The sequence below is a fragment of the Podarcis erhardii genome, assembly GCF_964252035.2.
Source record: "Podarcis erhardii genome assembly, chromosome: 4".
In the NCBI taxonomy this organism is placed as follows: Eukaryota; Metazoa; Chordata; class Lepidosauria; order Squamata; family Lacertidae; genus Podarcis; species Podarcis erhardii.
In genome coordinates this window covers 37,483,673-38,060,388 of record NC_138508.1, presented here as the reverse complement: position 1 = coordinate 38,060,388, position 576,716 = coordinate 37,483,673, and the positions used below count along the sequence as shown (strand labels likewise).

Here is a 576,716-nt window from a genome sequence, read left to right as displayed (position 1 = left end):
CTTGCTGGTGAGAGTATGAGAAATTAAGAGGCTTTCTTAGAGATGGCAAATGAGTGGGACCCCCCTCCCCCCAGCTAAAGCCAGAGTTGAGAGCAGGCAGTGACAGTGATATGAGCAGGAAGCAAAGTAGCAAGGTGGAGGGAGAGCCATGCCTGATTTCTGCTGGGAGAAGCAAGATCTTCTTGCAGTTTTAATGCTGTGAACCTCTCTATCGTAGGGTCAGGTTGTATATATGTGTAAATAAACCCTATAGCATAAATATACCACAGTCTCTGCTGTGCCTTGTTTCCAAATGAAACACAAAACTTGGATAAGTGCCTGGAGCCCTGGGAATCCTGCACCACATGGAAATTGGGATGGTATGCAACAATATTTATTTTGCATGCAATTCTGCCTGGTACAGGATTGGTTCAAGTAAGTTACCCATCTAGAAGGCAACTCTGTATATTATTTTCATGGATATATGTATGCTTGTGTCTGCTTTTTATGAACACACACATTTCTGTATGCATTATTTGGTTAGAGAACTGGGTTGCAAAATTCAGAGAAGTGTGAAGGGGAGCTGTGTTTCTGTTCAGGAAGTACTAATCTGGTAAATTTGCAAAATGATAAAATCATTCTTGAAATGACCTTCAGAGGATTTTGATGTGTCAGAACATTCCAACAGCCAGCTATCATGCCCAAAATGTATTGTCTGCAAAGATAAACACTATGGTGACAACTAGTTTGGTTGTATTCCTCTCTAATGTATCCTGCGGCAGGAGGTCTAGTCTGTTGAGCTATATAAAACATCTTGCCAGTGATATTGCATAGCAATGTCTGACTTCAGTGGTTTGGTCACTCTGCACTTCTAAGGCATCACTTTTTATTTCCTCTGGGGGTGCACAAAAGTGCCAACTTGGCCAATTTATAGTGGAGGCTCTTTATGTGTGGAGAGCACAGAGAGGAATTGGCCCCAGTGGGTTACACATCAGCAGTGCTGTTGTTTCTGTAAAAGTCAGGCTCCATCCTGATTTAGTGTATAGAGGCTGCAACAGTGAAGCAGGGAGAAGGCAGACAATTTTCTTGGCCCAACTCCTCTCTTCCCCTACCCAAACCATGCTTTTTAAATCAGCGATGAAGTATCTTGCTCATTGCATAAAATCTAAAATGGCACCACTCCTCATTTCTCCCTCCCAAATTTGGCTCAGCAAAGGGAAGGCAATTGGTTAGGAGATGATGCAAATGAACCAAAGAGACAGTAGACCAAAGACTATGTGCAAAGGAAATCCAATGGAATATATCATCAGAAAATCCTCATGAGGTGGGAACTTTTTCAAATCTGTAAATGTAGCGGGAAGGGATCTGGATGCTGGGAACATGACATAAGGGCCCATATTAACTCTGTTCTTGTTAATTAAGCAATTAACCATTTCTGTCCAATGGGCCCTTCCCCCAAGTTTATACTTGTGACATTCTGTGGAGACTCAGTGGCTGGAATGAGAAATGTTAAGAGGGAATATTTTATCAAGCTAAGTGCAAATTTTATCAAATATAAACACCACTAAGCACAACAGATATGCCTAATCCTCCAGAAAAACAATCTCTCAAAGGACCTGTTGATGGCATTTTACCATTTTACTGTGGAGAGCGTACTAACTTATGGTCTCTGTGTGTGGTTTGGGAACTGCACGGCCAGGGAAAAAACAATGCTATCCAGGGTTGTAAAGACTGCAGAGAGAATAATTGGGTGCACTCTTCCCACCTTTGATCAAATGTATGCTTCCAGGTGCCATAAGAAAGTGGCAGAGATAGCGCAGGATAGTACGCACCCCGGGAATGATCTCTTTCAGCTTCTGCCTTCTGGAAGAAGGTATAGGGTTATAAAGGCCAGGACTAGCCACCTGAGAAACAGTTTCTACACAAATGCAATTCTGGTTCTAAATACAGCTTAAGGGGTCTCTATAGTATAGTGTATTTTAAAATGGGGTTTCAGAGTTTTTAGGGGTTTTGAATGTTTTATGTAGTTTTGTAGTAGTTTTATGTAGTTTTGTAGTAGTTTTATGTAGTGCTACATGGGACAATGACAATAAAGATATCTATCTATCATCTATCTATCTATCTATCTATCTATCTATCTATCATCTATCTATCATCTATCTATCTATCTATCTATCATCTCTATCTATCTATCATCTATCTATCTATCTATCTATCTATCTATCTATCTATCTATCTATCTATCATCTATCTATCATCTATCTATCTATCTGTCTATCATCTATCTATCTATCATCTATCATCTATCATCTATCATCTATCTATCTATCATCTATCTATCTATCATCTATCTATCTATCTAAAATACAAAATATACATCCTCATCATACAGCAGGGATGGCAGAGCTCAGGTTTGGCGCTGAACTCAGACCTCTATTTCTGACCCTTGGGGTTCTTCCCCAGTCACTCCCCTTCTTCTCAGGCTACACTTTTTACCAGCCCTACTTTCTACCCTCTGTGAGTGTTTCTGCCTGATTAGAATGTGCCCTTGATATCCTATAATGCTTCTTGCATACCTGAAGAATAGACAGAAATGTGGGAGTAGATTAGCATATGTTGCTCCACCCACTTTTGCTTCTAGTCCCGCCCACCAAAGGCAAGTGGCCCCTGGGACATTGCCTAGAAGGAATGTGGCCCTTGGGCCCCTGTTCCCTGATAATATGGAAGCATTCCTTCATCTAAGGCTGCATTCAGACAGCACTTTATTTTCCTGCCTTTTCATTACCTGATAATTCCCATGTTTTATGGAATCTCTCACACAGCATAAAAGCATAGTGGAATTTAGTGAAAATATAGTGCTCATTTCCATGTTTCCGGGGGGGGGGGGGACAGTTTGCAACCCTCTTCTCTTGGTAAATCATGAGATGTTTTTGTTGTAACTTTGTGAGATGAAATTTGAGGCGGTACTTTAGCATACCGTTCTTTCCTGCCATTTACAATTTAGCACAGCATGGTTGAATATTGATCAAAAAGCCACAATTCCATAATGCAACAGGTACTGCTTTGTAAAATGAATGTTAGAAATTAGGGCAGAAGCACTAGCATTATAACCCGTAAAACTAAAGCAATAAACTTCACATCTGAATGCAGCTTGAGTGTAAGCTGGCTGAACTAATAGCTGCTAATGTTGTATATTCACTTTGCAACAAAAACAAAAAAATAACTCCCTTTATTTGTTTTTTGTTTTTTAAACTGAGCTCTGCTGCTACAACAGATGCAACTTCCAAATATTTCTCATTAGAAAAGTAATTAATATGCATAAATCTGTTTGCCAAGCAATCTAAAAGTGAATCAAGAATTAAATTAGACGCAACACACTAGCTATTTCTAATTTGGCTTTAAATGAAATTTTAGGGAGGCATTCAGGACAAATTACAAAAAAGGGGGGAGGGGTGTTCTCAATGTGTTGTTGTTTTCTTCATTAGCTTCATAATTCTAAGAAAATAGAAAACTGGTTTTTATTTTAAGATCGTGCATCAATTCAGTAGCGTTGGCAAACATTGTTCTTGTTCCATTGTTGGGAGAGGGGCGGGGAGTGCAATTCTATTGGTTGTCCATGACATCCCAGCAGCCTTGGACACTATTGACCATGGTGCTCTTTCTGTCACAATGTTCTTTGAGGGTCCAGGAAGTTGTTGCTTTGGGCCTTTCCTTGGGGAGATTTCCCTCTTTCCTCTTGCCACTGCCAGAAGCTTCCTTGGGTATTGGGGCTGGGTTGTGAAACTATGGATGTGCCTTGTTGTTCCCTCTACAATGATGTAGATAATATATAGGCAAAGAGCTTATACGCTTATAGGGACAGAGGAGTTGGACTCAGAATTGGCTCTTCTGTTACACCAGGCTTCCTTGTATCCCACCTGAACTGGGCTCTGGCTCAAAACAGCCCTTCTCTAGAAATCAACTATAATTCAAAAGCTGATGCAAGGAATCCAACATCCATCCTGTCTCTAGGAAAGCTCCACACCTGCTTTGAAGCAGGGATGAATTATTTTGGATGCTGTCATTTCCTATCAGTTGTTCACAGCTGGAAGTAACCAGGAAGTTTGTTGCTGTTGTTTTAAATGCATTATGGTGAATTGCACTGGAATCCATTTTAGATGAAGAGTGGTGCATTCCATATTTGGTTTCAAAACTCATGGTCACTCAAGCTATCAATAGGTACTGCTAGACTTCTTCAAACCCAGCCATTTAGTTCTTCCCTTCATCATGACACAGTGCAGAATTACTGGTGCAATTCAGTGCGTCCCATAATGGCAGGAACTGCAGAGCTGACGATGTCTCTTCTTGTTGAACAAAGCATGTATGTGTTCTCAGTTAAACACACACACACACACACACACACACAAATAAAAACAGAGTAATGAACAAATAACGAGCTACTTACATCTAAATGGCACAGCTCTGTTTCCAAACGAGTCTTTTATTACAGCATGGAACCATGTATGAAATAATTCTGAAATGTTATAACATTATTTCTCAGATGTTGTTTTATAGATTATGGCCTCTGATGGTAATTGCATAGGTCTCAATCCCTCATTTTTGGCAGCTTGGTGCTTTGTACTTGTGGCACCCTATTAAACAGAACCTTATGAAAAATATTCTAAATTTAGTAATAGTCTAAAGCAGGGCATCCGTCAGAAAGCTTGTTCTGTGTCATAGATGCAATATGATAATCAAACCAATCTTTAGCCACAGAAGCCATTGCTATCATCATTATCATCACCACTGCCAATGTCAAATTAGCTCAGACTTTAATTTCAAAAGACACTAACTGTTTATGTCATGCTGACATAAAAGCTTTGCTCGTTTACTATGTAAAAGAATGAAATTTTACCGTCTCCCTTCATTTTCCCTTTCCTTTCTCCTCCTACTTTTACCCCAACCCCATATTGCCTATAACAGTGATGTCATGACATTCTATGACAGATACTTTATATGTACTATTGCTATCCAAGAAATATATATACATTTACGTGTGTGTGTGTGTGTGTGTAATATTCACATTATTTCCTTATTTTCCATTATTTTCTAGTAAGTAGAAAGAGTAAAAAAAGAAAAGAGTACCTTTTTTGATACTCTGCCTCCTTCAATCTGTTAATGTTTTTGAGATCCTTTCAAAATGAGTAGCACTCTACAATCAAACTGATTGGCTAGTGATAGTTTAAATTGTTGAAAATTGATGTTAATGAGATTTAAATAAGTGAGAAACATGGATTGATGATGAAAAGTGTGAGGTGGGGGAGAGATACAATCCTAACCCTAGAGTGGCAAATTATATTATACTGATATTGCAGTTAAAGCTCACTTCAGATATTACATTGGTGGCATGGCTATCAGTAAACTTGGAAATAGAGTGGGCATTTATGCAAAGTAGTAATCTTTCGTAAGGGGAAAACATTGCATAAATGGTGCATAGACTCTAAAGAGAGATCAGGTTATGTAAGAAAATAAGAATAGATCAGGTCAGTGGCCCATCTAGTCCAGCATCCTAAACTCACAGTAGCCAACCAGATGCCCAAAGGAAACCCACATGTAGGAGTTAAGTGTAGAAGTAGTAGTAGTAGTAGTAGTAGTAGTAATAATAATAATAATAATAATAATAATAATAATTTTATCATTTATACACCCATCTGGCTGGGTTTCCCTGGCCACTCTGGGCAGCTTCCAACAAATTAAAATGCAGTAAGACATCAGACATTAAAACTTCTCTATACAGTGCTGCCTTCAGACGTCTTCTAAAAGTCTGATAGTCAGATAGTTGTTTATTGCCTTGACATCTGCTGGGAGGGCGCTCCACAGGGCAGGCACCACTACCGAGAAGGCCCTCTGCCTGGTTCCCTGTAACCTCACTTCTCACAGTAAGGGAACTGCCCGAAGGCCCTCAGAGCTGGAGAACGATGGGGGTGGAGACGCTCCTTCAGGTATACTGGGCTGAGGCCATTTAGTGCTTTGTGGTTTCCAGAGAGACATAGTACCTCTCATAACTGAAGCAGAGTCTAGCCATTGATAGCATTATCCTATATAAATATGTCTAATCCCTTTTTAAAGCCATCTGAGCTGGTGGCCACCACTGCCTTCCGAGTCAACGTATTCATTGAGCTATCCACTATGAGTGCAACATCTCGCTCATGGTCATGAGTTACGATATAGATATATATTCTGCTTCATGATCTTGGGCTCTACAAATAAAAAAAAGAAGAACTGAATTCACTTGTCTGCATGCAAACCTTTACTAGACGCCTGATTTTTAGGTACCCTGGATCAATATGCCCAATGCCTTTAGAGCAAAGAAGGTACTAGTGTTAATTTTTTTGTGCACAAATTTGGGGCTTTCCAAATATTGCATCTGAAAACGTTTAAACTCAAATTTTGCATATGACTTGGGGCTTATTAAAATGTACTTATTTAATTAGAACAGCATAATTTTGTGTTGAGGCTATCTGGTCTAATAAATTCTAGGGATGCCTAATTATTGGCTCAGATTAATTCAAATGGGTGAAAATAGGGTCTCTAAGGTCCGCTAGCTCTGGGCAGTTTCTCATTTCAAAGATTTCCAAACATTGCAGCAATATGTATTTTTAGTGCAGGCACTGAATTCACTTGAAAATATAACCAGAAACATCTTTAAACAAAGAGTATCAGATGCAGAAGCACAAATTGGCAAAGCTGCCATTTCCTCTTCAAGTCTTATGCATTGGTTAGTAAGTGTAAAATATCAGCATCAATGGAAAAAATACCTTTAATTTCCTATTCTAATGGGAAATGGGAAACTGGGCTCTGCTTCAAATGGATGGAATTATTAGTTCAACTGGCAATGTTTGCGGACATACCAGTCCAAAACCTGTGATGTATCTGTAGGACAGCAATATTACAAAATGTACCTTACCATATTCTTGAATGGCACATTGATTCTGATAATAGAGAACATTCTCTGGAGCCCTTTCCAAAGGACATGAAATATTAGGATGACAGTAATGAAAAATATTAATTACAATAACAATCAAGCATTAATTAATGGATTGTGAATTATGCATGTTAAACTACTGGTTTTTTGTGTATTGTTGTTTTAGATTGTATGCCCTTCAGGGTAGAAATTTTTATTTTAATTGTGTACAGGAGTATGTACATTGATAGTGCCATGTAAATAAATGATGGTGATTATAATAATAATATGATTTTTATAGCAATTCATTATATATCTCTTTGTAATAAATACGAGTGACTCAAACCTTGCACTTTATTATTCCAATAAATGATAAGCAAACTCCACTTCCCTACAAACTTTTCATCGCCCAATTTGCCTTCTTATATTATTTGTCAGATGGACACACTCAGTTCCTATGAGGTTGGGAAGGGAGAAAAGTAGGTCTTGACTATGCTACCACTCAGTGGATTTGTAACTGGCTGACTGACCGAACCCAAAGGGTGCTCATCAATGGTTCCTCTTCATCCTGGAGAAGAGTGACTAGTGGGGTGCCACAGGGTTCTGTCTTGGGCCCGGTCTTATTCAACATCTTTATCAACGACTTGGATGATGGACTCAAGGGCATCCTGATCAAATTTGCAGATGACACCAAACTGGGAGGGGTGGCTAACACCCCAGAGGACAGGATCACACTTCAAAACGACCTTGGCAGATTAGAGAACTGGGCCAAAACAAACAAGATGAATTTTAACAGGGAGAAATGTAAAGTATTGCACTTGGGCAAAAAAAAAAATGAGAGGCACAAATACAATATGGGTGACACCTGGCTTGAGAGCAGTACATGTGAAAAGGATCTAGGAGTCTTGGTTGACCACAAACTTGACATGAGCCAACAGTGTGACGCGGCAGCTAAAAAAGCCAATGCAATTCTGGGCTGCATCAATAGGAGTATAACATCTAGATCAAGGGAAGGAATTGTGCCACTGTATTCTACTCTGGTCAGACCTCACCTGGAGTACTGTGTCCAGTTCTGGGCACCACAGTTCAAGAAGGACACTGACAAACTGGAACATGTCCAGAGGAGGGCAACCAAAGTGGTCAAAGGCCTGGAAACGATGCCTTATGAGGAACGGCTAAGGGAGCTGGGCATGTTTAGCCTGGAGAAGAGGAGGTTAAGGGGTGATATGATAGCCATGTTCAAATATATAAAAGGATGTCACATAGAGGAGGGAGAAAGGTTGTTTTCTGCTGCTCCAGAGAAGCGGACACAGAGCAATGGATCCAAACTACAAGAAAGAAGATTCCACCTAAACATTAGGAAGAACTTCCTGACATTAAGAGCTGTTTGACAGTGGAATTTGCTGCCAAGGAGTGTGGTGGAGTCTCCTTCTTTGGAGGTCTTTAAGCAGAGGCTTGACACCCATATGTCAGGAGTGCTCTGATGGTGTTTCCTGCTTGGCAGGGGGTTGGACTCGATGGCCCTTGTGGTCTCTTCCAACTCTATGATTCTATGATTCTAGGTTGTACCAGGAGAAAAGTTTCAGGTGAGTAAGCACATTTGTTTGGGAAAGTTTTCTAGAGCCCATTGATATCACTTGGCCTACTCTGGCCAATTAAGACACTATCCGTTGTTCCTCAGGGTCACCTGAGACTTCAAGCCCTTACACTGGGAAACAGACATCAATAGTTGTGTCCCCAATGCTCTCTGCAAATTTTGATTTCAGGTAAATGCTAAGACAACCACAGGTAAAATGCTTCAGCAAGAGGGAGAGACTGTGTGTCTGGTGCCTGCTTGAAGCATGAGAATTAGAGGGAAAACATGGAGAGCTTAGAAGGGATGTTTAGCTGGCACCTGTATTTCTTTTCTCTTATCTATTTCACACTTATCGGGTGTGTGATTTTTCTGCCCAGCACACATTAGAGTCTGTAAGTAAAAATGACATTTAATTTTAAGCACCAGTGCATACAATTTTTAGTTAATGTACCGTGTCTCTTGAGTGAAGAAGAAGGAACTGTCTTGCGTAGCACTTGCCACCCTCAAGAAACATGATTCCAGGAGAGAAATCAAGAGGAAGATTCCAACAAAATATTACTTAAACACTATATTTTAAAGTGTCTCTTACTGCCCTTGGGACAGGGTAAGCAGCACACCTAAATACTTTGGCCTAGTTATCACAGTGAATGGATAAGTTGTGAGGAATCCATTTCTAGACTGGAGCACTTCAGAGTTCAAGTAGGGACTGCTTCTCCCTAGAAAAGCAAATAAATAAGCTCCTGTGTACAAAAAAAGTAGCATGAAAGGCTAGACTGTGGCCCTGTAAATGTCACTCGTCTTCCATCAGCTCCACCCACAATGGCCAATGGTAAGGGGTGGGCTCTCCAAAAACAACTGGAGGGCCATAAGCACCCCACTCTTCCTTTAATTTAGCCTTTCTTCCTGACACACCAGTTTTTTATGTGTGCTATTCTGCTGTTCCTCTTTCTTATTGTCATCAGACCCTGGCAGCCTGCCAAGTTGAGAAATACTGTGCGCAGCTGAAGAAGAGGAGGCGGGATTAAGTAAAAGCAGCAGCCATCATTGCTACCTGCCTGTTCATTGGTAGCAGCTCCTCCTCTTCCCTTCCTCCTTTTTTTTGCCATTGCAGTGACACTATTGGTTGCATCTCGCCACCACAGCAGCAGCGGAAACCGCTGCTTGCTTATTTGCCCTCTTCCTGTGCTTAATAGTGTTGGCGGACTAGGCCATAAGAGAGAGAGCAGGTGTGTGGCAGTAAGGAGGAGATGCCACAGAGGTTGTTCTGATTGGTCAGTGGTGAGGCCCTTCATGGATGTGGTCCACGCATACCAATCTTTGGAATAGTTACCCTTTTCTGTCTCTCAGCACAACTGGATGTCAGGGTCTTAAGAATGAGACAGTAGCTCCTTCCCTAGAAATGACCTGGGAGTAGTTTGTAAAATGAAAATTAAATGTATTCCTACATTTAAATACAGTCGTACCTTGGAAGCTGAACACCTTGGCTCCTGAACAAATTGGCTCCTGAACGACAGAAACCCAAAAGTGAGTGTTCCGGTTTTCGAATGATTTTCGGAAGCCAAACGTCCGGCGCGGTTTCTGCGGCTTCTGATTGGCTGCAGGATATTCCTGCAGCGAATTGGAAGCCGCACTTTGGTTTTCTAATGGTTCTGGGAGTCGAACTCCCAGAATGCATTCTGTTCAAAAACCAAGGTACCACTGTATAATGTTGAAACTATTAGGCTACAGGCTACATTTAGGTTCTTGTTCTGTTGCATTGATTCCCATTGCAGACACAGGAGCATAAGGATTTACTTTATATTGACTCAGATCATTGGGTTCGCCTAGCTCAATATTGTAAAAAACTGCCTGGTAGTGGATTTCCTTTGAGGCAGGAATATTCCCCAGTCCTACCTGGAGATGCTGAAAATTGAACCCAGGACCTTCTGCATGCAAAGCACGTGCTCTACCATTGAGCTACATCCTTTCCCGAGGCTCCCCATTTCACTCTACACCCTCTTCAGCATGACATTTCTGTCCCAAAGCCTGCTGAATTTGTCTTCAGATTCTTCAGCATATCCTGGTGTGCATCACACCACATGTTTGGGTTATTTGTAAGGGCAGAATGGCATCCCTTCATCTTAAAATACTTTGCCAAATATCAGAAAGCTGTACAAGAATGGAAAGGAAGAAAGTCGTATCTGAGGGAATAGCTCGTCTTATTAATGCTACCCATTTCTTTATGAAACATTACAGTTCTTCAAAGCTAACCTTAAAAGGGAAGATGAGTTCTAAAGGAGACGGGAATCCACAGATTTGACAAGCTCTTTCTTTGCTTCCTCAGAGGCTTCATGGTGACATGCAGGGCGCCATCCAATTTGCCACGTTTTTGCTTAAATGGGTGAGAAATGTTGCGATTTATTTTTATAAATGGAGTCATTGCCTCAAGCCAGTCAAGATTCAACATCTGAATAACCATGTATATGAAACACAGAGATGTTCGAAGTGCTCCACAGATGTCCCTGGAGTGGTTCCCTTGAAGCCGCAGCAGCAGTTCTATCAAGGATGAATCTCAGCCATGATTTTTACGCTGAGGCTGAAAGGTTTGTTTTATTTTGATCGCTCTTTCCCACCAGAACCTCTGGCAATCATGTGGCTATGCAAGATAAGCTCTCTGTTGAACACAGGGCACTTATAGCTTACAGAATTTATTAATGCAGAATGCAAAGTTGAAGTTACTTGCTGCAGAAATCAGCCACACAAAAAGGAAATATGGTTTAAAATTATTGCTATAACTTAGGGCAGGGAAACTTTTTGTCTCCACGGGCCAGATATTTATCAAGATCAGCCTTGTGGGTCAAAGTTGACACATGGGTGGGACTGCTCACTTGTCAACCACATAGGCGAGATTCATTAATGAACACTGTCAGTGGAAGCTCTGCCCAAGGGCTTCCGTTTGCACAGCGAGACTTTCTCCCCCTCCCTGTGTCTGGTGAAAATGGGTCTTGAGGGGTATGAGAAAATCCCCAGAACAGCATGTGGGGGAGCTGGGTCATTCTGTCTAGTAAGCTGATATGCTTGTGCAGATACAACATTTCATAGAATCATAGAGCTGGAAGAGCCCTGAGGGTCATCTAATCCAGCCCTTTTCTATACAGAAATCTCAGCTCAAGCATCCATGATGGATGGCCATCCAACCTCTGCTTAAAAACACCCGCAACCTACTGAGGGAGTCCGTACCACTGCTGAATGGCTCTTACCATCATAAAGTTCTTCCTGATGTTTAGTTGGAATCTCCTTTCTTGTAACTTGAAGCCATTGGTTGGGGTCCTACCCTCCAGAGCAAGAGAAAACAAGCTTGCTCCATCTTCCATGTGACAGCCCTTGAGATATTTGAAGATGAATATCATGCCTTCTCTCAGTCTCCTCTTATCCAGGCTAAACATACTCACTCAACTCCCTCAACCATTCCTCATATGGCTTGGTTTCCAAACCCTTGATCATCTTGATTGCCTTCTTCTGCACATGTTCCAGCTTTTAAATATCCTTCTTCAGTTGTGGTGCCCAGAACTGAGCACAGTATTCCAGGTGTGGTCTGACCAAGGCAGAATAGAATGGGGCTATGACTTCCTTTGATCCAGACACCATACTTCTGTTGATGCAGCCTAGAATAGCAATAGCTTGGTTACTGCTACATGCTGCTACACCACCACATGTCTCTTCTTCCTCTGAGGAGTGGCAAGAATAGTTTTGTACATTGTACCTTCCACAGCCACCTCAGTGTGTTTTGAGGTCTGCAACTGCTGTCCTAGTGCAATGTAGAATTCCACCCGCAATATCATTCTGATGTCGCAAGATTAGCAGGTGTGTTGTCCCTCTGGTCCATCTGCCCAAATTCCTTGTGTAGGCTTCCTACTTGGGAACCACAGTGCATGGGACATTTAAAGTTCCATGTTTGGTGTTTTGGGAAGCTCTGAGCATGATCAGTCCTCCTTGGGCTGGTTTGTGGCAGGTGGTGGAAATCCTACACACACACACACACACACACACACACACACTTGTACTTATCCCAAGCCTGCCAGTACCTCCCTCTTTTGCACGGATTATGTCATTTTGGCTATATAATGCCTTGTACTCAGTGAAATGAGGTCACTATTAGTATATATGATAAAAGAAGCAGTCTTTTCCCAGGTAGAAATCTGAATATATATGCAGCAAAAAAATCCTCTTTTAAGAACAGAACTCCATTACAGCTGATAGCTGTTACTTCAGTGTAGCTTAATTAGAAACTTAATGCACCATTAATGTAGCAAGAATCAGCGTTAAAATTACAACATAGCTGGCTGAAACTGCTATGAAACTCACCCAATGTTCTGCCTGTCCTTTATCTTATGATTACCTCCCCATCTTACATCTATGCAGTCAAAACTGCAGAGCTTAATGGAATAATGATGTGCATGCCATCTCTTTAAAAGGTGAGATTCAATACTTTTAACACATTATATTTCTCCTACAATGGACTTCTCAAGAAGGAAAGTATGGTGAGAAATTAACTCATCATCAAATAATTATCTTATGAAGTAGTTCACAATTCACTCTAGCCTAGAGTGAACAAGGGAAAGTGTGTGCGAGCAAAAGAGATGAAGCCATTTGTTCAGAATTCTATAAAACCTGTTTTCTCCAATACCAAATCTTTATTTTTACAGAGTAAAATTTCATAGGCCCCTTGCTGCACACGGCTGAATTTGAGATGATTTGTATTTTGTTAGAATTTTAAGGGTATGTATTTTGTAATTCTTGAGTTGTCCAAAATGGAGGGAGGGTTTTTGAAATGAAATTCAGTTGAAACAATAAAGAATGGCAAAGGATGAGAAATATCAGCTGCCTAGATTGCCAAAGATGTTTCAACCGAATTGTCAAGATGTGGTTAAGATGTCAACTCTGCCTACATGCATACATGGACAAATGACGAGTTCACCAACGATGCACACCAGTTATGATATCATCCCATTAGCTATTGTTATGGCTTTGTGACCTTTTGAGTCATTATCATGTTCCCACTGAGAAAGTAGTTTGGATGTGACAGAAAATTCATATACATTTATATATACATTTGAGGGCAGCTAGTGTAGTGTAGTCATCATAGTGTTGGACCAGGGCCTGGGAAATTAGGTGACCTTGGGCTGCTCCTTGTCTCTAACCTCCATTTGCATGGTTGTTGTGAGGATAAAATAGGGAAGGGGAGAGCCATGTCTCCATTGACAGCAGAGAAGCAGCACTGGCCTCAGCACCAGAGGTGAAAAGAAAGGAGGGCGGTGGCGGTGGCGGTGGCGGTGGCGGTGGCGGCAGGGTAGCACTTCCTGTTTCTCCTCAAGCAGCAAAATGGGACATGCTGTCAGCGAGCTTTGTTAAATATTCACATTGGTCTGATTTATAACTGATCATGTGCCAAGCTTAACTTCCTGCTAGCAACTGGTGTGAGTTTGTTGAAGCCAAGAGCAGCTTGGACAGTTGGACCACCCTCTACTCAGCCACCATGCACTCATATACCATGCTGGCGGTGGCACCCTCCCCTTCCCAGTGATGAAGGGAATTCCTAACCCCTCTAGTGCTACATCCTGGCCACCAGCAGTGTTTCCTAGCAGATGACCTCCCTGGTTGGCATTGCCATTTCCCCTTCTTGATTCTGTACTCAGAACCACAACGTGCATTGCTTAGCGACATTGAAAGCAGCTCCACCCCCCCCAGCTCTACTATAAATCCAATATTTATTTGTTAAATCCATATTAAGACCCATGTTAGCAATGTTTTCTCCTAAAACCGATAAGCTCAGTCACATAACCTATGAAGTCCACCTAGTGACTTTGGAATTAAAAGTAGATATGAGAACAGGATGAGTTCTTTGAATTGGAGACTTACTTTTCTTATTTCTAGTAAGAAAACATCCTTTACTGTCTGTTCTTTTAAAAACGAACATTTCCAGAAGGTGTCCATTAAAATAGAAATCCAACATCCATATAGAATATTTCACCCATGAAGGGTGACTATTATAGTATAAAAAGGCCCATAAGTCACAGATGCAAAGGCAGTCATGAACTATGAAGGGCATTTTCCTCCCCACACCCAGTGAAATGAAAAGGATCACACTTCTTAGATGGGCTCTTCTGAGGTCTTCTAGTAATTTGTTTAAAACCAAATCAATATGTTTATGAAGTTCAGCAGTGATATTTCAATATGGGATGAGAGATAAGTTGAGCCATAGCAACTTTCAAATATAATGTTATCATTCAACCCATTGCTTTGTCTTGCTACTAAACAATAATACTGGCAATTTATGGGGTGGGTGAATGATTTTCCGTTATTTTTACAGGTTGCTTTCTATTCTCAAAGCAATAAAATTTGACTTCTCCTAGGGTAGGTGAGTATGTCAATTTTGGTTTCTCTCTCATTCTCATTTTCCCAGTCCTATGTTCAGTTCTCCACATTTTCACATCAGTTTGTGAAATACATACATTTTTTGTGAGGGAAAGTCCTCATGAAAATTAACCATTATTTTAGTGCAAATTTCTCATACATATTTTTGCATGCAATTTTTCCTAATATACACATGTTTACAAAGCATGTGGATTTCCCCCTACTATAATGCATTTTCGTACATTATTTTCACCAATATATGCTTTTAGATGCACACTTTACCCTGGTATATGCTTTTTTGTACACATTACCTAGCTGGGGAACTGCATTGCAAAATTCGGAGAAGTGTGAATTTCGAAGGACGGTTGTGTTTTGGTTCTCGTATTGCTTCAGTAAGTGAGAACTTGGTAAATTCACTTTCAAATGAGAACTGAATTGAATTTCCCATCCCTTACTTCCAGGCTTACTCATATAGGAATGTTTGGATATAGAAATGTTTCCTACAGAAGCTGGTGAATGATGGATCAGGAAAGTCTCTAGTAAATTGCTCCATTATTTCATCAGTGTGCATAAAACTACACTACCAGGCAGATCATTTCTGCGCTAACCCTGGTTGCAATCTAGCTTCAGCCCTGGAGTTCTCACCTTTGCAGCTCTCCTTTCGTTTAGTGGATTTGATAACCCTTGCCGAAGTCACCCAGGGTTATTCCCACTAGCTATAAACTTGTATACACAGTAAAATTCTATGGAATCATGTAACTTATCCTTACCACTTCTTCCAAGATCAGGAAGTGCCTCACTCTTTGCATCTTTATCTCCGGTGTCATTTCCTTTAGTTTCCCAAGTGGCCTGTTTCAGTGATGGAAGTTGAATGAGCATTTGGGGAGCGAGGTATTTCCAATAACCTTTCTCATATGTTCCTCATAATTCAAGGTAAGTTTGATAGATGCCTGAGTGGGGAACTTTAGCATGGATCCATCATACTTAACAGCAGTGATGACAGTCGTTAGTAGCGGTCCATGGAAGATGTCTGGGAAGTCAGAACAATTGTGCTTTCATTGCCAACCAGCATTAGTTCAGAAAGAGGAATCAGCTTATCTAGTTTCAGTCTAGAAGATGTTTCTTTATATGTAGTAGACTATCAGTGTGCACAGAATATGAATTAATTAAAATGAATAATGTGTCCTTAGAAAATGTTTATAGTGATTAATTCTCAATGTAGTGTGGGATATTTGCATAATATCTTGTCAGGCATTAATTATATCCACAGATAGCAAATTATATCCAACTGTAACAAATTGACTGTTATCATTAATTCTGTCACAAATGGGGAAAGATTATACATACTGGTTGTAGCATGGGTTATTTAGCAGGGCACAAGCTATTAGTAAGGGAAATATCTGTCCTACAAAAAGAGTGGGGTATAACTAATGGTAATTCCATTATACTCAATTGTGGGATGACAAGCTAATTTCTATCCCCAACCCTCCCTGGCCCCAATAGAAGAGAACAAAACAGCCACAACTTGAAATAAAACTATAAAGGAATCTAAGAAACATGGCCATAAAAGAAGTTTACAGAAAATGAATAATTGTGAAAATAATTGGCAAGGGAGCCAATTGTTCAGGGTTCCAAATTACATGGAGAGTCTTAATGAGCACGCTCTGTGAGTTGGATGGCAACAAGAGGGATGGGGTCAAAGCTTGGCACCCTCATCCTCACATGTGAGCAAAACATCAGTAAGTAGGCAGACTGAGCACACATCTCAAATCAACTAGTATTTTTCTTTTGGAAATAAAATAACTCTGGTCTTTTAAAATTAACAGGATAGTTAAATGTATCCTGAATATAAAAACATTTACATAAAGTAGTTACAGTGTAAAACTATCCTCCTTGAATATCACCTTGATCTAACAGTGGTAGAAAATGAGATGATCTGAGAGTGAATGAATTATATCATGTTCTGCATTAAAATTTTGATGTCTTTGCATTGAACTCCATCTGCATATTAAAGATAGGAAACGACTTTACATTCCTTATACTTGTCTGACTAGAAGACAAAAAAAGCACCTTAATGAGGGTGATGCTTGCTTCTTGAGTTAAAACAAAGAATATGCTCATGCAAAATATTCCTAAAATTCTATTAGAATCTGGGTTGTCATATTTCATTGCAGAAGTACATTTTGTCTCAGCTAGTTACATGAAAAGAGAAATATGTTGCAATATTTAGTATCTTCGGGCTTGGAGAGGTGAGGTCAAGAATGAGACTCGATCTGCACTATACATCTAAAGCAACACTATATCACTTTAAACAATCATGGATTTCCCCAAAGAATTCTGGGAGCTGTGGTTTGTTAAAAGTGCTAAGAGTTGTTAGGTGACCCCCATTTTCCCCACAGATTCTGTAGGAAGCCTTCAGGAATGCAGATGGCTCTCCATAGTCTATGGGCCAGACCAAATACTGGTATAATGTAAGATGCCAACACTTTGTTATATTTATATATGTGTGTGTGTGTGTGTGTGTGTGTGTGTGTTGTATTTTTACAGGATAGCCTATTCTGACTGAGTGCTATAGCTTTTCTGGAGATTGTATCAACTCATGGAGAGTGACAATGATGGGGAGTGAAGCTAGTACACTTCTTTCCACTCATGTGTTTAATTTACTTGAAAGTATGATTCCTGTATTGGGCTAGTATCATTGGGAATATCTAAATAAGCTCTGCTGGAACATATCTTTGTCCAATTTAGTCCAGCATCCTCATTCCAGCAGTGGCCAGACAGATATCCCCAAGAATTTCGCACACAGGGCAAGAAAGCAATACTACTCTCCTGTTGCTTGCTCCTAGCATAAGACACTCAGAGGGTTCTGTTTAGCTATCCTGGCTAGTAGCCACTGACAGAACTATGCCTTTTTTAGGATAAGAGAAATTCAAGGTGGATAAGGGTTATCAATGGCTACAAAACATGGTAGCTAAGCTAACTCGAACCTCGTAGATAAATAGCGACACTGCCAACATAAAGATGCTAGCTTTATTCATACTTTCCTTTTGTTTCACCAACTTCTTAGATTTTTAGATTAACCACAGCAAAACCATTCAATGCACTTTAAATTTATTCCATGTAATATCCCAGTAAACTAACTGGAGATAGTGGGAGGAAGACACAATATTGATACAGTTTGTCAGATATAAGTCTGATGTGCTAGCTGTTAACCAAACATAGGTATCTGTGTTTTTTTTACCAACTCAGGACATTGGTCCATCAATGCCAGTACTGACTACAATGGGTTGGAATAGCGCTTCAACTTTGCCCAGAGGAGTCTTTCTCACCCCATTTGAAGATGCCAATGAATTAATCTGGGGACTTCTATGTGCAAATAATGTTCAGTGCTGAGCTACAGTCCTCCAACAACATAACCACAGTAACATAACCACAGTTTATATGTGAGTGCTCAGAGGCCTTGCTGCAATATTATATAAATTCTCTTTTCACAATGTTCAAATTACTAGATGTCTTGTGTGAGCTGTTAAATGAGCCAATAAGAAATTGTAATGTGTGAAATGCCCCCAAGTTGTTAAGTATTGGTTACAGGTTTTCTTTCTATAGCAAGCCAAACGATAAACTGGGTGTCTCTGGTGACTATTTACTATTTATAACAAATGAGTGTGAAAGTTTCAAGCTGCATCAAAAGGTGCTGGGATTTCTGAGAATTCTTTACCTTCTCATCCCATAATACTGCCTTGATTTTATGTGGGCCTTTCCTCAACAGTTCCATCCAGCATTGCCAATAGTAAAAGATGATCAGAGTTATACGAAGGGCACTATGTTGGTTACTCGTGCCTAGTGTAATAGCCAGGAATGAGGACATCAATGAACAAGTCTATTGGGGCCTTGCTAGAATAATTAAATGGACAAAGAGATGATAAATTAACCATTCTAACCTGTTTCAACATTAGTTTTTTTATTCAATTACACTTCACCTGCTAATGAAAATGTAGGCTTTAAAAATTCAAATGGCTCCACACTTCTGGCCTCTTGCCATCACTGCTGCTGTGCTACTGTATTTTGGAAAAAGTTCTGAGCACAAGACCACCTGAATGCATCTGTATTCAGACTACTAGTATTTGATTGATTATATGAGCAATTATGAGCATCCTTATAATGCATGGTCCAATCGCATTGGGTGATGAAATGTACTGTATGAATGACTGACCCTAGTAATACCGCTTTCATCAACAAAACTAATAAATATTCATGTAGTTACCAAGCATCACGTTGATGTTGAGTTGATGCATAAGCCTTCAGTCTGAAATTATGAGCCACCTACCTAAGTAACAAACGTCTTCTCTGGATTTATGAGGACAGTTTCGAAGTGAGCTATTTGCAACCCATCACCAGAAGTACTTGACTTTGTTAGATGCAGAATTCAAGAATGATTTGAAGACAATTATGTCAGAACATGTATATGCCTCCTGTTGTCTATGCTCCGATAACTTCTAGGTTGGAGCACTGCAATGCCTTTGAATGCAGCTTGGAAACTTCAGATGATGCAGAATTCAGCAGCCAGGTTGCTTACTGGGGAAAGCATGTAACACCTATCCTGACACTGCCAATTACCGTATTTTTCACTCTATAACATGCACCCGACCATAACACGCACATAGTTTTTAGAGGAGGAAAATCCGTAGGCATGCTACCCGTAGGCATTCCCTCCATAACACGCACAGACATTTCCCCTTACTTTTTAGGAAGAAAAAAGTGAGTGTTATGGTGCAAAAAATACGGTAGTTTCCAGGCCAAATTCGAAGTGCTGGTTTTGACCTATGAAGCCTTAAATGGCTCTGGGCCACAATACCGCCTCTCTCCATATAAATTGACCTAAACCCTGCAGTCATCATCCGACTCCCTTCTTCATGTGCCCATCATGGAGTTCAGAGACTACTTAGTATACTCCAGTGGAATTTCATCACTTTAACGCCTTCAGCAATACACAGAGGCATTCAGCATTTCAGTGTCAATTAAACACTTATCCTTAACATTCTCTCTCTGCAGTCTTTTTGTACTCTTGTCTACTGGGTAGATTAGCACAGTGTTTCCCAACCTTGGGTCACCAGCTGTTTTTGGACTACAACTCCCATCATCCCTAGCTAGCAACACCAGTGGTCAGGAATGATGGGAATTGTAGTCCTCAAACAGCTGGAGACCCAAGGTTGGGAAACACCTTGGAGCTATATAAAAAGCAGTGACAGGGGATTAGCTCTCTGGAATTACTTGATTTCCAGGGTAAGGATGCTTAATGATGGCTTGTCCCTCAGTTTGAAGTGAACTGGCCTAATTTGCACTTCCTGGACAAATGGATCTGAAGGACATTATCTTTCAGGTCTCACATTTCTGTCAATTTTGCAGTACAATTCTCAGCTCAAAAGACATACAATAATGAGTACATTAACGAACATTAGGGGTAGGGTTGCCATATTTCAAGAGGTAAAAATCCGGACAGAAAAAGTTGCTGAGCCCCTCCACCACCGCTGAGCCTGAGTTGCCCATGCCAGTGCCAGAGTCCAGGTTGCCCATGCCAGAGCCAGAGCCTAGGTCACCCATACCAGAGCCCATGCCACCCACACCTGAGCCAGATCCAGAGCCCAGCTAGCCTGTGCCAGAGCCCAGCCTGAACCAAAATCCAGGACATTTGCTTTAAAATGTAAAATCCACCCCCCATGGGTATGTAGAACATGCAAAAGAGGACATATCTGGGAATTCCCAGGTGTATTGCAACCCTAATTAGAGGTAATATGCTCAATGTCTGCAATATGCATGCAAAATGCATAATTTGTGAAAAACTGAATACCAAAATAATGCATTTTTCCATATGGTTTTCGTTTTTCTTTTTAAGATGCAGATTGATGCAGAACTGGACTTATGAAGGAACAAGACTGACATTTCCACTCCTCTCTCACCATTGTTTAGTGCCTATTAATGCCTCATCTGTCCTGGTACTCGCATCCAGTATGACTAAGCCCTTATCTTGAGATGGGATTATCTCTAACAACCTGTATTTGCTACTGAATGGTGTCATGTTATAACAGTATTTGCAGAATATGAACAATTTGCATAATTTATTCTCCTTGTGGTAAACTTTCTAGAAAGCATCATTTTCATTCACTTTAACTAAACGAAGACACGTGACTGTGGTATAACTAATGTACTAAACTGTAAAGATCTCGTGTTAAGAAGACGTTAAGTTAAAATAGCCAAACTGAGATTCTTAATTGGAAATGTACATGTCTAGTTATGATTCACTTTGAGACCATTTGCAAAGAGAGCAGCTATTTAAATGCAAATTTATTTTATATTATGTTTTTCACATATCCATCTAATCGAAAATCAGAACTTGCCCTGCACTTGGATTACTATCATACTAAATACTAAGAGCTGCCTTCTGTGCTAGTAATCTATTGCAGCTAATGGAATTACACCAGGGAGCAACTGGGTACCGTATATCTTTTACACGCTACTAAAAATAAAGCATCCTTGTATTAACTAAAAGAAAAGCAATTAACCTTTCTTAGATACTGCATATACACTATTTTATAGATGAGAATTCTAATTCTCTTTAACCCTCATGCTGTGCCTTCATCACTCAGCTAGAACCTGCATCACTTGATGTTACTAATTTAGTCACAAGTGTAAATTTGGTATTTTACATACAAATGAAGCTTACAAAAATAGTGGCCTTCCTAGTCATATTAATTGAGTCAATTTCCAAGAGCTGCTGAATGTAATTTTCAGCAAGACAAAGATCTGGATAGTTAGAATATATATAGAGTTCTTTTCTTTTCTTTTTTTTTTCTTTTTTATCGAGCCATTTCAAGTTTGGAACTCCCTTGTGTTTGTGTTTTAAAAGAATGGTTGAAAAAGAAGAGGTTATTATCCCCTGAGCTGTAATTGGTAAAGGAAACAAAATGAACACTTTGCATATTGAGATAGCTAATTGGGAGTAATCTATTGTGGGTTTTATAATAAATTCATATGCTTTGGAATTCTCGCTTACGTATATAGCACATGTGTCAAGCATAATATGCATTCCTTTAGTAAATGAACTTATTTAGTTGTGCCGGGTTTTGGTAGATGAGTTTATGCAAGAATATGGTGTTTTTAACCTATTTAAAAAGTTGAAAACATAGTTTTTTGCTTGTGGGGAACCTTTGGCTCTCCAGGTGTTGCTGGAAAACAACTTCAATCATCCCTGATCATGTGGGCTGGGGGCAGATGGGAATTGGAGTCTAGACAGCATCTATACTGCATCTTGACAGCATCTATATGTTTCCTACCCATGTTCTAAGGATTAAATGGTACAGAAATGAAAATAATTTGTTGATTAATTATAACAATATGCATTTGATTTCCTCCTCGATCCTCCTCTGTAGTCACTAACGGGTTGCTATATGACACACTCTTAGCATATCCCAGAAAATGCATAACAGTCTAGTGTTTCAGGATCTCAGTATTCATTTCCCAGCCTCCTCCTCCACTTTCACCACTTACTTTTCCTCTAAGACAGACTTCCTCAACCTTGGGCCTCCAGATGTTTTTGGCCTACAACTCCCATGATCCCTAGCTAGCAGGACCAGTGGTCAGGGATGATGGGAGTTGTAGTGTCAAAACATCTGGAGGGCCCAGGTTGAGGAAGCCTGCTCTAAGATGTCCAGCTTAATGTTTACAACGTAAAAGAAAGACCCGCATTTGGCTGTGTGTTCACAAAAACTTTTCTTCTTCTGAAATAATTAGGAGATACATCTAACTACGGCAGTTCAAAATTTAGCAAGATGCGCTTCATTTAAAAAGAGCAAAAGTATCAAAGGAGCAGTGCTCTCCAATATGTATAGATGACGCCAAACCTTTAAAATTGTGTTTATTAGTGGATGCAGAGGATGGCAGAGAGGGGAGGGTAATGAAGAGAGTGGAAAGTATTTTCCAAAAAATGTGTTAATGGAATTCACTGCCATAAGAAGTGGAGATGGCCACCAACTTAGGAGGATTTAAAACAGGACTATTTAGTTAGTCAGTTAGAGATGACATTTATGACCCTCCCTTTTTTATCTAAGGAGCTCAATGTGTTGTACAAGGTTCCCCCCGCTCCTCATTTAATCCCCACAACAACCCTGAGTGGCAGTGACTGACCCAAGGTCACCCAGTGAGCTTCATGGCCAAGTGGGGATTTGAACCCTGGCCTCCCAGGTCCTAGTCTGACACTCGAACCACTGTGCCACGCTGGCTCACATAGATAAGAACAATTCATAAACGATACCAATATTAGTGCTAGACATGATGGCTATACATGTAGTACCTCCAGGGACCATGCTTTCAAACATCAATTGCTAAGAAACGGGCAGGAAAGGATTGTTGCCCTCATGTCCTGGTTTGGGGCTTCTCAGAGGGCTTCTAGCTGGCCACTGTGGAAAACAGAGCGTAGGACTAGCTGCGTATTTGGTCTGATCCAGGAGGTCTTATCTTGTGTTCTTATTCACAAACAGACCGTTTCCTTGTTCCTCAGTAGAGATTTTTCAGAAGGATGTCCCAAGAGGCACTCTATGTATTAAAGCTGGAAATTACTGCTTGAACTTTGAAAAGCACTTTGAAAGTGGTTGAGGCTGAATCTGCTAGATATAATAAAGTAAAAGGTTCTTAAATACTGAATTATCAAAAGGTCCCTGTAGAAGGCTGAACGCTGCAAATTGACATGGCAGTTGCAACAGTTCTCTTAAAAATAAATCCATTTTGCAATCTAAGTTGTTCAACAGCTGAGATGCAGTACAATGCTTCAATGATCAAAAACCTTGCCAATTTGAGGTCAGAGTTAAGGTTCCCACATGTTAGCTTAAGTCCACAAAGCCAGGAAATTGAAAGCTAAGGCTGACACATAACAGATGTGCCCCATGATCAGCAATGATATTGTGCTTGCTTACAACTCCAGCCTCCACTTTCCCTTCATCTTTCAGGCCCAAATCCAGATAGGGAGCATTGAATGTCCAAGATCAGCAATGATGTTCCACATCAGCCTACACCTGTATTGTCTTCTGAAGCTTCTGAGGAATCCTCCTGGGAGTCAACCCATGCCATGTGTTCAGTGTTACCTTGTGGGATGGATTGTTTGTGTGGAGCTTCGGTGTGGAGCAGGCTGTGAATGTGGGGTTTCAGTGTGTGACAGGGTTTCTGTGAAGCATTTCACTGTGGGGATGCATGTGTGGGTTTTGGGTATAGCCCCCCATTTGTCCATGGCTCCCAAAAGGCCAGTGATCTTCCAGAACTAAAGGAATAGGCCTTGTACAAAGCATCCACCAGGTGGCTCCTACTGTAAACATTGCCATTCTGTGAAAAAAAGGGGGGGGGGTTCAAAAATGCTTGGTGCTTTTGTCTTTTTTTCCCAGTACAGTAGTACCTCAGGTTAAGTACTTAATTCATTCTGGAGTTCCGTACTTAACCTGAAACTGTTCTTAACCTGAAGCACCACTTTAGCTAATGGGGCCTCCTGCTGCTGCCACGCTGCCGGAGCACAATTTCTGTTCTCATCCTGAAGCAAAGTTCTTAACCTGAGGTACTATTTCTGGGTTAGCGGGGTCTGTAACCTGAAGCATATGTAACCTGAAGCGTATGTAACCCGAGGTACCACTGTAGTTGCTGCCACTTCACCAGACCAATGAAGAATTGTCTTCTATGAAAAGCTTGAATAAACACTCAAGAAAATCTAAACAAAGCAAGAAAATATGTGTATGAAAATAATTGAGCACTGCGGTGCTATTGATTTTTCTGGTGCTATTGGTTAAACATTAATCAGTGCTATTGTAGCTTTATGCAGCATCATTGGTCAGCCTATATGTTTTCAGCACAACTATAGATTTTCTTTGGTCTCTTCATACTTCTTTTGCTTCTCTAAATAATCTTCAGGATACTCAAACATGTGCACTGTGTTTTGTTTAATTTAAATCTGGAATAACCATGCCACTAAGACTCAAGGATTATGGTGACATGCAGGTTGTGCCTGCATCGTCCTAGTAACCCAGCCAGAATGGAATGGAATATGATGTCATGCCATTTGTATGTGTGAAGCAGGGAAATGCAAATGTGATTGCACCATTTCCCCTTTCTTTTTTGCTTGTTTGCAGTGATGCTTTACGGGGGAGATGCAGCAAAAGATTTGTCCTAGCAGTGGTCATGCATTTCCATACAGCATGTCATTTTGGCCTTATAGAATTGACTGTCAGGTAGGGAACATATGAATGTGTGTCAATCCATTCCAACTTTCATTTGCACTTTTATCCAATGTTTTTATGTTTCATATGGTGGTTTATTTTGCAGAAGTCTTTCTCCTATTTCATTATCTGCAAGGGATTGGACTAGACCCATACTGAGTCTTAGTAATCACAGCATCCTTTTCTAAGTGCTCACAGACTGACTGTTTAATTATATGTTGTAGGACCTTTCCTGGAATCAGTATCAAGTTCAATGGTTGGTAGTTACCTATGTCTTCTCTCCCGCACCCTTTAAAGATGAGGACATATTCTCCAAGATGGAGTATACCCCCCCCCCCGGTATACTCCAGAGCTTAGGGTGAGAAAACTAGCTGGGAGATGGCTTGAATGCAAGTGAAGGAAAGATCCGAATGAATGCAACCAAACACTGGTAAGGGCTCATTATCAAGCCTGTTGGTTTCTGCTTCCTTCACTGTGCAGCAAAATGCTTGCCACAAGACAATTGTTTACATTCCACAGTCAGAGTTACTGTTGGGTTCCCACGGGAAATGGGAGACTGGATGTGACGTACACTGGTTTCCTGTTTTTCAGTGTTCTCTCAGTTTCTTTGTTAGAGAGACTGTTGCTTCTCTGCTCTCACAGAGGCAGGATGGATGTTTGTATGCTCTCAGCATAGTGTAAATAAACTTTAGCATGTAGCACAATACCTACTTATCCTTTTGCTGTGTGACTATGCTCTGCTTGGGCTCAAGATAAGACGAGCCTGTATCAGCTTCAGATGGACCGAAGCTGGTCAAAATCTCACAGAGCCTACCTAGTGGCAGTGAAGGCATATTTTGCTGCCTCCATTGCATCCTCATCATATCTTCCAGCAGAGCTTTTCTGGGTTGGATGGAGCCTTTTACAGGCTGGCATAATAATAATAATAATAATAATAATAATAATAATAATAATAATATATTATTTATGCCCCACTCACCTGGCTGAGTTTCTCCAGCCACTCTGGGCGGCTTCCAATGGAATATTAAAATACAATAACCTATTAAACATTAAAAGGTGATAGAACCAACAATAGCTCGCTGTGACTTGTTGCAAAGCATTTTGAGGATAAAATTGCTTGCATCCACCAAGACCTTGACTCTGCTGTTATAGCAGATGAATCTCACGGGATGTCCAGAGCACAGTCTAGTCCTGTTGTGTCAGATGAGTTTCAGATGGTAAGGCTCGAGGATGTGGACAAGGTGCTGGGATTGGTCAGGGCAACCAGTTGCGCTCTAGACCCTTGCCCTCTTGGCTGATTAAAAACAGCAGAGAGGGAACAGCTGACTGGACCAGGGAAGTGATCAATGCCTCTTTACGAGAGGGGGTGGTCCCTGCCTGTTTGAAGGAGGCAGTGGTAACAGCACTCCTTTCCCTGGATTCGGAAAACCTAACTAACTACTGGCCAGTTGCTAATCTCCCTTTCCTGAGCAGGGTTTTGGAGTGAGTGGTCGCAGACCAGATCCAGGTGCAGTTCCTCAGGCCCTGAGATTTGAGTTGATTTGAAATAGCTAGGTGTTCCCTTACCACCTTCTCCTATTGTGGGCTTCGACTCCTTTGTATCCTTTATTCTGTTATCATCAAGTTGGGCACTGCTTTCCTTTTGAGTGAAAACAGAGGCAAAGCAGGTGTTTGAGCAGTTCTGCCTACTGTCTGTCACCTAACAGCAAACCTGAAGTTTGCAGAACGGTTGTGCAACGTTACATTGCTACATCTGGTGTGCTGTTAATTCTTTACCTAATATTCTATTGTTTTTATTCTCATTATATAACCAATCATATGTTGTTGTGAGTACAGAGCTTGGAGTTGTGATTCTGCTATAAAGCCAACAAAATACACTTTCACAACAAGAGAATAACAATTCTGCAGGAAGGATGATAATGTGCAAACACAGTGTTTATAAAGACTAACAAGATAGAGAGAAATTAAACTAGAATAAGCTCTCCATGGTAACTAAACATCTGTTTAGTGGAAGATAGTTTTACTCAGTGCTATTTTTCTAGAAAAAGAGGAGCTGGAACTCACCATGAACACCTCCCTTGTTCCCTTATAATGACAATGGTGCCCACCTGAGAGCTGCCAGAACTTAGTTCCGGAGAGTTCCGGCTGAAAAAAGCCCCGGTTTTATGACATACAAACTTTTATCTTGCAGTTTAAAGGGGCCAAAAAGGATATTTTGATCAAGAGACAGTTGTCACTCCTACTGATGCTAACTGAAACAGGATTCCAAACTGAGTTAAGTCACAAATAAGTACCCATAGGATTGAAAACAATTTTAAATGGTTTCCATTGTAAAGGAATGAGACCATTCTTTAAACAGTTGCATGGCTGCACAGTAGCTCGAACCACAATGTCTATTTCATGACATTTGTGCAGGTGGTGAGTGGCAGGAGCGGGGCCCTCAGGCACTCACGCAGGGGAGTCCTCCTGGGCAGCAAGCAGTCCTTGTGAGGCCTGTCAGGATCCGCCCTGGGCCAGGTGGTGAGTGGCAGGAGCAGGGCCCTCAGGTACTCACGCAGGGGTAAAGATAGCTATGATGTTATGCGAATGAAGGCCTACGAGGCTGTAAACTTCACATTTCCAGATTCTTGCAAGCACCATTCATTACTACCTTAATGTAACAAGTGCATGACTGCAGACCCACACAGATACATAATTTATTTAGTAGAGTAATTGATTTCATGGATTCTAGTCTTGAGGGATGCTCACAACACAGAAAACAGATTTGTTTATTCTCTTGCAACAGAAACACAGAACAACCTTGATTGGGAATTTATTGCAAATATATTATAATCATTATTTTTATTACGTACTCACACTTTTTAAAATTACCATTTCACAGTTGTACACTCTTTGCAAAGTGGTATGCAAAGACAGCTTTGTGAAGTAGGAAGTCACAAGAAGGAAGGGTCAAGACTGCTGGTGATTTAAAAGTGGAGGCTGACAGCTTTGTCCTTGATGCACTGAAAAATGGGGAATGCTATTGTAAACATTGAAAGGGCAATACTAAATTCAGCAACAGAGAAGACAAAAATTCTATCACCAGCAGTTTCCATTGATTTGTTGCGTCAAACATCCAGTTTCTCTCATAAATGGAACAGACCTCCTGTTTAAAAATAAGGAGAATAAGAAACAAGGTAGTTCATCCTAGGAAGGTCTACTAGTATTCTGAGATTATTGGGGAAAAACTGAACACTCTCCATTTATTGTATACTTTACAAGCTCTGTTGGGGCGTTCAGCTTGTGGTTCACAAGTTATGCTGGTCTAATTCCTCATTTCCACAGAGAGTAGCACTAATAGCCAACGGCCTTGCACTGAGGATAAGTGAATTCAAGTGGTTCCACTTGGCAACTTTTTTGCAGCAGACAAACATATCCATTACCCACTGTCATTTTTAAAAGAATGGATTGCAGGAGCCAGACTGACTTCTACAGTTCACTATACAGGCATATGCAAAGAGGGCTAGATGGTCACTTTACCCACCGCCTGTTTGAAGCATGCTAAGTTGGCCCATGCTAGTGGTTCACATATTGACATCCTGGGCATCGGTGAACTAAAATGGACGGGAATGGGCGAATTCAGTTCGGATGACCATCCTATCTACTACTGTGGGCAAGAATCCCGTAAAAGAAATAGAGTGGCCCTCACAGTCAACAAAAGAGTGGCAAAAGCTGTACTGGGATGCAATCTCAAAAATGACAGAATGATCTTGATACGAATCCAAGGCAGACCTTTTAACATCACAGTAATCCAAGTTTATGCACCAACTACTGGTGCTGAAGAAACTGAAATTGACCAGTTCTATGAAGACTTACAACACCTTCTAGAAATGACACCAAAGAAGGATGTTCTTCTCATTATAGGGGATTGGAATGCTAAAGTAGGGAGTCAAGAGATAAAAGGAACAACTGGCAACTTTGGCCTTGGAGTTCAAAATGAAGCAGGGCAAAGGCTAATAGAGTTCTGTCAAGAGAACAAGCTAGTCATCACAAACACTCTTTTCCAACAGCACAAGAGACGACTCTACACATTGACATCACCAGATGGGCAACATCAAAATCAGATTGATTATATTCTCTGCAGCCAAAGATGGAGAAACTCTATACAGTCAGCAAAAACAAGACCTGGAGCTGACTGTGGCTCAGATCATCAGCTTCTTATAGCAAAATTCAAGTTTAAACTGAAGTTTAAACATCACCTTGCCGACAAAGGTCCGTATAGTAAAAGCTATGGTTTTCCCAATAGTGATGTAAGGAAATGAGAGCTGGACCATAAAGAAGGCTGATCACAAAGAATTGATGCTTTTGAATTATGGGGCTGGAGGAGACTCTTGAGAGTCCCATGGACTGCAAGAAGATCAATCCTATCCATTCTGAAGGAAATCAGCCCTGAGTGCTGGAAGGACAGATCCTGAAGCTGAGGCTCCAATACTTTGGCCACCTGATGAGAAGAGATGACTCCCTGGAAAAGACCCTGATGTTGGGAAAGATTGAGGGCACAAGGAGAAGGGGACAACAGAGGACGAGATGGTTGGACAGTGTTCTCGAAGCTACAAACATGAGTTTGACCAAGCTGTGGGAGGCAGTGGAAGACAGGAGTGTCTGGTGTGCTCTGGTTCATGGGGTCACGAAGAGTTGGACATGACTAAATGACTAAATAACAAACAACAAAGTAGTTCACATATACTCCAAGCCTCCAGTGTGGCTGGAGTATGGTATTTTCACCAGCCTCTTGATTTCAATGGACACAACTGATGAATCCTATGCTGGGCAGAATTGCCATGTTTTGCAGCATCCTGGGGCATCCCTGACATAAGAGGGTCTAAATAATATTTCCCATCTTTCCTGACTTCCTAGGGGCTGAGTATCCCAGCATCTATTTACTCTGTGTTAAAAGTTTGCCACGGAGAAGTGGGGGTCAATGGCTACTAGTCACGATGGAAGTGTACTATTTCTGGAATTGGATGGATATGTATTAGCTATGATGGGTGTGTACTATTTCTGGTGGTACACCTCTCAGTAGCAGTTGCTGGGGATAGTGCTATTGCATCATGTTTGTGGGCTTCCCCCAGGCATCTGTTTCATCACTATGAGATTACTGGAGTAGGTGGGCCTGTGGGCTGATCCAGCACAGCTCTTCTTATAGTCTATACCCTCCAAATTCTTAATTTTCCAGGGACATTCTCAGAATTACAGAAGCAATCCCGGTTTCTGATTTGATCCCAGAATCTCCTGATTTTCCTTGTTCCTCCCTTTCATGTCTCAGTGAACAATTAAAAGTGGTGGGGAGATCAGACCCCCAAATTCCAGTCCTTTCTGGAAACAGGAGCTTTTGGTCTATGTGTTTGTGTAGGTGCAAAAACAGAGTCCTGTTTATACTGAAAATAAAATACCTGCCCCAAATTAAGGAAATGGTGAAGCTGGCCGACGAAGCCCTTCCTATAATTTTTAAGGAAAGGGTCACCAATCCACTTTAAATTCTTTAATTGCAATGCTTCGGCAGCCAGCCATTTTTAAAGAAAACGCAGAGCAAGCAAACAACTTTCTAAAATACTTTGTAGATACCTCTTCTTCCATTCTATATACATTTAAGAAGCCATACTTTCCCAGACTGATAAATGTGATCTGAACTTGGCTGGCTGCAGTGGGGTAACCATTCACAACATTTCAGTATTTGCTTCATGAATTTCTATGGAAGTAGCCGAAGGATGGCTTTCCAGTCACCTTTATCCAACTGCCTCATTAGTTTTTATGAAGCTAACACACAACATGGCCCTAAATAAAGGCCTGAAGGATTGTTGCAAAGGAATAATAAAATAACTTTTCTGAAGTCAATAGCATGTCTCTGTGAAAAATAGAGCATATAGAATTCAAATTGGAAGTCAATGTGCAAAATATTTAATAATGCTTTTTTCAGAATGTGAACACTTGTGTGGCAATATTCAGGCATACTTTTAACTGGTATTTTATTTTTAATGGGTTATGGGCCACCCTGGATGAATACCAATGGATTTCCAGTGAGGGTGTTCTCAACACTGCCATCATGTCAGAAGGTCGTTCTACCTTTCACATCATCTCTGCACCATGCTGTTTCAAGGAAATTATTCCACTCTCCTTACTGTAATGTTTATAGTAACTCCTCTGGATTGCCTGAAATATTTCCATGCCATCACCTGGCACTGGCGATTAACCTTTCCAACTTAAATGGGAGGGTCCACGTGGCAAGCCACACTGAAGCCAAAGAAGGACAGCTCACCATGAGGTTAAGTTAGTATATACGGTGAAGTAAGATGTTCCCTCTGGAGCACCTTTATTGAGCATTCTAGAGACCTTGGACTGCAATTCTGTCACCACATCTGACCTGTGTACATTGCAGTTCTCTGCCAAAGCCTGCACTCAAAATTCTCAAATGTTTTATTGTTCTGAGAAAGAGGCTTCTGTGTTTGTAGTTTGGTGCTATCATCATCATCATCATCAACATCATCAATACTCTGCCCATCTGGCTGGGTTTCCCCAGCCACTCTGGGTAGCTTACAGTACATATAAAAACATAGCAAAACTTCAAACATTAAAAACTTCCCGATACAGGGCTGCCTTCAGAGGTTTTCTAAAAGTCAGATAGTTGTTCATTTCCTTAGCATCAGATGGGAGGGCATTCCACAGGGCCGGCGCCACTGCCGAGAAGGCCCTCTGGCTGGTTCCCTGTAACATCACTTCTCACAGTGAGGGAACTACCAGAAGTCCCTCGGAGGAGGACCTCAGTGTCAGGGCTGAATGATGGGGGTGGAGACACTCCTTCAGGTATACTGGGCCTAAAATTCTTTTTAATTTCAATGATTATGGGATTGAGCTTATTTTAAGGATATCATGGAATGCTCAGGAAGTACAGACATCTGGGAAGGCTGTAGAATGTGGGCCACTGGAGAGATAACTTGTAGAATGAATGAAATATACCTACAAATACCCCTCAACCCCCTCAAAAGCGCAACAACCTCCCACATGCTACCTGTGAGAATTTTAATGAACTTTTCTCTCCCTTTTCATTATTTCTGACCATTTCCCCCCATCATTAATTGCTAGAGAAAGGTAACACCCACACCCACAACATTGAAATAATTGGCACAACACTAGTATCTAGTTCCTGGATGACTAAACTTGGCAAGATCTTTACTATAGCTTTCCCTGTTAGACAGGTGGCTAATTCCCCCCACCTCTGAATAAGACTCAAAAGCCAGCATATTGGTGGAATGGTTATATTTATTGAAATATAATATAAGATCCACAAATCAATAGTGAATTAATAGGTGAGAGCAGGTGATCTTAATTTGCTCAGTTGCCCTATACTATATGCCAATGCTACCAAAGAGACCAAATTCAACAATAAACAATAACTAGTCGTACCAAATTCATTTCTTTCCATTAGCAAGTGAGCAGAATGTGGACAAGTAGAGGTCGGATTGGCCAGATCTGCTCTACCACAATTGGTCACGCTTACCCAGGTGACCTTCTTGCCACCTCCCCTCAGGGAATCCCAATGGAGTCTCCTTCAGGTAAGGGGTAGGGCATGGAGCAAATTCACTCCTGCTAATGGTAGAAGTGACATTATTACAATAAGGATTTCCCCCTTTCACAAAAAAGCAATGAACATTAAACCACGCTGTTTCCTTTTATGTCATTATGCAGGCATGATAGAAGATGACCACATTTTCTTTCCAAATAGCATTTTAGGCTCTCATCATTGGCAAGGTTCTGCAGTGAAAAGTTGTCATACAATATAGGATTCTGAAGGGAAAGCACACCAGATGAATTTTTTTATAGCAGATATATTAATCATTTCTTCAAACTAGAGTTCCTGAGAGATTTTCCAGTTCTCAGTGAAATATTATGCACTTCATGAAACCAGAAAATCAATGCTGAAAAATGTATTCTATTCATTAGATGCACGCCTGTGTTCATTGCGTTGTTTCTTCTGCCATGATTTACACTGGGTTTTGTTTTCCACAGCTCCAAACTAATATCAGCATAATGCTTGATTTATTCTAACATGCATTATGATGAATGGAACAATAGTAAACAATTTAGGTTTCAGGAAGGACAAAATTGGAGGGATCACCCAGGAGGCACAGAGGAATGTCACAGGGGTATATGTGTTTTTTCACAGTAGATAATTCCAAATAAATCACTGCAGCTATGGAAATGTAAAGACGCTGAAAACCACATGGGGAGTCTTCCCCAAACACTTACATGATTTGCCAAATGCTGCTCAGGAGGACTTAACTTAAGTCTTCCCAGAGTAGGCTTTCTGGGCTAAGGAAGCATGTAATAACGTATGGGTGCCTTTTGTGAATATGCAGTGGCTTTCATTAAATTCATCACCACATCATAGCCTCAAACATCTGCTGAAGTCCATGAGGACCCATCACTGAGCAGCTGACATTTAAATATTTTCACGTTACATGGAGTACAGTTCAGGGAGGGGCATTGTGGGAAATTTAAATGGCAACTGCTTAGCACCAAAGTTGAGTGCTGCCACTACCCGTTAAACCCACAATGCCCATGGGAGGAGAAGGACTTGGCTGGCATAGAAGGGAGCCTTCCAAAGGGCAATATACAGAGAGCCCCTTCAGTCCTGGGGTTGCCTCTGCTTTTCATTTAGCTCTAAATAGTTCCATAGCCCAAACACAAGTGTCATGGATTCTGGGGCTTGACCAAGTACCGTATAATTTGAGATTTGGACCTAGGTAGATGAACCTGTCAGCTTAAGGCATAGAAAAGAACAGAGGCTCACAACATTGGCTCTTGCAGTTTCCAGACAATATGAAGCCTGTGATGTGAAACCAGACATAATATAAGTACCAAGAAGGTGGTCTTCAGCTCTTGCCTAGTGAGTAAACCAGTACCAACTGTCAGGGACTGGACAGAGGAGGAATGGTGGAGACCACCTCCCCAGCTTGACCCATCCAGGGAGGAGGAAGAGGAAGACAGTTTAGATTTACAACAGGGGTTTGAGGGAGGTCACAGCTCAGAGGCAGATGAGGAGAACAGTTGGGAAATAATGGAGGAGGAGGAGGAAGCACTAGGGGGGTGATAGCCAATGGACACAGTGACTTTAGAAAGCATTCCAGACCACCCCTCCCAGAACCCGGTGAGCCTTGAGCTCAGAGACAGAGGGCATGTAACAGCACCCATAGGAGAGATGACAAGAATGACGAATGAGGAAGTGGGAGAGACAGGGAGTGGAGATTCACTTGGGATAATGCCACTATCCAAAAGGCTGGGTTCTATAGCCTCTCTCTGTAAATACTGAATAAAAAGTGGATGGTAAGAAACATTCCCTTGTCTTTGTACGTTCCTGGGCAACCAGCTGGGAGTCGCTAGCAACTACCAACTACACTTATATCCTGTCTTTGTGTCCAAACTGATCCTGGGGGGCCCTGAGTTGGAGAATGGACATGCCAGATTTCAAGCCAGTGTGGCACAGTGCTTCAAGTATCAGACTAGAACCTAGGAGTCAAGGGTACAAATCCCCACTTGGCCATGAAGCTCACTGGGCCAGTCACTGCCTCTCAGCCTAACCTGCACCACAGAGTTGCTGTGGGGATAAAATGAAGAAGGGAGAACCACGTACACCAGCTTGACTTCCTTGGAGAAAAAGCTGAGATATAAATGCAATAAATAAATAACAATTTGGAGAGGAGCAGTCCTGGTCATCATTTCCCAGGTTTTCTTCCCCTACTGATTTCTTCACCTCATACTGATAACTTCCCAACATGCATTAATAATTACATGATCTTAGACCTCATTAATGTACATTTCAAAAGAGTTCACCTTTCCATTTTTCCTCCCGCTATTAATTTTCCCCTCGCCAGGATTTTGGTGGCTGAGAGGCAAGCATAATTTCATTTAAGATGCAGGCACATTTTATGTTTGGCACTGTATTATAGAAGTATAATTCAATTTTTGTTTTCATTGCCAAAGATCTATTTCCTTCAGCAAGCATAGCCTGCAAGGCCCACCCTATCAAGTGTCCAGGAGCAGCTAGGCTTTCCCAGTCTGGTACATCTTTTGCTTCATAGGTGCAATGCTGAAATAAGGCTTGCCATACATCAGGAAAATTCCTGACATGTCCTGGTCTTCGGGTGTAAAAATGGCATCGGGGGGAATGTATGGCAATGAGAAGGAAAAAGCAGCAAAAACAGCTCCAAAAGTTTTAAATTACTATTTTGGGGCGTTTCCCAGAAAAAGCTCAACAATTTTGGTGGGCTTATATTAGAAGATAGTTCCAGGTGACTCTTAAAAGCCAGGACTTGCACTGCCAGGGAAAGTGAAAATGGGAGTATGGAGATGTGTGTGTGTGTGTTTCTTGGTGGTGTCTAGGGTTTGCTTAGGTTGGAGTCCTCATATGTGCTTCTTTCAGAAAACTAAAATTTATTCAGTAAACATCTTCCTAGAACTTTTGGCAATGTTCTTAACTGATGAACCAGGGGGTTATCAACTCCCTGAAAGTGGTGCCAATGGATTTCCAAGAGATAGTGCCCTAACAACAGGAAATCAAAATACAGTCGTACCTTTGTTTTCAAACAGCCTAGTTTTCGAACGTTTTGGCTCCTGAACGATCAAAACCCAGAAGTGACTGTTCTGGTTTTCGAACGTTCTTTTGGAAGCCAAGCATCCAGGAGCTTCGGTTTTTGAATGCTTTGGAAGTTGAATGGACTTCCGGAACAGATTCCGTTCGACTTCTAGAGTATACTTGAAGCAGATTTGCTCCTTCATTAGGAGAAGGGATGCTATTATTAGTCTAATTCATTTATTCTCTTCTGCACAAATGTGAGTACCATTATGCAAAGGAGGACAGCAAGGACAAGCCCATTTGCCCATTGGTGACATGTTCCTATCAGCTTTCCTGCAACCCCTCCCCACCATCTACTTTCTTAACTGCATGGGGTAAAGGTAAAGTTATCCCCGACCTAGGTCCAGTCGCGGACAACTCTGGGGTTGCGTGCTCATCTCGCTCTATAGGCCGAGGGAGCTGGTGCTTGTCTGCAGACAGCTTCCAGGTCATGTGGCCAGCATGACTAAGCCACTTCTGGTGAACCAGAGCAGTGCACGGAAATGCCGTTTACCTTCCTGCCGGAGCGGTACCTATTTATGTACTTGCACTTGATGTGCTTTCAAACTGCTAGGTAGGCAGGAGCTGGGACTGAGCAACAGGAGCTCACCACATCATGGGGATTTGAACTGCCGACCTTCCGATCTGCAAGCCCTAGGCTTTGTGGTTTAGACCACAGCACCACCCTTAACTGCATGGGGAGCCTACTCAATTAAAGCAGATTCCTCATTGCTTCAAACATTCAGCTTCAATGGGATCATCCTCACCCTCCATCTTGTGGTAATTGCGTGTGGGTGAGAAGAATGTCAGAAGAAGGCTATTATCTTGCTAAAATCCTAAAAGCATTGAGTCTGCTTAATGGAAGGTGCGGCTTTAATTGAAAATATCTGTCTAAGACTTCCTTTGTAGAAACAAAATAAATGCTTAGTTGGGAAGCGGGGTGGGGGGGGAAGAATCCTAATTTAGAAACAAGAGTGATCCATTTGAGGTTTTTGGGTTTTGGTTTTTAAAAATGAAAATAATCTGTTTTAGGAAGATTTTGCTTTTTTTCTGTTGTGCAAGCTGGCTATCGTAAACCCGGCTGCCTTTCAGATTGGCAAATCAACTAATCACTGTAAAATGCAAGTTGTATTGAATGGGTAATTGACTACAGGTGCAAAGAATTAAATATCCATTTTTGCCGCCAGAGGAATAAAAGAAAGAGAAAAGCCATCTCCTCAGTGCCAGCGATCATTTGGAAGCTGCTGTTCATGGACTGTGCTGATAATCGTGCCAGAAAAAGAGGACTTCCCCATAGCAATAATGCCGTAGAACGGAAAAGTCAACGAAAATCTTACAGCAAGATTTTCAAAGGAAACCATGCAATGCAGATACAGATAAGGTTTAAGAATAAAAAAATTAATTCAAGCAAAAGATTTGGCAGATAACAGCAGTGACTGCTTTTCATTTTTCTTGTGTGTGTGTTTGTGTGTGTGTTTTATTTAAAAAATACTGTATTGCACAATGAATTCCCATTGTTCTCAAGATTAATGCATTACAGCACTAGTGAGCAAATATTTACAGCTAACATTTATTATTGATCATGTGTGTGGCAAGGGGTAGAATAACAATATTATTTCTGGATGAAGAAGAGAGGGGGTTTTTTTGGACCTCATTTATCAAGTTTAAAATGCAAATATTTACTTAGAACCTAAGATTGAGGCTGCTGGGTCAAGCCCATCTAGTCCAGCATTCTGTTCTGAAAGTGGTCAACCAGATGTCCATGGGCAGCCTGCAAGGTGAATGTGAGTGCCACAGAACATGCTTTGAATGCCAAAGGGGGGAAATTAAATCTTTGGCATAGCCTGTTAAAAGAATGGTGAGGGCTTCTGCCTGATGTTTCCAGTCTGAGCAGACAATACTGGGTAAGATGGACAAATCATCTGACCTGGTATACAGCAGCTTCCCATGCCCCTAGGTCTGTCTTTAAGAAACATTGATGAGACCTTCAGATTTTTAACCCTCTTTTTAAAGTGAAAACTTAATGTGTTGATTGCAGTTGTTGTGGCTGGGTGGAAACCAAATCCATAGGGTTAAACCTGTTGTTGTGTAGACAACCTAAGAATTACTCAGAGTGAATTCTATAATCCATCTTTATGTTTTAGTGATAGCTGAATCCTGCCCCTTGCGTATTAAATATATGCCCACTCTTTCTACACTTCTCAGTTCTGCCATATGAGAGCAAGAAGGCTTTCATTACAACCATGGACTTCAAAAGATATATGAAATATGGATCCTGTTCTCAGCTAGTTCTGCTCAAGAACAATTCTTGTCCATTGCTTGCAGAGCCAAGGAAGAAAAGCACGAGAATAGCAGCAGTAGAAGAGAAAAATAATGAGGTGGGGGGGAGTGAGTGAGGGAATTAGCAGGTTTCTGTATATACAAGCATTATTGATGGAAAAATAATTGTGTATTGACTATTCAGATGAAATTCCATCACTGGTAGCAGAGGGAACCGTGAATTTCATTGTTTTCTTATTTTCCACACTCCAAGGAGTTTATCCTCTGATCAGATTGCCAGCCATTTACATGCAGTCCTCCGATTAGCACTAATGGGAGCCAGACATGCTAATCTTCTCACTAAATTCCAGCGGAGCTATGGGCTTGATAAATCCCACATGCTGTGATAGTTTAAGGGACCCATAGGTATGCATCAATGGCATGCTTATTAGCTCTTTGGCCATGGACTGTAACTCTGAAAAACCAAGCTCTGTCCTTGATTTAGGAAACCATGTTGCTTGTTGACTTACCTCCTGCACTGATGTTTTATTGAGGGGGGTTCATACATAACACAACATTGACTGATTAGTCATCTCCATCAAAGCAAATTTTTAGAGGATGTTCAGGAACAGAATTTCTAGCTAATTGGATCAGATTACATTTCCTCTAATATTTATGGCTCTTTGCATGCAAAACACACACTCTGTGCTTGTAAATGTTTAGCAGGAAGCACAGTTTATCATTTTAACACGCATCCTGTTTCAATTTAACAGTGCCTTGCCATTTTGAGTGTTTTTGTGATTGTGGCGCGACTTTTCATCTGGGTTGCATTAGAATCATAGAGTTGGAGAGGACCTTGTAGACAATCTAGGCCAACCTCTTGGAGTCAATCAGAGGTAGCCAGTGTGGTACCCTCCAGAAACTGCTAAACTTCTATCAGCCCCAGCCAGCATGGCCAATAGTCAAGGATAATGGGTGTTATAGTCCAGCAACATCTGGAGAGTAGCACATTGGCTGCCACTGGACCCTTCCAACTCAAGGTGCAGGAAATCCAGATTTTGACTGTCTCCAACAGAGCATATGGCTCTGTTTGAAGACCTCCCTTGAGCGATCGCCTTCCACCCAATAACTGATTCTGTTGCTGAACTGCTCTTATTAAGAAGCTTTACCTAATGTATAACTGAAATATACTTTTTATTTATTCTTTGCATATACATCACACTCTTTTCTCCAAGGAGCTCATAATGGTGTACATGGTTCTCCCCCTCCACATTTAATACCACAACAACTCTGTGAGGTAGGTTAGGTTAAGAGGCAGTGACTGGCCCAAGGTTACCCAGTGAGCTTCATGGCTGAGTGAGGATTTGAATCTTGACCTCCCAGGTCTTAGTCTGACACTCCAATCACAATATTGCACTGGGTCCCGTAATTACCACATATTTCTAATATTGCCATTTGTGGCAACAGTGAATAAGCCCTTCACCCCATTCAATGTGACATAGAAGTTAAGAAGCACAGGTGACAAATCCCATGAGGTAAAACAGTAGTCCCCCAATGGCACCATCCCAAAAGGGAGGCTCTTCGTTCATATGACTCAGTGAACCTCTGACCATGAACCAACACAGTAAGATGTCAACTTAGACGTTTTCATCTTCTTTTGTTGTAAAGGGGATGTAACATAACAAAATGCTTTCTTTGGTGTGCTTAGTTTTGTTAATGATTGCAAATTCTTCATGCCACCCAGTCTCATTGCAGCAAACAGTGTACAAAACTTCCGTCTAAGCATGTACAAGCACACAAGTATTGCCTAGATATGCTAAATGAAAGTCATTTTTGCAGGACATAGGAACCTGTTCTTGTTTAGAAGAGCTTTTGAAATTGCATCATGAAATTGTAATTGTCTGGATGCTGCATTCATGGGCTGTGACACTTCAGAAGGGAAAAAATACGAAGACGATTAGCCACTGAGACATTGCATTAAACTCTTACCTATAATGAGTACGGGAATGTTGAAATAAAAGCACAGTATCATAGGGGTCCTTCATGAGTGACTATCTGATAAATAGCAGTCATTTTCATCCAAACAAAATCACCCTAGAGAGGCTCTTTCTGTTATGATGCTTCTGTGAGTCTGGAAACTATTTCAACTGGAGATAGGTGAAATAGTTGGTTTCATGGCACTGCACTTCCAGGAGTCCAAAGGAAATAAAATCCAGCCCATTGTAACCTGACCAACTTTCCCTTGCTTTAGTAACATGGTGGATGTCACACTTATCCAAATGTGGGTTGTGTTCTCAAGAAACAGGGAGAGAGAATGTTGTGAAGAATTATAAATTTTAATACAAATGCCCATCTATCTGGCAATGCATTTTAAATCATCCCATGGACATTCTTTATGGCCTTTTCTCCCAGGTGTGCAGGCTCTGCCAAGTGAAAAGGTGATGCTGATGGTGATGGAGGGAAAAAAATATGAGTTTGAAAACAGTGCCTTTGTGGTCATGGATAACGTAGGTGGGTGTGATAGCATTGCAAAGGTAAAGGGGACCATTAGGTCCAGCCGTGGCCGATTCTGGGGTTGTGGCGCTCATCTCGCTTTATTGGCCGAGGGAGCCGGTGTACAGCTTGCAGGTCATGTGGCCAGCATGATTAAGCTGCTTCTGGTGAACCAGAGCAGCGCACGGAAATGCCGTTTACCTTCCCACCAGAGCAGTATCTGTTTATCTACTTGCAAGTTGACGTGCTTTCAAACTGCTAGGTTGGCAGGAGCAGGGACTGAGCAACGGGACCTCACCCCATCACGGGGATTCAAACTGCCGACCTTCTGATTGGCAAGTCCTAGGCTCTGTGGTTTAACCCACAGCTCCACCCTCATCCCTAAAACAGAAACACACCAGTCTATTATTGCCCAAATCTGTTAACGTGAGACTGCTCTTGAAATGGCAGCTCTGATCGGCAAGCCCTAGGCTCTGCGGCTTAACCCACTGTAGAGATGCACAAAATCCAGTTTCTGAGCTACCCATGAAAGTACTCTAATATAGTCTCTTTTTTTAAAAGGAGCATGAATGATAAGGAACTCACAAATTGTTTGACTGCAGGACAGATCTCCAATCTTGCCTTATTTGCTCTTCTTTCCAATCTGAATCTTTCCCATCATTCTTTTGTTTTCAGAACTACTTAGCACAGGTACATACATATTTCTTATGTTTGTTGGCTTTATCTAAAAGTATTTTTTTCCCTACTGGAGGACAGACAATGGCACATTCACTACTACTTGTGATCTTTGCACACATACCCTCCAGAAATATGCCAGCAATCAGTAAAAATGCATAGTTATTTTTAGCTTAGTGTTTCCAAAACAAGTTCTCAGGAAAAATCCTCCCTGTCGCTCAAGCAGCGCTGGCAACTTTGATGGAGAGCTGCCAGGATTTTTCACTGCATAAAATAATAGGGAAAGATGAGTGAAGCAGAAAATGGAGAGAAGCAGCTTCTTGAATGGAATAAACAAAATGCTGTTGAAATGGCACAGCTGAATTGAACGTGTCATCTGATAAGCGTCTATATTCAAATCCTCAAGGCTATTCTGGTATATGCACACAAATCAATCAAAACTAAAGACCACAAAAATTGTCTGCAGTAGTGGTTACCAGCACTGGCTTGTGAGATCCTTCATGAGCTTTGAGTCCATCAAGATTACCCTCACTTTGATTTGAGGAAGGAGAATCTAGGTCTTTTCACAAAGTGACCTCAGTTTAGTTTAGTTTAAGCGATTATGGTTTAGTATTATGAGAACAAGCCACAGTGAATCTTGGGCTCATGTGCTCTCCTTCTTCCCTTTTCCTCCAGTGTGACCATGAAGAAGAGATTGGAGGCTTTTGCCCCTATTTTAATTTATTAACAGTTTTAGCATTACATCTGAATTATATAATGGCGTTCATTTTAGATATAGTCTGTTGAAACCAGCCAGCTTCTCACACTACAGTTTGAAGTTGGCATGTTTCAACAATATGTTGTTAAGATTAACCAAGTATATTTGGTGCGAGCAGCATGCTAAACTGTGGTCAAAGCACAAGAGAAATGCAAGTCGCATTCTTGGAGACACACTTTAGTAGATGCGGAACATGTGCAAGCCTCAGGCTCACTTAGGTTAATCTGTGCCGTGGTAAACTATGGGTTAGCATTATGCCCACCATGTGGTGATTAATGACAATGTACCAGTTTATTCAAATTAAAATGAAATACTTCATTTAGGAACCTAAACAACCCAACAGTCTGTGTCCATTGAATAGAAAATGGTTACTTAAGATCCTCAGTTGCATAGTATATGGTAAATAATATGTAGGTCTTCAGAGGGAAGACTTGCTATCAAAGAGAGATTCTATATTTTAAGATTTAGATATATTTCATAATGAAGTGCATAATGTTTTGAGTGAATCTACCACATATTTACCCTGGATCAGGATTTTTTTTTTTTATCATTGCCAGCTTTGTACCAATGAGCATTCTATATTCTTCTAATGTTGGTCTTCAAATAATTTAATGCTGTTCCTCAAAGAGCAGAATTCTAAACATTGGTGGGGGGGGGTCTTAGGTCCTGTTGGGGGGTGGCGTATCTGTGGCCCTGGTTCTAATAACAGAGAAAAACCTAGTGAGGAAAGGAGCCACATCTCTTCATATGTTGTACTGCCAACAGTCCTAGTTTTGTCCCCTCTGCCAACAGAAAGACATATGTTACTTGGCCCCTGCCAGCATCACTCAACCTACAGCTCTGTCCTCTCTTTTCTTCTTCAAAGAATGTGGGAGTCATAACACCACATATATTTTCCATGACTCTTAGCTCTTCCCCATATCTTATAACCTGGCCTCACCTGATAGATATCTACAGTAAATAATAGTAGATAAAGTTATAGAAGAATCCAGCAATTGATAATTAATTATTTGCATTCTTGAACTATTCTTTAATCCTGTGTGTGTGCACTCTTTCTTTCTTACACACACACAATGCTTTTTTCTGGGGGGATGCAGGGGTACACATACCCCTAAACATTTTGTGAATCTTTGTACTTTTGTCCATTTGCTGTATTTACCGTATTTCCCCGGATTTGAACTATAAAATGGTAAGAGTACCCCTAAATGTTTTTTAGGGGGGAAAGTACTGCACACACATATATGCAAACACATGAACACCACATTCCTCCTTTTTCCTCCAAATGCCAGTTTTATTTCTACTCAATTCCATCTTCCCCTTCTCCAGTTCCTCCTTTCTCTTCCCCTCTGTCACGAGGACTAAAATTGCCAGAGAGAGAGAGATCATTCTTTCTCCCAGCAAGGTCTTCCCTTAACTCCACTCCAAGTCATTTACTACACACATATGAATCCCCTCTTTTTTTCCTTCCTGTCCCCTCCACTTTCTCCTGCCCCTGCCATTAGAATCTTGGGAAACAGGCAGTGAAAACAGCACAATGATGGACTTAGTGCAAATATAGTATAGACAGACAGTGAGACATGAATGAAGAGTGTGGAGTGCAGGACAGAATATAAGTGAATATTATCTTGATGTGGGAAGTGCTCAATTAGTTTATTATAAGGGGAAATGTCAATTCAAGTTGACTCAAATTGATAGTGTTCGTTGAAGAGTTGGCCAACAATGACAATGTGGTGGCAGATTAAATGTTTGACAGTATTTTTCATGAGAATTAATGACTGTGATAGGTGTTTCAAGAATAAGAAAGTAATAGCTTGGTAATATGACCTGGTAAGAAAATGACTGCAGTACAGTAAAAGAGGAGCACTGTAAATAGGAGAGAGTACACTATTTGGATTTTAGAGGAAATTGTAACTGACAAAACTGAGCATTGACCCCATTTGTATTTAACGTTTACACAGTGCATACACTGTCAAGAGATTGGAATATGATGACACACACATAACAGTAAAAATCACCTGAGCTATATGGAGCCAAGTTATTCTGTCCAAAGGAATAACCAATACAATGATGATTACAGTGCTTTAGACTGATTGAGCAAATGGTTTCAAACGGTTCCTAGGCAAGATAATGCCTGCCTTTATGGAAAAAAGGGAGAAGAGAATTGAGAGAATGAAAAACTTTATGAATTTATTTTTGACATAAATATTTTCATTGCAACCCAGCCAGATGGGTAGGTTATAAATATAATAATAATAATAATAATAATAATAATAATAATAATAATAATAGAAACTACACCGAGGGACTTTCCAAGCCCCAATTCCTTCCCTACTACCTGCTTGCTATAAGGAAAGTATTGATTTCCTACCAGAATAAGATACAAAATAGAATATCTGTCCTTATTATGCTAAATTATCTGCTCTTATGAGGCGACAGAGAAACACTGGGAGCCAGGCCTAACCCAGGGGAGAACCTCAGTTGTGCAAGGGAGGTGTGTTAATCCTCTGGGCCCCTCTCTCTGGCCCTACCAAGACCACACACCCTCTTGAGTGGTTTGGCTTGGCTGGAATCATAGAATTGTAGAGTTGGAAGGGACCTCAAGGGTCAACCAGTCCAATCCTCTGCAATGCAGGAATCTCAACTCAGTCATCCCTGACAGATGGCCACCCAACCTCTGCTTTAAAACCTCCAAGGAAGGAGACTCCACAGCATCCCAAGGTCCGTTCCACTGTTACATAGCTCTTACAATCAGAAAGTTCCTCTTGATACACAAAATCTCATTCTTGTAACTAGAAGTCATTGGTTTGGGTCCTAACCTCCAGAACTGAGAAAACAAGCTTGCTCCTTGCTCCATGTGACAGCCCTTTAAATATTTGAAGATGCCTACAATATCTTCTCTTAGTCTTGGCTAATCACACCCAACTCCCTCAACTGTTCCTCATAAGGCTTGGTTTCGAGGCTGTTTATCATCTTGGTTGCCCTCCTCTGCATATATTCCAGCTTGTCAAGATCCTTCATAAATGTCAGCGAAGCTCAGATGCTGACAGGAGGAGAAGAAGCAGGCACAGGGAGAGGACAGTTAACAGCAGAAAGCAGAGAGGAGGGGGAGAGCAGCTGTAATCTGAGCTCTGACCAAAGGGACAGACAGATGTGTGAGAACTACGATAGTGGGCAAGATGTTGGAATGCAGGAAATACGCTCTGCCAATCTTGTAGGATTTTGAAAGTGGCAGTTACCGGAAGAGAAGGTGGGGGCTTCCGTGCTGGGGAAGGGGGAGGAGCTCAGTCCGGGCAACTCCATCTTCTGGGGAGGACGATGAGTAGAGGAGCTTCATCTTAGTTTGTTGTTTTAGCAATAAATCTGAAATAATTAACAGCCAGAGTCGTCTTGCGTTTCTGGGTGAAACTAAGCCGTAACAATAAATTGTGGTGCCCATGTCTGGACACAGTATTCCAGGTGTGATCTGACTAAGGCATAGTTCAATGTGTCTTACAGTTCAATGGAACTGTGACAATGCCTCTTATTTACCTGGATGGAGAGAGGTGTGTTCATGTGAATGCATAGAAACCTGACTTTTGAGTGGAAGTAATGTAGCCAACAAAAATGAGCATCACAGATATTGTGCTGCTCACTTTTGACCCTGGCTACACCCACCGTTGGAAGATTGCTCCCAGGCTAAAAAAGCTTCCCCAATCCTAGGCCTGGTCATATTTTTTTTAAATCATGCCTTGTTCGTTGCTAAGACATCCTTTTAAATTACTCTTATTGACTTACTTCCATTCTCCAAAGCTTTAGGATGTGATTCTGAAAAGAAACGGTATGGATTTCATAATGAGAACAAGTAATCATATACCATATTTCATGCTGCCTCGAAAATCAAGTGAGCAATATTTCGCAAAGAAAAGGTTGGGTGGGCCTAAATAGCCAACTGACATTTCATCCTATAATTGTTGCATTACCTCCAATTTTCCTTGGGATTCTAAAGGTTATTCTGCTGCTGTTTCCCTGTATTTGTCACACTTGAGTCACAATCTTTGCAAAAAACCCTTTCCCTTTGTGCCTATTGTCAGAGGGAAATGTTTACAAAGCATCTGTATGGCAACAAAATGAGTCTCAAAGGGTAGAATAAGCTCAAGGGTTTAGGACAGGGATGGGTCACCATGGTGCCCACCAAGAGTTGGTCAACGGCAACTTCCATCAGTGCTGGGCAGCATGACAATTGGCCATGGCTGATGGGAGTTACAGATCAGCTCTATGTGCAGGACATTGCATTAGCTGTGCCTGGTTTGTAAATAAATGATCAAGGGCTGGATAACAGTTAGTTTAAGGGAAAATGTAGATTCTCTCCCATGCAAGGATGCCTATACCATAGGCACATTGAGCTAATGTGCTGCATTTCACTTTAACTATGGCCAGTGTGACAGACACATAGAATTGAACATGTGCTCAGCTGCCATATCTTCCTTCTCACTTTCACTGCTCTGTGCTAGAAATATGAACCTTGCTGAAATTGCTGCTACAGTGAATAGGTGGCCCTGTATGATCATTTAGCCCCTGTCTCTTAGTACAAATGAAGAGAAACACCTTTCACAGAAAGCAGCAGTGCTGTAGCAGGGCTAATACCATAATAAAAATCATTTATTCTAATGCTGGCTAGAAGTATTAATTTCAAAGAACAATTAAAATCTTGATTTTTGCTTAGTATTTCAAAGTGCTTTTGGTTGGTCCTGAATACCAAACCATATTAAAGAAGAAAACCTAGTCTAAACTCTAGTTTAATTACAGCTGGCCAGCCTTCAACTGAGCAATGCTGAAATCTCACAAGTAAGATGTGATCGTACCATACTTAACATAAGAAAAGCCTTGCTGCATCAGGTCAAAGGCTCATCAAGTCCAGGCTGCTGTCTCACAGTGACCAACCAGATGCCTATGGGAATTCTACATGCAGGATCTGAGTGCAATAGAGCTCTCTTCACTTGTGATTTCCAGCAACTGATATTCAGAGGCAGACTGCCTCCGACAGCAAGTTGTGGACAATGAGTGGACTTGAACTTACAACCTTGCCTTGACATTGGTTAAGAGCGGTGGACTTATAATCTGGTGAACCAGGTTCGCTTCCCTGCTGCTCCACATGCAGCTGCTGGGTGACCTTGGGCTACTCACACTTCTCTGAAGTCTCTCAGCCTCACTCACCTCACAGAGTGTTTGTTGTGGGGGAGGAAGGAAAAGGAGATTGTTAGCTGCTTTGAGACTCCTTAGGGTAGTGATAAAGCGGGATATCAAATCCAAACTCTTCTTCTTCTGTACACTAGCTGGTCAATTACGCCACTCTAGCCCCTGGCCATTGTGTGCTCTTTGAAATCCAGGTATTTTAATCAGCCTTCCAAAATCTGGTGCATTCCAATGTTGTTGGACTTCAACGCCCATCAGCCCCAGCAGCACGACCAATGGTGAGAGTTATGGTCTAAAACATCAGGGCAGCATCAGGCTGGGGGGAAAAGCTGGTTTTGATTAAGCTCTACTATTACGCTCTGTGACACCACATCGCTCTCAATAAGAAACACCCGCCCGGGTTTGCCTTTATGTTATTTTCCACCACATCTCTCACTTCAGTTCCAACTCACCAGGGATTTCTTTGAGTAGAAAGCAGAAGATTTCCCCTGGATGACTTTGATTAAAAATCTGTGTGCTATTATAAGATTTGCCTGCCTACACACAGATCTATGGAGATAGGCTTAGATAGAAATAATTTAATACCAATAGATTAGCAATATAACGGTAAATATGAAATAAATGTCCTGCATGTTGCCAATATACAGTATTATATTTTATATTTATGTGTGCTAGGATGGCTAGATTTGGAATTGTAAAATGGAATTCATCTTCCAAACAGATCTCTGTTATATTGAAAGCAGTTTTCAGCTTCTCATATTCTGAGCACACTCTAGGTGGTGCTGGTGATTTACACTAAACAACTCTTTAAAAACAAAACAAAAAACAGAGTTTAGAATGGGGCTTGCCATTTTTTAAACTTTTGCAACAATCAGGAATATGTAGGGAGAACAACTTTCAACTATAATAGTTATCCTTTCCATAAGTCAGAAATGCAAAGTCTGTTGTGCTTCAGAGACTGCAGATGAAGGAGAACAAACTTTTCCAACTTTATCCCTTGCTCCTTTCTCTCTGAGATTTAAGCTTGTTAGACTCACTTTCATGCGCTAAGTGATTACATGCCAAAAGCTAGAGACAGAGTGTGATGCATAATACATTCTTTATAGATGTTAATTTACGCAATTATGTTACATGCGAGAGTTGCTGAGGGGCTGAGTTTCTGTGATGGCAAGCTATCTGTGCTGATTGATGGCATTAATATCCTTATCTTAAAGTGTAATTAGACTTTAAAAAAAAAAAGCGTCAGTCCCACACATGGTTGGTTGGCACCAGAAATTACCTCCCACTAAACAGATTTCAAAAAAATGAAACTGGTTTTCCTTCTTCCCCTTTTCCTTGTAGGTGTCTGTTGACTTGCTCAAAAATTCATGAAAACAAACCTATTAGTAATAAAAATAAAGTGAACAAGGAATAAAGGGAAGGCTTTTCTCCAATAATGTGCAGCAAAGTAAATTAAGCTATAAATTACAATGTACAGAGGATGAATTGCTTTGCTGTGGCTGAGTTAATCAAAACACACAGGAGAGGCCACTGAGTTTGAAAGCATTGTTGTAATTAGGGTCTTGACTTCTATGTTTTGCATTTATAGGATTTGCACAACTCACATTCTGTACGCGACACAAACCTGCTTGCGAGAAAAGGTAACGTTATTATCTCCAGCTTTGACCTGGCTAATGAAAGTACAGAGGGACACATTTTGACTTGACCAAGGCAGGGCCAAGTTAATCATTACTTTAACTGTACAATAGGAAACATTTTCTTCATGGTTGAGAGGGAATACTATGTGGGTTTGTTTTTTGATGTTTTGCTTTGTTTTGAGAGAGTGAGAGAGAGAGAGAGAGCATTTCTGTACAGACTGGCAGCTAGTCAAGCTGATCTCCAGTGGGATATTGAAGGGGGAAGGTGAAGTTCTGCCCTTATGATAACTATCTGTAGACAGAAATACAAGCAAAGGTTGCTGACCAGCTAGCAACCTGCTGATTGCATGGCAGGGGCATTGTGGATGCCTCCTCCCAGGTCAATTGGGGGAGGGTAGAGAAAACTCAGGATACTGTTGTGGGTGAAAGCAGACACAACTTTTTACTATTTGAAGTGACGAAGGCAGGGTTGACATATAGTTGGGTCAGGATCTGTTAGACCCTAAGACTTCCAATCTAAAGCTCAAAACACCATCCAAGCACTGTTGGAGCTGATCAGCAGGGACCCAGGGTCATGCATGCCATGCAACTGGAACCTGGTTGGTAACCTGAGAGGAGTGGCACCATGCCCAGCCCACCTGAGATCAGGTCAGGAACTTCTGCGACTTCTCAAGACCCCTTAGGAGGGTCCCCCTTATGTTTCAATCCTTTCTGCCTAAGTTGTGGCAAATTGCTATGATGGACAGTGCCTAAGAGTCATGTACTATCCCCTGAGAAAAAGGTGAAAACCTCTCAACCAAAGGTCAGTTGTGGTTGACAGTATAATTCTCTTTTGCCACTGAAAACCAGCCGCAACTCATCACCTTAGTGGGAGACTCTAAAACTGAGGAAGGGAAGTCTGGGAAAACAGTCACCTATGAGGAGAGGAAAAGGCTGGTGATGGAGCTGGTGAGCCCATTTAAAGGGCCCGTTGTGCCCTGACATGAATTCTACTCATTTTGATCCATAGCAGATTCCAACCTATAGTTAGCAGAGTAAAAACTTAAACATGTTGCAGGATTACTGAAAAATAAACCCGAGGCAATTAATATTTCATCCATCAGAGCTTTACTGTTGCTGAAGGCAAATGAGCATAATGGTCACAAATCCAATACATTCAGGATTGGCACTGTCCATAAGAAATCCAGGTGCAGCAGACTTAACTTAAACTGACACTAACTTATAATAAGACTAAACCTTAACACTGCATCAGAAGGAAGAGAGAAAGAAAAACCCAGGCTCCTTCTGGCCTTACTTTTATAGTCAGCATGACCTTGACAGAAAGAGATAACAGAACCAGTTTGATCCAGTTTCTCTGAAGGACTAACCCAAACATCATGGAACTTCTGCTTGTTTCTAGGCAGAATAAAAACTTGCATGTCAGCAAGAATCTTCCAGCTTGCACCAGTTTCTTTCACACAGAGAAGCTTCTAGAACCCACTTGAATTAATTAGAATAGGAAAGATCACTACACATCAGATCAATACTTTCTGTACCAAGAAATGCAAACTGACAGTCCCACCTCCTCACAAGATCTGGCCCAGCACCATGAAACCTCCAGGGTAGGAGTCAACCTCCCCCACCCAGTCATGGAGGCATTTGCTCTACCTCATAATCCAGCTCTTGCTTGTTAAATTAGGTGAACTGTTGTTATCCAAAGCTCACACCAGGGGATGCTAGACCAGGCTTCCTTAACCTTGGCCCTCCAGATATTTTGGGACTACAACAGCCAGAACTTCCTAAGCTTAATAAGTAATAAAAAAGTCTGAACAAAAGAAAAACCTTAGGAAGAGTAAAAGCTTGCTGGCAAGAAAATATTGTAAAATGGGTTTTGGGTGTAAAAATGACATCGGGGGGAATTTTGCCAAATCGGAACCCCCCAATGGCAATCCAAGGTCAGACTCATTGCAAGGTAGCTTCCTATGTAAGAAACACAAACACACAGAGACAAAATAAACAACACTCGAACATAAAAAACCCATTTAAAATAGTTCCAGTACAGATGCATCCTGGGAAAAAGATCTCCACTTAAAAGGCTTGCTGACAGAGAAAGGTACTCAGTAGGTGCAACAAACAAACAAACAAAACAACAGAGATGACACCTGTAATATCTAGTGGTAGGAAATTCAAAAGTGTAAAGCAGGGGTCAACAAGGTTTACCTTGCCTGGGCGGTTCACTCCCGCGGAGATCACTCTGTGGGCCAGACACGATTTCTGGCGCCATGGAAGCAAATCCCTGCTCCGTGCTGCGTAGGTTTAGCGCAGCACGCAGGGACTTGCCGATCAGGCGGCTCGGGTTGGGAGCAACTTGTGAACCGTTTAAACAACCCCCATGGGCCACTTGTGGCCCATAGGCCCCAGGTTGCTGACCCCTGGTGTACAGTGCAGAGTGCTAAAGGCAGGAATCTAATGTTTTATGGACTGGACCTTCCAATAAGATGAACCTCTTGATAAGATGGAGGTCCTCTGACTATATAAGGGGCAATATGATTTTTAGGTATCCTGGTCCCAAGCTATATCTCCTCCATGGTTGCTTGTGAGTAGAGTTTTAAAGCTAGAGGATTTTTAATTTATATATATATATATATATATATATATATATATATATATATATATATATATAAAAACTACAACTCTTCCTTTTGTAACCTCACACTGGTATTAGAAGACAAAAAGATTTCTGACTCCTCCAAAGACATATAAGAACACAGCAGCATTTCTTTGAGAATTCCTTTCTTCCTTAATTGCACTGAGATGATAAGGAAGAAAGTGTGCCATACAATGTGGATCACTGGGGGCACATTGCCAAGGGATACTTATTGACGTCTTGGCCTGGTGTTGGAGAAAGGCAATGCTAGACCCAGTATTCTCTCTCTTCCTGGAACTTTGCACTCTCAGCTGCCCAATCTAGTCAGTCTCTCTCTCTCTCTCTCTCTCTCTCTCTCTCTCTCTCTCTCTCTCTCTGTGTGTGTGTGTGTGTGTATAAAGGTAAGCAGAATTCTACATTCCACCAGTTCACCAAGCACAAAATAGATCATAAGCATATCATGTGGTTCCCCCCTATTTGTCTTTAACTAATGGAAATAATGGTATAAGAGCATCCTTTTAAGCATGAATATACCAGATTTTCCGCATCCCTGGCCAGGTGTATCATATAACTCCCCAAATGTCTTTTGAAGCATGCCCTGTGTGCTTTCTCTTCCTTGTGGGTGACTCTTTGTAATGCGGCCTGGTACATTGTGCCATCATTTGCCTTATGTGACATGATGAAACTTGAGTTCACAACACGTTCCAGGAAAACTGGAATTAGTTTTTCTTTTAACACCCCCATACACACATGCACACATGCGCTCTCTCTCTCTCTCTCTCTCTCTCTCTTTGTGGTATGATGATGACAATAATGATGATTAGATCATGCAGAGTCTCAGATTACAGAGCGCAGAGGTAGTTCATTTCCAAGTCACTCAGCAGGCACACAAGCACAAAGAAAGAAAATATTTTTAGATTGGCAGATGGCAGTCTTTTTCTCTTAAGCTTTAGGATGAAATGCATATAGGTGCAAAGAAATCATAGAATCATAGAACTGTAGAGTTGGAAAGGACCATGAGGTTTATCTAGTGTGTCTAACCCCCCTGCAATGCAGGATTCTTTTGCCCAACATGGAGCTAAATAATTCTAAATAACAAAGAAATATTTTCGCATTTTTCACGTGGCTTAAGTGGTCATAGTGTAACAGTGCAATTGAAAACAGAGCAGGTTACAACAGGTCAGGTTAAAAACAGGTTAATTTCCACACTTCTTTTAGAAGCAGCATTGCTGAATGGATTCATTATGCTGGAGAAGGTCAGAACACTCCATTATCCTCTGCAACAGTTATGGAACATCATTTTTAGGTGCATGGATTGGAGGTGGACTTTGACACAGAATGCAAGGCTAATTAAATATTATTAGAATAGAATCATAGAATCATAGAATCATAGAGTTGGAAGAGACCACAAGGGCCATCGAGTCCAACCCCCTGCCAAGCAGGAAACACCATCAGAGCACTCCTGACATATGGGTGTCAAGCCTCTGCTTAAAGACCTCCAAAGAAGGAGACTCCACCACACTCCTTGGCAGCCAATTCCACTGTCAAACAGCTCTTACTGTCAGGAAGTTCTTCCTAATGTTTAGGTGGAATCTTCTTTCTTGTAGTTTGGAACCATTGCTCCGTCTCCGCTTCTCTGGAGCAGCAGAAAACAACCTTTCTCCCTCCTCTATGTGACATCCTTTTATATATTTGAACATGGCTATCATATCACCCCTTAACCTACTCTTCTCCAGGCTAAACATGCCCAGCTCCCTTAGCTGTTCCTCATAAGGCATCGTTTCCAGGCCTTTGACCACTTTGGTTGCCCTCCTCTGGACATGTTCCAGTTTGTCAGTGTCCTTCTTGAACTGTGGTGCCCAGAACTGGACACAGTACTCCAGGTGAGGTCTGACCAGAGCAGAATACAGTGGCACTATTACTTCCCTTGATCTAGATGCTATACTCCTATTGATGCAGCCCAGAATTGCATTGGCTTTTTTAGCTGCCACGTCACACTGTTGGCTCATGTCAAGTTTGTGGTCAACCAAGACTCCTAGATCCTTTTCACATGTACTGCTCTCAAGCCAGGTGTCACCCATCTTGTATTTGTGCCTCTCATTTTTTTTTGCCCAAGTGCAATACTTTACATTTCTCCCTGTTAAAATTCATCTTGTTTGTTTTGGCCCAGTTCTCTAATCTGTCAAGGTCGTTTTGAAGTGTGATCCTGTCCTCTGGGGTGTTAGCCACCCCTCCCAGTTTGGTGTCATCTGCAAATTTGATCAGGATGCCCTTGAGTCCATCATCCAAGTCGTTGATAAAGATGTTGAATAAGACCGGGCCCAAGACAGAACCCTGTGGCACCCCACTAGTCACTCTTCTCCAGGATGAAGAGGAACCATTGATGAGCACCCTTTGGGTTCGGTCAGTCAACCAGTTACAAATCCACTGAGTGGTAGCATAGTCAAGTCCGCATTTTACCAGCTTCTTTACAAGAATATCATGGGGCACCTTGTCAAATGCCTTGCTGAAATTAAGGTAGGCTACATCCACTGGTTCTATATTATTTATAATAGCCTATACCAAGGGTAACCAACCTAGTGCCTCCCCAAAATGGCTGGACAACCACTCCCATTATCTCCAGGCCATTGGCCATGCTGACTGGGGCTGATGGGAGCTGAACTATAGCTGGAGTTTGCACCATGTTGGCTATTCCTGGTCTATAAAGTGTTTCCCTCTGGGTTATTCGTTTTTCGTTTTCTTCTCTTCCTCATGCAAGGCAACTGCTCTACCACTGAGCAATCGCTTTTCTAAAGGGTCTGGGGTCACTCCTGGAATTTGCATTTGAGTTTCTGAGACTGTCCTAGATGTTGCATCATTCTGGGGCATTCTTGCTGGTTGGCTGCCACTTTCCCCTTCAAATGCCCTGGGCAAATAATAGTGGGAATAATTATGAGAAAATAATAGTGGCTGTCAGCAAGGGATTGTGGAAATCAGTTCTGGTGGCAAAATAAAAGGGAGAGAGAGAATGAATGTAAGTAATGAAACAAATCAAAATGCAAATGAATGAATAATGAAACAAATGAAATTTAAACAAATGCGTAAGAAAAATGAGCAAGCGTTTTAATTATGAAAACAAATGCAGCAATATCTTGCCTTACTCCCTCCAGCTGTGGCCAATGATGTGCAGATGCTGGTGTGAGGATGGCCTTGAGGCATGGAATAAGTGACAAGAGAAATGGGAAAGAATTTGTCACAAGGCTGTTTTCCATGGCAGTCTTTGAGAGAGGAATTACAAGAAATATAACGTTGCCTTACAGGTTGTAGGGATTCTAGCCTAGGAGTGCAAAATGCATTGCTAAAAAGAATACATCTCACCTTTCCGATTTTGCAGATAATATCAGCTGACCTTGGGCCAGCTTCCTAAAATTCATTTTAACAGATACAATCTCCCTTATAACTACATCTGGCAAATCTTGGGTAGGGGAGATCTGCCTTGGGTGTCCTCTGCCGTTCTCATATGGTTGCTGAAATGGATTGATAGAGATCTATCATTTCTATCAAGAAATGTATTTTACAAATAAAATAACAAAATAATAATGCAGAACCACCAGAACCATGAATGACATTTCTGTTTTGCATTTTCTCTGGTATGTCAGATGTTTTTGTTTTTATGTGTCAAGTGGGGTAGCTTTTTAAATTTACATTTGATTTTCAGTGGCCTGTTTACTACTATTCTTCACTGCTCTGAAGCAGATTTAGCAACGAGATGTATTTTCATTTTGCTGCATGAATACACTAAATCCAGCCATGAAGCTTGACCAAAACAGCTGGAAAGCAACACTGAAATTAAAGCGACAGAGTTACCTCTCTAATCTGCTGAGCAGTTTATATAAATGCTGTTTACATAAAGCGAATCCCCAAACAGACAAGCTTAAAGATATTAAACCAAGGCTTTGTAAATGATGGGCAAGCTACAGAGAACAATCCCTGGTGTGTATGCTTTTCTTTAAACTAACAAGGTTATCTACCACCAAAAGCCTCTTAGGGTAAGCTTAATTAAAGCCAATGGAGAAAATATGTAAGCAAAGGAGTCGTTTTTTGGCTAAAAAAAAGAGGGGGCATATTCAGTTTACGTATTTGTGGAGTTCTTGAACAAAGGTATTTTTGCCTAGATGCATTGAAAGAGACAATCAATGCTCATCATATATCAAAATGAGGTGTGGAAGCATGTCTGCCATATTTCTGTCTTAAGAGCAACATAGAGACCCTCACTGACACTGAGTGATCTTCACATGATGTAAAAGTCATTTTTGGAAACCTGATGGAAGTTTAGTGTTGATTTCTGTGTTAAATGCTTTCAGGGAGGAAAAATCTGTTTGCAACCCCATTAATAAAAAAAAATAATCTTAGGAGTTCTGTGCTGTACTTTTCCCCACCACATTAATGGATGGTGCCACTGCTGCTCATGTGATTAAATCTGTGGTAGTATTCTGACATACAGTTCTTTCCTGCCATTTTCATGGGTGAACCATGGGGGAACAGAGACATGAGTGAGCATAAAGGGTGGTGACAATGTCCTAGGACACCAGCTATTGTGTCCTACAATGCCCACTTGGTGTGAACGAAACTTAGGCAGTAAAAAATATAAAGATAAAAAGCTGCAGTTTGATGATGCAGCAAAGAATGCAAAGCTGAGATGGAAACACTAACACAATAATCGCCACATCTGACTGCAGCCTGAGAGTCTGTATACTCCATGCATTCAAACCACATTGCTTTCTCTTAAAGAATCTTGGGAACTGTAGTTTCGCCTTACCCAGCTGCTGTTCCCAGCACCTTCAACAAACTGGGTTCTTTGGGGAAAGCCATAGAGTCAACAGAAATTGTAGAGTTGGAAGGTACACCATGGGTCATCTAGTGCAACCCCCTGCAATGCAGGAATCTCAACAAAAAAATCAGAAGTGCTTGGAATGTGCTTTAAATAATAATAAGTAGAAGAGTTTGGATTTGATATCCCGCTTTATCACTACCCAAAGGAGTCTCAAAGCGGCTAACATTCTCCTTTCCCTTCCTCCCCCACAACGAACACTCTGTGAGGTGAGTGGGGCTGAGAGACTTCAGAGAAGTGTGACTAGCCCAAGGTCACCCAGCAGCTGCATGTGGAGGAGTGGGGAATTGAACCCGGTTCACCAGATTACGAGTCTACCGCTCTTAACCACTACACCACACTAGCTCTCACCAATGTGGTGTGTGTGCATTTGTATGCAGCCTGAATTGTAATGCTCCTCCTTCACCATCTCCAGCACAGCAGAACCTGCTCTTGCTTGCAAGCAATCAATTTCAGCCTCAGCAATATCTTCATGTATCAGCAACTCAAGAGGGTTCATGAGAGATTGATAATGGCTCTCTGGTTCTTCTGCCCAGAAATGCCATACTAACTCTATATGCAGGCTCTCTAAATTAAACCTTTCAAATCTGGGCTGGAGGCGGTTGAATGCCATTTCTTGCCTCAATTTAAAATCTTCCGTGTCACCCCATCTGCCAGATGAAATGCCAAGCCTCTGAAATGCCACTGGCTTAGAAGGCTGGCATGCAAACAGTTTGCTGTTTGCCTCTAATCTCTACTATGTGTGGTAGAACATTTCCCTGTCATTCTGTGCTATCGAGCTACTGCCGAGCTAAAGAGGCCCGGGTATAAATCTCAGGCTGATGAAATGGATGAAACATGACAGCCTGACCCCAAATGCTCATAAATAATAACGCTTCCAATTTTGTGAGACATACTGTACAAAGAAGTTCTTTGGTTACCTTGGCTATGAAGCAACAGCCTCAAAACTCCCGAAAGACAGGGGCTCAATCCCACCCCATTCTTATCTATTAGAGTTGTAATGAATCCTATCTGAGGCAGGGGAGAACTCACCTTAGAGCCGTTTCTGTGGTGACGGACATGGAAAGAAACTGTAATTTCCTTCCACTGTTTCATCCAGTTAACAGTCAGCTGCCAGTGGAGCCATTCTGAGTATCTGGAAGGTTTATGCACCTTAGGCCACAAGATCTAGGACTGTCTTGAATCTGAGTTGAATTTCAGCCTCTATAGTCAAAGCACTATGGTGGTCAGTCACTCATAAATGCTAAACACTGACAGGGTACAGTGGGTAGACCAATTGTCATCTCTGCCTTTTCTTCCTCTCCTCACCTGTCTTGGGTCCATCTGATTGACTGATTAATTGATGTTACAGGTCTTCAGAAGCCAGATATTAAAACATATCCCATATTTTTTCCCCCTTCAGCAGCTCCTTCTGCCAAACTTAACACCACTATTTAAACATGAGAGAGTTTAAAGAACAGTTTGCTGTTTGACATGGATAGTTTTATATTTACGACAAATACACACAAAAAACAACCTCAAACCCTCATCATGTATGAAGTGTTGCATGCATACACATTCTTAGAGTTGTCACAAAAGTTTGTCTAGAACAAAAAAATCAAGGCGAGTTTAGAGATTTCTCATCAGGGAATAAGAATGAAGAGTTTTTGAAGACAAGGGAAGTTTAATAAAAATTAGCAAACTACACATTCCTAGGCCTGCGTTTATCCTGGATTGTTCTGACAGCTCTGAATTCATGGACAGTAGATGGATGTTCAAAAGGGGAGCTGCTGATTTTCTTACTGTGCTTAAAAACAAAAGTGAAATGAAAAGCAGATGGATCTGCCCCAGCAGTGAACCATTGGATACAATACTCTGCTTCACTGGGTATCCAAATTATTTTCAGGTAGTTTGGCACATGTGTAATTTATGTGCTGCATTCTCTTACCTAGTACTGAAAGGCTGTTTCTCAAATAAGGATTGTTCTGTGAACTCTTCACCTTTTGCATGCACTGCTTCTCTCCTAAACTCTCCTAATATTCTGTGGAAGGTTAACTTGGTTGAAGTGAATTCAATGTACTTTCCTTTAACCCTGTGAGACTCTGCTTGTGCTGGAGGTCACAGTCAAAATCAGGAGTGAGTTTTTTGGGAGGAGTAGGCTGTATGCTGAGACCCTTCTAACCTCTGGATCCAGCAAGTGTTAACATATCAGCCAGGCAGGCCAGTGCTATTTTTCTGGCAAAAGAGTTGCTGGAACTCACCATGAATGCCTCCCTTGTTCTCTTAGAATGGCAATGGTGTCCATCTGAGAAGTGCCAGAACTGATTCCGGTGATTTCCGGCTGAAAAAAAGCTCTGAGCCAGGCAGATGAGGTGATCACCTGAGTGTTGGTGGGGAGGAAAAGGGGGATGTGCAAGATGGAAAATGGGTGAGGTTCCTCCCTCAACCCACTGTTAGTTAGAAGAACAAAGTCAGTGTTGGGCATGGAGAGCAGAGTAGTGTGAACTAGAAGCAAAGCAGCAAACTTCAAACTGAGAGAGACAGAGCAATGGTTGATTTCTGTTTGTATGCAAAGCTGTAGCTATTGGAAAAACAAGGTGCTCTTGGGGTGCTGATGCTGCAAACTCCTCCATTGTAGGCTCAGGTTGTATAAATAAACTGTGTATCATGGCTGCGCCTTATTCCCGGAACCCCTGAATCACCGCTTGGAGATTGGGGTGGTGTGCAATGTTACTTTTGCAGCCGTGTCCCGTTTCATGCAGCAGGGAGGTAGGAACTTCCCAAGTCACATCGTGTTCACTGATATTAGCCATAAGAAACCGGCTGAAGCCTAAGCAAATACACTCTGTAGGGGTCAATGTCCATGGAACAGAAGGAATCAAAATGTACTTGCAGACCTTGGGCCACCATCTATTTAAGTTCAAAACTGATACATTTGGGGCTGCATATTCACCTCCATCCCAAAGTCATGCAGCTCTTCCCACCGAAGCTGTCACTGTTGCTGTGTTGGGGCATAACATCTGAAACGGGAAGCCGGTTCTATGAATGGAGGCTCCCCTTGTGATTTAGAACCCTGGTCACCTAGGATTTTAAACTGTGTGGGGAACCGCAACATATAGGTTTCATACAGCAGATGCCTCAGACATTGTGACCTGAAAACACAGTGGGATTTTGGGGAAAGGGGAAATTAGTAACTGAACGGTAATTACAAAGGTTTTCAGAATCCAAGGAGGGTTTCTTAAGGAGTGGCCTTATCACTCCTTCCTTTAAGCAGGCAGAGACCACCGCCCCTCTTGCAAGGAGGCATTGATCACCTCCTTGGCCCTGCCAGCAGTCTACTCCCTGCAAGTTTTTATCAGGCCAGACTGAGCCAAACCCTTGATTTTAAACTGAATATCTGAAAGGTGGGATTGTATTTGTTTTTGTAAAGACACTTGGAGCTCTTTGAGCAACAGAAACCATCTAAACAACAACAACAACTGTTGGTGATCAGGATGGGATGGGGTTTGTGCACATGCTCCAGCTTTGCAAGGCTGTAAGAATCTAATATTTTTAATATATGTGTGATTATTATTATAGATCCTCCATATAGGCATGGAAGATCCACACTGTAACTTTCTGTAAACATAACTTAGACGCTGCTTGGAATATCTCTAACAATATCAGATGGTCTAGAAGATGGTTGGTGAGTCACTCGGTGTTAGTGGAGCAGCAAAGCTCCTTGTCCTGTGGTTCCCAAGTGCCTAACAACCAGCTGGCTGCCAGGTGCTTGTGAAATACAAGACAACAGACTCTTACAAGTGGATGGGACAATCTACCTGTTAATTATCATAATGGCATCAGGCTATTGGTGGGTTAGTTGCCCCACTCACCTCTCAAAGTTGGCCTGAGGAGGGTGGCTGCAAGGTGTGCTGCAGATGTCTTAAATGAGCCAGCCCTACTAGCTTCAATAAGGTTATGAAGCAGGCACAATAGAAAGTAATTGTAGATGTAATTTCTAACAGTTTTGTGAAATAACACCCAGCTTATTATTAATATGAATTGAGGCTGCTACAAGCATGGTGTCATCTTTCCAAGGAGCTGAATAAATTTGCTGTGACATTCGTATGGAGATCTCTGGAGATGCTCTCCAGATAATGATGAGTATTGAATTAATTTCCATGGTGTTAAAAGGCAGTGAAATATGATTCATTCCAGTTGATTTACCTTTTTGTTGTCACAGACCTGGGAGATGAAGTTTAGACATACTGTGACAAAAACAAAATCTAGTGGCCAGACCTTTTACTCAGTCTTGTAAGCTGACAATTGATCTAGAAGTGATCTTCAGCCCATCTCCCGTGCTCAGTATGTGCACCTTTTCCTACAATATAGTGACAAAGATATTAAGAGAAGCAATCAGAAACCAACAGAGTAGCTCCTGAGATTGCCTTTTAACTTTAACAAACTGACAGTTCATTCCTATTTCTAGAGGGGTTTCCTACCAATCTTAGACACCACATCAACGGCCCAGTGAGCCAACTGGTTGACTTGGTTGATTTTAACAAAACTACAATTCATTTGTGTTTCTAGAGAGCTTACCAATCTATATTAGAGAACAAGCCAAACCAAAAATCTGTTGGGGTTAAGGGAGTTGGGATCCAATGGATCTCTGGCTCAGCCAGCTGGTTTCAAGTGCAGCTACATTATGCCAGCATAAGCCCCACATCTCTGCTCAGCAGGAGACATTTCAACATAAGTCAAGGCTCGGTTGGCTGAGATGAAACCAGTGGATAGTTTCAGTAGAACCCCAGAAAAATTGGGCATAATGAGTGGCAGGGGTGGGACTGTGCAGAAGGTACTTATGCTGGACTCTATGACATGGTGACTTGGCAGAACTTATGCCAGCGGAAAAAAGAGGTGGTGTAAGTCAATCTCTATTTTAAAGGCTTGTTTTCCCTGTCCCAGACCTAGGCCAGCTCAGCTGGTGATATCCCCACTCCTGAATGGAGTTTGGAATAGAGGTAATATATGTTAGCTTAATTGAAGGCAGATTGCATTCCATCAGCTTTCTTTTTTTTAGGATTACTCTGCCAGGCATCAATATAGCAATGAGCCGATTGGTGGGCCAAGCTGAGATTGTTCATATCCTCCAAAGAAATGAAATCATACTACCATGTTCCCATTAAAACCATATTCCTCATAGGCCATATCTGCAGGAAGGAAAGGATGCATAAGGTTGAGTGTTGAGGCTTGAAATGAGAGCATGCACTTTTAAATTGCTGTAACCTGTCCTGGGACCTCAGGGCGAAGGGCAGGTAAATAGTAATAATAATAATAATAATAATAATATCTCGAAGAACACTATAAAAATTGTACCATCCATCTATCACAAGCAAGAACACATACAGACTTGGGTAACTAATTGTAAAGTTTGTTACACTTTGTACTCTTTGTACTTGTGGTTCTTCCATGGGCGTCTGGTCGGGCAATGTGAGAACAGGATGCCAGATTCAGTGGCGTTGGGGCATTTGTCAATGTCCGGGGCACACACACTCGGTGGGAGTGGGGGTGGGATGCGGAGGGTGAACAAAGCCAGCCACGCCTGCCCAGCCCTTGCTGCCAACACCACCAGGCCAGTGTGGGGCATGGAAGGCTCATGGGGCCATGCCTGCCCATAGCAGGGGAGCTTGGCCCCTGTTGATGTGGCCCTTGGCGGGCACATCCCTGGCCCCCCACTGGCCTGGTGCCCATTCAGCTAGGGGGCCAGGGATGCAGTGGCAAGGCCAGGCTGGGCTCTGGGGTCCAGAGACCCCTGGAGGCAGCAGGGCAGGACGGGGATCCTTGCATGGGGGGGTACCTTGTTCGTGTTTCCTGAAAATTCCCCTGGCTAGATTAAATGGTTATTTGGTCTGATCCAGCGAGACTCTTCTTATACTTTTATGTCAACAGATTCAACCCAAAGCCTGAGTTAATAAGGAGGTATTCAGTAAGCAAGTACTCAGTTCTGGTATGAAGAAAGAGAGAATCACTATTTTTATAATTCACAGTAACAGGGAATTCATAACCCTGCTGAAGATTTCTCCAAATATGTCTCTTTTCCCAACTCCAGTGACCATTATAATTAAACAGTGATTGTAATGCATTTAAATCACTAAAAGAAGGGCAACACATGTAGAGTGTTTATTGTGAACAATTGGCTATCATAGCAAATCTAGTCTTCTAGGGCTCATAAAAAAAGCAAAAATATATTGCTTCGCACAGAGTTTTCTTATCTGCCTAATCAAAATAATTTGGGCTGACAGCTGACAAAAAACAACCCTCTATAGAACAAGATAATTTACCTGCATACAGTTGTAATTGAAAAGCCAATTCGTGAGTACATTTAAGTTCCCCAGAGAAGTGAACAGTTATGCACAGTGACACAGACTGACATAAATACAAGCTTAGTTCAAGACCGAGAAAGATTGTCTTTATTTTTTCAGTTCATGATGCTGTAACCGTTGATAGCCAAAGTTATGTACTTGAAGTGGGTAAAGATTTGAAATGGACAAGGTAAAGAGACTTAGGGTCTACAGACAGGATATGGATCATGCATGAAAAAAGAACCAAGCAATAAAAGATCTCATGATGAAAGATGTCAAGATTTACTAAACCAAAGATGCATTGAAGGTGGGAGAAGATTCCCTATTCCAAAAGTAATCTGTGGACAGATTCAGACAAGTTTAGATTAAAGTAGTATCAATCTATCAGTGAACTGGAATCAGGCTAGAAATGAATGTTAATTACAGCAGTAATCATAAGTTTATGGTTTCTGGGATTTCTGCAAACCATTCATGTATTGTAGTTGCTGTGGTCTAGACCATCAAAAAAGATCCCTTGGCAGAATCATGCGTAAGCTTGACCTGCCAGTCATTGTTCATTTGCACTCAGGCTGGTGCTCATGTGGACTCTTGTGATATGAAGTATCCCTTTCCTCCACCCCTTCGGACAAATATATATATACTTTTTTACCACCAGAAAGAACAAGCTTGATCTAAACTGCTTAGTGGTTGCCTTATGGTTCTGCCAGAAACAATTTATGGCCCTGTGACAGTGGTGAAAGAACTAGGACAGGACACAGGGTTGGGTGAAATTCAGGCCAACTCTTTATTGACTATAGCAGAAAGCAGGGTTGGCATGGAAGTTGGGCAATGCTTCTGTTCTTCATTCCACCAGCCCTTCCCTTGCTGATGGCATGGCCCTCTGTAAGGGAAACACACCAACTGCCTCCATGGGAATTGCCCAATGTGAGCCCTGGTGTGATGCAAGACAAGCATTCAGGATCTCACTGGGTGATTGGGGAGAGAGATTCCAGTCCTGCAGGGGCCCTACCCTTAGCTCAGGGTGTGCTGTGGCCAATCTTTTCCTCCAGACCCCTTATGGGAGCCCCCTTTACTATGCTAATCCTGCCCAATGCTATTTCTTCCACAGGAGAGGACCAACCCCACCTACCTCTGCAGCCAATCAAGAAGGCCTAAACAAAGTCTTCAAGCCACACGTTGTTTCCTGCATCGGAATGATGCACCCCATCTAGTGAAAAAGGTCCGTGAGCTTGTATCGAGCCAATTACCTAGTCATGGAGTGATGCTACATCAGGGCACTATGGGGAAAATTAAAATGGTGGTGGATGGACTGTAGCTGCCCACTACAGATCATGGCATTGCTGCTGTCTACCACCAGTGGTAAGTCTACTGGGGAAAGCTACAGATGCTGGTGCTGCTAAGGGCCAGCCTAGGTCAAAAGCAAGACAGTCACTTGCCTGTTTGACAACAGGCAGGTTCAGCATGTTTGCAACTGACATACAGAGCCTTCAACCATTTACAGCAGAGGAGCTGCTCCCATGTGGACTTACCTGCTCTTTCAGATCTGTTGGGGGTGCTCTATTGACGGCAGTGATACAGGAGATGGCATATGGTCCTAGTTCAATGCCATCAGCACCCATGGGTCACCAAAGATTGCCAAGTGATATCTAAAAACAGTTCATGGAATTCCCTCCCCAATAAAGCTGTCATCACCCATTGTGAATTTTCAATGCCAACGAAAGGCCTATTTATTTACTCAGGACTGAAAGATTTACTGCTGCCTTTAAACTGTGGTGATAGATATGTTAGTATGTTATGGCTTTCATATTTGATTGTTTTATTGTGATTACATTTATTTTTTAAAGACTAATCCACTCTGGGATGCCTTCTTGGCAACAAAGAGTGGACTATAAATATTCTTACATATTTTTTTTAAAAATGTAGCTCTTGTAAGCAGTCAATAGCCCCAAATAAAACAATTCAATTTCCTTGCCTCCCTGAGAACTTAAGGTTTTCTTCAGCAATAAATTAATTCACTGTTCAAATTTAGCTTTTTAAAAAAGTGGAGGGAGATAATGTTTTAGGTCTTTATGCAAAATAATATATTATTTTGAACATAGCCAGAATGCCAGAAACAAAAACAGGTATGGTACCTATGGCTCAATTTTCTGTAGACTTTGACATGAGCTACTGAAATGTAAGGTTAGCAGTCTGCCATGACATATCTTGTCTAACAGCCAAGGATCCTTGAAATCTGTAAACAGATAGATAAGCACATATTCCCATAAGGAAACCTCTAGAATTCTAGTTGAATCCAGCATCCGATAATATTATATAGTGCGTGCCAAGGGAGAGTTAAAAAGAAATCCCACACACAATACCATAGACTGAACAATAGGGATATGTTTAGAAAATAGCAATAGCAACTGTTGGTCCAGTTTAGAGTACTACTCTGGAGAGGAAAACATTTCCTACAGCTTAATAACTGAGGGGGCAGCTCCATGTTTGAGACTGGTCTTTACAGCTAGATCTCAATAGATTTCTGAGGCCAGTGTTACTAAATTAACAGTGCAGAATCCACAGAGGAAACTGCCAGTGTACTGACCTGTCAATCACCTGCAGCATGCTCTGTCCACATTGTGAACAGGGATGGGTCCCAGTTCAAACTTTTCCTTTATTTGGCATTTCTGCTCAGAGGACAGGCATAATTTCTATTTCTGTTTTGGGATAAAAAATGAGAATTGGATTTTTAAACTCCTTTGAGTTTTCTTATCCTTCTGTTCTTTATATATGCAAATTATTGTTCCTATGACTGAAATACAGAAAGCCTTTGCACATTCATTTAAGACATGAAAACAGGATGAGAGAGTGAGTCGTGCTTCGTGTATTTGTGCATGTCACTGGGGCCAGAAGAGGGGGAGTTGCATGTGTATATCTGCTCCAGGTCTGCATGTGTGCACTGTGCATTATCGGGAGCACACGTGTTTCTCTATCGGACAATAGTGCGAATCCTGACACAGTCAGCTGGCACTTTTGGGGGGCCTTGAGGAACTAAGCATTTATTTATTTATTTGTTAGTTAGTTAGTTAGTTAGTTAGTTAGTTAAAGATTTTATTGATTTTCCATTTTCAAAACAAATATCCAATATCAATAGTAAACATTAGTTTTTCATTCCCCCCCCCCCCGGTTGACTTCCCTCAGCTTCCATTTCTGGTTTATTACATCAAATGATACATTCTGCTGTTTATATACAATACTATGTTATCACAATATTATATTCCTTGTTTTATGTAAAAAAAAATGTAAATCCTGCCAACGAGTCCATTTTTTCTAGTGTTTCTGCAAATATATTGTAAAAGGTTCCCATTCTTTTTCAAAGTCCCTTTTGTCCTTTTCTCGCAGTTTGTCCATTAACTTTGCTAACTCTGCATAGTTCATCAGTTTTTCTTGCCATTGTTCTTTAGATGGTACTTCTCCAGTCTTCTAATTTTGTGCTATTAGAATTCCTGCTGCTGTTGTAGCATACATAAATAATGTCCGTTTTTCTTTCGGCAGCTCTTGTCCTAAAATACCTAACGAAAAAGCTGCTGGTTTTTTAACAAATGTTATTTTAAACACTCTTTTCAGTTCGTTGTATATAATTTCCCCCCTTTTTTATAATCTAGCAATCCCACCACATATAATAAAATGTACCTTCCCCTTCTTTACACCTCCAAAAGTTCTTTCATTCTGTTTTATACATTTTTGCCAATTTTACTGGCATGATATACCATCTGTACATCATTTTCATGTAATTCTCCTTCAACAATATACAATCGGTAAATTTTAAATTCACTTTCCAAAATCTTATCCAGACCTCAAATTGTATGTTATGACCTACATCCTGTGCCCACTTAATCATTACTGGTTTGACTAACTGATTTTCACCTTCCACAACATCAAGTGTTGGGGCAAAGGGAAAAACAGTTCATAGCCAGGAAAGGAGTGCACGCCAGCTTAGCCAACCCAACCCAACTGGTTTCCTGTATTTGCCCCACAGGGTAGAGGAGGGGAGGCAACTGAGGGTACCGAGGTTTCTTGCCTAGAGCTCACACACACAAAAATGGAGTTGACTCTGGGAGAGTCACATTTTCCTGCCAGACCTTCAACAGGAAAACTATAGATCAGTACAGTGGTACCTCAGGTTACAGGCGCTTCAGATTACAGACTCCGCTAACCCAGAAATAGTACCTTGGGTTAAGAACTTTGCTTCAGGATGAGAACAGAAATCGTGCGGCGGCAGTGGGAGGCCCCATTAGCTAAAGTGGTACCTCAGGTTAAGAACAGTTTCAGGTTAAGAACAAACCTCCAGAACGAATTAAGTTCTTAACCCGAGGTACCAATGTACTTGTATTGCTTTTAGGTGTTCTTATTGGTTTATTGCTTGTGTTTTTGCTGCCCTGGGCTCCTTTGTGGGAAGGTGGGATAGAAATTTAATTAATAAATAAAATCAATAAACCCAGTTACAGCTAAACAGAGTGGACATGCTGGTCTGAAGCCGTTTACTCTGCCTAGAGAGTAGTATTCCTTTAATGTGGAATAAAAGGGCTTGCTTAAAAAAAAAAAAAAAAGGAACAGGGCTTTTGCTGTTTCATACTCAAGTTTTATTATCTTGGTTCCTCTACCAGTGCAGTGATAATAGCCAAGAAGAAAAAACTGGCCTGTCGAGTCTGAGAGCTGCCCTTGTTTTCTTCTTAGAAAAATAAGCCAAGATGCTGCCGTTTTATCCCCTTGTTGCACATTAGCTGTGGGCCAGACAGCAAAGTGTCAAAGCCTTGGCTGTGCTTCCATGAGCCAGAGAAGACTTGCTCTTCCACTCTTAAGTCTTTTGCAGAGGTCACAACTGATACAGGGTGGGAAAGAAGAGCTTCCTTTTTGATGAGTAGACTGGTCTCTTTTCCGAACAAACTTTAAAGACAAACATAGCCTGCCTTCACCAACAGAGAGCAAAGGTGCTCAGGGTCTATTTGCTATACAGTGCTGTCCCAACAGGTAAATGCTAGACATTTTTGGTTTTGCTGCTGCTGCTTCTGTCTTCAGTTCTTCCAGTTCCCAGTGTCCCTCCCCTTCCTAATTGCCCAGTATTTACAGATGTGTTTCTGTTCCCTGAAATTAGTTCATCCATGGGTCTTTAAGAAGCACTTTTGGCTTATTTGAAAGAAATATCATATCCAAATGAAATCACAGGCAGGATTTGAAATTGAGCAACTGGGTGGAATGATAATATGTGAAATATATAAAAATATGAAATACATATAAATGTTTGGGGAACCCCTGGTTGTAAGGGAGGAAATCGTAAATCATGCTCCATAACCATTTTTTTTTATATACTACCATATCTTGCTTCATTATACTTATAGCATTATCATGGTTGTGAAGTGTGTCACAATGGGTATTCAAATCTTTAACTGGTTCAAACACCTTATTTTGAAATGGGCTGTTTCTCTCCTTCAAACATGCATTTGCACGTGTGATAAACCTGTGGATTAATGGCTTTTTGAATCTATGTGTAAACAGAAGCTGCTTTTATATATATTTCAGAGGAACAGGATCTTTCCACCCTCCTTTTTGCCCCTATTTTTGAATGTTTCCTTCTGTAAGTAATTTCTTAAGGGACCAGCAAATGTCACTATCTCAGCAGAAAAGACTTGCAAAGGTCAGGCAAAATTGCACTGTTAAGCTTCAGGGACACTTTAACCTGTTTCCTGAATACAGAAGTTTCTTATAAAAGAGATCCTTAGCATTGCGTTCACTGTATGTGCTAATAAATGTCACTTTATGTGTCACCTTCAACCCAGTAATGCAGTTGCTACAGGGATTTGAAAAATTGAAATAAATCCTCATTAAAATTCCACAGTGTCCACTATTTATTTAATTAATTTTTTTGCCTTCATGGGTTTTAAAAACAGATGTGTAGTTAAAGTGTTGGTCTTTTTTTAAATACAAAGGCATTGCTATGGGAAATCCTCCTTTCCTTCCCCTGCTTTTCACGAGATGCAAAATAATGATTTTAGAAATATCCTCATTCTAGACCTATAGCAATATATAACATTTCCCTGTCCTTTCTGGGATATGCAATATTATATGCACTTTGACTAGCTGCATGATTTTAAAAATAAGGCAGTCGTCATGGTTTATCAGATGGATGTGTCTTACGTGGAGTCAGATTGTGGGTTCAATTATCCCTGAATTTCTGTTCTGATAGCACCTCTCTGATGTCCAAAGCAGGGATGTTTCCCAGCTCTATTGGCTGACACTGGAATCCTGTACATGCGTGCCCAAAAGTAAGTCTCATTGAGTTCAATGGGGCTTCTTCTAAAGTATGTCAGTATAAGATTACAGTCTCAGGCTTTTAAAGTAGTGATTGAGCTTTGTGCATACAAATTTACACCCAGACTGCACTTTTATGCACACTTATGCAGGAATTAGCCTGAGTGAAAACACTGGGGCCCACCTCTGAGTGAACATGCACAGTCTTGCACATGCAATGCTGCATGCTACATTCTTCAGTAGCATTGGGTGCCATACATTCAAGGCACATCCAATGCATATTTAAAGTACATAGTTTTCCCTAGAGAGTTCTGTGAACTGTAGTTCCCCCCACAGAGGAGCCTTAACAAACTACAGATCCCTTGATTCTTTGGGGGAAGTTGTGTGCTTTAAATATTCGTTGTATTTGGTTTAAATGTGTAGTGTGGATTTCATATTCACCCATACAGGTCTGTAGCATCAACAGTCTTTGCAGAATCATCAAGTTAGAGCTGAGTACCTAGGCCCAGTATACCTTGTTCAGCCCGGACACTGAGGTCCAGCTCCGAGGGCCTTCTGGTGGTTCCCTGCCTGCGAGAAGTGAGGTTACAGGGAACCAAGCAGAGGGCCTTCTCGGTAGTGGTGCCCACCCTGTGGAATGCCCTCCCATCAGATGTCAAGGAAATGAACAACTATCTGACTTTTAGAAGACATCTGAAGGCAGCCCTGTTTAGGGAAGTTTTTAATGTTTAATGTTTTATAGTGTTTTTTATATTCTGTTGGCAGCTGCCCAGAGTGGTTGGGGAAACCAAGCCAGATGAGTAGGGCATAAATACTATTGTTGTTGTTGTTGTTGTTGTTGTTGTTGTTCTTCTTCTTCTTCTTCTTCTTCTTCTTCTTCTTCTTCTTCTTCTTCTTCTTGTTATTCCCACATAGTCATTAAATAATAATAATAATAATAATAATAATAATAATAATAATTTTAGAAAACTTCTATCCTACCTTTCCATTGTACTATACAAATTGCAATTATTTGGATCTTAGTCGTAGGACATAGTGATTTATTCCGGTATTTGATCTTGGTCATAGCATTTCTCCCTCTCTCCCATCCACTCCTCCCCGACCCCCACCCCGCATCTTGTAGCAATATTCACAATGATGTTCTGGCCCTAAGTTGTGATGAAATGACAAGATTATAAGCAGTGATAAAGAGGCAGAGATGGAATTTCCGACTTTTGATCTTTCACTGTTTCCCTTAGCATTACATTGTAGGAAGAACCCCGTCAGACGCTTTATGGTTAAGAGTTCACATATGCCTTGAGAGATTGTCATAACAAGATAAGCCACACGATTCCAAAGGACGCAATACATTCTTCTGAATATAATCAGTTGTATAATCATCTGTGCCAGCGCATGACCTATAGAAAGGTCACTGAGGAGTCTGAAAGTGGAGCCATGAGGCTTGAAACAGCTTCTGGGCAGAGTTGAGCAATAGGACAACTTTTCAACGTTTGGCTCTGGGTGCTCCTGCTGATACTCTTGCTCCAGGGAAGTTGTAACAAATGTGGCTCAAAAGAAAGAAAAGCAGGTAGGAAAGAGAGGGCAAGTTGGGAAGAGCAGCAGACGTTGTGGAGATAATAGCTGAGATAGGCAGGAGGGCAGATTTGTGGTGTGTGTGTTTTTTAAGGAAGAGAAATATTCCCCTTACAAATGCAGATGAAAAGGCAAATGGGCTCCTGTGACAGAAAATGAGTTGATAAGGGAGAAAGTCCACAGGAAGGAATAAAATGGGGAGAAATTACAGTGACAAGGCAGATAATAAGAATAGGCTACTTGATTGATTGATTGATTGATTGATTGATTGATTAAATTTATGCCATACCTTTCCTCACAAAGAAGCTGAGGATTGCAATGCAAAGGGGAATAAATTATCAGTTTGTTTGTTTATTTATTACATTTATATTCCACCTTTCCTCCATAGAGCTCAAGCTGCCATTCATGGTTGTCTTCCTCCCCATTTTATCCTTTCAACAACTCTGTGAGGTAGGTGAGACTGAGAGGCAGTGACTGGCCCAAGTCAGCCTTGGGAGTTTCATGGCAGAGCAGGGATTTCAACCCAGACCTCCCAAGATCTAGTCTTGTACTCTAACCACTACACCATACTAGGGATTGCTTCACCCTGAACAGAAATCCCCAGAAAGATGTACATAGAAGCCCAGGAAAATGCCTAATAGCAAGTCATGCCATTGCTCCATTTATCTCATTGGTCCATTATCCACTGCCTGCCGTTGGATCTCCAGAGTTAAATTGTTTGCCATTTACTTTCAATTTATTTTCTGAGAAAATGTGATATTATTGAGTAGAACTGACCATGTGATGTCAGCAGGATTTACTTAAATCTGAGCTGAGATGAAATGAAAAGTAAGCTTTGTTCCAGGAGCAGTGGCCTAACCTGTTCAAATTCCGGGAGAGTTTGTGTGAAGAAGAAAATGAGCTTTAAAAGCAGCTTTGAAAGACTAACAATGCAAACCTAGACATATTTACTCAGAAGTAAGCCTCACTGAGTTCAATATAGGGATGGGAGTAATATTCAATTTAATTTGCATTTATAGGCAAACCTACCTAATTTGCACTTTCGGAAACAATATGCAAACTGAAGCACATCCATCGGAATTCACTCCTCCCAATTTTGCAATGCAATTCTCCAGTTATGTCATGTGTACAAAAATGCCTGTTCTTGGATAAAGTATGCACTGAATGTGAATTCTAGGGGTCAAAGTGCACATCTTAGTGAATATAGCATAAGGGAAAACTGATATGCAAAAATGTATATACTAGGACAAGCTGCATAGAAAAATGTGCATAGAAAAAGGACATTTTCTAAGAATAAATTGAAAACTGATGTTGAAATGTGGAGGACTTAAGAATGGAAAAATGAGAAACCAAAATTGAAAAAAATTCCCATCCTCATAGCACTTACTGCTTGGTAACCGAATATAGGATTGGATCTAAAGTGGTTGACTGAAGCATAATATGCTGGTGCATGTTTCAAAAGGCACCTGAAGTGGACTTCAGACATCCAGCTTGTTTCCACTGCTGTGAAACAGGAGAGGGAGCCCTCACTACACCGACTGGGCAGGAGGGGAAGCAGTGGAGAATTATTCTTTGTCCTTAGTGAACTAGGGACGAAAGGGATCTGTCACTGTAAAATTCAGAGGAGCAGCTGGTGTTTGGCATGTGTGCATTTACTGGCACCTCTGTCCTACACACATTGACTTGGGACCATCGCCAAAAGAATATTTGTTTCAGTCTGAGGCAGCACAAAAAGTTAGAAAGATCAATCAACCAGGAAGTTAGTACTTTTGCCCAGTTCCTGTTCATTTCAGTGTGAGCTAAGGAGAACTTTTTTGTGACTTTTGCCCAGCTGTGTCACACAAATATTGACCATAGCAGAGAGATCCAAAACAGCCAGAACATTCATATTTTAAAATGATTTAGGCAAAACGTTTGGAAAGGGTTTTAGAAGCTAAGCACTGTTGTCACATTTAGTTCAATTTCAGTTTTGTTACTTAGGCACCTCACCAAAAAACTCTGAGTAATCTTAGCAGTCATGGAATAAGAAGATTGATCCTCTTGTGAATCAGGAATTGGATAAGTAGCAGGAAGCAGAGAGTAGGTACCATAAATGGACAGTTCTTAAAATGGAGTGATTTTAAGAAAGTGGATTCCCCTAAAGATCACTTTTGAGACCTGTGCTTTCTAACTTGTTCAGAAACTATCTAGGGAACAGGGGTGAGCAGTGTGGTGGCCACATAATTAGTATCGTTGATGATACTAAATTGTTCAAGGTCATTAAAACAAAAAGGGATTGTGAGGAGCTCCAGTAGGTGGGAAAATGGCAGAAGTAAACAAGTGTAGAGTGATGCAAAAACATTAATTTCACATACAGTATATGCTCATGGGGTCTGAACTGACAGTAACTGACCAGGAATGAGACCTTGGGGCCATAGCTCTATGAAGGTGTTAACCCAGTGTGCAGCAGCTTCACAACATGCAAATTCCATGCTAGGCGTCATTAGGGAAGGAATTGAAAATAGAACTGCCAATATCATAATGGCATGACCATTTGGAATTCTGTACAGTTCTGGTCACCTCATCTCAAAAAGGATATTGCAAAAAAGTGCAAGTAGATAAATAGGTACCGCTCCAGCAGAAGCAGCTTAGTCATGCTGGCCACATGATCCAGAAAAACTGCCTGCAGACAAACACCGGCTCCCTTGGCCTGTAAAGCGAGATGAGCTCCACAACGCCAGAGTCGTATATGACTGGACTTAACTGTCAGGGGTCCTTTACCTTTACCTTTTTTTTTTTTTTACAGCTGGAAAAGGTTCAGAAAAGACAAGTGAAATAATCAAGGGAATGCAGCAACTCCCATATAAGCATTTGGGCTTTTTTAGTTTAAAGAATAGGTGAGTAAGAGGGTGACATGAGGGAAGTTTGTAAACTTATGCTTGGCATGGAGAAAGTGCATTTCTCCCTCTCATAACACTAGAACTCATTGGCATCCAATGAAATTAAATGAGGGAAGATTCAGGACAGATTAAACGATATTCTTCTTCATGCAACACATAGTTAAACTAGAGAACTCACTCCTTTGGGAGACAGTGATGGCCACCAACTTGGATGGCTTTAAAAGAGGATCAGACAATGTCATAGGCAGTATATCTCTGAATGCCAGTCGCCTGGGACTGCAGGTGGGCAGAGTGCTGTTATGTTCATGTCCTCCTTGCAGGCTTCCCACAGGTTGGCCATTGTGAGTAGAGGACACTGGATTAGATGGGCTATTGGCCTGATCCAGCAATTTTGTCTTATGGTCTTATTATTTCTGTGCTAATTGACATGGCCCCATGCTGTTCAAACCATATACAAGTGACTGCAGGTCCCATATGGAGATGAAAGTGCCCCATCTGCATCAAAAGACTCATTTGCACATTAGAGTATGGGGCCCACTGGAACATAATGATGTAAATAGGATGTAAATCTGTATCTCAAGAGCCACCACAAGGCTGCTTCTTCATTCATAGATCCCTAGCTGGATTTGGAGCCATATTTTAAATGACTATGGATTCATAAAGTGTGTATGCGCGCACAGAAAGATGATAGATAGATAGATAGATGATAGGTAGGTATGTAAAATTAAAAAAAATTCCTTCCAGTAGCACCTTAAAGACCAACTAACTTAGTTCTTGGTATGAGCTTTCGTGTGCATGCACACTTTTGCACACGAAAGCTCATACCAGGAACTAACTTAGTTGGTCTTTAAGGTGCTACTGGAAGGAATTTTTTTAATTTTGTTTTGACTATGGCAGACCAACACGGCTACCTATCTGTAACAGGTAGGTATGTAGATATAGATATATATTCATCCAAAAAGATCATAACGCTGTATATGTACTACTGAATATATATATTTTATTGTATCATTAGCTTTGTACATGTACTGCTGTACGTATTGCTTTGCTGAATTATAGTCTTTACTTGATTGATCATAACTATTATAAGTTGTAGACACCCTCTGTATGGCACCTATAATAATAAAACTATCTCATTCTGTCTTGCCTTCCCATATATTTCATTTTACAGCTTCAAATATGCAAGAAAGCAAACAGTTGCTTGCCTTTAAATATGTGCAGGAATGTATGTAAAAGGAGTTGGTCCGTCTAAGATCTGTGAGTCATCTTGTGGAAATATTCTTGCAAAAATAACCCCAATTTACCTTTTTTCCTTTTTACAAATTTCCTAATTATATATGTCAGAGAAGTCTGAAAGGTTACTCACAGTCTCTTTTGGATTCTCATTAGCTAGAAGTGACCACAACCTGGCAACTGTGAAGCAGGTGTCCACATTGCAGCTGAGCTGAGGCTCTGTACACACTGCACTTGACTTCTGGGCACTATGGTGTACCCTTCACATAGCCACAATTCCCATAAATCCCAACAATCTATGTGCCCGGAATTTTTTGAGGGGAGGAATGTGTTTTAAAGGCATAGTATAGGCACAGGCAAACTTGGCCCTCCAGATGTTTTGGGACTACAGTTCCCATCATTCCTGACCACTGGTCCTGTTAGCTAAGGATCATGGGAGTTGTAGTCCCAAAACATCTGGAGAGCCAAGTTTGCCTATGCCTGGCATAGTATTTACACAGCCTGAGTGTTAGCCTTGTCACGTCTTTGAAACAGAATGGATGCTGAGGTTGGGGTATAGTCTTAGTGGAGAACATTAGCCCTCAAGGATAATGTTGTAGCACACACTGGTGTGGAAGGTAGAAAACCCTGAACTACAGTTACATTGCCAAAGCAACACCTCTCCTCCTACAGAAGCTTCACTCTCCAGGGCTGTCATTCTGAAACCTTTTATGAGCTCTGCAGTAGCTCTTACACATAATGTCAAGCACATTAATTCACTCATTGTATAAATTAACTTCTTGAAATGCTGTCCTTTACATCCTTGGATGAAATGGATTTTCACCTTGACTAGAAATTGCTGTTAACGTATTTTCAGCTCTCCTTTTCTTCGTGTTTTAATTATGTTAGACACTGGAACTTTTTTGTAGTTCTTTTCCCCCCCCCCCCCCCACTGCTCTGGAAGAAAAGATGGTGTTTAGTGAAAAAATGGTCCCAAGGATTCAGGTATGCCGTTACATAATAAAAATCTGGCACTTTGTAAGAACACAAATAAACACAAATTTTCTATTTGTACATTAGTATCTCACCTTTTCTTCTCAGAGCTCAGAAACTGGGATCACCTTTATCCTCACAACATCACTGTGAAGTAGATTAGGATAAAAGCACAGAACTGTAGAGTTGGGCAGAACCCCAAGGATCATCTATACAAACCTCTGCAATATAGAATAATTAGTAGTGACTTACTGAAGGCCACTGTCCTAGGGTCCTTCCAGCCATATCATTAATAGTGTATAGCTGCTGTTCAAGCCTTAGGAACCAAATTGTCTTTCAAGAGTTGGAGAGTGTCTGCTTGAAGTGTGGGGTCCTGTTCTATTCATGTAGGTTCCCTGTACATTTACAAGCCCCAATTTTCCAGATTTCTGAAATATTTCAGAAGCTTTCATGAGTACAGAAGGTTTCCCACTTGATAAAAGCAAAAAGGTAAAGGACCCCTGGACAGTTAAGTCCAGTCAAAAGTGACTATGAGGTGTGGCGCTCATCTCGCTTTCAGGCTGAGAGAGCCAGCGTTTGTGCACAGACATGTGGCCAGCATGACTAAACTGCTTCTGGCACAAAGGGGAACCATGACAGAAGCCAGAATGCACGGAAATGCTGTTTACCTTCCCGCTACAGTGGTACCTATTTATCTATTTGCGCTGACGTGCTTTCGAACTGCCAGATTGGCAGGAGATGGGACAGAGCAACGGGAGTTGACCGGGTCGTGGGGATTCCAACTTCTGACCTTCTGATCGGCAAGCCCAAAAATATTAGTGGTTTAGACCACAGTGCCACTTGATATAGTCACCATCCAAATTATGGAGGATGGTGAGAGGAATGGTAGTGTAGAGCAAGTGTGCTCATTCTCATTCCCTCTCCCAGCACATGTTAAATTAACTTGAAATCTACCTAAAAAGAGTTTGTCTCATTCTTGGAAGAGTCCAAAGGTAAAACGATTGTAGCATTTTTAAAATATGTATCTTAAAAAATATATCAAAAGTTAACACATCTATAAGCAGGGTCAAATGCTAAAATGTGCTGTAACAAGTAAGGATGAAGGGCTTCAGTTAAAATTTGCACAGAAATTTGGGTTCGTGTAGATTATGAGTAATACATAGGACACAGTCAGAGCCTTACATGAAAGAACAAGTATCTTAGTTCAAAGAATTCAGGTTCTTTCTTTAATCGTGGGCACATGTATAGGCAGTGAGATGATCTCATGTGCAATGACTTCATATTACACAAGCTTTGTGTACATTTCTCTGCCCTGCCTACTTGTGACTTAGGACTGAACTAAAAACAAACTCTGCTATGGGCAGTTTTTGAACATTCCAAAATTGCTTAGATCAACAAATTACGCATTGCCATGGTATTTCCAAATAAACCTAATAACTAATGCCTGCTAGGTTTCTGCCCCAGATGTTGATGTACAATGCCTGCTTTCATCTTGAAACTTCAGCTCACTTTTATGTGACTGCAAAATCCAAACAAATCTAAAAGCTACCATGTTATAGCGAATCCACCATCCTCTCCTGTTGCAGTGGGCTGTGGGGAAATGGTAGGAGATTTCTGAGAGTAATAATCCCTATTTCTAGAAATCTATAAGCTACTGCTATCCCCGTTTCTGACACATCATGGGGCAAATCTTCATATTTCGAAATGCATGCCTTATATTTGCTTTCCAGTCAACATGAGGGGAAAGGATGTGAAATTTTGAGATTCAAATTCCTTGAGGAATGCGCACCTTGCATTCTCAGTGACTTATCAGAGTAGAAGCTCATGGCACAATATCACCATAACCCTTACTCACTATTAGTCATGAAGCCAATGCATAGAATTAAGAAAAGGGCAACGGCATATGGTTGAGGGGGTGGCTAATCAAAACACATGTGCCGGTAACTAATCAGAATGACCTTCAATTCAGACTATTTCTTCAAAGGCACTGAATCACCCTGGAGGCTAACATTTCTTTTCTTATTAACAAACTATAGCATCCTATGACATAACCACAAGGTTATGAATTCCTCCACTCACTTCTTCACATAATCTCCTTTTAAAAGGCCATTCAGCTTCTAATTAATCTTGTCCTCGCCTGCAAAGATATAGTATACCTTTATTAATATCATCATCATTACTAATATTACTGGTGACTTACATTTTGCCTTTTGCAGGCAATTCTCAAATACATTTGACTAAAGCTGCCATGAATTATATAGTAGAATTATACTGATTTCTATTCACTTTGTTTTGGACAGAAAGACTGGTTATTGAGGCCTGGTGCGGCCTCTGATTGTTTGGGGCGGGGAAGAATGGGATTTTTTTAGTCTACCAAATCTCACCTGCACTTGTTATTCAGGCATTTTTAAAATCAGTTTTGAATAGAGGTGCATACTATAAGTCTATACCTTAATACTGCAATCCTGGGAGTATTTAGCAGTAAATTTTCTTGCGGTAAGTAATTTGGGTTTATTTCTGAGCAAGCAAACATAGGATCAGTCTGCATGTATATATTATGAGCTTCCTTTTTTTTTTTTTGTAATCCCCACCCTACTCCCAAATAGTTTTCGGTTTAGTATCCAGTGCCTGCAATATAACCTTATCCTTTGGCTGATGCATCTATTGAGACACAGGATTCGTTTTTATGCCCTGAGGTAGGTGAAATGAGTAATACTTTAAACCCTTCTTGGCATCATTTATAGCATCTTTGTAATTGGGAAATTATATATCACTGCCAGGGGATTAAATTAGTTCCTGCATGAGAATGTTTCTCACTCTGTTCTACTTCTTCTGTATCTTTCTTTTCAAAAGTGAGCTGACTCAAGACCGAGATGGGCCTGAACATTCATGGTTCTCATTCACATTTCAAAGCAAAGTGTCTAGATAGAATTCCTGAGGTGCCTGAGGTGACTCAGAATTAGGCCCCTGGATAACATAAAACACTTGAGAACATGAATTTCCACACCAATCCTTTTAGAAAGGAACCGTGTAGCCAGAGGCAGATTTAGGGCAATGCAACCAGTTCCACCACACTGGGCAGCAAGCCTAGGAGGCACTGCAAGGTGTCACAACTATGAAGTAGTGAATTGAGCAGAACAGAAGGGAAGAGGTAGAGGGCTACCGAATTTTGGCCTCATACAAGGCTCCACTGAAATTTGAAAGACCAAACTCTGCCCCTGATGTAGCTTCTGGCCACCTAAAAATAAATACTAAACTCTTCTACCAGCCAGACTTTAGCTTAGTCCTTCCATTTCTAGAGCCTCTGCATAGATTTTCCTCCCTCCTTGTTAGCACTGAATTATATTTCATTTGTTCACCTTGTGAAACCCCAACCCAGCCTTGTTGTTGAAGCGCTTTCATTTTGCCTAGGCATTTAACCACCCAGTACCTTAAAGGGCGTATCCCACAAAGTCTTCCTATTTGTGCAATGGCTTCCACTTGCTCCATGGAACTTTCCCACTCTCTCCTGCCCCCCATGTTCTCAGGGTTCTTCCAAGCCTCCAGAGAAGATTTATCAGATACATGTGGGAAGAAGATAGGGGGTGGGGGAAGGTTCTGTTTGTGCAACTGGAGTCCTGTGTGAATAGGACAACTTCATTGGATGCAACCTTTCTTTTCATATTGTCCTTCTCATTTCAGCTGGATTTATTCCATATTCAAGGTTCACCATCAGGTGCAGCTATAGTGGTGCTGTCAGGGTATGACTTAGGAACAGAAGTCCAGGGCCCCATGTGTGTATTCCCAAATGCAGATGGGCTGGCTTACAACATTATTAAGTAAGTAAAGAGCTCTGAAATTACTTGAATGCATTACTGAACGGAGCTGGTGGCCACCTGCTGTGGGTCAGATTCCTAAGCATGTGTGTGTATTATAAAACTACATGCTTCTGAAAGCACATTCATCATTTGTGATCAATGGCCTCCTCCGTCCCCTTTTCATTTTAAAATTGTGCCAGCAAAACTCGGTCATCAAGGCAGTCTGTTGAATTACTTGGGAAATGAGGGTGAAGGCAGGGCTGGCTTGCGACATTCTGGCACCTGAGGTGGATCCCAAAATGTCACTCTCCTCCTCACCAGGGAAGAAGAAGTGAGGGGAGATCTAAATCAAAAACAAGGCGGGAAAGAAACATCCACATCAGGATCCACTACCCTGTGGCAGAAGTGGAAGAATCCAATCTGGGGCCCGGTGCGGGGCCAGCTGCCCATGGGGCGGGGCTAGCCACTCACAGGGGCAGGGCCAGCCAACTGAAGGGCGGGGCAAGCTGGGGCAGGATGCTCCACATGGCCTCCAAGGAGTCTGCCTGCCTCCTTCCACTCAGCCGTCCTACAGCTGGGGAGGAGGCAGCGGGTGGACCGTTTGGGGCAGCGTGGAGCCTGCAGGCACCCAAGCCACTGTGTCACTTCCAGGAGAGATGCGTGACTCGGGCAAGCTGCAGGCCCTGCGGTGAGTGCCGCCCGGTATTTTGTCACACCCCCCCAGTGGTGACACCCGGGGTCGCCCGCCCCTGCAACACACCCCTTTCTCCACCCCTGCCTGGTAGATCCTGCTGCCTCAGGCTGTCACCTCGCCTTGCTTCATGGGTGGGTCAGCACTGGGTGAGGGATTCCTAACAAGATTGAGAATTGCAATTGCTGCTTGTTTTAAACAATTCTAGAATGATGCTTTTGAGGAAATCTTTATAAATGGTGAATTGTGGCAGCGTGCACAAGCATGCAATTTGGCAAGAGAACTGGCAAGAAAAAGCAGCCGCAGCAAACAAGGCATTAAAGAGGCTCACCTGGAAATGTATATCATCTTTTTAGATCCAGTAATTTGATGCAAGTAATAGGATGGAGGAGACAGAGGAATCCAACTGGCTCTGCCTGCACGCAGCTGACAAGCCTGGATTTAATGTGAAATTTCTGTTTGCAGACTTTATGTAGCACTTTAGAAACAGTAGCAGAGAAAGAGTTGTAGAGTCCTAGGCCATTTTCAGAGGAGTGATTGAGTAGCTCCTCTGATTTCTGGCTGTGCTTCATGCAGATGCCAGAGGTGTGATGCATATTAAACACAACATTGTTGCTTTGTAATGCACAGGTGTGAGTGAATTCTTAGGGTGTTTTTATACAATTCATGTTGGACCTAGTCCAAAACAACATAGCTCCCAGAGAAAACATTACGTTGTGTGATTTCACTTCAGGCCAATTCAAATAGCTGTTTTAAAATGATAAGTCAGTGAGTAATAACCACCAAATCTGTTGCAGAGTGTTTATCTGAGTACCCAAAATATACCTATATACAACTTTCCATATTGCTATGTGAATAGTGGAACATTAAACTGTATTGGGCATGTGGGTGAAAGAATGAGAATCTCTACAGATTTAATAGTTGTTGCTCCTCTGTGGCTAAACTCCATGCCTGTCCAGCAATGGCAAACTCATATAGGTAACATACACCATTTCCCCCTGCAGGCTCCTGTGGCTGGTGTGATTTAATTGATTGTGTGTGAAGACCCCCCAAACCACTCCCAAATATATACACAATAGACACAGAATTTTAGTTTAAGGTTTTGGGCATTAATTTTGGCCACACCTTTATTGAATTACAGCATGTGAGTGGTTGTCTAGGCCTTGGTTCCCGGCTACCTGACCCTGTACCGTGGCAGGGCAGGACTGACAAGTGGACGCCACCAGAGGTCAGTAAGGGAAAACATACTGAGGAAGCACTGAGCTGAGTGCAGGCTCCAGTTCACCCCATATGCTCCCAGGGACTCTGGTGTGGCCCTAACTCCTGAAAGGGGATTGGAGAAAAGCAAAGCAAGTCTCTGGATTCCTTTAAAGGAATTCCCTAGCAGCAGCAATGGAGGGGCAGGCACAGCCAAACACTTCCCCTCCGGAAAACATAGAACCAATGCCTAATCGCCAGCCTAACAAAGTTGTGACGATTTGCTACACGGTAGGCAAAAACCAAGTGGCAACAGCCGATCAATCAAATGGCAAAATTCCTACCAGGCCCCTGTTCCAAAAACAGACGACCCCTAGACAGGCATAGCAAGGCCAAAAGAACAGCCCTAAATATAGGGAGGGAGGACGGGTAATCCAATGCACATTGCAGGAAAGAAAAAGCTCCCAACAACATGCAGCAGCTTAAATAGCCCCTTGGTAGCCAATAGACATCCCAACAAGCTAAATTTCTGTCCCAGCAACTAAGGGGTAGCCAATAGGGAGCTGTGGCTATCCAAACAGTCCCACCCCACAACAGGGAGGCAGTTTAGATGATCCAACCACAACACGTGCTCTTCACAATGGAGGACACGATTTGCCAGTTTGTTTCTGGACCCAATTCATGGTGCTCATTTTAGTGTTTAAAGTGGTTTAGGCCCCAAATATCTGAAAGACTCCTTCCCTACAGGATCCTCTTGGGTGCTAAGATAAGTAGAAAGGGGCTGTCTTGGTTGTTTCACCACCTTCAGAAGTTTGGTGGGAAGGCCCAGGAAAGAGCATTCTATCCGATTGTGGAATTCTTCACCACAGTAGTTCATTTGGCACCATCACTATAAAGTTTCCATCATATGCTGAAGACGTACCTCAATTTCACCTGTCCTTTGACACCTGAGATATATGTTTTCTGCACCCACCCTATTCCTAGGACTGTAATTTGCTTTAAATATTGAATTTTAAATTGTTTTGTAGCCCTCCTTGCCATCTGACAGTGAAGGACACATGGAAAACTGAAACAACAACAAATTAAATGATGGCATACCTCAGGTTATTGGACCACCCCAGTATTATCTTCCTGGATGAGAGAGATACCACACAATCCAAGTGCCCTATGTAATACAATGCTGACAATCTAACAATTTATTTAATAATGAATGGAGTGTTGTTGTGTACTGGTGTGTCGTGATTCAAGAAATAGTCAGTCATATATTTTATGAAGAACCCTGTAATTTACTAACCTTTTTATATCCATGTACCTTTTCATTTATGCATTTTTGAATACCATCATCATCATCATCAAATCTTTATTGGCATCACATACAAACATTCAGAATAAATAGGCCAGTGCGATCTCGTCACCATTTCAACAGTACAGTGGTACCTCAGGTTAAGTACTTAATTCGTTCCAGGGGTCCGTACTTAACCTGAAACTGTTCTTAACCTGAAGCACCACTTTAGCTAATGGGGCCTCCTGCTGCTGCCACGCCACTGGAGCACAATTTCTGTTCTCATCCTGAAGCAAAGTTCTTAACCTGAAGCAATATTTCTGGGTTAGCGGAGTCTGTAACCTGAAGTGTATGTAACCTGAAGCGTATGTAACCTGAGATACCACTGTACAGTCATTTGCCAAAGGGGAGAAGAGGCGAGCAATCCATTTCAATTTTTGAATACGATATGTTAATACAAATTAGTATTAATTTGCTATTTTATGTTAGAGCAGGCAATGTTGTTTTACTTTTTTCACTTCTGTGTATTACTGTGCATGTTTAGATACCCTTATACATTAATCTGAACTTTTGTATAATTAAAGAAAATTAATTAAGTTATGTCTCTTAGTATTTGTAGCTGTCTCTTATTTATGTTTGTCACACCCAATGTTAAACACATCTTCCTAGTTGACTAAAGATATGCCAGAGATAGGCACATTCTGTCAACAATTCAGGAATAATTAACTTCTGTGCTTGCAGTTTTACAGATCTCTGGTAGCCTCTTTTCTGATGTGAATCACGATCCACTAGAGCGCTCCTTGTACACGATTGACATTGATTTCATTTTGTAAATTGAATTGGGAGTAACCATGTATCTTGGCTGCTTTTGTATAGTAATTGGACAGTGTGCTACAAAATTTTAAAATGTTTCCATCCTCTTTATCACTGCCATCATAATAAGCAATTGAATCCATATTTATAAGACAGTAAAAATGTTATTGGCAGTCTCTACTTCCACTGTTCATAGATGAACTGTGAGAAGGAGAATAATCTTGTGGTTAATGCAGTAAAAAGAAAGAATGCTCCAAAATAAATTCTGGTTGCTTACTTCTGTTCATCTCCTGTTCCAGAGGCTAGGACCTGAACCAAATTCAAGTTACAAGAAAGGAGATTCTGACTAAACAGGAATAACTGTTCAACAGCGGAACAGATTCCCATGAGAAGTGGTGGACTCTCCTTCCTTGCAGGTTTTTATATAGAGGTTGGATAGTCACCTATCATGTATGATTTAGTTGAGATTCCTGCATTGCAGGGGGTTGGACTAGATGACCCTCGAGATCCCTTCCAACTCTACAATTCTGTGATTTTATGATGGAGAAAAATAGATAATTAATTATTTTCTTTCTTTTTTGGCACAGAAACAAGCAGATAATACTGTTTCTATCCCATAGTTGCTGCATGCTTGCTTGGTGCTCACACAGTAAAGATGTGGATTGGTTACCAACACATTATCTTTTTATTTAAGGTACTTACAGGCATGCCACACAACACAAACAGGTCACATGATTTGAATAGTTAATCATTATTTTAATATACCGTATTTTTTGCTCTATAAGACTCACTTTTTCCCTCCCAAAAAGTAAGGGGAAATGTGTGTGCGTCTTATGGAGTAAATGCAGGCTGCGCAGCTATCACAGAAGCCAGAACAGCAAGAGGGATTGCTGCTTTCGCTGAGCAGCGATCCCTCTTGCTGTTCTGGCTTCTGAGATTCAGAATATTTTTTTTCTAGTTTTCCATCTCCAAAAACTAGGTGCGTCTTGTTGTCTGGTGCGTCTTATAGAGCGAAAAATACAGTAATTTTTTTTGGGGGGGGGATATTTTCAAGTAAAACATGGAAAGCAGGGCTTGTCTAGCCTTTCAAAAAGTTTTTAGAGTTTTCAAAGACACCTCCTTCCGCCTCCTCTTTTATTCTTTAAATTTCTCTTCTCTCTCTGTGGAGAAATCCAAAGTTTAGTTATAAGAGTGATGATCAAGCAATTAGGGAGAAAAAAGGCACCCTGCTGTGAGCACTCAGAAGCAGCTCACTTAACTGGCTGTTCCCAGACTATGTTGAATATTCAAATCACACAGTCCACAGAGGGAGCAAAAAGGGAAAAAAAACAGCAAAAGAAAATTGAGTTAAATAAATTAGATTAATGAGTAAAACTGAGATCTAGTTGTGGGCATTAAATAACGAGAAAAAAGAGCTCAATTAATTCATCAAACATATTTTCCCATATCAGAAAATTATGCATTTCAAAAAACAAAACAAAAAAAATCTGACACCCAGTTTGAATCCTGGCCAGCCATTTTCAGTTTTGCTGTCTCTTTGAAAATCAGTTCCACTGCTTAGTCACAATGCAGTCAGAGCCATAGTCTGACACTGCACTCTGACAGTACACAAGAAGGATTTCCTGTCCCAGATGGTTGATCTTTTATGGGCTAATTTGATATCCCTTCAGGAGGCATATGGCCTAAGAATTGCCATTTTGTGCGAAACAAACAATCTTGCTAGCTCAGTATTCTGGGCTAGATAACTGGCTCATTTATGTCCCCAGATGCTTTTTCTTCCTCAAGGTTGTGTACATGTAGAGAAACATTGGGGTGAACTGACTGGATGGTAGAGACAGCAGCAAGCCATTGCTATGAATACAGCTGCACCTCCCCCCCCCCCCCCGGTGACACCACAAAATGGTGGTGGCTCTTTTCATCTACCGCAGCACCTGTCCACACAGCAGAGAAAACAGCCACCTGGGTGAGCGACTTAATCCTTTCACAGGGTCCAAACTGCTGCCTAAGTCAACAGCACCAAAATGACTAAAACTAAGCAGGTCTGGATCAGGTCAGTACCTAGGACTCAGCTATGTTGGCAAAGAAAAAACACTTTATATGCGCTGTTTATGCATTCTGACACAGTGACAACAAGATGGCGCTGTGGAGTTCCGTTTTTGCTAACCCGATTTCTCATACAAAGTTTGCAAGGTGTTTAACTGAAATGCTTCTTTGATGGGTCTAGATCCAGCCCTAGATGGGTGGCCACAAAAAGAACCACACGTATGCCATCTTTCTTCTTGGCTGAAGAAACACAGGATACAAATGCAATAAAATAAAATAAACTTTACCCATATGAGTATTGCCAACAGGATTTGGGCTTTTTGATGACCCCCTGTTGCTACAAATCAGTTGAGTTCATTGGAGTCTTGCAATGAGGACCCACTGACCATAGTCAGATACTGCTGCTTACGTGTGTGATTTACCACAGTTCAGGTTTTTTCAGAGGTTTGATACAACAGTTGGCCAGCCTTATCCTCTTCTCTTTTACTTGGAAGTAAGTCTCATTGCATTCAGTGGAGCTTGCTCCCAAGGAGAGCATTGGATTGAATCTTAGTAGGCCATCTCCTGGTTAAGAAATCCTGGATTAGATATTATTATGCCACAGAAATCGCTATCAGATCTTTATTTTCCATTATAGCCTCACTTCTTGAAGTGGTATCACAACTTATTTGTCACAATCAGTGTCAGAAGCCTTATCATTTTCCACAGTACCTTTCGCTGTAAAAATGTCTCTGTATCTCTTTGCTGACTGTGTCATTAACATTACTGATTGATCTGCACCCTCAAAACTCAGAGACACCTGATAAGGCTCCTGAGGATGTCTAAAAACATACTCAGAAGCAGAAAATGTAGTCTGAATAATACCTTAAGGAGATTGCATATTAAATACTCAACAAGATCTATGGTTAGGGCTGGCTGCCATTTTCAGGAAATTGATTGCAAGGAAATGCTTGTCAGCGTGCTGATATTTTATAGCTGTTCCAGGCGGCTGCTGCCTGAAAAGGAGGGCTGTTTTTTATGTCGCACTTGTGTCTGAGCAGCAGAGAAGTTTAAAGACTCACTGAAGGCTTTTGTATGCTGCTTTCGGCATTTATTTTGGCATTTAGTTCTGTCCGGGGATCTGTGTGTTATGCTTAAGGTAAGATATCCTTACCCCCAGGTAGATTCCTGATTCCCTCTAGCAATGCCATAGAGAAGATTTGTGGTAAATGCAGATGCTACCTAAGGAAGCCCTTTCTTCACATATACACTAAATGTTTGGACAAAGGGGGCGGGGAATTCACCACTGGCCCTGTGCCCATGACACATGCATACTCAGTACAACATTTTGCCAAAGGACCCTCAACACATAGGTGCCATTTTACAGACTTTTGCACTTAACATACATATGCCATGGTGAAAAGATTATGTACAGCACCACAAAAACATACTGAAATACATTAAAAATAAATTCTGGTTCATCCCAACTCTAGCTAAGAGATTTGTGGGGGGAAATGTAGATCACAGCCAATGCTTGTAGTTGTTTCTAGTTGGAACCTGTGCAATAAAGGCTGGTGGTTAGTCAAAGCTAGACTGTCTTGTCTTTACATTAAGGCAGAAGAGCATTTCCAGACATCATTGAAATCAGTGATGGCATCGGGTGCTAGGAAGCATCTGACTGAAGTAATGAGAGGCTAGGGGCAAAAGAACTCTGTCCATCCATGCAACATGGTCAATAAGTATGTTCATTCAAGAGTAACAGTGAATTCGCACTGTGCATTCTTTGTATCTGAAGAAGTGTGCATGAACACGAAAGCTTATACCCAGACCAACATGGCTACCTACCTGAATCAGTAAATTCACACCTAGTACTTAGAATTGCTATCATAGGCCAAACCTGTACAAGTTTGCCTGGATGTAAATCCCACTTTTTCAGCTTTAGGCAGTGGTAAACTGTCTTCCTATCATTACATACTGTCATGATGTGTGAGCATAGCTGGTATTTTATTTTCCCTCCTGCAAGTGGTAGAGATAGCCACCAATGTGGACGGCTTTAAAAGAATATTGTTGTTGTTGTTGTTGTTAATTGAATTTATATACCCCCCTATATCCGGGGGTCTCAGGGCAGTTCACAGAATAAAATCAAGATATAAAACCATATAATAAAAATTAAAACAACAATCTACTAGCCCACTATGATCAACCAAAGGCCTTCTTAAAAAGGAACGTTTTTGCCTGGTGCCTAAAGGTGAAGGTGCCAGGAGAACTTCGCTGGGGAGAGCATTCCACAGATGGGGAGCCACTGCAGAGAAGGCAGTTGCCACCCTCTGGACCTCTCAAGGAGGAGGTACATGAAGAAGGGCCTCAGAAGATGATCTCAGGGTCTGAGTAGGTTCATATGGAAAGAGGCGGTCCTTGAGGTATTGTGGTCTTAAGCCATTTATTAGATAAATATTAGATAAATTCATGGGAAATAAGGCTACCAATAGCTACTAGCCATGATGGCTGTGTTCCACCTCCATTGTCAGAGGCAGTGCCTTTGAAAAAAAACAGTTGCTGGGAATTACAGGCAGGGAGAGTGTGGTTGTGCTTGCAAACTTCCCATGGGTTGGTCACTGTGAGAACAGAGTGCTGAACGAGATGGGCCTTTGGTGTGATCCAAGAGGGCACTTCTTACGTTCTGAACCCTTCTGACTGGAGTAGGAGCATGCACATCTCATTTAGTGTTCCTGCATTAAGATGCTCTAACTGAAATGCTTCAGTCATGGGGTTGCGTCATCTCTGATAATAATGGCAATCATATAACTAAATAACTAAATGAAAGAGAAAAGAAGAAGAAGAACCAAGCTACACCAAATTAGAAGCCCAACATTTTCTAAATTGATACTACCATCTTTTTCAAAATTATAATTTGAAACATCTCCCAAATTCCTGGCAAGAAATCCTTTGTGCATCAGTAAGTAGATCCTTTCATTAGCTGTGCACATTGGCAAACATACCGATATCTGGTGCTGTTAGTTCCTGCTGTTATATTCCCTTTTTGGCACAAAATGTTCTTTGCCACTGAAACTCTGCCATTAGATACACCCTGGCTTCAGTTCTCGTACAATCTAATAGCACATCTTTCTTTCTTTCCTTTTGGCACCTGGGAGGATTTCTCCACTAATAGAAAGAACATGAAGCAATTTTGTAAGAGACGGTCTAGAAATGCGGACAGAGCTATGATGAAAGGCATGAGGGGAGTTTGTTTCATTCACAAAGGCACAGTTGCCTCTCTCATTGCAGACACCGCTACACTGTTCCACCTTTTAGGTACCTGTTATCCAACACCATTATAGCTGGATCCCCACAGCAGCATTTTAGTAGTTCATATTGTTTGGACGACACCCAAGAACTCTGAATAACCTTTGCTCAAGATGGAAGAAATGTTGTTTAGAAAAGCAAAGTACAGTGAATTCAGGTTTCTATCTATTTTGGATAAAGTTGGTCTTAAGGGCATAAGAACAATCATACAGGATCAGACCAATGGTTCATCTAATTCAATGAATCAATCAGAAAGTCCAGGAGTGGCAGTTTGGAATTACTTTTATTCCTACCCTTCTGTTTCTTCTCAGCATGTGGTAGCCAGAGCTTTATTGTCTCTGAACACGGTTGCGCTTTATTAATAATACTTTGTACTAATGGTTCCTGGAATCCTAAACACAAATATATATGTATGGAGTGGCATACAGAGAGGATTGTAGCTACAGTGGCATCGTGCAGTAGACCAAGGCGGAATCTACACACATATATAAAAAACCGCTGTGAAAATTCTTTTTTAAAAAACGTTTTGAAAAATACATTGCATTTTTTGTAGCTCCCTATCGCCATCTAGTGTCACATTTGTATTTTGCACTTTACAACACATTTAAAACGTTTTATTTCCAGCTGTACAGCTGAGTCTCAAGTAGTGTGATTTGGCCAGACTGTATTCAGTGTACCCACATATAGGCTGAAGTAGGTAAAAAAAATACCATACCGCTTACAGAGTTGCGTGTGGTGCAGAACCAGACTTCTGACTGGTACTACTTCAATTAATGTGCTTGGATAATGCTAATGGGAGCTGCAGAAATCTCATACCCACTATGGCTTAAACCAGTACTGCTGGCTATTGTTATGGGCTGGATATATGGCAGGCATGCCAGCCCCCAATATGGGTTGGAGTCTTCAGTTTGCATGCAGATAGTTAGAGTTTGAATCTGGTGAGAACTACAACTGAGTAAGACCCATGAAATAAGCAAGTTGGAGGAAAATGAGATATGAGAAACAAAGAACAACCTTCTGGATGGCAACCTGAATTTATAAAGTCTTTCACTGGTTTCCAAGATGGGCAAGGGTAACATTACATAACTAACGGGCACAGGTAGTCTGATAAAATGTACAGTATCATCATCAACCATGTCATATATGTATCCTGCTACAGAATTACAGCAAAGTCACTCAGACATTGTGGGACACGGGTGGCGCTGTGGGTTAAACCACAGAGTCTAGGACTTGCCAATCAGAAGGTTGGCGGTTCGAATCCCCGTGACGGGGTGAGCTCCCGTTGCTCGGTCCCTGCTCCTGCCAACCCAGCAGTTCGAAAGCACGTCAAAGTGCAAGTAGATAAATAGGTACCGCTCCAGCGGGAAGGTAAACGGCGTTTCTGTGCGCTGCTCTGGTTCGCCAGAAGTGGCTTAGTCATGCTGGCCACATGACCCAGAAGCTGTACGCCGGCTCCCTCGGCCAATAAAGTGAGATGAGCACCACAACCCCAGAGTCGGTCACGACTGGACCTAATGGTCAGGGGTCCCTTTACCTTTACCTTTACCTTTACCTTTACCACTCAGACATCTTAGTCAATCTGATTATTTCTCACTAAGGTGCCCTAGACCTGCTGAAAGAGGCAGACTTGGATTTCTCAGGAAATGCAAACAAGAGTGCTTACTTTAATTAAGGCAGAATATGGTTTCTGGATGGATCCAATGCTCACAAGGGATAACTAATAGTGAATTAGAGGCATTACCTGCATTAGATATGGCACAGAGCTCTGGGGGTTTCATTAAGCAAATACAATCATAATATCCGTCATTGTGGGGAAATTCTCTTCTACAGCAGTCACTCCTGAGAGGATTCTTGGCCGGCACCTCTGAGAATTCCTTTAGTAAAATGATATCTAGCTTTTGTTTTTCTGAACAGGCACTGCTGACATGCTTGCTTCTTGGAGCCAGTCTATGTCTCTCTCACACAGAGAGGGTCTCAGGGCATGTACAGAGTTGCAACTGAATTGATCTTCTTGGCAACAATCTAGAGACCCTTTAAGTTTATAGACTGGTACAAGCTTGGAAACATTTCACACACTCGCCGAAAGGCTGGCTGGTAACTGCTATGCTGGCGTCCTTTGGGAGGAATGATGGGATATAGACTTAATACCTGACATATCTCAGCTTTCTGTCAATAGCTTTGTACACTGTTCTGCCACTGTTGGTCTCCTTTTGTTAACTATCATTAAAAAGTACAAGCACAGACACATCTTATTCCAGGAGGACAAAACGGTATTTCTCGCCGTATCTCACTCTCAGCTGAACAAGCTCCTAATGGGCGAATGCAAAGAGAGTTAGGCACTGAGCAAATATTATGCTTGTGTTCATTTATAAGTGATATTGTATGTCAATTTAGATAGGTAAATTAGATGAGTTCTCTTAAGCTTCTGCCTTGGTTGCTTATGCATCTCTTCAGACATTTAAAGTGGTTCACTATTTTAAAATTAGTTATCTTAAAATCTTAATTTATAATATATTACTTTATAGTAAGTAAAAAGTTGTCACACTGCAGTTTGCATGGCTGCAGAACAAGCAAACGAGGGGACAAACAAGCATAGCTGTCAACTTTTCCCTTTTCTTCTGAGGAATCCTATTCGGAATAAGGGAATTTCCTTTTAAAAAAGGGAAACGTTGACAGCTATGCAAACAAGTGGTTCAGGCAGGCCTTCCCATGCTGCCCCTGTTGCCATATTCACTACCAACAATCACCTGCCCACTTGCTCACATGCGTGCACAACAGGCCAATTAGAGTCTGTGGTCTGAGAGGGCAGGCTGCTCAGCTGAGCAAGCACCCAAGTTCTGTATTTTTCCTACCACACATCACTTAGGATATTTTTGTATGCTATTGTGTGTTATTCCCTCCTAGCAGCCTGGTACCCAGCATTGCTCAGAATTCTATCAAAGTAAGAGAATCTGTGCCATTTTGAAAGCTTCAGTATGCCATCTTGGTTCAAAATGGTGCTCAGATATAAACAAAAACCTGCTCCTCGTTCTCAGGTATGATCGTGCAAAATTTGGTTATGATATCCAAAAAAAGGTGTTCAAATATTTAGCAAAGAGAGAAACAAACCACTTCCCCAAACATATACAGTGGTACCTCTGGTTACCTACTTAATTTGTTCTGGAGGTCTGTTCTTAACCTGAAACTGTTCTTAACCTGAAGCCCCACTTTAGCTAATGGGGCCTCCCGCTGCTGCTGCGCTGCCGCCGTGCGATTTCTGTTCTCATCCTGAAGCAAAGTTCTTAACCCGAGGTACTATTTCTGGGTTAGCGGAGTCTGTAACCTGAAGCATATGTAACCCGAGGTATCATTGTAGTAGATAACCATTTCATTCTCAGTAAATACATAAAGTGATATCTAGCATCATACCAAGAGACACAAAAACATGTATTTTTCCTTTCTTCCTCCCCACAGCCCCCCCTTGCCCCCCACATCTGTCCCAGATAGCCCCCACCACCACCATCCAAAGCAGAATGTGGAGGTGCACAGGGGTGAGGAGAATCTGTCCCACCACACAAATGGAATTCCATTGTGCAAGTGGTCTGGCATTGTCATCCATAATTTAAATTTTAAAACACATGTCATTGAGTCTATATATGAGTCAAAAACATAGCTTCATTTCCTCGGGAATCTAAGCCATTAAGAGATGTTTGCTTCCTAGCTCTTCTTTCCTTCTGTCCTTTTCCACTATCATAGTGTGGTAGGAGCAATTAGTACTCCTTCCTTCCTCATGGGATGTGGGGAAGGAACACTGATCAGTGACAGAGCAGAGGATATGCATGCAAATGGTTCCAGGTTCACTCCTGGAGTGGCCGCCAAGACCATACCACACTGGTCTTGAAAGACCTACATTGGCTCCCAGTACGTTTCTGATCACAATTCAAAGTGTTGGTGCTGACCTTTAAAGCCCTAAATGGCCTTGGTCCTGTATACCTGAAGGAGCATCTCTACCTCCATTGTTCAGCCTGGACACTGAGGTCCAGTGCCAAAGGCCTTCTGGCGGTTCCCTCACTGCGAGTTGTGAGATTACAGGGAACCAGGCAGAGGGCCTTCTCGGTGGTGGCGCCTGGCCTGTGGAACGCCCTCCCATCAGATGTTGAGGAAATCAACAACTAGCTGACTTTTAGAAGACCTGAAGGCAGCCCTGTTTAGGGAAGTTTTTAATGTTTGATCTTTTATTGTGTTTTTAATATTCTGTTGGGAGCTGCCCAGAGTGGTTGGGGAAACCCGTCCAGATGGGCGGGGGATAAATAATAAATTGTTATTTTATTATTATTATCATCTCTAGGTAGAGCTGGCAATGGTCAGTGTCAGCCATACTGGCTGAGTTGGACACAGTTGGACTGCCCTGACTCAGTATAAGGCAACTTTCTCTGTGTTGCTGTGTGTACGTTCATTACGTAGTATCTGAATTTACAGAACTGGGTTCTGTTGCTGGTTTGCCTGGTTGTCCCTTTTTCTATATATCCCTGCTAATGCAATTTATCTACAAACAGTCCCTCTCCCATCTGTGATAATTGTGCTAAGAATTATCAAAGGAGCAGGGGTTAATCTTAGGAAGGTTCAAGTGTAAAAATAGCATCTTAATTAAGAAATCTTTCCTGGCAACAAGTAATTAAAATAGAAAACGAGTCCATGCAACATGTAATTATCCCTCTGAATTTAACAGAATAATTGTAAATGACAAAACCACTAGCAAAATACATCAGTCTGTTCTTGCCAGTGTCAGATCGTTTGAAAGGTAAGATATTTAGATTATATACACCCGTTTAGTCCTCTCTAAGCTCCTTGCCAATTTGCATTTGCTATTTCCCTGGGCACCATCAGACTTAACAATATCTTTTCCTTAAACGGCAAACGTCTTCTGTGACGAAGTTTCAAAGCTAGCATATGAATTCAGAGAATTTCAACCTATTTCTCATTCAACGCTTCTAAGAAAATCATTTTCTGTTTTTATTTTGTTTATTGCCGTGGCGATGGGCTTCGGGGTATGATTAGGAAGCAAGCGGACAATTGTGGAAAATGTTATCAACTGAGGTGAGAGGAGCTACAGATCTAGAAAACGAGTCTCCAAAGTGGTTTTGGACTTGTAGTTTTAAAGCAACAACCCTCATGACATATCAGAAATGGCTTTTGAAACTTATGCAGAGGGCCACATCCTGCCCTCAAGCCTGAGGTTCCCCACCCCTAATGTAAAGATTGAAGGAGCATCTCTTCCTACAGCAGTCTGTCCATATGTGAAGATCTTTAGGCAGAACCTTCTTGATGTCCCTCGGCCAAATTTGATATACAGTGATGTCCATCTGATTGTGTATATAGTAGTCCACCTACACCTCATTGCTTTAAGCTGAATGCACATTTTAATGATCAGATTCAAATCAGATTTGCATCACCCAACCCAATTTTTGCACAGTTAGTCAGTCACATGTAAACACCTTAAATGCAACTGGTTGGATAAGAGCTTGGGTCTTTCATATTCTCTCCTCCAAGAGAAATCTGTGAAGCAATAGAATTTCTCACTGCTTAGAGAAATTGGGTGTGTCACACAATACATATGCTGGATAATATGAATAGTTGACTACTTAATTACATTTACAGGTTTGACTGATTATTGACATTTGCATCTTCCCAGCTACCCAGTTATACTTCTGCAGTAAAAAAAGGATTTTATCTTTAATTGTGCCTTGATGTATAATTTTTTTTAAAAAAAACCCTTACCCCATGTTTTACATTTGTTACTGCAAAATCTACATCTTACACAACATTTTTGGCTAAACATATCAGTTGCACATTAAGTAACAGAAAATATTCTTTTAAAAGCCAGGGCACTGCTCCTTTAGTTATTTGATTTTAATAGCCTCTCTTATTTTTAAGTTATTGCTCTTCATGGGTTTTAAGAAGCATAATAATTCAGATTCAGATTCATGCGCAATGTGAGATCCATTTATTTTATATATTTTTTTATTCCTCAAAAATGAAAAGCTGTGATTTATAATGCCGCAGCTTTGATACAGAAGACCAGACACTTCTAATCAATCAGACCAAAATAAAACTGTTATTTTGGAGCTTTCTGAAGACAGATGTGCTAAGAACATAGATGGAAATTGCTTCAAGTTGTGTGCGCAAACATGAAGTGAGATTGCTGGTTACCAGGGCATACCAAATCTTATTGATGGTGGGGGTGATGTGCAGTTGCCACAAAAATAATGCTGTGTAAAGTCCAGTTGGTGGTAAATGAGGAAACGTTTCAAGAGCCAGGTAGGATGCACAAGGCACAGTCACACCTACCCCCTGCTCTGCCCTCAATCCTTGTAAATCAACTCCTTTGTTCTTAACAGGATACTCCCACCCACCAAATGTAGCAAATACCACATTGGAGGCAATCTTGCACTATTCAAAGCTTGATTAAGCTTCAGGAATTTTACAGGCATTTCTGCCTTATATCAAAACTGACTTCAGATATTCAGGTAGTAGAGGCCTTGGGCGTTGTATTTTTGTATGTCATACACTTTCCCCCTTCCATGCAACTTTAGAAATTGAAATAGAATTTTGTGCTAAAAGAAATCAAGAGCCTGGTTCTCATGCGCCCAACCATGAAAACACAGGATGGATTAACCCAATAAAAAAATAAAAAAGTCTCTGTTCTACTGAAGTAAGAAGATAAATACTAGCTTTTCAAAGTCTTCAGCTCCCAGAAGCCACTTCTGGTTTCCCACTCCCAGATTGTCAGAAGAGCTCAGCGTATTATCAAAGAAATGATAGCTTAGTGTAATAGCAAACACACTGACAAATTTGCCAGTGCTTGGATCTCACTCTAAAGACAATTGAATAATAAACATGCATACTCTGAAATTGCTCAAAAAACACCATGCAGAGACAAAACTGCTCTCGTGTTCATGGTAACAACTTCCAGGGGAGTATTCGTGTTAGTCTCTTGCACCAAAAACAAGCCCATTGAAGACTAACAAATGTATAATACCAAAAGCGGACTCTAGCCTTTGAAAGATTTGCCCACTATACATTTGCTAGTCTACAACATGCTAAAATATTCGTTGTTGTTTCCATCGTTTTCATGACTTTCTTGACACTACCAAAAACCATATATCCTTTTTGATATTATTTCTTGCAAAATGGCCATTTTTTCATTCACATTTCCCTCCTGAGGCCTTCATCTGCCAATTTCCCTCTGCAATAACATAATGTAAGCCTAAACCTCGGTTGAAATAGATCTAGAAAATCAGTATCCTCTGAGTGCTCCTGGGTGTGGTCTGTGACCATCTGCTCAAGAACCTTGTCTGTCATGGGCCAGGAGTCAGCTTCTCCTGCTGAACAGCAGCCTGAAGGGGGAGTGAATCCACCTGTAGCTGATCAGCTTCGAGGACACAGAGGAGAAGGCCCTGATGAGACCCAGCTGGCTTCAGTCTTCTTAAGCAGAGCTTCCAGCAGCAGTCAAATCCCTAGTAACAATGCTAGTAGTTCCTGGCCCTACCATATTGCTACCTGCTCGTCTTTACCCTTGACTCCATGATCATCAGATTCCCTCACCCCTGGATTGCTGTTCGCCTGATCCTAGGACTGGACCTGACTTTGGATGCTGACTCTGCCTCCAAGTAAGTACACCTCTTCTGGTTGGCTCACCTCCCACTCCACTGAGCTCTGCACATTGTTGCTCAGCAATGAGACTACAACATTGTCCAAGAAGAGATTAGGAACTGGCCAGCAATCACTTAGATTTTCCAAATCCAGGGAGGGTTTCCTGAGGAGTGGTTTTGCCACCCCCTCCAGCAAGGAGACATTGTTCACCTCCCAGGCCCAGCCCCCTGGCACCACCCTGCTAGTTTTTTATCAGCCAAGAGGGGCAAGGGTCCAGACCGCAAGTGGTCACCCTGACTAATACAAACACCTTGTCCACATCCTTGAGCTTTGGTGAAACATGGGACATGGCTCTATCTCTCTTCATTTAATCCTCACAACAACCCTGTGAGATGGGTTAGGCTGAGAAGCACAGACCATCCGAAAGCAATGAGCTTCCTGGCCAAGTGGGGATTTGAACCCTGGTATCCTAGGTCCTAGTCCAACACTCTAGCCACTACACTGCACTGGTTCTCAGGTACAGTGATCTTCGGATGAAGGGTGGGATATAAATTTAATTAACAGCAGCAGCAGCAACAGCAACAACAACGAATAAGGAACAAGCCAGAGGTCAGCAACCTAAGGCCCATGGGCCGGAAGCAGCCCATAAGGGTTGCTTAACCGGCCCATGAGCCGCCCCCGAACAGAGCCACCTGCTCGGCGAGTCCACGTGCGCTGCACTAAACTGGCATGGCATGGCGCGGGGACTCTCTTCTGTGGCTCCAGAAATCACTTCTGCGCATGCCCAGATGCACTGGAAATCACTTCTGCGCATGCCCAGATGCACTGGAAATCACTTCTGTGCATGCCCAGACGCCAACAGTCGTTTCTGCCCAGGTGCGATTTCTGGCGTCTGGGCATGCGCAGAAGTGATTTCCAGCACCGCGGACATGCGCAGGTGATTTCTGGCATGGCTCTGCACCAGCCCAGCCCATGGAGGATCTCCCCAGGAGTGAGCCAGCCCATGCCCAGTAAGCCTTGCCAACCCCTGGAAGAGTGGTCAGGAGGTGTAGGGATAGCAGCTATAGCAGCAAATGACTCACAGATATATTGTACTGGTGTTACAGCTTTACTATGCCTTTTAATAGCTGTACATTCTGGGGAAAACATATTTTTTTAAAAAAAATTCAGCACTCAGCAATGGAGAGGGGACACCAGGAGGGCATTTATCTACTAATGCCTTGCTTTCCGCTGCATATGATTACTGTAGATAACTCCCTGCAGTATAAGCCCTCGCCTATCTGCTCTGCATTCACGGACTTCAAATCCCTGTGTGCAATTCACAACAGCAAAGAGAGAGGAAAGTCGCGCAGGAGTGTCCTGGCAGGGAATCAGCCAATCCATGAGCCTCTCTCTGTGCAGACTCTACTCGAAATCTCATCAAGCACAGATGTCTCCACATGGGAAAAATAATAGGATTTATGGGCATCATTTACATAGTCCATGGCTATGACCTCTAAAGAAAAGACGTAATCTAAACTAGGGTGTATTTTATTTGGAAACTATTTTTCAAGAGAGAAGCTGTATTTGCATATGCTTCTTTTGTTATTGCGGAAGTAAAAGGGAATAGTGACCAGTAATAATTTCTGTACCACTTGCTTTCTTTGGCAATTAAGGTTGGCGGAAAGCCCTGGGAGGGGATGTGAACAATTGAGGGTCACCAGCAACATTGGTTTTGTTCAAATATATTGTAGGTAGGAGCAGAATGGAATTTATTTCTGTACTACATTCAGAGGCTGGCCATGCAACCAAGTTGCCCGGGTGGTTTACATAGATGATAAAAGAGAAAATGCAGTCTGCAATAATAAAGCACAGGAAGCCCATCAAAAAATGTCACATGGAATCAGCATAAAAGACAGCAGCTTAAACCATTTAAATGCAATGTAAGGGCAAGAACTGAGATGATGCAGCAGGAGGAACCTATACATGGAGTCAGTGGTGCAGGGAGGGGGTGCCTAAAGAGGGAGTAGTTGAAGAGGGGCAACCAAGGCAGGTGAAGAGGAGCCCTACCATTCCCACTAAGTATAATTTGATGGCAGCAGAGGAATATAGGCTGTCACCATACATGGGACTATATGCCAATCTCACTGCTCTTTGCTCCAAGTGCAGCATCAGAACTGTGCAACCCAGTGCATATCAAGCCTACCTCTCCAAGTATCAATGCTGTGCCTTCTGGTCACAAGAGGGAAGTAAGTCCCCTCCTGCGCTCTGGTTGCCACTCATTGGCAGCTGCCAAGAAGTGCTTTCTTCATAGGTAACCACAACTTCTTAGGACTAAGTCTCAGAGATGGCGTGGTGGTGGTGGTGGGTATGCATTTTGGAATGTTGCAGCATACTTCTCTGAAAATGCATGACATTGGACTCGAGTTTTTGCCACCAGCGTTTAGAGCAAGCGGAAAGCCTTGCGCCGATGGGATGTGTTAGTTGAATACCACCAACAATCTCTCCCAAGGATTGTTCTTGAGGAAAACAAACCACAATTCTTGGTTTGTACACAATTCTAAGCCAGATACCATGGTTGGTTTTCACCTCACTCTAGCAGGTAGGAGCGAAGTCACTGAGACTCACCTGTTCATGGTGAACTGTTAACTATTAACTACAATGACATATTGTGAGCAGTCACGTTCCTGCTGATGATCTTCCACCAGATGTTTGGTAGCTAATTGGTTTGGGTCTTAAACTTATAATGGCTATGGGTTCATTTCTGTCAGCATTATATAAGTGGCAGTACTGCTCAGAAAAGCAACATCGCTGTCCCTAGTGCTTACAAGGAGGCAGCCATGTTGTTGTTCTGCACAATAACCTCTGAGAGCATTGGAGCGCCATGCTGTATTTTCAAGGAACCCTGTGTGCTAGCTGAATGACTAATTGTTAAAATGTAAAAAGGTTTTGTTCTTTGAAGAACAGAGGTAGCATTGCAGCCCTTGGACTACCTCATAAGTACTTAAAACCACACACACAATTGTGTGTTTCTGTGCAGATTTTTTTAAAAAAAGATTTTCCATTAAGAATCCAGGGTGGAATTTCAGAAGAGATAAGGGATACTTTGTCCCTTCCCCAGGCTGAGTTGTTATGGATCAGACCTTAATGGGTCAATCCATTCCTATTTCTAACATTGGCTCAGTTGGCATGATAGTTTTTCACAGACTTGAAGTACTTCACTGAGAAACCTATTTCAACAGTGCCCATAGCAGAATGTGTGGGGGAGAACAATCTGTAGCCGTGCTTCCTTAAAAAATACCTGGGGGGGGGGAATCAAGGTCTTTATTCAGCAGCACACCAGGCTAAGCTGAAAAGCAAGGCCAGCTACTATTAACTGAAATGGGAATGGATTCATAAATGGAACATAAAATGGAATAAAATTAGAGAAATAAAAAGAAGTATGACAGGCAGCTCTAATGAAGCATATAACATAAATTACTAGTATCCATTAAGGTATTTAGGGAGGTGAGGAAGTGGCTTGTTTTATAGGAACTGTGTTTCATTTGATACTTTCAGAATATAATCAGAAATATGACCATTCTCCAGCTCAGCTCTCCGTAACTTTTAACCCAACAAAAGCCGAAGAGACATTCACTGCAGCCTGTTAGGTTCTCAACAAATCCCCACCCCTCACATTTGTGGAGTCTCGGGCGGGCAAGAAAAAAACCCACAGAAGGCTTACTCATATCCTGTGGGCCATCCAATAGTGGCTGCTGGGCTGTACTTGGCTTGGTAGGTTTGTGCAGCCTTCTTGAGATCTCCTTATTTACACTCAGCAGGCTATGAAAAGGCAGGAAGTGATGGCATATATTGGGTGGTGATGATGATACCTTTTAATTCTTTAAACATTTTGCATTTGTGCAGATTTATTACTATTGCGGTATTACTATTATTAAAGTGGTGTACAGAGTCCTCTCTCTCCATGTTTTAGCCTCACAACAAGGCTAGGGATATGGTAAAGGGCCCAAGGTCACCCCTTCAGTTTCATGGTTGAGTTGGGATTTGAGTCTTGGTCTCCCAGGTCCTAGTCCAACACTCTAACCACTACACCATACTGGCTTTTCTATTGTTGTGGATAGATGCATTCAAATCCCTTGTTCATTGTCATCTAATACATTCAAAACACATAATTCAGTTTTTAAGATCTTGCTGTTCAAATCTAATGAGTATTGGGTATTCTTTCTTGTTCTCCCTTTTCAGAATAATAACCTGTTAACAGTCTGGATGTTTCACTTCTTGATAACAAAATGTTCTTTCTTTACAGTTAAGTTTTCTGGGAGACAAGTAGCGAAGTTACATTTGCTTCCTTTTAGTTTGTTTGCCGGTGTTATAAATCTGGCTGCACCAAGAAGTTGTTTACATTCCCTGTTTGATGTAATTTTTCACATTCACTGTTTGCTTAATGCCACAATTCTCTTAGGCTGTTTTCTGCATCTTGCAACAGCACTGGGATGTACAATTTCACTCAGAAAACAAACAACACTGGCAATGTGATCTTAAGAGAGTTCTGCATCTAAAGCACAGTAAAAATAAAAAGTAAAGCCAAGAAACGCCGCCGTCGTCTTCTTCTTCTTCTTCTTCTTTTTCTTCTTCTTCTTCTTCCTGGTGGTGAATAGTTATACCACTCAAAGTTATCATGCCTCACCTAAATCCCTAGCCCATCATTTGGCTGGAGCACTGCATTGCAAAATTCAGAGAAGTGCAAGTTTCACAGCTATTTTTCAGTTTGCCTGTTTTGGGGAAAGTGCAAATTTGGTAGGTTCACCTTTAAATGCGAACTGAAGTGGATTTCTCCTCCATCCCTACTACCTCCACAATGCATCTCCCTGGGACCCAAAAGGGTTGGGACCCTTGGGAAAGGCATAAGTTGTTGAGTGGGTGTTTGCAGTGGGATCTCTGCATGCCCAGAGTGCTTCTGCTCCATCTTTGCCAGTTCCTACTTCCTAATGCAGCTCCTCACGCCATATCCCAGGCCTTTTCTTAAGGGGACCTATGCAATCTGGCTCACTCCAAACAATTCAAGCAACACATGTCCATTGGAGTATTTGAATAAACTATCTGGGGAAGTAGGGGTGACCACCTGCATTTACAATGGATGTTTCTACATTAAGAACCACCTTTACAAGCTCAAAAACATATCCATAATATAAAAATGAAACCTACACATTTTTTTTGATGCCCTTGAATTCAAAGTGGGGGTGTTAACCTGGAGCTTAACTATGGCTGCATACATGCAGTGCTGGTGCCAGCCTATTCTGTGCCCTAGGCAAGGCTAACTATTTGCAACTCATGCCCCCCCCCAAATGCTAATTACAATTTTCAAAAAAAGATATCTTGTAGAAAAAGAGAAAGGCACAAAACTTGAAACTGCTAGATTTATTTTAAATTGCAATAATAAGTAACACAACCATCTTTATCTTAAGTACAAAAGAAAGTGTTTTAGCGCACACATCATTTTGAATAATCTTGTGAATTATGGTGTTAAATATTAAGTCTCTTAAAAGTTTCAATTTCATGCACATCGAAATCTCACTTTGCGTTCCTTTTCCTTTGCAAATGTTGTCACCAATTCCTTCAGGTTGGGTGCTGATGCCTGGGCATGTTCAACTGATATAGTTACCAAGACAACCAGTCTCTTTTTGCAACAGTGTTGAGCACATGTAAGTTTTTATAAGTTTGAGCTTCAAGAAACTGTGTTCACCACTTGACACTGACACTGGAAGTGTGAGAAGGATCCTTAGAGCAACAGGAACATTAGGCACAATATTCAGGATTTTTTATTGTAGTATGGAGAAAAGTACTCCATGCGATGGCATACACAGTATATATTTAAAGCACATTCCCTTTCCCAAAGCCTGGAAACTGTAGTTTGAATCGTTCCCAGCATTTTGTGGGGGTATGTGCATTTTAAATGTATAGTGTGTATAGAAACTACATAACTTTCCCCCCCTCCTCAGTTCATTTTTCTGGTTTTATACAATTTTTTAAAAAGGGAATTTTGACACCCATTTTCAAAATAGCAAAGTTTGATTCAAATCCACCATGTGGTTTTGTAGCCCTACTTTTCTCCTGGACTCTGTATTGCTTCTCCCCTCCCCTGTTCTCATATGGTTAATAGTTCTCTACATGAGTATATTAGCAGAAAATGAAAAAAAAAAACCCACAAAAACCATTTCAGAATCTCTCACTTGCACAATTATGCCTTCAAACTGTATATCACATTGAATATTTGAGGGGAACTGAAACAGAAAGAAATGCAAATTTGTGCTTCCCTACATTAGAAAATTTCTTTCTTGACTAGCTTTCTATTTGATATAATGCAGCCTGGGCACTTTCTTTATTTCTATCCCTGAATCTACTCTGTACACTATTAAAAGAGAGCCTGTAAAAATTGGGAGAGAGCCATTTGGCTCATACAGTGATGAAAATTCTGTCCTTAAATATGCATTTGGGCCATTCCATGAAGCTGTTTCATAAATTTCTCGATTTCTGAGTCTGGAGGATACAGCACATTGGATCAACTTTTTGTGGTGCTTATGCTGCAGAGTTGAATACCGAGTGCAATATTCTCTTTCAAGAGCTAGAATTGTTCAGAATGTCATACTTAGACAGTAGACAGGTGTGACATATTGGGGTTAATGGCATAGGAAAGTTGCCCTCCTGCTTTATATAAGAATTGGGATTAGCTATGATCCAAGGAAGGCACAAAAATCTGTAGTAAAATATATCATAAATGAAATGCATCATATTAGTCTAGCTGTGCTGAATATTTAAGCATTTTTTTTTTTTTTTTGCAGGCATTGGAGCTTTTGACAGTAAAAACATTTTCTCCAACCCTCTAGTTATGAGTCCAATCACCTCATCTCAAAACTCTCTTCCTTCCTTGCTGCTGCTGCTTTCCTGATTATTGGGTTTTCTACTTTCTGGACATAGTTGCCTGGGCAATTGCAGCCAACCAATCAGGGATCGGTATTCTGTATCAGACACTGTTATAGCCAAACAGGTTCTCCTAAACACTTTCATCACAGAGAGCAAAATGAAATGGCATTCAGGAAGCATTGCCCTCATTTTCAGTGGGTGGACATGGTCGTCTCCTTCCTATATACATTTCCTGAAAGATTGCTGAATGGGGGAGTTTGTGGTGCAGTAAGGCCAAATTTAAAATAAATCCCAAGCAGGCATTGTAACAAACTCTATTAGTGAAAATGAGACTGAGGCAACATGACTGAAACTACATCCTTGGGGGCTTCCTGTATAAATCAGCTAAGAATTCAGGGACTCTTTGTGACTGGTAGTGTATGAATCTGCAGCAAGGACTCGTCATGTTGGGGGTACTAAGGCAAATTATTCCCAGTTCTGGGTATAAATTGAAGCTGTATTTTCTTTTTCCAAAATTTTTAAACTCATAGGCACAATACATAAACACTTTTAGTTTAAATGAGAACTTAGGAGTCTCTTCAAAAGAGACTACATGAAATCTGTTGCTCCCCAGAAAGGCTAGTCATTTCACCCTGCCTATAAAACAACTCTAGCCATTTTCTAAGAACTTTCTTTCCATCTGAGGGATTCACCAGGTTTGTCCTACCAGACAAACTCCAAAGTCCCCTAACTACTTATCTAGCCAGGTCCTATCGGGCAGGTAAACTCTTAAAAGTAACCTTTTTTCATCCTCCTGATTGGATACTTTCTACCCCAGACCCAGCCATTACTGGATAAGGGTCTACAGGAAGTTGACACAATGTTCTGTCCATCATAAGCCTAACCACAACACTCCTGCACATTGCCTGGCATCATGACCAAACTAGGATGCTGACTCATGTATTAAATGCAGTATCAGAGTGGTGCTGACCTAAGCCTCAAATCCCTGCCATATTACCATTATGTGTGCAGGATCAGGTGATCCAGCTTTAATGTTATGTTTGCATATGGGACTCTGCACTCCCCGAGTTACATTTAAATCAGACCCAGTATCTACGTACCAAAGAACTGTTCAGCTAGCAAATGTTCCTTGAAGGCTTTACTGGTTTATCTAATGTGGCTGGTGAGATTTACAGTCAATAAAGATGAGGTGCCATAAGAAGAAACGATATTATGATGACAGCACAGAAAAGGAATGGAGTGTTGTTTTGTCTAAGTCCCTAGTGAGCAATGGAAAACAAATGATGAGTCTAGATATTCAGAAAATTCATTTGCGTTGATGGTTGTCTGGGAAGAAGGTTCTCAGAAGTAATTTGTGGTGTTTTGTATGCATGTCTTAATAATTCACAAAGACATGACTGCGAGACTTTATTTGGACAAAATGCATCGATGACAATGGGAGATATCTCTTCTGGTCCAAAAATGAATGCAGCTGAAGTTGTTACTTAACTCAGAATTGCCGAAAGCCTGTTTTTATTTTATTTTATTGCAGATCACAGCATAAATGATACACATTTAGGAACATAGGAAGCTGCCTTATATTGAATCAAACTATTAGTCCTTCCATTATAATTTGTTTATATACTGCTTTTGGCCCATAGCTCCCAAAATGCTGAACAACATATTCACACAAAGAAACAAATGATACAAGTGCAGGAAGTCAATCATCAAAACAATATGAAATAGCAAAATTACTGGCATAGCAGAAGCTTTGAGGGTGACAACAACTGTCTACAAATCAAAGTTCTTATGCATGACCTTTCCCATATACTTTGACATCTTTTTACAAGCACAAGAACCCACTCCCTCCAATGAAAGACACAGAGAAAAAGCCTTTATGAGCATAACAGCATGATGTACTTGTACACCAAGGTCCCATGACCCTCAGTTCCCTAGTGGTTAATAAACACACAGACAGGAGTATTTAGTTACAGATAGGTAGCCGTGTTGGTCTGCCATAGTCAAAACAAAACAAATTCCTTCCAGTAGCACCTTAAAGACCAACTAAGTCAGTTCTTGGTATGAGCTTTCGTGTGCATGCACACTTCTTCAGATACAGAGTATTTAGGTTTGTGGGTTCAAATAGGCCACAGCTATACTGGTTACAGATGGTAGGCATAGGTGCACCACAAGGGGTCCCTGTGGGATTGTGGCATGGCCCACATCTGGACATTGGACAGGATCCCTTTAACATGATACCCTTAATGAAGAGGGGCAGGTGGAGGCTACAACCTCCCCTCCATCCAAACAATGGCTTACCCAATGCCTAACCTCCCAAAGTTGTGACAATTACTACAAGGTAGGCAAAAACCAAATGGCTGGTGCCAATTTGCCAAGTGGAAAAAATTCCTACGTGGCCCCAACAATATGGCGGCCAAGAGTTGTCCATAGCAAGGTCATGTCAGAGCAAAGCATAAAAAAGAGGGTGGGTGCGTTGGGAGATCTGGCAAAAGGGCAAGAGAGAAGGATCCCCTGGCCGTGCCACATTTAAATTTCCTGTGGCCACACCTCCTACCAATGCTGATTGGCCAGCAGGGCCACACTGGGCGTGGCCCTGCCCAGTGCTGGCAATGCAGCCTGGACGTCATGAGGGGGGTGTCAACTCCCCGCCCTCATGCAGGTTCATGGGTGTCTGGTCACAATGTCACCCACTGAAAAAGGTGAGTGGACTTACCACAGCCGCTGGGGGAAAACAACTGACCAATTAAAACAGGCCAATTATATGTAAGTGCCTGTGGCACGTTGTTGGGCAAGATTCTAGAATAAGTTTCTTTGAAGGAAGATTGAGATTCAGCAGATACTACCAGACTTCAAATATAATCTGCATATTAGAAATGGAGAGTGTTAGATTGGTGGATCCTTTACTTTTTCATGAGATTTCTTATTGGGAATTCTGTACACTATGGATAGGGAGCGTGTGACTTTTCAGAAGATATTGGGCCCCAGATCCCACTATCCCTGACCTCTGGCCATGCTGGCTCAGAGGTGACAAGAGGTGGCATCCAACAACTTTGGGGTGACCACAGGTTCCCTATCCCTGCTTTACATTATTAGTACCTCAGTCTGAAACATTTTATTTCAGTTTACCTATTTGTGATGTCAGCAGGATAATGCCACCTTTTATCACAGAAACTGGGTGGTGTTCATTCAAGTTAGTCTTGTGGACCCAGATCACATGACCAGACTTAAGCATCATGTTGTTATGCGAGTTGACCCATGTTTCAGCTGACCATGTACTGAAGCCTTCATGCAAGAGTGAGGTGCTGTCTTATTCTCAATCAGACAATCTAGCCCATTTTGTTATCCAGTTTGACAGCAGCTTTTCAAGTTGTCAGGAAGAAGCTTATCCCAACTCTTCTGGCAGAAATCTTTTAGTGGGAGATATCAGTGACTGAGTCAGGATCTCACTGCTGCATGTGCTATGCTTGCTTCTGAACTATGATCCTAATCATCAGTGTCAGTGAGATGGGAGTTAAGATGTCCTCTTCAGCCTTGGGCCCAAAACAATTGAAATAATAATTTAAAAAATCATCTTTTTTCACAGGGAGGGAAAAAATAACACAGCACAGATTTCTTTCTGTCCATACTTATTAGTTCAAACAAAATAAACACTTCGGGCATGCAATGTTAGGGGTATTTGGCCCAAGGTAAAGACTAGTTGTTGCTGCAGAGAGCCCAGAACTGTTGTCAGATTCACGAAACATTCACAGATGCTCTAATTGCTTAACCAGGGATCAGCCAAAGCAGAGCCCTCCAGATGTTCTGGATTTTAAAAACCCATCAGCTCCAGCCAGCATGGCCCATGCTCAGTGATGATGCGAGTTGTAGTCCAGAATATCACCACATTGACTATCCCTGACTTTCCTAGAGGGTAAGAGCTACAGAATATGTATAAGCTGTGTAGAATCTTGAAGGAAACTGAAAGGTTAATTAGGGATGAGATATAGGAAGAGTTAAGAGGTAGGAGAGATGGGCAGATGGAAACTGAGTGGGGTTGAAGGGAGGATGTCAGATCAAGCACACAGGTAGAAACAGGAAGGAGCAACCGGATTCTTGAAAAGGAAGAGATGGCATTAAAAGGAGGAAGAAGAGAAGCAAATCAAAACTGTTTTTTTAAAAAACCAAACCTACACAGAGTGGGACAGGAACTAGTCAAATTTTGGTTGTGTGTCTTTAGAATATTGTGACTATGAGAAGCAATAAAATAAAATAAAATATGGCAATAACTTTCTTTTAAACGAAAGGTCAGCATCTCTCTGAAGAAGCAATTATTCTCTCTGTAGTCAAGCCATAGTGTTGGAGATAAGTGTTTTAAAGGCCAGTGGGGTCTTTAAATGGGAAATTTGGGATCCCACTGGGCAGGAAGAGAGTTGTGTGTTTCAAAGAGATGTAGCAAATGCGCACACCAGATTATTTCCTTGAACACCCCTGTTAAAACTCAGCTCATGTACAATATCCATTAACTAGACATCATTAAATGTCCCAGCATCTACATATTTGTATTCAACTTAACTTGATTTTTTAATGTAGGAGTTAAACCAAAATTGTAATTTCCAATCCAGAACGCCTTTATTCAGTCCTATAAAACTCCTACGTTGTTTCACAAAGTTAGATGATAATGATGCATAAAAATACGCTTAGGGCTCTTTTAGACAAACCTGTTTATTGAGCATTCATCCTGATTCATTTACACAAAATTTGTGTAGTGGTTATATGATGTCTGTTTATTCTCTCTTTTTTTTGTGCAGAGATTATATGCATAGCTGTCAACTTACAGATTTGAAAATAAGGGACCAGCAGCCTTGAAAATAAGGGACCAGCAGCCAAAATAAGGGACCTGCAGCCTCACCTGTTCCAGGCACTCCAGTCTTCCTGTCCTCCTGCAGTCTGGTCAAACTCATGCTGGTAGCTTCGAGAACACTGTTCAACCAACTTTGTAACCAGAGGTTCAACTGAATAGAATCTGAATCACATGCACCACAAGGCCTATGCAGCCTCAACTTAAGATGGCTCCCCAGCCTGGTTTTGCACTGCAAAGTTTGCAGCAGCACGTGCAACAAAATGGCGTCCAGCATTCAAAAACTCCCTCAGCTTGCATTAACTAGCCACACACAAGGCATGCAAGCTCCACCCCCCAGTCATTCTTAGACTTCTTATTGGGTGAGCAACACAGCCAAGCAACACAGTTGGAGCATCCCTCCTCCCTGGCCGGCAGGGAGGGAAGGAGAGGAGCTGCTTCCTTTGAAATTTAAGGGACACCATTTAAGGGACATCCATCAATAAGGGACAGCAGCGGGACATGGCGCTGGAATAAGGGACTGTCCCTTCAAATAAGGGACACTTGACAGCTATGATTATATGACATCACTGTTTTCCCAGACTTTCCAATACTTTACCTACCACATATTTTTTTCCAAAATGGATTTGTGGTGCAAGTGTGCTAGATCCAATTAAATTGCACAACTTAATTTGCAGCTATGATTTAATCACAATAAATCAAATTTATCAGCAGGTTGGAAGTGGCCTGGATTACATAATTTGAATTTTATTCCAGTTGACAAACCAAACCAATCATAGTCCACCAATCCTATAAAGTAGCACAGTTGGAGTCAAGTGGTTTTGCTGTGACTTGAAAAACTGTATGTGAGGCATTGAGTGTCTGGCACACCACTCTGCGTGGCTGGTGGGTTGCATTCAGCTTGGTGTAATAATACCTTGGTGTATGGGGTTATTGGTAAATCTGTTATCTGAACTGCCACCAGCAATGTCAAAACAAAAATCTATAAAGGGCATTTTCTAGTGGAAAAATGGGATATACCTGCAGTAAATCATAAAGAAATAAAAATGTACAGTGGTGCCCTGCAAGACGAATGCCTCGCAAGACGAAAAACTCACTAGACGAAAGGGTTTTCTGTTTTTCGAGGTGCTTCGCAAGACGAATTTCCCTATGGGCTTGCTTCGCAAGACGAAAACGTCTTGCGAGTTTGCTTCCTTTTTCGTAAAACTGTTAATACCCGGGGAATCCGTGCTCCGCAAGACGAAAAAATCGCAAGACGAAGCAACTCGCGGAACGAATTAATTTCGTCTTGCGAGGCACCACTGTATCTTCCTTCCTTCAGTGGGACTCTCATGTAAGCGAGTACAGGATTGCAGCCTAACTGATGCTAAAGGAAAATGTAAACTGTACCCTAGCAGCACAAGTAAACCAAACAGTGTGTGAAGCTGACCTGAATCCTTCCAAGGGATGCCTTTTGTGAACTTCTTGGCAGGTGTGTAATCAGCAAAATGTCTGTTAATTTTTCAAATGAATTTGGGGGGAAAGGGAGAGACAAAACAAATGCTTCAATTGTCAGAAGGAAGGAGCTAGCATTTAAATGCAAAATAATTGGAAGGAGAGAGATTGTGCACTTTTTCAGTTTTGCTGACGTTATTTTTATTGCAGTATAAATGGACTAGGCCAGTGCGTTGGTGGTTTAGCTTCCATGTCATCTCAGCAGATCAATCACACCACATTCTCATTAACATCATGTAAAAAAAAAAGATGATCCTGGTTTTAAGCAGATAGGAGTGTTTCCCCTCCACGCTTGCTTTCACTGGTAGCCTTATCAGACTGCAAAGTGCAGGTTCCTGCTTCTCCAGAGCCAGAGAGCTTTCCTCCAGCAAAGCAAGCCAGGTTTGCTAATGGAATCGTGGATGGGGCTCACTGCTGTATTTCTAAAATACATCTAAAATACCTGAACTGCAAAGGTTTCTTAGTGTTCTTTGTCCCTGAATGATGGGTTAAGTTAATGCAGCTCCTGCATGCTAAATGCAAAACACAAGCTACAAGCACATTCGGCTCCTGGCATCCTCATCACCTGAAAGTTATTAGCAATTTGGAGAAAGGTTCAAAGAATAGCGACAAAAGCAATTAGAGAGCCAGAGGGAGGTGGTTTTTTTTCCCCTTTTCTTTGTAAGAAAGGCTATATAAAAGGACAAGGACAGAGAATCATTTGTTGGGTCTGAAATACGTCTTGGAGGATTATCTGGCCTGTCCCTCTGTTCTTAGGCAGTCCCATTTGTATCTAATTGATCCCTGAGAGCTGTTCATCCAATCTAGTCACATCTGCACACTGCAACTAATGCATTTATTAGCAAACCACCACCACCACCCCACAATCTTTCAGCTGCTTTTTCTAAGAGCCCAACTGGTTCCTGGGACTTAATAGGGGACTTCTGCATTCATCAGAGTATTTTGGTTGCCACTTTCTATACCTTTTTGCAGCTGTTTGGCAACCTTTTGAGATGGAGCAACCAGATCAATTGACAGAATTCCACGTATGTCTAAAGCATAGTGGATGCATCCTTTTGGACCTGGAAGAAGGCAAAACGCGAGGGTAGAATGGGGGTGTAATGGGGTGGGGCGGGGCGGGGCTTAATGGAGCAAGGCATGCTTATACAAGCTCCGCTGACATGCACAGGGGCTGGGAATGGAACCCTCGCATGAAATGGTCACTGCCTGTATTGCCTCTGCTGTTTCATGGTGCCTGGTTGGTTTATAACTTTCCAAGGTTGCTTTAGATCTGATGTATTTCTGTGTTTCTGTGTTTGGCACCACATCATTCCTATGTGCTGGTTTGGCTTTTTTGGTGGGATTTGTATCATTGTTCTATTATAAAGTTTTCTTCATTTATTGGAATGCGCATTGCTTATTATGCCCAGAGGTGTGTGCATTTATGTATAAGTGAATGATTGTTGTGGTTCAGTACAAAACAATGTGTTTCGCAGCACAAAATTGGGAACCAGCCAACTCCTCATATTGATCACCTCACGTAAGAATGGGATAATTGATCCTCATTCTCAGCCTGGCACAAAGAAGCCCAAAGAAGCAATGCATCTAGATAAGCAGAACCATAAAGTAAGTTTTGGAAATATATAATGCTCTTGCCGTTTAATGGAAAGCATGTACCTCAGTGTAATTTAGTGGTGCTTCAAGTCCACTCCAATTCCACTAATTTTTTTCATGTGAAGAAAAATTGTGCTGACTCTGCTTAACCCACAACCTTGAGAAGAAACACTACTGTAGAATACAAAGTGAAGAGAGATTTGAAGGCTGAAATCTTATCCACATCCACTCAATAGGTTGGGGTGGGGAAGCTCAGGCCTAGTGGCCAAAGTTCAGGACTCTCTGTCAGGCATATGCTAGCAAGTCTTTTCTTTGCATTGTTCACATGTTCAGTTTGTTCCTTCTTGTTTTCGCTTCAACACTTGGTTCATGAAAATAAGGAGATGGGAGCATCGGGAGGAGAGGAGATAATGTGGTTGACAGAACATCTCTCAGATACGAAAGGGGTTCAGATGTCCCACCTGACATGATGAAAGAACATTTGGGGGATCACAAAGCAGTGGGAGCTATTCCTGCCCACACCATTGATGCTTGTAGTGGTCATGCCCCACACCACTGATGCATAAGATTCAAATTTAGAAATAATTACTGCAATTTGACCAGGAATAAAATATATCTTAACATAGTGGGGCAGACTCTTGTGTGCTTGCTTATCTTGCTTTTCAGTTGCTAACTGTTGTTGGGCTACTTCAGTGCCCCTCCTTTCCCTTCTTATAGTTCTTTATTTTTATATTGGGCATGGACCAGCTCTTCAGATAGAGAACTTCTTCAAACAAAGGACTGTCCCTTTCAAACAGAGGACTGCAAAATAGGACATGTGGCCACCCTACCTTCCTTTCTGCTGCTCAACATATGTAATCCACCATGTTGCATAGGCTCCTTTCAGCATGGTCCAATGAATAACTAAATTAAACTTGATTTATATGTTAGACTTATTAATTTCTATCCCATTTTTCAATCCAGAGGGAACCCCAAGGCATCTTACATCAAATAATAAAATGTAATTACATTAGAGCTGCTTCTAATGCACTCTGAGAGCATGTACTCCCCACAACCTCAATTCTTATTAGGTCATTGTGGATGTTCTCATTACCTTTCATCCTAACTCCTTCCCTCTGATTGCTGGCAATTGGGTTGATCATTGTCTGGTTATGTGCTCCTTATTCATATATTTCCAGGGCTCAGGTCTTTCACGGTGCAAGGGCAACAGAGAAAGGAGCCATAAGCAAAACCTTTGCCTTAGGTGAGATACTGAGTGATGGTGACTGAAAGTTCTGTTACTCATTCCTGGCTTCCTTTCCATTGGCACTGCAAGTGATTTTTTAATTGTTATTTATTACTGTTCAGTGTCCTAAGAGCAGGAAGGGGAAAACCAGGTATCTTTGCTGAGGGCAAATAAACAGGGACTGGGGAGGGTGCAAATGAGTAAATTTAGGCAGATAGATGTTCTCTACTTACCAATCCCAACTTCATCTGGGAATTCAGTACATACCACACAATCAAAAAGAGAAAAGAATGAAGTTCAGCCAAAGTAGTTTAAAGTTGATAAAGATGTAACTTAAAAGTTCATTAGAAATACAAAGCCCAGGCACCATTTTATGACTGAAAGGGTATAATTTGGGGGAATTACAGGAAGAGGAAAAACTGGCATATTTGAAAAGTTAATACAATGCTGCTGCAAATTTCAGGAATGGAACTGTCATTAGAATTAATACAAAATAGTAAGACATTACCTAAGCTCACTAATTTAGTTCACTTCCATAATACAATTTCTTACTAAAACACTGAAAAAGCAGAGAAAGGACAACTTATTATGTTATTAAAAATAAAAGGCAAATGCACTGCTTTGGTCTTCCTTTCTTCAGAAGAGGAAATAATTTTAGAAACTATTTAAAGAATGTTCCCAGGCATTGTAAAGTGACCAAAAAACATTGATTCCAAGCTAGGGCTGAGCTAAAATGTCATGAACATTTTATCCCTCTGAGAAATGCACACCATCTGTTCAGAGAACTTTCAGGGGACCCTTCTCTGTTCTCCTCCTGCCTGTTGGGATAGGCACTGCAGAAGAAAGGCTGATTACCAATAGGCAACCTGCAGCCATGGTGTAACATTTACCAGTATTCAGGTGGCAGCAGATTTCTTGCATTATTAATCTATTTAGATCTGTGATTGGCTGCAGCTTTGACACCATTTTTGATTCTTTGAAAAGTTAACCTCCCACCCCAAACCTTAGGTCTCCATTTAAGAGTCACTCCACAAAAATGCTCTCTCTTATGTGAAGTGCTAGAGTTGTAGAGCAACATGAACTCATTTCTCTGAAACACCAGTTTTTAGCTTTCAGGGGAAAATTCTTTCCTACCACCCAAATATGAACATGAGAGAAATGCATTCCTGCGGTACTCTAAAATAGAATTATATCTGACAGATTTCTGCATCACCACATATCCTGTCTCCTCTATGGATAGTTTATTGATTTTCCATTAAAACTGTTGCACAAATCATAACAAACTATAGCAAATCTTTAAATGCATGCCTATTCATTAATCACAATCTGGCCATAATGAAAGAAATAGAGTATTTTTATAAAAGGTAGTTCTGATGGCAAGAAATTTGGAAGGGAATAGACTTTGAACAGTGACAGTTACTAAATCGTAAACATTTTGCAAACTTCACAGCTATCACATCAACACTCACAGCATCTTCATGATAGGTGGCAATTTGCTTCACAATAATCCTGGAAGATCTCAATGTGCTGTCCATATGAGAGTATATTGAGCATGCCTATGATATCATCTGAGTTCTAACATCAGGCATCTTTATGACTTTGTCAGACTTGAACGTGGTGTTTCAATTTATGTATCTGCAAAAAAATATATAACTCATCACCTTTATCTCCGTCTTCAGAGACATAATGCAGATTTCCTCTTACAAGGTGTTTTATCAACAACTGGTAACTGCTGACTCTGAAGAAGAATTTGAAATTAAAGGAGACGGCTATAGTTATATATACTGAAGTCTTATTTTAAGTTAACCACCACAAACTGTTGACACTCTGAATGCCATTTGCATGTTGTTGTTTTTAAGGTAGGTGCTGAAGTTTTCCAACAAAGCTGACATCCTATAAATAACAGCACTTTCTTCTTCTTATTTTGCATTACAAAAAGCATGAGAGACATCTTGCCCCATCAAACTTTTATAAATGCTCAGTTTAAACAGGAGATCAAGGCCCTATTTCCCTAATTCTGATTTTGTGTATTAAAGTCTTAAGAAAATGTCTCAGTCTCAGCTGATATTACATTTCTCCCTCTCCCCATTTCCTTAGCATTTTTTTTTTTTTTAATGGCATCAGTTCAGAGAAAGAGAGAGAGAGAGAGATCAGTCCTTCACAAGTGTTCTGTTATGGTTATCAATAGTGCCACCAGTATTTTGCATTGTAAACTGCCCTGTGAACCATGGATGAAGGGTGATATAATAATAATAATAATAATAATAATAATAATAATAATAATAATAATAATAATAATAATACCAAATTTGCCTGTGTCACAACGGTAATGTTGGCAGCAGCAAAATGAAAAACAGAGCTGCTTGTAACCTTCAGGAGCCAAAGAATAGTACAATTATCAAGTTGGAAGGGACCACGAGGGTCATCTAATCCACTCCCCTGCAATGCAGGAATCTTTTGCTCAATGTGGGGCTCGAACCTACAGCCATCTGAGAACATGGATTGTGGTCACAGCAGCACCTGAACTGGGAACATTTTGGGAAGTTTTCATGAGGAGTGCTAAGGAAACAGGAGAAAGTGCTAAGGAAACAGGAGAAAGTGCATTGATCTGCCACTGTTCCCCAAGTACTCATGATGGCCGAGCGATCAGCAAATATCAGAGAAGATTTGAGTGCTCCTCAACACTTTTTGTATGCTTCTTAGCCAAGGGGGGCAGGGGAGGAAAGTGGAGAGGGCTAGGAGAACAAAAGTGCTAGAGTGTGACCACTTAGCAACATCTCCAGGTGGGAGACGAGGGAAAACCATATTTCCATTTTACACTAGGTAATAGCTATACAGCAAGATATGGTAACTCAGGTGTGCATCAATTTAACGTCCAGACAGGTACCTCCCAGAAGAAGAACTCCAAACTAGCAGGTGACAGGTACCTATGTTCTTCTTGCCTCACAGTAGTTGCGTGCTGAGGTCCCCAAGACACCCCTACCCCAATAACTCACACATCACACATTATTTTTGTTTAAGGTTTTTGGCATAATTTTGGCCACAACTTTATTATCATACAAATTGTGAGTGGTTGCTTAGGCATTGGTTATGACTAGCTGTCCCCCCCCCGCCTTGGGGGACAGCACTAACTCCCGGATTCCAGCGAGAGTCAGTGTGGAGGAACAAGATCAGGGACAACTGGGGCTGCGACACAGACCCTCAGCTACTCCCCGCACCCTGCACCAAAGGTTTGGACGAGGGGATGGTAAGCCCCAGAATTCCTTTAACGGAATTCCTGTGCAGCAGCAGCATTGGAGGGGTAGGCACAGCCAATCCATACCCCTCCACCAACCAATTTAAACCAATGCCTAACCGCCAACCTTACAAGTTGTGACAATTTGCTACGCAGTAGGCAAAACCCAATTGGCACACACTAATCAGCCAAAAGGAAAAATTCCTACCAGGCCCCCGCACCAATGCGAACGACCCCATGACAGGCATAGCAAGGTCAGAGCAAAGCCCAATCAAGGGAGGGCGGGCGGGTGATCCGGTGTCCACAGCGAAAGAGAAAGAAAGAAGCTGTGGACCTTGTTTAAATAACCTCTGTTCCCACCCCTAAATTGGCAACATCAAATTTACCCCAGTAACTCCAACCTCCAATCTGATCCAAGCCTCTTGAATCTAGCCTGCCTGACTCCATGGGGCTGTCTTGTTTGGCCCCATCGCAACCCGTGCTCTCCTTTAATGAGAACACGCTCCAGCAAAACCTTATGAGGTCATCATTTTCTATGAAGCTTCAAGATTGGCTAACAGCAGAAAGAAATGCAACCTCAGAGCAGGCAACAAGGATGTGTGATACTGCATCTAAGGCTTTATAAAGACTGAACTGCCGTGAATTATTGCAGCCTCTGCTATCACTTGCTGATAACACACACTTCCATTGTTTATTATGATTGATGTTAATTACTTTTATATTTAGAGTTTTCCACTGAAGACTGGATTTCAGTGAATATATTACTGTCTCATTTCAGTAAACAACACTTTCTTTACAACTTGGCCTTTGTTATCAGAGAACAGAGAACCAGATTTGGGGCAGGGGGGGCAGAAATAGCTTTGGCTAAGTGATTGTTTATTCCTTTGAGATAAGATTTTTCTATTAATAGAATCAGACAATTTTTGGGGGCTGGCTTATTACTAAGCATCCAAAACAAATTTGCTTCATATTTTCTAGCTCTCTCATGTGATCATATGAATCACACAAGCTAGATGGGGGAAAAACTAAAGATTAAATACTGCACAATTCAGACATATTACTTGGGGCTCAAAGTACTTACCTATCCAAATGGAGTCTCTGTGAGTTATTGCAGATGGCTCCCTGCCCCACCTCCTAACCATACTCTTTCAGGCATGATTCCATCTGTTGTTCTTCTCTGACATCTCTTACAGGTAATACCTTTTAATGTCTGTCCATCTTTTAATTCAGACATATAGAGAGATCTATGGTGAAATGGAGCATAGTATTTGAATAAAAATCCTAGTGGGGGGTGGAACTCTGGGAACTTTACATTTGATGCAAATATCTCAAATATCTTAATAACAATCTGGAAGGAACTTTTTATTAAGTATGGCTACAAGAAGAAATGTTCAAAAAATCATGACAAATGGTATATAAGCCTAGAAATGACCATCAGAACAAATAGAAATTGCCCAAACGTATGCTAGAAGTGTCAAAAAGAGAAGGTTTTTTTATCATATATGGTGAGAGTATTGTGCGGCAAAAAGGTATTGGGGGAAAATAAATATTTAATACTCCCTCAGTAATGAAGCCAGTCATTGTCTCCTTCACTCAGCCAGTCACATGGTCACTCGCTCAGTCTGCCAGGTAGTCTCTCAGTCATTCTTTCAGCCAATCAGTAACTCGGTCACCTACTCAGCCATTCACTAAATCACCCAGCTTCTGTGCTGGGAAAAGCAGGGAGCCCAATGCATTTGACTAAGAGGTGTCATGTGCAAAGGTCTTATCAGAAGAAAGTTACACAAGCAGATTTTAAAAAGCAGCTGTACTATCCGATCAGCCCAAAGTACGAAAGGACGAGAGTTTAGTGTCAGAGAAAGATTGCACTCAGGCCTGAAGGGTCATTTTTACATACTATCTTAGTACAGTGGTAGCTCAGGTTACACACGCTTGAGGTTACACACGCTTGAGGTTACACACGCTTGAGGTTATGCTTCAGGTTACAGACTTCGCTAACCCAGAAATATTACCTCAGGTTAAGAACTTTGCTTCAGGATGAGAACAGAAATCATGCAGTGGCAGCACAGTGGCAGCAGCAGCAGGAGGCCCCGTTAGCTAAAGTGGTGCTTCAGGTTAAGAACAGTTTCAGGTTTGGAACAGACCTCCAGAACAAAATAAGTACTTAACCCGAGGTACCACTGTATTAAGCAGCAACTATGTTTATGTGGTTCCTTTCCCTTCCGGAACATCACCTCTTTGTTGGGCGCTGGAATGGAAATAAGCACATAAACACACACACACACCTGTTGGTTATCCATGTTGCTGCTTGTCAGTTCTTTACATTGCCACCACTGAGATCTGTTGTTCTTACAATGTTCAAGCAGGGGCTTTGTACACCACCCATATCATAACAAAATAAAAAAATTCCTTCCAGTAGCACCTTAAAGACCAACTAAGTTAGTTCTTGGTATGAGCTTTCGTGTGCATGCACACTTCTTCAGATACACTGAAACAGAAGTCACCGGACCTTTCTATATAGTGAGAAGGTGGGGAGGGGTATTACTCAGAAGGGTGGTGGGAATGGGTGATTGGCAGATAGCTGCGATGAGCCTGTTGACGACTCTTAACGACTGCAATAGGTCTAACAGGAAAAAGCAAGGGGTGAGAAGGTGAAAAATGGCTTTGTCATGTATAATGAGATAAGAATCCAATGTCTTTGTTCAGACCAGGTCTCTCCATGGTTTTAAGTTTGGTAATAAGTTGCAATTCAGCAGCTTCTCTTTCCAGTCTATTTCTGAAATTCCTTTGTAATAGAACAGCTACTTTGAGATCTTGTATAGAATGTCCTGGGAGATTGAAGTGTTCTCCTACTGGTTTCTCTGTCTTGTGATTCCTGATGTCAGATTTATGTCCGTTTATCCTTTGACGTAAGGTTTGGCCTGTTTGTCCAATATAGAGAGCTGAAGGACACTGTTGGCATTTGATGGCATACACAATGTTAGACGATGAGCAATTAAATAGTCCCGAGATGGTATGTGTGATGTTGTTGGCATCTGGGTTTATTGCAGGCTCTGGTGCCAGTGTCCGTGTTAAGTCTGGTTGTAGTATTATTGTGGGTTAGGAGTTGTTTAAGATTGGGTGGCTGTCTGTAGGCAATGAAAGGTCTTCCTCCCAGAGCTTGAGAAAGAGAACTGTCATTGTCCAGGAGAGGTTGTAGATCTCTGATGATGCGTTGTACTGTTTTAACTTGGGAGCTGTATGTGATGACTAGAGGTGTTCTGTTATTTTCTTTTTTGGGTCTGTCTTGTAGCAAGTTCTGCACCCATATCATGTAAGGTAATACACCATGGAAGGTAATACACCAAATCTCTCCACCCTGAGGTCCTCTAGATCAGGCTTTCTCAACCTTGGGCCTCCAGATGTTTTGAGACTACAGTTCCCATCATTCCTGGCCACTGGTCCTGCTAGCTAGGGATCATGGGAGTTGTAGGCCAAAAACATCTGGAGGCCCAAGGTTGAGGAAGCCTGCTCTAGATGTTGTTGGACTACAGCTTCCATTCCTGACCACTGACCATGCTGACTGGGATTGGGATGGGTGTTGTAGTCCAAAACATCTAGAGAGCACCAAGTACGGGGAAGGCTGTAAAATATGGATTGTGATCAGCCGCATCAAATTCTCGAAAGCACTTGAAATACTCTTCATGGGGAACCTCTAGCTACAGTGCAATTTATACTATTCAGTGACATTGGCAGGAAATGAATTAAAGCAAGCCACAGAAAGCACTCAATGAGATAATAACATCAGGCTTTTCTATGAAATGAAACAGCAGAAGAGGCTGGAGGGGGGAATCGGTACCTGATCCTCAGGGTCCCTTCCAACTCTACAGTTCTGTGATTCTGTGATTCTATTGCACCCACAACCTACCAAATCTACACCACAGCACTGAGCACTATAGAAGAAGTTTTTAGCAGCTATAATTATTATTTTTTCAGCAGATAAATATTGAAGCACTCTGGCAATCTAAAACAACCTGATTCACCTATCACAATTGTGCAGCAGAGGGAAAGTACCCTTTTGTTACCCATCATATCCAGTTTGATCCAGAAAATCAGAGTGCTCTCAGAACTCAATCCCACAGCCGTCCTACCATCTGGAACCCATTAACAACACAACTTTGCATTAATACATCTGGTTCAAGAGGAGGTCTCTCTAATTAGTTGCTAGTCTGTGCAGAAATGAACTCTACAGTTCATTACGAGACATGATAACTGAGTGTAAAAGTTCTAGCACTGCTGTAATAAATCAAATCAGCCGGATAATCTTGTGAAATATTAACAGGCAGGAATAGTTTTATGCTCAACTTGAAATTCTAATTGCTGGAAGGACAATGTATAGCTGTGTTGTTTAAGTGAGCTACAGCAGATGTCTTCATTTGCTTCTCTTCGCAGGTTGGTGGCATCTCTATGTTCGGATGAAGGAAAGATGTGTGTTTTGTTACCACACAAAACTGTATACAGTATTTCTAAATGCAAACAAAGCAAGAAAATTCTTTTTTATACACAATGTAACAAAATTGAGGAGATACCATCTCTTATATCTGATCATGATAGATCATGCTATTTCCATATAATTACTCATTTATAATCAATCATAATAAAAAATACTGATAATAAAGAGTCTCAACCCTGAATATATCAAAATATGAAATAAATTTAAAAATTAATAAAATTATCCAGTACTCCTTAGAGACCAACTAAGTTTGTTCTGGGTATAAGCTTTCATGTGCATGCACACTTCTTCAGATAACAATCTGAAGAAGCATGCATTCACACGAAAGCTTATACAGTAATACCTCCGCAAACATCCGGCTCGTTTAGTGTCCATTCCAGCGAATGTCCATGGCAAACCCGGAAGTACCGGAATGGGTTACTTCCGGGCTTGCCGCTTGCACATGCGCAGAAGCACAAACCACTGTACGCGTGTGCGCAGATGCGGCGCTTTGCCCTGCATCCTTTTCGGCTAGCGGCTGGGGCTCCAGAACAGATCCCCATCGCAAAACAAGGTACGACTGTACCCAGAACAAACTTAGTTGGTCTCTAAGGCGCTAGTGGACAATTTCTTGATTTTTTTTTATTTATTTCAGCTGCATCAGATCAACACAGCTACCTACCTGAATCAAATATCAAAATATGGTTATCCATATGTTTGGGTTCCACCCCGTGATGTAATGCAAAATTAAATTTATGAATCAAGTCATTTGAAATGTGAGCTTTGTTTCCTTTCTTTGCTCCTCAAATAGTGAGTTAGCTTAGTCACAGTAGCAAATTACCATACTTTTACAAAAATGATAAACAAATGAATAAAATAGTGTTATTTTTGGCCCATGGGGGGGGGGGATTGGAGAGCTCCTGAGTTCTAGTTCTTAAAGAGTTTTACTTGGTTTAAAATCCCAGTGAAAGGTGTGAACGACTCCTTGGATGGCTGGGCGAGGCATTTCTGCTAATTACAGCACTACTGCTGGAATTATTGCTATTTAACATTTATATGGCATTAACGGTATGTGAGGTCAAACCGGGTAGAGATTGCAAGTCGCTTTGCATATGAAATGAAGTTGACATAATAAGCATATGGCTGCTTTGAAAGACAAAGCTGAGCTGCTGACATTTGAATCAGCCACTGTAAATTGGATGATCTGCCCTTAAGTACCATCTCTGATCGCATCAGAGCAAGGTCAGTGGAAGAACAATACAAATTGCTTGTCCTCTAAAAAGAAAGCATAGTACACTGGCCTTCGCCAACCTAGGGTTCTCCAATTGCTTTGGACAACAGCTCCAGCTAGCAGCCTTTGCCAACTTAATGCTGTCTAGATGATAGGGCTCAACTCCCACCATACCTCAGACAGCACAACTATGCAGGCAGGGCCAGATGGACAGTTCAAAATGGTGAAAGCTGTGTTGCATTAATGTTTATTGTCAAAAGCTGTTGCTGTCTTTTAAACTCCACTAGCTATTCTGTGTTGTAATAGCAAATTTGTATAACTTAAAGAGAGGAAGAAAGAGGGAGAGAGACAGAAAACTTGAACACTTTCCAGTTTGGCAGGTTCACAAATAGCTTGAGATAAGGGCAAGCAAAGTGTTTTCTAGTACTCTTATCAGTTCTTCACTTCAACACATCAGCCCTGTTTTGTCAACAGAAATAATTCCACTGAGACTTAAAAATGCATTTCCAAATGTATGTATCTCCTGAAAGGAAAAAAACTCCTTCAGTACATTGTGGCAGTTTCTGTATTACACCGCTGTTTTCTCAGGTAGATGTATATGGCATGAGAGCCTTGAACTTTGAATCAAAGAGGCATCTACGACTCTCTGGCCCTGCAGCTGGTGACGTCTTGCCTTAGCATGTCAGGATGAGAAATGCAGACTGTCAGACCCAGCGGCTTTTAAAAAAAAAAAAAAAAAAATCTGACCCTGTTACTTAACTCCTCACATCTCTCTACCTCTGTTTTCAGCACGAAGGACAAAGCTGCTTTCATTTTGTCCAGAAATTGAGGGGAAGCATCAGGATTGTGTAATATCAACCAGTGCTATTTTTCTAGAAGAAGAGGTACCAGAACTCACCAGGAACACATCCATTGTTCTCTTACAATGGCAATGTCGCCCACCTGAGAAGAGCTGGAACTGAGTTCCAGAGAGTTCCGTCTAAAAAGTCCTGATATCAACCCATGCCAACAAATGGTGAACTACGACAGGCACAAAAGTGCTGTTAAATTTCTCTTGATGTTTTCTCTTTAAAATAGTTCCAATAAATTCAAAGGCAAATCTGATTCCAGCACATATGTTCTAACTGCCCCTATTTACCAGGAAGGTAAACATGGAGTTTATTTTTTAAAATGCATTCTTATGGAGATGGGCCATAGCTCAGTGACAGAGCATCTTCTTCTTCTTCTTCTTCTTCTTAATAATAATAATAATAATAATAATAATAATAATAATAATTTATTTATACTCCGCCCATCTGACTGGGGATCCCCAATCATTCTGGGCAGCTTCCAACCAAATATCAGCAATAATACAGCATAGACATTAAAAACTTCCCTAAACAGGTGTCTTTTAAAAGTAAAATAGTTGTTTATTGCCTTGACATCTGCTGGGAGGGTGTTCCACAGGGCAGGTGCCACTACCGAGAAGGCCCTCTGCCTGGTTCCCTGTAACCTCACTTCTCGCAGCGAAGGAACTGCCAGAAGGCCCTCGGCGCTGGATCTCAGTGTCTGGGCTGGATGATGGGGGTGGAGATGCTCCTTCAGGTATACAGGACCAAGGCCTTTGCATCAGAAAGTCCCAGGTTCAGTTCTTGGCATTTCTATGTAGCGCTGGGAGCGACTCCCTGTCTGAAACCTTAGAGTGATGCCAGTCAGCACAGACAATACTGAGCTAGATTGTCTGATGGTCTGACTCAGTATAAGACAGCTTCCTACGTCCCTTTGCACAAACTTGGGACTTTTCTCCACAGCTAGCCAAACCACACACAGAAGTATGGAGCAGGACGAGCTGGTATGGCAATGGTTTCCCCTCAAAAGCTTTTCTCCATCTAGTTCCCTTCCAGAATCAGGATTTGCCTGAGGTGACACCAAACACATTTAGGGGTCAACATTCCTTGGGAATGCAATAGAAATCTTCCCATAGGAATCAATGGAAGTTGCTGACTCATTACGCAAACACTTACCTAATACAGAATTTCCTGAGAATGCATTGTGTTCAGATAGCAGGACCTGGATGTGTGTGTGTATATAACTGTGTGTGTGCATATTAATAGACTTTAAAGTTTTTCTTATCACCCATGGGTAATTATTATTAAAGTATAAGTATAACCACATTAATTCAATTGCTTAAGAGGCAGAATTCAACAGCATCAGTCCTTGAGCATACCCTATTCTAATTCTTTATATATATATTTTTAAAAAATCCTTGGGATTAGTATAAGCACTGGAGATCTATAGAGAGCATTTAAATATATCCATTATCTTTTGATTTTGTGCTCCAAAGACTGTAATACTTTGTGCTTAGATTGCTTAGACAGGCACCACAATTTTAAAGTGCTTCAAGGACTTTCCTAAGGATTCTCTCAAGTCAAGTCATTTACTTTTTTTGGCCCAAAGTCCCTTGGCAACAGCAGTTTTCTAAGCTCCTGCTGCTTCTGAGTGCTCGGCACAAAATGTGTGTAGCTCGCAAATTGTCTGTGCCTCATCTTTCAAATGTGTGATCCTGATAAGGATCTTAATGGAGGAGGGATTTTGCATTTGCCAAGTTTCCTATCTGGCAGCTCAGAAAATGCAGCAGCATGGCCCGGGCACTACACTAGGGACAGAACTGATTTCAATGGAGATTGTAATAAATGAGGGCTTTAAGCTTATCATTCTCCACAGGCTGTGGTGCTTAACAGCTGCCTTTCAGATCCCAAGGACTGTGAAAGCACAAAGCTCTGCTGGGATGACAGCACATCATTGGGGTGTTTGTGTTTGGTCACATAGCATCACATTAGTCGCACTGATGCACCAAATGGAACGCTCAGGCCCTGATCTTGAGCAGCAGCCAAGCATTCCTTTGTAAAAGTATCTTCCTAAATTGTGCTGAGCTCATAGAGAAATACAGGAGGAGGAGAACTAAGGTGACTCTCTGGGCTGACTCTGCATCTACTTGCTCCCTCTTGTTCTATCTACGACTTATACCCTTCAGGGGTAGGGGAGAAAGGGGGCACAGGAAAACATTGCCAAAGCCAATCCAGAGGTGTTATGACATTTATAAAGGTAAAGGTAAAGGGACCCCTGACCGTTAGGTCCAGTCGCGGATGACTCTGGGGTTGCGGCGCTCATCTCACTTTATTGGCCAAGGGAGCTGGCATACAGCTTCCGGGTTAAGTGGCCAGCATGACTAAGCTGCTTCTGGCGAACTGGAGCAGCACATGGAAATGCTGTTTACCTTCCTGCCGGAGTGATATCTATTTATCTACTTGCACTTTGACGTGCTTTCAAAATGCTAGGTTGGCAGGAGCAGGGACTGAGCAACAGGAGCTCACCTCGCTGCGGGGATTCGAACCGCCAACCTTCCGTAAATCCATGTTTTGCTCAAAGGTTGTACAGGAACCAGAAATTCTGCATTGTTTTGGTCGACTCCTCTTTGTCCTGCTTTTGCTATCTTTATCTGATAGAATTGGGGCTGGCTGTGCTGTACAGCTGGCCTTGTCAAGTTAGTACCTGCAGTGGCGTGATGCAAAGCCTGCCCAAACATATCACAAGAGATTGATTGAATGGGCTTGCAGGCTGTTTCCAGCATGACCCATTCCCCAAAGGAGCAGAGTTTAGCACCCCCAAATTTCTGCACTGATGTGGAGCACATTCAATTTGCGCAGTGCATCTGAAACCTGCTACATGTGGGATGGCAAAATAAATAACTCTAAATAACATTTCTTTGAGATTGGAAAGTTGAAGCTGAGTAGAATAAGCAAATGATTAACCCGATCTCAGTAAATCTTCTCCTTCCATCCTCCAAGTAACTCTTGTCACAGTATTCCCTTTCTTGTTCAGGGTCAGCTGATACTTGGAGGTCCTGCTGACCGACTTTCATTTTGGTTCTTTTATCAGAGTTCAGATGTAGTGCACAGGCTGAATACCTCTTTCCATATCCCCAAGGCCTCAGGTACAGAATGTTAGCTGTGTTACATTGTTCAGTCTCTGAAGGTCAGAACTGCCATCTTATACCTACAGAGCAGGGAAAACCACAAAAGATAAGAGAGGCAAAGCATTAGGGATGGACAAATTAGTCTATGTCTAGTTCATGTCACTTTCACATGTGGTCACTCATAAGCTTGTGGGGACTAATGACAAACTAATACCATCTGCCCTGAGACTACTTTTGCTGTGTGGTGGCTATTGTGCCGCCTTTAGCACCATCATGGTAGAATGCTGTGCTATCTAGAAACAAAAATGTTGTGCTTTGCTATCTAGAGACACCCAGGAATGGGGGTGTCCTTCTTTTGTCCTGAATATGGGTCTCTAGAGGGTCCCTTTCAGTTGAGGGAGGGAGGGTTGTCTGAAGTCCCCATGTGATCATCATGCTCCTCCCCCTTTTATTTTGGAGGTAAAGTTAGGATCTCAGTGAAGGGATTGGTCTCATCTAGAAAAAGTGGGGCTTTTAGCAGTGCCCTAACTATGGACGGGGGCTAACTGGTTAATTTGTTTTTTGCCCCAGGTGAAGCCTCCAGAGGGGCTCCATTGAGGCTCCCAGCCTGTGTCTGCGAGTACGCAAATGTGCATGGAAGGTTGCCAAACTGGGTCTTTGACCCGGGTCAAATAAAGGCTAGTTTTGCCCATACTTTTAGTCTGACATTTTGGGGCTGTGTTTATATATAATGATGTAGTGTATATATAATGACATGGTATGGTTGATGGGAGAGGGCTACTAATTTTGTATTAATTTTAATCTGCATGAAAATTCCACTCGAATGCATTCAAAAACATGGTTTAAAATCTTCTCTCAACTTACACTGCTCAACTCATATTTTATCTCAGGATGCACCTTTAAATGCATCTCAACAAGTTTTTGAGTGGAGAAATACACTGATGATGATGATGATGATACCCCACTCATCCGGCTGAGTTCGACAACATTTGGAAAAGTGCAAATTCCAATAGATAGTAACATCTGGGAGGTGCCAATCAGGTCGATTCTGGTTAGACTTCACAAAATCCAGTCCCTATGCCCCCTACACTTTAGATTTGCTTGGGTTGAACAGAACAAATTGAGTGGTGGCCCCATGTAAATCAGACAGCTATCCTGGTAATGATGTAGATTTAAAGGCACAAAAGAGGTCAAGCCAGAAACCTGCATGGACATCTTCAGTCTACAGTTCCCAGAAAGAACAGAAAGCATGTTAAGTCTCAGACAAGCATGGGCTTGGTAGGTCACAGAGTTCAATTCTCTGGACTAAACCACTCAACCTTCCCTTGACATTCCAGATTCCTTAACATTCCAAGGCATAATTACTCCAACAACTGAGCAGATTAAGAAGTCAAACAACAGAGGTGGATGAGAGGTGATGCCCACAGGCAACAGCCCTTGTATTGGTAACTGTGCAGCATTGTGGAGCACAGAGAACCGATTAAATGACTCCAAGTGACCAACTACAGTAGAAAGAAAATATTGGCCTAGAATTTCATTTCCACCTTAGTTCAAAACCCATGTGAATAAGAAGCACAGGGTACAAGGCCACTTTGTCATTATTTTGAAACAGTATTTCATTTTCTTAGAGAACAAACAAAATCTTTTAGCACAAATTAGTCTGTAATCCCAAATGAATATAATCAGAATTCAGCAGAGTGTAGCACCACAAGTGCTTGTTGAGCTAGTTCCAAGAACAAATGAGAATTGAAATTTAATTATCAACTTACTTCAAATAATGCTTCAGAAAGTTTTAGCAGCTTATAGCATGCAAACACACACACGCACACACACAGAGAGACCTGGCAAGCCACAAAAACATCTGGCTCTTTCAATGTCGCTGAAGAAATATTGAATTTGCTAAAATAACTGGTCATGTGGTCTGATGTGCTTCAAACATTTGCCCAAGACAGCATTTCACAGTGTTCATAGTTCTCTCCCTCAAATTATCTCCGACATGTTTACGTTGGCAGTGTTATCAGTGTCTCTTTGTTGTAATAAGCTTGGGGGATTGCTACAAATAATTTCCAATGTGTAATTCTAATTAGTGGCTAAAGTTGTCATATTTCCTGCTATCTAAAATTAGATCAGAGAGACACGTTGAGATGAAAAAATCCCTCTTAACTCCCTAAGCTTCCAAGTTCTTATTTGTTGGTTGAAATTACTGTTTTGAACCTTATCGTTAAGTATCTGAAGAAGTCTGGAGTCTGAGGTAATAGCAAAACATGTAGGATGGGAAGGAAACATGGTCCCATTTTGAAGTGGGCCTTTTAGTGAAATATTGTGAGTCCTCTGAATTAACTCCTCTGAGGAAGTTCTCATAACAATGGAATAAAGTAACTCAGAAACTTGGGGAGATACATTTGATTTTAAAATGAAGTATGTGGTAGGGCTGTGTGCAAATGGCCTCTCAATAGTTTCCACCCTATTTGTGGGCAGAGAAACTGTGGGGAGTATTTCCATGTATTTATCTAAGGGGAGAAGATATTATCCAACATTTCCTCAGGCCTGGAGTTCACTAATGATTGTAGTGATTGTTGAAGAGAGTGGTCAATCTAGAAGGATGTACTAGTCTCCTCCGCACTTGAAATACTGTGCATAGTTCTGGTTGCTGCACCTTTAAAAAGAGCTATTTTAGAGCTGTGCAATTTTCAGAAAAGGGCAATTTTCAGATAATGGAACTTCAACCATTCCTCTATGAGGGAAGTTTTACTGAGTTGGGGCATCTTTTTAGTTTAGAGAAAGTCCAGTAAATAGGAATATGTAGGGCTGCCGTATGTCTTCTGGAATTCCCTAGTTTTTAGGCATTTTTGTAAAAAAGAAAGAAAGAAAGAAAGAAAGAAAGAAAGAAAGAAAGAAAGAAAGAAAGAAAGAGAAGCTCAACAACTTTGGGGTCTACCTTGAAAAAGCTTAACAACTTTTGGGGTGTCCTGGCTTTTACTTTTTGAATATGGCAACCCCAGGAATATGATAGATAAGTTATAAAAGTATTCATGGTCTAGAGACTCTCTCTTTCTCTCTCAAAAAGCTAGAACCCAGGGTCATCCATTGAAGTTGAACAGTGGGGCAGACAGACAGGAATCACTTATTAACCAGTGCATAGTTACACTATGTGATGGCTCCCATCTTGGATGGGTTCAGACAATTTCATGAAAGATAAAGCTATCAGTGGCTGCCAGCCTTTGTTGGCTGTGTGCTACTTCCGGTGCGAGCAGAGCTTTTCTTCCATTTTGATGTTGTGTTCTGACACTTGCCTCGGTATAGCATCTTGTGCTTATGTTTGCCTTTGTACAGAATGTTCTCGTTCAGTTCTGTCACCTGTGCTCTCCAGTTACCAGTGCAGAACAACAATGGAGAGCCATGCCACAGATATCCGCTCTCTGCACATGGTGCAGGGCAATGGGCGAAGCTAAAGCTGCCACACATACCATTCACCAATAATTGCACCAGGTGCTACTCCAGGCAATATGAAAAGCAATTACCTACTTCCATTCAGCAAGGAGTGTGGCAGCACAGAACAAGGACAAGTGTTTCAGCGATTACATTCTACAGGAAATCTAAGACTTGGAAACACTTATAAAAAGTAATGTTATGATTTGAATGCATCCTGTGTTTCCTGAGAAGGCGAAGTGGGGGGGGGCACATTTCAGGAAATAGCAATCCTCTAAAAATCAGGTTTTCTGCACTAAGGAATACGGATGGAGAGAAAAACACATAACTGAATAATGTCACATTTAAACATTAATTAGCTGAGTAGTTGGGTGGGTGCCCACTGAAAATGTCATTTCCTGCCAAGTCTTATGATTTTGGAGTCTTGTGCTCTTCAGAGGTTTCCCTAAGCCTCAGATCTTGTAGTCTGGTTATTTGAAACCATCAACTGTTGCGATTCTATTCTGGAAATGAAATATGCCTGTGACCTCCTAGAGTAAAAGTTCTAATATGCCACACACACAAAGACACAAATTAAACAGGACCATGAAATTCAAATGATGCTCTAAGGAACATTGGGGAAGTTGCTGTTCTTTCAGCCTCTGATTCTCAAAAGACAAGTCAAGTCTTGTTGCTAGGGGTAGATGTTCCACACTTATACCTGTGGCACACCAGAGTTAGCTATGTGCAAAATTGCCCACTAAAGGGCTGACTGGTCTAAATTTGGCCTGTGTCATTTTAGCACAGGACCAATGCAAATACTGTTCTTTCGCCTTTTTACAAGCACATGCACATTCTTAGACATTCAAATGAACCTTACATTCACAATGTGATTGGACGGCTACCATTTAAAATTATTTCTTCTTCTCACTCTCCCCCCCCCCCATTTGCATCCCCATTACTCTGGCAGGATTCGTTGTGCTGGCTCCCTCTCCTGCACCGCTTAGTTGAATCCTGTCCTATACATCTGTCAATGCAACCTAAGCCTTAGTCACTGCACCATGCTGCTGATTCATGTTTAGCTTGTGGTTTACTAAAATTCATAGATTCTTTTCCCATTTACAGCTGTCAAACTATTTGTCATGGACATCCTTTCTGGGTGAGTGTGTGGGGTTAAGCTGGCGTTTAAAACCCAAAAGAAGAGCACCAACAACACCCATCTTGCTTTTTCAAATCTTTAAAGCTTATGTTACGTTACTATGTATCTTCCTTCCTCCGCCTGGAAACAAGCAGAGAGGATTGACCTGATGTTTAAAGCTCAAATGGAGAGTTGCACTACAAACACATATTTATTTAATTTATATTCCTCTTCCCCCCCTTCCTTCTAAATGAACCAGGATGGCAAACAACAAACAATAAAACATCTTTACAAAACAATTTCAATACAGATGCAGACTGGGCAAGATCTCAAAAGGCTTGTTGAAAGTCAGCACAATAGTTGGAAATCTTCAGTAAACTCCAAAGAGACAACAGAGACAGTGCCTGTCTAATATTCAAGGATAGTGAATTCTTATGTGGAACTGACCTCCTGATAAGATGGTAGGGTAAGGAGGCCTTCACTTGCAGAGAGCAGTAATTGATTGGGTATGTAAGGGGTGATCTTTCAGGTATCCTGGTGCATCTTGTACTCAGCCTAGTAACTAACTGGCAGCCAGGGCAATTATTTCAACAGTGGGGTATATTATCTTCCAGAGCTCATATTGCAGTATAGAATGTTACATTTTTGTGACTCACTTGAAAATGGGAGATGGGTAAAATAATTATTTGACATGCAAACCAATTTTATTCAACTTGACATTATCATCCTGCTTTGAAAATGGATGTGGGGTTTAGTTGGTACTCAAATTTGCAATACCAAATGCATCCAATGCAAATTCTACCCAGGGTGAACTCACTGAAATTAATAGACAGGAGTCTCTGAAGTCCATTAATTAACTAAGTGAAAATAGGATGGATTAGAAAAACACGTGGCTGTGTGAATTTGTGCTGCATGAAATTTTCAGGGGGGTTGTTTTTTGCTGCCAAAGTTCACCCTGGGATACGCATCCACGAGCAATGCAGTGTAGTGCAATGACATCTGCATTTGGATATCAAAACTGAAGTCTCACTTTGCTTGGCTAACCAACAAGCCCACTCATAATAGGTGGCAATAATTCTCCTCTTTATGGTAGGACAGACTACCACTTTTTATATGGTCATGAGTGGACTATGGCAATGTCTCATTTTCATAACTGATCACATTTGTAACACAAAGATATAGAAAACCAAAATGCTGTGGTAATCCTAGCAAAATAGGGCTTTCCCTCCCCCTCCAACGTATCTAGTCTTCTGTAGTGAGAGGGTCAGGTGAAAGGTAAAGCTGTTTATTTGCTGTGTGCTTCAGACAATTCTACATAGTTTTAGGACAAACTTTGAATTGTGCCTTTAGCATTTCAGATGTTGTCTGCCACTGTCACTTCATGTACTCCTGGGGAAAAAATACTGCATGTGCTAATATCCTTGGCCATCATTCACCAGCATCCTGAAGTCATTTTTGTGCTGCCTTATGGCACTTAGCTGACACTTCGTTTCTGTTCATTGTAAAAAATGAGACTGTAAAGCTCCAGTAAACCATTACCATACAACAGGCTGGATCAGATGTCTGTTCTCTAAACAAATTGTGGGGGTTTTTTTGTTTTTGTTTTAGGTGTGAACTCAAAGAAAAAAGCTGATTCCCACCCCCCTTTAAGACAGACAAGGCGGTGGGGTTGGGGAGGTTAAAATACTCAGTGATTTGTTTCGTAAAGATATACACTGGACGGAAATTTATTTGGCAAGTAGGAATTGATTGGTGGAAGTACACAGAATATCCAGTTATTCTGCAGCTATTTGAAAAGGATGTCAGTGATGCAGGTAAATCATACGTGGAAGTGTAAACTTCTTGTGCATCGTGTGAGATAGACCACAACCAATGTCAAATGATGGGGTGGATAAATGAGAAGAAGATAACACACACAGCCAGAGGAAAAATTTAATCCCATGGCCAGATGGCATGCTGAAACAAATAAGCTGTGGAATCTACCCAAAGGTGGATCACCTGAAAAAATATGGTGGAACAAGGTGGGCAGCCATCCTGTAGCAGATACTGGAGGCTGTAGCACAGAGCTGAGCAGACAAAAGGGCAAGCCATTAACAGTAATCTCCCTACTTACTCAGAAATACTTAAATTATTGTTGAGCAAGAAGTTTCTTACGATCTGGCCTCTACAGGAGAGGCTCCTGGATGTATTTACTTTGTTCAGATATAGCTGGGCTCCATCCCACTTGGCTTGTAGGCATTGTAGCCAGTGTGGTGTAGTGGTTAAGAGTGGTAGACTCGTAATCTGGTTAACTGGGTTCGCTTCGCCACTTCTCCCCATTCAGCTGCCTTGGGCTAGCCACACTTCTTTGAAGTCTCTCAGCCCCACTCACGTCGCAGAGTGTTTGCTGGGGGGGGTGGGGAGGAAGAGAAAGGAGATTGTTAGCCACTTTGAGACTCCTTCGGGTAGTGATAGAGTGGGATATCAAATCCAAACTCTTCTTCTTCTAAGGGTACCGGCTAGGGGGAAATAAGGATGTAGCACCTTCCATATTGTACTGAACTATTTTCCAGCTCCCCAGTTAAGGGATTTTTAAATATATGAGCAAGCCTCCCCAAACCTGGTGCCTCTCAGATATCCCATCACCCCTGACTATTGGCCATGCTAGCCAGGGCTGATGAGAGTTCTGGCCCAAAATATCTGGAGAGTACCAGATTGGGGAATGCTGATCTAAGCTATATATACACAAGGTTTGTATAGCTGAGGTTTCTGCAGGTTAACCTGCTGACAGCACTATGCTATCTTCTCAGTTTTCTAATGGGTAACGATAAAACAAGGTGTGTGATCTTGTGAGAGCTAGTGGCAATAAAATCCTTTTGCCAGCAGTCCATGATTAGGGACAAAATTTAAACTAGTTTCTCCTTGGTTGAATGCTGTTTCTTCTGGTCAAGCAAGGGAGATTCATGCACACATCCAGGGATGTCCACCATCATGTTCATCTGATATTATTAGAACTTGATGGGTAAAGAATCCCATCTAGAGCCACTAATAGCATATAACTAATGAGACTAGACTTTGATGTTGGGAGCACTGAAACATGCTTCCCTCCTACATTTTGCACTGGTACAGTTCCAAAAGACTGTACCGCATATTTTATTTAAAGTGCTCAATTAGCCCCGTTTTTTGGCCCACCATCTACCTGAATATTCTGAAGTAACTTTTCCTCTCAGGTTGTCTATGGACTTAATTAATTTCACAAAGTCTATTTATTCACATATTGGCAGCTGGGGTATGGCGAATGATAACCACACTGTACTGTACTTGTGTTCAGACACTTCAGATATGCAAGTAATTTAAGGATAAGAGAGAGTTTCTGATAATGAAGAGAATTGCAAAAGAACGACAGCAAAGTCCCCAGAAGCAAAGAACAAAACAAAAAAGGCATTGCTTTAGAACTCAAAAGAAAGCACCCTACCAGCTCAGCTGAATAAAAGATCAAAGATAAGACGCAGTGTGAAATAATTTTTGTGAAGGGAAGCCTGCATCCAGGGCTCATTTTAAAAATGAATGGCTAAGAATAATCTATGAAAAATTAACTGCCGTGATTGCTGCAGGTTGAGATTATCATGATAGAGAATGAGAACACACCATAAACAAAACCATTGCAGCCAGATCCATGGTTTGCTTAAACTAAAGGGCCTAGACTTCAGCCATAAACTGAATAAACTGAGCATTGATGAAGTCCCATAGAGGAACTTAATTTGCTAATTATGACCAGTGGATTTCTGTAGAAATCTGATAATAGAGATGTGTTGTCTTCTATATGAAGTTCAAAGTTCGGTGTAATAATTTAAAACAGATACTTTGTTAATAAAGCACACACACACACACACACACACACACCTGTACAACATCCATCTTCTCTAGCCAACAAAGCTAATAGGCTTGCTCTTAAGATCTATTAATCTTAAATTCACAGTAACATGTATCATCACAATAAACTCCAGCTAAAACTTGTTTCACATCCAGTCATGCAGTATTCTCAGTTCTGGCATTACATAAAAAGTCTCTGGCTCTGAATATTTATGCCTCATGACATGGGCTGTCTTCTACACTGTGAACGGGAGAAAAGGGGAGCAAACTGACTAACTTAATCCTCAGAACTGCCAGCAAATGGACATTTTTATTTTCCTGGTGCCCACTAGAACACCTTTTTATCCATGACTTTGTTTCTCTTATGCAGACTTCCTTACTGTCCACTCAACTCACCCTACTTGGTAGGATATTAAGGCCATCAAACATGGAGTGAAAATCACAGCATCAGACCTAGGTTAAGCCAAGAACAAATTTAGTTTATAACTAAAGGTTTTGAAAAGCAGCAAGAAAAGTCATGAATATATTTATATTGTAAATATCTGTCCAGTGAGGAAACAAGTTTCAAAATGGGTTTTGCCATTAACCATAAGAGCGATTAGTATATGAAAAGTTACAGATAGGTAGCCGTGTTGGTCTGCCATAGTCAAAACAAAACAAATTCCTTCCAGTAGCACCTTAAAGACCAACTAAGTCAGTTCTTGGTATGAGCTTTCGTGTGCATGCACACTTCTTCAGATACACACATGGAAAAAGCCAGCCACTTTGTCTAGACCATTTCCTTACTTTAGCCCATAGGTAGGCCTGGGGGCTGGATCCAGCCCAATTGCCTTCTAAATCTGGCCCGCGGACTGTCGCAGAAAGCCCCCTGCTGAAAAAGTTTGCTGACCCCTGTAGCCAAGCCCTCTCAACAAAGCAATTTCCTCCAGCTCACCCTAGTCCATTGGCAGTGTATCTTCCAGCCTTCTTGCTTGCAGCTAAGCTTCTTTTGTCCTTGGAGTCTGGTTTCTCTGCAACACTCAACTGTCCTGGCTTCTTTCTCCTGATACCTATCTCTTTCACTCTCCATTTGACAATTTTACTACCCAACCTCCTAGCAAATCTGAATGGCGGTAGAGTTTTGCTAAGTCTCTGTTTCCCTTATTAACTAGGTTTCTTTCCTCCTCTCCCATGAACTTAAATCTGCTAAACTGACCGTATATAACACACACACACACACACCCTTTCACTGAAATAATGTGTGAGGGAACCACATGGTACCACATGGACTAACACCATTAGGAGGCATGGCGCTAGTCCCTCATGCATTTTTTCAATATGGCAGGGCAAGGCAAGGACCCATGGAGCCTTTTTCTTTTGGACCCCCTAGCAAGAACAGCCTCTCAACAGAAAACAATTATATGACTAAAAGCCAATACAAAATAGCCAAATGGCACCATTCCTTCATAGTGCTGAAGGCACCATTTTACCAAGGGCCGTGTAGTTTTAAAGCAGCGTAAAGAAAGCCAATGTTGCAAAAACTATCATGACTAGGGGTCCAGTTCGATGCTCATTTACTTGGGATCATGTCCCATTGAACACTGCAGGCCTTTCCTGTGAGTCGACATGTATAGGATTATACTTAAACTGTGTTTTGGTCCAAGGGTAAAATACTCAAAGATACAATGATGCCTGGGGAAGATAACATCCACCATCAAGCAGCAGGAGGACAGTGCTGGGGGAAATGCTTCTGAAAAGAATACACTGCAAATATATATTATTATTATTTTTTAATAAAATTTTTATTATATTTTCAGTTTACAGAAGGAAAAAAGAAAAAGATAGAAAAGAAAAAAAGAAAAATAATCCAACTTTCAGAGTACATTTTTAAGTTGTTAACTGAACTTCCCCACATCTCCCTCACCCTGCGTTCTTTACAATAAAACATATCAGCAAATTATTACCTTGTTTCGTGTCTTATTTATATCTTTCAAAATATTTTACTTCTAAATTTAAAGTACCTTTTGTCAAATATTTATACCTTAAAATAATGCAAATAATAGCTTTAAATTTCAACTTTTTCTTACTTATGACTTAACTTTCTGTTTTCTCAATCTGGTTGCAGGAGCTAAATTTTCCAAGTCATGCAGATTCTTAACATTCATACAACTTATAATGTTTTTGTAAATAGTCCTTAAATTTTTTCCAGTCTTCTTCCATTGTCTCTTCTCCCAAATCCCGGATTCTGCCAGTCATTTCAGCCAGTTCCATATAGTCCATCAACTGCGTCTGCCACTCTTCCAGCGTGGGAAGATCTTGTATCTTCCAATATTTTGCAATAAGTATTCTTGCTGCTGTAGTTGCATACATAAAAAATGTTCTATCCTTCTTTAACACCCTTTGGTCCACAATGCCCAGGAGGAAGGCCTCTGGTTTCTTGGGAAAGGTGTACCTAAACACCGTTTTTAACTCATTATAGATCATTTCCCAGAAGGCCTTCACTTTTGGACAAGTCCACCAAAGGTGAAAGAATGTCCCTTCAGCCTCCTTACATTTCCAACATTTATTATCAGACCGATGGTAAATTTTTGCAAGTTTGACTGGGGTCATGTACCACCTATATATCATTTTCATAATATTCTCTTTCAGGGCATTACATGCCGTAAATTTCATTCCGGTGGTCCATAACCTTTCCCAGTCTTCGAACATAATGTTGTACCCAATGTCCTGAGCCCATTTTATCATGGCTGATTTAACTATCTCATCCTGGGTATTCCATTTAAGCAGCAAATTATACATTTTCGAGAGTACCTTGGTCTTAGGTTCTAACAATTCTGTCTCTAATTTCGATTTTTCCACCTGGAATCCTATTTTTTTGTCCAACTTAAAAACCTCTTGAATTTGAGCATAATGAAGCCAGTCTTGCACCCTATTCTTTAATTTTTCAAAGCTCTGCAGCCTCCAATTATCTCCAGTTTTTTCTATTATTTCCCAATATTTTGGCCATCCGACCTCCATATTGAGTCTTTTTCTGGCCTTGGCCTCCGCTGGTGATAACCACCTCGGGGTCTTACCTTCTAATAAGTCTTTGTATTTTGTCCAGACCATAAATATAGCTTTCCTGACAATATGGTTTTTGAACATTTTATGAACCTTTACCTTGTCATACCACAAATATGCATGCCATCCAAAAGCATTATCGTGCCCTTCCAGATCTAGGACATCAGTGTTCTCAAGAAGTAACAAATCTTTCATCCAGCAGAAAGCCGCAGCTTCATAATATAACCTTAAATCTGGCAGGGCAAACCCCCCTCTCTCTTTGGCATCTGTTAATATTTTAAATTTTATTCGGGGCTTTTTGCCCTGCCAGACAAACCTAGAGATATCTTTCTGCCACTTCCCAAAACACTCCACTCTGTGTACGATCTGTAGGGTCTGAAACAAGAATAACATCTTCGGCAATACATTCATCTTTATAGCTGCAATTCGGCCCATCAAGGAAAGTTTCAATCTTGACCAAATCTCTAAATCTTTCTTAATTTCTGACCAGCATTTTTCATAATTGTCTTTAAATAGATTCAAATTTTTGGCAGACAAGTTTACCCCTAGGTATTTTACCTTTTTAACAACATTTAATCCTGTCTCTTTCTGAAACCCATCTACTTCCAAAGGTGTCAAGTTTTTCTCCAGGACCTTGGTTTTTTGCTTGTTCAATTTAAACCCCGCTACCCGACCAAATTCATAAATTAGTTCTAACACTCTCTTTGTACTAGATTCTGGCTCCTGTAATGTTAAAACCAAATCATCTCACTGCAAATATATATTAAAATGGTAAAGTAAAATTGGGTGCACCCAGAAAACAGGTGCTTGTCTCTTTTTGCATCATGCCCAACGCTAATAGAATTGGGGATTGCAGCATTTTCAGAGCCTTTTTCTGAGGCTTTAGAGTCTGAAGATCAGATTTTAATGAAATGGGTAATTAGATATTCCAACAGCATAAAATAGAAAAGTTACTGGTGTTCAGCTACTTTTTCTTGTCCTGAGCTCAAAGGCACAAGTGAGCACCACCAGCAAACGTCCTTGAAATCCCACTACAGTTTACAGCCCAAGTGTTTGAAATTCAGCCTGTCCCTGCATACACCGGCATGCAGCTGTCAAACAGTGCTGAGTAGGAAAGCAGGCCAAGGTGAGAGAACACATTGCCCGTGACCTTGAGAATTATTGTTGCCATGAACAACTCAGGTAGCTTATCAGTTCCTGAGGATATGAAGAAGCACAGCGTCAGCATCTGAACTGAGGGCTGAGACAGCTTTTGGAACATGAGGAAAACATGTTTTTTCATTGGCAAAAAGATGGGGGCATAATGTTGCGTATTTGTAGTCATCCATGCTTGGGAGAAGGAGGTGGCAACAGGACCCCTTTTCTAAGTTTAATAGCCATGCACTTTCTGCCCATATGCTACTATGTCATATTCAAGGGTTTTGTATTAATTTACAAGGCATTGAACAACTTGGGCCCAGGATACTTCAGGGACCAGCTAATCCCTTGTATCCCTGCTCATTTTTGGGGGGGGGGTCCACTGTTAGCAGACCCCCATGGCTCAGATGCATCATTTGTATCCAGAAGGAGCCAGGTGCTTGGTATTGTGGACCCAATTTTGTGGAAGTCCCTTCCATTTGAAGTTAGACAGGCCTGCTCCCTGTTGAACTTACGGCATCTACCAAAGGCTTTTTAATTCCAGCAGAATTCTGATTTTATAGTCATAGCTCATCATTCATATTGCACTAAGTTTCTGTAACACTTAGAGACTGCTGTAATTAAGAACATAAGAACAGAAAAGGAATCTGCTGGTTCAGGCCAATGGCCCATCAAGCTCAGTATCCTGTACTCAAAGTGGCAAACCACATGTCTGCAGAAAAGCCACAAGCAGGAACCCAAGCCAAGAGCACTCTCCTGTCCTGTGCTTTCCAGCAAATGATATTCAGAAGCATTACTGCAGATGACTGTGGAGGCACAGCTATGGACTTAGCTACATTAGTAAAACAACAACAACAACAACGTTTTGAATTCATTATAAACATGCAACACCTGATGGCGCCAGAGAGCAAAAAAAATCCTATGTGATTTTTACATAGCGTTTTTTTCTTCTGTTATAACTATTTAATTTCTGACTTATTTATGGCATTTTTCCTGTGTGTAGATCCACCCATAGTCAACATGGCTGGTAGCCTTTGATAGCCATTGTATATACCAAGTCCAGTATACCAAATTCACCCTTTTGTCCATCTAAGTGTGCATTGTCTCCAGCTGACTGTGGTTTCAAGAAGAAGGCTTCCTCAGCTCTGCTTGGGACATACCAGGGATTGAACCACAGACCTCCTGCAAGCAAAGGAAGTGCTCCACAGCTATGCTAGAGTCTTTCACATGGCTGGACTGCAGCAAAGTTGAAAAATGTATCCCTAGAACACATTTTTAAAAGAGACACATATAAACTGAACCTCAGTCCCACAGCATCCAGGCATTACAGATGTAGATTGTAAACGATGTTCCTTTCCATTGACATAATGGAAGCCAAGTCTGCTTACATTGCTAACAGGGCATGCCTGAACCAGAACCGCAGTGACAATCTTCATTTATTAAGAGTGTGTTTTTATTTTTATTTTTTTAAAAAGAGGAGACTCTCATTACCATCCCTGAATTTCTGTTGGGAATTAAAGGGCATTTGAATTCCTTGCAAGGTGCACTCTGCAGACCTCATGCTCAGAGTTTTGAGACCGGATTGATGCTAGAGATAAGCTGCCCAAATCTTCAGCCGCAGCTGCAGCAACATACCTCTTTAACTAGGCTCGCTTTAATGTTTCGGGTCCTGCTGAGCGTGTGGAAATCAGGTCCATAATAGCGGCTGCAGCCATTAGCTGCTCCTTTTGTGATTTCCATCATTATCACGCTGTTTGTGAACTACAGCTAGAAACGGGCTGGGAAAGATGAGATCTTTGTGAGATAAAGCACATGCACGAGCACACACAAAGTGTGACAAATTGCACGGTAAGGTTGCGCTAATGGCTTGTTATCTAGTGAAATGAAATCTCTGCCAAGATAATACACAAAGTATTGGGCACCGGGCATCTTTTGATTGATAGTACAAAGATACAGAATCAAACCTCTCTTCATCTCATTCCACACGCTGATTAGATGCAAAAAGGATACCGACCATATAAACTGAAACAACAACCCTCAAACCCATTATGCTTCACTCAGCCTCAATGTTCTGACCCTGCTCCCTTTCCATTTAGTTCACACCCGGGACAATGCCTTTGAAAAGCTTTAAATCCTGAGTTTTCTTTTTAAGCTAGTGCTGGAAGAGAACCATCTGATCCTTTAGCTAAAGGGAAGGAAACACGGCACATTTTTAATGGACAAATTTAAATAAGAAACTAGACTGTATTGTGTTTCTTCCTCTTTACCAAGATATAAAAGAGAAGCTGATGTCCTTGCACAGGTCTTTGAAGTCAGAAATAAAAGGTTAGCAGACTGAAGCATTCCCTATTACTATGCATTTACCCAGGATGCACGTATAGCCAGTTCTATGAACATGAGAATTACTGTGCAGAATGAGCCCAAGGTTTCCCAAGGCTATGTCATGAACCTATCTTCCAAGATATAAGTTTCCTGTAAGAGCTTCATAAACTGCTGGTGGTGTGCCCTGAATGGCCACACAATTAATCAGCATCCTATACTTTTTGTGGCTGCGAAGATGAAGCCATAGGCAGTTTTAGGGGAGTGTGACTGGTTCGCCCACAGAGGCACTGAGACAAGAGGGCACCGCAGGGGATGCTGCAACAACAATGACCCAAGGAAGGCAAGAGGAGGGAGGGGACCAATTTTTGGCATCACACAGGGTGTCCAAAGGCCGCCACTGGTGAAGCAGGAGCAGGTGAGGGTTGTGGGCTGAAGTACAAAGACTGACTAATATGCACTTCCATTAAAAGGAAGTGCATATACACTTCCTTTTAATGGAAACAGTTATCAGGTTGTATTCTGTAAAAGCAGGGCTTTTATGGAACTTGTTGAGCTTTTCTTAGAGGAGCTAGCCCTCTCAGACCCAGTGGGGTGTAGTGGTTAAGAGCGGTAGTCTCGTTATCTGGGGAACCGGGTTCGCGTCTCCGCTCCTCCACATGCAGCTGCTGGGTGACCTTGGGCCAGTCACACTTCTCTGAAGTCTCTCAGCCCCACTCACCTCACAGAGTGTTTGTTGTGGGGGAGGAAGGGAAAGGAGAATGTTAGCCTCTTTGAGACTCCTTCGGGTAGTGATAAAGCGGGATATCAAATCCAAACTCCTCCTCTTCTTCTTCTAAAAAGGTTTCTCTTCTTCACCCATCCACACACAGCCTCTGACACACAGCCTCCAGGAACAGGGTGCTGGAACGCACCAAAGAGGTTCTGGTGAATTCAGGCTGAAAAAAGCCCTCTGTAAAAGTCACATTTAGGAGATATCTTGGTTGAAGTTGATAGAACAAACTTTGTTAACACACCAGTCATCAATAGATATTTATTTCCTTCTTTCCCCTCTTTTCCCTCTTCAAACTTTTACAAATGTTTGGTCCAATGAAATATCTTTACTCCAAAGAGAAATGCACATTGAAGAAAATGGATGGCTTGAAACACGTACTTGGATTTTGCAAGATTTGTTCATGAATTGTTGTGGGAATCTCCTAACAGGCCCTCAGAGCTTTCTGTGGAGAACTATGTGGATTTTTCATTACATTTTTTCTCTCTGAAGAAAAATGTTACCTCACAACTCGCTTAAAAGGCAATCCTTTTAATAGCGCAGAGGCATGGCAGTGAAATGGAATGCAACATTTTAAAATGCATGAATACATCTCAAGATAAAATGAAAAGAACCTTTGTAGCCTGTTGTAACCCAAAGGACAAGAACCGAACACACTTTTCCTTTGTACTATTGCAACTACACAAAGCCCAAGAAGTTAAGGATGCACATCACCTTTATCATGGTTTGCGTTTGACAGAACTCTTTCACATCACCAAATGTAATGGTGTTATTTGCCCAAGCTTTTTTTTAAAAAAAACATTGTACTGCAGGTTGAATAGTTCTTTCTTTGTTACTTTAGATATTGTGTTTTGATTTTTTTATTGTTTCTTTTTAGAATTGCATGGATATTTGCTTTTTGACGTGCACTGTGCTGCAATCCATGTGTGGATGAAGATGCCATTTAGAAATAGGAAAGAAAGAAAGAAAGAAAGAAAGAAAGAAAGAAAGAAAGAAAGAAAAAGACAGACAGACAGACAGAAAGATGTAGCTATATTATGCTTGCTTTCTTCCACAGAAGAGCCCCTCGTGGAATTCTCCACTTTGAGAAGATACATGCTTATAATTCAATAAGAGTAAAAAATCCTCCTCTTTAAACTCAATCTAGCGTTACAGATGGTCTGAGACAATTTTTTAGTATAAATAATTTATGTAGTGTCTTCTAAAACAAAAAAACCCCATAGTAATACAAAAGCATCTGTGCCCTGTGCATAATATGATAATTAAAGGGTGGACCTAATGACCCATCCACAAAACAGGGGGGCAGAAACTCCCCCTCCTTCCCACTTACCCATCTGTGCCGAAGGAGAAAACAAATGCCCCATGGTTGGTAATCGGAAGAGCCACAATGGATGGTTCTGAAAACAACTCTGGAGGGGATTGATGATGGCTGCCCCTCAGAGATAAAATTTTGCAGATGGGGACACACAAACAAGTAATGGTGCACTAATTAAGTTGACAACACAGCCCACAATGAAATCTTTGTCAGAATAGTGAGTGTCAAGAAGTTTATCCCTGACACTGAAGACTCTTTTTGTTTGCTACTGAGGATCAATTTTTTTATCAGATACCTTTATGTCAACTTTAGCTTGACAATTCATTGCTATTATATTATATTATATTATATTATATTATATTATATTATATTATATTATATTAATCTCCCCCTCTTTTTGTATGCGTCTCACCATGTACATTTACCTCAAGAAACCATTGAAATGCCATATGGGCAGTGCAATGCAATGGACAGACAGCAGAATATCTTCCAAGTCTTTTCAGGTGCGCATTCCTATCAGACTTGCAAGTCTTGTTTAAAAAATAAATAAATAAAACAAACTAAAGGGCTAGCAGATGGTTTCTGATTGATGTGTTTATATTTCAGAAATCTCATGGGGAGCACAATGAACCGTGAATAGAAATGACGGGGTCTTATTGTCAATAGGAATACAAGAGCAAGCTTGCTCTCTCTTGACACAAAACAGCTTTTGGGGAGATGGGATAAATAATACAACATCATGAGTTGACTTGGCAAGTGTATTTGAAGTATAATCTAAACATGCATTTTTTTCCTGTCTTTAAATGTAGTGATAGTGGTATCCCTATTCACATGTTAGCTGCATGAAGGGCTGACAGTGGAGTTAGCCCGTGTCACAGGGATCACTGTTTGAGTGACCTTTGCTAGAAATAATGAAATGGGCCCATCTAACAACAAGGCGTGCTCTAGTCCATGGGGTCATGAAGAGTTGGACACGACTAAACAACAACAACAACAACAACAACAACAACAACAACAACAACAACAAGGCACACCAAAGGAACAAATCTCTTTGTTTGAAAACAAGAACATACCTGTGCTAATAATATTTCACAGCAACTGAAAATAAACCAAATAGGAAAAAAGGAATGTTATTGTGCTAATGAGAGCCTGAATCACATGTATATCAATATATTTATGTTAAAATTCTCTGTTGGTGTAATTTTGTGCCAATTGTCAGATGATAGAATCAATAAAAGCAGGAAATACTGCTTTACTACAGATAGTACAGAAAGATACAATAAAAGCTATCAACTTGATTGCTCTTAATATGCTGCCTTTTTTTGCAATGTAACATTGAATAGATTCAAACAGCAGGCACTCTGATTTTGCTAAATCATATTCCTCCTTTCAAAAAAAATATAAGAATCTGCAACAGCCCTCTCACAATACCCATATATATGCCATCTGCAATCAGTGCAACTCTCCTATTCAGATCTTCAAAGCATAACAAATATCTGGATTTAGGGAAGAGAAAGTGTGGAATTGTGTACCCCGCAAATTTCCTGGGGGAAAATGAGACATCCCTGAAAAAACACATGTCTGGGGCTCTGTGATCTTGCATGGGAGCATAGGCAGGAAGACACACATTCCAGTTTTGAGACTCAAGAAGTTGGAGGGTAGGGAACAGTGGTACAGTAGTTGGAGAACACCTCTTGGGTGAGGTAGAGTTAAAGGAGCCACAAGAGGTTCACAATCCACCTTGAGCTGAAGGATAGGCAGGATAGACAGAGCCTTAGAACCCATTAACAGTCTGTCCAGGCATGGAGATGGTAACTTGAGCTGTAAAAAGTGGTAGAATGGCCACATGAGTAAGGCCTAATTGTTTAGACCCAAGGGTCTTGGACTGAATGAAGCATTCCCCTCCGCCCTTCCCAAGTGTGGCATGGAAGGCAAGAACCAAGAAAGAGAGGCTGTGGACTGGATTCAAAATGTGATATGGGCTGTACCTGGTTCTACACGGGAAGCGGGTGGCTCTATGGTCTAAGCCACTGAGCCTCTTGGGCTTGCCGATCGGAAGGTCAGCGGTTCGAATCCCCACAATGGAGTGAGCTCCCATTGCTCTGTCCCAGCTCCTGCCAACCTAGCAGTTCAGAAGCACACCAGCTCCCTTGGCCTGAAAGCGAGATGAGCACTGCAACCCCATAGTCACCTTTGACTGGAATTAACCATCCAGGGGTCCTTTACCTTTTACCTGGCCCTAAACAATGAAGGTTCCTGTACAAGAGGTCCTAGGCATAGTGAAGAAGGGCATGTGAGTTTAAGACCTACCACACATATATGATCAGTTCTGCACATAGCAAGGCAGGGTAAACTGAACATTAGTCAAGCAATTGAATAGAAAAATTAATTGCTTTCTGGAAGATTGCCTTTGAGAGGGGGAAAAAACACATCAAAGGGCAGGAAGAAGCAGCTTATCCATGGTGATACTGATGAAAGGTTTGAAAACAAGTTGAAGCCTTTGATAAACGTTGATGTAAGATGGGTAATAAGGTTGGCTGCTTTGAAGAATCAGAAAATAAAGCTCAGAATTAGGTTCTTAACTTGGGAGAGACAGGTGGAACAATAGGGAGCCTTTAAAGATAATTTCAATCAATAGTAAATTACTCTTGGGTTGTTTGCAGGAGAGCTTCATTATCAATGAATTAGTATTATCAATTATTATTATTATTATTATTATTATTATTATTATTATTATTATCTGGAATACTTAAGCCTAATTCTCCATTCTGTAATGCAGAATGGAGAATTAGGCTTAAGTATTCCAAATAATAATAATAATAATAATAATATTAAAAAAACAACTTTTGTTTGTATCCCCCCCCCCGGCCGAAACTAGGCTCAGGGTGGCTAACATCAAATATAATAATAATTTATAATTTATACCCCGCCCATCTGGCTGGGTTTTCACAGCCACTCTGGGAGGCTTCCAACCAAATATTAAAAACACAATATAGCATTAAACATTAAAAACTTCCCGAAACAGGGCTGCCTTCAGATTCTAAGTTCTTGAGCCTGCTTCACTTTGGAAGAAGGGTGTGTATTTCCCTATTAGTTGTAGACAGCATTTGTTTAAGTATTTCAGAGTATTCAGAGTATTTCGTGTATGTTATCTCTGTAATAATTTCAGTAAGATAATTCAGAATTATTATACCAATTTTGAAGATGGAGACTGAGGCTGAAAGATACGGTAATGGCTTGTCAAAAGCTACATAGTGAGTTTTTGCATTTCTTAATTCCTTAATGCATCTATGTTAATCCAACTGTGCCATTCCTCTGGAATGTTTGATATCCCACACAGTACTACTGTACAATCATTCAAAACAGCAAAAGCAATAATAATAATAATAATGAATTTATATCTGGTTCAAGAAGTATACCTCTGGCCCTGAATCAGAAACTCTTATTCATCAAGTGGCTTATCTGTGGTGCCAATCAGACGCAAATGAGCCTCGCTGACCTGGGTATACCACTCAATGTGTGTGTGGGTGACAGTCTTAGAGGCTCTATTGCTTCAGCAGTTGAGATCAGAGACATCGTCCTACATCTTCCCTGTGTATAATATGAGACATATGGTTCATGCTTGCAGAGATCATCAACTTGCCTGGGAAAACTCAGACATATTTTGCTGCTTAAACTATGTTGGTTAGTGCAAGCTAATATCCACATACAGTGACTTCACTCTTACTAACTTTTGAACATTTCCTGCTATACGACATTTCTTGTTCTATGCTCAAACACAATTCAGTAAAAAAATGTAGCATATTAGAAATTCAGTGAGTCACCTTTACTTAGGATGGTGTAGGATTGCTATTCCACAATTTATGTTACTACCACTATGGGGGGAAAAGAGGTAACCTTACCAGTTTATTTTAGCATCCAGCTGTCTCTGTGTGCCTTAAGAAAATGCTAGTAGAATTATATGCCTGTAGAATGCTGTTATGGGACGAGGGTAGCACTGTGATCTAAACCACTGAGCCTCTTGGGCTTGCTAATCAGAAGGTCGTTGTTCGAATCCCCGCGACAGAGTGAGCTCCCAGTGCTCTGTCCTAGCTGCTGCCAACCTAGTAGTTCAAAAGCAGACCACTGCACATGGATAAATAGGTACTGCTGTGGTGGAAAGTAAACTGTTTTTTCCGTGCACTCTGGTTTCTGTCACGGTGTTCCATTGCGCCAGAAGTGGTTTAGTCCTGCTGGCCACATGACCTGGAAAGCTGACTGTGGACAAACGCCGGTTCCCTCGGCCTGAAAGCAAGATGAGCTCCGCAACCCCATAGTCACCTTTGACTGCACTTAACCGTCCAGGGGTCCTTTAAAATACTCTTCCCAGGAAAGCATGCCTGGCTCTCCTTTATCCTTTTTTTTTTAGGCACCAGGGAAATACTTTTCTTTCCCCAGGATTTTTGATAAAGATATGTGTGTCAAGAAGCTCCCATCCCTTCTAGCATTTGTCTAGACCAGGGATGTGGACCTTCAGATCCTGCTCTACAACTCTGATAATCCTTGACCATTTGCCATTCTTGCTGTGGCTAATGGGCATAGCTATCAACCGCCCCATATTTGGTGGGAAAGTCCCTTATCCCAGCGCCATGTCCCGCTGCTGTCCCTTATTGATGATGTCCCTTGAATTTCCCGGGTTTCAAAGGAAGCAGCTCCTCTCCCTCCCTCCCTGCCAGCCAGGGAGGATCGAGGCTCCAACTGTGTTGCTTGGCTGCGTTGCTCACCCAATAAGGAGTCTAAGAATGACTGGGGGGTGGAGCTTGCATGCCTTGTGCCGATCAAATTGGCTGCGTTGCCTGGGGACTCGCCTTTGCTCAGCACTTCCCAGCGGAGAGGTGACGGTGGTTACCCTTGCTGCATCCCCTTTGTTGGGTTGCTGCACTGTGGGAACCACCGCTTGAGGCTTCATTTGGCTGCTGGCTGGGCTTTCTGCCTTTGGCTCGAAAGGGCTCAGAAGTTGAACATACCTGTGCTTGGAAAATCCCTTATTTTGGTTGATGATCCCTTATTTTCGAGGCTGCTGGTCCCTTATTTTCAAATCTGTAAGTTGGCAGCTATGCTAATGGGAGTTGCAGACCAACGCATCTTGAGGGCCCCAGGTTCCCCAACTCTGATCTACAGGGTCCCAGGAGACGTACCGCACTCTTTGAAAGCTATCACTGTAGGTGGATAGGAATGCCCTTAAAGGTATATGAATAAAATATTCATTGTCTCACTTATCCATGTTCTGCAACATTAAAGGAAATGAAACAAAAGGAATGAGTGTCCAACATGTCCAGGAGCATCTGCCTCTATTAATCTGCCAAATCCAATGAATGTCAGACAGTCTGGTGGTTTCCAGCTGGAGAAAAAAATGTGCCAGGCAGCTGGTGCAGCTCAGAAATATGGAGATAAGTAAAAACGGGTAGGTTGAGGGAGGTGGGAGTCTGATTCCTTGTTCCATTTCTCATTATATCATGCTTGGGGCACCAGTGGTGTATGTCCAACAGCATTAAAGGAAATGGAAGTGGACTCAGACAACTCTGCTCAAGGAAAAGATCACTATTGGTTCAGCAGAGGTAGCTAGTTTCTTAATGGTTATTATTTTTTCAAAATCTTTCATCATGCATCTAAAGAGTGGGCACAGAGGAGGGAGTGGCGAGTGGGAGATGTAAGACGGAAACAGTTTTACTTTGATCCCTTATGTGTAAATGGCCCAGAAAGCAAGTGAAGAACAATAAAGATCTATTCTTGCGTTCAGAGGACTGAAAAACACTTCTTTCATTTGTTCTTTGATTAATGGCCCTTGCCTATCTCATACATGATGATCAATATCCATTTCCTAAGACATTTATAGGGGGGTTTAACATTTGACATTTGTCTTGCCTAGGAAGTTTTTTTTTTCTATTAAAAAAATTGTTTCAGTCCATCTTCCCCCTTTTGCTATTCTTTTCCTTCTTTCGTAAGTCCCTCCCATTCATTTCCCCTTTCTTGTGATTTCAGTTTCCTTGCAGTTTCTTATGTTTCAGCTTTTCACAGCTGCAGTGTTTTCATCAAGTCTCTCACCTTCCTTTTCAAACAGTGTACTAAGAGAAAACAGGAGTCATCACCTGCCTAAATTGCTTTTAATATCACTGTCTTATTCCTGGAGTTCTATGAAGGACTATGTTGAACTGAGAGAAGAGGTAATTGATGATTTTGCTCCTTGGAAACTCTTTTGAATAAACTCTGGTCTTCCACAAATACTGATGTTAATTAAGGTTGGATAGATCAGTCTATTTCTGGCTGGTGTCAATTTACCATGTGTTCAATCATAAGTCTGCTGCATTGCATTAATCTGCAAGTATTGTTTAGCAAAATCCACAAAACAACAGGTTTAAGTATTTTGATATTTTATACCAAAGTACATTATTACATACTTATTTTACAACATGTACACATTTCTAAAGTATTTTATCTTAAAATATCATTTTGGTACATGGTTTTGAGCTGAGAGGTGTGAAATCTGAAATATAGTTATGTTCCAACGTACACATTCACCTAGGAAGCCAAGATCAGGTCAGTCTGCATCAGAATTCAAAGCAATCTAATTTTCAAGCATTCCTAATGGCAATATAATTTAACCCTAGAAGCGTAACACCTCCATGTGTGAAGTTCTCCAGTATCACAGTTGAAAGAGCCTGGATCCTGTGCTAAAGAGAAGGACCCTTCCTAAAACTATTAAACGTCTAAAGCTTTCTAACACTACCCAATGCCTGTTCAGTCTTTGCTAAGAAATCCCTAAGAAAGGGGGATTTCATAAATGCATTCTCAAGCCAGCAATCTGATCTCCTGTAATTTAAATCCACAATTCTAGGCTTAGTGGATATGGTGGACAATCACTTTCCCTCTTCTTTCTGATATCCTTTTAAAGTATTATAACACTGCCAGCATGATGTATCCCAATTTGTTTCGTTTAGGCTAAAAGTAAGTTGCTCCTTCAAACTGAGTCTGACTCACTTTTTGTCACCAAGAGAGAATCCTTTTTTTATGTACTGTTCCTCCCTTGAATTGTGGTGACCCAAGAGCTAACAGAAGTCAAGAGAAGAACCAGTCACACACTGATTCACATATAGCAATGACACAGGATACTGAGAGCCACCATCTTTCTCCCAATCTTCCCAGTGTCTCATCATACAGAACAATACAGAGGAAGAAAAACAGGAGCCATCTCCCACTATTCTCATGACAAGCAAACAACCCACTCTGCTGGTAGTTGTGACTTGATAGTCCGGACTACAGCTCACAAGGTACCATTGGCACACTTCTTCCAGGTTGGAACTTCCAGATAGATTTAATCAGCATTGAGCTGGTCTCCTAAACAGGTACAGTGGTACCTCGGGTTACAGACGCTTCAGGTTACAGATGCTTCAGGTTACAGACTCCACTAACCCAGAAATAGTACCAAAGTTAAGAACTTTGCTTCAGGATGAGAACAGAAATCGCATGATGGCGGCGCGGCGGCAGCGGGAGACCCCATTAGCTAAAGTGGTACCTCAGGTTGAGAACAGTTTCATGTTAAGAACGGACCTCCAAAACGAATTAAGTTCTTAACTCAAGGTACCACTGTACATAGGAAGCAGAGGCGTAGGAAGGGGGGTGCAGTCCGCCCCGGGTGTCATGACTGAGGGGGGTGACAAAATGGCAGGGGAGTGGGCAATACACCTCACGCCCGGCGGCAGCAGCTCTTCTGACCTGGTGGCAGAGAGCAGCCCTCCTTAGCCGTGGCGAGGCACACCTGGAGGCAGTGAGCAGCTGCTTCCCCGCCCCTCTCCTACCCTGAACTGTGGCACATGGGAGGGTACCTTCCGTGTCCCACGCTCCTCGGGAACGCACCCACCCTGGACAGTGCGAGCATATGCTCCGCTGCTGATGGAAAGATGCTTTCTACTGAATCAGACCAAGGTTGTCTCCCAGTCCTACCTGTGGAGATGCTGGGGATTGAACTCTGGCCTTTCCCAGGCTGAAATGGGAGAAAGTCAGAGCATGGAAGTAGATGAGACAGTTCCTCACTCTATTTCTTTGCTGCCATAAACGAGACTTACTTGTAATTCAGGGTATGTTTGTATTAGCGTGTTAGACAGCAAAGATGCCTTAAAGCTATGAAAATCAAGCCAGCATTTTGAATGGTACTGAACTCAACTGGAAGCTAATTCAGACAGAAAAGGAGAGGACCCGTCTGCCATGCCCACTCTGGGTAACTTGTAGAGTTCAGGGTGTGCATATGCACACACTCAAGCAAAAGGAGAAAAACCGGCTCTGTTTTTCAGTAGCTGATATATATTCATGGGAGCAGCTTGGTTCACTGACAAAGCCACTAATTTTACAAAGGAAAGAAAACTTTGGGGTGCTGAAACATTTCCCCCTCTTGCAAACCCAGGTCATGCCAGTTTTAGCTGTGCTGAAATCATTTTGCTCTGTCATTATCACTACATCCCAGGACAGATGCCAGGGCAGAAAGGCATTTTCCAAACAGCATGGAACAGAATAAAATCAGTCCCTGAAATGTTTCAGCAAGTTATCTTGAACCAGAAAAGTCATGTCAGCTGCTAAATATTAACAGTGGAGGAAATGAGTCCTGAAGTCATGAGCATTTGCATGCTGTCCTCGGGAAATATTCAATGTCATTGCAATTCAGAGACTGCATTAAAAGAAAAGGCAAATTCAGAGACAGCATTAATAAGGGGAGGGAAATCAAGCACAGAAATAAATCATGACTCTACTGGCTTCCTAGCTAAAATGTGGTTTTATGGCACAGTAGTTTTTCATTCTTATAGTGTGATAGTAGTACTTAGAATACACACACACCTCTTTTTTTGGTAATAGTACAAGTGTTGTTCCCAAAGCCAACTAGATTTTCATTTGTGTGTGCCTTGATATAAATATGATCTATAAACATGTAGCTAACCTGATATCACTTTAACAGTCATGGCTCCCCCCTCTCCTGCCCAAAGAATCCTGGAATATGTAGTTGGTTAAGGGTACTGGGAACTGTAGCTCTGAGCATTCTTAGCATCCTTAGCAAGCTACAGTTCCCAGGATTCTGAGGGAAACCGACTGTTAAAGTGATATAAGAGTGCTTCAAACATAGGATGTGGATGTGAAATAAATCTTTCTTGCACTCTTCTAGCCCTCGTATGAAATATATTGCTTTGGAAGATGCCATATTCTTGAGAAATTTCTCCCTCCTTCACATTTTAATATATAGCATCATTAGTATACATAGCAGTTTACAAAGTGACATATACAAAACCTCAAAATCTAATGATAGACAGTTTGCTTGTGGCAGCGAGACAACAAAGTAGATAGGGAGGCAAAGTAGATAGGGAGGCAGGGAGAGAGAGAGAGAAGAAACTGGAGATGCGAAGGCAAGGTTAATACCAGTACTTTATAATAAGGAACCTCATTGCCTTTGAGTTTTTCCAACCCTTATCCCCCCACAACTTGTGTCTAGTCTCCCTGCCCACATCCATGGCTTGCTATGTACAAAGATGGTAAACAATTTAGCATTTGCCAAAGGCTCTACAAGTTTGACTCACACAAAGGATCACTCTGCGGTATAGAACGAAGTCACAAGAGTGGGATTATAGCTGGAAATAGTTTAGGGGAAACCTCATGGTATTTCTAATCCAAACAGGGCTGTTGTTTACCTAGGAGTAGGAGGGAAAGGATGTATCTTTCAGTCATGAACTATTTGCAGTCTCTTGAGTTGTACTCACTGGCATGACTGTCTGCCGGTTGGGGAGTGCTTCCCCTAATCCTAAATGCATCTCTTTATTTTAATGCACACAGACACACACAAATACAGCTAGAAAGAGGTTTAGAATGATCCCTGAGACCACTCTTATTAAGAGTGGTCGCCTGACCCTCTGCATTTTTCTAGAGGAGAGCCTTCCTGAATCCTGGGCCAGCAGGCAGTTCAGATGAACGCTGCTTGTTCTGATCTAATGGTGCTGCTTCTGAAAATGCTGGGAGATCTGGTAAACCTAGCAATACAACAATAATACAGTAGTGCCTTGGGTTAAGAACTTAATTCGTTCTGGAGGACCATTCTTCAACTGAACTGTTCTTAACCAGAGGTACCACTTTAGCTAGTGGGGCCTCCCACTGCCACCGTGCGATTTCTGTTCTCATCCTGAAGTAAAGTTCTTAACCCGAGGGACTATTTTTGGGTTAGCAGAGTCTGTAACCTGAAGCGTCTGTAACCTGAAGCGTCTGTAACCCGAGGTACCACTGTATTAGCAATTGGAGTCCTTGTGTCTTTTTGTGTTCAGGTGGGGAGCTTGTGGGTGCTACTGGCCCTGGCCCTGCTTTTTGAGGGGCAGCAGGGAGCAGTGGTAAAGAACAGAAACCAAAAATAGTCCAGCGGAAAAGAAATCAACAGTTGTCAGGGCTGCCTCTAGGTCCCAGCTCACAGAGGACCAATGCCAGGCTGATATTATGTACAAAAGTCTTTATTGAAGTATAGTTTCCATTTTAAAGCCAGAGCATGCAACCCTACGTCTAGACTCTAGGTCGGCGAAGTCCTATCTGAATCACTTCCCCTTCCACACCAGTTTAAGATCCTAGCCCTGCTCCACCTTCTGCGCTGCTCTCTCCTCCTCTGGGTCCTCCTGCCCTCTGGGGCATTGCCCTTCCTGGACTCTTCCGACGCTGAGTCGCTTAGCTCCTCCCCTTGCCTCCGGCGTGCTTTAGGACCCGGTTCCCAATCCTCACTCTCTGCTGTCCCGCGCTCCTGTACATTTGAACTTGCTTCTCGCGCCAACCCAGTGACCTTTCTCCTAACCGTTACACTGCTTCTATCACTGCTTCCCTCTTCCGTGACACTGGCCGGATCTGACCTCCCCTCCATTGTACGACTCTCCGAGGGAGGCGTGGTCAGCTCTGCCTCGTCTTCTCTCCCTGGTGGGGGAAGTACTGGTCCCAATGCCTGGGACCCTTCCCCCCCACTCTGCTCTGGTGGGGAAGCTGGTCCTGATTTCCAACTACTACTCTGGGAGTCCCTGCTCCCCCCTTGCTCCTGGGGCGTTCCCCTTGGGACCCCCCTACCCCTGGCCACTGGCGCTCCCTTCTGTGAATCTTCCGATTTGCTGGAGAGGCTCATGGAATCCCTCGGACCACTGTCTCCTCCTACACTGCCCTCGGATTCCTCCCCCTCGCTCTCCATCTCCCATCTTCCCTGTGCCTCTGCTCCTGAGCCCCTGACAACAGTGTTGACACCAATCTCAAGAAACAGATAGTGAAAATCCTTTATTGGGAAACAGCCAATAAGGCCTAGAACATTGTCTCTTGTCATGACTATTTGCACCAGTTCCTCGGAATTCCTTCCTGAGAAACTTCTTTCAGGTACAGGAATTTGCCCTACTTCTTCAGATCCAAAGAATTCATTCAGTTTCTCTGCAATTTTGTTTTTCTTCTTTGGGTTGGGATCTGCTGGTAGATTTCTGGGTGATTTGAAGTAAATCGCAAGTGTTTCTGACTCCCAGTTAGCAACAAAGGGGAAACTTCTCTCACACCAGATTAGGGGGGAACCAGGAGCAGATTTTTGTCTGATACTGATCACAATATCCTGGGTTAAGCATGTGCTCAGAGATAGCGTGTTCCTTCATAAAAGAATTAAAGCAATTCTTAAGTCTGTCAAAAGAGCGGACCTCAGGGTTTTAGTGAAAACAAAGTAGGTTCCATAAGCCTGAAGCATTCCCACCACTAGCATAAAATATGATGTTGGAGTTAATGGCCATCCATGCTGGTCCATCAGACCTCTTCTTGTGTTTTTATATATGGGAAACACTTTCAAAGTTCACAGCTTGCAAATAAAATGATATTATTATGAGTAATGCCACACAACATTGCCTGTCAAGCAAAGATCACATGGATGGCTCCTGTACCTTTGAGATAATCATTTGAGGTTCAAAAAAAGAGCATAATACCCCAGAGAGAGATTATGATCTTCTTGGATGACAGCTGGCTGTAAATAGCTGTGGGTTTTGTGATTGTCCAAAGATCATGTTTATATGCTTTTATTGCAAGTGATAGTTTGCCATCCCTAAGGCTTGGGGCAGGACACGTAAGGAATCCAATGTTTGATAAAAAGCTAAATATTGGTTACTGGCAAATTGATGTGGGAAGGCTATTTCTCTCTTTCCCTCCTTCCATCTGCAGAACAGCATGCCACTGATGAAGGCGTCTTGCTCTGTGGGAGGATGATTTTACTGAGCAGCAGTTGGTCCTAAGCAGCCGTGTTGTGTTTTATAAATGGGCTTAGCAGCCAGCTCTGAATACATTTGCTCAGAAGTTCACATGGATTTGCTTCATGGTTAAGTGCAGTGTCTTGGCTGTCCTGGCTCCCCATACCAGGAAATGCTTGAGTTCACTTCTCGGGCACTAGGCTTTTAGCTTCAAGCTCAAGAGTTGCCAGCAGCCAGTTTGGCTGCAGAGGTTTTCTTTGTCTGCCTCTTGCAGTCAGATGAAGTTGCCAGTTGTTTATGTACCGCTGCGTAGCCTCCTCTTCATAATACCTAATAGTTAAATATGCTTTAGGTCACAGCCTGAGGCTGCATATTTACATGGGAACAAGGTCCATAACATTTAGTAGGATTTTAATGCTGAATAAACATGCATATGATTCAGGGTTGGTGTCAGCACCCAATACCTTGGTTAGCTGCAGAGATCCCAGTGTCCCAGCAGAGACCTCTTCTCACCCCTGCCCTGGGCCGCTTTCGTTTCCCACAAGCCCATCATTCTGAGCAGCACTGGCTGCCTGCCTCTAGCCACCATTTTTAATTTCCTACAATTCTCCCTGCATGTCGCTCCAGGGCATTGTGGGAAATTAAAACGGTGGTTGGACCAACCCACCCAGTCCTACTCAGAGGGCCACTACTGAGGCTGCTGCCACCACAAGCAGATAAGCCCACCAGGGTCCATGAGTAGAGGAGTGGGGCAACCAGAGAGCATTTTGCCCATCCTTCCTAATCTGGACCTGATCTTTATAGAACTGTATTCTAAGTGGGAAGTGTAAGAACTAAACGTATTATTGAGTATATTCCAGCTACTTGTGTGATTGGGTGCTTTTGTTTTCTCTTTGCTGGTTTTTATTATGATGTTCTATTAACATTTTTAAGGGAGTAATACTAATTCTCTCTCTCTCCCCCCTGCCTCCCCATGTACTGTTAGTAGGGTTGCCATATTTTGGAAAAAAGATGACACATTGGCTGACTTCTACTTTTAGCTATGGATTGCTTTGATGACTCTCATTTTACATATCAATGAAAAAGAGGACGTGTCCTGGAAAAAGAGGACATATGGCAACCCTATCACAGGTCATCACCATATCTTCAGCCCTGCTGTATATAGCATGCAGGGTGAAAGGTCAGTGGTACAGGCTGGGGCAGCCTAAACTGGTGCAGCAACAGGACCCAATATCAGCACGTGAGAGAAGCCGGACCATCTTGAGATCCATAGACTCCTGGGCTGGCTCAGCTCTGTTCCACCCCACCTCCAACAAAAGCCCAGAATTGATGACTTTGGATTCCACTGGTCACACTTTCACCTGCTGGTGGAAGGGGGAGTTCCATTCCAGTAGAATGATACTAATGTATAGCACAGTGGTTAGAGCATGAGACTCTTAATCTCAGGGTCATGAGTTTGAGCACCATATTGGGGGAAAGATTCCTGCATTGCAGGGGGCTGGACTAGATGTGGTCCCTTCAAAGTCTATGATTCTATGAATCTATGAGTCTGTGCTGATCTACCCAGTACAACCACACCCACCAGCCTGGTGCAAAGAGGGTTGGATAGCTCTGCCATTCATACAGTATTTTTTATATTTTAAGGTTATAGCATTTTAGACCTCACCCAGAGAATTTATTGTTCAATGGGCGGTATAAAATTGCAAATAAACAATAAAGAAATAATTCACAAAATAACAATATTCATTCCCCCTGTTTAGTTCCAGTTTCAAGGGCATTGGCCTCATGACTTAGGTCAAATTGGAAGCCGTTCACTGAGTGAATGCTGATAAAACAAATAATATTGACCAATGCACCTGGCAGTTCTATCTTGAGAAGGAAGTCAGTGGCTCTGACAGCTGGAAGTCAGTAAAGTCTATTCACGCTGAACAGATTTTCGTAGGCATATAGGAAAGATAAGGCAAGTTGTAAAATGCTTTTCCAGGTTAGCTTCCAGGTTATTGATTCAAGATGCACATTGCAATTGTAACATATTTCCTGGCACTGCTCCAATGCAAAAGCTTTCAGGAACATTTTTCTTCTTCTTTAAGACAAATGTGGATAATATTGCTGGATTATCTACACTGGAGATTACAGTTGAAAAAAATGCATATATTCCAAGAAAATGTTTACTCTGCAGTGCGTTTCAGTTTGTAAACCAAGATGTTTGTGACAAAAAGCGTGGCTTTAGGATTAATACCATACACACTTAAGTTCTGCATTTGCTTCAAATTGACACTGATGACTTGTCAGTTGAGAAGCCTACCATTGCCAAAGGGAACACATGATGCTTCCAGATGGTCCCATGGCAGGGCCAAGTCACAGCTGCCACCTGCTTACAACCAGTGATGCTTAAGTGGCCTGGAGGGATCTGCTGTTTCAGGGAGACATGGAGCAGGGGTTCATATTATGCTGTCTCCTACAGCTCAACTTGAAGCGGCAGGAAGAACGGGGTGCTAGCTCACCCCTCCTCCATGTTTTGCCTTTGTACGGTAACAGACCCTCCAAGTATCCCTATTTTCCAGGACAGTCCCGGATTTACAGAAGCCATCCCGATTTCTGATTTGATCCTGGAATGTCCCGGTTTTCCTCAGGACATCCCCATTTTCACCTGAAAAATATGGGAGAGTATAGAGTTATGCAACTTTGAGCCAAGGAGTTAAGTAACTATACAACCTTTAGAAGACATCTGAAAGTATTGGATAGTTTTTAATGTTGGATGTGCTATTATGTTTCTATATATGTTGGAAGCCACACAGTGTCACCCAGAGGAAGGGTACAAATGTAATAATGATGGAATAGGATGTCCCTATTTACATCAGCGAAATGTTGGAGGGTATGCAGTAAACAACTTTGTACAGAAGAACAGAGTGCTCTGCAAAAGGAAATATGTGCCTCTGGTTTGCTAGCAATCAACACCTAAGGCAGCATGCTCAACATCCATTGAAAGGATGCTTAAAGCATAGAATTTAAAGTATCTCATGGTTAGGCTGAGAGACTCGTCTGAAATCCAGCTGCCAACCACTCTGGTCAGTAGTGAACTGGATGGACTGTTATTCTGACTCTGTAAAAGACAGTTTCCTGTGCCCGAATCCCTTCCTGATCCCAATAACAGGTAGTGTCTGAAAGAACTCCAGATTTTTCAGAAGAAAGTGCAATGGTGCCTTGTCATGTTTTTTTATTTTTTTTCAGTATTTGGTATTGGCAAAAGTGAGACATACCTTTCCCTGGTGACTTCTTTGTAGACAAAAGGATAGCAAAGAAATTGTCTTGCTAAACAAATATTTGATTTTCATTTAAGACCGATTTTACAAAGGAAAAAAGGAAATTCTAAGACAGCATTAAATGTGGAATCTCTGATTTTTCAGGCATACCTTCTAGTTCTGAGTGCAATCAGTGGCCTTAGAATATTGCAAGCACAAAAATACCGTAATCCCCCCCACCAGCAACACACACTCCCCATAAAGCCCAGGGATTGGGAACCCTTGTAAAATTGTTCCTACTAGCGTGACAACAGATGTTCTCTGAATATCTATATCAAAGCTTAATCTTTTTTGAAGCTGAAATAGAGAGTGAAGATAAATCTTCATGAAGAGCCAGGAACACAAGGGAAAATGGGAGTAGAAGGAAGGTCTCTGTTCTTATTGGAGTCATGGGATTTTCTTTTTGCTTCAAGGCTTAAAGGAAAATGTATTAAAACAAACACAAGTCCTAGCTGAAAGTGCTAAACTAAGATGGGAGGGTAACATTGTTAGTTAAAACAACAAAGCTTCTTGTGGCACCTGAAATACAAATACATCTCTGTTTGCTTTTGCTTTTGCTTTTGCACGCAGGGGGGAATAGATCATATCTCATTTGATTCTAATGATTTTTGTTTCCAATGGAAGATAGTCTGTTGAAAGAAGAGATTAAAGCTGCACTAGAGTTATAAAAAAATACACATCCTTAGGGAGGCTTTTCTTTATTCCTGCTAACTTATTGGCATATTTGTGGTTTGTACGTTCTGTACTAAGCAACCGAAGTTCAATAGAAGCATGTTTGCCTGGGTTCAAAGCCCATTCCTGCTACCATGTGTTGTTCTCTAATAATTCGTGACAGATGCAGAACAAGATCTGATAGGATATTGATACACACACCACTGGCAGAGGAAGAGGGGGGCGGGGGGCGCACTGCCCCCGACAGCGCAATCCCGGTGGGGTGCTGTGACGTTAACATATGAGAGTGCTGGAGGTGAAATAGTTAAACAGGTTACCCAATCAGAACCCAGGGGGGTGGAGTCAGAGGGACTAGAAAACCAGCCCTGGGATGGGCGAAGGGGGGAGTTTGTTGGGAGTTGGATGGTTGGTTGGAGTAGGAGTGACTTGGGATAGAGTCTGTGGGTAGGTTGAGTTAGTGTAGTGAAATAAGCTCTGTCAGGAACAGTTAGGAGCTAGGAAGACAAGTAAATATCTGAGAGGTGGTTTAGTGAGGGAGAGCAGGTAGAGGAAGTTATAGGTCTGGATAGGCACTCCATGATTGTAATTGACCGATACCGTTAATGAAACCACACGCTTGTTAAACTGCAATAAATAAACAGAAGTTTATGTTCCAATTTAACCCTGACTGGACTCAGTATTGTACCAGGTAGGGCCTGGGTGGTGGTAGCAAGAAATAAAGTGGTGGCACAGGGATCAATGGAGGGTGAAATGTCTGGGGACCCTGTGTGATCGCCACAGGTGCCATCGCGGCTGCCCCCCCTGCCTGCGCTGGGCACCATGCCCCCAGAATGTGCACCATGCCCCTGCGGGTGGCGCACCACGCCACACCCCTGCGGGCAGCGGGCTGCACCCCTGGGATGCTCACCATGCCCCCCCCGGGATGCGTACCAGCCATGGCCCCACCTGCTCTACGCCCCCCGGTGCCGGAGCATGAGGCTCTGCCACTGACACACACATACACACATATACATATGTAGGATAAAAGTAAAGTACGTGCTAGCAAGCTCCACTGGGCGTTTCTCATTCCCCTTATACAGTATAACAAATCCCAGTTCTCTCTTAAATCCCAGGTAAATGTATCAATATGAACTGATTGAATTCTCTTAAAGAACTACATATGGTCCCTTGGCTGAGATGGCTGACTTGACAGTGGATTTTGCCTTTCCATATCCATATGACGACCCTCACACTTTGGAACAAATTGTGAATCTGTCTTAACAGCCATCTTAGTGGGGCTGTGTCCTCAAGTCTCTAGCCCTCCTTTCTTTCCTGTGGTTTCCTGATTCTCGATCCCCACCCCCGATGTGGGATTTGTTAAAAGGGTGAGTGACTAAGAAAATGAAATTCTATTCCAGTGTTGCACTTTGGTTGGAACAGATGCCACTGGTGTACCTGATATATGTGGCATGGTTCATGCTAATACACACTGTTTGACAACTCTCTGCAGGTCCAAAACAGGATCTTATCTCATGTGGCACTCCTGTAGTAATCATAAAAGGTATTCTAGCAAAGCTCTTACCTTCTTATTCTTACAGGCTCACTGCTCTCTTATGAATGAGGGTCAGACCAAGGGCTGTTCACCTCTCAGAACCTTTTTTGAGGGGGTCCCCCTTTATCCATCTACCCTACCCAATGCCACTGCCCCAGGTTGTGAGAAAGAAACTTGCTACAACCTGAGAGAAATGTGAAAACCTCTCAATGCAGGGCCAACTGAAGCTGAGAATTAAATTCCTCTCCAACCAGATAAACCAATGCATGATCCAGGAAGGGAGGATTGGGAAAGAGAAAGGTGGATGGAGGCCAGGTGAGATGGCAGCTGGTCTTGCTAAAGATTGATAGCACTCCTGAGATCCCACTAGCTTGTGCAAGATACATGGATATCCCCCTCCGCCCTCAAGATCTTGCAAAAAGCTCATCCTTCCTCCTCTACCATGACAGCCATCATGCCACAAACCAGCCTGATGACTTCAACAGGTTTGCTAGGCCTAGAGTTGCTTGCTACTAAACAACCACTGAACAGTTGCCTGTTATACAGTGAGAGATCATTTGAAAGAAATGAAAACTGTCCTTTTCTTTTTCTATTAGTAATACAGTGGTACCTCAGTTTCCAAGCATCTCGGAAGCTGAACATTTCGTTTTTCGAACACTGAAAACCCAGAAGTAATTGTTTCCATTTTTGAAAGTGCCTTGGGAATCGAATGGCTTCTTCTGAGTTTTTTTCAATTTTCCTCAAAGGAAATTGCAGGCAGCCCTTTGCACCTCAGTTTTCAAACATTTTGGAAGCTGAACAGTCTTCTGGAACAGATTACATTTGAAAACTGAGGTACCAGTGTAAGGTGTTTCAATTGTTAACATATGAGTGCTAAGGTTTTTAAAAATTGGGTTCAATCCTAAAGAGAGAGTTAAATCCAAATCTTATAAGGAGGATTTTAGCCATGTGTTACTCAAGCAAATGGGCACAGATGATTTGGAAAATAATTCTAAATAATATTAATGAAATATTTAATGTGATATCTGGATTCAAAATTATGGTTATTAAATTGTCTTAATACCCTTAATATTCAAAATCATTGATCATAGGTTGGATTACTTTTCCAAAGTTTTGGGAAATCTACAAATAAACCCAACATATGGTTAAGGAAAGTGTTGGATTTATATTAAATTAATTGTATATTAAATGTTGAGAGCAATTATCCACAAATCTGTGAAATTTGAAAACTGCTAATGAATTGTATTTATACTATTTTTGTTATTGATGAACAGAAGGGTACATTTGGATTCACTCCAATGCATGTTAATGTCTTGACTTAGTTGCACTTACTTAAGGTGTAAATATTGCTATAAATGTTGAGGCTATGGTCTTTTTTAAAAAAATCATATATTTTCTGCAATGGGTAAAATTTAAGTGCAAGTAGTTAGGTTTATCATGGTCTTAAGATTCTGAATTTCTGCCAGCTCTGTTATTTGAAGCATGGTGTCATTCTACCTTGTCCTGGACCACAGCATTCCTCACGTACCTAAGGAGAGTCAATACTTAACGTGTACCTTAAATTCACGTTAAGTACTTAAATTCTTTCTCCTTCATGGATCACTGCCTTGTTGTGGCAAAGGGGCTTGAATAACTCAGAGAAGCTATGAGCTATGCCGTGCAGGGCCACCCAAGATGGACAGGTCATAGTGGCGAGTTTTGACTAAACGTGATCCACCTGGAGCAGGAACCGGCAAGCCACTCCAGTATCCCTGCCAAGAAAATGCCATGGACAAAAACTAAAAAAACTAAAAAAACACACACTAAAAAAACACACACTAAGATCATGACCACTGGTCTCATCACCTCCTGGCAAATAGAAGGGGAAGAAGTGGAGGCAGTGAGAGATTTTACTTTCTTGGGCTCTTGGGCTCCATGATCACTGCAGATGGTGACAGCAGCCACAAAATTAAAAGACTCCTGCTTCTTGGGAGAAAAGCGATGGCAAACCTAGACAGCATCTTAAAAAGCAGAGACATCACCTTGCCGACAAAGGTCTGTATAGTTATAGTTATAGTATAGTTAAAGCTATGGTTTTCCCAGTAGTGATGTATGGAAGTGAGAGCTGGACCATCAAGAAGGCTGATGGCCGAAGAATTGATGCTTTTGAATTATGGTGCTGGAGGAGACTCTTGAGAGTCCCATCGACTGCAAGAAGATCAAACCTATCCATTCTGAAGGAAATCAGGCCTGAGTGCTCACTGGAAGGACAGATCGTGAAGCTGAGGCTCCAATACTTTGACCACCTCACGAGAAGAGAAGACTCGCTGGAAAATACCCTGGTGTTGGGAAAGATGGAGGGCACAAGGAGAAGCGGACAACAGAGGACGAGATGGTTGGATGGTGTTCTCGAAGCTACCAGCATGAGTTTGACCAAACTGTGGGAGGCAGTGGAAGACAGGAGTGCCTGGAGTGCTCTGGTCCATGGGGTCACGAAGAGTCAGACACAACTAAATGACTAAACAATAACAACACCACTTGAATTATTTAGAGCTGAGAGGCTTGGATATGGCAATTAGGAATGCCTGAGGATCAATCCAAGTAACCAAGTCTGAAATCCAGCAGTCAGGATACAGTCCAGGGTCAAACCCAAAGCACAGTCCCATAGAGGTACCAGAACACCCAAGCCAGGTCCACCAACATGGGCAGTTGACCAGACCCAGCATCTCATCTCTGCTTCCCTTTTTGACTTTGCATGCTGATTGCAGCATCTGGGCTTGATGAGGCAGGTGACCCTCACCTGTTCCAAACCTACTTGAGCTAAAGAATCACACACCACCTCCCAGAGCTAGTGAGCCCCACCTGGCCAGCTAGGGATCTGGGCTGTGGGCCCTTGCCTGCCTCAACCTCCTGGAGCACCACTCCCACTGCTCCCTATGCCTCAGAGCCCTCCGTGTTTGTGGAGACAGGGGCCCCTCTGGCTCTGGTGATGGGTCCTGCTGCTCTGGTTCCTGTGCACTGACCTCCATCCCCTTGCCATCCTCCATCATCCTGTGAGTACTTCCTTCCCAATCCCCAGCTTGCCCAGGTGTGTCCCAGTCCCAGCTACACTCCTTGCTGGGAGCCTCCTCCTCTTCCTCCTCCCTGGCATCCTGCCAGTTTGTGACACATATGGTCTGTGGTAAATTCAGCAATGGAAGATTTCTGTGGTGCCCATCTTCCTTTGATGCCCTAAGCACGTGCTTATTTTGCTTAATTGTTAATCCAGCCCTGGGCTGGGGCTGATGGGAGAGTAGTCCACTGACATCAACTAACACAGTCTTAGGGCATGGCTTTAGGTCAGATGGTGCCATTTCAATCCATGTTCAATCTGCAGCACTCCGAAGGGGTGCTCCAATGAGACTCCAAGGAGGGCTGTTTCCTTCCATTTCTTCCAAATACTTCTAATCTATCTCGGCTTTTGACTGAGAAGGCATGGTATCTAAATAACTGTTACACCCTAGGGAGAGGAGGAAAAATCACATCAGCTTTAAACATATTCCCAAGCTATCCCCATATGGAAAAGATGTCTGAAACTTATTCATATGAATATAATTTATGTCTCCTTACATAGCTTCCAAATGTCTGCAGGTATGTTTAAGCCACTCTGCTCCTTTCCCACACAATGCGATGTTGTCTTGTCTCTGCAGGAAGCAGCTGCAAGCGATAAAAGTCTACTTGCAGGCATTACACAAAAGCGTAGCTCTGCAGTAGAAAAAAAATATGGCATATATATGCCTAAGTATATAGTTACCAAAGTTGGATATGAACTCAGACATTCAGAACAAGTTGGGGTTTATTTGTTTATTTATTGCAATCACTGTTTTGTTCTTCAAGCACGAACAGTTTCAACAGATGATGAGGTATTTTTTAGCAAGGAAATTTCACGAATTGTCCTTGGCTTGTTGCTGTAGGTGCAGAATAACACCCAAATAGCTGCCTAAAATCAGCAAGGTGTTTTTATTTTCTTTTTTTAGATGTGCTTGAAATTCTGAATTTAAGAAATATATAAAGGCATTTTGCCAGTGGCATTTGTTGTTGGAGGTTATATTCCTGCATTAGGACAATGAAGCAGGAAGTGCTGCTATTGTCTGTTCTCGGCTGTTTTCAAGGTCTTAAAGTGATGAGCAGAGTTTATACAAGGGTAGGCAATCCCTTTTGTGCGTAATTTTTTTTTTTAAGGTTAATAATGGCATATAAACTGGAATTAGTACCCATATTTCAAACGTTAGGATCTAGAAAAGGTGCTATTTCAGCAAAAGGTCCTGGTACATGCCACTTTCTTCGAACAGAAGTGATGGCAAATTGGTGCTTTATTGGCTTTTAGCTACCATGGTATTTCCAAGTGCAATAATATAAATATGGTGAATTGATAAATGGCACTTAAGCCTTCAATGTTTGCAGTGGATAATATTGGAAATAGAATGATAGCAGTACATCAGCAACCTTTACATCAGGAAGTCTGCTAAAGAACTGCCCTGGTTGGCTATCTCAGTGTATAGAAGCTGTGTCCAGGCAGTCACTTAAACACATGAAGGTTAAAAGTTGGAGGAGAGGCTCAAATGCATGCTGCACATCCAGTGTCCCTATGCACATTGGCCCCACCCACTCAGTCCCTGACAATTCCATGTCGAACTGGGAAACTCTGCAGGAGGCTTTTGTTCATGTTCACAAGTAGAATTTGATCCAAGACCCTGCTTTATCGAGGTTCTCAAGAAACACAGGAAGGTCAGGTCCAATGCACAGAGGGTTGAATGTTTACAAAGACACAGGGCTTGTGTGAGTACCTTTGCTTTTAACCATTGTGGATTCAGACATTTTCAGATCTGAATGTGACCATAGTCTAATTTGGTATTAACGTTTCCAGTGATGGATGTAATTTTAAAAATACTGAGTGGCGTTCACGGAACCTGTTCAATCAAAGAATTACGTACAGTTTCAGAACCTCCTCCCTCCCCTCCCCTCAGGCACCCCTAAATCCAGTGCTTTTTTTCTATAAATAAAATATTTAGGGGTACTCTCATTTTGACTCAAGAAAAACACTGGGAAAGGGAAAGAAGCCGCCATCAGAGGTGGTAACAACGAAAGTGACCAAGCACCATGCTAGATTCCAACTCCTACTTCACACATTACTCGCTCACTTCCCTCTGAGACTCAGGAAACACCGTGACAGGAAATGAGGCTGCAATCGGAGGGTAACAATGGAACTGACAATTCACCGTGCTAGAGAAGAAACTAAAATTTTAAAATATTTTAGTTTCTTCTCCCATTAGATTCACAAAAATTTTAGGAGTATGCATACCCCTGCATCCTGTCCTGTCCCCCCCCCCAAAGCATTGCCTAAATCTGTTCTGGGGGTTCCTGCAATGCTCAGGAGAAGATTATGGAGGGTGTGACATACATGTGGCAGGGAGATGCAGAGGAGTTCCATTGCACAAGTGTAAATTCTTGTACTGACAGAACAAGTTAGTTGGCTACCGCTCACTATCAACCACTCTACTTGAGTTCAAAGAAAACCAAACTCAAATGTATGGATAAATTGAGACATGTGAAACTTCTTAATTCTGTCATGGAACAAACTTTAAAAGTTGGAGGCATCAGAATGGGTGAATAGCATCAAATGTGATATAACTGATTATAAATATAACTACTACTTGGAGACAGCATCATTTCCTTCAAAATCTCTGGAGGTCCGTTCTTAACCTGAAACTGTTCTTAACCTGAAGCACCACTTTAGCTAATGGGGCCTCCCGCTGCCACCGCGCCACCGGAGCACGATTTCTGTTCTCATTCTGAAGCAAAGTACTTAACCCAAGGTGCTATTTCTGGGTTAGCGGAGTCTGTAACCTGAAGCATATGTAACCTGAAGCGTATGTAACCCAAGGTACCACTGTAATATGATTTATTGGATAGCTACAGCTTGAATTGCCTTCAAATCCAGTTTATGGGTTTTCCCACAGCAGGATACAGGATTAGGTAGGCCTTTTGTCTAATCCAGAAGGACTTTTGTCCTTATTTAAATCATATTTGCTACATGCTTTGTGAGAAGTTGAATTCTGTTTCCCAATGCTGAAAAAACTAGAAACCAGAGCATCTACTAGAAAGACCATTCACATCTACCCAAGACCATTCACATGCTTATTCAATGTCTGCCTTACCTGTCTTCTTGTAAATGTTTATTTATTCATTTGTGTACATTGAATGTCATTTATATACTGCTTGATTGCAATAATGGTTTACAAAAAGTGAAATATTAAAACTATTGGTAGAAGACAGTTAGAAACCAGATATTTAAAAATATTCAAAATCATTAAAATCAGCAATAAGCTAAAGGGAGATCAAATCATGGCTTTTATATGTCATTTTAGTCCCAGCTTCCAGTAAAATGGCACTGGGAATTCTGATATGGAAGTCCCTGGAAGTGTGCAGTCATTGCGCAAAGGCATAAAAGCTGACACTTCTCCATTTGCTGTCTGCTTTACTCACATGACTCACGCTATGGCATTTGTTTTGTTTTTGCTATTTCCTTGTTCTGATTTAATATGTTATTTCCCATCCCCCTTTCCAGTGGATCACACACACACACACACACACACACACACACAGGCTTAAAAATTAACATTTGAATTTAGTTTAGAAATCTATGATAATAGTTCAGCCCAGCAAAGTTAGTGCTGAAGTATCTGCATCTCTTTTGAATGCTGAGTTAAAATGGATAATTCAAGTGCATTCAAGTGCACCAAATTCAAAGCTTTGGTGAACGTTTGGTGTCTCCCAGAGCTCCCACTACTATTTTGTGACTTTGAGCCACCCTCAGTGCCGACGAGGGCTTCAAAGGCATGAAAGAGCCCCAAAATAGAACTGAAAGCTCCTCTCATGCAAACCGGAGGCTTCATCTGCTATTGAGCCAGTTGCCTACCATGTGAGTGTCACATGTTTGAAAGAAAAATGAAACAGCCTGCTGCAATGTTTCAAGCAGACTTCCAGTGTTTCGCATTATCTTTTCAGCATAAAAATTCTTCAGCGTGAGGAAATGGGATGTGGGCTTTTGTTTGCTATTCCTTTTTATGGTTTGGTTCAAAGCTGGCTCCTACAGATCAATAGATAATCTTATAGGCTGCAGTCGGTTTCCTTTTATTAGGTCAGGTGGAGAGTTACCAAGTTTTCAGGATAAATGGGAGAGAAATTTCAGTGATTAAAAGAATGTGGCCTGCCATAGCTTCATACAGCTCAGCTTAATGACTGCTGCCAAGACATAAGAACAGCCTGCTGGATCAGGCCAATGGCCCATCTAACCCAACTTCCTGTTCTCATGGTGGCCACCCAGATCCATGTGAGAAACCCTCAAGCAGAAATCAAGCGCAAGAGCATTCTCCCCTCCTGCGGTTTCCAGCAACTGGTATTCATTGCTGCCTCCAACTGTGGAGGTCATAGAAGCTAACTCCTAGGGGCAGAGGTCCCTTCGCCCCCTGTAAAATATTTGAGGGGGTGGACTCCCCCAAAGTTGATGGACATTGCCATTCAAATGGTGTGGGTGTGTGCCATATCTTGTGATTGATTATCCTGGATGGGGCTCAGCTGGGGGACACCCCCCGATATTCTATACAAGTTGGAGGTGGAGCATAGTCAATTCATAACTAAACTTGGCATTTGGGAGCACCACCTCTTGCTGGTTCACTGCCCATAGCGGCTGCCTTAGTGCACCTAATGGGCAGGCCAGCCCTGAAGTCACAAGTCTGGACCAAAGAGCAAGTCAGAATCAGAGGACAAACGCAGAGATAGGACACAGAATAGCCAAGCATGCAAATCTCACTGTATAGCTCAGCCAATAGAGCATGAGACTCTTAATCTCAAGGCTGTGGGTTCAAGCCCCACGTTGGGCAAAAGATTCCTGCATTGCAGGGGGTTGGACTAGATGGCTCTCATGGTCTCTTCTAACTCTACAATTCTACGAATTCCAGATTCCAGGAATACCTTGTTAAAGCATGACTTTGCTGAACAGAAAATCTTTTATTGCCCAGCAACTGTGACTACTCAGTAACTTTAGACCCTGGACATAATTCTCTCATTAAATTAAAACAAAACAAAACTAATACCACTACTGGGCATTCCTGCTTTCTAGCTGGGACTGATCTTGCCAGCTAGCATCTGGAAGATGGTCACACACTTTCCAACTGTGTTCTGAAGGAGTGTACACCTTCCATCTTCTGCTGCATTGGAAGACGGCTATGCAGATGTCCCAATGCTATGCAGATCTTTGGTAGGACTCCGGCTAATAGGACGATCACCCTGGACCTTCTGCGTGTCCCATCATCAAGAGAGGCACACACCTTTTTTGCAGTGGCAACACGACTATGGAACTTGCATCCTTTGGAAGGCTAGGCTGGTTTCATGTTTTAGTTTTAGGCTGGCTGTTAAACCTTCTTTGTTCCACAGAACTATTGGAAAATTTTAAAATCTAATTAATTTCACTCTGTGTTTGAAAGGTGTCCTTTTCATGTTCCTAATCACCTTGTTATGATATTGTTTTATGATTTTTTAAAAAAGAAAAGTTGATGATTTAAAATTGTAAATTACCTTGGTAGCCCTTAAATGCATTCCTGTTTGATGCCAATGGAACTTTTTAAATTTTCAAAGTTTTGTATTTGAATGAACCTAGATCTGCCAGTGAGTTTGGCTGCTTGCAGAGAGACTGTAACATGCGCCATGAACCTTATGTGATGTGCCCCTCACTCCTGCCTCTCTTACTCATGCCTTATTTCAGCTTTTTCTCACATTTCCCAAGTTTTGATATCTTGCCCATTTCTAAACCTGTTTATCAAAGCAGATTCATGACAAGGTCAAATTGCATCTGCAGTCTCCATATTTCAACAAAAGAGAAACCTATGTGAATATGAATAACAATTCTGAGAAGTTGTTTTTAATTAGTGTGCACTTGCCCCCGTTGGTGTCTGCTGTTGGTTGAAAACTATGAATTAATTTCCATTAAAAGTGTTTTCTATTTCTATATAGCGTTGCAGTGTTCCACCACATGGAAGGACTTAGTTTGATGCTCTGTCAGAGAAAATTTAGAATTTTCCTGAAATCTGAACTCATATCTCAGGCTGTTAAATATGGAAATCCAGTCACATAGTGCCCCAATCTGTGCTCATGGTTCTTGATGCAGGAAGAAAGACCAGTTTTCATAAGCACACCATCCTTGTTGGATCAGCGAGTATCATTCTTGTCTTATGTATGTATGACCTCCTCAAGGTTATCAATTTAATTGGTAAATCTCTGTACTACAGTGATTAAGCTTAACAGAACATTAACTAATGGTGTAGCTGGGAAAGCAATGTACTGTACAAAGTACAGTATTGCAGACTAGCAAAAATATAATGAGAACAAAATGAACTGCAAGCTCTCAGGTGTTATGGGGCATAATTTGGGGCTGTTAGATTAGATGAGCACTGATGGGTGTACAGGTCCATATGCCTAATAGGCACTGCAAAGTGAGATAATTAAGGCTGCAATCCTATTTACATTTTCCTCAGTGTAAGCCCCATTGAACAGGGATGGACTTACTTTGAGGGAAACATGAATGGATTGCACTATGAGGCTGCAATCCTATACTCACTTATCTGGGAGGAAATCTCATTGCACCCAGTGGAACTGAGTGAACACATACAGGATTGCAATGCTGAACTGCCCAGTCTGTCAAACGGATTTCTTAAATATAGAAGCATTTAAGAGCTTGCACACCAAATGTGTTTCAAACCTCAAATCCAGCTTCTGTCCACCCACATTGTTGCCAAAGTGTCCGATGAAGAAAAAATGAACCAGATTTATATATATTCACTTTAGTTTAGCTTTCACACCCTTTGTGTCAATAAATAAGGAGTAAGGAACCCACTAATCATAGCATGTAGTACTATAAAAAGCTGGGGATATGATTATTTACTCCAAAATAACATTGGGTATTCTGTGTGTACTAGTTAGCCTGAGTCTTGTTTCTGCCTCTCACACACAAAATTAGTGTGCTTTGATTACTGTGAATGGAACCAAGCCAGTATGACTTAATATTGAGCAGAGATCAATTTTATTATCAATGGGGTTTATTTACAGAGTACTTAAAATGGCAGCAATTTGGGTGTGGAATAGCCATTGCTGCGTAGGCATATCCTTAAATGAAGAATGTCTGTCTGTTCCTCAATCCCCCTGTGCCGGCATCAGTCCAGCCAAAAGGCTAGGGCATGGCTAGGGAGCAGGGGAGGCACAGCAGTGGCCCAAGGCTCGCTGGTAGGTCCAGGCCCACTGTCTGAGAAACACTGTGCTAGGATACATGCTCCATTAATTCAGGCTAAGAGTGAGGGCCCACAAGCTCTGCTAGTACCTCAAATGGATTAAATGGGTACCCTCAGCCCCACTTCAGAATCATCTGCAGAACGTTGGGATTTCATGGCAGAGCTTTCAAAGGGCTCCCTCAGAATTAAAAGTCCAGGAGGAAATAGTTCCTTGAAGGTAGGAAGTTTGAAAACCACTCAACTTTAAGATGCAGAAGTCATGATTTTATTTGTGAAATGGTTGTTGTTGTTGCCATTGGCATAGGAAACTGTCTCTTATACCAAGTCAGACCATTATTCAATATAGGTCAGCATTGTTAATATTAACTGGTAGCAGCTCTCCAAGATTTCAGGCAGGGGTCTTTCCGCAGCCTTATCTGGTGATGCCAGTGATTGTGTTTGGGACCGTCAGCATTCAAAGCATATGCAACATACAACAGCCTTTCCCGAAACAGAATATACATTATTCTTACATCTTCTCTTTCATTATCTCAAAAACACTTAAGTGCTGTGTACAAATAAAAATGTATTGTGTAACATTTATTTAATATTAGTATTATCAATAACAATTAGTTATAATATTAAAGATGCTGTTCTACAAGATGTTTGCAGCTTCTTGATGCCTTCAGCAGAGTTGGTGCGGATAAAAGCATCTTCAAATTTGTGTGGTTTAATGCTCATAGTCCAGGATTCTAACCAAAATGACATGCTGACTTCTGGCACATAAATTCCTATTATAATAAGCATCCAACATTTTATACGTCTGCTTCCTTGTGTTTAATATTTTGAGTTACATATAAATTAATACCCTCAACAAATATCTTGGTACATGAATTACTTTTATTCTTTAGCTGAAAAAGTGCCAGTGGTTATTTTTTCAATGTCGCCTCAGATTTTGCATTGTTGAAGTTTATTTGGCAGAGTTGCATATTTACATTGGATCCTTTAAAATCCCAGTACTCTGCTTAAACACATCATCTTAAAATCAGCCCCAGAAGCAGCAAGTAGTATAGGGAAAGGTTACAGATTTATTAGTGCTGACACTATAAAGCTAAACTGTCCTCTGAGGTTTAGAATTTTTTAACATAGAAGTGATTTATAGAAAAAGTAAAGCCCAAATATTCTTGAGGAGCAGCAAAGTCTGGCTTTGGATGAGGTGATGTGCTATACTTGGGTCTTAGAAAAGTTGTTTTTTTAAAAAAATAAATCAGTGAAGTGTTTCCAGTTTCTAATTAACACAAAAGAAATTTACTATGTTACTTTTGCATCAACATCCTTCCATAATAGCATGTGGAGCACTAAACAAAGACTGGGCAACACAGTCAGATGGGTGGGGTACTAGTAAATAATAATAATGATAATAAATAGCTTGGTTCAATTGGGGAAAGCTCCAGTGTGAGACCATAGAGAGCTGGTGCTGGTCAGTCCAAATGGTAATGAGCGATATGAGTCAATAAATGGTCTTAACTCTGTATAAGGCAGGTTCCTATATTGTTATGAACAGTCCCTCTTCCTGGATAGCCATCTTTGATGAACTCACTTAGCCTGTCATCTTCAGTGTATTCTATATTTTAATGCACTTTCTAGCTACATCATCTGTACAATGCATTAATAAGAGCTCCTTAACTTTCCTAATGGGTAAAACTGGGTGCTGCATTAGAAGACTGGTAAAGATTGACAAAGGAAAATCCTGCATATTAACATCAGAAATCATGTCAGATGCATGACTGAGATAGTGCTGCCATTAGGTAACTATCAGCATCCCTTTCCTGTCCATGACATTATTTGGTGCCTCTTCATTGTAAGATTGCCCCAGTTGCATATGTACAGTGGTGCCCCGCAAGACGAATGCCTCGCAAGACGGAAAACCCGCTAGACGAAAGGGTTTTCGTTTTGGAGGTGCTTCGCAAAACGAATTTCCTATGGGCTTGCTTTGCAAGACAAAAATGTCTTGCGAGTTCCTACGGGGTTTTTTTCCTCCTCCCCCCCTTTTTCTAAGCCCCTAAGCCGCTTATCTGCTTATCTGCTTATCTACTAAGCCGATAAGCTGCTAAAAGCCGCTAATAGCGCTAATAGCGCTAATCCGCTAAGCCGTCAATGGGCTCGCTTCGCAAGACGAAAAAACCGCTAGACGAAGAGACTCGCGGAACGGATTCTTTTCATCTTGCGAGGCACCACTGTATTGACAGAAATGTTGGAGCAGGCTCTACTCTCCCTCTACACTAGATTTGAGGAAGCTTTGGCCCTTTAGATATTTCTGAATGACAGTTCCCAACATACCTGGTCATGCTTGCTAGGGTTGCTGAGATATGTACCAGTAGTTCAGCAACATCTGGGGGGTTTGAGGCTCCCTACACCTGCTCTACAGGATGAAGCCACATGGAGAAGAATAACTGAATAGGGCTCTGGTATGTGAGAGAAGAGGGAGTGAAAGGAAGACAAACATGCATGTGAGGGTATCTGTTGGTGCACATTCTCACCCCAGAATCCCACACACAACTTTGAAAAGTTTGTTGCACTTGAACAAGCTGTGTCATCAGAGAAGGAACTTGCTTCCTGTTCCTTAGGGATTGGAAATGATGAGGAACCTAACGACACTTCATGTTGGTGATCATGAAGTTCATATACTGTACATAGACATACTGAATCAAGGCTGTCTTTGATCTACTCTGATTTAGCAAGCCAGGATTAGATGAAAGAAATATAGTTTTATAGGATGGGGAGATTGATCTGGATGTCATATTTTGGACTCCTCCAAGCCTTTAACTTTATATCTGTAAGATGGGATTCTGTAGAAAAAGAGGCTGCTAAAGTGGTCGTACAGAGTTCTATAGCAAATAGAATTCAATTACCAACTATCATGGGAGAAAGCAGTTGGACCATAATCACATTCAAACACAAACAGTAATTGTATAAAGAAAACGTATCAGAAGAATATGCTTGGTCATTCCCATCCCTATTGATCAACATTTATAAAACATTAAAAAACACAATTTCAAAAATGGTTGTCAAAATTAAGAGAACACATATATTCACCCTGATACTTATTCTGGCATTGATCTTCCTGATAATTATGAAATGGAAAGAAAGCTGGATTTTTCTATACCTGTGCTAATGGAACATGATACAGCAAACTAGTTGGGAGAGGGAGGGTTCTAATTCTTGTGAGGCTGGGATGCATTGAAGATTTTGCTTATAATGATGGAAAGCAAGTAGAAGTATTGTAAAGGTTTTTTCAAGGGCGGGTACCACTTGTCAAAGGAATGTTGTGGATTGCTGTGGGTAGTAATTTTATTTATTTTCAATTTGTCCATAGGCTTTGTGAAAATCATCAAAATGCATAATTAGAAAGAGTTTAGAAAACCATCAGTTGAGGTTGAAGGAAGTCTCAGGCGGTGATAGCCAAAAAATTTGAAATGATGCTTAAAAGGATGTTATGCTGGAAAATATGTGTAAAAACTAATAAAAATTTGATCATCAAAAAAGAAAGAAAGTCAAAGTCTCTGATCATGGTCTCTCAATCCAGCAATTAATGTGTACAGTTAAGAGCACCCAAGCACACACATACACACCACAAACAAAATATATTGGTCGAGCTGATTTCACCAAACACTGTGCTATGGTGAATGGAAATATGTTGTGCTTTCAGTTTTGCAGACTTGCTCATTAATAGTACTAATATTAATGCCAATGACTCGCTTTCTGTTCAGGAGGGTGACATTCCAGAGTCCTGAGATTTTCCCTTTTGCAAATGTTCCTTTGCTAGTGAACCAGCAAGCACTGTGTGTTTCTAATGGTGTTGAAAGTGGGAGAAATTCTACTCACCTCACATTTAAGGGTGAATCTACCTGATTTGCACTTTCCAAAACAAACACAAAATCTTTCAAATTCTGCACTCCTCTGAATTTTGCAATGCAGTTCTCCAGACAAGTAAGTCAAGTAATATGTACAAACATGCTTATACTAATTAGTAAGGCTAAAAAGGCATATATTAGTACTTACTTTGCCAAACTTTTATTAGGAATTACAAGAATAGGCCATCAGAAAACATCCATACATATTTTTTAAAAAGCGTGTTCTCCTTCATGGAGAGCACGTGTTGCGGTGGGGGCTGCCAGGACACTCCAAAGTTGGGGGGCGGGCTAATTGATCATTGGCCACTGATGCAATTGGGGCTTCCCTTGTTGTTGGGAAGAAGTTAATGTTGCCATTTATTGACTGACAGCGAGAAATAGTAAAACTCCTTGCACGAGGCTAGGGCTTCCTCTTTTCGCCCGTGCATTGGATTGCCCGTCCCTCCCTCCCTAGAATAGGGTTGTTCGTTTTGACCTTGCTATGCCTGTCATGGGGTCGTCTGCTTTGGAGCGGGGGCCTGGTAGGAATTTTGTCCATCTGGCTGATTGGCTGGGGCCATTTGGTTTTTGCCTACTGCGTAGCAAATCGTCACAACTTGTAAGGCTTGCGGTTAGGCATTGGTTTATGGTTTGGTTGGTTGAGGGGCATGGATTGGCTGTGCCTGCCCCTCTAATGCTGCTGCTGCAAGGGATTCCATTAAAGGAATTGGGAGCTAACTATTGCTTGTCCACTCTGTCAAGGGGGCTCGGGCCATAGCAATGAGCTCCTGGTTGCATTTGGGGTGAGGGCAGGTTCCCTGCTCCGCGTAACCCCCAAGTGTATTCCCCCATTCTGACTTTCGCATCGTGCGGAATGTCATTCTGTCCCCCATGGTGGGGGCAGATAGTCGCAACCAATGCCTATGCAACCACTCACAAATTTGTATTTTAATAAAGTTGTGGCCAAAATTATGCCAAAAATCTTAAACAAAAATTTCTGTGTGATGTGTGAGTTATTGGGGTGGACCTGGGGACCTCGACACGCAAAATATATACAAATAAACAGTCAAATAAAAATATGTAGTAGTGAGGATTTTCATTGGAGTTTCTTCCCACTAAAATAGTGCCGTTCACCACTCTGAGAGCTACTATTGATAAAAACTCAGTCACTCTTGCAGTTACTTCCGAGTTAATGTCAGTCAGAATCTGATATTTTCATTGTGCCATGATGTTAGACAACCCAAAAAAGGGAAGCATGCATTCGCTGGTTGTACAATGGACAGTAGAAAAGAATATGTTCTACTGTGTCTGGCACATTCAAAAAACATCTGCAATGTCTAGTGTTTCTGGGGATGTTTAAATATCTGCCCTTGACAAAAGCTGAGGGGAAAACGTTCAGTCAGGTTAACATAAAGGTTTGACTGGAATTATTAATTTTGAAATATAAGTGACCCTGTTATCTTTTGTATTTGAATCATAAAACTTGGGGGAGCAAATTTTATTTACAGCTGACTCGGTGTTTTGTTTTTTCAGTGTCCCTTAATCTGATTTGAATATTACAATAAATACATTGCTCACTTGAACTATACAAGAGCTACAAGTCAATACCAATAGATCTGATTTTGCTATGTAAACCATCTGGTTTGGAGTTGGAACCATCTGAATTTATAAGAGTTCTTAAGTAAGTCAGAGAGCAGACTCAAAGGTTGGCAATGGAATTGACAACGCAACCAGTCTTTTATAGTGCTAGCCCACACCCAGTATTCCATCGTAAGTATACCTAGTTCTGCACACATCGTCTCATACTTAATTGAACTTGGGAGCCCTAGGATATGTCTTAAGAAACTTGAGTATATCTTATCTAAATCACTATCATATGCTTGTATCCATACTGGGATCCCAAAAAGTAGCTGGGACTACACTATAGCTTGGATAGCAGCTGGTATAAATTGGTTACCTTTCTGAAAATAAAAGTGAGCTACACTTTGCCTGTTTTATAGCACCTGTGCGATGGTTTGACCAACCTGAGTTGCTCTGGAATAAAATTCTGATATCTCTGTGCATCTTTAGTTGCTGGATTTCTTGTCCTCTTATTTTCCATTTCTTTAGTTTCTGTGAATTAGAGAAGACCAGAATTTTTGTCTTCTCATAATTTATTGAGAGTTTATTGGTTTCACAATAGGAAACAAGGGAGAGTAAAAGACGTTTCAGACCTATAATGGTCAGTGATAATAAGACCGCATCATCCTCATACAGTAACAGTGGGACCTGGTTTTGATTGATTTGGGGGGCTTGTGATTCTGTGTTTTGAATGTGCTCTGGAAGATATGATAAAAATAAATTAAAAAGAAAAGGGGCAAGAAAAGCATATATTAGTGTAAATACAAAATGCATTATATGAGGGGGAGATGCTTTGTAAAAATATGTGATGTAGGCAAAATTGCAATAAAAATATGCATATTAGAAAATATTTACCCTAAAATACTGATGAATTTTCATGATGATTTTATTTAAAAGCAAACTGATGTGGAAATGTAGAGAACAGAAGATTTGGAAAATGAGAAACTGAGAGAAACCAAAACAAAACAAATTCCTTCCAGTAGCACCTTAAATTTGTTTTGTTTTGACTATGGCAGACCAACACGGCTACCTATCTGTAACTGAGAGAAACCAAAATTGGCACTCACAGTAGGTTGCTTCCAGGCAACATGAGATGCCAGCATTTGCAGGTAGCTTGTCAAAAGGTTGATGATCCTCAAGCAATCCCCCTTTTGCTCTAAGTGCACAAATATGTTGATCTGCCACACCTTGAGCATGAGTCAAAACCACCCACTAGGTCTTCTCAAAAGAACTGATGAGTGGGGAGGAAACACCTCCGCATATCCTAACATCTTAAGGGTGTTCAAATAAGCACCATTGTGCATAGAGAGGGGTAAGCCCAAGTGCATGGATATTCAGGATTGGGCCAAACTCCTTGCATAGAGAATGCTCTGCATGTACATCAGTTCAAATGTAGGGCCCTTTCTCATGGTGGCGCCAGCTTTCCCCATGGGCCCCCCTCACACTTTGAGTGCACAAGAGGCACCTCTCATTTCTAAATGTGGCAATCCCTGGCCCGTCAAATGGTGATGGATCCACTGGCCGACCCAATTTTTCTATTGTGCAAATGAGTTTACCTGTTGCAGGTGTTATATTCAACACCCCACACTTCCTGCAGCTTGGCCAGTGACTTGAATAAGAACTCTCACTGAGATTCAGAAGATCTATTCCTCTGGCATCCCCCATCTCCCCTACACAATATTGTAACCAGTTGATGCAGAACAAAGGAGCAACCCTTTAGGGGCACAGACAATGCTCTGTCCAGGGTACTGATTTGTCTTGCCCCAATATGTCTTTGCCTGGCCTGAATATTGCTCTGTCACATGTGCTACTATGCCACTCCATTAAGCAGTACCACAATCATAGCACATTTCATTATGAGTGTAGAGCCCAGCCAGGGCAAAACAAAACTTTTCATTTCATTTTTATGTTGTATACTGCCTCTCTGTATTTCTAAACCCAAGGTGGTTTACAGGCTGAAGAAACAACAAAATATACAACGAAGATCACACACCGGATAACAATCTGACCCAATTATTAAAAAAAATAAATCATAATGGAAAAAATATTTAAAGATATGTGCTTATTTTTTTTTTGTATTGGATTGGATTGTTACATCTGTCAAATAACTTATATCAAATAAAGTAATATTCAATAATCCATTAGAATATAAAGTACACAATAAAAATAAATATCAGTACACAATAAGAATAAATATCAGCAATTAATAATCAAACAGAAATTCAATCTTAACAATTACAGTAAATAATTACTAAACTATAATCAATAGAAACAACAGCAAGGCACAATGCATAAAATAACACAATGCATGCAAAACTGTGTAAAATGATCAACTTGAGAAACACAGACAAACAAGGTATACAATTATTATTTTTAAAAAATAGGAGGGAAGTACTACTCTATGTTCAACTTTTGCAGGGATGGGGACCCCAATCCAATCCAGGATTATGGGTAGCATCTTAATCAATGTGTTGATGTTCCCATTTCTAATATTTCAGTTCCATTTGATAGCTTTCCTGTAAAGGCCTGTCTCTCTACTGTAATCTCTGTCTCTCAGGCTTCATTAGCACTGTGAAGCTGCAGTGGTTGTTAGTTCTTGGCAATGAGTTCTTATTCCAGTTACTGACATTTCTATTTAGTGAGAAAATAAATCTCTTCCAGTTGCATTTCCCTCCTTGGGGTGAATTTAATTAAACTGTTAAATGTCAAATACTAGTAAGCAGAAGGAAATCTATATTGACTGACAGGATCCGTTAGTTACAGTACACCGGTGAGTGTTTACTTGGTACAGATTTAGGCTTGGAAAGAATTTAGGCAGCAAGGATAAAGCAGTTTCTTGTGCTGAGTCCTAAATAAACTACCAAAAAAGCCCAGGAGGTGGGAATTACCATTAAATCAATCACTGGCAGAGGCTAGAGGAGGAGGAGGAGGAGAAGGAAGCTACATGAAGCAACACTGAGAAAATGGAAGATGGAATTCAGAATATCTGTAAGACAGCATGTTCTAATAGCATTAGCTGAAATTAGTGGTACATTATACATCCCACAACTAATCCCCATTGATGCCATTAAATCTAATAGGAAATGATTCTGCCCAGTTCAAGTGCCTAGTCTACCTTTAATAGCTGGGAATAATAAGCATCAGCTTATTGCCGCACCTTAGAATATGCCACTTCAGAACATGTTCATAAGGGATTGCAAGACTGTCTTGTTCTGTTATTGTTCAGCCTGTTCGATGGTTGACTTTACTGCCTTTGAACATAAGAAGAATACATTTTGGTGCAAGGGGAGATAATGCCTTGAGTGAGGCAGCCATTCCTCTATCCTTCACATCAAGGAGCAAAATGTTTTGGACCAGCCTTGTCTGCTTCTTTTGTGCACTTCTAAACTACTGCCATGCACCGTAAGACTTGCAGCATGCTCAATTTAGCGTAAGGTGAGGGTTGAATGGCACCAAGGATGAGGAAGCTATGACTCCAGCTCCCATCAGCCTCAGTCAGCAAGGCCAATGGCCAGGGATGATGGTAACTGTATCTTAACAATATCTGGAGAGCCACACACCCCATCCTTGCTGGGCAGTCACATTTGATGCTTGATATGGCATTTCTCAGATAGCTTCAAATCTGTCCTCTGTTCTAATAGATTCCAAGATGGTGAAGAACAATGCAGTATAATATAATGGAGTATAATTATAACAACAACATTCTTCATGCAACTACAAAATAATGAAATGGTGAGGAAACTGTTTACAAAACTGCAATGCAAACAGAGGCCATGAAACTAGTTTCAAATGCTTAAGCTAATAAAAAAAATAAAAATGTCTTGATCCCATGCTGAAAAGATTGTAGTGTCACTGCCAGTCAAACTTCCCTGCGAAGGTATTCCAAAGACAGAGGTGTCCCAGCAGAGAAAAAGGCTATGAATTGACGCAGCCTTAATCCGTTTATTAGCACCGTTACTAAAAATGAAATGTCGAGGCTCTCGTCCTGGAAATACAAGTTTTTCTGGTCTAGGAGATGGCAAGGTGGTGAAGGGGGGGGGGCAATTAGAAGTGGGGAAGTGCTGCAGTTGTGACAGCTACTTGCAACATACTTCATCATGGAGACATCTGAAATGGAAATAGCTATGTTGGCACCACTTCTTAAAACGCTCTCATTGCTATAATTACAACAACTCTTTATTATTTATTTCATGCATTTTCAAGGTGCACTTTATGCCAAAATAGCACTCAAAGTGCTCCTCCCCATGACCTGCTTATTGAGCGATCATCCTGTTTTGCTTGCACAATGCTTATGCAGAAGTTATAAGACACCCACACTTCACTGAACATTTGTTCTGTTTGTTTGTCGGGAGGTTATACTACAGTAAACATTCATCTGAATGTGCTTGTACAGAGGTTATATGTCTTCCTGTCAATCAGTCGTTTATCCCACACCTTTTAGTGCCTTTGCCCAACACTTTCCTGTGAAAAGTTTTTTGCTTTTCTAAAAAAGAAGTGAGTGTGTTGCAGCCACTTTAATTGTGTAAACTATAATTTCTGGTATGCAGTTGAATCCCACCAGCAAAATGCTGACCGTCTGCAGGTAACCAAAGCATGTGAGAAAGAAATGTCTGTGTCTTTCCCAACTGAAGAAGATTGGCAATGTAAATTAATGGAATATACTGAAATGGCTGAATTAGCTGGAAGACTAAGAAATCAAGAGGACAGCAAATATAAAAAAGAATGGGAAAGGTTATTGCATTTTTACAAAAGCATTGTAAAGAAGTTAACACAATAGCAGGGTTTTAAAAACACGTAATATTAAGGACAATGTTTGAAATTATAAAAAATTATAAAAAAGAAATGTCTGTCTTATATGTGGAGGGGGAGATTAGATGTCTGTGAACAGGTGTGTGAATCTGTGTGTATTCTGTGAGTGGGGTGGATCTGTGTTTACTTGTGAGAGGTATGTATTGAATGTATGTGCATCACTGTGACCACCATTACTGCTGGGCATGCCACTAGAATCCAGCCCCAGAGCACCCACCCACCCTGGCATGTGGCCGGAGGAAGGGAAGCTTACCCACCCCTGCATTAAAATGTGACTTCTGGATTCTGCACCAGCTTGAGCTTCCAATACGTCTGTGTTGTGTAGAAGGTATAGAATGCATATTTTTGTTGTTTTATTTTAATAGACACTATTTCTTGCGATAACTCCTTGCAAGGCAGCTTACCAACCTGTGGAATGATCAAAATGTTACATGATCAATAGAACTGGAAGATTTTTGATGCCGTTTTCTTTTGCAGCAGTGAAAGAAAAATCCTATATCTAGATACAGAGATCTAGATCCGGAATGCAGCAAAGGGATAATGTTACATAGGAAGATGCCTTCTACTTAGTCAGGTCCATGAAGCTGTTCTGATTGGAAGCAGCTCTCCTTTCCAGGGTTTCAGACAGGAGCCTTTCCCAGCCCTACCTGTAGTTGCTGGGAGTTGAACCTAAGAGCTTTTGCATGGAAAGTATAAGCTGTATCACTGAGCTATGGCCCTTCATTTATGATATTCTGTTCCTTCAGTACAATACTCTTGTCTGTTTCAGCCACCTTCAGCTCATCCTTTAGCTCCTAACGACCTACAAATATTTGTTTCTGCCGCCGTTATATATTTCCTAACATATGCAGCCATCCCTACTTAGAAATGATCCCACATTGAAAACATCGAATCTCATTACTCTACAAACATGGAAAGGCAATCTCATTCTCAGTTTCTCTCTCACCCATATGCAGAGAAAGAGAGGGAGTGAGAGCACTTAGAATTAACTAATGGTGGCTGAAAATAAACTGGCTTGCAAAACATTTGAACACGGAGGAGGTTTTGTGAAATAGGACAAAGCTGGACTAGATGACCCTCGAGATCCCTTCCAATTCTACAGTTCTGTGGGAAATAAAAAGGGCAAGGTCACTTGGAACTGAGCGTGCACACTACTTTTGAGAACAGTGGAGGATAAGCTACTGACCATGATGGTTAAGTTCTGCCTCCATTGTTGGAGGCAACTGCTGAGAATCATAAATGTGGAGAGCACTGCTGTGAGAAGGTGGGGGACACTGGGAAAACTGGGAGAAATTGCAGTGGGGAATTTGATCAAGGAAATCATGTGGAGGAGAAGTTTAACTCCCCTCCCCTCTTCTACATATGATCCCAATCAGGGCCAGCCCAGTCATTAGGTGGAGTGAGGCCACCACCTCAGGCAGCAAAAGTCCCTGAAGCAGCACACCTATGGGTGCCCTGTCAGCTTTGCTGGCTCGACTGCTAGCACCAGTGATGATTTTGGGTGAGATCTTTCAAAGTGCAAGAGATCTCAGATGTAACAAATGTTGGAAATGTAAAGAAAAAGAAGGCACATTCTATCATATATGGTGGGAGTGTAAGAAAGTTAGAAGCTTTTGGGAAATGATATATAATGAATTGAAAAAAATGTTTAAATATACATTTGTTAAGAAACCAGAAGCGTTTTTACTTGGTATTACAGGGAATGAGATAAATAAGAAAGAAAGGAAGTTATTTTTATATGCAGTGACCGCAGCAAGAATATTGATGGCCCAGAAATGGAAGCAAAAGGAGCTACCTACGTTAGAAAAATGGAGAATGAAGATGATGGACTATGCAAAACTTGATAGATTGACGGGAAGGATCCGAAATCGACGAGATCAGAGATTCACAGAAGATTGGGAAAAGTTTATAGAATATATGCATAAATTAAGTGATAATCAAATAACGTTTGTAAGTTTTAATAAAGCTCTGTGAGAAGAAATGGTAGAATGTGAGCAAAAATAAGAACTAATTTATAAAAATAATGGAAGTAAGATCTTAGAAATGTGTAAGAAATTAAGAAAGGAAGGAGTATCAGTCAAGTTGAGGGAAGTCAAAAAGAGAATGGAGATAAAAAAAGATGTATGAATTGTATAAATTGTATACTGGAAAAATTGAATAAAAATATTATATATAAAAAAAAACAAAGTGCAAGAGATCTCACTCAAAATCAGTGCCAGAGTAGGCAGGGTGAGCAGTGCAGGCAGTGGTGGCAGGGCAGGGTGTCACTGCCCATTTTGCCTCAAGTGGCAAAATAGCACATACCACCCCTGACCCTAATTGAGATTGGAAGGCACTAAAGTAAGATGGTCAGAATATATATTTATTGGAAGGAGTCCTCTCTTTGAAGACATATCTGGGCCAAGTCTCATTTAAAGATATAGAGCAAATCACTATGCCTAGACTATTGCCAGCGAATAACTCAAAAGCTTGTACTGGATGCTGTGTTCCGTTTCATGGTCCTAGTTTTATGGAGCTCCTTTTCCAATTAAGGCCAGACAGGCCCACTCCCTGTGCTTATGCAACACTTCTTTATTCCTGTAGGCTTTCTACTGAATTCTGATTTTGTAGTTCGTTTGTGGTGCATTTTCAATCTCCTGTACACCTGTATGGTTAAGTAGTATACAAATCATAGAAAGAAAGAAAAGGGGAGAACTATTTCTGCACTTTGTGTAACACAACAGTGTGACTCTTAACAATGCATTTGTGTTTCTGTATACACAATGTATGGAACACACAGACACCATCTGCGTGTTTACATTGTGAGCCTCTTAGCACTTTCTTTCCCCCCCTGCTTGCTGTAGCTATTTAGAGAAATGTGTGTAAATCTGCATATGTTGCTGCGTAAGCTGCTAATTATATGCTCATTGCTCTTCACAGTCAATTTCTCTTACCTGCATTTGTTTTAACAAGCATTTGTTGTAACTGCTGTAATTGGGTTTTATTTACATTTGAGTTCCAGCTTCTCCCACCCCCTATTTCTGCATATTGATGAGTGTTATGTCTGGGGATCCAGCAGAGAAAGACTGCCGCAGGAGAGCTGGAGGTAAACACAACCACTTGCTATGTTTCCTGTAGCACTCTAAGGAAATAAGCAGGAAATACAACAAAGAGCCCACCTGGGGAATACGGGCTTTCGAAAATTTAAAGAAGCACACCACAGCCTTCAGTGATACAGCATCAGAAAACTACATCATTAGTTTTCACACATGTACACCACCAGCACATAGCAGCATGGAATCCTGGTAAAACTGAATGCTGGGAATAAACTCTTCTTCCCAGGAGGACTACATCAGGGATGGAGAACTTGTGGTCCTCTAGATGTTGATGGACCCTGTCTTTCCTTTCCAGCATGGGCAATGATAATGGGTGATGGGACCTGAAGTAATGGGTTGGAGCAGCAGCATTTGCCTGACCTCTTGACAGCTGCTTCATGGGATGGTGGGGCAGCAGGGAAGTTGGCATGGCGCAAACACATTGGTGGAGTCAAGCCAGTGTTCCTGCCAGTGTGTTTGCACTCTGCCACCATTCTTGCTGCCTCACCCCTCCACCTCTTCCTCCCAGTAAGCAGCAGCAACTCAGCTGCCCAGAGACTGAGTTCCCCACCACTCTGTGGTCCAGCAACAGCTGGAAGGCTACTGGCTCCTTACTCCTTTTCTGAATGTGTGGATTTTCACCTCCTCCAGGTTAATGAAATGCTCTAGAGCCCTACTACAATTTAAATAAAGATTCCCACTTGATAAAAACTGAATTGCCTTGGAGAAATGCATTCTGATTCCCCCTCGGCATTATTAGAAAGCAACAGAGTTGGGTCAGCAGACTAAAACTGTAAGTTATATTTTAATGTGGTAAACCACTCAACTGAGACTTCTAAATTCTATATCTTATTATTATTATTATATGCTTTATACTCAGCTGACTATAAAGGAAACAAACCCCCCTTGTTCTGAGCACCAATAAACAAGGTTGGTTAAGAAGAGGTTTTTACGCATTTATTTTTAGGCTCTTAAATCCATGATTGCAAACAGATGCACTTTCAATTTATTTTCTTTCCGGTGGAATAAAAAAAAGCAACAGGATTGATAGCTGCTTTGAAATGAACCCTTGCAGATAGAGGCACAAGACAATGGAGGGTTTTGTTGTTGTTGTTGGAATCTAGTCTGTGCCAATCTTCTAATCTGTAAAACATTTAGTCCCGGTGTGTTTGGGAAGGAGGAGGGCAGAACAGCGTGTGTCAATATCAAACTGTTCTGCAAGAATGCCAGAACTGTATAGTTTTTGATATATGAAGCAATTTGGGCTTTTTCTTAGAAGGGAAGGGTGTGTGTGTGTGTGTGTGTGTGTGTGTGTGTGTGTGTAAAATCTCATTGACATTTCTGACCAAGGCAAACTCTTAGCTATTGCTTTTCTACAGCTCATCCTACTTTTTGCAGATTGCCTTATCAAGTGCAGAAAAAAGGTTGAGGCCATTTTTCTTCATTTCCCCTTCTCTCAGACCTGTAACCAGCATAGAATCATAGAATCATAGAATCATAGAGTTGGAAGAGACCACAAGGGCCATCGAGTCCAACCCCCTGCCAAGCAGGAAACAATTTTAAAAGGCATTGGAAGTTAGCCCAAGATAGCCCAAGTGTCTGCGAAGTCATTTTTTTTACTTAATTTTAACCATATTTAATGTTAAGCCAGTGTTTAAAAGACTGGTCTCCCACCCTCCCATATCTTGGTAAATAAAAGTGCTAGTGGTTTCTTACTTGGCTGTTTGTTTTTTAACAATCTCAGAGGAAGGGTCTGCATATACCCATGAATGTCTATGGCACTTTGGTAGGATAAGCTCTGTGCAGATACTGTTTCTGTAAGAGACATGCCCTTGCTACATGGAAAAAACATCTATCTGCATTTTATATCATTTTCAGTTACAAATGTCAACACCACATTTATCAACTTCATTTTTTTTCCAATTCTGCTACCTTTTTGGCCTGGTTTGAATCAGTGGCATGCAAGGGGGAAATAATTTAATTGCTCTATTCATTTTCATTGTTAAAACATTCATTCTTTCTTTTTCTAAGTTAATCAGAGCAAGTCCATTCATTTCCATATGTCCCATTCATTTCAGTAGCCATGGAGTGCCAAGTGTCAGTCAGTAGCCACAGAGTGCCAAGTGTCAGTAGGAAAAGAAAAAAAAATGGAAAACTGAATGATGGGAAGTGGAATGCCCTACTTGGATGAAATGACTGGCCAGAACCCTAAACAGGAATAAGGATATACCGCAACATTTAGTTGCAGTTTCCAATTGTTTAAACCAAACAGAGCAGTGGCTGCTAAGGCAGACTGCTGCCCGTCTTGCACAGCAGCTGAGTGTGGCAAGGCAGAAGAATTAAGCAGCAGACCAGACTCAGGTGCTAGACAGTCTTAAATAGCAGGAGAGATCTGCATTTACACACAAACAGCAATGGCAGTTTGGATTTGATCAGCTACGTTGAGTGTCCTAATGTCAGACCAAGCAGAGTTTGAAGGCTCAGTTGCATAGTGGAAATGAAATGGATATCTGCCTACTTAGTCTCTTAGTTTGGAGAGTCCCTCAGATAAGTTGTTCTGAGCCTCCTGGAGAAAAAGAGTGATATTAATATAATAAATAAATATATTGCAAAACATCTATCACCTATCTATCTATCATCTATCTATCTACAACAGGAGATGGCAGTTCTTGCAAGCATCCCTGCACACCCTCAAGCTGGGTGGTGCCTTTAGGCTGCGTTTGGTGTCTGGGCCTCCAGAGATAGAGAGAAATGCAAACCACAAAATGTGTGGCTGTTCAGAACTGACATTGTGGTCCTTTCTAAAAATAACTAGAGGTGACATGTTCTTCAAGTGTGGCCTGACACTTACTCTCCTCTGTAATCTCAGAGGGGGGAAAGCTTTCCAGCAGCCCAGTTTTAATTACGGCTTATTTTCGGTTCATCCAGAGGGACTGTTCAGTTGTCATGACAAATGCAAGGACAAGCAGTTACAATTATCTTATCGTGCAATCCGCAATCATGCACAGACTCTCTCCTTGTAAAAGTTGGATGCTCTAGTTTGTTTGTTTTTAACTGCACATTTGTGACCTTTGTGACAACCTAATTCTAACCTATTTCTCCTAAACCAGAGGCGTGGATATGAGATGTTGTTGGAACACAACACCCATCATTCCTGACCCATAGAACCCCAGAACCATTGACCTTGTTGTCTGGGGCTAATGGGAATTGATGTCCAGCAATATCTGGATGGCCACAGGTTTCCTATGCCTGTTCTAAACCATGCTTGTCATATTTCCTCTGAAGTAAAGAAGTTTGGTGACACCTAAGACAGGTGACTGGAGATGGAAGCAAGTGGTATTCATTCATGTTGCTTATGGGGAAATGGCTACATACCTCCTCCCAGAAAGCATATCGACTGGTGGCAAAGGACTCTAGTCTTCCCTTTCAAATCATAGTAAATTTGTCACGGTGGATCTTCTTGCAAAGAAGGGCAGCTGCTAGGTGCTCTTCGTCAATGGCAGATCTCATTGTGGGTAAGAGACCCACCAGGGTGCTTTCTGTCAAGTAAGTCTTGAGTTGGGCTCTTTACATTTTCCAGCAAAAAATTGGGACGTGTGGCTTTTGGTGGTATTCCGATGTGTGAGTCAGTTGACTCACGAAGGAGCACAGGCACCAAAAGACACTTGAGTCAGCTGGCTGCCTCTCCTTCCATAACCCGTACTTGGCACCTGCTTACTCTCTTCCCTCCTCGCTCACTTCCTCTGCCCACACCATACCTCATGCTGCCATGACGGCAGCAGTGGCTGTGGCTTCTGCAGAGAAGGGCCAATAAGAGTGTCGCACACATCCACTGCCTCTGTTCTGGTTGGGAGATGCCTCCCCCATGCAGAAGGGTTCCACTTGAGGAGGGTTCCCCTGTTAAGCACAAGCGCCAGCTCCTTGCCCTCCCGTGCTCGGAAGCAGTGGTGCTGGAGGGGGGAAATGGGACATTCACGGATGAAATTGGAAGCTGGGGTTGCTTCTGTAATTCTGTGAATGTCCCGGCTAAATAGGGACACTTGGTGTGTATGTGCCCGCAGAAAAAGAAAACTCTTTTCTATCCTTGTTCCAGAAAAACATTTGGTAATCCAGCACAGCCTTAAAATCATCCTTTCCCTAATAAGTTTCAACTGTGTGTCCTAAAACACTTGACATTCTTTTTTATTCTTTTTTTACTCATAGAAAAGAGCAGCATGTCAAAGGCACAGTCTCTTGATGTTGCCTACCCCAAATGAAAGAGTATCTCAAAGTCATATTTTAAAAGGCTTTTTTAATTCTAAAAAAAGAATCAGCTGGCTTTGGTTTTGTTTCCTAAATATACTATATCTGAAGGTAATTAAGACTCTCAAAAGAGATAGTTGTTATGGCAAAACTCAAAGGCAAATCCGCCCCCTGCCCCCCCAGGCTAGGCTTTATACAGGTCTGCCGAAGATCTATCAGGCCATCAGCTTATTTATTTTTAATTAAAGTTATATGTTTCTAAAGGTTTGTTCTCATAGGAAATCAGGACTGATTAAGTAGATGATAATGCAGTTCCCATAAAGGTTACCCGTGTGCAGCAATAAAAACCTTGTCTTTGAGAATAATGGGATTCTTTAGTTCAGTATTCTTTCATTGGATTATATGGAAGTGCATATGACCGAAAGAGGGCAGCTAGATGTTTTTTTGTCCCACTGTTAGAGGAGATGGGTATATTTTGGTATCTGTACCTGAGATTGCTTTCAAGATAGGCTCAAATCCTTTCTCAGGTATTACACGTAGGGCATTCACAGTTGGAAGTAGGAGTGAAAGATAAAAGCTAAAAGAAAGTACTATGGAACCAAGATGGCCTTAAAAGATGATTAGACCATGGAGGAGAGGGCCATTGGTAGCTATTAGCCATGATGGCTCAGCTCTGCCTCCACAGTTGGAGGAAGCAATAATTCTGAATAGCAGTTTCTGGAAACCACAGGACGGGAGACGGCTCTTGTGCTTGGGTCTTCCTTGCAGGTTTCCCACAGGCATCTGGTGGGAACAGGATGCTGGACTAGATGGGTCATTGGCCTGATCCCAGCAGGCTCTTCTTGGATTCTTATGAGTGGAACTGGGCTTCTCACCCACTCCCAGTGTCGTACTAGCCCCAACATCTGACTGAGCACAGTTGTTTGCAATTCCCATGCAACCAAGGGTCCTATTCATGTGAAGTCCCTTTGGGCAAACATCTGCTTGTGCATTGGGGTTCCTTTGCAAACAATCTGTGAACCGCCCTGAGACCTGCGGGTATAGGGCGGTATACAAATTTAATGAGCAACAACAATAACAATAGTGTCCATGGTCAATTTGCTCCCGTTTCAAGCCATACGTGCTCTCTACATGTGAGTAATGCATGAGCAGGGCTTCGGAGAATATTCAAGGGCATTATCTCAGGGCATACAGAGAGAAGGCAGGAGGACAGAATAATAAAAAAAGAAGAATAAAGGATGCAAAACTTGTTGGAGAACGGAGTGAGACAAGAATGGGATGAAGATAACTCCGAAGAAGGCTGCCTTGAAGAGACATTCCCAATTGTCACCTTTCTTTCTTGGTAAAATTGCAGAAGGGGTTCACAGAATGAGACTGGATCTCTGCTTCAGCATCTTGCCAAGCAAAGCTCTGATTTTAAATCTCTGTGTGCCATTTTCAGCTGATACAACAGATGCATCAGTATGTGAGTCCCAAATGTAAAGTGAGAAGCAGCCTTTGAATGAATGAATCATTCAAGGGCAGCTGTAGCCCAGTGCAGTGCACTTAAAGCAGGGGAGTTATAGAGTCGCCTGGGAGGCCATTTAGCTGTTCTTTACAGTCATAGGTTTCAACTCCACTTACCTGGGAGTAAGCCCTACTAAATTCAATGGGATTTCTGAGTAGACATGGTTAGCTTTGCAGCCTTAAGCTATATACACACTCCCATTTCCTGGGTCCAGTGCACTCCCATGCCACTGGTTTGGGAAGCGGTGAATACACAGTATTAGCCACAATTCATATCTATTAGGGGTGCCAACTTGAATAAAATATTGGGGGGGGGGAGGTAAGCCCCATCCTGCATAATTGATCACATGGCACAGTGCATGCACACCATTTGAATGGCAATGACCATCAGCTTTGGGGAGCCCAGCCCCCTCAAATATTTTATTAGAGGGACGAAAAACTCCTTGGCCCCTAGGAGTTAGCTTCTATCCCATCATTTCTTGTGAAATACTGTGTTTGTCCCCAACACAGCCTTGATCCTAATGGAGAAAAAGGATGACCTAGCTGTGTTTTAACCTGGTGATGTGTACACAGCCTGAGTCAATTACTTGCTTTACATGAGGAGGTTACATAAGGTTATTCACCCTCATCCTCCCACCCCCAGTGTAGACTGCAAGCAGCTCCATGGCCACAGACTTGTCATTGTTTCCTCATATATCCCACTTGCCTAAGTGTTGGAAACTGGAAGGATGGGGTGGGGGGAGCAAGAAAGTGAATAGTGATACATAGAATCCAGTCACTGATTTCTAGCTCATCATAAGCAAACTCTTGGTAATCAAAGAAGCAGCATGTGACAGACAGACATGGACAGGCTGGTTTCCTAATCAAGGATTTCCATTAAATAACAAACGCATGATGTAAAATCAGTAGATATCTAACCAGAGATGCAGTGAAATATAACTGCAGATTTATTTAGGACACTTCTAGGCTGTCACCATTCTTGGGTGGAATGTTTATTTGGTTACATAAAGATATGTAACAAAGGCAACAGATGAGCCTTCCAGGGGAGAGCAGTCCACAAATGGGGAGCCACCGCAGAAAAGGCCCATTCTTATGTTGCCATTCTCTAGACCTTTTGTGGAGAAGGCTCGTGAAGAAGGGCATCAGATTATTATTGCGGGGTCTGGGTTAGAGAATATAGAGAGAGGCAGTCCTTGAGATATTGCAGTCCTGAGATATTTAAAGCTTTTATAGGTCAAAACCAGCACTTTGAATTGGGTCTGAAAACTCATTGGCAGCCAGTGCTGTCAGGCCAGGATTGATGTTATATGCTAAAACCGTCTTGCCCCAGTGAACAACCTGACCACTGAATTCTGCCCCAGCTGCAGTTTCCAAACAGTCTTGAGAGGCAGCCCCACACTGCAGTAATCTAACCTAGAGGATACCAGAGTATAGTTGACAGAAGCTGGGCTATCCCTGTCTAGATAGGGACAGAGCTGGGCCACCAGCCAAAGCTGATGGATGCAGGATCCTGAACTAGGAGGATGTTTGGCTTGATCCAGCACAGCTGCGACTATATTCAAAGGGCTTCCCACTCAGCCCTCTTTTAAAGAAAATATGGTTTATTTCTGGTTTGTTCAGTCTACTTTATTTCTATTTTTGCTAACCTGTGAACCCGTGATCCTTCAAAACCTAAGCAAACCCAATTGTCCTGAAGTAGTATGATTTTTATTTTGTATGCTACTCAACTGAGTGAAAAAAATAGCTTTTTTAAAACCTCAATCTTCAGTGTGGGCCCCTGGCCATTGACCATCATGGCTGACCCTTGAAGCCAGCTCCCAAGACAACATCTACTTGAAAGCCTACAAACAGCAGGGGACAGGGTTTCTGCAACACAAGTGTGGGGCTGTTGTAAGTAATGACCACTTTGTTTCATTATCAGCTGTGGTAGCTGATGTTTTGTTTATTCAGCTGATAACAGCGAACAGCTGAAATGGCAGCTGGGCCTTGCAGGGACAAGAGGTCAGGCCAGAACGCCTTGCCAGCACAGTATGAAGCTGATGCAAAAGGTCTAAATACAGTATCTTTTGAAACATATAGCAAGATATATAACAAGAAGAACAGCCGATTACGTATAGAATGCAATGGTAGATTTTTAACACAGAAAATACAGCCCCTCCTGTGTCGTGCTATAAGGCACAGAGAGTGTGCCATATATCTCTTCTGACCTTTTGGGGAAAGGATGGCTATGATAAGCTTGAAAAATGGTGGTATTTGAATTCATAAGAATGTGCCTTCAAGCGGTCTCTTCTGGGTTTTGCTTTCCACAGAGGGCCAGAACTGTCCCTCTGTAACCCAGGCTATTCAAGCAGGCCTTTAAGTCAGGAGGGATGTATCACAGGCTGTGAATAATGAGAGTGTAACATTAGCATCTGCATTTTCTCAGTGACACTCTAATAGTAGGAAACTGTAACTCAGCATTACATCGCTTTAGAGAGCACTGAGTTTCAGGAGCCTCTGTCTGGCCTATAAAAACATTTCAGCAAATGCTTTTAATTATGGAAGCGAACTAAGGTAGCCATAAAAGTGTTTATAACCTATGCAAAACCAATGGGCGGCTGCAGCTATTCTGTTAAGTGTAAGCATGACATTTCCTGGCTATTCTTCCTCTGATAAATTTTTACAATGACAGTTTTTGAAGGAAGATCAATGGCTTTTTTCATTATGGGGTGGGGAGCATGGCTTCCACCATTTCTTTCATAAATCTTTTCCTTTCCTTCCTTTCCTCTCTAACTGCATGAAGCTTCATGAAAGCTATAATGCTTCACATCAGCTGATGAATTGGCCATATTACAGGCAAGTACAGAGATCAAGAATAAAACTGCAACAATATTATGCTGCTTTCATGAACTCCTAAAGCTAATTTGCTGCACTAAGTCATTTCCGAGTTCCTACTGTCCTTTCATTCATGCCATTTGTGACTAATGATATCTAACTTGGCCAGCAAATGCCACTTATGTGCTTCTGAGAAGGGTTAGACTGAAGCTTTGCCAAAACATGTTACCTAGGAGCTGTCTGTAAAGCAACAGGCTGTAACACACAGGATAACCTACACTAATTTCCTAACACAGGAAGCTGGGAACATCTAGCTTAACTGGCTTAGCCAATGGTAAAAGATTATGGAAGTTGTTGTTCAGCAACATCTGAAGAAGGCTACACCTTGCCTGTTCTTGTTCCATCTCTCATTCTATCCTGAAAGTTGAACATTGTCAAGCCTAGTGCAAAAAGTATGATTGCTGTTTTTCTAGTCTTCTGTCCTTATTCAGTAGAAAGCTTTCATTATACAGTGGTACTTCAGTTTATGAACTTCATCCGTTCCGGAAGTCCGTTCTTAAACGAAAACCGTTCTTAAACTGAGGCGTGCATTCCCTAATGAGGCCTCCCACTGCTGGTGCCCTTCCACTGTTTGGATTCTGTTCTTAGACCAAGGTAAAGTTCTCAAACTGGGACACAATTTCTGGTTTTGTGGAGTTTGTAAACCAAATTGCTCTTAAACCAGACTGTTCTTAAACCGAGGTACAACTGTAGTACAGTGGTACCTCAGGTTACATACGCTTCAGGTTACATACGCTTCAGGTTACAGACTCCGCTAACCCAGAAATATTGCTTCAGGTTAAGAACTTTGCTTCAGGATGAGAACAGAAATCAGGCTCCGGCAGCACGGCGGCAACAGGAGGCCCCATTAGCTAAAGTGGTGCTTCAGGTTAAGAACAGTTTCAGGTTAAGTACAGACCTCCAGAACTAATTAAGTACTTAACCTAAGGTACCACTGTAGCTCCATATTGTTTGTATCCTGTGCTGAATGAAACCCAGATTTCTTTTTCAGAGGTCTTCATACCAACCCTTTCATGCATTCAATGTTCATGTGAAGAGGGAGTGGAATTATGCCCACTAGCCACACCCCAAATGCCAATATGCCCACTGACCTTGCTCCCTGGTGGCCAGGCACTTGGCACTAGTTAGAAAGGGACCTTCCATGCATCTGCCTAGCCACTGTGAGCCAAGGTGAGTGGGAGCCTGTGGGTGCAATTCTACACTCTGCTCATATATCCACTGAATGCATGATGTCTACAAATGTTAGAGACTACAACTCCCATCAACCCCAGCTGCCACCACCAATAGCCTGGCATCATTATTATAGTATTATTATGGTTGTGGTTTTGATTTCACTCTAAGGTCCCAGGGCAAGTCACAATAAATAAAAATGCAATACCTGGTGAGCATATTTCTGGCAACACTTTCCTCCACAGATGTTAAAAGGCAGGGTTTGAAGATGTCTGCCTAATATGAACTTTTAAAAACTGCAGGTAAGGAACTTTTATATATTTAGTAAAACACATCTTTCTAAAGCCATACAAGAAGGCAGTGTTGAAAAGCCTGACTAGGTGCAAATAAAAAATCCTTTATGAGCTGTAGAAACATTTGATTCTACAATTAGAATGGAGTCAACATTTTCCTCTAATGCATAATTTAAACCGGCGAATTGGCCCTTCCAGCTATATGTTTTATGCAACAAAATAAGCTGCCCCCTTGGAAAGGATAGGAAAGATGCATGTTCAGTCTCTCAGCTTTTTCCTGGTACAGCAAAGATTTGGAATGACTGGACTAAGATGATTAGTTCTCCCTCTCTGTGCTTTGGTTAAACAGACAGGGTATTCAGTATGCAGTTTTTGATGTCAACGCTGTCACATTTGTGGGTGGCCCTGAGACTTTTATGCTGTGCAAAGAGCAGCAACAACAAAAATGGAGGCGATGTGTCAGCAGCTACACTGAACTGCTGATATATCAGATTACAACATTGTGCAGCAGCTTTGCAAAATGCACTTGCTGAGCTGGCAGTATTTACTGTGTGAGCAAAGCAGGTATGTTTGGGGAGGTCATTTATAATGTGAGTGTGGTGTGTTTGCTTCTTTTTTATTAAAATAATAATAACTAAAGGGAACGTACATCTCTGTCCTTTAGTGTATATGATTTTTGAAATTAACAACCGTGGCACCAATTTTGCTGCTGTCACATAAAATGTTACACATGACTGGTGAAGTGATGTAAAATGCAAAGCAAGTGCAGAATTCAGGGCAGAGAAAGGGTTTAGGTTACCATTTGTTCAGGTGCTTTCCAAACTAAGTTAATTATCTCTCTCTCTTTCAGGGAGGGGCAATGTAGGTTGAATATGAATTCACTGCCCCAGGTTTGTGAATGCTTCAACGTATATGCCCTAATCATCAGCCAGCCAGCATTGGGAGGTGATATCATGCCATCTTCTGGGACTGATGGCCCAGGTCTGAGTCTCAGTTTTGTTGTGTTAGGAAATAACTCCTTACTCCAATGATCCCTGAAGAAATTTCACAAAAGTCCTAGTCTTCCAAGCATAAAGGAACCCAAAGTCACATGCAGATATATGAAATCTTTGCTGTTTGAGTACATGTGATAAGCAGACTTTCAGAGAGGAGATACTGTACATAGAAGACCTCAATGATACCTTTCTACAAAGAATGAAAGGTCTAATAAATTCTGGACTTGCCTTGCTGACCATCATCTTCTAGCAAGTAAAAGCAGAGACTGAATGATTAACTATCCTTTTTTTTTTTAAATAATTTTTATTCAATTTTTAAAACACATAATTAAAAGACAAACACATCACAAAACACAAACAAACATAAACAAATCAAACATAAATAAATTCATAGTCTTATTTTCTTGTAACTTCTTTCAATCGACTTCCCCATACCTCCCTTTCGCTGCATCCTTATTTTAGAAAGAATTTTTTTTTTAGCAACCCTTTAGTCAATTTATCCATTTAGTTCCCTTCATTAGATTCCCATAAATTTATTGGTTACAGCTGTAATTCTCTGCTTCTTACCCCTTGACATCTTAACACTCATCAATTTTACAACAGTTTTTAAGATATATTTTAAATTTCTTCCAGTCTTCTTCCACTGCCTCTTTCCCCTGGTCACGAATTCTGCCGGTCATCTCTGCCAGTCCCATGAAGTCAATCACCTTTGTCTGCCATTCTTCCAGAGTAGGTAGTTCTTGCATCTTCCAATACTTTGCCAGAAGAATTCTTGCTGCAGTAGTAGCATACATAAAGAAAATCCTATCCTTCTTTGGCACCAATTGGCCAACCATGCCCAGGAGAAAAGCCTCTGGTTTCTTAGTAAATGTCCATTTAAGGACTTTCTTAATTTCATTATAGATCATTTCCCAGAATGCTTTCACCCTCGGGCAGGTCCACCATAGGTGATAGAAGGTACCTTCATTCTCATTACATTTCCAACATTTATTATTGGGCAAATGATAAATTTTTGCAAGCTTGACTGGGGTCAGGTACCACCTGTAGATCATTTTCATTATATTCTCTTTTAAGGCATTACATGCCGTGAACTTAACACCAGTGGTCCATAACTGTTCCCAGTCAGCAAACATAATGTCATGACCGATATCCTGTGCCCATTTAATCATAGCTGATTTCACCGTTTCCTCCTGTGTATTCCATTTAAGCAGCAAATTATACATTCTTGACAGATTCTTAGTATTGGGTTCTAACAGTTCCGTTTCTAACTTTGACCTCTCCTTCTGAAATCCTATTTTCCTGTCCTCTTTAAATGTCTCATTTATCTGGTGGTAATGCAGCCAATCTCGAACTTTGGACTTTAGTTTTTCATAACTCTGAAGCTGAACCCTTTCACCTTCATATTCTAAGATTTCACAATATTTTGGCCATTTAGAATCCATATTAAGTTTTTTCACCCCCTTGGCTTCCATTGATTAATGATTAACTATCCTAGACCCAATATTCACCAATAGGGTGAAAGTAGTGGGGACCTTGGGTGGAAGTGACCAAATCATCATGAGATTCATAATACTGAGGAAAGGGAAAGCTGAGCATCAACATGCACAATGGACTGTTGCTGATTTCAACAAGGTTAAAGAATTACTGAGTGGGATCACACAGTTAGAAATATCCAGGTAGAAATGAGTTCAAGATGAGTGGGAATTTCTTATAAGCAAGAAATGAAGGCAAAATCACAAACAATTCCAAGGAGGTGGGTGGGAGGCATCTCTTAAAAAGCCAGGGTGATTAAGGATATTTCTTTTGGGATCAGATTTTAAAGGGACATGTATGGGAAATGACTGCTTAACTGGTCCAGAGGTGGGCAGCGGTTATGGCATGGCGGCCTCTCACATTCCCAGCTTGCTGCCATCCTGAAATTTGAAATTGCCCTAACAGGAGCAAGCTGAGGGGTGGAGCCTGGGGTAGAGAAGTCTTCACTCAGAGCCGTCAGCCAGAAATAAAGTCTGACTGCACCTGACCATGGCACTGCAGCTGGTGGAATCCTTAGTCCAATTATGGGTTTGGGGAAGTGGTGCATCACCCTAGCCCAAGCATAGGCAGACTCTGGCCCTCCAGATGTTTGGGACTACAATTCCCATCATCCCTGACCACTGGTCCTGTTAGCTAGGGATGATGGGAATTGTAGTCCCAAACATCTGGAGGGCCTATGCCTGCCCTAGCCTCAAGCAAGCATAGGTGCCATCTCATGCTGAAGATTATGGGTGCCTGCAACGAAGGGCTTCAACTTTGCCTGTTGACTTTTGGGTGGGGCAGTCCCCAGAAATATATTATTGTGGGTGCCGAAGAACCCACAGCCCCCTGGAGCTGGCTCTGGTGCAAGCAGGTGTGACTTTAGAAGGGCCTAAGTCAGAGCACTGTGACTCAGCCTGCTGTCTCAGCCAGATGAGTTCATCAGGGACTTTGCCCAGGGAACTTTCCCCAGGACCCCTCAAAGCTAGAGCCAACCCCTGGCCATGCTCTCCCCAGTGCTGTCCTGACATGCCTGGGTTTGCTGAGAACAGTTTGTGTTGAAAGTAGAATGGCGGTCCAGACAGGCAAGAGATTCCTGTGAAGCAAGTAAGGAATATAGTTCATCTCAGGACAAAGTGTAAGTCATGGGTGAGTGAGTTGCAAGAGCTTACTGGGACCCAAGACGGAAAGAGGGTCTTGTTGATACAATGATCCCAGGCGACTCACTGCTGTGCTTCTCAGATAGCAATGATGGAAGGGAAAGCTCCATTACAGCATGATAAGCTACATGAACATGTAGTGGTGTGGGAAGTAATAGGTCATGTGGGCCCGAGAGAGAGAAATACCCAGTTCTGCTAGAACTTCTAAATACAGCTCAACAGTATTGAGCACAGTAGAACAGATTGTCTAAGTGCAGTTTCCCCTTTGAACATAGTTCATAACCAGCACTTTGAAGTATGCCCAGAAATGGGCCAGCAGTCAGTGAAGCTGGTCACACCCATACTATACATTTAAAACATATTTAAAGCACATAGATTCACCCAAAGTATCCTGGAACTGTAGTTTAACCCTTACAGGGCTACAGTGCCCAGGATGCGTGTGGCTGCTGTTGCAATATCGCCGTCACATCTCTCATGGTCACATTTCCCAGCTCTGTGTTTAAACATTTTTGAGAGCAAGATAGTATAACACTAAGCTGAACTTTACAAAAGAAGAAGAAGAAGAATTAAAAAAGAATGTGAATATGAAGTAAAAAAAAAAGGTTTCGTAAAAGAGACATAACAAGGAATCACATAATTGGGCCCATCTTTAGCAGCCTCGTCATGCTTGCTTTCATTATTCTTTTTGTCTGCAAACAAGCAAACAAGCAATTATTCAGCAGATGTGCTTATATTGGACATTTTGTAAGCCGTGTATCCAGCCCAGATGCTTCAGGGCACTTTTAAGCGGAAGGTAGACCATTTGAGCGTGTATTTATCATTTTAGTTTTGCATGCAAAAGTCAGTCAGAAAAGCCATTGGTCACTTGACTCCCCGAGTACACTGTTAAGAAAAAGGCTTGGGGTTGTGGAAGCCCCTCCTCAAAATTCCTGTCAGAACCATTCAGATTTAATCCCTCAGTTCCTTCATTGCCTCTGATCTAAGTTTGCTGAGGGTGTTGGGAGTTACCAGAAGGTGACTATTACCAAAATTTATTTATTTATTTGTGCCACTTCCCACGACTACCATATAGGAGTACCAACCATTTTAATCATTTCACTGTCTTCTAAACCCTGGAGAGCAGCTGTGGGACTCCCCCCCCCCCCCGCTTCACAGGTCATAGACCTGAGGGCATTGTATCATTTCATTTGGCCTTTTCTGAGCCCTCTCTCAGTCTCATTTGATATTTCTTTCCTGAGTGCGAAGCCCAGAACAATATGGAGTATAGCAGATGTGCTGTTAACAATCCCTTGAAAAGTGGTAATATAACCTCTTTGCACTGAAGGAAATTGCTCTATATATGCACCCGTGAATGGGATCAGCCTTTCAGGGGGCAATGTCATGGAGCAGATAATTCATTTGGTTCGGGCAATAATTGCCCTTTTTCCCTTTGTGATTACTTTTTGGAGAAGCTGCTGCCTCGTGAAACTTTTACACCAGGCCCCACAAAGGTGGCATCTAATTTTTCTCTGAAGTCTACATTATGCCTGCCTTCAGGAACTAGTCCCCTGATTACCCCAGTAACTCCACTAGTGTATATTACATTTATCTTCATTCTTACAATTCACCCTTATGATATATTGCCAAGTGCAGCAGTCTAGGAGTGGATGGATGAAGAAATCTATAGACTCTTGGAGGTAAAAACATAGCCTCTGAGGCAATCCTAAATTATCTTAGCTTTTGCAGAGGAAGACATCAGCCAAGTAGCTAGTTTAAATTTTAGAGTGTCATAGGACTGGAAAAGGGGCTAATAATGAAACTCAACTGGGTGGGTACAGTGGTACCTCAGGTTAAATACTTAATTCGTTCCGGAAGTCCATACTTAACCTGAAACTGTTCTTAACCTGAAGCACCACTTTCACTAATGGGGGCCTCCCACTGCTGCCGTGCTGCCGGAGCCTGATTTCTGTTCTCATCCTGAAGCAAAGTTCTTAACCTGAAGCACTATTTCTGGGTTAGCGGAGTCTGTAACCTGAAGCGTATGTAACCTGAAGCGTATGTAACCTGAGGTACCACTGTACTTTCTTTTTCCCCTCATGCAGCCTGGATTTTTAGATGAAATGATTTTGTAAAACAAACACAACCCTGGCAAAAATGTGTCAAAGGCAGGCAAGACAACAGACTGTTTTGACATTTTAAAATACAGTGGTACCTCGGGATGTGAACGGGATCTGTTCCGGACCCCCATCCGCATCCTGAAGCGAACGCTACCCGCGTCTGCGGGTCGCGTTTTGCCACTTCCACACATGCACATGATGTCATTTTGACTGTCTGCACATGCGCATGCTGCGAAACCCGGAAGTAACGCGCTCCGTTACTTCCAGGTCGCCACGGAGCGCAACACAAAAATACTTAACTTGAAGCACATTTATCCTGAGATATGACTGTAGCTATTAAATAATAGGCACCAGAGCAATTTTCTTTTTTTATATGAATGCTGTAAGATTGTTGCTCGATCTGGTCAAAGGCCTATCTAGTCCATCTTGTTCTCACAGTGGCCAGCTAGATGCTTCTGGGAAGACCATAAGCAGGACCAAAGAACAGCAGCTCTCTCTGAGATTCCCAGCTGTGGACCTCAGTTTTCTAGAAGGGTCTCCATTTGCACAAGGGGAAATGTAACACCGGAAAAGAAAAAGAGGACAAAAAGAGGACCTTGATTTGCAAAGAAGTTGCATATACTAAAACTGTATACATAATAGATACAAATTTAAAAAATAATGACTGCAGTTTAAATAGAAATACAATGTATCTCAGCAGGAAAGACTGTGACAGGGTGAACTGAATGTTATTGCAGTGAGCTATATCCTGGAGGCTCAGCAAAGTCCAAAGGGCTTTAACATGGGGTGGGGGTAGCTTTTCACATTATGGTTTGTGTTCATTTTAAACAAGCAAAGAGCATATGACCCAATATTTTTTAAAACTTTTGTTTATTTTCTTTAATGAGTCTCTTACTAGATCTTGCGGTCTAATTTCCTTAAAAGCTTGAGGACAATTGAAAATAATAGAAGAATATGGTAAAAATATATTAATGTTTGATGTTTTATTATGTGTTGGAAGCCGCCCTGAGTAAATAATAATTTTTTAATTATTATTATTACAATATTTTTAAAAAATATATATGAAATGGCTATCAAATAAAAGCAGTAGACAACAAATATCAATATAAAAGTCATTACTGATTAAAACCAGAATTGATCTTATCCATATCAAAACAGAAGTAACGATTACAGCAGAACATCCCCTACCTTTCCTTGCAACAAGACAGATATCTGCATCTAGGGTTAGTGAGTTCAATTACCCTGTTGCCATGGATGGATTATTTCCTTGTAAGGTTTGAAATGAAAGTAAAATAGCATGATTGCTTACAATGGGTGGTATTCAACTACCTTTTACTCATTCATTTCAGTGAGTCTACTCTACTTATTCATTTCAGTGGGTCTACTCTACAGAATTATAGTAAAATTTAATAAAACATTCACAGTGGCATAAATGGTTTTAACATTCTGGCCTAATAAAAGGCTTTTGCCAAAAGGAAAAAAGGAAAAAAAGGAGGCATGTGGGTCAGTTTCCTATGAAAGAGTGGCCCAAATGATAAATTTTGATTCTGGCATTAGGGTGTCAAATTTCAAAATTAGATTTTGATGTAAAAATCCAAATGTTGAAATGTTTTGAATTGTTTCATCTCTATCTTGCCTTTAATGCATCATGCCTAGCAGGACAATTGTTATTAGTGTCTCCCATTCTCTTATTGGGTACATTATGTTTGTGTACGTTAATTAATAAATGACTAAAACCACAATAGATATCTGTCTGCAAATAATGTGGTACTGCGGGAAGTTAAGAGACCACCGTTTTATTCTTGGCTTTGTTTTTGGAATTAGAAAGTAATCTTAGGGGGATATCTCTGTCCTTGTATCTATAAAATGCATGCACTGATATTTACATTTATAAAGTACTTCCACATCCATTTGAGTGCCCAGAATAATTTCTATTCCAGTAACTTCTAAATCAACTAGTCTCTATTCCAGTCACATCATTACAAGCATGTTCTATCACCATACAATTATTTATCAAGGGCACACGTATCATTACTGCTTTCTATTTGATGCCTTTTTTCCCCATTAGGAGCATGCCTGCAAAACACTTTGGTGAAGTTTAAACTCTTTCACCAGGCTTCCTCGACCTTGGCCCTCCAGATGTTTTTGTTTTTTGTTTTTTTTAAATAATATTTATTACTTTTAAAGCTTACAAAAAAGAAAAGGAAGAAAGAAGACAAAAGAACAAAAAAGAAAAAAAGAGAAAAAACAATACAATACATAAACAATACAAAACAATAAACCTTAACACATTAAACTAACACAATAAACTAAACCAAATAAAACAAAAACAATTTAAAAACATACATCATACCTTTTCCATATTCTATCTTTCATTCCCTTGTATCATTGACCTCCTCTCACGTCCCTCTTTGTATTCCACTTCCATTAATTGTTTCAGCAATTCCTTTCCATCATTCTCTATTTTCTATCATATAAATGTCTTAACATATTTTTAATCTTATTTCCATTAAAATTAGTATACTTATTTAAACTTAACTCCTTATAGCATTTCAGCTAAAGCCATAAAATTTCCTTCCAACATTTTTCTATCACTCATTAATTTTACAATATTTCTATATATAGAATTTAAATTTCCAATCTTCTTCCACCATCTCCTCTCCTCAGGCTCGGACTCTACCAGCCACTTCCGTCAACTCCATACAGTCCATCAACCTGGAGATCTTATGTCCGAGGCTCTTAACTCTTTTCCACGTCCCTTCTGCCAGTCTTCTTCATATTCTTTGATGCTGAAGAGCAGATCTCGGGGAAACTCCAATCCAACGATACTTTTATTCCTTCTTGACAGGTCAGCCAGATTTCCATAATTAAAGCTAGGATCCATAAAGTATTTCTGGGCATGTTTCAAAATTCCTCCAATCCAAAGGCCCCCAGAACTCCAATCTCCTCCTGACCCAAGTCCATATTCCAAAAGTCAGTTAATCCCTGCATAGAGGGATCTTTCCAACTTTCCTTTTCTAGTCCAGGCCAGGCTCCGATCTTCAAAATCTGACTTTTTCTAGTCTCAATCATAAAGGGCCTCAACTTGTAGTCCTCAATTTGCCTCTGTAAGGCTAAGGCTCCCCCTTGTATTACTTTAGATTTGACAACAGCAACTTTCTCCTTCTCCTTTTCAGCAATTTGTCCTGTTGAAATAGATTCCTGTGCCAAATCCTGAATAATTTCTGTATTGGTGCTCACTTTTGGTTCCAAAATGTCAATTTTAGTAGCCATAGCATCCATCTTTTTATGAAGCTGTTCCAACAAGTGGCTTATCTTAGAAAACGCAGTCCATAAGGCTTTTCCTGTCGACATTCTTGAATATCCAAGGTCAATCTCACAGTTCTCACAGTTCTTATCAAGCAGCTGGAGATTTCCCAGCTCCACTCTTGTAACAGTTTCAAAAGCTCCCTCTAGAGGGGAACAGTCTCCACTTGTATCAATCTTTTCCAACACAAATCAAAAAGTAAAGATAGTTTCAATTTTCAGATACTTTTCCTCCCTTTTAAATGCAGAAGTGGACAATGGAAACAATATATTTCTCTTATTTAACTGACTGTCAACATCCGTTCTCTTCACTTTCAATGAACTCTCCCGAAACGTCAATCACTGGGAGCCCGTTCCCAGGTTCAGAGCAGTGGTAATTTAATTTTAATCACTCTCTCCTGCAGGATACACAGTCCAAAATTTTCCCCCTCTTCTCCTGCTTCCAAGGGGGGTCTAATAATTTCAATCGATGGAAGTTTAATCCTTTACATAAGGCTTTCCAAGACCTTAACTTGTAAGCTCTTTGCTTCAGTCTATTTACAAAAGGGGAAGGCGGACTTCCTGTTTTGAACCTTCCCCATTCGATGCCAAATTAAAATATTTAAAGATCCAATTTTCGGTTTTACTCACGGGTTGTTGTTTAAAATCCAATTGTCCACAAGAAAAAGTCAGCGCTCTCCGGCAACAGCAATGCGGCTTCACTCCGTGAAAGAAGCGGTCAATTCAAAGCACCGCGCCGCTCACCCCACATCGCTCTGGATCCCCAAAACAGGGTTTCCCCATGAGTAGGGGAGGCACAAAAGGTGCCAGCCGAATCCCAGGTTCACAAGCTTCTTCCGCCTGTGATTTCAATGGGTCTCTGCCTTCGCCGTGGCGGTTCAAACCCAACTTTCCACGGAGCAAGTTCCTCCCGATCGGAGGAGCTCCGCCATTGCCGGGGGCGCCAACCCGGAAGTCGGCCCTCCAGATGTTTTTGGCCTACAACTCCCATGATCCCTAGCTAGCAGGACCAGTGGTCAGTGATGATGGGAATCGCAGACTCAAAACATCTGGAGGGCCAAGGTTGAGGAAGCCTGCTCTCATGGTATAGCTTCATTGATAATAGACTCCAAATGTAGAACAGTCAAGCTTGTACAAATGTAGAACAGGGAGCTTGTAGTTCCAAAGCTGTTATTGCTACACACACACATTATGAATTTGTTAGTTTTACCATCACTCCCTGCTCTGCTGCAGCATTTCATCACTAATTATTGATTCACTGTTTCTGTGAGTAGACGATTTATTCTGTTCTGTGTTTGAAGTTAAAAAGTTAAAGGGACGACTCTGGGGTGCGGCACTCATCTTGCTTTACTGGCCGAGGGAGCCGGCGTTTGTCCGCAAACAGCTTCCGGGTCATGTGGCCAGCATGACTAAGCAGCTTCTAGCGAACCAGAGCAGCACACGGAAATGCCGTTTACCTTTATCTACTTGCACTTTGATGTGCTTTTGAACTGCTAGGTTGGCAGGAGCTGGGACCAAGCAACGGGGGCTCACCCCGTTGCGGGGATTCGAACCGCTGACCTTCTGCCCTAGGCTCAGTGGTTTAAACCACAGCGCCACCCACGTCCCATGATATTGGTTAGGCAGGTATTCTACTAAAAAATGGTTAGGCAGGTATTCTACTAAAAAATGGTAAAGTCAAACATATTACTGTAATTTTAGGGCTGTATAAAAACAACAATTAAGGGGGGAAAGGTAAGTTGACCTAGTAATTGGAGGAGAAACTATTTCGGGGGGTTTTTCTGAACCATTTTGTTGTTTCACTAGCATTTATACTTGGGGTCAGTTGCACAGAATTCTGATTAGACATGCAGAGGGTTGCACAGTTAATGTATTATTATTCTCCCCTCCCTAGAAAATAATGGATTGCCTCTTAAACCTTTGGGTCTGCTTTTGAATAAACTGGGTGTGGGTGGGTGTTGCAAAACATTCTTATACAAAAAAGAAAAGAAATCCAAATGTTATAAAAGCACATTTTCCTAGGAATGCAGATTTAATGGTAGGGTTGTATGAAACAGCATACTGCAACTTTATACAGGCAACTCTGTAGTTGAAATAGGTGTAGTTGAAATTTGGCAGTCTTAATAATTTTGTTTTCCTCATCTGTTTTGGAGAATCAAGGCAAATGTTGTGTATTAATACCTTGTGTATTAATGCCTGGATTCAGAGGTCCAGTCATAGAACTCCTTCCCTGTTTATTTCAGTGAAAAGATAGGCTTTGCTGTCCCTGTATTGTTCTCTTCCTTTGAAAGACTCCACATATCCATGGCAGGCAAGGAAGTTTACTTTTCTGAATTCGAAATAAGCTGTATCCTCTGCACTTCTTCTATTCCACCCTGTGAGAATTCACTTCCTGCAATGAGGCGCTCTCATTTTAACAACCATACAGTAAAATAGCATGATTGCTTACAGCGGGTGCAAAATAATAGTCAAATATTTTGTACCATTGGGTTGCATGCTCATTAAATGTCTCTCCTGGGGACCACTTTATCAGCATATTGTCTCAGATATTTACCATTTAGAGTATACAGTGTGAATACAGAAGTGGCTCGTGAAGCAATTTGAAAATGTTGCTCATTGTCTCTAGGCTTATATGTAGTAGCATTCAGCCAGCATATTGTAATGCGAAGCTTATTTCGCTCCATTTCAGAAGAAGGTATTTCCTGTTTTCTCCTATTTCTCATTATTTTGAAGTCTTATTCTGTCACAAGTTAACTAACACTCTGTCCTTTCAAAATAAGGTTTGGCCCTGGCCAGGAAGGATCATAATGCTGTTGAGGCTTTTTAAAAGGGAAATGATAAAAAACAAACAAATCTGTGCATATGTTTCTGTGTGACAGACTTGGTATTTTTCATTAACTGATGTTGATAAAGTACAGAGACTGGCAACTTTGGGGGATTATGGACACGTTTGCAAACCAGAGAAATTGTAGTAACACACACACACACACACACACACACCACAACCTATTCAATTGGCTACAACAGAATGCTTTTTAAAAGTCTATTTTTTGGGGGTGGGGACCCTGTAGGCATCAGGGAAGGCCTCTGTAGTGCATATGGGACACCATGTTGGAGACCCTTGATGAAATGCATAGAGTCAAAAGAAGAAACTGGGAATTACGATTGATTAAATCTCAAGAAATAACACTTTTGGTGCTGTTTTGAACAAATTGAATCCTTCCTTAGATTTTAACACTTGCTGGATCCAGGAATTAGAAGGGTCTTAGCATACATTGACTACTTACCCACAAACTCATAATAATATATTTTGAGACCAGAATATGTGATATAATTCAGTATTTCCAAAATTCAGCTGTTGTGTAAGATGTAGTATTTAGTTTATTCTTCAGAAGTATCATTTTGCCACAGTAGTGTCCATTACAGGGTAACTCCAGGGGAAGTAGAATTACACAGAGATTTCTCCATACAACCAAGAACTCTACTTGTGTTCCCAGTCATGCAGAGAGTTCTATGCATCTACATCTGAACATGTGTCAGCTCCATGAAGACATTCTGCTTAGTATGCGCAGGTTCCTTTTCTCCACCCAGGCATGTACACTCATACTGCAGTGTGTCTCATCATTTCCTTCATCCCCTACATTTTTGGTTGTGGGGGACCCACCAAGGTCTCCTCCCTTTTGACGTGTTCTCCTTAGGCTTTCCCTAGGTATTGCAGCATTCATGAGATCTGACATCTGGTTCTGATCTAAAAACGCCTACACAGTGAGAAGAGTTAAGGAGTCACAGTATCCTTTTCCTAGGAGTACAAATTCTGTACAGTGATGAGTCACTGGGTTAATCTGATGTTTGAATTCATTCCTTTTGTTTGTTTTTGACAGTGTTGTCCATCAAAGGCCCCAACTGAAAAAGCAATCGTTGTCAATCATTTTAAATAAGGTTAATTAAAACTTCGTTTTGAAAATACCCAGAGTAAAAATGCTTTTTGCAGGCAAGCAGAAGGGGGTGGGGGGTGGGGAGACGTTATCTTCATATTCTTCACACATGATCATTTTCTACTTCAAGGTAATGTTTTTGTGGTCACATTGTGGTAAAAGATCCCTGTCACACAGAGGTCCCTGCCAGCCCACCATGTTCCTGGAAAGCTTTATTTATGGCTTTGCTGGGAGCAAACTGAGTTGGCAGCACTGTGTTCCACCAAGAGCTGTGAACGAATGGCTTCTTTAAATTCACCATTTCTCCAGGTGTAGGAGAAATTCTCTAGCAGTTTCTCAGGGTTGGTTCTCTCTCTCTCTCTCTCTCTCTCTCTCTCTCTCTCTCTCTGGAGGAGCAAGGTTGGCAGCAACAGCAACTCTGCTGGCAGTCTGGCCAACATTGTATATACTCCAAAATGTCCAGGGTCTAGGTGGATTTGTAGTCTTTTTGGCAACGTGTATGTCAGGTGTCACTAGCCTCTTTAGGCATGTGAGCACTTTTGAGCAAGTGCTGTGGGTGCCACCTCCTCTGGTTATTTCCCTCTCTCTTCCTCCAGATCAGTTCTCCTCCAAGAAAGAAAGAGAGCAGGCACACATGCACACTTTGCTTTTCTATGAGACCTGGGTAAAAGAGATAGAATTAATCTCAGCCATTAAAAGCTGAAAGAGGAAGTGGGAAACAGCATCACATGTCCAACTTCCTCCTTCAGCTTCAGCTCTGTGTGTTTTTCAAGGGAGAAAAGGGTAACCAACCATACCACCTTAAGACCAAAGAGGCAATGAGTAAGGGTGGGAGTGGTTCGCAGATTTGTGGGTACCTGGGGAAGACCTAAAGTGTACCACTGCACCTACAAGTGACATGTTGTCAACTCCGGTGTGTGTGGCCACCCTAACACTGAGAGGATTTATTACTACCCTAGTTGCAGGCAACTGTGCAGTAGTTTATTTCCTTAAAACAAGGAGACAATCTTACCTCGAAGTCCTGCTTTCAAATCTCAAAAGTGAGGTGGAAGGTTGTGGTTCCTCCATGAAAGGGAGAACACTGTGAGTGTTCAGAAGGCACCTAATACTACTTTATGGTGTATTGATGTGATTCTTAGCACTGGGAACAGCTTCTGAGCCCTGGTGAGCTTGGTACAAATTAAGCATCTGCCTCTACTACCAGCCAGTTGTCTAGGGATCCATTCAACCTAAGGATAGCTGACTAAGCTACCACCATTTGAAGCTGGAACTTGCTATCCCAGTCCATTAAAAAAGGTCAGTGTCTTCACTGCCAGATTCCTAGTAAAGTCATTTCTACCTGTCAGAACTGTATTCACTCACATTATAGTCTGATAACATTTGACACTCTCATTACCCAGTTAACAATGACTCCAAGCCGCAGGGAAGCGAAGCCTCAAGACCCTTAAAAATATTTTCCTTCTAGCTGTTGCCAAAACAGAAAGTATTTATTTTATTTCCCTGCCAGCCCCAATGAATTGCTCCTAAGGAACCATTGCCTGATTTAGATGAGAGGTTCATCTTATATTCTAAGAATTTGCAGTGAAATTCTTAGGTGATATTCTTCACTTCCCACCTGACTCCATTTGATGTTATGCTGCTTTGCTTCAGATTATATATGTGCATTAACTCAAGATGTGCAAAGGAGTTCAGGATCCTGCCAACTGGTCCTAGGTTGTATCCAGCTAAGACATACTCAGAAAAGACACATGAAAATCAATATATTTAATATAATCAAGTACTTAGATTTCAGTGTATGACTTAGCTGAAACCCCGGGTCTCTTACTGATCATAACAAACGCATCATAATTTATGAACAGAGTTGTCTCTGTACAGATGTTATAATGAACATATGTACAGAGACATACAGAAATGGAGGAGGGGTGATCCTGACACCTATGCATATTCTGCCAGCAGCCATATATTGTCTAGATAGGCTCTAGTGCCTTCAATGAAATATTGCAAGTATTGCAGGGTTGGTTATGTCATAGCAAAATGATCATCATTATGAAAGTTTATTGGACAGTGAATTTTCATGTTGCATAGACATCAGTGAGGTGCAAGATCCATAGGACAGCAGACCCAGCCTCAAATAAATGCATTGCCTGCTGCCACGGTGGCAGCAACAGCCGAGGCAGGTTGCTTGGAGGCTGGCTCTGCCACTTCTGTTGCATCTGCCCCCTGCCCATGCCGTCTCCACAGTGGCCTCTGATAAAACCAAGTGCCTGAACCAGATGGCATTCAATGCATTTTTCTGACAAATGAAGTGAGTCATAATATCACACGTTGCTGCACAGGTTGCCTATGACTGCATACCTCCCCGCTCCATGGTATTTTTGGTTTAAACAGTACGGGATTCTTACATCAAACTCGAGCTGGCATTGGTAGCCTCATCAGTTTAACTCAGCTGGTCATTAGAAACATTCATTGGTGCCCGCTTTCAAAGTGAGCTGCAGAGCACATGAAGCCACAGACATATGCTTTATTAAAGCTTTGCACCATGCTGTCAATCTCTCAGTATGACTGAAATCAAGATAAATGTTTAAAGGAGTCACAAATGAGAAATAAAAAAAGAACTGGCCTGAACTTTGGGGAAGTGCTTCCAATGGAACCCAAACCAATCCTTTGAGGTTCAACAGTATACGACTAATCTTTTCTTCCCCTGCAATTATGTGCCTCTGCAGTGGCTGGTTCAAACCAGTGCTGGGAGTAGAGGAGCTACAGGAGAAGTCTATATCCCGACCCCATAAGACTGTTTCTCTCATATAAAGCACTCTAGGATTTTAATTAGGAACCTTAGGATCTACAGCAAGGAGCTAGCCTAGTGAGCTACCATTGACTATATATGATAAAGCTTCAGAGCCCACTTCAGGAATAGGGATGTGCAACATTAGTCCCTGTGATTGGCAGAAAGTACAGAGCCTTGGGATTGGCTAGTATAAGCATTATGCTCTGGCCTTCTGTATTTGCGGGGTCTAGGGAGCACTGCATTGCCTCACTCAGACTATGGACTTCAGAGATTCTGAACTGGAAAGTGTACCTTTGGGACTTGGGTATACCCACAGCACTGACACCTTAGAGTGGGTGCCTATAGGCTCTTCAAACATGATCAGACTCCAGCTCCCATCAGCCCCAGTCAGCATGGCCGATGAGCATGACTGCTGAGCATTATAATCCAGGGACACCAAAAGAGCCACAGATCTTCCTCTCCACCTCCTCAGGGAAAAGCCATCGCTCAGTGTTTTGCACTGCCTTTGCAGGCAGCAGGTCTCATCTTTAATTCCTCAGCATCTCCAGGTAGGGCTGGGGAGAAGTCCTGCCTGAAACCCTGGAGAGACACTGCCAGTCAGTGTGGAGAAGACTGAGATAGATATACCACTGGTCTGTCTCTGTGAGGCAGCTTCTATGCTCCTTCGCTCTGCATACAAATGGCATTTCCATGCGCTCTGGTTTCTGTCCATTGCACCAGAAGTGGTTTAGTCATGCTGGCCACATGACCCGGAAAGCTTTCTGTGGACAAACGCTGGCTCCCTTGTCATGAAAAGTGAGATGATACCACACCCCATAGTCGCCTTTAAATGGACTTAACCATCCAGGGGTCCTTTACCTTACCTACAATATAGTTTACATTTTTCAAAGGAATGGTAGTGCTTTCATTCTCCAAAACAGGAATCTGGTACAAACAAGTGCTGCCTGTCTGACATCACACAGACTGAGAGAAAAAAAATAGGGTCAGTAACTTGGCAAGGATAGTTTTCTCTTGAAGGAGTGTAGTTCCACACAATGAGAACACATTCCTTGATTCTCCGCCATATGAACTACTCATTAATGAGTCATGTCTTTAACTGGAGTTCTTATTGTGAATGTTTTGAGTTTCTGATTTGCCAGGGACTGTGGTTTTAAAATGCTCTCTAGTGAGCATTAGACGTAAAAGGTTGAGCAACCTTTGCCTAGTCAAGCTACTCATTAAATTCATTTTTTTTAAAAAAGGCTCATATGAAAAATAAGGCAGCTGTGTTTTTTTTCACAGGTCTCCTACAGAAGCAGGAGCAAAACAGCTGTGGGAGAAGGTCCTTATTCCAAGAATGGGAAACTGGTGGACCCTGCTTATGTTCTTGGACTTACCTGGAATATTAGCCATGTGGCTGCAGCTGGTGGGACTTGGCATAGCCACATGTTTCCCCTCCCTGCCTTATTCCATGCTTCAAATAAGATGTATATCTAGTACATGGATATGTGGTAGTAAAGAAGCAGGTTGACAGACATTTGAACAGAATGATGCAGGTACTCCTGGTCATAAATGTGTACCACATTGTATTGTTTCCCCTCCATTATATTTTTTCTCTTGCTCAAACCTCCAGGTTTATCCTCCATTGCTTTCAAAAGCATTCCCTCTATGAGAGGCCGAAAAACCTGCCTGCCTCCTCTTTCCCTCCCTGTGTAGGGTGAGCAAGAACAGGGCATGTTGTGTGAAAGGATTGTAAAGCCATATAGCATCAGTTCATACAGCATGTTATAGAGTAGCATTAATACAGTGGTATCTGAAGAAGTGTGCATGCACACGAAAGCTCATACCAAGAACTGACTTAGTTGGTCTTTAAGGTGCTACTGGAAGGAATTTGTTTTGTTTTGACTATGGCAGACCAACACGGCTACCTATCTGTAATTAATACAGTGTGTGATTTAAATTCAGAGGGCATGGGTGAGAGAGAACAAGGAGGAGGAAGAGAAAAGGTTAATAAGGGATACGTGCAAATAAAAGTGCCAAGAATTTGTTTCATTTATATTATGGGTGAGGACTGAAATGTGCAGTCGAAGGCTTCATAAAAGAGGGGAGCCAGAGGTGGATATTTCAATAGAAATGGTGTTTCCAGCTGGCTGCCAAGAAAGACCCGTCTCAGGCATCCGGCGTGCCTAAAACCCAGCTGACTGTGTGACATTCAGCTTCTAATCTACACAAGAATGCCTGCAGGAGAATCACGAGATGCTTGCTATTTGGCAGGGTCACCTAGAGCTGCTAGCAAACTCACCATAAAGGACATAGAATTTAACTGGCAGTTCTCATGGCACCTGCTCTCCTTCTCCTTCTCCTTCTCCTTCTCCTTCTCCTTCTCCTTCTCCTTCTCCTTCTCTTGCATTAGTTGACCAGCCCTATTTTTTAAATGTAGCTTACAGCTTATCAAAACAAGCCTGCTTACTATCTTAGTACTATTACTCAAGGTGGGTGGGACAAATCACCACTACTGCATGTCATAGTTTGAGACCCAGTGTGGTGTTTAGTGGGCAGAGTGCTGGACATGGATTAGAGAAACCTGGGCTTTTTTCTTTACCAATCTAGCTCAGATCCTTGCCCAGCCATGGAGTTCACTGTATGGCCTTGCATGAGCCACTTTATCTGCAAAATTGCACCTTGTGTGACATCTATATTGCTTTCAGACTCCTAAAATTTAATTTTTCCTCATGCTTTTTTCTAACAAAACATATTCTTCTTCCCTCACTTTGCTTAATCTTGCTATTCCTACTGATGATTTCTGTAACCTACTGATGATTCTAAGACTCTTACTGCTCTCATGTGCAATGTCTACTTTACGTTGTAAGGTTGCAGTGAGGATTGTATCTAGCCAGCATGGACTAGTGAGTGCCTAGGAGATCTGGGTTATAATGATCCCTGCTTGGCCATGGACTACCTTGGGCCAATCACATTCTCTTAGCCAAACCTACCTCACAGGGTTGCTGTGAGAATAAAACAGGACATCGTCCTGAGCTCCTTGTAGGCAAGGTGGGATGTAAATGAAATAAAAACTAAACAAACTAAACAAAAACTAAAGTATATACTGCCTACCACTTGAAGGTAGAGCATCCAATTGTGCAAATGGAAATCCTTGCACTAACAGGCCAGTGACTTCACGCTGCTTTGGATGCAATCCTAAATACTGTACTTTAAATTATTAACTCTATGTATGCCACTTTGCCAGAGTTTACCAGAAGAAAAATGAGAAAGAGAGAGAGAAACGAAACAATACAATACAATACATTAAGTCAATCTACTTTCCAGCTTGTGACTTCTAGACACTTCAGAGATTGTGTTTCTGCATAAAATAATGAGTCCTATCTATGGCAATATTCATTCCTTTCTCCACTGTATTAACAGATTTGAGAAATATTGCTGTTATCAGCAAAAGTTTAAAAAAAAAGTTTGCTGATGGGACAAGTACAGTGCATTTTAGTATATTGATAACCTTGATATTTGGCAAAAGAAGATTCTGGAAAGTCAATGAAATTATCTCTGAAACAGCATAAACAGAGAATAAAATAAAATAGAAAGGTTTCAAAGTCACAAAATTAGGAAAGAATTCATAACCTTGGGGAAACTGTTTTGAAAGAGGAAGGCCACGTGGCTTTCAGCTAAGATATCTAAAGGCATGATTCAGAAAACAATCAAATCAGCCCATTTTTTTAATAATCTAAATATGTATACACAAAAGAAAAGGACTAATCTGATTCTCCGATCAGCAGCATGACTTAGAAGAAATGCTATGTTGTAAATCAGAAATGTGAACCAACTATCATGTCTTACCTCTTATAAATCAGGTATCTTCATAAAGCAATGTTAATCTTTACAGTGGTATGATGGCATCTACCACAAAAAACCATGGGCTTCAATCTCCAAACCACTTGTAACATTCAGAAACACATGGAAAATCTCAGGAAAATCTCTTTTAATTATCTTCCTCCATAATCCCAACAAAGGACAACGGAAATTTAGTTATCATGTGTATTTTCCATTATTTAATATGAATGTACACTTTTCTTGAATGAACTTGCTGCAAACAGCGGCTATAACAGATAAAAATGGACATTTGCCATAGATAGCAGTGAGTAAAATTACTGTTCCATCCATGTCCTAATCAACAAATACCTTTTGCCAGGTTGGATTACTACCTGCAATAAAGCAAACCACCTGTTGGTATAAGAGTGGGTTTTTGGGGACAAGATATGCTGATCTTTTACTTATATTTGGACTACTGCAGGCTGGGAAAACTCTGACTTGCAAGCCAGTCTTGACCCACAAGGCCATTTTCTCCCAACCATGCCCACCTGTCAATCAGCTGGTATCACTGGGTAACATAGAAGCCAACTCCTAGGGGCCGAGGTCCCTTCAGCGCCCAAATAAAATATTTGAGGGCCCCCCCCAAAAAAAGTTGATGGGCATTACCATTCATTCAAATGGTGCGTGTGCTGTGACTTGTGATCAATTAATCAGGGCAGGACTTACCTGCCCCCCCAACAATATTTTATTCAAGTTGGCACTCCTGCTAGATAATATCAGCTGATGAGTGTAGGGTGAGATACAATCCTTCCTCCCCAGTGTGTTACTTGTGGTAACTGTTGAGAAATCCCATTCCACCTTAAGTTGCAGACGTGTGAGATTGTTACATGTCACATGTCTATTTACATTCCAGCACAGTTTGCTGGGAACTTCCATTGTGTATAGCTTTTGCTTTTGACTCTCTCTCTGAGGAGGAGATGGAAAGAGAGACGGCATGTTTCTTTTGTCCTGATTTAGGCTTAATAAATCTGTAGCTTGTTAGTATGTTTCCACAAGCCTCACGCCTCGTACAACTCTCTAGATTCTGTTTCATGGAGACTTTGGCTACTTAGACCTCCTGATTTGTAATCCTCTCTTGATTCTCATGTGTACCAACATGCCATGACTGAAAGTTCTGCTGAAATGTATCAACATTTTTAAATGAATTAAAATGAATTTTACTAGGGGGTGATTGACCCACCTCTGATGTGTTCCTTGGACTGCTAGACCTTAATGTTCTCAACTATGCAACATGTTGTAAAGTAATAGCAGCACTCTATCTTGTATTCTTCACCCTGGTGGACTGTCAGGGACCGTGCTGAGGAGGGCTGCACTGAGGAAGAATGGTGGGAGCCACCCCTCCCCCTGATCCTGATCCTGATCCTGAATCTTCCCAGGATCCTGATCCTGAATCTTCCCAGGACAGTATAGATTTGGAACAGTGGTTTGCAGAGGGGCATAGTTCAGAAGGCAGAAGCTGGGAAATCCTGGATGGAGAACAGCTAGGAGAAGAAACACTGGAAGAGAGAGGGTTATTCACGGTCTTTGGACAGCATTCCTCCAGCACCTTCCCCAAGGTCGAGAAGAGCTCAGTAAGTCTCAGAACAGAAAGTGCAAAGGGTACAAGGTCAGATTACAAGACATAGGAGTGATGTAGATTAACAGGGATGGAGGGGATGTGAGCCTTAATTGGAAGCACTGCCATTCTAGGTAGATGGATTCTTTTGTCTCTCACTGTGATTACTAATGAATCTAACTGGTAAGAAGTTCCTTTTGTTTGATCTCTTCTTATTTACTGCCACAGGGGAGGAAGCCAATTCCCCAAAGCCTGACATGGACACTGTTCAAGGGCAACACAACTATACTCTAGGAGTGTCTACCTGAGTTGAGGAATCTGTGGCTCTTTGAAACACTTGGAGAGGCACAGATTCGCCACCTTTCCCCAGGTGGTCCTTTCCAAACATTGCATGTATATGTTACCCAATATTCTTCTGACTGGTCCCTGTGCCTTTGGATGTGCTGGCATTATCTCTTGGTACCTTCCCCAGATTTTGTCCTGTTCCAGAGCCAGTCAACTCTCACCCTTTGCCAAGAATGGCAAAAGCAGACTCTGGCCATGATACAATCTTGAGTAAACACTTCAAGATTAAGAATTACACTCATTGTGATTGTTCTTTTCTGGGGGTAAAGGTCTTGTTTCAGGTCTTTCTGCCTCTTGGATTCATTTAATTGCTGCTTTTGTGGGTTTAAGTGGGTTGTAGATTTGCAGCACAGATGCTGCACTACCCTTCTTCATTAAAAAAAAATGAATTCCACCTTTCATGTTTGACAAATGAAATATTAGATCTGTAGACATGGAAAATATTTTAAAAGGTCAGCAGTGATTATGGAGATAATTGTATGGCTCTGCCCCTGAAGAAGGCTTCATTAAACCACCATTTAGAAGAAGGAGACATGCCAATGATAATTTCATAAAGTGTTTTTAAATGCTTTTCATTAGCGCAGGAAACAAAAAAAAATCTCCGTAGATGAAAATATAATATTAATATTTTGAGACATTTGCACAATTCTTACTCTTTAAGTAATGTGATAAGCTTTCTTCACATGTTATACATAGAGGATAAGCGTGTTCAAAGCAGGCTCAGGGCCACAAATTTAGCCTTATCCCCAAAGCTGCACTTGCTCCTACTGTTGCTGTCATCATATTCAATACCATGTCTGTTGCATAGAGGAGGCTCCCTGTGGGATTTAGAAAACTGAAATGTATGCAGTGTCCTAGGGATGGGAAGTTATTTGGGGCCAGATTACCTAAAGTACTGCTTTCAACTGTAACAGTCTACCGATGCTTTAAGATCTATCTCTGAGGCCCTCCCTATATGCTCCGCAGCCATCAATGCAATCAACTAAGGGGGGGGGGGAGAGAGGTCTTTTTCAGTGATGGTCCCAAGGTTGCACAACCTTCTTGAGAATTCATGGATGGCCCCTTCCTTGCAGACCTTTAAGCAGGCATTAAAGATTCATCTGATTCAGGCTGCTTTTTCATAAACACTATTGTGGTCCTACAGGATTTTAAAATGGCTCTAAGGTTTTTAATACTTAGCTGGTCTTAAATGGTATTAAGTTGGTTTTATATATTTAAGTATTTTCTTTAAAAAAATTGTAATATGTTTTACTGGGTTTTGTTTTTAGATTGAATCTATCTTGTGAGAGTAGTGTTTTATCTCAGAAGGTGGCTTATAAATCTTTTAAATACATAAGTAACATAAAAATTACAGGACATCAAAGAATAGGGCTGGATATTTTTAATGGGATCTATTGCCATCTCCAAATGTCTGCACAGAAGTTCAGCATCTCTTTCTTCTGGTGAGATGTCTTTCTGTCTCAGTTTGTGACTTCTTGATTGCTTATATTTCTAATTTTAAAAAATATTATGAAAATTTCAGCTGGGATGAGCAGGGTTCGGATCCAGTGGATCTCCAGCTAAGAAGAGAGGTTCCTGGTGACAGCAAAGTCAGAGCATTTTTCAGCCGGAGCTCACCAGAGCTCAGCTCTGGCACCACTCAGATGGGTGCCATTGCCATTATAAGAAAACAAGGGAGAAGTTCATTTTCTAGAAAAATAGCACTGAGCAAAGCTATGCTAGCTTAACTACCTCATTCTCTGCTCAGCAGGCGGAACACCAGCATACAGGATCTCCCATCTTTCTTCTTGTTCTTTGGCGATCACTCATAGCCAGGTAAGATTCTCTTCCATAAACACAGTTTTAACAATGAGTCCGTAAGTGACTGTGGAGGCCAATTCTGGATCCACACGTCCTTCCACTGTGGGGACATTGGTTTGGAGTTGGGTAGGAGTTGATCACGGTGTGGATTTGCCAATCATGCCTTCCTTTTAGGGTGTTTCTCCCTTGCATCCTGCATTCAAGTGTCTTCAATTTTTAAAAATTGCTTATATCAGCTCAATCAGAACCCAGTGGATCGACCCAAACCTAGTGGATCTCAAGGTGGTATAAGCCATGAAAACGGGTGTTCCAGGCGGCTGGATTTTGAGTTCTTTCAGCTAAGTCACTGATCTGGCAAGCTGTTGATAGGTGAAGCCATGAAAAACATAATGCAACTCAAACACTCTTTTAAAGGCTTGTTTTCCCTTTGCCAGGCTTTGACCAAAAGTAGCCCTGCTCCAGTGTAAGCAGATTTGGTGTACTTATGCCACCAAACCTACACTAGGCTTGCTTTATACCAGCTTCCTGTGTATAGGTAGCTCTCCAAATTAGTTAGTTTTCCAGACACCGGAGTTCACTTTCAGCTTCCTCCTAAATATATTTTTCTCAGAAATAAATCCCATTGATTTAGATCTCAAATGGAACTTCAGTGCATGCAAGGGTTCAGGGAAGGGACTCCAATCCAGTAGAAACTCCTTTGGCAGAAGGGGAAGGGCAAAATTTTTACCAATTCCCTATTCCTTCACAGTTCCCTCTCAACCTATTTTAGAAGTCCCCCCCCCCCAAAAAAAACCTCCCTGGAGCAGATTTTTATGGGGCACAGGAGAGTGCAAACGAAAGGAGAAAACTGCTTGTCTTAAAAAGACTATTTTTGCCCACGGTAGCAAAGAAATATATGTGGTGTGCAAACAATGTATTATGCCAAATTTGGAACATTAAATAGGAAGGTGGATGCGGTGATGTGATAAAGAAACTTTGCTTTTCTATTCACATCAATCCCAAGACAATTAAGGCAGGCAGGCAGAAAAAATAAAAATGACTTCGTCTTGTCATCTGAGGATCTTAATTGCCTTGGAAATTAGGCACACAAGCTTTTCAAAGAGGCCTTAAGCACTATTATTCTATTGAGGCTCAGAGAAACAGGATAAAATTTTCTAAGCAATTAAGCATCAGAGCAAAAATTGCTTTATATGTTTCTTTAAAAAACATGTCTTTGGTAGCATGAAGAGTGGCACCAGCCTCTGTTACATGAGCTACTTTTCTATAACATAATAACTATAGCAATGTTATCAATGAAGACATTGTGTTCTTTAAAAAGAAGAGAAAAGCATCTTTGGGGTTTTTCGCATGCACTCCTTGGTTCATAAGGCTTGTTAGTTATTTAAAACAATAGTCATTCAGTGAATAAAACAAAAGAGTTATCTAGATAAAAGGAATAACAACAGCCAGTGGAGATACGAAGGTCACAGCAAGCTCTTCTTATGTTTCTGTCAGTTTTGGTTTCTCTCAGTTTCTCACTTTTACAGTCTTAAGTTCAGATCACCACATCAGCTTGTGTTTATAAAAAGGTCCTCAATGTCAGCATTTTAGTATGCATTTCTCATATTATGGACATTTTTGCATTTAATTTTGCCTAATATGATTTCTTTTGCAAGCAGTCTCCCCTAAAAAATAGGAGAGAAGGATAGATTTCTTTCCAATTGTCTCATCAGTCAATGAGTAGGGCGTTAAATCGCACTGCTGATGTAGAATTGAACCCTGCCCCCATCCATAACATCAGCTGATTGACAGGTAGCATAGTTTAGGTAAAATAGCCTTGCAGGCACGTTAGAGCTCCTGGCATATCAAGGGAGGTTCCCCACCCCTGACATACAAAAAAGCCCTCCAAAGTACTGGAGGGGTACACACCGCTTTATATGTGAATTTGCTTTGCACAGTTTATCAGATAAATTCTGATGGCTAAGCTGAAACTTGAATAAAATGGAAGCACAGGTATGCTGGCAGGTTGGCGGGGGGGAGGGGCAAAATTTACCCCCTAGCTAGACCTTTGTTTTAACTTATATACAGTAAATTGAGATTCTTGCCTATTAAACATTAACAGTACATAGACAACAACAAGACCCAGATAGATAGATAGATAGATAGATAGATAGATAGATAGATAGATAGATGATAGATAGATAGATGATAGATAGATAGATAGATAGATAGATAGATAGATAGATAGATGATAGATAGATAATGCACTATATTGTACTCAAAATATACACTAGGGTATAATCAATACAAAAAGGAAAACAAGTACAACTTATTGAACTTTAAACCATCTTGACTTAAGATGAATGCTTAGAGGGTTTCTTCTGGAGAAACAGAAGGGGCGGACAATAATTTCTTTCACAGCTGTTCCAAATTAAGCAGCAAGCAAAGTTTAGTCATTAATGCAAATAGAGCAAGCAGTATTGTTTACCTTGGTCTTACATTCACCAAAAATGTGCCTTTTCATCACTAGTGACCAGACTTCTGGTAATTAGTTCTCTGGTAATAGATAGATAGATGATAGACAGACAGACAGACAGACAGACAGACAGACAGACAGACAGACAGACAGAGGAAAAGTTTGCTGTCACAACTGGCCTCTTTTAGCACAGCTTTCCATTTAGTCCAAGAAATGGAGGCTGTGCAAGGTCATGATGTGTGGACTTTATAAAAGTGTTTGCCTCCGCTGAGGAAAAATATACCAGATCCCTTTAATACTGATGATGTAAGTGCATGCAAATGAACCTTCAGAGTCATGTCAGTCCTATGACATTTCCAACTTACACATAGCCTTACTTCTCACTAATAGCATTTGAAGTGGTAAATATGTTTAGTGGCTGTACCACTTCAGACCGCAGCTGAGGGCTCACATGGCTCCATGCAAAATCATCAACACATGTGGAAAACAGCAGAGTCTGGAAGACATCTAGACTTCTCCCTGACATGCTTGTGTTTTCTATACAGAATTTCTCTGTGTGGAGCAACATTTAATCATACAAGCCCCACTTGTAGACTGAAATGGTACAGTCCATTTATCAGCTCATCTTCAGCTTGGGGGGGGGGGAGCCTTTTGCCTTTCTACAAGAAGCCCATGAAGTAATAATTACTGTAGATTTATTAGTTGCCTGGAAACTAAGTTTCCAAACAACTTACATTTAAAAACAGAAACATATGCCCTACAACATTCATTCAAAACACTTACATTCTCATATAGACACCTGTAATTCATACACAAACACATACAGAGAGGGTGTGTGTTAAATATGTCTGGACCATAGACTTTAGGCTTTAATGCACTAAGGCACTGAGGTTATATGCAGATTCAATATTTCCATTCTGGTACTTGAATAATCTTGTTGACCAGCTTTGTGTACCTTTAAGATGGAGAGGCAATTATAATTAGAAGATTTGGCAACTGGGAAGTTAAGTGACACTTTTCACCTGTGTTGCTTCCCTAGAACTCTTAGACTTGCAAGCAAAGTTTGTGACTATAGGTCCAGCAACATTTTCTGGAATGATTCAATATGCGAAGTGCAAAAATCAAGCTATCCCAGCTTGAGGAAGTCTGGCTTCAGCTCACACAGGAGCCCTGGAGTTTGGGTGATGACTCTGGATGGTGAAGAGGCGAAGGGCAAAGCAGGACTGCCTCATAAAGGCATGCTTCTACCCCCAGCATCCCAAAAAGGAACACTGCACTATCATGCTCATGTGCTCATTTCTGCCACATGGAAGGGCCAAAACCGCCCACTGTGTAGCTCTGTCAGAGCACCCTTCTCCCAACCAGAGCCTCTTCTGTCAGAGCTCAGCAGAGAGAAAAGTGAGTTCAGGGGACAGATTGTGGAGAGGTGCCCCATTTTCTCATAAAATGGAACCCCCACCCCTGTTTTTTAAATGTTTAGGGCAAGCACCCCTTTAAAGAGACTGGTCCAGCACTGTCAAGCTTTGCTTGATGATTCAATTCCCAATTTACTCAGCAGTGTTTCTTTAACTTCCCTCTTCGGTTTAATAGCAGATGTTTTCCTCCAATAAATTTGGCATGAAAAGGAGTTGCGAGTGCCTCAGCTTCCGCTGCTAAGGTATTTACAGCCTTCAAAAGTGGTAGCACTTGGGACAGCATGGAGAAGAACAGAATGTTCCTCTCACTGCCTTTGCCCTATATTCTGATGGGAAAGAACCAGCCCATTTGTACTATGTGGTAGCAACAGCAGACAGGGTGGGCTAAATCTTCATAGATACAAAAAAAGTCTGGTTTTCCTGAAAATACTGGGGAGTTTCTTGTCATGATTGCCATTAAAACAATCACTTACATTGATTGTAATTAGTGTGTATTCTGATGAAATGAACCCAAAATGTTCCCTTGTGGATGTTCTGCAGTGTGTAGGGTTATGGATGTAGCACAGTGAGCTAATGCAAAATAAAAAGGTGCTAGTGGAAATTGGTAGTTGTTTTCTCAAGGCTTAAAATAATGATGATGATATAGATTCTATGAGAATAGTTCCCATTTAATCCAATTTCAGGACCAACCCAATAAATGTTGCTACCTGACACAAAGTCTGTGTACACCCAGTCTGTGTACAAAAGCTGACAAGACTGGCTGTTTAATCTTACTTCAACATTTCTTCCACCTCACCTGAGGGTAGAAGGCTAGCTTAAGGAGCAGAGGGAAGGCCAGGTGGCACACACAGCTCTGTCCAGTTCCCATTTGCCACCTGAAGCAGCTGCCTCACTCTGCCTTATGTTAGCACAGGCCAGAGCCGGCTTTGCCATTAAGCAAACTGAGGTGGCTGCCTCAGGTGGTAGAAGCCTACAAGGCAACAGCCCCATGGGTGTCTTGCTGTTGGCACAGAAGTGATGCCAGTATCAGCACCAATATTGCCACCGAATTCAGGTGAAAATGCTTACAAAATTGCACGAGATCTTTTCAGCACACAAAATCCTCTGTGATTTTGGTGAGATCTCACCTGAAATTGGCACCAATTCCAGCACTGCTTCTTTGCCCGAAGCCGAGAGAGCAGGGAAGGTGGAAAAGCAATGCTGGCAGCTACAGGTATGGTGGAGGGAACAGAAGTGGCAGGTCAGGTCAAGGTGGCACTTCCTGTTTCACCTCAAGCGGAGAAACAGGACACGCCACCCCTTGCTACTCCTGTGTTGTGCTTTGCCCGTATTAGAGAACATGAAACCACAAGGCTCTTTCAGACAAACTAACCTTTAGCCAAATTCTGACTTTCGCTCTAGCTTACATTCCAGCAGCATGATACATTGTTTTGCTGTGTGTTTTTTTTTAAAAAAAGAAAAATCTCCAAGGCAGGAAGAGAAGGAAAGAAAATCTGACACCAGAAAATTCTATTCTCCAGAAAAAGAGATTTTAGTAAGGAGCCCAGAAGAACACCAGATTAACACATTTGTGGAAAGTCAGGCCTGGTGAGAGGGTCTTTACTGGAGATCCTAAAAAACACAATGTGCATTTTGTGGGTGTACAGACCCTTTCAAATCTAAGTGTTGCAAGAAGCGTTGTTCCTTGACTGTCTTATGCTACACATGAGTTTAGAGACTGATGTGAAATCCAGATAGTTTTCTACTCCTGCAAACAGGTATGAGAAGGAGGAACTGCTGATTTTGTAGCCCTTACTTAGGCAACCTTACTAAGGTTTTCCCCACTGTTAGAATTCCAGGAGGCCTTCCCTACAAGTATCCTAACATTGCCTCTCATCTCTTTCAGGCTGCAAGCCTCAAGCTGGGATAGCTTGATTCTATGCCACTGGAGGCGGTTAGGATTTAGCAGTCATCCACATCAACAGGCCTCTGCCAACAGGGAGATTTCACCACCACAGAGGCTCCTGTTGCAGAAAGCATGATGAGGGGTGGCATTATCAACAGTGAAGTGCCACAAAATGGGGTGGGGTCAAAGCTAGGAGGGCCATGGATCTGCTGGATTCTAAGCCAGTCCAAGCCCTTCCACAGCAAGGAAGACACAAAAAGGACCCTACCCAGGAGACAGAAAGTTCTGGAAGGGGTGGAGCATCTGCTGCTCCATGCCTTCTGGTCCCTAGTTAGGATTCCTCGGTCCTCCTTCTTTACCAAGTGGGTAAACTTTACACACTGCAGCTTGGATACTTAAAAGAAAAAATGTTTGCTTAAGGTACAGTAATTTAGAATTCTGAGGCAGAATCAAGAAGCAGCAATTGCCAGTGGCACGAGGATGAAATCAAACTGTCTAGTCAAGCAAGATACATCAAAATAATTTCTGGATGTTTTTGAAGAGGCGCTCTTTGCCATCATATATATGTACTGCCTGAGGCAGTTGACTGGGACCTAAAATTGGAATCAAAAGCTTTGTGCCCCTCTCGACTGTCGAAAGTAAACATACACAATCCTCACCACCCAGCCCCATCCTTTGTAAAATGTGTGTAGATAAAAATGATAGAATGAGCACACATTGTAACTTTCCTCTAATATATCCAGTCTTAGTGGGATTTGCTAAAAGCAGCTCGGCTTTGTTTTTAAAATCTATACCATTTCTTTCCTTTTTAAAAAAACATGCACACACTTGAACTTTTATCTTTTTAAAATAACATTACTGTAGAAACATAAGGAAGAAAACAGCTGTGCTCAGGGGTGTTGTAAAGAAGTGGCACAGACAGCTGAGTCCTAGTCTTCTGTAGTTGAGCTAGATTCTCTTTGAATCATAGAAACGTAGAGTTGGAAGGGAGCACATGGGTTATGTAGTCCAAGCCCCTGCAATTCGGGAATCTTTTGCCCAACATATGACTTGAAGCCATGAACCTGAGATTAAGAGCCTCATATCTACCAATTAAACTATCTCCTCCCCCGCCCCCACTTTTTAAAAACTTTGCTTAAGAGGACAGTTGAGTCACCCAGGATCTTAATTTTGCAGAGGCATGTGTGCCTATAAATTAGCATGTGCGCATGCAAATTTGTACCATGGGGCTGTGCCCTGAGTCCTTTAAGTAGCTAACAACACTTCAGACTGCCATTAAAAACAGCAAGTCTATTGATATGGGTTCCACCAGGGAGAAATGAGAAGTGTCAGGGATTAGACCTCATACCCCAGACCAGGCATAGGCAAACTCCGGCCCTCCAGATGTTTGGGACTACAATTCCCATCATCCATAGCTAACAGGACCAGTGGTCAGGGATGATGGGAATTGTAGTCCCAAACATCTGGAGGGCCCGAGTTTGCCTATGCCTGCCCCAGACACTAAGGTGGGAAAGTGAGGAACCTTTAGCAGCCTGGCATTTTAAGGCCTGTTCATATTTCTGTTGTGGCATATAATAGGGACAGAAAAGAGTAACCCATGTGAGTCTACCACATGTGAGAATCATGTGCATACTTCTTTTCCTATGCATACATCTGGTGTACATTATTGGGAAGCTGGTACCAAGTGAAATGTATTTTTGTGTAATCATCATGCATGATCTCAACATCTGGGTTGCATGCACATAAATGTTTTCTTATTTATTCATTTTTAAACAAATGCTTTCTGTATAACCCATTTCAACTTATTTGAAATATAACTTATTCTCCGATAAAGAAAACAATGCCCGACCTGAAGAATTTGGAGCAAATGATTCAGCAGAGGAAACACAGCCCAGAATAACTAAGGAGATAGTACAAGAATACTTGGCTAGTTTAGATGTATTCAAGTCTCCAGGGCCAGATGAACTGCATCCAAGAGTATTAAAAGAACTGGCAGATGTGATCTCAGAACCACTGGCAGTCATCTTTGAGAATTCCTGGAGAACAGGCGAAGTCCCGGCAGACTGGAGGAGGGCAAATGTTGTCCCTATTTTCAAAAAGGGGAAAAGAGAGGACCCAAATAATTACCGCCCAGTCAGTCTGACATCAATACCAGGGAAGATTCTGGAGCAGATCATTAAGCAAACAGTTTGTGAGCACCTAGAAAGGAATGCTGTGATCACCAATAGTCAGCATGGATTTCTGAAAAATAAGTCATGTCAGACTAACCTGATCTCGTTTTTTGACAGAATTACAAGCCTGGTAGATGAAGGTAACGCAGTGGATGTAGCCTACCTTGATTTCAGCAAGGCATTTGACAAGGTGCCCCATGATATTCTTGTAAAGAAGCTGGTAAAATGCAGTTTTGACTATGCTACCACTCAGTGGATTTGTAACTGGCTGACTGACCAAACCCAAAGGGTGCTCATCAATGGTTCCTCTTCATCCTAGAGAAGAGTGACTAGTGGGGTGCCACAGGGTTCTGTCTTGGGCCCGGTCTTATTCAACATCTTTATCAATGACTTGGATGATGGACTCAAGGGCATCCTGATCAAATTTGCAGATGACACCAAACTGGGAGGGGTGGCTAACACCCCAGAGGACAGGATCACACTTCAAAATGACCTTGACAGATTAGAGAACTGGGCCAAAACAAACAAGATGAATTTTAACAGGGAGAAATGTAAAGTATTGCACTTGGGCAAAAAAAACGAGAGGCACAAATACAAGATGGGTGACACCTGGCTTGAGAGCAGTACATGTGAAAAGGATCTAGGAGTCTTGGTTGACCACAAACTTGACATGAGCCAACAGTGTGACGTGGCAGCTAAAAAAGCCAATGCAATTCTGGGCTGCATCAATAGGAGTATTGCATCTAGATCAAGGGAAGTAATAGTGCCACTGTATTCTGCTCTGGTCAGACCTCACCTGGAGTACTGTGTCCAGTTCTGGGCACCACAGTTCAAGAAGGACACTGACAAACTAGAACGTGTCCAGAGGAGGGCAACCAAAATGGTCAAAGGCCTGGAAACGATGCCTTATGAAGAACGGCTAAGGGAGCTGGGCATGTTTAGCCTGGAGAAGAGGAGGTTAAGGGGTGATATGATAGCCATGTTCAAATATATAAAAGGATGTCACATAGAGGAGGGAGAAAGGTTGTTTTCTGCTGCTCCAGAGAAGCGGACACGGAGCAATGGTTCCAAACTACAAGAAAAAAGATTCCACCTAAACATTAGGAAGAACTTCCTGACAGTAAGAGACAGTGGAATTTGCTGCCAAGGAGTGTGGTGGAGTCTCCTTCTTTGGAGGTCTTTAAGCAGAGGCTTGACAACCATATGTCAGGAGTGCTCTGATGGTGTTTCCAGCTTGGCAGGGGGTTGGACTCGATGGCCCTTGTGGTCTCTTCCAACTCTATGATTCTATGATTCTAAGATTCTATGATTCTATGATTCTATGATTCTATGATTCTGTGAAATGGCTCTTGGTGACTAAGCAGTCAGCAAATCAATGAATGAACAAATGTCAGCTATCACTATGATTAGCAAGTTTCAAAAATGCTATCAAATAAGCATATTTTGGTAGCAGTTCTGCCTTCATTTGTCCATGATAAAAATAGGGACTTGTGCAGAAATCCCCAAAACCAAATTATTCCCTTATACCCAGCTCTACCACTATGTTAAATCAGAACCAGTGAAGGTGGTGAATATCCTGTGTGAGTGTCTGGAGGCGGCTGGAGGATGGATGGCAGCTGACGGATTGAGGATGAATTCTGGCAAGACAGAAGTACTGTTTTGGGGGGACAGGGGACAGGCAGGTGTGTGGGACTCCCTGGTCCTTAATGGGGTAACTGTGCCCCTTAAGGACCAGGTGTGCAGCCTGGGAGTCATTATGGACTCACTCTGTCCATGGAGGCGCATGTCAATTCTGTATCCAGGGCAGCTGTCTACCAGCTCCATCTGGTACGCAGGCTGAGACCCTATCTGCCCAGGGACTGTCTTGCCACAGTGGTGCATGCTCTGGTTATCTCCCGCTTGGACTACTGCAACATGCTCTACATCAGTGTTTACCAACCTTGGGCCCCCAGCTGTTTTTGGACTACAACTCCCATCATCCCTAGCTAGCAAGACCAGTGGTCAGGGATGATGGGAATTGTAGTTCAAAAACAGCTGGAGGCCCAAGGTTGGGAAACACTGCTCTACATGGAGCTACCTTTGAAGGTGACCCAGAAACTGCAATTAATCCAGAATGCGGCAGCTAGACTGGTGACTGGGAGTAACCTTTAAAGCTCTAGACAGCCTTGGCCCAGTGTACCTGAAGGAGTGTCTCCACCCCCATCATTCAGCTTGGACACAGGTCCACCTCCAAGGGCCTTCTGGTGGTTCCCTCCCTATGAGAAGTAAGGTTATAGGGAACCAGGCAGAGGGCCTTCTTGGTAGTGACGCCCACCCTCTGGAACACCCTCCTATCAGATGTCAAGGAAATAAACAACTACCTGACTTTTAGAAGACATCTGAAGGCAGCCCTGTTCAGGGAAGGTTTAATGTTTGATATTTTAGTATTCTAATGTTTTACCATTTTAATGTGCTGTAAGCTGCCCGTTATATACTGTGGGAAAACACAGCCAGATGGGTGGGGTATAATTATTATTATTATTATTATTATTATTATTATTATTATTATTAAGAAGTCACCTTCTATAAAAATTCAAGAGAAAGCCATATGGCAAAAAAACATCACATCTGGGTGCATTTATTCCAGGCTGGGTATTAAGCATGCTAATCACTACAGCTGTCACCTCATATGCAGCCTAATTTACATGCTTGTAGAACATGCAACCCCACAATGCAAGGAACATGTTTGTTTGTTTGTTTATTTAAATGCATTTCTATCCCACTCTTCTTCCTAAAGCAGATCAGAGTGGCATACAATAAAAACATTATAAAACATTTTAAAAATTACAGAAAGCAATGTAACTCACAGCAGCCAAAATAACTAGGAAGGTATAAAAGCCTGATTAAACAGGAAATGCCTCCAAAAGAGAAGCATTGAAGGAGCCATACACATCTCCCAGGGGAGTTTCAGGGGTTCACCACAGAAAAGGCCTTCTCGCACCATGTGAAGGGACAGTAAAAAGGGCCCCTGAGGATAATCTCCATTCTTGGGCAGGATTATATGGAAGAAAGTGATTCTTCAAGTAGCCTGTTCCCAAGTCATTTAAGACTTACCGTATTTTTTGCTCTACAAGACTCACTTTTTCCCTCCTAAAAAGTAAGGGGAAATGTGTGTGCGTCTTATGGAGTGAATGTAGGCTGCACAGCTATCCCAGAAGCCAGAACAGCAAGAGGGATTGCTGCTTTCACTGCGCAGTGATCCCTCTTGCTGTTCTGGCTTCTGAGATTCAGAATATTTTTTTTTTCTTGTTTTCCTCCTCCAAAAACTAGGTGTGTCTTGTGGTCTGATGCATCTTATAGGGCGAAAAATACGGTAATAGGTAAAAATCAGCAATTTGAATCACTCAGAAATGAATAGGCGGCCAACAACAGGCAGTACAAAAGGGGGTTTAACCTGAGTCTTATATTTTTATTTATTTCATAAAACATATACACCATTGCTTAAAAAAAATAAAACCCTGAAAGCTGTTTACAAAAATAATAAAACAATGCAATTCTCAGTGAATGCAAAACACTGGGCCAATGATACGCCGGGACAGACCCACAGGCATCAAGGCAGCCATGAAGTCCTGAGCTGTCCCAGAGTTAATGGCTTTAGTGTGACTGTTCAAATCCCTCAGAACCAGCACTCTGGGTGTCTGGGTATATTAACCCTATTGATTGGCAAGAGGAATCCTGTTTTAGCAGGAAACTGACAATGCAAATCCAGGGTGAAGATTTAAATCTGGGTCTTCACAGTCTCCAAGAGTTTCCCACTTGGAGAGTCCATGGGCAAAAACCCCTCTTTCATTGTATACCTCAGCTACTTCCCCTCCCACTCCCCAAGCTGTGACCATGAGTTCCCTCCCACCTAGTCTGAACAGCAGCTGACGATATGGCAGTGCCTTGCCTTTATGCATTTCAGCTGTTGCTTCCTGTATGTGGGCCAAAACAAAGCAAATGGGAGGCAACAGCTGAGCTTTATAAGATGAAAAAAGAATTTCCACTGCTATTTTCTCATCCGGTGAAGAGACACTTGACATAGCTGGGACTTTCAAACTTAACTCGTGCATTCTCACAGCAGCCTTTTGAGGTAGGCCACTAATTTTCATATTTTTTCCAGAATGGGAGCAAAGGCTGAGAAGTAAAAACTTGTCCTAGCAGAGTTCATGGATTGGAGCCCAAGATGCATTTTCCCAGTTTAAAGTCCATCTGGGGAAGTGTAGAGAAAAGAGAAATGCCATATTATGACTTCAATGCAGAAACACTACACTACACTAGATTTAATATAAAGAGCATGCAGGGCCCTACACAATGTACTATTTGAATAAGACAAAGTGGCCGCATAAGAGGTATTTAATTGTGTTCCATTTCCTAAGAAATCTGTTCTCTTCTTACAACCCATGAAATTCACCAGAAGAAAAATACTAACCTTTAATATTCACCCATGCTCCTAACCACCAACTTCTCCAAGCTTGTCAAGATAAAATAAAACAGGAACAAAAAAATTTATGTGCTGACCTTCTAAAACAATCCCTTGTTTTATATAAGTTAAAAGTCCCTCTTTTCACATTTGGATGGGTACTTAAGTTTGCCCTTGATTTTTACACAAAGCTCAACCATCTGTATGAAGGTCTAGATACATTTTCCAGGTTTAAAGTCCATCTGGGGACATGGAGAGGAAAGAGAAATACCACATTAATGCTTTGAAAAATCTCTTCTGAATAGCTGAGAGCTCCTGGAAAGAGGTAATTTTTAAAATTTAAAGCCTACCTGAGAATTGGCCAGGGAAAAAGAATCACCAGATGAGGGTTGTTGTTTTTTTCAAAATCCCATCTGATTAGCTGATGGTTCCTGGAGACAGTTAAATTAACCACTTCCTCTACTGGGGAAGGGTTATAGCAACAATTGCCAGCTGTCAGACAGATAAGTTGGAAAGTCAGTATGTCAGTTTCAGAAGCAACATGCTGTGTAACCCTATGCATGTTCACTCAGATGCCCTGTTGTATTCAATGGGATTTGTTCAAGGTAAGTGTGCCTAGGGCTGCAAGCTGAGATTTCCATCACAATGTCCTTAGAAATAACTAATTAGTGAGAACTACTTTTGCCCCTCCGTCTTGTGTATTTGGAAATGCAAGCAATAGTGTTCATATATTATTTTAGCCTCATCATGTTCTTATAAGGGTTGCTCTAATGTCTTGTTTTGGACAGTTTCAATATGAAAAATAGAAAGATGCCATCCATTAATTATAAAACGTAATAGTCGCTCCCATGTTTTTGTTATTAGTGTTTGCAGTGCTCTTGCCATAACATTTGCAAATAAATTCTGGAATCGCAATATACAATACTATAGGGAAGCAATGGCTTAGTGGTAGATCACATGTTTTGAATGCAAAACATCCCAGGTTTAATACTTGGCATTTCCAGGTAGGGCTAGGGAAAAATCTTGTCTGAAAACCTAGAGAGCTGTTGCCAATGAGTGTAGGCTAGCCTTCGTCAACCTGGTGCCCATAAATGTGTACTCAGAATTCGTACACATAGAGATGTCATTGCGTTCTTGTAGCAATCCTGGGTCTGCATGTGGATAAATTGGCTGAGAAGCTGTGCTTACATTTGTAGGAAATATCCACAGTCCATATATGATGCCTATGAAAATAATGCCATTAGTCATCATATCTGCCTAACCTTTACTAAGTATGGTTGAACCTTTTACCCTCAAGAAATATCCACATTTACTCATAAGTAGTCCCATTACGAGCCTTACGTGAGATGTATGAGAGAGTTTATGTTGGCTAATTTGCAGATATCCAATATGCAATTGGGAGCTGGAAGTGAAATATTTTCGTCTTACTTGTTGCTAAGCTCTTTACCCTATTTATTAACCAGGAGCAACAAAATGGCAGATACCCAACTGCAACTATTTCTCCCTTGCGTATTTAAAACATCGCCCCAGAATTGATGAAGTTTTAGTGGCAATTTCACTTGATCAAACCCTGGTCCGCTGACATTCAACAATAGCTTAAGTTAACAGAAATTGAGATAGGGAAAAGACATGCAGCTGAGCTGTGCCTATCATTGCTTGGCATTTTGCTCACACATCTCCTCCCGAGAAGAGGTCCATATCTTTGGGATACAGAGAAAGCACAAACACTTGTGAATGAACAGGTCTTTCACAGCAACACCACAAGACCCAGAACTCTTTTGTTGACAGAATAAAATGACTCCCACAAGCAGGTGAGGTATTATGAATAAATTACTACAGAAACTCAAAGGCAACAAAGAGGATGAAATGCTACATCTTCGCCAGCATCAGGCATTGCACAGTTGCACAGCAGGCAGGAGACACTGAGTTCAACCCCATGCAGTAACAGGACTGCTAACTGGCCATCAGCACCTTGCGTGGGCTGCTGACATTAGCCATCTTCAGGCATCATAAAACTCTTCAGGCTCATGTGACTCTTGCCACCCTTGACCATGTGTATTCAAGCAAACACACCTGCAAGTCTCTTTGTGACTGGGAATCTTGACAGTGTAGGGCTCTTGACTGCAGGAAGGCTTGTCGGCAGGTTCAAGTGAAAACACCCACAAGCCCCTATCTGACCTTGCCACTAATTGTGGCAAAGTTGGGGGTGGCGGATAAATGGCTTGCATGTGCTGGCCCACACATCCAACATGGATTCAGTTTCACAAAGCCTGAAGAGGGCATAATGGCTGTGTGCAGGACCAGTGCACTGCTACGCACCTGTACTGTGTTGACCTTGCCACTCTGGGGCTCAATGCTAGTTCTCAAAATCTTTCAGTAAGGCAGAAATGGCTAGCTCATTTTATGGGGAGTCATAGGTTAGCCACTCCTGCAGTCAGGGCACAGATCCCTTTCCATTTCAGTCATTGCAGACTGACAATTGTCATTTACTCACTAAGGACTAATGAAATTGACTCCTGAAAAGAATCGATTAACTTTCCCCTCCTCAAACATAGGGAGAGACAGAGAGAATGGAAAAAGCTCATAATGGTGTAAGCCAACGTTTACGTATATGATAACTGTCTCATCATGTGTATGCAGTACATGTCAATAAAAGTTGGTTTATCAGTGCATAAACCTATGATTTGATTACTATCATTTGACTGTATGAATTGGCCCATAGCCAGCTGAGACTATTATATTGACTACAGAAAACGCCAACAACTCAAAGGATGGTAGCAGAATTTGCCTTAAATGTTCATGTATTAAATCCCCTCTGTGAAACAAGCATTCATTCATACTCGATGTGAAAGAAGGAATACACACATCCCCAAATTGGTCTGCATATTTTCATATCCCAATTCCTAATGCCTCGGCTTCCTGTTGCTTTGTTTTGAAAGCCTTTTCCTTCTATTGCTTTCTGCTCCTCTAATGAAGGCAAATGAATAAACAAATGACATCTCAACCCCACTTCCTAACCTCCCACTGACAATCCCACTTCATTCTGATGTGGGATATAGCATTTAGCAGAGCTAGCCGTCTGTGATGTGGCAGGATATGTGGTGTGCGCTCCAGGGTAGCACAAATGCTGTCTCACTGGAATATGGCTAAGAGAGACTGAATAAGCAGAATTTAAATAGTTCGAGATCTAAAAAAGACCCTATGCAAAATCCTTTTTTAAAAAAGTTGTTTTGTCCAAGAGTGATGAGGAGCATTATCCATTGAGAACTTGGGTGTAGCAGGGTGGCTAGTTCAATGAAAAGGCTGACCAAGTGTGCAGTAGCTGTGAAAAAGCAAGGTATCATTGGGGAATGGAGTAAAAATGAAACTGCCAGGATCATAATGCCTTTATGCTAGTTTATGGTGCTACTGTGCACATTTCTGGTCATTGCATCTCAACAAGGATCCTGTGGAACTGCAAAAGGTGTGGCCAAAGGCAACCAAAACCAAAAAAGGGCAGCCAGAGTGACTTCCCCATGAGAAAATGTTTCAGTGTTTTGTACATTTTTCCACGAGGAGATACAACATTACATGCATTTTTATGCACACTCTCCCCCAGTTGCACCTTGGGTTACATACGCTTCAGGTTACAAACACTTCAGGTTACAGACTCCGCTAACCCAGAAATAGTACCTTGGGTTAAGAACTTTGCTTCAGGATGAGAACAGAAATTGTGTGGCGGCGGCGCAGCGGCGGCGGCGGGAGGCCCCATTAGCTAAAGTGGTGCTTCAGGTTAAGAACAATTTCAGCTTAAGAACGGACCTCCGGAAAGAATTAAGTTATTAACCCGAGGTACCACTGTACAGACAACTGGATCACAAAATTCAGAGAAGTGTGGATTTTGCAGGAGAGCTAAGTTTCAGTCTGCAAATTGTTTCAGAGAGTAGGTTCATGGGGAAAAAATGCAAGTCCTCTCCACCCTCAGTTCACATGAAGGGCAATTATGCCATGATTCGCAGGGAGCCTAGAGAATCAAATGAGATACAGGATGTGTGCATTTGTTTGCATTGATGTGCATCAATTAATGCTTTGTCGCAGTTAAACTCCTTGCGTGTGGCCTGAGAATCCTGCTTCAGTGCAAGGCACTGGAACAGATAGCCTTAGGGCTTCCAGCAACACAAATCTGTGCTTCCATGATTCTGAAAATCCATTTCCCCCTCCCAGTTTTCTATGCTTAATGTGAATGTGATGTTAGCATTTCTTAAAAGCTTTCCATGCGTAGCACAGAGTCCTATTGGGGAGAGTTTACCGATTTCTTAAATTGCATTGAGAATATTGACTAGGATTCAGTACAGTTGGTTGCCATGGCTGTTGCTTTCCTATTTACTAATATCTCACTGAGAGACAGTGGTGGGTATTACAGAGGCATGGAATAAACAGTGCATCTATGTGTATACTGACAGAATCTCTCTTGAAAATAATTTCTTTGTTTTGCTTTCTCCCTAAAATGGCTCATATTGCCAAGGCTTGAATGGAAGCAAACATTACCATTGTTCCTATTTGCTTTCAACATCTTAATAGTTAATTCCATTTCCTTCAGGCTAAATATCAAATCTGATAGTATTATGTCTGTAATTGATCAGCAAACCAAATTTCTTGATGGTACTTTACATGTTTTTTCCAAAATATTTCACCATTGTCTGTGAATACCTATCTATCCGTTATTTCCATTCAACCTTTCTTTCAAGATGGCATGCATGCTTCCTCCCCCACCCCCTTCTCATTTTATCCTCACAACAAGTTTGCAAGGTGGGTTAAGATGAGAGACAGTGACAGGCCCAGGATCACCCAGTGAGCTTCATGGCCAACTGCAGGTTTGAATTGTGGTCTCCTAGGTCCTAGTGCAACATTCTAACCCAGAGATCACCAAACATGGCACAATGGGTATCGGTTTGCCCAATAGCACCAAGTGTGGCACCTACAAAAAGTCTTGGTAAATATCCCCTTAGAAATTCACAGTGGACAATTCACAGTGTTCACTTGCTCTTTGCATTGCTTCTGCCTCTTCTGCACTGAACACACCTCCTTAAACATACTCACATTTCATTGGATTCCAGGATTCGGTTCTGAATAGAGGAGAGGTACAAGGAACTTCTGTTTGTGAAAAAGCATGGGGTGACATGGGGGACTTTTTTCTTAGCAATGGGGAGTGGATGAAGGTACCATTTTGTAGTATGAACTCTTTTTCAGCTCTCTTATGTTCATTTTATTTATCAAATTTATATACCACCCTATACCCGGAGGCCTGAGGGTGGTTCACAGAAAAGATCACAATATATAAAATCAAAATAAGAACAAGAACCCAAGAACACCCCCACAAAGAGAGCCACATTTTAAAAGGGTATAGGATGTCAATCAGGTCAATTAAAGGCCTAGTTAAAAAGGAACATATTTGCCTGGTGCCTAAAGGTGTATAATGAAGGTGCCAGGCGAACTTCCCTGGGGAGAGCATTCCACAAATGGGGAGCCACTGCAGAGAAGGCCCGTTCTCGTGTTGCCACCTTCCAGACCTCTCAAGGAGGAGGCATATGAAGAAGGGCCTCAGAAGATGATCTCAGGGTCCGGGTAGGTTCATACGGAAAGAGGCGGTCCTTGAGATATTGTGGTCCTGAGCCATTTAAGGCTTTATAGGTCAAAACCAGCACTTTGAATTTATATGTGATAGCCATTTTGTGACTGGCACCTACAGACCTTTCTTAAAACTCCAAATATGCCCACTGGACTCTGCTGCAACCACTACACCACACTATTCACTCTCTGTCTGAAAATGGAGTGGAGATGTTTCTCTGCCTTTGTGACGGCTGGGCATTTGGGTGTGCAATTGCTCTGCAGGCACAGACATATGCCTGCTACACAGCTCTGGCCTGAAGGGGGATGACCAAGGAAGCTGGAGCACCAACCATCAGGCAGCACATAGGCAGAGACAGCGCCTCCAGGAGTGACTTGAGAAAGTGCTTCTCCTCACTTAGCTTTTCCAGTGGAGTGCATGTCATTTGCATTCATACCATTTGTAGTATTAAACAGACATGGTGGCAGACAGATCAGTTTATTTATGATCTGTCTCACTGTTCCCTTAAAAGTCCTTTCTGCCTTGCTTCCATATTAATCTGCATGAAAGAAAATCATTTAAATGCTTGCTTAAAGTGCAATGTAATTTCTCTCAAAATGCTCATTTCTATATGTAGGTTGGTGGGTTTTTTGTTTTTGCAAAATATTGGCTGGTATGCAACTAAACAGTTCCACTAGCATTAGAAGTCTCAGCTGCACAATGTGACTTCCCTGCCCTCACCACAGCACCCCATAAATCTGCTGTAGGGGGTTGGTAAGACCCCCAGAATTGACTGTTTATCTATCATCTGTCTTCCACACAGCTCATGGGGACATTTGTACAATGAAAACAGGTTCAGCGCTGTTAAGAAGGAATCAGAAAATATCATACACCCACAACAATCCAAAATATACACCCATGGCAGAGACACATTCATCCTGCTAGGAGGGCTCTTCACAGTAAGACTGCCGTCAGTTGTTTCTCGCAAATACAGGTAGTGGTTACGAGCTGAATCTCAACATGAATGCTACTCCTCAGAATGGGGCGGCCAGCTAAAAGCTCTGCTCTGAGTTATGGTATCCTTGGAGCTTGCAGGAGAACCTCTTGTGTAGACCTATAAGGGATAAGGTGGTCTCCCCAGAACCCTGGTGCTGGCCTTATAAGTTAGGGCAAATCCCACAAGCAAAGTGTTATATTCTGGTGGTAGTTTGCCCCCACAAGCAACCTAGCTGCTGTGTTCTGCACCAGCAAGACACATGGGGATAGCAGAGGGTGAGCAAGTTCCATTGTGCAGCTAAAACACTTCACTGTTTAGCTGGATACCCCCACTCATTTTAAAGAGCATTCGGATGCATTTTTGACCCGAGAACTACATCACAGCTATTAAAAGGAACACTATCCAGCCATGTCAGACAGGTGTGGTTGTTTTATCTCCTAGAAGTGTGCCCAGGAACGAGGCATCCTTCAATTTAAAACCAACTTTGCCAGACTTTTTAAGCAATCCATCTTTCCCAGCAGTTGCTGCTCCCTTCCTTTCTCATTTACTGACCAAAATGTGTGGCAGTTTACCACCCACATATGCAGGATCATATGGTCTGGCCGTTAGTCACAGACTTTAACAGAGTTCAGTGAACCAGAACTGTAGAGTCACTGCTCTGCACTGTGTGATTAAGTGAAAGACTCCACTTTGAACTTACAGCACACAAATAATTAAAGGAGGGAGAGAAAGGAAGTGAGAAAATGAGAACCACCCTAAACTTTAAGGCTGCAGCTCTGATGTTGCTGATTCCGAATGTCTGCTTTAGCCAAAAACAAATGCTGTGTTTAAAATTATCCTCAACCCTATTTTCCAAATATGACATTTCTAGGGCAATCTAGTCTTTTTTCCCTCAAGAAATGAGCAGAGATTTTTTGCTATAGGAATGTTGCAAGACAACAGCAGGATAACAAACAAGAAAGAACATTTCCGCCATCAATTTGTGACATGGTTAATCTCTACGATTTAATCCTATCAGCTTCAGAATAATGAGCCGTCCAATTTATTCCACAGCCGGCTTTAATGAAAATACAAAGTTCTATTGGCTGAAGTCCTAAACAATCACATTCTGGTCCTGTTGTAATCAATAGGATATATTGAGATCTTTTTCTGGGTATCCTCACTGAGTGAAGTGTTGTGGGTGGTGACAGGAAAGAGAGAGCATTTTCTGTGATGGCTCTTCACCTTTGGAATGCCCTACCTGAGAAGGCTCACCTATAGATATCATTACTATCATTAGGTGCCAGGTAAAAACATTAGTTTACCTAGGCTTTTAGGAACTGCTAGTGCAAGTAAGCATTTTCCACTGAAATCACTTTGATTTTACTGTCTACTTGAATGGCCTGTTACTTTTTTTTTAGTTTGTTTTAATTTTCTGTATTACTTTGTAACATTATTGTCCATTTTGTTTCTTACTACTCTGTTAGCTGCCCTTGGAACATGAATTTATGTTGAAGGTGTGGGATCTACAAGATGTAAATAAATAAATAACTGAATGCACAATAAAGCTGAACCAAGTTTTCGCAAATACTCAAAATCCGACAGAATTTCCATTTTTGTTTACTTTATTAACAAGCAAAATCTGAATTCACATTTTGAACGTCAGCTTTTAAAACTCTAAAATGTTTTATACTTGTTGGCATCTCATGGTTATATCTCAAAGATGACAGGCCTGGCCACTGCCATTATGCCTTCCTGGTTATACTATTCTAATAAGCTCTACATGGGCCTGCTTATGAAGTCTGTTATACCGGTTTAGATTGCAGCCAAGAGACTGTCAATTAGAGGAAAGCAAATAATGTGGGTTACTTCAGTAGTGTGTTTTCTTCATTGTTTTTTTTTTTCTGGACCCAACTGGCTTTTATCTTTAAGGTTCTAAATCCGGGATGAGAAACCTGTGGTACTCCAGATGTTGTGGGACTCCAACTCCCATCAGTCACAGCATTGCTAGCATGGGCAACAGTCAGGGATAAAGGAAGCGATGGCCCAGCAATATCTAGAGACCCACTTGCTTTTCTATCCTTGCCCTAAGTAGTGTAACAGCACAAACCACACCCAGTATTGACCAGGGTGAGAGGGTTTAGATTTGGTGGATCTTGGGCTTTTTGCCAGAGCATGTGCCTCACCCTGGCACAGCTGGGAATCAACTGGCATATCTTAAAATCTTGTAATTTATGCTGGCGCAAGTCCCCGCAAAGGGGCATTTAGGGGGCGTAGAAGAGGCAGGACAGGACAAGATGAGGTTTACAAATATTCTAAACCTTGTACGTTTTAGTCATGTCACCTTTTCCTTGGATATTCATGATCTCAGAACAATGTGTCCTAGGACCTCTTTGGATTTACAGTGATGCTGCAGCCCAAGACTGCCCCATGTGAACTGAGTTTGCATTCTAGGACAGTCTTCACCAGACTGGTGCATTCCAGCTATGCTGGTTGGGAACTGCAGCCCACAACATCAGGAAGGTTTGCGAAATGGGCCATGCAAATCTCAGAGGCAATGTGGCCGTCACACAACACCAGCCTTTGGTAGCTGATGTTACAGAAAGGACTTGTAGGAGGTTCAGTTCTGGTGACCTAGCAGCTGATTCAAGTTTCAGCAGGGTTTAGGTCTGCTTGCTTTCCTCTGGGTTTTGCTCATTCCCTTCAGATAACCATTCTGGAATAAGGTGAATCATGTCACTTCTATTCACTTTTTGCAGTTTTTCAGAGCTCAGTGTTAAGTGTAATTTAAACTGATGGGATTGTCTTGGTTAATCTGTCGGACAAAACACAGTCACTAACTCTCATTGCTTTTTTTAAAAGTGTCATCTTTTAAATACGTAATATACTACTGGTGAATTCCTGTCCTCAAATTCCTGTGCTTAGCATAGATTATTTATTAAGCTTAAAGGTTTACCAGGTTCCTGCCTTATCTGAAGTCTGTTTTCAGAGGGAGTCTGTATAACTTAAGCCTCTGAATTACTCTGAAAAGCTGCTAGTCGTTTGGCTAGAATGTGCCAGTATTTTTACATGAGACAGAAATAACATTCCACATAAGAAAGTTGTTGCTCAACAGAAAGTACTCATGCCCTTATAAGGCTACTGGAAGTATTGCGTGAAGGTAAAGCTTTCCCCCCCTGAAGTTTCAGATTCCCAACCAGTGGAAAGACGATTGTGTTTCCGAGTGACGTAGTTATATTCGTAGTTGGGAGTCCTGTCTAATGGGAAGGGGGGAGTCAAGGCCCAGATTAGTAACATCAGCAATGCTTCCTTTTCCTGTAAATGTTTGGGAGGGAAAATGTGCACTTATTCACAGAAAGCAATAGAAATATGTACCACATGGGAATGAAACATTAATGGAGCATTCTCGGATACTTGGAAAGTTATTTCCTGATGCAATTCCTTACGTCAGCTAAGTTTTTGTTCACTCGAGCTTCTTTTCTTTAGAACCCTTAGAATCATGAAGGACTGGAAAGGAAGATGTTCGTCAAACTTTGGAGAATAATCAGAATAACGACTTCTCACCCATGCCAAATCTATTCATAAATAAAGGACTTCTTGTGTGGGGGAAACAGGAGAGCTGGTTCGTAGGGTTTAAAATGCTTTTGGGGTTCCTTTCTACAGTGTGTAAACTAACTGATTCTTTAAAAGTGTACAGTGGTACCTCAGGTTACATACGCTTCAGGTTACATACGCTTCAGGTTACAGACGCCACTAATCCAGAAATAGTGCTTCAGGTTAAGAACTTTGCTTCAGGATGAGAACAGAAATCGTGCTCTGGCGGCGTGGCAGTGACAGGAGGCCCCATTAGCTAAAGTGGTGCTTCAGGTTAAGAACAGTTTCAGGTTAAGAACGGACCTCCGGAACGAATTAAGTACTTAACCCGAGGTACCACTGTACTTCCACTGATAAGCTAACAATTTCAAGGTATTATATTGCATTGGGATTCCCTGCTGATACCCTAAACATTCTTAAAATATAATCTTGCATAAAGATTTTATCTCCAATGAAGTCCTGTTTTAAATATTTATGAAAGTATTACCATACCACAAGATCATAAAATATCAAGGTGGTGCACAACGAATGTTAAGACCATAAGAAGAGCCTTCTGGATCAGGCTAATGGTCCATCTGTTCCAGCATCCTGTTCTCACTGTGGCCAACCAGATGTCTGTGGGAAATCACTAAGCAGGACCTGAGCATAAGAGCACTCTCCCCTCCGGTGGCTTCCAGTAACTGGGACAAAAAAACAACCCATTTTTTTTTTTAAAAAATGCAGATAATCATTAAGGTGAATGGCTAACTGAAAACAAAAATCAAGCAGCTGCAAAGGCCTGTCAATATAAAAAGTTCTTCAAGAGACACTTGAAAGTCAAAAGCGAGGATGTCTGTCAAATCTCTGCTAGAAGGCTGCTCCATACCATGGGACCAGTGACACTCAATGCCAGCTTTCTACAATGTATTGTGGTGCAGAAACCAAGGAATATTATTACCAAGCGGTGTTTTACTAAATTGATTGTTTGTGAAACAAATTTAATCATTAGCATTTCTAAGTGGTATGCATAAAAGCGAACCATAAAGAGAATAAAATAATGGAAAGTTATCATAAAACCAAATGCTACCTTAAAATGCCTGATGGAATAAGAAAGTCTCTGTGATACCCCTGAAGTTCAGCAAAGTGGGAGGCTGTCTAATCTCAGGCAAGAAGGAATTCCACAAGTTTAGGACCAGGACACTGAATGCACAGTTTAAAGGAGTACTGCAAAAGAATGTGAGAAGAATCAGAGAGCATAGCACATGGAGAAGTTTTTAATGTGTGACATTTTAATGTATTTTCAGTCTTTGTTGGAAGCCGCCCAGAGCGGCTGGGGAAACCCATCCAGATGGGCGGGGTACAAATAATAAATTATTATTATTATTATAATAGTCTGAAATGGCCTTTGGTCTTAGCACATAGTAGAATCCCTAGTCTGAATGGTTAGAGGAGCTTTTCCCAAACTAGTGCCCTAGTACAAACTAGATGTACTCCAGATGTTGCTAGTGGAGTACATCTCCCATAAACTCTGACTACTGGTCGTACTGGCTGGGGCGGATGGGAGTTGGAGTTGAATGATGTCTAGAGGGCACCAGGTTGGGAAAGGCTGAGGTAGAGGTTTGTGATGGAATACTTGTCACACAGGTCCAAATATATGATCAAGCTTCATGGTTATATTAATGAAGTGTGGGCAAATTTTTGCTGTAGCCTTTCATCTTGTGATAAGCTTCGGTGGAGGAGCATTTTCCCACCCCACTGATTTGAAGAAGCCTATGCTGTCACTCACTGTTTGTAACCTGTCATTTGGAGAGGACAGTCATTTTTCCCGCTGTGACGCTGCCACCAGCACTGAAATGATGATGGACAGTGAAAGCTCTCATTAATGTTTCAATCCCAAACGTTACATTTCTGCCTCTCCCTCTGTGGACCTTGGAAGTGAATGCTTGTCACACACAAAGTGCTGCTTGTAGCTTTTTGCAAAGTTTCAGCACACTGAATAGTATTGTGGCAATGTGCTTAATAAAGCATTTTCTGCAAATGACGTGGAGAATTGGAATGCACTTGAGGAGCAGCTTCAGCTCAGACACAGAACATCTACTTCCCAAGTTCAGTCCTTGGCTCATTAAAACAAGGATGAGGAACCTGTAGCCGTCCAGAATTTGTAGGCCTTCAACTCCTACAAGTATCTCAAGTGTCCCAAGCTAATCATTCCTAAGCTAGAAATTTCAGGTGCCAGGGCTAGGAAGGGCCTCCACACAATACTTTGGGGAGTTGCTGATACTTGTCACATGGTACTAAAATACATTGGATTATTGCAATGTGCTCTACAAGGGACTGCCCTTGAAGAAGATTCAGAAATGTCAACTAGTCCAAAACACAGCTGGCCAAGTTTTCATTTATAATGCACATTGTCCCTGTTTAGAAACAGCTGCCCTGCTTGCCAGTGAGGGTCCGGCCCCAATTCAAGGTGTTTACATTGGTGTTAAAAGCGCTAAGTGACATAGGCCTCAAATATCTGAAGGGCTTCCCTACAGAACCTTTCAGGTGTTAAGATTGGCAGAGAGTCCTATTAGTACTTCCACAGCCCTTGGAAACATGGGGGGTGGCAGTCTAGGAAAGGGCAGCTCCCAATGTGTAGAACTCCTTCCCCACCGAGATGCATCAGGCATCCTTATTCAGTTTCTGTTATTTCTCTGACACTTCAGATTTGTGGGACCACCTCTGTTGTTTGCTGGCTTGTTTTAAATTGTTTTATTGGGTTTTAAGGTTGTATGGTTGTAACCCACTGGGGGATTATATAGTGAAAAGTGGAGTATGAAAGACCTCTATATTACGTATTAAAACTTACATTTCACCTTTATTCTGTGAAGCTAATTATAGCATCTTTGGGATTCCCAGTGGTTTCCCATCCAGCCACACAGAAGCCCAGTGTAGTTTTAGCAAAGTTGCTGCACCATGAGTCTTCCAGCCTTGTTCTGGAGCTCCATTTGTTTGGCACAGGGTAAGAGACAGTAATTGTGCTCTACAGCACACCAGAAAATGATTCCCCCCCCCCCCTGCAGAAATGTTGCCTTCAGGAGAAAGGCACCACTTGCTGTACTTTACGACGCCTGAAACAAAAACATGATGTCATCTCCTGAAGTTTTAAAACATTGTAATAAACTAATTGTCAGTGTGCAATTTCATGCCCCAGATCTGCCTCCTGACACAGACTGCCTCACCCTGCCTAATGATAGGGCTGTTTTTTCGGCTCTATTTTCATAGGGTATATTACATTCCCTAGCCTCCCTATTAGAGTGACCATGTGGCCTGCTTTACAGTGGGCAATCCTCAATCTGAAAGGCTGTCCGGTCCCAAGTCCAGTAAAAAAGTACCATACAATAGAAGAACAGGAGCCTTGAAGTCATCTGGTCACAGTCTTCCCCACTATGATGTAATGTATTGTATTTATTTTTTAATTAAGATAATTATTTTCATATGCTCTCCAGACCTCTGTATCTGGACCTCTCTTCCTAGGCCCAATTTTTCTTTGGCCCTGTTTTGCATTTCCAGGAGCGTTTTTGCCTGGCTGAAATATGCCCTTGAACTAGAAAGTGTCCTTGCTTGCCTGAGTGGAAGAGAAAGAGGGGTTTGTGACGGTATATAGAAACTAGCTTACTGTACAAAGCTAAAATTAACATTCATTGCTCTGCTCATTTTTGCCTCTGGCCCTGCCCACCTCGGGCATGGGGTCACCCAGAAAAGTACCCAAAAGGGGGGGGGGAGAGATTCTTATATAAGCAAATTGTATGCGGATCTGTGCCCTCTTTTGTAATGATGCATTTCCTCTTTTTTTGGCGATGCAGAAGTGGGTAGCCTGCTGCCCACATTGTGACAACCTGGGCTCTGTTATTCTGTATAAGCATATGCTCAACTCTTTCACAGCTCCAAATCCTCTTAAGAAAGCCCAAACTTTGTTCAAATTCCTATGTATCTACACCTATAATTCACAAATGATGGGTTGGAGCATTTCAGTAATCTATGGGAATTTTGTAAGTGCTTTTCTTTTTGGCAATAGGTATGGGGGCAATATATGGTACAAGGAAAAAAAGTGAGCATAATTAAATATTAGATATGTGGATAGTTTCAATTAGATGTTTTATATATGTATGAGCCATAGCTAATCTCAAAGGAAGGTAACAGTTCACATACTGTACATAGCAATTTGTCTCTTGGATTTCAGCAGAAAGAACAGCAACCTCTCAGCACTTATCTCTAAGATATGAACAAGACTAATCACTTGTTCCCAAATAAAAATTAATTCCAGTAAGTGCATGCTCTCAGAGGCATACCTCATAGTTCAAAGTTCTTGTATTAATTCACAAGACCCTTAGCAATTTGGCTCCAGGGTACTTCCAAGGGTTGCCTAATCCCTTATATTCCTGCCTGATCACTGAGCTCTTGGAGGAAGTGACTTGGATGCATGGTTTGTACCCACCAGGAGCTGTGTGTTTAGCATTATGGACCCAATTTTATAGATTTCCCTTCCAGTTATGGTCATAAAGGCCCCCTCCCTAGTGAATTTCTGGTGCCTATTAAAGACTTTGTTATTCCAGCAGCCATTATAATTGTAGTTTGTTTTTATAGTTTTAACTATATATTTTTTGTTTTTTACTGAAACTTTGTAAATTGCTTAGAGACTATTTAGCAAAGCAGTATATTGCTTATAGACTATTTAGCAAAGCAGTATATAAATAGTTTAAATAAACAATTTGTAAAATAAACTGGTACATTTTACAATGTTTAAAAATGTTGTGTACGTTTTATTTTATAGTATCTCTTCCAAAATGTCCAGTCTCCCCAGAATGTCTTTCTTTTTCATTTCTGATCCACTTTGAAACTGATCAAGCCACATTTTCAAGCACAATTTAGCAAGTAAATGTTACTAATGTTTCCCTCTATGATTGAAGCAGTCAGGATGAGACATCCCATCACTGTTTTTTCCTTGCTCGCCTATGTTACGTTCTTACAAGACAGGAACAAGAGGCTGCTTATTGATGAACAAGTTAGCACTCAACTGGTTAGGAAACAAAAAGTAACCACAAGAACAAAAGGTCTTAGCTGCAACCCTTAATAACTGAAACTCTATCTTACCTATTTCTACAGCCTCAGTGCTCTAGATGCAACTCAAGGTACACCTTCTTCTATTAAGACAAACATTTAGTCAGGGAATGTGAGTTTTCAAGAATTTTGCTTCATAAGGAGACAGGATTTTCTTTTTTCTGTGAGGTATTCTGTCAAGTTGAATATATAAAACTATAATGATTCCTACAAGAGATGGACTGGTAGAGGCAACTGTAACTATTAAAAAATGGTAGTTGATAGATCTGTTTGAGGGGTCAGTGTCAGGGTCTTCTCCTGGCACTCCCCCCGCCAATTGCCCTTTGGTCATGAGGCTGTGAGAATGGTTGCCCTTTTCTCCCTCGTGTATAGTTACATAGATGTTAAGGTGGACCTGTGCTACAGGCCTCCATGTGACTGTACTATCCCAGAATGCAAATCAGAAAAGTGTATCCACATAAAAGCATCTTTGTATGAGAAGAGTTACAACTCCAACGGAATGCTCGGCTAGCAACTTTTATTCTGGCATGTAAGCTTTCCTTGTGCAAGCAAATTTGTGGGTGGTGCTGGTAAACCACTTTGTTGAGAAACCAAAGTGATATCGCTGTGTGGAGGACTATACAATGCATCTTTCAACTTGTGAATAAAATGGAATTGGTCTGTGCTACTAACATTAAAAAATAAATAAATAGCTGGTTTCATTAGCATAACTCTCTTCTTATGGAGATCTTTAAGAAACAGTGATGCAACTGGAAAATATTTTGAGTCTCTTATTTTCCTCTAGTTAATCATTTAGGGCTCAATCATAAGCAGACTTATGACTGGGGACTTTGTTCTGAGTAAACGTGCCTCATTCTCAGTGGTATAGGAACTAAGAGTAGTATACCTCCAGGAATTAAGAGAAGTTGAATAGCACAGTTAGGTAACCCGTGGCCTTCCAAGATGTTGCAGAACTACATCTCCTACCATCACTATTAGACATACTGGCAGGTGCTTATGGGTGTTAGGACTTCAGCAGCATTATGGAGGGCCAAACAAGATGCCCACCCTTCACTCACGATGGAGTAAACCCCAAAGCAATGCCACACTGCTCCTACATTTCCTATGGAGATAATCACCTCAGTGTCTTTTCAGTTGGCGTACACTTAAAAACAACGCCAACAATGCTTGAGAAAAATAAGAACAAAAATGCCACTGCCTCCCACAGTTGCTTTGAAGGTTTCCCATTTGACATCTGAGGGTTTACTGCAGTGGTGCACCTGGCGATCAAGAGGTGTGACTCAGAACTTGCGTCTACAAACGAGAAGTGGAAATCCCTACACCTGGTGAAACAGCAGGGCCACAGGCACATTCCTCATGAGCCCCACACAGACAGTGCAACAGGTGATGGAAAGGAGCGACATTCTCTTTGGACTTATAAACAATAGGACCCCATCTGACATGTGGGTAGTTCTAGGGTTGCCATACGTCCAGAATTTCCCAAACATATCCGGAATACAAGCAGTGTCTGGGCAGAAATCAGCTAAATGTCTGGGAAAACTGGACGTATGGCAGCCCATGTTGGCAGTGCATTTTTCCTCAGAAATAGCTCAGAAACATCCAATTTCTTTGCAATTTTGCAGAAAAAGGCTGAACAAGTTTAGGCAAAATGAATAAAAGCTCAACAGTTTCACTGATGAGGTTTTAGGTAGTCCATGGAGAATGACTGGCATCGAATTCCCACTCAGTTCCATTTGCATGAGGCTCATCTGCAGGCTTCACTGAAACAAACAGAAGTTGTGCAGAAGCAGCCCTTGGTTTGCTTGAAGGCTATAAATAAAGCAGGTAGAATTTTGAGGAACCGGAGAGAACCTAATGCAACAAGGCAAGCTGCTGTGGCAACCTTTGGGTTTTCCTTTCTCTGATCCTCCCACCAGCAGAGTAAGATTTATTGCACTGCTGTAAGTTTTTGCTAAACCTACTCTGATTAAGGCTGATAAATAAAGATGACGCTCGTCTCTCCTGAGGATTCGTGGCATATAAAATGTGTGTGTGTGTGTGTTAGTTAGCAATACTGGAGCAGAAAGGTCTCTGGAAAGATTGCAGGTTTCATATTTGCAGAATTCAGAAACAAGAAATTTGACAACTGCACAGACAGATTGCCTGCGGTTCGAGTTATCACTTCCTTTGACATTAGCAAGGCTAATTCAACTGAAAAAGGGGAAGCCCCTGAAGGCAAAAACATCATGGACACTGACTGTTAATCATTTAATTATATCTGTTTACAGTGCAGTCCTCCAATTGCTCTGCGTGAAACACAGCTCCACACAAAAAGGTCTGAAACAACTGAAGCTTCAGAACTTCAATTCAAAATATGTCGGGAGAAAACAACACAGGATTCTACTTATCATTCTCCCTCCCCTTTTTGAACTGAAGATAAGCTCACATGGAGGTTTTAAATCTGATGTGCTATGCTTCAGATACTGTCACATGCACAAGATCCAGCATTTTCTTAAATGAATAATGATATCTGCATCCCACCAGAAGCATCTTAAAGGCGTGATATTTCAGATGCAAGCAGCGTGTCATTTCTGAGAACTAGTCCTCTTCTTTACATATTTCCTGGCCCTCCCTTGCTTTCCTCAAATGTCATATTTGCTTTTGTGTGCAGACCTGTGGGTAGAGCTCATGTCTACTTCTGTGCACAGCACCTATCTGCCAGATGCCCTTGATAAATATTATGCTGAAGAACCAAGGCATTAAGTCACATTCCATGGTCTGGAAAAATGTTATTTACTGCATTTGTTTGTTGCTTTAAACAAAAATAAAAATTATAAACAAAATCAATTAAAAACCAACTCAAAATACAGTGGTACCTCGGGTTAGGAACGTAATTAATTCTGGAGGTCCGTTCTTAACCTGAAACTGTTCTTGACCACTTTAGCTAACGTGGCCTCCCGCTGTCACTGCACAATTTCTGTTCTCATCCTGAAGCAAAGTTCTTAACCTGAGGTACTATTTCTGGGTTAGCGGAGTCTGTAACCTGAAGCGTCTGTAACCTGAAGTGTCTGTAACCTGAGGTACCACAGTAAAAGAACGATGTACAAATTCCCCACCCTCAAAAAGTGTTCATCCAACAACACACTAAATTATTATTTATGCACACACACACACACACATACACACACACACACATACATACCCCACCCATCTGGTTGAGTTTCTCAGCCACTCTGGGTGGCTCCCAACAGAATATTAAAAACACGATAAAACATCAAACATTAAAAACTTCCCTAAACAGGACTGTCTTCAGATGTCTTCTAAAAGTTAGATAGTTGTTTATTTCCTTCACATCTGATGGGAGGGCGTTCCACAGGGCGGGTGCCACTACCAAGAAGGCCCTCTGCCTGGTTCTCTGTAACCTCACTTCTTGCAGGGAGGGACTCGCCAGAAGGTCCTTGGAGCTGGACCTCAGTGTCCAGACTGAATGATGGGGGTGGAGACACTCCTTCAGAACAAACCCTGCCCCACCAAAAAATGAGCAGCACAGAAGAGACTAAAATAATGAATTGATGAAGTGATGGTGCCAGGCATGTTTCCCTGGGAAGAACATTCCACAAATAGGGAGATGCCACTGGAAAAAAACATGTTCTCATGTCACCACTCTCCACATCTTTCTGAGATGAGGTACAGGGAGAATTGCCTCTGATGAAGTGGCCAAGGGTCCATCCTGGTTCATGCGCTGAGGGGCTGCGCTTGAGGTATTGTGGCCTTGAGCTGCATAAGACATTATGGGTTGAAACCTGAACCTTGAAATGTTGACTTTAGTTATGTCAATAGATCTGACTAATGACATTTTTAAAGTAAACAAAAAAGGTGAGGAAATTACCCCTTGTACAAGGGTTTTTAAAAATTAAAAGTACATGAGTAACTCCATGACAGTTCTACTCTAACTGTTGTGAAGTAAGTAGTGATGACCACCAACCTCCATACACAAATACACAAATACAAAATTCTGCAAACATTTCTCAGAATGAATTATGTATTAAAATCTATGTTGCTGATAAAATATGAATGATGCTCTATGGTTTTTAATTAGTAAAAATAACGCAAAGAATTGGAGGGATACAAATGAATCACCAGCAGCCACGGTTGGAACTAATACCCTTCCAGCCTGCTGAAAATTCAAAATATTAGTCATCCAAATCAAATAAGTGTGACCCATTACCAACACCCTTTTTAGTATTATTGAGCTGTCTGCAACAATCACTTGTCTTTTTACAACGTAAAAGCAATTTTCACTTGGTCTTCAGTTTAAGACTTGCAACTTCAGTTCAGTTCAGTACTAGGGTAATATATGCTGCCTTTTAATTTAAATCATGACACAGCAAAAATAAACAGATAAGAACAAACGATATGCGTTAATCAATGTTTATGAAAGGAGCGGTTGGCTGGTACAACTCAGTGGTCATGTTTTTTAAAATGAATATAGTGCTTAAAGGGAAGAATATATCCCCAATAGTAGCATGAATATCAGTTTAAACAGACAATGCCTTCAGATTGTGATGTGCTGGCAGTAAGCGAAGAATAGTTAAGCCACTGGACAAACTTGACATATAACACTAAACCGTGGTTTAATAAATCATAGTGCTATGCTTAAACCAGGCCTAACAGGTTTTGCAAAGTATGCTTCTTCATAACTCTCAACCACAGAAGCTAATGATCATATTATCATACTGGATCAAGCTTGGCAGGCAGAAACATTATCACAAATGTTTGGGCTACTGGAGCAAGAAAAATGAGTATATTCTGGTAAGCAGGCGATGAACTTCATTTTCTTTCCCTCAATTCCCTCAACACTGCAGGTGAGGAACTAGAAAAGAGGAAACACATTTTAATAGAGGAAGTAAAACAGCACTGCCCAGCTTTCTTGTCTGTCCAGTTCCTCTTTAATGAGTCAAATTTTAACCTCTGGTTTACTGTTGAAGAACCAGAAGTTCTCTCTACAAAATTCCTTTATTGTACCACAGCACCACAAAAAATCATAGTAATCAGAAGGTGCCATGCTAATCAATGTATATACCGAAACGTGGCTTCTTCCCTAGAGGTGATACTAGCAGGACTGACCTTACTGTGTGACATGGTCACTTTGGGGTGCTAACTAGGACCAGGACCTTTTCAGTACTGGCCCCGACTTGGTGGAACGCTTTGTCACAAGAGACTAGGGCCCTGCGGGACTTGACATCTTTCCGCAGGGCCTGAAAGACAGAGCTGTTCCGCCTGGCCTTTGGTTTGGACTCAGTCTGACCCTTAGGTTTTCCTCCCCTTATGGTTTTGATCTATGGGCTACTTTTAAAATGAGGCTGCATTTAAATTGCATTTTAACCTGTATTTTAAATTGCCCCCCCCCATTATGTTTTTACTGTAATTTTACTGGACACGGGTGGCGCTGTGGGTTAAACCACAGAGCCTAGGGCTTGCCGATCAGAAGGTCGGCGGTTTGAATCCCCACCACGGGGTGACCTCCCGTTGCTTGGTCCCTGCTCCTGCCAACCTAGCAGTTCGAAAGCACGTCAAAGTGCAAGTAGATAAATAGGTACCGCTCCAGCGGGAAGGTAAACAGCATTTTCGTACGCTGCTCTGGTTCGCTGGCCACATGACCTGGAAGCTGTACGCCGGCTCCCTCGGCCAATAAAGTGAGATGAGCTCCACAACCCCAGTCGTCCACGACTGGACCTAATGGTCAGGGGTCCCTTTACCTTAGGTGCCCTGAGCCAGGCTCTGACCGGGGAGGGTGGGGTATAAATTATTATTATTATTATTATTATTATTATTATTATTATTATTATTATAGAATGGCAAATTGTCAGTCACTGGCAGGAGACATCAGGCTGCAAGTGGGATAAATGGATTGGGGTAAGCTAATGGTATATGACACAAAATTCAGGAAAGAGTCAAGGTTGACTTTTGACCTTACCTTCAGAGCCTCTTCTTCATGTTACAGAAGATGCTGTAAGGGAGGGCAAGAAAACTTGGTACTTGGCGTTATGGGTCAGTGTGTCTGGCTGTTAACCAGAAGGCTGGCAGTTTGAGCCCACCCAGGGCCAGCTTGTGAGCAAGACTCCTGCACTGCAGGGGGTTGAATTAGATGGCCCTTAGGGTTCCTTCCAACTCTATGATTCTGTTCTGTGACCTCAGATTAGTTTGCAGTCAGTAGCAGGGCAAAATGTCCAAGAACTTTCCAGTTCTTTGCAGGGAAAGAAGCCATTTGGATTCTCCACCACAGAAGACTAGATCTTTGGAGCGCAGACAGTAGTGTACCACACGCTTGGCCTAGAAGTAAGCTTGGTGGCCTGGACTGATTCTAGTGTAGAAATCTCCCTGCCACAACAGGAGCAACTTCGGCTGGGCAGCCACTTTTATTCTCCTATCTAGCTCAACGTGAGTCAGCCGAGAGAAGTGGAACTTAATGTAAACCAAGGTCACAGGGAACAATGGATCATATTGCTTTTTCTCAGCTACCTTAAAAACACTGGAACCTGAGTCAGATCATTGGTCCATCCAGCTCAATATTGTCTACATTGACTGGTAGAGCCTCTCCAGGATATTAGACAGGGATCTCTCTCAGCCTACCAGGAGATGCTGGAGATTGAACCTGAGTCCTTCTGCATGCAAAGCAAATATACTATCACTGACATACAACCCTTCCCCCAATTGTACTTTAATTGAATGGAAATGTAGGCAAAGGTCTTCTAAAGAAACCTTAATTACCAAGGTCCATGTCCAGGAGCTTAGTCATGGTGTCAATATGGCTGACGTGGTGCAATTTTCTTTTTGCAACTTAGCTTATTGTCACCAAATTCGTTCTTTTGCTCCATTTCCTTCTAGTGCCCAAGGACGTTGCTGTTCTTTGGATATGGGCCGTTGCTGGCACACTCTTTTTTTCTGCAGTTTGTCCTTTCATTCATCCTGAAAAAGCTATGTCACTGCTGTTCAGGGACATTAGTATACGGATATCAAAAGCAGTTCTTTCCATCATAACAGCTCCGTGAGGGACGGATGGATGGCACTGAGTCATTTGGCTGGCTAATTAAGGGCTTAACCTTAGAAGAGTTTTCTTAAGGATCTGACTCAGCTTTATATTTAGGACGGCCAAAAATCCACGTGATTTTAAAGTTCCAGGGAATTATTTTGACCAACATTACCAAACTTTTAAGTGGGACTCAATAAATAAACTTCAACAAGTCTTAGCAGATGAAAAAGTTTCTCGTTTTTATATGGATGGGGATTCATTCAGTTCCTAGAACTGAAAATGAACGGTAAAAAAATAAAATAAAGCGGGTTCCCAAACTGTCATGTCATATTGCAATGCAAACATTCTGATATTCAGGTTGTAAAATGTGGTATTTGAATTTTTAATTGTGGGGGGTTTGGGGGTCCCCCCCCCCCAGTGGATGGTCAAAATTTGATCAAAACTCTAAGCTGAAAAATATATAGAATTACTCTGACTTTTGAGAGATTGACAGTCCACATCTACTCAGAAATAAGTTCACTGAGCTTGATTGGGCTTGCTCTCGTGCATAGGATTGTGCTTTTAAGCAGCAACAGGGAACTATTCTTCCTCTGAAACAAATCAGACTTACTCAAGTAATCCAGTTTAGCTAGATTGTGCCCAACTGTCACACAGCTGCAAGCACTGTATCCTCACAGGATGTGAACAGCTAAGCTATGCTTGTTCTAAGGAAGTGCCTTACCTGCAGAATGCATTTTTACAGTCTGTACTGACAAACCTCCCAGTGTAATCTGTTAGCTGTGATAACGAAGAACTCATTTCATGGAAGACTTCGTTTCTACACCAGAACTAAAGAAAATGTTGGCCTTTGCTTAGCACAATACTTGATGCTGTTAAGACACAGTGTAAGTAATAATGTTGACTCTGGACTCTTTGTGACATGATTGGGTGAAGAGAGCTTTGGGGGCAAATGCTACAACCAGTGAAATTCTGGCATGTGTAAAAAGCTGAAGAACAAATTTACAACATTGTTCTGTGGCTTATAGAGTTGTAAAATCATTTTGCTGGGTGCCAGCTGCATAAATATGAACTGCTTAACCCTAAAAGGGAAGATTAATCCTTAATCAATATTAATATACTGGCTGCAGGCCTCAAATGCACCACACCTTCTGCTAGGTGTTTGCTTCAAATCCACTCCCAAACACAGGAACTCATTCAGAGAATTTCACATCCCAATAATGTGAAATCCCAACAATATCCCTGTTTGCTCCAACCGCTCTCCCTGTAACCAGAAACCCTGCCCTATCATGGTTGTTGATTGTAGGCAGGTTTGTAAGTGTGCTCAACTGAACATGATTAGAAATACAACTCTTCCGACTTCCCTGCTCAATGCAGGAAAGTTGGAATTAGAATTGGCTGGTGTGTGCAGTGGAACTGGGGCGGGCCATATTCCCTTCATACACATTGGCTAACAGCAAACCATTGATTGAATGTAATGGCTTTGGATCCCAGTAATGAAAATCTGTATTCATAAATGCTATTCATTCTTTTTCATGTGGTCATTCAATTTGCAAATGTTTTGAATCGCTCTCGATTGTGAAAGGTGCTTTGTGATCTACATCTTATGAATCTGCATGGGTTGAATATGAGGCAGTGATTTACCTAAGACCACCCAGCAGTGGTCCTAATAATTTGGCAGTGCAATAAATTTATCCAAATATCCTAGGGTAAATAATATTCAGTGGCTTTGGTTTTCACACTTTCTACAAATTAAAGTTTCAACGTTCAATGTTGACTTGGCAAATCCTGAACCTCAGCCATTGAACCTTTGCAGAAGATTCATGCGTTTGTGTGGGATACTGGCCAATCACAAGTTGCCTTACTACTGTCCTACATGAACTAAAAAATGTGCTCTGGAACATTCCCAAAGGCCACATATTTCAAGTGTATAGAAACAGCAGTGGACAAGCTCCTTTTTTCAAGGAAGGTTCTCTAACTGATACATCTAAGAGCTTCATGGAAAACCACTAGGGCAGGTAGACCCATAGCTTTAAAACAGCTTTCCAGATATGCAACATGTTCAGCCATTTGCTTCAAATATAAAATCACTTTAATTAACAGTGCTATGGAAGCTGAATAGGATGATCTACAGCCTGCTGCACATAAGTATACATTTCCCCTCACCCCAGACTATTTCTCCCCACAAGACCAGTAGGGCTATTACACATTTTTAATACGTTATGGTACATTATCCTTCAATTTAATGTTTTGGAAATACATCCATTCATTTTATATTCCTTAGAGCTGCACAAATTTCAACTATGTCCTTTACATTGCATGTTACTATCCTCTTAAGCAATGTAATTCTGCTTTCTGCAGAAGCACTATAAAATGACTAGTTTGCATGCAACTTGGTGTCTTTTTTTGAGGGAGGGAGTTCATTCATGTTGTAGACTACGCATTCACTGCCACAGAAAGTCTGAATACAAATGATTCCCATTAAATAATATCCAGTAATGTATTTAATATAGACAGAAATAATTATAATTTCAGATAAAACATAACTGTTGCAACCAATGATGCCAGTAGGACTTCTTACAAGTAACAGGTTTCATTCCAGTGTACTTTGTTTTTTTTTTAAAATGAAACTTTAAAAGCAGAACTGAAATCCTGCATCTGGTAACTTCAGAGAAACTAATTATGTGTAACTGGGCATTAAATTCTGAAAAATAACAAGAGCTGCATCTTAAGTTCATCAAAAAAAAAGAGTGCAAAGGAGAGTTAGCAAGGGCTGAGCGGCATCATAATATTAGTCAGAGTGAAAACTAGAAAGAATTTGAAACTGCCACTCTGCATCACTGAAACTGAAACATTTTGAAATCATTCAATATTTTATTTAAAAATAAATGCAAGGTCAAAATTTCATTTTACCATATTGAAGAATATATAAATAGATAGATAGATATAGATATAATATGAAATAAATGTTTATGCACCACTTAAGAGTTTTCTGAGTAGTGAATGCAGTTACAGGTGATGGAAGCTTCTGTGACATTCCAAGGAAGACTTGACAAAATAAAGAGGCGGTGTGAGGCATCAGAATGCATTGCAACATCTTGGTTAGAGCCCTCTGCACCTGCTTCAGCAGATGGAATGGAATTATTAAAAGAAACGACACGGCAATGAATACAAAAGTATTCCCTCAGGGGCAAAGATGTTTTGAAATTAAGTTGACACATTTTTATGTTATAAATTAAAAGGGAGGTGCTCTCAAGGAGCCTGTACTTTTATAGCCTCAATGTAAACTTACTGCTCTCCGTGGTGTGTTATTGTAATGGAAGGGAGCACACTTTGGCCTGCAGATACAGATGCACTCTAAGATAAAGCACCATCTAGCCAGTTAATTGCCCAAGCTATGCATGTGTGCGTATGTAGAAGAGGCAAGCAAAGGCTCACCTCCCCTTGTTCCATCTCACTCATCACCAACTTTGTATTTGTGCACTTTTAAGTATATGTTAGTATACGTGTGCAGGTGTGTGTGTTTTTATGTGCCTACATGAGTATTTATGTACAAGTGTGTGAGCAGCACTTGCATATTTGAGCCAAAGGAATGTCAGAATCCACATTCATCTGCAGTGTAGGTAAGATGTCTTGTAAGGGGATTTCTTTTTGGAGCAGTGTGTGTATGAAAGCGAAGTCTTCCTGCTCAACCAGACCTTAGTGCAAGCCCTTTGTTTCCAGCAATACCCTCCCGAGGTATATTGATGCCTGAAGCAGAGTCCAAAGGGTGGCTGTCTCTCCTTACCCAACTAGGGCCTTCACATTAAGAAGACTTGCATCTCAGTTCACACACAATTCCTGCCTTCAATTCTGCCACCCTCATATTGCCATGTGAAACAAGTTGTTTCACCCTGCTTGCATTATTGTGCAGCCGAACATGTGCCATTAGCTGCAGCATTAGATTATTCCTTTGGTTTTGGCAGCTAAGTAAAGTTAGCCTGGGTCAGTGTCTAGTCTGAGAAATTTGAGCAAGGTGCCCTCCCTGGCCACTAACCTTATGTCCCCCACCTCAAAAAGAGCTCACCAAGGGGCAGTATGTACAAATGGGAATGGGTGGTAGGATTGGATGGGTAGGGGTACACTTTCATCTGCCCAGTATTCTGAATGCTACTGAAAAGAAAGGCCTCTGGACCCAAATGTTGGGGCAGGGCTCAGAGACACTGTAAATGTTCTCTTCTCAGGGCTTGGCCGTCTTCTTCTTCTTCTTCTTCTTCTTCTTCTTCTTCTTCTTCAGAGCAATGCCAGCAGATGTGGAGTTTATTCCCTAGCAACTGTTTTTAGCATTGTAGCCCAGAACATGTTATGCTGCTCTTTTTTGTTGTTTAAAAACTATACATGCTAGTGAAATGTTTTTGTTTTAGGAAACTAAACATGTATTTGGATAACTCATAAAGCTACAATAACCCTCTTTATTTTAGTAAGTGTACTGCTATTCAGGTTGAATTCCTTTCTATTAGTTACAAGTTGTGGCCTATATCTACAAAAAGCAGGGGAGAGTTCCAGTGGGTGGAAGTTTTGAGCTCTAACTACCATTAAAGCAGCTACTATTGTTAGTGAGATACAGTCAGATTATATCAACACTTCCAAGCACAGTAAAAGATTTACTATATATGTTCTCTTTTAAAAGACTGAGTTATACAAATATTCCGTATACTGAAGAACAAATGTAATTTAAAACATTTTGAGACAGCCAAGAGAGATCAAATTTTTCTTACAGAAACAGCAAGCTGAAGATTGGAAATAATTTCCCCTAGACAAGAAATGAGAGTTTCACCAAAGTGCTGAAAGCTATTCTCTCAGGAAATAACACATTTTGAAATAAACATTGAAGGATGAAGTTCTTCCTTTACATCTACACAGCAGATCTAAACGCTTTGAATCCTATTCCCAGGCTATATGAAGCTTATGCTTAAACCAAGTAAGATTTAGTTTCTCTGAAGGGATGAAGATATTTTTAAAGCCCTCTTTTAGCTGATTTTTATTCACACTTGTCAGAATGAAATTCCATAAACTGTTTTTGGTAATGCATTCAAGAGAAACAGAAGCACAAAAAGGGATGAATGCTGAAGTCCCTAAAATGTACTGGTAAGTGATTTACCTTTTCTTCATATGAATTTACCCAATATAATAGAAATACTTGATATTCCTTGACTAGTTTATGGTGGAGTCAAAATTATTAGGGTACTTAACCCACACATTCAAAAATCTGCAATTGGCACATGCAAGAAAGGCCTAAAAATAAGTGATTTGCACGCTGCTTCCTTTTAAAAAGTTTTTTATTTATGATTTTCATTTATAACAAACATTTCAACAAAAATAATCCTTACATATCAAGCCTCAACTTCCCTCCCCCTCTTTCTGTGGTTCCTTAAATTTACTCTCTCCCCCCCCCCACTGCATATCCCCATTTGTATGCTGTTTCCTTGCTAAGGTGGAAGCACGAAGTGTATCTCTGAATTGTTAAGGCACCTCTGTACTAGTTAGAAAAATGCAGGTTTATACATATAGGTATCAAACATTCCTATGTGAATTCATTTAAGTGCAAGCACCACAGTTGAATACAGTGGAACTTACTTCTCAGTGAATATGCATAGATTGCACTGACAAGAGTCTAGGGGGGTGGGGAGCAAGGCCAAATTTCACACACACACACACACACAAACCAGCCCTTGCTCTGCCTTCCCAAAGCTGACTAAGCTGGGTGCCAGGCTTTGGGATGGAGGAACAAGGGTGTAGCAAGGTCTCAAGAGCCCCCCTACCTCCTTCCCAAAGCTGGGAAAGTGCAAACTAGGCTTTGAGAGGGAGCTGTGAGGACTCTAGGATCCTGTCAGAGCCCTTGTGCCTCCTCCCCAGAGCCCAGAGCTTCACTTACCTGGTTTTGGTCTAGAACACCATAACACATGGAAATGTGACAATGGCACTCTTTGGCATCTAATGGTCAACATCTGTGGTATCAACTGGATCTCACAGTAAACTGATTACTTGTTATGATGGATTCTTAACTCAAAGAAAGCAACATTAATATCACAGATTATGTTTTAAATGAAAACATTTCCCCCCTCCTTAATCACCCTTTTGGCACTTTAATCTAACTCTGGGTTGTTGCGAGTTAAACACATTGCTTCAAAGTGCCGTTTTTGAATTCACACACTATTAACTTTGGTGGGCGAGATCAAGTAAAAAGAGACACGGGGGGGGGGGGAGAGAAACCACGCATGCTGTTCTATGGGGAGCAGTGAAACTTGTGCAGCGCACACTTCTAAAGTTGCCCTGCTGAATTTAGTGGGGCTTACTTCCAAGTCGATGCGCAGGAGACCTCAGCCATTGATTGACAGGCAGACCTAGGGTGATTTCTGCGGCACACAAGGTTGTGCATGTCTGTTTCCTCAGAAGTAGGCACTGCTGAGAGTTCGTGTGGGTTTTACTCCCTAGGGCATGTCGACAGGATGGCAGCCTGATGTCGCCTGGAACAGATGGGAGGGAAGGAAATGTTGAAAACTGACGTGCAACTTTTGCTCGGGAAGCAAGCCCACTTGACCTCAGCGGCACTCACCTCTGAGTAAAGGCTCCCGAGGTCGAGTTGCTTTGCTGCATTTTTCATGCCCCGCAATCCTAATGCGAAGCGAAGCCCTGCAGGCTGAGTGGGCCTGGGAAGAGCGTCAAGTCAACTCTGAGCAAATGTCAAAACAAAACAAATTCCTTCCAGTAGCACCTTAAAGACCAACTAAGTCAGTTCTTGGTATGAGCTTTCGTGTGCATGCACTTCTTCAGATACTTCTTCAGAAGTATCTTCAGAAGTGCATGCACACTTCTTCAGATGGTATCTGAAGAAGTGTGCATGCACACGAAAGCTCATACCAAGAACTGACTTAGTTGGTCTTTAAGGTGCTACTGGAAGGAATTTGTTTTATTTGGACTATGGCAGACCAACACGGCTACCTATCTGTATCTGAGCAAATGTGTTTAGGATTAAACTGCCCGCGGAACCTGAACCAGTACGATGGCCGGGGTGGGGTAGGCCTGCTAACACGCTACTGAATCCGGAGTGGAAGGGCTTGCTTCGGAGCAAAGAAACACGCAGAGGTCCTTACGTAACACTCCGTATCCAGACTCCCCCCGAGGCGGTGCCTATTCCTATTCCCATGAGCCTCCCTTGCCTCAAAAACCGGATACATTTCCTTGTCTCTATCATACCGCCCTCCGCCGGCCTCCTCGGTCCTCTTTCACCTGCTTTCCTCACTCCCACAGACCCGCGTCTACTTTCCGGAGACGAAGTTCCTTTGGCTCCCTCGGCCCGATTCATGAATCACAGTCGGGGGAGGAGGGGGAAAACACCCCCCCCAGCGCCGGAAGTCCTTCTCCGTCCTCTTATTGGCCTATATCCTTATCAGTCAGGAACTGGAGGACCAACAAACTGCCCCCTCCTCCCCCGCCCCCAGAATTCTTAAAGTTGGGCGGGGTGTGTGGGGGGGGAGCCTTACTAAGTTGTCAGCTTGGGCTTTTCTTTCCTCCTCCTGACTCCCCCCCCCCCCATCGCAGTCGCGCGCTCACCTTTGATTGGGTAATGTCAAGGGAATTGAACCTTAGCACCGTTACAGAGAGACACAGGCGCCCCCCTCCTCCCTCACAGTACGCAGGCGCGGTGCCGCCGGCTGCACGAGCTCTTTGCCCACTCGCTCGCCTCCTCCCGAGGAGGGCTCGGCTGCGGGCGGGTCCTAGCGCCGCCCGGCCCGGCCCCTCGAGCGCCGCCCCCGCACGCCCCTCACCGGGGCAGAGCGATGAGCGAGGGCAGCGGGGCTGCTGCTGCTGAGGAGACGGCGGCGGCGACGACGGGCCCCTCCGGGACGGATTAGCCCCCCATGTTTCCCCGCGGAGCCCCAGCGACGGCACAGACTGTGGTGGGGAGCGGCGTCCCGTCCTCTTTGTTGGCTGTGCTGCTGCAGTCCTCGCCCCTGAGGCTCCGGGCGGGGGACGAGGCTCCGAGGAAGGGAGAGTGCCGTGTGGCGGCGGCGGCGCCCGCCGCTGCTGTTGCTGCGAGGGACAGAAAGCGCCCGACGAGCAACCGGAACCAGGAAAACTGCTGGGATTTAATACGGCGGGCTGCGCCGAGGGATGGCGTGTGCCTGAAGGAGGACGGGAGGCTCGGCGAAGAGAGGGAACAAAGTGAGGGGGCCAGAGAGACTCGTCAGGGGCTGCTTTTGGGGGGTCCTCTTTCTTCACCCCCGACCCCTCCGACATTCCCCGTGAGGGGGGACTTCGCTGCTGCTTGAAACTGACCTTGGAGAGAGTTGGGATCTACAAAAACTAGCAACGTTTTCCTTTGGATTTTCCTTCCCCCGCACCTCTTTCTCCCCCTTAAAAACCACACTTTAAGAATACATATCTACAAATATCGCTCCAGGTTGCTAACTTGTAGGTATATTGAATGTAGCTGGCATAAGAGATTTTATTGTATTTATTTGTTGTAAATCCCCACCCCACCCAGACTTGGTGTTTGGGAACTTGCCACTTGAAAACAACCACCACCAGTGCCTTGGTTAGGTATTGGGTGTTGTGTGGCCCTTGCAAACCATATGTGGACATTAATCATTTATCTATGAGAGCATGTAGGAGGGAGACAAAGCATGAACTTAAAAAACGGAGGAGAGTGTTCATCACTGTTCACCAGTGTCTTTAAATTTTGAAGGTATTAAGGAAGTTGATGGGTAAAATCGGTGGTGTGGGGTTGTTGGTTTTTTTGGAAAGATTGTTAAAGCGGTATATTTCCATAAGTTGTGCTAAGGTACCGTCAGTGACTGTGTATGACGTGATCCATCAAAGATCATTTCCTTCTGACTAAAAGTTACCATGGGTGGGTGATGGGAGGGGGGCTTATAATCAAAAGTTAACCTGGTCTTTCACTATACTGTGTGTTTGCCCTTTGGTGATTAACTGAAGGTGGGGTGTGGGTGTCAGTTTGGGTGAGGAATTTTCATGATATTATACATTACTCTTCTTTTTCTTACAACATTAAGATCCCAGATGGCCAATTCCCTCAACGGCCGGAACCCAGGTGGCCGAGGAGGAAACCCCCGCAAAGGGCGTATTCTGGGCTTCATTGATGCTATTCAGGATGCAGTTGGCCCCCCCAAGCAAGCAGCTGCTGATCGCAGGACTGTAGAAAAAACTTGGAAATTAATGGATAAAGTGGTGAGTCTGTCAGTTGAGTCCTTGTACCAGAAAATAATCACGACTATTTATATGTGTACATGTATGGTCAGATCAATTTGTGTCCTTGTTTGGAAAGAGTGAGTGTTTTCACATTTATGGCAGATCCCCATTTAACCATGGCTCATGTTTTCTCCTTAATACAGAAGAGGGAAAAATACATTTGTTTTAAATGTACCTTTTGATAAGCACTACTTTAAATAGTAGAGATTTGTAGGGTTGTGAATAAGCAGCTTGTTTCCTGTGAACCAGATGTTCTTTGGTTCCCCACTGGAGCATGTTGTTACAATATCTTCTTGAAAATGAAACTTCAGTTAAGGTAATCAAGTTGTGAAGCACTCTTACGTTAATCATATGCATGCAGTTCAATTTGCAGTTTAGGGGAATAAAAAAACCCCTGCTTTCTCTCGTAGGAATGAGCAAAACTTAATGGCCTTGGCTTTCAATTTTAATGGTTCCTTAAAATGTATTATGTGATTTCTTGAATAGTTATTGGAGAGCTGTTTACCATGGAGGCATGGTGTACGACTCAAAAATTATCTGTTAACCTGTATCTGAATCGGAATCACTTATTTTGTTAAATATTGTTGTAGAATAGTTAGCACGTTTAGTCATTGCAACTTCTACTAAGTTGTATGCAACATCCCTTTTCTCACTGCAGAAAAATATGGTGCCTTCCATAGTTCCAGTTACAGATAGGTAGCCGTGTTGGTCTGCCATAGTCAAAACAAAACAAATTCCTTCCAGTAGCACCTTAAAGACCAACTAAGTCAGTTCTTGGTATGAGCTTTCGTGTGCACGCACACTTCTTCAGATACTAAGAAGTGTATCTGAAGAAGTGTGCATGCACACGAAAGCTCATACCAAGAACTGACTTAGTTGGTCTTTAAGGTGCTACTGGAAGGAATTTGTTTTGTTCAGAAAAATATGGTTCATTACTAAGGCAACAGGACAGATATTTAATTAAGTGTGCAGCATTGGCTATGAGGATGATTGATGGCTTTCTTTTTAATCCTTCACAACTGAACAAGCAACATCAGTTGGCATTAAATTCTTAAAACAAAAGAATAGTCTTTACTCATGGCTTTATGGCTGGTATTTCACCTACAATGAATATATGAAGTTTCTATATAGGTAAAGAATATTATTGCATATAACTAGGTGGAATTCTTACAACTTTGAAGTGAATGTTTATTGAGAGAGCAATAGAACTTTCATTTGTCAAGCAGTAAATGTCTCAATGAAGATGCTTAAATAGCCACAACTGATTCTTAGGCCTTTTACAATTATTATCAAGCCTTAACTTGGAATTCAAGACTAATGTATTGCATAAAAGTCGCACATTTGATTCCTGGTGTTGAAGTCTAGAAATAAACTTCTTTGGAACTCAAGTTCTGATTGTATGTGTTGCCAGCCTAGAGATTTCAGAACAACTTTAAAGGTTACTACTACTGCTAAGACTGGCAGTAATTCAGGCTAAAGTGTGTGCCTGCAATACCTTATCTACCTACCTGATTAGGGCAAGTTACTTTAGTCTCAGTTTAGATATCCTATAGATTTTCCATAATTTATGCCATGCAAGTTGATCATCAACCCTTTTTTCTTTCTGGAGTTACACTTTTGTGTCTGCTTTATACAGTACAAAATCCATAACGTGAGAACTGAGAAAACTGCATTGCTTAGGCTGCAGTGCTATGGACATTGCTTGAGACTAACATCTTATACCAGTTCATGTCTACCTTATAACAGTTCATACTATTTGTCAATTTAGTCCAGTCCTGTTTGCATTAGCTCTCTAGGCTTTTTTCAGGTGGAGTCTTTCACTTCATTTGCTATATAATCCTTCTAACTAGAAATGTCAGGGATCATATCTGAAATATTCTGCATAACAAACATGAGCTCTACCATTGATCTGTGGCCATGCTTTCCAGAGTAGCTCCAGTTGGATTCAGTAGAACTTGAGTAAAAAATAGTTAGAGTTGGGCTGCTCAATCCATAACACAAAGCAGACATCTCTACAGACTCTGTGGATCTTTGTTTTGTGACATACATTGAGGCCATGATAATACAGACATTCCTTATTGTGCTGTTTGAGTTCCATGGGTCAGGTTTTTTTTAATGTATTCAGTTTAAAGATGCAGATATCTTTTTGCTTTTAACATGTTTCTATTAAATTAAGATTTCATTTTTAACATTTCCTTTTTTTTACATTCATATTTCTTCCCAAAAGCCTTCCTGGAGGAAAATGAGGATTTTTTTTAGTTGCCCTTTGCGAACCTAGGTTCATTTATCCCTTGTGCATTGTTTCTATATCTAGCACTGTCACTTCCTCACAGCTTTATCTTGCCAATCTTGCTAACCATATTTATCTGATTTCAATGGGACTGATGTCCAAGTAAGGTTTTTTTTAGGTTTATAACTTTAAATAGCAAGCCGCCTTGGCATGTTACCTCTATCCTATTTATATAGCAAACTGGTAGTGCTAAACAAACGTATGATGGAAACAATCACAGTTGTCTGGGATATATGTACAGTTAGTGGTGAAGCAGACTGATTAATTTACTGATTATACATCCGTATTTGGTTATAGTAACATCATACTTAAGGTGTTTCTCTGAAGCAGCAATTGTTGCCCCATCCTAAGCACTGATTTGTTGACACTTCAAAAGTAGTATGAATGACCAGTATTAACATAGTATCGGTTCATAGAATGGCTAAATACAATACTGTAGTTCATTACAGTGGCCCTATCCATACAGCTGTAAGTGAGCCCAGATTTAGTTACAGTACTTGTGTCTGTGTGCTGTAGCTGTAATCTAGGAGAACAGGAAGTTGCCTTGTGGGTATAGACTTTAGCAGGTGTGTTCTGAATGGCAAAAAGATACTGTTATTCAGGTCTAAAATTAATGTATTGTTAAATTGTGTATGTAAGGTTTAATTTGGACATAACTTCTATAATGCCTTATAACTGGCATTCAGTACTATAACTCTTGGAATGTAAAATTATTAGCAGTATTCATCAGATGTAGGGATGTAACCTGAGATTTCTTCTCTAAGTGGTATTAGGTCTAAATCTCAGAAAGCTTTCTAATGTTGTTTTCTTGTTTCAGTTACTATGCAAACTGTGAAAGATCTCATTGTTTACATCATTACTGCTTGAATTTTAAAAGCCTTGCTACAATGGCTTGTATCCCTTTAATTTATGGAAGTTCATGAAATAAAAGTTTCCTCATCTCTCTGTCTTTTCCAGAGGATTCCCCTGCCAACAGTGACAAGGGAATTGTCACAAATTGACTTCTTTAAGTTAACTTATTTTAGGGCCCAAGCCAATGTTTTTGCCCACGAGAGTATAGGGTCTGTTTTACAGAAGGCTTTAGGAAGTCTAGATGCTATACCTTCCCCCACCCCCCTCTTCCATTGGTTAAGTGTCCTCAGTTGGATCTTAATGTATCCCATTTAAGCTTTTGCCAGTTAATCACATTTTATCTCGAGATTAAATTAAAGTATACCAGACAGGATGATGTCATGATGTTAGAATCCTGTTATTTGTATCTAGAGTTGAGTATTTGGTACTTGTAGTGGAGATGATGCATTTGAACAAACACTATTCAGCTATCTTTTGTGTTAGCAGATGGCAAAGGGATGTTTTTTCATAGTTAAAATAAATACTAGATTGTAAAAGCATTTCCAAAATTAAATGCAGCTTATGATTTGATCCTGCAATGCAGTTCTTGCAACAGAATTCTGTGGAGGAAAATACCAGAGACTGCTCAATATGATGAGGTTGTTTTTGTGATTAGAGTCTAACTGGCCCAAGTACAATTGTAACACTCAGCCATATAAGAATAAGCCATGGTATCCCTTATTACACCCTCCCCCCCTTTGAAAGTTTGTTTTGAGTAAGATCATTAGCTTGGTTTGCACAATATGGTAAACAGAACTGTGGCTTCCTGGGGTCACATAAATGCATGGGCTCCCAAATAGGAATTCACAGCCACTTTGGTCATCTCCAGGACTTTTTGTTGGCACATTGAGCTTAGTAAGTGTTTGGTTTAGTGGGTTTTCCAAACCCAGGCTTGTGTTTAAGCTTTCTCCTAGCTATAGCATGTGCTTAGTGGGGAAAGAGTTTAAGCATATTAACCTCCATCTTCTTTTTATTATTCTTCATTAAATTTGTAGACTGCCCTTCCCCGGGAGATTCCAATGTAAAAATACAAAATGAAAACACGAAATATATAATAAAACAAACCAACCACCCCCCAAACACATTTAAAAGAGCATAGAATGTTAATCAGCCAAAGGCTCAGTGCAGGGAGGAATAAAGTGGCTGTGGCTGCAAGTTTCTCTCTAGGAATCCACATGTTTGTGTGGTCCTGGTAATGGTAAGCTGTAGTTTCACATAGCATGTGTTGCGAATGAAGCCTTTATGCCAAATTTGGGGAAATTTGGCTTATTCTACCAATGCTTAGTTAAGAAAAAGAATCATGTTTGCTCCAAATATAGTTAGATTAAGCTACTCTCCTCCTCCACCACCACTACCTTAGGTAACGGGCACATCAGATTTTACTTACCTGAAAGTGGAAGCTTTTAAACTCCTTCCCATGTGTGTGGCACATGAGGGTAAGGCTTGCCATGGTTCATTTTCAGTCACATAGTGCCAAAGGCTTCTCTGGTTTGGAGCTGTATTTAAAAGCCTGTTATTTATCGTCCAGATGATCTGATAGATAAGCACAAGTTTGTTGCATATTCTACAAAAAATCACTATACAAATTAAAATGATGGTTTATCTTTTAAATATCTAAATATCACTATGCAGTTTTTCTGTATATATTTCACTCCAAGTGTTTCATAACAAAAATGACAGATTATTGTCCATAGTTCCGTATTAAAAAGTTTCAGAATAAGAGATATGCAATAAAAGTCTGTTAAAACAAGCCATTAATAATTCCTTGCAGGAATGGTGTGATATCCTGTGTCCTAAGAGATGGTAGCACAATCGCTTAAGATGTTAATGCTGTTTTTTGGTGGTGATAGTGGTGGAGATAAACATCCCTAGACAACTTTGGAGGCAGTGTTTGGAACTCTTGGAAGCTACACAAATTATTGTTCATTTCAGTACCTTATTATGTAAGCAGAAGGTAATAGGCATTTTGATTGTGCTGCCTGAATTTGATTGGATTCAGTAAGTTTGTGTCCAGTGCTACGTTCCACATGTCAGACAGTATAAATCTATATGGATGGCAAATGTAGAACTGTATAATGTGAAATAAACAAATTGCATACACTACATAGGAGAGGCTAATTACAGTTTGAAAAGCCACTTGGATGTTTTGCTTGTTTATTTAAAATATTTATATCTTGCATTTCTGCTTGACATCTGGCCTCCAGGCTGGATGACAATAAAAGAAAGCTAACACACAGTGTAAGAATAGGGGATGGCTACAGCTCAGTGGTAGAGCATCTGCTTTGCACACAGAATTCCTGGTTCTATCCCTGGCCTTTCCAGGTAGGGTTCAGAATACCACCTGACTGAAAGACTGAAGAGCTATCTAGATAGAACTAGATAAACCCAACATTTGAAACTCCCATTGTTCTAGGCGCGTTTTGCGACCGGGAATTTCATAAATGCGAGCAGTTTCTGAGTTCAGGGTGCAGTACTGCATCTAAGATTTCAAATTAAAATTGCCACTATTACTTGGAAGTAAATCCCAGCCATGTTCAGAGTGGCTTTGTCCCAAGTAAAACGTGCATGGATTAGGGACCTAAAAACTTTCTTTTCTTTTAAACCCAACATGTTTTGTTTAGGTTTAAGTTGTCTTGTTTAATGTACTTTTAATGTATGATGTGCTTTTAATTTGAAATACAATAGCCAGTTATCTATCTCACACTCTCACAAATTTTGGAGTGGGATCATTGGAGGACCCTTAAATCTTAGGTTTGCGAACTGAACACTCAAGGTGGGTGTCTCTGCCATCAGTTGTAGAGGCCTTTAATATGTGTTCATTTTGGTGCCAAAAAGATATATTTATATGAAGGAAAGGGAGTGTAGGGAGAATCCAGGGCTTGTCTGCAGAGTGGAAGGAAAGGAGGACCTTTTTCTGCCTCCCCACTTCCAGCCTCTTAAGAGTATTAGGGGGGCAGGCAGGGGAAGCATGGCTTTGTTTTTTGAAGTCTTCAGACGAGGACTAGACCATGTGAAAAATGAACATAAGATTTTAGCTGCAGTTCATTCATTTTCAGCTTTGTATTCTTGTTACAGTGGTGCCTCGCAAGACGAAATTAATCCGTTCCGTGAGTCTCTTCGTCTTGCGGTTTTTTCATCTTGCGAAGCAAGCCCATTGACAGCTTAGCGGATTAGCGCTATTAGCGGTTTAGCGGCTTTTAGCGGCTTGGCGGATAAGCGGCTTAGCGGCTTAGGAAAAGGGGGGGGGAAGGGGGAAAAACCCTGCAGGAACTCACAAGACATTTTCGTCTTGCGAAGCAAGCCCATAGGGAAATTCGTTTTGCGAAGCGCCTCCAAAATGGAAAACCCTTTCGTCTAGCGGGTTTTCCGTCTTGCGAGGCGTTCGTCTTGCGGGGCACCACTGTATAAAAAAGTGCACCTAGACATTCTGTTGTTGAGCCCATAACCTAGGTTTAAGGTGCCATTTAGCTCCTAGCTTTCATATCTCAGTTTCTAAACTGGATAGACCAATGATTTGACTAGGGTATGATGTAAAATATCCAATCCCACCGTGCTCAGATATTGTTGCTGCTGCTAATTCCAGTAGGAGACTATGTTTCCACTGTGGACACTACAGAATATTTAAAGAAGAGTAGCTGGAGGAGTTGTGTGTTCAAATTTCACACTTAAAAGTTAGAAAGGGAGCTCTGAGAGTGCATTATCTATGACTGGGTTGCTGCTCAGTATTTTGTTAGTAGATGAAGTAAGTGCTTCAGTCATTTACATTTTTTCCAGCAATGACTTAGCATTTTCAGTTTGGGATGGAGTTAGCCCTTTGGAAGAATGGTTTAAGGTAGAATGCTTCAGAGGTCCTATTATTATTAGTATAAGGTGGCACATGCACTCCCCTCCAGCTCCATTTAACATTGTGAGGTAAGTTAGGCTTAGAGATATTGTGAGTGGCTCAAGGGTACCCAGTGGGCTTTGTGGCTCTGTGGGGATTTGCACCTTGGTTCCCCACTCTAACCACTACACCACACTGGCCTGGGACAAAGATCTCATAGAAGCCTGGTCAGGCACTCTCAATCCTCATAATGTCTGAAGCAGGTGCTTGCAGCTTCAAATATTGTGGTTCTTCTCCCTCAAAAGCTCAATATTGTAATTTCACAGAACCAGATATTTGACCCTTGCTAACATTTTAACTGGCCAAATATTTATTTTCTGCATAATTTTGTTGTAGTCAGGAAAATATTTATCACTTGTTGCATGCATGTTGTTGTTTAATTGCATATTACTTAAAACACTAGGTACTTACTAGAAAAGAAAAATCCAACCAGTAAAAGTTAATGAACACTTACTACCTGAATTAATGTTTCCTCAGTTTGGAGCATGTTTTGTACAGTGGTGCCCCGCAAGACGAATGCCTCGCAAGACGAAAAACCCGCTAGACGAAAGGGTTTTCCGTTTTTCGAGGCGCTTCGCAAGACGAATTTCCCTATGGGCTTGCTTCGCAAGACGAAAACGTCTTGCGAGTCTTGTGAGTTTTTTCGCTTCCCCCCTTTTTCTAAGCTGCTAATAGCCGCTAATAGCGCTAATCCGCTAAGCCGCTAATAGGGGTGCTTCACAAGACGAAAAAACTGCTAGACGAAGAGACTCGCGGAACGGATTATTTTCGCCTTGCGAGGCACCACTGTAATTGGTAACTAAGCTACAGTTGAATGGGTCAGTTTTTTATTGCAATAGCTGATGACTTCTTGCTTATTGTTAACGCATATATGTTAATGCATATATTTGTCGTGTTGGGCCATCCTCATAGGACAGGCATAGGTAATCTCTGGCCCTCCAGATGTTTGGGACTACAATTCCCATCATCCCTGACCACTGGTCCTGTTAGCTAGGGATGATGGGAATTGTAGTCCCAAACATCTGGACGGCCAGAGTTTGCCTATGCCTGTCATAGGATGTAGAATTAACAGTGGTGTTTTATATATATTCCCCCTTTCATCTTAAGTCTTGATTCAGTTTTGATTTCAGTAGTTTTCTATTTATGCATTATGCTGTTGATAGCTTTTCACATGTTTATATCGCTAAAATCTTTATTGAAGTTTATGTAAGCAATGGATAGCATCCAGCATTGAACTTGTATGAGTACAACTCTCATTCCGTGAATGGTAGCTCCTTTCCTTCATAGTGTGACATCATCAGCTATTGCCTCATAAATATACTTAGTCACACTGGTAGTGAAAACAATGTTAAAAGACTGCTAAATTTCCCCCCTAAATTTTAATGTCATTAACCTGGCATCAGTTATGTGTTCTGTAGTTCTGTTACTTCACTTGATATACAACTCATTGGTCTTGGACACTGCTTCCAATTGTTGCTTGGGATTTATATTTTTCAGTCTTATTTGAATGTTTCATCTTGTCAACTCCATTCACTTTGACAACTTGAATCAGTTCAGAGGTAACAGGAAATCGTTTCCCAGTATAAGAATAAGCTGCAGTGGGCATTGGGTTCACATCCACTCCTCTTCTTTTCTTTCATGTCCACCAGGAAATAGAAAGCATTTATTCTTGATTTAGAACTAGCCATATTTCCATGTGACATCTGAACCAGGATCAAACCATGTTTTCGGCCCCCCAAGTTTGGACATCATGTGGTATTCTTAGTTTTCAAATCGAGATTGGGTTTCCTTGCAGGAATGAAAGAAGAGGTGGGAGGAGGGAGTGTGAAAGCTGTTGTTTTCCTCTACGTTTGAAATTAGGTATTTTATGTTCTTCAATGCTACAAATGTCTGCAGCGCATTCCTGACCAAATGGTTCTTGTTTCATCAGCAAAGCTAGGATTGCTTGGGACAATATACAATGTGTTGGCTTAAATATATGCTTCCAGATGCTGTCTTTGATATACAATAAAGTTTTATCCATTTAGATAATTTATCATTCACGTGAAATTGTTTTTGGTTCTAGGTGAGACTGTGTCAGAACCCCAAACTTCAGTTGAAAAACAGCCCACCTTATATACTTGACATTTTACCAGATACCTATCAACACTTGCGACTTATATTGAGCAAGTATGACGACAACCAGAAACTTGCACAGCTCAGTGAAAATGAATATTTTAAAATCTATATTGACAGTCTCATGAAAAAATCAAAACGGGCTATAAGACTTTTTAAAGAGGGGAAAGAGAGGATGTATGAAGAACAATCACAGGACAGGTAAGAAAACTTTGTTTGGCCAATTGGTCATGGCCAATTCTAGCACAACTTTATTTGTATATTTCAGCAGTATTTGGATACTTAACTATTTAAGGACATAATGTTTATTTTCTGAAAACAGTGACCTGAAGGTCAACTAGTAACTATTGCATTTTTAAAATTTCTATAGTATTCATAACTTTTAAGTGAACTTCTGATGCAACTGTTTTCTTATGAAGTCTTACTTTTTATGTACAGTTCATATTGTATAGGAATATAGCCTCTTTAGAGTGCCAGAATTGGAGGTTTGCTTTCATGACACATATAAACTAACAGCAGGGTTACTAATCTTTTTGGACCTATGGGCATATATGCAAACTGGAGAAACAGCTATGGGTACAAACACTCTGCAATCAAGCACACACTGCACCCTATTCTATTGGTTTCAATAGAATGCATATTCAAGTCTAATTTCAGTGCGGAGAGGGACCTTGAGGGTACCAGGGAAGGACTCTTGGGTGCATGTCTCCCTTTGGGAACCATGTTGGTGACCCTGCTTATGCATTTGGAAATTTGAAAGTGGAATGGAGGTAGTTCCATTCAGTATTTATGTCAAATAGTTTTGGAGATGCTTTCTGGCCAATATGAGTTTGGTGCTGGATTTGTCAACACTTCCAAAATATTAATGTGACACTTGTTTTCCTGGTTTCATGAAGTAAGGTGTTGGTGACAATGATCATACCTAATAATAAACCAGTCATTTTGGCTTATCATGGTTTCTTGTGAACAAGCAGCATATTGACATAGCCCCAACATACAGCAGCATACATAGCCCCAACATTCTTTCTCTGTTGTAGAAAACCAGGAAGCCTTAGCTTCCCATTATATCTGAACCAGAAATTATTGTTTGTTGTACAATTGGCAAGCCAGTAACAACCAAGGCTTAGGGATAGCTATCATGGATCTGACTTAATCACTGTTGCACACACACACAGTTAAAAGTACTTATTGGACATTTTTTTATTTCTGATTTTATTTGTTCTTCTTTCATGTCCTTTGTGGCCTGTAGAGATCCTGCCAAAGTTGTGTCATGGAGCTTAACATTTATTGAAAAGACTAGGCATTAATACTAGGTATTTTAGTCTTGAATCCTAGTGGCAAGAAAAGCTACTTCATATATTGATTTGAGTGAAATTATTTTCTGAGCAAGTTAAGTTTTGTATGTGCTTGAGAAAGTAGCAGGAAAGAATATAATAATTAAGAATGTTGCTTTGTGAAGGAATCATGCAAGAGTGAAGGGGCGTGGATGTTAAGCATGGGTGGAAGATTCAAATGGAAATTAATGTCTCAAAGCTTTTTAAACTATGGAAAGGGTGTTCTTCATTTCTGACTTAAAACAAATGCACCCATAAAGAGTTTATGTGTAATGGAGCATTTGTGAACTTTTGAGTGTGTGTTAAAGAGCATAGTAAAATAGTAGTACTCTTTCATTCTCAAAGTGTGGTTCTGTTGTTGACTTTAATATGCCAAGCTGCAAATAGCAAGTTAGTCATGCTACTTTGCATTTGACAGGGACATTCCTCCTCCTTCCCTTTCTTTATAAAATCCTTACATAGTTTGTAGATCCCATGTAATGTCAGATGCAGGGGAAAACGTCACTTCAAAACACAGGTTTAAGAGTGGGGAAGTTTTTCTATAATAACTGTGGCTAGCACCATGTGGTGTTGCATTTGAATGTATGCATCATTGAGTGATGCCAAGTAAAATTCAAATGGAAATAGATGATGTAGGTTGCTATCCGAAACATACTTAGTAGGGAATAAATCCCATTGAATCCAGACTTACTTCTTGCTAAACTTGCATTGGATTGTACTTCTTATAAATCCAGCTTTGGGAAACAACAAGAGGCAGGTAATAAGCATTCTCAGTGAACCTGGACATTTACAGATGTAGAAAAAACAACAACCCTAAGTTCTGCTGCCACCGCAACCCAACATAATGAAATCTAAGGATGCTCAGTGTCTTGCTGGAGTGGGGGTGGAAAATCAAGAAAGAGGAGGAACGAAATGGAGTACAGGCAACTACCCATTTGTTTGGGGGTTGCATTCCGAGGCACCGTGCGCATCAGTGGGATGCGCTTAAGCCCGCCCTATTCTATCCTGCTTCCTTTTCATGGCAAAAACAATGTGCAAAAGAGTTCATATGCGTGCCAAACGCATGCAATTGGGAAGTGGCCTGTATCTTGAAAGAGGAAGTGATTGCCCGGCATGAACACTGAAAGGGAACACTGTGTATATTTATTTGCAAGTCCCACTTCTGCCTCCATATTAGAGAGCAACTACGAAAACCAAGAAGCAGTGAAAATATAAGTGAGTAGTATACTGATCTGGGTCTTCACTTTCTTTGAGAGAGGGTAGATGAACACTGTCTTCTTCAAGATGATGGACCTCTTCTTACTCAATGTTAGTGACTCAGTTCAGATGTAACAACATACCGTGGGTGAGCTGGCACATGCTCAGGCAAGCTTGCTCCCCCTTATTTGTGTTCAGTTGGAGGAGTTTTGAAGTTTCCTAGCTTATTAATAAAATTGGTTGAATAAATTACCATTTGCCACTTGAAAACAGCAAGAAACTACAGTTTGTTACTGTTAGTGAAAGCTTTGATCTTTGTCCCTTGCATACAAAGGGGGAGGGGAAGGCACATTTACTTGAGGCTTGTGCTAGGTTCTTGCATCTTAACTGGACCACTGACATACATAACTAAAAGCATGAGGTCCTCCATTTATATTCATGTAACAAACTGTGGTTGGCTTGTTATGTCTGAACTTGGCCAGTGATTCTCAGTTTACTTCCTGTTGTCGCACAAATCATTTCCCTGTTAAAGCGAACAGGGTAATGTTTTTAAAACATTTTTTAAAATGTTTTTAAAATAGGTATGGCTAATCTTTTGTGAACTTTACAATTCATGGCAAAGGAGAGCTCAAACTGGTGAATAAATATCCCTAAGCTGTGTTTAGTTGTAACTTAATGTTGCTTATTTGAACAGTTTTTCAGAACAGAATGTCTTAATTAGAAATATGAAAGCCTGGTAGAATTTTTTTTAAGAGGAAGTACTTTGAAGTGGCACATTGCTGTCTTTTTCAGAAATATATTCTGGCAGTCTATGACAAAAACAAATCAAAACCTCCTTAAGTCCAGGCATACTGCAGTGATGAAGTTATTGCCTGAGTGTTTTATGTGCATTCTAATGTTAAAATGTACTTCTTAAAATTGCTAATTTAAGCATATTTAGTTGCTGTTAAAGAGTTTGATAAAAGAGAGAATAGGAAATGATTCTTATCTGAAAACATGGAGGCCAGCCAATTCAGCTGACAATCCCACAAAATCCCTGGTTGATATGTGGAATGGGAAGATGACCTGGATTGGTTGATAGGATCACTCCCAAGTGCCCCTGCTCATTGTATTGCACTCTGTTCCTTGGTTATTTAATGAAATGCTTAGGAAGAGGACTAAAACAGCAATGAAGGAACACACAGGTGATTATAGAACCTTTTAACCATTGCCTGGATGCCGTGATGGACTGTAGATGGCTAACAGGTGGAAGCTCAATCCAGACAAGAGAGAGGTATTGATGGCCAGTAGACAAGTTGATCTGGATTGGGAGTACATACTGTTCTGGATGGAGTGGCATTCCCTGTAGAGGATCAGGTTTGCAGTTTGGCTGTGCCTCTGGATGCCCAGGCGAATGCTGTAGCCAGGAGTGCTTTTGTTCTGCTTTGGCTATTGTGCCCACTACAGCTACACCCTTTCTTGGAGAAGACAGATCTGGTCATAATGTTGCATGCCTTGGCCATTTCCAGATGTTACTATTGCAGTGTGTTCTGGATGTGCCTTTGAGAAGTGTTAAAAAAAACTGTGGCTGATGCAATGCGCAGTGGCTCGGATTCTTCCTAGTATATGTTTCTCAGATCATGTTGGGGGTGTTGTTGGTTTGCTTTTGTTTTTATTATGTATTTTGGTGTCATCATTTTGTCAAAATTTCCTGAGTGTGTGTTAATCCAGGACAGGGGACTTGTGGCCCTCCAGTTTTGGGGATCTAGGCAGCATGATCAATCGTCACATCTGAAGGATCACATTTCTCCATCCTTGTCCCAGAGAAGCTGTTTGCATGCTGCCTTAACATTAGAGTAGACACAGATTTTATTTGAAATATGAAAAGGAAGCAACATCCTGATGGTATTGATCTTTTACTTTTAATCCTATTAATTAATACTCTGTGAAGAATGAACAGTAATGGCTTTCAGAGCTTCATAATAAAATCAGTGCTGATCCGAGACATTTAGAGAGATAGTTTGTTGTTACCCACATGATAGGGATACCCACATGACCTGAAAGTGTTGCTGTGCAATGCCAGGTCAATGATTCATAAGACCACTGCCATCCATGACTTGATCATGGATGGAGGACTTGACCTGGCATGTGTAACAGAGACTTGGTTGGATAAAGCAGATGGGCCTGTCCTTGCCGCTGCTTGTCCACCAGGTTTCTCTTACGCACAGCAACCCAGGTCATGTGGGCGGGGAGGGGGGGGTTGCAGTGATTTTTAGGAAGTCATTAGTTTGCACCAGGCGTCCTATTGGGAAGACCCAGTTTTCTGAGTGCATGTTCTGGAAGTTGGGCAATAGGGGCAGTACAGGATTCCTTTTGGTGTACCGACCTCCCCGCTGCACCAAGGATTCCCTGCCCGAGCTGCTTCAGGTCGTGGCGGATGTTCTCCTGGAGACACCTAGCTTGGTCGTCCTAGGGGATTTTAACATCCATGCCGACACGACCTTACAAGGGGCCGCTCGGGACTTCGTGGAAAGCATGGCCTCCATGGGGCTGTCCCTGAATAAGTCTGGCCCAACCCATAGCCGCGGACATGCCTTGGACCTGGTGTTTACCTCTACGGATGTTGGTGATCTGACACTAAGTAAAAGCGAAACGAAAGAAGTGCCATGGTCAGATCACTTCCTGGTGCAACTGGACTTCTCCGCGACCCATCCCCTCTGCAGGGAGGTGGGACCGATTCGGATGGTCCGCCCCCGCCACTTAATGGATCCAAATGGTTTCCAGAGAGTGGTTGGGGATGCTTTATCCCATGTTGATGGCCTTTCAGCCGATTCCCTGGTGGCCCGCTGGAATGTGGAGTTAACCAGGGCTATTGACTGTTTGGCTCCGAAGCGCCCTCTCCGATTGCATGAAGCCCGGAGAGCCCCGTGGTTTTCCACGGATCTGAGGGCAATGAAACAATCGTTGAGACGGCTAGAGCGCCGGTGGCGGATAACTCATTCTGAATCTGACCGGACACGGGTTAGAGCTCAACGTCGAGCCTACCAAGTGGCGATAGCGACGGCGAAGAAGACTTTCTTCACCGCCTCTATTGCATCTGCAGAAAACAGCAGCAGGAGACTCTTTCAGGTGGTTCGCAATTTAGCGGAACCACCTGTAACATCGGGGCCCAGTACGGGCCACATGTTCTCCTGCAATGATTTTGCAAATTTTTTTGCAGATAAAATCGCTCAGATTCGGGAAGAAGTAGACTCCACCGTGGGAGCAGGGCCGGGGCGGGAGAGTGCTAGAGTCCTGTCTGGTCAAGTTGTGTGGGATCAATTTCAATCTGTTACCTCCGAGGATGTGGACAGGCTGCTTGGACGAGTGAAGCCAACCACCTGTCTCCTGGATCCTTGCCCATCCTGGTTTATAAAAGCTAGCCGGGAAGGACTGGGCGATGGGCTTCGTGGGGTGGTGAATGCTTCCCTCCGTGAGGGAGCCTTCCCAGACCCGCTGAAAGAGGCGGGTATTAAACCGCTTCTTAAAAAACCATCTTTAGATGCGGCCACGATGGCCAATTATCGCCCAGTCTCAAACCTCCCATTCTTGGGCAAGGTGATTGAGCGAGTGGTTGCTGAACAACTCCAGGCACGCCTGGAAGAAGCAGACCATTTGGATCCCTTCCAGTCGGGATTCAGGCCTCATCATGGGACTGAAACTGCCTTGGTCGCACTGGTTGATGATCTCCGGCGGGCTAGGGACAAAGGTGAGAGCTGTTTCCTAGTTCTGCTGGATCTCTCAGCGGCGTTTGATACCATCGACCATGACATCCTTCTGGACCGTCTTGAGGGGCTGGGAGCTGGGGGCACTGTCATACAGTGGTTCCGCTCCTTCCTCCTGGGCCGTGTTCAGAAAGTGGTGGTGGGGGATGAGTGTTCAGACCCCTGGCCGCTCACTTGTGGGGTGCCTCAGGGTTCTGTCCTCTCCCCCATGCTTTTCAACATCTACATGCAGCCGCTGGGAGGGATCATCAGGAGGTTTGGGCTGGGTGTTCATCAGTATGCAGATGATACCCAGCTCTACCTCTCTTTTAAATCAGAACCAGTGAAGGCGGTAAAGGTCCTGTGTGAGTGTCTGGAAGCGGTTGGAGGATGGATGGCGGCTAACAGATTGAGGTTGAATCCTGACAAGACAGAAGTACTGTTTTTGGGGGACAGGAGGCGGGCAGGTGTGGAGGATTCCCTGGTCCTGAATGGGGTAACTGTGCCCCTGAAGGACCAGGTGCGCAGCCTGGGAGTCATTTTGGACTCACAGCTGTCCATGGAGGCACAGGTCAAATCTGTATCCAGGGCAGCTGTTTACCAGCTCCATCTGGTACGTAGGCTGAGACCCTATCTGCCTGCGGACTGTCTCGCCAGAGTGGTACATGCTCTGGTTATCTCCCGCTTGGACTACTGCAATGCGCTCTACATGGGGCTACCTTTGAAGGTGACCCGGAAACTACAACTAATCCAGAATGCGGCAGCTAGACTGGTGACTGGGAGCGGCCGCCGAGACCATATAACACCGGTCTTGAAAGACCTACATTGGCTCCCAGTACGTTTCCGAGCACAATTCAAAGTGTTGGTGCTGACCTTTAAAGCCCTAAATGGCCTCGGTCCAGTATATCTGAAGGAGCGTCTCCTCCCCCATCGTTCTGCCTGGACACTGAGGTCCAGCTCCGAGGGCCTTCTGGCGGTTCCCTCAGTGCGAGAGGCCAAGTTGCAGGGAACCAGGCAGAGGGCCTTCTCGGTGGTGGCGCCCGCCCTGTGGAATGCCCTCCCATCGGATGTCAAGGCGATGGACAACTACCTGACATTCAGAAGACATCTGAAGGCAGCCCTGTTCAGGGAAGTTTTTAATATGTGACATTTTAGTGTATTTTTTATCTCTGTTGGAAGCCGCCCAGAGTGCCTGGGGAAACCCAGCCAGATGGGCGGGGTACAAATAATAAATTATTATTATTATTATTATTATTATTATTGTTGTTGTTGTTGTTGTTGTTGTTGTTGACTCAGTTGGTATCCAGATGAGAGGTCGTCGCCTATACAGTAAATGTTTGCATTATCCCTGTTGTTCATGTAGCCCACACTATATTTTTCCTTTTTAAAAGCACCACATTGTTTGCAAGCAGTGATCCTTCTGATGCCAAATAGTGTGTAATCTGGTTATGTTACAACCTGCCTAATCATTGTTCTATGATAAGAGCAATAAATAATGATGTGCTTGTGGAGTTAAACCCTTTCCCCTCCAAGTTAGCTATTAAGATTACCAGTTAACTACTGTTTTTGCAGTGCAGAAGCAATGAGCTGGTGCCGTTTATGAATAAAATCACTAGGTCTAGTTCCTTCTCTGTGATTAGAACAGTAAATGCTTTAAGGTCTGCATTTCAAATAATCACCAACAGTGCCTCCTCTAAAACCCCTTAAGCTAATCAAAATGTATCCAATCTTCAATTAAACTTAATAAATGAGTGTTGCTTTTATGTTTCAGAGCTGTTGATAACATTTGGATTGGGAGAACCTTAAAGATAGGCAGCATAAATTAAATACATTAAGTCAGTCTTACTGCTAAGAACTTAATGATTTTCTTTTTCCTGTCCCTGCTCACCCCACCCCACTTTCTGTACTGTATCTGTATGGAATATATGCATTCCTTTTATGGTTAGCATTGTAGAATTGTAGAGTTAGAAGAGACCCCAAGGGTCATCTAGTCCAACCCCCTGCATTGCAGGAATCTCAACTCAAGCACACATGACAGATGGCCATCCAACTTCTGCTTAAAGGAGAGTCCATCACCATTCCACTGTCAAGCAGCTTGTGCTTAGATTTTTCTCCCTAATACTATATGCTGAGATACTAATAAGATAAGCATAAGCAAGGCAACCAACCCCCACTCCCATTAGATATAAACCTCCTGTTGCATCTGTATGGGGGATATTTTTAGTTTCTCTTCTGTAGGGAAAATCAGCAAAATGGTCTATCCTATAGCTTTTTCTTTAGGTTTCTGTTGAACACAAAAGGCTGGAAATGTGCTGTGTGTGGTGTTCCACATGCACACTGTGAATTATATTCGTCAAGTTGTGAGGAGCTGCAGCTGGAAAGGAAAACTGGCAGTTATCCCATAGGTACACACAAGTGCTTCCATACAAGTGTAGGGCTCTTTGGATCCTGGTCCAATTTAAAACATTATTGAGGAATTTGCCGTATGTGTGTACAGTGGTACCTTGGGTTAAGTACTTAATTCGTTCCGGAGGTCCGTTCTTAACCTGAAACTGTACTTACCCTGAAGCACCACTTTAGCTAATGGGGCCTCCTGCTGCCGCCGGAGCACAATTTCTGTTCTTATCCTGAAGCAAAGTTCTTAACCTGAAGCACTATTTCTGGCTTAGTGGAGTGTGTAACCTGAAGCGTATGTAACCTGAAGCGTATGTAACCTGAGGTACCACTGTATAGAATTGGCCTTTCATTGCATGTAGAGATCTGAACATTTTGTTCCCTTTGATAGCATAGCAGCACAATTACGTGCATATCTCAGAAGAAACTCTCATTTAGTGCAGTAGGACTTATTCCCAGGTAAGTCCTTTGAATTCAGTGGGTTCTTTAAAGATGGATATATTTAAAATAACAATAAAATAATAAACCGGAAAACCTTGCCTAGAACAAATTAGTGGAATGTATTTGGGTCTTAGCAGTATAGACCTGTAGTGTGAAGATAAGTGTATCAAGCCTATACAGGATTCTGAAATCTTAAGCTGGAAAAGTGACGCTGTTGGAAGCAACTCCACTGCAGGTAAATGATAGGCAGGAATGGCTTAGCAAAATGCAAATTCAGCAGTAGCAGCATTTTGAACAAATGAAGAGTGTGAGCATTCTGCAGGCCCACAGAATATTTTTTCATAGACATATAATTTGTGGTTGGACATGGGATTCCTACTGCAGTGGAATTTCTAATTACCTGCATACGTTTCTTGTAGCTTTTTCTCTAGTCGTTATTTCTTCCATCTTAAGCATCTGATGTAACTCTTTTATACACGCTATTTGTGGGCTTTTGAATCTGAGGAAAGAGTGTTAGGGAATATAATGCACTGCAGCTTTCAGAAGAAAAATGGTCATACTGACTTAAATTATTGGTAGCATATTGCAGCTTACACATCTTTCACTTGAGTTCTGGTATAGTTTGCCCTTTCAACCGTAGACACTATGCCTTGTGAGTTTGAAGACTCGTATCTGAACCATTTTCATAATAGTCAGGAAATCAAGATGTTGGGAACTGCTTAGTAAGCTGTGTTGGCTCTGGCACTGTGAATACATAGATACTCTTGGTAAATGGGATACATAGATATTCCTCCCAAACAAACGTGCTGCTTGGGAAATTTTGTTTTTGACATGTTCGCTTTGGAATAGAAGAAGAAGTTTATATGAAGATTAGTGAAATGGAAATAAAGCAAGTGCCTTATTCACAGCTTTTATCATGATTTGAAAAAAGTGGAATATTTGTTGTGTATGAATATTTAAAGTTGGTAGGCAGTCTCAAGTAGCACATCATTTAACAATCAAGCGAAATACTTTTGCAGCATGTAGACCTGTGTCTGATTATTTCCTTGTATGACTAATGCCCACAGTTAAACAAGTTGCAGTCTATTGATAATAGATTTCCTGTCTTATTTCCTGTGATTATTTGAGAAGAAGGTGAGTGGCTCAGAGGTAGTGGCTTGTACTGGCCAATTACAATTTGACATGCTAAGAGACCAAATGGGCCAGCAATGTTACCGTGCTGAATGCTTGCGCTGAGTTTGGATTATCTAGTTGTATTACTCATACCAATACCTTAATGAAAATGCCCATAGCCTCATGGGGAGATCAGGCCTTCTCTCCAGTCTTACATTGAGTAATATGGCTTATAAGAAATTAGTGTTGTGAGAAGTTGTGTGGGAGATTCTGTATCTGTAAAAAAAGGTTCCATAATGTGAGCAAGATGCTTGAGCAACAAAGTGGGGATTCAGTCTTGAGAAGAAGAGTGTAGGAGGGTTTTCCTTTCAGCTTTATGAAAAGAAACAAAACTACTATTTTCCACTTTAATCAGTGCTACAAGCTCATTACTGAAGAGCAGTATTCAACAAGATGCTTATGATGAAAGGAAAACTTGCTCCATTATTTCCTTTCACTTTTGAAGTCTTCAGAATGATATTAAGAAAAGACAGAGCACTTCATATGTGTGAAGATGGGAAACATACAGGTGAAAATAATACAGACATATGTGCCTTTCATGATATATAGATCAAAATACTGAGTTGTAATAAGAACCCATTATTTCATTAGAAAGTTAAATGTAATCTGTAGCACTTATTTTATACAAACACACACACAAAATTTAGACAGGCACTATCTCCGTTGGTATTTTGGTACCTTCTTAAAATAAAACTAGACTTTTGCAGTTAGATAATTCTGTTTCTGTTCTTTTTGCTTCTGCCTCATTGCAGCTGCATTTTATTTTATTAGTATTAATTTGTATCCTGTCTTTCCACTCAAAGGAGCCCAAGGAAGGAAGCAAACACCAAAATGATAAAACAATGCAATTTAAAATAAAATAAAAACATATTTGAAAACATATAGAACATATAAAAACATTTAAATACAATTGCATACCCAGTGCATGATTCAGGATTGATGACACATGACCCCATAAGGCTGACCCACTTACCAACCAAGCAGTCATATTCTGCACTAGCTGCAGCCTCCAGACTTTCAGGCCAGCCCCACAAAAGAGTATATTACAGTAATCTAAGCAGGTCACCAGAGCATGGACAACTGAAGTCCCATCTATTCCAGTCCAGAATAGCTGTAGCTCTCAAACCTGCCTAAGCTAGAGGATAGTAACTCCGGGCCACAGAAGTTACTTGAGAATCCATTGACAGGTTAGGAGAGGGTGAGAAGAAAAACTGGCCTTTTTGTCCCTCCTGGGATTCCCCACTCTACCCTATGAATTCCAGACTGACTTGTGTATTGAACATGAACCCTTTTATTGAAGGCTTGAACACACAGGGACGTTTTGTTGCAGATACCTTATTTAAAGTATTTTAAAGGTATTTATTCATGTATGCTGGTGCTCTCCTCCTTCCTGCCCACAGTATATTATTTCAGGTTGTGGTTGTAGTAGGGTGAAATAAAATGATTTAATTGGTCAGTACAGAGCACAAACAACACCTGACTGAGGGGAGAAGGGAGGATAGATGTGAGTCCCATCCTGACCAGAGCTGGAGTCTGGGAAGAAGGTATTTAAAGAGAACCTGTTACAGTATATTTGTCAATTCAACCAAGTTAAAGTCTGCTTCAAAAGCTAAGCTGCAAACACCAGGACTAAAGGAAAGTGATTGCATGCTGAAAGCTGTTGCCCCTAGATGTGTGTTCTCTGTAGGCTAGTGCGGGTTCCTTGAATTGCATCCAGTATACAGTGGTGCCTTGGTTTAAGAACAGTCCTGTTTATGAATGATTCGGTTTACAAACTCCACAAAACCAGAAGTAGTGTCCCGGTTTGCACACTTTACCTCAGTCTAAGAATGGAATCCGAATAGTGGAAGGGCACCGGCAGGAGGCCTCATTAGGGAAACTGCACCTTGGTTTAAGAACGGTTTCGGTTTAAGAATGGACTTCCAGAACAGATTAAGTTTGTAAACCGAGGTGCCACTGTACTTTATTGGCATATTAAGGTAATGTGTTGCTAAAATGCATTACATAGGCATGAATATTACAGATAGGTATCAAGAGCTTTGTTGAAGCTGAATAACTGCCCCCCTTTGATTTCTGGACAAACAGGTTTGGGTGCGAGTGAGGGGGGGGAAGCTGTCCTTTCTCCTGCTCTGAAGTCTCTTCCCCACCCTTTCCTGAGTACCAGCTTGGCTTGTGGTCTGATCAGAAACACTTGTTCTAAGGCAGGCATAGGCAAACTCGGCCCTCCAGATGTTTTGGGACTACAACTCCCATCATCCCTAAATAACAGGACCAGTGGTCAGGGATGATGGGAGTTGCAGTTCCAAAACATCTGGAGGGCCAAGTTTGCTTATGCCTGTTCTAGGGTCTGTGCATGCAGATACATTTTCATCTGTGTTTCATTGGAGTTTCTATTGCTTTCTGGGTGGGGCATTACAAGGAAGGAAAAGAGCATCCTTTCAAATTATGACCACATCTGGAATACCACGTGGAGCTGTGTATATTTTTTGCAAATTGGAAACAATATAGTAGATGAGTTCTAAAAGACTATAAATGTTTCAAAGGCAAATCTTAAGAAGAGCTAAAGAAACTGGGTAAGTTTAGCCTAGAGTAGAATATTAAAGAGAAAATATTAAGAGGTTGTCAGGGGAAAGATAACAGATCATTTATCTTATCTGCTGAGGTTACAAACAAGATGCAGTGGTTTTCATCTACAAGTAGGAGATGTTGGTTACACACTTTGGGGGGAAATTCTAGCTGTTAGAGCGGGTCAGGGCATGCCACGGTTGACATTTAGAAATAGTTGTTTGTGCTTACATAGGCTGAAGATCTAGTCACTGATATCACTTATTCACCACCTAGTTGTTTCTCACCCCTTTTCTATCTGAGTTTAACTAAGTTGTTTAATTATGTTGTTTATCTACTATATATTTTGGAAAGTAGTTTATCCTTTATGAACTTGGGTGCCTCTTGATGTATTGTCACATAGACGGTTCCCAAGATAGAGCTGTTTTTGTCTACATTTTGAAACCACTGGATACCATTTTGAATCAAAACAGTGGGACAAACCTTTACAAATGGCACCATTTTGATACAACAGTTCCCGAGCTAGAGGGGTAGATTTGGGTCTGTGTTTGGAAACCATTGGATACCCTTTTGAATCAAGATGATGGATCAAATATTTCCAAAATTCATTGATTTGGGCACCTTTGAAGATACTGTTGCTCAGTTTGGTATGACAGTTACTGAATTGGAGGGTTGGGTTTTGGTTTACATTTGGATATTGTCAGACACAATTTTGAGCATTACCATAATATGTGCATTAAATTTGCCTTTGGGGCTCAGGCAGCTCCAGAACCTTTCCTGGGTAGTAAGATATTTCATTAATACTGAGTTTCTGGTACAAGCATTGTTTAGGACGTGTCTTAGCACTTTTCCTTTTCTTAGTGGACCAAGATGACTTTTTAAAAAATACAACTTGATTAAAGAATAGAATTTACACAAGAACGAAAAGGAAGAACACTACAAAGTTAATAATACATACACTTCAAATATCAACAACATATCACAGACTACTTTGAATAAGAAAAGTGTGCTAGTTTGGAGAGAAATATATGTTCGAATGCACACAGGAGAGGCATCATTGGCCATCTGTCAGGGTCTCACTCTGATGCCAGCTTTGTGCCTCCCTGTTCAGGGTCTGTGTCTCTGAGCTGCCTGTCACTTTAATTAATCACAATACCCCCAATGTAACATCACTCAAAGTCATCATGGGACATTAAAATGTCAACCTTGCTTTTCCAGTTTCTGAATGGTTCCCAGATTTTGACTATGTGCTCCCTGGGGTCAGAATTTTTCTGTTTCCTTGCTAATGTTACTGCGTGTAAAGTACTATGTACATTGAAAAATACAAGTCTGTGAAGCTTCCTTGTGTGTTAATCACTGAAAACTGCAGGCTGTTGAAAAGCTGAGATCAAGGCCAACCTTGTAATTTGCTACTTGCCTAAGACAATTAGCAATTTTTATCAAAGCAAGAAGCTCTCTGGGCTCACTATCTGACCTGTAACATGCATGTGGACATTAGTAAATGGGCTAGTAAAGTATTTTTGCCTGCATTTCTTTTTGTACACCTGGAACATGTTTCATTTTTATTTGAAAGTAAACTGTGCCTCTGCAGGAAGGAATGTGAAATTTAATGTTATGCGTACATTAAATAAATCTATGCTAGAAAGAACTTTGTGAAAAGCAGTTTTGCCCTTGGAATAACTTAATGTGTGGTTTAAAATAAATTCCACTTCCTTTTGTAAAACCAGTTGATTTCCCTGGATATCATTCAATAAGTATCAACAAGTTGTTTTCCTTTGTCTTACTATGTCTTATAAATCTTCTCTTATATGGTGCTGATTGCCTACAGTGGCTACTTGAGGCATTGTTTTGTAACAATAGAGCTATCAATTTTTGCTGTTTCTTATGACATAACCTCAACAGTTTTATGAAACAACTGCATTGAATATGGCTATATTTCACCTTTTAAAGTGCAGTAACTTCCCTTACTGAAGATTTTTGAATCTGCATAAACAATTTATCAAATTTAATATACGCCTTTATTTTTATTTAAATCCTTAAAATGTACCCAAGAAGTGGCATTATTATTTAGCAAATGTTTTCTAAAGCACTGTTTAATTGTGGTATGAATGTGGTCTTAAAAATAAGAAAACATGGGACACATGTTGCTTTTTGAATTTTTGAAATTTAGGTCTTCATTTTCCTTTCAAACAAGAGAATTCTTAGGTATATTTTGCTTAGTTTACCCCCTGTTTTATTTCATTGAAAGGCGAAATCTTACAAAGCTGTCCCTCATCTTCAGTCACATGCTTGCAGAAATCAAGGCAATCTTTCCTAATGGTCAGTTCCAGGGTGACAACTTTCGTATCACAAAAGCTGATGCTGCAGAATTCTGGAAGAAATTTTTCGGTGAGAAGTAAGTATAGTCAATTTTGCAAAAGTTTTTTTTGTGTTGTATATGATTCCTGAAGTCTCTCTCTCCCCCCCCCCATTTTTAGTATCCTTTTAACATTTATGTATAAGGACAAGTACATAAGAGACACTTGTCACGTTAGGTTTTGACCAGATGTGGCTAAAGTGCCTTGCAAACTATTCATAACAGACTCAATTGCCTGAAGTAGATGTTAACAGACCCCAGACAATACAAAGAAGGTGTGCTGGACAGTTACTTAAGGATGCAATCGGGGAGGAGAAGTGAGACACCCCCTCACCAACACACAGTAGACATGTTAAGCTTGTACTCAGTGAAATTCACAACACGTCTTTTGCTGCTTGCATCAAAGCCTTTGTTTCTAGACCAATTTGCTATATAATTGTATATCTTGAAGCAGATTACAGTAAGGAGTCAGAGACTCAAAAAAACCACAATAAAACTCAATATTGATATTCAGGTAATTGATATAAAAGTTCAAAAGGAAAATCAAAAGATATAATAAGATATAAAAAGTTCAAAAGGAAAATTAGATTACGAAAACTAACAATATTGAAATGAACAATATGAAGCTGTACATTCTAGTGGTCAGCAGTTGAGGAAGGCTTGGACAGAAAGGTCCATTTTCAGTAGCTGTATTCAAATGGTAGGAGTGGGTTTGTGATTATTGATAACAGGTTTTATAAGGTAATAAATTTGAGTATTCCACAGTTATCATGATAGGTGTTATCTAAATATTACATTTCCTGATGCACAAAAATACTGTATTAAAATTCTCAGAAAATATAATACCCCTGAAAAACAACAGACCATATATAAGATAATATGTTGACATTGCACAAGTAAGAAAATGTGCCTTTATTGTACTAGGAAAAGTGATTATGACCTTATTTAGTGCTGAAGGTTGTGTTGAAATTCAGCATGATCTGGAAGACTGAAGCTAATTTCTGTGTAATCCATATATTAATGAACCTGCTCACCTCTGCGAGTTTGATCCCATCTAAAATTTCATTCTGTGAAGTTTACCACAGAGTTCTTACACAGCCACTCCCTGTGAGCTATTTTTGCTTCAAGGTAGGAAATTCCTTTGGCAAGATTGCTTATGGCAGGTCTGTGACTGTAACTATTTGAGTATAGGCTCTTCAAAACCTCACACCCTACAACCTATCTACCTACTTGTCTTTCAGCAAGTTGCATTATTTAAACATCTGGGTATATTAGGAAAGAATACATGTGGTAATAAATCAAAAGGAAAAAAATCTACACTATATATTAGCTGGGAAATTTGCTGAGATGGCACTAAGACTTCAGAAAGCTTATTGCTAAAATTTAGCATTCAGCTACTGTCTGGATATGAATCATGATGGGCAGCATCTTCCTGGTTTGAGCTATTTTTAAATATTATTTAAAGGTGCGAATATTAACTTTGAAGCCAATAGCAATATTTTCCCCTGTAGTCCACATTTTCAATTAAATAATTGTTATCTATTTATTTAGCATTTTAGTTACTCTATTGTCAGAGAGACAGTTGAAGTGTGAACAAATAACAAGAATAGCAAATGGGACATGAAACAATTTTGCAATGTCTGCTGCTCTTGTACAGTGTTTCCTTCAGTCAGCCAGTGCTGTTCACCCAGGATGCTCCATTGCTTTCTCCTTCCATCCACTTTTCCATCCTCGCTCAATAGTCAGTCATCCTTCAGTGTTCACTGAGTCCTTGGTGCTGTGTTGGGTTCTCCCCTTCCCTACTTTCAGTTTCTTTTCCTTCTGCAAACCTCGGGGCTTCCCCAAATGTATTGCTGCCTCTGGTTTGTGGGTGATGCATTCTGGGATCTGAGCAATAGTACTCATTCCTATAAACTGGAAACCACAGGAATGATAATGTCATCATACAAGTGGAAAATATTTTGAAAAGAATTATGTGAAGATACCAATTTTAAGAAGCCTCCAAAATCTGCACATTATTTAAAGGGCTGTGAACCAATATTAAATGTTTTTTTCTGGGCAATCTATTTTTTACAAAAAGGAATTGGCCAGGTATATTTCCAGTATGTTCCAAAGTGTGGCTTGCCACCACCAAAGGCACATATCCATGCCTTTGTGTATCCTTTACCTAGACACAGAGCCATGTACAGTGCTGACACAAGTAATTTTGCCCCATGAAGTAGACCTTGAATGGTGCTCTCCCCTCCCCCCGGTGCCAGCTTAAAATCTTGCTGCGCTGTTCAGACACCAATTCCTGCCATCATCTATCTTCTCTCCTCGCCCCTGGCCATGGTGTTGCCAGAAGAAGGTTGCTGGTAGCCCTTTACCTGGAGTTGTAAGCGAACATGATGTGTTATCATGAACCTACATGGCTCTGATTTTACAGGATGTGATGTTACTTAGAAAATGGTAGCGTATTGTGTAACACTTCAATACTGTTTTTTGCCTTATAGAACCATAGTGCCTTGGAAGGTGTTCCGTCAGTGTCTGCATGAAGTGCATCAGATTAGTTCTGGTTTGGAAGCAATGGCTTTGAAATCTACTATTGATTTAACCTGCAATGACTACATTTCAGTCTTTGAATTTGATATCTTCACCAGATTATTCCAGGTAAAATATTCAGCCTAATATTGAACATCCTCTTCCTATGTTGTCTACAACCAAATATGTTTCTTTAAACCCTACAAAGCATTCACTAATTGTTGAAGTCAATATGCCATTTTGTTCAGTTAAAAACAAAAATGTCAAGAAAAAAGTCTGATTAAATGTCAAGAAAATGTCAAGAAAAAAGTCTGATTAAAACTGAATAAAAGCTGAGGGTTGGTTTAACGTAGAAACTTTATTTGTGTGAATTATCTTTGACTTAACTTTTTAAATAAAAAACCCAGTTTGCTTGTTATGCTTAGAGCTCCTCTATTACTTTTTTTTTCTCACCTTCACAATAAATATAATGGTGTAAGGAGAGAGTACAGATGAGAAAAGAAAAAAAATCTTCCCTTTATGAGGGCAGCTAAGACTCAGACAAACTAAACATCTGGGTATGGGAATATGAGATAGGATCTGTTTATATTCTTGAACTCTATATACCTCCAAATAACAATTGTAATAGTTGGCAGGTTTAGTATATTACTATGCATCACTGCTGTGATAAATTGCATACTTAACACTAGGTAAGATTATAGAAATTGCTGCTGTATTCTTGGGCCCCTGATGTTGGGTACTACAGCTTTCTATTATGTTTTATTGCATTGTTTTATTGTATTGTGAATCATGTTGATATTATTTTTATTAAAGGCAGTATATAAAGAGAGAGAGAGAAATAGTTTTGATTGAAGATCAAAATTTTGATAGCTGCTTCATGAGGAGCAACAGTTTATATTTAGCTGACAGTAGGCTTTTCTTCACCTGCTATGAACCTAGGCATGTTTCCCCCAGTTAAATTGTATCAAAGTTAATCACATACATTGAATGAATTATGTTAATAATTCTATAGACTTCAGAAGTATATCTTGCATACATTGTGAGACATTTTGATATGGTGACTGTCTGGAATGCTAAATTTGGACCGAGGATAGCTGAGCAAAAATTCACATCTAGCCATGAAGTTTACTGAGTGGCCTTGACCCAGTGACTATGTGCTGGTTCAGACATAAAGATCCTGGCTTAATAAACCATGATTTATTAAGATGGATACAGTTCTCATGCTCCCCGTCCCCTCATGTGCTGGTTTCAGTGTTTTTTTAAAAATCATGCTTACTTTAAAGCACTTTCCCTTTATTTCCAAAATGATAAACTGTGATTTAAAGTAATCATGGCAGAAACCAGTAACACAGAGAGAAATGCAGGGAGTCCACAGGCATGAAGCTCATTGCCTGCTTTACCAAATCATGGAACAAAATCCTGACATACAAAAGCATGTTTTAGTAAGCTTGTTACATTCAAGCTGGCCCTCTTTCTCAGCCTAATCTACCCCACATGGTCGCAAGTGTAGTGGGGAAATAGCAGTGTATGCCACCACAATGACTGGAGGAAAGATGGGACAAAAATACAGTATTTTTTTCACTTTGTGTTTAGCCTTGGGGTTCAATATTAAGAAACTGGAACTTCCTAGCTGTAACGCATCCTGGATATATGGCATTTCTGACTTACGATGAAGTTAAAGCACGGTTACAAAAATACAGCACCAAACCAGGAAGGTAATGCATTTTTGCTAATACTTCTTAGAAGAGGGTCATTTGACCTTTGTGTTCAGTAAAACTTTTTGCTCTTTGTGCTATTTTGACAAGTGTTCACTTGGTATATTTTCTGAGATTCCTAGCTACACTGGAAAAACCTGCAACCCTGGTGTTGCTCACCTGACTGAATTTGCATTTTAAAATTATAAAATGCACTTATGTGAACATAGTAAAGTCTAATAAACATAGATCCCTTGTTTTAAGTCCCGAGCCTTTTAAATGTGCTGCTTCCAGATTTTTTACCTTTCTTTCAGAACTGGGGGGATTATTACCCCTTTCTAATTTTAAATGAAAGTTTTCCTAACTTTTAACAGGACCCATGTTTTTCATGTAGAGGGTGGGCTATAGGCACCACATACTGCAGCTTTAGTGGAGAGATGGTTAACCTCTGGCCCTCCAGATGTTGCTGGACCACATCTCCCACCATCACTGACTATTAGCCATATTTTTGAGCTAATGGAAATTGAGGGTGAAACAACATGGAGGGCAATGGGTTAGGTGGGCCTTTGGCCTGATCCAGGAGATCTTTTCGTATGTTGTTAAGTGTGTTAATTGTAACATTGCCTTATAGCTACATTTTCAGATTAAGCTGCACTCGACTAGGACAGTGGGCCATTGGATATGTCACTGGCGATGGAAATATTTTACAGACAATACCTCATAATAAGCCTTTATTTCAAGCTCTGATTGATGGCAGCCGGGAGGGATTGTGAGTATAACTGTTTACTACTTTAAATACAGAATCGTGGTTCTTTGACAGATGGGATGCACCTTAGAGTGATATGTACAGTGGTACCTCAGGTTACATACGCTTCAGGTTACAGACTCCGCTAACCCAAAATAGAACCTCGGGTTAAGAACTTTGCTTCAGGATGAGAACAGAAATCGTGCTCTGGCGGCGCGGTGGCAGCAGGAGGCCCCATTAGCTAAAGTGGTGCTTCAGGTTAAGAACAGTTTCAGGTTAAGAACGGACCTCCAGAATGAATTAAGTACTTAACCCGAGGTACCACTGTATTTCAGTCTGACCAGTGTTTAGTTATCCAATATAAAATTACATCTTTATTGCAATGAGTGCTCATAATTTTCATGCAGGGAAAGGGAAACAAACACTCTTCTTTAGTGTCCCAAATGTAGGCAAACTAGATCTATGTTGCTGACTTAACAGTAAAACAAGGAGATGAGAAGAGGTGAGGGTGAACTTATATGCAACAATGAAATGAAAAGTGGGCTACAATTATCAGCAGATAGTGCATATAGAAAAACAACATAAACATGAATATTGTAATGAATGGCAAGAGGAAATGGAAAAAGTTGTTGGAAGCAAATGCTTAGAGTGGGGTGAGAAAACCTTTGGAACCCTCATCTAAATTTACCATTCATGAATATCTTGGTGGTAGAATGCTTTCAGGTGTAACTATTGTGATTTGTGTTGTCTAGTGACCTTGTGAACTTGTCCCAGTTTTATCAAATTCATTCGGAAAGCCATATGTTTGGGTTTTTTTAACTTGTAGCTATATACATGTTAGTGCACATTGTGTGATTAAATGTTAAAAAATTTAGAAGCAATGTAAAATTGTAAACTTTATTTCTTTGTAATCCAGCTATCTGTACCCAGATGGAAGAAGTTATAATCCTGATCTGACAGGACTGTGTGAACCCACCCCACATGATCACATAAAAGTTACACAGGTATGTTGTATATTATCACTTCATTTATAGCAAAAGCATTAATAAAAAACAATGCAACAGACTTAAATCCCAGATTTTAGTAAGATGTTCATTACACCCATTAATGGGGACACACTATTGAGGTGTGGCTGGGGAGTGGGGGCACTTTTGGTGGGAAATATATGAGATGGGTTTACATAGGGGCTCTCTGAAAAAGTTTGGATTTACTTTATAATTAAGCTAAATATAATATTATCATTCAATAGTCTCAAAATAACATCCAGATAAAATCATCCTTAACCTCAAAAATATAATTAATTGCTTTACAATCTCTATTCAGTTACCTTCATTAAAAGCAATTAGTGTGTTTGTTGTGAACTGTAGTAGGGAGGGTGTTTAAAACCGTAATGATCTTGGTAGCCTGTGAATTTATTTTTATCAAGCAGCTTGACCCCTCTGGATGCCTCTCTGGTGATAATTACATCTTAGGGCTTGAGTGACCTTTGGTCGTATATGGTGAAAGGATAAAAAAATGAGGAAGTGTTGGCCAGAAATCCATATCTCTTCTTCTCTGCACCATCCATTGGTAGTTTTGTCATATTGATGAGGGTGGTCTATTCATTCTCTGTAGCTGTTGTGGATTGGCCAATACCCTGGCTGCATTTTGAATGATTCTGATGCATGTGTCATGTTGTTAGACTTGATGTTTTGATAGGCATTACAAAGTATTTTTTCATAGTAAAGATAAATCACTATCACTTAAAATTGAAAAAACAATAACAAACAAATCCTCAAATACCCCCCAAGTTGCCTATACATGCTATGTGGAGTATGCTAACAATGCTGTAATTACTGCTTGCATTGTGACATTATTTTTTCTGACATTTAAGGAAGAATTGGCACAAGAGTACAAATGTTATGAGCACTTAGGAGATAATTATCCTTCTAGCAGTGATGACATGCTGAAGATGATATTGGAAGATTATAATTTCCTTACACATCTTTGATTGGTATTTCACCTACTATAAAAATGAAAAGACAGGAAAATTAAGGAAGAAGAGCAGAACTTTGGCAAAGACAAGATTTTGTTAGAAAAGACTAAAATATAAGCTAGAGATACTTCATGCTGTCGTGCTGTTCTAGTTCCCAACAGAGGACACAACTTTCTAGCTGGAACATGAACTTCCACTTGCCATGGCAAATTAGGAGGAATTAACAAAAAGATAATTCCTTTGCTGCTTTCAGGTATCATTTCCAGGTCTTCTGGGTATCTCCCCAACCCCATTTGTTTTCAAGTTATGCCCGTTTTGAAATAGTTTTCTCTTATAATGTTAACCAGTAACTGTAGCCAGTAACTGTGAGTTATTTTCTGTCACATGAATGGCTTCAAAAATAGGTGATCTCAAACACTGTTTTGCTTAAAAACCTCAAACTGTGTTAGAAGCAAGCTTGTAAACATACCATCCCACAGAGCCACTTAACTGCAATAGTCTTGTTTTCAGGAACAATATGAATTGTACTGTGAAATGGGTTCCACATTCCAGCTTTGTAAAATTTGTGCAGAAAATGACAAAGATGTGAAGATTGAGCCTTGTGGGCATCTGATGTGCACATCTTGCCTTACAGCATGGCAGGTAGGTTGTCTTTCATGTATTCATTCACCATATGTATATATTTAGGTAGGTTTATTTTCCGACTTGTTGTGGTCCTCTTTTCACTGTTCATTTTGCTGGTTTTTCAGCAGTATCGGCATCAGGAATATGCTTTGAAATATTGCTACTTTGCTTCCACTTTGTCAGGCCAGTCCTATAATAGGCAAACTGAAAGGGTCACCTCAAGTGGCAGATGCTGAGGTACAGAGTGGCAGCTATTTCCCTTTGTTGGAGGATAGACCTGTGTGTGCCACATGGACTGTCATAGCCATTTCAAACTACAGTGCTGCCTCAGATGCTGTGGACAATGCTATCGTGTTACCAGCATTGAAATAAGCTTCAGTTGCCGGACCAGTTATGTTCTTTATATGGAATGTGGTGGAGGACATTTGGCCCTGCACTTTGACACACTTTGTCATATATGAAAATAAATGCAGGGCTGTATTCAAAGCTAAATCAATAAGCCATTGAGAATTACAAGTAACAGCATTATTAGGTGTGAGCTTGTCAAGGAAGATGTTTAAAAATTATTGGATGGAGAAGATAAGTGGCGGTGTATGGGTAGAGAAGAGAGAGACTTCTCAAATGGTCAGCAGTCCTAAGAACTTGTGCGATAAATAACTCACCCAGCAATAAAACACCAAGCCGAGGAGGAAGCTAAGGTGAATCATCTCTCTTTCTCCTATCCCTCTTCCTTTGCTTACCAAATCTGGGGAACCCTTACTGTAGGGATGGGGAACCTCTGTCCTCCAGGCCAGTCATGGTCCACAAGGGGATCCAATTTTGGCCTGCAAGGCTATTTTTCCCAAATCATGCCCACACTATCCCATCAGTTGACATCACTGATGTACAGGATTTAATTCCGCCGCGGCTTTTTGCTGTATACCCAGCAGAGAACATGATCATGGGTACAAGGCAACAGGATGTAACCTCTGCTCGTCAGCTGATGGACAGAGATTAAATCCTGCTCAAAATGGCTATTTGAAGCAACTCACTTCAAATTAACTTTTTCGGCTTCTCAAAATGAGAAAACTTAACCAGGAGTGAATGTTTATGTGAAAGTACAGTACGTTCTGCTTGTTTCTAGTAATGAAAACAAAATTTGCTATGCTCAGTTGTGCTCAGAGGCTGTATGTTAGAATATTGTGCCAGGCTCTTGTTGGTAGATCTTGGGGTTCTCGGAAAAAGCAAAATTAATCTGACAAGCCTGAACTCTGCCTACTTGTACCTAAATTGTACCTAAGCATTTAAAATAGAAACCATTCAAAGAAAGTTAAACACACTTAAATCTGGTGGAAGCTACCAGTGAGTCCAGTCCTATTACTTCTAGCAGACTCTCAGGAAGTAAACTCTCTCGGATTGCACCCAGTGTGATCTTTGTGTGTATAGATTTTAGGCTCTGTTTTTACATGCTTTTGTTTGTTTGGTGGAATCTAAAGAACTATTAAGGATGCTAAGAAGGCTGTAGAAATGGTGGCAATTGAATTAAAAATATCCCTTTTCCTTCTTTCACCAATGGGGATTGCACTCTCTGTTGGGTCTTTAGGTGTAGCAGCTGTAAAAACAAGTGCAGAGGCAAATTGCAGGTGTTAACTTTCCATTGGAGTGCTGTTCCTCCTTCTATGCCTCAGTGGGGATGAAGAATATGGCCCAAACCAAACACACAGATCGTGTATTTCCAGCTAAAGTGTAACCCTTAATAAGTGAATTCTAATGAGAAAGAGAGCATTGGGCTTTTCTTGCATTAGCAGCCACATTTCCTATTTAATCAAACTTCATTGCAAATTTAACTTCTGTATAATTAATGAGTTGATGAAAGGAACATACTGTAGCAATGTCAGTTGATACTTGCTAGTGGTTAGTGTTTAATTGCTGTCATAATGGCTCATTAGACATGCCTAAGGAGAAATTGCCAATCCCCTTTTCCCATAGTGAAACATCTGCGTTATTAAATAAAATAAGCTACTCCATGTCTTCAGTTATTCTGGGTATTCTGTACTGAATGTCAACTTTCTCAGTACTTTTTAATGGAGAGAAAACTAGGATAAATAAACATTGAAATAAAAATTAAAATGTATAAGATAAGAAAAAGGAACTTATCTTGGTTTTTTTAAAAAATAGTTTCTTTCTCATACTCATGCACTGCCCTAATATTCCTGTATGCTTATAACATTGAATTGAATTTATATGTGTGCATAGCTAATCACTCATTTGTATAGAATCATTGCTTATTTTAAAGCCCAAAGTGGGTATCTACAAATGCATTGTCAAGGTTGCTAGTAACAGTCACCTCTTTTAATGTGACTACCTTCCTGCACAAAGTGAGACCAAGTTCAGAGTTTGTTTGTTTTTTTTGCATTTTGCTTCAGAAGCATTCCCTATGCCTCTAAAGCTTTGACCAATTTCACACACAAGACAGCACTCCTATTCTGATTTTGAGGATAAGGCAGAGTCAGAATTTGGTAAGTTATCAAGGCCTGACAAAATGTGGAGACTCCTTTCCAGTAGGCAGTGTGAAAAGTCACTTGTATAGTGTCTTATTTAAGCAAGTCTGACTGAATAGATATAATTTACATTCATAATGGTGCGAGGATGCATGTGATATAGAAATAAATAAACAAGAGAGAAAGAGAGAAGTTTCAAAAGCACTTGATAAAGCATAGAGCCTGTGGTTAAACAGCAAAAAATCTTTCTTCTTTTCCCCTCAAATAGTACCTCTATACTGTAAAGTAAATAGTACCTCTATATTGTAAAGTGATATTCTTTACTCTTTCTTTTGCTCTGTTCTTTAAAACACATATTTTTTCCCTCTGGTTGTTTATGTTTGTGTTGCATTTACTTATAAATGTAAAAAAAAAAAACATGCACAATTAAAAACTTACTTCATTAGGGAGAATAACAGATTGGGTAATTTATGTTTATTCCTCTTAACAATTTTGGTAACATAATACCAATGATGTTCATGCGCAAGGTAAACAAATATGACCTATTGAAAGCTATTAGATAATATGTCCCTAATTGCTTAGAAATGTTTGTGGAAATTCATTGATATGAAAGCTTTTGACCTAATTTTTGGAATTCTACGAAATGAAAGAGGTTCCCATTAGTGTAGTTATTCACAATACTGCAACATGTTAGTGAGAACTGCAAGTCCAGATGTATATCTGAACTTTCATGAAGAGGCAAGCCTGGAAGAAAAAATAAAACAGAACTATATTTGAATAACAGACATTCAGTTGGGTTTTCTTTTGCAGTAATTTTAATTAACAATTAAAATTCTTTTCACTGATTTCCCTTTTCTTGAGGAATGTTCTTTACATACAAATAAAAATAGTGCTCAGTAATTAAGGACTTTGCTTTTCACCCATATAGGAGTCTGATGGTCAGGGGTGTCCTTTCTGCCGCTGTGAAATCAAAGGAACTGAACCCATAATTGTGGACCCCTTTGATCCCCGAGATGAGAACACAAGGTGCTGCAGCATTATGGATAGTTTCGGTATACCCATGCTCGAATTGGATGATGACGATGACAGAGAAGAATCTTTAATGATGAATCGATTAGCTTCTGTGCGGAAGGTATATATATATATATATATATATATTTCCAGATATATCATGTGCTTTAAAATATAGCTCTGGAGGCTGATATGGGAGTGTCGAGGCTGTTTTTAAGCACTTTGCAAAAGTGCTGCTTAAAACAGCTGACTGTTCCCCTTTAAGTGAATGGGCAGGCAGCAACCAGGTGTGTGAAAAGAGGAGTCTCTGCTGCCATTACTGCTTACTGATGAGCAGGGATTAAATTCTGCTGCCTTGGCTATTTGATCCTGTTCCCTTCAGACAGGATACACAGCCAATGTAGAATTAAACCCAGTGAGGTCAGTAAATGGGCAGATGGGAAAAGTTTGGGGGAAATGGCCTAGCAGGCCAAATTGGAACCCCTAGCAAACCAAGATTGGACCATGGGATGGAGTTTCCCCACCCCTCTCCTAATGTAATAAAATGAATCCTGTTTACCTTCTAAAGCACAGTTTGCACAATTGCGGACAGAAATACCTAATTTCATGCTCAGAATATTTAACAGAAATCATGATCTCCCTACCCACTTGCTGCAGTCTCAGAGCAATCTGGGAATTCCATGGTGCTGTGCATCATGCTGAGTCGGTATCCAGATTGCTTTGCATTGTGAAACATTTATACCATCTGGTTTGCTACTCTTTTGCCAGAACCAGAGCAATTGCCTTGAGCATATTTAGTAGCTGCTTTGTAATTTCTGAAGAGAAAGTAATGAGTTTCAGATATGTTTTTCTGTTTCATGCAAAAAATGCAAATTTGTAATGTCTGAGGAATAAATCACAAAACCAAAGTGACAATCTTTCTCGCAGGAAAACTCTAATGGGAATAGCTGATAGGTTAAACTTGTATCAACCCAACCAACATACCATGTGCAAATGCTCTCAAAGCATGAGTTGTCATACAATATTAAAGTCTAGCTACTGTAATTGGTCTGGATTCAGAATGCTAAAGCTGATGATTATTCAGTTATGCCTTTTTTCTATGCCTCCGTTCCATGTAGTCTAATTTGGGCTCAAGCCTGCAAATTCTTAAAAGTCTATTCATTGTGTACAAACACTAAAGAATAAAGTGTGGACATGTTATTTCAATTGCAAAAGTTTTAAGACTGAAACTGTAAAGTATTTCATGTTTTACAGACTTTATTTACTTATAAGAAAGTGGTAGAGATGGGCAAACACTCAGCTGCTCAGCTGAACTTGCAGTTTGACTACTTGTTTTCAAGTTGAAAGTTTGAAAAACCATGATGGGCTTTACAAGGGCTTGACTTATAAGCAGCCTGATTTCCTATGCTCTGCCCCACCCTCCCAACTGTCGTATTGAAATAATGCGTACCTTAATAGAAAGGGGCTTTGCTCAGCAGCAAAGCTTCCTAGATCATGTGCCACCATATCATGAGACATTGTGCATCTCATTACAAATGTTGTATAAAGCAAGCTGGCCACCAAGAGGAGGCCCTCTTGGGTTTCATCTGACCTATCATCCTTCCCTTCTCCTCCTGGCACCTCCTTCCTGAAGGTAAGATTCCCCCCCCCCCAAAAGGGCAATAGCTCAAACTCAAAAAGTAGTTAGTCAGTTTGAGCAGAGGGGCCATGTGGAATACTCACCTCATCCACAGAAGTAGGTTTTAAAGCTGATAAGCTATTACAGTGGTACCTCTGGTTGCAAATGGGATCCGTTCTGGAGGTCTGGAGGTCACGGCCGAAGAATTCGCAACCAGAGAACCGCTTCTGTGAATGCGTGCGGCGCGTAGAGTGCTTCTGCGCATGCGCTCAGGGCGAAACCGGAAAAATACTTCCGAGTTTGCCACATTCGCATCCTGAAGATTACATATCCAGAGGGATACGTAAGCGGAGGTACGACTGTATTATTGACGTGATAAAAAAGGTAAAGGTAAAGGACCCCTGGATGGTTAAGTCCAATCAAAGGCATCTATGAGGTATGACACTCATCTCGCTTTCAGGCTGAGGAAGCCAGCATTTGTCCACAGACAGCTTTCTGGGTCATGTGGCCTGCATGACTAAACCACTTCTGGTGCAACGGAACACCGTGACAGAAGCCAGAGCATACAGAAATGCCGTTTACCTTCCCGACGCAGTGGTACCTATTCCTTTGCTTGCCCTGGTGTGCTTTCGAACTGCTAGGTTGGCAGGAGCTGGGACAGAGCAATGGGAGCTCACCCCTTCGCATGGATTTGAATTGCCGACCTTCTGATCGGCAAGCCCAAAAGGCTCAGTGGTTTAGACCACAGTGGCACCCATGATAATGGAAACAGTTTAAATGCATTAATACTAGTTAGGCAATAATGGCTCAGGAACACAACTGAAGAGCTAAAAAGCTCAGCAAAATTACAAATAATCACTTATTGTGAAGGATAGCATGCACACTGCAATATCTCCAGCAATAAATATTTTCCAAAAACAACACAGGTTAAAAAGAAGTATTCAAAATGACATCAGTGTCAGATAATGTGTGTGAATTAAATGTTTAGGCTTCTGTCTATCACTGTGGAATATATGAAATATATGTATATTGTATATATGTATATATATATGGAATACATGTATATGTATATATATGGAATATATGTATATTGCAGTGAATGCACATTGTTGATATGTGAAATACCAAGGATTTGATCTTCAAGCAACTTTGCAGGTGTTCCAAACGTAGTAACATTTCTTGGGTATAGCCCTACTTGCAGAAACCAAGTACTGCTCTAATAAGTTTCATTTCTAATTAACTTAAAACTTCAATGGGATTATGTATCTAAGAATTCCAAGATATTCAAGTGTGTTCAGTTTTAGCTAAAGTGTCTTTCTTGTAGGCTTTATTAGTACATCAACATTTTAAAAATGTAATATAAAAGAGCAAAGAAATTTGTGTTAAATTAAATTATTGCCGTGCATTAAATTAACTGTATTTTGAAAATATTGCTGGAGTTTGGAATAGAACTCGACTACAGAGGCACCAGATGTCGTCACTTGAAGCAATATGCTATCCTAAAAATCCCCAACTGAACAATCTTAAATAATCTTAAAATTAAAATCCTCAGCACTAGAAAGTTCGTTCCCCTGAACTCAGTGGGATGTTTAGTGTGAGAGTTGCCACCTCCAGCAAGTGTATTTGTTAAGCCCTGGTGTAGGGTATATTTATGCTCTCATATGGAACCAATTTGTAATTATATTTATTTGTCTTTATTTCTCTTTCTTTGAGCAAATATCTTTATCTTCCTCATAGCAATACAGCCAGTGTAATCATAGCAATACAGCCAGTGTAATTGTTGATAGGTGCATAAGCCATAAGAATTTGAAAGTGTATATGAAAGTATCCCAATAAACAAAACCAAAACCGTTTTATAACCCTTATGGATACTTTGTTACAGTGTACTGAAAGACAGAATTCCCCAGTGACATCTCCAGGATCTTCTCCACTTGCACAAAGAAGAAAGCCACTTCCTGAACCCCTCCAAGGACCTCATCTTAGCCTCCCACCAGTGCCTCCTCGACTAGATCTAATTCAAAAGGGAGTTGCTCGATCCCCTTGTGCCAGCCCTACTAGCTCACCAAAGGTAGTCTTATTTACTCATACCATTTATGGTTTTGACACCCTCACCCAAGAAATTAGATGAGATCCGTAAGTGTTTACATATGTGATGCCTGCTGGTACATGGGTAGGCTTCTCAGGTTGCCCTTGCTACTTTCACCATTCTTGCAAACTACTGCTTTAGGAGCAGGCTGCAGTGTACCACAAGAGATTCAAGCCAGCGATGAAACTGTTGTGTCAACACACAAATCCTTTCTCTGTCTTGATCACTGTCTGTCTGTCTAGCTATCTATAGAGAGAGAGAGAACATCTATTGGATTTTTCACAAGTGACTACATTAACTAAATAATAAACATAACAATTCTAATCAAATACAAATAACTCATATACCCATAAAGAACAGTGTTACTCTTGTTGAATCAGTAATAATTGCTTCTACAGCTTCCCAGTCATTTGGTGCTGGCTGCTGCTGTTGCATGACAATGTTCTCTCCGGCTGAAGACTGGTCTACCTCTGCCTTTTTTTCTTTCACACTTAGATTCTCATCCCCACTGCTTTCCCTGTGCTTTCTCCACTGCTGCTCCTCTTCATCTTTGATCTTCTCTGCTTTTCTTCCATCACTCAACTGACTTGTCATCTGTCACTCCATACCTCTTCCTTCCCCCATCCATTATTCATTTGCCTTTGCAGGAGCAGGGAGTACACTGTGAGTTCCTATCCTCTGTGCATGCACTTGGTAAGGATGTAAGAAAAAGGGAAATAAATTTAAAAAAAACAGTTGTAGTTTAATATGGTTTATTCTGGACTGTTCAAACCCCCTCCCCACAAAAAAACACATATTGTTCTCCCACTTTGTAGACCCGCATACCCTGCATCCAGAGTTGTGTTAAAAGTAATTTTTACGGTCAACCTGGGGGCCCTTACAGAGCTATAGTAAAGATCCCCAGTGACTTAGTAAAAATACCACAAAGCATACATTAAGTTGGGCATTAGAATCTAAGCTATATGTTTGACATAGGCATCCCTATGACATTAAAAAAAAAACATGTTTCTATTGTAATATCCCCCATCCCATGCCATACCAATTTAACGCAGTAGAAATACTGGTGTCAAATTTTACTTGTATTTCACCTTTCAATGAATACTTAAGTATGCCAATAGAGTACACTATTTATTATTCCAGTTTGCAAAACTAAATAGCAAGTGAAAAACAGTGGCCGTGTTCACACATAACACAAAGTCATAAAGCTTGGCTTAATCATTTGTGCACAAGCTACATACTGGTGCACACAGTGCAAGCATTCCCACTTTTCACCTCTTTCCAAAGCCATGGAGAAGCCAACTTAGTGTTACATCTGAATTTGACCTCATGGTTTGCTTTGCCCTAACAAACCACAACCTTGGGTGCAACACTAAGCTAGCCTGTTTCATGATTTGTTTACCCCCGTGAAGGAAGGGAGAATCGTGTACCAGTGTATAGTTTGGCTTAATAAAAGATGGTTCTTGGCTTTGCATTACATGCAAATGCAGCCTTTGAAAAATTGATTATCTGACTTACATTTAAATTGTACAATGTTTTCAAATTTATCTTCATTTCCATATGCATAGAGTGGTATCAAGTGAAAATGTTTCATTAGCAGAAGCATTTCCATTTGCACAACAGATTTTCACCTCCCTCTCCTCTTCCTGCACATACCCTGCACCTTCTCCAATTCCATTCCAGATAGTTGGAGGGTTCACCAGAACAGATTTAGAGGGTTTGGTGGGAGAGGAGATGAAGTTCCACTGTGCAGCTGGAAGCTTTTGCTCTACTTGGATGAATACCATCCATAATTTGTACTTGTCATATGTTGTTGAAATTAAGGTGAGAAACCGTAAACCCATGGTTTACTTACAGTTACATAAAGGGAAAAGCTGTACTCTCAGAAAATTGTAAATTCTCTTTAAGAGGGAAAGCATTCATAAAAATATGCTTTCTTTAGGGCAGAAAGAATAGTCAACAAAATAGTACAGTCATGCACAAGCATTCTTCCTAAAGCAAGATCACTTGGGTTGTAATTGGTACACCAAATATAATTAGATTTTTAATTGAATGTTGAAGGCATGCTTTGAAAACTGTATTAGTGAGTCTCTGTGCCTGCCTGTATGTGTGTGGATGACCAGTGATAACTTACAATTTACTTTTTATCAGCATTTTGCCTTCAACTTGGTAGTTCTATTTGCAAATTAAATTTCATTCTAGTTGCATAATGCTTAGACAACTGAAGTACATAAAATGTTTATTCATTGCTATCATAATTTTAATTAACTGTCATTTAAACTGGCAGTGAAGGGTCAGTGTTGCTGGTCTTTAGCCATGAGTACAGACATTAGTTTAAGATGATGAACATGATGGTGTATTCTGGGAATTGAGTATATTGCTGATTTTCTGTAATGAATATTTTACAACTCACATTACCTATTTTATAGTATTTTTATTTTTAAAGTTTTCAACTGGTTATACTCTGATCATTATTACTTAGCAAAAGTTTGGTGCTGCGTGAACATGCAAAGAATATTCTATTCTCTTGCCAATAAATGTCATAGATGCAGAATATCGCTTCCTGCTTATATGGGAAAGAAAATAGATCTTTTAAATTTCAACTTCCTGTCAAGAATTATTATTACAACCTCACTTGGAATAATTGGGATTGGGCTGTGTGGGAAATGAAAAACATTGCAGGTAGAGAATAGTTTTCCCAGCGCTTTAAAGCCTTGCTTAGTTTTTTTCTGAAGGTAATTCTGTGGATAAAGCAAACCTGTTTGTAATGCATGCAGTTATAGATATATTGCTTTCTCTTGCGTCTCCCTAGTCTTCTCCATGCATGATGAGGAAGCAAGACAAGCCTCTTCCTGCACCACCGCCGCCTGTACGAGATCCTCCCCCACCTCCGCCAGAAAGACCCCCGCCCATTCCACCAGATAATAGGTTAAGCAGACACTTGCATCATCCTGAAAGTGTGCCTTCCAGAGACCAGCCTATGCCACTCGAAGCCTGGTGCCCCAGAGAGGTGTGTGGAACAAATAATATCGCAGGATGTCGAATAGTAGGAGGCGACGGTTCTCCCAAACCTGGACTCACAGCAAGCTCAAATATGAATGGTCGGCACTGTCGAATGGGTTCTGATCCAGTGTTTCTGCGAAAACACAGACGCCATGATTTGCCTTCAGAAAGTGCCAAGGTGAGAGATCCATGGTGCATGAAGCTTAATTTTATTTCACACTCTGGCACAGTGGCCCACAAGTTCAAGTGCCATTTTATTGTTCTTTTCTTACCATTTGACAGCTACATAATTGAAATCCTGTTAACAATCAAAGAATAATTACATCTACTCATTTAAAGTAATGCTACAGCTTGTACACTTTAATTTGTGGGTTTCTTGGTTACAAAAAAAGGCCAGAAAGAGGGAGCTATTAAAAACTTTAATCAAATTATTGTGATAGTGACTTTCTATTGCCAATAGCTTCATTTTTTCCTGTTTTGTGGTTTTCTGGAGATTTCTTTGTGTTTTTATAAATACATTTATTTAAGTAAGAGAGAAGAGTAAGACAGAAAGGAACATAGAATAAATATATAGGCCTAGTTTGCACATCAGATTAAGCCAAACCATGGGTTGGTGCAACCTCCTGGGGAAGAGATTGTGTCAACTTTGCTTCTTCCCAGTTATTTTGCTGCTGTGCCATAGTGAGCTCAGCAATAGTTTAGTGTGTCTTTCAAACTCTGGCTCATAGTTTAGCTCTCTCCAGACTAACTATATGCTGTGAACAAAGAAGAAACCTTGGTTATGATTCATGGTTACTTTGGAGAGAGCTAAACCACGAGCCCTGGTTCAGATTACATATGACTTAGCTTATGTTGACACACAACAGCTGAACAACCAGAGAGGAACAAAGCAGCCACAGTATTCTCCTCAGAAGCTTATTTGTACACACTAAGCTGTGGTTTGTCTTCGCATGATGGCAAACTAGGCCAGTCTGTGTTAAATGCCTGGAGTTCCGAAGAAGACCACTTTTTGTGTAGAATTATGAGCCTAGGGCTTGCCTATCAGAAGGTTGGTGGTTCGAATCCCCACAACAGGGTGAGCTCCCATTGCTCGGTCCCAGCTCCTGCCAACCTAGCAGTTCGAAAGCACGTCAAAGTGCAAGTAGATAAATAGGTACCGCTCCGGCGGGAAGGTAACTGGAGTTTCCGTGTGCTGCTCTGGTTCGCCAGAAGCGGCTTAGTCATGCTGGCCACATGACCCAGAAGCTCCCTCAGCCAATAAAGTGAGATGAGTGTCGCAACCCCAGAGTCGTCCGCGACTGGACCTAGCGGTCACGGGTCCCTTTACCTTTACCTATATTGGTATTGGACTACAAAGAGCAGATTGAGAGACATTAAATTTGAGGGGAAGGGCTTAAATAATGCATCCAGTTATTGATTTTAACTACACATTGTGGAGGAATTATAATACTGAGAAATCCATCCTGTGCAGATATTTTCAAATGGCCATCTAGGAAATGAAGAGTATGATGTTCCACCTCGGCTCTCACCACCTCCTCCAATTGCCTCAGTCTTGCCGAATATGAAGTAAGTTTTATTTTAAAGTTAAAAATACTGCTTACAAAGTATGAGGGAAAAGAAAGTTGGCTTGATTAAGTTAACAAATTAAATTTCTGTTAAAACTAAAATGTACCTTGTCTAAATAAAAAATTAAAAAATAGTCCAGTAGCACCTTAGAGACCAACTAAGTTTGTTCTGGGTATGAGCTTTTGTGTGCATGCACAGTTCTTCAGATACACCGGAACAGAAGTCACCAGACCCTTATATAATACCCAGAACAAACTTAGTTGGTCTCTAAAGTGTTACTGGACTATTAAAAAAAAAATTTATTTCGACTGCGTCAGACCAACACGGCTACCTACCTAAATCTATACCTTGTCTGTGCATGATTTTAAAACACCCTAAAAAGATGCATATTTACAAGAAACCGGGGATGAATTTCCTGCTGGAGTAATATGAAATGAAAAATCAGTATGCTCTAGTTCCTCCAAATCCCATTGTGGGACAATGTGTCAATTATACAAGAGATGAGTGTCATTCTTTGGTCAAGTTCTGGAAAAGCATGGATTTGGTGGCACATACGACAGGGGTGTTGTAAAAACCAGAATTAGCATGTGGTGGAAATGGGAATTTTGCCTCTCAAGGAGATACTCTAAAATAAGAAGAAACCTGTCAGAGCTACTCTGCTTCTTCCCCTACTCCCAGTTCATTGTGATAGAGGAAATAAGCATGTTAGCAGTTCATTTTGTATATTTTGTTGAAGCAGCTCCCCATGAGGCATTTTTGCCAGGAGAAAAAAACCCACCAAATGTATTCTACACCCCATTTGATTAGATCCTATGGTTTGCTTCTCATAATTGAACAAGAAATACACTCTTCCCCACCCCCATCCTTTATTTCATAGAAAGATGCAGCCCAGCCTCAGATACTAGCCAAAGGCAAATGGGAACTTAGGGTAAATGCATACTAATGAGCCCAAGAAACCACTTCTTTCAAAGGAGTAATAATGAAGTGTTTTCTTGGGTTCATTAGTATGCTTTTCCTGCCTTCTAATGGTCACAGTTTTTATCTTGGTTTCCTACTGGTCATAATGTGGCATGTACATTCTTTTATTGTGCACATTTGTATTGAATTAATATAAAGTCAATGCATCATGTGTGGAATGTATTCTGTGTTTAGGTTATTGTTCTTGGTAACCTCTTACCATACTAATATTATGCTGTGTTTCCAGATGTTCTTTGTTTTAACTTCTTGCTTTGCTGACCCAGTAGCAGGCTCTCAGAACATGATACTTCCTCATAAATAGCAAAATTGTTATATAATAGTGTAGTGGTAGCGTAACAAGTGTCAGAATACTTAGGTTAGTAGTTGCAAGAAACAGCTTTTTGCTATATGTTTGTTGCCTTGTAAGCTGGATGTGCCATGCTGTTTTTTAAGCACAGCAGATCCTGTTAATGGCAAACAAACACTTTCCATGAGCTTTTACTCATTGTAAAGCTTTGAAAGATGGAATGTTCCTTTTCAGCTGATTGGAAAACAATTAACATTTCCAGGGCAAACTATATGATGGGACTCTCTTGTGGAACTGTGGAACTTTAATATGCTTAAAAGTCATTGTATTGGCTTAGCATTATTGAGTGCAATCAATCAATCAATCAATCAATGCTGGTTTGTTTATTGATATGTTGCCCTTAATAGGTTTTTTGAAGAGTAGGATATAAATGCTTAAAATAATTAGTACATTTTAAAGCATACAACATTTCTTGACATGTTTATTAATAGCATTGTAAAATTAGCCATATCCATTAATATTTTATGGCTACTGTAACTTAAACGGAAATTCAAAAGACTGGTGCAAATAGATTAGTAGGGAGATTTGATGAGGTTTCAAAAGCTATTTGCAGAACATGGGAGTCACCTTTAAATAAATCAGTCTTACATGGTTAAGGTCACAATCCTAGACCTACTTACCTGGGAGTAAGTCTCACGGAGTTCCATAAAACTTAAAGCTTCCTTCATCATAGTTGTGGGTAGGATTGCAGCCTAACATATCAATATATGCCAGGAAACTCAGTGAGATCCCATCAGATAAATAAGAGGCTTTAGTAAGCCTCTTTGAGTTCATTAACAATAAGATCGTTTGATGGGTTCAAAGTTAAGTTAATTTGGATGTACCAAATTGGATTGAGTGAACTAAGGGGGGCAATTCCCCTGAAGTAAAAATACACTAGATTTTAAGACAAAAATTAATCTATTCAGATGCAATAGTCAACCTCATTTAAGGAAGGAAAATGAGGATTCAACATGGAAATGGAAAGGCTTTAGGAACACATGAAGCTTTATCCTGTGCTCCTGGTTTTGTGAGTTAGCAACATTAAATTTAAAATTATGCTAACACTTTTAGCTTTGAATATTTAGTTGGGGTAAAGACAAGAGGCAGAAACCTCTTTGTTTGAATATATGATGTGCTTTGGCTCCCTCTACAGAAGGTGGTTAAATATTGCACTGCAGGAATATTTAAATTTCAGATTCTCATCTTCTACTGAAAATCCATTTTCTGTTACTGTCAGTTAAATTTCTGCTTCACATTTTTTAAATGTCTTGGGTTCTTTTAACTGACTTTCTTCTTCTTTCTTCTTCAAACTTTTGAGTATGTTTAATATATGTAGAACTCTCACTCTACTTGGCTTTTATTCTCTTAACTTCCCCATAATGGCCAGGTTGAACATGTGGAATCACCTTACACAGTTTATGTAGTACATTGAATGAAGTGTAATAGTTAAAACAGATATCTGGAACCCACCCTGCACAGAGGATGGGAATAAATTTGAGTGGAAAAGCCATTGATAGGAAACACCTAAGCATTTCCTATTTTACCCTTCCCTAGTTCTTTTCCACCCAAAATGGCTGTTGCTTGTCTTTTTCTTGAATCAGGCTTTCTTTGTTCCTAAACTAATGAAAATGGAAGTGTGCAGATCTTGCTAAACATGCCATCTTTCTGTCATTTAATATTGGGCACCTACATTATACATTTCAGGATCATTTGATGAATGATTAAAAAAAAAATTAAGTTCCCGTTATCTCTCTCTCTCCTTTGGGACATCAGCTGAAGATAAAATTACTATGTTAAGGGTCGAGTGTTCACTGCTTCTAACATCTAGCTGAGGGGGCACCAGAAATCTCATAATTTTCCTTAGCTTTAACAGGAAAACGTTATGTAGCTACCTTATCAATAAGCATCATATTCCATTCATATTTATGCTGAACTTATTGCATATTTTTGTTACACACAGTGTGAAAAATCACCAAATGTGTGTTGCATTTGGATCCAGGAAAGTTGTTGGTTCAAATCCCTCCTCAGTTGGGAAGCCTATTAGGTGACCACCTGCTAATCTTAACCTAACAGCCCTGGAAAAAGCTCAATTTAAATCACCAATAAATGTCATCAATATCTGCTACTATAACAAAGAAACTTATCTGGGTTTGATATACTTTTCTCTTGAGGTCTCCTGTTCCTGTTAAAAATTCCCTCCCTGAGAAACCAAGAGAATGTTTAGAAGAAGATGAATACAAGATTCCTTCATCCCATCCTGTTTCTTTGACTTCACAGTCACCTCATTGTCATAATATAAAGTCTCACATTCGGTAAGGCATGGTTTGAAGGCAATGGTGGAATCATTCTTTGGCATGATAGTATATCTAGTTTCAGTTTAATTTCATGTTTTAATTTATTGATGCAAATGTTCAAATTGGGGTGATACCAACTACTATCATTTTCATACAAAATATGATTTGGTCAATATAACTTTTTAAAAGGTGATCCTTCAGATGCTTGTTTGTTTGCTTAAATAATGTCTCCATTGCTTTATATTTAAAACATCATCACAATCTCAAAACTGTTTACAGACTGAATCAAGGCATCAAAAAAAAAAAAACCATTACAGTACAAAGTTAAAATATTAAAAAATGCACATATAAAATAACTTAATTAACAGGAAAACAAAACATAAACATAAAATATTAGATAAAAATCAACTGACTGCAAAAGAACTACATAAAACAGTATAATTAGTAACTAAGCAAAATAACTGAAATAGAAGCTGCAGTTCCATTATACCCACACATCCCTACACCTGTAACCACTCCCAAATACATCCTTAACCATCTTCCACAGCCAAACCTCACTCACATTCATTTATTCCAGCCATGCAGATACCTCAACTAATCCCCAGTCAACCAGTTGTTATTAAAACCATATAGCAACATTAAGCATAATTTAAAACCAGCTCATTCACCCAGCTCCATCTGGGGCAATGTAATGCCATGCAAACAGCCACATGACATCTCCCTCCCCATCTCTTGCCAAAGTAGGTTCATCCCTATACTGGTTGGGTCTCTCACACCGAGTGGTATACAACTCTGAAAAGCAAAAAATAAAATAAAAAATAGGGCAATCCAGACACTTACCCTAACTCTGGGCAGCAAAAATTCCATTTTCCAACCAAAAGGGGGTGGCACCCTCACATTGCTCTTGAATTATTTTCCAGAGATAGTATTTATTTATAAATAATTTTTTGTATCACTTACTGTTACAAATGCACCTTGAAGTAGATTACAAAGATAGGAATAAAAATTACATTAAAACTATTTCAATTTTAAAATTTGTTATTAATTAGTAATGTTTTTAGTTTTCTGACCCCCATCCCCATTTTAGAAAGGTGAACCAGTAGGTTTTCTTAGAAACACAATGGCTTAATGAATTAATGATCATCTATGGTGAATTTCCTTTTTCTGTTTTCATATAACTAACATGCCAGTGTTCAATCTCTGCTTTCAGTGTATGTGAGAATGGGATAATGAGCGAAACACACAATTCTGCCTCTGAGATGAAAAGATTGAAACATCCAGAGATGGGTATGACTTCTAAACTTTGTTTTTCCATGCTTAGAAGACAACCAGATTATTTTTTAAGGTGCAGTTTTAAGAAATCTGCTTTTGCTATTTAGGTGATACCTTTGAGCCTACTGTTCCAGTACCTTTACCACCTGCCCGACCTCCTTTGAGGGAAAACTTAAAACATGGCTCAGTAGTCAACAGGACTCCCTCTGATTATGACCTGCTTGTGCACCCTCCAGGTAATACATTATTTTACATCTAATTTTGTAGCATAAATTATGCAGAGGAGAGCTGGTGGAATAATGAATTTCTATTCTTTTATGAATTCATAGTTGGGCTACTTAAACATATTAGACCAAACAATGCCACAAATTGTAGGTATATTGTATATGTTTAAACTTGACATAAACGAACACACATGCATATACAACTAGATATATTATATTTTAAATGATAAAATGTAGCACAGCAAAAATATCTTGTAGTCAAACAGTTTAATACAAATGACTCTAACATGATACTAGGTGCTGCTTTTTAGAAGGAAAAAACTACTCTCCTGCACGTGGACTTCCCTTTATAATTCTTTGTATCCCAGGCTAAGTAATACTTAAGTAAAACATTTGTAGGTGAGAAAATTATTGCTTAAAGCCAAGTTTTAAAAGCACAATGGAATTCAAAAGCTCTTAAGAAATGACATCACAAGCCTTATTCTACTCGTTATACTATGGTGCTCGTTTTAAAGTCATTAAGATTTCTTGTTTTGCTGCCACTGTATTTTCCCACTGAAGATGTTCCATGGCTCAGTGAATTGAGCTGACAGGTCCATGGATCCTGCCCATGTTTCTTCTTGCTGTTTAGACCGTTGCCTTGTCAATAAGCATTTCCTGGTAGTGATGCTGCGTGCTAAAATTACAGCTCATGTGAGCATTCATATATGTACTTGTTTGTGGGTTTAATTATGATCTGTCATAATCACCTGAAAGAAAGTTCATCCTGCATTCATCATTGAACCCACAATGCACGAAAGCTCAAATGCAGATGTACAGATAATTTTACAACACAGAGAAAACTTCTAAAAACGATACAGCGAAAGGTCATTCACAGCATGCGTTAAGTGTTGTTTGGAAGCCTCACTTTTATGATGCACAATTTCATTACTGGAGTCACTGAACTCCTTGATAAACCTTTGGAGGAAGCACCTCTCTTCCTGGCCAGAGAAAATCAATTTTAAGATTCACTTTTGATCATAGCATTAATGAAGATTCGCTTATTTAATGAGTTTTCTCTCAATGCAGGCGAAGATGCATCTGACAACCCGCCACCCTCGCTTCCCCCTCCGCCACCCCCTGCACGCCACAGCCTCATTGAGCAATCAAAGCCACTCATTGCAGGAAGCAGACCTTTGTCGGGACATGAACTCTACCTTCCTCCTGCAGGTAAGAGTTTAAAAGGGAATACATTTTTCATCTTCTAGTAGAGACATAGACAGACGGGGGTGGGAACTGTTATCAAGTGCTAGCTAGCTTTGGTCATATTTCTAACTATAAACTTACCATTTAGACATCGTAAGAAAATAGATGATTTATGTACGGTATAGTGAATGATAAATTGCAAGGAACTTTGACAAATACAAATGTATGCACCACTTCTGGATAGGGCAGTTGAGGTTCAAAGAGGCACATTGGAGAAATCACACAGCAGGTGTCTGTGTGCACGTAACTAAGTCTCAAACTGAAACTCTTTTTCTCATTCTGAAGATGAAGAAGCATATGTTACAGAACTATTGCAAAATTATAGGTTTTTTTTCTGAAATAGTGAGGTAACAGTGTACAGCACTTACCACACAACATTGTCCAAATCTCTTGAAGTAGCCTTATATTGTCATAAACCTTCAAAAATACCACCATTTGGATCTGATTCTGTTCTCACTGTTTACTGTTGATACATACCACTCTGTTGCTATACTACAGCAAAGAGCATCCCATCTCATTTTGGAGAGTCTTGTATCCTCAAGAATGACTTTTCAGGGGAACCTGGGAGCTGTAGTGAGGAGGAGGAGGAGGAGGAGGAGGAGGAGGAGGTGGTACAGAAGCCCTGTTGTCTGAATGTATTTCCACTCTTGCTGTTCAGAGTTGTTTTTGTTTTTTTAAAAATGTGCTGCTGCTCAGCGGGTGGAGTGGGGAGCAATGGCTGCAGTACTGAAAAACAGCATGAGAAGGTTTGATGTAGGGTAGCCACCAGAGGCCTATTTGTATTTTTCACCTTGAGATTTGGAGGCAAAAATGCACAGCCGCTCTAGCCCAACCTTCCTTTGAAAGTATATGTTGAAATAGGTTTGCAAACCATAGTTTAGAAGAAATAAATCCTTTTTCGTCTGATTGTGATTTACATAGCATGGGAGGAAAGGAGAAATCTGCATGTAGCTATGTATGAGTGCACAATTCCATAGCACATTTTGTGACATTTGAATTAAGCCTATATTTATTAGTCCACCAGTGATCTCATTTGTATTCATTTCTGATCTTCATATTCTTTGATTACTATAATTGTCCTAGGAACATAAAATTTCCTTTTGTTTTTAAAATTGTATAGATCTTTTCTTTGATCCTGTAAATGGCTTAGTTCCTTTACCTCCAGTTCGGAGATTAACTGGTGAAAATATGAAAACACACAGAACATCGCAGGACTATGACCAGCTTCCATCTTGTTCAGGTAAGCAAAGCACAGTATACAGAACCATTTCTTTGCCACCTTCTCCCCCAAAGAACAAATGGATAACTTTGTCCTTTTTGTGATACTGAACACAATGAATTACTATAAGGAAAGAAAACATTTGAAATTGGTGATCTATGGCATTTACACTGTCCATCTTTATCTGAACTTCTATTGTAATTACTTTATTAGAGAGATAGCTGTGTTTCCCAGGCCCACACTATATACTAGTTTCCCTCCCTACTCAAAGGTAATATTACATATAGACAAACAGAAATCATACTATATAAAATAAAGTCTAGGAAAATATTGCAGGAACAGCACAAGGGGTGTGCCACAACTAATAATAGCCTCTTCTAGCCCCTGCCTGTCACATCTCAGATGACAGGGCAACCACAAGAATGCCTCAGGAGAAGATCTTGGTGTATGGTCCGACTGATGGATTATTACTAACATTATGTATATACCTTTCACCACAAGGCCCCATGAAGGGTTTCAACAATTAAAGCTACAATGTTACAATCACAATATGGGGTGAGTCATGCAAATAAACATCTCAGATGTCAAAAGGCCAGGATAAAGAAGTGTATCTTCAGTATGTGACAGAAACTGTATGATGAAGATATGAAGATGCAAGATGCACCTCTGTGTGGCCAATATAAAATTTCCACTGCCTCACCTGAATTGGGTGTGTTTGTTCAAGATCCTTGCCTGTGTCCTGCCGCTACTGCAACTGAAATTCATCCAGTAACACAGGATCAAATGGGGCACTTTATCATGCTAGAACTTTCACAACATTAGCATCAAATCACAGCGTACATGAGTGAGCTTGTCCTCAAAGTAGTATACACATCATCACTTAGTAAATGCATCAAACTTGACATTGTCAGCTGGGCCAAGTCAAAGTAGGCCATGAATCACTCATAAAAGCTCTTGTAAGAGGCATTGTAAGGACATAGTAGCTGTGGAGAAGTATTACTTCTTCACTGTCGTCACCACCACAGAATATGATTGATAATGAGCTCTGAATTTTGTTAGGTCAGAGTCACAGTGAGTTTTGCTGCTTATATTCTGGCATTCTCCCTGCCTGCTCAGTTACATGAGGTAGCTGAACAGGCTCTACCTAGCAAGAGAAGGCACTTGGGAGCCATCCTGTCAACCACTTAGGTGATATCTGCATTCCACAGAGTAACCTAGGATATTAAGAGGAGTGCCCGTTATGCCAACCAGAATTCTCCCAAGATCCCTCAGGAATGTGCAAAGTATGTGATTTGTACTCCACAAGTTCATAGTTTGGACACTTATTGAATGCAACAGCAGGTGCCCAGGCAGCATATGCACATTGTGAAAACTTGACCCTACATTCCCATGATGTTAGATGGAAATGTAGTTCTGCAAGCCGAAGCCTAGTATTAATATGTATATTTTTAAAAATTGGACCTGGTTGTATGAGGCATTTAAATACACTTGCCCGTTTATCATTTACACACCTTAGAATACAACACTTGAAAATAGAAAAGCCACCAACATAGATATATATTGCATTCCACCAAATAAGATTACACAGTGCAGTGTACTGAATGTTCATTTGTATACCTAGACTAATGAAGTATAGTTTCAGGTACAGTAGTACCTCGGGTTACATACGTTTTGGGTTACATACGCTTCAGGTTACAGACTCTGCTAACCCAGAAATAGTATCTCGGGTTAAGAACTTTCCTTCAGGATGAGAACAGAAATCGTGCGGCGGTGGCATGGCAGCAGCGGAAGGCTGCATTAGCTAAAGTGGTGCTTCAGGTTAAGAACAGTTTCAGGTTAAGAACGGACCTCCGGAACGAATTAAGTACTTAACCCGAGGTACCACTGTAATTGGAAACAGACATTACAGACAAAAAATACCTAACTGAAGATAGTTCCTTTTTAGATAAACATGGCTGATGTTGGGAAATGAACTCCTTATTCCTAAACATTTCAGTGATAAATATTAACTGGGATTTTAGAAGTTTTCCCCTCAGAAGACCATGGCTGCAGCTGAGGTTCTTTGGTTCTATTCCAAGGATGGATACATTATTTTTTTACTCCAAGGGGCCAAATTTGAGAGGTGGGTGGGCCTGCCTAACTCTCAGTCACATATTGTCATTATTGCATGACAAGATGAACAGGTTTGTTGTCCTGCTGACCTGCCAAAAGCCCTTGCACTGTGTTCCCACTCTGTTCTGTTGTGACCTTATAAAAAACAGCTGCACAAATGCTGCTGTGAGCCCTATGCTCAGCACTTCACAAAGCATAGGGGTAGCAAAGCCATTCTTTCTGCTCTCCCCATTGGGGGATGGGGAGAAAGAAGCCAGCATTTAACGGGCATCTCATAGCCAATCAGTCACTCACATGCATCCAACGCGGCAGGATTTAACCCATGAATTGGTGCCTGTTCCCTGCTGGAATTCAGCATGGCTCAACCTGCAGGCAATGCTGAATTCCCTGCCCTCCCACCATCCACTGATGTTACAAGTGATGCCAACTGATGCAGTGCCAAATTGGACTCCCTGGTAGGCCAAGATTGGCCCGTGGTCCAGAGGCTCCCCAACCCCTGCTCTAATCCACAATGAACACAAAACAGTTCTCTTTATAAAATGCAACCATTAAAGCTTGCATAGTTAACCTTATCCATGCTTTAAATTACTTAGGGTGTGATTCTTTAACTTGAACTAATTGTTTTCCATTAGTGGTGGTCCTCCTGATCCCAGCCAAATTTTTTTTTTAAACGTTAACCAAATTGCTGCACGACATACTTGATATTTGTGTGGGCTACATTATTTGGAAGATTTCTACCACAATCTTCTAAAATATCCACGAGTTTCAACCAGCACTACAAATAATGATGCAGTGTGAATTGTATCAATACTTTCAGTTTAAGCTGAATTACATGAAAATTTGTGTTCTAAATCATGTCATAGTATAAACTGGAAATTTTTTTATTGGATTTATAGTCTCTGTAATTAATAATATTCATGAGGAACTGTTCCACCTTTAACCTGAATTGAATAAAACACTTGTGGATAGCATTTGTATTCTGTATTGTGTTGAACATTTCAACACATAATGCACATTTTATATTCATTCCAGCTCATTTTATGGGCGATCAGAATCTGTTTAATTATTTGGCAGAATAAGAACCTTAAAATATGACACATAAATCACTAATTTATCATGTGTAAAAATGATGGGAGTGGTCACACTCCAGATGTTCTGAGACTCTGTGTTCCCTATCTGTGATATATAATAAGACAGCCCTTGCCCTTGGGTTTATAATCTGAGGGACACAACCCAATAGGAAAAAGGAATTTTTGGGGGAGGGAAGGGGAAACAAACTCAAACACTAGTTAAGAGCTATAGAGCCCTTGCAGTGACCAGCTGAAAGGCAACAGTTCAAAGACACCAACCATTGCTGGTTTCTCAGCTATGTCAATGGAGCTGTCCCCCAGCCTTCTCTCACTTTCTCTCTCTCTCAATTTATTTTTATAATTTCCACAAATTTTTACAAATTAAACCAAATTATTTTAATTATACAATTTTTTTAAATCAGGTTTTCCGCTCCTGTTGCAAACACCTGTCGATCATTTCCTCCCGTAGCAGCATCATTTCTTATTTAGTGTCCAGTTGTCATCCTTCACTTGGTCCAGGAGCGCCTCTTGATTAAAGGATTTAAGGATGGTTCCTCCTTAAAGATTAAGGAGGAACCATCCACAAACCATGCCGGTAGCGGAGGATCATCCATAGCAGGGACACCCCCCAGGTCACCCCCACTCTGCCTTTCAAGTTGGCAGACACAGGATTGCATGGCACTGCAAGATATTGTAAACTCCCCAGACTCCACTGGGGAGCATTGCGAGGATTTATGCCTCATAAATCCTCTCTTTCCCCTGCCTGAACTTCTTCGCGGCCCCCAGAGGGCTATGAAGAACATCCACCATTGATCATGGGCGTGGCCGGAAACCCCAATCTTCTCTCTTCTTTAGTCTAATGGAATGGCTGTTGCGATGAGGGAGGAGCCTGATTGGGCTAGTTTTTCAGGAGAGCTGATAGACAAGGTCCTCCATTGCCATCTCTTCCTCTTCATTTACTGGCGAATGGGTTGGCCATGCCAGTTCCTGCTTCTTTCCTAAATATCAGCCATCTATCACCATAGAAATTGCTTTCATGGTTTTTTATGTTCTTTGTAAAATTGCAAATTGTGTGGTGAAGACATAAAGCTGAACACTCCATAGTTGATATCCATGGAAGATATTTAAACCCTAGCTTAGTTCTTGCACTGAAACCAGTAGGATTTAAGAAGCTTAATCTTGACTGATTGTGTCCTTTCTTTTTCTGCTGTTGGCTACAGGCACGTATGACTAATTCTGTCACCAAATAAAATGGAAAATCATTTTGATCTTACCTATACAGAATTTAAATGGAACTGTGGATTGTTTTGTTACATGGCCTTGTACCAGATTTCCAATTCCGTTCAGGTTTCATTGTGAGCTTTGATAACTATGTAAGATTGGTCCTTAGATTTAAAAAGGCAAGAAGCCAAATTTAGTCCCAATCTTGATTATCAGTGATCTGCTGTCTCATATTACCTTATTCTTCATTAAGTGTAATCGTATGGTGCATTTAGGAAACAGTATGTGTAAAAATAAAAACGACATATGATGATTCAGGTTTGCTGCAAACACTTCCCCAGCACCCTAACAAATTAAGCTAATTAATAAAAAAATTCCACACAGAAACATTGGCTGTAAATAACTATGAATGTTGGTTCTCGTTACATTTATTGAATATCAAATTGTGTTTTTCTTTTGATTTTCTTCTTGTGCAGATGGTTCACAAGCACCAGCCAGACCTCCTAAACCACTGCCCCGCCGGACTGCTCCAGAAATACACCATAGGAAGGCACATAACTCTGACCCATCTATAGAAAATGTTGATGCAAAAATTGCAAAACTTATGGGAGAAGGCTATTCCTTTGAAGAAGTGAAGCGGGCGCTTGAAATAGCCCAAAATAACCTTGATGTAGCACGGAGCATTCTAAGAGAATTTGCCTGCTTTCCTCCGACCATTTCCCCACGTCTCAATCTATAGCAGTGTGGAAAACCTTGCAGCAAGCCTGTCCTTCTGAAGTTTGTGAGTGTGAACTTGAGGGCTAACATGCAAGTGCAACACTGCGTGCAAGAGAGAGATTATTCTCGAGACATTTTCAAAGAGTAGAGTTCCAGCAGTTTTTCAGGGAGGGGAAACTGCTCCTTTCAAGACATAAGTGGATTTGATCGTCTGTATTTTTGCTAGCCATACTTTTTTGAATCAGGGTTGAACTGACAAATAATTTAAAGAAGTTTACTTCCCATAAACTTTTAATCTGTGAAATGCATTTTCATGTTTACAAGGTGGTGAGTGACCATTTTCAAGCTGATAGTCCTCTTTTGTTCTTGTTCATATTTTCTACTCTTGTGTAGCATTTCCAATTGTTTTTGTACTGACTTGCCCCATCAACTATAAGTCACTTATTTCTTATCTCCCTTTTTTCTTTTAAAGAAGCTTTAATCTCTTTTTTTCCTTTTTCTTTTCTTTTGCATTTTAGCATCAAGCAAATGCAAGGGAAAATGTGGCCTTCACTACTGATTTTTTCCTACTGTTGTATCTTTGCTATTTAGAGAGAGAAAATTGAATGTGTAATACATTGTTTTGTCTTTGGTCTGCCTCTTGGGGGGCATTTTGACTGCAACAGTGGGCAGCTTTTCTTTGACATATGGCCAATAACTTTCAAGGTCTAGATGGCTTCAATTTTAAAATAAATTAAACGTTCACAATATTAAATTGCATTATATGATAGTTTCCCTGAAATGTAAATTGTACCTGGAACATATACTAAAAATCCATTTGTATGCATTTCAGATTAGCCCTTCATTCATGATGAGCTTGATGAAAGGTGCCCATGTTCATGCCTTGAATATTATCAGGCATGCCAAATAGATCCATTGTGTCGAGTTATATTAGCAGTGACCAGGTAGATTGCACTCCTGGAAGGTGGGATCAGTTAATTTCCTGTGTGAAGAATTATTTGCTGATTCATCACAGCTTTGGGGACAAGTTCATATTAACACAGGTACTTTGAATCTTTGCACTGTTGAATCCAAATGCAATTATTCTGGCACTATTTCTTCGAAGCTCACATTATTACCTTAAAAGCACATTCAGTGCCGAGATCAACCAATTGCGCAAGATTTTCGTTTTTGGAGATACCTTAAATATGTTTGCCTTGAGTTCCTAGTGGTGCCCCACACTGTGACATTCCAAAGCACAGGCTAAATCAAGACCTTCGACTTCTTAAATAATAATAATAATAATAATAATAATTTATTATTTGTACCCCGCCCATCTGGCTGGGTTTCCCCAGCCACTCTGGGCGGCTTCCAACAGAGATAAAAAATACACTAAAATGTCACATATTAAAAACTTCCCTGAACAGGGCTGCCTTCAGATGTCTTCTGAATGTCAGGTAGTTGTCCATCGCCTTGACATCCGATGGGAGGGCATTCCAGTAAATGAAGTGTTATTGGTAAGCTCCAGAAAAAAATCCACATGTGCTCTCATTCTTCCTTCTCTTGTCAACATTGAAGTCTCCCCCTTTACTTTCACATACACTCCCTGACATTGTTTAGCCGGAATGACAGGTGGTCCAAATGAATACACGCTGTGATGTGAGATGCGGAAAATGCATATCGTCTATTGCTCATGCAGCTGTTGTGAAGAATACAGTCTGAATACACTGACTGCTCTGATACTACAATTGTGTTCAGAGCAGGAATGAGGAAGGTGTGGCTCCACAAATGTTGCTGGACTGCAGCTCCTTTCCTCCGTAATCATTGGCCAAGTTGGCTTCGCCTTATGGAAGCTGGAGTTCAACAACATCTACAGCAAGGGGTGGGGATAATGTTTCAACCCAAGGCCTACATTCTTTTGTGAGGAACCTGGGATCCGCATACTTCTGAGGAGTGGGGCAGCAGCAAAAGTGGTGAAGCAATGGATGTGACTCTTACCTTTGACTAATAGGCTACATTTCAGCCATGCAGACAGAAATTTATGTACACATCTGCATCCTTGATCAAGGCAAGCATGACATGGTCATTGTTGAAGGCTACATTCCAGATGAGCACAAGCACTCAAGGAAGGCATGGAGCAGGTCCAGTGAGGGGTGTGGTCTGAGGAAGGAAGGGTCCAGGGAGAGTCCCAAGGCCAGATAGAGAGGCCTGAGGGTTCCTCACTCCTTTTCTAGATGTTCAAAGTTTCCTTGCCCCTGGTCTAGAGCCAATATAAGGCACCTATCTCTTCAGCCCAACCACCATATGTGACATGCCCAACATCACCTGGCCTAGTGGTTCAACATCCAATGAAGCTGTTGTGACCTTATAAAAACAGATGCAATCATTCAGAGGAACTCCCGTTCCTGGTTGAATATAGACTAGTGGAAAAAAGTATTGCAAGGAGGGAATCAGGAACCAGGTCTCCAAAATTAAGGCTGTGATCCATTTTCCAGAAATCGGATTAGGCAAGATCAGGGACATCTCAGTTTGTGGTGCTCATCCTCAGCCCTTTCCCTTGGGCCAGTTTTGAGAAGGTCTTCACCTAGCAACTCATTGTCACAACACTACTTGATTTGATTTTGGCACTCTAGCTCATTTATGGTGACAAATTTTAAATATAATTTATATTGGAATTCCAATTTTTCATATCCTGTATTCTTTCATAAAGATCTGAACGTGACATACCCACTTCTAAACTGTTCAAATTGTAATTCTGTGCAATCATACTTGGCTATCTCTTTGCTCCTCATAAAGAGACTTATTGATAAGTCCCGAAAAGGATCATTAAGACTGGTTTTGAGCCTTCTAATTCATAAGAACCTTGTTGATGTGCTGCTAAGTTAAAAAGCTGCAATTTTCCTACAGAAAACACAAGTTATATCCTGCCATTTTAAAAGAGTAATATATTATAAAGAGGGAAAGGACTACTTGTCGTAGCACAAGACTTTCAATTGCAGTAGAGACCATTGTTTTTAGTATAGGTCAGTGGTTCCCAAACTGTTTGGGGGCACCACCCTCTGGGTTCCATAAACTCAGCCTCAGCGCCCTCCTACCCTACCCTATAAAAAGCATTATTCAAAATAGTGGCATGCACAACCCACAAAGGAAGAGAATAATACAATATAATTCAAAACAGTAACGATTAATTGCACATTTATTCAGAATACAATTAAATTATTTAAAGTAAAAAAAATTGATGCATTTGATCCAGTGATGCCTGCTTTACAAAGTCTGACAGTCATTTATACCTTCAGCATCCCCTTGCCTCATAATGCCCATGCTAGGTAATTCTACCATCCCTTTGCGGGCAGCACTGCCCACTTTGGGAACCACTGGTATGGATATTTAGGAAAAGTACCTTTTCTACCCTCCTAAACTGCACAGTGTGGTGTTTTGTGTTACTGGGATGACTTGGACTAATTCCAGTAGATGAAGGCTTGTGAAAGAATGTGTCAACTCGGCCCTCCATATGTTTTGAGACTACAACTCCCATCATCCCTGGCTACTTGTCCTGCTAGCTAGGGATCATAGGAGTTGGAGGCCAAAAACATCTGGATGGCTGAGGTTGAGGAAGCCTGTCATAAACTGTCCCAAGTCTGGATCTAATGAATCTAGGATTCATAAAGTCTTTGAAGAGGTTACAAGGCCATCATATCCCAGTGAAGAATGTCCACATTAATGCCTACTCAATCTAAGTCATCCCATGGATGACAGAATGGTCCCAAAAAGCATTCTTAATAATATAGCCATGCAAAATTAGCTCTCTGATGGTTTGGTTATTGCTCATGAATTAGCAGAATAATATGGCAAGAGTTCTGTTCTGAACAAGGTCTCTACATTACCACAGAAAAAGGGCTTGTTCATACAAATATTCACACATATTTAAGCACACTGTTGTGTTTGGTAGCACATAATTCTCAATCAATTTCAGAGGTATTTAAGCTACTCAGAATGGTGATCCTGTTCCTACATCCAAGACTCACTCAAGAGCTTTAATTAATCATTTCAACATAGTGTCAGCTTTCTGCTAAAGAATTCTAAAATTGCTGACTCAGATGATGGGGTACATCGACAATGCAGACAATATGTAATACAAGCAAACTCAACGTCTGTTAAAGGAGCTGCTGTTTTAGTGCTTGATCAGTGTCCTCAAATAGCCAACTAGTCTTGTGCCAGGTTTGCTTAAATCCCATGTGTGTGCTTGAGGATTTTTCATAATGTGAATTTATTTGTACCAGAATCATGTTTCCAGCTTGAAGCTTTACTTTGCACTGACCTGGTAAATATTTTAATTTGTGTCTTAAAAGCTTGACAAACTTGGAAGCAGATAAGTGTGTTTTTAATCAGGTACTGCCTCTTGACCTGGAACGTAGTGCTTCTAGGACTGGTTTCTTGAAAGGACTGCAATAGTTTTCATTTTTGAAGGTTTATCTTCTAAATAACTATTTTATCTGAAAAAAAGCCTTTTTATAAACTTGTCTAACGTGGCAAACATAGTGATGTGATCAATTCCTATTTTATTCAACATTCTTTTTTCAATTCTGAATATTATGTAACCTCAAATTACTTTATCTGTTCTTGTAAGGTATTTTATAAAAATGTTAACAGAATCATACATTTTCTTGGAGTGTGTTTATTAACTTGTTTTACCCAAGCATCGTGTCATTTCCACAGTTAACCTGCAAATGGATGGGTTTGATATTATTTATATGGACTTGTGAAGATGAACAGTTTTTAAATAATATGTTGATATCCAGGAAACTTCTGTACCACTGGACTTAATAATCATGTTCTCAAGTTCATGTGTGTGTGTTTGCATAACAATTGTGAGTTTCCATTGGTTTTGCATAGGAATTGTGTTCCTGTTATAGTTAAAGTTGCAGTTATAGTCCTTGTATGTTGAGTGAATACACGATTTGCATAATAGGTTCCTTAAAAAAATAACGGTCAGACTCCGAAGAGTGATGATAGACATACTTGAGGACTTCACATCATGGCATTTCCACCTTTAAACAACAGACCACCATGCCATAACACAGACTACTTTTAAAAGGCATATCAGTTTCAAAAGTGTCTTCCTTTGTGGCATGGGGGCCTATTTGAGAACTCAAGTTTGATGAGCAAAATAGGATTCGTTTTGTTTTATAAGACTGGGGATATGTAACAATAGTATGTTATAGTGTGTCTGGGACTACCTCATAAATTGTCTAGTGACAACTGTATATAGAATAACTGGCTTCTTTCTCTAAGAATGGGATCACTGATGAGATACAATTGTTTTATTCTCTTCTATTATCTGGTTCCTCCAGCATCGTAGCACTTCACTTTCTCTGTCTGAATCCTTGTAGGGATGTGATCTGGTGTGTGGACTTCTTGCCCAGCTTAAATCACTTTGCATCTTTTTAGTCCCTGTCTTGGTGGCTGGCATTTCAGTTTTCTTAAGGAAAAGCTAGCACTCATTCTGGTTTCATCTTCAGAGGAGGTGTCCCCTAGATAGCACTCTTAACACATACTACTTTTGGCTTAGAAGAGAGTTGGGCATTTCATCTTCTGTTAGCAATTAAAAGTTGAGTTGTAATAATACTATGAAGCTATTCAAACAAGTATTTGAAACAACTCAGTTCATGGTTTTCAAGAACCCAATATAAAACAGAAATCAGATCCATTCTCTTAAGTTAGAATAGACTGCTAAGTCTTAATGCTATCAGTTGATATGGATGATGAGTAATGTACCAGGTGTACCAGGTGGAAAGTTGGCAACTTACTCTTTAAACAAGTTACTGAAACGTGGGGCTTTCATGAGCCCACAGTAAAAATAACATTGATAGCCCCAAACACCATTCTTGAAGCAACTGTATACTATACCTTGTTAGATTTGTTTGTAATGCAGTGGTAGCTTGGGTTACATACGCTTCAGGTTACATACTCTGCTAACCCAGAAATAATACCTCGGGTTAAGAACTTTGCTTCAGGATAAGAACAGAAATGGTGCTCCGGCAGCGTGGCAGCAGCAGGAGGCCCCATTAGCTAAAGTGGTGCTTCAGGTTAAGAACAGTTTCAAGTTAAGAATAGACCTCCAGAACGAATTAAGTACTTAACCCGAGGTACCACTGTATTTGTCACTGGTTGTAATGTGAACTTTCTCCATAAAATGGCAAGTCAATGGTTGGCAGCTCTCATCCACGGCAGCCAACATGAGGATCTGCCAATGGTGCAGTTGTTGGAATCAGACTGAAGAATTTATTCTTAATTCAGCAGATTTTCAAATGTGCCCCATGTATGATGTCCGTCATACAGGGAAATGTGGCTATCCACAACAATCAAATCAGAATGATCCACAATAAAACAAGAATTGTCTAACATAAGCATTTTCCCCACTCATGCTTTCAAGGGTAGGTATTAGACCAAATGGAAAATCAATAAACTCTGAAGACTATTAGGTTGTCATGTATTAAGATGATTGAATGCACATTTATCTTTCATGGGCCCCTGTAGTTGGGCCAGCTGAAGGGTGTCCGTGCTCTTTGCTCTCAGGACCTGTTGGACTGTCCTCCAAATCTTGGCTGTGTGCTCTGCATGAAGGCTAACCATGCCCTACTTGGTGTCTATCACTGCTGCCCGGTGCACCATGATCTGTGCTGAGTCCCCCCACCCATGTTCACCACAAAGCTGTGGTTTTGTAGACACTAGGGTCTCTTATATACTTTCAACTTGTTGAAGAGAGTCTGAGCAGATGTCCTGGTTCAAATACTGATTGACCCTCTTGCGATCCAGGATGGCCTTCCATTTTTACACCTTCTTTGGAACCATTAACAAAATAGAGTAGCAGCCAGATCCCCTCTGTGGTTCTGCCACATGCTCTGTTGCCCTGATATCCAGCAAATGCTGGAGTGCCTGAAGCATCAGGAGCAAAGGGGGGAAATGGGGAGGGAGTAGCTGGTCAAATTCTATCCTGTAATCCTGGTGGATGGTGCTGAGCAACCACCGGTATGTACCGTATTTTTCGCCCTATAGGACGCACTGTCCCATAAGGCGCACCTAGTTTTTTTAGGGGGAAATAAAGGGGGGGAAATTATTTTTCCCCCCAGGTGCGGGGCTGGGGCTAACAGAACAGGCAACTCTCCGCAAGCTGTGGGAGCCCGCGCCGGGCTCCCGCGCTTTGCGGAGAGCTGCGCGAAGCCTGGAGAGTGAGAGGGGTTGGTGCGCACCGACCCCTCTCGCTCTCCAGGCTTCAGCAAAAGCCTGCATTCGCCCCATAGGACGCACACACATTTCCCCTTCATTTTTGGAAGGGAAAAAGTGTGTCCTATAGGGCGAAAAATAACGGTAGTTGTGGCCTCCAGTAACTGAGGAAGTGCTGCAGCTCCCCCCCCCTTCCCTGGAAGCTGGTCGGAGTCAGATCTGTTGCTGCCTCTTGTAGTAACTATCTTGTTGTTGAAGGCCTGTTGAAGAAGGAGTTCTGGTTATTCTGGGCCTGTTGAAGAAGGAGTTCTGGTTATTCTGGTTTCTGTTTGAGAAGAACCCCACCTGCCCACCCAGAGGACTTTGAGGCCTTGTTGTTGAAGGAGACTTTGTAGGCGCCAAAGGAGGAATAATTTCCCTTCTTAGCCTTTCTCTCATTCCTTACTTCAGAGTTAACATGGTCTCTGCCAGGGTGTCTTCCAGCCCCTCCCCAAATAGCTTGTCGCCTTCGAAGGGGTCACTGGCCAGAATGGCGTTGGCATCTGCCTGCCATTGTTTAAGTCAGAGCTGTCTGCACACTGCCATGGCCCTTGCTGAGAATGGGTAGTGGCAACCCACACAGGACCCCTTTCTTCCCTGTGGAGAAGGAACTTACCACAGTAAGTACCAACATGCACTTACCTCTGATGCGGCACTAAGTCTCAGTGAATCCAAAATTTGCAACTTAGCCTTGATGTAGATGTTGAACATGACGAAACTTCATTCAAGTTGGTTTTAGTATGTGATAGTCCCTACCTTTGATTGTTCAGGCCAGTGCTACTCAAAGGGGTGGTCCACAGATCAGTTCTAAGAAAATTTCGCAGAAGGGAAGTTCACAGAAGGAAAATTTCTCTGGCTCCTACTTCCCTCTGTAGCTACCTGCACCCTCAAAAAGTCCTACCTGAATGTTCAGATAGCTTGAGAAGCACTAGTTGAGACCATTTCATCTGACAAACTTGGGCCACAATCTACAAAAGCGAAGACTGCAATAAAATGCTAGGATGCAACAGGTTTTCCATTGTTTTTGTTGCAATAGACTAACCAGGCCACTCTTCTAAAAACACTCTTGTGTTGCATATGAATCGCGTACTGAATTTTGAAGTAAATCTATATGTCTATCCGCACCCTCAAAACTCATGCCTGGCTCTGTGCTTTTGTGAAAGATGCCTGAGTAAAAGACGTATTGGCATCTGGACAGAGTAAGCTGTCTGTTTCATTTCGAGTTATTTGAAATGTTTGCCTTCAGCAGCAGTAGTCAATACCTAATATATATGGGGTAACACAATGGGAAAGAAGAAAGGCTGGACGGAACAAAAGCCCCGGCTCACCTATTCTATTGATTTCAGTCCGCATCCTCTCATTAGTTTCAGTTAAACATCTTGTCCCACGGCTCATATCATAAATTAAATCAACTGACTTAGAAGGAAAGCTGCAGCTCTGTCAACTGTCCCATAATGAAGAGTTCAACTGAGAGGTGAAGGCCGTGACATTCCTCTCATTGTCTCAAGAGCACAGGCATTACTATGTATTGCAAGGGCATGGCTCTTCTTCAAGCAGGCCTCATCTCTTTCTTTCCCTTCCTTTGTGCTAAAGAGCCGTCTTTCCTTTTCAAGAGTTTTTTTTTAAATCGAAGTTTCAAACTCCTTTCAGCTGCTGCACTCTTGCCTGAAAACACTGGTCCACAACCCCTCCTGACCAGTGTTTAAGGTTTCTCTTAAAAGGCTCGTGCGGGGGAAGAGGCAGCATTGTGGGGGCTGCAAAGTTCAAGAGGGTTAGATACTTTAAAAGATTTAAATGCATGTGTCTTTTGTTTAATTGCAAGTCTTCTGTTGTGACAATATTGCTTCAAGCACCTTCTAGATCAGTGGTTCCCAACCTTTTTTTGGCTATGCCCCACCTGAGCATCTCTAAAATCCTGATGCCCCCACTCCCAGACATATAATTCTTATTATTCAAAAAGTGAACTCCTATTCACATGGAAGAAGCCTAAAAGGCCACTCACTGTTAATAACTCATTCTCAAATTTCCCCCCTTAAAAATCAAATTGCCCCCCTGTGGGGCGTGTGCCCCACGTTGGGAACCTTAGATGGAAAATGTGATATTGATGTAATTCTGTGTTCATAACCTCTACGATCCTGTAAAGCACTCTGAATTGAATGAATCGCTCCCCACCAGCTTGCACCCTCAAACTGGCCAACATAACAAGAAACACACAGGAAGAAGAAAGTACACATGGGTGTGTCTTATTTTCAGCATGATAAACAGATTTGTCTGGAGGATGAGGCAGTAACCAGCTTGCAGGTGAATGCATCTGGCTAATCCTCAAATCAGATGAAGGAGGGAGCGATGTTGATGGAGGGTTTCAGCCTAAGCCTACGGGATGGTTCCCATATGAATGGTCAACACTTCATGACTGATGCATCAATGGTGACTTCTGTTATGTGTGGGAATTTTAATTTCTCGCATTCCTTAAACAAGGCTTCACCAACCTGTTGCCTTCCAGATGTTGTTGGACTACAACACACTGCTGGCTGGGGCTGATGGCCTTTATGGTCCCAACAACATCTGGAGGGCAGACCAAAGTTCTATTGAGGTGTTAAAATCACAGCATTACAAGGAAGAGAGCCAGATACTGCCTTCTGGTCCTGTCATTGCTGCTTTGACTCCTGCCAGCTGTAGGACTCCAGATCACAGAGAGAGCCTACACATCTCAGGTGGGTTTCCTTGTTGGAAGTATCCCCCCAATGTGCTTATGGTGCAGGATCATGGCAGGCCAGTAAGGGCCATTCCACAATATGTCCCCATGCAACGGGGTGATTTTAAATGCTTGAAAAGGGCAAAAGTGGATCCTAATGGAGCTGGTTGCAATGAATTTATTGTCAAGTGATCAGAAATCAAGTGATTTAGACATGCATATGAACCAGCCACAGATTTCCTGCTTTGTCTAGCTAACTCTCATCTCAGAGTGCAAATCAATCCTAATGACATTATGCAGAGGTCCTATTCAGTTTTGTGTCTCAAACGGCATAGGACTTTAGCATAATGTCATTAGGATTGTATTATTAATTAATGTTGAAGCTTGTACTGATTACTCAGTGATTAGTGACATAATTGGAAATCTGTGTTTTGTAACAAATATCTTGCCCCGCGGCTACCTAGTATATCTATGTTTTATGAAGCGTATGCCTTTCCCCTTCTGCCTTTTTTTTTTTTTTAAAAGCACCTGAAACCATGTAAAACTTTTTAATATATCTGAACAGCAGCAAAAGCAACAGGCAATAAAGGAGCACAAAATACGACCCCCAAAAGACTTGCACGTTGATTTAAAATACTTCTAAAATAAAAAGAAAGTTGTGGTCTGCACTGAACTTCCTTAGAAAAAGTGGTCTGGTGATTTTCACTAGCAGGTGCTTGTAGACTATAGATCTCTGCTATTCCTTGCCCATACTTTTGTGAACAATAAATAGTTCTGCTCATCTCCAATAAAAGGGTTAATATACTTAAAAAAATGCGTTGTCTTGCCTTTCCATTAAAAAAATGGGGAAAAGCCCTGAAGCTAACTTTGCAACCAAAAAAGCAATATTAGGGTTATCAAAGAATAAAAATCACAAACAATAAAACAAGATGTTTCAATTTAGATGGAAAACAAACTAACAAAAAGATGCCACACGAAACCTGAATAAAAGAACCAATAAAAGTTTTAGTGGTATCTTCAGAGATATTAATGCAGTTTAGAAATATTAAGCAACTGCTAACCTGAAATGGGACGTGGGTGGCGCTGTGGGTAAAACCTCAGTGCCTAGGACTTGCCGATCGTATGGTTGGCGGTTCGAATCCCCGTGGCGGGGTGAGCTCCCGTCTTCGGTCCCAGCTCCTGCCCACCTAGCAGTTCGAAAGCACCCCTAAATGCAAGTAGATAAATAGAGACCACTTTATAGCGGGAAGGTAAACGGTGTTTCCGTGTGCTGCGCTGGTGCTGGCTCGCCAGAGCAGCTTCGTCACACTGGCCACGTGACCCAGAAGTGTCTCCGGACAGTGCTGGCCCCCGGCCTCTTAAGTGAGATGGGCACACAACCCTAGAGTTGGACACGACTGGCCCGTACAGGCAGGGGTACCTTTACCTTTTACCTTAACCTGAAATTTACTGTAACATCAATGGACTTGCTATTTATGCAGGCATACAAATCCACTAAAATAAACCGTTTTTATATAATTTTAGAACTGGTGCCCAGCTTCTAGATTCAGCTTTGCAGTTTGATGCACAATATTAGCTTGTTGATGTTACCTTTTTACAGTTTGGAACTCATTTCCTTCAGATATTCCCAGACTCCCCACTTCCCTGCTCTTTAAGGAGCATCTCAAAAACATCCCATAGGTTTTTAGTCCAAAGTGAACTCAAGGACGTTCGTAGTAAGAAAATAAACTGGCTCTTTCTCCCTCCTGCAGCAGCTTGAAAAGCCTTCCTGGAGGCCAGGGGAACCCGAATGAACTGCCTGCCCTGTGGACCTGTGATTGGGTCCTGTTTGTGGGTATCCCACAGGAATCTGAATGGCCACCATGAGAACTGGATGCTGAACTAAGATGGGCCTTTGGCCTGATCCCGCAAGCTGTGCTTATGTTCTTACATTAGGGCTGTTGCTGTACTGTTTGCTCTGGTTGAGTGCCTATCCTCTAAACCTATCCTGATGAATCTAAAGCCATGCAAACCCTGTGGATGTGTGGAATGATTCCTCAATTGCCTTTAACTTTTGTGTTAAAAGCAAAACAAAGAGTTGATCAATTTTGTAAGTAACCAGCCATCAGAACTGGACCAGTAGTGACGAGCTTTGAGGTGGAACTGGGCATCTGTGAGATTCTGGTTTTTGCAATTCTGGCCAGTACTGGAGAGAAAAAACCCTCCCGAACTTGTACTTCCTCTACGTGCATCTCTTTGTGACAGACCACACATTGGCGGCTCTAGGCCACTTTATGTTCCATAAGACCTTTGAGCCCCCGTGACCAATAATTGCAAAAAGATTAAGTTTTTCCATACTTCTGCATCCTTGGGAGTTCTTTTCTATTCTGCCTGTTTTAAATGTAATCTCATGCTCTTTGGCTTGTGATTATTTTTGCTATTGATCCACTGTGGGAACGAAGCCCTGGCAGCCCAATTTCCTTTCAATATTCTCCCGTGAACGTGATTAATTTTGGTTGCATGGCTCTCCTGTCTCTGTGCTACTTTCAGGCTGTCATTCCTGTCAATGTGTGTTCACCCCCTCCATCTTTCCTTTCTCTCCCCCTCCCTCCTTGTGCCATCTCGTAATGGGGAGCTTTTATCCACCTGGTGTGCCCTCACTTTGAGTCTAACTGCCTGTGCCAATCACTTTTTTCTTTCTTTCTTTCTTTTGGAAAGGAGACTCCCAGATTGTCTAATTAACAGTGTTTGACCGTTAAACTGAAAAAAGCAAAACAAATTAGAGCTCAACTTAGAAGAAGACAAATGAGCAGAGGGAGGTATAGGGAAGGATGGGGAGAATTTGCACCACGAGTGAAGATATATGATTTTTTTAAAATCCCAAATATGAGTCCAAGGGAAAAAAGATTTATAGGCTTCTCAAGATCTGAGAGAGGGAAGTTAATGACTGGCAAGTGGTCTGCTAGTGCAGATGAGTGAGCGGCTTGGATTTTCTTTTTGTCCTGTGAAAGGAAGCAAGTCCTTGAGACATAAATTTCTACACGGGTCGATCAAACTGAAAGTTGCCAAATATGAGATCGGCTCTTCCCCGGTTGTGTTTAACAATATAAAAGCAAGATAAAAAATTTAAACTGATGCTGGATAGCTCAGCTGGTAAAGTATGAGACTCTTAATCTCAGGGTTATGGGTTTAAGCCCTACTTGGGGGAAAAGATGGTCCTTGTGGTCCCTTCAAATTCTACAATTCTATGATTGGGGCTTTATAAAATAATAGGCATGTGTTTTACACAAGTGTTTCACTGGATGAAATGAGTCCTTTAGTCCTGTGTACTGAACAGGCACATCCTTCAAGGAATGGCCACTGGGATGTCTTAAGAGCATCCCTCCTCTTGTACCAAGCACCCCTTCTCCATCCAATTGCACACAAATAAAAACATGAGAAACGATCACGGTTGAATTCTGTACCACCTTGGGAGAACCAGCCCTGAATGTAAATGAGGCAAAATGCTTTCGGTGATGTGCTTCCATTCCTTCCCATCTCCCAACAAATAGCTTGGCATTAGTCATCATAATAATGATAAGTAAAGTTGCTGTTTAAAATCTGAGATATGTCAAAGTGTTAAACTTGGGGTTTTAAGCTGTCATGCTTGACAGATTAATTACAAGGGTTGGGGATGGCAACTCAGGAAAGAGATGCCATACCCTTTCTTTCTATCTTTCATTTTAGGAAAGCTCCCTTGTAATGCGAGATGCATCGTGCCATAAGGTAACTTTCCTAATCAGAATGTGTGTTAATTTGGAGAGATGAATCCTAAATCCTTTTAAACCTTCTGAGATTTGCTGTAAATAGAATGAGTGTATAATACTTTGTTTACCAAGCTGGCTATCATGCCACATTTGAAGAAGGATTTGTTTACAAGAAGGCTTAATTTCAAAATGAAAAGCACATCCCTCTGGTCATTTGGGGAAGAGGGGAAAAAAGTGTTGCAATTGCAACCCTGCTTTCAAATAGTGTCCATATTGACAGTGGGATGTGGAAGGGAAGCAACACACTCCCTTTATGAACACACAGACTCCCTGTTCCTTCAATCTAGACATTCATAGCATGATTTGATGCTCAATTGGAGCAAATTTGCAAAATCGTTTAGGATCAAATTGTTGACTGTTAGCTTCATGCTAATTTGAAGCAGTTGAGGTTGTGGTTCATAAGCTCTGAGAGAGAGCTGTTCTCCTGCTCTCTTAGAAATGTTTAATGAGTTATTGCCACAATTTGATTTTGTCATTTAAATGTTCAAATGAGTTGAATGAAGATCTCGTGCTCCTGGATCATTGCAACTGTTCACAATCCAGTGTGTGGTATTTGGCACGCTAAAACACTCTGTGCCTAGGCAGTTATCTACCTGCACTTGAAAAAGAGAGAAAGCAGTGTGTATGAAAACTGGCTACCTTGGCAAAGGCTTCCTGGATATTTTCATAGTTAACTTTTCAAAGAATTCTGTGTAGTTCCATAAAAATGTAGCTTTTTGTCTGAAAGTAAATTGATAACACTTGCACACATGTGACTATAGGATCATGGTTACATTTTGTATAAAGCATACATGATTAATTCCTTTCGCCAAGCATGGGAGAAATGTTAAGCATATATGGAGCCTGATATCTTCAAGGTTCCACAAAACGATAGACCTTTTGAGGGTTAACTATTGTTTTATGGGGAAGGACATACAGGGAAGTAACCAAACAAGAACTGAGCATGCTCAGTGAGCATTTCATGGGTGAGGCAGGAAGAATGAAACAGTGTGTCCTGGAAGGGGGATGCCTGTGTGTGTGTGTGTGTGTGTGTGTGTGTGTGTGTGTGGCAACATTTTGTAGCAGGACTCACTTGCTGATTTTCATTTGAAACAAAGATGAAGCAGCTTGCCTTGACGATCCCCTTTTCCCCAAGTTGCTAAGCAACAGATTGAGTCGGCAGTCATCGACAAGCAACTGGGCTAGTGAGAAGGGGGACTGAGAAGGAGGAGGAGGAGGCTTCTGATTGTGCCAGGGACAGGGCATAATTCCAAAGGTGGACGAGAGAAGTCTGGGAGAACTGCTCTGAGAGGGGTGCTGAGGAAGTCTGCATGGGACAGAATCTGAAAGATAAGTGCTAGCAGCCTATGACAGAGAGAGTCGTCAGGAGCACCACAGCTATCTAACCCCGGTGGTGAAGTGCAGTCTGCTGGGTTTCGGATGTTATTGATGTTATTGGCCTTTATTGGCATAAGTTTAAACAATAAAACCATACAAAGTCATGTAAATACATTAATAATCCAAAGACATGCAATATAGAAAAGACTGGATAGCCACCACTGAATAAATCAGGCAATTTTAGCTTTAGCTTTAAAGAGCTCTGCTAGATACCCCGAAACAATCTTCTTTGTTCCGGGCGTATCATCCTTCAACAAATATTGGATTACAGACTCTTTGTAAATCGTTTTCTTTTTTTAAAAATCTGTAAGGGAGTCACTAGGAGATCTTTATGAAGGGTGTTGAGAAGAGGGCAATCCCAAAACAAGTGATGTATTATACCTGGTGTTTTCTTATTACAGGAGCGGACTATGTTCTGGAAGGGTTTTTTGTTTTTTTTAAACCTACTGAACAAAACAGATGAGGGGAATGCATTTAGACGAGCTAGCACAAAAGCTATGTGATGGAGTATGTAAATTATAAAAGTAATTAGGCATTATTCCATGGTGGGGCTGCAATCCTAAGTAAGCAGATGAACATACAAAAGGCTGGGAGGGGTAGAGTTTTTGGATCTCATGGTCTAGCAGTCTCTGCTTGATGAGGGAGAAAATTTGTGACCATTCCTATAGAAGAAGGGAATCTATTGCAATCCCTATATTTCTGAGTTTGAAGGCAACATGAGAACCCCATGTAAAATTATGTGTATTTCTCAATAAAGAGGTTAGTAAACTTTCCAGGTCTGTATTAAAGTGAATTTTTAACAAGTATTTGGAAGTCATAATCCAGCCCCTAGATTCTAAGAGATGCTAGCCTAACTCTGCACATATAGCCAGATAGAATAAACATTTTGGAACTTCTATAGTTTGTCGGAAGAAGGGTGCCTGTACACCCTTAACTTGGTTGTTAAAGTCAGTTATCCATAAGGGAATCCCATAAAGGAGTTGCAAAACAGTTTTTTGTACTATAGGTCCTAACCTAACCACTGCAGGCACATTCTGGTTACCATCCAAAAAAATAGAATCATTTAATTCATTCTGCAGAGCATTTAGCTAAGTTGGTTATCCTGTTATGATGGGTCACCCATTTTAGATTGTAATAAAAGGTGATCCCTAAGTATTTAAAGCTTTTAACTTGTTCGATTTCTTGATCACAATACACCATTTAGATCAGACTTCCTCAAAGTCAGACCTCCAGATGTTTTGAGACTACAATTCCCAGCATCCCTGACCATAGCCAGGGATTGTGGGAGTTGTAGGCCAAAAACATCTGGAGGGCCGAGCTTGAGGAAGCTTGATTTAGATGGATGCCAACTCTTTAAAAATACCAAGATCTTGGATTTTTAGTAATTAATTGCTCGGTGATTTCCTTGGCAGTAATGAAAGAATGCTTTTAGAAACCTTTGGAGCCCAACTCTGGTGCAAGAGAGGAGAGTCTGCATATAAAAGTATGGCCACTGCCTTAGGTCCTAAACTAGGAGGGTGGCCATTCACAACGAGTAGATGTTGTTTCATATCTTTCAAAAATAGATTAAATAGATGTGGGGTGAAGAATACAGCCTTGTTTGGTGCCTGCTGGGAACTTTACTGGTATTAATATAAAGTGGACATAGTTATTACATTTTGGTGACGGTTCTTTGTTATAGCTTCTACTTTCATCAATCCCAATTTGAAACTTATGTGTACCATTGTCGTGTTGGTGTGTGGGTGGGTGTTGCTCGATTTCTCCTCTCCTCAATCTGTTACAAATAGCCCATGTTCCTTTTTTTTATGTACAGGGAGGTTAAGAACTTAATTCGTTCTGGAGGTCCGTTCTTAACCTGAAACTGTTCTTAACCTGAGGTGCCACTTTAGCTAATGGGGCGTCCCGCTGCCGCTGTGCTGCCATGTGGTTTCTGTTCTCATCCTGAAACAAAGTTCTTAACCCAAGGTATTATTTCTGGGTTAGCGGAGTCTGTAACCTGAAGTGTCTGTAACCTGAAGCGCCTGTAACCAGAGGTACCACTGTATATAACTTTCTTCTCCTGTTTTGCAAATTTTGGACGCTTAGGTAATTGCTCTTAAGGAATATAACCTTGGCCACAGGATCCAGGTTGCAAGGAAGTCTGTTGTATTTGTAATGTAACCTGGCCTTCACAAGCCACAATAGCGACTAAATAAGAATATTTAGTCACTTTTCTTGTTGAAGAATATCATTGCCACACTGTCTACACTGGTGGGCCAAAATCTGCTTGCAGTCCAACCTACTTTGTGCCACCTTTTCCAACGGTCTCAGTTGACATGTTGCTGCTTGGGCCCTCTAAAACCTGGGAGTGAAGAACTATCTCCCTCCTAGGCAGAGCTCCAAAGAAACTATCACCCAATCCCACTTAAACTTGCAGCACTATTAACATTTAGTACAACCTGCTGTTAGCAGCTCTGAGTCTGTGGAATGTAGCAGAATATAAATAATATAAAACTTAATTATAATAAAAGCCACATGGGTTTCTGTGCCTTTAAAACTTGCATAGGTGGGGAAATCGGACCAGCTGCAACTTCTCCCATCACTTCAGTTTTTATGGGGAAATCCCATAATCTGGATCAAAGAGAAATAACTCAAAGACCACTCGGGCTTGTAATGAATACAGACAGTGTTTTGTTAAAAGCAAATACAATCGATACTTGTGGATACACAATTTCACAGTTCTTGCCAGAGTTATTGGAGACATGGGAGGAGGGCAATCAAAATTAGCCCTGTTGCCAGGCATCCCTGGGGAAGAGTCTGATTACCCATAGATTGATTCAATACATTAAGGATACAGGATGCAAAGGGGGAGCAGATAGACGCAAAAGCAGCATGGATCAAAACGACATCTTTAGTGTGGCCATAGGCTTATATGGAATACTACTATGTTCTGCAACAAAATGGTGTAGTGTGATTTGTTCCGGTTCAGCGTTACAGCTAATCCATCAATGCTGCCTTCTAGGACACTATTCCATTCACTCTATATTTCTCTCTTGACAGGCTCAGCCCCTCACACCACTACTACTTCTTCTGAGATCCAGCGCCGAGAGCCTTTTGGCGGTTCCCTCATTGCGAGAAGTGAGGTTATAGGGAACCAGACAGAGGACCTTCTCGGTAGTGGCACCCACCCTGTGGAACACCCTCCCTTCAGATGTGAAGGAAATAAGCAGCTATCCTATCTTTAAAAGACATCTGAAGGCAGCCCTGTTTAGGGAAGTTTTTAATATTTAATGCTGTACTGTTTTTAACACTTGATTGGGAACCACCCAGAGTGGCTGGGGAAAGTCAGCCAGATTGGTGGGGTATAAATAATAAATTCTTCTTCTTCTTCTTCTTCTTCTTCTTCTTCTTCTTCTTCTTCTTCTTCTTCTTCTCCTCCTCCTCCTCCTCCTCCTCCTCCTCCTCCTCCTCCTCCTCCTCCTCCTCCCCCTCCTCCTCCTCCTTCATTTTGAACTTCCCCAAAACCAGCTGACCACTCTCTCTTGTGCCATTTTGGCTATGTAAGGAGCAGAATTTGGAACACCGAGTTTGCTTTTGGTAGATACAATGCCATTGTGTAGGCTGCCCTGAGAAAAGATGCAAAATGCAGTAGAATAGTGAGCGAGCTAGATAAAGGCACTGAATTATTGAGAATTATTGAGCCATCTATTTTTGAAAAGGGCTGAAATCCTGTTCAGGCCTTATGCCCAAGCAAGATGTAGCACTCTAGCTAGGAGCCTGAGGCCCTGCCCCCAAAGGCTGCATATGCTTGAACAAGGAACGAGCTGTGTAAGGAGCCTTGGGTGGCACATGGCACCCATTTCATCAACATCTGTGTCTGCTGAGCTCCTAACTTTCCTGCTTCAAAAGTCTGGAGGGGGCTTCTATGTACTTTAATTTCAATGTGAGTAGAATTTGCTGCATGATTGGGAAGCTTCCTTTATCTGGGTTTCTGGTTGCAGGGAGAGTTCTACTCTCATTCAAGCGGAAGTGGGTAGAAAGCATTGGGGACAGTGAGGCTGATTTGCATGGCATACCCAGTCTCACTCCCATTGTGGATATTTCCTGTTCCTGTATGGAGCTCGAGTGACGACAGTTGGTAAATTGGAGGTTGTAACCTGGTAGGGACCCAAAGTCACTTTCCTAATAGAGAGGAAACCTCACAGCCCCGTTTTTAGCTTTGTGCCCCATTTCATTGCCCTGTGTGGTGTAGTGGTTAAGAACAGTGCTCTCATAATCTGGTGAACCAGGTTCGCTTTCCTGCTCCTCCACATGCAGCTGCTGGGTGACCTTGGGCTAGTCATACTTCTCTGAAGTCTCTCAGCCCCACTCACCTCGCAGAGTGTTTGTTGTGGGGAAGGAAGGGAAAGGAGATTGTTAGCCACTTTGAGACTCCTTAGGGTAGTGATAAAGCAGGATATCAAATCCAAACTCTTCTTCTGTACTTCCAAGGCCTAATCCATTCTCTTCCTCCTGTCGCTCCAATCCCGCCTACTTGCAAATGTGGTACTTCCTTTTCCTACAATCTTTTTAATAACTAAATTTAACATAGCCCATTTTTAAGTTTCTATATATTTAACAATTTTTTACCTTGTCATCTGTCACCACTTACAAACAGCAAAGGCCTCATCTGAGCATTTACCCTGTCCTCTGCACAAGAGTCAGACTCATTCTTTAATCACAGAATGAAAGGGAAGTCAAAGAAGCCTTCTTACCATTTTCCATCCAGCCATACTTGCATGCACGGGTGCATAAAATATCAAAACACACTGCTCCACTGCCCCAATTAAATCAGGAGATCCCATTTTGGGGCACTGTGCTCTTGTGTGGGAGCATGGCTGGGAAGATGGCATCCCACTTTTTGGCCTCAATATGTTGGAGAGCATTTCAGAGTTCTCTGGGTAGCTTGCATCCACGAGACTTGGACCTTTCCCAAGCTCTTTTTCGTCTGTCTACCCAGTATGCAATATGCATAATTATTCTTCCCTATCTCTTCATGGGCGAGACCCAAGCCAAGGGACACAGGTGGCGCTGTGGGTTAAACCACAGAGCCTACGACTTGCCGATCAGAAAGTCGGCAGTTTGAATCCCCGCAATGGGGTGAGCTCCCGTTGCTCGGTCCCTGCTCCTGCCAACCTAGCAGTTCGAAAGCACGTCAAAGTGCAAGTAGATAAATAGGTACCGCTCCGGCGGGAAGGTAAATGGTGTTTCTGTGCGCTGCTCTGGTTCGCCAGAAGCGGCTTAGTCATGCTGGCCACATGACCCAGAAGCTGTACACCGGCTCCCTCGGCCAATAAAGCAAGATGAGCGCCGCAACCCCAGAGTCAGTCACGACTGGACCTAATGGTCAGGGGTCCCTTTACCTTTATCTCTTCATGGGCCAGACCCAAGCCAGCAAAAGTTGAGTTCTTAAAAAAAAAATTCCTGTGGAAACAATAGCACTTGAGTTCTCCACTGTATGCTGTGGTTCACTGATTACCATAGGACTTGAGTCTATTACTTTCTCTGGGTTGCACCTGCATGTGTTTTCTCTGCTACTTTACTATCCCCTTTTGTCTTGCCCATCTCTTTGTCCTGCTGTGTGCATGAGTAACTTCCAAATGTCCTCTGTACTACCACTCCCAGCTGTCCAGTCTCTTGGCACTAACAGACTGAAGTTATGCATGTGCAAAAGCATCTGCCTGACCAGAACCCATGCCAACCAAATTACTGAGCTATTTCATGCAGGTATGAATATCCCACTTGAACTGAAATGTCAGACAGGAATGTGAAAACATACTTCACTTTTATTGTCTTTCAGGCATGAATTGCAACAATTAATTTGTACTGTTGATTCCTGAAACATGTCTGATGTCAACAGTGAAGAAAACACCCCCCAAGAATTACATTGGAATGGCCAGTAGAAATTCAAAAGGTGAGAGTTTGGTTTCCCATAATGACACTGGATGCAGAAGTTGAGCACTTTCATTTTTTGGTGTCCACTCTTGTTTCAAGTCTGGTCAGTTGCATGGCTCTCTTACAGATCAGGAGAGATCCTTTTGTTAATGGGACTACTTTTGTATGCTTACGTTTCATAAAACTTAAAAGACATGATATCGCAGTGCAAGTCTTTTCCCTTTACTGTACTCACACCAATTGAATCTTCTCTTATAAGCAATGATGTCTTCACGCCAAAACAAAATTATATATAATCTTTTTTTGTGTGTGTTCACATTTTATTTTGGAAAACAGGTGCTTAAAAATTTTAGATTTTTTTTTAAAAAAACAAAATTCTAAAAAAAAAAGAAAAGAAAAAGGAGAAAGAAAAAAAAAACAAACCACAGTATTTACAAAGATATCATAAATGGCTTTGCCATGCAAAACAAATGACTTTGGTTTTATCCCCCTTTTAACTTTGGTTTAAACATTGACCAAGATTAATTTTTTTGTTCCCCTGCCAAATAAAGCCTTAACCAATGCAGAGAGGACTTTAACAGTTTTTTTCTGTAATATTTTATACAGTATTGAATTTATAGGACATTTCATGTATTTAATCCATGCCAGTACACTACAGGAAGCTTTTATTTAAGACATCAGTCACTACTGCCCAGACATTTAACATTTTACAAATTTACAACAGTGTTTTTCCCCCCTAAGTGGCAAAATACATTTCCTAATTTCCATCTCCATTCTTCTTCTTCTTAAACTCCCCACAATCTACAGAATCTTCCTGTTTTCCTGGCTCGTAAATCTGTAAACAGAAACTTCCATTCCAGTAATATTTTCCTGCCGTTATCAAAAATTATCTAGCACATTCTCCCAGATGCTATTCTTTCGGTAAAAGAGCACTGCTAAATACTGCTGTCTATTTGCCCCGATCTATTCAAATGTTTCTTTTTATGCTAACTTTCTAAAAAAATTCTCAAGCATAAAACAGGTTTATAAAGTTACAATCTTGAATGTAACTAAAGATACATAGATTTCATTTCATTGTTACAATTTCATGTACTTTTTTTGATAAATTATGTACCAGTTAAAAACACTAAAATTATCTCAAGGTGCAATATCTGTAGTGTAGTTAACAAAAACGCACACACACAAAAATATATATTCTATTTTGTGGAAAAATGCAGCTTTGATATGACCACTTAAAAAAACCCAAAAACTTCCAATTTCAACTGATCTTTTTTTCTTTTAAAATAAAAAGATAGATAATATTTAAGGCAGTGGATAACAAAAATATTTCAGAACTAATTCTTAATTTCAGTCATTCACACTATATATCATGGAATTGCAATAACAATTAGTTTTCCAGAATGCTATCAATAAAAAGATTTTCCTGTCTAAAAAAGACGTGTTAGTAGGACATCTGTATACATGACAACATGAATCTTGTTTAATACCTTACTTTCCTTTTGTAAATTATATACATGTCCTTTGTAGTTGAGCAGGTGTTCATTATTTCAAAAACCGGTTAGTTTGCTTTTACTTATTTTTTTTTACAGATTTATTCCCCCCTTTTTCCTTTAGTGGTGATTGAAAAACATAGAGAGAAGTGTCTCATTTTCCCATAAGGCAATCTTATAAATTAGATACTTGCTGTGCAAAGTAAGAGCTTTACTGATAGCAATCAGAATTAGAAATGTACCTCTTTAAAGGGTGCAAAAAACAATGGAAATAAAAACATTACACTATACATCAGATTACCAGCGACTCCCAGAACAAAGCCTTACAGTGTATAAAAATAGCTACGTAAAAAATTTACATAAAGGCAAACCAAAAGAAATCTTCAGTGCAGACATTTACAAAAAAAGAAAAAAAGAAAAAAGATATTCAAACAGAACACAAACTTGTGACCTATTATCACGGCTGCCACCAAAATTAGTTTTGCTGATATTTTTGTAAGCTTTGAGATAACTGTGTAAATTCCTCCGAAAACTTGATAGAATGATCTGTGTAATACTTGAACCATGAATAGCTGTCATGTCTTTGTATATATCTTAAATACAATCCATGTTCATGCTTCAGTTGGTCTATGTTTATTCTCTGAAAACGAGAAATAACAAGGTCAGTCGAGATAAACTTGTATGTTGATGATAATACAGAAATGGGGGGGGGAGGGATATTAGTTTTCCCACATAAAATGCATGCCATAAAAATAAAAAAGGAAGAAATAAATGAAGGCTACCATAGAACACCGTGAAACGCACAACAATGAAGAGTGCATTATAATTTGCCAGCAAGTGTTAAAAATATTTTCCAAAATCATACCGTGGTGCCCCGCAAGACGAATGCTTCGCAAGACGAAAAACCCGCTAGACGAAAGGGTTTTCCGTTTTGGAGGTGCTTCGCAAAACGAATTTCCTATGGGCTTGCTTCGCAAGACGAAAATGTCTTGCGAGTTTTTCCGACTTTTTTTTCCTTTCCCCCCCTTTTTCTAAGCCGCTAAGCCACTTATCTGCTTATCCGCTAAGCCGATAAGTCGCTAAAAGCCGCTAATAGCGCTAATCCGCTAATCCGTCAATGGGCTTGCTTCGCAAGACGAAAAAACCGCTAGACGAAGAGAATCGTGGAACGGATTCTTTTCGTCTTGCGAGGCACCACCGTAAATGGTTTTGAATATCTCGACTGACTTTTGAAAAGGTGCCATGACAGTGCTGAGCAAGCCCTCGATCAGTGTTGGCCCTGTTGCCCGAGGCTCTGTTCCTGAGGCTTTCCTAAACATTGACTGCCTTTTGTTTTTTGCCTTAGCTCTTTGTCTTGTCTTGCATACAATTAAAGCATCCTTCCCCCACCCCACCCCCAATATCGGTAACTGTAGATTGTAAAGTGTGCTAGAAATTGCAGCTCTGTAAGGGGTAGACTACACTTAGCCCAGGATGTACTTTTAATGTACACAGTCTAACTCTTGAGTCTCGGTCCCAGTGTTACTCATTCTGAAATGTTTCCAGATTATTTTTTTGGACCAAAAAAACTATTCATACTTTGCTTCTGGAGAGTGCTAGCACAGGGCTTCTGAAAAGAAAGTCTCTTCACAGTGGTATAGAACTGCCATCAGAACAAACCCAGTCCAACTTACTGCTTTGAAGCAGCACAACCTACCTGTAATCTGTCATGGCTAGATATTCTTTGGAACTTTTGTCCTTTGAGAAAAATATTAAACAAATAGCACCGAGCCCCTGGTGTACAGAGACATATAGTAAAATTGCAGTGATTGGTGGTGGACAGAGTGGCCTGTTTGAACCAGGAGTTCATATCCAGTCAAAACAGGCACACTGGTTGACCTAGAAGACACCCAGGAGTTTATACTTAGCCCTGGAGTTGCTTCTGTTATTTTAGTGAACAGTGTGGTGCTAAAGTGTTTAGAGGTCTTAGGAAGTCCTAGATAGATTCTACTGATAACAGATTCTATTGATAACAATTGATAAGATTCTATTGATAACAGTTTGTCTCTTGGTGAGGTGATAACCGCTGTCTGTTTTCCAAATAACACCACAGAAAGCCTCAAGCAACTGAAAGCGTTTCTGAAGGCATTCCAAATGTTGAGCAGATAAACCTAGGTTCATCTTGATGTGTAAATAGTACAACACTTCAGCAATGCAGAGACTAAAAGCCATTCAAATCATATACAGAGTACAGATAGACGACATTATGAAGTTGTTCACACCTACCTGGAATGGTGGTGACTGACAAGTTCTCTATCTCAAGCTTCCGATTTGTGATTGTTTTCTTCTAACTTTTTGTTTTCCTCTATATTTCCAAGGTCTTTATCTACATGTTTTGAGGCTGACCTAAAATGCAAATAAAAGTAGTGTGACATCTTGTTTTGTTATTACCCTTTGTTGCATCAATGAACAATGTTTCCTGCTTTTCAAGAGAGAGGATTCTTACAGTTCAGCTATCAATACATGAACATTACTATGCTAGCAAATGAAACAGCTTAATGTAGTGAACTGTGCCATAACATCACATATGCTTAGTGTGAATTGAGTTTAAAATTTCTGCCACCCTCATTTATAATCTACACATGGACTGAGCTATGCTTGCTTTAATAATTTGTACTTCTTCATACAAATTCATTAGCAAGATTTTCTTCATGTTTCCTCGAGAAGGTGTTGTTGCTAACATCAAAGTGGTTTTTATCAACATGGCAACCCCTCCTTGTGCATTAAAAACCTTTTTGAAGTTTAAATCATACAGTGGAAAAAATAATAATGAATGAGGACTTGCAAAACACTTTAAAAAAGAATACACACCCTTTTCTAAACTAGCTTTTGCACAAGAAGTAAATTTGTGTGTGGGATTTTGATTCATTACACTGGGTAACAATTTTTTACTTTTCGAATGTTGTCTAGATTTCTACAACTGATTTAGGGTATTTTTGCACTGCTGAATCAGGAAATGGCATCCGTTTCTCTCCATCAGGTCAGGTTTTTGTGCTATGTTGATGAGAAAAAAAAAATCAGATCTTGTGACAAAATCGATTACATTTTTGTGGCATTATCAGCTGATTTTTGTCAACACATATCATACTAAATATGCTTTTAAGAGAAAAAAAATGTTTTTCCAACAACATATATTGATTACCTGATAGAAACATTGATTACTGTAAACTGAATGGTGGGCATGATAAAGGTAAGTACACGTAAATTGCATGTTGCTTCACCGTTTTTCAAACTTCAGGGCTTGAACTTCCGTTTCTTGGAACTCCTGGAATGCTCAGCGGCAGGGAGGTCTCTCTTCAGAGTCCAACAGTAGTCAGCCATCATGACTGCATCCCAGCGACCCTGATACCTGGTCTCCATCTCTTTCATGTCCTGATGGAATCTCTCCCCCTGCTCGTCACTCATTGAACCCAGGTTCTCAGGAAACCGGTCCATATGTGAAAATAGGTAGTGCATCTTGACGCTCATGTTGCAGCCCAGGTTTCTGAAAGCAGTCAGCATGTTGTTGACAAGTTCTGGCCTTATTGTTGCCAAGAAAGTTCTTCACTACCAGAACAAATGCCTTCCAAGCTTCCAGTTCCACTTGGTTCATTGAGTTTCCGAACTCTGGATCTCTGATGAGCTGACGGATCTGAGGACCGTCAAAGATGCCAGCTTTCAAATTCTCCATAGTCAATCCTGGAAAAGCCTGGCACAAGTAAGTGAAGCAGTCATCATCCTTGTCCAGAGCCTTGGTGAACTGCTTGATTAAGCCGAGCTTGATGTGCAGAGGTGGGATGAGTATTCTGTCTCTGTCCACCAAAGGGTCGTTGATGACGTTTCTTTCTTTGCAAGACCAATTCCTCCCGCACAGGCCAGTCCTTCTTCGTGTAATGTTGAGCACGGACCCTACTATCCCACATGCACAGAAAACATGGGTACTTGGTGAAGCCAGACTGTTGTCCCCTCCCAAAAGTTCACCATCTTCAGGTCAACACAAATAAACCAGTTACAGATAGGTAGCCGTGTTGGTCTGCCATAGTCAAAACAAAACAAATTCCTTCCAGTAGCACCTTAAAGACCAACTAAGTCAGTTCTTGGTATGAGCTTTCGTGTGCATGCACACTTCTTCAGATACAGTGTATCTGAAGAAGTGTGCATGCACACGAAAGCTCATACCAAGAACTGACTTAGTTGGTCTTTAAGGTGCTACTGGAAGGAATTTGTTTTGTTTTGACAAATAAACCACTTATGCTGATCATAACCAATTTTCTCCAGCACATACTTCACCGCTTCATAGTTCTCCTTCAGTGTAGGGTATAGAGGCAAACTGGTTGCCATTGTATAGCAGAACACATTTCAGTGATCACTTGATGCTGTCAATGATCAGTCTCCAATCTTTGGGTTCGTACTGTGGCACTCCAAACTTGAGCAGAAGCTGCGCAATATCTGCACAGTACACCAAGTCCTTCTCTTCCGAGAAAAAACGGAGGTACTCTTGATGCCTGTTGCGGAAGAAGCTGATGTGAGCACTGTCAGAGAGGAGGTTTTTTTCCCTTCAATCTGGATGCCAATAGTTCGGCAGAGTCCTTTGACAAGCTGAGGTTGCGAAATAGATCATTCAACTCCTTTTGGGAAAATGGATGTGGAGCATCATCTTCAAGAACCACTTCTTCTTCATGTCCTTCAACACTGGAGGCATCTTCGTCACTAATGTCAGGAAGTTCTCCGAAGATAGGCACTGGAATTTCATCACAATGAGCTGCAGGACGACATGCTGATTGAAGATCAGGATACTTGAGGCTGCTCTGGTTCTTTCTGTTGATCCCAGTCACATCAACGGTGCAGAAGTAGCAGTCAGTGACATGGTTTGTCGGCTCCCTCCAAACCATGGGAATTCCAAAGTTCAGACTCCTCTTGCCATTGGTCCACCCACGTAGAGTCTCAGTGCATGCCTTGCACACCATGTGTGGTGCCCAAGCTTTATCCAGGTCACCAAGTTTAATACCAAAATAACTTTATGCTTTGCCACACCAATTTATGGAAGATTTCGAGGTTTTATGACTTCAAACTGATCCCTTTTCGACATAATCACCCAGAACTATCGGACCTGAATACTTCTTGTCATTAAAATAATCATTTCCAATCAAAACAATTATTCGACATGGCATTTTACCCCCACCAACTTCTTCTAAAATGCTCCACACAAGCATACATGTGAACAAAAACGTAAAAAAACGACATGTGGCCATAGCTCAAAAACTTGACCTGACTGAGCAAAACCAATGTGATTTTTGGATTCAGCGCATCAGATTCGTCCTAAATCATCTGGAAAAACGTAGACAACAAATTTGTTGTTGACCAGTGTTATGCATGATAGCTACTGGGAACAAGAAAAAAAAATACCCTAGGGCCCATTTCATATAACTGGAGTCTCCATGTGGCTTCATATGTATAGAATACCTTGTCTGCTTGTACAGGTCTCCACATGACCGTTTCTACAAGACAAGGTTTGCACTATAATACCGTTTCCCCACGGCCATATTTAAGCAATGATACTAAACACACTTATTAGGAAGCAAACCCCACTGAACACAGCAGAACTTTATTCTGAGTAGGGGTCCCCTCCACTACAATACATAGTTCTAATCTTTTAGCAGCCTATGGCTTCTTATCTCCTTGTCTCCTCCCACCCTGTGGCAGCTCACTTGATTGGGTGTTTGCTTTTCTAAAGAGGAAACCAAATGTTTCCAAAGCGGAACCTTGGTTCTCAAATGCCTTGGTATTTGAACATTTCACCTTCTGAACGCTGAAAACCTGGAAGTAAGTGTTCCAGTTTTCGAACATTTTTTTGAAGCCGAACGTCTGATGTGGCTGTCGGCTATTGTTTCTGGGGTGCCTGCATCAATTGGAAGCCACGTCTTGGTTTTCAAACATTTCGGAAGTCGAACGGACTTCCAGAATGGATTACATTCGAGAACCAAGGTACGGCTGTATCCTTGTGCTGAAGTGACCCAAGCTTTTCCTGCAGGGATCAGTGCAATCCCGTTTGGGCTTGTGAGTGTCTGATAGAGTATACCTGACACTCGCAAGCACACATGCCTGGAAATGCCTTGAATATTCAAGAGAAAAAGGAGGCATGACTCACGCAAACCAGAAGGTGCCCTTTTTATAAAGGTAGATGTATTAATTGAGTGCAGGAACAGGGTAGCTTAAACATAATGCCATACAAAAGTTTTCATTACATGTGAGAGCAGCTTTCAGAGTCTGGTGAAGTGAAAGACCTCCTGTATTAGTGTGATAACATTTTAAAGACTTGGGCTTTAAAATGTAAATGCACAAATCCATATAAGTGATACAAGCAAAATCCCTTGTGTCAAAGGCAGCTTAACACCTGCACACCTCTTATGCAGAAAAAAGAGTTGTGACTGCAGATGCTCAACATGGCCCTGGGTGAGAAGGCTGAAGTGGCTTAACTTTTCAAATGCACAGCATACAGAGAACAGCATATACAGGTATGCTGCAAAGTAGGCTGTAAGTGTTCTGCCTAATGGTTAAACCCACCAACAACCAGAATTTGCAGGATGCATTTTAACATTTCCAAGACTAGGCAGAGTGTGATGTTTTCATTTTCTTTCTCTGTTACCACTTTATTCTACAAAAGGATGGTTTCCTAGGTTCTTTTTGTGCTGATTCTATCTCTGAGTGGTGCTTTCATCATGCAGAGAGGATAAAAACATGCAAAGGCAGGTGGCTTTATCTTCTTCCACCAACATATTTCTGCTGCTTTTTCTTGGCACTGTGATAGTGGTGCTTATTGTGCTTTGCATGTTCCCTGTGGTATTCTCACCACATAGACCAAAAGTGAAGGGATGAAGCTGCTCCCTGTGGAAACAACAGGAACAGAGAATCTATTTATGACAACTGGGGAAGTGAAAGGAATAGGGACTAATTTCAGGAGCGAAAAAACATTGAACTCCCAAGTCCTGTTATGCGTTTGTTCTGCACCATCCATGGTCCCACGTCAAAACTCCTGTCTTAAAGTTAAGGTTTGCCTTAACCACTGCAGCCTCTTTATGCCCAGCAATAAGCTAGGAGCTTAGGATTCAAAATGAGGCAACATTACTGCCTTCTACTAGTTTTTATCATGCTAGATTTTTATATTGGAGTTGGATAGTAATTTTCAAAATGACTCATTAATGCAATGGCAGTCCTTGTAAATGGGCTCCACTTAAGTGACCTGCATAAGGTCCTTAGTGGGAGGGGAGCAACAAATGGGACCTCAGGTATCTGAAAAGCCTGGCAAGCTTTTCTTGAAGGGCCATTTACTCTCAATTGAAAACAACTTGGTGGGGCTAATATTGCATCATACTAAATAAGTGGTATGGCGAAATGCAAAGCCTCAAAATGATGCTCAGGCTGTAAACAGACATCAAAAGAATCAGTATGTCCTCTGCGTTTCAGCATACTGTCTTCTGCGGGAGAATAATAAATTTGTTTGTGGTGGTGATTCATTGAAAGCAATGTTTTGTCTATTCCTAGCACTGGGTAGTAATAAATGAATCTGTGTTGATCATTTATTTGAAGATGGACTCCACTCTGTGCAGCTCCCTGAGTACCCCCAATCTGCTCCTGAAGGTCCCTGAATCCCCCAGAGAAGCTTCTGAGAGTATGCAGGAAAGAGAGAATGGGGAAGCCCTCTTGCGCAAGCAGAAGTCGTTTCTGCTGGTGGACAATCACTGGTGGATGATACTGTTTAGAGACTCTGCCTATTTCCTGTCCTCCATTCCACTTCAGCTCATTTCTTCCTTTTTCTGCTACAAGCCTGGGATTTAATCAGGTGGGAAAGCATGGGAGGATGTCTGTGCTGTGCTTGTAATGGGTTACTATGTGCTTTTCCTTTATACAAGTATTATTTGTTCATATTTTGCTTGTTTCTTATCATACTATAATCTATCTAATTGATAGCTATTACTCTATTGGAGATGTCTGTTTCAGGAAGTTAGCTGATGCCATTGCCTCAACCACCCCCAATAATGGATATGTCATCTCAGAGATTTTGTTTGCTAGCAAGATTTGGATAATGCGCTGAAGTGGGCTTTCAATAAAAATGGCAGAAAATTGGAGTTGGATATATGAAATGCAGGAAATGAAACAGTGGGTACATTTCTGATACGTTCCTTATAAACAAACTTAGGATATAGTTTTCTATTTTGGACATGTGCAGAGAGAAATTGTTCTATGAACCGTTCCTCACAGATTCTGCATAATCTGATAAAAACTCATCACTACTCATTACTTCAAATTAGGAAAAGAGGATGAGCTGTAACAGAATGCAATGGCCAACAACAATGATTTTAAATGAGTAAATGCTGAAAAGGTTGTTTTTAAGTTTCAAGCTGCCCCACTCCCATTTCCATAGCAATGACACCAAGCTTTCTATAAACTATTATTACAGATAATGCTTGTAAAGGACAGAAAGGGACATGGCAACATACTCCATTATGGGTACTCAACAACAACAGAAAAGCAGTAAGTTTGCACCTCCTAATCTCTACAGAAAAGGCACATTTGCGTTAACCTATCTTTATCTGTCAATTATTGCTACAATATCCAGGCTACGGAGATTAGCTGGACAGAAAAATGAGTCATTCTAATAATATACTTAAGCAAACCCCCTAGGATATTAATGAAATGTGTCATGAGGTTTGAGAAGTTAGCCTTTGTAAAAATATAGCACTTGGGATATTTTACTAGATAAAGTACCTAGGACAGAAGTTATCTATCTCTGACTATGTAATTTGGTTACATTAAGGGACATTAAAGGTTAAGGCTCAATATGCCTTTTTTCTAGTTTTCCTTCTGTTGACACACAAAAAAGCAGTATTTCCACAAAAGTTTTCTTGTCATCGACTGGTCTTGTGAGTTGGTTGGGGGGAAGGAATTTATCCAAGTTATAAATGCCCCTCCTGAAACATAACTCTTCCCAATTCACAGGGTTAACATGCTTACTGTGGTGGTGCTTTATTATTATTATTATTATTATTATTATTATTATTATTATTATTCAGGAAGGAAGGAAGGGGGTCTGTGGCACCAGCAGTCACAGCAAAGGAATTTTCCAGTTGCCATTCTGCCCCCTTCCCTCCCTATCTCATGCCTATGGAATGGAAGATGAAACAGCTATTTATTGTAAAATATTTATAGGCTGCTTTTCTGATTCTAGGTGGCTCATGGGATAAAATAATAATAATAAAAGACATGTACAATACAAGATACAAAACAAGATAATTTTGGACAAGTTATACGTAGATATTCAATGTGTCATTCCAGAGGAATTCAGGGAAGTGTGCATGTCTGTGTCATGGGGGAAGAAGAAGAAGAGTTTGGACTTGATATCCCGCCTTTCACTCCCCTTAAGGAGTCTCAAAGCGGCTAACAATCTCCTTTCCCTCCCCCCCCTACAACAAACACTCTGTGAGGTGAGTGGGGCTGAGAGACTTCAGAGAAGTGTGACTAGCCCAAGGTCACCCAGCAGCTGCATATGGAGGAGCGGGGAAGCGAACCTGGTTCACCAGATTACGAGTCCACCACACTTAACCACTATACCATGCTGGCTGGTAGTTGCTGGATGAGAGGCTACAAGCTCTCTTCTGCTGCCACTACACATAAAGCAGGAAGATTAGATCCTATGCATGTAAATGAAGTCAAGCATGCTCCTGGGACATTGCCACTTCCCCTGACCCCGATATTGTCTCCGGCTGAGGGTCCTAAATTCATATTCCCCTGAAAAATCTTTGCAATCCTAGCCCCATATAACACCACTGGCATTGTTATATGCACCAGTGTTAAATCTACCATCAGCCCCAAATAATACCACTAAACTGAAAAATTACACATAAACTGTGATTCTGGTACCTAAACCTCTCCAGTTTGGTGTTTTGGTTGGCATATTCTACAACAGGTTTTTGACACAATAATAGTGCATTAATGAAGGATTTAATTCTGCTTCATCAGTTATTCTGCAATTCTTCTCCAATGATACCACATTATTGCTGTCTGGAGGGGGCGACAAACTATCTCCCCTCTCCAAAAAACAACAACAAAAACCCCGACATTTGTGGTATGAAAAAGATTTCAGCAGGAAATCCCAATGCTTCTGAGGGGGATTCGCTTCTAGGTAAGTATGATTAGCACTGCAGGTGATGTTTTTAGTATGGAAGAAAAGCATGAACATTAAACATGTTTCTTTTTTGAAACACATTGGAATAGTTATATGAACTTGTTGAAAAGTAGCAATGGGGATGCTTTAGACTTCAACTCCCATCACCCAAGAACATTGGCTATGGTGGCTGAGTTGATGGGAGTTGTAGTCCAACAACATCTGCAAGTTTATGTGAAGCTTATGAACTGAAGAAGATCAGAGTGTGGTTAAACTGCCTCACTATTTTATATATCATTCACTCGCTCAGCAGGTCTCTCTCTCTGTATCATTAGCATCATTTGAAATATATTTTACTGAGATAAAGGTAAAGGGACCCCTGACCATTAGGTCCAGTCACGGACGACTCTGGGGTTGCGGCGCTCATCTCGCTTTATTGGCCAAGGGAGCCGGCGTACAGCTTCTGGGTCATGTGGCCAGCATGACTAAGCCGCTTCTGGCAAACCAGAGCAGCACACGGAAATGCCATTTACCTTCCCACTGGAGTGGTACCTATTTATCTACTTGCAGTTTGACGTGCTTTCGAACTGCTAGGTTGGCAGGAGCAGGGACCGAGCAATGGGAGCCCACCCCGTCGCGGGGATTTGAACCGCCGACCTTTTGATCAGCAAGCCCTAGGCTCTGTGGTTTAGATCACAGCGCTACCTGTGTCCCTACTGAGATACTAGCAATTAACTCAGATGCCAGGTGAATGTATCCAAGGCCTTTCTGTGCATTTTGTGATAAAAGTAGCTGCAGTTCAGTTTTCAGCCAGGCATTCCCCACAACCCCCATCATCCCAATATATTCTAAAATTAATTTGAACCAACTCCTGTCCTAATGTAACCTACTTCCAGTCTGTTCCAGCTACGGCCTGGATAAAATGTTGAGTTCAATTTATGTGTACATACACATGTAAAACAAGCATTTCTGAAGGAAGAATGACCTGTATTCTTAGTATTATTACATTTCATTGGGAGAGATGATCTGCAAATGAAGATGCCTAAAGGGACGCTTGTCTAGACAACACCTGACTGCTGCCTACACAGAGAATTTCTTCGTATCTCATTTATATTATAGGTTTGACACTTAACCTTTTAAATAAACATGCAGATAGAAACAGAGATGTAGAAGGGTGGGCCTTCAGCATTTCATTCAGACAGAATTGGTTAATGTATGCCCACCCACCATTTGGTTTAAGAGTGCATATAAGCCCTACATGATGCTAATATGGTCATGTGTAAAATCAACACCCAAGGGGGGACAGGACCATGCTGAATACTTTTGCACCACAGGGTATACACATATACAGTACAAACATCTGGAGGAGGGTTCTGTCCTGTTTACAGCTGTTCACATGAAGGCTTCCATCTGACCTAGAACCCTGCATGATCAGTGTTCTAGGCTGGGTAGAAGGCTTAGTGCATGCAGCTGTTTGTAACACATCAGGGGAGGGGCTGATCAGTGTTGCCCCACTATCCATTTGTGTGTTGATTTTATACACAAATGTAACATCCGAATGGGGCTAATCTCTACTATGAGCACCATAACTACACCCTTAAGGGAACCATATTCAATATTTGTTTTCAGATTAAAATCTGAGCATCCGTCAGGGTCACATATCAAGTTCTTGCTACAGGGGTATGACAAGACAATAGAGATTCTACAAACCACAACACACATAAAGAAGTAACTTTCTTGCCTCGGGAGGGTTTGAATGTTCTGTGCTGCTTCCTTCTGAGACTCTCCGTTGACATCCCTTTGGGGACAGAGATCATGTGAATAATTGTTCAATGGTGGGTTCAAAAACTGTTTGAGAAGGGGAGCCTATATGGACACCAAAATTTGTAACTGATAGAGTGTGCCAGGAAAGATTTCCAAAATGGATAGCATTTCCATCTCTTTGGGCGTTTGCTTGTAATCCTTCATTTTATTAAATAAATATGCCCCTGCTCTTTGCACAGGAAGCAGCAACAATGATTTATACTAAGAGATAGTTATGCTGGAAATAGAATACTGCCTGTAGTGATAATTCAAGTTATTAGGCTTTATTCAAAAGTGACAGGTATAGTAATTATGTATAATTTAACAACAAATAATTTCACTTAGTTCCCAACATAATCTGTCTAAGCTCTGTTAGCTTCATTATCTGCTTTAAGCATCTTGAAAATAAACCAATTGTTCCTTTTCTTATTTAGTCTGAGCAACTGACAACCTTGTTTGGTGTTCTTTTGGACTCTGTTGCAGTCAACTGCGCAAAGAAAAGGCCAATACTGCTGTTTCTTTTGCTACACTGGAAGCCATGGCAGCACTTGGATTGCAGTGAGTGTCGACAGCTTGAACTGTTGCAATTGGCCACAGATCTAGTCCTATAGCTAAAGAGCCCAGCAAAGCAATGGAGACAGAAGGTGGCGGAGCTGACAATTTTCAGACATTTAAGAAAAGGAATCTGGAAGACAGAACCTGAAATGAAAGGAGAATGGGCTATTTGAGAGACAATACCCAGATAATCTCAGCATGTAGAAAGGAAACTGAGGCAAAGACCAACTAATTACTGGCTGTTATAGATGATGGAGGCCCCCAAACCAGGTTCTGGAGCTAAAAGAGTGGATTGTGAGGACAAGGAAGGTCTGAGACACCTGAGTTATAGTGAGAGTGGCTAACATGAGAGCCGCTAGCCTCATAATATGTAGTTAAAACACAAGATGTGACAAATCTACGTTTCTTTGATTCTATGATCATGTTTGACGTTTTGATTTGTTGGAAGCCACCCAGAATGGCTGGGGCAACCCAGTCTGATGAATGGAAAAATAATTATCCCTGCCTTCCACAAACAACAGCCAATGAAGGGCAGTAATAGTCAGAGAAAGGGTAATTTGATAATTTCATACCACACACTTTTTCAACTGCACATTAGTGGGTGTATGTAGTACCGTTAGCATACCTGTAACCCAGAAAGGTGATACGCAGTCATGTAGGTTTGTAATTATAGGGTAGTAATCTTAAAGCTAGTATTAATTGAGAGGAGGAACATTAGGCATAGGGGGATAGTTCTTTAGAATAGGAATATGCACTTTAAACAGGGATAGGGAATCTCTGGTCCTCTAGAAGTTGTTGGGATTTCAGCTCCCATCAGCACCAGCCAGCCTAACCAATGGGAATTGTAGTCCAGCAACATCAGAAGGAAAACAGGTTCCCCCATCCTTGGTTAAAAAGGAGTTCCTACATCTCTATAGCTGCAGCTCTTTGTCAAGTTCCTCTAGGGACATAGAAACCTGCCTCACACTGAGTCAAACCTGTGTCCATTTAGCCTTTTGCCTACACTGACTAGCAGCAGCTCTCCAGGGTTCCAGACAAGAGTCTTTTTCCAGTCCTACCTGGATATACTGGGGATTGAGCCTGGGAACTCCTGCAGGCAAAGTGGTTGCTCTACCACTTAGCTATGGCCCTTCCCCTTGGCTAACAAACTGGCTTATTCCTCTGCTACTTGCAAAACAAGGCACTTGTTATGTTCCAAAGAAGCAGGATGAAATGCAGTGTGGAAACCAGAGAAACGGCCAGATTTGATTTGATTGTACTTTAGAAAGAAAATCCAGGAATGTAATTTAATTTTGGCATGCAAATTAAATAAGCTCCTTGCAGCAGAGATCTAGTCATTCTTCTGCTTGCGTCATTTCCTTCTATCCTGCTCTCCACGTATATTACATAGATTATTTGCTGGATGAATAGTTCAAGCATCTTCAACACAGAGTGCACAGACAGACCTTATGTGAGTAGTGCATGTACTTATGTCGGTTTAGCCCTAAAGCATAAATCAATGCATAAAGAAGAGGCACAGAGCTAGCAGGCATGAACCCAGTCCCCTCCTCCCTGTGATTCTACCTCTATTTGTGCTTGGAAAAGGGCTGGTCTCACTCATGCTCCATCTAATGAAGACAACGGAGGAATTCAGGCAATTGGATGGGACGAAAAAGGGTCCAAATAGGCAAGGGAAGCGCCATACTTTTGACAGTGGCTCTTCAAGGTTTCAGGTGAGGGACATGCCCAGAGCTACCTGGAGATGTTAGGGGTTGCATATGAGCCCCACTCCATGCAAAGCAGAAGCCACAGCATTCACAATAATACTCTCTGCTCTAATAAGATATCACACTTCCCTCCGCTCATCGTTGAGTAACACTCTGCTGATGTGTTGGTATAAGGAGAATGGTGTAGAGATATGGGTTATATAACAGAAGGTGGGGGAAAACAACAACCTTGCAATAGGTAGGTTAACGTGAGGAGGAGCTTTGAATCAAACTGTGGTTTTGCAGCAGCTAGATTCAAAAGCATGGCAGTGGTGAAAGCGGCAGGAGATTCTGGCCAAACCAAGACTCCATATTGGGTGCAGTCCACCCATTACAGAACCTATGGTAAACAACTGTGGAAAGTAGCCTTCAGAAAGGTAGTTCCTGTGGGAAGACTCCAAACTTCTAATGCCCCTCCAAACCATATTCCTGGAAAGGTAAAAGGTAAAGGACCCCTGGATGGTTAAATCCAGTCAAAGGCAACTATGGGGTGTGGCGCTCATCTCGCTTTCAGGCCAAGGGAGCTGGCGTTTGTTCACAGATAGCTTTCCGGGTCATGCGGCAAGCATGATTAAATCACTACTGGCGCACAGAGGACCGTGACGAGTGCCAGAGTGCATGGAAACCTTCCTGCCTCAGCAGTAGCTATTTATCTACTTGCACTGCTTTCTAACTACTAGGTTAGCAGAAGCTTGGACAGAGCAACAGGAGCTTACCTTGTTGCATGGATTCGAACTGCTGACCTATCAATCGGCAAGCCCAAGAGGCTCAGTGGTTTAGACCACAGTGGGAGTACCCAAATGCAAGGCGGGTCATCGTTGAATTTAAATTACTAGACCCCATTTCAACAACATGTAAGAGAAATTCAGGTAGGTAGCCATGTTGGTCTGACACAGTTGAAATAAATAAAAAAATTGTCCAGTAGCACCTTAGAGACCAACTAAGTTTGTTCTGGGTATAAGCACACGAAAGCTTATACCCAGAACAAACTTAGTTGGTCTTTAAGCTGCTACTGGACAATTTTTAAACTTTTTTTATTTATGTAAGAGAGAGTCCATGTGTGCTTTTCTCACTGATGACAAACCCGTTTTTCTCTGAAAAACAAACAAACCCAAGCTTAACTAAAAGATCACCCTAGTTAGGATGTTTTAAGTAATTGTTCACTTGCAGTAAATGAGAGCCTTTCATATTATCAAAACTGAACTTGTAGAAGAGGACTTAGTTTTCAAATAAGTAAATAGTTGAAACATATTCTACTGACATCGCTCTGAGAGCTTATCTTGATGCATTATATACAAAGCTCCTAACAACAGAAGTTCTCATACACTGAAAATACAACTTCCATGATATTAATTATACCACATTATATTACCTGATACTGTATTGTTTTTAATATAGCACTTACCTATGGAGAAAGTATCTGAACAAGCAACTATCTCCTACCCCACACCTGCTCATTCCTTCTTAGAATTACATGAGAGGCAAGCCTAACTTGCTGTAAGGTTCATGCCTCTAGTAAGCTCATGTGCACTAAGGCTCAACTAAGGCTAGATTAAGCAACGAAATGACAATCCATTTACATTCTGATTGATTAAAGCTAATGTGAATTTCCATGGAGAACTATTATTCTTATGAGATGTAATGCATGCCATTGTGTGATGAAAACATCAAATGCTCAGACTATCATGGAATAACTGTAATCTTTACATGACCAATGAGGTTATCTAAATCCATCTTAACAGTCATTTAAAAACATTCTGCTTTCTATCCTCAGTCATCATGTAATGTTTCAGACTATCAAGGGATGTCTGTATCCGTGTATATAATGTAGTGGACTAAGCTCCCATTCTCATTTTTGCATATTTCATAACTAGCATGCTTGCCCTACATCCATATCAAGGAGTGAAAATATCTAAAGCTGTACTTATAAAAGTGAAAGTTTTGTTTCATATTTATTGGTATGTATAAAAGCTAGTTTTCAGCATCCCCCCTTCCTCCAGCATAACAAATAAACAGAACAATGGGAAAAGCTATGCAGATGAAAAATTGGGATTTATGTAAACAGTAGGAGTTGGCTTGGTTTCAAGAGCACCTGTTGAATTCTATGTTTGGGACATAGGGGAGTGGGGACACAACCTGTCCGCCACCTTAGGTCAAGGGTGGCCTGCTAAATGTTGTTGAACTGTAACTCCCAGAAGCTCCAGCCAGTGTGGAGAATTGTCAGAGATGATGTCTGCTGTAGTCCAACATCATGGCGTGCAAACAATGTTCCCTGTCATTGCCTTGGACACTGGGCTCATGAGAGGCAGGCAGATGGTTTACGCTCTACCCCAGTCTCCAAGTGTACCTATTTATCCTACATGAGTGTTCAATCTGTACCTTAACTTTAAATGGTTTGGGGCCCAGGTACATAAGAACCAAGTCCTGTAAACAACCTTTAGGTCATCTGCTGGTGCCCTTCCCTATGTCTCCCCTGTCAGAAGTAAAATGGGTGGCAACTAGAGAGGGGGAATTGTCAGCTCTGTGGCAGCCTGGCTTTAGAACGTGCTTTCCTCAGGAGGCTTGTTTGGAAGCCATGTTAGGCAGCAGTCAAAATCTACACAGGCACCTAAAGTTCTTTTTGCTGCTGACTCATCCTTGTCTGTGTTTTAGTGTATTTGTATTCTGTTCACCTTGCAAACCACCATGGGATCAATTCTGATGAAGAGCCGTATCAAAATGTTTAAAATAAATGAACATACAGAAGGCCATGGATTGGGTGATCACATCCACACTCCTAACTATGTTTTCTGAATGCTAGATAAAGTAAATTTGGCAAAGAGAGTGTATCTTTTATAAAATATAAAATGTTAAAGAATTTTATCAGCAAAGTCTTACTTTGATTTCTTCATGTATAGCCAGTAAGCAACACCAGCAATCAGAGCTGCTAGAAGAAGACCAACCACGATTCCCACTATTAGCTTTGCCTGGTCATTAACATTTTCCCTATTATCATCTAAAACAAAAGAAGAAAACGATGATGGAGTGTTTTGATCAAACAAAGTATGGAAAACTGACTACAGATTATACATATCCCAAAGTCTTTCTAAACTACAAAAGTTGATCGAAAAAGAGCATTATGATAGCATGCACATTTTATGGTACTGACAGTGATTTAACTGGCTGCAATCCTTAACCCATTTGCTCCACAAAGGTCCTATAGCTCCATTTTATTTCAGGGACCACTCCTAAAGTTTCATCAAGCTTTTATAGATAATTGCAGTCTACTAACTGGAAAAAGACCTGTGGTTTAGAAGCAATTTTTTAAAGATAAAAAATCCAGAATCCTCTCTTTCCCGATTTGCCAATGTTTGGCAAATATGGAGAGACTTGTTTAAAGCATTTTTACTCTGCTCTTAGCTGAAAAGGGACTGCCAGAGCAGGTTACAAATATCAACAATAAGGGGGTCATGACAGAATAGGAAAAGGGATTGGGGAGGGGGTAGGAAAAAACCAAACTCAGGCACTAGTTCATTGTTAGAGAGTTCTAGAAGCAAGAAGCTGGAATGGAATGAGTTCAAGGAGAGGAGGAGCTGAATGTTACTAGTATCTCAGTTGAGCCAATGGAGAAGCCATGCAGTGTATGTTCTCCCTCTACTATGGCATGATGGAATGACTGCTGTTAGGTGACAGTTAAGGGAGGAGCCTGATGGAATGGATAAAAAGTAAATAAGCATTCTGGAAAAACTGAGATGTGAATGGGAGCACATGAAAACTTGTTTGATCTGAATATTCTCTTCCCTCACCTTTTTTCTGCAGTCTGGAAGTGTCTGTGTCAAAGAGTTCTACCCTTAGGCTTTGGGGCACATTCAGAATTAAGGGAAAGTGCCATTATTAAATACTTGCTATCATGAAATGGCTGCTGTGCCCAGAATCAATCAGAAATGGACACTCAATAACTTGCATGGATATTATTACATGGGAAGCCCATTCTCAAACAGCCATCAAATTAAAGATTGCTTTGGTCACAGATCCAGTGTCCACCAGTGCAGCTATGACACAAAAAACATGGATCTAATTACAGGCCCCCCCCCATCATGATTCTCACACAGGATACTAAAACGTCTCATCATCAAAGCACAGAGCACATCAAGGGACAAAGTGGTTATAGATGATACATTTCCTGGGTTTGTCTCTCTAAAAATACTGAGCATCCAGAAGGATCCACACCTTAGGTTCCATCTGCTGTGCTGGCAAGCACTGGTGATGTTGGCAAGCACTGGATCAGTGGCTTTTAGTGTGCAGACCGTATACTGTACGTCAATTTCAGCTTTAAATCTGATGGCGGTTCTGAGACAATGCCGTGCAAAATAATTCTAGAGGAATTCTATAGGTTGCAACTTTTGCCCAGACCACACAGAAAAGCAAGAGATGGAAGAGGGGATGTGCTTTCTCTCTCTCTCTCTCTCTCTCTCTCTCTGTGTGTGTGTGTGTGTGTCTCAGATGCTTGCTCACTCTCTATGTGGGTGCTTTTTGTTCAAGAGTGTGTCTGTGACACTTCCTGACTCTCTGTTTAGGGTATCTGTGCATTTTTCGCGTTATGAGGTGCTTTTTGTGAGCATGAGGTGCTTCATGTATGTGTGTGTGCTTTTGCTGCCCCACTGTTGCCCCACTTTCCCTCATCTCAGGACATACTCATCTGCGCACGCAGCATTTCGACTTTGAGCTATTCAGATCCCATGCTCAGCATGGGACCTGAATAGCTGTACATTTTGGGGAATACAAGACGGCCTTTGCTTATTGAAGTCAGGAGATGAGGGCCATCATTCAAAAGCACCACTACTGTTTGGTTCTGAATAGAGGGAAAAAATGCTTCTAGAACACAGGAGATTGATCTTTGGACAGTTCTACAGACTGCAGATTTCTTAGACCTTAGAATAGTAGCACCTTAGAAACTTCTAGTGAATGAATTTTGATGTTGGAACTTAAGATAATAAAAAACTACCTTATATGGACTCAGACTATTGGTCCGTGTCTAGTTCATTATTGTTTATACTGACTGCCAACAGACAGACGTCTCTTCCAGACCTCACTGGATATGCTGTGGACTTTCTACATCCAAGGCAAAACTCCACTAGTGAGCTATGGCTTTAGGAACTTGTATCCCTAGACAAATCTGACAAATCTACGTTGTTGCTGACAATGTTGTTGTCATTATTCTCACTGACCACAGATAGATTATAAATAACTAGGATTTGACTTCCTTCTAACCCTGGGTGGTATTTAACCAGGTTTCACTCAGAGTGGACCCACTGAAATTAATGGGTGGAATTAAATGTTGAAGTAATACAATTATTCCTTCAGTGCAAACATTCCTGTCTGCCCAACAGAAGAATCTCCCTTCTCCCCCCCCCCAAATTCACTGTTTTGGGGGTTCTCCCAACCCCCAACTGATTGGGGTGGCACGAGGAAGGAGAGTGGGGGGGGGGGAGCTGTGTCGCACAAGCAGGACTTGTTGCACTGGCTCCCAGTAGCTCTACTATTGAGTTGAATCTGGCCCAATAGACCTAACTTAGCAATGTTCATTAATTTCAATGGGTGTGCTCTTGAGAAAAACAAAGCTGAGTACCATCCTCTCTCTCTGCTCTGATGCTACATATGTGATTGTGTTCCTTACTCCAGAACTAGGTGAGGGATCAGCTTATATATTCTGGAATAAAGGATTTGAGTAGGACAGAGGCTTGACAACCATATGTCAGGAGTGCTCTGATGGTGTTTCCAGCTTGGCAGGGGGTTGGACTCGATGGCCCTTGTGGTCTCTTCCAACTCTATGATTCTAGGATTCTAGTCTTAATATCTTCTAGCACTCACTTAAAGTCCAAGACCAGGAATATTATAAACTGGTGGATGTGCAACTATCCTTTCAGAATTTTAAAATATATGTTCAGGGTGCAATTTCCCTGGAGACCCTTCTAGAGGTCATAGGGTATAGTGGATATATGCAACATCTGAGACAGAGTTCCAGTTTTGGAGAGGAAGATCCCCAATGTTATTGGCTTCTCTGAAGTCAGATGTCAGAAAGGCTGAAAGGGGGCATCCAGGAAGTGGCCGGGATCCAAATTACTCCTGTCCCCAGCACTGTCCAACCAGGGATGAGGTGGGGGATGGGGACGGGGACTAGATGTTTTCTGAGCATGCTCATCTCTCCCCAAAAATAAATAAATAAATAAATAAATAAAGTCTCTAGAATACATAGGCAAGAGACTGGATAAGCCAGTTAAACTGCCTTTGTAATTTGCTCCCTCTATTTTAGGATTGCAGCCTTAAAATTTAACATTTTATTGTAAGAAGAAGAAGAAGCCTGCTCTTTCCTAGGAATGCAGCAGGCTAGGAAAGTGAATAAAACATTTTAAAAATCTAACTGTGCCAAGTAAGTGGTGTTCTGTTTTTATGTACTTACCACTTTTTTCTTCTGGTTCGTCAGATTCAGGAATACTTACTGAAAAGGGTGGGAAAAATTTGTTTTTTTAAAAAAGCTGCTGATGTATGAAAGTCACCTTCAAAGCTTCCAATCTGCTCTGATATTTATTTAACAATAAAATGATCTATTTTTCAGCTGAGCCAGAAGTGTTCATACTTAATGCAGCATCAGCCACACAACAAAATGATTAATCTTATTTTTTTAGGCAGCAATCCTTACTTTATATCTATAATGTATCATATGAAAGCGCTTTATTCCAAAAATGACAAGTTTAATCTTACAAATGCTTAGTCAGAAGAAGTATTTATGTGTTCCCCTGTACTGCATGCTGACTTTTCATCACTTGATTACTGTAGACAGAGAGTTGATTAAACTTTAGCACCCTGGGGTGAATTCATCCAAACATCCCTTGATCAATGTGTGTGCTGGAGTCAATAAACAGGCCAGGAAGGGATGCCCATGCAAGTCCCACTGCAAATTCAACAGCAAAAACTGCACTTCCAGAAACTGATGTAATTTACAAAGCTGGGGGATCTAGAAAAGACAGACAGTGCAAGGCACTCTCTCTAAATTCAGGAAATTAAGCTCCCCAGCCAAGGCTTCATCATAGGATGGTCATTATCTCATGAATAGCTAAGGATTAGTCTTCTAAGCCAACCTGTTTATTGTGCAGCAACTGTGCATTTAATTCTTATTGGTTATGCCCAGCCCTCACAGTTTATACTTCAGATGAAGGGATTGCATATTTTCAAAGCCTTCAGAACTCCAGATTTTTTTATCTGGGAAACTTGATAATTCACCAGACAGAATTCACTACTACTGTGATTTCCTCATGGAATGTGGTCGTGTGTCACAGGTATCTTGTGGTTGGTTTTCTTAGTGACAAGCAACCTAATTATAATCTGATGGCCACAAGGTATTGTGAACCCATTGCTTTCTTCTTTTTTAAGGCAGCAAGCAGCAGCACAGAAATTCACCATAGCATGGCTGGCCTCTCACACGTGGATGTGGCATTTGACACTGAATAGTGACTTGCGGATGTGTCATGCAAAGCTTAAGATGGAAGATTTCCACTTTTACTGCAGAAATGCCTGGTATACCAATAGCTCTGTGTCACAGGGGAGCAGTTCAAAATAACTTAAGTGCATGAGTGGCACAGCCTCTTATGGAGGTATGAGGAGAGCCCCTAAACAGAACTGCGTTCCCGGTGAATTGGTTGTATGATACTTTCAGCTGGAATGCCATAGCTCAATACAGAATGACACCAGACTGATTCTTTAAAATGACCATTGGTTTTCCATTTGCCCAGGTCTATTCAGACCAAAAAAGAAAAGCTTGCATGGCTGTTTGCATGAAAGGGTGGTGGACTGACCATACAGGGGGACAGACTTTGCCCCATCTTGAACTCTGAGGGCTACTAATACATGTTAAAAATTAAAACTGGGATTCCTCAGTATATTTTTACAGAGGTCATCTGGAACCTTACAGGGTATAGCTGGAAAGATAATTCATTCTGACTCAAGCACTGAGGCAACATCTTCGTCACCTAGAACTGATAATTGATTATGGCTGCAGTCCTACATACATTACCTTCACGGTGGCTCCCACTGAATTCAGTGGTACCCTCTGCTAAGTAAATGTGCATAGAAGTCATTTGCTGGTCACATTATCTAAATTACAAAACACCAGGAGCAGGAAAATGTCAGGTAGATCTGCCTAGAGTTTGCTATAGGCAGGCTGAGCCGTTCCTAAATGAACAAGTGTCCAAACTGATGAATTTAATTAGAACACTTATTTGGTCTTGCACAGAAGGTAATGGTGACATCTCAGATAAAGCTTTCAAAAAACAAAACAAAAAAAACAAAAAAACAACCAATGACAGAACAGAATGCAGCAGGCTGTGCATGAAAAACTAATAGTTAACAAAAGCCTGATTTATGATGGGCTTCTGTGGCATGGAGACTTATCAGCTAGACGTGTATTAGTGTAGCCAAACTCATTTTGCATTTCTGGGCATCTTCTCGAAAAAGAAACAAGTGTCAGAAATTTACCATGGCAACCCAGTTCTGAGAAATGAGTTGCAAAGTGTACGCTTCCCCCTTCTCCTTGTCTATGTGAGGACAATGAAGCAACTTGTAAACAACATTCCACCACAGAGCCACACACGAGAGAGTGAGGAGAGTGATGGATATTTTATGTGAAAGTAGATGAAAAGATGAAAGAGCCATCAGTCCTGCTCTTGCCATTTTAAATCTTTTAAAATAAAATAAAAGTACTTACTAGCAGATACGTTCAAAGAGGTCACAGTTCTTTCCAGCTGATTTTCCGCAATACACGTCAGCGTAACATTCTCTTCAGGAGCAATTTTGATTTTACTAATAAACTTTCCATTTACATATTTGGTCTCCTCTGTCTGGAAAGAAAAAAAGAATATTTTGAAAGTTTGTAGAAAGAACAAAGACTGTGTGTGTGTGTGTGTGTGTGTGCAAAGCTACATTAGTAGCTTTGCTTAAATATCTAAATTAAGTACTCTGCATATGTGTACTTTTGTATATATACACAAATGGTAACACTGTTTATCATGGGAGTTTAGGTTTCTTTCTAAAATTTCTAGAATGAAACTCAACCTAAACTCTGAATTAAATTTTAATATCTGCCTTCCCCCAACACATTTTCTCCCAATTCCCACTGTAGAACATTCTACTTTCTGCACTATTGGAAGGAAGATATAGAAAGATTCCTCATGGCAAGTGTTTCTGCTCATGCAAGAGTGGTCAAATTGAAACAGTGGGTCATGTTCTATTCAGGCTCTGCTCAGTGCTCCCTTTAAATAATATTTTTTTAATTGAACCCCCCCCCCCGGAAAAAGTAGGTGCGCTTTATGGTCAGGTGCACCTTATGGCACAAAAAATACGGTAGATGTCTATTGCCAAAGGCAGCCTATATGCATTATAACTGCAATCCTAGCCAGAAGTCATGTCAAAGATGTTTACTTGCATGTAAGTGGTGTTAGGATTTCAGCCTTAAACTGCTTCCTACTCTGAATTTTTTAAAAAGCAGTGGAAAGCATTATTCTTTTCATATGGAAAGAAGTGATATATTTTGTTTCTTTTGGATTTTCTTAGCCTCTTTAGCAAAGTGAGGAGATCCATCTAGATTTGACAGGCCGGTTTCAACCATCCTAAATCTTCATTTCAAAAGCAAAACGAAATGTTAAATTATTTTCCTTCCCACTCTTACCTGAAGTTTTCTTGTCTTAACATAACTAAACTGTCCTCACTGCCAGTGCCTGAAATCAAGGCAGTGAGGGTGGCTGTAATCCTAATCCCATTTACTTTGGAGTAAATCCATGGGATTTACTTCTGAGTAGAAACATTTGGAATTGCAGCTGTTGATAGTTTCATGATTGGCCATTAACCACTTGATTAGCTTTGTCTTTAAAGTGTCAGGAGAGAAGAGTTGTTTTGATGTGAAAGTCTAATTGACTACCCCTCTAGAAACTAAATTAACTTGGAAAGGGAAGACACAGGAACATAACTGATTTGTAAATATCTGTTGATAGCTGAAACATGTATCTCTACTGTGTGCTACAAAAAATACACATCAAAATATGTATATTTCCTCATCAGCGGATGGTAAACTGGAACACAGACATGTGCAAAGTAAATCAATTACAATGGAATGGAATACACAAGATCGAAGTGTGAAGAAATATTGGAATGGATTTAGGTATGTTTGCATGCCTCTAATATTTGTCTTTTGCTATGACTGAAAGGAATATGCAAGAAGTAAGGAGAAAATTACTTGCTTTATTTATGACACCTCCACTGCTAGTCCATTGTACTGCTGGTTTGGGAAACCCTTCCACGTGGCAGGCTATCATTTTATATGATCCATCTGTGCTAGTTCTCTTTGTCATTTTGATCTGTGGTTTTCCTTAAAAACAAAATGGATAATTTCTCGAATTAATGTTCCATTTGTTCTTCCTACTAAATTCCCAAGGGATTCAAAAACAATAATAAAATTATAATACAATTTTAAAATAAACCAAGGTATAAAATAATTCACTTAAACTATCATATTTAAACCAAGAAAGACCAAAAGTTTGAAAACTGTACAAAATATTTTTAAAAAACCAGGCAAACATACACACTTTTATCTTTTAAAAATATGCAGGCTCAGACTTGAGTGCTGTTTTTTTTGGGAGGGCATTTCAAAGTGATGAAGCAACATGAAAATTATAGTCAACATTGTAAGATAAAGAGTCAGCCTCACATACCTTCCACTATCAAGGTAAGAATTTGCCTTTTCTTTAACCCTTCAACTTCCTGTAAAGTAGTTTCGCAGATGTAATTTCCTGCATCTTGGTACTGTAAACTTGAAAATGACGGACTTGCTCTCATTCTTGTATTGTCCTGATAAAAAGGAAAAAACTAAGCAGTGCAAATTGAAGTCATGCACACCTTTGGACAAGGTGGTCAACAGATATATATATATATATATATATTTGCTTTCGTAGATTTTCACGGGTACAGGAATGCAGGTTTTGGTGTCCTCGGGTGTCTTCCCGTGTAAAAGTTGGGGTGTCTAGGCGACGTTTCGACGAGGTCTCACTCGTCATCTTCAGGCTGGTGCTTTCGGCTTCTTGTTACTGGAACAGAGCAGGATCTCAGTGTTTGAGTTCCTATAAATACTGTAGAGGGGGTGTGGTGTATAGCCTCCAATGTTCTGGGCAGAGAGGAAGTTCCCAGGCTAGTGTGCCTTTTCTTCTTTTGTTCCTTAATTACTTGAGAGATATCTTGAGTGATTTCTTGAGTGATATCCTGAGTACCACTTAGGTGGGTCTTTAACAACTAATCCAAAGACTTTAACAACTAATCCACACCTAATGACCCACCTAAGTGGTACTCAGGATATCACTCAAGAAATCACTCAAGATATCTCTCAAGTAATTAAGGAACAAAAGAAGAAAAGGCACACTAGCCTGGGAACTTCCTCTCTGCCCAGAACATTGGAGGCTATACACCACACCCCCTCTACAGTATTTATAGGAACTCAAACACTGAGATCCTGCTCTGTTCCAGTAACAAGAAGCCGAAAGCACCAGCCTGAAGATGACGAGTGAGACCTCGTCGAAACGTCGCCTAGACACCCCAACTTTTACACGGGAAGACACCCGAGGACACCAAAACCATATATATATATATATATATATATATATATATATATATATATAAATGCACTGTAGTACAACCAACTCACAGTGTTAACTACTTGAAGAGACTACCTAATTTGCCAGCAGAGGACCTTGGATTTTGCTTCCCCTACAAAACTGTTGTTATATATTAGTTTGTTGTTAATGTGATTTGTCCCCCTTCCCCACTTTTTTTAATCTAAAAAGCAAACAATCACACCTTGATATGCTCAACCACTCCATCAGTTAAAGTTATAAAAGATTTATTTTGAAGATTTATACCATGTCTTGAAATACAATGATTCTCAAGTTGACCAACAGCAGTTTGTAATTATATCCCCCCACCATTTAAAAAAACCTCTCATGTGTACAAAAAACTCATCAGCTTTTGTCCTTTTCCTGATAGATGGGAATCAGGGGTTGTTTAGTTGTTTAGTCGTGTCTGACTCTTCGTGACCCCATGGACCAGAGCACGCCAGGCACTCCTATCTTCCACTACCTCCTGCAGTTTGGTCAGACTCATGTTTGTAGCTTCGAGAACACTGTCCAACCATCTCGTCCTTTGTCGTCCCCTTCTCCTTGTGCCCTCCATCTTTCCCAGCATCAGGGTCTTTTCCAGGGAGTCTTCTCTTCTCATGAGGTGGTCAAAGTATGGGAACCTCAACTTCAGGATCTGTCCTTCCAGTGAGCACTCAGGGCTGATTTCCTTAAGAATGGATACGTTTGATCTTCTTGCAGTCCATGGGACTCTCAAGAGTCTCCTCCAGCACCATAATTCAAAAGCATCAATTCTTCGGCGATCAGACTTCTCTATGGTCCAGCTCTCACTTCCATACATCACTATTGGGGAATCAGGGATGCTTCCCTTCAGTTATTCACTCCCAGAGCAACCATGAGTTTAAACTTTCTTTCTGGTAGGTGGGGATGTAGTTGGGGATGAAGTTACTTTCTTCATTGGTTTATAGATGGGCCAGACTGGTATTTCTCTTGCTAAGAAACAAGTGGTGTAACCTCTCAGTGGTTCTTAGACCTGGTGAAGCTGATTTCTTTTTTCATTTATAAGGGTTAATAGCTATAACACTTGCACATTACAGCTCCTGGTGACCTGGCATCAGCTTTGTAGGCAGAGACAGTATCACAGCAGTAATGCTGCAGGATGAATAGCAAAGATAGTTACTAGGATTCCTTTCCTGAGTGAAATTGGAGCTGGCTAGATTGGCACAAACTTATATACCCAAACAGTAGTGGCCTACTGTTAAAACTAAGCTAGGGGCTAAGGCAGACATAGGCAAACTCGGCCCTCCAGATGTTTTGGGACTACAATTCCCATCATCCTGACCACTGGTCTTGTTAGCTAAAGATCATGGGAGTTGTAGTCCCAAAACATATGGAGGGCCGAGTTTGCCTATGCCTGGGCTAAGGCTTCTTTGCGAGGCACATGTATTCTCCTGATATTGTCAGCCTTTCCTGCCTTCTCTTACCCTCAACTACAGCTGGCTTGCCGTGACGCTATAGAGCTGGAATGAGGGGACCTGTGGTTTTCCAGGTGCCGCTGAACAACAACACCCCCATCAATCTCAGCCTGCATGGCCAATAGTCAGGGATGCTAGGACTTGTGGTCTAACAACTTCTTGGAGAACACATGTTCTCCATCGCTGCTAATCACCACAATCTGTAGGTCATTTGTACCCTGCTGTTCCCAAAGAGCAAGTATGTGAGGGGAAACATAGAAAGCTACCTTATACAGCATCATACCCCTGATCTCTCTAGCTCAGTACTGTCTAAGTTGGCAGTAGTTTTTCAAGGGTTCAGACAGAGCTCTTCCCCAGCCCTGGAGATGTTGGAAATTGAACATGGAGCATAGAATTGCTACTATATTTTATTGCAGCAAAAGTAGCCAGAACTATAAGTATCCAACCCACTCACACTTTTGAGCAAGGCTATTTATTCCTGTGTGTTTCTGGAAGCCATTACAAATATATAATTACCTAATTTTACAAAAAAAAAACCCAAAACTGATCAGATTTGAACAAGCTTCCATATCTCCTATTCCTTAAAGACCTGATAGTGCACTACATCTTAACATATTCAAAATGATATTTAATCATAGTTATATTGAAGTGCGATTTAATTTAATTTGTATGTAGATAAAAGCCTCCTTTTGAAGTTCCGGGTAGAATGCTGCTTATTGTTCTTTAAAGCCAGATGAGATCTAAAGAGTTAGCAGCTGCATGAGCAGGTTGACAATAGCAGGGTTATTAACAATATTTACCTTCAGCCAGAATACGGTGGCATTTCTACTGGAAGAGATTGTGCAGGATACAGGCAGTGCTTCTCCAATCTGCTTAATAACTTCTCCACTGGGAGTAAGTGACAAATCCAGATCTGTTGGGGGAGAAAGCACTGTCAGATAAAAGTCTCATAAATGTGGCTCATTTAGTGAGCTTACAGAAGGGGGGGGGGGACCCTGTCAGCTAATTCCAGTTAAACTGCATTTTCTCAAAGTCTCAGTCAATTCCCTCATACAATAGGACAGAAAATAATCTCCAAAAGAAGGAAGCAAAAATATTTGCACATGTATGTAATTATTTAGTAGTAGAAAGTGAAACACCATATTTTCCTTGCTGTATCACTTGACAAACAAAAAGGATTTGCGAAGAAAGAAAACTATGTGAAGTGGGTAGATGGTGGGAGGTGTACAAGGAGGGTATTTGTGTGTGAATGTTTTTGTTAGATGTGAGTGTTTCTGTTAGTAGTGAAGGTGAAACCTGAATAGTAATCTTAAAATATAAAAATAATATTGTATAATGGTCAGAAGGATGGCAGGTTTCGTTTTGAGATGTGTGTAGCATTTCCTTACTATGGGATTTATAATAATAATAATAATAATAATAATTAATACCCTGCCCATCTGGCTGGGTTTCCCCAGCTGCTCTGGGCAGGTTCCAACAAAATATTAAAAAAACAATAAAGCATCCAACATTAAAAACTTCCCTAAAAGTCAGACAGTTGTTTATTTCACTGACATATGATGATAGGGCATTCCACAGGGCAGGCACCACTACCTAGAAGGCCCTCTGCCTGGTTCCCTGTAACCTCATTTCTTTCACTGAGGGAACTGCCAGAAGGACTTCGGCGCTGGACCTCAGTGTCCAGGCTGAATGATGGGGGTGGAGACACTCCTTCAGGTATACTGAGCCAAGGCCATTTAGGCATTTAAAGATCAGCACCAACACTTTGAATTGTGCTTGGAATGATGAAAATGAGGGTGGTGGTGGGGAATAAAAGGCATTTATAAGCAGCTTCCTCCTCTACTGGCTTTGCTTTCAGGAACCCCAACAACTTCACCGAAAAAGTTATAACCCCCAGAAAATTTGCTAGATCACTTTGCCATTATTTGAAGTGAACTCCAGTTGAAGTGACACATATTTCCATATTCTAGTTTAGCACTAGTAATTACTTAAAAGCTATGGAAACAGATAAAGCACCTTCCACAGTCTCTGGTCGCCCTCTCTCATTCCACTAGACCCGTACAACTTTGATAACCACCAAAAAAAATTCAACATGTCTGGTTAGGCAGACCAAAGTTCTCTAGCTTTATTACATATTACTAAAGTGCTTCATGTTCCTTAAGCTTGCAAACTCCTCTTCCTGTATCTTCAACAGTGAGAGTAGCAAGAGCTCAATCCTCTCATAAGGAAAGTGACATCATCTACATTTTTCATTTACGAACTCCATTAGGAACAGTGTTAAAGGAAGCACAGAGCCAGAGGGTGCAAGAGAGAATGCAAAGCTATACGCTGCTACGGTAACTGTCCTTATTTATAGCTAGTAATACCTGCAACATGACTGATACAGGCCTAATTTCTTTACTGTCAGTGGACCTAGGAATGCTTATCTTATCTGCCTCTGCAGCTGCTTACCTAGCAGACCATAAGCATATACAAACACTCTAGCAACTGTTGTCAAGTCCCATCCTGCTTCTCCCCACACCTCCCCCCCCCCAATGTGATCCCCGAATCAAAGCCATAAAACACAGGACAACATATCCCTATGACTACTACTTCTTTATCCTGAGTCAGGGACTGAGCTTGCTCTTTTAAGTCCCCCAAATTTCCTCTAAGCGCTATGTAACCATGGGAGGAAAGCTAAGAAAAAGACTGTCCCTGTCCCAAGGTAATTTTTTTCTATGTTTCCTCATTTACCGTATTTTTCGCTCCATAAGACGCACCTGACCATAAGACGCACCTAGTTTTTAGAGGAGGAAAACAAGAAAAAAAAAAATTCTGAACAAAACAGTGGATGTATGATTTTTGTGGTTCATGCTGTGGCCACAGACATGTGATTTGACGGTGAGTTTGGGGTAGCCCAATGCAAAAATCCTGAGGATCCATGTGGATCTATGCTTTGTAACCACGTTTTTGCACCATTGTGGCCACACGAAAGAGTGGATGCATGATTTTTTGGTGCAGGCTATAGCCATGGACATGCTATGTGATCGGATGGTGAATTTGGGGTGACCCAATGCAAAAATCCTGAGGATCCATGGGCTTTTACCTCCACCCTCCCAGGCAGCCTCCTTTATCGATAGTGTCCCTTATCTCCCTTCCAATCACTTGCCGATCAGCTGCTCAGCAGCTTTGTTTCAATACCCCCTTCCCTCTTTCTAAAAAAAAAAGCACAATCTGCTTTTTGCCCCTGGGCAATTCGTCTCCAGGGACCACGCATTTGTCCATAAGACGCACAGATATTTCCCCTTACTTTTTAGGAGGAAAAAAGTGTGTCTTATGGAGCAAAAAATACAGTATTTGAAGCAGGTTAAAACCTCAGATTGAGTACCCAGAAAAGATGTCCCACATTAAAATTTTGTCACACACATGAGATGAAGCAGGAACTCATTAAGTTATTGGCCTCCACCTAGGAAAGACTGAAACTTCGTGGACTAATCCTTCCATCATCAGCCAGGCCACCACATGCATCTTCATGATTAAGTTGAGCCCCCACTCAGCCAATGCCATCATCCTTAATCTGCTCTTCTACATAGTGAAATTTGGTGATGGTTTATCCAAACTTGGTGAAAATACAGACATGATGCTTAATTAAAGTTAATGCCATCTAATATTATTTTATATTGAAACAAAAGTTTAAAATACAGGCAACAAAAAAGAACACCCTCTATTTCAATATAACAAGTTTACTAAAGGAATAAAAGAAACTCACGGGCAACAACCCTGAAAAATAAAAATTATTATTAATTATTATTAATATTATTATTATTATTCCATGGATATGCATGTAGGATGAGTGAAATAGACTAAGAAAAAGCCTACTAGCTAATGAAAAATAGATAAGTAATATTTAATTAATAAGGCACATAGTGCTATATAGCACATTTCAAATCTATATTTAACATAACATATATATCATAATCAGAAAAAAATAGAGGGATTTGTACTTGACTGGATTTGATCAGAAGCTGCAGGAGCTTCCACATGGGACATAAATGGAAACCATAGTGCCACAATCCCATTTTGTTTTAAAGGATTTGTCCCTGCTTGCATCTGCCAAGCAAGTTTGCAGAGTCCCAAATTTTATCATTCCATTGCTGTTTCGATGGTTGCTTTGGAAACTTCTAATTACATGCTATGCATGACTTTGCGACTGTATGCAATTGCTTAAGAAGCTTTTTATGCAGGAAGAGTCCACAGCTCTGAGAAACACTTAGAGATCATGTGCAGGGGGGCCTTGATATTCCTTCTATCTATGCTACACCCCTTTTCCAATCAATTCTGTAAATATATTTTGCACTGGTGATCTTTTAATCTACAGGTTTGTTTGATAAAACTTGCCTTTGATGTTGCATGAAGAGAAAAAGGAATGTTTGAAAAATTACAAAAGATTGTGGGGTGGTTTTTTGTTTTTGTTTTTTGGAAGAAACAACCTGTGCGATTGCTACATTAACAGATTATTAGAAAACACGGTTGTCTGTAGCTGCTGTATTTAAAACAAGTAAAATTTTAATTTAGTGCTAGCAAATAATTAATCTCTGTTGCAGTGTGCATGCAAAGTAAGAAGAAGAAGAAGAAGAGTTTGGATTTGATATCCTGCTTTATCACTACCCAAAGGAGTCTCAAAGCGGCTAACATTCTCCTTTCCCTTCCTCCCCCACAACAAACACTCTGTGAGGGGAGTGGGGCTGAGAGACTTCAAAGAAGTGTGACTAGCCCAAGGTCACCCAGCAGCTGCATGTGGAGGAGCGGAGACGCGAACCCAGTTCCCTAGATTACGAGACTACCGCTCTTAACCACTACCCCACACTGGCGACAAGAAAGCGACAATGCAAAAACTGGATCCTCCATATTGCTAAACCACTATGAATTAAGCATTATTTAAATAAATGTGTGAAATGCCTACACTTGTTTATATTGTTACATTATACATTATTTTTTGTATTGCTGAGTTCTCCTTTTTGTATTTTGTTGCCATAAATCATATTGGATGGACCTTCTCTTGAAAGTCAGACCATTAATATGGCAGGGGAAAGTGGGGTTACACTTGTTTGCAAGTGACTCCATAGCAATAGCAAAGCCCCTTCCCTTTGGAAATCTTAAAATGTCAGGAAAATGATTAGCTTGAGGATTGCCCCATACAGTGGTGTCTTTAGCCATGCATCTTACAAGATGGATAATCATTTGCGGTACTAGTTTCTCAGGTAGGAAACAGCAAGAGGATTGAAGACAACATTCAAGCCTGAATTTTATTATTAAATCAATAACTTTAAAAGATGATTTCCTGCTTATAAAATGCTGGGCTATTTTACATCCAGCAAAAACATTTCTAAAATCCGATAGCTGAAAGACCACATTCTAGCTGCTGAATAATACATTTGTTCCCCCTTATCCAGTTTTTTAAATTATCAAATTTGTAAAATCCCAATAGAAAGAAATGAAAATAAATTGCATGGTTTTAAAACGAAACACCAGTGAATCATAGAAAAGCACATAGCACATCACTAGAAGCAAGAAGGAATGATATGTGTATATAATTTAATCACCAGCCTGAGTTGCAAATCCAAGCTTTAAAAAACTTAAGTTAGCACTGCATTCTAAATCAAGCTAAGCTATGATTTGACCCCAGCTTCCTCCTGAACTCTCATGTTCCTCGCATATGGCAAAGTTTAGAAGCTTTTGCTTCAGCTTTTACTTAATTGCATTTTTTGCGTGTGTTATCAAGACTGACAAACTGTGGTTAGCATTAACAAGCTCATTTCAAACCATGGTTTCTGAAGCTGACTTCTTTAAACTAATCATATTTAACATGTCCTGCAGTTCTGGGTGTGGAAGTCAAAGCTTCTGAACTTCTCTTGACTGTGGGAGGCAGGAGGGGGGGACGGATAAGCCAAGAAAAGGCTATGCTCATTCATGTCTCATTAAACCATGGTTTAGCATGATGTCCAAAAAAAGCCATTGAGTTGCCTTGACATGACCCCTATTAAAACACTTAGATTTGGCATGGAACATGCTAAGAAAGGACATCTGTTATGAAATAACATGCACTTTTAAAAGGAAAACAAAGACAAAACTACTTACAATGTACTGTAATTATAGTGGAATCCATCAAACTCTCATCAGTCAGTGAACATCTATATTCCCCTGTTGCATTTCTTCTAACATCAGTCAGTACATAAAGACTTGAACTTCTTATAGGGTCTGGTTCCCCCTTTTACAGAAAGTTTAACAGAGAAATTTACTAATGAATGAAAATCATGTTTCTATTTTTTGCAGCTACTTTTATCGCAGCAAGACTATAGTAGTATGACAGACTTCACTACTTTTTCAATGAAGAGTACAAACCATCATGGTCAATTTTTAGTGATCAAATTTATAATTTGATAAGTAGTGTAATTATCTGGATTTTCACCAGATAAAATATGTAAATGTCCACACCCAGACACTGTATTAGATTTTATATTACCATTGCTAGATGTGTAATATCATAGAATACATTCACTGCTGCACAATTTCAGAACGATTGAAAATGCTAAAAATTTGAGAGATAGCTTGAAAATAAAGGATTGGACTGTGTAAGTGGAAAACCCCCACTACAAATAATTTCAGCTACTTGCTGTTTTAAATACCCAAAATTATTAACATGCATATTCTTTCATGCCTTAAAACAATGTCATTTTAAGAAAATGTGCATAGAAAATGCAATAAGTCAAAAACTGCTACACCTAGATTGGCAAATTATAAATGTTTCTTCAGAGTAGTGTTTGGTACAGGCCCATTTTGTAAACCATACCACCCCCTCCCTGCCTCACCACCCAAATCATGGCAGGCAGGCAATACTTACAGGAATGTAGAAGAAAAATTCCTGAGGTGGAGGATTACCATTTCCTGAACATTTTAGGGTGATATTATCACCTTCTTTAATGGTATTTCTTTCTGTAAGTACTTGAATTTTAACCTTCTCTGTAGGATCTAAAAAGACAGATGTTTCAGTTTTTTTATTTAAAAAAATCCTCTGTTTCTTCCATATACGTAAAGTATTTAACAACATTAAGTATCACAATAATAAAGAGACTTACACACCCCTTTCTGTTTCAAGAGCTACATGCATAAAAAAATTAATGAAAAGCCTATTGCATGATTCCACCACACAGTCGCCCTAGCAAGAACTAAGGCCTTCTACTCTCCAAGCAGGTAATGACACAATATGCCTGTGTTTTGTGAGTGGGCATTGCTCAAATGAGTTGTTTCATTGCAGAATTGTAATCTGTGACTTTTTCTCCAGGAAATGTGTGAACCAGGCCAGGGTGCTATTAACTACAGAATACTGTTCAATAATTGCCTACAACAGTCACATCCAAAATATGTGTGACTATTGGAGCCATGCTGGTAATGCTTCCAGAAGATAGTTCAGGTTTTTGCCAAGTACCAAATGGAATACCAATTTAACCAGTAATCATAGCAGGGCAGAAAATGCCCCTGCAAGTGAATAGGTGGTAACACTGCTGGTGCTCATTTGGGTTTGGGGTTGTGGGAATAGTGCAGTGGAACCACTCAGTTTTTAGAAACAAAACAAAACATTTTTAAAAAGTATTGGAATCATGTGGACATGGGATAATATTTTCTCATTGCTGGTTGTGCAACAGGTGCCCCAGGAGCTTGAACAAGAGAACACAATAGGCATTCCAAGCTGCAGTAGAAATGCTAATTTGGGGAAGGCGGTTAGCAACACATTATTTATGTCTGAGTGCATTTGAAAATGGAATTTTGCTGTAACAGGCAATGTCAAACTCCTTGCTACACTTTCCTTTTCAAGCATTCCCTCCCATCTTGGAACCTTCTTCCACACTGCTCCATGTCCCTGAAACAGTCTTAACAAGTCAAACCCATCCTCAAAACACCCTTCTGCAATGACGCCTTCCCTAAATAACTATAGGGCAACCTATTTGTTCGCCATCCTTCCTGTCAGTTCTTGACCCCTAATTAGTTAAACCAATGAAAACTGCAAATTTATGTGCTAGGGATAACCAATCCCAAAAGCAGCAACCACCACAAAACAATAATAGGAGGATCCCTCAAAGCAAACAGATGGTCTTTAAATGGTATAAAGACAGGTATTTATGGACTTACAGTGAATGTCAAAGGCTACTGATTCCGACCGTATTTTTTCTTGTCCTGTTGGTCCAAAATATGTCACCGAACAGGTAAACTGTGCATTTGTATCATCCTTTGTTGGCTTATATTCCAAAGAAGATATCACAGTGTAGAGTCCAGTTGTTTGATTCACTTTTGTTTCTTCATTTATAACAGCTTTTGAAAGAAAATGTATGATTTTCACCAACTTGAACAACTGTTGATTGTTTTTGTTTTTTCAGCCTGTCCTAATGATATTTTTAAATATATGATGTGACAGTCACAGATACTCTTAAAAATGAACTGCCACTTTTGGGCAGACTGCAGAAAAAAAGGAGAAGGTAGGCAGGCAGTGTGTACAACCTAATCCTAAATATTTAGGATTAAGGTATAGCTGTTACACATTATTGGGATCAAAAACTTCCAGGTATGACATTATCAAAATAATATTTTGTACACTAATTACATTTTAAAACCCTTACATTTTCTGGGTCGAGTTACTGTGGGGATGGAGGGAGAAATGTGTATATCAAATCACAACATCAAGATGCAGTCAAAGAACTAAGTACAGCATTTTTGATAAAGATGGATAAATGCAGTCTAATTGTGAATTGTCTAAATGACCTGCTAAAATGATATGAGCCAACACCAATTTGTGAAGGAATGCAAATAAGAAGGATTCACACTCAATTCTAAAACTTACCTTCTTCAGTGGGCTGCAAAACAACTCCATTCTTGAACCACGTAAGGTTTCCCTTTGGATAACCATCTTGAGAGATACATTCCCCAAGCTTAAAAAATGCAAAGAATGTTCAAATTATTACAGTTTTGTCTTCATTTATAGCTACATTTATAGCCATTGGATCCAACATATCCAAGGAATTTAATTTGTTCTCTGCATTGCTGCTGCTGCTATAGTAGTAGTAGTAGTAGTAGTAGTATTTCTTACCCATCCAGAATGGGTTACAACAACAAAACATACAATTATAAAAGCAAATAAAACCATTAACTATAACACACATAAAGATGATGTAACTATAACTGAACAGTATAAATTCAGCAAGAGAGTTTGGTGCCTCAAAACAAAATGCCTTAACTATCAAAGGTATTTGAAAGGTATCAAAGAGGTCTGTCTTCAGTATACAGCAAAAGCTGTCCCACGAAGATTGCTTAGATGCACCTCTGTGGAAAGGTAGTTCCACAGTTTAGGGGCTAGTACAGATAAATCCCTCTTGAGGCCATCATTCCACACTCTTCTTCTCTCTTCTTCTTCTTCGACAAGAAGCTGCTTGTCTATAGAGGGCAACTTACCTGACAACTGGTTTAATATTATAGTACAGAGGGTCAAACTGGATGAAAGAACAATGGACATATTTTCCCTCCATGTATCTCCCCAAAAGGTCTTATTCTAACTGTAGAAGGATCTAAAAGAAGCATCAATCCTCCCCTTCTTCTTTGCTTTACCTGTCTGTTGCTCCACCCACTTCCCCACCCTGATTCCCAGCTCACTTCTAGTATTAGAAAAGTGACTAGAGCAACCAAATGCTCAGAGGTGGAAAGATTCACCACTCCTTTCCTGATGATATAAGAAAGATGGCCCTGCCCCATGTTGCTTGGGCCTAAATAAAAAGTGAGGGGAAATCACTGGGTAGGGGGAAGAATTAACAAAACAAATGGGCTTTTATGGTGGTCACCCTCATTGATGCTCTTAGTGTGGCAGTATCTGGAAAAAGCAGGAATCTTGTGCTGAACATCCCAAACCACCTTCTTCAAAAAGCAACTTACACAATAAGAAATAACAATTGGGGGGGGGGGGGAATTACAGTGGTACCTCGGGTTAAGTACTTAATTCGTTCCGGAGGTCCGTACTTAACCTGAAACTGTTCTTAACTTGAAGCACCACTTTAGCTAATGGGGCCTCCTGCTGATGCCACGCCGCCGGAGCACGATTTCTGTTCTCATCCTGAAGCAAAGTTCTTAACCTGAAGCACTATTTCTGGGTTAGCGGAGTCTGTAACCTGAAGCGTATGTAACCCAAGGTACCACTGTATTAGTTTCTATATGGCAGATTTTAATGGCAGACTTGTCCTGCCAGAGTTTGATCATGGCTTGAAAAAAACTTCTCTCTGGATTTTCTTTGGGGAATGTGTTAAGTAGTGTTAAGTTAGTAGCTAGTCAGATTTGTATTGTTTGTACAATCACAAAAACAAACAGGAGAACCCAAAAAAGCTGTATGTTGGCATTTGCTGAGCTCTCATCTGCTTTTGATTGGCAGTGTCTATGGGAAAAATCAGTTACTTCATTGGGTCAACAAATGATGTTTCTTATGCAGCAGCTGTAGCCCAACAATAATGTTAACATTTGAACTGGGACCTGTGTGTTTTCTTTCAGATTCAATATTTACAAAATGGAACAGGTAAAACAAGGATGCGCTTTATTTATTCACTACATAAATGATGCAGTTAAGCAACCTTCTTCCCCACCCTAATAGAAATCAGCAAATGCCAGCACTCCTTTATATAGACATAGTGGCTCTTATTTTATTATCCCAAGCAGGTATGAGAAAGCCTACTCTCTTAATATGGGACTTATTGAAAGGAGGAATTACGGTAACACCAAATGGATGTGTAAAAGGCAATAAGGAGCATAAATGAGTCATGCATGGTTGTCTCATTCAACAGCATCACTCATTTAAGCATTGAGGGCCATAGCATATGAAACATCCTAGGCACACCAAGGCAATAAAATTCCATTTGCTCCTTTGTTGGGAACTATAGCAACACTTTATTATACTAAGGGTCATTGTCTGCTAGAACCAATGATAAAAGTTTTTGTTACTACAGCCTTATCTTGCCTGTTATATGGCGGTGAGTTACTCAAAGGTTGGTGGATTTTTCATATGCATACACTGTGTCTTAAGTTAATTATAACATTAATTTTTAATAATAGGGGTTGCTTTACATGTTAGCCAACCCCACTAACAACTTTGCAACCCCCTTGCCCCACAGCTGGCCAACCCTTCATTCCTTTACACCTGACAACCTTTGTAACCCCACACAACTTGTTCCATCTCATTCAGACACAGTTCAACCCAAACCCTAAACATCTCGCCCTAATCCTCAATTTAATGGGGGAAGGTGTAGCTTCTGTAACTTCACCCTCTGAAGTCCCTCCTACCCACCTTTGAACAGGTTGCTTGGGCCACCTGCTACTTGTGCTGCTTGCTTGATCAGCTGCCTGCTGTTCTGTTGTCATGCTGGAGCTATTGTGGCCATGTGAACTGCAGCTGACAACAGCCTTACTGTTTTATTATATAGCAAGGTTAGGGGTATTACATAATTCTCTTTAATACAGAATACTCAAGTAATAAATCCATAATAGGCCAAATCCTATCCAGTATTTTGTTTCATTTATTTATCAACCCCTTTTTTGTTTCAACCATTAGGGTTTTATGTACGTTCCTCAGAGACTTTGGGTTTGGAGATAACAATATACATTTGTATGGAGCTTGCAGGTTGTATTAATTAGCCCAGGGAAGTTTGTATTGATGATTGTTTCCAATGGCTGTTTCTAACACGGGGAGAAAAGCAGACAATTTGAAGGAGTTTAACAGAGAAGGCTCACTTACCGTTTTTAGCTGTTCTGTTTCTAAAAATGTTGCTCGACTTATAATTTCAGGTTGTGATGGTTGTTCTGTAATTTAGATAAATAAATAGTGAACTATCACATCATAAATTGTTAAGATTTGAGCTATGTTTCCAGACATTTAGTTATGTGCCATCTTAATAATAATAATAATAATAATAATAATAATAATAATAATGTGAACTTACAAAAAGAAAATCTAAACATATAAATAAGAAGGATATTCAAACATACATATTGTATTTAGCTTTAATAACGAAAAGGGAAGGGAAGAGAGAGAAAATGGTGTAAGCAAAACCAAGTGGTAAGTTACAGAGAAACACTCGTTGTTCTATAAATGGTTAAATTGTTTCCAGTATTATATATGAGTGAATCCATAGATGATGAAATCACTCTGTTTTTCAATAAGTACGTTATTGTTTACCTTCTCTTACTCTTACACTATTGGTTAGCTTTGCTACATGTGGCAGCTCCCGTATTCTTATAATTCACTCATCCAGATGAAGCACAAATGATTTCTTCCTACCAACTATAACAAAAACTAGGTCTGCTTCACACATGATGGTTGTGGTGTTGTTTTTTACGTGTAAATAATGTTTTCATGGGGAAATGATGCAAAAACCCCTAAACTGAGCAACCTGATGCTCATTGTAATCCATCTTGAATATCTCCAGTTATAACAATCTTGGGTAGCTGGACAATGAACAACCAAACCAGCCAACTAAACGAACAACCAAATATTCCTTAGATTCTTTAGAGGCTATCAGGATAAACAGTAGTAGGTAGTAGTGGGTTTAAATGACTAAAGGCCTTTTGGCAACAAAGATCCAGCTCTGCTGGCACAATCTTACATCCCTAATATGCTAGTGAGATTGTAACAAAAGAACAAGCTTGCTGCAATTGTCTCACTTACTGTACATACACTGGGGCAAACCGTTTTCTGTGCTATCACCCTCTGGATTTGGAATGACAGTCTAGTCTAGTACAAATAAAGTCTATGTCTTAAAGCTTGCATGGACAGAGGTGTTTCTGTTAAAGTACACTCTGGGCTACTAATTCAGTAATAAAACATTGATTCATTTGATTACCAGAAACCATCAATACGGAAAGCAGATTAACCATGAAGTAATAAATCTCCCCTTTTAAAAAAATAAGGTTAAAGTGCTATCCCTTTATTTAAAGTTTATGCATTTTTACTCAGAATGCATTTAGGGCAGCATTACAGTGGAAAAATTAAACTTACCTGCAAAAAAAAAAATCCCAGATTTGCAATTATAATAGACATTTCTTAATTTTAGGCAGTTTTCAAAGCACAGAACACTGTTTACAGGATTTTAGAACAATCAGCAAGAGAGGAGAAAGCAAATGCTTAAATTATAACAACTGGTGATATGGGAGTGCTTATTAATAGCCATTTTAAAATGTATATATTACATAGCACAAACAGTTTTAGATTTCGTCTGTCATCATTTCAAAACTCTGCATTTTTAAGGCCTTGCTTTGCTCTTGATAATTAGGACCAAAGGGCAGTGGGGTGGGAAAAGATGCAGATGGTAGCAAGGTCCATCAGAAAAAGACATTCCAAGCGACTTTAGGTAAGATGATTGGCACCTTAACTGCTGAAACTGCATAATTACTGTTAACAACCACACTGCAGCCTATGGGGGTTGTTGTTTTTATTTTGATTATGTATTTTGTGGTTTTATATTCTGATTTTATTCTGTGACCCGCCCTGAGACCTGTGGCTATGGGGCGGTAAATAAATCCAATCAATCAATAAGGCAATTATGACTTCTGCAGCCCATTCTTACAGGCTAAAAGAGGTATTGAGGAAAGTATTATATTATATATCTCATTAATTAAAATCATTTATATACCAGTTTTCCATTCAGTAAACAAAGCAGTATACTGGGGCTTGTCCCTAATGTTTATATACAGTGGTGCCTCGCAAGACGAAATTAATCCGTTCCGCGAGTCTCTTTGTCTTGCGGTTTTTTCGTCTTGCGAAGCACGGATATTAGCAGCTTAGCGGCTTAGCGCTATTAGCGATTTAGCAGCTATTAGCGGCTTAGCGGCTATTAACGGCTTAGCGGCTTTAAAAGGAAACAAACTCGCAAGAACTCGCCCGACGTTTCATCTTGCGAAGCAAGCCCATAGGGAAATTCGTCTTGCGAAGCGCCTCGAAAAACAGAAAACCCTTTCGTCTTGCGGGTTTTTCATCTTGCGAGGCATTCGTCTTACGGGGCACCACTGTATTCTTTGACTGCAGTCCAAAACAAAGCTATTTCTGCAAAGGGAAAATTCTTCATGGAAAGGGTTTTCAAGCCCTCCACCTTGCTTACAGGATTGTGGCAAGGTCTCTGGAGGCTCCTGTGAGATCTTGGACAGCCCCATGAGATCTTGCGGGAGGTTCCCAGAGGGCTCATGAGAATGTTCCAGGGCCTGTAAGCAAGGTACAGGGCGTAGAAGCTATTTTTGTGCAAGGGAAACCCTGTGGACGAGATCTCATGACCGCCCCCAGAGCAGATCCTGGTAAGCAAGGATTTCCTGCCATTTATTTGCAATCTGTGTAAGCTTGCAATTGCATAAGTGAATTAAGTTTAAATCGAGATTCATCTGTATGCATATATAGAATTGTCACCATCACGCCTTTAACACTTTGCTTGCTTGGAGCAGAAGTGAACATTTGAAGTTCCCTTGTAGACACCAGTAGCTAAAAATTTGGTTATACGAATGCTGTAAACAAAATTACAGAACACCTGACCCATCTGTATGGTTTATTTAAATCTCATGCCAGGAATTTTCTATGTAAAGGCCACACACTAGTGAACATCCCTGTTGGCAGGTAATAAGATTACTTGGTACTTACTGAACACCTTTACTATTGTAGGTTGTTCAAAGACATTGTCCTCTGTTACAAGCATGCACACAAATCTCTTTTCATCACTGATTCTTGCATTACTAATTGATAGTGTATAATTTTCAGAGAGATTTAATCTGTCTTTGTATTCCAGGACATCGTCATACTGTACGGTTTTTTTGGTTGCAGATCGGAAGGCAATAAACTCCGAAGCCTTGTTTGCCATTTCCTAGAATAAAAGAGTCAAAGTCTATTAGTGTATTCTTATCTATCTAGTACTCTCTCTAAAATTACATGAAAGTAATTATGAACTGATTAAATCGTACTGGATTTGTAAGGGCACTGCACCAACCATTCATTCAAGAGCAATACAACTGCAGATTCCTACGAGAGGTGGTGGATTCTCCTTGCAGGTTTTTAATAATAGCACCTTGAAAAATGCGGTGTCCTCAGCTAACTTGGCCCACTCACTGCTCACCTCTAACTCCACATTACTTATGAACATTATTTAGCATTATTTAAAGCATCAGTCCCAATACAAATCCTTGGTGGACCCCACTACCATTGTGAAAACTGTCCACTTATTCCTACTCTCTGATTCTGGTTCTTTAGTTGATTCTTAAGGGGAACCCTCCTCTCATACCATGACTGCTAAGTTTACTCAGGAGTCTTCAGTGAGGGAGTTTATCTAGGGTTGCCATGCATCCAGAATTTCCCAGACATAGCCAGTATTCAGCCCTTGTAAACAGTGTCTGGGCAAAAATCACTAAAATCCGGACATATGGCAGCCCATGTCGGTAGTGTGATTTTTGAGAATCTCCAAAAACAAAAACAACCCCCCCCCCAACAACTCAAAGCTCAATAACTTTTGTGTCTGGATTTTCACTTTTTGAAATATGGCAACCCTAGTTTATCAAGCTGTTTGAGAGTGCACAATGTATAATGGATTATCTTGATCCACACACTTATTTGACAAATCCCAAAGAACTCCAGAAGCTTAGTTAGATAGGATTTACTTTGTAGAAGCCAGGCTGGTTAATCAACAAAACCTGTTATTCTGTATGCTTGGTAATTTTATCTTCAATGATGCTTTCACCAGTTCTTTCTGGAAAAATGTTAAGATATCCAGCCTGCAATTTCCATATCTCCCTGGGTCCCTTTTTCAAAACTGGTGCTACTTTGGCTTCCAAACATGAGAATTGGAAAGTGACCAGTCTTAGGAACGTATTATTGGTAGAAGATCACAATTTCACATTTCAGTTTTCTTGGATGGGTGCCATCCGTACCAGTGATTTATCCCACTTATTTTATCTTAAAGCCCCAGAACTCTCTTGTCACCATTAGTTATTAGAGGAAAGACTGAGAGAGATATATACTAAGGCAGTCCAATGAGAAGTGAGCATGTTCAGTAAGCACTGAATGGTGAAAAACAGCTGAGGGTAGGGGAAGAAAAACCAGAGGTATAATGAAATTGAATGGCTGGAAACCTGAACAGAGAGCATACCACACTCTGACAGAGGGTCACAGGTCTACTTTAATCTGATCTCCATGCGCCAAGTGTCTGGTCCTTCAGTAGCTAGATATCAAAAGGTTTGGCAAAACTTAAGTTTGCTGTATACACAAAACAATTAGAAAAAAACAACCCTTGGTGGGAAGAGAGAGAGAGATAAAAAATGGTGTGGTCAGTGGCTATGGAGTCCTGACTGACTTTGAGGTGATAGAGTAGGGAATTGAAAGGTCTTTCCCTGAAGGAACACTGAACAGGAGCACTCCACAGGGCAACATTTTGTGGCAAGCCCTACTTGTTGGTCTCTATCAGAGCCTAGTCTTCTTTTGGTTAGTTTGAAGTATTAACCAAACAACTGCATTGACACTTTAAGGGTAAAGGGACCCCTGACCATTAGGTCCAGTCGTGACCGACTCTGGGGTTGTGGCGCTCATCTCGCTTTATTGGCCAAGGGAGCCGGTGTACAGCTTCTGGGTCATGTGGCCAGCATGACTAAGCCGCTTCTGGCAAACCAGAGCAGCGCACGGAAACGCTGTTTACCTTCCCGCCAGAGCAGTACCTATTTATCTACTTGTACTTTGACATGCTTTCGAACTGCTAGGTTGGCAGGAGCTGCGACCAAGCAACCGGAGCTCACCCCGTTACGGGGATTCGAACCGCCGACCTTCTGATCGGCAAGTCCTAGGCTCTGTGGTTTAACCCACAGTGCCACCCGCATCCCCCATTGACACTTTGGCTTGATACTAACATCAGCTTGATGTTTTGCATTCCTAAAACCTCTCTGTACTGCACTGGGCTTATTCACATCAATGCATGTACACACTCCTCTACACCTATTTTTGCAGAGACCATCAAGGAAAGTCATTCTGTGACCCTGAGAATGATATACATCACAATTGTAGGTTTTGCTAACTTCAGGGAGAACGGCTTGTTTATCCTACAGTACCCTCAGGGAACCTCAACAATTGTATCACCGCTCTGCTGTGCCTTTATTAGGTCCCCTTTGTAAACTCTATGCACTTTCAGATGCAAAATGAAACACATTCATTGATTCTGTTGACTCAACTCACATTACTGTAGTGAGCATAAAATGCAGCAGTGTGTGCAACATTCTGAACATAATAAATAGATGCTGATAACTTTTTCACTGCAATGAATCACTTTCTATAGCAAGCAAATTATACATTTCAAAATTACTCAGTGCATATTGATGGCTCTTATCTCCCTAAGTGTGACAAGTCCTTAACATGCATCAGCTCAAATATACTTTTCTCACAACCAGTCTCACAAACTTGTCCCCACATTGAAATAACAGAAATAACTGGATATAAGCTATACTTACATATTTCCATTTTCCAAACCTAAGATCATTAGGAACTTCTAAATGGCAAGGCAAAATAATGGCATCTCCATATACTGTGTTTACTGTGTACAATCCAAGTCCTATTAAAGAGGAAGAGAAAGGAATATTTAATGCACTGAATTTTATATTTATGGATTCCAGTTAATAGTTTGTCTACGGTTAAAAACAACAACTTTTGTCTTCAAAATCTAGTAAATTTGTTGTTTAATTTACTAGGAAAAGGTAAACCAAACATCCATTTCCTTTATTTGTACAACATACTGCACTTGGTGGAAGATTTCTTCATGGACATTTTAAAAGAGTGAGACTAAAGTTGACTAGATCCCTGGGGCAGTAGCTGCTTTAGGAGAACAATGGGGGACAACAGCCTCGACATTTTGTAAAGTAGAAGAATCAGTTCAATTTAGCAAACCCATTTTCACTTATCTTGAAGACAAAATTGGCACAGCCGAGAGGAGATTCATTTATAGGTCCTCTCCAGAGTAACTAACACACCTTCGGCTTGATTCAGAGTGCATTACAATTAATTGAACTCCATGAAGTGTACTGAATTATATTATGAGGCTATTTCTTTGTCAATGGAAGAACTGATTTATTTAAAATACAGTGGTATGGAATGCATACATTACAGAAAGGTTGAAAGAGCAACAATAAGTTCCCTCTGACCTAGTCACAGCAGAAAACATAGGCAAATGCTGGGGTCCTGGGTTCTCAGGAGTCCTCACGGCTACCAAGACTCACCCCACCCTCTGTTTTTTTGGGGTGCCTTGTGCCAATTTGTTTCAGCATTTTTGGGTGGGTGGATCAATTGTCACTTTCTGCTTCTCCCCTTTCCATACCCACTATGTCCTTCATGCTTTCATTCATTTTGTGGGTAGTGCTTGAAACTATTTCCAATGTGCTTCTGAACAAAGGAGTGTAGGCTTATCTTTCTTTCTGTCATCTATCTATCTATCTATCTATCTATCTATCTATCTATCTATCTATTGTTTTGAGCTCTTTGATATGTGCCAATCCAGAAACTGGCACAAGCAAGCCAAGTTAAAAATGTCTACGCCAGTTATTGCACAGCAGACCAAGTGTCTGCTGAAAATTTAATTTGCTTTCATTTAATCTCCGGCTCTGCTCATAACTATTTCTAGCTCGCTCCTGAAGGAGGAGTTTCGATCCCTCAGCTTTGCACAGAAAACTGCACAAGTGTGTGCTGAGAATGCAGAATAACTATGTGCTTTTGTGAGCATTTTTTTTTTTTAAAAAAATAATAAAATCCCAAGGTGCACACACATTTTTCTGCACACATGCCCCATTGGTACTTAATCAGCATAACAGAATTAACCATTTGGAAGCCAGGAACAAACACAAAAAGAGACACCTACTGACATGAAAGGGAGACCAACATTGCTTCTCATATACAAATTCAAATACATTTGGGTGTGAACTACTTCAGTCTAATTCAAATGGTTATTAACAGCTAAATATTGCTCATTTGTGGACAAGCCCTCACTGGGCAGGTAGACAAGGGATGGACTATGCCATTCATACTCTATAGTCCATTTTGTTTGCATGCCAATCATGAAAGAAAGAAAATCTTACATAACCAGCAGAGAAATGTATGGGCAGCAGAGGACACTGAGTATTTTATTAGTTCTTCAACAGCCTACTTGGTAGAAAACAAATAATAATAATATTTTTATTTTATTTTATTTATGAATCACTCTCTATGATGCATCATGAAGCAATTTCACAACACAATAAAACATATAAAATCATATTTCATAACAATTTCAAATCCAATATGGATAGCAACTGGGACAGAAATATCTACCTAGAAGTCTGGTTGAAAGAGGAAAGTCTCCAACAGATGCCAAAATGAGGCTAGTATTTTCATGGTGGTCATGAAGCAGAGGGCTTCATTCTTCAGCAGCTAGCATGGAAACACAGTTGACTAGTTTCTTAGATGACTAATAAGAACTTTTGCAGGCTAGTAATTTTGTGGGCATAAGTAGTTTGGGAGCAAACACACTGTCCCAATTTACCAGAGGCATTCCTATTTTCTACTACTAGTCCCTGACAAAACACTGCCTCTGTTGGGCAACTTGGGGACTGCTAGTTTTCCTATCTGTCTGTTACCCTCCAACCCAGGCTGTAAATACTGCTGAATGGATATCTAGTCTATAATAAGCATGTTCAGATCTATTGAGAGATAAGCAGTCTGTTAAGCATTCTTAAATTCTGAATAATGCAGACCCCCTAGGCAGCCACAAATGAACATATAAATGTTGTGGTTCGAGGACCCGAACCCCACAAAGTGAAATGAAGACACAGGGACACGTGATATAAGGTTAATGGGCTAGAAAAGGCCACAACTTTATTGATTACAGCAATGAAAAGGTATTGGCTTAGGCATTGGATCGCGAAACAAGTGGGTTTATTCACCAGGGGTTCATCACCTGTTGATGCTAATCCAACTATAGGCTCACCCCTGATGTCACCGAGGGTCGTGCCATGGCCTCCCGCCAAGCAGGCTTCGGACGGAATACACGACCACCAGATTCCTTTAACGGAATACCCCTAGAAATTGAAGGCATAGGCGATGGCCACACCTAGTACTTCGACACACCACAACACATTATTCCAATGCCTAACCTACCCACCAATACCACAAAAAGTTGTGACGATTGCTACAAGGTAGGCGAAAAAACCAAAAAGCCTAATGCCAAATGGAAAAACTCCTACCAGGCCCCCCGGGAAACCGGGGCGACCAACCTAAGGTCCATAGCAAGGCCAATGACCTAAGCCCTAACTCAAAGGGAGTGGAGGGTGGGTGACGCGCACAGGACGACGAAGAGAAATGAGGCCGGGGAAAGAGGCTGGCACTGCAGCATAAAGGCTGCTGGACACGCCCCCCCATGGCACCTGGTTGGACGGCCACTGGGGGGGGGGGCGTGAGTGCCAGCCAGGTGAGCTGGAGGCAGGGGGCGACGCCCCCTGCTAGGAGCGGTGTTCAGGCTCCCGCCCACAACCACTCCCCTCTCTTTCAGGGAGGAGAGTCTTAACAATATAATTGGAATACTGCAATGTTCAATTTGCTAACACAGAAGCTCCAGGAACCAGCTCAGGAAGGCTACACCAGCATAAATGACCACAAGCAGACAAATAATGGTTTCACTCTGTGCAATAGTGGGAAATAAGTATGAAAACAGGAGTGTTACATATACTCAATAATGTCCCTATTTTCATCTATGTACAGAGATGTAAAAAACCCCCCATAAACTGTGTTGCACTCTAATTGCCATCAAAGACTTCAATTTTGTCAGCATTTGTTTAACATAAGGCAAATGATTGGCAATTTTCTACAGCATGTGAGCAGTCATGCATCCAGCCAAAATATTTTTTGTCATATTGTAAATTAAAATTTGTAAATCTCATCTAGAGCTAAAGTTGAAAACAGTTGTTTTCTAATTTAAAAGATGCAATACTAAGTCCACTAGATGGCGCTAAAGAAATGCCAAAATTGCAAGTTACATAAAGGATCCATATAATATTTATAGATTAATGACCGTTTATCTTTTAAAAAATCCCCCAAAAAAGCTCACAGAGGAGAAAAACCATTCCCTAACATCAATAAAATTGTATTGCGAGGGTACAGGAAGAAGAATGACATTTCAAATTGGCACTTCAAATCCTGAAATTCTTATACAGTGCCAAGAAGAAGAAGAAACACTGTTTAGAGCCATTTCTCTCTTGAATAACATCACAGCAAAGTCCTGATCTTTTTTTTTAAAAAAAGAAAACACCACCACATAATTTTTAGAATTTTCACTGGGATGAACTCAGGTTGGAGACTGAACATTTTTCCAGCTGATAAAAAAGGTTATTTGCTCTCCTGCTAATGTACACTAAATGCCATCATGAAAAAAAAAAAAAAGTCCCATGGGACTTTCACTGTTGATCTTTTTGCTTTGCTTTCTAACAATACATTTTAACTCCTCCAAGTTGCTACGGTAACAAGCGAACACTACCAGTCAACACAGACCTTCAGGAATGTGAATGAAACCACTTTTAGGGGAAGATGTAGGCTGTCAGGACACAACATCACTAGTGAACATTCACACACACACACACACACACATATCCCTTCTGATTTTTTTTATAAGCGCTTCAAACACAGCAAGCTTGAAAGCAAAGACAAATGACGTGTCTTTGTTTGAAAGTCTAATGTACCCAACTGTATCTAAGTACAAAACTGAACACAATCCATGTAGCACTTTAAAGGCTAGCAAATGTATTGTGGTGTTAAGCTTTCTTGGGCTAAAAACCTCCTTTGTGAGATGCAAGGACAATTATTCTTTACCTATCAGCTATGTCTGTGTACACACACGTATTTCTAAGTAGCACTGAAATGTGAACTAGATACGAACAGAAAGAAGCGGCTGCAAAGGATAACATTTCATGCAACAGATTAAGTAGTCTCTAGTTATGAAGGCTGTAATAAATGTGGAAATTTTTAAGGAAGAGCATTTGCTCTCCTGCTAATGTACATTTCGATGCACATTACAGAGAGCTCAGTTGGAAGCATTCTGGTTAACTAATACAGCTACCTTTCTGGAATTAGCTACCCAAAACAACATGGCTTGAATATGGGACTATAGCAATTCCACAAAATGCAGAAGTACTTTCAGTATAAATACCCCACCACATTTTTGCAGTAAGTCCTCCAACCAGTGGTGCACCGGGGGCAGAGAGCAGGTGGAGGCATGGCTGGTGCACATCCTGGGGGCGTGGCGCATGTCCTGGGGGCATGATGCGCTGCCTGCGGGCGCGTGGGGCCCAGTGTGGCGGGGGCAGCCACAATGGCACCCCACCAGGATCGTGGTGCTCAGGGCGGTGCGCTCCCCCACCCCCTCTTCCTCCGCCAGTGCCTCAAACTCAAAGAAATGGTTTTCCAGTAACCAGTACATAGTACAATAGCATAAAACATCTGTGCAGAACTTTGTAAAATAGCATGGTGGTCCCTAATGAACTGGTTTCTATCAGTAGGGAAATGTGGTGGCATTGCCATAAAATAGACCTGGAGCATAGGGTTCTTGCACTGGTACAAGGTGATCTCATAGCAGCCCAAATCCCCACAGTGGTACAGCAGAAACTTACCTATAAGGTTTTGTGTTAGAGCGGCTGTGCCATCCATGGCTTCTTGCATAGCAGCTAAAAGTACCACCGAAGTGCCATTGGCAACCCAGAGCATAATGATTTGCTGAAAGCACACATATCTATTAAGGTGTCATGATGAGATTTTAATGATGGATGGGGCTGGTGTTTCATATTCTGCCCTATGGGGTGCCTCTTCAGAGACAGTGAAACAAACCTCTATTTGCACTGCTCCAGAACTATAGCACTGGGTTCCCCTTCTATATTTATTCTTGCAGAGAGTATAAATACGTGTTGGAATGCAGACTTCTGTAATAAATATTGGGCCAAAGTTCTACCATACCCTGTTCCTCTCCAGCATATGATTACAGCCTGGCAGGGAGAGAAACCTTTCCCACTTCAACCAACTTCAGCTGCTCTTTCCAAACACTTTGGGGTTAAGTAAATCTAGTATATATTTGGCAAACACACACAAATCTTATTACTTCACACATTCAGTGTCAAAGTCCTGTCATCGAAGATATTTAAAGTATTTCTAGGGGAAACTCATTTGATGCCTTCACTGAGCCAGAAAATGTACTATGAAATAAAAATTCAGAATAGAGGACGACATGGTACATAGGCACCAGGCAAAGACGTTCCTCTTCAACCAGACCTTTAGCTGATTAAACAATCTATGGCCTATTAAATGTGTTTGTGGGAAGGGGATTATTGGGTTTTGTTTTGTTTTGTTATTATGTTATGTATTCTGTGTTTTGATTTTACAATTTTATATTGTAAACTGGCCTGTGAATAATGACAATAATCCGTTTACCAGTGAACCTAACAAGCTGGCATGCGTGTTCAGGAGCAGTGCTCTGAATCACCTGAACATATCATGAGTTTAGTCATTGGACCCTCTTATTCCAGTACAATCCTATTATAACTTCTCAGAAGTGTCCCACTGAGTTTAATGGGGTTTACTTCCACTCAAACGGACCTCAATACAAATTAGCAGGTTTCCCTCTGTACTGGTGCTACATGACACTTGACACACAGACCCCAGCTTGTAGTAATTTGGCCTCTTCTGCCCTGTTTTCTGCAATTTTCTACATTAATGATTAATATATATATATATATATATATATATATATATATATATATATATTGCATTTTTCTTTCTCAGGCGGATTCTCAACCCCCACCTCGTCATTTCTGAAGGTCCAGCTTCTTCTTCCTTCCTCCACTGGCTTGCACCAGGGATAACATTCTCTTTATTAACTTGCACAAGATTGGGGTGGTGGTGGACAAGTGGCTGTATCCCCAGAAATGGTCAGGGAAGGCGATATAATCTCACTCTTCCGCAAAGATCCCTTTAACTCTAAGGGTCTTTGCAAGAGAGTGAGCTTCTTTCCTCCACCATCCAGAAGCCATTTCTGGGGATCCAGTCTTTCTCTTTTTCCTATGCAAGTTGATGGAGACATACACCTGACCATTAAAGTGCATTTACTGTCTGTGCAGGTGCAGAGGTAAACATGAACGTGCATGATTTAGATTTCAATTACCACAGGGCCTAGGCCTTCCCATTTTTTCACTGCCCTTTCCGGTGGCACTGTATTCCATAGTGTACCCCTCGAGTGGCAATTAGGTTTGCAAAATACAATACAATGATGCCTCACAAATAAAAGTGTATTCAGTGTGGATTTCACCCAAGGGTCACAGATAACTTCTCCAGTAAAAGTTGTTCATAGCCATCGATGAGAAAAGAAAGAAAGAAAGAAAGAAAGAAAGAAAGAGAGAGAAACCATTTGACTGAGTAGGTGTACAACTTGTGTACCAAGTTGTAATAAAGATTTCTAAAATTCCAGAATTATGGTGCTGGAAGAGACTCTTGAAAGTCCCATGGACTGAAAGAAGATCAAACCTATCCATTCTTAAGGAAATCAGCCCATAGTGCTCACTGGAAGGACAGATCCTGAAACTGAGACTCCAATACTTTGGCCACCTCATGAGAATAGAAGACTCCCTGGAAAAGACCCTGATGTTGGGAAAGATGGAGGGCACAAGGAGAAGGGGACGACAGAGGACGAGATGGTTGGATAGTGTTCTTGAAGCTACCAGCATGAGTTTGACCAAACTGCGGGAGGCAGTGGAAGACAGGAGTGCCTGACGTGCTCTGGTCCATGGGGTCGCGAAGATTTGGACACGACTAAACAACAACAACAAGATTTCAGAAGTGCAAAAATCAAACGGGAGCATCTAGGTCTACTTGAACCCCTTTTAAAAAAATATTGTGGGTTGTTGTTGTTTTAAATCAGAACTGGTTCACCCCTGGATATCCCTTAGCTATTCAGATAATAGCTATTTTTGTTCCTTTTCTGTAAGCTAAACAGCTTGGCTTCATCAACAGAAAACAGTATGTTTTGGTTGTTGTTTAACTGCTGTTCAGTTCCTCTTAATGGTTTATTAGCTACTGAGGCGAGGGGAGGAATATCAGAGATAAATTAACCAAAAGTCCCCACACGTGGTCAGTGCATTATTTTTTTTTAAGTTACTTGTTTACAGTGTCCACTTCTAAAAAGTGGCACTATGTTTGTATGTATAAATGATCTCCCCACCACCCTCAAAATTAATTAGGGCAAGGGAAGGCTAAATAGCTTGCTTACTTGATGTAAATATTTTATTAGCCAGTACAGATTCTGCTGTGAGCTGAAAAGAAAATCTTTTCATCTGGCTTTCCCTTCTAAACCCTGGGGAGGCTGGCAATGCTCATCTACCTGCATATATTCCTTATTTCTACACCGGGCCATTATTATGGAGGAAGTATTTTTTAAAAAATAATGAAAACAATTACATCCTGCTTTAAAGCAGAGAAAATGGTCTTTTCAGCAAAGTGGAATGATAGTGGAAAGATAGTGGAAAATGCAGGCTTCCTGATGTAATACAAAGAAGTATCGGCATGAATGCAAAAGCTTTTCGTCAACTGCATGGTGTGCAGTTGTTAGAAGTTTTAAAGGAACCAGGTCAATTAACAGTAGGTAATGTAATGACTGAGGAGATGATGCCTTGTGGTATTACTGCTACCACCGTATTTTCTCATTTAGAAACAAATGAGATTCTGCAGGGAACTGCCTACATTTTGGTAAAGACAGCAAGTCGTCTTTAGTTGGAGGCTCTCCTTACCACCCCACCGCCACCAAATACTCCCTCTTTTTATTACAATTTAATTGCGAGAATTTTAAAAAAGAAACAACAGGGAATACTGGAAACATGTGTGCAATTATTAGGCAGTGTCATGCATTATCTCCAGCACCCTAACACAAAGCCATTTAAAAATTAAATTATATTAGGGCCCTAAAGTTTCAACTGCCTATTATGAGACAAAAGATAGTCACTATGAAATTCACCTTGACACTTAATAGACATCTTCCATGCCATGGAGCCTCTTCTTGTTCTTTTATTTAGTGATTTCCAATAAAGATGCCCTCTCTTCCCCATGAATGGCTCTACTCCATGCTATATGTCATGGATGCTTTAATTGAGATTCCTGCACTGCAGGGGATTAGACCCTCTGAGTCTTTTCCAGCTCTACAATTCTGTGCTTCCACTTCACACCCAGCAACTTCCTGTTGCTTTTCTCCTTTATTTGTGCTTCACCATACTCCTTATTTCAAAGCACCATTTTAACACCTTTCAAAATACTAGCCCAAATCTATTTCCCCCCACAACACAGAAGAAGAACAGTAACCAAAAATGCAAAGCAGTGAGCAAGCTTCCAGGTTCTCCAAAAGTTTTCTTCAGGCTCACTGTTTATTTTATTATTGTTAATATTTTATTACAAGAATTTCAGTTACAAAAATAAGGTGATAAGGTTCAATGTTCAACAAGAATTGGAGGGGGGGGGGAGAGAAGAAAAAAAGTTTTTTGCCCAGTCTGAAATATTTGAACATTATTATTATTATTTCTTTCGCCAAACCTTTATTAGGCATTACTGATGCAGACCACCTTAAAACATCCATATACATTTATACACACACACACACACACACACACACACACACACACAGAAGCAGCCATATAAGATATACAGTAACAGAAATTTTAATTGGAGTGTCTTCCTGCTAAACCGTGCTATTCTCCACTCTAATAGATACTATTGACAGACTCAGCTAACTAATCCTTGCACTTAGCTCCAGGTTAATATCAGACAGGTAGGATCTGATATTTTCATTGTGCCATGATGTTAAGGTAAAGGTAAAGGTACCCCTGCCCGTACGGGCCAGTCTTGACAGACTCTGGGGTTGTGCGCCCATCTCACTCAAGAGGACTGGGGCCAGCACTGTCCAGAGACACTTCCGAGTCACATGGCCAGCGTGACATCGCTGCTCTGGCGAGCCAGAGCCGCACACGGAAACGCCGTTTACCTTCCCGCTAGTAAGCGGTCCCTATTTATCTACTTGCACCCGGGGGTGCTTTCGAACTGCTAGGTTGGCAGGCGCTGGGACCGAGCAGCGGGAGCGCACCCCGCCGCGGGGATTCGAACCGCCGACCTTTCGATCGGCAAGCCCTAGGCGCTGAGGCTTTTACCCACAGCGCCACCCGCGTCCCTTTTGCCATGATGTTAGACTACCTAAAAAGGGGAATAACACGTGTTTACGTAGCTGGTTGTACAGTGGACAGTAGAAAAGAATATGTTCTACAGTTAATAATAATATTTGTTGTTAACATTATTATTATTATTATTATTATTAGACTCATTAGTCACTTAAAAATTAAGTGACATCAAAAAGGTGAAAAGCAAATAAAAGGTAAAATATGTAAAACAAGAAAACCATTCTAATAAATCCCAAACAAACCCAGTACAAAAATAAGTTTATAGGGAAGAAAACAAGATCATATATTTCTGAATCAAAAGATCAAAGTTTGCACCATGGAATACTGGGACTGGGAAATTTGACATTAGTCCTTTATACAAAGTCCTTCATTAAGCTACCACAGTGCCTCTATCAGCTAATCTTCTTGATCTCCATCTTCTTGAGATATACACTCTTCCTTCATTTCTCTTTGGTCTGTCCTGAATCTCATGTACCGTATATACTCGAGTATAAGCCAACTTTTTCAGCACATTTTTTATGCTGAAAAAGCCCCCCTTGGCTTGTACTCGAGTGAGGCGGACTGTGGTGGAGGAGGGACGAGCAGCCCGAAAGGAGCCCTTTCTCGCCACTGGTCCCACCGCCGCAGCCCACCTCTCACAAGGGCAGGCACAGGAGCAACAGTTGGGAGAGGTCCTGCGCTGCGCTGTGCCTCTCCCAACCGCGGCTCCTATGCCTGTTCTTGCGAGCGGCAGAGGCGGCGGCAGAGCAACGAGCAGCCTGAAAGCAGCCCTTTCAGGCTGCTTGTTCTTCCTCCACCACTGCCGCCACCACCAGGTTTGTGGTGTGGTGAACTGGCTTATACTCAAGTCAATAAGTTTTCCCAGTTTTTTGTGCTAAAATTAGGTGCCTCGACTTATATTTGGGTCGGCTTATACTCAAGTATATACTGTATATATTTTATTGTGATGAATAAGAAATATTGCTGGCTGGATAACTTATTTTATGGCAGCATCTTCATGTAAAAACATAGTTTAGTTTATAAAGATGTTCTTAGTATTCTGTTTCTCAATTTATGGTTCTTCTTGCCATTCAAAGCATACTATGATACGGAAATGGTATACAATGTGATTTATTCGTCATGGCTTCTGCCATCTATGTTCAGTAAAAGCAGTCAATTTTAATTTGTTAGTTAAAACTCCTTTCATATGGTCTGAATGCTTAAACTGTCGTGTTCGCTTCAGGATGCTTTAATGAAAATTATTAATTTCCAAGCTAGAGTTAACACACTGCATTTATCTTGTCCTGCTGTCTCAGCATAAGCCTACAATATTTTCCACTGATTAGCTATTTATAAGATGGCACAAAATAAATGTGGTGGAAGGCCTAAAGTTAGCTCTTGATGGACATTTTGTGTGTGTGTTTTCTCCTTCCTCTCAGCCCCATTTGTCAAAAATAGAATTTCCCTCACCTAGACCCCAAACCGTTTTGTTTTTTTACATGTGAAAATTAGAAAATGCATCTAAGAAATGGAATACTTCCTAGTCCTTCTAATGTAAGCAATGAATCAGTTCTGCCAGGTGTACCAACAATGACTGAAGCAAGGAAGGCAAAAAAAAAAATGAGAGTTCCCATTGAGCTACAGGAGTGAATACAATAGGAAGAAAGATGGGTCAAGTGAATTATAGGGTGTGGTTGTGGCATGCTGCTAAGGGCCAAAACTAATTGAGAAGGCCATTTTTGTTTGCAAGGGTCTTTGAAGAAGAGGGGATGCTGTGTGGCTGGTAGGACACTACTGTCTGAAGGATAGCCACTGTAGTGTGTGATACTTGGAAAGCGCATCATCATCATCATTATTCACAACATTTTTTATTGTTTGATTGATTTATGAATTGCCTTCTGCATGCGTCTCAAGGCAATTTACAAACATACCATAAAAGCTGCTAGAAACTGTTTTAAAAGCTGCTGGAATTGTTTCGAAAACGGAACAAAAGACAAAGGTTCAAAAACAATACAGTTTACATGGATTTAACTTGTCAGCATTCAGTTTTACTTGTGTGGCAAAAAATTAAAAAGGGGGTGGAATGGGGCGAGGTTCTGGGGAAAATGACACTGGCAATACCACCCACCACTGAACCCAATGGGTTTTGACTGTACATGAATTTAGATTTAGGCACGCTCCGTGGAATGGAACCCCCACACAAGTTGTGGGCTTGCTGTACAAAATGAACAGCTAAGGCAGAGACAGTTCATTGACCGGGAAAAGCTTTCAAAAACAAACATGACATCAGTTGTTTCTGGAAAGTACAGACTATAGGCACAGTTGTATCTCAACAACATGGGCAGTCACAATGAAAACCCTGTTCCAAATTACTGTTCAGCAGACTTCTGATATTTTGGGGACACAGTGATATACTGATTATATAAGGAATCAAGACCTTGAATTTAGCCTGGTAGCAGATTGGTAGCAAGTGCAAAACCCACCAAGTGTTATATTCCCCTTCCAAGCAAATTAGTTGCCATACTCTGCACTAGCTACAGCCTCTGGACCAACCTCGAGGCAGAGTGCATTACTCTAATACAAGAGCATACCATTTAGTTTTCGCCTCTCACCTCTCTACCTCATAATATTATTTAGATGGAATCTTCTCTTTTATTAGACTTTGCATTAAAATAAAATTGCTCTAGAGTTTCTATTACCTACATATTTTTATTGCTGCTGGAGGGTGTTGAAGGAAGAGTTTCTAATCTGATCAAATTTCTCATCATAGCCCTTCTGCTGGGCCTTTTGTGTGCTAAAACTTTATTTAGTTGTTTATTTGTTTTTATGTAGTTGGCAGAACAAAATCATCCAACTGTGCTTCATAGAAAACATGATCAAGGATGCTACTTCTGAATTTCTGGAAGCTTGGCAAAAATGTGTTTCCATAAGAATTGGGTGTAACTTTGTAAAGCTACAGCCCTGGAAATCTGGCGTCAGTGATTTAAATTATGACGTATCTTCGAAGAGCTATGTGGTGGAAAAGTGTCCTTTCCAAGAACAGTTTGGAAAATCATGATTGGAAATGTGTTTTCCCACCACCAACCTTATCCTTGGATTCTAGTGTTTGCTGGTTAAAAACTGTTGGTGGTGGTTTCTGATGAATAATGGAAGACACAAAAATGTAACAAAAGAGAGGAGTAATATTATTCCCGTCATTTTCTCTTGCGGTTTTCCTCTTATCCTGCTTACCACAATTGCATACATCACAGTAAAGGATTTTATGCCTCAAGCACCCATCCACCATGTTCTCTCCCAACTTCTTTTATCACATTAAGCGCTTTTGCATTTTGAGATCAGTTCATATCCATGCATTTTGTATGAGTGCAATGTCTCCTGAAGGCTGAATTCCTATGCACACCAACCTGAAAGCTAAGTCCATTTAAAGACTTATTCCCTCTTGAGTAGAAATGTATAGAATTGTTCTGTAAATTATTTATGATTCAGTAATGATAGTGTTGGAGTTAAATTGGTTTTGCAGTTGTTACTTCTCCACTGAGAATCCTGGGAGCACGGAAGGAAGTTTGGCAGCATCCTGGCCAAACTACAGCTCCCAAGAAAGCCAGATTCTCTGGATGATGTGGACAACAATTTCCATCAGTCTGAGCCAAGATAGTGAATAGCTAGGGATGATGGGCTTTTTTGTCTAAAACATCTGGACTACCCTGACATGCTCTAAATGGAAAAAGGTGCCCACCAGCATAGATATTTAGCATAATCCTAGGCTTTCTTTGTAAAAATGTGATAAACTTAATAAAAAATCTCTAAGCAGCTTAAGCAAACACAATAAAAATACAACAGAAACATTAAATAAAGACAAGATAAACACAAAATGCAACTATATCACAATTTTAGTGTCTGTGATATACAACAAATCTTTGCATCAAAGTTGTTGTTACTACCTCTACAGAGCCTGTTAGCCTGCCTGTATTATCTACAGCAGCTAGCATTAGGAATAGTCTTGATGCACCTCTTGACTGCAGGTGTCCAGAATTCCCAAGCACTTGCAAAGTCATCCTTGTCTTGGAGCACTCGATGGGAATAAGGAAAACTGCCAAAGAACAGTGTACTGTTTTCTCTAGAACAGGAGAGTGACAATACCCTGCTTAGCAACAGCGTTCGAAACTCCCATTGTTCTAGACACGTTTTGCGACGGGGAATTTCATTAAAGTGAGCAGTTTCTGAGCTCCTGATGCAGTACTACGCCCAAGATTTCAGATCAAAACTGGTGCTGAGGGCATGGGAGGAGAAATTCCTCCCTGCTGGACTTCCAAGAGATCGCTGCAGCATCAGGCAAACTTATAGGTTCTACCTCTCAGCTGGCCTTACAGAAAGGCAGTGTTTTGTGCTATGTGGTCTCAGACTGGCTTAAATAGGTTTGGTTTAAGTAGTGATGTTAAAATGTTATCTACTTCAGACTCTCAGAGCGATGTTTAAAATCGAAACAATTTTTGGAGTGGGATCATTGAAGGACACTGAAGTCTTAGGTTTGTGAACTGGACACTCAAGGTGGCTGTCTCTGCCATCAGTTGTATAGGCCTGTAATATGTGTTAATGGTAGTGCAAAAAAGATATATTTATATGAAGGAAAGGGGGTGTAAGGAGAATCCAGAGCTTGTCTGCAGAGTGGAAGGAAAGGAGGACCTTTTCTTCCTCCCTACTTCCAGCCACTTTCTGAAGATTGGAGAAGGAACCCTCTTAAGAGTATTAGGGGGGCGGGCAGGGGAAGCATGGCTTTGCTTTTTGCAGCCTTCAGATGAGGACTAGACCGTGTAAAAAATGAACATAAGATTTTAGCTGCAGGTTCATTCATTTTCAGTTTTGTATCTTGTTATTTTAAAAAAAGACATTCTGTTGTGGTGCCAGTGTCAGTTTCTAACACTGCTTAGTAAGGAACTTGATCCTTTCCTTCCATTTTATGCTGCCATTAACCAATTATCAAGTTGATGTGGCCTTTATGTAGGAGCCCAGAGCCAAATATAACATTCAGATGGGAGGTAAGAAGTGAGAACTTAAGATTCCTAAAAAACTTATAAAATAAACAGAACTCGAAGAGCTTAAAGGAAAATATAAAATTGGAAGACTTCTGAATATAATTATTTGATATGCACCTGCATATCATGGTGGCATTGATATGCAAAACCAGCTCATTGAGAAATGCAAAAAAACCTAAGCATTTTGGAAATGTGTTTTCCTTTTTGTGCACCCGACACTCTTCAAAATGTTCATATCCCTTCTGCTAAAGGAATATGGAGGTTTGTGTGGCCCACTACAGCGAGAAAGCAAGTAAAGTGTACAAGGCCTGGAGCCAAGATAAAAGCTGGGAGATTGGAGCAGGAAGGGGTAAAAGTAGGTGAGCTGACCTTGGGAGAACAATCTGCTGGCATGGGACTGTATTCAAAATGCCTTAGTGGAAAGAACTTCTGTACTCTGATCCCCTCCAACCACCTAAGCCTCTCATTTCCCCAGAAAAGCTGCTTCTGAGGGCTGGAATATCCTCCAGAACAGAATGGGATATGGCATGGAGGTCTGCAGTTAGTAGCCTGGAGGCTGGGTGAGGAAAATCAGTGCACTGATTTGTGGAAGTGGAAGGACATTCTGCTAAAAAAATAAGCTGCCACTGAAGACCAGCTAAAAGACAGGATTCCTTGATCTGGATGAGGATGCTGCAGGTCAACAGACAGACAAGCATAACGATACAGTAATTCAGAATGCAGAGGCCAGGAGCACATTACTGGCAACATGTTACTCCACTGCTAAGACAGCTGCCAATTTGCTACTGGGACAGGTTCAAGTACTTGCCTCAGTTCACAAAGGCCTAAGCAACTTTGGCCCAAAATACCATAAGGACCATCTGATTACTTATACTCCATCTTGATCACTGAGATCCTCGGATGGAACACTTATGGTGATTCCCTATGCCCCTGAGGTTCTGTTTGCCTTCTCTAGAGACGGTTACGGAAACCTTGGGATCCAACCGGAGCTCCAGAACAGATCCTGTCCCAACCAGAGGTACCACTGTATAGGCAAATATATATTAGAGAGTACGTTGTAAGCCACCTTTTTATGAAAGAGCTGGGTTATAATTTTTCAAATAATATATAAATAATATACATCATCCATTGAACACATGGATATACACACACCTCTTAGCTGCTAATGACATTCTTTATGGGAGAGGAGCAACATCTAGCGTTTGTTGTCCTGATGCCAAAGATCATAATATTCATATAAAGTACCTCAGCAAAATTATCCCAACTTGGATAAAGAGTATGTTAAATAACTTATTCTGCAACTATTTGTTCATTGTAATACCTGGCTATCCTCTGACCAGAACTCTCTCATTGTTCAACTTCCAGATCACTCGTTTTTGAAGGCATTGGCGGCAACAGATAAAACACGGGCCACATTTGCAGCACCTGCTGTGTGTACAAAATACTAACTGTTGGAAACAGCCAAGGGAGCTACAGTTATTTCCCAAAGATATAATAACTTCAACAAAGCCTTTTATAAACAAAACCCTTAATGAGAAGAGAGCAATGTAGATTGATCCTATTAAATTTGATTGCAGGAGAATTGCATAAATATGTTCTCTGTGGTAGATAAGTGCATGATGTGGATAATGCAGCTATGGGAGACTTGTTGATGAAAATAGGCTTTCTGAGATTATGTCTGTTTTCAAGAGCAATGACAAAAATATGCAGATGAAATAATATAGCTTAATTAGAATCATCACAGGGTCTCGGTTGCCTAGAGACAAACCCTATCATTTGACTAAACATAAAATATTACAGGTAACAGAGAAAGGAGAGGAGCTCTTTGAAAGTATAATGCCATGAGTCAGATTGGAATCTTCTGATTTATGCTAAATAAGTGACTCTCTGAGCCTTCCTTAGACTTAAGCGACTCCTTAGAGATGGGGTGTTTTTTGCCCTCTTAAAATTTCACACGTACCTGAAGTCTTACATGCTGAATGACAATTAGCTGAAACACACATGATGGGAGAAATCAGTCTTACATGTACTGCTGAATGTCACGAGACAAGAAGACTCCATCTGAATACAAGGACAATATAATATCCTTCTGGCATAGATGTAATTCATTACACGTAAGTAGCATAATCCTGGTAATGATGTTGTTTACCATGCAGTGGCGTAGCGTGGGTTGTCAGCACCCGGGGCAAGGCAAGTAATTTGCGCCCCCTAACCCATGGATTTTAGCAGGGGGCAGAGAGCTCCGAGTGCGAGCGCCCCCCCCAAGATGTTGCACCCGGTGTGGCTGGCCCCCCTGCACCCCCCACGCTACGCCACTGTTACCATGAGGCCAATGTTCAAGAAGCTAACTAAAAACAGTTAGTCATTCTGCAATTGTGTGATGTACGGTTTAGTTGCATTGAAAGTGGCCTGGTATTTGGGCATGATCTAGGTTCTTATCTGCAGGTGCAACAAACCTTAAGCTTGAATTGTAATCTGCAAAGGTTGTAACTGTGGTTCCTCATGAAATCTTCAGTGTAAAGAAAAGTGATTATGGTATAAAGAATATAAATATGAATATATGTGAAGGGAATAATAAAGAAATTAATCCTTTATGCACAGCTTCATTTAGAATTTTCATTAGTTGACCCTAAAGTTCATAAATTTAGATACTGGATATGTTTAGCTATGTTTAGCATGCTATATTTTCACTTTTGTATCAGTACTAATAAGGTTTTTCTTATATGAAGGATATGGGACTTGATTAGGAGAAAGAAGCAGAAAGTGTGTTAAAAGACACACTTTTAAGTCAGACCTAATGGAATTGTTCTCAAAAAATGGACTGCCTATATATATGCTTCATTTATTTTTTGAAAATATATACTGCTTAATATAAATACATGCTGGGGTATTTATTACTGTTTTCTATAAGCTATGAACACATGACCTGCCCTCCTGAAAATATGGTGCAACTAGGACCTGGGAGGCCCGTGTATGAATCTCCACCCATGAATCTCCGTCCATGAAGCTTAATGGGCTGTCACCATTTCCCAGACTGATCTAACTCACAGGGGTTTGTGAGGATAAGATGGAGAAGGATAGAACCATGTATGCCACCCTGAGCTTCATGGATGAAAGATGAGATACAAATGTAATAATAATCTGATAACTCCTCAAAGTTCAGCGTTTACTTGCAGACTGACTCATATTTCTGCTGTCTGCTATTGATGCTGTGCTGTTTTGACATCTGCCCAACAAAATTAAATAAAATTACTGTAAACTGCCCTATGATCCTCAGATGAAGGACAGTATAGAAAATTAAGTAATAATAATAATACAGTGGTACCTCAGGTTACATACGCTTCAGGTTACAGACTCTGCTAACCCAGAAATAGTGCTTCAGGTTAAGAACTTTGCTTCAGGATGAGAAAAGAAATCGTGCTATGGCAGAGTGGCGGCAGCAGGAGGCCCCATTAGCTAAAGTGGTGCTTCAGCTTAAGAACAGTTTCAGGTTAAGTACGGACCTCCGGAACAAATTAAGTACTTAACCCGAGGTACCACTGTAATAATAATAAGCAATTTTCTTCTCTTGCACCTTATTACTTCCATATGGTTATTTATGGCACAATCTTATACATGTTTACTCATAACTAAGTCCCATTTCCATGTCCAAAGGATCTACTCCCATACAAGTGTGCTGAGGACTACATTCTTTTTCTACAGAATATTTAGCCTACCATTTAACAAGTGAACAATTACATCTGCAAAGGAAAAGAAAAACCCAACACTGCACCACCATGACTCATTAACACCAGAAACAGCTGCTGCTGTGGCTGCCAGCCCACTTCACTGGGAAAGTCCAAGGCTGATGGGTGGATTCCACTTTCTGTCACCTTTCGCCTACAAACTCCAGTGGACAAAAGGTGACAGACAGCAAGCCACTATACTTTATTAAGGGGTGGGGTGGGACTGATGTGGATGACTGATGCATTCCAGAACTCAATGTATTTGCCTCAAGGTTCAGTAACCACAACCACTAGGGGCAAGTGTTCAGATAGATCTGAGCTCCAGCCTCTTTCTTTTTAGAACTTAAATTCCCTTCCTAGCCAATGGTGCTTTTCGTGCTTGGAAAATTACAGATATGGGCTTTTTGTTTTCTGAAAAGAACTTAAACTTCACTTGTGAAAATGTCCCAGGAGCTCATAAATTGTTCAGATATTTTCCCCAAGGAAATTTGTAGACTATTTCAGTAGTTTCACAGATGTAGTGTGCTGATATTCTTGTCCAAATATTTGCTACACTAAAAGTCATGCTTTAGGGATTAAGCTTGGATGGGTGCCGCAGACAGAGAATCTGTGTTATGTAGAAAAACCTAACTTTACAACAACAACTGCCACCACAACAAACGACAAAAGTAGATAAACCTTCTGCAGGAGAAGGTAAGACAGCATTCCTACAAAAGGATTTGAATTTCTAGTTTTCACTATCTAGAATAGAACATCTGAAGAATGTGTTCTTCATCTGAAGAAGTGTGCATGCACACGAAAGCTCATACCTAGAACTAACTTAGTTGGTCTTTAAGGTGCTACTGGAAGGAATTTTTTGTTTTGGCTATGGCAGACCAACACGGCTACCTATCTGTAACTAGAATAGAACAATAAGTGAAATTGACAATACTGTACAATCCTACATGTGTATATTGAAAAATAGCCCCTACTGAGTTCAGTGGGGCTTACTCACAGGTAATTAAAAAGCTCAATAGAGCTTATTAATGAGTAGACATATATTAGAATTGGTACTGAAAAATTTACAAAGTACTATACTCTTAAAGTAGTATCACAATATAAATATACCTTTCAATATCTGAACATATATTACCTCAAAATCACATAATGGCATAACAAACATGCATTTATTTTCAGAAGTAGCACTATGATGCCCTCATTAATGCATGATTTAAAATCAATATTTAGCACACACTGCCCCATTGAAAATTTCATAGGAGAGTAGTTGCAATAAAGGTCCATATATAACTTGAATTTCATTGCTTTTACAAAAATATGCCACAGTTCATTTCCTCCAGTATTACAATGCATTAAAAGATGTTAAAGTCCATTTGCCAGAGTAAATGAACAAAGTACATCTTGTGAGGCATTATCTTTACTTAGTTCATTTACTTAACAATTTCTGCAATTTGGTAATTTACAGTGGAAGTGCCAGAGAGCCAATTGCCAAGTTACTTAGGTAGTCCATAATAGGAAAACAAGGTAAAACTGGCAATCACAACAACCCCCAAGATGTAGAAAAGTAAATCTCAATGGGGAGTGGAAGAACACTGGGCCCACAACTCTGAGTGCCTGCAATGCCCACTTGGTCATGTAGTGGTGAGAGAGTTTACCTTTATCTGCCTTGAAAAGTACATGGAATTGAAGCAAGAGGAAAGAAGGGATGTACCCAGGTCCCAAGCCTCTAATGAAACTTGAACTGAGTCTAACAACTAATTTGCAGCCATGTAGAGCCAATCAGACCCCTACCTCTATCAACGTTATGGCTGCACTAACAGAAGTTTCCAAATGCTTTTCAAGGGAAGCACCACACTGTACATGTTGCAACAGTCGAATCTGGAAGTCAGTAGCACATGAGTGCTGTAGCTCACTGCTAGAGCACACATAGCTAGGAAGGGCTGGGAAAAGACTTCTGTCTGAAATGCTGAAGAGTTGCTGCCAGGGAGTGCCAACAATATTTACTTGGATAGACCAATGGTCTGACTCCATAGGTCTATAATCTTGGTGGGGTATAAAATCTATATGCTGGCTAGGACTAGGAAATTCTTAGCACTATAGGCCAGGGCACTACATTTTAGATAAATTTAAAAGCCAAGTGGTTGCTATGTATGGCACCTAGTTTAGCACCCATTCAAAAATAGTACCCCCACCTGTCTATTGCTAAAATGCTGTCCTGAAGGCCAGCAGGTAGGGTTGTGAGTGGAGCTGGTGTTGCAGCTGAAATATACATTTTTGTGCAGTTGTGGCCATGTGGGGCATGCCCTCCCCCCTCTGAAATTGACCCTGACCTGTACACAAAATAGAAGCTTAAGATCAAGGAGTGCTCCATGCCTGCTCTTTCAGAAGGAGTGCAACCCTATTCATAACTGGTTGAATAATCCATAAGGGAAGGCTGAATTTCTCCCTGCTGAATTTATGTATTGAATTTCTGCTTTTTGTGAATAATGGGTGGTATCCCTGCAAAGCACTCCAGCTCCCTCACATTGTCCATTATAATGCATTCTAAATGCATTTTCTTCCTGTTGGTCCCTATTATGTCAGGTACGTGCAAATACAATGGTAACTCGGATTAAGAACTTAATTCGTTCTGGAGGTCCGATCTTAACCTGAAACTGTTCTTAACCTGAAGCACCACTTTAGCTAATGGGGCCTCCCACTGCTGCCACCGGAGCATGACTTCTGCTCTCATCCTGAAGCAAAGTTCTTAACCCAAGGTACTATTTCTGGGTTAGTGGAGTCTGTAACCTGAAGCATCTGTAACCTGAAGCGCCTGTAACCCGAGGTACCACTGTATTACATACAGCAAATGAAAGCTGGAGGTGATTCTGGGGTATGTTCATTCTATTGGTAAACTGCTTGGCATTCACCTTTTCACTAGACTTTTCACCAAGGTTCGGTTGGCATTTCCTTGTTCCAGTGAGATGGTGAATTCTCATCTTCTACCTAATGCCACAACACCCTCTTGTTGTTGCAACAGGCCTTTTGAGTCTTCATGAGATAGCAGAGTTGCCAGGGCTAATACCAAGCTTCCCAACACTTTAAATTGCACCATATGTTACCAAGGGAAAAGAAGCCCCACAAAGATATCACACAACAAAATTCAACATTTGGGCAGAAACGCAACATATTCCCTTTCCTTTCTAGTTATTCCAAATTCAGCGCTTGCTGATACACAATGGCACAGCTTATCTTGGGAACAAATCCAGAACTCCAGTCTCTGTTTATGAAAGTTGAACAGCTGCTTTAAAATCGTGCTCACTTTTCATGTACCCAAAGGGAGCTCTAGAACACCAATCTAACTACCGCATATTGTGATCATAGTTTCTTAAACTCTACACAACTTCCAGCATATGGTTGATTTATGTTATGAGAACTTTTGATGTATTTCCTATTTAGCTACATCATCAGTAATTTTCCCTGTTTATGATCTGGTGAAAAGTTCTATAAAGCTTTTCACTAGCTGACATAATTTAAAAAGGGCAATAAAAAAGTTTGCACTTCTGAACTGCAACATGATCCCTGGAATTTACAACTAAAGTAATATATATATATTGGTTCTAATATGTGTCATATGAATGTAGTACCAACTGTATCAGGAGGACAAAGGTAACGCTGCTCACAATTGGATGAATACTTTTTTTGACAGAACACCTTCAAAATTTCTAAAAAACTGTTCTTCATCTATTCATTTACATGGCACCGATGTCATCTGCCCTATGCAGCCAAATGTAGTATTGCAGTATCAGCCTGTTCATTATCATGAAACTAATTACTTAAAATGATCAAAGCCCAAGCAAACAGAACTAATTGGTGGCTTTGTTTTAGAAAAACAAATGACCACAAGCAGAGAGCAGGTGCACTGCAGCCTTAGAAAAATCAATGCAATGAACCAAAGTACATTCTGCAGGAGAATAAAATGAATATAAAAGCTTACCATGTCATGCAGTGCAGTACTAGATACCTAGGCAGTGTATACAAGTGCCACACTTTTTATTACAAAATAAAAGCAGAAGCTCCAATACATGCTTTCAAACACATCACACAATCACATCACCATGTAGAGGTCAATTGAAGGCAACAGGACTTCTTCTGGAATCAGAGATAGAATCTTACAAACATCTCAGTCTCAAACTTATAAGCACATATTTCTAACCCCCTGGCAAAAAAAAAAAAAAAAATACTGTCTTGCTCTTTGATTTCAATGAAAAGAGAGGGGTTCTTTTTAACTGATTCAATACAAATCTCACATGCAAATATACATTTGATAAAGTTACCAGTACATTTAACTCTCTCTCTCTCTCTCCCCACCACACACACACACACAGTTAAAAAAACATAGGGCTTAACTCTATTGTATGTAAAATATACATAGTTATTTGTGGATAATTTTGCATATAATTAGTTGGGCTTTCTTTTTAAACAACACCTGACAATACATGAACAGATTGTATATAAACAGGCATTCAATGTAAGAGGCGGTGCAATGCAGGCAAAACTCGACTGAGTCAGAACTGCCAAATTCCATGTATAAATCAGTATAAAATAAATCACTCCTAAATTTACATATGAAATATAATTTATATACTCTTCAAGGGGAAAAACTGCTAAAGGGTTTTCAGCAAGATAATAATTCATGTTAATAGTCATTAACATAAAACTATTCAAGGAACAAACGTTGGAAAACCTTACCAATAATAGAACTCAGAACCCACTTTTAACCCAAACTTGCATTTGTGGACCCATTTCTCACTATTTCACCTTATATTTGTATGGTGGAAGTGCTCCTGTTGTGACCCACCTTGGATAAGGCAATGACACATTTGTGTGTCCTTACCAACCAGCTGAAGACCAGTGGCTTAGGACAAAACAGAGGAATGATAAACACCAACCTTACTTTAGGGGATTTATTTCTATTTATGATAAATGTACACACTGGAATTGTTGAAATTAGGAATCTTTTCCAAAGTAACCACAATGATATGAGCAGGAATGTATTAATTTTAAACTGTGTTGGTTTCAATGGGAGAGATCAAAGCACATGCTTATCTTTTCTACTGAAATCAACGGAAACTTCACTTTGGCTGGTTCACATACTGTGAATCAAAAATTGGGGGAAGGTCAAATCAGCTCCATCTAAATGTAATAAAAATGGTTCTGTAAATTTATTTATAAATACAAATCAATGCTATAAATTTAAAGATTTAAATGCCACTCATTCCCATTTCCAAGCACAGTGCCTATTCATGCATAAGGTCTGAGGTATAATTCTCATTGTCTTCAATGAAAGAGGACAGGATTTCTAGTTGCAAGGTAGGGAAAGACCCATGCTTGAGATACTAGAAGAGAAATCTTGCTAGACAGAGGAGGTATTATTGGCCTACTAGACAGTTTGGACTCATAAACTAGACAAAGCAGCTTCATATGTTGATGTTCCATGATTACCATATTCCATGACCCTCATTTACTTGAAGTCTATCCTGCTGAAAGTAACATGACATTTCTCAATAAATATAAGGCATAATCCATAATCACTGGAGGTTTTTAAGCAGAGGTTTAATGACCATCTGCCATAGATGCTTTAGCTGAGATTCCTGCATTGCAGGGGAGTGGACTAGATAACCCTTAAAGACCCTTCCAACTCTACAATTCTGTAATTCTATCTTTAGTAAATTCTGCTCACATTCCTCCGAAATTCTCTGTACACCCATAATTTTGGACAAGCCTTATTTTGTTTTGAGTGTGAGACTAAAGCCAAAGCACTATTATTATGACATGGTGATGATGATAAATTGTTATTTTATCCACAGAGAAAACCATATTCCATTCTTACCCATCAGAGTTTCTCAAGAACCTATTCAATCATATTTCCTTTCACGTACATTTCCCAAGAAACAATCTGGAATGGCAGATATATGTTGCTGCCAAAGACAAATCTTATCAACAAAAGTATATTTATGCCATGGCTAAAAGAACTTGAACTTGTATGCCTGCATGCAGCACCTCTGAGCAATCCCTCCAACAATTATGTAAAGTCATGGTTGTGTGATGGTGCAGCAACTGAAATGTGCTGTTTTAAGTGATTATTACTATGAGACTACTTGATGAGAGGTATCAAATGAAGTGTCCTCCATATGTTGTTGGACTCCAACTCTGATCAGACCCACCCAATGGTCAAGGATGATGGAATACGCAATCCATAACATCTGGAGGGCACCATGTTGTCTACCCCTGTAACCAGACAAACACATCAAATAGCATTTGGATCTTTAGCCAAGTCCCACTGTTTTCAGAGTTCTTTTCACTTGAAATATGGCACCTATGAGTTTCTGGACAAAATAAGAGCCAAAGCTAGACTGCTTTACGTTGCTTCAGCTGTCACATCTTCCAACAACCGGCTGCTGCAAAATGCATCCCACAGATTCCGAATTTAAATTCCTAATTGAGTTACCAATTTAAGACAAAACTCTGGGAATAGGAGCCATGGCTTATATTGTTCACACATTTTTCATGGCGCTAATGTGATTCACTGCTGTTTGGTAAATTACACGAGTAATTTTGTCCAGCGATGCATCACTTGCTTTGCATGTGGAAGGGTTAAGGTTTAATCCCCAGCATTTCCAGGCAGGGCTGGGAAACACCCCCCACCTGAGACCATGGAGATACACTGTGTAGAGCAGGGGTTTTGAACCTGGTCCCTACCGCCCACTATTGGGCATTTCAGGATTCTAGGTGGGTGGTAGGGGGTTCTACGGCACAAGCTGAATCCTCCTTCCATTGAGCACTGGTGGGCGGTCAGGAAATTTTACCATCAAGAAAGATGCATTAGTGGGTGGTAGGTATAAAAAGGTTGACTACCCCTGGTGTAGACAATACTGAATTAGGTGGGGGAAATGGCCCAACTTGGTATAAGGAAGCTCCATAGCATTTTTATGAATGGCTGCTGAAGACCAGCATGAAAGAACGGAAAAAAGTCTAAGTGGCAATGGATTCAAAGAAGAACAAGAAGAAGGGAGAAATGAAAAATGTATTAGTGCTGTCCCATGAGCTTTTGCACAGATATCCACAGTGCATTAGGAGTTGCACTACAATACAAGAAACAGTGAAAATGGAAAATATACAGTCTATACTGTTTGGGGAGCCATATTATGGTCTTGAGAATATCCATGTGGGTGGCTTTTCTTGTCCCACTTTTCCAACAGTATGGATTGATCTTCACTGATGTGTGTACAGATGTACCTAAATTTGGGGGGGCTGGATTGGATGGTCTTTGGTTCTACAGAGTTCTTTGCTAGCTTACACTTCTACTCTAACTGGTGAATGTAACATGGCATTGGGTAAATTTAAGAACAGGAATTGTGTGCCCAGCTGCAGAGCCCTCACCCCGATGCGCCTAAGCTGGAAGAAGTAAAATGAATGGACACGACAACTGTCTGGGATTTAAAATGGTCAAAACGTTATTGGTTTCAGATGTAGGGAGCCTCGGAATAGGCACTGGGTGTGTATCCCTCTCAGCCTCCTGCTGGGGGTCTGAAGAATGACAGGGTCTATTTGGGAAGGTGGGTCCATCACAACATACAGGTTTACGCAGATGCACCCCCCTCCCATGCTGAGGGTAGCTCTATGGCCCACTAGCCAGACACAACTGGCTCTTTGGACAGAGACTTCCCTCCAGAACCCTCTAACAGGGCATCCTGTCATCGCCACCACAGAAAAAGGAGTGGGGTGAGTCATCACTTCACTCCCACCCCGATTGGGTGAAAGACTACAGGATTCTGCCCAAGGCCTAAACTGTCACCTGAGATTATTAATCAAATAACGCAAAGACAGAAATAAACATATTAATTATTCCTGTGTAATCAGCTTTAATAAATATACAGTTTAATTTTGGTTTAAAATGAAAAGGGCCTCTTAACGGTCAGACAAATTCTGAAATTCTTGTGAAGGTTTAATGTTTCTAAATGAATCGTCTAGGATGGATGTGAGAGTGAGGCAAAGCTTTACCTACAGATCATGTGCATCCATTAGAAAGATGCAAGACCCTTCTGCTTATAGATAAGAATGAAATCACTCCACAACATCAGCTGACAGTATTGTTAAAGCTTTCTATCTGAACAGACACTGAGCTAGTAGAGTTCACAGGTAAATGCTTTTAGGGACAAGACGTTTTCTGTTGTGACCCCATGATATATGACTGAGTAGCAAGAGGAAAGCTAATTTAGCGCAAATCATTCCTTTCCATGATGTCTTGTATTGGCAATACCTCCAGACTGATAGTGTCAAAGTCTGCTTTGAGATCTAATACTATTAGCTTGGATGTATGGCCTTTGGCTGCTATCCTGAAGTGTAAAGTGTTCAGAAGTACATTATCCATCAGAATAAGCACTGAAGCAGTCCCGTTTCATTTCTGCATCTAAACCTGAAGACCCAGAAAAAGTTATCATAGAGAGAGAGAGTTTGTATTTCAAATAAGATGCAGTTTTATCTTTCATGCAAGTTGGGATTTTCTACATCTGCAAATTGGCATTAATGATTTTATAATGTATTATGTTTTTGTTGTATTTTAGTTTGTTATATACTACTCTGTAACTGTTGTGCTGAAGGACAGTATGAATAACCACACACACACACACACAGTCTGCAGAATATGTCTTTTGGTAGGAAAAAAACCCCTTATTAGGTGGGCAATGTTTTTCATTATTCAGCTGTTCCAAAATTTTCTAAGGACTGTGTATCTCATTGGTGATTTTCGCCATTTTAACCCTCCTATGATCTTCATCTTGCCTGCCATCTTGTATCAGCTCATAAATAAAGATTTAATTTGCAGCTGCTGATGTCTTGTCATTAAGGAACTTATGTAAGGGATGGGGAAGGACATGATCAGTGTGACCATGAAATAGTTTCACCAGCAGCACGTAATTTATGGCTAAAATGTATTCACTAATGTGAACTATTTATTAAAGATGGAGCGATATATCATATTATATCCTGCTGGTCCCTCCTCAGCCTCTTACCCTACTATAATTCTTGGGGTTTGCTAACCATATCATGATGTCTGAACTGGAACAATGTGCTGAGTGCCTTGCCACCAACCCACTACTGGAATTCATTACCAGGAGGTTATTGCTAACAAGCTTGCAAGTGCAGAACTCACAGTAAACTATGGCTGGGGTCAGGGAGGAAATTGGAGGTGTGAGAGGCAGACAGAAGGGGAAGAAGGAGCACACAAGCCCATGGGAGCGCTCCTCATTACCAAATCAAGGTGATCCTTCATGAGAGGTCTGAAGGGTGACAACACAAGAGCAGGTCTTTTCAGTGGTAGCTCCCCACTTGTGGAATGTTCTCTCAGGGAGTCTCACTTTGCCCCTTTGTTACATATATCTAGGTATCAGGCAAAAACATTCCTCGTCTCCCAGGGCTTTGGTTGATTAAACAATCCAGGGTCTTTTAATCTATTGTGGGTGCGGATGTTTTTGTTTTTAACTATGTAGTGTATTTTTGTGTTTTTATATTGCAAACCACCTCAAATGAAGAGCAGTATAGAAAACAAACAAACAAACAAACAAACAAACAGTAGGTGTGTTGCTTATATATCTTGAGGTCACCCTGGGTATATAACACTGGACATCTGCTCTGTCTCAGTATATGTTGGCTATCATTCAGCTCTTCCAAAGAGAAAAAAAAATTCCTTATCTATTTGCATTTTCCGTTGACTGTCTGCACAAAGCACCATTAGTAGCACCAATGCCCCATTGATTCTGACCTACTACCTACTGGCTTTAAGTAACACTAATGCACATTCAGAATTATCACTCTGTCAAGCAACAGCAGCTGCACTAATCTTTTGTAGTGTGTACTGCTGCAATCCATCGAGAGAAGTAGTTAAGGAAATTTCCTGCAAATTGCAGAAGAGAGTATCAAGAGAAGGGAAAAGCCACACAGAAATGTCCAGGCAATGCTATTTAAGTGTACATCGCAGCATAAGAAGAGTTACACACACACACACACACACACACACACACACAGAGAGAGAGAGAGAGAGAGAGAGAGAGAGAGAGAGTCAGCTAAGCTTTGCAAATTCTTAACTCAACAAAGTTAGCCTCTGAGCACTGTGAATTCTGTGCTGAGGAAGATGCAAACAAGACATGGTACAATGGTTCTAACTCCAGCACCATGGGACAATTTCTCTCATCTCTTCAATGCTGAAATTGAACTCTGTCTTCCATGTGGTGTAGCAACTGCTACTAGCAGCTTCCCCAGTGCCAGAACAAATTACTTCACCAGCTATTTATAAAAAGGAATAAGAAGAGAGAACAGCTTTGGAGCATGCCAGAGGCAAGTTGGGAAGCCTTATGGCTCTGCCCCACTCATCTAACAAAGGGTTGCGCTTTAGTTGCATTAGAAATAACCTCTGCTAGCTAAGATTATATTTGTTAAAGTTTGTCTCCCTTCTAACAGCCAAAGAAAAACCTAAGGATGGATCCATACTCGCTTGCAAGTTGATTGCCTAAGACAGAAAGCAAGAATATATGTGGAGTCTTATCCATGACCAAATGTATTTATTATTAAAGACCATAACATCATTTCTACACATATGTACATAATATCTAAGCTATGCACAGTAAACTAGAAAACAAAAGTATTACATAAGCGATAAAAACAAAAATACAAAGCACCACACATTTAGTGGATTGGTTCACACATCACACTAAGCCACACCATGGTTTAGCACAAACGTGCAGCCTTTCAGAGAGGAGGTCATGGTTGCTTTGCTTCTCCCTGGTCATTCTGCTGCTGTGCTAAGCCATGGTTTGGCTTAACATGTCATCCGTAAGCTACAGAACATAGGACGAACCTGTGGGAAACCCTCAAGCAGCACCCAAGAGCTCAAGAACACTGTCCCCTCTAGTGGTTTTCTAGCTAATTAATGAAAGATTCCATTTAAATGTGCTCTTTTCATAAAGGAGAACAAAACCCACCGTGTGTAAACATTTCACATAATAACATAATAACCACCCTACTGCATTAGGCCACAGCTCACCAGGTCCTGCATCCTGTTCTCACAGCCACAGGCCTATGGGTGTACTGCAAGCAGGGCCTGTCTATGTAGTCCACACCACTAAAACGTATCAGTATCAAAACAATTGTTTAAAAGTAGCAGTGATGCAGTAAGATGGCGCATATATTAATCTCAATTAACCTAAGAGCTGAAGAAAAAGTGTTTGTAGTCCCCTCAGCTACCCACACGGTCTATGCCAAGAGAGTTCACCAGAGTTCACCAACAGCAGCTGGGCAGGTAAGTCTCTTACCTGGGCCACTCCACCCATTTGCTTTCACTGAGGGCAATTTTTTTTTGTGGGGGGGAGGCTCTTCATCTCACCAGGAAGCTCCCCCCAAAAACAATTCTTCCTCTATCACATACCATATGGAGAAATGCATTCTGGGCACCTTTAGCAGCAGCCGGAGTCAGCCAAAGACACAGAAGTCAGGATTTACTGGCCTCCCAGCAGGTGAGATAAGAATTTAAAGTACTCTTTCAATGAAATAGGCTGCATGGTTTTTGTTGCCTTTATTTATATTTATAGCTTAAATAAAAGTTTAAAAAACACCAAGTCATAATTATACGCGCAAAATGGTTTGTAGCTTCTGCAATATCCTGGGCAGGCAAGTGAAACAAATACATGCAGTAATGGTGTCTGTCAGCTCCAGATCACATATAAAAATACTATTCTTTCTTTCTTTAGAAAACTTTTAGACATGATAATCATAGGGTGGTTTCCAGTGTATTAAATACAATAAAATGACAAGGCTATAGCTTCAGATAAAACCAATTATAAATTCTCACACAAAAATGACAGCAGCTCAGAATAATAATAAGACCTATGACAGCATTGTTAAATTCCTCCAAAGTCCTGGGGAAACAGATACATTTCAATCTCCTACACTGGTGGTGCCTGCATTGTGGAATGAAGAACAACTAGAGGTAGACACCAATTGTTGGGGGGCTTCCACCACCAACTAAAAACATACCTCTTTGCCCAAGTTTTTTCCTGACTCTTGAACTAGTTGCTGGCATCTATAGTGATGGATGTCTTACTGATATGGTTTTATTGTTCTCTTGTTGTTTTTATTATCCTGTAAAACGACATTAGTATTCCTTTGAAATGAAAGGCAGTATGCAAATAATTTAAATGAACAAAGAACACTGGCAATAGAATCCCACCAAAGTTGCACCTATCCATGCTTCTAGGGGGAGATAATTCCAACAGTCACGGAACCGCTACAGAGAAGGCCCCTATCTTATTTTGCCATGTCGTAAGCCACCTTGAGCATGGTTTGAACTGTGGAAATGCAGTAAACATATAAAATGGTATAGTGGTACCTTGGGTTAAGAACTTAATTTGTTCTGGAGGTCTGTTCTTAACCTGAAACTGTTCTTAACCTGAAGCACCACTTTAGCTAATGGGGCCTCCTGCTACTGCTACTGTTGTGCCGGCGCTGCATGATTTCTGTTCTCATCCTGAAGCTCTTAACCCGAGGTACTATTTCTGGGTTAGCGGAGTCTTTAACCTGAGGTACCACTGTATGTATTTATGTATGTGTTGTTAAACACTCACTGGTAGGACAACTAAAGGGCCACCCAGGTTGGCTGATTATGCATAGAAATCCCAATTCAAAGAGGTTCATGCTTAGCTCAGCATATTTGGCAGTACCCAAATCCTATCCTTTTGTTGGCAGTCCCTTGCACAAAGCGACAAGTAATGATGATGAACTAACAGCTCCACAGACAGCTTACCTGTAATTCAGGGCAAGTTTGGGAACATCTTCTGAAACTGAGTGAGTGAGGGGATGTAAGATGTCTCACCATAAAACAACAATCTCTACGGTTGCTCCATGGCAGCTAAAATGCTTTTAAGATGCATTTAGGTGTGCTGACCTTAACTTGTTTAGCCTTAGCTGACCAGTTAGGCGTGCTTACCTTAGCCTCAGGAAATCAAGAACCTTCTCTGCCGCATGACAGTTTTATGCACAACATTGGCAATGATGGTTCTCACTGGTGTTGAAGCACTGATCCACATTGCTGTGATGTCATGGCTCTACTTGGTTTAATGTCACGCTCGGAGATGTATTTTGCTTACTAAGAGGCACTGTAGTTCAACATCAGTTGCTTTTATGATTGTTAGGCTAGTTATGTTGTCTGGCATGTGTTGCTACATGAAGCTTGCAGATATGAACTTTTAACCTACTTGAAGGGCTTTGTCTCTACTCAACATAATGGCAGACTAGTCTAGCGATCATTATATCTTCTCCTAACCACTCATTTGCTGGCTTATGTGATTAAATAATAGGTCCATTACAGAGTCTTGGTACTAGAAAAGCAGCCCAAGACATTTTGATTTGTCATTCTTATATTACAGGAGAAATCTTTTTTAAATAAGGTTGCCTCAAAGTATAAAAATGTCTTTTGCATTGAACTCTGCCCTTGATGGCTAAAATAACCACGTCTGAACATTAAGTGAGGTGAAGTATGCATAGTTATTAAAACTCTTTTGGAGAGAATCCAGGTTCAGAAGCTACATGTTAAGATTGGATTAACTCGTTCCAAAGAATCCATGGACACCTGAGTAGGCCATACTAAGCATGGCTATAATGCTGGACAACTCTAAACAAATGTCATTACTACTACTACAGAGTTACACTCAAATAATTTGAAAAAACGGGTTCCAAAGATACATACATACACACCTAATTTTATGTTTACTGCCTTTCCACAGTTCAAACCATGCTTACAACATGAAAATATACATAACTACAACCTGACAAAAGTAGTCATAAACAACAAATAAAAAAAATAAAAAAACCAAACAACTTCCACATAAATCACATAAATCTAAAATAAAGATACAAAAAACTAACAGCAACAACCCCCCACCCAAATAAACCTCCCCAAACAAGACCCTAGTAATCAGAAATATTTCACCTGCTAAATGTTGGGTCCCCCCCCCCCCCCGACATTCAATCCTAACATTTCTTCAAGCCACTGGTTGATTTGGTTACTTAAGTCCATTTATTTAAATGGGCTTCATCCAAGTATTACATGAGCTGGATACCACCCACTTATTTGATCTTAGAATCAAACCAGATCACCATTTTAACAGCTTTTACCACTTAAAAATGTATATTGATATTTCTCCTAAAGAGAGGGGAAGTTTGAAATCCACTTTATTGCCAAATAAGTCTTCATAGCTGAATTGTAACTTACTGTGGGACTTTGGGAGTTTTGAGTGAAAATGCTGGTATAAAAGTGCTCCCAGTGTCAACCAAACTAATCTATAATACTGCACCAGGGGAGGTGGAAATTGCCAAACCATTTAATGAATCACTGTCCTGCAAGCTACTTAGCATCACTACGGTATCTGACAGATTTCTTTTCCCTAAGATCAGCAGATATTTTGCAGACACCAAATGCGACAAATAGGTTGCATATGTATTGTACCAACTGGTAGTGCTGAAGTAAAATCAATGCATTTTTAGATGACTCTACATCAAAGACAGACATTTCCAAAAGTATTAAGGAAATCCTCAGTGAGGGAGTATTTTTTTCCTGGAATATAGCTCCCTGAGGAGGCTGACAAAGCCCTGTTCAATTCCATGGAAAACATTTCCAGTCGCAATATAGAATGCTATCATAAAAAGATTGAGCGGGTTCCACAGTAAAATAGTTGAAATTTTTAAACAAGCAACTCTGAGACACAATGATCCTCAACCAACCGAAAGATTGGCAAACACTAATGCTCATGTTTAAATATGGTAATATAATAAACGGTAAAGGTCTCCTGGATGATTAAGTCCAGTCAAAGGTGACTATGAGGTGCGGCACTCATCTCGCTTTCAGGCCAAGTGAGGGTGTTTGTCCACAGAAAGCTTTCCGTGTCATGTGGCCAGCATGACTAAATCATTTCTGGTGTAACAGAACACCGTGACGGAAGCCAGAGCGCACGGAAATACTGTTTACCTTCCTGCTGCAGTGGTACCTATTTATCTACTTGCACTGGCATGCTTTCGAACTGCTAGGTTGGCAGGAGCTGGGACAGAGCAACGGGAGCTCACCCAGTCGTGGGGATTCGAACTGCTGACCTTCCGATTGGTAAGTTCAAGAGGCTCAGTGATTTAGACCACAGCGCCACCAGTACTTTGATATAGTATACTTTAATACAGAATAGTATGCTGAACATATTATAACAGGGAAAACTATAAGCATACAATATACATACAGCCAATGTATCGGCAGAAGAACTGCAGAAGCAAGCATCGATTTCTACTACAAGAAGTAAAGCAACTGAAACAAACAGATCTTTCCAAGTTTAATCTTGCTTTAAAAGGAGAAGGTATCTTGTATTTGGCCACCTCATGAGAAGAGAAGACTCCCTGGAAAAGACCCTGATGCTGGGAAAGATGGAGGACACAGGGAGAAGGGGACGACAGAGGACAAGATGGTTGGACAGTGTTCTCAAAGCCACAAACATGAGTCTAACCAAACTGCGGAAGGCAGTGGAAGACAGGAGTGCCTGGCGTGCTCTGGTCCATGGGGTCACGAAGAGTCGGACACGACTAAATGACGAAACAACAACAACAAATCTGGTATTTACAATTGAATCTGATCATCTTCCTGGGATGAACTAGGTCTGTCTCCTTTTTCCAGTGGCGTAGCGTGGGGGGTGCAGGGGGGGCCGGCCGCACCGGGCGCAACATCTGGGGGTTAGGGTTAGGGGGCGCAAATCCACGGGTTAGGGGGCGCAAATCCATGGGTTAGGGGGCACAAATTACTTGCCTTGCCCCGGGTGCTGACAACCCACGCTACGCCACTGCCTTTTTCTACTCTCTTAGAATATACATTTTGTCCAAGAGCTATTGGGACATATCTCAGTGGTTCAGCTGAAGGTTCTGGGTACGAGTCGCTGGCATTTCCTAGCAGGGCTGGGAGAGACTTATGTTGGGGGAAGGGCTATATCTTAGAGGGGAGAGCAACTGCACTGCATGTTGACGGTCCCAGGCTCAATCCCTGATGTCTCCAGGTAAAGCTAGGGAAGACACCTGCCTGAAATCCCAGCAAGGTTCTGCCTGTGAAGTGTAGACAACAGTGAGATAGCTGGGCCACTGGTCTGACTTGGTATAAGGCAGCTTCCTAGAATGGCTCCTTTGTGGCTAAGCATATCGTATTCTTCCTATCTTATAAAATCCATTTCATGTGCCCAACAGATGCATCATTCAACCTATTTTTTAAACTCATGTTTGCTGTGTAAGTTACACCTCCATCACTGCAGTAGTTAAATTCAGTCAGCAGGGGTACAGAGGCTTAGTCACAAAACAAAAGCATTCTTGGCATTTCCCAGAGTTTTTGATAATTAGTAACTGTAGCCTCTCAAGAGACTATTCTTTGCCAAGATTTGCAATCTAGGCCTACCTCACATAAAGGGGTTTTACAACTTCAAACTGAGCATAAACTCTTGTGAACATGTATTGATCATAAAAAGGTATGTTACCCATAAGAACACAGTTACCAATGTTACCAATGATGGCACCTAAATGTGTCCTACAGGTGCAACTGATTATTACTATTTTTTAAAAAAAGAATAAATTAAAAACCTTGGGTTGTATTTAATGAAGCTGTTCCAATAGCACAAAGGACTTCTGCAAATGAAGCAAGATTTTCCCTCCTTCTCTTTGTATATCCTCCTAAATCTACTGTGGGTTCCCCCAGCCCAACCCTCACAACGAATTGGGGAGGCATGCAGGGAAAGCAGAGGAAGCTGTTGTTGTTACAGTGATTTTTTAAAAACAAAATTTTATGAACTTTATTGAAAAGGATCAACAAGTTTTATTCCAATTACTTCTCCCTAATACCTTTCTATGAACTACATAAATGCATGTACTGATGCTCTTTTCGGTTGGAACTCTGCTTTTCCCTAATGATGCCAGATGCCAAGAGCTGACACAAATGTCGCTGAAAAAGCAGGACATACTAAGAATTTCTGCCCTCGCTCCTCCCTACAATGTCTTTTTTTAAAAAATAATTTTTATTAATTTTACAACATAAACAAAAAACAAACAAACATAACGCGACTTCCCCAAACCTCCCCTTCACTGCATCCTTATTTTAAATTTTTTTTAGCAATCCTTCATCCCTTTTTATATTTAATTCTCTTTAGAGCTTTTTTCTAAATTTCAATTTTTACAGCTGTAATTCTTTATATCTAGTCCCTTGACATCTTTAACATTCCGAAATTTTACAACAATTTTTAAGATAGATTTTGAATTTTTTCCAGTCTTCTTCCACTGTCTCTCTCTTCTGGTCACGGATTCTGCCGGTCATCTCTGCCAGTCCCATAAATTCAGTCACCTTGGTCTGCCATTCTTCCAGAGTAGGTACTTCTTTAGTCTTCCAATACTTCGCCAAAAGAATTCTTGCTGCTGTTGTTGCGTACATAAAGAATGTTCTATCTTTCTTTGGAACCGTTTGGCCCACCATGCCCAAGAGAAAAGCCTCTGGTTTCTTTATAAATGTCCACTTAAGGATTTTCTTAATTTCATTATAGATCATTTCCCAGTAGGCCTTAATCTTCGGGCAGGTCCACCAAAGATGATAAAAAGTTCCTTCGCATTCATTACACTTCCAACAATTGTTATTGGGCAAGTGATATATCTTTGCAAGCTTGACTGGAGTCATGTACCACCTATAGATCATTTTCATTATATTCTCTTTCAAGGCACTACATGCCGTAAATTTAATACCTGTGGTCCATAACTGCTCCCAGTCAGCAAACATAATATCATGACCAACATCTTGTGCCCACTTAATCATAGCTGATTTAACCGTTTCATCCTGTGTTTTCCATTTTAGCAGCAAATTATACATTCTAGACAGATTCTTAGTATTGGGTTCTAGCAATTCTGTTTCTAACTTTGACCTCTCCTTCTGAAATCCTAGTTTCCTGTCCTGCTTAAAGGTTTCATTAATCTGGTAATAATGTAACCAGTCTCGGACTTTAGGTTTCAATTTCTCAAAACTCTGTAGTTTCAGGTTTTCACCATCATATTCTATAATTTCACAATATTTTGGCCAATCTGAGTCCATATTGAGTCTTTTTACCGCCTTAGCTTCCATTGGTGACAACCACCTGGGGGTTTTACTCTCTAACAAATCTTTATATCTATTCCATACATTATACAGTGCTTTCCTGACAATATGGTTTTTAAAGTTTCTATGTACCTTTACCTTGTCATACCATAGATATGCATGCCAACCAAAGTTGTTATCATAACCTTCCAAATCCAGAATATCTGTATTCTCAAGAAGTAGCCATGGTTTCAACCAGCAGAAAGCTGCTGCTTCATAGTAAAGTTTTAAGTCCAGCAGGGCAAAGCCCCCTCTATCCTTTGCATCGGTCAAAATCTTAAATTTTATTCTGGGTTTTTTGCCCTGCCAGACAAATTTAGATATATCTTTCTGCCACTTCTTGAAACAATCCATCTTGTCTAAAATTTGCAATGTCTGGAACAGAAATAACAATCTCGGCAGTACATTCATCTTGATAACAGCAATTCGGCCTAACAAGGAAAGTCTCAGCCTAGACCATATATCGAAATCTTTCTTCACTTCCAACCAACATTTCTCATAATTATCTTTAAATAAGTTCACATTCTTAGATGTTAAGTTCACCCCCAGATATTTTACTCTTTTTGCAATTTCCAAACCAGTTTCTCTTTGAAAGCTATCTTTTCCCCCCATCGTTAAATTTTTTTCCAAGACTTTTGTCTTTTGTTTGTTTAATTTAAAACCTGCTACTTGACCAAATATTTCAGTTAGTTCCAAGACTCTTTTTGTACTGGCTTCTGGGTGTTGTAGTGTCAAAACTAGATCATCTGCAAATGCTCTTAATTTATATTGTTTAGTTCCGACCTGTATTCCTTTAACCATCTGGTCCCTTCTAATCATGTTCAGGAAAACCTCCAGAACCGATATAAACAATAGTGGGGATATTGGGCATCCCTGTCGTGTCCCTTTCTCTATTGGGATCTCGTCCATAACCATACCATTTACAATTAGTTTGGCCTTTTGCTCAGAATATATTGCACCTATACCATTTTCAAAGTTTTTGCCTACCCCCATCCCTTGGAGATTCCTCTTCATAAAACTCCAACAAATGTTGTCAAAGGCTTTCTCTGCGTCCACAAAAATCAGAACTGCCTTTCTATTTATGTCAGTTTCCAGGAGTTCTAAAATGTCTATAATGTTCCTCACATTGTCTGACAATTGTCTACCTGGTAGAAAGCCTGTTTGGTCCCCATGAATCTCCTCCAACAAAACTTTTTTAAATCTTTTTGCTAAAATATCTGCAAAAATTTTATAATCCACATTCAAAAGTGATATAGGGCGGTAGTTCTTAACCTGATGTTTCTCAGTTTCTGTCTTCGGTATAAGTGAGATGAATGCTTCCTTCCACGATTCGGGAGCCTTTTTCCCCTCCAAGATTTGGTTACTAACTTCTTTCAATGGTTGTACTAGCCATTCCTTCAGTGCTTTATAGTATTTCGCAGTTAGTCCATCTGGTCCTGGTGATTTCCCTAGTTGCATATTCTGGATGGCACTCTCTATTTCTTGGTCTGTAATTTTCTCATTCAAACTCCTTCTATTTTTTTCCGAAATTTTTGATAAGCCGTATTTTCCAATAAATTCTTCTATCTGTTGTTCACTTTTTGGCCCTTGTTTGTACAGTTTCTTAAAAAAAACTTTGGAAACAATTACTTATCTCATTTGGTTTATTAATAAGCTTCCCGTCTACTTCGAGTGATGTCACCGTGTTTAGCTTTTGTCTCTTTTTCAATTGCCATGACAGTAGCTTCCCACATTTATCTGCTGACTCAAATGTCTTTTGCTTCATTTGTTTTATTTTCCATTCTATTTCCTGATTCATCAGTTCCATATATTGTGTTTGATGAAACTTTATTTCTCTTAAAATCTCATGTGAGTTAGGCTTAGATCTCAGTTTCTTCTCGCATTCTTTTATTAGGTTCCAAATTTTCTCTTTCCTCTCATTCTGTTTTTTCCTCTTTATTGCATTCTGTTGTATTAGGAAGCCGCGCATCACGGCTTTGCTTGCGTCCCAAATTACTCTTTTTTCGACATCTGATCTCAGGTTTATCTCGAAGTAGTCTTTAAGTGTCTTTTGGGCCTTTTTACAAATTTCTTCATTCCCAAGAGAGTGTCATTCATTCTCCATCTAAAGGTTCCAGATGTTGTCAGTTTCATTTCCATCTTCACAGCATTATGGTCGGAACAGGTTTTTGGGCAGATTTCTGTTTTTTTAACCCTTGGTGCCAAATTACTAGAAATCCAAATTTGGTCGATTCTAGTCCATGTCATTTTTGCTTCAGAAAAAAAGGTCCCTTCCCTTTCCAGTGGGTTCCTAGTTCTCCAAATGTCGATCAGGTCCATAGTGTCAGTCAGTTCAAAAAAAGTCTTTGGTAGTCTTCCATCATTAGATATTACTTGTCTTTGGGCCTTGTCCATGTTTGTGGAGACAACTCCATTCATATCGCCCATCATTATAATTTTAAAATCCAAAAAGTCCATTAAAGTCTCATGCAACTTCTTGAAGAATTCAGCCTTCCCCTCATTTGGTGCATAAACTCCAACAATCAAAATCTTTTCTCCATGAGTTTGAATTTCCACTGCCAGGTATCTTCCTTGGTCATCCTTAAAGATCATTTTTGGCTCGAGTTTTTCCTTAACATAAATCACTACTCCTCTTTTCTTGACTTTGTCTGATGAAATAAATTCTATTCCTAATCTCTTATTTGTTAAGAGTTTTCTGTGTGTCCTGGCAATGTGGGTTTCTTGTAGACAAATTACATCTAAATGTTCTTTCTTTAAAATATGAAACACTTGACCCCTTTTTCGGGGATGGTTTAGACCATTACAATTCCAGCTCAAGAGTTGCAGAGACATTTTTGTTACTGGGTACCTCTTCCACCGACTGCACCCAGCTGTTGTTCCTCCTCGGTCGGTGCTTGGTTCAATCCAAATGATAAGTTTGAAATGTCCGGTATTTCCCTCTCACGAACAGTTCCTTTCTGAAGATCCTCTAGGTTTCTTTCCAGAAAGAGTTCTTTATCCTGATTTGTTTTTATTTTGATTTTCTTCCCTTTATAGTTGAAGGACAGCCCTTGTGGGAATTCCCATCTAAATGTAGATCCACTAATTCTTTAAATTGAGTTCTAACCTCCAAGAAGTGTTTAGGAATATCCTTGAAGATCTGTATCTGAGAATTTTTAATGACCAAGGCCTTCTGGAAATGTAAGTTCAATATTTTGTCTCTTTGTTCCTTTGATCTCAGGGTGATTAGACAATCTCTTGGTTTCTTGCCTTGCTTCCTGCCGATCCGAAAGGCTGTAGTTATTACAAATTCATCTTCCTCTCCATCTAGCTCGTCATTCCAGAAGTCTTGAAATTTATCTGTAAGGAATTCCCCAAGCTTGTCCTCTTCCTCTTCTGGTACCAATCTCAGTTTCAGGTTCTTACTTTTCCTTTCCAATTCCAATAGGGCTAGAGCTGCATCATGTTCATGTACTTTTTTTGCAATTGGCGCAAATTTTCCCTTGGTTTCTTCAGCAGTGGTCCTGGCACTCTCGGCTATTTTCCTTGTTTCCGTAGTCTCTTGAATTAAACGGTTAATAGAGTCTGTATTAGACGATATTGTCGTTGTGTTCAAGTCTAGTCTTGTTGTCAGTTCTGTCAGTTTCTTAGAATTCTCTGTAGACTGTTTAGTAAGCTCTGCAGACTGCTTAGTAAGTACTTCTAGAGATTGATTTATTCTAAGCAGAGCCTGTGTCATTGAATCCATTGATGCTGCTGTTGTTTTCTCTTGTGCAGCTGCTGCTCCTGATATAGAACCTCTTTTAGCTTGTTTTTGAGCCTGCTTTGTTTTACTTCTTGTTGAGATTTCTTCCTGCGGGTTGCTCATAACTCAAGGTCATTCACACAGGAAAGTTGCAAGTGGAAAATCCCGCTGGATACACCGTAATGCAACTGAAGCCCTCTAGAGGGAGAAATTGTGTCCAAGTAGAGATAACAGCTACAAAGAAACGGAAAGTTCCAAAGGCACAAGTCCAACCAAAAGTCCCTACTTTGTAGCACTTTATAGTATTAAAACTGTAATCCACCAAAGTCCCGTTAAAATGTTTCAAATAAGTCTTATTTTGTAACCGCTATTTTTTGACAGCTCATTGACAGTTCCTTTTCTAGGCAATCGCTGCTCCGGCAGCCTGGCCAGAAGTGTCGGCAGCAGAAGCTTCCCCGTTCGTTACTTTTTCTTTCTTTTACAGGTTGAATTAATTCTATTTCCCCCCCCTTCCCCTGCTCTATAGGGGGGGGATCCTTTCGATGTCTGGTCTGGTAAAGTTCAAAATAGTTTCCCTTTTAAATACAGCTCAGTCTTTTTATTGCTTCGTTACTCATGCAGATCCGGGAGGTTGACTTCCTTAATTTTATCTCCCGCTTTCAGCCAAATCTTCTAAATTTTAAAGGTCCCGTTTCTTTAATTTCAGATCTTACTCACGGGTATTGTTGTTGCCAATCGTTAGTTTCAGAAAGGAATTGGCGCTCTCCGTCAATGGCGACGCGGCTTCACTCCGTAAGCTGGGTAGCGATCCTCAGCACCGCGCTCACCCCGATGCCGCTCCGGAGCCTTTAAAAAGGCTCTTTTACGATACCGGGGGGCGCAAAGGTGCCCACCGAATCTCCTTGCTCACAGGCTTCAGCGCCTGTGATTTTAGGGGTCCCCCGCTTGCCGTAGCGGGTAAGACCCAAACTTACAGAGCAGTCCTGCCTCGGAGCTCGAGGCTAGGACCGCCATTGAGCGCTGGCGCCGACCGGAAGTCGCTCCTCCCTACAATGTCATCTGTGCATTGTATGTGGGGTTTTTAGAAAAAAAACAACCCAGCAACAACACACCTGATCACCCAATTTTACAAGATTATAACAAGTAAAAAAAAAAATCTTTCAGAAAAACTCTCTTTGATGCCCTTGTGCTAATCACTTATTATTTCCTAGTATTACCTATACTTTATTAGTATTAATTAGTTGCCTTTGACCAGATCTTGCTACTCAGTTGTGTGTGAGAATCTCTGATCTACAGCACCTCAGATGTATGTTTATATTCACATATATAAACATATGACTTATGGGGTGTAGCTCATAACTGACTACACCTCTCCCGCTCCAGCCGGCTTCCGTTTTGCACCTGGCTTTGATAAGCGGACATTGTGGTTGTAGTAAAAACCAAAGTAGACCATCCAAATCCAAATCTGTGCATTCCTTTGTATGGTATTTGAATATTTCCTAGGGGAAAAAAGTGTACTTCAATGCAGAATTAAAATATATGTAAACTTCTGAACATATGGTGGCTTCGTGCATCATATTAAACAAAGGAATTGGAAAAGTTACGACTGATTTTTGTTTGCACCTTAATGAATAACAAACCCTTACATAAGGAAATATAAAAAATGTTTTAAATCTGACAAGATGATTCAATGGTGCCTCATTTTAGTATTATGTCCCAACTATCCCACTCCTGACAACTCTGAGAAATAAAGCAGAGAACAGCTGAAAGTATCTATACAACAAACTGAATGTCTGAAGCCAAATAATTCAAACCAGAACAAGTCACAATTGGACTACGGCTGACATCATCCCTGACCATTGGGGATGCTGATGGGAGTTAAGAACCTAAGAGCCCTGCTGCTTCAGACCAAATGCCCATCTAATTACATATCTTTTTCTCATAGTAGCCAACCAGATGCCTATGAAAAGTACAGTAGCAGGACTGAGTACAACATAATTCTCCTAAGCTGTGATTTCCAGTAACTTGTATACAGAATCATATCATTTCTGTTAGCACTTTTGGAATATAGCTATCATGGAGCCCATTCCTGACTTGAGCTACATATTGCATCAATAGTGATTAAGCACAGAAACAAGTGAGCAACTTGGTCCAACAAAGGCTGGAAGTGAACTAAGGCCTTATGAGTCTCTTTCTTTCAGTTCCATCCCTGAAGACTGAGGATCATGCCTGATGATTCAAGAGGCACTTGATTTCTCCAGCAAATCAGGCTCATGAGATGGCATCTGTGACAGTCCCGGCTCAGGTTCTGAAGACTCCAGATCACCAGCCTCAGGAACTGGTCCAATTCCCTATGAGGTGGTGCAGGTCAGGTCCTCCTCCAAATCCGAGCTCAAGACTAGGAACATGATAGGCTTCCAGGCCAAGGTTCAACATTATCCACTATGCCATGCTGTCCCTGGATTGCACTACAGTAGTGATTTTTGTGGCAAGTCACAATAAAAGCAGCTTTACCAGTAAGTTACATGATTATGTGTTTTTCACAAAAATGGTCTTTCAAAGAATGGAAAATAAGCTTTAAAGAAGTTTCTTCTTTCCTTTGAAAAAAGAAGACGATTGCATGGAGCACATGTTGTTGTTTAGTCATGTCCGACTCTTCGTGACCTCATGGACCAGAGCACGCCAGGCACTCCTGTCTTCCACTGCCTCCTGCAGTTTGGTCAAACTCATGCTGGTAGCTTCGAGAACACTGTCCAATCATCTCGTCCTCTGTCGTCCCCTTCTCCTTGTGCCCTCAGTCTTTCCCAACATTAAGGTCTTTGCCAGGGAGTCTTCTCTTTTCATGAGGTGGTCAAAGTATGGGAACCTCAGCTTCAGGATCTGTCCTTCCAGTGAGCACTCAGGGCTGATTTCCTTCAGAATGGATAGGTTTGATCTTCTTGCAGTCCATCGGACTCTCAAGAGTCTCCTCCACCACCATAATTCAAAAGCATCAATTCTTCGACGATCAGCCTTCTTTACGGAGCACATACATATGCAATATTTGTAACATTTTATGGAAGACAGGCATTTTATTCAGTCATATGGAAACCTCCCCCCCCCCCGTATTCTATTTGGTATTGTTTTTATTTTTGTATTCCTTTTATTACTTGAGAGTTGGTCTGCAGCCAGAAAGGAATAGCAATTGAAACTGCAAATAAATTATTGTATTAATCATGGTACGGTCTGTCATCGAATACATTTATTTTTCTTGTCTTAAGCACTTGATTAGATAGCTCCAGCAAACAATTAATCAGTAACTTTCAGTGTAGCTCCTGAGCATTGTTTAATTAATCTCCTTTGTGCAAAACCTCTCCATCTCCATCTGCTAAGGAAGTCCGGAACTTAGCCATGCAAAAGCTTTCTATCAAAGTCAACTGAAGGTTGAACTATTACTTCTTTCTCATTCCCTCCTTACTTATTAACGAATACAACAAACAAGCTTTCCAGGATTTAAACCAATATGCTAGGGGATATTCTTGGACTACATCCAATGGTCAAGAAGGCAGTTTCTGCACATACTGTCATCAACCTGGGACAAGGAAAACTGCCTTGTGGGATATGTTCAGGAGAAGAAAGGGCTAAGGAGTAAACCCTACAGAAATCAGGAGTTGAGTCCCTAAGATGGTCAGATGGTGCCTTGTACTATTCTTTCCAGCAATACTTGTAGCCAAGTATATTGCCCTGCTTTCTTTTGGACTACATCAGTGAAGCCAAGAGGGGGGTCTTGTTATCTGGGCAGCCCAAGACCTTCATACACACTTGGGTGCTTCTAATGCGGACTTTGACTTCACCACTGGAGGTATACACTGTTGTGTCTCAAGACCGATGAATGCCAACAACAGCAATGCATGTTAAGTTCCACTGAAGTCAATGAGACTTTACTCCCATGTATGTATAGGACCACAACCTAAATGCATTAAAAACATTTCTATTAAGAAAGTCAAGAGCACCTTGCTTCCCAGTGATAAATATAATTATTTTAATTCATCATTTCAATAGCACTATTAACATTAAGTTGAAATAATTGTTGTTGACAGATACGTTAGAAATATGATTTGTCATCAATCTTCATATCCTATTTCACAAATTTGCTGATAAGCGTTTTGATACACACTTAATTAGACCAATATAAATGCATCCTACATTTTCCTTAACCGTTATGGATACATCACAAGAGTTCCAAAACTTTGCAAAAATGTTCATAATTGCTACCAATATTTACCTAACTGGAATCTGAACATCAATTAAGCCTGGGGTGGGAGGATATCATCTCTGCAGTTAAATCCGTATAGGTCCAGTACTATGAAAGTATAATTATTCTCCTTCCATAAATAATTGGGTAATTGGCAAACATTCCAAGAATCTTCATTTTTCTATACATTAACAGTCAACAATACAGTGCTTATTTTAACCAGAATAGTTCTGTTTATAAAGATTTATGGAAATGGACACAGAGAATACCAATACATTATGGTTTATTTCTGTCATCCAATACTAGAACAAATTATGGAAATTATTAGGTCTCAAGAATCTCCAAACTGGCATGATCTAAAGGCGCGGCTTATGAATTCAATAGGCTCAACTGGCTTCGCTGAATTCACTAGGGTTTTATCTGGCTGATTAGGGTGTTAGGGACACTAAAGCATAAATGTCAATGGATCTCAGTAGGATACAAAAGGCACTCAATACCAAATACATATGTACATTTATTTAACCGATTAGCAGTATCTTACTTTTTTAAAAAGCAATTATCACAATGTTTTATAGCATTTTTCCCATAAGCTTTACCAAACAGTTAAATATTACTTAAAAGTATAACTGTGGGACTTTTTCCATTTTATATTTTACATACTCTGCATTTGCAGCATCAATGTGGGTGGGTGCGGCACCGCCCCACCCCACCCCACCAGCTACTCTTACTTTTTCCAGGAACTATCTTCAATCAATTTCATTGGGCTACCCCAGGTTCTATAATGATGAGACGGAATTTATCTTGCAACTCACTCAATATTTTTCATAATTCTAACTGTCTGATGAAATTATAGGCACGGTGAGTGAACAACAGTGTAAATTTTTATACAAATGCCCCCTTCCCATATATGTTCAAGGGGGACTATATCAAACTGACCAAAATATTACACACACACAAAGATACAATATAAAAAGTCAATCTAGAAGTGTTGTAAACACAAATTCGTAATAAAAAAACCATAAATATTTATTAGACAGCCATCTATTAAATAGTTAATCAAATCCTACAATTCATAATTATGAAAACATAACATTTCAAAAACAATTCGGAAGTCTGACAAATCATAATAAAGGATCTTCCAACAGGGAAATAAATACCTCATTAAAGCAGATTTACAGGAGAATCAATAATCATTATAACTAATCCACACATCAAAAATGTGTAAGAGACAATAAGACTAACAATTATATAAAGCCACCTGCAGGGCAGAAACTCTCATTAGCATATTGCATTGTTGTTGTTGTTTGCATCCATTTAACTTGGGAGACAATGCAGTGCCCCTTGGGGGCTGAAGTCAAATTGCTGAATTAGCAGCACGTTGAGTGACCTCCCTGGGGCACAAGCCTGGGCAGTGTGTATGGCATAATTTTGTTGATATACAAATGACAGCATTTTAAGCACTTCAGGAAAAAGGGCACTATTAGTTTGTATTTGTATTCCACTGTTTCCGTGCCACTCAGGGTGACTTGACAAGGTCTAAGAGAGTTGGTTCATATGTAACACTTCATCCCCATGTGTATGATCCTACAGAAAAGCCAGTGTATTAACTGGGCAGCACACAGACACAAGGATCAGCACTCACTGCCTTGATTATGGCAGCTGGAAGAAAGTAGTGCCACTAACAGCAAGAAAATGGCTAGTGACTCTTGCAGGTTATGACCAGATCAGATGATAAGCAGAGCCATTAAAGGAGATTTCAAAGACATTCAAATGTCTGTGCATGCCAGATAGGACGTGTGTGATTGTCTGGGACCTCTTGGTGGGCAATTAATGGTGTTGGCATGGCAATTAACGCTGCTGACATCCTAGTCCAGGGACTGCCAGGATGATGCCTTCCAGATGTTGGACAACAAGTTCCATCAGCCCTGTAAGCAAGGCTAAAAGGTATGGAACGAATGAATTTGTAGTCCAACAATATCTAGTGAACTCCACATACAGAAAGTCAAACTGCTGCCAAAGGGAACTGCAATATACTTCCAGTAAGGGTCAGTTCTTAGGTCACATCAAGAGCATGGATTCTGTGGCTCTATCAAAATCTAGGATAATGAAGATCACATTAGAGAGCTAACAGTGGGCAGGATCCAAAGAACTAATTAATACATGTCCAAGGACCACTAGAGTATTATTATTATTTACTTTTTTCATTTGAAACCACCGGACCACCATGCCGTATCACATACTACTTTTGAACTCTCCTCAGTTTCAGAAAAGAGCTCCCATGCTGACTGGAGAAGGCACAGCTGTAGTTCAAAAAACCTAGGAAGCCGATTTATACTGAGGTTCTTTGCAGATGACCTGTTTAATGAGTGCTCAGTCCAATTTGTGGTGTTTTGCGTGTCGAGGTCCCCAGGTCCACCCCAAAAACTCACACATCACACAGAAATTTTTGTTTAAGATTTTTGGCATAATTTTGGCCACAACTTTATTAAAATACAAATTTGGTTGCGTAGGCATTGGTTGTGACTATCTGCCCCCACCATGGGGGACAGACTGACATTCCGCACGATGCGAAAGTCAGAATGGGGGAATACATTTGGGGGTTACGCGGAGCAGGGAACCTGCCCTCACCCCAAATGCAACCAGGAGCTCATTGCTATGGCCCGAGCCCCCTTGTCAGAGTGGACAAGCAATAGTTAGCTCCCAATTCCTTTAACGGAATCCCTTGCAGCAGCAGCATTAGAGGGGCAGGCACAGCCAATCCATGCCCCTCAACCAACCAAACCATAAACCAATGCCTAACCGCGAACCTTACAAGTTGTGACGATTTGCTACGCAGTAGGCAAAAACCAAATGGCCCCAGCCAATCAGCCAGATGGACAAAATTCCTACCAGGTCCCCGCTCCAAAGCAGACGACCCCATGACAGGCATAGCAAGGTCAAAACGAACAACCCTATTCTAGGGAGGGAGGGACGGGCAATCCAATGCACGGGCAAAAAGAGGAAGCCCTAGCCTCGTGCAAGGAGTTTTACTATTTCTGGCTGTGAATCAATAAATGGCAACATTAACTTCTTCCCAACAACAAGGGAAGCCCCAATCGCATCAGTGGCCAACGATCAATTAGCCCGCCCCCCAACTTTGGAGTGTCCTGGCGGCCCCCACCGCAACACGTGCTCTCCATGAAGGAGAACACGCTGTATCAAACCAAGGGTTATCCTGTGTTTTCTTGTGCATTTTCCAGTCATCACAAAAAAGTCCAATCTGTTGGGGAAGTGGGTTTGTTTCACAGGAGCTCAAAATCAACTTTAATTGTGTAGCCTGAATTTGCTGGTGTGTGATTGAATCTGACCAGGAAATAGTGACAGTCAGGAAATGCCCTGAGTCAGAACCCTGGTTCATTTCTAGATCAGTATTGTTTGCACTGACTGGCAGTGGCTCTCCAGGGCTTCAGGCACTGTTCTTCCTTAACCACCCCTAGATATTCATACATGCATACATAATTTTATTTGTAGGCTACTTTTACACTGTCCAAATCATGCTCACGGTGGCAACTTTGCATCTGTCTGTCTCGCATCAACAATTGAGTGCACCTCCAGAGGCAAAGTCAACCCACTGCATTAGCAGCACCAAAATGACTTACCTGGGGCCAGAGCCTTGGTAGTGTGCCCAGGCAACACCCCACTCTTGGCCTCACTGATGTGGTCCAAAGGAAAGCTGAGCAATACATTTGGCACCAGCTTGGCTGCAGGAGTTGCCAGAAGGAGGCATACAAGATGCCATCCAACTGTCTTAGGGATTCCATTCTGGATTTGTGTAGGGTTTACTCCTTAGCCTTTTCTTCTCCTAAAGATATCCCATAAGGCAGCAGTGGTTTAGGATCAGAGTCTTCCTTCTCCTAGAAGGACTACCTTCCCAGGTTGACGAGCTCCATCTGCCCATCATTTCCCTCTACAGCACATGAAGAAACCACCTTCTCGACTTTTGAACCCACTGTCTTTACATGCAGGGGAAATCCCTCACTCACCAAGGGTTTGAGACTCATCAGCTACCCTCTCTTGGCTTAGCCAGCTGAAGTCGTTCCAAGGGTGTGGCTGCTGTCACATACTGACAGCTTCTAGAAGCCACAGGTGACAGCTGAGTGCAGGGTGGGGACCATGTGGGATGTAAACACAGGAGCAATCAATGACAACATTCCTAGAGTGTACATGTTAGAACATGGGGAGGGATGTCTGTCCAGCAAGCAGGTAAACTTCCTGGGGACGGACTTCCTCTGCATGTGACCAGAGGTGGGTGTGACCTCACCTGTGCAGGTAATGATAAAAGCACAGGGCAGGCAGCCATTCCCTCTCTTGCCTCTTGCCTCTCTCTCTGCCATCTTCCTTAAATGAGGAAACATCTAAGGATGCTCTCTTGGCTCTCAGCCAAGAGAGGACAGTACTATCTTCCATAAGATAGATTCTAAGTGTATGTAACCTTTTTAAGCCTGCCTACCTTCTGGGATCATATTGTGAACAGAACGTGAGTAAACTCTTTTATACTTTTATAAAGACTGTGTCGTGTCTTGTATTTTAAGAGGGAACAAAAGGGGAAATTACCAGAGTAATTATTATAGAGGTTCTAGCGAACCAGTGCAAGCGTTGCGAACTTAAAGGGGAATGTCTATAAACTCTGCTGATATTTTGGGAACTTGTTAGCACAAGTTGGATAAGGATATAATTAGTCAATATATCCTCTCCTGCACCCCAGAACATTCCCACAGACCAAAGGTGGACAAACTACACCAGAAGGAGCATGACGTGTCCCCTCCCCCTCCCAAGCTTACAGCATGAAAAAAATAAATAACTACAACATATCAAAAGTAGTCATAAACGATACGCATACTGCACCTTCCCCAAATGAGCAAACAAGTAAACAAGTCCACACATACTCATCCTCTTCCTGCCACTGCCTCCTTCTTCTGGGGAAAATGAACAAAGCACCCTGCAAGCTGGTGTTCAAGATGGTGGCAGTTCACTGTAAGTCATTGTGTAATGTTTCGCCAGGTGGAACAGAAGGAAGAGGAGGCTGCAGACGAGGGAGGAAGGGAGTGTGCAGAGAGGACAGAAGACTGACATTTGAACCAATACTTCAGTTTGTTGGCATGCTCATCCATCATTTTAACTTTGAAGATGTGTTGGCAGCATGTATGAAGAATGTGCTTTGAGCCCTCTTTTAATATTACACCAAGTCTTAGACTGTGTCAAGCAGAGCATCTCCACAGCATCCAAGAACAAACAACCAGGTCCCTGTGGAAATTCTTCTTACAGAACACTGTGACAACTTGGCAGGAAAAGAATGAGTAGCCAAGACACAGTTAAATGCCCTTTTTAACTTTTCTTGTCAATTCTTATATGCTCCTGTTAGCTCCAGAAAAAAAATTCAGAACACTCAGGTGAAGTTTCACTTACTGTTTGGATGTCTTATGAACATTGTAAGCTACAGAGTAATAAGCAATTTCCTTACAGCATGAAAAATGAAACATATTCTTAAGTCCATAGCATTGCCAACAATCTTCACCTTGCCCAAAGGATAGCACAGATGTTAGAAATTTCTACAGCTGTGTCCTTTGCAGCAGATAATGTTCTTGGAACTATGTATTTAATTTTCAGCTATGATCTGTTAATGGATGGAATAGCCAGTAATGCTCTTGATAATGATTATATACGTCTCCCAATATTATTTCATAATTTCACCACTTATGCAGAAAACTTATACCAATCTTTCCACATTTGCAGTACAAAACTGAGGATAAATATTAGCTAATCTATGAGGTGTCAAATACCAACAACATAGTAACTTAAAAGTAATTTTCTTTTACAGATGGAGATATTATTTAAGTTGGTAACATACACTATATGCAAATATATCTATATATATAGGGTTGTACCCAACATACCACTGCCATGGTCCAGTCAATTCAAGGATTTCCACATGAGCAATGGGACCCCACTTCCATACACATTCACCCTAAATCTGTTCTAGGGATTCCACCAATGTTCCAGAGAAGATTTGGGAAGGGCACGGGCCACATACAGGGGGAGGAGAAGGAGTTGAAGTCCTGTTGCATATGCAGAAATCCTTGCACTGACTGGGGCCACAGTGATGAGGCCACACAAATCTTCCTAGGTAAGGAGTTCCAAAAATGTGGGGCCACAGCTGAGAAAGCCCTATTCCTGTTACCGTATTGACCATCCTAATGGCCGTTGCTGGGAGGTCAGTGAGCAGGACAGGCTCATGACCAAGCAATATCACATCAATACCTCCTTCTATGACAGACTTCCCACCCCCTCAACAGAAAAATCTGCAGCTGGAATAAGAATTAGGCTTCATCACATGATCTCACCGCCTAAATAATAACTGCGCTTTGAATAAACTCTTGAAAGTAATAATCAACCCCCCCCCCCTCAAAAACCGCAGCAAGACGCCGCAAACCTGCTGTTGAATTTTAAGGTCAATTTTTCCTTTACAAAAGCAGCAAAATCTGTCCCTTTCTTTTATTTCTGTGCTGCAAGTATTCTTCTTCATGTCATGGTCATTTCTCATCTTGATTACTCTAATGTCCTCACTAGCTTCTCAGCTTCTTGCCTTTTCAATCAAGTCAAAATGCCACTGCAAAACTATTTCTCTCTCACCACTTCAGTTATGCTATTACACTTTTAAGACTTCACACTGGCTCTTCTTTGTTCTTTACATCACTTTCATAGTCCTTGTTCTTACATTTTTTTAAAAAAAGGCTCTTCACCAATCTGTCCTGATTACATTTCTACCATCATGTTCCCTTCATCATTATCTTATTATTCTGCTGAAGCTCAAACACCCTTGTTTCTTTTCTTCCATCCCACTTTCATGCCACAATGTTCTATATGCATGGAAGTGGCTTCCTTTCACAATCCGTCCAGCTATTTCCCCCCATTACTCTCACTTTAAAAAGGAAGCAGCACACCTTTACAAAAGTTATTTTGAGGACGTCTATCCTTCCTTTCCATTCATGAGGCAGCTTATATTAAAATTATAAAACATGCCCCAACATAACAAAAAACAACAACCCTAAAATTTAAATAACCTTAAAGGTAAAAATGATAAAAGCATTGTGCTTATATCGGCATTGAAAGCTATTACGAAAGATCAGTCAAAAGTCCCAGATTGTTAAATGCTTTTGACCTGAAGGTGCCAGGTTAATTCCCCATGGAATTTCCAAACGCCACAATAGAAAAGAAGGTCTATTCAGTAATCATGTGATAAATGGATGTCAGGACAAACTGGAAATGGGCCCAAGTGCAGATCTTAAATGATGGGAAGATATATACCAGACAAGGCCTGATTACAAGTACCTCAAATACAAACCATTTAGAGGTTTGCAAATGGTATCTTCTGTCATACCCAGAAACAAACTTGAGGCTCTTCCCTTAAAAATAATTATTAAAAAAACATTGTCCCTTAAACTGGCTGCAGTCAACCATCTCATCAGTATATTTTGAACTAGCTGAAGTTCTGTTAACCAAAGGACGTTCCACATAGGGAATACTGCAATCATCAAGCCTAAAGGTAAAGGTACCCCTGACCATTAGGTCCAGTCGCAGATGACTCTGAGGTTGCGGCGCTCATCTCGCTCTATTAGGCTGAGGGAGCCGGCAGACAGCTTCCAGGTCATGTGTTCAGCATGACTAAGCTGCTTCTGGAGACAAAGAGCAGCACACGGAAATGCCGTTTACCTTCCTACCCGAGTGGTACCTATTTATCTTCTTGCACTTTTGACATGCTTTTGAACTGCGAAGTTGGCAGGAGCTGGGACTGAGCAATGGGAGCTCACCCCGTTGCGGAGATTCGAACCGCCGACCTTCCGATCGGCAAGCCCTAGGCTCTGTGGTTTAGACCACAGTGCCACCCATGTCCCTATCATCAAGCCTAGAGTTTACTAAAGCATGGAAAACTCTCACCAAATCAACTCCTTTCCGGAGAGCCTGCAGATGGCACACTACTCAAAGTGGTTGAAACACACAAATTTGGTATAAGACACTTTGTACTGCAGAGGCCACTTGAGTCTCTGTAAGTGAAGCTGAAGTATTACAAACTTTCTTTGGATACAGTCCCTTGCTATGAATCTTATACAGCGACTAGTAATTGCTTAACTTTAATAAAACATAATAAGGTATTCATAACCAATGAAAATTCTATCATTCTGTAATTTGTTTGTGTTTTAAAAAATCTAAGTGTTGTGCAATCCTCCAACTTCTAGTTCTCAGTACTGTGAATTGATTACCATTGTGACTAATTTGGAAATAATATTTTTCCTACACTTAATTTCCCCACATAATTCCATTCCCCAACTCATACTCTGTCTCTAGTAAGCCTATGAAATACAATTCTACCTAAAAAACAGAACAAACAAACAAAAAACCCCAACAACATCCCTTAAAGCAATAGGGAAGTATATGTGCAAGACATTTTTTAAAATGCAAACTTTAAATAAGAATGTAGCTGCCACTATTACAGCTTCTAGTTAATTTGATGTCTATCTTTCTCTCCTTTTGAGTTTGTAGGCAGCTTTAATGAAACAGCAGTGCCAATATGGCTGTTTGAAGTTGATACTCAATTACCAATGCCGTACATTTAAATTTTAATAAAACATGCAAATGCATACAAATGGAAAACAACCTTATTTATAGAAGATGAAACTATTAAAAAATGTTTATTTAATTTTTTAAAAATTCTCTTTCATTAAGAAACCTCATCTTATTTATTGGATTTCATATGTTTCCAATATTTTGGCTCAAGGCAGTGTACAAAAAACAACTCAATGAAATATAAAAATACGCCAAAGAAATATCACCTTAAAAGTAACAAAAAAGTAAAAGCAGCCTTTTCCTGTTCCCTGACTCAGTTTTTTAAAAAGGTATTGCATTTCGTTCAAAATAAACTAGGGATGAAGGGGCTTCCCAAGGATAATGTGGCCCATAATATGGTAAGTATTATGATTCAGTTGGCATTTAATGCAAACCTACCCAATCCCCAGTTATTGACACAATGTGCCAATAGAAACACAGGTTTCTTTTACTCTTCTCTGAAAGTTGTGATGTAGTCCTCCAACCAAAAAACGTGTGCAAAAGCATATATATATATATCAGAAGAAAATGCTTGTAAAATGTCATATATTAGTAAATGTATATTAGTAAACACAACACACACAAATACATTATATTAGGGAGAAGCGCATATAAAATGTTAACATTAGGAGAAATGCACATTAAAATGTTTACAATTTTTCATGCATACTTTAAAAGAACGACACCATATCAGACTGTGGTGTGGAAATGTGATGAAGTAAATTAAGACTGAAAATCAATGAGAGCTAGTCCCTGTCATATGTGTTCTATGTGATTTCTTCTTAATGTACATCTGGTACATCCTAGGGGGTTAAATCACCCCTAGGATATGTCAAACAATGTGGTTTGGCACACGGCAGAAGGTGAACCTTAAATTATGTACAGTGGTACCTCAGGTTACATACGCTTCAGGTTACATATGCTTCAGCTTACAGACTCCGCTAACCCAGAAATATTTCCTTGGGTTAAGAACTTTGCTTCAGGATGAGAACAGAAATCGTGCTCCGGCAGCGTGGCGGCAGCAGGAGGCCCCATTAGCTAAAATGGTGCTTCAGGTTAAGAACAGTTTCAGGTAAAGTACGGACCTCCGGAACGAATTAAGTACTTAACCTGAGGTACCACTGTATTGTCTGCCTCACATAGCGCTTTATGGTTAAAAATCAGTACTAAGAATTAGGCAGGATACAAATGTATGAATTTTAAAAAGGCAAGCTGTAAGGGGATACAGATAAAGACTACAATTTTTAGTATTAGATTTGCATGCATTGTTGTAATATAAAAGATTTGGCTATATTTTCATAGATAAAAGCATAGATGGTCCTTTGCCTATTTGAAGCACAGCATTAAGCTGCCTTTTGTCCCGCTGCTGGCATTTCCTGCTTCAAAAAGACATTGCCAGGAGTGCTCAATTCTGTGCAGGGAACGAGCCCTTGAAATTGATGTGCTTTTGGCTGTGGTAGGTGATGAGCATCTAAAGCAACCCAGAGCTCTTTTCCACTTAAAATGCAGCTCTCTGGATGAGTGGGAAGTTAAAAGAAAATAAAACGATAAAGCTTGCAACTCTTAAAACAGTAACAGGTGAAAGAGCTAATGAATTGGTAAAGCTATTTAGGATGCTTCATTTAATTTCCTTAACATCCAGCATTTTCTCCTATTTAAAACAGCAATCAGTGTATAGAATCAGAATATATAGCAATCAGTATACAGTATAGGAAGGCAATCACTCATCTTCTTTTAGCAAATGTCATTTCTTCTTAGGATGCTATAAGTACTACACTATTGTGTTATTGGGGGTGATTTGCTCGCTGATTATGTATTTTGTTGGTATCATGAACATGCTGAATATCATCTTCTGTGACTTGCACCACACATATTCAATGTAGCATGTTTTAGTTCGCGCAGCTTCTAGATGTTGGTGATACCCAGAACTGTAATCCTTGAATTTAACTGCAGGTCTACGTACACCAGCGTGCAAACAGTTCGATTCTCCACAGATGCATGGCTACTCACTGTTGCTTCTCTTATTGACTGCAACACAAAAGAGGAACTTGGGAAATATCATTATATATCCTGTGGCAGATCTGCAGTGTCAACACTAATTTAAATTTAAATATCTAGGCTCTGTTGGTGGATATGACTATCAATAAATTAAAGGTTTCAGCTCCTTAGCATCCAAATGTAAACAGGCATCTGGTATTTTGAGACCCAGATCACTACTTTGACTAGGCCTAATATAGCCTAGTGTAAAGTTTTGTCCTTGGACATTTGTCTTCAGCACCCTGGCTATAGAACACACTCCTCCTGGAAATTTGGTTGGCACCAACACTTCTTAGTTCTCGGTGCCAACTGGAAATGTGTATTCTTCATCAGGTCTTTGATGCATAATATGCTTGGGCCACAAACTGAAGTGCACTGATGGCTTCTTTTCACCTATATTAATAATTGATAGTCTGCATTTATTGTTGTGAGGTCCAAAAGCAAAACGCATAATATACGTTATAATAATAAGATAAGCACAACACACTCGAGAATGAACAATAAGTTGCAAAATCAAATACATAGTTTAAAAAAGTTCATACAAGCTAGCAGCATAAGTCATAACTATATCACTAGAATCAGTGGTGTTTTTCCACCCTGGGGATATTATTATTATTATTATTATTATTATTATTATTACTACTACTACTAATACTCAAGGGTACACTGTACCATCCATCACCTTTAAAAAAAAATGTTAAAAGTTAGGCACTTACTGCAATAACTTCATGTACTTACGTACTGGCACCTTTGTTTTCTAAAAAAAGAAGAAAAGGCACCTACTAGAATATAGCAGTGCAAGAGTTGCAGCATTTTTGTTGACCTAAGACATGCAAACATACATTCTTTGAAAACACCTGTGTGAAAATAGTTTCATTTAAGATGGATACAGTGAAGCATCCACAAGGAACCCCCTCCCATGGCTTTGAAAACATTTATTAAGGAACTAATAAATGTTTTTGTCAAAACAGGAATTGTTTTCTGGGAATTAATCATCCAACACATGGTGCTTTATAGTGAAGCAGTGGAAATGTTTAAAAGAAGATTGTGGTTCTATAACTAGACCTATTTTCTTCCACATAAAATGGATTTGTGCACCTCAAATATACAACACCCCAAGTAGTTAGATAGGAGTCTGAATAATGCCTATATTTATATATAGTATATTCATTTACAATGCATCGTGCAGATGCATCGTGACATTTCCTCTCTCTGCGCTCCTCACTGTAGTAACTCCTCCTGTGGTCACTGCTGTGGATATATGACCTGACTGTCTCCAGACCCTGCACTCGTCTGCAAGGGATTCCCGCATGGCAGGGTTAATGTTGCCAGCCTTCCTGTCATGTCTGTAACATCTTTATAATGCAGGGTTGGTCTGCCAACAAGCCTGGTGCCTGAGGCCAGCTCCCCATAAGCAACTCAAATCCATTCCTACAATTAAAATGTTTACAATATGTACCAATGCTGCCGAATAAGACAAAAATTACAAGTAAAAACAACAACAACTATGTAAAAGAAGGGCAACAGGTAAATTAAAGTGTCATTAAGTAATGAGTGTGCTTTTGCATTTTCTTGAATTCTTCTCTAAATCAGAGATTAGGTACAAAACAGTGGTGAGGGAAGCCAGAATAAGCCTGGAACCATGTGATATCTCAGAAGTCTACACCATCTTAAAAATGGAGCATAGGGGATGTAATGTAGAATTAACTATACTGGCTTGTGTTGTGAAAACGAATTTTAGAATATGCCAAGTCCAACCAAATCTAGCAGACGAAGATACTCCAGTAAGTAGCATGGTTGCTCCTATTTTTAGCTCCTGCAACATTTCACAGGTACAATGGTAAATACCGCTTTTAAACCTCTATCACACTGCCACTCTATGTTAGTAGAAAAGGCTTGTTCTTCCAACAAGAACCACCCACTCTATGGTGACTAACCTCCTATCTTTATAAATGGAATAAAGCAAAATTGGCTGTCATCGGAAAAACCTTTATTAGCATAATCCAAACCTTTTTGTTTTCCCTTGCATTGTCACCCTTCCAAAGTTTCTCAGTTAAGGTATGCGAGGTGTCTTCTGAGCCAGAGCTCTGCTGCATATTCCCATCAAACAGACAGAACAGTCTTTAAAGGATCCTTATCAGAGCAGAAACTACTCTGAAATGTTTGTTTTCCATTTTCCATATATATATAAAAAAAGTCTGAAGTATTTATGTAAGCAAAGTTGAATGCCTGAAGTATGGTAAGCAAATTATCTGTTCGAAACCTTAAAAAAAAATATCACCATAAGCAGAGATTTTCAGTTATCCATAAAAATGAAATTTGTGATATTCCAGGGTTCTGCTTTAGTGGGAATAAAATCTGTATAGCCACCTGCTACATATGCCTTGGGTACAGATGGGGAGTGAGAGAGAGAATGTTTACTTTGAAATTATTGCAGTTAATGAATGCATTGTGTCATCTGCAGAAGTTACCATTAAGTTTCAATACTGAATGAAAGCAGACTATGGTATGAGATCATGTCTTCCCCTTCTTCCGTAACCTTCCCTCAATGCAAGATCTTCAAGGCCAAAGACCTCGATTTTTGTTTGCCATTCTCTCCAGTAACAAACTTTCACTTTAGAACATTTGTTTCCCACAAGGTGGCTTTCAATTTAAAATGTCAACATAACACAAACATAAGTCAAACCCAATTCCAGCTACATAGAGCAGCAGGAAGAAAAATAGTCACAAAACCCCCTTACATTGCTAAGTAAAGCAGCAGCAGAAAACAACAACAGCAGGGACACTCACTTGGTACAGCATGAGACTCTTGAATATCAGGGTTGTGGGTTTGAGCCCCACATTGGGCGAAAAGATTCCTGCATTCCAGGGGGTTGGACTAAATGACCCTTGCAGCCTCTTCCAACTCTACAATTCTAATTAAAAGCATGGATGGATAAAATAAGTGTTAACTTGGTGCCAAACACATCAAGGTGAGTTCCCGGGGAAGAGTGTTCCATTACTAGGGTATCGCCAAAAAAAGGGGGCCTATCTGCACATGTATCCTGTGCACATGAATCCATATCTTTCACACATGTGTGTGCCCTGTTTTAGAAAAGGTACCTCCTGGTTGATGTTCTAAAAGGGTGATCTCGTGTTTGATTGTGTTGAAGACAGGTCTAGAGCAAACAGACATTTAGTGACAAAAGATACAAGTAATGAGCCACCAATATACATCACAGTAAGATTTCCTACCAGAAAGGTCATGAAAGGCCTTTGAAGAAACAGAACTTGTGGCTAGGTTTCTGAGACATTCCTCATGATGCAAAGTGGAGACATTTCCCAGGAAATCCAAGTTTAGACAATCCAGCTACCACAGGTAGGTGCTCGCTGGAGGAAGCCCACTGTAACTAATTAAGGATACATTCATGTTAACACCACCATTGAGGGAATATTCCCAGTACCCCAGCCACTATGCAGAGGACCTTTGGTGGGAACCACTGGGTGATGAGTAATAATGACACACTCATTGCTCTGAATAAAGTCAAAATACATACTGTCTCAGGTCATGTGAAGGGCATAAACAGAGTTCCAGTTTACTTAAGCTTCTTGGTAATGTCATCACATACAAGCCTCCAGAGGGAAGGGCACTAAAAAGCAGCACAGGCAATCCTTGATGGTGGGAAATAAAGAATCTTCCAACTCCATGTCCTCATCATAAATGTCAAATATTAGACTGCTACCCATTGAAAAGCAAATGCATGCAATGAGGTTAGGCAAACAAGCCTAACAATGAACATAAAAGCTACAACTGAAAGAGATGACAACGCACACTGAATAACAAATAATACATTTAATAAAAGTTCTCAAATATTTAAAGGTGTGTCCTTTTATCTTCTAAGTTCCTGTTCTTTGCAGCACTTGTTATTCAAAGGTTTGTAGGAGCTACATATTCACGTTCCGTAGATCAAGCCAGAAATGAAAATCACTGCAGTCTTGTACAGGGTTTTGCACATTTTCCATTTATTGCACCAAAATACACAGATGTTACCTCAGATTCTTGCACATAGTTCATGTCTTTGATAAAAGCTGCACTTCTGTAGAAGTTAGTGCTATGCCAAAACCCATCATCCAATTTGTGGAAGATTTTCTTCCCCCACAGGAAGCCAGAGAGGCTGGCAGCCAACTGCCATGAGAATTTCAGCAAAAGGTTTTCTCCCTCTTCGTGATTTTTTCATGTACAGTCATACCTTGGGTTTCAGACGCTTCAGGTTGCATGTTTTGGGGTTGCGCACCACGCCGAACCTTGAGGTACTAGAACGGGTAACTTCTGGTTTTTGGTGCTTTGCGCATGTGCAGAAGCGCCCAATTACGACCCACGCGTGCACAGACACGGCGCTGAGGGTTGCTAACGTGCCTCCTGTACAGATCACGTTTGCAACTTGAGCGTCCACTGTATTTTGTTTTTGCACTAACTGATGGAGAATGATAGAGAAACAAACACTAATGGAAACACTGCACCAGATCTGTGGCGGGATGCATGTACTGCATCCTTTAAAGGAGGATTGGACAAATTCAGTGGTTACTAGTCATGATGGCTATGTCCCGCTTCCACAGGCAGAGGCAGTAATGCTTCTAAATGCCAGATCCTGGGAGAGGAGAGTGTTATTGTGCTCAGATCCTGCTTGCCAGTTTCCCACAGGTATCTGGTTGGCATCAATGAGAACAGAATGCTGGACTAGATGGGCCACTGGCCTGATCTAGCAGGCTCTTTTTATGTTCCTACTCCCTTATCTCATGGAATTAATTTTTGTCTTCCTTCCCCTAAGGGACAAAGAACAGCAAAATTATTCTGTTGTACCAAGGCTATGCACATTCCTCCATCTAGTACATTTGAACAGGTTTGTCAGGAAAAGGGACATAAATAGACATGTTTTGACTGGTTCTGCTGACAAGCCCCACTGATTTCACTTCAGTATGGTTTCACACTATGCAGTACTGTATTCAGTATCACTTCAGTGCAAGCTTGCAGAGCCTGCGTTACCTTAGCATCTGATTAATTAGCAAAACTTCTGCTAAATTCCAAGTGAATGCTGTGTTTACTTATTCCACCTACTTCGTGCCAGAAAGCTTTTTCAATTTCTTCAGTATCCTATCCCTTCCCAATAATGGAGGGAAGGGCTGCTTGTTAGCTACCTCATGAATTGTTGCTTATTATGCACCCTTGAAATCTAAAATCCGTAGTGTTGTTTTTAGAAATCAACATACCCAGCATCAATTGCAAGTAGTTACAATGTTAGCCCATTAGGAAGAGAGAAAATCCCAAGAAAAACATCAGCAAAACTAGGGGCAAGTGAACTGTTATGGAATAGTGAGAAAGCTTTCAATTTCATCAGAACTCTTCTTCAGTTGGATATTAAGGCAAAATAAAAGTGAGTGAGAAACAGAAGGAAATAACCACAATATGCAGTTAATAGCCTTTAAGATGAATGGAGGAGCTGCTTTGCAGACTCAATTTAGACTGTTGCAAACCAGACTCTGCCTAGTGTGAAAAGATTTCAGCTACAGCAAGGGATTCTGGATAAGCAGTTTATCATTACCCTTTCGAGATAACTAGATGTTGCACTTGTATTTGTGCTCATATATATTTATATTGCTAAATCACTGCTTTTGGTGGTCATGACTGTGGCACCGGTGTAAGGTTTAGATTTAGCCCTTTAGTCCTACACCAAAGTCCTGATGAAAGTCATTCTCAAAAAACTGCTATTTGCATCAAGAGGGGAACCAATTGCTGCCAATGTCAACTTCTCTTCCAATGAAACTAGAAGGATAAAAAAGCAAAAGCAAGCCATGTACCTGTGTTTTCACAGATATGTCATCTGCCTAGTTCACATCTTCAGCAGGGGCCAATGTTCAAGTACAGTAGTGAGAAGGAAGAGTAACATGTGTCCGACCCTTTAGCTTAGTAGGTAACCTATCCTCTAAGTTAAGACATTGCCTTAAAATAGAGAAAGAGAGGAAACATAGTAAGGAGGCGCCTGAATAACTAGCCATTGGCATATAAGCCCCAGCTCACATGAGGGTTCTCCACATTGGTTGGTTCTCCACATTGTCATTGCAGCACTGGCCTGACTGAGCTAAAGCTAAGTGTATGTATCTGCTGCTCTCAAACTAGGCATGTCCTGGTTGCATAGTCAGCAATTGGACATTGCCACTGACCTTTAAAATTTGTTAAATACTCATTCAAAGGAAGTTAACCATTTTAAAATATGCACAAAGCCAACTTCTCTTAAAGTTTTCCCATATCTATCATGAAGCAACTCACCAGAGTAGTTTTAAAATAAGAGTCCTTAAAGATAAAACTGGAAACTGCAATTCCTTTATTCTCTCCTCTACCTACCTCCTCCTCAAGTCATTAAAAACGAATGCCGATACACTGTCAAACTTTTCTATAAAGGGGCTTCTTAAGAGCACAGGTTTGCACACCTTAATTTTTATTAGCATCTAAAATTGTGCAACATTCAATTTTTTAAAAAGACCGAATGTAACACATACAAAAGAGTGGGAGTCAGCTTCCACTAAACAATTCAGCCATCAACCCAATTATTTTATCTATCGTTATCCTGTATCACTGGTTTACTCTTCCATTAACCAATAATTAAGGTAACTATAAATAAAACAGAAAGAAACATGGACACTCATGTAATGTGTAGTCTAGCCCTAAGTGGTGCGATTATGTTCCTGTGTCTGCATTTGTAGACACACTGTTGTTTGCATCTATCTGTCTTGAGCTGCCATCAGAGAATTGCAGAACTGATGAACTGGAAGGCAACTGGAGGGTTATCTAGTCCAACCCCCTGCAATGCAGGAATTTCAACTAGGTCATACATGACAGATGGGCATCCAACTGCTTAAAAACCTCCAGTGAAGGAGAGTCTATCACCTTTCAAGGGAGCCCGTTTCCCTGTCACACAGTTCTTGCTGTCAGAAAGTTCTTCCTGATGTTTAGCCAGAATCTCCTTTCTTGTAACTTAAAGCCATTGGCTATGCTAAAGCTGAAGTGGCCATTACCCCCATCAGCATTGAGAACTGGTAGGTACTCTCGAGGCAAGTTGCTGCTAGTGTAGAGGACTCTAAAGATGTCAACCATTTGTGAATCTCCTCTATGGCAGTTCACTGGAATAAATTCACAGAGAGCACCTTGAAAGAATGGAAGGTATTAACAATGGTAAAAACTAGAAAACAAAATTTGCAGCAAGGAATACCAAATCCAACTAGCAGGGCAGGAAAACTTAAGCTATTCTGAATCTAGAAAGCTTCAAGTTTGGGCAAACTGTAAGCAGACAACAATTACATACCTGGACAGCCAAAGGCACCACTACAAGGGGCAGTGACCTAGTGACAATGATTGATCTGTGTGTTTTTCATCATTTAATAGGTCCTGTGTTTCTTTCTGGCACTTTGAGTTGAGGCTGCATAGACATACCTCAAGTATGTCCAATATTAGATATCATACACACAAGAGCAGGATAGGTTGCACTGCATGAGGAAGAGCTTCTCTTTATCTGATATTACCATGATCTTCCTTTGCACTGGGGAGAGCAGGCATCTTAAACACTATGCTCAGTCCAGGTATAATCACAATGTTCTAGCAGATGCTTTCAATAATACTGAAGCATTGCAACATCTCTTGGGCTGGGGGGTGGGGAGTGGTACAATGACATACGAATGACAATATAATTGAATCAGATTACGAACTGAAACCAAAAACAAATAAACAAATCACAAGCTCCAATAGGCACGCATTTAATTAAATATATGCTGATCGCAAAACTAATAAAGATAAGTATCTGTAAAGACATGTCTTTCACAAAAGTCTCATTAAAAACAGCCACCAAACCACAAATCTGTGTTAAGGGACTTCTTTGTATTTTAATTAAACATAAAACAACTGTGATGAGATAATCGTAGCAATTTGTACAGACTCATTTTCTACCTTTTAGTTATGTTCTCAGCCAAAAACTGTTAATTGCATACTCCTAGCTGAGCAGTTTAAAATGCATTCATCTTCCTTTTGCATATTATGTTCTCACACATGAAAAAATGTCCAAAGCAAATAAACTTTAAATGCTCAGCCACTGAGCTAAATCGCTCACACCGTGAGCACTCAAGCAAATGCACTAAGCCAGGACAGAAATGGATCAGAAACCGACACTTCTAATTTTAGAGTACGTGTAATCGCAGAGATAAAATCTCTGTGCCATATATGAAAGAATGAAACCTCAAATGGACAAGAGGCTTAACAACACTTGGTTCGTATGTACCAACAGCATAATGGAAAGTACTCCCCCAAAGTGTGGCCCAGCATGACTCTGAGAATGTATGTATGACCTCATCAGCAGAGCCAACAGCCAACGCTCCTTCCTACACAAACATCAACTTCCCTTCTTTCCCTTGTCGGTCTGGTGCCGGTCATAAGGCACATAAAAAGGAACTGCTGTGGGTTGGCTGTACGTCACCCTACAAAAAGGGTGCAAAAGCAGGAACTGAAAATTGGTTGAAAAGAGGAAAAGGTGGGAGAAGAGACAGAAACATTACCTTTTCGTATTTACACTAGCAAGTTAATGATAAATGGGAGGAGAAGGGCGGGAGATAGGGTTGTCATACGTCCAGAATTTCCTGGACATAACCGGAATACTGCAGTCTAAAATAGTAGAGAAAATGGCAAAATGTATGGGAAGAAAATGGCAAAATGTATGGGAAAATCCAGACGTATGGCAACCAATGTCAGCAGTGCCATTTTTGCTTTTTCATTTTTGCTTTTTTGCTTTTTTTGGGGGGGGGGAGCTCAACAACCCTAGAAGGAGAAGAAACAACTAGCTGCATCCTCTTCCACAATTGTGGATCTTCTAGACTAAGAGGCAAATTCTGAAGGATGACTGCAGCACCACCTGCTGATGAAAGCATTGTGTGGAACAACTATCGGAACAGACATCACAAGCATGTCATTTCAACCATGGTACTTTTCAATGGAAGCAGTTCATCCACTGAAGCAACGAATGAAAGCGCAATTAAGGCAGTGGAAAAGAAATTCAGTTCAGTTCATCTAGCATTTAAAGCCCAATCTACTTAATTCACACATTATGAAACAAAATGAATGCTGGTGAATTTTCATGAGGATTTCTTTGAATTCCACAAACCACTGTAGAAATGTGGAGAGCACACTGAATTTAAGACTGGAAAAATGAGAAAATGAAGAAACTGGCACATCCTTCCATCCCTAGTTTCAATGTTAAGTGATATTTTCAGTGTTAAGTGATGTGCATGTGAATCAGTTATTAGTTTTGAACTGATCTATCAGGGTGGCTGTTCTTAACTTATGTTCAATTTAAAACATACTAAAGTAAGTAGCATAACCACAAGTTGCTAACTTTCAGTTGATAAATATGATCTCCTAAACACACGTGGGAGAAAGCGTACAATGTAACTCAGTAAGATGTATATTTAGGATTGTGCTGTCAAAGTTACCTATTCGGATACTACAAACAACAACTATGAGCAAAAATGTATACAATATTTCCATCAAGCTTCCTACTGTGTAAAAAGCCAAACTGAGAAATGCAATATTTTGCTATAGGGCAGAAAAATGTAATCCAAAGAGTTTACAGGTAACCAAAGAGTGGACTCATTTCATAATGCTGGAACCGTTCCTGGTTTCCTTATTGACACTAAGCCATCAGATACAGTTATCTGTAACCCATGGCTTTGAATACCTCAGGCTGACAAGGATGTATTGCTACACATTGGGGACACCTATTTCTATTCCCTTCCATATGCATTAAAGAGAGCATTACATATTTCCAAAAGGCTGCCAGTCCTAAAAGAAAGTTCACTAGCCCACAATGCAGCCTAGCCACATATCTTTTCTGGCAAGCTACCACAAGTGCATCAGAATTAACATGGAATAGGTTCCTGGCTCAATGCTACAGCACATGATTGAACATGAAGGTCCCAAATTCAATCCCTGGCACATGTAGGTTTGCTGCTCCTCTGCAGCAGACCAGCAGGCAGTGGGGAACCAGCTCATTTTCACTGACACAAACTCAGGCCTCTGCCAGCCCCAGAAACCAATCAGCACTTATGTCTGACTCTTGGAATGAGGAGGGTTCTGGGTGTGGACCAAACAGAAGAATATGCTTCCTTGGTCCATGTTGCCCATGTTATAAAAGGATGCTTCGGCTGCAGTGGCTTCACTGTTCCTGCCACTTCCATCTGGCAAACCTACACAGCTACACAGCTGAGAGTAGCAATTGGTTACTGGCTGAGGGGAACAGGAAGGAGTACTCACAGTTCAAACTGGCCTAAATCTGTAAGAATGTTGCCTTCCTCGAAGCAGGGCCAGTAGCTGTCAGTTCATCTCACTTAAAATACATGTCAAGAGGGGATCTGACTGAATGCCACACAGCCAGGTATTTGCAGGACCTAATAAACTAACAATCAATCATGGTAGGAACTGCTCAATGGCAACTATTCAGCCTAAAAGAAGGCTTTGTGAAAGATCGAGCCAGCAGTTGGACTGCTCAGGTGGGCCGATTCTTACTCCATGCAACACCAAACCCCAATGTTCTATAGCCAAAAAAGTTATTTACTTGTTTTACTTCTATGCACCTGTCTCCCTGCACCGGGGGCACAACTCCAAGCACGACGATTGGCGAAGACTTGCCTGAAACTCTAGCGAGTATAAGCAACCAAGCAGATGAACCAAGACGTTTGCTTCAGTTTAGCAGCTTCCTATGAATCTTTGACCACTATTTATTTAATTGACCTATGCCTTTTAGAGACCCACACAAGGCACCTTATAATGAGCAATAAAAATAAATAATAATGTAAAACACAGCATTGTAATACAGGCAATATAAGATAAATTCAAGCCAGAAAGGTCTTCAATAAAAAGGAAAGCTGAATCAAAAATGGTTCCCGCCCCCCCTTCAGCTTGAAAGAAACGAGTGAGGGCACTGTACCTATTCCCAGATGAGGGAATTTCACAGTTGATGGACCGCTGCTTAAAAGGTCCCCACTAACCCAACAACTCTTAGTGGTAGACCAGCAAGAAGGGCCTCTGGGGTAGATTTCAAACTCCAGACAGGCTCCTAAGGGCAAAAGTGGTGCCCTTAGGTCACTGAGTGGTCTCCATTAGTTTAGACCTTGTATATAAAAAATACCATGTAAACCTGGATAATAAAGTTATAACTCCAGCTACAAGAAAGGGTAAAGCTTGTCAGTGCTGAGATACACAGTATTCTTTAGTTTATAGTACTGGAGCAAATTCCCACAGGAGTTTTAAACACACATCATTATGCTATCGTTTCCTTCACACAAAAGGCTTACTTATACTCTTAGGGAAAAGAAGTTATTAAATTCCGTTTTGGGGGAAGAAAAACAAAAAGTGAATATTATATAGCAAACATGAGACAGTTTGTTCAAAGTCACAAATATATTAAAAACCTAAAGGAACAATTATGCAGCAAGATTCCAACAACCAAGGGAATTTTATATCATTATTATTTTAATACAGTGTTTGAATACCTTGCATTTGAAGGTTGTCGAAAACTTTGAGACACAAGCATAGATGATTTATGTTTAGTAGATCTATGGAGTCAACAGCAGCATAACACTGTGCATCTATATATGGTTTCCATTAGCCACTTAAGATATCTGTTGTCCAACTATCCTGTCCTGATAGTCCCTTTGTTGTGGGCAAGTTCTATGTCTATCAGGATTAATATGAGGCATCACTGTTACAAAGCTCTTAAATGAGTTTCTATGTACAACCGCTAAACCAGCTCTAACATATTAACAGAGCAGAACTAAGTACTTTACTTGCAAGGTGGACATTTTCATAACAGAACTACAACAAATACACTATACACAATTATAATTCGATTTGGCCTCGGTCCTACAAGCCAACATTCACATTAACCAGAGAACAGTACTGCAAAATTCCATCCAACATGGGCATAAAACCCATATATGGAAATTTTCCACACGTTAATAAGAGGTCCATTTTCCTTCACTGGCACCATTGCCTGCTTCTGGGCATGTATGTTTGGGCCAGCGGCCCAATGGAATATCTGCACACCTGCCATCCAGACATTTCCCTTTGCTTACTGCACACTACTATTGCTGCACAGCACAGCAATTATCTACTGAGGGGACATGGAGGGTTCAGAGTGGTATGGGAGATTCATGCAGAGATCTCATTCCCCTCAACCATCTGCTTGCACATACCTTGGCAGTGAATGGAAAATGGGGCTTACAGAGTTCATGGGAATTCTCCAGTGCACCTGCTATGCCCATGTAGACTGGACCGCACTCTATATATAATTGTTCTAGTTCTCAAACTCAGACTTGTGATGAGGTTATGAAATTGCATCGGAATGTATTAGAGACCTTAAAAAAACTATCCTTATATAGTCTGGCAGCTAAAAAATATCATTCAAGTAGTATTTAGAAGATAAAATCTATTGAAGGAAAATTAGTCTCAAGGATCACACAGGAAAATATGGAATGTAAACTGTAGCTTTGTATGTGCACAAGCAATATTCTTTAATTTTTAGAAAAGATATACCTATGCAATTTTATTACTGGGTAAAAACGGGTTTATCTTCTTAAAACCATAGCACTTGTCTGTTTTGTAGCTGATCAGGGAAAATAAAAGAATAGGCAACTAAAGATAAAATTAATTTGTGGTCTGTGACATATCAAATAATAGGATTGTAGCAATTATATCTAGTAGTACTTCCTCCAGTGCATAATTATAAAAGAAAATTAAATCCTAGATGTAAACCAGATCATTACTCACTTACGTGGACAAGAGAGAGGTTGTAGCCGAATGATGAATAGTATCTTGTCTGGCAGTTTTTCTTGAAAACTTTGCAAGTTAAACAAAAATATCTCACCACATGCTTCAAACTTTAAGCATCTGATTATAAAAAGCTAAGAAATTTATGTGGCCATTCTGTCATGCAGTTACAGAGTTTATTCTTTTGTAGTCAATTAACTGGAAAAACAAAGGTTCTGTATCTTGATTATCATTTACATGCATCTGTATTCAACACTGTTAACAACCAATAATAATTCACTACAGCTGATTCATAGCAAGAACTAAGTTTTAAAAAATTAGCAGATGTTAATTAAGTTTTAAAAAATTGCAGATCTATTATATCAGTGCTTGATGTACTTGAGAAGTATTTGGTTAATTGATGGAGTATTTACCAACACCAAATGACCAACCTTAACCTACCTTGATGTCAATGGGCTTTAAGAATCCAAAATTATGCACTGGATTATACCCATTGTAACAAATTGTTTTAATGTGACATCCTGATAGAGCACTAAAGCAGAGCCAACAGAGTTTCTGCTCAGCTAATAAAAGGGATGCTAGTGAGGAAGTGAATAGGGGTGCCTCCAAAAGTATGTATTTGTGCTTAACTTTTCATGCTAAGCACAAGTTAGACAGGGCCCAGTCCTGAGACTCTCCTGTCTCAGAGCCTAGAAATTAAATCAGTGGGGCACTGAAACATTTATGGGTGTTCCAGCTCTGTGATGGAGCAGAACTGTTACTGAGGAAGGAACTGGGGCTGCATTACTCACAATCTTCAGTGTCAAAATTACCCTATTCATGCTAATTTCTACTAGGGACAAGGCTCTCTGAATTTTGGAAGGCCTTTGCCCTGCTGGAAACTGATGCAAACACTGACACTTTGAGAGCCTACATGCTTTATGAGCATGCAAGAAAGATTGAGCCCCTTCTAGGGCAAATGCAGGGATGCTTATGCATCCCTAGTGAAAAGAACTTAAATTGTCATAAAACAACATCAGCAAAAGCAACCCAAAAGCAATTTTAAAACAGCAGCATAAAAACAAAGCAAAGACCAGACATATACCTAAAAACACCTTTAAAACAATTTCAGAGCAGCGGCACCAGAAGGCCATCAATAAAAGCTACCCAGTACAAATGTTTTTCTACAACCCATTTAAAGGTCTTTTCTGTCAAATCACTCCAAAGGGAATTTCATATCTGTCGGACCCCTGCTGAAAATGTCTGTCTCTCATATGGACAAGTGAACCTATTAGCAAGGCCTCTAAAGCATCGCTTGCCCTTCTACATAGTGCCCAAGCTGTGAACTTGGTGTTTCAGGAGGAGGGCAATCTAGACAGGACAATTTCCTTGTACCGCTGCCTCATCTGGATTAAGTTTCAACTTGCTTGTCCTCGTGCATCCCAAAACTTCCTCCAAACACCTTCTCAAGAGGTTTTTGGCATCTTTGAGATGAGCAGCTGGAAAACATAGGCAAAGCTATGTGGCATATAAATGACACTACAGTCCAAACCCCACACTGTCTCTGATACCGGAAGTAGCATAAAGCCCTCTTTATAACGAACAATTAAAAAACCCCAAACATTGTAACCTTTTCTCATAAGGGAGCTGCTCCAGCCCCTTGATCATTTTGGCTGCTCTTTTCTACCTTTACCAGCTCTACAATATTCTTTTTTGAGGTGCACCAAGCAGAACTATTTGCAATATTTCAAGATTGTTTGCACCATAGGTTTGTATGAAGGCATTGTGATATTGGCAATTTTATTTTCATTATCTTTCTTAATGAACCCGAATGTGCAGTTTGCCTTTTCAAAGCTGATGTATACTAGGTGATGTATACTAGAACACAATATCTCTTTCTTGGACAGTCATTGCCAATTTCAGACCCTGTTACTGTTTCTGGAATTAGTGCTCCTCTTGAGGGTGTGGTTTAAGAAGTTGCATTTGATGAAATAGAAACAGGTAGTCTAGTTTGTCAGGTGGTACTGGTTTGCTACCTATTACTTTATACTGTCCTAGCAATAATGAGACCATATGTCTTAAAAGCATTTTTTTATAAAGGGAGGGGCACAAAGGCACACACTCCCCTAGTACTTATCAATTGTTAATATGAAACTCAAGTATCAGTTTGAAATCTTTCTTCATAGAACCTGCATTTCTAAAGATATATTTTTTAAAAAATGTTCCTAGGTTGGCATACTTTTAATACCCTTAGGAGGCACTTCTGTCATTAGTCACCTTGTGTAAGTCCCACAGACTTTAAATTTAATATATGCATAGGTAATGGAGAGCAAATAATAGCCTTAGAATTTTAACTTTCGTTCCTAAAAAAAATACCTCATTTCCCACAGGGCAAGTCCCATCACATGGTTCCTGAAATATAATTAGTAAACCTCTTTCTGAAACATAGATGAGATTTCGAGCCTCCGGGCCTTCACATATCTAATATAACAGTAGCATACTTCTGTTTATGCACATTAAATCCAGCAATTTCTATTGAAGCGTTTCAGGTTACTGCATTTAATAAATGTATATACAATTATACATAATTCATCATTAATACTAGTGTGATTACACTTCTATTACATGTGGGCTATCAATAACATAAAATATAAGACTTCTGAAATGTTCATTTTTGTTAACTGGCAAGGAAATAAAAGCTAATGAAATAATGCATTTGTGCTGATTATGTGCAAAGACTCAACTCCTTAAAAAATATAAATATCTACATATATTGTACTTTGTGCATATCAAGATTTTAGATTCAAAACGATCCTTAATATTTACTTACATAATTTAATTAGAAAGTGGGCAGATTCAAAAGGCCTTTCTTCTTAAGCATACAAGAAAGGTTTTTGACAAAAACCACAATGTTTCAAAATGTTATCTGGCATCCGTCTAAGCAAACATTCAATATGCCAGTCTGACATCATGTTTTGCAATACTGTACCAAGTTTCTGTTTATATGTACCTAGCCCTTTTTACAAAACACCAAAGTCTATCCTGCACAATCAGTAATGGCCACACAGTTCTGGACAGACAAGGAAGATGTTATGTGAGGTACAGATGATTATTGATAAGGGAATTCCATATGCAGAGCAGTACGTGTATGGGAGAATAAGAAGAATGGGACATGAGGCATTTCTCAATTGTTAGTATCTGAAACTATGTGGCACATTTTACATAGTAGTGCTGATCATGTTAAAAGGAGTCATGCTCCAGGGAAGTCAATCAGACTAGCTTCTAGCACTGTGTTTAGGATCCATTTCAACTTTGAGCCTAAGAACATGAACATGGTGTATGTATGCCCAAGTAAAGTTGCGATCAGGACTGGATTTTTGAGAGCTACGCAAGTTTAACCTCAAAAAACCACAGTTACACTAGTGTTATTGGGACGCAGGTGTCGCTGTGGGTTAAACCACAGAGCCTAGGGCTTGCCGATCAGAAGGTCAGCGGTTCGAATCCCCGCAACGGGGTGAGCTCCCGTTGCTTGGTCCCTGCTCCTGCCAACCTAGCAGTTCGGAAGCACATCAAAGTGCAAGTAGATAAATAGGTACTGCTCCGGCGGGAAGGTAAACGGTGTTTCTGTGTGCTGCTCTGGTTTGCCAGAAGCGGCTTAGTCATGCTGGCCACATGACCCGGAAGCTGTACACCGGCTCCCTTGGCCAGTAAAGCGAGATGAGTGCCGCAACCCCAGAGTTGTCTGCGACTGGACAGGGGGTCCCTTTACCTTTACACTGGAGTTACAGGTGAAATATGGCAGCATTGCCCAACAAAATATTTATTACCGAGTTTCCAGTCGCAGTGGTTTAAATAGTACGTGAAGTTCAATCCCAAGTCACATCTACCATGACACAGCACATTCTGTGTGAATAAGGGGTCTGTGGCAAGAATACACACTACTTCCCCATTCTTTAATATGAGAAGAAAAGCTCATGAGATTAGCATGGGAATTCACCACTGCGCATGTGAGCACTGAACACTCCCTGGCATGGAAAGCAGCATGTGAAACTCCATGGGTGGAAAAAAGACCTGCTTGCACAAACAGAAAGGTTTTTGACCTATGGAGTAATCCTGGTGGTATGTAGGTGGGTGGGTGGGGAGGCTAGGCAGCTTTTGCAAAATCCTCCTGCTCTTGCAACTCCTAGATCCCTCAACCTTTAGGTACACACAGAAGGTGGCGCTGCAGCTACAGGGGGGTGGGAACTGCTAAAAGTTATCTCCCAGGAGGAACCCTACAGAATTTTTAATCATGTCAATTGCTGGAAAGCAACATGTGTTTCAAGAAACAAGATACCTGGGCATGTCGAAAATTCCTGCCTAAATCTGTTTCAGTGATCTATGCTATGTTGTATATGTATATACTACAGAACATATTTTGAAATGTCATGGAAAATAATTAAAATCTAATCTAACCCCCTGCAATGCAAAAATCTTTTTGCCCAATGTGTTGCTCAAACCTAATCCCAGGATTATGGGTCTCAGCCCCACATTGGGCAAAAAGATTCCTGCATTTCAGGAGGTTGGACCAGATGACAATTCTATGATTCAAAATCATGTCTCCAACAACACACCACTATGCAGAAGTGTGATCCACTACAATTTAAGTATGTTAGTACTTGGGGAAAATACTTAGTAAAATTATATTCTATGTCCAAATGAATGTCTCCTTCAAAATGTCTGAAAACCTATCACAAGCATCCATTACAACTGTATGGTTTTATGTTTAATTTCTGACATTACTATCTATATTGAAAATTGTAGCGCAAATCTTTAGATGTCTCCTGGATTTCTACAGATTTCTACAGATGCGAGAGTGCTCGGCACTGAAGTCTCACTCTCTTCACTTAAATACCTTCTTAAGAACTGGTGGGGGTGGGGGTGGGAGGAGAACACCACAACTGAATGTGATTTAAAAAAAGAGCAGGATGAGAAAATGTAATAGAGCTGTGGTTTAGCTACAATTAAGATTAATCTTAATTGCATTATTCATTTAATCTGTAAAGTGGGAATAAAACAAACAAATGCCCTTTGTTCACTTTCTCATGTGCACCTTAATATTTCCTTACCAAATCCACTGAGAAAACTTCAAATGCTTTTAACCAAACATTATAAAACCATTCCAGACATGTGATAACCTCTGTAACACAGCCGAAAACTTTACACTCACTTTCTCTTCAACAGTTTATCTATCACCTTTTCAAAAAAAAAAAAAAAAAGCAAAGGAAAGACATATTTCTTATCTGCAAAGCAAATAGCGGTTGAGCAAACAGATATAGACTTGCTATTCTGGAAATTTATACATGTGCTAAGAAAAGCCATTTAATCTCAAACCAAGCAGACATTCACCAAAGAACCATCCTTTAGAGTACCAGATTAACACCCACCAGAATGCAGATGAGTGGAGATTAGACCATGCTCAATAAACTAACATGTTATGTTATCTTTCCTGGTTCATATGCCACCAATACAAATGCACTTACCATTCTCCCACCCCCCAAAATGCATGATGTCATTTTAAGATTCATGCAGAATGTTTTTAAGTATGCCTCAAATGAAACAATCACTTTACCAGTATCCTTGGCCTCCAGTTGGATCTTGTTACATTATGGACGCAGTCAAGACTTTGCACAGGCTGTATCCATACTTCTGTACACAAGATTTCTCTCTATCCTCACACCTCAAATCTGAGACACTGAACATCTCTAGCCAGTCCTAAATTTACTGGTTTTCAAAGAAAAGGTAAGACTGACATCGTTCACACACCACAGTTCACCACTGTGATAGAGGCCACTTTCTCCTCCGCGCTCATTCTGGGAAGAAGCAAAACACAACCCTCAGCTTGTTGTTACATCTGAACTAAAGACTGGAATAACTGAGTGAACAAATTATTAGCTACTGAACTATTCAGGGTCTTGTTATTAATATCTAGAGCCTGGAATAACTCAGAACCAGGTTACCTGAAGGTGCATTTGCCCCCAATATAGGCTGAGGAGATCATTAATATCACCAGAAAAGGCCTTGGGGATAATACTATAACTTGCTATGTGTCAGTGGCGTAGCGTGGGGGGTGCAGGGGGGGCCGGCCGCACCATCTGGGGGTTAGGGTTATGGGGTGCAAATCCACGGGTTAGGGGGCGCAAATTACCCGGGTGCTGACAACCCACGCTACGCCACTGCTATGTGTCATCTGGTGGCAGTTCAAAAGCTGACTTCCTCCGTGGTGGCGTTCACCCTTTGGAAAACTCTCTCTCCCAGTTATTTGGAAGGCATGGGCTGTCAAGTCATTTAGTACAAAAAACTGTTTGCTTGGCCTTTCCACCACCCTTCTGCCCAATATTTGTGATTATTTAAATTGTTTTAAAATGCACATTTACACTTATGCATTGCTTTGTAATAGGTGCAGTACAGAAATATTTATTTATTTAATACTATGTCTATAATGCTTACATAAGAATAGCTAATATGCATGCCACAGTCTACTGGAGTATATTTGGCAGCAACATAGACGAGAACCCTTTTGGCAGCAGTGCTCCAAATGTGGGGAACTTTTTGATCCCAAAGCTTAGATTATCTTCCTCTTTACTTGTGCCCTGGAGAAATTTGGTGACTTTGCTTTATTAGCATGCACTGTAACTCTATTGCTGTTTCTGCTACGCAAAAGTAGGCCATAGTGAATTCAATGGGGTATACTCCCAGGTAAGTGAGAGTAAGGTTGCAACCTAATTGCAGTATCTAACGAAGTAGTGCCAGTTGGCGCAAGGACATCGTGGCACAATGGAATGTCCTCTCCCACCTTTTTCCCCCAGCAACCCCAGCTCTGGGGCTTTCCACAACCCTCTGGAGCAAATTTGGGGAAGGTATGGGGAGGAGTTATTAGTATCGAGTTATTATTTTATGCTAGTTTTTAGTCGAGTGATGTGCTGTTATTCATTTGACTATATTAACTGATGAGGGTTATTGTTATTTTTACCTGTGATGTTGCGTGTTACACTGTTAGTCACTTTGAACATCTCTGTTGCAAAGAACTGGTATAAATTGAATAGAACTGGTATAATAAAATAAATAATAATAAATAACCATGTGGTGGTAGTATTATCTCCCAATGTTCCATGAAAATCTGAGTATAAGCGGAAAAGTCTTAATATTTGCACGTCTCCCTCTTTCACCATGCAATGAAGTACTGTACTATATATTCTGCTGCCTATATACTTACTATGTGACGTCTCTCAGCCTGAGTAAGAAACAGGATGGATTCAATAGGCCTTGCTTTCAAGTAAGCATGCACAAGACTGCATCCTCACAGCACACCCCATTGTCAGAGGTGAGCCACTGGGTTCAATGAGGTTCCCTAGAATGGCGTTTAGGCTTGCAGTCTCAGTGACTTACCATAGAAACACTTTGCTATTAAATGGGAATGGTTTTCAATGGAACTACTCAAGAAGAGCAGGTATATTCCAAAGGCTGCAATTCTATGCACACTTACCTGGGAACAGACGCCACCAAACTCAAAGGAATTTACTTTTGAGTAAACATGCATAAGATTGGGCTGCACGTCAGTGGCAGAATTTTGAAAGAGTCAGTGTAAGTAAGTCAGAAGAATTATTTCACAATGGAATACCTTCTGCTGCTCTATGGAGCAAAACTTACTATGCATCCTGTATATAATTTCCCGAAAAGAAAACTTACCATCTTCAATGGGGCTTACTCCTAAGTAACCATACATAAAATTGCAGCCTTGATCCATGCATTGTTCTTGAGCTTACCTAGATGCTTTCATGACACACTGTAATTAGTTTCCTTCTAAATACAATAGGACTGCTACTTAAAGTCATGATAATTAAATACTGCAGTTAATGGCATAATGTAACAGGAAAAAATGCAATGTTGTTGTTACCAGGCTACTTAGTGGCATTCACTGAAATTAGAACTTATTCAAATCAGAGTATTGCTAGGCATACGTGCCCAGAAAAATGTGTGCCTGCTGCAAAGTTCATTTCTGCTTTCACAAGTTATAAAGTGGCCTTTATATGGTTAATAGGGGAGTTCTCAAAATGTACAGTCTGGTAACTGAAAAACACTGCAACCCTTCTGTCTTGACTCTAAAGGCAGGCACACAAAGCCTCTCTCTTAGAGCAATACAAAATGTCACCACAGGCTGACGCTCTTTCTACAAGAATAATGAGACATTCTCTACAGTGAAGGAAGAACACAGTTCACAGTTTGCTTCCCTTGATTTCAGTGCATGCACAATGAGACAGATAGAAAATCAGAAACAGAACTGCCCAGGTTGTTTTGAAGACACTTCAGTACTTTTCTGTTTGCTGAAATCCCAAAAAGGTTGAGCAAAATTGAACATTCACTTACAGCTGGCTTACTCCAGAGATTTCAAACTGACCTATTCTGCTCCAGAAGAAAAGGAATGTAGATGGGAATCCACATTCACTTGCACGCAAAACTACTCATAATGTTAGAAGAACTAATATTCATAGAGTTGTTTTCAAAAATTCAGTGGGCAAATTACAGCTCTAGGAGGTACTGTCAGGAGGACTTTGACATAAGAGAGCTTCAACCCTTTGCAGGGGGTGGGAGTTAAAAGACTCGCAAAACAAACAAATGAGCTGCATGCTCCAAAATTGCCAGCCCTGAATAACAGCCATAGGTATTGCAAGGGAGCTTTTCTGGCTCAGCATGTTTGATCAGTCGAATTCAATCAGAGGTGTCTATCCTACCACCAATGCAATGCTCAAGCTGACTGACTCTGGATGAGAATTAGAACAAATCTCTCTCTCACTCATTCATACATATGAACAAAGTCTAACCCAAACTGTGAGGTGGAACTATTCCCAGAAAGGCTGAAAAGCCTTTCTGCTATTCCTATGTATCCACATTTGGAGACACAGATACAATGGCAAGTCTCTCTAAGGGGCTTATTATATTGATGCTTAAAGTATTAGTGATTGAAAATGCACAATCCAAAGTGACACGCCTCACAGATCTGCCTTTAGCTGGCAACTAGCGTCGGATTGAATTATCTTGGTTGCTATTTAAGAATCTTACCTCCCTCCCCATAGCCCCTTCTCTCTCTCTGTCTCCCTCTCTCTCTCTCTCTCTCTCTCACACACACACACAGCAAATCAACACACACAAGAGATCTGCTTGTCATAGGTTTCCTAACAAACGCAGGTGAGGTCACCTCTTTCTGCTCCCTCTCCAGCAGCAGAGCCAGAAAGGCAACTTTGAAAGGGAGACGAGTGAAACCCACCCAGCTAGAGGCTTTTCTGTTTCCGACAGATCTTGGAGGATTCCTCTGGGAGCTAAACGGGTGCTGGCAACCACAGAAAGCAGATTTTGTTTGCTTTCACAATAAAACGAAAGCAGCCGGAGGGAAATGGGGGGGGGGGATAGTCCACAAACTGTAATGGAGAAAATGCTGAAAACTTAACCAGCATATATTCGGAGGTAGGGTGAGGGAAATAAGAAAAGTATGCAGGGCGAAAATATTTAATACTGGTTTCTACGTACTAATTTGAGCTGAAAATGGGGTATGTTCCAAAAGGACTACGAATCGCAGTGGAAGTGTCATGCAGCCCGATCCTAAACCAGATTACCCCTCCCCCGTTTTCAGTGAGGCTCCTCCAAGACATGTAACAGGATCGGAGCCTTGCAATGCTAGAGGGTGGGTAAGTGGGTGGGAAATGAACACACCATAAAAACAAACAAACACCTGAGCACTATATGGAAGAATTAAAGCATCCCTCAAAAAGCACCCACTGCCAGTACAATCCAAAGGGTCTGCGCAGCAGCCAGTCTTTCTGAGTAAAGGGGCGAAGTCCCACCGAGTTCAATAGGCACAGAGCTGAGGGTTTGGGGGACAAGCCTGTTTAATCAGCAATGCGATCGATCCTCGCCAGATCACAACTACGTACTGCCGCCGCTGCCACCACCAAACGCTGGAAATCTCCCTCGCCAGGCGCGAGCCTGCCACGAGAAAGGGGATCGCGAGGTAAGGAGCCTCTCTCTCCCAGACGGCAGAAGGAAGCGGCGAGTCCGACGGGGCGCGCGACCCGGAGCCAGGCAGACCCACCACCTGCAGCCTCCTCCGCAGGGCTCGCCCCTGCCCGCCCCCACCGGAAAGTTCCGGAGCAGCTCCCCCCCCGCCCCCCCTGCGCCTCGCCGGAGCCCCGCACTCACCTGGCCGCAGGCAAAGGGCAGAGAGCAGCAGGCTGAGCAGCAGGAGAAGCCGCGAAGGCGGCTGCAGCGGGCGTCGGGGGCAGCAGCAGGCGGCGGCGGCGGCGGCAGAGGGGGTCTCCATCCCGCCTCCCCGCCAAGCGCCAGGCGAACGGCGACTTCGGGCGCTGCCACTCCTCAGGCGAGGGGACCAAGGCGAGGCTCCTCCTCGCGCGCGCTCTCTGAGCGGCTCTGCTCTTTCGCTTTCCCTCAGACAGCACGGAGCACGACGACGACGACTTCTCTCTTTTTTCTCTTTTTACTCCCCTCCACCCGGTCCTCCTACAAAGCGAAACTCCCGCCGGGAACTTTCTAGGCAGAAGTTGGAGGCGCGGCGGGCGAGGGAGCGAGCGAGCGGCAAGCTCCGGCGGTCCCTGCGAGTGACGAGGAGAGAGCGAGAGGCAGCGAGCGGCTCGCCGGCCCCGACTGCACACGAGCAGGTGGCTCTTTCCCTCTGGCAGCCTAGCGGCGCTCCAGGACCGAGAGCGGCGAGCGGAGGCGGGGCCAGCCCAGGGAAGGCACGCCCCTTCCCCTCGCTCGCGTGGCCCCGCCCGCGCCGTCTGCCGAGAGCCCTCGGGTCCGCTCGGCTCTCCCGAGTGCGAGGTGCTCGGCTGTGGGAGGAGGGAGCCAGAGGCCGCGGCGACTGCAGGGCGGGGGGAGAAGCCTTGGCCCCGCAGGGCGCGCTCGAGGCGTGGGGGCAGAGAGAGGCTGCTTAGAGCCCTTGCTGAGCGGAAGGAAACGTTGCTGCTGAAGCGTCCGTGGGGTTTGGGGGGCGTCCTCGTGCAACATAGTTTTAAATCGCCGCTTGGGACCCGGGGGTAGGGCTGGGGCGTGGCAACTTAGGGAGCGAGCCGGTTGCAGGAGGCTGGAAGTGCATCGATAGGGAACAGCGCGGTTGGGATTCCGAGCTGGAGATCCTCACGTGCTGTGGGATCCCATAGGCGCGTTTGCGGAGAAGCAAGTCCCACTGTGTTCAACGGAGCTTGCTCCGAGGGGAGGGCGCGTAGGATTGCAGCATTATAAAACTCCCAGATCGAGCGGAGAAATTCATGGAGACGCGGTGGGTGAAGGAAGCTTGACCATTTCGAAGATGAAATGGCTGGCACGCGAATTGCTTCTCTAGATTGTCCTCCCCGTGGTCTGAGCTGGCCTGCTCTTAGACCGTCCTTTGTCAGAAGCAGGAAGCTGGGCGATGCAGAATGTATGTACAACGTTCATCGGGAAAAGTAGGAGCCAGCAGAAAACTCGAGCCACCATGAATTAAAAATCCGAGACGCATCTACCTGAAATCCTGTTCACGCTTTCCTGCTGGTAAATCCCAGTGAATCCAGTGGGACTCCTCTCCATACATAAGGGCAGGGCACTAAAGGGCCAAAGAGCTTTTGGATGCTTTAGCTACAGCAGACTTAACACGGTTTCTGTTCAGGAGCTTCATACCAAAAGTGCTTCAGCAGCCTGTCTCTGCAGCGAACAGAGTCTTTCAATTCTTAAATTGATCTTTTCCCAGGAGTTTTGCTGCCTCTGTGATCCCAGATCTTACCAAAGACTTCAGCTGACAGCTCAATCGGTATGAGATAGATGGAAAGGGTGAGTTGGGTCTGGTTTAGTTAGGGAAACTGTTCTTACATTCTCAACTCTGCACTGCCAGCCCCTTGATCCTTCCCTGGAATAATCTCATTGATTTTAAAAGGAACTAAACAGAATCTGGTTTCAGGGCAAGTGCATCATCTTTTGCGGCTTTCCTGGATTGTGCCTCTTAGCCTTTTTATTTTGCTGTCTCTGATGGCTTGGAGTAGGTTACACACACACACTGCTGAAATCCTGATATTATATTGGGGCACAGTTTTCCTAGTAAAACATCTGCCCACAGCCCAATACACACCTGTGCAATTGTTGCACCGCTCATCTATGTACAGACTCTACGCTTATTTTTCCTACGTGATATCCCCTCGCTTGTTAGAAAAGCAGAACATGTGAAGTGGTCCCGGATGCTTTGCAGAATCAAGCGGATGGGGGGAGGGAGAGCATCCTTGTATCTCGGTAGCACAGATGTACTTTTCCCTGCAATGCCTTTGACTACAGTGATTTAAAACAGAATATTTCTGTTTTATCTGAATGAAGCCTTTCTTGTGGCAAAAGCTCTTAAAAATATCAATTTAAAATGCTTAAATTGACAATGCACATAGGTATATATAATATACCATGGGGAAATTTGCACAAAGAGAAGAAGAGGCTGAATGCACGCAGGCTAGGGACTCGCTAGGGATCACACACGCATGAAGAGGATAAACAACTGGGAAACTTCTCCTTCCATATCTCAGGAGTTTGGAACTGCTGGGCTCTTTGGTTACCTGAGTAGCTTCATAACCATAGTGGTTTTGCACTATTGTTCACTTGCCTTATGCTGCTGATTCCTGAATTTTACAAGTGGTTGAACAGGAAGCTGCTCATTTAGCCCCAACTCTTGAGTGGTTAATGTGGGGTAAGGGAGTATATTTGCTCTGCTTCCACATAGCATATGTGACAGTTCCAGGTCCTAATGGCATTCCTCCTTCCAATATCTTAGACTCTGTTCCCTCAATGTAAAGACTTATTTGAGGGGTGATTAATTAGGAACATTGTAAATGCTTCACTCCATTCCATTCCAAACAATCAGAACCCTTAAAAACATATAGCATAATTAATGGTGGCAGTAATGCCTACCTCCATGATACCATAAACTGTTATGAACACTAACAAGCCAATTTTCCTCTACTCTTTTCCTCAACTCCCCCCAGCCAATATCCTTAACAGCACCTGCCTCCTGGAGAGCAATAATTATGTTCAGTCATCAGTGTGTGCTGAGTTTTTCTAACACAAATTTAAAATGTTCATTTTTTAACACACCTATAGGTTCTCTTGAACACCCCACAACATTTTTTTTCCTGGAGGGCATCCCATTTCCCTGTTGAGCTGATAAGTACCACACCACCTGTTATGGTATGAAAAGTGACAAATAGTGATCTACAATGGGAGTGCTTCTATTAAGGAGCTTAGTAGCACTGTTCAGGGTTCATGGGAAATGTATTTGGGGGAGGAGGAAGGAAAAATCATAACAGCCTGCACAAGCTCCTAACAGCTTATAGTAAGCATCCTGGAAGGATGAAATTCTTAATGTTATTGCTGGGGTGTCCCCTGAGTATGTGAAAACTACTCCTTTGTCTGTAGGTGGCCCTGTTTCACTGCCCAGCTGATAGGAATGGGACCACCAAGTTCAGCATTAGAAAGGATGATTGCAGAACAAGATTTAATGAACCAGTAAGCTTCCTTGCACCTAAGGCAACAAATATTTCTTTGCAAATTAATTATAACACAAGTGAAGTAATTTCATTATTTCTTATTGAGACAGGTTGGAAATGATCGTTTTTATGGTGAGATATAGGTGGTCTTAAGTTGGCACTGTTTGTTATACGATGAGCGAGACCACTTGAAAAGACGGTCTGAAAAGACATAGCACATTTCCCTTATGAATAATCTTTCATGTGCTCAGTGTGGTTGGGCTTTACCAGAAGTGATCACATCTTACTCTCAAATGGAAAATATAAAATGAGGAATGGGTGAAAACCCAATTGTAGAATGCTTGGTAACCCAAGTCACCAAGTTCATTCTATACCAAGAATGAGTCACACAGCTCATGCTTTGGTATACTCATAATAATTTCACTATGCCAACATAATATGAAAGTAAGCAGTGCTTTTTTCTGGGGGAAAAATATGTTTAGGGGGTACTCTCATTTTCCTACTCATATTGAAATACTGTCCCTCAATGAGGCCAAACTTAGATTCACAAAATGTTTAAGGGTATGCTTTTCCCTGCGTCCCCCCAGAAAAAAGCAATGAAGGTAAGTAAAATAGTTGCAATGCAATAGTGATACTGGGGTATCTATTAGAATATTCATTTACTGTATGATGTGGATAGAATGGAAGACACTACTCCTATACTCCTATACTTAACTTCCTCATCTCTGCCCACCTGCCCCCAAAATCTGCTCCTGAAAATTCTCTCAAAAGGGTGGGGGGCAGTGGAGAAGAGGGGGAACTTCTGTTGCAAGCAGAAGTCTTGTGTGAGTGGAATGGCAGCACTGAATACAACCTGTGTTTGTATGTGTGATTATCATGAAAGGTACACAAAGCAGGAATGTCACTGGTTTATCAAGAAGGATTAAGTACGGACTGAAGCCTTCAGTGAACAGAAGAGCGGGTGGTGCAACACACAGTCTTTGCTAAGAGACAAGGGTGTGCAAATGGAGAGAGGAAATTTTGAGGTGTCTTTTTCTACCGTGAACATTACATCAACTTTTGTTTCCTAAAATATCAAATCATTACTGCGATTACAGAGTTGGGATGTGAAAATTATTTCAGATACTTATTTGAAACATCTCACTTCCAAGCTGTACAGCTCCAGTGAAAATCATGCATGTGTTTTGTAATGTGTTCGTAACATGAGGAGAGCGAATAAGACCACCACCACCCCAAACCCACCCATGCACACCCACCCGCACATACATAGATACCTCTGCTGTGTTTCTGGATTGCTGCCAGTTCTGTGCTTGTAAGTGAGGTTAATGACTGCAGCAGCCTCTTTTTTTAGGGCAGATGGTGCAATCCATGCATGGAAATCTATGCCTCTTATTATAAGAGGGGAAATCACTAGATGTGGCACCTTTCAAATGCCTAGCAATTACCCCCCCCCCATTTTTTTTGAAGTAAAGCAGAGGAAGTAACACAAAGATTAACCAGCATATAAACAAGGACTACTATGCACAGCTCTTACAAATAACCCCCAACCTTACATTTGGATATTATTATTTTTTGTAGTGGTGAATGTACATGTTATGTATATGTTAGACCCTGGCCCTGATATATTTGTCAGTAGTACCCATATGTAGCACCACTGAAAACAATCCATGGCCTTTCTTAATAATAATAATAATAATAATAATAATACCCAGGGGAGCTAAGCCCAGTAGAAGCATAGGTGCAGTGCCGGCACAGAGAAGATTTCCACTAGGAACAACCGAGACTTTGTTTCCCCCATTCCCTTCTCCAGCCATATGCCTGCAGACAGCAAGAGGGAAAGGTCTGTGTTTCCTTCCCATAACTCCATTCAGCCATCTGCTTCTGTGCCATGCAAATTTTTCATGCTCCAGTATATGAATAATTTGCTTGGCACATGGAAACAAGATGAAATGTGGATATGGGAGGTTCACTTGGATTCTCCATACCATGCAATGGTCTTTTGTCACATCGGTACATTGATTATTATATTTTTACCCCCATTTTCTCCCAGGGAGTTCAACAAAATATGTGTGGTCCTTCCCCTGCACACATGCTTTTATATCCAAAACTTGAGAGAAAATAACTGGCCCAGGATCACAACCCAGTGAGCTTTCTGGCTGAGTAAGCAGTTGAACTTGGCTCTCTCCTGTTGAAGACTGTGTACACCTTATGTCTTTAAAGCACATCCTTTTGCTCAGAGACTTCTGGGCACTGTACTTTATCCCTTACAGAGTTAAAATTCCCAGCAACCTTTAGAAAACCACAGCACCCAGAATTATTTGAAGGAAAGATGGTGCTTCAGTATGTTTTAAAGATACAGTGTGTACATAGCCCTAGCCTTCATGCAGATATATCATATTACTTGCAGTATGTAGAAATGAGCTTGTGTGAGAGACTACTGCTGCTGAAATGCCTTGTGCAATGGCTGCTTTCTTCAGCTGTTAAAATATGAAGAAGATGGTGTTTCAAAAATTCATTAAATTTACATAGCAGCAGCTAAAGCTGCAGTCTAAACTAAAACAGGATTTCCTCCTCAACCCCTGAAAAATGAGAGTGTATAAAGCAGTTTAGTAATGAGAAAATGTTGTTCAATAGTTGTTTAATCCCAGCAGATTACAGGGTTTGCCGTTATCTGACACAATAGACAATTGAATAATCCATAAATGATGAATTATGTATCAATAAAAAAGTTGGCTAAAAGTTTCAATTGATAGCTGATTAATGAAATGCTGTGCTGACATTTTAAAATCAAATATCTACTAGGAGCAATGGGAAATATTGATGAGCAGAACACCTTAGAACGCTACTACAGTCTTGTCTATTAAATTCTGTGCCAAGTCCTATATCCCAGAAATTCAAGGATGAAATGAAATGAGGATTGAAATATAGATTCAGTGAATTTGAACATAAAAGGTAAAGTATTCAAAGCCAACTGTCCTGCTCTTTCTCAAAACTTCAAAGAAGATAATTATTTGGTTTATGTACACAGTGTGTTTCACTAGCAGGGTACCTGCACAACTTTTACAACAATCTGAATTGTGAGCTGCATACTGAGTTGACATTTTCATCAAGCAATTCACTATATCTTGCAGTATTAAATTGCATGTGTAGTTTGGGCTATATTACATGTCTGTATTGTAGGTAGGGATGCGGGTGGTGTTGTGGTCTAAACTACAGAGCCTAGGGCTTGCCGATCAGAAAGTCGGTGGTTCAAATCCCCGCGACGGGGTGAGTTCCCATTGCTCGGTCCCAGCTCCTACCCACTTAGCAGTTCGAAAGCACATCAAAGTGCAAGTAGATAAATAGGTACCACTCCGGCGGGAAGGTAAACGGCATTTCCGTGCGCTGCTCTGGTTCGCCAGAAGCGGCTTAGTTATGCTGGCCATATGATCCAGAAGCTGTCTGCAGTCAAAAGCCGGCTCCTCGGCCTATCATGCGAGATGAGTGCGCAACCCCAGAGTCGTCTGCGACTGGACCTAACGGTCAGGGGTACCTTTACCTTTACCTATGTTGTAGGTAGTGACTGAATGGCACACACATCATCTACCTTTTCTTTACTGTTCTCCAAAATAATTCTAGTAGCACCTTGCACAATAGAGCCATGCCATAAACATTGGCTTGGATCCATACTTTGTCCTGACAGGCGTCTCCCAAGCAAAGTTTGGCTCAGAGGATGCTTCCACTGGCAGAACAGGGGAAGATGACATTTGTGAATGTCTCCCACCTCCTTGCTGCCCCTGCCTTCCTCCAAAAAATCTGCCTGGGACGTTTTTCTGCCCTTCAGAAGAGGAGGAATCAGTGAAATAGTTCTCTTCTGCCAGCAGGATCCCTGCACATTTCCCATGGATAGAGAGAACCCTTCCGTTCATGGGCAACTCAAGAATATTTCCAAACCACAACATGGTAATTCAGTTAACATCCAGAGACAAGTAAATATTCCAATTTATCCAGCTCTGCTTACATGACATTTCAGTTGAATTTCTTATCCAAGTTGGTTTGGATAATGTCAGAAGTCAACTATATTATTATTTATCTAGATTTTTTGTACATAGCCTGAGGCTCCGGGCAGATAGTCACATTTTCTTATCACCTCCTAACAGCCTTCTGAGCTTTATTTCTGTTTTACAGTTAAGAGAACCAAAGGAAAGTGTCTTGCCCAAGGCCGCAGAGTAAAACCAAGTTTCCAAGATTATGTCCACTGAACCGCAAGAGCTCAGAGACTGACCCACTGTGCATTCATTATTCAGCTACTATACCAATTATCCAGTCTCTATTAGGTGATATTTTCTTTGACTTGGTAGAAATTGCAGTGCACAATAATCCAGACAAGTTGGATACTGCAAATATTAATTATAAATTATCAAACTAAAGTTGGATGACACTCAAAGTCAACAACACTATCCAGCTATTTTCTCATTAACTAATTCAAATTGCATGATTTGGAGATGCAGAAACATTGAAATGAAACAGGCTAATGCCCACATCAACAAAATAAAGCCTTAAGGTCACTCAATGAGTGTTGATAGATGATGTGGGTGTTAGCCAGATCCCCCAAATATTTTTTTTTCAAATTATACTTATGGACATGCAAAGTCTGTAACGTGTAGTTTTTATTTATAAAAGAACCTGCTTATCTTTCCTCCTACATTGTTGCTGTGAAGTGTTGTCTGTGCTGCTGTTTCATTCTTCTAATGCTGGTTATTGTTTAATTTTTTTATTTTCAATTATTTTAATTGCACATTGGACTTATTTTAATCATTCTGTTTTTGTAACCCACTCTGGGAACATTTGGTGAAGGGAGAGCTATAAGTACTAATAATAAATAAATAAGTTATATTTCTGACTTTATAAATTACTAAGCAAAATATCAAACATAGGAACCACTCCTAAAGTTCTGTTGTCAAATGTTCTTCCTTCTTCTCTTCTTCCTCCCTTTTGTTCACTTTCCTAATGAATGAATTTCTAATGAATTTTCCTAAATTCATTTTGGCAGTTTCCTAATGGCAAAGTAATAATAATAATAATAATAATAATAATAATAATAATAATAATAATTTATTATTTATACCCCGCCCATCTGGCTGAATCTCCCCAGCCACTCTGGGCGGCTCCCAATCACATGTTAAAAACAATACAGCATTAAATATTAAAAACTTCCCTAAACAGGGCTGCCTTCAGATGTCTTTTAAAGATAGGATAGCTGCTTATTTCCTTCACATCTGAAGGGAGGGCGTTCCACAGGGCGGGTGCCACTACCGAGAAGGCCCTCTGTCTGGTTCCCTGTAGCCTCACTTCTCACAATGAGGGAACCGCCAGAAGGCCCTAAGCAAAGTTTACCAGGATGGTAACTAGTGTTTTTTATGAATGTCTTTTTTCTGTTTTTTTTAGAGCAAGAACACAATGATAAGAAGGCTAGGAGTATAAAGATCCTGCAGAGATGAGAGGAAGAGCTAGCAACATATTGTTCTTAGATCAAAGATAGCTGAAAAAACATTTTACCCAGCATAATATTGATTGATCTCGAATTGCTGCAGTTTTGGCATCCATATGGTGCATTTCTTCTCAGTTTAACATTTGGTTTCATTGACAAAACATTATTCATAGCAAATGAAATGAATGTATGTTGTGTTTAGTCCTGTTAAATCGCTACAGCTCTCCAGTGATTTGGAGGTGGGGAGAAGACCGTTTGCCCATTAAAAAAAAATTGCTTCTAAAATGTTGACCCATGACAAATATAAACAAATAAAATTAATACCAAACAGTTATTAAAAAACTATATATCAGAGTTTTGCCATAAGTCTAATACCACATTTTTATTTCTAGCTGTTAGCATTGTGAGGAAATGAAACATTTCCCCTGTTCCATGTGCCCACCAAAATTGCTGTAGCGCTATCCCAACTTGCACCTAAAATAGTGCTTCCCTCAGCGTCAACCATCTTGGGCCCTACAATTGGCAGGGCCCCCCAGTGCTGGGTGCTGCCCTGTTGGTGTTCACCACTGCAACAGGACCTTCTCAGTGATGGTTCCCGCTTTGTGGAACGCCCTCCCTGGTGAGGTGCATCTGTCTCCCTCATTAGTAACACTTTTTTTAAGCATTGCTGTTCAGCAGTGGCACAGCATATGCCTGCACTGCCCAGGGCGGACGTGTTCCTGAGGGGGGCAGAGCGTGCTGGCGTGAGGCGTGCCTTCCCACGTGCCACAGTTCAGGGTAGGAGAGGGGCAGGGAAGCTGCTGCTCACTCTTCTCCTGTCCTCCACAGCTGGGTCAGACATGACCTGGCAACGGAGTTGCTGTAGCCAGGTGCGCCTCGCCACGGCTGAGGGGGGCGGCTCTCTGCCACTGGGGCAGAAGAGCTGCTGCCGCCAGGTGCGAGGTGTGCCGCCCACTCGCCTGCCATTTTGTCACCCCCTCAGTCATGACACCCGGGATGGACCGCACCCCCCGCACCCCCCTTTCCTATGCCTCTGCTGTTTAGCCAAGCATTTGAAGCCAGAAATACACTGTTCCTGGCAACCTTGAAATTCTTAGCTGAGAGGATATGTTTTTAGATGTTCATAATGTCAGCAAACTTTTTCAGTAGGGGTCTAGTCCACTTGTGGGGGGGCCAGGCCTTGTGGGGGGCCAGACTATATTTTGAAAAAAATAAATGAACGAATTCCTGTGTCCCACAAATACCCCAGAGATGCATTTTAAAATAAAAGCACATATTCTACTCATGTAAAAACACCAGGCAGGCCCCACAAATAACCCAGAGATGCATTTTAAATAAAAGGACACATTCTACTCATGTAAAAACACACTGGTTCCCGGACTATCTGTGGGCTGGATTTAGAAGGTGATTGGGCCAGATCCAGCCCCCAGGCCTTAGTTTGCCTACCCATGTTTTAGACGTTCATAAAGTATTTGTTTGCTCATTGTCAATGGTATTGTTTTCTGCATTGTTGTTTACCTCTGTAGGCTCCTTTGGGAGGAAGGTTGGAATATAAATGTGCTAATTATTTAATAATAACTTTGCACTAAGCAAAAAGGACGACAATGTAAGAAATTGGGCTAGCACTACTACAGTTCATTGAAGAGGTGCAATTGAATGGTATACGGATACTGTCCAACCTGGAGGCTTAAAACAAAACAAACCTGCATGGCGTATTTGAGCTGGATACTTGAAAATGTGATGTATGGACCTTATAGATAAATAAGTTCATTAGCAATGTTTTGCTTGCAGAGAAAACTGCCTTATTCAAGTTTACGAAAAATCAAGCACATCAAGTATTCCAGAATAATCTCTCTCTCTCTCTCTCTCTCTCTCTCTCTCTTTCCCCAAAAGGAATATTATTGCTGAGATTATGTTTTCACAAGATATATGAAGTAGCAACTCATTTCACTGCTGCTGGACTTAAAATGTTATAATTTAAGCAGGAGATCACATGAGATAAAAGGTGCTTCCTCCCCCCCCCCCTTGAAGGTGGGAGTGTAGATAATCCTTGTATCAGAAGAAGAAAAGGGAGCACAGTCTCAAGGAAGTGCTTATTGACAGGAATACTTTTGGTGAATAGCAACTCCATATAAGTGAATTTACTTGAGGAAGAACACAAGAAATGAGAGTCATGCATAAGATAGATAATTGAAAGCATGAGATAGAAATGGAAGATCATATCAGAAATGCAAAATTAAAAGTATAAAACTCTAAAAACAGGATGAAAGAGAAATTGGGTTTATTAAAATATGGAAAGCAATAGATTTTGTTTGTGGGGCCTAACTCTAGCTCACAAGAAATCTTAAAAATTATCTTATTGGAGATACCACTTTCAATCCTAAGCACCCTTACTAAGCAGCAAGCCCTCCTGAACTCAGTAAGACTTGTTTCTGAGAAAAGCAGAAAATCAAGTTGTAACTTGCAGTTAATGCAGGTAATGGTTTTATCTTTCAGAGTGAGGGGAATTGAAAACAGCGAGATAGAAGGGGAAGAAAGCTCAGCAGCAAAATAGCTAGGAAAAGCACTGGCCCACAATGTCCTCTTTATAAAGCCATAATACAAGCTACACCTTCCCCTCACCTACTTAAAACACAATGACTTATTTGGTCACAGCAACCTGCTGAGTCCATTGCCAGGTTATTGGGACTGGTGATTTTGGGTTTATTGAGAACATAAATGGGTAACTGACAAAGACCAAATTCCATTACTGAATTATTTTCATTCAACAGTTTAGGACACTAAGGACAGTTTCCCACATTTGAGGGAGGGGGGGCTGTTTCTCTGTAGTATGAAATGGGGAAATAAAACTCTTAAAAGCAAATCCTGAAGTTCATACCAACCTGGGAGAAGGAAGTGCATTTTACTCACCTTATAATTACCCTAAAACAAATCTATCCAGCATGTGCCAAATTTTGGCATTGCTTCCTTGAAAATTTAACTCCCTTGGGAATCTTGCAGTTTGCCACCCATTCCAAGGAAGCTGCTGGAATCTGACCAAAAAGTTGATAAAGCCTTAGTGTTTTCTGCCCCTGTTGTCTTGGCTTTGGCACACTAAGGGATTCAGCTACTTTTGAACAGCAGTTCCTTGGAGTAGTCGACAGAATGAAGATCCTTCTGATGCAGTCGAGTAGGAACAGGCAGGCTAAGTAATGCAAAGAAAGGAGAACTGCTCAAGCCAGCCATTAGCATGCAGTGCTAGCAGCAGAGATTTAATAGTGTGTGTGTGTGCTCCAAATTGGTATGCTGGGCAATTATGACAGAACTTCCCTAAAATCCTTGTGTTTGTCTTGCTTATCGGCATCTTCCCCAGAATGCTGATGCAAATAACAGATCTTTTTTGGGTATAGGCCTGCCTCCTGACACAAGTAGATTTCATTCATTAACTTGGGAAAGGGGGTCAGCAGGAAATCAATGGGGCCTTTTTATCTGGCTACGCGCAGGACCATGTAAATTAATCTACCAACTATGTTTCGGCATAGTAATAACTACTTTATCACCTTTGTTACTGTTGCCTGTCCTTTACTGTGCTGCATCAGCATTTCCAGATTGGGGTGGGGGGAGAGAAAACCTCAGTTCTCAATAGGAAACATTTCTTTTGCAAATGTGCCAAGTGCATATAAAGCAAGCGGGGTGGGGGTGGGGGGAGGAAAGGCGGCTTTAAGGGCCCAGTAGCATGCAGGGACGCTAAAATCAAAGAATATAGGAAGCATACCTGTCACATTACCTGTGAGTATGAATCTAGACAGGTTGACTTTCTGGACATCACAGCACAGCTGCAAGATGGATGGTAATGTCTATCTTATACCTCATTCCCATCCCCAGCCCACTTCTCGTTTCTATCCAAAGCATGTTGCATATCCCATTGTTTATAACCAAGGCTGACACACTGGCATTTATTCCATTTTTATCAACAGTCACACATGAAGGATATATATTAGCTGTTCTTTAAAACTGCCATTCCAGGCTATCAGAGCAAAGGAGCAGATTCATATGGTACTTGGAGATTGCCAATGTGGTGCCTTCTAGGTGTTGTTGGACTGCATCCCCTCCTTAAGAAGACCTCATTGTACCCAGAAGTAACTCTTGCTCAGCATTTAATGTCTCATTTTTGGACTAGGTGCTTGAAAGGGTGTGTCACGGTCCGGTCTACGGGCGATTGAAGTCCTGGCTGAGGACGTCGGGACTGGGGGCAAGATGGCGAGATGGGAGCAGGAACAAGAGTCCAGAAGACAGGGGTCTGAGGGTCAGGAAGCAAGGAGTCACAAAGTTGAGGGTTGAGAAGCAAGGAGTCACGAAATCAAGGGTCTGAGGGTCGAGAAGCAGGGAGTCAGGAAGCCAAGGTCCGAGGATCAGGAAGCAAGAAGCCAAATGCAGCAAGGCAGGAAACATGTTGCTGTGGCAAAGAGCCAAAGGGAAATGCTGACCTTATATCCCTTCCTGGCTCTTGCCACCAGGTGCAGTGAGTTACCAAGCGGCCTCACCTGTGCAGCTGCACCTTGCCTCTTCAAAACAAACTTAGGAAGGCCCCAGTCCTGCAAAGTCCTACTGGTCACAGGGCCTGGCTCCTGTACACACTCCTGACAGGGTGGTTGGCAGCTCAGCTTCAAGCAGGCTTGGAAGAAAAGAGATGGCAGGGTGGGCCCTGCTCACTCTCCTTGATCTCTTGGTGGCTTTTGATATTGTTAACCATGGTCTCCTCCTGGATCCACTCAGAGAGGTGGGAATATAAGATATTGCTCCTATCTAGCTATTGGTGCTGCGAGAGTTGTCCTCATCTTGTCCCGTGTGCTATTTAACAATCGGTGAAGATGCTGGGAGTTGTCATCAACAGATTTGGAGTGAGGCACCCAGCCCTGTCTCTCTGTTTCATCTGAATTAGGGGAGGCAGTCAAAGTGTTAGAACAGTATCTGGAGGCAGTGGTAGAGTAGATGTGGCCAAAAAACTGAAGCTGAATCCTGAAAAGACAAAGGTATAATGTGACCCAAGTTCTCAGTTTCAGGAGGTGGGGAGACAGACTTTTCCAGATGGTGTTGCATGCCCCTGGAAGGAGCTTTTGCTGTAAGAAACAGTGGTAACCCTGGAGAAAGCAAAACACACACTGCCTCAAGCAAACATAGAGTCAAAAGCCTATCTTGTGTATGAGATTTGCAGAGTAACCCTATGCATGTTTACACAGGAATGAGTTTCACAGGGTTCACTGGAACTTGCATCCAAGAAATGTAAGTTGGATGCTGCATTAAATTGTTACAGATATTCACTGCTTTGAAATTCAGTGTCAGCAGTTGCTGCTTGCATTTGCATGAAGCTGATCTCGCCCAGACAAGTGAATAGGCAAACAGTGGCGATTTCTTCACCCATTTCTGTTTTGGTTGGAATTCTCTGACACTACTCAGTAACACTGATCTCTGCAGTGGTAGACAAGCCCCGGGACTAGGCCCTGTAACAAACTATAAGATGTCAATTCCATCCTTTTGCCTATGCAGGCAACACATAACACTGAACCTAATATCAGTTATGCCATCAGGACCAAGGGTGGTGGCCATATTTGCTGCCTGGCCCATTTATGTATAAAACAGGACTACTTTTTACATCAAAGGGGTCATATTAGAGAAGGAAGATTAAGTTTCCCTACCTCTTCACTTTGTCTGTCTGTACTCCATCACTTCAGACTCTTTTATCCTAGCCAATCTCCCTTCCCCTTATACCTCATAGTATAAGTAAGCCTGGCAACAAGAATGTTCCCTGCAACTATGGTCTACCAGGAGGTAAGGTAGAGGAGATGTGAGCGTTCAGCTTCTTTCAGCTGTTTGTACCTGGTATAGAAGTTGGATCCTGCCACTCTTTATATACAAATCTGTCTGACATTAAACACACATGGTTCCCCCACCCCATCATGTTCAAGCTTGGCTCTGTTCATCCTCTAGTGCGATGTATGTCATCACCTGCCAATAATGCCCACCATCTGCTGCCCACAAAGGAAAAACACAGGGACTAAATGGACAAAACTGACACTTAAAAAGTCAGCATTCAGAAATGAGTGGGAGATTGTTTCACTCTCCCAGGGATACCCTGCTGATGAGCTGAAGGTCACCACCATTCAATAAAGTTTTCAAAGGAAAGCTTACGCATTAAATTGGGTTTCTATCTTCCAGAGGTGTTAAATTAACACAGTGTAGCTAGAAAGTAAAAAGATACCCTGTTCTTACCTTGTACATTTGAGCTTCACATAGAAGTGTCACAGACCAGTTGGTACCCTTGCATTTGATTGTGTTTGGAGCCCATTGGTTACAAAACATGTTTTCTCTGGTCATATGATATGTGCATATAATGTTTGTAGCTGATCCTTTCTTTGATCCAGGCCAGAATTTCAGGATGCCCTGGAAATTGGCAGACAGACGGGTGGCACATTGAAGGCTAACACATTTGTTGTGGTATAAGTTTTTAGTGACAAGAGTCCGCTTCATCAGATGCATGAAGTACAACCCTCAGTTGCTCTTAGAAAGGGTTACCATGTTAACCTTGTATACATTGTAGCTCACTTGGAATGGCCACTATACTTTTTGCATTTCATTTTCTTCTCACCTCATCACTTACACCTTTCTCCTCAACCCTTTACTGATATATCTGCAATTTAGGGCTGATTTAGTTGATATTGCTGCAACATGCCTTCATGGTTACTGCTTTGGAAATGCCTACTACAGTGGTACCTATGGTTACAGACACTTCAGGTTACAGACTCCGCTAACCCAGAAATAGTACCTCGAGGTAAGAACTTTGCTTCAGGATGAGAACAGAAATCATGCACTGGTGGTGCGGTGGCAGCAGGAGGCCCCATTAGCTAAAGTGGTACCTCAAGTTAAGAACAGTTTCAGGTTAAGGAACGGACCTCCAGAATAAATTAAGTTCTTAACCAGAGGTACCACTGTACTACTAGTCTACTCCAAGACATATACGTCACTGTCAGGGAAAGGGGGACTCTGGAAGGAAGAAAGACAGTCTGATTGTGGATCTCTGCAGGGAAGGAACTATAAAATGTCGTCTATTAAGCTTAAGCCTGAATATAGATCATTGTTTTTCAGTGTCGTGGGTATCTGAGCACAATAGTCTATATCAGGGGTGCCCAAACTTTTTGCAAAGAGGGCCAGATTTGATGAAGTGAACATGCGTGAAGGCCAACTGAAGTTGTTGAGCTTTTTTTTAGGATTTTACCCGAGGACATGCCCGGGGGCCAGATTAAATCGACCGGTGAGCCAAATTAGGCCCCTGTGGACATGCCTGGTCTATATCTATCTATCTATCTATCTATCTATCTATCTATCTATCTATCATCTATCATCTATCCTCTAATACTTATATCCCATGCTTCTAATATAAATATAGCACTGAGGAGAACTTGCAACATGGGCCCTGCTAAAACAAAGAGTTGCTACTTGATGTGTTGTGAGGAAGAGGAGCCAATGGTTGCAGGGTTCCTGGATGCATAGCTGCTGAACCTCAGTAGTAATGTTCTACCCATGTGACACGGATGCTCTTAGCTTGCAGATGACTCTGATGGTTGTATTCTGCTGTTATGACTGAATTGTCCTAGTTGACAATATGTGCTTTGGTAATGCTTCTGTTGGGGAAGTAGCATGCTCCACTCCAATGATCACAGACAACCACCCAAGTTCACTTTTAGAATCTATTTTATAGACAAATTCATGAAGGATAAGGCTATCAACTAGTCATGACGCACTATATCTGGTAGCACCATTTGTCTGAGTAGCAGTCGCTTGGGGACAACAGTGTAACAGGATTTTTGCCCGCATGCTCTTTTTGTGGTCTTCCATAGACACCTAGCTGGCTACTGTGGGAAACACAATACTGGACTGGGGAGGCTTTTCATTTAATCCAACAGGGGTCTTCTTCATAGTGCGTGATACTTGCAAGTACGTGCAAAATTATGTCATAAACAGCAGCAATATTTTCAACACATCAGAGATCAAAGGAAGTATATTCTTCCCTCCCTCTTCAGACTTTTGCTGAGGAGAGAAATTGAATATGCAGGAAACATGTACTTTAATATTAAAACAAATTAACATATTCTTTACCTTTATTCCAAGAGTCATGCTTTAATCAGGAACCCAGTGTGTGCATTGGAATATCTTACTGTGTGGATTTAAAATTTAATAATAAAACAGAACCTCTTTGGGGCTTTGTTTTCTGTTGTTTTCCCCATAGCACCAAGTCTTGACAGTACAGGTATCCTGTTTTGCAAGGGTCCAATGCTTACTTCAGGAGAAGCTTAGCAGCTAGCATCTCCTCAGGTATAATCCCTATAGTTACTTGCTCAACTCTGTAGCAGTCTCAATAGGTTTAGTGATATAAAGTATAATCAGAGTGTACAAGTTCTGGTAACGAGATGAGCAATTCAGAGAGCTTCCTGTGACCCTGGCTTGGGAAGAATTTCTTCCCTACTTAAACAACATGGGGAAATGTTGTCATTACAGCGAGCAGTTGGGGTCATCCGAGGCCTTATAAAAACCAACAAAGCCTATTCTGTAATAGACCCTGCCCTCTGAAAAAAGCTGGTCATACTCTTTATAGGAATCTTGCCTGATTTTCTTTTCTTTCTTCTTCTTTTTATTACTTTCAAAATTAATTTACAAAGAATAACCAGAAATTAAAAGAGTGAAAGGGTAAAACACATAATTACCAGCTAACTGCATAACACCCCCCAAAGAAGTAGCATTGATTACTGTAATTAGAAACAATATTGTCTTTCTGCGATCCTACTTAACATGACATTTACAAAATTGGACAAGGGACAACTTTGTGGAGCTTTTGTATTTTTAAACTGCAAAGCTGATAAAAGGGCTGTTTAGCTGGGGGCTAATCCTCTGAGGTTGAGGGGAAGGTTTTGCTTGGAAGGGCACTATGGTCCCCTCAGGGAATGAATCCTGAATCACCTTCATGTCTGAGTCTTCCTCCATATCCTGTGAGGCTCTAAGGTCTGAGGGATCATGACAACATGTTCCCTCCTCATTGATAATCTGTGCTTTCCAATTTCCAGAAGTTATAAGATGTAATAACCAATTTGTCTGACAACAGTCCCCTTTGCAATATGGGTTAACATAAGAAAGAGAAGTAGCAGTGTGCCTTCTGGCTATGCCTTCACACCTATATAAATCCATGCCCTCCAACATTTCACTGGTGAAAATAGGGACACCCTACTCCATAAGGATACTTTACTATTTATACCCCATACATCATACTGGGTTGCCCCAGCCACTCTGGGCAGCTTTCAACATATATAAAAACATAATAAAACATTAAACATTAAAAAAAACTTCCCTGTACAGGATTGCCTTGGGAGTCAGATAACTCCATACGCCTCAACATTTCTCCAATGAAAATAGGGACATCCTAAGGAAAAGTGGGACATTCTGGGATCAAATCAGAAACTGGGATGGCTTCTGTAAATCAAGGAAGTTCCTGGAAAATAGGGACACTTGGAGGGGCTGTCAATCTATCCCTCTGAGCTCTCTGCATTAAGCAAATAGTTGAAGAAGGAGCTTCTTACAGATGTATAGGCTCTTTCATGTACTTGAAAGCCTCCATCACATAGGGTTCTCGATAGTGTGGAGAAGCTTATGCAAGTACAGCCCACTCCCACTTTAGATCATTGCATAGTACATGGAAGTGGCAGGCTCACAGTGTTAGGGATGGAGCTAGGAAGCACAGCCCCCTCCCATGTGTTAGTAGCTCTCCATACATAGGGCAGAGGTGGCTTTAAGGGAGTACGACTGGCAAGGGGCACCACAACAATGACACAGAATGGAAGGCAAGAGGTGGGGGCGCTGAATTTTGGTATCGCACAGGGTGCCACTAAAATTTGAGACCTCAAGGTCTGCCACGGCATAGGGCTAACAAGAGGAAAAGGCTAGTAGATGTTAATTATGTACATCACCGTTTATTTACTGTGTGCAACATCTTCCTGCTGTTGCATAAGTTGTGATGCACAAGCATGTGGTTGCATTTGTTCATATTTCTCCTTAAATTTAGGTCCCTTTCCTGCATTCTTTTCCAACCAGCACTTTATGGTAGGGACCTATTCTAGATAACATTTTAAAATATTTCATCCCATGGAGGGGGGGGGGGGAATCTCCTTACAAATTGTGGAGGTCAGAAGCTGGTGATGCTGAGCAAATGCAGACAAATACCTGTGATTTACACCAAAGAAAATTACAAAGTGTTTCTCCACCAAGCTCATTTGCAATTAACTTGCATTGAATATGGTGCTGATTACAATATGGATACAGCGAGAGAATTCCTGACCTCATACAGAGCTGGATTGGAGGTGTTCTAAATGTTGGAGGGAGTGAACATATACCTAAAGTAAACATCACATGTTGTAAGCACATAATTTGCAACTGACATTAATGTTTCCTTTTTAAAAATTGTAATAGCTCATAACCCATTGCTTTGATTGTACATTCTATTTAAAAGATTGTTGGATCCTGAACACAACTGCAGATCTACCTGCAAAAGGGTGCACTCCCTAATTTCCACAGTATCATTCTGATGGCAACAGGAAACTGATGGCTTCAACAGGAAACTGTTTACCAAGTCAAGTCTTTCCTGAAACTTGGCAGGGGTGGAGAGTTGACATAATCAGGACCTGAATAGAAAATACGACAACATGGGATGAGCTTCAGTACATTTGAATACAAACCAAGGAAGAAAAAGTAATCGCAGAAATGTTAATCACTAAAATGGAATCCTGTTGTTAACTTCAACTTCTTAAGTCTGACAACATACAGGCAGGACAAACTGGTGGTATTTTGAATTCCAGTTGCAGATACTTCTAGCACCCACCTTGCAAGATTGAGGGAATCATCTCCCAACCATGCTGCATTAGCCTTGGCTGCATTAACATAGCCTGGTCAGATCATCTGCAATTGTGCTTTCCTACAGGAAATGACAAGGGACGCAGGTGGTACTGTGGTCTAAACCACTGAGCCTAGGGCTTGCCGATCAGAAGGTTGGCGGTTCAAATCCCTGCTATGGGGTGAGCTCAGCCCCAGCTCCTGCCAACCTAGCAGTTCAAAGGCACATCAAAATGCGAGTAGATCAATAGGTACCACTCCGGCGGGAAGGTAAAAGGCGTTTCCGTGGGCTGCTCTGATTTTGTCAGAAGTGGCTTAGTCATGCTGGCCACATGACCCGGAAAAACTGTCTGTGGACAAACGTCGGCTCCCTCAGCCAGTAAAGCGAGATGAGTGCCACAACCCCAGAGTCGTTCATGACTGGACTTAACTGTCAGGGGTCCTTTACCTTTTTTTACAGGAAATGACCGCCAGTGACCACCCTCTTATAAATGGCTGGTTGGTACTATTGCATGTACATGCTATGCATGTAGTTAACAGTTTGGCAACAAAGCTTGCTTGCTGGACTAAGGCATTAACTTTTAAAGTAGAAAATCTGACTTGGAACTGTGATACATTTTCATACCATATCGGGAGTTCAGCTGGGATGTGCCAACAGCTGAAACCGCTCATTAACAAGATGAGATGATCACGAAAGACATGATTAATGTACTTTTCCTGGAAATTCACCTAGGTATGTAGGATTGCTTTTAATACTCACCTCCTCCCAAATCTTGGAGTTTGAATTGTATTTCCAGAGTTGATGGATGACATTTAGTGCTGTCTTCTTCTTTGTGCAATGAGCAGCCACTCATTCAACTGGACTTCCAGTTTCTCTTCGCTCCTTCCAGCTCCTTGTAGACCTCTGGATCAGATTCTGAAGTGTGCAGGGGGCTGCAGGGGAGGGGGCTGAGTTCCACATACACCCTATTATCTTACTTCTAAAATATTTTGATATTGTTTAGCATTATATGTTTATGAGAAAGCGGAATGAAATGATTGTGTCAACAGGAAAATCTATTTTAGACATACTAATAAGCTTTAACTGTCATATTTCATGTTAGAACTTGATAAATGTCTGTGAGTTAAAATGAGAAGAAAGAAAGCAGGATTCATTTGATTGTATGTCACTCTGCTGGTAGCAATATTTTAACATGTTGTTTAAAAATCTGAACATCACTCAACAGGCAGCCAATAAACTATAATCCTAGTTCAAACTGTTGCATTTGAGAATTCAGCAGTTGAGGCTTTAGTGGTATAAAGACTCAAGCTTTCAAATAAGCAAATAAAATACTGTGGGTAGAATAAGATCAAATCTGTTGAAACTTTCATACATCAAAATAAAAGTTGGATTGGGTGAGATTATTTCTAGTAAAAAATACTTCTTTATGGGTTATGAAAACTTCTATGTAAGAATTCCAGAAAGTGTGTAAGGCCAATCTGACTATACTGAGAGAAAACATAGATCCTGCAATCTCTTCTAGTTATTGGGCCGTATGAAATGGTGTCCTCCTCCTAAGGCTCTTAAGGCTCTATTACAAAAAAGGGACAATTCTTTGTTCCAAATTCATTTTCATAATATTACTGGCTTCTTCCCAACTTTTATTACAATATTGTGTAACTGACAAAGATTATAAGAGGTAAAAGAGCTGAAATATTCCACTTAATTTGTCTTTGGAACTAGGTATTACCTGCTCTGTCATTTTCTATTAAAATTATAGTCCCGCTGAAGTTTTTGCAAATCCATGATTACTAATCACTTTGGATGGAACAGGGCAACTATATTCTTAGACTATTGTTTAAATACTATGAGGACATTAGTTACAACATTAATAGGATTTGCAGCTGCTTGCTGCTTGAAGTGCTACCACCTTAGCAGAATAAGCCCACTAGGACTCATTCATGGAGAAAGTCACTTTGTACAGGATGCTGTTAAACCAGGAATTGTCTTAATCTGTGACCCATTTGGCTAAACATAGCCCAACTGCCATGTTATAACAGCCACTGCATCCCTGAGATCCAATAAACTTAGCTTGTGTCATCAAAGGCTATGGAACTATCAAGCACCAGGCAGGCTACAAATTTTTTATCAAGTGGTAGTACAATGATTTAATCTTGCTAACATGGAAGGCAACACCTTGGGTATGCATTATATACATGAGACATATTACTTCTGTTGTTTCAATTAAGCCAGGGGTGAGGAACTGGATTCAACTAGTGACATACCCTACAACATTTCTCCAATGAAAATAGGGACGTCCCATTCCCTAATGATAATTTTACTATTTATACCCCACACATCTTACTGGGTGGCTACCAGCATATATAAAAACAATTCACAGTGGGATCAGGTGTTGATCAGGGTTGTGTTATTGCCCCAACTCTATTCATTATTTCCATTACCATGATCCTACACTTTGTCGAAGAGAAACTCCCCACCGGAGTAGAAATCATTTATCGAACAGATGGAAAGCTCTTCAATCTGAGCAGGCTGAAAGCAAAGAGTAAGATTACCGTAACTTCCGTTATAGAGCTTCAGTATGCTGATGACAACGTAGTGTGCACACACTCAGAGGATGACCTCCAAATCATCCTAAATATCTTTGCAGAAGCTTACGAAAAGCTTGGCCTATCACTCAACATCCAAAAAAACCCAAAGTGCTGCACCAACAAGTACAAAATAACCCCTCTGCCGTGCCACAAATCCAACTCAGTGGTGTAACATTGGAAAATGTTAATCACTTCTCCTACCTAGGCAGTTATGTTTCCACAAGGGCCAACATTGATGCCGAAATCCAGCATCGCCTGAGCTCTGCGAGTGCAGCTTTCTCCCGATTGAAGTGCAGAGTGTTTGAGGACTGGGACATTTGCAGGGAAACCAAAATGCTTGTTTACAAAGCACTGTAGACATTATTTAAAAAAAATAAGATCTAGAAATAATCCCATCTATCATTCATGCTAACTTCAAAAATAAAAGTAAAGATTGATTAGATTATTATTAATTGTTCCAGCTGCAGGCTGTCACAATAAAAATACAATAAAACGTACCATCTTGACAAATATCAGGCTTCCTTCCAGGATATGACTTTTTGAATATTTGCAGTCTTTGAAGGCAGCACATCATAATATTTATCCAAACCTGAGTACCAACTGGCACCAGGATGAGCCAAATGTGTGTTTTTGTTCCTCCTACTTTAAATGCCGGGTATTGCCCCTTAGAATGCAATACATCTTGCCTTGAACATCAGAAGCTTCCTTCTGTTTGATGTTGAAGCCTTGTGGGAGTTAGAAGTACATTCAAAGAAAGGTGGTCCTCAAAGAGGTATTCAGCCAATGGCTTTCTCCAGCCAGTGGAACCCAGCACAACTCCAGTTCTGATTATCTGCAACACTGTAGATCTCTGATAATAGTGTGATGAATAAAAAGCTTGGAAGCATCTCTGCTGCACAGCAAAGGAAGAAACTCCAAAACCAGAATATAAAGAAGCACAGAGCTTATGTGAAAATGTGGTTTGTTTTTCTTTTCAAGCCTAACTCCAGCCTTGCTTTACATTTTCCCTGTCAATTGTTCCTAATCCAAGCCGGGAAATAAAACAGGATTGTGCTGAAGTAGTACAGATTTTTTATCGTCCTTTTTTAAAATAACAACAACAACCTGATGTCTTCAGAATGTTGCAGATTGTTTGAGGGCACAAGCCAAAGCACCTGCAGAACCACTTTCTAGGACTGCAGCTTTCGTTGCGATGTACAACTTTTTGTAGTTCTCCCAATCTGACAGTTCTCAGGTGCCACAATATGTCTTGTGCAGACAAGGTGGGCTGAGGAACACATAATGATCTCTGTGAAAACATCACTGCCAATTGCAACGAATCAGTCTGCAATCAGTTACTTTGTCCAGCTGGCAGAAAGGCTGGCCAGGACTGCAAAGGGTTGTTCTGGTGGCAGAACAAACAAAAACACACAAAAATAGCATATCTTGAGTCGGAGAATTATTACTTTTAAACTAGCCTTTAAGACATCTCAGTGGAACTTAGGGGACAATGGCTTACATTGCTAGCCTTCAAATATTCCAGCACTTTTCTTTTTATTAATTATTTGCTTTATTAAAAGCAGGTTTGAGCCAGATCTGGTTGTACTTGAGAGTAAGCCCACAGAAAGCAAAGAGATGGTATCAATCATGACTAATTTAAGTCCTGTTGATTTCAGTGGAACTACTCTAAGTACAGTGGTACCTCAGTTGAAGAACAGTCTGGTTTAAGAATGATTTGGTTTACAACCTCCGCAAAACCGGAAATAGTGTCTTGGTTTGAGAACTTTACCTCTGTCTAAGAATGGAATCCAAACAGTAGAAGGGCACCGGCGGCAGGAGGCCTCATTACGGAAGGCCGCCTCGGTTTAAGAGCTGTTTTGATTTAAGAATGGACTTCTGGAATGGATTAAGTTCCTAAACCGAGTTACCACTGTATTATTATTACTTATAATGTATTGGATTTTTATCACACCCTTCTTCCCTAAAGAGCCCAGGGCGGCTGGCATCAGAGTTTAAAATGTTGCAAAATTTTAAAACAGCTCCTGTTATGTACTGAAGTTCTCACCCTGGGCGAGTAGGGGGATACTGTAGATAGTTATGCAAATGAAGGATTGAAAGTGACTTTCAGTGATTGCATAGTTTGTATGCAAATGAAGGATCGAAAGTGACATTCAGTGATTGGATAGTTTTAGAAAGTTGTTACAGTAACAAGGTACTGGAGCTCTATATAAGCAGGCTGACTGAGCCCTTCAGCTCAGTTCAAATGCTGGGTGAACTAAAACATTTCATTATTTTGTCTAAACACACTTTGTCAGGAAGGAAGGACCATAATCTGAGTGCCATTATGAAGAAAGCCATCCCCATTATGTGGGGTGTCATTATGTGGGCCACCCCTAACTCAGACCATACCCATTGGCTGCACTACCATCAGGGCCTGAGTTAGTTGATACTGATGGAGGTGATCTTTGAAGTAAATTGATCCAAAGCCTTTTAGAGCTTATAGCTAGTATCCCAAAGTCTGAATCCATCCTAATATTTATTGTTGCTTTTTAGTCGTGTCCGACTCTTCGTGACCCCATGGACTAGAGCATGCCAGGCACTCCTGTCTTCCACCGCCTCCTGCAGTTTGGTCAAACTCATGTTGGTAGCTTCGAGAACACTGTCCAACCATCTCGTCCTCTGTCACCCCCTTCTCCTTGTGCCCTCAGTCTTTCCCAACATCAGGGTCTTTTCCAGGGAGTCTTCTCTTCTCATGAGGTGGCCAAAGTATTGGAGCCTCAGCTTCAGGATCTGTCCTTCCAGTGAGCACTCAGGGCTGATTTCCTTAAGAACAATGCTCTTTTGGTGGTTTACATTGGATTATATCCAGCATTGATCATCCTCAAGAGTAAACTTGTTGAAATAAATGGATCTACTCTAAATGTGACATAGTTGAATAATAACAATAAAGTACAAGTCCAATCAATAAAATTTATGCAGCATAAAAAGCACAGAAGCAGAGTATAAAATTAGCACATTGAAAGCTTCATAAAAGAATGTTGACATGTTGACATTAGAGGGTGGGGTGGGGGTAGAGAACGAGATTAAATGGGAAATAAAAAATAAATAAAGAGTTATTCCCCTGCTGCCAGAAAGACTACAAAGAAGGTCTCAGGTGAGACGTTCTGGTGAGACAATTCCACTGAAAAGGATTTTTCTCCAGTAGGCCCACCAAACAACATTGGAAGGGACACCCAGAGAACGGCCTCCAAAATTGTTCTCAGGGTCTTGATAGGTACAGGCAGATAGACGATCCTTTGGCCTGGGCCCAAACCAATAAGAACCTCAAAGATCAAAACCCGCATTTAAAATGGACTTGAAGCCAGTGTAGATGAAGCACTAGCATAACACAATAGTTGAATGGGACCAGATCAACCTTGCAGCCTTATTCTGAACAAACAAGTTTCTGGACAGATTTCAAAGGCAGCCCTGTGGATTTCAGTAATCTAAATGTCAGAAAATAACTATTTTAGGATTCATGGAAAATGCAGGTACACTTTTATTTTCCATTCTGACAAAGACCACTTACATTATTACTACTATGTTTAAGACAGGCTTATATAAAACCTTTCATAATTGTAGTCAGTGGGTGCAATCAGTATCCAACTGATGTCACTTGAAAACCTTTCACTTTTGTTAATGAACCCAGATTGTACCCTATATAGACCAAGATGTATTAAAGTCGCACATCAATCACAAATGTGGTTTGGTGGGGGGTGTTTTTTCTTAAACCAGATTAGAAACAAGAACAGTTGCAGTTGTTTGAATTTTGAGTAGCTAATTCCACAGCTGCAGAAAATAACTATTGAAGGCTCAAGACCTATTTGTTTTTGGAGGTAATACTGAAGACATAATGCAGCATAAAATAAGCAGATGTAGAACAAAGTGAGCAAGTGGGAACATATGGTAGAGAAAACTCTGAAAGGCATACTAGATGGCTATAATTATAACTTTGAAAATGCTGGGGGAGACATTACAACAAGTATGGACTTTTAGGTTGAGCCAGCAAAAGGAGAGCGAATTCACAGTGATACTCAAATCACAATCTGGACACACATGGAAAAGTTGGGTTTAAATTTGTGGCTATGCTAAGCGAAACAGATGGTGACTTAGATAATTCCAGAGGTGGAATTGTTTGGCAACCTTTATTTATTGATTTACAATACAAAATTTGTATACTGCTTGATTGGATTAAAAACACACCCACCCTCAAATAACTCTATCTGTGCTTTCATGAAAAATGTTGCTGGACTTATGGATTTGAAAAATAAATATATCACAGTTTTACTGTTTGTTTATTTAAAATATGAGTACCTAGTTGGTCTGAAAGAGGCAACTTGAGAGGAAGAAGCAGGAAGTTCCCAAGCCATAAGACTCCTGCCTTTGACACCTGTCCTAATAATATCCCAATATGCTCCAGTAGACAAGAAGGGAAGATTAATTATATTTACCCAAATGCAGATATTGGAAGAAATATGTCCAGGAATTGGGGCTAGCAGTAGTGGAACAGAGAAAAGACAAATTCTGGGAAATCATGTCCCGGGGTTTAAAGGAAGTGAGATCATCAAATGAAGCTTCAATTTCTGCCTCTGATGGGGTTAATTATTTCTCTAATATCTGAGCAAGCACATATACCAACAGTGTACAAGGATTTCACAAACCTACATGAATAGCAACCAGCTCCTGTAATGAGGTAAAGGTCCTTATTTATTGCCTGAAACTGCTAAAGCTCATGGAGAAGAGGTTCGGAGGTTTAATCTGAGATCAAACTGGATTTGAGTTTGCTGGTGTCTCAGTTAACTTCTCTCTCTTACATCATGGATGTTGGCAAATTGGATTTTAAAAAGGCAGAATAACATTAGAATTGGAGCTGTCAGAGATGCACAATGGAAACTATGTTTTAAAGCTCAGGAACTTGGCAAATTATGGATGTATGTTTTGTATTATTTTATTAATACTATTATTTTATTAATACAAGTTTATCACCACCTTTGGCTAGAACAATAATCATATGAACTGAAGTATTCAAGTTGCTCATCCCGAGCAAGTTAGTCAAACTATAAGCTATGGGTCAGCCCAAACATGTAACACACATTTCTATGTTGTTACATCTATGAAATGGGTAAATGTAATGCATATCATCACTATTGCTAGTAAACACGTCCACACCCAAGAGGGGGACAGAGGCTGGCCCTGGTGGCATAGCAGGCATTTTAAACTGTGCTTATGCTCAACTTCTGGCCCTTCCCTGCTGCTCTGAATACTCACTATACATGCAGCTACAATGCATACATGTGCAAAGCCAGAATTATTTACTTAAAATCAATTAATGGCCACAGGAAAACAGGTTGAGGCATTGGAGTAGCATCCATTGAACTCAGTGGGACTTACAACTGAGTAGTCATGCATAGGGGTGTGCTATATAAACAGCAACACTATCAGCAAGGTAACAAACTTGCTTCAAGTGAACTAAATGGATTTCATTTTCAAAATAAATGAACCCAGCATTCTACTTTTGAAGCTATTAGAGATATGGCTGACCAAAAAAGAAAAGGGAAAAGGGAAAAAGAGAGGACCTGGCTATTATTTGATCTACCAGAGGAAGAGAAAACAACAAAACAAAAATGTTCTTTACACAGTGTCAGAGAGGCTTGAAGTGTGTGGTACATGCATGTAATTGAGGTGAAAGGCACACCATTCCTTCTGTTCTGATGCAAGATAAACACTAGAGAAACATTGTCATAAGAGAACATGAAGGTGCGCAACAGCCGGAAAGCCAACATGTGATATGCTTTTATCTCAAAATACTTTATTCTCAGGATATACGGGCCCATTCAACAGTAACATAGCAACAAACAAAAAGTTAAACTCACAAAACTGAAAATATAAATCACAAATATAGTGATAGCTTTCATTGGTCCGAGTAAAAAAATTATGCTGCTTGGGTTCTTTATTCTCTCAAGAAAGAATGCCAGTCCAGTCTTAACCATATTTAGCCTGACCTTCCCATGATGGCAAGCTACCATGTTAGAGATTTGAGATCTTCCAGAGAGGCTCTTTTCATTGTCTTTTCAGGTATTCATAAACCGACAATGCAAGAGAGAGCCTTTTCTGTGGCGGCCTTCTGCTTCTGGAACTCTCCCCGCCCCTAGGAATTTTCAGTGTCTCCATTCACTGGCGGAGGAAAGCGGGGGCAGGGGGAGTGCACCGCCCCCGGCACCATGGGGGAGGGGGGTACCATCATGGCTCCCCTCCGGACACGCGCTGCACACCCTCCCACCACGCCGGGCACTATGTCGCCACGGGCGGCACGCCACACCCCTGGGACGTGCACCATGCCCCTGTGTGCCATACCCCCATGGGCGGTGCACCCTGCCCCTGGGATGCGCACCATGCCCCCGCGGGTGGCTCACCACGCCCCCGCCTGCTCGCCACTCCTGGTGCCAGAGCATGCAGCTTCGCCACTGTCTCCATCACACCATATACAGTGGTACCTTGGTTCTCAAATGCAATCGATTCTGGAAGTCTATTCAACTTCCAAGGCGCAGCTTCTGATTGGTGCAGGCGCCCCAGAAACAATAGCCGACAACTGCATCAGACATTTGGCTTCTGAAAAATGTTTAAAAACCGGAACACTTACTTACAGGTTTTTGGCGTTCTGGAGCCAAAATGTTTGAGTACCAAGGTGTTCAAGAACCAAGGTATTTGGTAGGGCACTTTTAACCTTTCATCTTAACCAGGCTTTTGGGCCCTCTGAAATATTTTGGCTGCTGTCTGATTGGCAATTGTTATATATTACTCTTTGTTTTAACTGTGTACCGCTCAGACAGAAATTATTGTAAAAGAAGCAAAGCGATGTTATACCAAGTGCAACGACTGACCCTACATTGGCTCCCATTCCATAGCATGGCTGCTGCTCACTGAGGGAAGCATGGCCTGGGGCTGGGATGAGGTGAGTGAGCGGCCATGGCAGCAGCAAGCAGCGACAGTGCCATGCTGAAGTTCTGATGGCAGTAAAGGTGGCAGGGTCACCCAGTATCAGGTGGTGGTGTCATTGGGTTGGCAGGGTCAGGTCAGCCCTGGGCTCTTCAGAACCCCTAGGCCCTGGCATGTGCCTTGGGATGCTAGCCCACAACATCTGGATGTGGAAATGTGTTCATGAGCTTTGAATGGGGTTTATTCTCTTAATGGCTCTTGCAACCACAGCATACAACATTGGAGGTGGTATTTTCTCTGCGAATGCTCATGCATGCTGCAAATATGGAACATTGTTACAAAAAAGCACCATATTCTCTGTTTATCCCTGGTAGCTCAGTTCACGAAATACCAGCAGAGTCCATAGCTTTGCTGTGTGTGTGTAGATTTATACATTTTGGATGTTGAGTACTATTCCCAGGAAAAGAGGGGAGAAGATTTTGCAGGAGAGGATTAAGGAACAAAATAAAATCAAATCTGAAAGCTCCCCTTTGATTTATGTAACATAGTTGTGCATTCATTTGCATTTTAACATGAGTGATGTGATTTTCAGACAGTCTGAAAATATAAACACATTTCCCCCTACCAATTTGTTTTCAGGTGAATAGGATTGCTTTGAGTTTACTTTGAAATAATTGGTATGTTAATTACATACCTGGCTTTATGCATACAGTAGGCAGAAGAATATGGCCTTGTATCCTAGACCTCTTTTACAGTGATCAGCTTAGCTGAGTTTTAACACTGCAATCAACAAAGCCCTTTAATCTCAGGGACTGTGAAATTCATAAAGTTGGAGGAATAAAGTAGTGAATTTTGCGAAAGAAAACATTGTTTAAGAGAAACAATGATTAAGTGGGAGAGAAACGATGTTCTTAACAAAAACAATTTATTGAAACTCTGTGTAAGTGGAAATGCCAACAGGCAATTTGTTTTGTTTTGAAGCTCTTCCACATCAAGAGATTAATGCATGCGCAGGTGTGTAGTATTTATATATGTTTTATTTTTCACCTTGAAATAATTCTTAGAACTTAACAATAAATCTTACAGTCTTTCTATATTAACGTCTTATTATTAACATCTCTTGACAGGTACAAGGTGTGTGTTACAAGGCAGGGAAATAACATAGTAAGAAATGAAAGGGTTTTGTAATTTCTTTACTGAAGTTTATTAGCAGTTCATTTTGCAATACATATGCCATCACACAAATAGCAAATGGTTTTAAAAGCGCATTTTGTTTCACAGGGCATTCAAAAGTTTTGTGAATGCTGTGATGAATGTGTTACTTATATATTGAGGCAGTCATAGATTGCAATAGCTAGGCTATAATTCCTTGGGATGATCGAAGCCTGGGGTGAAGTGCATCATTATAAAATGGAAGGTGTTCACTTCAAAATTTAACTTTATGGCATTCATATTGGGACTGTCAATGCACATTTTAAAAACATTTCCTTCTTCACTGCATAGTTCTCATAGCTCATTCCTTCCTCATGCTGGAAACTTTAAGAGAAGAGAGGAACCGAAACCCCCTGGCCTGAATGTAAGCCTTGAGAATTTTTTGTCAGGCACTTGTCAGAGGCTTCAAGATATACATTTTTACATAAAGAAATATGACTTGTGGGGTATGTTTGTTCACTGTTTCAGTTAGTCAACCATGCCAACCATCATAATATTATAACCTATTCCCTCTGCAACCTAGTTTGCCACCCCCACCCCATTTTATTTTTAACATTCCTTGAGCTCAGTCTTCTTAGTCATCTTTGGGGTGTTTTTTGATGCTTTCCCTAGGTTTTTTTTTATAATTGTACTCCTGAAAAACTTGTTCTATTTATGTTGATTGTATACATAATTCTTGAAGCAAATACTTTAGGCATTAAAGAATTTATCTCAAAAATTATGGGCATAACTGACCTAAATAAAATAAATACACCTGAATTAAGGGCTTTGGGAGGGCAGGCTAAGAACATGATAAGGAGTGATGTAGCATTCTGGAGGCATTTTATCATCCTTACTCCTAGGAACCAAGGCACACCAAGGCACCACTATTCCCTTATAGTAAGGGAGGGATATATATGCCAATTTGGACAAAGTGCACCCGTCTTTAGCAGGGCTGACCCAAGATAATATGCTACCTGAGGTGAAGGACAAGATGGTGTCCGCTCATTCCATGCATAGAAGTCAGCTGGATGAGCAGTTGAATCTTATTTCAGCATCTTCCAACAAACCTGAGGGCGGCAGTCTAGCCTAGGGAATTAAAAGCTGGATGCATAGCCAGTACATCTCCATCTTCCATTGCTCACTGTATCCCCATTATCTACTGCCTGAGGCAGCTGTCTCAATCCGCCTGGTGGTAGAGCCAGCTCTTCTGACCCAGCTGCTGCAAACAGGACACCATTTTAGCTACTAGGCCCAATTACCGATTGAAATCACAGCAACTCTAGGAAGGCAGCCTACTGCTGCCCAGTACATACAGTCGCAATATTGCACCACCATTCATGAACTCCACCCAGCATTATATCACAAAAATCATTAAGGAGGTGGCGCTTGAGCCTAAATGGGAGGTGCAATGAGTCCTGGTTACACTCACAATGGACATGATGATAAATGAGGCCCCAGTGTTATTTTTTTTATAATGAGGAATCTGGCTGGAGGGTGCTGGGGAGAGGGAACCTTTCTGTTTTTTTAATAAAAAATATGACTTGTTTGAGTCATGAAGAAAAATAAAAAAAGGACAAGAAGCAGTTTTGCCTCTCCATTCTGTCCTGAAGGTTTAAAATACCCCCGAGAGCAGTCATAAATGGGTGGTGAGAATCTTACTCTCCTGTCTTATAAATCTCATTTTACTGGAATGTAAAACAAAGAGGCGCAATGTTGCCTTACTGGCATATAAAACAGTGGTATCGCTTTAGTTAGCTAATAAGTTTCAGGATACAACAAAGATGAAAAGTTATGGAAGTAGTGGAAAAGACAGCAAAGTGAAAATGGACATATGCAGATCATGTGGCAAGAGAGAACTCATTTTGGTGGAATAAAGCAGTGCTAGTGTGGAGACCCTCTCGTTTTAAAAGACCAAGGTGACAACCACCTATGTGATGGGTGGGCTATCTAAAACTCCCAGCAGGGCTCATGTGGATGCATCAAGTTATCAACCTGGAGGGAACTTGATGAGGCACACATCCAAAGATGGATCTGAGATGCTCTAGCAGCAGCAGCAGCAGCAGCAGCAGCAACAACAACAACAACAACAACAACAACAACAACAGCGAAACACCTTCTACTTTCTGGGTTAGATACATATCTAGTAAAATTTAGAATAGACCCCTATGAAATCAATGGGATGTAAGGTAGTCGGAACTACCTAAAGCCCACTGATTTCATTCTTAGTTAAGGCTTATCCACACTTACCTTTCCTCTGCTCTTTTCAGGTATGGTCCCTGCTTTAAAGCTCCATGTGTGAGTGCCTGCCCCCTTTTAGCTCCAGAGCTTTCCCTAGTCGAAGCAAGAATGTTAGATTTGGCAGAAAGCGCAGCAACTGGCTTGCTATATTTGAGGAGCAAAACTGTGTAGTTTCAGGTGTGAACAGCATGTTTCCAAACAAAGCCTTCACAATTTCAGAGGATTGCTATGCAAATAGAACCTCACCGGCACAATATCATTATCCATTCTATGCATTGCATTTCAGAATAAAGCACTTTTAACTTGTGATGAAAGTTAAATCAGTTGGGATTAGGCCACAGGGAAACGCTTTACCTTCTCAGTCCCCGCAAGGCAAATTGTTTCAAGCTAGATAATTATATTAGATGCTTTCAAGAAACAGACACTTTAGTATATCTTCTTCAGCAGCAAAGTTTTGCCTCCAAGGCTGGTTCCACACTTTGTATTTCCTATAGAATAATCATACCTTGTTCACTTACTTTTATGGGACTCATCATGACATTGTGAACAAAACACCCACTCTTCATTTTTCTTCTTCTTCAGCTTCCTTTTTTTGAATTAGGAAAAATTATTTTTTAAAAATAACTTTAAAAACTCAGAGCAATATCTGTGCAATTTTGCTAAGTGCAGATGGCCAACACCATTGATATTCTGACTCATTCTAACCTGCAAAGTTTTATCTTACAATTTCTTTCTGTATAGTCTTCCCATCACTTGGGAAGACAGGCAAACAAATGCCAGTGTACTGGAAAAAGCAAAGATCACGTGTCGAAGCAATGATTATTCAACATCAACTTCGTTGGACTGATCATGTTATTTGGATGCCTGATTACCGTCTTCCAAAGCAACTACTCTATTCTGAACTTAAAAATGGAAAGCCTAATGCAGGTGGTCAACAAAAGAGGTTTAAAGACTCTCTCAAGGCAAATCTTTAAAAATGTAGTATAAACACCAACCACTGGGAAACACTGGCCTGTGAGCACTCCAAAGGGGTCATGGACTTTGAAGATGCTTGAACTCAGGAAGAAAGGGAGAAATATGCTAAGAAGAAAGCTCACTGTGATCAACTCCTGCCCAGAAACCTATGTCCCCACTGTGGAAGGACATGTGGATCCGGAATTGGCCTCCACAGTCACTTACGAACCCACTGTTAAGACCGTATTAATGGAAGACAATCTTATTTGGCTACGAGTAATCGCCAAAGAAGAAGAAGATTGTCTCTCTGGGAATCCACTCTATCCGTTGCCTTTATTTTCCCACATAGCATCTTTTCTCACACTCTAAACTGAAGTGGTGGAGTGGGGGCAGGTGGAACTAATCCATTCTCAACCCAGAATTTCTCCATTATCTGGCCTTGGCACAACAGCTCCCTATAGCCCTCCCTGGAATAACTCCTTGGTTTCTATCAGTTCTCCAGTTCCCAGTGCTTCTTCATTCTCCATCCCTCTGTATCTGAGCTACAGCTGACAAACCCCTGTTCAAGAATAAACAACAGCAGCTGATGAAGATGTCCAAAAGTCTGATATCTCATCCAGCAACCAGGGAGTGATTGGAAATAAATCCCTGGGGCCTCTTTTCCTGGAGGTTGCAGCCCAGGAAAAGAGGGAAATACTGGAAGTAAACCATGAGCTGCACAGGTGGCATTGTCAGGAAAGGTTTGGCTTCTTGGACTATGGTCTGCACTACCTTGAGGAAGGACTTCTGGCAAGAAAGGGGTTGTGCCTTACAGCCGTTGGCAAGGATGCGTTTGCTAAGAGTCTTGTGACCCTGATCAGGAGAGCTTTAAATGAAAATCTGAGAGGGAGGGAGACAATATTACAGACAACAGGGGATACTTGGATACTTGGTACTGGAACTTGGTACTGGGGACAATAGCTTCATGGAGGCATTTAACCCCCGTTCCCACACACATAATTAAAATACCCCCTCCTCGACATTTGGAATTGTTTATCCTGCTTGGCTAAAGAGTATTAGGAGTCTGAAACAGAGTTGCTATTCCACATCTGGCTTACAGCAGGACAGCAGTGAAATAGTCACAGCACATTAGCTGAGGTGCTATTGCTGTGCTTCCCTTCTGCTGCAGCAAGGCTGCTGCTCACCAGGACCAGTAGGGGGCAGGCAGAGTGGCAGCAAGGGTAGGGGACCACTGGGTTGGTGGTGTTGGGGAGGGCACAAACACATCTATCCCCGTGCCTGCCATGACTGCCAACCAGGGATGGGAGAGAAACGCATTTCTGTTTACCCTTAAAGGAACGCCTACCTAATTCACAATTTGTGAAATGATATTGATGGATTCCCGAGAGAACTTTTTAATTCTTTTTTTTTTTTTTTTTTTGCAAACTGTGAAGAACTGAACTTAAGATTGGAAACAAGAGAAACTGTAACTGACAGATCAGCCCATTCCTACTGTCACCTCAATGCTTTCCCTTCTTTTGCTGCTGCCCTACTATGCTCTGTTTCCCATTCTGGTCCACAAAAGTGGCCACACCCACCAGAGCTCCACACCACCTGAAATGTCGCAATTGTTGGGTGCTGCCAACAGTTCATCCAGTCCTAGAGGTGCACCCTACATAACCCGAAATAGCTATTTAGTGCTATGACGTATTCTCAAGCCTTCAGTGCATTAAGCTTATTGGGGGTGGGGTTCTCTTGCTTTAAACAGCTGCACCAGGGCAACTTCCATGATGATTGATGTGGTGGTCGTGCTAAGGTTGGTGGGGTCAGCAATGCTTCATCTTGTCTATGTGAGCATCCCTCCTCTGGATGATGAAGAAGCCCCTTGTAATAATGCACCGCTGAAAGACTTCCGAAAAATGCTGATTTAGACAAGCTTTACTGTACACATTGATTTAGATAAAAGGTTTCATTAACCACATATTCATTGCATTGGAATTTGCGGCACATTTTACCAGATATCAGTGCAGATTCCATTACTTACATGACATGCATATCAATCATCCTAATGTTGCAGCTTTTCATATTCAAGGAACTTAAAAAACCCCCATTCAATTAATTTTCAAAACTCTTGAGAGATGAAGGTGGCGAGGCAAGTGAGGAAATTCCACTTTACAGCTGAAATACTGGGGGACAGAAATGAAAGAATATGTTGTAATGCCTTTTAATTAAGACAAACAGTACTACAGACCAGAATGCATCTGCTTAAAGCTCAAGGGTCCAGCATGACACAAGAGTTATGGGTTTAGGGAGAGTCAAGAGTTTAGGGAGGCCAAGACAGTGTGTGTAGCACATATATTTCTCTTCACCAAAAGAAGTCTCTAGATGGAAGGCCTGGGAGGAGGTGATGGTGGTGACAGTGATGGTGATGGTGAGATTGCCGTTGCTCCTTCCCATCATATGCTGCCAGAGGTGGTCTCCTCACTTTGCCTAATGGTAGAGCTGGCCCTGTGCCACCCAGGAAAACACTTTCATAAAAGGAAGGAGAGAATTCAGAAATTGCCCTCCCAATTTGGGTAATGGTATAGGGCACCAGTACTGTATTCCATCTAAGAAAAGACATCACACCCTGGGATTTCGTAAAATAGAACAAAAATCATGACACTAGGCAGGATTTTTTTCCTGCTATGTTCTGACCTTTTCATCAACACAGTCTGCATTTGGCTGGAAGGTCTCCTAATGCTTGAACAGCGTATATTATGGAATAGTTACACTGCCTCTTGGAGGATAACCAAAACTCCCTCCTTGGCTGTGCTGGCAAGACATATGAGAATTCTGAGTGCTTCTCTGTAAGAGAAATAAATGTACTATACAAAGAAAATAACTACTGGGGCCATAGATCTCTGTCAGAATCTCCCACCAGCAGCAGCTTCTAATGTGGACATAATATTCTGCCTCAAAATGTGAAGAGTCTTGACAGCACACAGGGAACATGCTCCAGAATTGGAAACTGAGAAATTCAGAGTGACTGACCAGCACTGAGGATGCATTCAAAGGAGTAATAAGGCACTGGGCCACTTGCATTCTGCATGAGGTCAATCTAGTGAAACATCCTAGGCAATTTTTTCCTCCTTTTGTTTTGTTACAGAGCTTCAAAAGCACTCATCAACCCAAAATGTAGGTTTTCTACCTTTAAAAAAATACCAGTTGTTGATTAGTTAATCATTTCTGAACCTGTAAGCCTAAACTCTGTTCCCAAGATTTTAGTGACATAAGAGAATAGAGTTTGTACAGAAAAATATATATGCAACCTTCCATTTGTTTTACTCACATCACAAGGTCTCTTGGTTTTCTTTTTCCAGCAGCTACTGAATGGGCTGCGCAACTGTTTTCAATATGTTTGATTAATTGGATGACAACGATGGGATGCAAACAGAGGGCATTAATCCTCACATCAATGCTAGCATGATAATAGCCTGCCTTTTCAGTGCCCTATCTCCAAGCTAATGGCAGGAAAGAGTGCTGACTTCACTTCAAAGCACCAGCTGGTTGCTCCTAATGAATGGAGTAGTAATATAATAATAATAATAATAATAATAATAATAATAATAATAATAATAATAATGGTTTATACCCCACCCATCTGGAGAATAAAATGGAATAATTCCTCTCTGTCCTTGCAGAGTATTAGGTGGGGTGTGCAAAATGGGCCTTTACTGGTTGATGGACAATAGAAAGTTAGCTTTCTTTAAATCCATTTATGAGAGGGCTGCCTGGAACAAGCTAGTGGCTGGTGAAAGGGGACAGAAACTGTACTTTCAGCATTGCTTCTTTCTGTTCAGAAGGACAGGAATAATACATTTCTCCAAATCTTTAAACATGCAGGTAGGTCTAGGAGGATCAGACAATTTTTATTATTCGGTTTCTGATTTGCCCAGTTTTAAATTCAGTTCTCCACATTTTACAGCAGTTTGCCATGTTATTTATCTATCTGTTAAAAAATGCTCATGAAAATTCATCAGCATTTTAGGACAAATTTCTCCTAACAAAAACTTCTTTGTATGCGATTTTGACAATGTGCATATTTTTGCAAGCAATTTTTGCTAATACGTACCTTTTGTATGTTATTTTCACTAGTATCTTTATTTTTATGCACACTTCCCTTTAATATGTGCAGTTTTGTTAGAATGCTTCGCATTGCATCACAAAATTCAGATAGGCGTGAATTTTGAAGGATTGTTGACGTCTCTTCAGGTGACAAAGTCTGGCTTTGCATAGTTGAAATTTATGTAGTCATTTTAAAGGTAGTATGGCAGCTAAATGTTCTACACAATCTCTTCAGTCAGTTAGATTTTGAAATGTGAAATAACAATAGTTTATGGGCTATCAGTGGTTATTACTTTCTCCAGTCACATGGCTGTGTTTCAGACTCAATTTCTTCTTCTTCCCTGACTTCCAAATCTCTTTGTGGCTTTAAGAATAGATTTCTATGAGCTGCTGATCTTGCAAAGTGGCCAGACATTGTGTCATGGATCAAAACCATCAACACTATTCTGTCACTTCAAGCGGTTCAATACTGCCCCCCTCCACAACCTAGTTTCTTTCTCTGTACTTCAAAGCTTCGCAGTCACACTTTCCTGGAGAGTTCATATTCTATTCAAGTTAGAAAAATAAACTGGAGGAAAATATGTTTTTTCATGCAAGTTCTGCATCAAGTTATATAACTTTGTCAAATCCTTTTTCTACTTTGCAGAACTTCTGAAAGCTTGAGAGCTGATACTGTTGATAAGGACAATGAATATTGTTTTAAAAACTGTATATTTTTTATCCAACCCTTCCTCCGGGTTGCTCAGCTGGGTGTATGTGATTCTCACAACATTGTAGGGTAGTTACATGGAGAGATAGCGACTGATCTCCCCCATTTATGCTTTATTTTTCCTGTAAACATACTGAATTGGACTGAAGCATGATGACCTCATGTCAGTCAGTACAACTAAATTCCCATATGGGGGGTGTCAATGACTTAGTGAAGTTGTACTTGTAGCAGGGTATATGTAGCGGGCTCAATGCATTGGGACTTGGCTGATTCTCTTCATATCCATTGCAGAAGCACATGCTCAATTGATGATGCTGTGCATGTTAGCCTGAAAGAAAGATGGTTGTATTCATATCTGTACTTGATGACCTTTGGCAAACTTCCAGAAGTCTTTGCGACCCTTTCAGATGCCAAAGTATCTCAGTATCTCTCTCTCTCTCTCTCTCTCTCTCTCTCTCTCCCACACACACACGCTATCTAGAGATATATATTTTCCTATGTATATAAAAAGCAAGGTGTCATTCATCATGCTATGTAGTTTGAGTGAACTCTGGTGAGAGGCCACACCTTCTGCAGTATGGCTGTACAGGGAGGGGAGTTGGCTAAGTGTGTGGAAAAGGCAAAGGGGTAGGCAGGTTTGGCAAGCAAAGTGAGCAGGGGCAATAGCCCCTAATCTCTCCTCCCCTCTCTCTCTCACACACAGACACACACCTCTTCCCTATTGTGAAATCCTCAGATTAGTGTGTATGTGTATCTGGCCTTACATTTTGATAACAGACTTTTTAAAAATAAAAACAACAACAACAACACCTGTCTTCAGTTGCCTATAGCCTAAGGCTGACTCTTCTACATGATGAAAGTGCTCAAGAGAAGCTCTTTTGCTATTATCATTTCTTGCAACCAGTATATGCACACCACTGCATGGTGATATTCATAATTTCATTAATATGTGTGTGTGTGGAATAGTTGGCAGAGAATGACACCTTGCTATGGCTCACAGAAGTGCACACCTGCACTCTAACGCAGCATTGCTTCTCACTGCTGTTAGTCGTTGCTGCTCCTGTGAGCATACAGAGAAGGGTGTGTGTCCAGCGTGTGGCGAGGAATCACTGCAGGCAGCCGAAGTCTATGGGCTGTGGCAGAGGAGAAAGAGAATTGTCAGCTGAAATCTCACCCATGGGGTTGCAGACAGGAGACTGCATATGGGTGAGTAGACAATAAGAGCTAAACTTCGTTCAGTGCTAAATTTCCAGCTAGAAGGCATAGATTTTGAAAATGTTATTAAGTTTTATTGGCAAATGGCTTAATCAAGTGAACAGTATCATGCATATTGTAGGAAACTAATGACAGTTCCCCTTTAAGAAAACTATTATCAGACATAGTTATGTTTAAAGCTATTAAATTCACCCAAGTAGAGGTGAGAATAATTTTAATGGTGTGTGTAAATTACTCTGGAGGGGTGGAAAAAGCATATTTTGTAATGATTATTGAAGATTGCATGGCACGGCATTATTTCATTATTAAAGAAGTATTAACAATTTATTAGTCTAGAATAAAAGTACCAAGCCGCTTCTGCAGCTGGCTGAAATTGAGGGTTCTGAAATATTGTCTCAGGCAATGTTAGAAACCAATTAAAAGTGTGCATGGGTGGAAGAATATAAATGGTAAGACAGGAGCCAGGGGTTCTTACTTGAGATGAGCAATAGATGAGATGGAGTGTTGAATGAAGAAATGTGTTGTGGGTAATGACTAACAACAATAAGTGGATTTGCCTCTATGTATCCGAGGATGCTTCCTACCCATGTATATCTTTGAGCAACTGCAACTTCCTGCAGGCTGATCTATATTTTTTTATAGCCAGGATGGGTTGGGCCAGCATGCTTCATCCTTAGGCAGCCACAGTAGGCATGGGGTCACCATGGTAGGGGCATAGGGAGCAAGAAATAACATGGCAACCTTTGTCATTGGGCATGTATCCTGAATCAACCAACCTGATTGCTGATTCATCACTTCATCAGGGTCAACCCCGAGTTAAGGATCTCCATATGGTGCACAACAAATATGGGTGACCCTTCCAGGACACTATTAAAGGTAAAGGTAAAGAGACCCCTGACCATTAGGTCCAGTTGTGGCCGACTCTGGGGTTGCGGCGCTCATCTCGCTTTATTGGCTGAGGGAGCAGGCGTACAGCTTCTCGGTCATGTGTCTAGCATGACTAAGCCACTTCTGGCGATACAGAGCAGTGCACGGAAATGCCGTTTACCTTCCCGCCGGAGCTGTACCAATTTATCTACTTGCACTTTGACATGCTTTTGAACTGCTAGGTGGGCAGGAGCAGGGACCAAGCAACGGGAGCTCACCCCGTTGCGGGGATTTGAACCGCCGACTTTCTGATTAGCAAGTCCTAGGCTCTGTGGTTTAACCCACAGCGCCATCCACATCCCTCCAGGACACTATTGGGGGAGTTCTATAGCCATTAGCCCCTGTCTTGGCACATGGACCCCTTTACCAGTGATCCTGATACTATGATCCAGAGGAGGGTGGAGTCACCCCCTCCAATTAGACTAAGGATCCAACCCAATGCCTTTTCCCGCCAACAAGTTGTGACAATTCCTGTGAGCCAGGTAAAGCCCCCAAAACTGGCCTGATTGGTTTGAAGGCAAATTCCTCCCTGGCACCGAAAACGGAAACTGAGTCACTCCACAGCAAGGCCATATACACGCAGCACCTGCTTAACTTCAGGTGGGGTGAAATTTATACCAGTTGGGTGGGTGGAATGTCCAATACTGACTGTGCTGCTTGAAGATGGTGCAGCCAGTTTTTATGCTCAGGAGTTGAAACAGGCTTGACTCAGGTCCGTTCTCAAAGTCCTGCCCCGTAGTCTGGCCAATTCCAATACAAAAGTAGGAGTGTCCTGCCACTGCCTGTTGGGGTTGATGATGCTGTTAGCCAGGTACACAGGAAGTTTTTTGCCACCCCCCATCACCTTGCCCACTGCCAAGCGGAAGAAACAACATGGACTTTGAGAGGGCTCCTTGGTAAAATGCCTGTTAGTAGGCCTCCTATGTCAGTGGACTTCCCTGGCAGGATTACCTGGCAACAGGTGGGTGGGACTGGGTCTGGCTCATTAGAACCCGATAGGAGAAAGTGAAGTGTCAGCATGTGATGTGCTGGGGTGCTGAGTCTTTGAAGGGTCTCAAGAAGATCATGGGCAGGCTCATAGAGAGATAAGTGATAAACTTTGTCCCAAGTCCTCACCAGGCAGTGCTTCTGCTTGTATTGCAAATGGAGAGTCATGAAGACACGGGACATGAAAAGGCATGGGGGTCTTCTTCAATCATGCATTTCCTAGTGGCTTTTCTCCTTACATTTCTATTTGTCTCAGTTCCTGGGTTTTCTATCTCGTGCAGCCAGTGGTGCCCACAGAGATCTTCAACAGTTATTTTCATGAGCACAGTAGAACTTTTGTGGAGATGGTATGTGCGTGAGAATTACTTTTGATTACGAAAATCACTTGGTAAGTGTATCATCATGGCTCCAGTTCACACAGTGCTTTTCTGCATGTGATCAGGTGCATAAATGAACCCAGGAAAGACTGGATGTAAAACAACAGCAGTAGCAACAACAACAACAACCAAGAAACAGAATAAGGCCCACGTGAACTGGCCTCTAGATTTTGGCTACTGTCTGAGAGGATCTTATTTGCACTGAAATCTAGTGACAGGCTATTTTCTTAGTGCTATGTTTGCTTCCATATTTTAATACACAACACTTAAGGAAATGATGTAAATGAGCCTTAACAAGAGAGAAGGGAGCATATATTTGAATTAATAAAGCACATTAAATAAAATCTGGTTTAGACTCTGTCATGAAAGAGCTAATTGCCACAGTCCACAATTCTACAGTTCTTCTATAGACTTTCAGAGGAATAAAGTAAAAACTGTTACTACTGTTGAAAATTGTAAGACAGAAATTTCAGGGAGTTGGTAGCAGTGAATGCAATCATGGTCCCTAAATTATTACTCTAGTCTTACAAGTGGAGTGTACTATTAAGGCAATGCATGTTGATTTTATGCATTATTATTTATAAAAATATTTTTATACTCCCATCGTATAACTTATCAAGGCAGTGTATAGCAATACATCTGTGCAATGAAACAGAAATCACCACTGAAAACAGTACAAATCAAATGAATGGCTAATCAAAAGGTATTCAACAGATGCCTAAAAGTCAAAGTATTCCACAGGATGTTACCAATAAAACATGTAAGAGGGAAAGGTGTGGAGGGGGGATAGATAAGGGCAGGTAGGGGTTAAAGGTCAAGATGATAGCAGTACCTTGTAGTTCACAGTGTTATTCCAAATATCAAGCCTAGAAATATTACTACTGCTGGCTACACATCCAGTTTATACAATGCCTCTAACCTACCAGCAGAAAGATATTAAAAACAAATTTGCACACATTAAGAAGCTGTAATAATTCAGTAAATGTTATAGGGTGGACCTAGGCTCAGCAAATGAATCATTCAAACAGGTTACTATTTAAAGTTGCACACAGTTATTTTCTTATTTGCTTCCCCCTTTCTTTCTTTCTTTTTTCTAAAAAAAGAGCCCTTCTTTTTACTGTAAAAAGCTTAATCTGTTTATTCACTTTTCACTGGACAAAGCACTGTTTTAATGCTATGCTGCTGTGTTTGGCAGAGTTACAATTACATCATTAGAGCAGCAGTGCTAAGAAGAACATTAAACCCTTTCAGATCCTTAGCTCTTCAGTACCTTTCATGCCAGCAGGCAATATTAATTAAATTCTTTTTTTAAAAAAGCCCAGTATCTGGTTTAAATTGTATTATAAGAAGTACTAGGAAATGTGATTGTAGTCTCAGAAAAGTTCTTGGTTCCGGGACTGAACACAGAACTGAGAAGCTGTGAAGTCCGGAGGGGGATATTCATGGTAATGATGCTACTTGTTTTCTGTACCAGCTGCTAACAACAATCCTTTCTGTACTTTGACCCATGTAAAGAATGCTACTTTAAATAGCTCTTCTCCTTGAAATATTTGGATTAGGCTGTATGTTAGGGTAGAATTAGGGACGCGGGTGGTGCTGTGGTCTAAACCACTGAGCCTAGGGCTTGCCGATCGGAAGGTTGGCGGTTTGAATCCCCGCAACGGGGTGAGCTCCCGTTGCTCGGTCCCTGCTCCTGCCAACCTAGCAGTTCAAAAGCACCTCAAAGTGCAAGTAGATAAATAGGTACCACTGCGGCAGGAAGGTATACGGTGTTTCCGTGCAGCGCTCTGGTTTCATCAGAAGCGGGTTATTCATGCGGGCCACATGACCCGGAAAAACTGTCTGCGGACAAACACTGGCTCCTTCAGCTAGTAAAGCAAGATGAGTGCCACAACCCCAGAGTCGTTCGCAACTGGACTTAACTGTCGGGGTCCTTTACCTTTTTTAGGGTAGAATTATCAGGGTAATTATAATTCCCGGATCAATGCCACATCATGTACAACTTGGGATCAGGTTGCCTAATAGAACCAGTTTTGCCCCCTATATACCTGCTCAGAATGGGGCACTGCTGAGAGCCCCACACGCCCCAGAGATCCTCTTGGTTTGCACCAGAAACCAGGCTTTTAATGTTGAGGCTCCAGCACTCTGGAGTCAATTACCGGCCGAAAATTAGACGGGCACCTGACATCTTGATGTTTAGGTGGCTGCTGTTGACATTTTTGTTTCAGCAGACTTTCTATGAAGTGCGACCCAGTCATTCATGGAACATTGATTCTACATCAGTACAAACGGCTGTATTCAAATTGTTTTTAATATGTTTTCCTTGTTTTATCACTTGCTGTTTGCCACCCTGGGAGATAGGGCAAAATATTAAATAAATAAATAAATAAATAGCAATTGTTTTGAGATTCTGTATTACAGTTTACATTTATCTTGTATATGGCTGTGGTGGCCTCAAGTTCTGAAATGGAAGAAGAAGAAGAAGAAGAAGAAGAAGAAGAAGAAGAAGAAGAAGAAGAAGAAGACAGAAGTAAAGGGCCATTCATTGCAACAAAACACTTTCAAGTCAGTGCATTTCCCAGATACTGCAGAAATGAAATCTCAGCATTCCAGATCAGAAATGATCCTTGTTGTGGAACCTCCATTGCTCAGCTGCCACCACCATGCAATGAGACAATGGTGGAGAGAGAAAGAGCCTTTGTGATTGGGAACACTGATATATCCAAGTGAATTAATTAATTTATAATTTAAAACTATCAACTTATATACAAAAGCAATAAAATGGCAGTGTACAATTAAATTATAAGAAGCTGTTGTGGGCCCAGGAGCAGTGGAACCGTGGGCAGTGGAGCCAAGGCATGATACCTGCAATAAACACTAGACACCTAACTGGGATTTAAACAGGTCACAACTTATGAATCACAGTTGTTAGTAGGTTTTGGCGTAGGCTTTGGCTGTGTACCCTGAATCAACCAACCCATCTGCTGGTTGATTGCTGGGCAGGATTGATCAAGGACTCGGCTAGACTGGTAAAGAAAAAGTGATTTACATGTGTTGTATGCAATATAATGCTGTGCCACCGGAAGGCACTGTGGAGTCCCATTTTTCCCTACCGGATTTCCCTGTTTAAATTTACAGCGCATTTAACTGAAACGCTTCTTTGATGCATCCAGATCTAGCTCAAGTTTATGATGAGATGGTATAGTGTAGATTGTGGTGATAAACCACAGGTCCAGGGTTCCAAACAAATGTTTTCTTTTCTTTAAAAAAAAAAGTTTCCAATTTTTATTTTTTTTAAGTATTAATGTTTGATTTTCAAAATGTACACTAGGGAGTAAAGCTACCTGAGTTTAGGACTGGGATGAGTTACACCTCAGATCACACAATTATATGCCACAAAAAATGAAGGCGGATGTCGAATACCTGATTAGGAGATAATCATGCTGCATTATGTATGGCAGTCCCACATTCACTTTTGACGTGGTGACAGGAGGTATTTTGCCTGTCAGGTGAAAGCTTGAGGATGAACAGTCTCTCTGAAATGGAAAACACGATCTGTCACTGCATGGGGTGTGCTTGTAAGAAATACTCCCCCAAGTGAAACTGATAAGAGAAAATCCTCTTTAGATTGTTAAAATGACCACAGGAACTGGGCCATAATGTCTGCTTTTGCTTTCAATTCCTTTACCCCAACAATGGAAAAAACATCTTGGCATTCAAAATCATCATGGGGGAGGCACCATAGCACAGCGGTAGAGCAAATGCATTGCAGGCCCAAGAGCTCAGTTTCAAATCCCTCACATCTCCGGTTAAAAGAGTCTTAAGTATAGAATCATAGAATCGTAGGCAATGCAGGAATCTCAGCTAAAGCATCCATGACAATAGCAGGTAATGGGAAGGCACCCTCTGTTCCCGAGACTGCCTGTCAGAGAAGATAATACTGGGCTGTTGTTGTTTAGTTGTGTCCGACTGTTCATGACCCCATGGCCCAGAGCACACCAGGCGCTCCTGTCTTCCACTGCCTCCCGCAGTTTGGTCAAACTCATGCTGGTAGCTTCAAGAACACTGTCCAACCATCTCGTCCTCTGTTGTCCGCTTCTCCTTGTGCCCTCCATCTTTCCCAACATCAGGGTCTTTTCCAGGGAGTCTTCTATTCTCATGAGGTGGCCAAAGTATTGGAGCCTCAGCTTCAGGATCTGTCCTTCCAGTGAGCACTCAGGGCTGATTTCCTTAGGAATGGAGAGGTTTTATCTTCTTGCAGTCCATGGGACTCTCAAGAGTCTCCTCCAACACCATAATTCAAAAGCATCAATTCTTCAGTGATCAGCCTTCTTTATGGTCCAGCTCTCACTTCCATACATCACTACTGGGAAAACCATAGCTTTTACTATACGGACCTTTGTTGGCAAGGTGATGTCTCTGCTTTTTAAGATGCTGTCTAGATCTGTCATTGCTTTTCTCCCAAGAAGCAGGTGTCTTTTAAATTTGGTACTGCTGTCACCATCTGCAGTGATCATGGAGCCTAAGAAAGTAAAATCTCTCTCTCTCAATCCACATGTGGGAGTTCCTGGAGAAGAGAACTGCAACCATTGTATCCCTTCATTGATTCTCCTGCTGCCACACTACCTGGGCCTTAGCCATGGTTTGGCTTAGTATGTTTTCCTTCCCAGGGCTCATGGTTTGTTTTCTTTAGACAAACCACAAAATGTAAATCAAGAACAAATCTTGGCTGCAGCTTGTACTTTGTTTGGACCTAAACAAAGTGAGCAAGGGTTTGGGTCACATGGTAAACAAGACCATAGCTTAGCCTTGGGTAGTGCAGAAGTGGGAAAACCTGGAGAGGACTGCAGTGACAACATGTTTCTCTCCATGTGTTTGTGCTAATCAGTAGTTACTAGTTTAAGTTGTTTTGGAGGAAGTACTCTAGATTTAAAGTGCTTTTTTAGAGGCATCATTTTGATTCCAAACTGTTTCCCTTGCAGAGGGTGGGGGGGGGGATACTTTGTTTAAAAACTGTTTGGATTTGGATTCAAAGTGCTTTCTCCAAAACAGAGTTGGGTATGTTTAACTTGGAGAAGAGGACACAGAGGTGATATGATAGCCATCTTCAAATATCTCAAGGGCTGTCACATGAAAGAGGGAGCAAGCTTGTTTTCTCCAGCTCTGGAGGGTAGGACCTGAACCAATGGATTCAAATTACAAGAAGGGAGATTTTGACTTAACATTAGGAAGAACTTTCTGACAATATGAGCTGTTTGACAGTGGAATGGACTCCCTTGGAAGCTGGTGGACTCTCCTTCCTTGGTGGTTTTTAAGAAGAGGTTAGGTGGCCATCTGTCAAGGTTTCTTTAGTTGTGATTCCTGCATTGCTGGGCGTTGGACTAGATGACCCTTCTAACCCCACAATTATATGATACTATGATCATATTATATCTATTCCATCGAGTGATTGCAATAATGCAATTATTGGCATGGCTGCTGCTATTGAGAATCATTCCCATGTTAGTAATAGAATGTCCCAAGTCTTCCACCCACATGGGCTACCATCACAGACACTTAGGTGAAATCTACACACAAATAAGAACGTTCCAGAAATGCTTTTATTTAACATTTAATTTTATATTTAATTTTCTAGAAGGCTCACCATTGCCATCTAATAGGTTATTGTATTTTAGTGTTTTGTTGGAAGCCGCCCAGAGTGGCTGGGGAAGCCCAGCCAGATGGGCGGGGTATAAATAAATAATAATAATAATTATAAATAATAATAATAATAATAATAATATCTAGTGTCACATTGTATATTGCACTTAAAACACACTTAAAAGTTTTATTTGCAGCTGTAGCTGACTATACATGGGTTGCTATAATCATGATGTAACAGCATCCTATACAGGTAGAAGGCTTTAGAACAGGGGTAGCCCATGCAGGGTCCCCTTCATGGATCACTGCCTTGCCATGGCGAAGGGGCTTGAATAACTCAGAGAAGCTATGAACTATGCCGAGCAGTGCACCCAAGATGAACAGGTCATAGTGGAGAGTTTTGACCAAACGTGATCCACCTGGAGGAGGAACCAGCAAGCCACTCCAGTATCCCTGCCAAGAAAACTCCATGGACAAAGACAACAGGCATATAAAAGTTATGACCCTGGAAGATGAGCCCCTCAGGTCGGAAGGTGTCCAACATGCTACTGGGGAAGAGCGGAGGACAAGTACAAGTAGATCCAGAGCTGATGAAGCGGCTGGGCCAAAGCCGAAAGGACGCTCAGTTGCAGATATGCATGGAAGCAAAAGGAAAGTCCAATGCGGTAAAGAAAAATATTGCATAGGAACCTGGAATGTAAGAACCATGAACCTGGGTAAGTTGGATGTGGTCAAAAATGAGGTGGCAAGAATAAATATTGACATCCTGGGCATCAGTGAACTAAAATGGACGGGAATGGGCGAATTCAGTTCGGATGACTATCATATCTACTACTGTGGGCAATAAACCCGTAAAAGAAATGGAGTGGCCCTCATAGTCAACAAAAGAGTGGCGAAAGCTGTACTGGGATGCAATCTCAAAAATGATAGAATGATCTTGATACGAATCCAAGGCAGACCTTTTAACATCACAGTAATCCAAGTTTATGCACCAACTACTGGTGCTGAAGAAACTGAAATTGACCAATTCTATGAAGACTTAGAAGACCTTATAGAAGTGACACCAAAGAAGGATGTTCTTCTCATTATAGGGGATTGGAATGCTAAAGTAGGGAGTCAAGAGATAAAAGGAACAACTGGCAAGTTTGGCCTTGGAGATCAAAATGAAGCAGGGCAAAGGCTAATAGAGTTCTGTCAAGAGAACAAGCTGGTCATCACAAACACGCTTTTCCAACAACACAAGAGACGACTCTACACATGGACATCACCAGATGGGCAGTATCGAAATCAGATTGATTATATTCTCTGCAGCCAAAGTTGGAGAAGCTCTATACAGTCAGCAAAAACAAGACCTGGAGCTGACTGTGGCTCAGATCATCAGCTTCTTATAGCAAAATTCAAGCTTAAACTGAAGAAAGTAGGAAAAACCACTGGGCCGGTAAGATACAATCTAAACCAAATCCCTTATGAATACACAGTGGAAGTGAGGAATAGGTTTAAGGATTTAGATTTGCTGGACAGAGTGCCTGAAGAACTATGGGTGGAGGCTCGCAACATTATACAGGAGGCAGCAACTAAAACCATCCCAATGAAAAAGAAATGCAAGAAAGCAAAGTGGCTGTCCAATGAGGCCTTACAAATAGCGGGGCAGAGAAGGCAAGCAAAATGCGAGGGAGATAGTGAAAGATACAGGAAATTGAATGCAGATTTCCAAAGAATAGCAAGGAGAGACAAGAAGGCCTTATTAAACGAGCAATGCAAAGAAATAGAGGAAAACAACAGAATGGGAAGAACCAGAGATCTGTTCAAGAAAATCGGAAATATGATAGGAACATTTCGTACAAAGATTACCATAATAAAGGACAAAAGTGGTAAGGACCTAACAGAAGCAGAAGACATCAAGAAGAGGTGGCAAGAATACACAGTGGAATTATACCAGAAAGATATGGATGTCTCGTATACCCCAGGTAGTGTGGTTGTTGACCTTGAGCCAGACATCCTGGAGAGTGAAGTCAAATGGGCCTTAGAAAGCACTGCAAATAACAAGTCCAGTGGAAGTGATGGTATTCCAGCTGAACTATTTAAAATTTTAAAAGATGATGCTGTTAAGGTGCTACACTCAATATGCCAGCAAGTTTGGAAAACTCAGCAGTGGCCAGAGGATTGGAGAAGTCTACATCCCAATCCCAAAGAAGGGCAGTGCCAAAGAATGCTCCAACTACCGCACAATTGCACTCATTTCACACGCTAGGAAGGTTATGCTTAAAATTCTACAAGGAAGGCTCAAGCAGTATGTGCACCGAGAACTCCCAGAAGTGCAAGCTGGATTTCGAAGAGGCAGAGGAACCAGAGATCAAATTGCAAACATGCGCTGGATTATGGAAAAAGCTAGAGAGTTCCAGAAAGACATCTACTTCTGCTTCATTGACTATGCAAAAGCCTTTGACTGTGTCGACCACAGCAAACTATGGCAAGTTCTTAAAGAAATGGGAGTGCCTGATCACCTCATCTGTCTCCTGAGAAATCACTATGTGGGACAAGAAGCTACAGTTAGAACTGGATATGGAACAACTGATTGGTTCAAAATTCGGAAAGGAGTACGACAAGGCTGTATACTGTCTCCCTGCTTATTTAACTTATATGCAGTGGCGTACGTGGGTTGTCAGCACCCGGGGCAAGGCAAGTAATTTGCGCCCCCTAACCCGTGGATTTGCGCCCCCTAACCCGTGGATTTGCCCTAACCCCAGATGTTGCGCCCGGTGCGGCCGGCCCCCCCTGCACCCCCCACGCTACGCCACTGCTTATATGCAGAATTCATCATGCGAAAGGCTGGGCTGGATGAATCCGAAGCCGGAATTAAGATTGCCGGAAGAAATATCAACAACCTCAGATATGCAGATGACACAACCTTGATGGCAGAAAGTGAGGAGAAATTAAAGAACCTTTTATTGAGGGTGAAAGAGGAGAGCGCAAAATATGGTCTGAAGCTCAACATCAAAAAAACGAAGATCATGGCCACTGGTCCCATCACCTCCTGGCAAATAGAAGGGGAAGAAATGGAGGCAGTGAGAGATTTCACTTTCTTGGGCTCCATGATCACTGCAGATGGTGACAGCAGTCACGAAATTAAAAGACGCCTGCTTCTTGGGAGAAAAGCAATGACAGAACTAGACAGCATCTTAAAAAGTAGAGACATCACCTTGCCAACAAAGGTCCGTATAGTAAAAGCTATGGTTTTCCCAGTAGTGATGTATGGAAGTGAGAGCTGCACCATAAAGAAGGCTGATCGCCGAAGAATTGATGCTTTTGAATTATGGTGTTGGAGGAGACTCTTGAGAGTCCCATGGACTGCAAGAAGATCAAACGTATCCATTCCTAAGGAAATCAGTCCTGAGTGCTCACTGGAAGGACAGATCCTGACACTGAGGCTCCAATACTTTGGCCACCTCATGAGAAGAGAAGACTCCCTGGAAAAGACCCTGATGTTGGGAAAGATGGAGGACACAAGGAGAAGGGACGACAGAGGATGAGATGGTTGGATGGTGTTCTTGAAGCTACCAACATGAGTTTGATCAAACTGCAGGAGGCAGTGGAGGACAGAAGTGCCTGGCGTGCTCTGGTCCATGGGGTCACGAAGAGTCGGACACGACTAAACGACTAAACAACAACAACAGCCCATGCAGGGTAGCTCCTACCGTGATGTCCAGGTGTTGCTGGGCAACAGCTCCTATCAGCCCCTATCAGCAAGCAGGCCAATGGGATGATGTAGCTGTACCACAACATTGGGATAGCACCATGTTGGCTATCTCTGTTCTCTTATTGTAATAGGAGCAACCCTGCCAGTAAATACATGTATAATACTATACACACTTTTCTATGTGGACATATCTAATTGTGGTCAAATTAAATATGACAATAATAATGTGTCTAGTTTTCAAATTTTAAAAAGCAGCTGCTTGAATCCTTCCTATTTCCCTGTTACCCAAAACAACAGATTCCTGGCTTGGAAGATAAGATGGTGGCACGTGTAGACGCAGCGGCTGGTTGCTCAACTCAGAATTTGGCTTTTTTGTCCTGCCAAAATAGACTTGTTTATAGTCGGCAGGACATGTTATCTATTCGGCTATAGTTGTTCTGATTTTGTGTGGAGTGCCCTACCTGGGTGGAAGGAGCAGCCAAGTAAATTTCGTTGTCCCTGAGAGGGGGCAATGACAATAAAGATATTATTATTATTATTATTATTATTATTATTATTATTATTATTATTATTATTATTATTATTATTATTACTTCTTCACTTTCTAACTCTGGTTGAGCTGCAGTACAGGCTCAGTGTTCCCTGCCTGCTTGCCCTTTTCTTTCCAGATACCACGGAATGGCTTAAGGCAGGGAACTGCTTTGCCCCCTCTTTCTAGTCTAGTGTGAGCTGTTTGGGTGCACCAGTGGACCCAATCCAGCCGTTCCACTGATGTGCCTGACCTTGCTACTACCCTGCACAGTCCTAAGCAGGTAAGAAGCAGTGCTGGTACCTCTTGTGGTACCTCCAGCTTCCCCTTACTTTCTGCCCTGCTCCTTTTGAGACTCCATTTGCTGTAGCATATATATCCCTCCTTCTCTCCATCTTTCTATCCCACTTTGTGGGATGTTGTCCTTCCCCACCTGCCTTGTACTGATGGTCCCCCAGCCTGCACATCTCCCATAGTGTTTCCAAATCTTGGGAGTGATGTATGGAGAAAGAACCAAGAGGAACATGCAGTGGCGAACAGACCAGGTAGTCGGGCCACACACCCCAATAAAACATATTGCAAAGCTGCAGGAATGGGATATTCAAACTGCAAAGCTCCACATACAGTAATTCCCATGGAGATCAAGGGAGCTTATGCATTCACTGTGTTTATACATCCTGGGTAGATACTGATTTATGCAGCTGTATCGAACTGAACTCTCTTCATTAAAGAACATTCCACCAGCTCATCTCTCTTTAAAAATACAAGGAGGGAATAGTTTTTGTTTAAAGAACATCCCTATAAATTAGATATAAGACTGGGAAATTAGGGCATTGCTTTTCCAGGGGAACCTTTAATAATACTCTACGTGATCCAGATATGGGGGGCTGCATACCTGGTATGCAGATAAAATAGACTCCATGACCATTTATAATCTAGTTTTCAAAATAAATAATTAAATGAAGCGATGGGCCCAAATTTTCAGCATGAGCAACACACAAGCACATTAAAGTTTAAATTCTCCTACAGTTCTCTTTAATGAAGGGGAAGCACAGGAATAAATGCCAAAAATCTGCATATTTTGGTGAATTGCTATTGCTAGGGTTTTAGGAGGTGGGTTTTTTAAAAAAAATCTTCTATTTAATTCTGTGTAGACCTGTTTTTAATCAGCTCCTGACTATTATTCCCCGTCTCTTTCCCCCACTTTCCCCCCTTGTTCTTTGCCTTACCTTGGCAAAGCAATTAAAAAATGAAATGAAAAGCTTTCCAATATTTATAATTGTTCATCACAAACAGCAGGCTACGAAGCTATTGGGAGGGTATTACGAGTCGTTATGCCTCAGAATTAAACCCGGTACCCAAGAGATGCTCTAACTGTCACAGAGAAAGAAGCGGCCTGCTTAGCAACATCAGCACCATTTGCACACCCCAGCCGGGTGCTCTGTCTCCCACCGGCTCTCCACAGAAAAGAAAGACTAATTCAAGGTGTCTGCCGTTTTATTCAAGGTCCCCAAAGGTATGAGTGAATGCTAATTATCAGTTCTCATTGCTCGTGGTTCTACTTTGTGCCAAGTCATACTAATGAGGAACAATTCCCTGTTCCTCAGAGCTAATGATCAAAGAGCGCAAAGAACATACATATGCGTGTATGTGTGTTTGCACTTGTGAGTGGCCATTGCTCCTCTGTAGTGCATATCTGATCCACCTCAACATGGTGCTTGTTTAGCACTAGCTCAACAGGGCTCCCATCAGAGACAAATTGGAGGGGCAACCCCCTACGCAATAAGCACAACAACCTATTTATTTTTAATGACCGTTAAGGAAATATATCTGAACAGAAAGTCATAAAAAAGATTAAATATTAATACATGCCAGAAGCCTGAGGCCAAAGAAATGGTTGATTCGTTCAAATGCATAAGTGAAAGCTGCATTCCTTTGGCTACAGGCTCAGCTACAGCATAAGTTATCCTACAAAAAGTCCTTCAAAATGGCCCCTATGATGGGATTATTATTATTATTATTATTATTATTATTATTATTATTATTATTATTAATTCATACCCCGCCCATCTGGCTGGGCTTCCCCAGCCACTCTGGGTGGCTTCCAACAAAATATTAAAATACAGTAATGCATCAAACATTAAAAGCTTCTCTAAACAGGGCTGCCTTCAAATGTCTTCTAAAAGTGTGGTAGTAGTTGTTCTCTTTGACATCTGGTGGGAGGGCGTTCCACAGGGCGGGTGCCACTACCAAGAAGGCCCTCTGCCTGGTTCCCTGTAACTTGGCTTCTCACAGTGAGGGAACCGCCAGAAGGCCCTCGGCACTGGACCTCAGTGTCTGGGCAGAATGATGGGGGTGGAGACACTCCTTCAGATATACAGGACTGAGGCCGTTTAGGGCTTTAAAGGTCAGCAGCAGTTGTGCTCGGAAATGTACTGGGAGCCAATGTACGGTAGGTCTTTCAAGACTGGTGTTATGTGGTCTCGGCGGCTGCTCCCAGTCACCAGTCTAGCTGCCGCATTCTGGATTAGTTGTAGTTTCTGGGTCACCTTCAAAGGTAGCCCCAAATAGAGCATATTGCAGTAGTCCAAGCGAGAGATAACCAGAGCATGCACCACTCTGGCGAGACAGTCCGCAGGCAGATAGGGTCTCAGCCTGCGTACCAGATGGAGCTGGTAAACAGCTGCCCTGGACATAAGGGATAGAGAACCTCAGACCCAGGGGAGAAATGTTCTCCCCCAGGCCTCTCTATCTAGCCCTTGTGGTTTGCCCAAAGCCATGTCGCCTCACACCAGACCACAACTGTGGGACTTGGAAACCACTGCCACATGACCCCAGTAAGAGAGGCTTCAGCACAGAGGATGGGGGCAATAGGGGGCAGCATCTTCCCATTTCACCTCTGGGGGTGAAACGGGCTGGGCGACCTCTGGCGTAGTCAATCATAAAAATCACCAGCAGCAGATCCTATGCATTTCCAGGGAGGGAAGATACAAAAAACCCACACGAACTACCCCACATAGAAAGGGCAGGAGTGGCAATTGTCCTTTCACTTCTGACTGTCCCACCTAAGCCCATCAGAACCATGCATTCAATGGTTGCTTTCTGTGAGCCTGTGTAGTTCATTCCCTTTCTAGCTTGTAGCAGTGGGGAGAAGATGATGGAGAGAGAGGCATGTGAAAATAGATAAATTCATCCATCCATTCTTTTATGTTGAGCTTGGTTCTGACAAGCCTAGACATAGTGATCCATGTTTTGGCCATGCTGAGGTTTGGCTGCTGCAACACAATCTTCATTGGGCTGCCTTTGAAGATGGCTCTTCAGCTGGTTCAGAATGTGGCCACCAGAGTCCTGATGTGGGTGAGGCAGTTGGAACCAGCTGCACTGTTTGCCAGTGCATTTGCAAGCACTGTTTTACCCTTTAAATCCTTAAATATATTTTGGGCCCAAGCTACTTGAAGGACAACTTGCACCTGGCATCAGCCTGTCCATATATTGAGACCAACAGATGAAGTTCTCTTTATGTGTCTGTTGTCAAGGTCACCAAGGCTGGCGGCTGCAAGGGAGAAGGCCTTTTCCATTTTGGCCCCAATACCGCCCCCCCCCCGCCAGTAGATTTGCAGTGATTTCCCATGCTTCAACTGTTTCAAAAGACCCTAAAGATAGACTTCTTCTGACTTATTCATTATTGGTGTTTTATGGCTGAGACTGGGGTTCACTATTGCTGTGGAAAGTGTTTTAATTGGCTGGATGATACTTCTACTTACAGTTCTCTTAGGTTGTTGTATTGTTGATATTTAAAAATATTTATTATTCTAAGCTGTCTTTGAGAGGAATTGCCCAGAATGACTGCCTAGAAATATATTACATAAATCGAAATTTTAAAAAAGGTAGTTGGCCCCCACAAAGTGCGCCGTGTCTGCTTTACTTCTTGCAACAACTTGAGTAGGGTGCTCACATTGTTGAGTGACCCTACTTGAAATTCTCATCCCATCTTTACTTTGCACCCTTGATTTAACTCTTGCCTCAGAGCTCCCAAACCCTTACATCCCAGGGTCTTTGGACTTCTTCCTAGTAGTCTCTTGTACAAGGCTTAATCCCAGCCAAATTAAGAATTATCTCTTCCCTTATAAAGCTAGACTGAAAAATGTTTGGTTCTCTGAACCAAACTGAGCAACTGAAAATACTATATCATGACAGCTGCTCAGCCAATCCATGTCAGAGGCTTCACTGCCTTTAGCACAAAGCAGATACATGGTGTATTAGAGGCAATCATCTCTTTTAAAGTTTCTTTATGGTGAAAAATTCCTTCAGTACTGGGAAGACGTCCAACCTTGTGAATACCTTTTGAATGCCAGGAAGGAAAATCCTATCACAGATAATGAAGTGATGACAGAAAGCAACAATAGCATACACACAGACACATAGAAGACAAAAAAACTTCAATAGGCTCTCTTTTACTTTAAACTATGGATTAATTTGCCAGCAATTTATACCAAATTGTTCAGGGCTTGTCATACTGCCAGGAAAATCTCTATTAGCTGCTAGCAACTTACCTCAGAAAGCTCCATGTTTCCTCAGAACATGATCACTTCCTCTCAAGCTTCCCAATACTTCCATTTCATTGATCAATTCCTCCCTGCTGGTGAGGACCAGGTCCAGGAGAGGTGATCCCATTGTTGCTTCTTCCATCTTCTGAGAAATGAAATTGTCAATGAGGCAATTGAGGGATTTGTTGGACCTTACATTCTTAAACCAAACCATCATTCCTTTTTTTATACTGGGTTATTCTGTAGTGACCAATTTAACATTTGTAAGCTTCTTTACACAACTGTTTGGTTTTTTGCGTTTTAGTTAATATTATGTGGTCTTCAGGTTATTGGTGCTCAATAGCACCTGTGATGTAACATGATGTCATGATGTTGTGACATCTTGTTGGTGGCACAGCGGTGCTTCCGAGGCCTTGTGGGGTCCTGGAGGTCACCTATGAGGACTTGTGAGACTTCTGATGTGACTTCTGGTTTCTACTGGAAGTTTCATTCAGAGGCTTGGCAGGGCCTCCAAAATCACTTCTGAGACCTCACAGGGTCTTGGAGGTCACGTCTGAGGCCTTGCGAGACCTCCGATGTGACTTCTACTGGAAGTCACCTTCCGAGTCTTTGCAGGGCCTCAGACGCCATCTGGGAGGTCACATCAGGGCTCCAACGCGACTTCTAGTAGAAACCAGAAGTCTTGTTGGAGCCCTGTGTTGTGGGTGCCTGGCACCTGGGGCCCCTTACTTCTGGTGCCTATGGTGATCTTCAAATAACACTCCACTGTTTGTGTATTAACTGGCTTAACCTTCCCTACAAAAATAACCATGAAGTAAGCCACAGGTCGTTAAATGCTTTCTTTTTATTGTGTTCTAAAAGATGTGATCTATCTAACTCTATTGAGTTTTCCAGTCTCAATAATTAATTTGTAACTTGGATAATTGTTTTGTCTAGAAGTATGAATAATAACAACAGCAGCAACAATACAGTAAATCCATCTGTGGCAATAGTGCTAATGTTTCATGGGTCTGTGTCAAATTGTGTATTGGAAACTTTGGAAAAAAGGCTTTCTGTGAAATGACCTGAATAATATGGTCAGTGTAACATGTGGAAGTTCATCGATAGGTGCCTCCAAATAAATGCTTCTAAAGCAAGTCCCTGTGGGAAGTTGTAATGCCCATGCAAACTTATAGTTAGCTATGGCAAAACCCTAACGATCTGTTTCTTTTCAACCAAATATCCATCATCACTGGCAGAGAAGAGAAGTGCCACAGAATTCCCCCCTTTTTAAAAAGTGTATTTCATACTAATGGATATCTGATTGCATCATATGGCCATTGCACTTTCTTTTGAATTTCCCAGTCTCAAACTCGGCAGTAACAAAATTGCCAACTGATATCAGTACTTCAGTGGCTCTTTCTGCTCCTGCACTTTCTTTCAGGATAATCAGGTTTACCACAATTGACCCCTCACAGCCTGTGGTTCCCTACACCTGGCTTAAAGACTATTCCGTACTCCAAGCACTAGAAGCATCATAATTGTGCTTGGGGAAATGTGACATTTCTTCCAGATAGTGCATCTGCTGTTATTGTGATTGCCACATAAAATAAAGCTGCACAAGGGTTGTAAGGTGCTGAACATTGTCTGTGTCACTGTTATGTGTTTTTAAATGAAAGAACTATGAAATGTCTGAGTCTTTAAAGTAGAGGCTGGATTAGCCTTATCAGGGATGCTGTAGAAGTTTACTGGATTGGCAGCATGGTAGACTACATGACCTTTGAAGTATCTTCTAATTCTATGATTCTATGCTCTTGTTTATTACTGTTATATATTTATCTTATTTTTTGGCTGTTTGTTTTAAAAATACCAAAAGCACTAGACAGTCTCTCCCCCACCCCCGCTCTCTCTCACACACAAAATATCAAAAATGTTAACATTCATTACCCAACACAACCTTCTGATAAACAATCTAAAACAGTAAACTAAAAATAGTTTTTAATTGAATATTTTCCAAAAGGGCTGATCTCACCCTTTGAAAACACAACCTTTTCTGGAAGTGTGTCCAGATAATTACTCAAAAATTGAAAACCTAAAGTTACTTTAAGGAAATCTAGCTGCATCTTTGTTGCTTTACTTTTGCAGGTCCTCCAGCCTTGAATTGATCCTAACCGGTTGAGGACTGTTTGCAAGCATTCCATTCAGCCACAACCCTGGTAACAATATAGGATGTACTTCCTTTAGTGTCCTATATTGAACTTTCTGACTCCTTTTGTTATCTGCCTTTCCATTTTAATTATCTCTCTAGGTGCCTTGTCAAATTAGTGTAAACAAATTACATGCTGTAAATTAAAAAATAATGTAATTACTATATAGCTTCTTATTAGCTGTTAACACATATGCCTTTGGACAGGCTTAACTCACATGCATTATAACACTTAAAGTAAGTGACCTGCCAAGAGCTTTAAAGAAATTATTTCTTAAAAAAAATCAAAAAAAGATTGAAGCAAGGCAATTAATTAAAAGATTACACACTTGAGAAGGTTGTTGGATCCAGAGGTTCTGTTGTGTTTGAAAAGTCATATACATAAAGAGAGCCACTGAGACTTGGAGACTCATATTCAAATCTCCACAAGCATGGAGTCCAGTCATCTCTCTCAGGCTTAACTACCTCTCAGGGTGGTTCTGGTGATAAAATGGGTGGGGGCAACTGGGCACATTGCCTTGAACTCTTTGGAGCATGAGTTGGACAAACATGTAATAAATAAAAGTAAAGGCCAGATTCCCCGAATTGAGATCACACTTAGGTGTGAGTGAAAATTGTAGCTTTTTCTCCACAATAACTTTTGGTGGTTCTTTGAAAACCATGTGGCCACGTCCATGAAAAGCACTATTCTACCATCCTAACAGTCATGGATTCCCACAAAGAATCCTGTGAACTGTACCTTTGAAGGTGACCCAGAAACTATGACCAATCCACAATGTGGCTGCCAGACTGTTGACTGGGAGCAGCAACCGGGACCATATAACACAGTCCATTGGCTCCCAGTATGTTTCTGAGCACAATTCAAAGTGTTGGTGCTGACCTTTAAAGCCCTAAACAGCCTTGGCCCTGTATACCTGAAGGAGTGTCTCCACCCACATTGTTCAGCCCGGACACTGAGGTCCAGCTCTGACGGCCTTCTGGCGGTTCCCTCACTGCAAAAAGTGAGGTTACAGGGAAGCAGGCAGAGGGTCTTCTCGGTGGTGGCGCCCACCCTGTGGAACGCCTTTCCATCAGATGTTGAGGAAATAAACAACTATCTGACTTTTAGAAGACATCTGAAGGTAGCTCTGTATAGATAAGTTTTTAATGTTTGGTGTCTTACTGCATTTTAATTTGTTGGAAGCTGCCCAGAGTGGCTTGGCAACTCAATCAGGTGGGTGGGATATAAATAAATTGTTGTTTGTTAAGGGTGCAGGGTGGTGATAGACCAATTCCCTTTGTGGATCTACAGTTCCCAGAGTGATCTCAGGATCTCTGGGAATTGTAACTCTGTGAAAGGAATAGGGGTCTCCTAACAACCCTAAGCACTTTTGTAACTGGACTTTTGGGGGTAAGCCATGTCTGTTAAAGTAGTATAATTGTGCTTTAAATGTATGGTGCGACTATAGCCTGATTTTAACACAAAATCAGTTCTATGATGCTAAGGGGTTCTCACTGGTGCATAGTAAACATGTTTTTTACACCAGCGCCTTTTTATGGTTTTGTGTGAGGGGTTCTGTTCAACAAGGAAGGTTATAACAAGAATAGAGGGCTAATAAGCAATTTCATTAGCATGCTGCTATGAGATTTCCTGCGCTCATCAAAAATATATGCTGTCTGTAGTTTTATGATGTTAAACTCACTAAGGTCAGAACATCTCAAAATAAATTGGGCAATATTACAAGGTAAAAAAAAAAATCACACTTTGAAAGAAACTTACAGATAAGAAGATTCTAGTGTCACATTGAAACTTTCTAACTGGATGAAGAAAGGGGAATGGACAAAACCATTTTATGCAAAAGTATGGAATAAAAAAACCCTACAAAACATAATTGTTTTTTGTGGTTTTTTTGCAATGTCTTTGCATGCACTTTAAATTCCACATAAAGGGACATTTTTAGCTTCCACATTACTTTGTTCAGAAGGAAGGGTCACGGAAAGACCAATTTGCATTGTATTTTTTTTAGATGAACAACTAAGATATTTAGAAATGCATATGTCAAATGTAAATTGTGAATGTGACAAAAATGTGTATTATACAATTATGCTTGTCAGGGAGTGATGACTGCCTCTCTCTGTTGAGTGCTTCTGTACGTGAAACCTGAAGAGTGAAAAGACCTTAACACTGCAGTGCTATACATATGTATGTATAAAAGGAGTCCCATACTCCTTTTATCGTTTCCCAATACTGTTTCCTGCTTCTAGTGCTGTGTTTTCAGGGAGTTACTGAATCAGTGTTCTGTGACCAGCAGATGACCTAAATTAGTTCTGTTGTGTGAATAGTTAAGTATGAGCCATCCATGCCCTTGATTTGTTTTAATTTTTTCTTTGTGCTAATTCATTGGGACTCATATAAATATGTGCAAGAAGCATTTATGGGATGTTGCAAGCTCTGCCCCTGGCTTTCACGCTCACTCATCCTTAACCCTGCTAGAATTAAGAGATATACATAATAAATGATTCATTATGAGCAATTATCTCTGGAGATTTTTTTTAATCTTATCAAACCATAGACTATGTCAATCATATGCTAATTCTCACATGAAATTACATCTAATAAGCATCCACTTTTAAGTTTGGTAACTCATTTCAATCACATAGTTTTGCGGAGAAAAGGATCTCTGATTCCAGGAGGAAATACAATGATACTTTATTTTAATCCATCCACAACCACATTAGCTGTCAACAGAACAACCCCTGGAGTCTCCAGGATTTCTCATAAACTTTCATCAAGAGCAAATCAATCATTTCCGGGGGAAAATAAGCATCTAGATCCCAGTGGTTGAGTACAAACTTCAAAGAGATGACATGTATTAAATGAGATGTTTGATCATGTGATTCTGTGAACATGTGTTAATACTCATTTCTCATTGAAACAATGCCTTGCAACAAAGGACCCAGAGCAAATATTATTGGAAGAATAGAACACAACATTAATAATATACCCTGTGGTAAACATTAAAAAGCATTGGGGGAAATACCAAATTGACAAAAATGACACTCTCAAGAAATATTAAAAGGCTAATATTCTGTATCAAGCAAGCAACTTCCATTAAGGTTAATTGGAAATGTGAGGCGAATTGCGTTCATGAAAAGAATACTTTCAGTATAATTAATCTGCTAGGCTATAGTACCGCTGGAAAGGATGGAGGAATTATAATGGATGACGAGTTTAACATGAGTCAATAATGTGATGCTGTTGCAAAAATGGAAAATGCTATTACAGGATCAATTGATGAACATCTATGATAAGCAATAGCACTGATTTACTGAAGGGAAGTGGATTTTTAAATTAGATTCTAGGGAGAGCTTCCTAGCCATGAGACCATTGGGCCAGTGGAAGAGCATATGGAAAGGTGGGTGGAATTTTATGAGCATTTTACCAGGTTTATCTTGATCTAATGATTTGACTTTGCTTAAAATAATGTGGATTAGTGACTCATGCATTATCCCAGTCCTGTAGATGATCCAAAAGACGTCCAAGCTTCAGATTAATCAGAAAGAGCTTTGCTGGATCAGACCAAAGGTCCATCTAATGCAGCGTCTTTGTTCTCACAGTGGCCAACCAGCTGCCTCTGGGAAACCTGCAAACATGACTTGAGCACAATAGCACTCTACCTACATGTGAGTGCTATTCCCCAAAAGCTGGTGTTCAGAGGAATGCTTTTGCTAATGCACAGCCATCACGATTAGTAACTACCGAGACCCTAATTCTTCATGAATTTATCCAAACCCCTCACAAACCCATCCAAGATTGGTACAGTATGGAGGGAGGAGAGGAAGGGGAAATGTCATTGCACAAATGAAATGCTACTTTCATGATTCTGGATAAAACCCAATAAATAAAATACAAACTTTGTTCTGAGTTGAATCAATAGCACACTTCCCACTGATTTTAAAATATGGGGTTTGGAGTGCCATCTTGCCAAGCTTGCAATATAGGATGACTACAGTTATGTGTTCTGTGGATTGTACTCTTAGTAACAAAAATCCACACAGAACTGTAAGTGCAAGCTTTCTAGTGTTCACAACCTTTAAACAACAGCATAGCCATGTTTTCCTTTGCTTCCATCAGCACCTTGTGAAGAACAACCTGAGGTACAAAACTTGCCGGTGCAGAAAATAAGTAAACATAGAACAGAAAATAAGTAAGCTGTGAAACAGCGACAGTTGCAAGTTCCAGCCTCAAGGAAACATTCGGAGGATCAGATCACTTAAACTGATTTTCAGTACAGCTGAGCAGTGATATTGGAATTTCAGCTGAATTTCTTCCAGTAAATTTGTTCACCATTATTTTATTTTGTTTTTTATCATTTAATGAATTTATACGCCACTTCCCACTATATGGCTCAAAGCAGCTTCCAGTAAAAATAAAACTTTGTGTGAGGGGGACAGTCAAGGCCACAGAGTGACTTGGAAGCTTAGTGAGTACCTGGTCTGATCCGAGATGCCTTCTTAACAGGTTGATCCGACTCAGAAATTTTGTGCAACCACAATCATTGCAAATATAGTTAGAGACCTGCAGTGAAACATCTCCACATTACTTCAGGCAATATGCAAAATACAAAGTGTTGTGTATTGAGTCAAAGGATTTTATATCTGTATTATTATTGTCTGTATTTGCATTAGGGTAAAGTAACTGCCTTTTGGTTCCAGAGGGTACAGCTACTATTGGTTCATTTAAGCTGCTGTATTTGGATCCTCTGTCTTATTGGTTTCCTCCAAAAGGCAGGACTGTGATTGCCTGATATTGTTCCCTCCAAAATGTATCCTTTCTAGCTAGTTCCCTGTCCCTATAAATGTAGCTCTCCCCTCCTCAGGTCTCAGTCTTGTTGCTTTAATAAAGAAGTGTTACTAGAGAATTGTCTCCAGCATATTATGTCAAGAGAGCTGAAATCACAAACCCCACGTCACAACACAAAGCACACAGTCATCACTGGTGATCTTTTTGAACCCTTCAATCCAACCCTCCCTTGTGTGCCTTATCTATTTTGTCCCATTGGTCCTATCCTTTGTAAAAGTTATTCCCTGCTAGATAAGGTAAATTTGATTGCAGTCAGTAGCTACTTTTTTATTGCTTCCCCCCTCCCTAATTATTGCCATAAAACAATATTATCCTTGTTCAGTTTTGCCTATGAATGTGAGAAATACAGAGTTTTCTTTTGGGGGAAAAACTAATATTGTGAAGGGAAGATAGAATTAGAGGTCAAAAATGAATTATTATTCACCTCCAATGAGCCATTAACGCTTTGGGGAGTTGAATACACTCTAAGAGTGACTCTTCAAAGGTGAATAATTGACTAATGGATACAAAGGGGGTTATTAATCTCCACTCCCCAGCTTGGGGCAAAGATTGTGGAGTGTCACAACCAATCATGATGGCTGTTTTGATGGACAGGCCCTTTATGCACGCCTTTTCTTGAAAACCATAGGAATTGATTGGCTTGTGGTGTAAAATGAAGTCCTGGCAGGTCACTTTTTGAATTTTGCCAGAAAATTATAACCTGCATGACAAGAGCAGAGCAGCCCATTTCTAGGATGCTGTTTTTGCCAAATATGAAAAGAAGCTTTTTCATAAAAGCTGCTTTTTAAAAGATAAAAATAGAGGGGAAAATAAAATTTGATCTTTTTCTATTGGAAAATGAAAACTGGAAAACGTTGCATGTTTTAACAACAGTAAGGTCTCTCCCCCCCCACTCCTGTCAAATCTTATTTCCCCTTTTTTAAAAGGGAGCCATGATTGCCTCTCTTTTTTTTCTAATGCCACACCAGTATTCACAGAAAAAGTTAAAAACCTTAGCCTAAGGGTCTTCACAAAGTTATGAATACATTAAATGGAAGTATTTATGTGAACATTGAGGGCAACAGCACAGCAAACATTGTGGCTGTCCAATCCTCATTCCTTTCAGTGTGACTGTACAAAGCCTAGACAACTTCACATCACCGTGAACTGACCCTCCTGCTACAGCATGGACATACTTAAAAGATGAGAGCTTCCATTTCAATCTTGTTTTAAATATGTGCCCTTAAATTACTTGCTCGCTTTTATCTGTTTCAACAACTACTATGCATGTGTTTACAAAAGAGATACAAAGGGGGAAAAAACAGTTCAAATTCATCAGAAAAGCTTACTTAAAATGCCCGTTGAAGTAATAATAGTAGAGGTTTACACCTAACACCGGAAGCCTAACAATAAAGAGGCCTGCCAGCCTGTCCTCAACTGCAAGGGAGTTCCACAGGCTCACAATACTGAATGCATGGCTCATAGCCAGAGCTGGCCCTCCCATGTGGTGGGATGAGGCAGTTGCCTCAAGCAGCACCCCCAAGGGACAACACTCCTATTCTACCACCCAGCTTTGCTGCCAGTCTCCTCGGCCTCTAGGGGCAGAGAGGACCAGTGGCAAAGGTCTGTGGAACGCCTCAGTGAGAGGGGAGGCTTTCTGCCATCCAGCTTTGCTGCTGGGCAGGAGGGGGAGCTCTCTCCTCCCCCCACCTGACAGTGGGGCAGGGCTCTGGTGTATCTTCTCAAAGGCAGTGCAATGCCCCATTGCTGTGTGTGATTGCCAGTTGGGGGAGAGGCTCTGCAACATAGAATTGGAGAGCTGGAAGGGACCACAAGGGCATAGCTGTCAACCGTCCCTTATTTGGCGGGAAACTCCCTTATCCCAGCGCCGTGTCCCACTGCTGTCCCTTATTGATGATGTCCCTAAATTTCCTGGGTTTCAAAGAAAGCAGCTCCTCTCCCTCCCTCCCTGCCGGCCAGGGTGGAAGGAGGCTCCAACTGTGTTGCTTGGCTGCGTTGCTCACCCAATAAGAGTGTAAGAACGACTGGGGGGTGGAGCTTGCATGCCTTGTGCCAATCAAATTGGCTGTGTTGCCTGGGGACTCGCCTTTGCTCAGCACTTCCCAGCGGAGAGGTGACGGTGGTTTTACTTGCTGCATCCCCTTTGCCGGGTTGCTGCACTGTGGGAACCACCGCTTGAGGCTTCGTTTGGCTGCTGGCTGGGCTTTCTGCCTTTGGCTTGGAGGGGCTCAGAAGTTGAACATACCTGTGCCCGGAAAATCCCTTATTTTGGCTGCTGATCCCTTATTTTTAAGGCTGCTGGTCCCTTATTTTCAAATCTGTAAGTTGACAGCTATGCACAGGGGCCATATAGACCAACCACCATGTGTAGAAAGGTCCTCTTTTGCCAGGCTGCCAAAAAAAGCCCACTATATAAATTTAAAAGTAGCACCGGTTACTCTGCCCACTTCTGCCACCACTGGCATAGGGGCTCCAGACAGTTGCACCCATGACAGAATGCAGCCCTCAGGCTGAAAAAGGTTCCTTACCACCATGGGCGCACAACTTTCTTAACCATTATGAGAATTCTCAGGGCCAAACTAGAGGCGATGCTTAAAAAGTCTCTTGAAGTTATGTCACTTTTCTTTCTTTATTTTTTTTAGTGCCAATAGCTGTAATGTGGCAGATTTTTGTCAGGATTATGGCATGTGGGAGAAGAAGGTGTTGTTTATTTAGTAAGTATATTGTTTAATATGCAGAATACCTATGGGGATTTTTTTGTACATAAAAGATACTAAAGCCAATATAACTATCTATCTATCTCACAGAAGACACAAAAATGTACAGAAATATATCAATGAAACAGCAGTAGAACAAGCAGTACAATAAACCCTTACGAGCCAGGAAACGCCTACAGAAAAAGATAAAGTCTTCAAGAGACATTTAAAGATGACTCCTGTTTCCACCTCATGAAGTACACCCAGGAGGAGTGCTGATGCGGTGGCTCGGGCACCTGCAGACTCTGCGCTGCTCAAAAAATCAACATGGGCCTGCGTGTTGTAGTCCTGTGCTGCCAGCCATGGCAGAGCTCAGGGGAGGGGGAAGCCAGCCAACCAGCAGAGTCTCAGGGCGGTACTTGCCTGTAGGCAGAGTCCATATACAAGGTACAGTCCAGTTCTAAGGTCAGGAGTATCTCAGTTCATGTAGTCAGACTATGGGGGGGGGGGTCCAAGAAAGCCGAGGATCCAAGGTAGCAAGAAGCAGCAAGGTCTGGTCAGGAACGACAAATGTTGTTTCCAGCAACTGATTGAGGCCGGAAACCCTGCTTAAGAAAGCTGGAGCCAGTTATTTCTCATCAGGAGCAAGAAGGCTGATGAGCAGCAGGTGGAGTCACTTCGCCTTCTGCTCCTTCAGGCTGCTGCTCAGCAGGTGAAGCAGACTGCTGGCCCATGACACTGCAGGGCACCAGGGAGAAATGGGGCTCAGGCACTGAGATTCTGGTGTGTCCTGTCCCATCCTGCCTCTCCCCACCTCCCATGCGTGGTGCCCGCACCCTGGGCACCCACATTGCCCCGGGCACCCAAGCAGCTAGCTACACCACTGTTCGGGCAAGAGTCTTTCCCATTCCTATGTGCAGATGATGGGGACTGAATCTGTGAGCTTTTGCATGCAAACAGTTTGCTCTACTATTGAGCCGTGGCCCTCCGGGATTTTGAAGTTAGGGAATCATATAATTGTCCAGTAAAATATCTGACATACTTTCTCAGCATATCTGGCAAGTGTGTACCTCCCCCCTCCTTCCCACACTTGCATTAGTCGTGATCCTGGCCTTTGCGGTGAGATTCACTTACAGCCAGAAGCGCAAGAGCATAACTTGCTCAGGCTGAGATATAAATGATGTTTCTCTTGTCTACTAGTGGAGAACAAGTAATTTACAAAAGCCAAATGGCTATCAGATGCTTCCATTAAGATTATACAACCTTACTAATTGTGCTCAAATGCTGTCCATTATGAAAGTCCAGGTTCATATTGATCTGCACAGGACATGGAAATGTTGCTCGGGTGAAAATAGGGGCCCTTGGCTGAAAAAGGTTTCTGAACCCTTCTATACAGTTCTCCATATTTTCCAGGTTTGTTGACTACTGACATTGAAGACAGGTGCCAGGATTTAGCTCCAGCAAGCACAAATGAAGCCACTCCCATTGCACCAAAATAGCAAGCTGATCACCAATGTCATGGTTCTGATTAGAACATTATTTTCAATTAGACCATCCTCTGTTGCCCCAGTGTGGGATCTTATGGGAGAAAGAGGTGAGGATCAATTCATCCAAATGGAGGGCTTATCCACACTTTAAGGCAAGATCTGCTCTTTAAAGCTCTGTGTCTGAGCTCCCTTTTTCTTGCTTCGGAGCTTTCCCTGAGAAAACCCACTCTTTAAAGCTCAGTCGGAGCAAATGGCTAGGGTTTTCTTTCAGCTGGAACTCACTGGAACTCAGTTCCGGCAACTCTCTGGTGGGTGCAGTTTCCATTATAAGAAAATAAGGGAGGTGTTCATAGTGAGTTTTGGCACCTCTTTTTCTAGAAAAACAGCACTACAACTAGCAATCCTTTTAAAACCCAAATTGATGTTTGCTCCGGTTGAGAGCTAAAGAGTGGGTTTTTGCAGAGAAAATTCTGGAGCAAAAAACCTCTGTAACGTTTGAACATGGAGCTTTTAAGCACGAACCTGTGCCTGGAAAGAGCAACAGAAAGGTAAATAAGCCTAGCTGTACTTTCATTTTCTTTTATAACATTAAACCAGAGGCTGGTTGTTATATATCACAGCCCCATCCCTTTTTGAAGTCCATTCAAAGCTTTTCCATGTTGCTGTTGGATGACACATCTTTTATCTCTCTACCCTGGTACCATAATTAGTGCAACACCTTCGACAAAGTCACTTGTTTTTCCAACCTCTTTAGTTTATACTGTAAAGTGCAGATGAAACATGTTTTTCTACCACAGGGAGCCATTTAGTTTTTAGATGCATGTGAATTAGCACTTACTTATTTCTCCTTGTTGGGTTCCCCCCGCCCCCAATCTCTTGTTTTGAAAAGCAATTGCATTAACTGATGGCACCAACACCTACTGCACCATGTGGAAGAGTATTGTTAATGTATTTTCACAGGCATATTCCACTTGACTGTCAGGAAGGTGGGTACTTAGAAACACACTTCATTTAGTGCAATGTATTAAAGCAACATTATCTCTGTACCAATAAAGCAAACAGCATAATGCATCACAGGAAATATGGTGAGGCACCAGATGCTTGAGAGACCAGGGACAAAAGAAGCCTCTAGTAGGCACAAATAGAAATAGCAGAGGCAAGTGACATAAGAAAAGGGAGGTCAGTACACAGGAAGGGATCCATGGAGATAAATCACTCAACCCAGGCTTCTCTGGGTATTTGGACAGCATTCAAGATGAACAGTGATTGTGTAGTCCTCAATCATAACCCTTTGTGCATCTGCTTCTCAAGGTAAGTTAAGAACTTCAGAGCCTCATTTGCAGTGAAACAGATGATCAAAGAAGTTGATGCTCACAACACACATGTGTCCTAATGCTCACAACACATATGTGTCCTTAACTAAGGATCCTGAAAAGTTTAAGGTCTCCAGTCACTGGCGGAGGAAGAGTGTGGGGGGAGCACATCTCCCCCGGCAGCGTGATCCTGGTGAGGTGCCATCACGGCTGCTCCCCTGCCTGCGCTGGGCGCCATGCCCCTGCAGGTGGTGCGCCCCGCCCCCAGGATGCGCACCAGCCCCGCCCCCACTTGCTCTCCACCCCCTGGTACCAGAGCATGAAGCTCCGCCACTGTCTCCAGTAGTAAGGATCAAAAACACGATCAGACTGAAGAAGTCTCAATATCCAACAGGTCAAAATAAAAAAAGTTTGACAGTGATTCTATTAAACATAGTCCAACATAAAAATAGCACTTTCAAATGGTTTCGTTCCAGTTCGCAATGCAACCTGGTCCAGAGTGGGATCAGAACCCAACATAGTTGTGAAAGGTTGTGCTCCCTGAAAATGTCCTCATTAAGCCTGGCATAGCCAGCTGATGGAGTCTGGGAGTTCTGGAGGTTTAGACCATTAAAAAGTGGCCTCTAGACTATGGAGTGACCTAGCCCATGCCAGTTTGGGATTACAACGCACATATTGAGACTTGTGCTAGTACAGTGGGTGGTTCATGCCATGTGAGGTGGCCTCCTAGGCTGTTCTAGGCTCATGAACCATGGGATCTGAACTGCTATGCTTCTTTGTGCATGCCTAGAGCAGATTGTGGACTGCAGCACCACTTCTACATTGTATTCCAAAGTCCTGCTGGAATAGAATGGAACTCTATTTGCCAACTCTTCTCTAATAACAGGCTTGGAAGGAAGTGATTCAACGAGAAGGGCTGTAGCTCAGTGGCAAAGTATCTGCTTTGCATGCAAAAGGTGAAAGGCATCAGTTCTCAGCATCCGCAGGTAGAGTTGGGAGGTACCCTGATCTGAAATCCTGGAGAACCACCGTGAGTCAATGTAGAAAATATTGAGCTGGAGGATCCAATACTGAGCTGACACAGGACAAGACAGCTTTCTATATCCCTTTGTTCCTATAAGAAATTATATATATATATATATATATATATATATATATATATATATATATATATGCAGGTTTTGGTGTCCTCGGGTGTCTTCCCGTGTAAAAGTTGGGGTGTCTAGGCGACGTTTCGACGAGGTCTCACTCATCATCTTCAGGCTGGTGCTTTCGGCTTCTTGTTACTGGAACAGAGCAGGATCTCAGTGTTTGAGTTCCTATAAATACTGTAGAGGGGGTGTGGTGTATAGCCTCCAATGTTCTGGGCAGAGAGGAAGTTCCCAGGCTAGTGTGCCTTTTCTTCTTTTGTTCCTTAATTACTTGAGAGATATCTTGAGTGATTTCTTGAGTGATATCCTGAGTACCACTTAGGTGGGTCATTAGGTGTGGATTAGTTGTTAAAGTCTTTGTGTCTTGACCTCTTGAACTTTGTGAAGAGTTTTCCTGAGAAGATGGCTGTACTGTACTTAGTTGTGCTCTGGCTTGGCTTCGTGTATAGGGGCGAGCTGTGGTTTTGTGGCTTGTGTCAGCCAGATCTGTGTAGGGATTGCAGGGGGGTGCAGCATCCGGAGGTGCCACCATGGATTGGCTACTGGATGGTGTCTGTAATTCATCTGTGGAGAGGGTCTGGGTCTGGGTCTGGTGTGGTTGATTGGTGTTGGCATTCTGTGTGCCTCTGGATCTGGTGTCAGTTTTTGTGGGGAGGGCTAATTTCCAGATGTCTGGCAAGCGGGATGTGTCGTCACGCTTGTTCATGTTGTGAGGGTGTTTCTCTATCTCGATGGCTTCCATGATTATTCTCTTGTGGTGATGTTCCGTGTTAAAGAGCAATTTGGAATCTGCAAAATTAATTTCGTGTCCTGTTTCTTTCATGTGTTGGAAAAGAGAGGAAGTTTTTTCTTCTTTTTTGACGGCATTCTTGTGTTCTGCGATACGTGCATTTATTCGTCTGTTTGTTTGTCCAATGTACGTGGCTGGGCAGACTTTGCAGGGTATTTCATAGATCCCTTGGTTTTCCAACTGGATTTTATCCTTGGGGTTTCTGAGGATATTGGCTATTTTTTGGTTGGTGCAAAAGGCTGTTTTGATATTGTGTTTATGGAGGATTTTGCTAATTTTATCTGTAGTGCCCTTGATATAAGGGAGGAGGGCCATGCCATTGTTTTCTTCTGTGTCTTGGTTTTTGGGGGGTGTTTCCTTTTGGATTAGCTTAATAGGAACTCAAACACTGAGATCCTGCTCTGTTCCAGTAACAAGAAGCCGAAAGCACCAGCCTGAAGATGACGAGTGAGACCTCGTCGAAACGTCGCCTAGACACCCCAACTTTTACACGGGAAGACACCCGAGGACACCAAAACCTGCATTCCTGTACCCGTGAAAATCTACGAAAGCAAATATATATATATATATATATATATATATAAAATCTATCCTTTCCTAGGAATCTAGAAAGCTCTTAGGCTATATCCTAATGCCTGATCACAAATGATGCCATCTCTTTCGTTTACCCTGATCCTGTTTGGGGTTATTGGGTTGTTCTTGTTTTTATTTTGATTATGTATTTTGTGTTTTTATATTGTGATTTTATCCTGTGAACTGCCCTGAGACCTGAGGGTATAGGGCAGTATACTAATTTAATAAATCATCACCACCAACATCTGAGCCCATGCAGTCAATATTCCTATTTCTTTGCTCAGAGTAGATATCCAAGAATACTCTGTAGGTACATCCCAGAATCTTTATGTGATTGAAAATTAAGTACAAGCCACTTAGACTGCAATCCTAACACAGTTACTGAGGAGCAGGGGTAGGGGAGAAATTTGATTCAGTTTGCATTTAAATGTGAGCCTATCTAAGCCACTCTTTCTGAAACAATGTGCAAGCCAAAACACAGCCATCCTTTGAAATTCACGTCTCCTAATTTTGCAATGCAGTTCTCCAGCCAAGTAATTCGTACAAAAATTCATATATTGGAAAGTGTGCATAAACAAGTGAAAACAATTTACAAAAATGCATCATAATATGCTTTGAAAAAATATTATTCAAAATGTATTAAAATGTGTATATTAGAATAAATTCACACTTAAAAGGCTGGTGAATTTTAATGAGTACTTTTTAAAAATTGCTGAAAGTGATGGGAATGTGGAGAACTGAAATTACAATTGAAAGAACTAAGAGAAACCAAAATTGTCGAATTTGCCCACTTACTTGCATAGATTGCATTGTCTATAAGACGAATAACAAAACCTATCCAATACGCACATGTGTTTTGTTACCTGTTAAAACATGCTATTCCTGCCTTTGTCAATATATGGCCAATTTATTGGAAAAGTAAATAAAATTTATTGGAGATCTGCTCTCAAAGTCCCAGCGCTGTCTGTTTAAGGGGCACTATAATGATTTGTGACAAACCATGTTTATTAGAGAGAAGGAACACGAGCGCATAAATCAACATACCATATTGTTTTAGAAAATGAGTTGTGAAGTTATAGAGTAAGTCATGAACTTTGATAATGAATTTTAATAAGCTCTACTAACAGCCTCCTGAGGATGGATGGATGTGAGGTGACTATGTGATGGTCTTTTAATAGTAAAAGACAAGGGTGGCATTAAAAAGTTAGCAAAGATGCCCAGTATATAGCGTAATCCCATAAGCTTCATAGGCATTCCCAAGAATCATGTTATAGGGACCCAGTTCTTATGTGAAGCTGCTATTGAAGATTTTATCCTGTTACTTAGACTGTGAATGCCCTACTGGGCTTTCTTTTGTCAACCGGCCTCCCTTCTTTCTTTGAGTTCAGAGATAGGGAATGTTAGCCCTGGGGGCGAAACCTGGGCTTTGGAACTCTCTCCAAGCTGCACCCCTCACTCACCAGGAACTGAGGGATTATACAGTAAATGTCCCTAGACTTAAGAGTCAGATTTCAGGAGTTCAGGTTATCGTGGCAGCGAGAAGGCCTCTGCCTCTCTTGACAGATGCAGGACATCTCTGCAGCTGTGGTGGCAAAAGCCAGTATTTGCACTGGTATAGCTGCAATGGACAGTGGATTTATAGGATTCTGTTTTCATTTTTATTTACACAAGTGTTTATATACTGCTCTCTCACATCAGGGTGGTGTATTGCAACATAAAAAACCTTTAAAAGCAATACAGAACGATGATTAATTGTAACTGGCTACTCCTGAAAATGTTAAACAACTGCTTAGGCCTGTCAGCATATTGCTGGACTATTTGATTTGAATTTCTCTTTTATCCCTATCCTTAACCCAACAATTTTGGGTTAAGAGCTAAATACACCAACTGATTGTGCATCAACAGCAACACAAAGTGTTGACTGTGTATTGTCACTACTTCATAAAATGCTGTGAATATTTCAAGCTTTCATAATAAACAATAGATGGTACTGTGAGCTGAAATTTCTTTACCAGTAACAAAATGGTTGTTTTGTCACTCTTCAGTGGGTTCTCTTAATTCTATGTTCACTTTACTAGCCATTCCTTAAAAAGGTAAAAGTACCCCTGCCCATCCGGGCCAGTCGTGACCGACTCTGGGGTTGTGCGCCCATCTCGCTTAAGAGACCGGGCACTTCCGGGTCACGTGGCCAGTGTGACGAAGCTGCACTGGTGAGCCGGCACCAGCGCAGCACACGGAAACGCAGTTTACCTTCCCGCTATAAAGCGGTACCTATTTATCTACTTGCACTTAATTGTGCTTTCGAACTGCTAGGTGGGCAGGAGCTGGGACCGAACGACGGGAGCTCACCCCACCACGGGGATTCGAACCGCCGACCATACGATTGGCAAGTCCTAGGCACTGAGGTTTTACCCACAGCGCCACCCGTGTCCCTGCCATTCCATAGCACTTCTTTAATTCCTTTAATTCCTAAAGCCAGACATGTAAGCTATGCACTTAGGACCAAACCACCTTTTACATATGTTAAAGAAATACACTATTACATTCAATGTGATCGAATTTTCAAAGGCAAATAGTGTGTGTGTGTGTGTGTGTGTGTGTGTGAGAGAGAGAGAGAGAGAGAGAGAGAGAGAGCAGGTTCAGGGTCATGATGAGAAGAGAGGAATTTAACTCTCTACTTTCTGCAGCGGTCTCGATGTAATTATTCCCCTAAAGCTGCTATTTGTATTGAGAGGGAAGCTCATATAGCGGTCAAAGTTTATTGAAGAAATTTTTGCTTTGGCAGGCTTTTGGCGTCTTGGGCTGTTATTTTAATGCACTTTTAGTAGACTGATCTGTGGAGGTATAAATGCTGGGGCCCTCTAATTATGGAACACTATTGACACTTCATTTTCGCACAGGGAAGCATTTGTGTGAAATAGCTCCCATTAGAAGCATTAAGAAGCTGGGCGGGGGGAATGCCTGCAAACTGCACCACCTCAAAAACAAATGTGCAAAATTTGCCTTATCATTGGAAGTAAGGCTAATTTCAGTCTATGAATTTGTTAGCCAGGGAAAATTAAGCATTTGATACCTTGATCCTAAATACATTTGCAATCCCATTGGCTTAGGTCTAAAAACTGCTTGACTTAAGAAAGTTCATGGAAGGTGGGGTTGATGACCCATTCCCTCTTTCACTCAGCAGCCCCCCACATGTCTAGAAAGCATCTCTTGAAGGTCAGGGCCATCCTAAACAATGTGTGTGGGGGGCGGGGGTAGTTCAGGAACTTCATGACCAAATGTCCATGTAATCAGCCCATGCAAAAGCACTTAGGATTCTTTTGCCACAGTAGTAAAAAAAAAAAATGTTTCTTTTTCTACCTACCCCAAATGCAAATCACTAGAGGGATATGTCTGGTTTTCTCCATGTGGAGAAATCTTACTGAGCGTGTAGAGCAATGCCAAACTACCTATGAATAATTTGACTAGTCAGCAAGCTATTGTATGATCAGCTCAGTTTGTCAAATTTGCTAAATGAGGGCCTTTTTCACATTCCTTCTGCTTCTCCCCATTGTAATAAATTTGGATTGCATGTCAATTATCCAAATTTATTGGTTACCCGCCTCTCAGGTCTGAATATGTATGTGATTTTTAATTTAAGGCTTTCTCAAGGTACAACATTTATTATCAGTCCCCTCTTTTAAACAGCATCGAGTTAACCAGTATTTTGCACTCCCAAAACGTCTTCCCTTTTCAAGGTCATCAGTTTTGCGACACCACTGGAAATGAAGTGAGACGTATGGTTCGGTTTAATCAAATTTCATGCTCTGCTGCCTCCTACTTATGGCCTTTCTGCTAATTGATCAAGTTTTCAATTAAAGTCTCCATCTTTGTTTTAATTCTTTGTTAAGGTTTTTATTCCATTACATGGTTTCATAGGATCTAAGTTGCTACAAGTACAAACTGTCTCCTCCTATTCTATCCACCGTCTAGTTACCATCACACACAAAAAGTCCTTGTTGGAATAACTGCATCTATTCAACTTACTTGTGAATGCTAAGAGAAATGGTTCATCTATCAAGAGGAGATTAGTTTGTGTCTTGTATTATCCTGGGTAAGAATTTCTCCTTTCGGGGAAAAACAATTAAGCCTATCATGGTTTTCAAAAATGACACCACACTGAATAAATTAGGAAATGAGAATTGGATGCTTCTCTGCTTCATTGAGGGCTGTTCTAGTAACCGAGTAAATGTCCAAATGTAATTTATTTGTAGGGCAATGAAGATCCAAATGAGTTCCATGTCTGTTGTGATGAACTATAGTCACACACTGGGAAGCTGTGCCTCTGTGATACGAGTTTCCATCCTTGGAGCTGGAGACACTTCAAGTTATGCTATTTCTTACAAGTACAGAAATAACAATTCCCAGCCCAGGGCTATCTCTAACACATGGAGAGTGAGAAAACTATCTTAGGCAGCTCTTTTGGAGATGCCACGAAAGGGCACCAGATTGTAGGACTGTACACAGGCCCCTTGTGTCTCCTTCTAATGGTCCTTTAAAAACGTTTCTCAACTGGTTCTGAGTTGTTCTGTGCTCTGTTCACTTTGATCTGTGATTCAGGTTCTGAGCCAGCACTGCTTTGTCTAAAGTGAAGCTCTGCATCCCTATTTACTCTTATGGGGAATCTAGAAGACCTCAAACACCTCTTTTTGGCAGAAGCAGGTGAAATATGCCGGCACAAGGACAGAGGTAGCCCATCACATTTTGTCACCTGCGGAGAAATGGGAAGGTATTGCACTGAATGTGCAAGCCCTCCATTGCCCCCCCCACCTTGCTGCCCCTGATGAAGCATCGCTTACCAGGGTAGTGTGGCTGCAGCTTCCAGGTTCCAGTGAGCTCTCACTAGAGCCCTTTGAGATTTTGCAAGGCTTCCACGTGACTTTGTGAGCCTCTCACAAGAACTTTCAAGGCTCTCACGAGTTCTTGCTGGAACCTAGAAGCTGTCGCATCACTTTTCCTCACTTCTTTGGCAGGGGGTGCGGCATGCACACAGAAGCACCCCTTGGATTCTGCCAGTGGTGGCTAAAGCCACTCAGGCACCTGAGGTGGCATGCCTGGGGTGGGGTGAGGCACCCATAGGGGCGGGACGCACTGCAGGGCCTCCGGAGCCTGCCTGCCTCCTCCTACTCAGCCACCTTACAGCTGGGGGGTTTTCTGTCTCAGGTGACAGTACAACTTGGCCAGCCTTGCGTGTTACTTACATAGAGTTGGGGACAGGGGGTACAACCTCAGGCAGCAAAGTTTATTTGACTGGCCCTGCCTCAACCCACTAGTCACCATCAACTGGACTTAACCCCATGATTCTCAGACACCTTGCCCTGCCAATATATTACATAGACCTAAGCTGGCTTGACACATGAGTAAGACAAGATTCCCTGTGCACCAAGTCAGCCAGCATCAGGTTTCTGCTGAGGCACTTTAAGTAAGGAAAGAAAGAAAATGCAGCTACACAAAAGAAAATAAATTCATGATTTTTCTAAGGCTAACAGTATCATAATCCTAACTTAGTTGAAACATACTTATAGCCTCCATCAATGAGGGAGAATATTGGGATCTTCAGTTGAAGGCAAAGAGGGACAGAAAATCCCATCTCAGATTATATGAATATGAGTTCTAGTAGAGGTAGTGGTAGTTGGGCAAAGGGGTCAGACGTCAATCAGAGAGGTTTTTTCAGTCTGCAGGTTGAAAGAAAAGAATATTTAAGGTCTGGCCAGGCCAGGGTTTTTAAATTTTCCTTTTCATTACTTTTTCATTTTGAATTGTTTTATCCTTGTTGCAAGATGTCCTGAGAATCTTGTTATACAGTAGCCTGTAAATATTGTTAATATTAACAACAGCCAGAAAAATTCTGAAAAAGAATTGGCAGGCAAAGAAGATATAAGAGATGAAGATATGAACCCCAAGTTAAACCTCTGGTTTGCACAAACAAAAGCAAAATGTATTCTATGAACTTTGCTGCAGTAAATATATCCCCCTTTGCACAATGATTTTCAACATTCCTTTCGATGGGGATTGGATACACAGCTGGTGGTAGATCAGTACTAACATGATGGCAGCTGGTAAATTACAATTGTGGGTGTTTTTAATGTTCCTTAAATGTCCTAAAATGGTTCTGGAGTAGCTGCTGTATTGCCACAGAATTTCCTTTGTTGCATTCATATAGACCAAGGAAATGTTTTATACAGAAGATATGTACCACAGGCAAAATACTCACAGCCCATATCTCCCTCAAGTAGCTGGCTGTCACATTTGTTCAAAGTTTGCTGCTGGCAACATGGTAGTTATTAAAATCAATGTTTTCTGAAAAGCTAAAGGAAGTGTGTCAATGGGATCATGGCAAATACATTCTATACAACAAAGTCTTGTTTATTAAAGCATAGCAATTAACTTAAAAGGTGGACTTTATGCTTGGATTCTGAGGCATGGAGCTCAGTGGCAAGTAGATTGTGGATTATTCCCTGAAAAAATTGCAATGAATGTCAAGTAGTCTTAAAAGTTTACTGTTCAGAGCATTTACAATGGGAAAAATTCCCATTTTATTATAATCTTCAAATATACAATGAAAGCCTATAAAACATTTTCCATTTTCCTGCTTAAGATGCAGAAACAAGCATACTTTCTACTCCCAGTGATCTGAACATTAAACCAGGACTGATGCACTGATCAGAGAGACACTGTAGCTCACAACAATTCCACTGTGGTTCTTGTTATGCATTTTAGTATGCCAGCAAGGTGCATAAGTTTTTCTAGTTCTAACGACTTTGCCTTTCAGGTATTCCGATCCACAAAATGTATTAGCTGGATTTAGATTGGCTTTACACTCTGATCTAAAATACATTTACTTGGAAGCAAGTACTGTTGATGTCAGTGGAATTTGGGAATGGAACCCCTTCTCTCTCTCCCCCCCCCCCAGTTAATCTGTTTAGACCACATCCTAAAAGTCCAAAGCTGTGGGCCTTCATTAGCTACACCAGCTGAAGTGGTATTAAATCCAGAAGGGAATTACAAACAGATTTTTTTTAAAAAAAACACAACACATATCAAATATACCATGTAAATCAATGCAACATATTAGCACTAAGATGTTCACCCACAACTGATGAGTTACAAAATCATAGAATGTTGTTTCCCACCTAACAAGACAAGATAAAATTCAAAGCCACCAAAACAAGAGCTAAATTTTTGCCTAAATGCCAGGCAGGGGTGGGAGGGAGGAATAAAAAGTATGTTCCTGATGTTCTAAAGATGCCAGTGTTAGTGGCAAGTGGACCTCCTTAGGGAGAACATTCTACAAATGGACAGCCATCACCAAAAAGGTCTATTATCTTTTGCCCACATCCAAACTTCTCTCTCTAGTTGTCATCATTTGAGTGGACCCCCGAGAAGCACTTGGCTGCTTGGGATGCTAGACTAAATAAACCTTTAGAATGATTTAGCAGGGATCTTCTTATATTCATATGGATCTGGTTCTTTATTGCCATGGCTGGCGTCTGATTTGGGCACACTTGGGCACCTGCCATGCCCAAAGCCCTTTCAGGGACCACTATCAAGAGACACAGCTATACTGCTGCAAATAAAATGTTTTAAGTGTGTTGTAAAGTGCAGTATACAAATGGGGCACTAGATGGTGAAGGTGAGATATGGCAAATCCAATTTATTTTTCAAAACATTTTTTTTAAAAAAAAAGTATTTTCATTTTTTTTCAATATGTGTGTAGATTCCACCACATTTGATGGAATGTAGAGAGCTTCATTTATAGTGAATCTGAACATTGGCCCATCTCAGTACAGTATTGTCCACCCATGTGACCTTCAAGATCATCCATGACCACTGGTCATCTGGCAGGGGCTGCTGAGAATTAGAGACCAGCAAGATCTGGAGGGACAAAAGGTTTGCTACCCCTGGTCTACACTGACTGGAACACTGGCTCTGCAGGGTTTCAGATGGGAGTCTTACTTTAACCCATCTATGGATCCCAGTAATTGAACCTGGGTCATTCTGCATGCAAAGATGTGCCCAGGGGATGGACCGGGGAGCCATTTTGCCTGTGTCCCAAGTGCAAAATGGGTCAAATATATAGACACTTATTTTTAGCATTTGACAAATTTCACAGCTTGACTTTATTCGCATTGGACCAAAATATGACATAAAGGTAAAGGTAAAGGGACCCCTGACCATTAGGTCCAGTCGTGACTGATTCATCTTGCTTTATTGGCTGAGGGAGCCGGCGTACAGCTTCCAGGTCATGTGGCCAGCATGACTAAGCCGCTTCCGGCAAACCAGAGCAGCGCATGGAAACTCCATTTACCTTCCCACCGGAGCGTTACCTATTTATCTACTTGCACTTTGACGTGCTTTCGAACTGCTAGGTTGGCAGGAGCAGGAACTGAGCAACGGCAGCTCACCCCGTCACGGGGATTCGAACCGCCGACCTTCTGATCGGCAAGTCCCAGGCTCTGTTGTTTAACCCACAGTGCCTCCCACGTCCCTTAAAATATGACATACTAAGTTGCAACTTTAAGAAAATAAGAGGTGTGACTTGTAAAAGACATATTTAGCTAAGCCATTGTGCTAGCAGAAGCCAGTGCGATGATTCTTAGCAGTGCAGTGGGACTTCCCCCCACTCTCCTCCCCAAAACAACGTGTGTGTGTGTGTGTGTGTGTTGGGGGGAAGTGGGGAGATCATTCCATCAGGTAAATAGAACTGCTTTCACTGATGGAACAATCTCCTTAGCACTGTGTTTTCTGGCGTGGGTGCTTTCCATACTGCAGCCATTAGAAAACACCCGCAAATATTTTTACACAAATGTGTGGCCTGACTTCAAGAACAAGTGCGAGCCTTGACTCACTGAGGCTCAGCTTTTGAACCTTCCTTCTTTCAGTGCATTTCACAATGTTTGAAGTTACAATAAAGAAGAGTGTCTTTGAGCATGTACAAGCTGCCTTACTTCCTTATTTCCTTTGGAGTCACTTGGGTGTTCTGGTGCCATTTTGGGCATTCCATTCATATATTCAAAGGCTGTAAAATATGTCCCATAAAACATTTGAATTCACTACAAACTGGGGCATAAAGAATCACCCCTCTAAGAACAGTGTGATGTCAGTTCATTCTGGTAAGGTGTGCACAAGACACTCGTAAAATGTTGGTTGCACAGGTGGTAAATTGCAGCAGATATCAGTATGCAATGGGGAAGGGTGGGGAACATACACCAATCTGTCAAAAGCTTTCTGCTTTGCATTGCATCAGCATTATACCCAGTAGATGCATTTGGCTGCCATAGGAATTCTTCCCAAATGAGGGGGGTAAATCTAAATCACCTTCTGACCAAGCGCATGCTCACCCAAATTTGTTCTGATTTTTTAATTTATGATGTGTTCTGCCTTGTCACATTTGAGCCATATTATGCAATAAATTTAAAACCAATTTTACCTGTGAATGCATGTTATTGATTTAAATTCTACTTGCTTACAAGAGAGCAGCAAAGAAGAGCAAACAGGGGAAGGAAAACTTTGGATTTTTTTTTTCCTGACAGAGAAATGTAAATTTCTGTTGAATGCTCAAGGTCTCTGGACAGTTGGTTTGATTTCCTGGCTAAGTTTTTGGCAGCACTAGTTATGGATGTTTTAGAAGAGGGTGGTCCAACTTGTGGCCCAAGGATGTGGCCCTCAAGACCTTTTTTTGTGGTCCTCGGCAACATTTGACGTTCTCCCCTGCAGGCTTCGTGCTGCCTTCCCAAAGCTGGGTAAGTAAGGTGCTGGACTTTAGAAAGAAGGCATGACTGCTCTGACAAGGTTCTAGAGTCCTCCACTCTCCTTCCCAAAGCCTTCTTAGCACTTTTCCAGCTTGGAAAGAAAGGTTGGAGGGTTCTAGGACCCTGGAATTTAATATGTGGGAATGTCTCTTCATGCCCACCCATTCCGAACTATATATTTTTTATATATACTGAGCCCACAATCAATATATCCCTAGTATCTGACTGATTCTTTCATCAGCACATCATTTCTCCACAAAGCTTTTAACACATAACTTATTAACTTTCTTTAGGGCACCAGCCAACATTGTTACACTGAGCTACACCATCCCCAGAGATAACAGCATGATTTCCTGTAGCAAAAAGTCTGGAACCGATCTGCTTAACATTAGAACTTAATGACTCTAATGACCTTCTTTTTAAAACCAAAGCATGTGCTGTGCTCCAAACAGATCAATATTCATGTCTTTAATGATGCAAAAATAAATAGATAAAAAAGTATACTATTGTGTTTCAAGATAATTCAGAGAGAAATGAAATTTAAGTAAGGAGATATGGCATATAATGTGTTCTTTTAGGTAGAATGCCCAGAGTAGAAAATTAGCATTAATTAATAATCTAATAAAAAGAGGTATATAATGAAGAACAAAATCTTTAGGTGACTACAAATTCTGCAACATTGTTAAATGCAAAGTGCAATTTAAAGCTGCAGTGCAATCTTATGAAAGAAAACCTACTGTAGTTCATTTTTTTAAAAAGTTACCAAGTATTTGTGATTAGCTGAAAGTTAAAATAATTATTTCTGGAAAAGCAGTTTAAAGTCTGAGGGCCAAATAAAACCCTTGAGCCAAATCCACCACTTGCTTCTCCATTCGTAAACCAAGAGTGTCTTTGATAACATTTCATTTGTATGGTGTAGTGCACCAGATGCTATATCTTAGCAGGACAGAGGTGGCCCACCCACAGTTTTCCATGCACTGTTATGATCTAGGATTGACTACTCGAATGTGTTGTATGTGAGGCTGCCTTTGAAAACTGTTCAGACACTCCAGATAGTTAAAAATGCAGTCACAGGCCTATTGAGCGAGTGGCAACACATCTCACAAGTAGAGAGGTTGTCCTACCATCTGTGGTAAAGGCAAATGATAACGACGACAGAAAAAGGGTCTTCTCAGTGGTGGCTCCCTGATTGTGGAATTGCCTCCCTAGAGGTTCACCCGGTGTCAATATTGCCATCCTTTCAGGCAAAGAGTTATTATTATCTCAAACTCTTAAATGTTTATTTCTTCTTGAAACATGTCGTTACATTCCTTTTCCCTGTTGCTGTTTTTTTACTGGAGTCACTGCAGTCTCTGAAATGCTGGATAGCTCAGAGTGATGGAGTGGACACATGAGTCATCACTGCTTATTCTCTTAATCTCCCCCAGGGTCAGAATTCTGGAATAACAGGTATCATACACACCCCAACCCTATACCCAGAAAGGTCTATAGGTAACATGTGTACATGCTCACAGCTCCAACATTTACTGGTTGGTGGAATAAAAGAACAAAGCGGTGTGACTGCAGCTACTTAATTATTCTCAATCTGAACACATCCATTGCTGGTGTGTACTGGAAAAAGTGCAATCACCCTGAAAACCCCCCAAAACAGAACTATGGCATGTATCTAGTGATGTGGATGGTCTACCACATTTTCACTCAAAAAAACACACACATCAGAACAAACAGCAGCTATGGCGCTAAAGGGGCCTACAATCCTACAATTGTCAATTAATATTGTTTCATTTTAACAGGTGTAACAGTGAGAATTCCTATAGCAGCTTAATGGGAGAAATCTTTTCCTGTATGTCATCTGAGTCATTTGTGTAACAATCTTGTAAGGTTAGGCAGCCATTTATTCCCATAATGCAGATGTGGAGCTGAAGCCTATTCCGAACTTAAAAATGGAAAGCATAATGCTGGTGGTCAACAAAAGAGGCTTAAAGACTGTCTCAAGGCAAATCTAAAAAAATATATAGTATAAACACCAACAATTGGGAAACACTAGCCTGCAAGCACTCCAATTAGAGAACAGCCTTTACCAAAGGTGTCATGGGCTTTAAAGACATTCGAACTCAGGACGCAAGGAGAAACGTGCTAAGAGGAAGGCATGCTTGGCAAATCCACACCGTGATCAGCTCCCGCCCAGAAACCAATGTCCCCACTGTGGAAGGACGTGTGGATCCAGAATTGGCCTCCACAGTCACTTATGGACTCATTGTTAAAACCGTGTTTATGGAAGACCATCTTACTCAGCTACGAATGATCTCCAAAGAAGATCTTGCTGAATAGGACTGAGGCAAGATTTGAAATGGACACATACAGGTTCAAAAAGTTTAGCACTCTTAGACAATACACTTCCTCAGTTATCATTGTAGGAGGACTTGGAGCCAGTTACTGTGAAAAGGTTAATATACTTAAATGCAGTGTTTTCAGATTAGAACTGTAAATCACCTCAAGTAAATTAAGTTACCAGCCTACAAGAGATAGGAAGACTTATCACCAAATCTGGGCACCCAATGCCCCAGCAGCATGCTATCCGTCTTTCAATGTATTGCAAGAGTTCCACCTGTTTAAATTGCCTCATCGAGCAGTTTTTGCTATGCAGTATGCAGAGTCTGTACAAAATGCACTGCAACGATTGGAAACAAGCAGATGGCATCCGCTGAATTAAAAAAAAAAAGCAACAACATTTTGAGATTCAATTCAATTTAATCAAAGTGCATAAGAGAAAGAGTGCTGCAGTACCGCATTGATTTCCATAGGTAATGGTTCTTTTCGAAATGTGACTTCGAGCTGTTGCAGGAATCAGCATTGCTTTGATTTGGTCAAAACTATTTAGATCCACTGTGTTAGAGAAAGCACATGAGACTCCACCTGCCAAACATGCTTCAGTTTAACCTTGAATTTTGATAATAAGAGTCATTCAAATTCCCAGGCTGGGTAAATTCCTGGGTGGGACATGAACCAGCCCAATAAAACTGGCTAGATAGGTCTGCGTATAAATTCTTTCTCATTTTCTCATAGAGTCTTATTTCATTTTAGTCCCTAGCTGATTTATACCTGATTTGAGCTGCTAAGTCTGTCTAGCGTAGCATTCTGTCTCTGTCAGTAGCCTGTCCCGATAGAGCTCTAAAGGAAGCCAGGGCAGATTTTGGTAATCTTTTGTAATATATCACCCTGTGTGAGCCCAAAATTTGGCACTCCCTAATGGATCTTCTCAATTATGGATCCTTTTAGTTTTGCACCCTCTCTGCTGGGAACTACCTGCACCACATAGAATCATAGAGTTGGAAGAGACCACAAGGGCCAGTGCTGAAGCAAGGCATGAAGCTCACAGCTACTCTATGATGTTTGTGTCTAGCATCTGATATCATGAAGGTAGTCATCATGGCTCAAAGGCTTTGATTGATCAGTCCTCCTGACATTTGTCCATTGTCCCCAACCCATATTGTGTGGTGAATTCTAGAACTGCGCACAGGTGCTCTCTGGCCCACTGGTAAGAGCAATTAGGTTGGTGAACATTAGGGACACGGCCTTCTCTGTTGTGACCACAGAACTCTGGAATGCCCTCCACAGGGAAATTAAGATGGGTTCCTCTTTGTTGTCCTTCTAGGGAAAGCTAAAGCATTTTTAAAATTATGGTCTGCATAAGAATGGTGTCCTGATTGTTGTTTTAAGAACTGTTGTATTTGTTCCTGTTTTAAGGTTGATCTTTAAAAACAAAAACTAAACAAAACCTCACCCCTTGTTCAAAGGTTGTAGCTGTAGCAAAATGTCCCTCTGTGCCAGGACTGAAGGACCTCTTTCAGCCTCAGGGACACGTTCCTTTCTAGATAATTTTCCTGGGGCCACATGTGGAGCAGGGCTGCAGAGGGGGGTGGCTGTGATCTGGGGAGAATCCTGAGGGCCAGATAGAGAGGGTTGAAGGAACACATTTGGTCCCTGGGCCTGAGGCTCCCCATCCCTGCCCTATGCCAACAGTAAAGGTAAAGGTAAAGGGACCCCGACCATTAGGTCCAGTCGTGGCCAACTCTGGGGTTGCGGCACTCATCTCGCTTTATTGGCCAAGGGAGCCGGCGTACAGCTTCCGGGTCATGTGGCCAGCATGACTAAGCCACTTCTGGCAAACCAGACCAGTGCATGGAAACGCCGTTTACCTTCCCGCTGGAGTGATACCTATTTATTTACTTGCACTTTGACATGCTTTCGAACTGCTAGGTTGGCAGGAGCAGAAACTGAGCAACGGGAGCTCACCCCATGGTGGGGATTTGAACCACGACCTTCTGATTGGTAAGTCCTAGGCTCTGTGGTTTAACCCACCGCGCCACCCGCGTCCCTCTATACCAACTGTAGATGCATCCTTTTATCATGTCATGCGGCTATGCAAGGGAGAGTAGATTCCAGTGTCTAGTCATTCAAGGTCAAATTCATAGGTTTTTGAAGTCAGTGGAAGGTGCGCTCTGGGCTTTGGAGAGAAACAGTAGCACAAGGGTTTGCAATTTCAATGGACGACATAAACAAGCAATATGCAAGTAAGTACAGGGAAGGAAAGATGGATGGAATGTGACAGCAGAAACAGTATGACAGCAGTGAAACACAATGCTTGCAGCTTTAGTGGCCCCATGGTGTTTGTTTACATTTTACTATTTTATTAAGAGCCAAGATTCTACAGTGAATCCCCCAAAGTCCAAACTTGGAGAAGATAAAACATTATTTTAATGCTTACCAGAAACCTGAAGGCTTTTAGCCAGTGCACTGTGACAGAAATATGTAGTCTTACAATCCCATCTGATTTTGTTGCCATAAATATATTGTCTGAGTAAATAAAACGTTTTGACTCCTGAAGATATTAAGCAATGAATTTGATCTCATTGCCAGTACAAATATTAGGACACGGACAAAGCCGTGCCTTATGTTACTTTCCGCGAATATGGCATTGCTCAGAAGAGCAAGGAAAACTGAGGTTTTATATTTTCCTGTGATTTGGTCAAACAGAATAGTCTAATCGTAAATCAGCCAGAAAGACCGGAAAGCAAGTGAACTGAAACCTATTTGCACAGAGTTGGACTGCTAAATCATCAGCGTTATCCTTTCCAGTTAGACAGGCATACTTGCTGCATATATTTTAGATGCTTGCTAAAAACTTTTTTGTCTTGGCAATCGTACGCAGATATCTAATTTAGGGTGGTATTTAACTGTGCTTTGCTCAGAGTAGACTCATTGAAATTTTAGAATCTAACTTAATCATTTTAATGGGTTTACCTTCAGTACAACTTAGTTGAACCCAGATTTGGTTCTAAAAGTGTGATTTAGCTAATCTTTGCTTTAATGCTGATGGTTTTTATGTATGTTTGATTTTTAATTGGCTTGCAGATTTTAACTGTGTTTTAGCTGCCTTTTTTTTGTACACCACTTGGAGAGTTTCTGATCAAGCTGTTTAGAAACATTTTAAAGAAATATAAAGAAATAAAGTCTGATGATTCGGACTCACTGCTAGTGTATACTGCAGAATGATGCTACACTATTTTGGCCCTAACATGCTGCTGCTGTTATTGTCAACAGACTATCTATTCTAAGTTGATCTCTCAAATAGATCCAGGGCTGATAAAAAATAAGGTACTTCTTCATTCAGGCTCAGCATATAATTAATCTATGGAATTTACTGCCTCAAGATGTAGTGATAGCCTTTGACTTAGATGACTTTTAACGGGCTCAAACAGCAGGACCCAAGAGTTTTACAGTAGAGGCTGAATAAGTTACTGACCCAATCTGTGCTACATCATCGCTCATCACAGTGAGAGAGAGGGTACTACAGCTCTTCAATTCAGCTGGATCAGGAGATATGAAGAACCCATCAAAGTCTGGCTCCAGGCCTGATTTCTCAGTCTTAGCAAATTGTCTCATTGAGTTCCCTAGGAAGAGGGATTGATGGCTAGATCACTCAGTAAATTGTAGCTCTGTGAGAGGAACTAGCAAGTCTCACCATCCTTAACAAACCATAGTTCCCACAATTCTTTGTATTATTATTATTTATTAGATTTATACGACACCCCTCATCACAAGATCTCAGGACAGTATAACAGTGCTTTAAATGTATGGGGTAGATACTGTCTTAGACTTGCTGGCTGAATCTGGAATATGTCTGTCAGTCCATCCTTGAACACACGTTTTATCTCTGTTGTTTCACAACTGTCTTCACCAGAGTCTGATCCCCAGCCGATCTTCAACCACAACTTCTTCCTCTGGCCTATCTGTGCCACAACTGGACACTGGCTGCAGTCTATGTCAAAGCTTGACAAGGGGTGTGTGTAAATAAATTCAGGAAGGATATGTCTACTAAGGGCCATTAGCCATAGTAACTGAAGTGGAACCTGAAGTTAATAATACTTCTAAATGCTAGTTCCCAGAGGGCTAACAGTGTGGAAGAGCCATTGCCTTTGTGCTTGGAATGGGGAATCGGTGCCCCTCCATATATTGTTGTGCTGCAATTCCCATTGTCCCAGCCAGCCTGGCCAAGGATCAGAGATGATAGGAGGTTTAGTCCAACAGCATCTGGAGGGGCCACAGGTCGCCCAACCCAGCTTTTTGTAGTTTGGTGGAAGTATCTCTGACTGGTCTCTGTGGGGAACAGGATGCTGATTTGGTTCAGAAGGCTCTTTCAATGTTCTTATTAAAGCTAATAATATTTGTATATACTAAGTCCGCTATAAAGCTTTCCTGTAAAGGCCCAAGAGATGAATGGGAACAGAACAAGCAGAATTTGCTTTTACATTACCCCCCTTCATGTCAGCTTGAGTTGTGCGGGGGAACTACTTGGCGGATTGTGCCCTGCAACAGTTTCCTTCATGGGAAAGGGCTGGCATTGCCTAGAATCAGCCTACATCCTACATATTGCCTCTGTATGCACTTACACATACGTCTTTCTTTATTCTGTGCTGTTAAGAGCCAGCTATACATACCAACATTACGGCTTTTATTTTTAGCATCCAGTATCATAGATCTGCATGGAGTTGCCAAGATTTTTGCAAGACAAGCAAGTGGCCCTGGAGAGCAAATGATCTAAAGTTTCAAAGCAATGACAGCAGTATTTATGGAACATACTGAATAATTTTATACCTTCAGCTTTTGGGGACTTTTATAAAGAAATTAATAATTAAACAAGCCATTGTGACTTTAAAATGCACCACTCTTTAGAGGGAAAAGAAAACTGAACGTGATTTATCACAGGGGAGATATGTTAACGGCGCGTTTTCAGCTTTTGTACGATGAAAATGGTGGAATGCATTCTAGTGAACTGTGGGTGTCTAATAGGCCCTTCAGTTTAAGCACTAGTTTGAATTTCTTTTAATTCAGTAATACAATGACAAGGTAATGGAAACTCCAACGGGTGCAGAATGCCGCAGCGAGACTCCTTACGGGGTCTTCGCTTAGAGATCACATTCATCCGGTGCTATACAAGCTGCACTGGCTCCCGGTGGAGTACAGGATCAGGTTTAAGGTGCTGGTTTTAACCTTCAAAGCCCTATACGGCCTAGGGCCCTCGTACCTACGGGACCGCCTCTCCTGGTATGCCCCACAGAGGAACTTACGGTCTTCAAATAAAAACACCTTGAAGGTCCCAAGCCACAGAGAGGTTAGGCTGGCCTCAACCAGAGCCAGGGCTTTTTCGGCTGCGGCTCCAACCTGGTGGAACGCTCTGTCACAAGAGACAAGGGCCCTGCAGGACTTGACATCTTTCCGCAGGGCCTGCAAGACAGAGCTGTTCCACCTGGCCTTTTGTTAGGGCGCAGCCTGACTCCCTCCTTTGGCAATCTTTTCAAGACTTTAGCTTATGGTTGCCATTAATTTTGTTTTTAACTCATTTTTATAATGTTTTATAATGTTGTATTGTTTTAGTGTTGTTAGCCGCCCTGAGCCCGGCTTCGGCTGGGGAGGGCGGGATATAAATAAAATTTATTATTATTATTATTATTATAGAATTTCAAAACATTCTTCATCCTGCAATTAGAAATGACTTTCTGATTGGAAGATATTTGGGAGTATTGGAAAATCATTGTGATATGTGGAAATATCTGAGGAAAAAGTGGAAAAGCTGTAAAATGGGTGGATGAGTTTTGAATGAAGGCTTTTCTACAATTTGTACATACTGACTGAACCCATGAATATTTGGATGTGGGCGGATAGGCAGGAAATGTCCCTTACTGAGAGAGTAATTCACCTTCCCATATTGCATGGATTTAACAACATAGATCAACTTCCCCAACCTGGTGCCCTCCAGATGTTTCAGGCTGCAACTCTCATCATCCCCAGTGGCGTAGCGTGGGGGGTGCAGGGGGGGCCGGCCGCACCGGGCGCAACATCTGGGGCTTAGGGGTAGGGGTAGGGTTAGGGGGCGCAAATCCACGGGTTAGGGGGCGCAAATTACTTGCCTTGCCCCGGGTGCTGACAACCCACGCTACGCCACTGATCATCCCTGCCCATTATTTTTGGTGGCTGGGGCTGATAGGAATGAAAGTTTTTCAATTTTACACTTCTCCAAATTTCACAACACACTTCTTGGCTCAAAACAAACTACAATATGTGTATTTTGGGACGTCTGTACTTTGAGATATTTATTTAAATATGAACACACACAAATTAATGCAAAAATTGGATGGAAAAGATTTATGAATTAACAAAGACTAGAAATTGATTGCTCTGCCCACCCATAGGCTAGATGTCAGCTTCTCCTGACACATAATATCTGCATGCTTTACTGGTTATCTGAAAAACAGAGCTTAAATTATGAGATCTCTCCTAAATCAAAGGAGAGGCCAGAAAATGTAATGCGCAGTTCTGATGAAAATTACACTAAGAAGAAGAAAGCTACCTAATATTAGACCATTCTTTTGTGGCGTTGAAAATACCTAGCAATGACAGAGTTAATCTCACCTCAGCATGCCCCCTCCCCATGATAAACAGAAAACATGAACAAAAATTAAGTTATTAAACTGCTTATGCCTTTGAGCAAAAATGAAGCTCTGAACATCTAGCCCCAAACCTGCCTGTTCTGCTAACTCGTTCCACTGATTGTGGCAGACAGAATATATTGCTTCTAGTGATCTCAACAACATTGAAAGATTTCGGTAGCACTGAAAACACTCTCACTCTGCGTTGTGCAGATAAATAATTGACACACCATTCACTTGAATATTTGGTGGGCTTGAAAAAAAAATATAAAATGTAATTAGCTCTTATCTGCACCATGATTCCCAACACAGCATAATGAAATGTAAGAATTTAGAAAGAATGGATATTTTCACATACACATAAACAAGCTATACCACTTGTACTTGAGTTGGTTTTTCAGCTCTGTTATTGCTTAAGCATGTGCTTCATTGCTTACCCACAGCTGTACAGTCACAACCAATTTGCAATAAATAGGGAGCCATTCAAGAAATGTATGACTCTGGAAAGTGGTTTTTAAGCTACCCATTCATAAATTACAAGACAGGGGAAATCGCCCAAATAAATACTGGCAGCATTGGATTTAATTAACCAACAGTGTTTCGTTCCCATGTTTCTCCAGTTCTTGTAAGCAGGGATAGTTCAAAGCTGAATTGGGATCATTCCACTTGAAAATAATATGATTACCCACTATTCAAAACCAGCTTGTGCCTCTTGTGTGTTCAGGCAAAATCTGTGCTGCCATAAGCTTGCCCTAGTTGCAACAGCCTTTCAGCATGCCCATGAAGACACTATCAGAGTCTTATTGTCAAACCTCCAGGTGGGCTTCCTAAGAGTCAGCTGTTTTCTTGAATCAAGTATTTGTGGACACTCTCTTGGGTTTTCAATCAGCACTGAGGAAGGCACATGTCTTCTTCAGATGTTACGCCCCTCCTGTGATGACGGAGAGAGTGGCGAAATTTCCCTCTGTTGCATTACCGTCACTTTCTCTGCTGACCTCCCCCAGTTGGAGAACAAATGTCTGCAGCAAGGATCTGTTGCACTTGTGTAATTTCCCTGTGTGACTTAGAACCTGATCTTCCAGGGTTCCAAACTGGGTGATGAGTAAAGAAGGATTCTCACTTGCAGGTGTGACCCTCCTAACATGTGGTGAACTTGACCTGGTCAGTGGCAGGGGAGAGTCAGAGGAGGTGGGGTGAAGAAGCCCAACCCAGTCTTCTCAAATTGCATTGCATTTGGGAGGGAATGTGTGAAGAGGGCTATAGACCATCCAATCCTATGGACACTCTTAGGAGGCACAGAGCAAACACTTAGCTATAGTGTTTAAGGGGAAGTGGGACAGAGACATCCCCACCTGCTATGTATAGAAAAGTTGTATTGCTGTTCTTGGATGCCTATCTTTTATATATGGTGGTAAAATGTTGCATCTTGGATTTACCAACTGGAACAACCTATCACTGGCACTGTGTAGGAAAGGAGCTGCAGCAGAGAAGGTTTCCTCCACTGCTACCCTGACGTAGCTTGATTAAAAGGTTCTTTGCTTCAGTTGGTCAGTTTTGATCAATTGAACACTGGCTATACTCTAGTAATCTACTCTGCCCTTTCCAGCTTCAAGTTCTCTTTAAATAAAGGGGAACTCGTACCAATCAAGTGACAGAGAAGGATGTTTGGAGGCAGTCTCAGTTTCGAAGTTGGCCTGGTATCTTCTAGTTGAGCTTTGCCATCCACAAAACAGTTGTTAGATTTCCCCCAGATCTTTCTACAATCCTATTATTATTATTATTATTTATACTGCTCTATACCTGCAGGTCTCAGAGCAGTTCACAGGATAAAATCAGAATATAGAAGAAGAGTTTGGATTTGATATCCCGCTTTATCACTACCCGAAGGAGTCTCAAAGCGGCTAACATTCTCCTTTCGCTTCCTTCCCCACAACAAACACTCTGTGAGGTGAGTGGGGCTGAGTGACTTCAGAGAAGTGTGACTGGCCCAAGGTCACCCAGCAGCTGCATGTGGAGGAGCGGAGACGCGAACCCGGTTCACCAGATTACGAGTCCACTGCTCTTAACCACTATAAAACCACAAAGTACATAATCAAAATAAAACAACCAATAACCCCCCCCCACATTTTAAAAGGGCATAGGATGTCAATCAAATCAACTAAAGGCCTGGTTAAAGAGGAATGTTTTTGCCTGACACCTAAAGATGCATAATGAAGGCACCAGGCAAACTTCCCTGGGAAGAGAATTCCCCAGATGGGGAGCCACTGCAGAAAAGGCCTGTTCTTGTGTTGCCAGCCTCCAGACCTTTTGTGGTGGAGGCACACAAAGGAGGGCCTCAGAAGATGATCTCAGGGTCTGGGTAGATTCATACGGAAAGAGGTGACTATTCCGTGTGATTGTAGGAAGAGAACATCTTAATAGTTTGGTCAACCTATTTGTGTAACAGTAACCATTTGTACTGATGACACGGTACACAGGATGAACTCATGGGGAGAGGTCAGAATCATACTTGTAAAAGTGTCCCCAATTTTCAGCTGTTCATCTAGATGTTTGTACCAAACCCACACACGACAAGAAGTGTCAGGTCCATGATATAAGTGAAAGGTATAAGATGAAGATCAGGTGACACCCACACACATTGGTAAGAGCTCATCTATCTGAGGGGGTAACCTGGCCCAATCAGTACATACAGAGGACTCCTTCATACATATGGCAGTGTGAGTGAGGCCAATCAGTGCCTGCAACACCCTGCTGCAGTTCACATATTATTTCCCATTCATTATTTTCTATGCCGCTCAGGTCATCCAGATAAGTGAATTGGTATACATTTATCTGCTGTGCTGTGTTCAGTTTTAACACAGCAGTTGTCTATTTCTCTCATGAACTAGCAAGCAATCATATTAGCGAGCATTCCAGGAAATTCTTTTTGAAGTTCACACTCTAAATCTGGTTTTGCTCAAAACTTGGGGGCTACTGGGAAAAAAAATTGTGTTCTGTTCTGCAAAGTGCATATCAGTGATTTGGTCCAATCTAAATGGACACTCAGTTTCTTTCACTGAACTTCAAACCCACTCCCTCGCTGTCGAGAAATAAAGGAAATGCATGCACAGCCAACCTCCTGATTAAAGCAATTGTGATAATCAATGTGATTAGTGTCCTCCTTGCTTTGACCTGTATTTTTATTAAGCGTTTAGAAGCATGCATCTACTGCAAAATCATGGATGTTCTCTACTCTCTTTGCCTCGAAATCACATAGATGGAACAGTTTAGTTTGTTCCATCAATCAATACGAGTTTTACTGAATTGCTTTATTCTTGGCATAGCCTTGAGAACATCAAACACAGCAGAATCAGATTGAGGGTGGTGGTGGTGTCTATGCAAAGGCATAGTCATTACTACATATTGTGGAAGCAAATTCAATAAGAAACACTTGCTTTTGTCTATCTCTGAATCTTTCAACATTCAGCAACATAGGGTGGCCTTGGATTCTAGTGTCTGGTGAGTTCTTGACGTGGAGCTGTAAATTCATTGTTGCACTGAAATCCTTGATTGACCTCAGCTTTTAAGAGGCAGTGAAGTCTTTAAATGCTCTTTACATGGGCATAGAACAGGCAGCACTATTCTAGACACCCTAGCACATAAAGTTAAGATTTCTACAATGCATTTTTTTTTAAGAGCCTTGAATAATGAATTTGTACTTGTAGTTTACCTCAGAAGTGTCATAATGTATATATTAGTGTCACATTTATAGAAACACAGAAATTCATTAGACATGTGAAGAAGAGAAAAATGAAGCATTTTATATGCAGCAGGATGGAGTGCAAATTGTTGGCTTTTTGTGACCTGTCTCTCTGCCAAGATGCAGTCTAGACATTAGAGAATAGCAAAAAAATATTTGGATAAGCACAGTAATGTAAAATATACTGTCAAACTTTTAAACTTACTTTTTTTGTAATAGAGCTGAATGTTTACACTGCTGAGCTGAGTTGAAATATGTGCCAGCCTCTCAGGTGCTGCAGTAACTTAATAAAGGTTCAGCTCTGCAAAAACAACAACCCCTAATAGGATTATCAGGGCTGATCCAAGGCCACTCATGAACCAAAACCTAAAATGTCAGCAATTTGTGCCTCTTGACAAGTTTTGGTTAAAGTGATGGCACTCTACAAGCATTCCTTGTGTGATGAGATCAAGCATAATGAAAAAGGTTGTGAGACCATGCAGTTAACTCCAGCCCTAAGCTGCATGGCTCCACATACCCTTGTTGCCACTGTATTGGGCATAACTTCTGAAACAGGGAGAATGTTGTACATATGGAGGTTCACTGAATGTTGTTTGAGAACTGTATTTACCCAACTTTCTATATTGTACATGGAGACTCCATGTATAGAGCTATCTTCATAAATTATGTCCAACACAGCGTAGGCAATGGCAGGGCTGGGAGGAGCCCTATAACTTTGAAGGCTAGGGCTAAATACTAAGGTAAGCCTAAAAACTAAACCTTGTCTCCATCTCCAGCCAAAATCATAGTAAAAGCCATCCTCTGTGTGGCATTTAGCATCAGGGACAAGCCCACCCCAAGCTAATTGCCATACCAGGGGGAATTAACCTTGGCTTAGCCTTTCCAATACATACTGTACATACACACACTGCACATGGAACTTTATTTCTAAAATCCAATGATGTGATTGCTAATGTAGAAACATCCTTACAGTGCATTTTAAATCTTAGCTGTTTATTCACAAGTGTACAGCTAGAGGAGATGGAACATGACCAAATATGCAGGCTTTATTGGTCCCAAATCAACATCTCCCAGGTATAACAATATTTTGTAAAGCAACTTGAAATGAGAATCCACCAGGCCTCAAGCACCATTAATCAAAAGAGCATCACTGCCCATCATTATATGCCAGGCTTAATCGCGAGCCCTTTGCATAAAGAAAGGACTTCATGACCTATTCATCCTGCTCCTAACTGTTCTTTAAAAACCAGCACATTGTTGACTTAGCCTATTGCATTAGAGTAGAAAGAAAACCATAAACTTCTTTTGAACCTCTTATTGGCAGCCCATTCCTCATGACCTAAAATGTCTGCTAAATCACCGTGGATTACTGCTGTTATCAGTGCAATACCTGTGGTTTGAGAACATGTTTTCTGGCATCCTGTAGCTAATCTGAAAGTAGAGAAAGTAAAATACTTCCTCAAAGATACACAAAAGGAATTTTGGACGAGTATGTTACTACTGTAAACAAGAAGATTATTGAATTCCTTTTGACTTTACTTTTCACCTGCCATGACTCTCCTTCAGCCTGAGAAGTGTTCAAGTATTTGGATCATGAGTTGATGGAGTTAAAAACTATATATAGAGTATTCATTTCCATGGAACTGCTGCTAACACTTTGGAAAGTTGGCAGTTCTTAGGAGGCAATGAGGTTTATTTAACTAAGCTTGACACTAATAGTCAGAAATCTCTGAGTTATAATCCCCTAAATTTGGGTGAAATCATTTTGGTCTCAGTTTTGGTCCCGAAAAATGCATAAGGCATACTGCAGTTTAGCAGTATCAACCTTTTTATTTCACCATTAAGTCTTTCATCTGTGGGCATGTTATAAACTACTCTGTGGGCGGTCCTATTATTAGGCACAGTGAGGCAGCTGCCTCAGGCAGCAGCTCCTGGGTGTTATGAAAAGATGGTGAATGGTTACTTGTTTAATATATTATTGCTGTATTTTTATTACTAGGGAGGCGTGCTTGTGGGAGTTCATGTCTCAGACGCTAGAATAACTTATCTGACCTTGGATTATTTGCACCTTGACAGGGGGTGGAGTGGGGCACCTTAGGCAGCAAAACGTCTCAGTAGGACCCTGAATCAACCAGGTACTTATGCGGTAATGGATTATTCCATGACAAAATTAAAAAAAATTGTCAGTAAAGTTTTAACCAGCCTTCCAATCAATTATGTGCTTGCCTTCAACACTCAGATCTAATCCTTTAAAAAAGTTTTATCTCGTGGAGAAATGCACTCTTACAGACTTCCTCCGCACTGAATAATTACAACCGAGGAGCCACACAGGGAATCTCTTCCTTGACAAATCCTCATGATCCAAAGGCAAAATAAGCTTAACCCACTTCATAAGCATAAGTCTTGGGAAGGGTGAATGAACTCAGCAGGGGGAAAGGCAAATGGTGGCACAAAGCAGGTCCTGTTCAGCATAAGGAGAGGTGGGGAAGGGCTGTAAATAAGCAAGGAGCATTTGTTCAGCAGTGGCACCGCTGACAGAGGAGCAGTAAATAAAGATGGGGAAATATGCACTCCGAGGTAGCAAGCCCTGTCTCACATATGAAACCTTACCAGACAGAAATCTATACATTTCCCGTCAGCACGCACAAGCATCTTTACTAATGACATTCAGATGCATTTGAAGCAATGCATAATGGGTTGGTTTAATGAGTGGGCACCCACCTGATACCTTAAGAGTGGACCCCTCTGTATGTTGTGAACTACAATGACGGCTCCTATATCTATGGTGAAGCAACCTGTGGAAAGTAAGGCGGCACACAGAGTAACAAACAATTGTCAGCAGCTGGAGAGCATAATTCCTGAAGCTGCATGTTTGTGAGGAAGTGAGAGGGAAGAGGGAGTGTTTTGTGTTGCCAGTGTTCAAGTCTTATGTCGCAGAGCACATGCCCCCTTCTTACTTAGGGGATTCCAGTGGAGCACTGTGTGGAGTAGCTGTTTGTTTTCCTCCAAATACCTGGGCTTTACCTTACACAGTTGAAGGTGCTCATGATGTTAGCCACTCTGAGCCCGGCCTCGGCCAGGGAGGGCGGGATACAAATAAATTTATTACTATTACTATTATTATTATTCGGCAGTGGCAATGGCTCGTACGGCTGACCTTTGCCAACAGAGAGATTTTCTGCAACTGGGATAACTGAGAGTAGGAGATACTTCACTGTTGATGGGAAGAATGAAACACAACTCACAGAAGACACAGTATTGACACAGAACAAAGAATGTATGGAGGAGACTGAGATATAGGGAACAGTCATGCCAGCTGCACAATACAACATGGGTTTCCCAACCTTGCATACCTGTGCTTTGTCTTGGCAGCCTCTGATATAGAAGTGGAGTGAGTAGAGTTTGGTGATGGGTGTTTTGTGTCTGTAGCTCTAAGAACGGTTATCTGTATCAGGAGGCTAAGCTGTTGGTGCAAAGCACTTTCCTCTCTTAATTCCCACCACTAAAGGTATGTGTGCGTGTGTGTGTGCGCGCGTGCATGCACAACATGGGGCCATAGCTCCAATGACCCATGGTTCTTTATCAGAGTTATGGTTTCCTTGTGTGCGATTTATATACTGGTGTTAGTATGTTGTGATTGCATGCTGAGTTGTACCATAGCCTAATTTCAATAGTGCTGATGTGGGCTTCAGTACAGGGTGTGATCCAATACAGGGGAAGCTTTTTAAACAAAACAAAACAAAACAAAACACAAAACAAAACAAAACAAAACCCTCCAACAGAAGTCAGTTGGCAGCCCAAATGAAGTGATGGAAACATGCACAGGATTTCCTAAGCTGACTTTGTGCTGGAGAGAGGTCAGGACCCTGGACAAGAGCAAGGGTGCAGGTTTAGAGCTCAAGAGCAAGCATTTCAGGACCATAGGCAACAATCTTGTAGTTGTGATCAGGAAGAAACAAGTCACTCGCATGTTGCAAACCCCAGTTTATAGCCTGGCTTGGAGGATCTAGAATGGGAGCTGCATTCTTTTGGAGAAGGGGTCACTATCCTTTAGTGCAGCTGTCAACTCCTTCTAGGTAGCAGGTTTTGGGCTGTGGAAACTAGGTTTGCAGGAGTTATGTAGGACTTTTTTGGATCCACAGGTGCGTCAGTCTATTCCTCAGAGTCATTTGTAAAGGTACATCCTCATAGTTTGTGGGGCTAGGTGCAGAATATAATGCTAGCGGGTTTACTTTAGACAGGGCAGGGAGTGAGCCTGTTTCTTCTTCAGAGCTACTGATGCTTAGGGACTGTGAATTTGAGAACACAGGGCCATGACATGTTTAGGGCTGGAGGAAACTTTGTCATTGATTGTGTGTGACCATGGACAGCAGTGGAAGAGGATATGACATTAGTGTGCTCCTCACCCTGCTGACATATCTTCACTGATGGAACAGCTTTGCTGGTATAGTATTCTGCTGGCAAATATGGGGTTATACTAGCATATCATAGCATTTTGGGCAACCAAAATGGTCAAAGGCCTGGAAACGATGCCTTATGAGGAACGGCTAAGGGATCTGGGCATGTTTAGCCTGGAGAAGAGGAGGTTAAGGGGTGATATGATAGCCATGTTCAAATATATAAAAGGATGTCACATAGAGGAGGGAGAAAGGTTGTTTTCTGCTGCTCCAGAGAAGCGGACACGGAGCAGTGGATCCAAACTACAAGAAAGAAGATTCCACCTAAACATTAGGAAGAACTTCCTGACAGTAAGAGCTGTTTGACAGTGGAATTTGCTGCCAAGGAGTGTGGTGGAGTCTCCTTCTTTGGAGGTCTTTAAGCAGAGGCTTGACAACCATATGTCAGGAGTGCTCTGATGGTGTTTCCTGCTTGGCAGGGGGTTGGACTCGATGGCCCTTGTGGTCTCTTCCAACTCTATCATTCTATGATTCTATGATTCTATATCTGTCATGGCTGAGAAATATATCACAGTTTTTATATATGTATATAGCTTTAATTCTATAAATGTTTAATTTTTATAATTGATCGTCCTGTGTTTTTAATGGTCCTTATTTTTATCTATATGCCTCCCGTGTCCTGACAGGGAGAATGGTGAAGTACAACTATAATAATAATAATAATAATAATAATAATAATAATAATAATAATACAAGTGTAGTAAGACCTCTGCCAGATTCTAAAGACTCTTCAGCCAGGCTATCTCAACTATAGGATTGCATTTCTGGAGTCTTTTTGTTTTCTGATGGAAAAGGCACCATTGGACTCAGAATATATAATATAAATAACTTATGAGATAAAGATTCATCATTTCTGCACTAAAAATGAAGAAGAAAATCAATAATATCATTTGACTTTAACCTGAAACAATGCAATTTTCTTTTCTTTATAAAAAATAAATAATGTGATACTTTCTTTTAAGAGGAGGATGACAGGAAAGCAAATAATGCCAGAATGTCATTAGTGTGTCCGATCCTCAATGAATTCCCTCAATAAGGGCAAAGTGCAACTTTATGCAAAGTAAAGGGTAAACTGATGCAGAGAATCTATCCTTCATACCATTTCCTACTATATTCAGAATATCCTCCTAATGTCTGTTTATACTTAACAAGCCCTGACCACGTAGTGGAGATGGATATGATATTCTTTTCCCCTTGTTGCAAATTATTTTAATTGCCTGTGCAAAGGGTAATTGCCCCAATCAGCAGAGGTTGGCGGATCATCCGAGAACATTTATTTTGCAATTTATCTATTTTAAAGTATGTACTTTCCACATGTATTTTGGATACTCTCACTACATGCAAAGAGTGCCTTTGAGTATTTTCTTGGAGTCCTTTTGACCTCAAGGTTCAAGAATTAATAAATTCATTTTGGCAATCAAAGCCAAACTGAATGTTAATGTAACATTTTGACTGATGTCTTTCATGAAAACAAGATGTTTGTAAGTGTAGTATGGCTCTGTTTTTTAATACAATGAGAAAGTATAATATACTGAATAAATGTTGAAAGTACTTGGCCTCATGCAGTGTATTTGATATTAAAACATGCCTACTGGCAAGCACTGAAATGGATGCCTCCTTTTTCATTTCTGGGTAGATTTGCACCTTTGCTACAATAATTCCACTTTGCACCCCCCCCCACATCATTATTCTGATAAAGGAACAATAAAGAAATATATGCAGGAGATGCTGTTTCAACAGCAGGAAGTTATGTTACATTAATGAAATTTGAACTTTTGTTGGGAAAACTATGTAGCTGAATTCAGGGGGTGGGGGAATTGCCCCCATTTGTGACTTACAAAATGCAGTAAAAAGCAAGGATGCAACAAATATCTATCGTTCAGCTCCGACAGGTCACAGTGTAGGCTGAATAGATATAGTTTGCAGCAATTTGTTTCTGCCTCTTTGACGACAGAAACATGTTTGAATTTGGTTGTGGTCAAGAGTACATGTGAGCTGTGTTTCCCCTGCTACTTGGAAATTGGGCTTTATGGAAATTTCATTTCTAGAAGAGAATACAAATCAGTTATGATGTGGTTGGAAGAGTTCCTTTTTGGGACAGTTTTCAAAAGAAGGGTGGTTGCTGAAATGAAAGCAAATAACTGCCAGAGAAGGTCAACTTAAAGAAGGAGGGATGGGGAACCTGTAGCATTCAGATGTCTCACTCAACCTGATGGGGGTTGGAGTCCAACATATATTTTTCATTAGCTTTATTAACATCTCTTATATCGTATGACATTTCATATACCATATCTCGTATAACATATACATATACATGTGTATTGTACATCTTCTTGAGTAAACGTATATATAATCCGTGTAAGCAAAAACCATACACAAGTAATATTTACTTGTTTACTTACATAAATTAGACTGATTCATATTTTTACTATCTTTTGTTGTCTTATCTATTTATTAACATGAATTAAAGGGGGAAAAAACCAAGAACAAAAAAGAAAGAAAAAGAAAAAGGTGTAGTTGGACTTCCTATCATTTCCCAGTGTATAGTCTTATTCTAGTAATGAATGTACCTATCGTTATTGGGTTATTCTTTATATTCCTTCTAATACATTCTTACAACAGTTAGTACCTTTTGACTTATTTCTCATATGTTTCATTACATAAGGGTCAATTAAATGCTGCCATATACGTTATACCACTGTTATAATTTCATAATATTTCTTATATTTATCCCATTTTTGTATGAATATTTGTCTTGTGTTGCCTCTCAAGCTACTTGTCAGTTGCGCCATTCTATATAATCCTGTAATTTATTTTGCCAATCCAATATGGTAGGAACATTTTCCCCTTTCCAGTTCATTGCTATCAATGTTTGAGCTGTAGCCATGGCATATAGAAAAATTTCTTTCAGATTTTTCAGAATATCGTTGCTGAGAATGCTTAGCAGAAAAGCCTCAGGCTTTTTTTTAGAAAGGTTAACCCAAATATTTTTTTCAGCTCATCACAAACAAGACACCAACATTCTCTGATCTTTCTACATGTCCACCACATATGATACATGTTGGAGTCCAACATTTGGAGGACCACAAATTCCCCATCACACTGTTTCAAGAAGTGTGAATTAGGTAAGGTAAAGGTAAAGGGGCCCCTGACCATTAGGTCCAGTCGTGACCGACTCTGGGGTTGAGGCGCTCATCTCGCTTTATTGGCCGAGGGAACCGGCATGGAGCTTCCGGGTCATGTGACAAGCATGACTAAGCTGCTTCTAGCGAACCAGAGCAGCACACGGAAACGCCATTTACCTTCCCGCCAGAGCGGTACCTATTTATCTACTTGCACTTTGACGTGCTTTCGAACTGCTAGGTTGGCAGAAGCAGGGACCGAGCAACGGGAGCTCACCCCATCACGGGGATTCAAACCGCCGACCTTCTGATCAGCAAGTCCTAGGCTCTGTGGTTTAACCCACGGCGCCACCCACGTCCTGTGAATTAGGTAGGTTTGCATTAAAAAGTGAACAAAAACAAATTTCTTCCCTATCCCTACTTGTGTCCATGTACACACAGGGAGAGAGACACCCAGCTAATAATTGCATTCCAACAACTCATTTCTGCTGGACTTTCCTTGACTTCTGCAACAATTTGCACCCCCCCCAATATCCCCATGAAAATTCAGCAGCATTTTGTGCAAATTTCTAATATATATGTATTTGCAAGCAACTTTCCTAAATATAATGCATTTTTCAATGTTCACTAGTATATGCATTTGAAAACACTTTCCCCTGAAATAATGCATTTTTGTATACATTGTTTGGTGTATTTGTGGTGCATTAGCACAATTCAGAAAAGTGCAGATTATGGAGGACAGCTGTGTCTAGTCATGTATTGGTTTGAGAAGTATGCATTAGGTAGGTTCTAATTAAAATGCAAACAAAGTGGAATTTGTCTGCCATTCTTAGTGTAAGGAAATGAGAGCTGGTGCATATGTTCACACTCGATTTTCTTTTCTTTTCTTTTTTAAAGCACCCCAAACTCTCCCTGAAAAGTAAAAAGAGAAATAAAGTTGATTTATCAGGGATACAACTTTCAGAAGAGGTAGTCATTTTAGTCTGCTTCTGGAAAAACAACAAATAATTTTGGTGTGCCTTAAAAATGAACACATTTACTAAGTTATCATGGATTAAAGTCCATTTTATAAGACATAAGTACCAGAAGACAGAGCCTGCCCTTATAAATTAGGACAGTTGGAATATATAAAGCAGCCATTTTGAAATTACTTGTCAAGGTGCTATAATGGAACTTTAATGGCTCCATGAAATGTTAACTTTCTGGGACATTTTTAAAAACCTGCTCTTTTTTCTTGATTCAGGACATAAAGTCTGCTTCTTAACCATTTCTAGAAAAAAATATAATATGCTCAGTAAATCAAACAACATTTGTGTAGATCACTAAGAACATTTGTGTAAATTTCTCTCACTTTGTTTCAGCTCTTGTTGCTACAGAAGTTTGTTCCAATTGGGAAAAAGGTGCTTGTTCAGATATTCCTGCTGTTGTCATGTATAAGTTTGCACACCTTGAGCTTCATTGTTGAATGCTTTATGCTATAACCATGCCAGGTGAGTCAGCCAGCAATTTTAATTTCCTTTGCAGTTTGTGGCTCTTGTTTCCTTCCTCATCACAACTATATTGGGTGCTATGTACAGTGCATTAGTTCCATGCCCTTGTTTATCTAATTACTAGTTAAGACAATTGCATTGTTTTATAGAAGCTACAAATGGGATCGTCTTTAACAAGCATCCTGGTTGCGCATGGGCCCCTGAGACAACCCCTGCCAGGTCGAAGGTGCTAGGTGTGGCCCAGGCCTTGTCTGTATGGTCCCACAATCACACCAGGCCATTTGAGCCAATCACTGCAGGTGGCGTGATTGGTGGGGGCCTATAAAATTGGCAGCACTACGTGGCTGAGGCACTTGCTTTGCGCTGCCAAGCACCCACCCTCCCCTCCCTATTTGTAGATGTTGCTGCTTTGGCCTTGCTTCAGATATTGGTTGGTTGCCTGTTTTAGAACAGGGGCCGGGTAGCAATTTTTCCATTTGGCAAATTGGCAGTGGCCACTTGGTTTTCACCTACCCCCTTAGCAATTGTCACAACTTTGTAAGGTTAGGTGGTTAGGCACTGGCTTAATGAAGTGTGTGGGAGGGGAGGTGCGGCCATCACCTGCCTCTCCATGAATAAGGGCATCCCAGTAAAGGAATCTGGGGGTCCTGGATCTCGTCTGAGGTCTGCTTGAGGGGGTAGGGCCATGCCCGGACCACAGGAACCCCGGGGTGAGCTTCGGTTGATCTTCATTGATGTTGCTCCCTCGTTTGGTGTTTACCCTTTCAGACTACCAGCCAGAGGGCAGGAGTCAGTTATAGTCTGTTGCCAATGCCTAAGCCAATACCACTCACTTTGCTGTAATCAGTAAAGTTGTGGCCTAAATTTTGCCCATTAACATAAACCAAAATTATTTGTCAGTGTAAAGTTATTTACTTGGGGAAGGGTTAGGGGGCCTTGGGGCGCAACCACAATCTTAATATACAAACCAACAGGCAGCTGGCAGGGTCTCAAGGGGGGCAGCTCATCCTGAAAAGGGTTCCAAACACAAGGATTGAGATCTGGATTTGGAAACCCTTTGTGCAATGAACTGGGTTCTTTTAGACTCAGCAGATCACATACCAGCTCAGGAGCATGTTACCTTGGGTGTTAGCCATATGCATTCCTGCAGGCCACATTGTATGTTCTACAGTGAATGCCTAAAGAGGACACTTAATTGGTAATATGCCCCAAAGTTCCATAAATATGCTTAGGATTGCACTGTTGAACCTATTTTGTCACAAATGAAATATTATGCTTTATTTGAAAAAAAACAAACCCACAGAATTCTTTTAAAAAATGTATTCTTAACTTTTTCATCTCAGATCCGTTAAAAGAAATTGTGGTCTCAGCCTTAGACAACAAAGAAATAAATGCAGGAACTGCCTACCCTGAAAACGAATGTTTAAGGTTCCTCTAAGATGATCTTTGTAGAAATGTTATAAATAACTGGAAATTCAACAAAAGCAGGGGATGTGGGAAGAAGTCAAGTAGTGGTCACAAATGTAAGACTTGAGGAGGAGAAAGCACTAATGTACAAAAATAAAGCACTTAAAAAACAAACAAAAATAAGAAGCTCTAAAAGCAAGGATTCTTAGTCAACCACAAGCGTTTCTAAGTTTTGTACTAGATGAAAAGAAGAGTATTCTTGAGAAAAAAGCCTGCCATTGTCATGTTCAGTATTGTTTCAACCCAAGAAAAATGCTTCGGGAATCAAAACAGGGTGACATTTAAAATAAATAACTTTGGATTCTGCATAGACTATATTAAAAGAAAGTATTTTAGGGAGCTGAAAAGGCTTAGTTTGTATAAAGCTGAATTACAACAATGTGTGGAAGAAGAAACTTTTTCTTTGCATGGACATCTAACTGTTATGAAAGTTTAATTAAATCTTTTATTGAATTTGCATAGAACAGGCACAAGACTTACAAGACTTACATGCCAAAATGTACTGCTGCAATTAAATACTGACTGAATATATGAATAAGTAACAAATTATCTACATAGGGAAGCATATGTTTGGTTTTCTTTCTGGCCAATTTGTTACTACCGTATCAGATGTATTCTGGATGGTTTATTTATGAATTCTAGGACAAAAGGCACTACCTTGTAGAATTTGTCATTATTTTGTTATGCTGTAAATATCAGTAAGAATAGCAGCAACGCTTGTTATCTTTATACTGTAATTTGTAGAGATTAATTCCCATGTGATTTTTGCTGTACTTGTTAGTCTCAGAAACTACATTTTATTAATGCATTAAGTTATGTTCAGAATTTTATTTATGTTTTAAATTAGGTTATTTGTTGTTTCTATGGATAAAATCAATTAAAATGCACTTCTGAAGAAATCATTAAAGGTTATAGTTATTTCCTAAAATTTATACACCACTTGATTGTAAAAACAAAAACAAAACAGCGCTCAAAGCTGCTTAAAATCAGTTGTGTAGCCACCATAGTTACATTTAATGAATTCCATGCATGGGATGAAAAAAAGCTCCATTGAATTCTGGCCCATTTCCATGAACAATTCAAAGTCTCACACAGCTTGGGATACAGGAATACAGGAATGCCCTATACCAAGTAAGACAATTGGTCCAACTAACTCAATATTGTCTATGCTGACTGACAGGTTTCTAGATGAGAGTCTTTCCAGCCTGGATATGCAGGGTTCACAAAGCATGATTTCTACTGCTGAGCTACAGACCTTCCTCAAGGATTCAGGTACTTGGGAAGCCCTCTTCTATTGCATGAATCTGCTTGGGTATTAAGACCAGCATCCAAAATCCCTGATAACCCTGACAAGGTAATGACTAGAGAGGGGGCCTTTTTAGCTGAGGCATCCCACATGTAGAATTCTCTCCTCAGAAAGACTCCTCTGCCCCCTATGCTATTACCTTTTAGGCACCAGGTTAATATATTTTTGCTTTCCCAGGCATTTTAAATTGCTGATGCTGTATTATTATTGCTGGGTAATGTTTGATGCTGCTGTTAAGGATTGCTCCATTATCTGTTGTTTTTATTTGTTGCTGTTTTTCAATTCTGTTTTGTGTTTCAATTCTGTTTTAAAAAAAGGAGCAGTCTATAAATCTTTCTAAATAACGAAAGGAATTTAGGGAGCACTTCACATCCAAGCTGGGATAAGTGGAGTTTGGAGCAGGCAGATCTCTGACTGAGCCTGGGCTGGACCAGGGCTATGCCAGCTGAAGTCTCTGATCCTGACTCAGCTGGAGATATTGAGGTAAGTCTTCAATCACAGCTCAGCTGGGCTCAGATGAGGCCAGGACAAATCCTTAAAAAGGATCTTTCTGGGGGTGTAACAGGATGGGACAAGGCATGGGGAAGATTTTTCCTTATTCCAAACTTGGTTCAGTTCAGTCATGTGACCTAGCAACCCAACAGCAATGAAACCCCCCAAAGTGCCAGTGTAAGTTCTGTTGCACTGCGTTAAAATAAAAGCTTGTTTTTCCTCTGCAGGGCTTGGACCAGCTCAACTTGCCCCTGAATGGAGTTTGGAGTGGGCAAGTTGCCTGACATAATTTACCTTGCTGTAAATTATGCTGGTTTCCTGTAGTTTGGATTCCCTGTCAGTGCTGCAACCCCCTTTGAGTTCCTGATCTAGGAGTAAGATACAGTATAAAGTTGACATTATTGTGAGATGTCTGCACATTCTAAAGGACTATTTTCAAGTGAGGTCTGCAGCACAAAATTAAGAGTGGGAAAATGTATTAATTTTAAGAGAACTAAAAGTGATATCAGAGAGTCAATAGCCCCATGATGTAGATATATTACTTTTGTTCCATTGTTACCTCGAGTCAAATAGATTTCCCCACTTTATCAAAGACAAATGTTGGATGACAATGCACATAAGAAACACTGATTTCTCCTTCAACTTTGAAAAACAACAAGCCACCAACACCTATTGTTTCTGCTGCTTTATGTGTTATAGCTAAAGTGGCTCAGACCTGAGACTATGTGCATTCTGGATGAATCTTAAAACTTAAGAAAATCAGAACTAAAAACACCCACAATCCTCTCAGTTCAGAAAGTAATAAAAATTGCAATTCTCATAGGAAAATGCTTTCAGAAAATGTAAGAAATCACTTCTCTCTCTCTCTCTGAAGCTTAACTCTTATTAATCATTCCATTCAGACATTGCTGTTGTGTATCTAATATGCCAAATGTATTTCAATTATTTAGTAGCTGTAATATTGTATTTATTTTATCCTGCACCTCTATTGTCTGTGATTGTGATTGAGTATTGCTAATGCACAAAAGGTTTCCTACTGCTTTGATGTTTTGCTTAGCGATTCTCAAAACCCTTTCATTTTTGAAGGTTGTAGAGAAGTGTTGCTTAAATTTGTGAGGGTTTTAAAAGCCTCTTGTAATCAGACACAAAGTTAGGAAAATGGGATGGAAATGACTGAAGCCATTTTTATAGGTCCAAAAATCCACTGAGACAGAAAGACCTGCTAGCCCACAGGCAGTGTTATTTTTCTAGAACTGATCATGAACCCTTCCCTCGTTCTCTTAGAATGGCAATGGCGCCTATCTGAGTGGTGCTGGAAAAAAGCTCTGCCCACAGGTATATCACTCAACAATCTTTACTAATATTATACACTGGATAAAGCAAAAAAAAGGGGGGGGGAGGAGGAATTACTTGAGAGTATTTCTAGAACTAGGCACGCATGGGTCTGTTTCTCTAAATAAACTTGTGTAGGATTGAGCTGAATGATACAAAAAGGGTTTCAAAAGGTGCATTCCACCTTGAGAACAGCAATGAGGGGGTTAAAGGGACCTAGAGGCTCTCCATTAAAAAGAAAAACACACAAGTGTTCATATTTCTGGATCAAAGCCGAAGTGTTTGGAAAGATGTTAATAGTGAAGCACCTGGATCACTATGTTTTTATGGGTGTAGCTGCATTTGCCAGGTAATTTAATATGGCTCATTCACATCTGTCATTTCAATTTTTGAAGTCCTATTAAAAATGGAGCGTTCTCTGTCAGGCAGAGAGTGCACGGATATGGTTCAGCTGCTGCCTAGCTTATGGGATTTGAAGATTGGACTACGTATATTGAATGTGTACAGAAACAGTATTTATATGTCAATAGCAAATATGGATGCTAAATTAACTATACCAAAAGCTTTGGCAACCATCCGGTAATGCTCCAGCTCTGACTTTGCTCCTCAGTTATTTTTTTCCTAGTTTCTGAAATGGGGAAGTGAGAGGAAAGAATAGGAAATATAATCAACGCTGTTGGGACTATTCTTCTGTTGTGAACTAATACTAATTGTATGAAAAAAACTTCCCATGAAAATTCTTGTGATAAAGAAATGATATATGTCCATTCTTGGAACAGTCTGCAGGTTTCATCTGAACCCGGGTAGATTTTCATGATTGTGTCCTACTGCATAAATTGAGGTTTCTCCTTAATATATATCAGATATAAATTGGCATTATTGAGGGACCAGCTGCCATTGGTCTTGAGAGTTGAGAGGTCATTTAGCAGCAGCCATTTCAGCAGGTTTCCTGAACTGTTTCCATCCCAAGGGGTTATTATAAGAACTGCTGCTTTTAAGAATATGGGCTTGATCTTGCTGCTTCCTCTTCCCTCCCCATTTCCCCCCCTTTCTGTGCCATGTCTATCAGTCTACTACAGAATTCTGTAACCCACTCTGAGAATGCTCTTTAAATAAATGCATATTTCAGATTTGAATTTGGTTCCACTAATGTCCAATGCTTGAGAGCACATGTGCTTAGCTGCTTTTATAGTGCTTATGTCTGTGGCTGCCTTTCTTATCTATAGGGCTGCCATATGTCCGAATTTTCCCAGACAGTACTGAGATTTCAAAGGTGGGATTGATGTCCAGAGTGGGGTGGGGGTTTCCGAAAGGCGGTGCTCTGTCCTGGATCTTAGGCAAGTCAATCAAAAAATCACATTTTTTTGGTGTTTTGTGGGGGGGGGAGCTCAAGAATTTGGGGGTCTTCTTAAAAAAACCCCTCAGCAACTTTTGTGATGTTGTGATATCCTATCAATAGGATAGACCCTATTGTCTATCCTAACCTCTTTCACTGCTTGGAAAAAAGGATATTTCCCTTGAGGAGAGAGTTTTGAAACCTTGTTCCAGGAAGAACTTTGTATGCTTTCAGCAGGCCTCTGGCCTACACATTTACTTTGTGCTCTAAAGCAGTTCTTGAGTGGAACATATGATGATTCAAATCTTGGGATACCTTGGGATGAGCAATACTGGAGTCATTGCTGGCTGTGTTGCTGGGGCTGATGGACCATCTTGTATGTTTCCTGTGTGTTTTGTGTTTGTCTGATGTCAGTGTGTGTGTGTGCTTTAGGATGATGCGCCTATCGTAATTAATTCATTGGTTGCCTCCATGTATGGGGGCATAATTTGTTTGTTTTATTTATTTATACAAGTATTTATAGACCACCTTTTCTCAAAACACTAGGGTGGTGTACAGCAGCATAAAAGACATTCCAAAGCAACACAGAAGGATAATTAAAATGACTGGCTGCTCAAGAAAAATTTAAGCAACTGCGTAGGCCTGTCTGCGTAAGAATGTCTTCAAGAGGAACCTGAAAGTCACAAGTAAGGATGCTGTTCCACCATCATAGCAGCAGCAGCTCTCCGTCTCCCTGGGTGAAATCTGAGCATAGGATTGTTCTGTCCATTCCTCATGGCCTTTTAAAAGTCATCCTGCTTTCTTTTCCTTAGTATTATCACAAACAACAATAATTTATCAGAGGCTGATGACTATCCAGAAACATAATTAATCATGATTATCTATGTCATGCCTAATTATGGAGAGCTATCCCTGGGGACAGACTCCAGTTAGTTCTGAAACCTTCAGACTGTAATGATTTCCCATTGTATTGTAAATATTCTTGGTTCACACTCACAGAAATATAGAGTGTATTTATGATGCCAGGGGTCAAAAGAATACAATTAAGTAGTATACAATTAAGTGTAAGCACCTCATGTATTTAAAGAACACATACTTCAGTTCTGGAAAGTTTAATTTGTATTCTTCACACATGAAAATATAAATAATATTTTTCTACTATAGTTTTCCATGTGGGATTGTGCTTAGCTAAATCTGAAGATATGATTTTCATTCTGTGACTTTAGTGCAAAGTAGATTAAAAGTTAGGGAGGGGTGAATTAAATCTTACCTGCAGGGTACCAATTCTCAAAAACATGTTCATTCCAAAGATGTGAAATATATTTTTTTTCCCAGAAGGAATCTAATTTCTGCTAAGGAGAAAATGGCTTCTGGTATAGCTGAAGAGAAGAAAAAGAAGAAGAAAACTTTAGATAAAATTCTGACATTATATAACCCAGTAAATAAAATGTAATAGAGATGTGTACAATTATGAAGAAGATGCATATAGGTTTACATGTGAGCAATTACATCCCTGGGTGATAACAAAGCTGAACACGTTTTCATTCAAGAAGAAAAACACTAAAATTGTGCTTGAAATGTAAGGACCACAAAACACAAGCTGCCTATTTGGTTTGTTATTGAAAAGCATACCACACAACAAAGTCATTCCAGGAAAAATGAAAAAATGAAGAACTATTTATTTTTACAAGCCAAGGTGGGTCTCTGAAGGGAAGGTACGAGAACATTGTTTCAGCACTGCTATAACCAAAGGCGATGTTCTAAGGCAGAGAGATTTACATAATAGATTTGTAGAACTATGCTGGAATGCCTGCTGTTGTACTTGATTTCTCAGGCTGTTCCAGAAGCTAGCTAAAGTTAGAATTAAGCTCATTGATTGTACTTCTTTTTAAAAAAGAGGAACTTTTTTTTTAATTCCTCATGTAGCCTAATAAGCTGTCAAGGCACCCCCATCTCCTTAATGTCAGTGGAGACAAAATTACAATGAAAACCCAAAGGGGGGGGGGGAGACAACTTTTCTAGCTTAGGTCATCCATGGATGACCATAGACCAGTGTAGATGACTGCAGTCAGGGAAAACTGAATACACAGAAGGAAGAAGCAGATCACTGCATGGAGCCACTATGCTAGGTTCCTGGCAGATGGGTCATATTGCTGACTGGGAGGTACCACTGTGCTCTCATGGGAAATGTTTTTCTGGGACACTTGCAGGGTATGCCATTAGAGCAAAAAGGGAGTCACCACCCTATCAATCTTAGGCTGCCTTCAGCTGAGTCAACCATATTAAAACATTTGCTTTAGCTACAGCATAACTTCCTCACATAGCCTTGAATATTTCACTGCTGGGCCTTGTTTTTCCTGCTACAATTCCCAAGCCTCTGCAGGCTTTGACTGTATGTAACCCTCAATAAAACAAAATCAGAGAAATAGTCCCTTCAATTATTCATAGTGTTTAAATATTAAGGAAAACAAGATTCATTATTTTAAAATGTTAAAAGGGAATATTCCTGTTAGAGTTCAAAATCAACGAAGCATTCTCTCTTCAAAGGAGTAGGTAGATAATGCATTTAAATGGTTTGCCCCCACTTAACATATGGCTGGCAGGCAAGTCTCAGTGACCTTCCTGGTTGTTGTTTAAAACAGCATCTTTATATGAGGCAATGGAGTAAGAAACCTGCTTGTGCGAAGCACTGGTCTCTGTCTCAAACGCACAATCATCTTTGAAATCATTCAAACACCTGCATTGTGGAATGTGAGAGGTTGGCTTTTGCCTCCTGCTCTTGAAAATGACTAATACTCTTTTGCATTAGAAAGTCATAATGTCACCCTCATTATTTGGGAAGGGTGCCCCATGTTTGGCAACGTCTAAGGGTTGCATCCAACAGAGAGTGTTATGTACTGAGTTGAATAGGATCCAAAAGGCAGCAGTCTGATTGGTCCTAGAACAATAGGATTCAGAATGCAGCAGTCTGATTGTTCCACAGGAGCCACCCAATCCAGCTCCAGGTGGAAGTGAATCCGCAACTTGATTGGCCTACAGGTGAATCCCGGAATTAGCCAATCACGTGGGGCCCATTGTGTAAATAATGTATATAATGCAGACATTCTGGGGGAACTTCCACTCCTCCTCACCACTATGAGCTGAATAAAGAGCATGAAGTCCATTCTCAACTCTGAGTATATTTCAGAGAGCAACGTTAATGTTCTGTCAGTGAAATATTTCTGCTTGTTCAATGGAACGTCCTCCCTCCCCCTGCCATGCACCCTCTAAATGAGTTCTGGGGGTTCCCTCAACCTTTTGGAACAGAGTTGGGGAGAGTGTGGGGAGCACAGATGTGGCAAACACCTGTGTTATCATGCCTATATGACGACCTTTAAAATTACTTACCACAGCACAATGATGAAGCACGTCCTGCGCCATTGCTGTAACATGTAAATGGAACCCCATGGAAGGGACTCTCTGAGCATGGAATGCAACTGACTGAAGAACCTGTTGCTTTCTATTTGGATTTGAGCTAGGATTCCAGAATGTGAAACAGACTTTTTGTGTTTGACGATCTTACATAGAAGGCAGTTATCATGAACAGGCAGAGCACAGAAGAATTATTTCTGTAAAATAAAGGCATGATGTCAAGGGAGCCATAGCAGTCACGAGGAACAAAAACAGCAATGTGAAACTAAACAGAAGAGGAAGAGGAAGGAAGGAATAGTTAGGTTAAATAAATTAGATTAAATATTATTTTTATGCTGCTTTGCAGCAAACCTCCCCCCCCCATAATTCTTATTTAAAACTTCAGAATAAACACTTCAGCTAGAAATAGAGGACCTCATTTTTAAATAAATAAATAAAATCCTCCTTAGGAAAAAAATGCAGCTGGTCTTCCACCCCCACTCCAGAGCCCCTTTCTGATTATTTCTTTTCCCCGTTGCCTTTGAGGTGAATGAGATGTAGCCTGTCAATTTGCGTCTGTCAGACTTTGTGGCCTTGAGGCCAGACTACCTGTGACTGAGGGAATCAATGCACGTTTTTGTCACTGATTTCAAGAGAACCTGGATTAAATCCATTATGCTTAAAATTGACACTCTTTTCTTGTTGAGTATGATGAATAGTGTTTGGTGGGAGTTGGGGTGAGGGGATACACTTCCCACATTGTCCTTCTAACTGGTCATGCTCTCAAAGAGTGAAGAAATGAACCATACTATTAGGGAGAGTGATGCAGCTATCTAAGGTCTGAAGTGTTATGAAAGGGCAGCAAGTTGTTAGTTCTTTAATTTATTTTCATTGGTTGTTTTTTTTTACCTCCGAAGGAAGCATTTGTGGGATTTTCTGTCAAAATAGCTGGGGTAGCCTTGGGTTCTATGACTATGCCCTTGAAGGGGGGACATAATTTGCTATTCCACCTCAGCCAGGAAACTGTATTTGTTCGACCATGAACATGAAAGGTGTGCAAGGCTGTCTCAACACAAATGTTTCTGCAGAAAGGTGCCTGAGGTGGCAGTTCCAAGGGGCCCAGGCAAATCTGGAAATGTCTTCTTCAGTGGGAATTCCCATCTAACATTTTTTGTGTCAGCATGTTCTGAGGTGTGAAGGTAATTCTCTCCCCACCCCAATGCTCCCAAATCTAGATCCTTATACCTAATTCTGCACACAGGTGAATGGAAGGAGAACCTCTTCCTTCTGCCCTTGAAATGTTGC

General features: G+C 41.1%; 3 protein-coding genes and 2 long non-coding RNA genes across 15 annotated transcripts in view; 2 read left to right on the top strand and 3 right to left on the bottom strand.

Moving 5' to 3' along the window:
- Positions 1 to 22,462, top strand: part of LOC309340793 — a 24,321-nt gene extending 1,859 nt beyond the window's left edge. Inside the window, exons 2-4 of the long non-coding RNA XR_014156095.1 lie at positions 15,728 to 15,824; positions 18,141 to 18,334; positions 20,791 to 22,462. This is a non-coding gene — a long non-coding RNA (uncharacterized lncRNA). The remainder of the gene's footprint in view (positions 1 to 15,727; positions 15,825 to 18,140; positions 18,335 to 20,790) is intronic.
- Positions 22,463 to 228,315: 205,853 nt separating this feature from the next.
- LOC309340754 (uncharacterized protein) lies at positions 228,316 to 259,956 on the bottom strand (the record flags this gene model as incomplete). 6 transcript variants are annotated; one of them, XM_081859811.1, is made up of 5 exons in its annotated part: positions 228,316 to 229,220; positions 229,441 to 229,485; positions 258,014 to 258,182; positions 258,272 to 258,365; positions 259,270 to 259,956. In XM_081859811.1, 4 exons carry the CDS (start codon positions 259,954 to 259,956, stop codon positions 229,443 to 229,445), a joined length of 993 nt encoding a protein of 330 aa, XP_081715937.1. In that variant the 3' UTR covers positions 228,316 to 229,220; positions 229,441 to 229,442. The 6 variants fall into 6 exon arrangements, 2 of the variants coding, with proteins under 2 accessions (XP_081715937.1, XP_081715938.1); XR_014156075.1 differs by lacking the exons at positions 228,316 to 229,220; positions 229,441 to 229,485 and having other exon boundaries at positions 256,977 to 258,182; positions 259,200 to 259,273; XR_014156077.1 differs by lacking the exons at positions 228,316 to 229,220; positions 229,441 to 229,485; positions 259,270 to 259,956 and adding an exon at positions 258,946 to 259,184 and having other exon boundaries at positions 256,977 to 258,182.
- On the top strand, positions 259,544 to 318,047 carry CBLB (Cbl proto-oncogene B). Its single transcript, XM_081859651.1, has 19 exons — positions 259,544 to 260,130; positions 260,733 to 260,907; positions 270,058 to 270,308; positions 285,182 to 285,328; positions 287,782 to 287,938; positions 289,403 to 289,524; positions 290,135 to 290,272; positions 291,165 to 291,252; positions 292,734 to 292,865; positions 296,256 to 296,459; positions 299,839 to 300,024; positions 302,852 to 303,220; positions 304,514 to 304,608; positions 308,086 to 308,226; positions 309,419 to 309,495; positions 309,588 to 309,716; positions 310,773 to 310,913; positions 312,070 to 312,189; positions 317,048 to 318,047. The coding sequence occupies exons 2-19, from the start codon at positions 260,740 to 260,742 to the stop codon at positions 317,308 to 317,310; spliced, it is 2,928 nt and encodes a 975-aa protein (XP_081715777.1). The 5' UTR covers positions 259,544 to 260,130; positions 260,733 to 260,739; the 3' UTR covers positions 317,311 to 318,047.
- A 20,124-nt stretch (positions 318,048 to 338,171) lies between these two features.
- Positions 338,172 to 463,331, bottom strand: ALCAM (activated leukocyte cell adhesion molecule). Of its 5 annotated transcripts, XM_081859720.1 has the most exons (17): positions 463,124 to 463,331; positions 384,723 to 384,823; positions 381,883 to 382,102; positions 378,997 to 379,061; positions 376,072 to 376,159; positions 375,366 to 375,545; positions 374,080 to 374,207; positions 373,317 to 373,446; positions 368,000 to 368,112; positions 364,813 to 364,948; positions 364,338 to 364,469; positions 362,814 to 362,942; positions 360,513 to 360,551; positions 356,951 to 357,068; positions 351,712 to 351,768; positions 342,056 to 342,175; positions 338,172 to 340,430 (listed from the first exon to the last, which is right to left on the bottom strand). In XM_081859720.1, the coding sequence occupies exons 1-16, from the start codon at positions 463,242 to 463,244 to the stop codon at positions 342,088 to 342,090; spliced, it is 1,845 nt and encodes a 614-aa protein (XP_081715846.1). In that variant the 5' UTR covers positions 463,245 to 463,331; the 3' UTR covers positions 338,172 to 340,430; positions 342,056 to 342,087. The 5 variants fall into 5 exon arrangements, 4 of the variants coding, with proteins under 4 accessions (XP_081715846.1, XP_081715847.1, XP_081715848.1 ...); XM_081859721.1 differs by lacking the exon at positions 360,513 to 360,551; XM_081859722.1 differs by lacking the exon at positions 351,712 to 351,768 and having other exon boundaries at positions 463,124 to 463,330.
- A 45,146-nt stretch (positions 463,332 to 508,477) lies between these two features.
- Positions 508,478 to 575,482, bottom strand: LOC309340791. Of its 2 annotated transcripts, none has more exons than XR_014156091.1 (4): positions 575,409 to 575,482; positions 573,292 to 573,400; positions 519,468 to 519,606; positions 508,478 to 508,584 (listed from the first exon to the last, which is right to left on the bottom strand). It is a non-coding gene; the product is annotated as an uncharacterized lncRNA (long non-coding RNA). The 2 variants fall into 2 exon arrangements; XR_014156092.1 differs by having other exon boundaries at positions 519,468 to 519,603.
- Positions 575,483 to 576,716: the final 1,234 nt, after the last annotated feature.

Bases quoted from the DNA above. Each gene is read 5' to 3' on its own strand.
- CBLB (XM_081859651.1), top strand. From the start codon at position 260,740: ATGGCCAATTCCCTCAACGGCCGGAACCCAGGTGGCCGAGGAGGAAAC. The intron at 287,939-289,402 runs GTAAAATATTCA...CTTTGTGTTTAG, and splicing joins TCTTCACCAGATTATTCCAG to CCTTGGGGTTCAATATTAAG. The intron at 304,609-308,085 runs GTAAGTTTTATT...TTTTCTCTTGAG, and splicing joins TCAGTCTTGCCGAATATGAA to GTCTCCTGTTCCTGTTAAAA.
- ALCAM (XM_081859720.1), bottom strand. From the start codon at position 463,244: ATGGAGACCCCCTCTGCCGCCGCCGCCGCCGCCTGCTGCTGCCCCCGA. The intron at 364,949-367,999 runs GTAAATATTGTT...CCTTTTTATCAG, and splicing joins CCACCGTATTCTGGCTGAAG to GACAATACAAGAATGAGAGC. The intron at 360,552-362,813 runs GTAAGTACTTTT...CACCCTTTTCAG, and splicing joins CTCTTTGAACGTATCTGCTA to TAAGTATTCCTGAATCTGAC.